This window comes from Homalodisca vitripennis, chromosome 5 (genome assembly GCF_021130785.1).
Source record: "Homalodisca vitripennis isolate AUS2020 chromosome 5, UT_GWSS_2.1, whole genome shotgun sequence".
In the NCBI taxonomy this organism is placed as follows: Eukaryota; Metazoa; Arthropoda; class Insecta; order Hemiptera; family Cicadellidae; genus Homalodisca; species Homalodisca vitripennis.
Genome location: NC_060211.1, coordinates 6,482,372 through 7,059,087, shown reverse-complemented (window position 1 = coordinate 7,059,087; position 576,716 = coordinate 6,482,372). Strand labels below are relative to the sequence as shown.

The 576,716-nt window shown below is 32.5% G+C and overlaps 2 protein-coding genes across 2 annotated transcripts in view; both read right to left on the bottom strand.

Annotated features, from left to right (window-relative positions):
- Window positions 1-188,414: 188,414 nt before the first annotated feature.
- LOC124361743 lies at window positions 188,415-565,977 on the bottom strand. Its single transcript, XM_046815700.1, has 6 exons — window positions 565,846-565,977; window positions 201,265-201,473; window positions 199,052-199,187; window positions 196,467-196,600; window positions 193,429-193,630; window positions 188,415-189,829 (listed from the first exon to the last, which is right to left on the bottom strand). The coding sequence occupies exons 1-6, from the start codon at window positions 565,889-565,891 to the stop codon at window positions 189,738-189,740; spliced, it is 819 nt and encodes a 272-aa protein (XP_046671656.1). The 5' UTR covers window positions 565,892-565,977; the 3' UTR covers window positions 188,415-189,737.
- Window positions 565,978-574,115: 8,138 nt separating this feature from the next.
- LOC124363793 overlaps window positions 574,116-576,716 on the bottom strand; it is a 4,354-nt gene continuing 1,753 nt past the window's right edge. The window contains exons 2-3 of the mRNA XM_046819054.1: window positions 576,505-576,630; window positions 574,116-575,964 (exon numbers count right to left, since the gene is read on the bottom strand). Coding sequence (XP_046675010.1) covers window positions 574,125-575,964; window positions 576,505-576,623 — 1,959 coding nt within the window. The 5' untranslated portion in view covers window positions 576,624-576,630 and the 3' untranslated portion in view covers window positions 574,116-574,124. The remainder of the gene's footprint in view (window positions 575,965-576,504; window positions 576,631-576,716) is intronic.

Sequence of the window (576,716 nt, the reverse complement as noted above, 5' to 3'; positions counted from 1 at the left end):
AATAGTCCTAACCTCGCCAATTGAATATGTTTTACGTTGTATTCAATAAAGACATTTTTCATTTCATTTTCATTTTTTCATTTCATGACATTGACTTGCAATTCAATAATTATCTTAATTTATAATTTCAATATTGTATTAAAATTAGTACTTGTTTTAGAACCGAAAAACTCAATACAATCAGGAAGCCCGTGTGTTGCACTCTCTATTACGTACGATGAGTAAATAAAAATTTGTTTTACAAATCCGCTGCGTAAAAATATGGTCTCACTCTCTTATAGAAAGGAACTGCGGATTTATATTTCATGTTGAAATGCGCACTAAACGACGAAGTCTTGGTTGGTTTGGTTTTCTAATGTCAGAAATGGTGTGCAAATGGAGCCATTGTTGTAGCGGGAAGTATGCCAACAGCAGCCAAGTATGTCTTATAGACATGTCGGAGCCATGCCGTTTTTACGCGTAAAAGGATGTTTGAAAGATTTAACAATTTTTTCTTGCTATACGCTCGACAAAAAGTTAGGGGGCTTGGGTGCGTTATTGCATTAGTCCTCCTTCTTCTTTAAAGGAATCAAGAAGAAGTCTGATTAGAGTTTTAGTACTTAAATTTAATAAAGATCTAAGAGAATTTTACATATAGTTTGTATTTGTCCGTATAAACCACAAGATATATACATATTAATATAAAAATGGAGTTACTTTTAAAATATAGTTGTAATACGACCTACAAAGTAAATAATTAAAAAATGAACTTAAAACTAACGTTTAAGTACGTAACGTAATGTTATGAATAAAAATAGGGATTTCTTACACATCTACTATTTTTTAGTGATTAAATCAGATATAATTAGCAAAAGGCATAATAAAGATTCAGTAAAATTTTTTAATATTCCGGATTTAAGCGAGGTTTTTTTATCTTGAATATTGCCCAAAATATAATTAAAATACACATTTTGGAGAATTTGAAGAATTTAATTTGTTTGTAGGTAGTTATTTTGTACAGTATATCTCACGTGGTTTAGAATATATTTGGAATATATCTGTAGAGTTTTGGGATGAAAGTTATAAATAATATTTGAGGTCTTAGGCTTAAAAAGAAAATTTAGAACTTCTAGATAGTTTAACGAAACTACTGATTTCTTGTAATTTAATGTACATGTTATAAGGTTTCAATATACTGGCATATACAATATCGTTGCAGAGTTTCATTTGGCATTTGTTATTTCTAGCTTTAGGAAACAAAAGTAGCATAATTATTCAATATTTCCTAAGATCTGTGAATTGAAATAGCATTTTTAGTCCTGAGGCCACACTGAAATCACACAAACCAATGGTTAAAAATTATTATTTTATCTTCATTATTTTACGACACGTTTCAGTGACCACCGGAAGTGAACAGGAAGGCACAAATGCTTGCCATTCACAAATATATATCCAAAATAATACCAATCAATATTATTTTTATTCTAAACGATGGTGCATATGAAATCTACCATAGTGGTGACAGCGTCGGAAGGAATATTTTAAATGTATATCCTTGTAATCCTTAAATTATATCATCCTTTTTTAAAGCTTAGATCTAGGTTAGGTTTCAATAGATTACTTGAATAAAAGAATACCGTAGGTTATTTTAAAACCTTTTGTCACTAAGTTTGTTTTCATAGGAAGATATATGTATCATAAATTAATTTCTTAACTAAATATATGACATATGTATAGTTCCTTATTTGGGGCAATATACATTATCTTTGGATTTAAGGCTTTCTATAATATGCGACGCCTATTATACAGACTACAAATTAAAATTAGAAACAAATTAAATCTTAAAAGAAGTTGTGACAAAATCATTTTTGGACATGAATCACGTGCAAACAACGCAACACGAAATCATTGTAGATTAGTTGGGTTGGGGTTTAACCAACTGTTCGCACCCTCCTCAGTACTTCGATCTGCTGGTTAGATCAAGAATATTCAATACATGCCATTGCGTAGTATTGTTACGTAAGTCTCGCTGTATCATTTTAGACTGACATAGAGTATCAAATTCACAGACGCTGTACTGAACGGAAGGCTAAATGGAGCTAAACGAAACATTCATATTGAATTAACCCTTCCCACGATGCATGTGTTATATGGCTTTCTTTTATTAATCAGTAAAACTTATGTCAACTAGCATTCCTTTCATATTGCTTAAACTGAAATCTATGTAAAAGTGTTGTAATAGTAGATTAGCTTGTATGAAAACATAGTAGTGCGGAACAAATGGTTCAAAATAGCCAAGTGTAAGTCTTAGGCTCTCAAACTAAGATATCACGGGTTGTATATATTTCGTAGGAGTTGTATAAAATGTTTAAATATTCTAGGCTAGTTTTCTCATACTTTAAAAACTTATATTATGATAAACAAGAAATTTTATTAGTGTTTAAAAAATTCCAAAAGGAGATATAAATTGAAAAACCAGTATTCAATGAAAATGTTAGGCTAAGTGATAAAATTATGTTGGAACTGCTAAACATTAGAAATCGGAATGAAGAAATAGTAAGGTTCAAGGTGTAAAAAATATACAAACTGTACATTAAACTGATGAAGGAAATGCATATTTTCTGAACGTTGCAATAAAGTATCCTTTCAGAAAACGGTTTTAGTACAGCTTGTACTGCTCATTTTTTATACTTGACATGAATGAAAAAGTATATTTAAATTCAAGCAAAAGCACATTTTTTCATATCCTTAATATATCCCATTCTGAATATAACACATTATCTTTTGGTGCTATTTTTATCGTATTCACTATTAATATTATCACAGTCTTGTGAATTGAAAAATTTCTAATTGAATTATTTAAGTTGTTTCTTTATTTAGTGCTTTCCTATAGCTGATATTACAGTTTTCCATAACATTTTACATGTATATAGATAAGTTTTAGTGAGAAAACAAGATAACTATAGTGTTAGTTATAACGTTTATGACAATACAAGAGTTTGTTATAAAATGTAATAATGATCTATACATCGGGTAATATTTTTATCACAGCAGCAAACTCTATAAACAAACGTAAATTTTGCAGTTAATATGTGCAAAAGAGCATTACGTGCAAACACACAAAAAGTGCTGAAGTGCACAAACCTTTGTTTACCAGCACTAATCTGACACGAGCACAACTGTGTCTGACAAGTGCTGATTGTGTGCTCACTTAGATTCTTTTACTTCGGCCATTTTTTTCATGAAAATGGTCTCAAAAGTTTTATATAAGTTAATTTTTACGAAAAAGCTGCGTATTAAGTAATACAAGCATTTAATATATTAGTAATCTATTTATAACGGTTATTATAAAAAAGTATACAATCGGCTGAGCCAATAATATTTTACTTGTAAGTTAAAATAATCGATTCACTCCTCCAAGTCAACACAATCGTGGAGTTATTAGAATGACTGACAGTCCCAATACTATCTTTGGAAAATAGCAATCTTTTTTAAGTTTAAAATAATTTATTTAAATAAACTGTCATCATAAATAAAATATAGAATTTTCATTTTAAATTCATATATGACAAGTGAGGTAGGAACATATTAAAGAGAAGAATAACAGTTAAGGTGTTATAGATAGCATATTGCATGATTCTTATAGTGATATCAAATACCAAATAATGTGCTCCTTGAATTCGAGTATTACAATTTAAAAATGTATAAATGCTAAATATACCTGTAGATTTAACTAATTTTTTGTGCATAAGTTTTTAAGGAACAGCTGCTCAAATTACCAAACATCGTTCATAAATCTGTTTTTTAATGACGCGTCAGGGCTTTAATGTATGAATTTTAATCGTTGGAGAAAATGTTTTTTTCACATTTTATTCTATTTCTCTGAGTTACTGTATGTTTTGGAGCATATATAAATGAGCTTTCTTTATTGTACAGATTAAACAACAGATTTCTTCACGATTAATACTATAATAATAAATATATGCTATAAATACATAAATTGTAAAACATTCCATTAACATTCCTCAAACTTAAAATTATTATGGAGATCTTAACAGAACTGTTTTCGTTATTTTTTTATTTATTTAATAATTTTAAATATTATTATTTTTTTATTTAATAATCGTACATAACTAATTTACCTATATGTAAGTAAAAGCCATAGGAATAATCTAGATAATCGGCAGATAGCTGTGGAAATATTATGCGGTGAACAGAAACGTCAGAAATATCTTCCTCTGTGTATTTCTCTGGCGTATTATAAAACAGAGAAGCGCTCGGTGAAGTAACAAAGCGAACTCTGCACTTGTGAATGTGACACTTCGAATCCCAGTATTGTCCTCCTCCGGGTATATATCCTGTTTGATGTGCAGATTTATATCCTATAGGATCCGTTTGTGTGCGTGTGTGTGTGTGTGTGTGTGTGTTTTTTTTTTGTATGAATATATAAATTTCCAAATAAATGTCGAAAGTCTATTTCAAGTTAATTTTTAAAACTTATTCAACATAACAATAACATTCGTATCACAACTAAATTATATTTTAACACGTAAAGATACTAAAATAGCCAAATTATTTCATTTACTGTTCTTTACACACTGTTTTGGCAAAACGATTGAGAGTTATGTCTGTAAAGTTATAAATATTAGGAGAAAATTTAAAAATTTTCTATTAGACTTGTATATTTATGCACTGTTTAATTCATCCCAATTCTACATGTGGAATATTGTAATGAATAATTCATGGAAACATGAAAGCATTAAGAGAAAAAAAAAAACATAAGAAACTTAGTAAAAAAAATCAGTAAAATCTTTGTCCATATAACTTTGTATTCTATTAAATATCTACCAAAAATTAAAATTTATATAATGTATAATACAATTATTATTTATTAAACTCAATAAAGTTATAAATACCATGTATTCAGTTTTTATTGCCCTTCAATTTTTTACAGTAATAAAGTGCAATCGGGTTGACAACAGAAAATTTTATCAGGAATGGACAGCCAATAGAAAATCAAGAATCTCTTTACATAGCACTCCACCCAGATGTTTGCGGATATGACGAGTGTTGGACGCACGAGAGGCAGCGCAAAACCAGAGGACACCATAGCCATCGGAAGGTGTACAAGAGGAGATCATTGCTGTTTCATCTGTTATACCAACTGCCACTCATCAGGGAGGGAGCCCAAAGCCAGAGGACACCATAGCCATCGGAAGGTGTACAAGAGGAGATCATTGCTGTTTCATCTGTTATACCAACTGCCACTCATCAGGGAGGGAGCCCAAAGCCAGAGGACACCATAGCCATCGGAAGATGTACAAGAGGAGATCATTGCTGTTTCATCTGTTATACCAACTGCCACTCATCAGGGAGGGAGCCCAAAGCCAGAGGACACCATAGCCATCGGAAGGTGTACAAGAGGAGATCATTGCTGTTTCATCTGTTATACCAACTGCCACTCATCAGGGAGGGAGCGCAAAGCCAGAGGACACCATAGCCATCGGAAGGTGTACAAGAGGAGATCATTGCTGTTTCATCTGTTATACCAACTGCCACTCATCAGGGAGGGAGCCCAAAGCCAGAGGACACCATAGCCATCGGAAGATGTACAAGAGGAGATCATTGCTGTTTCATCTGTTATACCAACTGCCACTCATCAGGGAGGGAGCCCAAAGCCAGAGGACACCATAGCCATCGGAAGGTGTACAAGAGGAGATCATTGCTGTTTCATCTGTTATACGTACCAACTGCCGCTTATCACAGAGGACTATTCCATGTTTCTATTTCTCTCACGCACAACAATATAATTGTTCAATTAAGTGGGACAAACACGAAATGAACTCTTAGTAATAACTGGCATAGTACCGACCGCTCAAACCCATGTTGCAGCAGATTTACTTGATTACCATTATTAATTACTTTTTTAATGATTTATAAGAAAGTAGCTAAATTTTTACTAGAGCTGTCAAGCAAAAAAAAATTTCACTATAAATAAATTGAGATGTCTATATACATTTTATAAATTATTCATCTTTTACTTAATTATCTGCGTATAACAAATTTCCAGATATATACGGCAAATAAAATGGATTTTTGAATTTTATATGACGTTCATATAAGATTGGTAGTAAAAACTTAATCTGAATCATAACAAGATTATGATATCATAAACACGTTAATGAAATAATTTAAGTAGTTAATAAAATATTATTACAAGACCACACAATATGAATTGCATTAAGAAGGTAACTGTAACTTCATTAAATATTTTCACCGTAAATGTCACCGATTTCTGTTGTTGGAGAAAGGAACAAGTTCAAACACAAGCATTTACTGAGGGACTTTCATGGACACAAAAGTAGAGGCTGTCCGTGGCGCCAGCCAACATAAAGCCGAGTGTCTCAATAGTTTGTTTGTATAGACAAAAATAAGTTTTCTCCGATCTTATCAAGAATCCCTTTCTAAAGATCTAATAATGGATTACTCGGCCTGGTTACGCATCGCTCTGTATATTTATAATACATAAAACGTTAACCATTATTTACAGCTCTGGTCAAAGTTTCTTTCGCTTAGTGACTGTGCTAGTCACTATCATTTCCACTTACAAGTAATAATACAAAGTAAATACCTTCAAAAATTATGAAAGAAAATTAAGCGATATTGTTGGAAAATACTTGGCGGTACTGAGTTTGGATCAAATAGTTTACAATAGACTGAGCTGAATATTTGCTAACATAGGAAATATCGTGTTTATGATTTACGGCGGACACGGCCTCTGGTGTTTTAACCTCACAAATGGTGTGAGTAAATGGAGCCATTTGTCTGTGGGTCTGTGCCAAGTATCAGGCCTCGTAACTAAAACTGTCTTTTATATTCAATGTAACTAGATTATAATCATTTTCAAGAATAAATAAACAACAATTTTAAAAATTATTTCCTTACTAATACTCCATTCTATCACACGCTATAAGGTACCAAAATACCCTTCTTAAATCCTAGTGTTGTATGCAGCCTGTTAAACTGTTCGTCTTAGTCATAACTCTCAATCTCGTAATTAAAATGTTATTTAGCTTGTAAGGTTGGATTGTTTCGATTAAAGTTGTGAAATATTATAATGTATTATAAGCAAGGGCTCTTGTGAGAGGATTTAAATAATAGGTTCGATTAGCAATACAACGCCCTCAAATGAACTAACACATGTTTTATTTGTAATAGCATCTCATTATATTGATTAACATGCGTTTTTTAAACATTTTTACAGTTTTTTAACATATAATTTTAAATAACAATGGATATCATCAACCGAAAAATTGAACACAACATTTATACCAATTATGTTTAATATTATTCATTACAATTTATGTTGTGTTGCAATAAATATGTGTTCATGAACTAACGTGAGAAAACATTCTTTTAAATATCTAAACATTTACATACATTTACATGATTAGTACAAATGAGTGACTTTTCCAAATTGAGAACATTTAAATAAATTATATGGAATAAGAAAATATGAAATTCAATATTAAACTATTCATTTGATTTCTATACATTATAATCTTTTCTTTTCATTACTTTAGGTACAGGTACCTTGGAATTAAAAATGGAACGTATTAAAATGATTAATGAACCCTAATATATAATACTACGTTTATGATACAAGATTTTTTTAACTTACATTTTGTTTGCACTTGAAACTTATTACGCCCAAAAGATTTTTCCCCGCACACAAAGACAAGCACTGGCACTCCCGAACGTCGCTTTTCGAATCCAGTCCTCGACTTCTTGCCTCTCCCTCGTTTTTCCTGATTTTTTATATTGTTCTCCCGCCAGCTCATGACCACGCCTATGCCAAATCTCTCAATCATAATTGGTACCAATTTTTCATATCAGCATGGCTGTCCCTTATATCGTCGCATGATTTTTAGAAATAAGCATTTTCGCTGCTTAAAAAAGCATTTACTGTTTGTTCATCATCGGTGGCTGGGCGGATGTGCGTATCCACTTACATCCGGAGGATGTTTGTATCGAATTGTAATACAAGACTTCCTTTCCAGCAACTATCTGTACATTGATTCTATGAATTTTTTATACTAATATTTACGTATGTCTTACAAGCTCCAGTTCACCTTCCTTTCATAGCAGTGTCTGGTATCTGGCGCTGTCTCAAAATTAACTTCTGAAATCTGGAGTCATATTCGTCTGAAGAGATGCATGAAAGCCAGCGATGAAGAAGCTCAAAACGAAAATTTACGTTTCGACATCAGAGACTCCTATAAATAGGTGAAGTGACTGTCTCATCGGGTGCCCAATTGAGTGCAGTATAAGTCGGAGACAGCGTTACATAGCAGATGCTGCAATATAAGGAAGTACTAGAGCTGAACTTAACATTGTAATTGAATCAATCCCCCCTTCACAATTGGACCTTCTCAATCTCAAATCTCAATGTTTCTAAGTTTGAAGATAATTACAAAAGACACATATTTTTGTGAGTTACACAAAGTGATACCATTTATATGTAAGAAATTTAAGAAATTTCATGGTGATTATTTTATTGTTTGGTGAGACTATTGGTATGATATGTAGAGTCATGAAAACACGGTTAACTCGTGTTATTTGAAATAGTTTACTCAGTAAAGTTTGTTAATATAACCACCCGCTAAAACTTACGATACATGTTAGTCAGATATGCTGTACATTTGTTTTGAAGCGTTCCTCTCAGGTTGTAAATAGTCTTTATCAATAACAGCATTTATTTACATTTAAAGGTTACTTTTTCAGTCTACACCTAACTGCACTTATTTATTCATCACAACTCTATAAGACAGCCTGACGTAGTTGTACATAATTCACCTAGTAAAGCCGTGAGCAATTTTAAAAAGGGACAGATACAGTAATTTATGACAAAAACAGTACTAAAATGGAGGTGAATAATAGCATTGAATACCTACTGTACAATTTGTATTTTGTACAAAGCTTATTGGATTCATATTTATCGCTCAAGGCAAATTTGTATGTACGATATACATACATACATACATATATATATATATATATATATATATATATATATATATATATATATATATATACATTAAATTGTATAAATGGCAATTGCCTTATTTAATTTCAATAAACATAATCGCAAAATATATACATATATATATATATATATATATATATAAATCATATATATATATATATATATATATATATATATATGTGTGTATGTATAATAACAAATTCGTGTAAGTTATTAGAAATCACCACATTTGTTCGGTAAAAACAAAAACAATCCACATGCTCAGTAACTGTGGCAGCTGCTAAATTGTGACAAATTCAATTATATACGAGCAATCAATATATGAATACAGTTAAAAATATACGAAAAATGCGTAACATTGAATGAAATAAAGAAATCCGTTTGTGAAACTTTACGTATCAAACGATCACAGCTATATTCAACTGATATTTCAACAGTTCAGCTCATTGAAATAAATAAAATTTAAATTAACTATATATGTTATAATTTGTTTTTAAATCATATATAATATTGTAATTCGGTATTAATTGTTTCACAAAATCTGTTTTATTATGAATAATCTGTGTTTCGAGTGTACATTATACGTTCAAAATTATTATTCAACACGAAATAAATCATAAATAATGAGAATAAAGGCAGTAGATTTAAACTTCAATTTCAACACTAAAAACGCTTTGAGTATTTCCATAAACTCAAAGCCAGAAACAAAATTAACCCTGGTAATAATATATTATGAGAGGATTTAAATACAAGGAATTATGTGAGTTTATACATCAGAAAATACTAAAGTCTAAGGAACCACGTGGATTTAATATTCAATAAATTAAAATACTAAAATCTACTATATGAACTTAATATTCAATAAATGATCTTATATTAGTTTCTCCCTAGATAATCGAAGAGGATATTTATCAAAGTAGAAATTATTTTTAGTCGGTGATAAAAAAAACTGTTAAAAGTTGATAAAATCTTAAGAATTTTACTTTTTGGTAACTTTACTTATTTCAAATTATTTGAAAAAAGTCGTTAATGCTTCGTAAAGGAGAATATAGACTTCTTATTTTATCAGACAAAGTTAGGGTTAAAAAGCTTATAAAAAGAGTATTGATTAATAAATCTGTATGACAAGGTAAAATTAAAGTACAAGAACGTACTACCTAAAAGTTACTCGGAAGAAAATGGCTCAGCTGTCTATAAGGGTGCGTTTGTTTCAGTACAATTTACAACGAAAAATTGCATTTTTATCATTTATTATATGTAAGTAAAGTATTTGACGGCTACACCGGCCATCATAGGCGGTTACACGCGGTTGTGTGTTCAACTGTTAACATCATGGTTTATGGATGCTAACTGCATAAGTAATGTAGCATCAAACATCGATACTGGACATCTGTCCTGCTGTCACTCAGCTTCGTGAATTAATAAAGAGTTCAATGGTGCGAGCAACAGTTCTTTGTCAACAGTAAGTTGTAAAAATTTAATTGATTACAACATAAAATGTACATCTATAAATTACGACAAATACAATGGTTAAATAACGTGTTATACATTTTTCGGCTCAAAATACATTACTGACTGACTAACTACTAGACATAGCTTATAATCAATCGAATATAGCATAAGACCATCAATAAATATTTTACAGAATTTTGTTTGTCACAAATATTGTTTATTATTAATTCTTGAAATTAAATTCAGAAAATAAGAAATTTTCTATAAAATATAAATCATATATGTACTAAACGTATAGGCGAAACCATACAGAAAAATTTTAAAGAGCTATTGTGATTTATTCCTTCTATATTCTGCTCTAAAGAATTGCTAAGTACAAAATACTGTTTGCCCATTAACGCGTATCTTTATCTTCCCAATTATTTTACATTTATTATAACGATTTACAAGTATTTATTTATTTTCACTAAAGTTATTCCCAAACTACTGAATTTAAATTATCTTATTTTGATTTATGTTAATTTAAAATATAAAATTTTTGTAAATAATGATATTTTCTTACTCTACTTATCCAAATACTATGAACGGTACTCTGCTTTGGAGCGATCGTGACCTGTTATGAGCCGTGTAGTCTCGTAAGCACATATTGGCTCAACCAGATTAGACATTTTATAACATATTTTACTATTAATGCTTCAATAAAAAGTAAAAATAAATTTAACTCGTTACAAATTATTAGGATATTTTCCAAAAAAGAAATTCAAATTATTTTAGAACCACGCATTAAAATGTTTACTTTTTGTCGGTTGTGTATTTACGTGTTTTATGTAGTCACACTCACAACTTAACTATTAATAGTATATATTATTGTCTTCTACCCTATTTTTAATTTCTATAAGAATTATTGTCCAACCAATCATTTTTACTTACACAATATTGAAAATTCGTTTAAAATATAAATATAGTTTTACAGTAACATATTTAAATTAATTTTCTTTTAAATTTAGCAACTAAAATCCAGTACAAGGTGAGAGGAACGCTGTAATTCTATAAATGCTTATTTAATTTTAATAAAATATAAGAAATCTTTGATAAATAACTTTTTAAATTATTACTATAAAAAAGTAAGATAATTAACGAATAAATCATAGGAAAAATAGAAGAACACAAATTTATTTAAACAACTAAAACAAAATCACGGACTCAGTTAAATTCAAACTGTAAGTTTAAATTAGTTGCAGTAGACAATCACAGTTCATTACTTGACAGTTTAATCAAATTAACAATTTCCCCGCACACGATACAATCAATGCCTTCGTGAGAACAGCTGTGACGGTCTGGCCCTACTTTATTAATACTATTTACCTCATGTAAATACAATAGTTGGCTATAAATTAATCACAATGAAATAATCAACAAGGCCAATAATATGCACTAGTCTCAGTGGTATTAACTAATTAGGTCTACATGCAGTCCCTCAGGTCGTCTGGGCGGCTCTCCCTTGATAACACTGCATACATTTATCTGTACATTAGCTTGCAATAGTCTTAACGGTGTTAACTAATTAGGTCTACACGGAGTCCCTCAGGTCGTCTGGGCGGCTCTCCCTTGATAACACTGCATACATTTATCTGTACATTAGCTTGCAATAGTCTTAACGGTGTTAACTAATTAGGTCTACATGGAGTCCCTCATGTCGTCTGGGCGGCTCTCCCTTGATAACACTGCATACATTAATCTGTACATTAGCTTGCAATAGTCTGAACGATTTTAACTAATTAGGTCTACACGGAGTCCCTCCTGTCGTCTGGGCGGCTCCCCCTTGATAACACTGCATACATTTATCTGTACATTAGCTTGCAATAGACAAAGACCACACTTTGCATATATATATATATATAGTGTGTGTGTGTGTGTGTGTGTGTGTGTGTGTGTGTGTGTGTACTTATATGCTTTTCTTATTAAACAATTATCATCGGAAACTAAAGATATATTTTCAAAACCACCTACGGTAATTTTTAAAAAGTCAAAATTTATAAAATTTGTTTGCTAAAACCATTCTTAAAAACTAAAATTGGGGAAAGCATTTTATTGTTTTAAACTCTGTCAAAAACCACGTTGTGGTAACTATTTAATTCAATATATCATTGTAAGCCAATACATGAAACGATCAAATTTGATGCTATGTTTTGTTAAATAGTAAAATAACCTCTTCTCTCTCTACTCACAGAATTATTAACTTAGCTTCCTCCTTTAATATTGTAAAGCATTTTATGAATCATATACTTTCGTATATGATTATATTTTAAAACTTATTCCGTTGTACTTTAATAGTTATATATGTTATGGGTTGTACAGGAAATTACAAACAATATGTAAAAGCCTCTTAGATCTTTTTTAAATGTAAATACTAAAACTCCAATCACATTTCAATACAGCATCGTCTTGAATTTTTTTAAGAATATAGAGTAATATTACAATACTATACCTCAAACCCCATAATTATTTTTAAGCGGTATAGTAGGAAGAAACTGTTAATTCATTTAAACATTCATACGAGATGAAAAAGTATCGACTAATAATATATTTTTGTAATTTGTATATTTAAATTTCTTTAAAATATACTTAACCATGAGATCAGACCTATTGAACTCAAAGAGTATTTGTCATCAGGTCGGCTTCAAAGGGGTTTTGTGGCGATTGAGGTCGAGTTTGTTGGTCAACGTCTCTTTGGTTTTGCGTCTAACAAAAGACAATGGAATAAAACTTTGAACACATTAGTTTGTTAAGAGTATTTTATTGCTTTAAGTCATTCATGTTTAAAATATGTTATGTTAATATTATATTATTCGTAAATAACTAATATTTATGAGAACTTTATATTATACCCATGGTTTGTATATATATACAATTTAAAATGAAGAACATAATTAGCAGACATCCATCTAATTAGTTGTTTATCTAGCTTAACTTTATCCTCTATGCATCTCTATATGTTATAATAAATTTCCCTACCTTTTGGAACTTAACTACCTTGAACATTTCCGAAAATACATTATCTACAATCTTTGGAGAGACCATTGTTTGATTGTTGCAGTTCGTTCCTTATATTACTGTATATCTCTAATAGACAGTCATCCAAATACAAGTATCTAGTATCAATATCCAAATAGTCAAATGGACTATGTTTTAACTAGATTTACAAATTATAAACATGTTTTCTGAGAACTTCTGGGCCTAGAATATATTGGAACGTTCAATTGTAAATAAGATATAAAAACTATTATAGAATTATTATTTAAAATTATTTTATAGAAAATAAACAGTTATATATTGTTTGGCTTATTTAGAACTCAACGAATTATATAAATAATGTAGATGTTACATGCTATATTATTATTGTTTGTGATTCTATGTTTATTGAGATGTCGGTCGTTCAAATATTGCAATGTAAATAATTATATTTTAAATCTTAGGAATAATACAATACGGAAAGTTGTTTTAGAATTTCTAGATAATTTAAATAAATATTTTATAATATACTGTTACGTCTTCTAATGGTTCATTACCCTGGCAAAAGTGCGGAAGTTTATATGTTCATGTTATTATTAGTCAAAAATAATAATAGTACTGTGGCCGTTACCTACTTTATAGAGCAAAGTCCTGTCGTGCTTTAAAGCGGAAGCTACTAGTTTAAATTGTTTAAACTGAATGTATTTTACATTTCAAACATATAACTTAGTTACTAAAAATCTCATAGAGAAAAGAAACAAGTTTCAGGTTTAGAGATTAGAGGAAACTCCAGGCTGCGAGACAAGAACACTCAACTTTACTCGATTTTATCCGGCGCAGTTGTTTAGCTTTAATAATAACTGATATCGATAATTTGTGGCATACTTTATAAATTTAAGTTTTATTTTTTTAATATTTGTTACTACTGTTCAGTTACAAAACATAAATAATAAACAAATGAGACTTTCATAATATAATGTTTTATTACGGGTAATTTATTATTGTTTAGTAGTATTTCCTATGTATTGGTTGTGACCTTTCAAGTTTTAGAAAAAAATAATACATTATGCTTTAACTTTTAGGTAGTATAATGCAAAATGGAAAACGAATTATAATTCTTAGCCAAATTAAAATATACTCTTTTCTTATAATTGTCTGAATATATTGTTAGGTATATACAATAGCATTATATAACTTTATATTTGTGTTATTATATACCATTTGTTACAAAAAATATAGCATGATTACCGATCATATCCTCAGAATTGTCAATTGAAATAATAGTTCCATTGCTGGGGCCTTTTATAATAATTTATTATACATTCTGTAATAGTATATCACAATGTAAGTTATTAAAATGTTATAATTCACGTATTTAAACCCTCAAAGTTTCAAATATGATGGATTAAAATGAATTTTATCTAGACTACTAATAGCAATCATAAACATGGTAAATTCAGAAGTTGTAACATGAACCTAATTTGACATGAATAACGTAAAAACACTAAAACAACTCAGAGCTCATGCTCATGCCGAGAGTAGATTTACGTTCTTGCCACCGACTGGCTTGGTTAGTTGTTTTAACACCACTAACCAAGTGGTTTAAAGAGTCACCTAAAAAAAATTGAAAACATTGATTCTATGTTTTTTTTATTCCTTTTAAATTGTATCCCGGAAACTCCTTTTTAAATTTATATATCGTTTATGTTCCTACGTTTTCTGAAAGTTTGAAATATAAATTGATATGCTAGACTAGTTATAAAGTTTGTGTTTTTGCTCATCTTTATACTGTTAGTAAATTCTGTATGTATTAGATTTATGTATTAAATATTTATATATTGCTAAAATAAAAACTGTTTTTCAGGTAGACTGAAAATTTTAAACAAAAACTGCTGCTACTAAGAGATTCAAGTAAAGTTTGTGAAAAACATAGATTAGCAAATTCGGCAATACATCATGTTCAAGAATGTTATAATACAGCCATATTGAGAAACTTATCTTCTGCCAAAGATATGCAAGCTGCAGTATGGGTACATATCGTGATTTCATGTATCGCCATTGAATGAGAGATCCCTGGTATGAGTATCACAAACCAGAAAAATTATTTCCACTTTTTCAAACACGCTATTTTTTAAAAACATTTTTAATAAACTAAATAATTACCTTAAATTATATTTTTCATTCATATTATAGTTAAAGAGTAGATAAAACAAAATACTACTCTGATATATTTAATACTTCTATGAATATGTTCATAAGATAACATGTGTGAGACAAGACAACAGTGACCTTCTAACCGATGACTGCCCCCTTTATTCAGGCGTGCTAGTGCGTTCATGGATACTGAGATAATGGCTGGTATCAGGTAGTATTGTAAGGCAAGTACTCTAATTTTTCGCTCATATTCTCTTCGAACGGACATACACTCCAGTTTCCAGGAGTCAAGCCTGTGAAGTGTCAGATTTGAGACGCCTACAATAAGCGGTCATTAAGGTAAAATGGAACTAAGCTCAATATTCACATTAAATTAAATCTTCCAAAATATAAGCGCTGCATACGGATTTTTTTATTACTTAGCAACACTTAAATCAATAGATATTTCTTTCCCCATGTTTAAACTAAATTTTATGTCAATATTTGGCAATGGTAAATATACAAACATATTAGTTTTCTCAACATGTGTGTCCAGATACCCATGATCATAGTCATAATTCCTTTATTTTTACATGAGTACAGGACGGATTGGGGTCACATTGACCTTTATTACATACTCAACAAAATAAAAAAAAAACAATAAATAACTCAGATAAAAACACTTATCAACTTAAATTTGATTATAATATGTTTAAATTATTAAAAAAATAAAATTAAGGCTTATATTGCACTGCATAGTGACATATATTACATTAAGAAGAAAATATATTTCCAACCCCATTCACTCAGTCATTCATTCCGCCCGCGTACACGCATGTCCACGCTGTCGGTTTCGGCAGCCGGGGTCTTCCCACCTACAAGAAGGGGGTTTTAAAAGCTGAATTGAGCCGTGCCCGGCTTTCCAGTTCTTTAATGTTATCTGGAAGGGAATCACAAGTTATGCATATGGTACCAATGAAGGATGTTTTAAATATTGATGTTCTATAACATAGAAGATCCAGTGTGAGTATTTCTTGCGCTCCATCGTTAAAAATAAATTTTAAATAGTTGTCAAAATATAGTGGAAACCCACTTTTAATAATTTTAATATAATAATAATTTTAATAATAAATGAAGATTAATATATATATATATATATATATATATATATATATATATATATATATACATATATCAATAAACACAGTATGTTTAAGGATCAGTTGTATTAACCAGAAAAAATTATTTATAGTGTTAGGAATAACCTATACAACTATTAAAGTCTGTAATATACAGTTTATTAATGACGTAACTTACGAGCAAAAGTTCAAATCATAAGACTAAACTGTAGCTATTTGATTTATTAATAAAATTTATATGTTTTAGTTTATATGGATTATGAGAAAGGAGAAGAACGTGCAAATACACAAAAGTGCTGAGGTGCACAAACAAAGCTTTGTTTACCAGCACTAATCTGACACTACTGCATGTGACAAGCCCTGATTTTGTGCTCACTTAGATTCTTTTACTTCTTTCACTTTTAATTTCTTTTCTCGTGAAATTTAAATTGCCGCAACACAAGAGTAAGTTCGTGTTCCCGAAAAAGTAATTTAAAATGAGATGATCACTTAACATTTAAGTAGTACGTTTACTACAATTATTAATTTAATGAACTTTAGTATCGGCTGGGCAACCAATATCGCTCAAAGGCACATATTTTCGAATCCAAAAACTGGTGTAAGCTAATCTGTACTGCTGACTCAGTCTCTTAGGCAAAGACATTGTGTTCATATCTGTTTAAAATTATCATTTTACTTCTTCAAGGAAACCCCGTCGTGGAGTTCTTAGGATAACTAACAGTGTACCTAATATCTTTGGAAAATATAGCTATATTTTGTTAAAGTTTGGATTAATTTACTTTTAACGAAATTTCGCCGCTGTAGAAACTAAATAAAATAGTAAATTATTATTTAGCATTGGCGTGTTCCTTCAGTGTATCTGCATGTGTATATTTAACCTAATATTTGTATAAATTTAATATATTTAACCATATATTGCGATACATAAGTTTATTAGCAACTGCAATTCACCTTTTCGTACGTTTACCTATGTTTTTTTATCGAACTAGCAAGGTTTTAATTTAAATACTATAATAGTTGGAAGTAAAACATTTAACATTTTATTCTATTTAATTGAATCTCTGTATGAATATGAAGTTTTAAACCGCTATTAATGGGCCTTTTTAGTATACAAATGAAGAAACACATTTTGTGTGTTTCACTTGTTACGACAGGAACCATCAAATGGTATATAATAAGACTGTAAGTAGTTTTAAAGATTGGTTATCAGTCTCTATTGAAGTGTTATAAAAATAATCGGATACTGCCATACATACAAGTCATATATGACATGTACATTTTAAATATATTTTTGAAATTGCCAAATGTATAATAAAACATTTAAAACCATAAGAATATACCTATAAATTGAATTAATATATTATTATAATCCATGGATATGTTGCTGATACGAGTCAAAGCAATAGTATTGTACAACGACAAGGCACAGAACTAACAGTGCTTACAACGACAAGGCACAGAACTAACAGTGCTTACAACGACAAGGCACAGAACTAACAGTGTTTACAACGACAAGGCACAGAACTAACAGTGTTTACAACGACAAGGCACAGAACTAACAGTGTTTACAACGACAAGGCACAGAACTAACAGTGTTTACAACGACAAGGCACAGAACTAACAGTGTTTACAACGACAAGGCACAGAACTAACAGTGTTTACAACGACAAGGCACAGAAACTAACAGTGTTTACAACGACAAGGCACAGAACTAACAGTGTTTACAACGACAAGGCACAGAACTAACAGTGTTTACAACGACAAGGCACAGAACTAACAGTGTTTACAACGACAAGGCACAGAACTAACAGTGTTTACAACGACAAGGCACAGAACTAACAGTGTTTACAACGACAAGGCACAGAACTAACAGTGCTTACAACGACAAGGCACAGAACTAACAGTGCTTACAACGACAAGGCACAGAACTAACAGTGCTTACAACGACAAGGCACAGAACTAACAGTGTTTACAACGACAAGGCACAGAACTAACAGTGCTTACAACGACAAGGCACAGAACTAACAGTGCTTACAACGACAAGGCACAGAACTAACAGTGTTTACAACGACAAGGCACAGAACTAACAGTGCTTACAACGACAAGGCACAGAACTAACAGTGCTTACAACGACAAGACACAGAACTAACAGTGTTTACAACGATGTACGTGTATTCAGTTGTATATTGTATGTATAAATCAATATATATATATATATATATATTGATTTATTTAAAACTTTGAATAGTCCTAATTAATTTCTACATCCATTTTACATTTGGGTTATCTATGAATAAGGGTTTTGGACAAAAATACGTTTTAATAAAAGCACATTTATACATGTATACAAACTGTATATAAAAAGCAATAATTATAATTATTGTTGTTAAAATGTTTTTACAAAATCAGAAAAATTATACCCTACATAGAAATATGCGATGAAAGTTCTGATTCACCCTGTGTTTTTTCATTCGCCAATCGTAGTTAATTAAATTAATCATTTGTAAGTTAAACCTTGTGAATTATCCTTGTTTCTGTCAGGCAGCCATGGATGTATTATGCGGGGAATTAACAAAGAAATATCTTCCTTTGTTATTATGAAACAGAGAAGCGCTCGGTGAAGTAACAAAGCGAACTCTGCACTTGTGAATGTGACACTTCGAATCCCAGTATTGTCCTCCTCCGGGTATATATCCTGTTTTATGTGCAGCTTTATATCTCGTGGGATTTTCTTTAGTGTGGATTACAATGTAAATATATAAGTTTCTTTGTTATTGTGAAACAGAGAAGCGCTCGGTGAAGTAACAAAGCGAACTCTGCACTTGTGAATGTGACACTTCGAATCCCAGTATTGTCCTCCTCCGGGTATATATCCTGTTTTATGTGCAGCTTTATATCTCGTGGGATTTTCTTTAGTGTGGATTACAATGTAAATATATAAGTTTCTTTGTTATTGTGAAACAGAGAAGCGCTCGGTGAAGTAACAAAGCGAACTCTGCACTTGTGAATGTGACACTTCGAATCCCAGTATTGTCCTCCTCCGGGTATATATCCTGTTTTATGTGCAGCTTTATATCTCGTGGGATTTTCTTTAGTGTGGATTACAATGTAAATATATAAGTTTCTTTGTTATTGTGAAACAGAGAAGCGCTCGGTGAAGTAACAAAGCGAACTCTGCACTTGTGAATGTGACACTTCGAATCCCAGTATTGTCCTCCTCCGGGTATATATCCTGTTTTATGTGCAGCTTTATATCCCGTGGGATTTTCTTTAGTGTGGATTGCATTTTAAATATAAAAGTTTCTCAATAAAATTTGAAAATGCATTCTAAGTTAATCAAAAAATATAAATATCATAATCCTAATATCATTAGTTACTTCTATAATTAATATAATAGAATCATATTATGTCTGACTTGTGTGAGTTATTGTTTGCAATGAAGCTTGATTGAATCCATTTTAGTGCTGCTTAACTAATCGGAATTATACATGTAGATATGTTACAGGAAAAAAAATTCTTCACCTGTGAGTATTATACTTTGAATGGTAGCGTTGTCTTTTCTTGTGTTTAGCTATATATGTGATAGGATTTATTTTATTAGTTCCCACTGTAAACATACATAGTCATCAGTGAGGTCCGGAAGTTACTGCTAAAGCTAGTTAAAAAGCGGTATATTTTTTATAATAGTAAAGTTTTAAAATAAAGTCCATTCCTCACTGACATGTAAATAGACAAAGCGGTGTACTTAGGTTAACTAAAGGGTATCCCTGCGCCGAAAGCAAGAGTTCCCATATTATCGAGTTCCACATGATAATGAGGAATAGGAATGAGGACCGTAAGGAATAATATATTCCATATAATGAGGGATAATGTATACAACTTGCCTTGAAAGCACTACCGGATTACATGGAACAGGGCGTAATAGATGTTCAGTTGATATGAGTTACACACACTAGAATTAGTTAATAGACAACTAAATCTCAATCTCAAATCTCACCATCTGAAACTTCACTGTAGATCAGTTCATACTTTTCCTACACATCAAACGTCTTATTTCAGAGATTACCAAAATTAAAGTAAGAAAATTAATTTGCGTGAGACGACTTCTTTGTCTGGAAACAGACAACTCACAGTAGACTAAAGCTTACTGTACTTAGCTCTCCATCCAGGTGGTGTTTGTAGGCAGTGTGGGACACACGAGAGGCGGCGTATGTACAGAGGACACCCGTAGCCACTGGGAGACAACTCACAGTAGACTAAAGCTTACTGTACTTAGCTCTCCATCCAAGTGAGTTTGTAGACAGTGTGGGACACACGAGAGGCGGCGTATGTACAGAGGACACCCGTAGCCACTGGGAGACAACTCACAGTAGACTAAAGCTTACTGTACTTAGCTCTCCATCCAAGTGAGTTTGTAGGCAGTGTGGGACACACGAGAGGCGGCGTATGTACAGAGGACACCCGTAGCCACTGGGAGACAACTCACAGTAGACTAAAGCTTACTGTACTTAGCTCTCCATCCAAGTGAGTTTGTAGGCAGTGTGGGACACACGATAGGCGGCGTATGTACAGAGAACACCCGTAGCCACCGGGAGACGAAGAACAGGAGATCCTTATTGTTTCATGCGTTATAAAACAACTGCCGCTCATCAGAAAAGACTATTCCATATTAACGCATTAGAATGTAATTGTTTAATTAAGTCGGATAAACAAGAAAAAACACTGGCATTTGAAAGCAAATTTACCGAATTACTTAAACAATTTAAAAATCTAACGAATATTTTTTATCGAAGAAAGTTCTTAGAGCCGTAAAACTGTATATTACACAGTATATTTAAAATTTTATAAGAAACTTAACTTTATTTTTATTAAAACTGGCATGCAAAGAAATGTATTGCAATAGATTGAGATATCTACATACATACATACTCAGTTATGTACTAAGGATAAATATTTTAAATAGTTTTACTTAAGTTTGAAACAGTCTAAATTTACACATTGAAATGATTACAGGCTTTCGGGTATTTGCCATCGTTATGATTACAAAAGCTATAACACGATGGCAAATGTCCGAAATCCTGTTATTATGTTAAACCATCCATCGTCAATAACAAACTTTAAACAAAGAATTCACATTTATCCAGAATCAACATTAAAAAAAAAAAAAAATAAATAAAACCTAGAACCTTTAGTAATACCAGGCATGTGACATCCGCTCTAACATACGTTGACTACTTGAAGTAAATTTACTGTATCACTAATAATGATGTATATATAAAAATTTAAACAGTATTTCAGAAATCGTAAATGTATTTTAAGCGGAACTAACTACATATTTAAAAAATTAGAATTTTATATAGCGGAATGTTCTAAGATTTGTAAAAATGCGTAATATGCATTATTTATAAAAACTATTAAGTGTTATTTTTGTTAGTGCTGTCATTGGTTTATAAGTTACATGCTATGCGATATCTATCACAAAATTATCTGCTAAAAAAAATTAATTAAAGCAGGTTTACTTTTATAAACATACACACCACTCAACTCTTTTCACTACATTGGTTGCGGCAAAAACATGAAATATCATACGAATATTTCTTAATCTCAAATTTCATTCCTAATTAAATACATAACTGTTAAGCTATATAAAAAGAAACTTATGGTTCCCGAACCTACATTTATACTTTTACATTCCGTTGACAATACATTTAAAAGTATATAAAACATTTATATAGTTTAAGTATCTAAATTTTGTAGAACTTTTCCATAGGATTGTTATATAATACTTATAAACTTGAATCGAATGATAACAGATAAAAAAAATTATAATTCTGTTAAAAATAATTACAGTAGTTAACAATTAGTATTACAAGTGGACACAATGTAACAATTGAACCAAGAAGGTAACTTTAACTTCATCAAAATGTTCGAAACTTTACTAAATGCCCTTTGTTGTTGTAGAAAGCGAAAGAGTTCCAACACAAGTATTTACTGAGGGACTTTCACGGACACAATAGGCGAAGCGCATCCTCTCCGTGGCGCCAGCCAACATAAACCCGAGTGTCTCAATAGTTTGTTTGTATAGAGAAAAATAAGTTATTTTGACTGATCTTATCTAGATTCTCTTTCAAAAGACCTCATAATGGATGTTTCGGTCAGGAAAAGTTTCATTCTGTATAGTTTTGATATATTATAAAGAAACCATTGTTTGTGCAGCTTTGGAGAAGTTTGTGTCATTGATGAAATTTGTTTATGGTTAATATTATTTATCTCTTGTACGTGTTATTGCTGTATTAATGATCTACAACTTTGTTGTCTTGTTTAAGTGGAGGTTTTGGTTGTTTTGTAAGATGCAATCTGTTTATATTATCATCATTTATACACTTTTGTAAATGTTGAATTGCTACTTTATGTAGAAAAATTCATATGTTAACATCAACGATGCATGAGTATCCATTGATAAGTATAAAAGTATGTTTACATACTACTTCATTACTCTATAGTACGTCATATACGACAACACAATACAAGTCATAGTTATAAATGCAATCAAATAATTTAATATGCATATTTTTTAGAATAAAAATAATAAGGAGAATAACTTTAAATTGTTCCTTACCACAATTGTACCTTGCTTATGTAATTTTATTATTTTACACGAACACGCTATTTGCTAATATACTATATTTGCTATATGGGTACCTTACATACAAAATTACATCTACACATATGTCAACACTGGCAACCTCTAGTAATGTACTAGTTGTTACCCGGGTCTTCGCACGCTAATGTCAAACTTGAAATCCTCAGAGTACTTAGTATAAGTACTTATGACGTAATATGATGGATCCCTATGACACTTATCAAAGTAGGTATACATCATAGATAGTTCTTGTGGTCTAGAGGGTCGGATTTATGAAACGATCCTTTACCAGGTTTTGCGCTTGTATGCGTTTTTATTACTCGTATTAATTATAATTGATCAACTCGGTTTGCCTTGTTTCCCCTATCAAGAGAATACAAATATACCGGTATAGCAAACCTACTTTGATCAAAGATAGTTTTATTTCAGCTATTGTCACAGACTTTCGATCTAGGACATTTCATGTGCCATATTTGAAGTTTTCTTTTAGTTTCTACGAAAAGAATAAATAGATTCACACGTAGAACTAAGGATTTTACTTCAGTAAAAGAGGTCTACTTCTGGCTGTTTGGATTGACTTACGTTGTCACAGTTGAGTTTGTTATGAGTTTTCTTTGACACAAAAATACATATTTATGCCTTGAAAACCTACTTCGGTCAAAAATCGTCGATTCCGGGCTCAATATATTCCTGGTGCCTTAGTTGAGCTTAACTTTGACTGACGAGTCACCTAATACAATTATATTTCTATACTCCATACTCGTTTAAAATAATATTTATCACAACCTTGCTACAATATTCCAAAATATCCGATATTTCTTTTATCTTTGCTAAACAAATGAAAAAGTTTGTTTACTAATAACAAACGTGAATTTGATATAAATGGCGTGACAATTTTAATTATAATTGTAATAATTTTTCTATAAATTTAACTCAATATGTGCTCTGTTTAAATACCGCGGCAACTAAAGCATAAGTTGTTAATTTTTTGGTAAACAACTATTTCAGGCTGTTTTACCGATTTGTGGAGTGTAAAAGATTACTCTTATTTAGAGACTAAAAAAGTAAACTTAAATTTAAAACAAATAAATTTATTTATCATACTTGTGTATTCACCTTTAAAGCAAAATATGACCCATACAAATATTTCGTTAAGCCTAGTTGGAACTTTGCATTTTTTATAAAAAAACATCATAAAGTTATACAAAGTTCACTAGCCACAAACTTTTTGAATATTTTTTACAACTCCAACGGCACTTATCAGAACGAAATCTGTCAGTGCATAAGCGAGCACAACCACTTGAAAGATTCACTCGCACAAACCAGGAGCAACAAACAACTGATACCTCTCAACTTCGACGTTTGACGCGTAGGAGGATTTTAATTATCCTCGATATATAAAAGTCTAACTACATTCATTTATTCCTTACGCGGCGCTGTATTCAGAACCAAATATTATCGCATATCAGTATTTTTTAGAAATCGACCACAGCTAAATCGAGTAACATGGAAACTGTAACTGGTTTGTTATTTATAGTGTATAATGTTATGTTAATTTTTGCTAATGCTGTCTAAGATTTATAAACAAACTGTATATCCTGATACGTATGTTTTAAAAATATGATTACTATAAAGAAACATGTGAATATTGTCATGTAATAGTTTATCTAGTATTTTATTCAGAGGACTGAAGTATTTGATCTAAAATATTTACATCCAGCTAAACTCTTCATTTTAGGTAATGACAAACAAATCAAGTGACTTCCTCTACTTATTAGATTAACTAAATTAATTTATATTAAAAACAAATCAATTTTACAATCAGTATTGTCATGTAAACATATATGACACCATATTAGTAACTGACGTTCTAGTTAAAGACACACAGTCAGGCAGAGAGGCAGATAAGCAGAAAGTACAGTCAGTCAGAAAAGCAGACAACGCTCGCCTCGGTCTAGGGTCCAGACGTCCTATTGAGTGCTGGCCATAGTAGTTGGATGCCTATAGTGATAATGGATATTTATTTATAAAAGTTTAGCACCAAATATAAAATGAATTAATAGTAAGTGATGTAAATTATTGGTTTAACGGCAAATAGTAGCTAGCTACTCTTAAAAGCCGAAGCCATAACTATTTACATACAGCAATAAAGCACAGCTGGTTGTACAGGATAGTGTCACATTCTGGTAGTAGGGACAAATATCTAACTACTAGAGAAATGTGTACTACTATATGTCTCAATACCTGAGCCCGTTAGATCAATGGCAAAGAAACTGAACCCTTATATTAGTATAATATTGCATTTTTTTCATTGCTTAGCCTATATTTGTAGTAAAAAACGCTTTTTATTTTATAGTATATATTTTATATTCTGATTACAATTGTACATACATTGTTCAAATTTAAAAAAGTGGAGAAAAACAAATTCGGTAGGGAATTTTGTATCTTATTCCGTTCAAAATACACCTAATTATAAGTTATTTATAGTTATTCAGTAATCTATATACTATAACTTTAAACTCGATAATACTATAGTTAGTAATTTTATACTACACTTACACACGTAGGTACATTAAATTAAATTGTTTAATAGTATAATTAATAAATCGATAAATCATGTTCTACTCACAAAATTTTACAACTGTTGACATAGAACGGGTGTTCGCACCATGGAACTCCTTGTTAATTCACGATGCTATGTGACAGCCAGTATCGATGGTAGATGTTACATTACTCTTGCAGTTACTATCCATAAACCATGATGTTAATAGTTGAACATACAACCGCGTGTAACCACCCTTGATGGCCAGTCATGTGATGTAACCTCCAGCAGTGGTTTACTGGGACATTCATTTTCACTAACGCTTAATTGAAAAATTAATTTTTCTTATATAGTGTTAACTTTTAATCTTTCCTATCTTAAACAATAATTACTACAATTATACAAAAGAAAATATTTTAATGAATATTTTTTATACTGCCATTTAAAAAAATTGTAAAGAATTTAATGTTTGAATGTGTTCCAACAAGGTTTTTATTCCATCTTTGCTTATGCATTTCTACTTGGCCTTTAATTTTTCTTTACATATCACTTATTTGCTTGATGTTTATGTAATGCTTCACAGAGTGCAGTGCTCTTTGCACTACATTCCCAATGTTGTGAACCTTGACCTTGCAGGGTGATTCACTCCCTAAAAGGCGATATAGCATAATAGTAACTACTGCTTATTAAACATTGGTAAAATGTAGATTCGAGATAAGAAATATACTTTATAATCATTACAAAATTTACAGAAAACTATTTACTTACTCTTTGGCATTCTGGTGTCTATTAACTGATATAATTAATTAATTTAAAATATTGAAATTACTTCCATATTAACATTGCACTATATCGAAAGATATGGAGGTATACAAATTAAATTAAATTAAAAGAAATTTTATCAAATAGGTATATTGTTATGAGTGTTATCTATACTACAGTTTATACGTTTAAAAAATGTGCGATATTGGAATACTCATTGAATGTTGTTGGTTAAAATTCAACTAAATTACCCATTGTAAAATTTTAATTCTTTAGTTGTACTCGTATTTAGATTGTACTTTGGAATTGCTTTCTACCCAATGATTAATATCTGTGATACATTCTCTTTGAAAATAATTACGATGTGACATCTTGAAATATTAAGAGTTAAGTTAAAAATGTATTAAAATATCCCTTCCAAAGTGGTACCTAATTACTTTTATTCGTTTTGTAACAAACGATTTGTAGGTTTTCCATGACAGTGAATTGCAGTCAGTTAAAAATGTATTAAAATATCCCTTCCAAAGTGGTGATTACTTTTATTCGTTTTGTAACAAACGATTTGTAGGTTTTCCATGACAGTGAATTGCAGTCAGTGTGGTAATTACTTTTATTCGTTTTGTAACAAACGATTTGTAGGTTTTCCATGACAGTGAATTGCAGTCAGTTAAAAATGTATTAAAATATCCCTTCCAAAGTGGTAATTACTTTTATTCGTTTTGTAACAAACGATTTGTAGGTTTTCCATGACAGTGAATTGCAGTCAGTTAAAAATGTATTAAAATATCCCTTCCAAAGTGGTAATTACTTTTATTCGTTTTGTAACAAACGATTTGTAGGTTTTCCATGACAGTGAATTGCAGTCAGTTAAAAATGTATTAAAATATCCCTTCCAAAGTGGTAATTACTTTTATTCGTTTTGTAACAAACGATTTGTAGGTTTTCCATGACAGTGAATTGCAGTCAGTTAAAAATGTATTAAAATATCCCTTCCAAAGTGGTGATTACTTTTATTCGTTTTGTAACAAACGATTTGTAGGTTTTCCATGACAGTGAATTGCAGTCAGTTAAAAATGTATTAAAATATCCCTTCCAAAGTGGTAATTACTTTTATTCGTTGTGTAACAACCGATTTGTAGGTTTTCCATGACAGTGAATTGCAGTCAGTTAAAAATGTATTAAAATATCCCTTCCAAAGTGGTAATTACTTTTATTCGTTGTGTAACAACCGATTTGTAGGTTTTCCATGACAGTGAATTGCAGTCAGTTAAAAATGTATTAAAATATCCCTTCCAAAGTGGTAATTACTTTTATTCGTTGTGTGACAACCGATTTGTAGATTTTCCATGACAGTGAATTGCAGTCAGTTAAAAATGTCGAAGGAGTTGTTATAACGCATATTACATCCTAGAAGGTTTCTTCTAGTTGGTTTATATACATTCAAGTAGAACCTAAACTGGAACAAACAAATGGACGTCTAGGATCGGCACATCGCTAACTCAAAATGCCAAGATATTGGGGTGCAAGAGTAGAGCGGTAGGTAAAGGCTACTGCGGAAAATCACAGTTGGAATTTGTAGGGCCCCGTAAGTATTGGTGCTAGCGTTATAGTTGTAACTGTCCTGACTCTTACAGGGCTGGCTTTCCCTTCTTTAGGGGAGAGATTAATGCCCAAAACTCTTCCTCATGGATCTTGAATGGGTCCAGCTCCTATCCCCAAACTTTGGCTATGTAGAATATCCTGTTAGTATGGTAGCAGTGCAAATACCATTTTAGGACTATGTGCAAGTACTCAGGTTCTTGTCCTAAAAGAATAAAAAACTTCATTTTAAAGGTTTCATTTATATTTATCACTTATTACTTTTATGTTAAAATGTTTTATAAAATATATTTCATAATGCTTGAGATGTGATATAGGAATAATAATATTAATGAATATAAACCCTTTATATATTGCGTAGCTTTATGGTGCATAATTTTAATTTTGTATTATAATTTATTGCAATTATGATGTGTATATACCGTTTTATATGGGTAGCTGAAACAATTCTCCCATTAAAATCATTGAGAAAGAGATGTTTATTGGGTCAAATAGAGTGTGATAAATAATAATCTAATTACGATTGCAAAAGATAATATTTTCATGGTTTGTTAGTCCACTGGAAACGTTTGTTAAAACACTGAAATGCTATTTACATTCCCTAGACAAATATTCCTCTAAATTAATGCACTCGGATATTTTGTCTGCATGTAAACTAATAAAATAATCACTGGAGCGAGACTGTAGTCTATAGCTGCATTGTGGAACCTCCAATGTCTGATTGACTTAGCACCGACAAGTCTGTACGGCATACTTGGCTGCTGTTGGCATACTTCGCTGTGACGACAAATGGCTCCATTTGCACACCATTTCTGACATTAGACAAACCAAACCAACCAAGACTTCACCGCTTAGTGCGCATTTCAACATGAAATATTTCTCCGCAGTTCCTTCCCATTACTTTAACATAGGGTGGGACACTATGTCTCCGAATAATGCGATTATTTTAAAAAACCTTTCTTGCTTTTACTGACTTCAAACATTGTCATAGTAATAAGTAAGCCTGTAGGCACTGATTTAATTGCAATGGTAAAAGAGTAATTACATAAAATACTGCTGCATAATCTTCATTTAATTTTATCTCCTCTTGTTTTTAGGGTGTTTAAGAACTTTTAAGTTAATTTTATTTGCCACCATTTTTCTTTAAATGGAATTTTGAAATGGTTTCTGGTCACTTATTGTATCGGTTTAGTTCCTGTTTAAAACAGTATCGATACACAAAGCAAATTTTAAAATCTTGTGATGAAGGGGAAAGGGTGATAAGCTGATAAAAATATTTATGGATCTTATATAAATAAAATATGTACCATAACCTTTAGAATTTAAGTTGATATAAAATGTAGAAAACTCATAAACTTAGAAGCAATTAAACGAGGAACAATACTTTTAGTTAACTAGAAGTTCTATAGATCAAAATGAACAAATTACAATTTGAAACTGGGTACATCCATTTCCGTGTCTACCAACGAAATTATTGCGTCAAATTTGCGTGAAAATCAGCCAAGAGTTCAATTTGCTTACCCGCGTACGTTATTTTGTAACACTATTTGGATCAGAACTCAGCTTAATTTGTTTCTGTAGTCATGTAAAAGAATACAATAAAATGTGTTATGTATTTACAAGTAATTTTGTATTGTATTAAGTTTGTAACACATCATTCATTTTCATTTTTATCTGACTTACTTTATCTACCAAAAACTTTCTATTTATAGACACACTTTTCACTTTAGGAATTTAGGAAATACCAGGAATATATTTGCGTCAGTTTGTAATTGAGACTATAGCAGGGCTACACATTGGTTCGGTCCGGTGATCAAAGCTACAGCTGAGGAGTCATTACATTACAAGTCAGCCAGTTAACCAGCAAATTTGGAGTAGATCACTACATGAGCCTAATAATGTTCACAATCTACCTTACCTATATTAGCGTAAGTTTGTAATTGAGACTATACCAGGGCTACACATTGGTTCGGTCCGGTGATCAAAGCTACAGCTGATCAAAGCTACAGCTGAGGAGTCATTACATTACAAGTCAGCCAGTTAACCAGCAAATTTGGAGTAGATCACTACATGAGCCTAATAATGTTCACAATCTACCTTACCTATATTAGCGTAAGTTTGTAATTGAGACTATACCAGGGCTACACATTGGTTCGGTCCGGTGATCAAAGCTACAGCTGAGGAGTCATTACATTACAAGTCAGCCAGTTAACCAGCAAATTTGGAGTAGATCACTACATGAGCCTAATAATGTTCACAATCTACCTTACCTATATTAGCGTAAGTTTGTAATTGAGACTATACCAGGGCTACACATTGGTTCGGTCCGGTGATCAAAGCTACAGCTGAGGAGTCATTACATTACAAGTCAGCCAGTTAACCAGCAAATTTGGTGTAGATCACTACATGAGCCTAATAATTTTCACAATCATCCTTAGCTAGGTTAGCTAAGTTAGTTTTTTCAGCATAGAATTAAACTAAAGAAATACAAGTCTAAATTAGTTCTTCTTTATTTTTAGTTTGTTTAAATTATAAATATTTATATAGAAGATAAATATAACAAAATGATAGCTAACCTTTCCTAGCTTTCTGCAAGTACTTCAAAATTATATCTAGTACGTAGATCTGAGCTGAATGAGTTGAATATACAATGTGTTCAATGAAAAATCGTATATTTTTAAAAAATTATAGCAAGTGATTAATTATCTTTATATACTGTACGGTAACGCTGTTGTTAGCTTACTTTATAAATAGGATTTTGCTTACAGTTCCTGTTCGGTGTTGAGTAGCAATAAACACAACGTTTACATCGATTAACACTCGGTAAGCTTCTATGTGATCTTATTTTCGTAGGTTTTCTTTTTTTCTAAGTAAAATGGTAAACTTGTTTTTGAGGTAGTAAAATAGTTTAATATTAGCAAATGTATAGATGTTTTAAAACGATTGCGTGTAAATACTTCAAGAACTATTGTTTAAGGTGTTTTAATGTTTAGTTCAAAAGTACTGGTTAAAATGTTCAATAACTCAGCATGAACATTTTATAAAAGATGTACAGGGTGTATATTAAGTCCTGATACGTCTGAGAATATTCAACACGGATTTATGTATCGTTGCCAAACATTCAATATACGCATTTAAATATTTTTTGGACTTTTTGGATAAAAATATCTCCTCTCCTTTCAAAAAAGCTTGAAAGTTTCACATTGCAACGTCTATCTTGTGACATATCATTTCAAACGTAAATTTTAAAGAACCGCAATGACATGAACAAAACATCTCTACTAAGATCGTGGCAAAAGTTATGGGGAAAACACCTTACATCTAAGGGTGTATATTAAGTCATGGTACGCCTGGATATATTCAAAATGGATTTATGGAGATATCAATGCACAACCTTCATCAGACATTAAATTACTCTTTTGGATTATTTTGAGGGTAACAGAATTTCACCCTCACATATAGTTTTAAAGGTGTATTCAATGGAATTAAAATGTTATGAACAAAAAATCTCCACAACAATCCTAGCAAGAGTTATAGGCAAATAATCCGTTACATTGTAATGCCATCTAGAAAATAGACACCTTTTACCAAAACTATGCACATTAGATACTACGTAATGAAATAAGCTGAGCCCCTCAGTCTTAATAAAAGATATCAGACATGCAATGCGTTGATATGCGCAAGACATTAGAATTTTCCCAATTTATTATTTTTTGCTTTATTTACCTTAAATATTTGCAGCTCATGCCTATCAGAAAACAAAATGTTTGCTGCTTCTGGCTTTTGAAAGCGTACCTTTAAAGTGGTTGTGCTCGCTTATGCCTTAACAGATTCCGTTGAAACAAGTACTGTTGAAATTGTATTCAAATCTCCAAATAGTTGGCGTCTAGTACATTTATTATAACAATACTGGTTTTATTCAATTGACTTTAAAACTTTTTAACAAATGCCATTTTGTTAATATTAAAAGAAATAATACAATAATTTGTGTTTTCCTATTACCTATTCTTGAACCGATGTGTCAAATTAGATTTCTTTACCTTTACTAGTTATAGAGATAATAATTTGTTAGTAAAACATACTAAATGGTGGCTAGCGGTTAATCGAAGTGTAAATTGGAAAAAGGTATTCTTCATTTTTAGCTTAGAATCACACATACAATTTTAAAATGAGTAGACATCCGAACCTATTTGTTACACACTGTACATTTGTTAAGAACCCGCAGACTATATTTGGCTAATGGTGACTTGATTGTCTTTTTTCAATAATTTTTTTTATTTCAAAAAAAGAAGAATCTTTTAATGGTAAATAAGTAAACTACACTAACACTATGTATTACATTTTAACTATTTTGAAATTTATCCGTAATTGAACACGTTAGTTTTTTATTTTTATATATCACTCCGTCTAAAGAGGTAATCACATTTGTGTGAGCCTTTTCGTACCTTTTCTCAGTTGCTGTAGCGTGAGTAAATAGAGCTATTTGTCTACTCTCAATATTGCTAATGTTCAACTTTTATAAAGCAATATTTATAGCATCCATCTGAAATATTTGCACTATTTACCAGAGCAGTATCGTGAAAATAGCAACCACTTTAAAAAGACAAGCTCCCCCGTGTGTTTGGTAACAGGGGAAGTATCGTGTTTATGATTTACGGCGGACACGGCCTCTGGTGTGTTAACCTCACAAGTGGTGTGAGTAGATGGAGCCATTTGTCTGTGAGGTTGTGCCAAGCCTGAGTCCTTGCTACATTCTTTTATTTCTCACATACACTCTGATGGGAGGATCTATTAAGCACATTAGTTACAAAATATAAATTTAAATCACACAAATACATTTAACTGTGTATTAACAGCATTGTAGCTTTTTATTGGAAATACTAGGAATTATCTGTGTATTTACACTCAAAATTGTTCTATTAAATAACAAGTACTTTCTAGGTCAAGGACGCCATTTCAATGGCGTAATAAACACTCCTTAAAATAAGTAATCACTGGCATATATCCCAATGTCATCATCCATTTAAAAATAATTAGACTTTAAGTTTACCAACCGTGATGGCAAGACAAAAACTCAGGATAAACAATTGTGAAAATCATAAATAATGAGTACTCTTATATAACATTTTGGCTTAAGTTGTTATAGACTTCAACTCTTAGGGTGAATTTGGGCTGTGGAGTGTCATGTTTGGTGAAATTACTCAGAAATATTCGGTAAGTGCTACCATCAGGGGCAATTACAATAGGCTCATTTAATTTTTATTTAATTATTTTAACGGTTTTCCATTGCACATTCTACATAAAATATTTTGAAGAAAATTAACTTAATCTGGAACTGAAAAATTTCCAATCTTTAAAATAATAAATTTAATTCACCTGCAACAAAGTAATCCATAATAACCACAAGAGATCATAAAGTACGTATAGTAGCAGTGAAACAAGAAATGAAACTTAAAAATAAACATGTAGGGGTGGAGCCGTTATATTTAAGTAAAAACAACTTAATGGAAAAATTGGTTAAAATGATTTTAAGAAATTAATCACTGCATGGAAAACGTATTCTAAGAACAAACATTTACACAAACAGGTAGCAATAAATATAAATTGGTTAAAAGTTATAATAACCTTAACAAAAACAAAAGACAAATTCCAGTGTTAGATACGTATCTTACATTAGTAAAAGAGAAAACAATTTAGCAACTAAATAACGAGGGACATAGAGAAAAAAAGTTAAGGTTGGGTGGTGTCTGAGACACTCGCTGGTGTCGTTGAGGAAACGAGGAATACATCCGTGTTGACCATAAATAGTGGGATGGAATTGTTTAGTGAAGAGACTACACCCCTGGATCGAGTTTCTCTTGGCACTTTAAAGTCATCTCAGAAGTCAGTTAGGAATTTGCAAAGAAAATATTTTTCAAGAGTTAATAATAATAATAATCTTTATTGCGTCAACAATTATTAGATTGCATGCATGCGTCAAGTGCATTCATAATAATATACAATTACGTACATTGCAGTTATTGCTATTTAGTTGTATAATTTAATTGTATAATAGAACTGGGGGTTTAATTTTATTCTAGTTTTCAATAGTTTTCAATAATTTTCATCTCAGCAACTCAACATGAACTCTTCAACGGAATAAAATGCTTTTGACACCAGGAGGTGTTTTAATCGAGATTTTAATAGTTTAGAATCAATAAGATGTTTATTCCCTCAGGCAGCTTGTTTATCAGTTTCACACCAACTTGGGACGGCAAGTGTTCAAATGCACTCGTTCTATGTTTTACAATCCGAAAGTTGTCTCTGCCTCTTGTCTCGTATTGGTGGACGTCACTGCCTTGGACCAACTCGCTTTTGAGCTGACTGTATAGAACGACGTCGAGAATATAGAGACAGGGTAAAGTTAACAATCCATGCTCTCTGAAGGCATCTTTGCACGACTCTCTGAAATTCAATTTGTAAATAATTCTGATAGCTTTCTTTTGAGCTCTAAATACTCTTTTGAATTTGTATTTATAACAGCTGCCCCGCAGTCTCAAACCGTAAGACTTTGGAGAGCAACTAAGAAGCAACTTTGGAGCAGATGCTGTCAATGTGAAAGTCCCATGTCAGTTCTCGATCAAGGTATATTCCAAGGAATTTAACGGATTCGGCCTCTTCCAAGAGAACATCGTCCATCATTGCTGCGGGACGATACTACTGTTCTTGTCGATGCCGAAGGTAAAAGTTTATTTAGTTTGATTTTGAGCTGTTTGTTTTCAGATTGAGTCTTGAGAAATGTTCGATGCATGAATTTAAATCGATAAATGATTTCACTTCAAGATCAGTTTTATATTTCGATTTAATACAGAGAGTCGTGTCATCAGCATATTGAATCACCTTTCCATTCTGGATTGATGTATTCAACTTGTTTACATAAATAAGGAAGATAACTGGCCCTAATATTGATCCCTGAGGGACACCATAGGGCATCTTGACCCTATTAAGACCCTATTAGACAGCATTCACAATCCGTACGCATTATCTCCGCTGATGAACATTCTGAAGCCAAAAGAAGAGTTGAAGTTCATTACCTAGTACTTCATAGTAACGGAAGCCCATGCGAGTTCCGACTAGGGGTACCAACCCGAACTGAATTGTATCCGAAGATCAGTGTGTATCCTCAAGTAGGAGCACCAGGTAACAGTTGAGTGGTCCAGTAGTGGGCGTACAGGTGTCTTGTACAGTGTGATCAGAGTAGAATGTGAAGTAAAGTCTCGGGACGATTTGAAGATTGATCGAAGCTGTTGCTATGCTCTGTGGGAGACATTATGTATGTGCAGTAGGATTCCAAGATGACGACACCACAACACCAAAGTTTTTGACACTATCAACCCTGTCCACGTTGGAATCATATAGTATAAATTCGTGCGTGAATACCTTTGAACCCGTGAGAATGTGAGGACGGCACAGTTCCCGGTATTGAGTTCCAGGCAGTTTTCACCAATCCATAACTCGACGGCAGTGAGCGAATTTGCAGCTGTATACAGTCATCTTTAGTGGCGATCTTGAGGCCGTCAGCGAATAAGAAGAATTGAGCGGATATTGCTGTGACAACATCGTTGATAAAGAGCGCGGACAAGAACGGTGCTAGATGCCAGCCTTGCGGAACACCCGATAGAACAATAATAGGTTGTGATACTCTGTATACTGGCAGCTTAGCAAGCAACAAGGTACGTCATACCCGATCAAACGCCTTTCAGTAATGTAGGTATATGCAGGCAACTTGCATTCTAATTCTGAAAGCAGAAAGTATGTAGTCCGCCATAACAACTGGATTTGTCACTGTTTATTTTCCACTTACGGAGTCCACGTTGTATAAATGTAATAACATTTTCCAAAGCAAAAGTAAATTTGTCCAGAACAATTACCTCAAAGACTGGCCATTTTGGGTTATATAAAAATTGGCCTGTAGTTAGAAACATCACTCCGGTTCTAGTTAGGCTGGCAAGATAACAGCTTATATTGACTTTAATGTAAATATTAAAATGTAAGTTGCATTATTTTAAGTAATACATTTTGTTAATTATATATTAAATAAGGTCAAATTTCTTATGAATAATTTCTCACCTAACAAATACAGTACGTGTATATTTCAGTTATTATTATGAATTTGAGGAGAGTTTTATTTTCATTAAAAAAATATTATCTCCATGCTTTTACTATATTGAACAGAAAGTTCCTTGACACTAGTTAGTGCTAGTATTGATGTAAATATTTAAAAAATGTTTTGTTAAATTTTGTATTAATCAAAATACAATGTTTAATAATACAAAAGAGTATTCGAAATAGTATAACATATTTAAAAGCAGTGCATTTACTTATACAACTTATTATTAATGGATTTCACTTACACCGTGCAGATCCTAAGGTACTTCTATAAGTCAAAAAGTATTAACAACTTACTCTATTATGTTAACTATAGAAGTCACTCTAGTGAAAAGAAAACCTAAGATGGAAGCCTCTTAATCCACATTATAATGACAACGGATAGAAAAAAACAATTACAATTGGGATTTGGGGAAATGGGATGGAATACAGATACAACACACGTAAACAATAAATACAGAAACAAGAAAAAAGTTAGGTACACATCGGAAAAACTGTTTTACTACACTATTTTCAATGTATCAATATTATAAATTTTATTATAAACGTGTCAGGGTAATGAGGTTCTCACATCGTGCGTGTGACTTGCCTATATCAACTTTGTGATTCCTTAAATGGACGACATCGGAATAAAACAAATTTTAACGGTAAATACAACATTTGACACAGGGATTTATATCAATATAAGAAACAGTTTTTAATCATTTATATTACTCATTTTTTAATATTCCGAATGGGACGTTCAAATATAGATGTTGGTAACTATATAAACGTATTGGAAATGTAGGTCCAGAGTTACAAACCCACACACGAGGTCACTAGGGTGCAGGTATGTCTCCGGGGAAATCTGCTCATGTATTTGATTTCTTTATCTACGCAGTACGTTTGGCAGAGGAAATAATATACTAATGGCTTTTTATAACAAGCTATAAAACAGGTTTGTAGTAAATAATTAGATATATAATATGGATAAGTACAAATCATCAACGGACTTCCAGAGGTTGAGGAATTGATAGATGTGTCACTCTCGACCAACAGCACTTATGCCATTATAATATTATTTTTTACTTAAACCGTAATGGGTTCACTGTAAAACTGCATTTTCTTCGACGAAAAGACAATTCTCTATATATTTACCTTTACTAATAATACAATGTAACCGTATAAATTCGTACTTTTATTTCGGAGATTTATATATTTCTATACATAGTGACTAATAAAAAAACTATTTCATCGAAGACTATTTTTAACATGTTATAACATAAACGAACATAATTTTATAAATTAGTATGGATAACTTTAATCTGAAACTGTAAATTTTGTATATGTTTACAAACATTTTCAGTGGGTATGAGTAGAATTGATATTAGCCCTTCACGATCGGTATTTACGGTTAGTGATGTGCCACTACTGGACATCCATTAGGATGCTCCGATTTAAGTGAAACATCGGTTTTTGCTGTAATCAGTGTGGGTTCAACTGGAAGATTAGTCAGAAGTAAACCCTCCTTGGAGTCAAGAAACTGACATATTAAGAGGCGTAGACATATATGTATAATTATTTATAATATAAGTATTTAGAATAAATGTTGTGCGATAAAACCAATATCATATACAACTCTGATACATAAACGGTTTATTACTGCAATATAAAAACATATTTTACACTTATGGAATGATTTACTTAAAATTTTACCTTTGGAGTTTTTATGTCAGGCTGACAAGTTTTTAGTATAAGGTAATCGTTATAAATATTTATACATAAAAGATACTATGAAAGACATAATATATACGTTTACAAGTACTATTATCATCTGATTTTAATTTATTACATCTGCGTAATTTAATTTTATATGAATTAAGCATATTCAAGTCTCAGAATGGTGTTGATATGAGGTATATTACGTTTTAAAAATATTTATTGATTATTTAAGAATACAGATTATTAATGTAGATTTAATGATATAAAATTTCGATATAAATTTTTTTAATATACTTTTTTAATTTTTTTCTTATATGCTTTGTATAACAATTATAGTCTTTTCAGGATGATGGAACTTTGAAAATTATATATAAACAAGCCAGTCGTATAAAATACGTCATCTAGCATAAATTAAAAGGAACATTTTTAAATGCAACCCCAAATGGTAAACTTAATAATGTTTTTATTATTAGTTACTTTAATATTATGCCACGCTTCATATAGTTTAAAACCAATTTCATTAATCTAATTGTTTTAATATTTTTCATATTAAAATGTATCTTAATACTCAGTTTGTTTTGACATTTGCTTATTGAGAAACTTTATCGCTGCCATCTTCACCACGCATAACAACTGATGTACAAATGTTATTCAACGCTCAGAAAAAAGAATAAAGTGAAATGCATTATAATCGAACTTGATGATGCGTATATGGAGATGAAAGTTCATTCAAGTTTTTAATTATATTTATTATCTCTTGATTGATAATTATATAGTGCTGACAGACAAAAAATTTTTAATCCCCTTAAATGATAGTCTTGAATGACGCCAATACATTCACATAATTTCCTTGTCCCTACAGTTTGAAAACAACTTTGTTTTGTATGGTGAAATGCTTATCCAGAGGCCAAGACATACACATGTACGAGACACGAGGCAGAGATAACTACTGTTTACAGAGAGGGTTACATTGGCAAGAAATAAAAGAAGTGTGTTTACAAAATTGCATGTCTGCATGAAAATGATGTGGTTTGAATGTGTAAAAGTTAACAATATAATAAATTGACGTTTGCTATGCATCTGTAAAATATTTGTTCACAGTAAAAATGGTTTGATTTGAATAGGATATTTTACAGCAGAATCTCGTATGCAGTTTTGTATATTTCACGTTTAGACAATAAAATAATACATTTATTCCGTGAAATTTATTAAAAACGTATCTTATATCTTTACCGTGACTGATAAAAAACTAACTTTGCAAAGTAAATGTTTTACATTTTTTACATAAAAAGCCTAATAGGAAGTATTTTTACTGTGAAGAATTCAATTTATATTCATAATTATAGAAATTTTTGTAAAAGACCACATATACAAAAGTATATAAGGTACCAAAATATAAAAAACAATAAATATTGGTTATATTTTGGTATTTTAAAAATAAAAACCACATTTAGTTTTAGTTCTATAATTTGTCATCCATATTTTATTGTTGAAACAGGCTCCTAGTAATGGAGACACTACGCTTAACATTACATATCACGTGTAGTACTCCTAGGTTTATATGTAGGCTACTTGGATAATTAAAATGCAATCTAATCGGACTTTAGCGCAACATCATAGCCACAACCATTTATTTATTCCAACCACTAGTCTACATAGCAACTTAATTCGATTTTTCTAAATTTATAGCTCTACTATACCGTACCTGCATTGGAGGTGTGTCTAGAGGTTTATGTGTATCTGCTGTTGAACATAGATATTATCATCTTTATAGTATAGAGCTCGAACTTACATTTTCCAATTTCTTGGAATTGGGTAGAAACTAGCAAATAGTTTACTATTTTTTCCTGATTCACAATTATCCTATGTGTCTCTCAAATGCTCAAAACACAAAAAGCGGTAAGACTAATGAATAAATCAACAAGAGATTAACATTGATGTATTTTATGATGTACAAATGGTAGAAGTACGCCACACTCTCTAAAGGCTTTGCTGAGGTTGCATACAAAATCTTTAATTTATTGCTCATTTAATTCTCGTGTTGTATTCAAGCCATAAAAAAGGAGTTGACCTGAACATAGCGCATCATAGAAATCATTCTAGTGCAAAAAAGGTTCATGCAAAAATTTTACATATAAGATTTGGTTTTCGAAACTTATTAAAACATGATCATTAAATTGGGTTCCATGCCAGGTTAAAATAATAAACGTTAACATTCCAAGTCACTATTGGGTGATGTCATATATGTTGAGATAGTTAGATATAATTTGTTAATATGTCTAATGTTTAAATATTTTATATTTATATTGAATGTGTATTTATATTTCTGTAGAAATATATTTATTCAGATATTGCTTCGTTGTCATCATGGTTACCAATAAGACCAAAGTTAATTGATTTTATAACTCGCAGTCAAATCGTGTGGGGTGACAAGCTAAATCACTGAAAACAGTGTCCCTCATATAGAAATGGAGCTAAATGCACATTTTAAAGTTTATAGCTCGGTAAGTTTTGGAGAATTGCGACAGACATACAGACATACAAATAGGAAATATTTACAGCAACACGAGTGATAGTCTTCACTACAAGTTAATAAATAATTCATGAGTAAATACATTTAATAAGGTAAGAAAAATACAAAAACGTATAAATCAAAGTAATTTTCAAGCCAATATGAACGGTGTAGAAAAATCAGAAGAGTAAACAACAGGGCCGAGGTAGCACAAAGCTTTGTTTACCAGCACTAATCTGACCCAAGCACAACTGTATCTGACAAGCGCTGATTGTTTGCTCACTTGTTTTCTTTTAGTTTGGTCGATTTTTACTTTCTGATGGAACTCCGCTTACTTTGCAAACAACTACTGAGCACGTAGCTAAATTAATGCATGTTTGTCAGCAAAGTATTAGAGCTATGAATTGAACTGTTGCTGTTTGGTTTCTTGCCTACCTAAAGAGTCGTGCATATAGGTAATTGAATTTTGCGAATATCTTATCTACTGCAGATATTTTGGGCATTATTATTATAAGCTTTGTGTGTAATTAAACTTAATATGGTCTGTTGGTAGAAGTGGATACTCATAAAGTGCTCTTGCCACTTTCAGGGCAACATTAGGCCAAGTAATGAACAATAAGTAATAACTTAATTAACAAAATGTAAACATGACTATACTGCCATGATCAGTTTTTGAAGCGTGGAAACACAAAGTAAATGACGTTTAAGTTATTAAAGACCATATTAAATTGAAGATATATCTGAAATCCATACATATTGATCAATTAACATAATTATATAACCACGAAACATATTTAAAAAAAGATAACTGCAAGTTAAATGAGATAGAAATGTTTCTTATTCACCTCTTCTATGCTTTCATTAATAATGTATGGCTGGCTATTGCGGTATAGATGTGTTGCCAGTACAGATATAGATATTTACCATCCCCTATAGTGCACTAGGTCACTAGGGTAACAAATACCATCTGGGAAATCTGTACATGTATCTGATGTCATTTGTCATCTAGTGACATTTGACAAATGTAATGCAATATTAATAACTTTACAAAACATTGTTAGCATTATTTGCAATCAGTTTTAGTGGAGGTTTAAATGATGACACAGAGATTGGGTGGATTTAGAGTTGACTGCTTCTTTTCCTAATTATAAATGACTGCAACTAATTATTATACAGTTTTAATGGATTACTATATACATATTTTAATAAAATTCAGAAGCAGTGTTAATAGCGTGAGTTATCATAAAATAATAATACGTTATACATAACTTATATATGATATCTGGTATCACAGAATACCTAGAATATTAGACACTTTTAGAATGTTATCAACCTAAAGTGATTAGCTGTAATAAATGATAATAATACGTTATACATAACTAATATATGATATCTGGTATCACAGAATACCTACAATATTAGACACTTTTAGAATAATAAAGTGATTAGCTGTAATAAATGATAATAATACGTTTATACATAACTTATATATGATGGTATCACAGAATACCTAGAATATTAGACACTTTTAGAATGTTATCTACCTAAAGTGATTAGCTGTAATAAATGATAATAATACGTTATACATAACTTAAAATGATATCTGGTATCACAGAATACCTAGAATATTAGACACTTTTAGAATGTTATCTACCTAAAGTGATTAGCTGTAATAAATGATAATAATACGTTATACATAACTTATATATGATATCTGGTATCACAGAAATACCTAGAATATTAGACACTTTTAGAATGTTATCTACCTAAAAGTGATTAGCTGTAATAAATGATAATAATACGTTATACATAACTTATATATGATATCTGGTATCACAGAATACCCTAGAATATTAGACACTTTTAGAATGTTATCAACCTAAAGTGATTAGCTGTAATAAATGATAATAATACGTTATACATAACTTATATATGATATCAGGTATCACAGAATACCTAGAATATTAGACACTTTTAGAATGTTATCTACCTAAAGTGATTAGCTGTAATAAATGATAATAATACGTTATACATAACTTATATATGATATCTGGTATCACAGAATACCTAGAATATTAGACACTTTTAGAATGTTATCTACCTAAAGTGGATTAGCCTGTAATAAATGATAATAATACGTTATACATAACTTATATATGATATCTGGTATCACAGAATACCTAGAATATTAGACACTTTTAGAATGTTATCTACCTAAAGTGATTAGCTGTAATAAATGATAATAATACGTTTATACATAACTTATATATGGATATCTGGTATCACAGAATACCTAAGAATATTAGACACTTTTAGAATGTTATCTACCTAAAGTGATTAGCTGTAATAAATGATAATAATACGTTATACATAACTTATATATGATATCTGGTATCACAGAATACCTAGAATATTAGACACTTTTAGAATGTTATCTACCTAAAGTGATTAGCTGTAATAAATGATAATAATACGTTATACATAACTTATATATGATATCTGGTATCACAGAATACCTAGAATATTAGACACTTTTAGAATGTTATCTACCTAAAGTGATTAGCTGTAAATAAATGATAATAATACGTTATACATAACTTATATATGATATCTGGTATCACAGAATACCTAGAATATTAGACACTTTTAGAATGTTATCTACCTAAAGTGATTAGCTGTAATAAATGATAATATAATACGTTATACATAACTTATATATGATATCTGGTATCACAGAATACCTAGAATATTAGACACTTTTAGAATGTTATCTACCTAAAGTGATTAGCTGTAATAAATGATAATAATACGTTATACATAACTTATATATGATATCTGGTATCACAGAATACCTAGAATATTAGACACTTTTAGAATGTTATCAACCTAAAGTGATTAGCTGTAATAAATGATAATAATACGTTATACATAACTTATATATGAATATTCTGGTATCACAGAATACCTAGAATATTAGACACTTTTTTAGAATGTTATCTAACCTAAAGTGATTAGCTGTAATAAATGATAATAATACGTTATACATAACTTATATATGATATCTGGTATCACAGAATACCTAGAATATTAGACACTTTTAGAATGTTATCAACCTAAAGTGATTAGCTGTAATAAATGATAATAATAATACGTTATACAAACTTATATATGATATCTGGTATCACAGAATACCTAGAATATTAGACACTTTTAGAATGTTATCAACCTAAAGTGATTAGCTGTAATAAATGATAATAATACGTTATACATAACTTATATATGATATCTGGTATCACAGAATACCTAGAATATTAGACACTTTTAGAATGTTTATCTACCTAAAGTGATTAGCTGTAATAAATGATAATAATACGTTTATACATAACTTATATATGATATCTGGTATCACAGAATACCTAGAATATTAGACACTTTTAGAATGTTATCTACCTAAAAGTGATTAGCTGTAATAAATGATAATAATACGTTATACATAACTTATATATGATATCTGGTATCACAGAATACCTAGAATATTAGACACTTTTAGAATGTTATCTACCTAAAGTGATTAGCTGTAATAAATGATAATAATACGTTATACATAACTTATATATGATATCTGGTATCACAGAATACCTAGAATATTAGACACTTTTAGAATGTTATCTAACCTAAAGTGATTAGCTGTAATAAATGATAATAATACGTTATACATAACTTATATATGATATCTGGTATCACAGAAATACCTAGAATATTAGACACTTTTAGAATGTTATCTACCTAAAGTGATTAGCTGTAATAAATGATAATAATACGTTATACATAACTTATATATGATATCTGGTATCACAGAATAACCTAGAATATTAGACACTTTAGAATGTTATCACCTAAAGTGATTAGCTGTAATAAATGATAATAATACGTTATACATAACTTATATATGATATCTGGTATCACAGAATACCTAGAATATTAGACACTTTTAGAATGTTATCTACCTAAAGTGATTAGCTGTAATAAATGATAATAATACGTTTATACATAACTTATATATGATATCTGGTATCACAGAATACCTAGAATATTAGACACTTTTAGAATGTTATCTACCTAAAGTGATTAGCTGTAATAAATGATAATAATACGTTATACATAACTTATATATGATATCTGGTAATCACAGAATACCTAGAAATATTAGACACTTTTAGAATGTTATCTACCTAAAGTGATTAGCTGTAATAAATGATAATAATACGTTATACATAACTTATATATGATATCTGGTATCACAGAATACCTAGAATATTAGACACTTTTAGAATGTTATCTACCTAAAGTGATTAGCTGTAATAAATGATAATAATACGTTATACATAACTTATATATGATATCTGGTATCACAGAAATACCCTAGAATATTAGACACTTTTAGAATGTTATCTACCTAAAGTGATTAGCTGTAATAAATGATAATAATACGTTTATACATAACTTATATATGATATCTGGTATCACAGAATACCTAGAATATTAGACCACTTTTAGAATGTTATCAACCTAAAGTGATTAGCTGTAATAAATGATAATATTTTTATCACGTAAAATAAACAATTTCATTACCTTGGCATTTTTATTCACAAATATTAATGGCCACTATACAGAGATACATATAATTGATTGATAATGCATTTAAACGCATTAATGCTATTGGGTAATTCATTCAATCATTGAATATTTTTGGTTATTTGATAATTGGTTTTTTAAGTTCAATATGAATTTGCATGTATCCAAAGTGCACTATTTTCTAAAAGCGCGATTCTTAAATGTATTCTTGTGGCTGTTGCAATATTGATCATATTTCAACAGCCACTATTTTGTTAAGGCTTTCAATTTTTCGTTATCGAATTATTTAGTAAAATAAATACCGCTAAAATGATAATAATATTTACATAGGCTTGTAATTTAATGTTCCAAGAACCTCCCCACGGCCCATTCACGGAATATATGTGTGTATTAGGTATTGCATAACAAATTTCTTACGATAGCCGTATTATTTGTGGTAAGGATATAAGTGTTATCTGTAAGGGTTTTTAATATTAAGGGGTTTCCAAACATTTACCCACCCTTTATAGAAACACTGCCTGTAACAAACATGGTTGAATATCATATAGTAATCTGTGAATAGTCAATTAGAATACAGAAACATTTATTCTTACCAAAAGCTTTTGATATAACTGTATTTGGATTTGGTAATTTTATTCCATATAAATCATAATAATATTTATTTAATATCGTCTTAATTTACTATTATTTGCTATATTGCAATATTTATTCAGGAAATTACCTGCCTGTTTCCATATATTTTTATATATATATATATATATATATATATATATATATATATATATATATATATATATATATATATATATATATATCAATGGAAACAATAAATGCCATTTCGCAAACCTAAAGTCATTCTGAATTTTATTACATGCAACATACTACCGTAGCTCACAGTCTTCATCGAATACAATCCCTTAAGGGGAGGCACAAAATCTGGAATATATACGGAGTAGGCAAACTATTATTAGTTGAACAAGGAAACTAAGGAATGCAACGTGAGCGTCGATAAACGACAGTTGTGTGATGATTGAAGACTTGCTGTATCAGCCTGTACGCAATACATCAGTATTAAACTGATAAACACCAACATATTACCTCTCGTGATATTCTTGTATTCTCAATTCAATTTATATATCCTCAGAATCCCCTTGCTGGTTAAATTATCATTGTACTCTCTAAAGGTGTTTTTATTTTTGTAAAATTTCATAACTATTGATACATATATAACAAGTAATTAAGAAAAATATAAGAAATTATACAAAAGTATACACAATAAAACTGATCAAACAAAAATGTATATAAAAATGAGAGAGATTGAATGTTTGAGAAACGGTGAGTCAATGAACCGAGCAAGAAAGTCTGGTTTTTAATTGCGACTACTAATTTATGGAAAACTCTACGAAATCACAACAATAGCTCCTTAAAGCAGCGATTAAATGTGGAATATTATAATGATGAGATGTACCGGGGGCAGGTTCCCATGTTCTAAGTGTAGATATATGAATATGTGTGGATGAGCGTTTACAAAGCTTATCACTGTATATAAAACATTATCACCTATTATTCCTTCCGACTCTGTTAAAGTGATAACACAAATAAATAAAATTACGGATAGAGGAATTGTAAATTGTTTGAATCAGTATTTGCTTTTAGTTAATTGAATTTCCAGTTTGCGTTGTGTGCATTCTACGTAATTGGCAAATTATGAAAATAACTTGTCATGGCGTAAAGTCTGGATCAGAATCTTAATGTTCAAATAAATGTAATCGTTGTCTAGCCAAGAAATTAGTGTGGTATTTAGAAGTCTAGTTTTGTTACAAGTTAGTATATTTAGTTATAATCTTATGAAATGATGACGGATTTTATAGCAAAGAACAAAAGAAATGTACATGTTTTATAAAAAATTATCAAAATGAAACGAAAAGAATATGAATTAAAATTCTAATATGAGCAATTAATAGTAATAAGGTAAATAATTATACTACAAAAATGTTTGATATAAAACTCAAATGCATAATAAATTGTTTCACTGAACGGCCGATGATGTGTCGTCACTTTATAGAGCATTATTATATCTTTCATAACACATATTGTCGGTGGTGAGAGTATTTATTTAGCCCGAAGTGCTACTACAGGAACATCCATGTAACTGAATCAGATCCGTACAACTATTATTTTTCTTAATCTCTTAAGAATGGATTGGAGACTATCTACTGACCGAATTGGAAAAGAAACTAAAAAATAGACGAAATTTGGGTTCTGATAGACTGTAGCTTTTCACACGATAAACAATGCCTGAGCTCGAAGACCAAATTTGACACTATGAAACTTAAAAATCAGCATATGTGAGTCCTAAAAGTAAATGCTGTCGATATTTCAAGGCCAAATAGGAGTCAAGCAAACTATTAAGATCCGGCACAAGCAAAAAATTCTCCCAATCTTAATTCCACTGCTTAAGTACTTTAACAATTCAGGATTGCTATTATTATGGAATGTAAAATTTCAGGTTAACAGGATGGAGAAAATAATTATTCGTATCCAATATCCATGGGATTGATATAGGAGACTCCTACATAAGCGATAATCTTTAAACAACTTCATCTTGAGGAAGACATTTAAGTCGTCTTCAAGGAAAATATATTTGATTCCGACCTAAAAATATAGTTTATAAAACAGCAATAGAAATAACTCTAAATTTGAACACCTGAAATGAAAAAAGAAAAGTGAAAGTGAAGTGAAGTAATGAAAGTTGAGGAAACGTACGAGCCAATCTGAGAAATTAAAATCTTTATAAGTTATCTACGGAACGAGTACCACGTTTAGGACAAATCGACATCAACCTAATTATTTTTTTTAAATACCTGTAAAATGAAATTTTGAAATAAAAAGTAGTAACTGTAAGTATACCACAAGAAATCTGTACTCTTAATCAACCGAGAAATGTTTAATGCGAGGTTGAATAAAATATAAAACTAAAATCTTACGAATTTACACACAGTAGAAACGATAAGGATAAGGTGGTAAATATTTAATTTTGTGGCATTCATAGATTTTAATATTTTTACCAATTACTATTTCTTTTGTTATAATGGTTATATATATATTTTTGACAATCGAGGCATTAAAAGGAACTTTTTAAGCTCTCAGTAAAGGAGATAATAATTCATAATGCGGTTATTTATGAAATGACGTAATAAAAAACACTCATTTTCCTTTGCTGTAACCAGTGAACTTTCTCACGTAAATAAGCACACTGCAAAGAAGTGATATGGGTATCACAGTCATGGGTTGGAGCATGTTTCGATTCTAAGGAGGAGGTGGAAACTTTACAGACATTGGTTCTATCAGCTACTTGTTGTCTATTAAAAAAATAAATATATTTTTATATTTATGAGGAGAGTATTTTTAAGATGCAGATGTATCAAAAGTTGTATAAAAACACATGTTTTACTTATAAACACATTTAATTCACATATTAAATTAGTTTGTCAACTTATAAAGTAAGTGCTCTAAAAGCATTGAACATGTTAAGGTACGAAAAATTGTCTATATATTGTTTTGTTACCTGGTTTGATGAGAAAAGTTGGAATATGTACATGGCAAGGTAAATAGAATAAGTAGACAACGTCCCCAGTAGAATAAGTTTTAGACTATAGTAATTAAACATAAACTTAAAACACATCAACTTACGTTAAAACATATTAGTTGAGTCTAATTTATTTCTCTGCTTTATTCAGTCACGAAGATTGTACACACGTTTAAACATGAAGAAAATTAGGACACAAAGGCAAAAAATAATTAACGCTACGCGTTATACTATTTACGATTTAAAGTAATGGTATATAATCGCCAAAGATTAAACACAAGTGCAGAGATGAGCTCGCTTGGTCCTAACCAAACACTGCTGAGTCTTGGAACTCGTAATAAACCCTCTGGGCTGTCTCATAGAAACCTATTGCTGTCTTTATAGTTTATAACACAAGGGCGGAGATGAGCTCGCTTGGTCCTAACCAAATACTACTGAGTATTGGAACTCGTAATAAACCCTCTGGGCTGTCTCATAGAAACTTATTGCTGTCTTTAGAGTTTATAACACAAGGGCGGAGATGAGCTCGCTTGGTCCTAACCAAACACTGTTGAATCTTGGAACTCGTAATAAACCCTCTGGGCTGTCTCATAGAAACCTATTGCTGTCTTTATAGTTTATAACACAAGGGCGGAGATGAGCTCGCTTGGTCCTAACCAAACACTGTTGAATCTTGGAACTCGTAATAAACCCTTTGGGCTGTCTCATAGAAACCTATTGCTGTCTTTATAGTTTATAACACAAGTGCGGAGATGAGCTCGCTTGGTCCTAACCAAACACTACTGAGTATTGGAACTCGTAATAAACCCTCTGGGCTGTCTCATAGAAACCTATTGCTGTCTTTATAGTTTATAACACAAGGGCGGAGATGAGCTCGCTTGGTCCTAACCAAACACTACTGAGTATTGGAACTCGTAATAAACCCTCTGGGCTGTCTCATAGAAACCTATTGCTGTCTTTATAGTTTATAACACAAGGGCGGAGATGAGCTCGCTTGGTCCTAACCAAATACTACTGAGTATTGGAACTCGTAATAAACCCTCTGGGCTGTCTCATAGAAACTTATTGCTGTCTTTAGAGTTTATAACACAAGGGCGGAGATGAGCTCGCTTGGTCCTAACTAAATACTACTGAGTATTGGAACTCGTAATAAACCCTCTGGGCTGTCTCATAGAAACCTATTGCTGTCTTTATAGTTTATAACACAAGTGAGGAGATGAGCTCGCTTGGTCCTAACCAAACACTGCTGAGTCTTGGAACTCGTAATAAACCCTCTGGGCTGCCTCATAGAAACCTATTGCTGTCTTTATAGTTTATAACACAGGTGCGGAGATGAGCTCGCTTGGTCCTAACCAAATACTGCTGAGTCTAGGAACTCGTAATAAACCCTCTGGGCTGCCTCATAGAAACCTATTGCTGTCTTTATAGCTTATAACACAAGTGCGGAGATGAGCTCGCTTGGTCCTAACCAAATACTGCTGAGTCTTGGAACTCGTAATAAACCCTCTGGGCTGCCTCATAGAAACCTATTGCTGTCTTTATAGCTTATAACACAAGTGCGGAGATGAGCTCGCTTGGTTCTAACCAAATACTGCTGAGTCTAGGAACTCGTAATAAACCCTCTGGGCTGTCTCATAGAAACCTATTTCTGTCTTTATAGTTTATAACAACAGTTATGTATACAACCTTACGTTACCATACTTTGAAAAACTGTCAATTACGGAAAATATTCAAATGTACAATACAAGTAAAACTATAACCTGTAAGAAATGTTTTTATAAATGCTGACAATAAAACAAGAGTATATCCTTTTCTCAACGATTAAGACATGGTACACTTGTAAATAGAATAGTACAAACCCTAACGCTCCCTTGTGTACTATATGTATATATAATTTTTACTCTAAAAATGTTGCAAACATAGAGGTTTCACACCCAAGGTGTTCAATTTCATTACAGCTTAAATTGTTTAATCATTAATCTATATTTGCATTAATTATGCACTCTAAGAAAATAGTAAGATAAAATACCAGGCATAGTGTTGTGTAATTGGTTTAGCTGAGGTTCCATGGGAGGCCTAGAGATACTTTCATCCTCGAGATGTCCTCCGTGGAGATAGACAGACAAACAGACACTCAAGCAGATAATTTATTGTTGCATCATACGGTAGAGAAAATGAAATTATGATTCATTCACACTTTTGTTTATTAAGTTGGGTTTCATATCAGTGTTGATATAATATTTACACTTTACATTTTATTCAATACTAGCCACCAGGTCACCAAAAGAGCATGTAGATTAGGCTGGGGTATGTAATCTAGGTGTTTGCCTATATTCGAGATATATTGGAGACAGAAAGAATTATAATCATCATGGTAAAATCATCATAAGATACTTTTTTGTCAATTCACAGGTTTCTAGTTTTATACAAAACTCCCAAAATTTCAAATTCGCTTTCAAAAATTTTTAAATAAAACTTGTTAAACATACACATAAAAATTAAGAAAGAGCCGTATGTTTTATTCACGAGGTTAAACCAAACTCAACTATGACATTAAAACTATAATTTAAGATATGAATTATATTAAAATAAATTGACCTATTAGGTATAAAGACCTGTATATGTACATTAATCCGGAATTAAGCAGCCGGAAATAGACGATTTTGGCCGAAATATGCTTCTCAGCAATTTATAAGTATAGATCCGTATATTGTTCTTCAACAGAACGAGGAAAATAAACTATGTTACTGAGGGTGCTAAGCAAGAAGTAATTATCTAGATTTGTTTGTAACAAATTACTTATTTTATTTAATACCTTAAACCCAGAATAAGTAAAAAAGGTATTACCTCAACTAAGTAAACACTTATTGACGAAATTAGGTGTCCAAGACCTATGTATAAATTATTTAGCTATGGCGTTGGAAATATAATTAATTCGAAACAGAAATGCCCTTACGCTCAAACCGTGATACATCAACTAGTTGTTGCTCTTGTCTTGGACTCATATGAACGCTAAAATGAGTTGCACCTCACGTAAACCTTCTAACGATAAAACATTCCAAAGGTTCCTCCATATTTCATCATAAGAAAATTTACTAATTTTGCGAACGCACTGGAAACAACCAGTTATGATATAATATAAATGTGGGTTATTCAATTACTGTAAGATTATGATACGATTACAAATTAATACTACAATAATAAACTACTATGCAGTTTCTATTACGTAGTAAAGTGTTACAATATTACAGCATTAATCGTGCAATTATGTATATTGCTGTGAAAGAAAAGAAAAAAATATAGCAAGACCATATACTTGGCACAGACCCACTGACAAATGGCTCCATTTACTCACACCATTTGTGAGGTTAACACACCAGAGGCCGTGTCCGCCGTAAATCATAAACACGATACTTCCTATGTTAGCGAATACACGATACAGCACGTGTTCCTAAAGTGGCTGTTCTTATATCGATACTATTCTTTCAGACATAGCAGTAGTTTCTTTTTTTAAATTGACGCAATTTTTGGCACTTCAAAATTAACAAGTTTTTAAATGACGTAGATGTAATTTGTTTGGACATTATTGAACATTTTAAAATTCTTACCATGGCCTAGTTTACTTAGATAAGTTCACAAATATATCCGAATTTCGCGGTTAGAAATCATAAACAATTTGAGTATACGTAACACATTTTTTTGGAATGTAATGAATTCATTAAACGGGAATCTTTTTAAATACATATAAAAGTGGGATGGTAAGTGTAAATCGGTTATCAATTCACTTCAAAATAATGTGACCTCTGCCAAACCAGAGAAACACGTCACGTAACGTTATACAGTGAATTTATCTTACAAGTGTGCTCATCTTGGTAATTTTCAAATTGGAGTTCCTTGCTATTTTCCTTTACATTTTTATATTCAAACAGAGTAATTTACATTTCTAAAGATTACTTCATATCTCATCTGAAATATTCTATGAAAACAGGGAGAGCATTATTTACAGAATTCGATAGCCGTCCTCCTCAATGTATGCGTGTGGTGATTGTTGCATACAATCGTAGTTAATACACCTTACAGCACTATACAAATTTTATAATATAACTGAAACGATTTAATAAATTAAATATAGTTTCCAAACTCTTTAAACACTTGGGATATATGGGTTTATTCAATACTCATGGCTAAAATATTGCAATTCATAACCACTTAATTATTTTTCTTAAATACAATGTTTAACACACTAATACCGGCAGTATTAAAGTTTGTAATCAATTTGTATAAGTACTCGTACATTGCCAACAAACAAGAGTAATACTATGGTATTACTATAGTATTATGGTATTACTATAGTATTATGGTATTAATTTCTACACCCCAATATACAAAAAAACCACTATCCAACGAAACCCATGTCAGAAAATATCTGACGGATAATAAGAAGTCATACTTTAATTTAACTTCCTGATGTGAAAACCCACCTTTAAAATTTAGTAAAACGAAAGTATAAAATCTTTGTGATAATTTAATTTGGTTCTCATGCGTATAGATCAAACAATGAAAATAAATCTTTTACCTAATAATTATATTACAATTTCATTAATGCAGATTTTTTCATTTGAAAGCTCCGCTTTATTGATTACGTCAATGAAGCCGGATAAAAAAATAGTTCACTGATATTATTTTAATATCCAGGGCCAATATTCATTACCAACGAAACCAAGCGAAACGTCTATTGCTTGACACCAATACTTGGTCTGCCTATACAAAGAGTTGCTGATAGTTATTCCTAGTTATTTTTAACAGTAATCATGTTTTTAGTATAAAAAATGAGTAATCATGTTTTTAGTATAAAAAATGAGTAGTAAAACAATGCTCATATTAATAAGTTTAGGCATGAATTACTTTTGTCGGTTTATAAGAGTCTCAGTGGAGAGAATATAATGGAATGTATAATAGGAATATAAAAACTTAACCGAAAGCAGTGGTGTATGTTGATAATCCTCTAAAGAAAACAATGGAAAGATAGTGACTTTTTTGGATTTGTCTTACATTATAGCAAAGTATAGATATGAGAAATTAAGTTGTAAGTAATAACTATTACAGAGCTGGAAATAAAAAGATGTAATCAGGTATAAACAAATAATGGATATTAGGACACTTAACGGTCTAAAACTGATGTGACCTAGTAGTAACTCTTTGATTTAAAAATGGGAATATAGTCTGAAGTGTCTACGCACCCTCAAAAAGCACAAGCAGATACCAACACTCAAGTAAATGATTAGATCAATTCTAAACAATAAATACATGTTTGAAGACCTTGAGGAAGTAGTAATTATAAATCATCGACAGAACTTATTAAGAAAATATTTGATGTTTGTAAAATACATTTTACAACCCCATTCTTTAATATAAGGAATACTATGACTCACTAGTAAATCATTTTATTGTATAGATAAATAAGGCCAGCTCTCTTGTAAAGTAATGGGAAGGAACTGCGGAGATATATTTCATGTTAAAATGCGCACTAAACGGCGAAGTCTTGGTTGGTTTGGTTTGTCTAATGTCAGAAATGGTGTGCAAATGGAGCCATTTGTCGTCACAGGGAAGTATGCCAACAGCAGCCAAGTATGCCGTACAGACAGGCCGTAGATGTTCCATAAATCGTGGGCGTATTCCAGACTGCATCCGGGTTACACTGTTTACATGTTTTACATCTGTAAATTATAACTGGTACTAAGACGGCCCTAGCTTTTTAAACATCTAGCTTATTAAAGTTATTTTCAAAACATAATTTAAAAAAAACATTCTTTTAAAAATTATTTTAAATTGTTTTGTGGTTCGAAATCGCATAGGTAAATTTCAGAAATGAAGTCATATTCTTCCATCTAAAATTATTAACCTATTTTAAATACAGTATTTACTTTTTGGTTTTTAAAATAGACATTTAAGAGTACATCCGTTAGAATCTCATTATTAGGGAAAACGTTTTAATTTTTGGTACGACTGAGTTTACCTATGTGTTAACTAAAGATCTCAAACTCACATTTATGGCTATGGTTCTTTGAATATTCCTCAATCTCACTAACATGTAATATATTATAATAATGTGTATGATTACTACAACCATTTAGGATTTTATTATATATACTGGGTGTTTGTTCAATTAGTACTATTGGCATCCAGCGTTCCAACAAATAATTCATTACTGCTATTTAATACTACGCACATCACTAATATAAATATGTAATTACGTGACAATATTACATATAAAACTAATAAATCGAAGAGTGGATTGTGACAAAGCTTTGCTTAATCTGCCACGAGCATAAATACATACGGCAAGAGTGGATTGTGCGCTCACTTTTTTATTTTTATTTAGTAATGATATTATTGAGATAAAAAAAACTGTCACTAAAAAATTAATGGTAAAATATGACTTGAAACTCATTTCAACAGTTTATTATACTCGTAACATCGTTAGATTTTAGGATCTGAAATTTATTAAATGTTTCAGGTGAAAAATACTGAAGCATAATCTATGAAGCAAGATGCAAAATGTAAGCCAATAAATAAATAGGTATTAATAAATATTTAAAGTTCAGTACATAATTTACTGCCCAAAACGTAATAATACTTCGTACAATATTAGAAGAAGCGTGAAATTAAAACGTGTACACATCTATGTTCACCAATGATTAAATGATACGTATTCTGTAAATTACTAGTACCAAATCTATAAAAAGAAGTATAATATTGTGAAATATATTTTAAGATAATATAAAACTTAATGTATTCATATAAAAATAACAATTTTTTAAAAAATGTGAGAATACGTTATCTGAAGAGTATTATAATAAAATATTAAAAACGAAATTGTTTAGAAACTTCCTTATTATTTTGCAATGCGTACATATGTATTCAGATAAAATAAAAACACACGCCTACAATCTTTTCAAAATACAAAAGATGCTAACTAACAAGCCGTTAGCTTGCAAACTGCTCCTAAAGGTTCAATTTATTATTTAATGAAATGTTTTGATATATCTACAAAATTAATTTTAAATTGAAAACGTTTTTGAGGTCTTTATACAACAGCATACATTATCACATGATTTTAAAGCAAAGGGCTGTACAGCATTTTTATTTATAACACACATTTAAATTCTAAAACTGGTAAAACTTTTTCTAGAAACTGGTATAATCTTATCTCAATCTAGAAAAGCCAATAGTTGACGATTATTGGCTTTTGCTCATGTAGAGAATAAATAGCAGTCATTTGTCTATTGTTGTATATATTCAAATTTCTTAATAGAAAAATCATAATATATTTTTCAGAACATATTTGGAGAATCAAACGACTAAAATTATTATGAATTGTAGGTTTATGCAATACATTTGGGATTAGGTAATATTGAGGTTGATGTATATTGTTATATCAATTTATATACTTAATATTGAATGCCAATAAATTAAATTAGATCAATTACTTTATTTAAATTTATTATTATACCTGCAAAGAGAATGTATTGCCGTTCAGCTACTTACTATTCATTTACGTCATTCCATTGTTCAGTAGCAGAGTAATCTGAAAATTCTGTCACAAAATCCATAAAAGGTAGAAGTACCAGCACTATATTTATTTATCTTTAGGATGTGAAATAAGAAGAAAAATAATAATTTTTGAGGTTACTAATATGCAGCTAGCTCGTTTTAAGAATATTAAATGCTGTGGGCCGTGCAGAAAGACCAAACATTTTCTCTTTTACAACAGGAACCGTTCAATATTTGTGGAAGAACATTTTTAAGTTAACATCTCTTTTTATGTAATCCAAAAGTTTAATTGCTTGTATGATTAAAAAACTAAAGTTACTAACGTCTAGAATTTATAATTTTATTACCCAAAATTATGGGCTTCGTTTAGTATACTTAAAAAACTTTCATTATGAAAAGACATTTTTTTCAAAATATGCATTAAGTAACTTTATTTCTGTAAGATAAACCCCACGAACTATCTTGATGTTTGTTAGAAATCTGTATACATATTATGCGGTGAGTTAAAAATGTCAGTAATATCCTCCTCTGTGTATTTCTCTGGTGTATTATGGAACAGAGAAGCGCTCGGTGAAGTAACAAAGCGAACTCTGCACTTGTGAATGTGACACTTCGAATCCCAGTATTGTCCTCCTCCGGGTATATATCCTGTTTTATGTGCAGCTTTATATCTCGTGGGATTTTCTTTAGTGTTGATTACAATGTAAATATATAAGTTTCTTTGTTATTGTGAAACAGAGAAGCGCTCGGTGAAGTAACAAAGCGAACTCTGCACTTGTGAATGTGACACTTCGAATCCAGTATTGTCCTCCTCCGGGTATATATCCTGTTTTATGTGCAGCTTTATATCTCGTGGGATTTTCTTTAGTGTGGATTACAATGTAAATATATAAGTTTCTTTGTTATTGTGAAACAGAGAAGCGCTCGGTGAAGTAACAAAGCGAACTCTGCACTTGTGAATGTGACACTTCGAATCCCAGTATTGTCCTCCTCTCCGGGTATATATCCTGTTTTATGTGCAGCTTTATATCTCGTGGGATTTTCTTTAGTGTGGATTACAATGTAAATATATAAGTTTCTTTGTTATTGTGAAACAGAGAAGCGCTCGGTGAAGTAACAAAGCGAACTCTGCACTTGTGAATGTGACACTTCGAATCCCAGTATTGTCCTCCTCCGGGTATATATCCTGTTTTATGTGCAGCTTTATATCTCGTGGGATTTTCTTTAGTGTTGATTACAATGTAAATATATAAGTTTCTTTGTTATTATGAAACAGAGAAGCGCTCGGTGAAGTAACAAAGCGAACTCTGGACTTGTGAATGTGACACTTCGAATCCCAGTATTGTCCTCCTCCGGGTATATATCCTGTTTTATGTGCAGCTTTATATCTCGTGGGATTTTCTTTAGTGTGGATTACAATGTAAATATATAAGTTTCTTTGTTATTGTGAAATAGAGAAGCGCTCGGTGAAGTAACAAAGCGAACTCTGCACTTGTGAATGTGACACTTCGAATCCCAGTATTGTCCTCCTCCGGGTATATATCCTGTTTTATGTGCAGCTTTATATCTCGTGGGATTTTCTTTAGTGTGGATTACAAAGTAAATATATAAGTTTCTTTGTTATTGTGAAATAGAGAAGCGCTCGGTGAAGTAACAAAGCGAACTCTGCACTTGTGAATGTGACACTTCGAATCCCAGTATTGTCCTCCTCCGGGTATATATCCTGTTTTATGTGCAGCTTTATATCCCGTGGGATTTTCTTTATTGTGGATTACAATGTAAATATATAAGTTTCTTTGTTATTGTGAAATAGAGAAGCGCTCGGTGAAGTAACAAAGCGAACTCTGCACTTGTGAATGTGTCACTTCGAATCCCAGTATTGTCCTCCTCCGGGTATATATCCTGTTTTATGTGCAGCTTCATATCACGTGGGATTTTCTTTATTGTGGATTACAATGTAAATATATAAGTTTCTTTGTTAATGTGAAACAGAGAAGCGCTCGGTGAAGTAACAAAGCGAACTCTGCACTTGTGAATGTGACACTTCAAATCCCAGTATTGTCCTCCTCCGGGTATATATCCTGTTTTATGTGCAGCTTCATATCCCGTGGGATTTTCTTTATTGTGGATTACAATGTAAATATATAAGTTTCTTTGTTATTGTGAAACAGAGAAGCGCTCGGTGAAGTAACAAAGCGAACTCTGCACTTGTGAATGTTACACTTCGAATCCCAGTATTGTCCTCCTCCGGGTATATATCCTGTTTTATGTGCAGCTTTATATCTCGTGGGATTTTCTTTAGTGTGGATTACAATGTAAATATATAAGTTTCTTTGTTATTGTGAAATAGAGAAGCGCTCGGTGAAGTAACAAAGCGAACTCTGCACTTGTGAATGTGACACTTCGAATCCCAGTATTGTCCTCCTCCGGGTATATATCCTGTTTTATGTGCAGCTTTATATCTCGTGGGATTTTCTTTAGTGTGGATTACAATGTAAATATATAAGTTTCTTTGTTATTGTGAAATAGAGAAGCGCTCGGTGAAGTAACAAAGCGAACTCTGCACTTGTGAATGTGACACTTCGAATCCCAGTATTGTCCTCCTCCGGGTATATATCCTGTTTTATGTGCAGCTTTATATCTCGTGGGATTTTCTTTAGTGTGGATTACAATGTAAATATATAAGTTTCTTTGTTATTGTGAAATAGAGAAGCGCTCGGTGAAGTAACAAAGCGAACTCTGCACTTGTGAATGTGACACTTCGAATCCCAGTATTGTCCTCCTCCGGGTATATATCCTGTTTTATGTGCAGCTTTATATCTCGTGGGATTTTCTTTAGTGTGGATTACAATGTAAATATATAAGTTTCTTTGTTATTGTGAAATAGAGAAGCGCTCGGTGAAGTAACAAAGCGAACTCTGCACTTGTGAATGTGACACTTCGAATCCCAGTATTGTCCTCCTCCGGGTATATATCCTGTTTTATGTGCAGCTTTATATCCCGTGGATTTTTCTTTATTGTGGATTACAATGTAAATATATAAGTTTCTTTGTTATTGTGAAATAGAGAAGCGCTCGGTGAAGTAACAAAGCGAACTCTGCACTTGTGAATGTGACACTTCGAATCCCAGTATTGTCCTCCTCCGGGTATATATCCTGTTTTATGTGCAGCTTTATATCTCGTGGGATTTTCTTTAGTGTGGATTACAATGTAAATATATAAGTTTCTTTGTTATTGTGAAATAGAGAAGCGCTCGGTGAAGTAACAAAGCGAACTCTGCACTTGTGAATGTGACACTTCGAATCCCAGTATTGTCCTCCTCCGGGTATATATCCTGTTTTATGTGCAGCTTCATATCACGTGGGATTTTCTTTTTGTGGATTACAATGTAAATATATAAGTTTCTTTGTTATTGTGAAACAGAGAAGCGCTCGGTGAAGTAACAAAGCGAACTCTGCACTTGTGAATGTGACACTTCGAATCCCAGTATTGTCCTCCTCCGGGTATATATCCTGTTTTATGTGCAGCTTCATATCACGTGGGATTTTCTTTATTGTGGATTACAATGTAAATATATAAGTTTCTTTGTTATTGTGAAACAGAGAAGCGCTCGGTGAAGTAACAAAGCGAACTCTGCACTTGTGAATGTGACACTTCGAATCCCAGTATTGTCCTCCTCCGGGTATATATCCTGTTTTATGTGCAGCTTTATATCTCGTGGGATTTTCTTTAGTGTGGATTACAATGTAAATATATAAGTTTCTTTGTTATTGTGAAATAGAGAAGCGCTCGGTGAAGTAACAAAGCGAACTCTGCACTTGTGAATGTGACACTTCGAATCCCAGTATTGTCCTCCTCCGGGTATATATCCTGTTTTATGTGCAGCTTTATATCTCGTGGGATTTTCTTTAGTGTGGATTACAATGTAAATATATAAGTTTCTTTGTTATTGTGAAATAGAGAAGCGCTCGGTGAAGTAACAAAGCGAACTCTGCACTTGTGAATGTGACACTTCGAATCCCAGTATTGTCCTCCTCCGGGTATATATCCTGTTTTATGTGCAGCTTTATATCTCGTGGGATTTTCTTTAGTGTGGATTACAATGTAAATATATATAAGTTTCTTTGTTATTGTGAAATAGAGAAGCGCTCGGTGAAGTAACAAAGCGAACTCTGCACTTGTGAATGTGACACTTCGAATCCCAGTATTGTCCTCCTCCGGGTATATATCCTGTTTTATGTGCAGCTTTATATCCCGTGGGATTTTCTTTAGTGTGGATTACAATGTAAATATATAAGTTTCTTTGTTATTGTGAAATAGAGAAGCGCTCGGTGAAGTAACAAAGCGAACTCTGCACTTGTGAATGTGACACTTCGAATCCCAGTATTGTCCTCCTCCGGGTATATAGCCTGTTTTATGTGCAGCTTTATATCCCGTGGGATTTTCTTTATTGTGGATTACAATGTAAATATATAAGTTTCTTTGTTATTGTGAAATAGAGAAGCGCTCGGTGAAGTAACAAAGCGAACTCTGCACTTGTGAATGTGACACTTCGAATCCCAGTATTGTCCTCCTCCGGGTATATATCCTGTTTTATGTGCAGCTTCATATCCCGTGGGATTTTCTTTATTGTGGATTACAATGTAAATATATAAGTTTCTTTGTTATTGTGAAACAGAGAAGCGCTCGGTGAAGTAACAAAGCGAACTCTGCACTTGTGAATGTGACACTTCGAATCCCAGTATTGTCCTCCTCCGGGTATATATATCCTGTTTTATATTTAGCTTTATATCTCGTGGGAATTTCTTTAGTGTGGATTACAATGTAAATATATAAGTTTCTTTGTTATTGTGAAACAGAGAAGCGCTCGGTGAAGTAACAAAGCGAACTCTGCACTTGTGAATGTGACACTTCGAATCCCAGTATTGTCCTCCTCCGGGTATATATCCTGTTTTATGTGGTGCTTTATATCCCGTGGATTTTCCTTTAGTGCGGATTGCATTTTAAATATATTCATTTTTCAACAATTTATGATAGACTACGATTAATATAATCTTCAAGGAACATGTTTAAGTTATAATATTCTTAGGATTAAAAAAAGGAAAAAGTGCAAATATTTTATCACTTTTTAAGAAGTGTCCTTCCGGAGTATATCAAGAAATCTTTTTTCTTTTTCATTTCCACAAGGTAATGGCCCATTTGAGGCGTTTTTAAGTTTTTAATACGTTTTTAATATTACCAGAAAACCAAATGTAAATGGATTTACGAATAAAGCGAGTAAAATCAAAGTTGAAAGTTATATGAATTTGCATATACAATTATTTTCTACTCAACCCTATAAAATTGTAGACATGGTAATACTCAGTGTAAAATTTTATTACATCTGATTTTATTTTTATTTAACTTATCTATTACAGTATTTTTTTTTTACGAAACGAGCAAAAATATTAGTTTTTACCTATTTCCGCCTATATGAAATACTAAATGTCGTTAAAAGTTCTAATATGCGATTTGAAGACGATAATGCAGGTCTATACTACTTTGGAGACTGAATCAGCCACTACACATATATAATTGGTAACTATACGGTAGATTTCATATAATGAGTTTGGGTATTTAGGGCCGACCATTAAAGAAGTGAATGTGGTGTATCCGTATATTCATTCATCATGTGTATTATTCCGGTTCGTGTTTTAACAATGATTGCGATAAATCATGTATCCTATGTAAATCCCTGTTGGCAGTCAAAAGGCAAGAAAAGGATTTCTCATAAAAGCCCTCATTATGAATGTCTTTGTAAGGAATGCATCAACCTTAACTATCACTAACGAAACCTCACGGATTCATGTACGGGTTGAAGAACAAAATATGTTAGGATTACATTTATACGTGATGGATAATCGTAGTGTATCAAATTCTAACAAACGTTTTTAATGAGCCCGCCAGTGAAGATATAAAATTACAACAAATTCTAAGAGCTTTGGGAAGAATTTTCAAATTTAATTTAATACACTACATATATGTAATTTAAGCTATTTTGCAGTTAATGAAAGGTCTTAACGATTTAATAAATAGGAAATTTAAAATTAAACCAATTTCAAGACATTATATATTTAATTTCACACTTCTTATAATTAATTATAACCCTGCACTCAAATTCGACTTGTCAGTCATAGTTCCGTTACACAACAGTTATAGAATGTAAAGATAACTGTTGGACAAAATTAAAAGGCATTAAGTTATTAATTGAAGCGCGCTTTAATCTATCGATGTATTGGTGAATAGAAAGTATGGAATATTCTCAATGTAGATTACTGTTAGAACCAACTGTTAGAAGAAACACTTTCAGTTTATAGTTCAACTCATGTTCAAGATCACCCTGAAATATAGGCTTTCCTAATGCTCAGCCAAACCCTATGGAGAACATACCCCTTTACCAATCTCTATCTTGTCTATATACAAATAAACCAATACAACAAAGAATTAAATGGCCCAAAATTACATAGAGAAATTCATACCGACGGACCATTATATCATACAATTTCATAATGTAACGTATTAAATAACTGTAATAAGTGTTTTTAATAATTTAAATGTAATATATCATTACGTGAATTTTCGAAATTTACCACTGAATTCGAAATTTCACATGCAGAGCTTTGTGTAAGAACTTCGGTCAATTTCTAACAGGGATATTGGGTTTATACATAGAAATTATTGTAATAAACCTTATAAGTCCCCTAACAATCAACCAATATACAATTCTACACTACCATAGAACTTCACTTTTTTGCAGATATGTTTTACAAGTTTTAATGTAGTGTTGTGTGTACATTAGGAGATATATTTAATATATTTGAAGTTTATTAATAAACATTACATCTATATAGTAACAAATAAATAAAAGGTGGAAGAAATGAGATTAATATTTACAAAAATACGTGCTATACAGTTATTGTAGCTATGTAGGGTTGATCCAATGCGAATATTGAGCTCAGGCTTAGTTCACCTTTGTTTTAGCTCAGCTTCTGGAATCCGACGCTTTCACAGACATGACTCCTGGAATTTGGACTCATATTGTTTGCAGAAATCAAAAAATAAAGTCGCCAACGAAGAATGAACTCTCTATATCACCTAGATTATATGGCATTTTCTATTCTTTTGGTATGTATGATTTCGAAACGATGTATCTAGTCCGTTTCGTTTCCGACTTTATTCTACCTCCAAACGAACATTTCTCCAGTTTCCAGAGTGTCAACGACGAATGCCAGGCGCTGCGCTAAGAGGAAGGTGAACTGGTGAACTGCAGCTGAACAGAAAATGTTTTATTATACGTTTTATACGTTATTTTATTATTAAATATTTATCAAGTAAGTTTTTGTTAAGTATTACATTAAAAAAATTATTTAATAAAAATATATGTAATTATTAACGCATACATGAAAATATTAAACACTGAATCCTATCATCCAGTTTTGTGCAGATGTCACATCGTTGCTGCAAATCTTTCTTAGCAGAGAGCATGTATAACATTTTCCATTTTATGTGTATTTGATATCTGAGTAAAGTATTACGAATTGAGAATATTAAAAAATGTTTTTTTGTATAAATATATGTATATTTACATTATTAAATTATAAAAGAAACTATGTAAACAATATAGCCGTTTTAATTTAATTATCTAGACTATGTAGTACTAACTGAAATTTATAACACTAACGTTAGACTTACTTTCAAAATATTTCTAAGGCCTTGTAGAGCAATATTAAAAGACTAATTATAACCACTTACTATTATCAAAACCTATTGATCTTACCAGGAATTAATAAATCGGTTTTCAATATAGAGTTATGTGTGTTCGAATGTAGTTACAGAAAGTAAATATACATTATATACTCAAATACAATTATATTCTCAATGTCGTTATTATTAAGGCAATTGTGTTCTTTTACATAAAATCCATATGTTATTTGTTATTTCTTAACAATGTCGTACTGTTTAGCTACGAAATCTGCATTGAAGTATTTGAAATATTAATTTTACTTCATTTAATATAGTAACATATATTTTGGTCTATTAAGAAATTGTGCTTTAGTCATTCTAATTGCTTTGATATATTGTAGAAGAATAACAATATTTTCCGAAAACTGCAAGAAAATTAAATTAATTATTGTTCCCCTGTTGATTTAGTTACTTTATTTAGTTAGTCTATAAAAATGTCTATTTACACATGACATTAACTTACGTAAACTAAAATAATTTATAAGTATGGTTGTTTTCAGAGTAAGAAATTATAATTTAGTAAATTCACGTTTAAAAAGTCCATATAAAAATAATAAGTTAATACACCTTCTAAAAATGTCTTAGTGTTATTGAAAATGTAAAACCTGTAACATATTATTCACTTCAGTAAAAGTTCTGTCACAAAATTATTTTTCAAGAATATAGGATAAAGAATAATAATAATAAAGTAAAATAAAGAAATTACAAGATATCATAAATCAAGCTGAGTATGCATCTATATGACGAGAGGTAATATGTTGGTGTTTATCAGTTTAGTGCTGATGTATGTGTGCAGGTTGATACAGCAAGTCATCAATCATCACTCTCCTCTTGGTCGACACCGTTCAGTCTAAACCTCAACCACTAATGAGTCACATCATTTTGTATATCTGGATTTTTCCATCGCTGCGTTCTTTCAATAGAAACACAGAGAATTTGTCAAACTATAAATTATAAAAATGAAACATTATCCAATAATTTATACTATTGCAGGTACATTTAAATCAATAATTTCAGTTTTTATGATTTCGAAATAGATATCTACATATTGCATGTCAAACAATATAACACCTAAATATAGATTCATTTAAATAAACTAATCGGTTAAGCAATAAAAACATGAAAAAACAAAGTCGTGATAGATACATAATTAATATGAGTATTTAAATATTTATACACTTCAAAAATATTTGTTTTAATTAGGGATACACATTATTAATGTGTATTCCGATTGGGTAATGTGCAACAAAACTTATATATTCATAAATATGTTACTGAACTAGCGTATTTGTAAATTAAAAAAAGTTTTTATGAATAAACTGAATTTAACAATAATTTATATTGTCATAGACTCGTGTTTGTTTAATGTGTGTGTGTGTGTGTGTGTGTGTGTGTGTGTGTGTGTTTTATTTAAAAAAAAACTCTTTAGAACTTATCCTTTACAATTAATCTAAAAATACTCTCTGTATATGTGATACTCCAATATAAACTGATTAAAAATAAATCTATTATAATACCTGTTATATCAATAAGAATTTGGAAGGAATAGAGTGTATGTGTGAGACTATAAATTAAATAGAGAAATGTAAATATTAAGAAGTTTTGGTAGATAATATGTTAATTTGCAAGGACCACATTTATGAATTACGAATTAAAGTGTCACCTGGTTGGCCTGTTGGTCAATGTAAAGAATTTGCAACATAATAGACAGAAAATTAAAGATAACAATATAAATAAGGCATTGGTTGAGTCAGTTATTAGGTACGGTGTAAATGTCTGGGAAAAACTGATAAGACACATTTAAATCAAATAAAAAACGAACAAGATAAGTGTTTAAAGATTCTACTAAAAAAAAAAACGAGAATGTACAGTTGGCAGACCTAATAAAAGAAGCAAAAACACTCTCTCCAGTTGGTTTATATACATATAAACAATAATAACAAATGTACAAGGAAACGATCTTAGACGCAATATTTACAAAAAAGTAAACACAATAAGTAAGGAGACCTTTGAAGTGCCTAGATCGAATACATTTTATGGAGAGCGTTATCAAATTACTTCGTGCCGTACCTGTATGATAAGATTCCTAGATTTATTGATCATACCTGTATAAATCATTTACAATTTAAATCTAAAATATTTAGTATGCTAATGGACCAAGAAAGTGCTGAAAGCTAGACAAGTGTAATAAAAGAGAATAATGTAGCTAGAAACTCACCCCATACACTACAATACCGCTGACAATACTTTTCACTTTAACCCACGAAACACTGCACTTGAGAAACTCCCGCATAAACACTTTACTTACACAGAACTATACACTACGTACTACTGACATATTGGTGGACATGGACGATGAGCACGCGACGGCGACAGGACGGGAACTAATGTACGTATTATAACAATGCCTTTTGATACAACTGCTGATAAGAAGGGTTGACCTACTTTCACTAACAACCAATGCACAATCAAACAAATAATCAAGTAATAATTGCTGCAGGGGCAAAGTATTGGATCTGTTTGCAATAAATAGCGGATGACAATGATAACAGACCTGCCTAAATAAATTAAACATATTGTTATTACTAATGTTATAATTTACAGAAATTTTCGTATATTTGTACTCTATTTCCGTTAATATTTATTTAATTTATTTTAATTTTTCTGTTATGTTCTCACTTTTGTTGTTCTTGTTTAGTTTTTGTTATATTTACTGTTTTGCATAAAACAGTATTTGTTGTTAGTTATATTGTTGTTGATATGTCCGTCTTTTTTGGTTGCGGTAGTTATCTTTACTAGCCACTATTTTAATTTTTATTTTAAGCCCGTCCAGTTCCATATACTTTATATAGGGAAAATAAATAAAGTAATAAGGAAATAATGTTAATACATACAAACTTATTTGGATTGCATAAACTATTTACATTGTGTATTAGACTCTGCTGACTTGTCTTGACTTGACTTGACTCTGCTTGACTTGAGTACAACTTGTTGTACTCGTATAACTTAGTAGAACCAGTAATGTATAAATTATGTATAAATAAATAAATAAAAAATAACTAATATGTCTGTGTGTGTATAATTTTGAAATAGTTCTTTCCAGGTTAAAATTTAGTTTTATGCGTGGGGTGATGTACCGTTTGTAAATAGTAAATTAGACTGTAGATTATATCTTTTTACTTTACTGCAACTAACTTTGGAAAATAGGCTCTCATAGGCAATGTACAAATTGAGTGAATTGTTCTCGTTCGCACCCGCAGCTGTCCCCCGCCCCGTAATATAACCCCCGGTTGGGGTGAGCGTGCTGAGCGACTTACTTATCCGTAACACGAGTTGAAACTTGCTCGGCGATACTACGCTTCTAGTGCTAGTCTGACTTGAACGTACCGAGTTATAGGACATACGAGCGCTGCAACTGACCTGAGCGACTTACTTATCTGTAACACGAGTTGAAACTTGCTTGGCGATACTACGCTTCTAGTGCTAGTCTGACGAACGTACCGAGTCATAGGACATACGAGCGCTGAAACTGACCTGAGCGACTTACTTATCTGTAACACGAGTTGGAACTTGCTCGGCGATACTACGCTTCTAGTGCTAGTCTGACTTGAACGTACCGAGTGATGGACATGCGAGGGCTGCAACAGAGCTGAGCGACTTACTTATCTGTAACACGAGTTGGAACTTGCTCGGCGATACTACGCTTCTAAGGCCAGTCTGACGAACGTTCCGAGTGATAGGACATACAAGGGCTGCAACAGAGCTGAGCGACTTACTTATCTGTAACACGAGTTGGAACTTGCTCGGCGATACTACGCTTCTAAGGCTAGTCTGACTTGAACGTACCGAGTGATGGACATGCGAGGGCTGCAACAGAGCTGAGCGACTTACTTATCTGTAACACGAGTTGGAACTTGCTCGGCAATACTACGCTTCTAAGGCCAGTCTGACTTGAACGTACCGAGTGATGGACATGCGAGGGCTGCAACAGAGCTGAGCGACTTACTTATCTGTAACACGAGTTGGAACTTGCTCGGCGATACTACGCTTCTAGTGCTAGTCTGACTTGAACGTACCGAGTGATAGACATGCGAGGGCTGCAACAGAGCTGAGCGACTTACTTATCTGTAACACGAGTTGGAACTTGCTCGGCGATACTACGCTTCTAGTGCTAGTCTGACTTGAACGTACCGAGTTATAGGACATGCGAGGGCTGCAACTGACCTGAGCGACTTACTTATCTGTAACACGAGTTGAAACTTGCTCGGCGATACTACGCTTCTAGTGCTAGTCTGACTTGAACGTACCGAGTTATAGGACATACGAGCGCTGCAACTGACCTGAGCGACTTACTTATCTGTAACACGAGTTGAAACTTGCTCGGCGATACTACGCTTCTAGTGCTAGTCTGACTTGAACGTACCGAGTGATAGGACATACGAGCGCTGCAACTGACCTGAGCGACTTACTTATCTGTAACACGAGTTGAAACTTGCTCGGCGATACTACGCTTCTAGTGCTAGTCTGACTTGAACGTACCGAGTGATAGGACATACGAGCGCTGCAACTGACCTGAGCGACTTACTTATCTGTAACACGAGTTGAAACTTGCTCGGCGATACTACGCTTCTAGTGCTAGTCTGACTTGAACGTACCGAGTGATAGGACATACGAGCGCTGCAACTGACCTGAGCGACTTACTTATCTGTAACACGAGTTGAAACTTGCTCGGCGATACTACGCTTCTAGTGCCAGTCTGACTTGAACGTACCGAGTGATAGGACATACGAGCGCTGCAACTGAGCTGAGCGACTTACTTATCTGTAACACGAGTTGGAACTTGCTCGGCGATACTACGCTTCTAGTGCCAGTCTGACTTGAACGTACCGAGTGATAGGACATACGAGCGCTGCAACTGAGCTGAGCGACTTACTTATCTGTAACACGAGTTGGAACTTGCTCGGCGATACTACGCTTCTAAGGCCAGTCTGACTTGAACGTACCGAGTGATGGACATGCGAGGGCTGCAACAGAGCTGAGCGACTTACTTATCTGTAACACGAGTTGGAACTTGCTCGGCGATACTACGCTTCTAGAGCCAGTCTGACTTGAACGTACCGAGTGATGGACATGCGAGGGCTGCAACAGAGCTGAGCGACTTACTTATCTGTAACACGAGTTGGAACTTGCTCGGCGATACTACGCTTCTAGTGCCAGTCTGACTTGAACGTACCGAGTGATGGACATGCGAGGGCTGCAACAGAGCTGAGCGACTTACTTATCTGTAACACGAGTTGGAACTTGCTCGGCGATACTACGCTTCTAGTGCCAGTCTGACTTGAACGTACCGAGTGATGGACATGCGAGGGCTGCAACAGAGCTGAGCGACTTACTTATCTGTAACACGAGTTGGAACTTGCTCGGCGATACTACGCTTCTAGTGCCAGTCTGACTTGAACGTACCGAGTGATGGACATGCGAGGGCTGCAACAGAGCTGAGCGACTTACTTATCTGTAACACGAGTTGGAACTTGCTCGGCGATACTACGCTTCTAGTGCTAGTCTGACTTGAACGTACCGAGTGATGGACATGCGAGGGCTGCAACTGAGCTGAGGCGACCTTGACTGCGACTGGGTAGTACCGAGTAAGTGAACTACTGATTATCTTTGCTAATTTATATATTGATTCTCATCTCTTGACAGTTTTAGGTGAATTATTTGAAGTAAATTAGCTACACCAAAGTTATAGTTGTCACATTTTTTATCTGATATAAATCGCGTAAGATTGTCAAAGCTTTCTTTATTTTGTTATTTTTATCTATATATTCTCTCAAGGAACCTTTTCTATATATATATATACAGTTTATTGCCATTTATACAGTTTAATGTAAATAAAAGTCGTTTGACAGGTATTTGGTCTTCCTGTCATATGTTCGTTTGCTCATTTAAAAGCATATGTGACAGATACGGCCAAATACAAAATAATTGAATTGGAAAAAGTAAGCGCTCTGTGGTGTAATGGTAGCACATTCACCCGGCAAGTGAGAGATCCGGGTTCGACTCCCGGCGGAGCAAGTACTTTTTGCGATTCAATGTTTATTGAAATTAAATAAGACTATTGCCATTTATACACTTAATGTATATATACATATATATATACATATATATATATATATATATATATATATATATATATATAATATATATTTTACAATCGAGCTCGGAGTAAAATAAGAATTTGTTTATTTAAAAATCACGTCTAAGTGTTAACATTTTTAAATGTGCAATATTTGTTGACTATGTCACGTAAAATGTTTTTATACAATACGAACAAATGAATAATGTGTGCTAAGGAGAATTCATGTTGTATACAAACTGTCCAAATCTGTTAATAACTGATTTCATTTTATATTATGGACACATCTTAAAAAAACTTCTACTTATAGAAAGATTCATTATGAGGTCTTTTGAAAGGCTTCACAATACATTTGGGTAAATAGCGTATTTTTCTCTATCCAAATAAACTATTGACACACTCAGGTTTATGTTGGCTGGCGCCAGGGAGGGTGCGCGCCTTTGCCGTTTTGTGTCCGGGAAAGTCTTCAGTAAATACTTTGTTTGAAGTTTTTCCCCTTCTGAGACAGCACCCATAGAAATTAAGTTTTAATATTAATAAGCAAACAATAAAGAACCTTATTAGTGTACCGAATAATAATGGTTCACTATCGTTAGTATGTTTACTCTGTAATTATTATATGGTTATACTGACAACGCAAAATTTATTATAGTACACGTCAATATGGAAAGTTTGTATTATGATTTATTTTAACTTATTTTAAGTTGTACGGACTTTTAGCTTTTGTTTATAAATAACTTTGCAATACTAAATAATTTATAGGAGCTTATTATTTCAATAAACTATGGAATAATTACTAAGCCTAATCATAAACAACATTATTTTATAAGTGTTGTATTTGTGTATAATTAAAACTTTGAGTAAATTAAATACAAATACCATTATAGTTGCTGATGTCATTTGGATTACAATATAAAATGATCTTTAGTTAGCTAACAGTTTTAACATAAACATTTGACATAACCGATAACTAAACATTTTAAAAAATTCACGAATTTGAATTTTTTTGTTTGAATCTGAGTTTTAGTTGCGAAACAGAGATATTAAACATAAATTATCATTGAAAACCTTAAATTTCCTTTTAATTTTCAGAGGATTAATATAAATAATACAAAAGTGACATTTTGATTTCATCTGGACGATTGATTTTGCTTGTCTAAAAGAAGATGTGCACTTAGAACTTAATATATTCCTGTAAAATCATATTTAAGTCAGGGCTCTATAGTGTAGGGGTAGCAGTGGTGGTGGTGGTCTCTTCCACAGCAAGAGTAGGGTTCGAGGCCCGATGGAACAAGTACTTTTTGTGATTAAACTTAAATTTATTTATATATATATATATATATATATATATATATATATATATATATATATATATATATATATATTATCTGCTTAATTGTTTGCTACTCATCAAGACAGAGTTTTTTGACGGAAAATGGTTTTCTCATTTTTACATCTGTTGTACAAAGTTTAAAAACAATAAAATACGGATTGTTTTTATTAGTTAAACCAATGATTGAGTTTGCACCGACATACAAGCTAAATAACAGATCAAGAGTAAAAGGAGTAATATCATTAACATTACATTTTATATTAGTACCCAATACATGTAATGGTCTATAAACCAATGATTGAGTTGCACCGAACATACAAACTGAATACAGATCAAGAGTAAAAGAGTAATATCATTAACCATTACATTTTATATAGTACGCCATTACAAGTAATGGTCTATAAACCAATGATTGAGTTTGCACCGACATACAAGCTGAATAACAGATCAAGAGTAAAAGGAGTAATATTAAACATTACATTTTATATTAGTACCCATTACATGTAATGGTCTATAAACCAATGATTGAGTTTGCAACCGACATACAAGCTGAATAACATATCAAGAGTAAAAGGAGTAATATCATTAACATTACATTTTATATTAGTACCCATTACAAGTAATGGTCTATAAACCAATGATTGAGTTTGCACCGACATACAAGCTGAATAACAGATCAAGAGTAAAAGGAGTAATATTATTAACATTACATTTTATATTAGTACCCATTACAAGTAATGGTGTCTATAAACCAATGATTGAGTTTACACCGACATACAAGCTGAATAACAGATCAAGAGTAAAAGGAGTAATATCATTAACATTACATTTTATATTAGTACCCATTACATGTAATGGTCTATAAACCAATGATTGAGTTTACACCGACATACAAGCTGAATAACAGATCAAGAGTAAAAGGAGTAATATTATTAACATTACATTTTATATTAGTAACCCATTACAAGTAATGGTCTATAAAACCAATGATTGAGTTTACACCGACATACAAGCTGAATAACAGATCAAGAGTAAAAGGAGTAATATCATTAACATTACATTTTTATATTAGTACCCATTACATGTAATGGTCTATAAACCAATGATTGAGTTTGCACCGACATACAAACTGAATAACAGATCAAGAGTAAAAGGAGTAATATCATTAACATTACATTTTATATTAGTACCATTACAAGTAATGGTCTATAAACGATGATTGAGTTTACACCGACATACAAGCTGAATAACAGATCAAGAGTAAAAGGAGTAATATTATTAACATTACATTTTATATTAGTACCCATTACAAGTAATGGTCTATAAACCAATGATTGAGTTTACAACCGACATACAAGCTGAATAACAGATCAAGAGTAAAAGGAGTAATATCATTAACATTACATTTTATATTAGTACCCATTACATGTAATGGTCTATAAACCAATGATTGAGTTTGCACCGACATACAAACTGAATAACAGATCAAGAGTAAAAGGAGTAATATCATTAACATTACATTTTATATTAGTACCCATTACATGTTAATGGTCTATAAACCAATGATTGAGTTTGCACCGACATACAAGCTGAATAACAGATCAAGAGTAAAAGGAGTAATATTATTAACATTACATTTTATATTAGTACCCATTACAAGTAATGGTCTATAAAACCAATGATTGAGTTTTACACCGACATACAAGTCTGAATAACAGATCAAGAGTAAAAGGAGTAATATCATTTAACATTACATTTTATATTAGTACCCATTACATGTAATGGTCTATAAACCAATGATTGAGTTTGCACCGACATACAAACTGAATAACAGATCAAGAGTAAAAGGAGTAATATCATTAACATTACATTTTTATATTAGTACCCATTACATGTAATGGTCTATAAACCAATGATTGAGTTTGCACCGACATACAAGCTTAATAACAGATCAAGAGTAAAAGGAGTAATATCATTAACATTACATTTTATATTAGTACCCATTACATGTAATGGTCTATAAACCAATGATTGAGTTTGCACCGACCATACAAACTGAATAACAGATCAAGAGTAAAAGGAGTAATATCATTAACATTCATTACATTTTATATTAGTACCCATTACATGTAATGGTCTATAAACCAATGATTGAGTTTGCACCGACATACAAACTGAATAACAGATCAAGAGTAAAAGGAGTAATATCATTAAACATTACATTTTATATTAGTACCCATTACAAGTAATGGTCTATAAACGCCAAAGAATAAACACAAGAGCGGAGATGAGCTCCCTTGGTCCTAACCAAACACTGCTGTCTTGTAGCTCGTAATAAACCCTTAGAGGTGTCTGGGCGAACATTATTGCTCTTTGTATGGTTTATAATATATTATATCGGCGACTATATAACTTTACTGTAAAATATTTAAGTATTTTTGTTACTGCGTGTCAGGCTATTTTATTTCTCGTTCTTTTAGTAACTACATAAAAGATAATCTATACTATTATATACAAATATATTATTTTCTCTCTGTGTGTTTGTGTGTGTGTGTTATTGAATCACGCAAAAGCTGCAGGAATTACCGTACTGAAATATTAAATAGACATTATTAGGATCTCGAATTAACATGTATATTTAATTTTAGTCTTATTTCGTCAATTCCATCCAGACTACGCCCCACTGGTCTTAGAAGTTACGATATAACTCATCTTAGTCTGGAACTGGAATAAAAGTAAACTCAATATCAATTGCAAGGGCCTATTTAATATCATCAACAATTTTGAGTAAACATTTTTATGGCAGCACAACTATATGTTTTATTAATTTAACCACAACATTTCTTGAAATGTATAGTCTTAAAATCAGTGAGTAAGCTTGATAATAAAAAAACACTACTTATTTTAACTTTGTCAGCAATTATTGCTTAGCACAGAGTAACACAAAATCAAGATTAAATGATTAAAATTCCCAGTAGAAATATACTTTTTTCTGTAGATTTCGGGAAATATTATGTATATAGTCGTTATTGTAGTGCAGATATCAAAGACAAAAATTGTATGAAAATCTCTCTGTAAATTACAAACCCAGTGTAGTTATTGTTAAATGAAGTAGGCTGTACAAATCTTACTTATTAGTAGTTATTTTTATTCAATGTTTATTAAAAAAATTAAGCAAATTGGCTATTGCTATGCATACAAAATACTACAACCGGAGGAAGCTACATTGGGAAAAGTATACACTTTTCAAAGGTATTTTCTTGATCGTGACAGCAGAAACCTCAACTATGACGTCAAAAAAATTGTTTACTGAAACAGGAAGTGGTCATACACATGCAAACATTACAAAATTGCGTTCGAAGCCGTCGGTAACTGCTAGTTGTAAATATTTATAGAAACAAAACAGTGTGGTATCAACACCAATAGTTCACTCATTGTTACACTTGTGTCCTTTCATTCCCAAAGTTTAGTCAAACAAGATTTACTGCCCAAGTAATGGCCTCGACTGTGATCACATCGCTAAACTACGCGTGTCAAGAGGTTCACAGACAGTGTCTTGTTCGCTTAGTCGTGAAGTAACTTATAGCTCATGACACACACTGAGATAACGTACATGGGATTACGTCTACATTACAGTCACTAGCTAATCCTTCTTAATCGTTACATTTTATAGTAAGATATCTGCTCTAGGAAAATATACACAGCTACTTCCTTGATGCTTACGGGAGTCATGGCTTTATTCTTGGTCACCAATACAATCGATTATAGCCTTTTTTTCGTCTTGTGTACCGTATATGTGTAAGAATAATTTACTGAAAACTTCATGTCACTCGGTCAAGTGGACAGGTTTTCAGAACACAATTTGTAACAAATTAGTTTACGAAAATCGCCTCTGAAACGGAGTAGTCTATATCTGTTTTTTGCGCTTGATTATTGTGCTTGAAAGACATATAATTAGATCTTTCTGAGGTAAAATTGCACGAAAGGGCCTTATGTAATACAACAATCCTAATTAATTGGTTAATAACACAATTTGAACTATTTTATAAAAAACTTATTTGTATATTTTTAAACTTGTTATATGATGCTGAGGCCTTATCGTACTTTATTATTATTAAAACCCAACCTTTTACGCATCTGCAATATAATACATTCTCTTATAAACCGAACGCGAATAGTGAATACAAAATTAAACTAAACAACGCCCCATTACACCTAAATACATTTTTGAAAGTTGTTTGTGAGTTAGGAGGGAGATAAAATACCGAAGCGTACTCCATTTCAAATACAACATGCTGATCATGGCAGTGATGATAGAAGTTATTTGAGTTTCTTTATTGAATCATACTTTCCAAACGTTCACGGCAATTTACGAAAGCTCTCAGTGTAGGTAGCTCACCTGAGGTTGGACACCTATCACTCTGCATAAATATGTTTCAAGCTTAGATTTATTCATCAGTAGCATTCTATTTTAAATAATGATTCCAGGACATAGATCTAGTACAAAATGAATTTAAATCATACAATCCATTATATAGTAAAGTTAGCATTAATTAAATTTTACTAAGAAGCCCTCTCTAACACTTAATATGGATACCAACAACTTAAAGGTGACTTCCGAACCACCAGTATTTACCAGGTAGGCAGGCTGCTTGCAAGGACAGGGTCTCAGCGGTCATCCATTCAAGCAGCAGCCACGCTCGACGTTGCTTGAGTCCATTATAATCAAATTTTATTTCTTCCTAACAATAGTCTATGCCCCTAGTGTTTTCAACTCTTTTGTTAACGTGGGTTTATATTAAAATAAAAATAATATAATGTAAAATAATTCTCGACAGAGAATTAAATGTACTCTATGAAATTAGTTTTATTTTCAAAATATTTCAGTTTAATATTGGATTTAAATTTAATTAATTTTAAATTGTTATAAATTCAGAATACAGGTCTACTTATTTTAAGTAAGTTCTGTTTGATATACGCTTTTACCTTTACGCTGTAGTGTATATTTTCTATATGGATTATGAAGAGAGTTTTCTTTTGTAAACAGATTTAATAAACACTGCAGGATTAAGCTGACAACCCATCCATGATAATATAAACAGACCTTGGAGTGACTATAGTTCTAAACTAAATCCTCTCTATACTCTATTGTATATTAAAAAACCTATTCAATTATACCTTTAAGATTTTGTTATAAATAAAACTACAAATAAAGTTAAAAATAATTATAATATAATAAAAATATTTAAAACATTCAATACACAAGAGGAATACGTAATTATTAAAATCTTTCAGACAACAACACTGATTAAACGTGTTTTCTGTATACGACATTTCTTCACTTCCCTTTACAAAATAAAAGATAAACAAAGAATGTAGCAAGGGCTCAAACTTAGCACAGCCTCACGTACAAATGGCTCCATTTACTCACACCATTTGTGAGGTTAAAACACCAGAGGCCGTGACCCCCGTAAATCATAAACACGATACTTGCTCTGTTAGCAAATAGACAGCAGAGCTTGCCTTTCTAAAGTAAAATCTGTTACTTTTTCTTATTTATTGAAAAATAAAATGGTTAACTTGTAATTATTAATATTGTATTGTATCTGTATTGTTGAACCTTGAAAACTGCACAGTACATGGAAACTTTTGCATTCAAAATATTTATTTTTAGGTGGACTTCTATAATTTAATAAGCTAATTTAGTATGTTGTACACAAATATAAACAAATTACCTAGTGTATTCAAATGTATATCCTAATACACTCATGTTTGCATAATATTCTTGTTTGGTTAAGTTTACACACTTACCACAAAGAGTATCAAGTTATTCTATTAGGAATAAACAATTCAAATTAAAAAATATTTAATTAAAAAATTTAATTTTTTTATAATTCGAATCGTTCGTTGCCTAATAGAACAGCACAAAATTGTGTTAAAATGGCAATCGCCTAGTTTTTTTTTAAGAAAAGCTGAGTGAAAAAAGTTGTAACGAAGCAATTACTTATTTTTTTATTTAACCTTTCTTATTATTTACATACATGTAATTATAGATACATATGACTCTGCCCTTAATATATTCAAAACATATTTCTTTTGGAAAATTTAGAACTGTATAACTTATCTCGCAATTTAAGATATAACTATTAAATTTATTTAGAGTAAAAATTTCTACTACCATATTAATGAGTTATATAAATATTAGGTTTTCTATTAAAACATAACAAAACACGTATAAATTACATGTAATGATCTATTATGAAGTCAGTTTAAACTCTTTCTGATGATTAACATTATTCTTAAACATAATTTTACTATATACGAAAAACTATATACTTATTAGGGTCCATGTTGGCTTTCGCCAAGGATAGGAAGAACCTTGATTGTCCCGTACAAAAATGTCTTAGTAAATATTTATTTCACTTGTAAGTTTTCATCTGACGAAATAATGCCAGATATAGTTATATACAAATTAGACAAAGATTGTGATTTAATATTATCACAAAACATAACACATATTATATTATTAATAGTATACACCGTTAAAATATTAAAGAATTATAACATCAAACTTGAGAACTATTCATAAGGCACAGTGACGCAGTTGCTATAGTTGTACGATAAGCTGTACCCGATTTTGTACTAGAGATGGTAGTTTCAGATGGGACAAAGTTATAGACAAGTTTAAGCATGCACAAAGAAATTAATAAAAACTAAGCCTTTGTATTTGCAAACCTGTCACCCGAATATCTTTTGTGTCTTAAATGAAATATATCTTAAGAGGAGCATTTAGGATAACTACACACTATACCACCGTATAGTACTAAATAATACGTACTGTATAAACTGCTACTTATATAGTAATTTGGGTCTCATTATGTATAAATGGTATGTAGAAATCCCCCATTAAATGTTACGCATTCATATTAAAACTTAATAAACTGATATGTTTTCATGATTTTGAAAGCTGCTTCATGAATTGTACTTAAATATGGAAACACTTATTGCTTTATGTACATTAGTTAAGATATTTCTTTTATACAAGAAGTAAGTATTTTACAAGAAGAAACAGGTTGTAAGAAAAATATGTAATTCACTAAATAAACTAATAATTAAAATATTTGTGTCAATTGTCTAGAATAACCTCTGTTGAGAAACACGTAACAATAACCTGCTTTAGCTACTTCAAGCTAAGTTGACATTCTATTGGCAAACAAGTCGATAGACGCTAAACCAAGCCAAGAGGTTTCTGAGTGGCTATACATCTTACTGCTGTCTCAACTCCGCGACATTAATTTATCGGATCTGGCACAGAAAATTGGGTGTGTCAGGTTAGTTGACATTAAATAAAATAACAAAATTATTTATTACCTTGCTGTAACATACAAATTTACATTTTTAAAATCTGCTATACATTTGAAATACATTTGTAAACGAAGTTAAAACTCTAATTTGATTCGACATAGTAACTCATGTAATAAGTTAGTTTTCTTAGTTTTATTGGTTTTTAAAAAATAATATCTTTACGTTTTCGCAGGTTTTCCGATACTTCTTTCCACGTGTTTATTCAGCCCAGATAGAGATAACTTTTATGCATGTCCCTCTATGGGATTTGGTTGAGCGTTTGCAAAAATTATATCTCATTGTGTTAGGTCCTGAATTATTAGAACAATCAACTTGAAATTCTCAGTATTTTGTTTAACTATCACTAAGGTTGCTGTTGAAAATCCTTTTCTACTAGTCGGCCTCAATATCAACCAATATTTTTTGCTGTATACCTCAGGACCTGACATTTTGATTTTACTTGATTTCTTTCATAGAAAACTCATGTATGATAATATTCTATATTGGTACGTGGTATTAGTATTTGCTTAGAATCAGTAAAATTCTGGGAAAGATTTCATGTAGGCTGAAGATTTACTTTCCAAAAACTGCATTTCTACATACATAAGGATGTGTTCTGCAGCGGTGCATATCAATACGTGAGATTATTTGGTTCAGGCTTGTTGAAGTCTACAAATCTATGCTTCTTTTTTGGTGCTGCAAAATTCTCTATGGTCCATTAACCTTTAAAGGATTTTACTGAGAGTTTGTGAAAATTCCTACATTGGTCTCATGACTAAACATAATGGCAACGGGATAATCATAGGATAAATAAATGTTCAAACTAACTGAATTCAATCATGAGACATGTTATGATGCGCCGCAATAAAATATGTACCCTAATGAAATGAACTATGGACTTAACATTTTAACTGAATCTCATCAAAGCCCGTGACGTGACACTTTTGTTGCCTATTACTCCTTGTGACGTAAGACACCCTGCAAATGGGATAAGCATTTGAATTGGCATTAAATTGAAACAATGTTTGTATATCTATCAGTTATGTAATTTTGTACATCCTTTGATAAATTTGTAAAAAAATACAATATTTTAGATATATCTCTTTAGAATCAATCTATCTAGTAATAAAGTGATGATTAAAGTTAATAAACTTTTAATTCTTGTTTAGTTACAAGCAACGTAGCAAAATAAGTTACTTTAAGTTACTTTAGGAAGTTTTTATAAACTCTGTTAAATCAGTATAAATCTACTAGCCACTTTACGTATTTAATTTTTAAATGTTGATGATAATATATACCGTAAATACAGTTGACTAAAATGAAATTGAAATTTGTACTTGATTGGTAAACATGAAAACACAGCAAATATTATCAACATTGGTAAAGTAGCCAAACCTGTAATGCTTTAATGGGAGGCTTCGACATCTGAATCATTTATAATATGTTGTTACGAAATAGAACATATATATATATATATATATATATATATATATATATATATATATATTATATGTTGTTACTAATATATATTATAGTGTAATGCCTATTGACATACTTGAGCATCTTCTGATCCATAGTTTGAGAGTCATATTAAATTTAATCTTTTGAAGCAAATGTAAAATGGCGGAGTTTAAAATACACATTCAGTGTTATTTGGTGCTTAACAAGTTCCCTTACTTGTGTAAGTATTACGAGTTAAAAGTTGTGATACTACCGGTACCTAGGGAGTAACAGAATGAGTTAGTACTCTTTCCGGTTTCTTTGAGGTTACTATGATCTGTATAAATCATAACATTTATGAGAGATAATCATAACATAATTATCGCAAGAGTTTATATGCGATGAGTATTACTGCCGGGTTAATACACGCTGAGTTGAATTTTGTTGTTAATCCATATTGCTTATGGATGAGAAATGACAATATGGTCAGTAAATAGTGAGCAGTTATTGTCGTTGCGCTTGGAAACCAATCTTATATTTTAAATGTAAATGTATATTTTGATGCGTATACTGTTTAGTACTAATAATATTTATTTTATTTTTACACGTACAGAATTCAATGGACTCTTCTTAAATTTTACTTGGACATTCCTAGGGACCTGGTGTGATTATAGGTCTATTCTTAATTCGAAGATCCCTCCGTACTAAGTCCCACTAATATCTGTGTAAATATACATTTACAATGAAACATGGTTCACTGAGCACGTATACTACCACAACGTCGGATCACTTACGTCGACTTTCCCTTCTGTCCTTACAGACTATCTCATTTTAAAGTCAAGTTAATTAATACAATTTGTAAAGGCATTATAAGAATCACACTCACATTTATTTAAAATTTAAATTAATAATTATAAATTTATTTTGTAAGGAATGCTGAGTTTAGCTTCAGTTCAACTTCTATTATTGGAACGTATGGTGTCACATACTTAACTCCTGAAATCTGGAGTCATGTTAGTCTGAAGAGATCCAAAGAAAGCCGGCGACGAAGAAGCGCAAATTGAACATTTACTTCCTTGTCCGATTCTGTAACTCCCAAATGTATTTGTTTAAGTTCACAAATTATTTGTTAAGGTGTTGGTTAAGTTCACTGAGATCTACTACTACTACTGTAATGTCACTAGCTAAGCTGTGATGGAATGCAAGGGTATTAATAATATTTGTAAGGGCGCCACCCCATTTGTAGATATGTAGATGAATCTGCAGGACGACAATGGGGAATCAATCCTACGGCCCAGGTGGACAGTGACTCAACAATAAGGCAGATCAAGCCCAAGGAAAGTAAACTATTGACTATTCATGCTTATCCGACTATTAATAGATATAGACACACATACTTAATGACTGAAAGCCTAGTGATTGGTATTCAAATACATAATACCCACTGTGATACTGTTAACTGTAAGTAATGATCATGTGATACCAGAATTATGATAAGAGTAAGGACCTTCCTTGTCTGAACTTCCTTGTTATGTATATTTAAACCAATATGCATATTAACAATCCAATTGAAATTGGTATTATAATAAGCTAATTCAGTTTTACTGGTTCAGTGAAATTAATAAAAAAAAAGTTAAATCAGTAAATCAAACAATGTAATTAAGTGAAGGAAATTCTATTATATCGCAAAGTATACCAGCACCTTCAAAATAATGACTAATTCAAATAACCTATGTAAGGTTTTGTAGTTTGGTTTAGTTTAAGATTAAGGTTGTGACATATTTTGAGCAAGGGTTGCTGTGAGAGGATTTAAAATAGGTTAGATTGGCAGTACAAATACCCTCAAATGAACCAACACATTTATTTGTGACAACATTTCATTAAATTGATTGCGTCAATCGACATATTAAGCACAAACCTTAATACCTTAATACTTTGAAAACATGTTTGATATTAAATTATTCATTACAATTTATTTTAAATTTAATTCATTATAACATTTACTAGTAATTTTGTAGTTTTGCAATAATAATGAGTTCATGGACTAACATGAGAAACTTTCTTTAAAATAGCTAAACATTTACATAAATTTACATTTTCGAAATTGTGAATATTTAAATAGATATGGAATTGAAAATGATTAATGAACCCTAAAATATACTAAGTTCTTAAAATTACTTACATTTTATTTCACATCACACTTATTACGCCTAGAGATATTTTTCCGCACACGAACACCAACACTCCCGAACTTCACTTTTAGAATTCCCGGCCTCGACTTCCTCCTCTCCTCCTTCTTCTTCAGTTTTGATGTTCTTCTCCCGCCAGCTCATTGACCACGCCTCTGCCAAATCTCTCCATCATAATTGGTGAGTAACAATTTTTCATATCAGCATGGCTGTCCCTTACATTGTCGCACGGTTTTTACAAATAAGCATTTCCGCTGCTTAAGCAAGCATTTCCTGTTTGTTCACCATCGGCGTCTAGGCGGATGTGCGTATCCAGTTACATCCGGAGGATGTTTGTATCGAATTGTAATACAAGACTTCCTTTCCAGCAACTATCTGTACATTGATTCTATGAATTTTATATTACTAATAATTACATAAGTCTTACATTCCCCTGGCTTAATGACGATTCTACCTACGAATCGTACTTATTGTCTAATGTAGGTTATCCATTGGGTAGTCACGTTCATGTACTGTAGGCTTTAGGAATTTTATTTTGATGTTGTTAATGTGGATGAATTAGAGGTCTATAAAAAGAAGTAGTGTTATTATAGAAGTCCAGGCTAATAAAATGTACAAAATGAGTTCCATGTTGTTTACTATGTTTTTTTCGTCGTGCTTTAGCTGGAAGTGGTGTTGTCTTTGTAGATTGTGAACAAAGCAGGTGAATGCGCAGGTAGCTCGGAGAGTAGGTAGTGTTGTTGTGTTGAGAATGCTGTGTAGACATCTTCCTTGTTGTCTGCCAAGTCATGTATTTGGTGTTATGTCGCAATGTCACAACACCATTCGAAGAAATCTCCGACGAACGTGAGCGATCTTCTGTTTCTATCTGGTTGCTGTCTTTGGATGAATGGGAGGTGTTCTGCTACCATTTGTTGATGTATGAGGGTTTGTAATGTGGAAAGGTTGTTCTGTATCTTGAAATAGGTTTGGGAGTTGTTGAGGTTTTTAGGGCAGAAATTTAAAGAAGGTTCGTTTTTAGGTAAATTTTGCTGTGACTGATATAAGGTAGTGTCTGAGGCATTGGAGTAAAGTACGCTCCTGTGAAGATTTGTACTAGAGGCTTATTGGGTTCTTCTATGTTGTGGGTTGATGTGCTGGCAAAGGTGGTCAAAAGAGGCATGGCAAGTGCTGTCAGTAGTAGAAGGAAGTGCTGTGAAGACTTTATTTTTCTCGTGGGTGGTCGGGATCGGTTAGAGTGCTGTAGACTGGTGTCTTGTAGATTGGTGTCTTGTAGACTGGTGTCTCAGGTTGTAGTTGGCTTTTTGGTGTCGTAATTCTAAAACTAACTATCTACAGGTTACATATACATTTCAGGTTAATATTTTATAATTAATACACATTTATGTCTAAGGTTTTTATTTACAGAAATCTTTTAATGACCTCTCGATGGTGTGTCGTATTTCCCTAGCTCTATGTAATAATGTTTTTACTAAGCATCTTAATCTCTAGTGTTCTTAAATAAGGTTCTAAATTATGTTATTTTATCATATTACAAAACGATACTACGCACCTTTGTTTCTGAGGAATATGTAATATCCCTTCTTTGTGCTTATTGTCCATAGTCATTATTATGATCATAATATATGTTGCCTAATCAAGGCTGTATAGTTTGTTAATGAGCAATATTGCTGTGCTAATACGTACAATGTTAAATATATATTAGCCTACTTTCCTTCAATGTTAGATTAGCTATGTAATAATTAAACATGCTATATAAGTCATTTACATGTCATATATTGAAGTATTTGTTTATCCTAGGATTATATAATATAGAACATGTATGTCTCTTTCTTTAAGATGCATCTCAGGAAAATTGAGTCCTTGTAGGGTATATTATGTTAACACTGCTATCTACTAACTTAAATAAATATGATATATGTAGTACACTTTATCATATTTTATATTCTTTATTACTAGGCTATGTATACACGTATCCCTCAGGTAAGTATAATATGTACGTTGTGTCAAGTTAGAGTACGCTTTGTTACTGTAGTAAACGAGTACGTGGGAAACATTACTTGCATACTAAGCTGTCTGAACCACCAGGGCCCTTGGCGACCCAGACCGCCGGTACAAGGCAATGCCCCCTAGTCATAGTCACAACACAGTCGGTGTAGTATAGCGTGGGAAGTTAGTTGAGTTAGCAGAAAACTTATCTGCCTGGGAGACATACCAGAGTCACGGTCAAGTCTTACTAGCCAGTCTAAGTACGGTTACCGTGGGTTACAGGCTCTGCTCGTGTCGTGTCGTGTGTGCTGTGTTAGTGTCCTGTGTATTGGGATTATCTATATCAATATCTTTGGTACGTGTAACCTATCACTTAATCACTAAATTACAGTAAACCTCACATTAAAATACATAGTTAGGAGTTTTAATTTTTTTTAAACTTTTATGTCTTTATTCTCTATCGTTTTCCGACACAACATCGAGATTTTAATATACATTTTTATTTCTGTTAGACTTACTTCAGTGACTCTCAAGGTTATATAACGTTATAATGAATCATTCAAACCGTAATCAAGTTAACCGGTCTCTCAACTCCTGGAGTATAATATCTATTTTTTAAAGCGATTCTTGCGTGACTATGTAGTAGCTTTTTACCCTCATATATTATGAAATTATTGCGAATATACTTTTCACTCTCTTCAAATTTTACTGCAAGGCAGTGAGTGCATAGTGATGTTCATGAGAAATATTGTATATATTATTCTTGAATATTTTATTATTGCTCAAGTCCCTTCATATTTGTTTTATATTCTCTTATAGAATAATTTCATTCTAGCAACATGTATTGGTTGTTCTGTTAACCTTCCCCTGTGGTAAATTTCTACTGCATATGTCACTTCGTTAATTGTTTTTTGACAACGAAAGGACCTCTAAATGGTGTTTGAAATTTACTATATTTTTTTGTGTGGTCTTTCGGGAAATGGACCAAGACTTCATCGCCGGGGTTTAAATCCAAATGAGTTTTGTCACGGTCAAAGTATTTCTTTTGCGCTTCCTGGGCTTTTTTCATGATTTTCGGCATATCTTTGCGTATTTGCTCTAAAATTTCTATATTTTCCAACACCATTTTTTCGGGATTAACCTGTAAATATATACAATCAGACGGTAAGTTAGCTTCGTAACCAAACATGAGGTAGTGCGGTGTGTAGCCTGTTGAAATGTTTACAGACGTGTTGTAGGCAAATGTAACTATTTGTACATATTTTGACCAAGTTTGGGGTTTTTCCACAACGTAATGAGATATTGCCTTTATTAGCGTGTGGTTGTATTTTTCAACCGCACCTTGTACTTGTGACATATAAGCAGCGCCTGGCCTTTGTTCAATCCCGAGTGCATTTAGTAACTGTGAAATTACAGAGTTCATAAAGTGTGTTCCTCTGTCATGATTAATAATTCTAGGAAATCCAAATGTGCAGAATAGATTTAATAATTTTTGCGCTACTGTGTTCGCATCTGCATTTCTACAAGGGGTTGCAAATGCCATTATAGTGCAGGCATCGGTTGCAACTAGGATATATTTGTAACCATTACTTTGTGTAATATTACCTACAAAGTCTATTGTTATTCTGTCAAAGGGTTTTATGGAGGGTGCAATAGGTTGTAGTAGACCGTAATTTTTGCTCGTTTTTGGCCTACGTAGTTGACATTCTTCACAAGTTTTTGTATATTGGAGGATATCACGGTACATATTCGGCCAGTGATATCGTAATTTTATTTTTGAAGCTGTTTTGTAATGTGATAAGTGTCCACCCGTGTAGGGGTTGTCATGGAATATTTTTAATATTTCTTGTGTTTGTTTTTGGGGTATAGCCAATAAGTTTCTAGTTTCTCGTCCGTTGAAAGTTTTGAAATATAACAATCCATCTATTTCTTCGTATTGTCTTGAAGCCCGTCTGATTTTTTTATTTACCGCCTCAGGTGAGGTCATCGCAAGGCGTATTTGTTTCAAATAACTGTCTTGAGCTTGTAGTAGGGGTAGATTTGTCTGTATTAAAGTATTGACAGTTAAACACACGTCCGTAAATTCTTCATCCAAAGGTTGTTCTAAAGGATTTCTGCTTAAGGCGTCTGCTAACACGTTTGTAGCACCACGTTTATGTTTTACTACAATGTCGTAGTCTGTTAATGACAGTGCTAATCTGTTTAATCAAGTGGAAGTGTGCTTAAAATTTTTATAAAACTGTAATGCGGCACAGTCCGTATAAACTGTTGTTTGTCTACCAAGCGTGAATTCTCTGAAGTAGTTCACAGCATAGGTTAGCGCTAGCATTTCACGTTCAGCATTGCTTTAACGCATTTGGGTATTTGAATATTTTTTTGACATGTAATAAATTGGGTACATTCTATTATTTTCTTCATCTAACTGTACTAACGCTGCTCCGCATCCAATCAAACTGCTATCTACATAAATGTGTGCTTCCCTGTTGTCCTTCCAATGTGATAGTAATGGTGGGTTTGTCAAAATTTGTTTGATTTTTATAAAAGCCTGTTCACATAGATCCGTCCATTTAAATGCCATGTTTTTATTTGAATCTTTTATTATCTCAGTAAGGGGTTGTGTTATTTTGGCATAATTTTGGATGATCTGCGGAAGAATCCTGAGCATCCTAAAAATTGTCTCACTTGCCTTACACAAGTTGGTCTTTTAAATTCGGTGATAGCTTCTACTGACTGTTTTTGGGGTAAAATGCCTTCCCCTGATACCTCGTGTCCTAAAATGTTTACACTTTTGTAGAGAAATTTTCACTTTTTTGTATTTAGTTTCAAATTAGCTTTTTCTAGTTCTTCTAATATAGTTTCTAGATTATGTAAGTCATTTTCAAATGAGTCACCATAACAAATTAGGTCATCCACGTAACAGATGACTTTATTATAAAGGTGACGGTTTAATATCGCATTCAAAGCTTTACTAAATAATGTGGTTGAAGTTGAAAGTCCCATCGGCAGTTGGCAAAACTGTACAAGTCTATCGGGTGTTTTTATGGCTAGGATATGCCTATCTTCTTTCCTAACCTCCATGGAATAAAATGCATTTTTAAGGTCTAATTTTGTAAATGTGTGCGCTTTGTTCAAAGAGCTTAAAACCAGGTTTACTGAAGGAATGGGGTGGGCATCTGTTTTCCACTGTGCATTAACCTTTCTGAGATCAGCTACCATTCTGTCGCTTCCATCTTTATTTTTCACTAAAAATACTGGGCTTGCATATTCTGTGTAATCCTGACATTCCTCTAATATTTTTGCTTGTACTAAATCGTCCAATAATTTGTTTAATTTTTCCCTTTCTGTTTTACTCTGCCTATAAGGTGGTGAGTTTACAGGTTTCGTATTCGGTTTTAATTCAAGTTTAACAGGAGGTATGTTTGCAGGAGTTAAATCGATTACCTTTGTTGTAAATATGTGTCTGTATTTCTGTAAAACGTCAAGGACTTTTTTGTGTTCTTGGAGGGTTAAATGTGGTGAGATATCAAATACTATGCCGTCCTTATCTGTCAATATTGTTTTTCCTGTGTCACTTTAGTGGGATGGTGATCCAGGGTAGGCTGTGCTTCAAGAGTTGGGTAATGTATATGTCCTATCGTAGTATGTGCGGGTATCCTTTTTGGGAAATTTGATGCATTATAAATATTTACAATTGTACAGTATCTGTACCATCTTCCCCTTCTGAAAGATATGCATGACATTTCTTTTTTATTCTTAGATTCCTATCTGTTTCGATGGCTGTTCGAGACTCGATACCTTTTAAGGAGCTAATCCTAATATGCTGATGTGGTGCTATAATTATGTCTTGTGGGGCTGTTACATCTGTTATTTGCTGTACTTCTAACTCCTGTGTGTTTTTAAAATTCTTGATGTCTAACTGCCACTGTTCATTCATAGGTATTATATGTTCAATCTGATATTTGGTAATTTTTATTGTTTTATTTTTATAGTTTAACTCCACGCAGTTCTGAAATAGGAATATGTTTCCTACCAATATTGGGCTGTTTAGATCAGGTGTCACATAAAACGTGTCTTCAAGTATTACTTTGCCAATTTTTATGGCGATTTTTGTCTAACCCAAAACTGTTAATGGTATACCGTTAGCCGATATCAACGAGGGTATGTTGCTAGTATTTAATTTTGTTGCACAAACTAGGTCTGCTCTAATAATGTTTATGTTACATCCTGTATCTATAATGCAGGGTACTGGATGTCGAGGGTTTGTGGTCAAGGCTACGTCTATTGTTAGGACAGGTATCTTCTTCGTAGTTTTATTTTCGCAATTAAATATGAGTTCATAAATATCCTCTAATAATAATGTTTTATTTTTCCTCGGTCTGTGTATCCTGTCTTGCGTTATTTCTTGCAAGTTAGTACAATCTATCATATTCTGTTTCTTCTGTTGCTCTATGTGATTTAAAATCTGTATAGTGTCTATCTCAATGGTTTCTTCCAATCCAGTATGTGTGTTTACCTCCCCCATACTACAATCTGGGTCCTGTTTTACGTGCGCTACTACCTTTAATACGCTAGGTTTTATCTGTCCTGTGAAATTTTCTGAGACTGCAAGGTTTCTTGTAAAACTGGGTTTATTTATATTTGTTGTCCCCGAGGGGTTTGATTCACTTAGGGTTGGGGTTGGATTGAACGCAGATTGAAGTTTCATGGTGTGTATAGGCTTCTGCATAATAGGTTGTTCAATTTCTTGCATCTTCTTTGAGGGTGGGAATTCTTGATTATAATCTATGGCTTTAAATATCACTTCTGAACTGGTCTTTCCAGGGGTTGATAGTGGTAGTACTTTGGGGTTAGTTGGAGTAAATGTCATAGACTTTATACATTTGTAAGTTTGTCGATTCCTTTGGTTAAGATCTATGGTGTTATTTGTTTTCGCTTTTGATAAGGGGGAAGTTCGGTAAGGGTTAGTATGACCTCCCCCTATTTCCCGTTTTTTTGATGATTTTGTTTATAATAATTAGACTTGTAACATGATTCGATATTGTGGTTTGTTCGCTTGCAGTACCTGCAGAACAGCTCTTGTGTATTGTTGGTTTTAGGTGCCAAGCAGTTATTTTGGGTTTGAGAAGTTAATGAACGTTGCTTGAACCAGCATTGTTCAGTATTATGGTTGTCTTTACGGCAAATAGTGCAATACCTATTTTGTCTAGGAGGTTGTATTTGGGAATGGTTTTGTCTTCTCCTATCACTGAAAGTAACGTGTTTAATCATAGGTGGCCTTTGGGTTTGTTTGGGGTAGTTTGAGCTTTCCATATATCTATTCTGGTGAGGACAAGGTGTTCTATCATATCTTGGCTTATATTTTGAGTTTTCATACGGGGATGGAGACCTTTCGTACCTGTTGTTATGATTTGAAATTTGGTTTGTAGTTAGGGTAGCTACTAAATTGGTTAGGGTGTTAACTTCTGTTTGTAGTTTATGGATGATGTTTTGTTCATATAAGGGTGTACTATAGAGTCTGTTTGCTGCAACCCTATTGTACCTTTCTTTGTTTTTCATTTGTGTTAAAACTAGCTGTTCTGTAATTTTTAAATTATTCTCTAGATCACTTAAGGTGTCGTTTTTCAGGCCTATAACTCGTTCACAGATTTCTGGTTTTAGTCCCTGTATGATAAAATGTATAATTTGCTTGTCCTGTATTGTGGGGTCATATCTTCGGCATGTTGTTAATATATCTAAAAAATAGGTTAGTGTTGGCTCGTTCTCTCCCTGTATTTTGTGTTCTAAAATAATTTGTAGACTCTGAGTTTGTGCTAATGGAGTGAAAGCCTCTATGAAACTTTTAGCAAGTTGATCCCATTGTATGGCTACCCCTCGTTGTTTTTGCTTGTAGTATTTGAACCAAGTTAGTGCTGTGCCTGATAAATGCGCTGGGAATAAATTAACTTCAGTGTTGTCTGTCCATCTGTTTGAAGTTGCTGCCACTAGGAATTTGTCTAAAAAATCTTGTGGATTTTCGCTCTGGAGACCTGTGTAAGTCCCAGCAGATATTAACGGTATGTTTTCCCCCATGGTTACTGTGTTCGTTCTGTCAGGTAGTGCGAGTGGCTCGTAATGTTGTGCTAAGGTTGGGGGTGCTTGTGTCTTGATGTCCGCCTCAGGGTTATGTACTATGTCGCATAAATTTGTTCTCTGCACTAGAAAATCCTCGATTGTGGCTAGATCCTTATAGTTTTCCCTGTCCTCTTCACTTAGGTGAGTTTTTCGTGTAGTTAAATTATTAAATATGGTTTTAATATTAGGGTGACTTGCGCTTATACGTGTTAAGTTCTTAAGTGCCGCTAGGATAGGTCTGAGGTCTGCTACAGTGTCTGTGTCTCTAGATAGTATTCCATTTTCATTTAATATTTTTATTATGTCACTTTTGGAAGTCCTATATGTGTCTAATGGTATTAAATCTTCATGTAGTATGGTTTCCATTTAAGTATACATGTCCATTGACGTACCTCGTTAGTTTACTTGGCGTTACTCTAATTACGGGTTTGAAAATATTTTTGAGTTATTGGAAATTTAATTTGTCTTTTAGGTAAATGAGTGGTTTGTCACTGAAGTAGGCTATTTTAGTTAAATACTTTCTTATGAATATTATTTAGTTCTAATTTATACCTAGCCTATGAAACTATGTGCTTGCCCATGTGAGGAATTTGAATGCCAACCGAGTTTAGCGCCTTCACCATGTAAGGTTTTGTAGTTTGGTTTAGTTTAAGATTAAGGTTGTGACATATTTTGAGCAAGGGTTGCTGTGAGAGGATTTAAAATAGGTTAGATTGGCAGTACAAATACCCTCAAATGAACCAACACATTTATTTGTGACAACATTTCATTAAATTGATTGCGTCAATCGACATATTAAGCACAAACCTTAATATCTTAATACTTTGAAAACATGTTTGATATTAAATTATTCATTACAATTTATTTTAAATTTAATTCATTATAACATTTACTAGTAATTTTGTAGTGTTGCAATAATAATGAGTTCATGGACTAACATGAGAAACTTTCTTTAAAATAGCTAAACATTTACATAAATTTACATTTTCGAAATTGTGAACATTTAAATAGATATGGAATTGAAAATGATTAATGAACCCTAAAATATACTAAGTTCTTAAAATTACTTACATTTTATTTCACATCACACTTATTACGCCTAGAGATATTTTTCCGCACACGAACACCAACACTCCCGAACTTCACTTTTAGAATTCCCGGCCTCGACTTCCTCCTCTCCTCCTTCTTCTTCAGTTTTGATGTTCTTCTCCCGCCAGCTCATTGACCACGCCTCTGCCAAATCTCTCCATCATAATTGGTGAGTAACAATTTTTCATATCAGCATGGCTGTCCCTTACATTGTCGCACGGTTTTTACAAATAAGCATTTCCGCTGCTTAAGCAAGCATTTCCTGTTTGTTCACCATCGGCGTCTAGGCGGATGTGCGTATCCAGTTACATCCGGAGGATGTTTGTATCGAATTGTAATACAAGACTTCCTTTCCAGCAACTATCTGTACATTGATTCTATGAATTTTATATTACTAATAATTACATAAGTCTTACACCTATTATGCAATTGATTGATACCCAAAATATTTAAAAATTTGTCAATGTGATACCAATATTAGGCAATTACTATCGTAATACACAACTAGACTTTGCTAAGAAAATTGGCTTATGATTACACTACAAGAGAATGATAGATTAATCCTCAAATACACTAAAAGAATAATTGCAGGTGGCCACCATGCTGAAATATTAACATATTATATTTAAAAAATAACACACGACACATTGAAAATAAGGAATAACTTAAGTACTAATCGTTGGTAGCCTAAATGTATAGCAAAGCTCTTCAATAATACACGAGTCCAAATCCTTGGTATAATCATCCCAGATGTCCAATTGGATATCTCCTAATGGAAGCGCGGCGCGAATTGTCCGTAGGCATATGCCTACACGTTCCACGGGTGGTACACTAAAAGGTCTATGATTTTATTGGCTAGCCAACGTTTAAATACACGGTACAGCATTGTCCCAAACAAAATTATTTATAGAGTGTCAGACTTATCGGTCGAGGAATGCGTGGTTGATCCCGCAACAATGCAGTGGCAGTCCACGGTAGGGAGGCTCGTGGTAGCCCCGTGTCCGGTCAGGTGGCCGTGACAGGGCGCGGGGCGTCCAGGGGCGGTGCGCGTCCGTACAGGCTCTGACAGAGCGGCAGTGACGGTGACCGTTACAGGGCCGGTCGTAGCCGTAGCTAAAACCCTACAACATTCCTATCTTAATAGTATCGCATAGTTATGGGCTCAATATTAATATACACATATACATATTTACATGTGCATACATAATTACAGAAATAACTATTGTGTTAATAAAATTGTTTAATTTTTTTTCGCACGCACTCTTGTGGTGCATGGGGCCTGTAATCCGATTATATTTAATTTAATAAAGATGTTTTGACTTGTGACTTGACATACAATACATACAGTACTTATTCCTAACAAAATTTTTACTTATCGACATAAATTTATTTACCGCCATATAAATATTTACAAAATAACTACTGGCTGAGACAGTCTAGTTTCAACTATTTTGGACAAAAGACGTAAATATGAAGCCATTATACATTTTATGACATCAAATCTATTAAATGTTTTTATAGCTGTCACTTAGACGTTATACTGTGAACTTACAGAAACTTTAGTTTGGATTCAAATGAAATATTATAACTTTATTTTCCTGTAATTTAAAATGTAGCATACAGTATGCAGTTTAAGTAATATATAGGACCTTCACAAAATGTACACAACAATCTAACATGAGTATAGATGCAGTAAAGCATCGCTTCACCCCTTAGTAGAATTGGTTAATATTTAATCCAGACTAGACGACATATTAAATGATTTCCAGCACTTAATTAGAACACCATATTCAATCAGTTAAGTAAAAATTCAGACTACTATGCTTTCTGATCCATTAATTCATAAGAAAAATGCTTAGTACAATATCAGTAAGTCAACATATCAATTAATACGGGTAAAGGTGGCATCTAGAAATTAAATATTACAACTGTGATACTCTACAAAATATCTAAATATTTCTTGTTATGTAACTCTTCCTTAAATAAATCCACATTTAAACAGTTTACCAGAAGTTCAGTAAGCTATATGATATAATATTTCATAAAATACATGATACAACATGTATTTATGATTTTGTAGGCCTATTACTTGAATTTTGTTTCAAGTAACTCACTTTCAAATAATCCTTAATTTGACTTACGGTTAGCAGTAAAAGTTATGCATTAAAATAAACGTTAAACATTACTAGTCCTACAACAAAACGTAGCAAGCAAATATAAAATTTACAAACTTGAAGTTATCCACAGATAGCTAGTTACATTTTCCCTGTTTGGAACATAATACAAAATAAATAGTGACTGTACGTTTTAAAGATATAATTGTATATAATTTACCAACCAAAAACTACACAAATTATTTACATACCATTTATTATCTGCAACTTTTATTCCTCTGACTATTTTAATCTTGCATTTAATGTTTCTTAAATTTAAAATGACGGATAAATCAGAATATTGCTTTGACATAACAATAATTAGAATAGTATTAATGCCAGCATTAAAAATGACTGGTGTTCTAAAGGCCCAATGTATTAAATTTACTTAAGAATAGACTTTTGCAAATGGCCTATTAATGAATGTCGATGCACGAATAGTCAACCAATTTCAAATGTCATTAATTGTCAATAAGTTAATAGCACCATGCATTTTTACTGTACATAGTTACAAAATAATGATTTTAAATGAAAAATTCTGCCTTTCCTCTTAATAAAATCCACGGGAATTTTAGTTAGTCAGAGAAGAGGGTTCCTGACGAACTTTACATCAACGGAGTCTAACGCCAACAGCCTGTACAACAATGTCGTACATCCTGACTGTAACTCTCGTGCACAAACTAATGGGGTCCATAGTTCAATTGGGGGAAAGTACGGGTGGCAACGTTTGTTGCGGTTGGAATTTGATAGCTCCTTCAGTGGAAGATAGGCAAATGCAAGTCTTGAATGTCACGGAAATGCAGGGTTGTTGAAGGCGTCCCTCCAACATAGCTAAATTACGATCGGTTGATCAGACCGATGACCCAAATGTATTTTTCACGTAACTATGACGTTACAATTCAGACATTGAACTCTCTTAATTTCAATTTTTATTTCAAGTCTGGATTTGCTACTTCTTCAGGAATAATCAGTTAAAATACCACTTTGGATATTGGCGAAATTGTTTCTTTCAACCACCTATATGTTTTAAAACAAAGAACACAAATGTAAATGAACCATTTTAGATCTTAAATATTAAGTATCACTAATGGAATTAAATAATAAAATCCTATTTTATAAAAAGTATGTTAATTAAGAGAAAGTTCCATGTATTTACCGTAACTTAAACTACTAGCATTAAACTACTATTTAATTTGATGTATGTATTTATTTCATTATGTGTATTTATTGTTTTATTTTATACAAACTTTGATTATAGACTACAAGCATAATGGGTTTGTTATAGAATACTAACTTCGAGAGTCATTTAGGTTTCCAGCCAGGGTCTTAGCATTCTTAACATCATTTTATGGTACCTAGCTCACTACAATAACACGCATAACATTCTATCTACGTTATATTAATTTTTAGTATTAGCATCAACATTTCTTGATCATTGTAAATAAAAGTATTGAATAATAGTAAATATGCATAACACTTGCATGTTACCATTTCATTTACTACAGTTCCACTTTATATTATAAACTATATTCCGATTAAAATATAAATCAATATCAGATTTAAAATGTTATTATTTAACTTATAAAGTATAGATTGTATAAAGATATAATTACATAATATGTAAACTTTCAAGTACAGTGATGAACCTGTTTTTTGTTAATTATATAGTAATTTTATAATATTTGTTTACCTTAACCTTGAATGTACTAACATAGAGCAGCGAGAGATAATTATTTTGTCACATATACTAAATTTATGGGGTATAACAATATGTTGTATGATATAAATTGAAGAATATAGCAAGACCATATACTTGGCACAGACCCACAGACAAATGGCTCCATCTACTCACGCCATTTGTGAGGTTAACACACCAGAGGCCGTGTCCGCCGTAAATCATAAACACGATACTTCCCAGTTGGAGAATTTACAGTGGAGTTTGTCTCTCTCGATGAGCGCTTCCACTTCCGATAAAGACGCTGTAGTAAATTATTATTATTCTTAGTCTTACCACGGATCAACACGGGCACAGTTGTAGATTTAGTCCTATTCTAGAGATTCTCTTTCTTAAATATATTTATAGTTTCTTACCATGAGTTATTTTAATACTATTAAATAATTATATTACCTCCACGATTACGGGCACAGTTGTAGATTTTGTCCTATTCTAGAGATTCTCTTTCTTAAATATATTTATAGTTTCTTACCATGAGTTATTTTAATACTATTAAATAATTATATTACCTCCACGATTACGGGCACAGTTGTAGATTTTGTCCTATTCTAGAGATTCTCTTTCTTAAATATATTTATAGCTTCTTACCATGAGTTATTTTAATACTATTAAATAATTATATTACCTCCACGATTACGGGCACAGTTGTAGATTTTGTCCTATTCTAGAGATTCTCTTTCTTAAATATATTTATAGTTTCTTACCATGAGTTATTTTAATACTATTAAATAATTATATTACCTCCACGATTACGGGCACAGTTGTAGATTTTGTCCTATTCTAGAGATTCTCTTTCTTAAATATATTTATAGCTTCTTACCATGAGTTATTTTAATACTATTAAATAATTATATTACCTCCACGATTAAAAATCTGTGTAAAATATAGTTTGCATGATACATGAATTCATTTAGTCAGAATGCTGTATTCGAAATGTGTACAAAACTGATGTTATGTCCACTGTACAAAAAGCACTCATTTCCCTACAGGCAGTTAACAGGATCTTTTTGTAGTTTCCTGGAATCATTAGTCTGATAAACATAATTACAAGTTCTATACATTAAATAATATTGTTTTATTAGAATTAATAACTTTGCAAACTGTACACATTTCAATATTAAAATGTACTTAGCAATATATTGTATTAGATATTGTACCGTTACAGTAAATTATTACTTCTGAGTGCCATTGTAAATGTATGATATAACATTTTAACATACACTCATCAGCATATAATTTAATCCTTATTACAAACCGCTAAATACAAGTTTTAGTTAGCTCAAACCATATAACAGTTTTTATAATTAAATATAAAAATTATACTTGTATAATTAGGCGTAAGCGTGATATATTACCTACACTTCAAAGTATATGAGTTACTCAAACTATTACCACTTATGATTATATAAATATTTTAAAATTGTTTTCAAATGACCCATGATGTCTGGTGGATATATTTTTATAACACGAGTCTTAATAAATCAATAATATCTATACAAACACTAATATTTATGTTGGCTGGCGCCAGGGAAAGGTTGAATCTCGCCTTTTGTGTCCGTGAAAGCTTTGTCAAATACACTTCTTGGTCAAGTTGTTTAGACGGTTGAGCAACGCTAAGGTTGTCGTCAGCTTATAGAGGTATATTAGCTTATACAGGATGTTTTGTAAAAGTGTGCCAATAATATGGCATTTTGTTATACACATAAAAATTAGCAAAACATTTCATATGAAAGTATGTCCTAAAACCTTTAGTTTTCCGTCTATTTGTCTGTATGCGTTTTTTATTTGAAAAATAATATCTTTTGAACCAGTTGAGATAAAGTTATGAAACTTAGTTATGAAAATTATATTAAAATTTGGTAGACCTTTTTGAAATTAAAATAATACCAGAATCCTTTTACCCGAATCAAAGTGGCAGCACAAATAATACCTTTCAACTGGTACATGTTTGGTGCTCACGGCTTGGGCAAGCGTATCTTTAAAGTGACCGTGCTTGCTTATGCGTTATCTGATTTAGTTGGAAGAACTACCGTTGAAATCTCCATAAAAATTTCAAAATAGTGTATATTTTTTTTACAAAGGTATAACCTACTTAAGCAGCTGATGCCTTTCAAAATACAAATTGTGCAAACATACCTGTATAAAGCGATCGTGCTCGCTTATGCGTTGACGAGTATTTTTGAAAAAGGTACACTTCGACGTTTTAGTGTTTACAAAACGACTAAATACCAACTATTTAGTCGTTTTAGTATACTAAAACGACTAAATAGTTGGTATTCTATGATGTTTTTATAACTATACAGGTTTTGTTAGTTTCTGACTTATCAGTTTTCACACAGATTCAAAAGATAAAAAACGAATCAAATTTACATAACAAAACTTTAAGTTACGCTTTCTTACCGAGTCATCAACTTTAGTCTTTACACATCTTCCCCTTCTGAATGGATTAGAAAGTTGTTCACCTTATTTTTCAGGATGCTGTTTCTAGTTTTGTAGAGAAGAATTGTTTATTAAGCCTATGAGGGAGAAGAAACAGTCCAGGGTATTTTATACTCTAATGGACTGTTTTCACCCTGAAATAGTTCGTGTCTAACTGAATTAACAATATAGATGCATGTTGCCTTGAACCCTTAATTAAGAATACGTTCAAAACACCTACGTTTAAATCAACTACCTTGAATACATAATACAAAGTGTAGGCTAAAATCAAAACCATTGCAGGCACAGTATCACACTATAATAATCTGCCTCTTATGGCGACAAGATCAAGTGTAATGATGCAGTTTACTACAAGCGCAAATGTAATGTGTGTATTTGAAGCTTTCTGTAATGCAGGATAACTGAGTGCTCGACTATGAGGCACGTCCTAACGCTGACGTGGTGGACACACAGGTGGTGATTGGTGGGGTATTATTCTAAAGAAGGATGATTTATACGTACGTTGCCAAGTTTCTTCTGTTATTATTATTTATATTTTGTCTTATATATAGTCATTTTATGATTGTGCAATATTTAAATAATTTCATCAGCATTAAGGAGGTTTTGATAAAGATCAATAAAATTGCTTTAAGATATATTTTTCAGGTATTCCTGAATCTGAATGAATGATTTCTGAACACGACGTTGAAATTTCTGTTATACATATTATGTAGGTCCTATTAATTCATTGAATGCTTTCAGATAAACGTTTTAAGGTCTTTTGGTAATAGTGCTTGATTGTTCGTAAATCTAAATTTCTGTAATACGAGTATATAAATGTACCGATATATTCATATAAACTTATATAATCGTGTGTTAACTCCGGAACTAGATCCCATTGAATAAGATTAATTCTTGTTCCTATATTACATAACAGTTGTTGACTCACGTGTGTAGGTAAAAACTATTAAATAAATAGTTGAAAACTGAGTACAACATTACAAATAGCTATCAATCTTTTGATACCAGTAAATGGGGATTTGTAATTATAAATAAATCTATGAACGTTAATATATAAACTTGTATATATGCATCGTACCTGCTATAGTATATTCAAGCGAAGTTGACATTCTATTGGCAAACAAGTCGATAGAAGCCACACCAAACCAAGTGGTTCCTGAGTGGCTATACATCTTACAGCTGTCTCAACTCCGCGACATTAATCTGCAGGATCTGGCTGAGAAATCTGTGTTTATTTGAATATGTGGGCTTTAATAATTTTAATTGTTTCTTACTTGTATTCCATATTTTTATGTATTTATTTCAAATTAACAAAACGTTACTTCATCTACCTTAACTTACTATACTTCCGTTATTTAACGAAAACCTTAAAATATTTTTCAGTTTTGTAAAGACATTAAAATTATATATAGTGTCTTCATTATGAATTATTTTTTAACATATATTTATAACAAAAACAAAAGTGCACAATAATAGTAAAGTTTTCCTGTAATGCATTTTGCTGATTGGATTAATAGTAAAAATAGTGTAAAAGATTTCAAAAGATCATAGTTAAAAGACATTTATAGTAATAATTTCCTTATAAATGATTAAGCTACTATATTTTTCCTAAACGCATGAAATGATCTATTGTAAATAAATAATCTTTATTTTTAAATAATTTTCTTAATGATTATGTATATATAATACGCAATTTTTGTAAAAATTAAATATCTATACATTTACATCTGGAGGTAACTTAGAGTAAACGAAATTTAAAACTTCTTTATTGAAAAAACACACTTTTCGCAATGTGAGATATATGCATTTGACTGCATAAATTTATTAGTATTCTCGTAGATAAATATTCTGTCATTAGGCAATTTTGTAAATTATTTAGAGTGCACATTAGGACAACTAAACAAATAGCAAAAAGTGTTATTTATTTGGTAATAAAGCAACTATTGTGACTTTTATTTTCAAATATAAGCCTACAATACAAACTGCCTGACAATAAACGTCCCATATTCATGAGCTGCGAATAGTAATTACATGTACTATAAAAGGCTCCTGGAAGATCACATGCTATACCAACATAAAAACACAGAATTTGTAATAAGGAAATTGCAAGTTATTATTATTTAAGGACTGTAATGACTGGAAAGTTTTGAAGGTCTTACTAACAATATTAACAAAACATAAAAATTTGACTATCGTATTATTTTAAAACATTAATGGGATTTTAGATAGTTTAATTTTACAATAAATTTGCTCTGACAGAACATAACACAAATTGATTGCCAAGAATAACAACATATAACGTTATAACTGAAAAGGTTTCTGAATTTCAAACATCATTATTGCAGCCAAGTGAACGTACGCCACCTCTAACTGATTTAAAAGCTCCTATTAGACATTAACCTTTTAACTTGGAAATATTATTACATAGGCATTAAAATTCTGATTTGTGTGTTTGTAAATACAAAATTGATAACACAATCAATGAAATATCGTTCGATGTAGAATACTTTTGTTTAAATTCGATTTCTTGTTTTCTTTTTATGCAATATGCATAATATAGGGATTTAACTCCTATATAATATATGGATTTAGCTCCCTTAATATAAGGGAGCTAGATTTTATGCTTACAAAACTTGTGGGTTATAGTATAAATTTAAGAATATAAGTGAATGAAATTTTTAGTTTAGTATCAACGTTATAAAAAACCTAGTTATTTGGTGAATATAACTATAAAAGCATCGGATAACCTTATGTATGTGTATTCTTATACTTATACTCGTATTTAAGGGGAATCTTCCATGGTACTACTATTTCATTACAAGTTTTTAAATAGTGGGTAGTTATATTAAATAACATTTGTTTGTGGCTTTAAGTACCAAATAAAAAGAGAAATAAAGGTTATTTTAAAATATCATGTAATAACAAGGCTAATTTTAGCATTGTATTTGTATGAATATAAGTAAATCTACTAATGTATATTTCTTCCTGGTTTAAAAGATAACACAAACTCATCCCTATACTTTTCTTAACGTAAATGATTATTTTAAACTTGCACTTAAATATCAAATATATATTAAAAACTCTGATTTACAAAATTTTACAGATTGTGATGTTCATGTTCAATATTAGGGTCAGTTATTTAATGTCATAAAGAAACGTAAAACGGTGCTTGAACAAGTCTTCAAGTACACAGTGAGTATATTAGAGATAATATGTACTCCCCGCATGCAAGTGCAACTGAAATACATCTGATAACATTTATCTCACGAGACGTAGGATGTAAGTTTTAAAACGGCCCCGGTGGATATAAATTATGTACTTTGAAGTTGCTTCGTAATACCTTAATGTAAGTCCTGAGATTAAAACAAGGAGAAGGAGGCCCATTTTAAATGGAGAGTAATATTTTGCATTACACATTATAACAATAGAACACTGTATTTTAAAAACTATAAGCTATCATTTTGACCGCGTAAAGATAAAAAAGCATGCCCATAAAAAATTATAAATGGACATTATGTATTAGTAAACGCGGCAAAAATCGTTACGAATAAAGATACGTATTTTAGGATGTAAATGAAATACAGACAATGAACGTTCTCATGTAATTGATTACGCACGAATTTGTTTTACCAATTCAACACGAACAAATACATTGTAGCAATTGAAAGAACCTCACCCAATAAATACAAACACACTCAATGATATCTAGGTAAACATTAAAATCGCTTATATAAAAGTAAATTTAGGAACTCTACGGTGTTATAGATAAAAAAGTTTTTACCTGAGTGGTAATTTAAACTTACACGTTTACTCATATATATATATATATATATATACTGATAGCTTTTCGTCATACTATTGACCAAGCAATAATAAAGTTTTCTTCCAATCCTCAGCAAGTTAAAATATTTGTAAATATTGTTTTCAGATATGAGGATCTTATGGAATTTGTAATAATAAATACTCGATATTGTTAAGTTTACTTATTAGTAGAATTCTGACAAATAAAACTAAAAGATTTTAAAATTAGAATATGACTTGCAATGTTGCTACAAAAATATTGAATTTAAATTATAGCTGGGGAGTGGGAATAGTAGTTCCAACGTACTTCTGACTTTTTCCTCAGATAAGAACCACTTAATATAACTTAAAAATTAATAACTTTCACGCTGATGTCGACGTACAGTACACGCGCGGCGTCAGCATCTTGGCTCGACATTACAGCTGAATCAACAAAAATTAAGACTGAATCAAAGTATTTCCAATATGAAAATAATTTTAGCACCCAATAAATCGAAAAAAAATCACAACTGTATTTATTAGCCATTTATTGGAACAACTTATATTCACGACATAAGGACCACTTATATTTGTATTATTCTAGCAAATAAATCAGTATCATAAGCAATTTACTTTATTATTTACTACTTTACTTAATTTATATATATATATATATATATATATATATATATATATATATATATATATAATACACACACACACACACACACACACACACACACACACACACACACACACACACACACACACACACACACACACACACACATATATATATCTTTATATATATATTTTTTGTGTGCGTGTGTATGGGGCTGAACTCCTCTTAAACGGGTCGACCGATTTTAATGAAACTATTTGGGTGTCTTCAGGTGGATTCGAGAATGGTTTAGATTCAAAATTCGGTCCAATTTAAATTGTTTATATAATTAATTTTTTATTTATAAGTAAATTGTTGTTGATCTTGGAATATTTTACATTGGATCCGCCAGACAGCGCTACGAGACGTAATGCAAAGTGAACTGTTACTTAACAGCTGTTAACACTTTCAGCTTACGTGCAACAAATAGGCAGAAAAATTGGCTTACATTTAAATTGTAGAAAATATAAAGTGCTTGATCAGTAGTGTAATGCAGGTTGCAAAGATGAAGTTTCACCAATTGTTCTATGTAAACGTTATAATATTACAACACAGCCATAATGTGTTTCTATTTTAATTCCAGGTTTACCCGACAGTTTGTGCTGCTATCAAATTTTTGTGTTTTTTGTCATTGTGTAATTATTGTATTAGTGCTAATTGTAATAATACATTGATAGAGATTGGAGATGTTTGAAGTGCATAAAAATTATTGTTATTTATTGAAGTTATTGAACTCAATTTGCAAATTTATTGAAGTGAGTATATTGATCGCGTAACATCAAATAACCTAAGTAGAATACAAATAAAAAGGTTGTGTTTCTATGTGTAAATAACCATTGTTAACAGTTTAGATAATCAAGGTTTAATCTGATTGGATTTAAAATAATTGGTTGTAATTTATATGTTTGGGATTGATTATTTCTGTACTGTGACTGTAAACCTTATAAAATTAACTCAAATTAATACGAATATTTGAATTCTTGATGGAAACTTTAGGAAGACAATATTCATGTACGGAAGCCAATGTTGGTTGTGGGTGAAATGTATCCTGTTGTTATGGTTACGTTGTGGTATGCTTGCTCAACGAACCTTCTCATATTCTGTATCTCTCTCTCTCTCTCTCTCTCTCTCTCTCTCTCTATAGCTTATAGCTTAGCATCGCCAACTGTTTATAATAATAAATGGCATAGATACTCATATTCTGTATACATAAGCAAAAAGTCCGAGTGGTAGAATTTTAAGTTCGTAGAACATTACAGTACAACCCGAGGGAGATGTACTTAATCCTCTGAAGACTGCAATGCTTTATGTTTTGTCTGTAATGCTTAAGTTTGTAATTTGACCACTTATGGCACTTGTTAAGTGAAGAAAGACCAACAAATAAAATCAAAAGTTAAGAACAATTACCTATTACACGAGATAAAAGGTTGAAAAATATGACAAATCACCGATGTTGACCTTGCTTCTTGCCTCGCTTCATCCGAGGGGTGATTGCAGCTTGTTCCGAGCTTCCAGGGCTAAAGTGGGAAACACGTTCACTGAGAATATTCACTGGCATCGGAACAGGAACAAGTTTAGTGAGGGACCATCACTAGAACAAACGGGTAAACGACCGCGGCCGGACAAGGTTACCTCCGACGGGAACTATGACACACACACACACACACACACACACACGCGCACGCGCGCGCGCGCGCACACACACACACACATCAATCAATCAATCAATCAAATCAATCAAATCGTTTAATTGCAGTTGACAATATACATTGCATAGCAAACGTCAATTTTCATGTCTAAATTTTTTCCATTCATCCCACATCAAGGCCACATTTAAACTTACAACATTCAAACATTCACTCCCCATTCATTCCATGCCAATTACGCCCACTTTCGGCGCTGGAGTCAGTTTCCTCATCGCGTGGTCTCCCAGTTGAATGCCAGAAACTCATCAACACTGTAGAAAGCGTTTGACGCCAGGCAGAGTTTGATACGAGTTTTTAACACCTTGGGCGTTGAGGCATTTTTAATTTTGTTTGGCAATCTGTTTATAAAATGAACACCTGCCTGCGAAGGCAAATGTTCATAAACCACCGTTCTGTGCATTCCCGAACGGTAGTTATCTCTGCCTCTTGTCTCATATTCATGTATGTCTCGTCCTCTGGTTAAGGCACATTTAGACAAACAATATAAGGTTGTTTCTAAGATGTAGAGACATGGCAAAGTTAACAGTTGCAAATTTTTAAACGCTGTCCTGCACGACTCTCTGAAGTTTAAATTAGCGATAATGCGAATTGCTTTTTTTTGTAATTTGAAAACTCTCATAAAATGGTTGTTTGCACAGGCTCCCCACAAAACGATTCCATACGAAAGGTGGGGATAAATTAACCCGTAGTACGCCGTAATCAGTACCTGACTTGGGCAGTATTTTGCCAAAGATCTTAAGACATAAACTCCTGAGGATAATTTGGCACAAACACAATCAATGTGATTTTTCCATGTCAACCCTCGATCAAGGTGTATTCCAAGGAACTTTGAAGAATAGACTTCTTCCAATAATGTATCTGCAACCATAACAGCAGGACCTCTTTCAATATCTATAGAGCACATTGAAAAGTTTAGGAAATTTGATTTTGATGAGTTTATTTGAAGATTGAGGCTATTGAAATGTTGGACACAATTGTTAAGGTCAACAAAGGTCTGTATTTCTAAATTTTGTTTTGTACCTCCTCTAAAACAGAGAGTCGTGTCATCTGCGTACTGCACAAGCTTTCCATGCAGTAGTGATGATTCAATGTCATTAACATATATCAGGAAAAGAATTGGACTGAGTATTGATCCCTGGGGAACTCCATATCTCAGTGCAGTAGGTTTTGAAATTTGATTCGAAATTTGGACGACCTGTGTTCTATGGTTTAGGAATGAACTAATCCATAAAAGTGGCACGCCTCGAATGCCGTGGGATTCTAATTTGTCAAGCAGTGTTTTGTGGTCAACACAGTCAAATGCTTTTGAAAGGTCAATAAATACACTTAATGTGTGATTATGACCTTCAATTCCCTCTACAACCATATCGACAAGATTCACTATAGCGTCAATTGTCGACTTTCCCTTTCTGAAACCAAATTGGTCGTCTGAAAGTTGGTTGTGTTTGTTTAAAAAATTTAGCATTCTTGACAAAAAAAGTTTTTCGAATATTTTGCTCAATACAGGCAAAATAGAGACAGGCCGATAGTTATTTACTGAATTGGGGTTATCTTTCTTATGAATTGGATGCACTTTTGCCAATTTTAGGAGAGAGGGAAAGACTCCTGTTAGAAACGATAGATTAACTAATTTGGTCAGTGGCTTCACTATATGCTTTGAGCATTTTTTTATGAGCCACATTGACATAAAATTAATGTCATTAGACTTTTTGTTTGGAAGTTGTTGAATTATTTGATTAATCTCTTCCTCAAACACAGGAGCCAGCACCAATGAGGTTGCTGGGCTCTGTCTACGCCTGGGGTTTCCTTGTGGAAGTGATGAACGAGGATCTCGCCCACCAGCAACAGATGCAAAAAATCTATTAAACTCGCTAGCGACCTCTGAGGCATCACTCACAAGTCTATCCCCTATTTGGACTTTTATTTGATTATTTTCGCGACTTTTGTTGTTTATAATGTCCCAGACAGTTTTGGAAATATTTTTGGAAAAAAGAATTAATTTAGAAACATCATATGCTTTCGCAGCAATGATTACTTTCCTATAAGTTCTTTTGTAAACTCGAAAAAAGGCTTTAAATTGTTCGTTGGTCGTGGTTCTATTGATTTCTGAAAAAAACTTAAGTTTTTCCCTTGAAACAAGGATGCCTTTTGTAATCCAAGTATTTTGCGTCTTTTTTGTACCGATTTTAACTGTTTTAGTAGGACAACAGGTGTTGAAATGGAAATTTAAATATTCATTAAAAGTTTTAAACTGCTGTTCTACCGGTTGTATCGAATTTAGAAAATCCCATTTTTCTTTAGAAAGGGAGGCGTTGAGGAGAGCAATATTTCCAGGCCTTGTGTCTCTTATTGTTTTGGGAATTTTCGGTTCTTTTTTGAATAGTTTACCTCTGATAATAGCCTCTTGGCCATAGTGGTCAGAGATTGCTGTATTGACCACAGTCACTGCGACATCAGAGATATTAGTAATAATGTTGTCTATAGCCGATTGAGTATTAGTGGTTACTCTCGTTGGAGATTTCACCAACAGTTCAAGATCAAATGATCTTAGCAAATCGACTAAACGCTTGGTAGATGGGTGATTGTTGTTTAGTGCATCAACATTAAAATCACCCATCAGAATGTAATTTTTTTGTTTACCCAGGTCCGTAAGTAAAGCTTCTAAACTATAAAAGAAAACGTCTTCGTTTCCTCCAGGAGACCTGTATATGCCTACGACGACTAATTTTGATTTGTTTGTTTCAAGTTTGACCCCGACTGCTTCAAAATGTTTTTCAGACGTTTCTTTGATTGTAAAGTTTGTGAAGATACAATTTTGTTTTAAGAAAATAGCAACACCGCCTCCCTTAGAGACCTGTCTGCAGTATGAGTTTGCCAATTTATAATTTTGAATTTTGCACAGACCAATATTTTCACTGTTAAAACCGTTTTCGGTTACAACGAGAATATCTGTTTTCAGTTCTTCAGCCATAAGTTGAAGTTCTTCCAATTTGTTAGTTGCTAATTGGGCATTTTGATGAAGCAGTCGTAATGAATTATTATTGTGTATTTTTTGTTTACACCGATTTGAGTTGGCTAACTTAGCCCTTTGCCGAAAAGTGGGCTCCCTAAAAAAGTCGATTGCGAGTCAGTCTGTCGTATAGAAGGCGATATGTACTCGGAGGCCTCTGTGGCGCCAGCATGAACCCTGCCTCCGGGCGACATCGAAGCCGCCTGAGCTCCGCTGACTCCCCGTGGCACGGCCGCAGCAGATCCGGACTTATCGTCACTGTCCAGCACAGGGTATTTCCTCAGAGCTTCAGCGTATGAAATGTGCTGCAGTCTTCCGGAGTGTTGGTGCTGAGGGTTGACAGCAGCTGGCACCTGGCTAATGGTGGGAGAGGAGGAGACAGTTGGAATCGCCAGGCCCGGTGCACCGGCAGTCTTGAGAGGTCTCTCCGATGCGATCCTCACAATCATCCTAGCCAGCAGCCGCTTGCCCCTCATTGTGAGGTGTTGTCCGTGCCTAGTGAAGAACTTTCGGCCGATCCCCCCCAAGTTTAGCACTCTGGCATTATATCGGGCAGCCAGTTCCTCGATATAAGCATTGACGAGGACGGTCTCATCGTGGACAGGAAGGTCTGGGTGCAGATCATGACGTTGCGGCAGGGTGGCAATGACGAACTCGGCATCGGCTTGTCGGGCAGCAATAAATCCTTCTAGGTGGCGGTATATATTTCTCTGGGCACCGACTGCCAAATCATTTGTGCCGGCAATCAGTACCTCACATCGAGGTCCAGGTCCAGGTCCAGGGGATGACTGGTTCAGCTTGATTATGTCCAGCAGTCGGGCACCAGGCATGCACACGCCGCCAATCGAGGTCGCAGAGTCGGTCAACTCCCGCACAAGTCCCGTGATATGCCGGGTGTGACTGTCGCCATTAATAATTATTGTTTTACTGTTGGGAATGGATGTCTTAAAGGAATGTCTATTTTTGTTATTAATTTTATGCCTTCTTTCTGTAGTTATTATTGTAGGGACATTTGTTTCTATATATTTGTGGGCCGGTAGACTATTAATTTTGTTTGGTGATTGCAATGACGATTTGTTTTGAATATTTCCAGGATATGCCGGTTTCTTTGTTTTAACTTGTGACCACATCTGAGAACAACTAGATACCATGCACTCACAAGTTTGCAGTTGATTTTTTATGCACTGGTTTTCAGCTTCCAGTACTTCTATTGTGGTTTTAAATTCACTTAGAAGCTCAGTGCTGTCTGCACACCTGCACACCACAGAAGAAACAGGGTTTTGTGACAGGTCACACTGTGCACCGAAGTCTACAGCGGGAGATGCGGGCTCCAACGGTGGGTCGAGCGGGAGCTCGCACTGTATCCCGCAGTCCACTGTCGCGGAAGCGCGGACGATCTGGTTGACGCGAGGCGAGTTGTTCACCGTGAAGATCTCGTCGGTGAACTGGAGCAAACGAGTGTCAGATTCGATTGTGTGGTTCAACAATCCTTGATACTCGTTTTTGAGGCGCTCTATCTCTTTTCTAAGTATAAAGATCTCCTCTACCAGGTCGTCAGGTGAACCAGATGGGAGCCCCCCACTCGGTGTGACGGTCAGCACGGATACCTGGCCAGGGGTGGAATAGACAGGCCCTGTGCAAGGTGTACACGGTGTGTCGAGTGCAGGTGGAGTGTCAGGCACCGATGTTAAGGCGGATGCAGTCGATGAGCCAGATCTTGGAGTGTCGGGTCCTGGCGGCGCCGTCGACGGAGTGGTCGCTACAGCTCGAGTGTTGCGATGCGGTGATAAGAGATAACGCATCGTAACAGGGTGTACACCGCTATGTTTGCTATTACAAACCGTCACTCTTGTAATATTTTCATCGGTTTTAATTGATGCGCCACAACTTTTTCCAAGGCAGCGCCAAGATAACTCTCCACTTTTCAAAGTCCTATGCTGCCTGTATTTGACATTATTAAAAACTATACAGGGTTTACCAGTCTTTGTTTGTTCAATTTTAAACATCTTATTAGTAGATGTATAGAAATAAATATAATAAATAAAATAAAATTTTAACAAATACAATAACACGAAATAGAATATAGATATTAAATAACAAACTACAAAACACCGATAATGAATAAATATATTAATAATAAATATTAAAAGAATTTAAAAAGTTAAAAAGTTGCATTAAAATAATAATAATTTATTTTTAAAGTTTTCTCTGTTAAAACTCCAGCGTGGCAAAAAGATAACGCCTGAAGTGGGATTCGATCCGGGGTAAGTCAACTTGAAGGGCTGGCGCTTTACCGGTTCAGCTACAGTTGCTACTTGATATAAACGGCACACTAGTTGTCCATAAAGCGCGGCTCTCCGTAGTTACGTCAATAACCTGTTGTGTCTAGATGCAGGCATAACCTTGTTAGTTTGGTTATTACTAATTTATATTTTACTCACAAAGATATCGATCGTCCGAATTCAGTTTAAAAGCAAAATTAATAAACAAGGGTATCCTATAACTTAAAACTGGGAATTAAAAAGTTGAAACAGTGTAAAATAATTTAAACTACGGAGCGTCGTTGCTAGCTTGTTACACGTTAGGGCCAGGCCTACCCTCTCTCATAACAACGAGTACGAGAACGAGGGCAACAAAACACAAGACGGCACTACCTTGCCGAGACTTGCTATAGAGACAGACGCGGCGAGGTCAATCAATCAATCAATCATTTTTTTATTGCAATAGACATGTATAGCAAACGTCACTATAATAACTAAAATTTTGTCCACTCTCCCCACATCAAGATCACACTCATACATACAAATCCGCATTCACTCATCGCACTTCCATTCGCCAATTTCCCCACCTCCTCAATCAAAGTCAATCTCCCTGTTGGGTGGTCTCCCAGTTAAATGCCAAAAACTCGGCCACATTGTAGAATGCTTGTGACACTAAAAAGCTTTTCAACCGAGTTTTGACCGCCTGGGGCGATGGTGCATTTTTGATCCCATTGGGCAGCTTGCTGATGAAATGCACACCTGCTTGTGAGGGCAGGTGTTCATAAACCCCCGTTCTGTGTTGTCCAGTTCGGTCGGCTTCCCTGCCTCTGGTCTCATACGAATGAATGGCTCGGCCAGTTGTTAAGGCACACTTAGACATACAAAACAGTGTCGTTTCGCAAATGTAGAGACTAGGCAGAGTCAATAGCTGCAAATTTTTGAAGGTTTCTCGGCAGGACTTTCGAAAATTCAAATGAGCGATTATCCGAACCGCTTGTTTTTGCAGTTTGAACACTCTCATCAACTGGTTGTTTGCACTGGCACCCCACAATACTACTCCGTAGGTAAGGTGGGGGTATATCAAACAATAATATGCCGTCATCAAGACCTGAGTAGGGCAATATTTGGCTAAAGACCTCAAGACATAAATGCCTGAGGACAATTTTTTGCAAACATGGTCGATATGAAAATTCCATGTCAACCCCCGATCGAGGTGTATTCCAAGGAATTTGATACTGTAAACTTCTTCCAGAATGGAATCTGCCAACATGATGGCAGGGTCACACTCTGAGTCTACAGATCGAAGAGAAAAGTTCATGGCGTTGGATTTTTGTGTGTTTGTTATGAGATTGAGGCTGTTGAATTACTGAACACAGTTGTTAATATCAACAAAAGATCGTTCTTCCAACAAAGATTTTGTCTTTTCACTGAAACAGAGAGTCGTGTCATCAGCATACTGCACAATTTTTCCATGTAGTAGTGATGACCCAATGTCATTGACATAAATGAGAAACAAGATTGGGCTGAGGATTGATCCCTGAGGGACTCCATAGTTCAGCTGAATTGGTTGGGAGAGTTGGTCTGAAATTTGGACAACTTGAGTTTTGTTGCTCAGAAATGATCTGAGCCACAAGAGTGGCACGCCTCGGATGCCGTAGAATTCCAGTCTCTCGAGCAGCGTTTTGTGGTCAACACAGTCGAATGCCTTAGACAAGTCGAGGAACACACCTAGGGTGGACCTACGATTTTCAAATCCCTCTACAACCAAATAGACCAGACTTGCTACCGCGTCTACTGTCGATTTACCCTTTCTGAACCCGAATTGGTCTTCTGAAAGTAGGTTGTGCATATTCAAATACTGTAGCATTCTTGACAAAAAAATCTTTTCAAATATTTTGCTCATTACTGGCAAAATTGAGACAGGCCGGTAATTGTTTGTGGAACTGGGGTCGTCCTTCTTGAAAATTGGGTTTACTTTCGCGAGTTTAAGGAGTGAGGGAAAAACTCCTTGGTCAAAAGACAAGTTAATTAGAAGGGTTAATGGTCTCAAAATGTGCTTAGAGCATATTAAAGAGACGCATTGATATCAAATTGGAATCATTTGAACTTTTGGCTGGGAGCTGCTGAATAATTCGTTCGAGCTCTTCTTCAACGACAGGCGCTAAACCCATTGAGGATACAGGACTCTGCCTACGCGTAGGGTTCACTCGGGGCTGTAATGGTCTTGGATTCAGCTCACAAGCAACAGACGCGAAAAATCTGTTAAACTCATTTGCCACCTCCTTTGCATCATCCACAAGCTTATCCCCAATTTTAATTTTAATTTGTTTATGAGGGTTTTCTTTATTGTTAATGATGCCCCAAACAGTTATAGAAACATTTTTTGATGACGTAATGGATTTAGAGACATCATAGGTTTTCGCTGCAAGGATCACTTTCTTGTAGGTTTTCTTATATTTTTTGAAAAAACACTTAAATCCTTCGTTCGTTGAATTTTGATTGATTTCCTAAAAAAATCTAAGTTTTTCTCTTGAGACCAATATGCCTCTAGTGATCCATTTGGATTTTGTCCTTGTGGGACAAACTCTTAATGTTTTTGTAGGACAGCAAACATTCATATGGAAGAGAAGGACCTCGTTAAAATATTTAAACTGCTGTTCTACGGATTGCGTTGAATTTAGAAAATTCCACTTTTCTTTTGAGAGGGTTGCATTGAAAAGAACAATATTTTCAGGCCGTATGTCTCTTACTGTTTTGATAATTTTGGGCTCCCTTTCGAATCTCTTTCCACCAATTATAGCCTCTTGGCCGTAGTCGTCCGAGATTGCTGTGTTAACCACGGAAACTACGACGCTCGGAAGATTGGTGATGACGTTATCTATGGCTGTCTGTTGTTGCAGTTACTCTCGTTGGAGTCCTGATCAACAACTCTAAGCCGAAAGACCTCAACAAATTTTCAAATTTTTTTGTGGTTGGATGATTGTTGTCCATTGCGTTAATGTTGAAGTCGCCCACCAGGACGAATTCCTTGAGTTTGTGCGTCAGGTCTGTGAGCAGAGACTCTAATTTTGAAAAAAAGACTTCTTCGTTTCCACTGGGAGACCTGTATATTCCAATGATGAAAATATTTGAGTTATGTGATTGAATTTTGACACCGACTGCTTCGAAATCTCGGTCAACTGTTTCCTGAATTGAAAATGTGGAAAATGAAAAGTGGTTCTTCAGGAAAATAGCAGCGCCTCCTCCTTTGGAGTGGTGTCGACAGTAAACATTTGCCAATTTGTAATTTGGAATTTTGCAGATGTGGATGTTTTGTTTGTTAAAGCCGTTTTCGGATATAACCAAAACATCTGTTTTGTGGACTTCACACATCAATTGAATTTCATCAAGTTTGTTGGTTGCTGATTGGCAATTTTGGTGAAGCAATCGTATTTTTTGACCAACAGTCAGTTCACTCCGACTGCTGCAGGTGGGGCCCCTAAAAAACATGTACCATCAGGCGACGCCTCTCCGCCATTGTATCCGCCGACAGCCTCCGCGTAGGTGACACGCTGAAGCAGCCGCCCGTCCGTAGACTCCCTCCCGACAACCGCCGGTGCAGAGGCGCCGGCTGAAGACGTGGCCATCGCAGCAGAAGTCCCAGGAGAAGCCCTCCTTGGGTCACACGGCGGCAACCCCGGCGTCCCACGACGGCTAGGGTCCGGTGCCCCTCCGGTGTTCGACGGGGCAGTGGGCCGCGGGCAGTGAGGCCTCGAAGTCATGGAGGCCAGGTGCTCCGCCATGAGGCCTGCCAGCAGTCGCTTCCCACTCGCACGAAGATGTTGGCCGTGTGCGGTGAAGAACTGCCGACCGATGGGCTGATATCGACCATCTCCACTCCCTCCCTCCGGACACAGAGCTCGCTGATGTAGGCGTTGGCGAGTCTGATGTTCTTCTGTATGGGGCTGTCAGGGGGCAGGTCGTACCTTGGAAACAAGGGTGTAATTAGTACCTTGGACGTCATCCTACAGTTTTCAATAACTTCTTCAAGGTTGCCGAAGATTATATTCTGCCTCCCAGCCGCCACATCATTATTCCCGGAGACCAAGACGAAGCAGTTTCCCGGAGGAGGGGCGGGGTCTGGGGTGGTGTTGAGGAGGCCGGCGCCGGGCTTGCAGATGCCACTCACGTCCGTTTCACCGTCCACCATCGCCCTCATCATACCGGCAAGATGTCGGGCATGACTGTCGCCCACGATGGACACCGTCCTGAAGGGGAGTTTTTTTAATTTTTTCGCATCCATTTTCTATTTTAGTTTTATGTGTTTTAAGAAAATGGTTGTTTTTCTTCTTTTTGTTTGGCTTTTGCTTCTTTTTCTTTTTTGTCACTATCGTGAAGTCATCGGGTTTATCCTGAAGATGAGATAGTATTTCATCCTTGTTGTTGCTTAGTGGGATGGAAGTTGTATGTTGAGTACATGTACAATTGGTTTTCTCTATAAGCGATAATTTTTCTGTTTTTAATACTTTTATTTCCTCTTCCAGGGTCTTAATAGTTGTCAGCATATTTTGCACTTCTTCTTTGAAGATTGAGCACCTCTCACAAGGATGTTGGTAATTATCTGAGGTCTGACAATACTGGTCCCTAGATTGATGTGGTGAAAAGGGGACGTTTACCGCCGAACGCGCAACAAATACCTGATCCGTGAACTCGAGAAGCCTTTGATCCGATTCAATCGAATGGTCAAGGATGACCTTCATCTGTTGTTGGATGTCATGAATTTTTTGGTTGAGGGCTTGGTTATCTGCGAGGAGCTGCGACGGATCTGGAGCTGGTAGTGCAGGCGGGTCGGGTATTGAGTCGGTCGAAGGAACAGCAGTAGGTGTGGCAGGTGCGGATGGTGCGGAGCAGGCTGGCGCGGGTGCTGCAGGTGGCGTGCGAGGCGCGGGAGACGCGACAGCTCGCGGCAGCGGCGACAGGAGCGACCGCATAGTGACCGGGTGTTCGCCAGTGTGAGTCTGGTCACATCCGTTTTGATTGACGCACCACAGCTCCTTCCCAAACATCTCCAAGACGTCTCACCGCTTTTTAAAACTCTATGATGTCTATATTTTATGTCGTTAAAAATAATACAGGGTTTACCTGTCCTCTTTTTCTCAATTTAAAAAAATTTCTGTTTTTTTAAATAAATAATGGTAAAAAAATTAAATAACACGTAATAAAATCTTGACAATTGACAGTTACACAAACATTTTTAAAACAATTAAAACAATACACTGAGAAGATTAAAATAATTTAATTTCAACTAGTAGCAATTAACAAAAAGATAAATCAGGTATCGGGAATCGATCCACCGAACTCTGAGTTATCAGTCCACAACGCTATCAATTCAGCCACTGGGGTTGCTGATAAGAATGATGATGGTAAAGAATGATAGAGCGCGGCGCTCCGTAGTACGATAAAAACGTGATCGTATTGCTGTAGGCAGGTATAACCTTGTTAGTTTAAAGGTTAGGTTTATAGCCAGCAATTACTTACTTCCCTTTGATAATCAGCTATTGAGTCCAATTCGCAAATACACTGCCACTGATAAGTTCCTTTGCGTTTATTGAATTAAACCTGTCACTATCTGAGAAACCACCTAAAACTTAACTATACTACGGAGCGTTTCTACTAGCGTGTTTACAGTCTGAGTCTGTCCAATACGAGACTTTGGAATAACCGCTAGCAGACCATATCTCCTCCAACGATACACTAAACTCCACCTACAGAGTACGGGACAAGAAGTCATGGATGCCCATTACGGCACGGCACTATTCTTCCCAAGAGGTAACAAGGCACAAGATTTTGTGAGTGGCCGCGACCGGACCTTATCTTCAGAACTGCTCCTACGGGACAACTGACTGTTTGGACTTCTAGGTACTCTAAATAGGACGATAGGTTCACGGTCACTTTGGTAAGCTCATCAGTCGTCAAACGAAAGCCTGAATAATTTTAGGCGTGAACATTTATTTTGGGACAAGACTTATCCTAGCTGTAACTTTGAAAATTAATTAAACAAAATCAATGGTAAATACTAAAAAATTAATTATTGTAAAAAATGAATGTTATTACAATTTATAACAAAAATAAACACAAAACGCAGATATCGTAGAAAGACTTTTTCAACGCGAATTTTGAGTTAAGGCTTAATTCTGAAATAAGCCTGAACTCTGATGCTGTTGCACAATCTGGAATTGTTTTAATCTAACGATATTAAAAACACTCGGTGGCAAAGAAAGGAGAAGCTTAAAATGAATCCTTCGCATCATTTTGACAGCAAAGATACCCAGACGACAAAATTTTTGCAATCTATGATAAGAGGTATTCTCATTGTCTCATCAGGTGCACAATTGAGTGCACTACGATTTTAACTGACCCGATCCCAAAGCACGCTGAAGCAATCAAGTCTTCTACACATAACGCAGCGTAAACTCCTCTTACAGACAGATCGAATTTCAGCATTTGTTAAACAGCTCCATATTTCAGATACTGCACTTTAGAGGAAGGTGAACTGGATCTAAACTCAAAGAATTAAGTGTGCGATATTTTAAACTCGAAAACGCTGTAAACGTTTGAAAAGAAGTTATTGGCTAAGTGAAATTCCTAAAATTTTGCTTTTTCAATATTTAATTGTTAATCTTGTAGTTTTTATTGCATTTTTTATGCGATTGTGATTGGTGTAGATTATGCAATCTTTATTATTTTTAATTATATTCCACGCTTTTATAATGAACCTATTAATCTTCACAATATGAGTATTTCTATATATATATATATATCTCAACATTTTACAGTTTATATATAGTAGTTTTGGTTATGAATAGTGTAAGATTTTTTAAACTTCAAAACGCTGCAAACGTTTCAAGAGAAATATTATAAGTGAAATACCTCAATCTTTGCTGTTTTAATATTCACTTATTAAACTAGTAATGTTATTGAATTTTTTTGCGATTTTGATTGTAAAGATTAAGCAATTATTATTATTTAAAATGATATTTCTATGCTTTTATAATTAAACTATATTATATTCAACAATATACAGTTTATATAAATAAAGCCATGGATCAGTTTACATCTTATATCATAACTTTTTTGATGTGAGATAGCATCAACAGTTTAAAAAAGTAAAGTAAAATAAAATGATTTCTTGTTTTAACAGGCAAAGTTAGGGCTAAGGAGTCCTTTCAAACAATTAACCTGGAGACCAATCGTTTCACTTCCGAATCACCACCAATGGTTGGGTAGGCGGACTTGCAAGGACAGGATCTCGGCGGTCACCCATCCAAGCAGCAACCACGCTCTGCGTTACTTGAGTCGGTTATCTCGCAATACGTGACATGAGCAATGTATGATATAAAAAATATATTCAAAGAAATAGTTATTTATATATCGCATATTATGGCGCAAAAATCTTAAAACTAACCGACATCACGTAAAGCCGCTACTGCACCAGTATGTATTTATTTGAATGTAACAAATAGTGCCTAAAATGATACATTTAAAAGAAATATTAGGTGTTCATATTAAAACAAAAGAAATATCTCTAAAGTTTCATTTTTAATCTTGTTTTCAGTTTGAAAAATGGTTTTAGCTATCGATTGTCGTTAGTTATAACTTGAGTAACAAGACAAAGTTGAGCCCCATTTCAAATCCAAATCAACCAATGTAGTAGTGGGTTGCAGGTGTTGCGCTGGGTGACGGTTAGTTATAACATGAGTAACAAGAGATAAGTGAGCCAAGTATTATATCAAACCAAATCAGTGGCTGCAGGTGTTCCAGTAGCTACGATGACTTTATGGGATACCATCTCAAAGAACTCAATGCTGTTCTCTAACACTAATCCCGATTGCCCTTCGAATTATGAGTAACAATGTCCTTTTGCAGTAACTTTTAATTTGATCAAATTGACTAATGATGAGCTCATGTAACATAAATTGTTAAATATAGAATTAAATACAATACTTTATTGTGATTATTTATTCATAATAGGAAAGCCACCCTCTAAAACTTTGATGCAATGATCTATAACTTTGTACCACGTTATATGAAGTTGTAGAAACATGAGAGAGAGAGAGAGAGACAGAGGGGGGTAGTGGATGGGTGGAAAAGGAGGTGAGGAGGAGTTAAAATTTCATTCCATTACGTAAGATATATGTATAATTCTACACCACGTTCAATATTCTAACAAAAAGTTACTTCATGTTCTATCACGTGTTATCATCCGGCATACATGTAGGTAGCTCACTAATGAGCATTTTCCTGTCAGAGCGAACTGAAGCACGTCTCAAATCTACCACCAGACTAGAGACTTGTTCCCATATTTTGAATTATAAAAGTTATTTTCAGTTTTACATTTTTTTTTACTTTACTATTACAACTTACTACTTCTATGTTAAAGGATATTTATATTTTCGTAATACAGAAGTTTTTACAAGGATTTAATTTCGAAACATAATCTTATAGGTTGTATATTTTTATTTTCTAAGATTATTTGTCTGCTTGGATCGCCACTTCGTTCTAATATGGCGGCCTTTATGCTATGAATTCAAAATTCCTTTCATATAAACTTGGAGAAAAAAAACCAAAAGCTTTCTTAAACTCTTACAATATTTACTTAAAATTTTGCAATTCACATTTGTATGGTATCTAAAATTGCATTCGAGATATTTATAACATACCTGTAGAAATCACATGACAACGATCCTATCACAAAGAACTTAAAAACGCTTAAATAATTTCAAATATGGTACAAAATAACCGTTAAATATATTCACTAAGTCCGTTGACAAACCTGGTACTCTAATTCATTGTTAAATGAAGGTCCTTTGGATCTTAAGAAAATCGGATCTCTGTTATTTATGAACATATATTCAAAATTAAAAGTGTTCTGGAATTATTATAACGTGAAACTAAATTAATAATATTTCTGTTGTTACAAAATTTACTTACATATTTACACTGAGCCCGAATGGACATTTTATATATTTATTTGGGTGTTTGATACCACTAACGTTAGGTTATAAACACCATCTTGATGGCTTCCTGTTATCTACCGTCCTTTTGGTGAGAATCTTGTTTATAGAGGCTCGGTGTTATTTCAATGAGCAGGGAATACTTACAGCAACTTCAAAGGTACCTGGGGAAAGTCACCTTCTATACGAACACAGGGATATTGACACGAAGTCTAATGTGTGATCTTGTAACTAAAAATAAAACACCAGCATTGGAAAGAAAATACCTATGAGTAAAATCATGCTGAATACAAAAGAATCTATTATTTGCAATTTTAAAATGTTTGATTTAACTGTTCTAGATATATATTATATCGACAGAAATAACAATAGTATCATTATTTATTACCACTTTTAATTTAAACATTATACAATGTATCATAAATAAAAAGATTTCTGATAACCACACATCCTCAATGCAATCACCCAAATAGTTGTCATCTTTAACTAAATTATTGGGCCTCATTGGCATTATAAATTAAATATCATTTATCATCAAGAAAAATAAGTGAAAGTGTCATCTATTTTGTCCATAGGAAACAAATCTTAATACTGAATAGTATTTGAATATTAGTGGATATGAATGTTATAAGTTCTACGTACAATATGTTTGAAGAGTGTTTATCTCTATATAAGGCAAAGCCCTTACTCACTCAACGTCAACTTTCCGACAACTTACCGATATTGTAAGTAAAACGTTGCCACATTCATGATTTGTGGCTTTAATATAAAAATAAAGTATTTTCACAAAAAAATATAAATTATGATTGCTTTATGGCCGAAACACGCAAATAAGAAATTGTGTGTTGGTTTGCCGATGAACTTGCCCAAAATACAGAATTTTAAGGGTGAAAAGATCTATCCTTCTATAAGGTCAACCGCTCGAACAAAGATGATAAACACTTTTCTGCGGCATTCCTCAATATTATTATAGTATATCATGCGATTAGAAAATTTTAAGTAATAACTAAAATGGTCACCCAAAACAGGGAATGCGGTTATTTAGATTTTTGTAACAATAATAATGATACAATTGACTAAACATATTTAGTTGACATAGTCCTATTACTAGGTTAAAGTTTTGTAATTTATTTACATGTGCTTGAAGTCTTTCTTGCAGATGACTTGCATATTGAGTTTTTAAGCACAATGACAGATAGGGTTTAGGGGCTTTAAATTCCGTTATCACAAAAATATCCGCAATAGAAATGGACTTTCGTTAGAGCTACCATAAGGTATTGGTATTGAATTTGGAATTATATAATTTGGGTAATAGTGGAGAAAAGGATTGCTCTTCTTTTGAATATATTTTTTACACCGAGTAAAAAAACTTCCGCAAATTTAGTTTTCTTTGTTGGTTAGCTATTTTTTTTAAAAAAGGGCAGGAAATTTTCATATAAAACCTCCTGTATAGTTAATTACTATTACTATTATTATTGCATTTTATGATATTACTATACAGTTCAGAAATACGTTTAACTTTAAAAACCTAGGATTAAAAAGTAAATTTGTGTTCACCTGTATAATTTAAAATGATTTCAGAATTATTTTCTTAATAAACACAATAAAATAAACTAATATAATATTTTAACGCTGGAACTCGTATATTTCAATATCAAGAGTAAATATTTGAAGTTTCTTGTTTATTTACATAACAAAATAGGAACGTCCAACTAAGTAAACAGTACGCAAAAATGAGCATACATTCAGTATGTTTATTTTTTTAAATAACATTTAAATTCTACATATTAATATTTATATCTGCGAGTATTTTATGGGAATTTGTATTTCAGTAAAATTTTATTATTTATTACAGTACGCATTAAAATATTGTTTCCATATAATATATGACATTTTTATCAGTTATATATATAATATATATATATATATATATATATATATATATATATATATTGATTCCTTCAGTTATTAATTGATTCCTACCTACCTCGTAACATCATTATGAATTAATATGCAGGTGAAATTATAAAATATAAAAATACCATACAAAGAGTGACTTCATGTGTTATTATATTTAATCATCCGGGCTAGGAAGCTCACTAATGAGCCGTTCCCTGTCAGAACCCAGAACCAGCAGAACATGTGCAGAACGTGACATTCTCACTAAAGTCTACATTTCGTTTCACCGCAGCTTTTACATGTTGCTAGAACCTAAGTAAAACATGTTATACTTTATGTTTACACTTTGTGTTTAAGTAAAATGGTAACATAACTAAAGATTCTTTAATGTTTGAACTTAATATTAGCTAAATGAGTAAGACTGTTAAAAGTCTAGAACCTTGCCGGGTTGAATTGCGATAATAGAAACCTAATTGAAATATTAATACAGTATCTCGTACAAGGTAATATATTGTGTTTTATATGAAAATGTGTTTGGCAGTAACGATAAATTAAATAAAGGAAGGAATATTTTATAACAATAAATAAGTTTAACTTATCATTAATTTTAAATGAGATTTAAAGCCCTAAATATAATGTTTCGGTAAATCGTTAGTAATATGTAGCTTTCAATGCAGTCGTCCATGTTCTCCAATATTCTGCAACAAATAATTGCATCTGGTTTACACATTCAAGGCTCTCAAGACTATATCTTTATAGCTTTAGGTAGTCCTCAGAAATTCTTCTAACAGAAAAGGTAAATCGCTCACCTAATTACTTACTTACTTATCAATAATCTTTCAAATTCCTGCTATCCTATAAAGTTTCATTGGGCGCAGACATGCCTTATGGATGAAACAGAAAAAAGTATAGAGGTTTCTCGCAGATCAAATATCCATAGGGGTTGAAATGGGATTTAGACTCATAGATTAAATATGCTTTGTATCGGCTTCTCAGACTTATTTGTATTGTGTGTGTTATGTGTGTGTATATATATATACAGTATGGTAAAAAAGTCCCGGAACGGTTTCATATATTTTTTACCAATATAGCTAAAGTAATGAGACTTGGTATATCAATAATAGCCATAAATGTCTAACTTTTTTATCCCTTATGGGGGACGGCCCACGTGGAGTCAGGCAAAATTATTAAATAGCAGCATAGTTCGAGTCTTAATTAGTAGAACACATTGCCGCAAACCGGACCTCAAAAGGTTCACTCTAACTGAAATGGCGGCGTTTTAAAGTCGTCATTTATCTGTGATGCGATGACTTAGTTCTTCTGTGTTGGCAACATTCATTGCAACAATGGGATTTCCGGGATAGTGTATTGGTCTTGAAAACTCATTAGTGTTTACATCCTTTCTATTAAGTGAATGTTGTTTTTGACATTTCTGTTGAAAGTCCAACTGCAGGGTCATTAACTGTGTAACTTATCATTCTGAGGGTAGAATGCGTTTAGACAGGAAACTTAATTTTCCTCATGAGCTGTTACAAAGTCGATCTTAAGTTAAGATTTGTAAAGTGTAGATTGGGTTTTATTTAATTGTTAACAGTTACTAGTTGTGAATCTTGTGATAGGGATGTCTCACGACTGAGACTGAGAGAATAAACCTGCTTATGATGAGGGGGTATGGTGACCGTGTACGATCATATGACGAAGTTGTACATTTATTTAATGACACATTTCCGGACCGGCCACCAATATCAAAGTCTACCGTCTGTAGAACAGTCCAACGATTTCTAGATACCGGCAATGTTAAAGACCGTGCAAGAAGTGGTAGACCTTTATCTGCTACTGACGAAAATACATCCATAGAAGTATTACAAAGTTTCATCGAAGAGCCACACACATCAACAAGAACTGCAGCAACTAACCACGGAATAAGCCATGTTTCAGTGTTAAACGTTTTAAAACAAAACCACTATTATCCGTATAAGGTCAGATTGGTTCAGGAGCTTTCGGAAGACGATTTTGACTGAAGAGTGGAATTTTGTGAGACAATGATGAATAGATATATACAAGATCGAAATTTCTTAGCAAAAGTTGTATTTTCAGACGAAGCTACCTTTACACTTCATGGCGATGTAAGTAGGCATAACTGTCGTTATTGGAGCGACGAAAATCCTCACTGGATGAGGGAAAGCCATACCCAGAAACCTGAAAAAGTTAACGTGTGGGCTGGGATTGTTGGCAATCATATTGTTGGACCTTTCATAATCAATGGAAATTTGAATGGGGTGACATATGAATTGTTGTTGAGAGAAACCATTATACCGCCTTTACGTGCTGTGTTGGGTCGAAGTTATAATACAGTATGGTTTCAACAGGATGGTGCACCACCTCATTATGCTTTACAAGTACGAGCGCTGCTTGACAGAGAGTTTCGCAATCGTTGGATAGGACGTAGGGGAGCAATAGAGTGGCCACCTAGATCACCTGATCTAAATCCTCTTGATTTTTTTTTTGGGGTTATTTAAAACAAAGGGTTTTTTTAACTAAGCCTGCCAACACAGAAGAACTAATTCACCGCATAACAGAGGAAACTCATCAAATACCTCCTGAGATGATTCAAAAAGTTATGGAAGGCTTCTACCACAGATTGGGCTATTGCCAAGAGAAACTTGGACAACATTTTGAACACTTTCTATAACTGTAAATACTAAATTTTCAATTCTAATTATTAAATTAATGTTACCTTAATGTAAGAGAATGACTTATTTGAATAAATGACGAATAACTTTAAAACGCCGCCATTTAAGTTAGAATCAACCTTTTGAAGTCCGGTTTTGCGGCAATGTGTTCTACTAATTAAGACTCGAACTATGCTGCTATTTAAGAATTTTGTCTGACTCCTCGTGGGCCGTCCCCCATAAGGGATAAAAAAGTTTTAATACCTTAAAAAACTAGAAATTTATGGCTATTATTGATATACCAAGTCTCATTACTTTACCTATATTGGTAAAAAATATATTAAACCGTTCCATGACTTTTTTACCATACTGTATATATATATATATATATATATATATATATATATATATATATACGTATATATAGTGGCCAGTGAAACAATGTAATGGTCCTTGTCGCATCAGGAATAACTTTGACCTTGAAAAGATTAAGAGAGCGGGAAGCAGAAAATATATAATATCTGAATTTTGATAAATTACGCTTCTTTGGATGGCGTTAAGTAATTATTATATTCCAGAGGTTGCAAATTTGTTACAATAGTTAATTTCTATATAAAAAGCATCGTATTTGATGATACATTTCGTTTATAAAAGGGGTAAAACCGTTACTTAGCATAAAAATGTCACAAAATATGTTTGATGATCATCCAGGTTAACTTTATCTAAAATTACATTGTAATATACTTTAATTTGTTATGTCTTATTCCATAGTAGGCTTCTAATCTAAATTACGAGAGTTGAAATTAAATCACGTTAAAGAACACTCAAATATAAACATGTTTTATTAAATACGAAAATATAATATAATACACTTTGTAAGATATAATATTAAGTATATATGATTTAATTTACTCATTGTTATACGATACTTAAGTCTACTAGAATTTTAAATTAAGTTTTATTTCCTTAATCAGTTTTTTGGAGTTTTTGGGACGAAACATGTCAAGGTTAAGGATGACAATCAGTATCTTATAAGTTTACAAGTATAAAATTAAACCTTTTAAATTTAGATTTTCGATTTATCTGCTTTAAAATGCAGGTCTCCTGGCCATATTTTATAATATCATATTTATTTGAGGAACACAATATCTTCAATTCTGGTAGACAAGGTTTCGACGTTGGAAGAAACAAGAAAAAGAGGTTTGACAGCAACCAGTCAAAGGTCATTCGCTCTTAGATCTGCGAAAAATCAAACCCTAATAATGAAGTCCTCTTTATTACTCTTATTGTATAACTTTCTTCTCCGCACACGTCCTGGTATTGATTTCTTATTATTGAAGTTAAACTGTAAATTTACATTCGGGATATTTCTATTAGTTTTAACGGATAGTAATTATTTCTATATACTAGAAATAGAATTTTCTGTAAATATATAAGAACAGTTTTTATTTAATTAATCATAAAAAAAATTATTTTGATGACAATAAACCATAGTTTTTTGCATTAGCACTTATTAATCCACAAATATTGCATTTTTATCAATGTTTTATTTATTTTACAACAATACAACAAATAAAACACGTTATTACTTTTTAAATATTTGAAATGAATTTCGTTAATTACACTGATAAAAAACTGTCATTTTCTATTTTCAACAAAACATTTTGGTTTATTTGACATGTAGGTAATAACGTCGAAAGATTAAATTTCAAACTGTTTTATTTATTGGTTACCATTTATATAGCTACACTTGACGTTAACCAAGACTGCACGTTACTTCTCATTGAAAACCTTTGATGTGCTTTTTAGATGTCATATTAACTGTTATGGTCACTTGAATGTTATCAAAATCTTAATTTTATTCTGAATAATTTTATTGGAGTATGTGAGAAGTTCAGAAGCCAGATAGTTTTTATGAATACGAATAAAATACTTTCGTAATCTGTAATATTCCATGATATTTGATTGAATAACTTCAACTATTCTATGCTTATTGGTAAAATTCTTAATAATCTTAGTTAAAACACATAATACGATAGAATATGATGGAGGCCACGCTTTTAAACAGAAGTAGACATCTTTAATATGTCCTTATTTTACGTAGAAAATATTTCACTGGTCATTGTCGAGACGTTCAAATAGCTTCTTGGTCTTATTTATGTGTTAACGCTTGACAATTACTTCCGACCACTATAGTCTTTAAGTTTCATATATCCAGAATTTGAAAAGCAAATCCCCTAGTTCCTATAGGGGTTATTTTCAATTATATATATTTTATCATTATGGAAATGATTTTGTTTCTCTATTAGTGGCATAAGCTGGTCAAATATCAAATTATATATAATTATTAATGAATAAGTGAGTTAGTTGCTCAGGGCGGTTTTGCCCCGACAGTCAGCGGCACGTATGCGTTTTCAAAAAAACAGGTGTTTGGTTTTTATAAAATTAACAAAACCTGCTCAGTTAAATCTTTGTAACATTTACACTTTTGAAATAATATTTTATTGAGGGAGAAATTATGGCAAATATGAGCAATATTACGTGATAATTACATTTTAATTAAGGTTTAGAACAACCTTGGTCAAGAATATAAGTTATGATAGCAACTTGAAAATTCTGCATAGACGTTTTACCTATATTGTGCAAATATTTGGTTTTAGTTTTCGTTGTTATTAAAATAAAGTTATTTCAAATTATTGGCTTGTATGTTTAAATGCAGAAATAAACATGTTGAATTTTAATGTAACAGCCGTTATTTCTTTTTTACTCATTAGTCTATGGTTACTTTCTAACTCGTGTATCTACACTTTTCGATCAGAGTCATGCATGTGTTCATATCTATGCAATAAAAATGTTGATGTGTAATATCAAAATCGTTTATTTCACAATTACAGCTTTGCTTGACTTTGAATAGCAGGTACCAGTGGCTTTACTCGTAATTTTTTATTAAATAACAGTACGTCAGAGGTACGTGATTTTTAAATTATGGTTTCATAAACATTGCAGAAAATAAGTTATTATCATTGGAAGACATTCCAGACCCCTGATTAATATCCAACAGTTGAAAATAAATTAAAGAACAATTCATTTTAGATCTAATATCGGAGAGTGAGCAGTTTAATTAGTACCAATGAAATATACAAATCACTTTCAAGATTCCATAATATTGTAACGAGTACCCTCAACAATTTAAGTAACCATTCAAATATGTATTGGCAGAGTAGACGAATTCGAAGTGAGTAGTAGTAAAACAGATGAAAACATTTATGATGTGAATGGTAACTTTATCTCCAGTTTAAAAACCTCTTAGAGTAACAGGAGTGGCAGTGATAGTATGTGGAATGTGACGCTGTCACTGTTGTCATATTCGTCTGATGAGATCCAAGAAAAAAATCAGCGACGAAGAAACTCATATAGTTTCCTTATTAAACACACCAAGTCTCGAAAACACAGTGTACTTTAGATAAAGAATAATGTTTGAGTGAGTGAGGACCTTATTTTTTATAAATAGAGATAAGTTGCATTAACAGGCTATGCACAGGCAGCTGACTTATTCTCTTGACCCTGACCTTGTACTGGTGAGGTGACAATTATTAGTACTGTCAGTGATATTGTGACTTCAACAATCAACCTCTGCTAGTTCTGTGGATCAACCCAGAGATGTGTTAAAGGCCATGTAACGGTGAAAGTGATTTATTACGTTGTTTGTATTATTCTTCGGTTATTATTTACAGTTGTGAACCAACGAACAATAAAACCCGAGATGTATAACCCGAATCACGTTTATATTACATTAAATTCCTTAAAAATGGAGATTTGAAACAACGGATTGGAGACTATGCAAAGTATTTTTGGTTGTGCAGTTTTTATAAACTCACTGAGCCATTAAATTGTAAAATTGATGCAATTAAAATAAGAGCAACAAAGTATAATAATTAGTTATCAACAAATACTTGTTACAAACATTAGATCTATAATTACAAAGTACAATGTGATTATATAGATCATGGGATTGTGGTGTAGCAGATCGTTGTAATACAATTCATGTTGCCATTGGTGGGATGTCCCTGGAGATAACAATGTAGGTGTAATTAATTATATTCCTAGGTCATATACATTCCATTGGTTGACTAATCGGTTGTCAAATTCGTGAATCGTAGCACTTTAGACTTAAATTTAAAATAAGTATCAATAAGTTAAGCATGCAAACATATATTGTGCAATAAGTAATACAAAATATAAACGGTTCTTTTCTACATTTACTTTTATTTCCAGTAATTTAAAGGCAAATTTTTAACTTTGATATATTAGCCAAACAGTTAATATTAAATCAGAATAATAAAAATACAAGTAAACTGTAGCCCTTTGCACTGAATTCACGGTTAGCAAATGTTAATTTTTACTAAAACAGAGGTGTTATTACAATCCCTTATTAACCATTCAGGTGACATATAGTAACAACATGAACTTATAATAGTACTTTATGACTGGATGAGCGTTAGTAAACAAAATTATTGGCTGAAATGCTTTATTTTTTTGTATGTACCTATTTATGATTTTTTTCTTTCCACAGTAAAAAACAAAGCACAGCAAACTAAGTGCCTAATATTTACATGTAGCTATATTTTAATTCAGGCAAGACTAAAGTCGATGACGGTGTCACTCCATGGGGTTTGTCAGAGCATTAATAACAATTTTTCATTGATCCTATCGGTAGCCAAGATGACAACGATGAAATTTTATAAATTGTAAAGCAGACTAAGTACAACCATATGAGATTTTAACGTGTGAAACTTTAACACATGTAACCTTATTATCTTCAGTACATTCCAAATCATCTTTTTGTGAGCTGGTTTGCAAACCTATAATGTTATAAAACAGTTGAGAGTCCCAACTAAAGGGAAAACGTGATCCCTATCATGTAGGTGTTTAATTTACAAATAAGTAAAAAAACTATAATCTATTTTCATCCATACGATACTTAGCAAAGTTTATGATCTCGATATCTTCACAGCTTACATACAGACGGATGAATGAGTAATATTAATTTAATAATGTTAGTTTTAACAAAAATGAAGTCACTATAAACGTGATGAAAGAGCCGGAGGATTTCCCTTGGCGAAACATCAGATTTATTCTGTTTATAGAATTTAGCTACCAAAGAGATTTGATATGTTTACATAGCACGCTTTTTAACTATTTGCAATATACTATACGGTATGTTTTTTTTTTTTACTTTTTTTTCCTAAGTATTTTTTGAATGAAACTGGACTTTCCTGCACAATCCTTGCATCGTCAAAAATAAACTTGAAATATATCATTTTAATTGTATTTATGTTAAAAACATTTTATTCTTAAAAAAAGAACTGTGAAAATCACAAAAGTAATGATTTCCTGCAATTTCTTGCCGTTGTGATCTGTGCTTCTTTAAATATAATAACAACTGAACTGTAGATACACCCAAATCGCATAAAATGAACTAATGATCGATGCAAACTGTTAGCATTGTCACTCTCTGTGTGGACAGATACGTCACATTATTGGCTTCTAATCTGGTATAATCGTTAGGATATAAAAATAAGTGCATGCTATACATTTGGGATACGGTAGATGAATCAGTTTCCTATTGTATCAACTGTTTATACTGAGATTAAATAACAATATTATTGTCTCTATTATATGAGAGGAATCTGCTTGGCATAGGTCGGAATATGTTCCCGTTTCTGTTCACATTAACAATACTCTAAACCAATAACAAACGATGAAATGTAAAACTATGAACGATGGATCTGTGATTTCTACGCTTGCAATATAAAATCCTACAGGACATTTATTGCGTTTGCTATAGCGATACGGTTGTATTTGCTTTACGTTGAATTATTTGCATGCTGCAGATATCTCAAGGTATCATAATAGTACATTATTTGTCCACTCGAGAATCACAACTACAAAACACCAATAACTTATTTTATTGTTAACACCTTTGCTCTATTTCCCGTGCAGAGCTTTGTCAGACCAGATTTAGTGAAGAAGAAATTACCTTTGCTGTAATTCCATTTATAAACTTCCTGAGCCAGTACGGTCCTCAGTTAAGATCTATGTTCTTAGCCTCGTCTTATGGTAAAAGACTTACTGAGAAAAAATGTATATAATTATGACAATTTACATTGATTTATTTAATCATTATCAGCATGTCGTTACCATTGTAAGTGTTAAGAAATTTACATAAATCCAGTATATAAAACTTTCAAAAATCGTCCTAATAATTTTTACATTATGAATAAAATTTGGATTTTATTGTAAATAGATATTGAGTTTACAATTTTTATGAGTAAAGTTAAAAAATACACCGCTAGAAAGATATAATTACTTGATAAGTATATTTGAAGTAGAGCGGTGTACCTGTTTTTTTATCTCAGGTATACCGCCTTACATGAAAACACCTTAGCCTTCAAAGCACTGAATAGATATTACAGTACAACGGGACATGCTTATCCATTTGTAACTTATCAAAGGTTGTATGATATGATAGAAGGATGTAGCAAGACCATATACTTGCCACAGCCTTACAGACAAATGGCCCCATTTACTCACGCCATTTGTGGGATTAACACACCAGATGTCGTGTCCACCGTAAATCATAAACACGAAACATTATCCTTTTCCAGGATAATCCTTTTTGAGAAGTCACTGGTAACCATTACAAGAAATCTTTACGTTCTGTACCGTCATTCGTCATTAGATAAGACCAAGGCTGTACTAAGTAGTAAATAAGTAAGTCCTTCGATTGCTATAGAGGCGTAGTAGAACACACATTCACGTATGGCGGTTGTGCACATCAAATACTAAGATTCGTGACCAACAGTGGGAGATGTTACACACTCGTGACGTGATGTTACACCTCCTCTGTTGCACAAAGTATTGATCATGTGGTATTGAGTTATTTACGCAAATACTGCATGCATATGCAATATAATGTCTGCGACATTATCTGGTCAAATTGACGCACAAGGCACAGTAGTTGCGTAACACTGAAGAAGAACTTTGTAAAAAACAATTCTTCTGTAAAAAATTTGAAAACGTACATGTATTTAGGGCAAAAAGGAGAATTAGTTTTCTACTGTTGAGTAATTGTAATGGTACAAAAATTGTAGGAGAGTTTTTTTTTAAATGAAGGAAAATTTGTTTCGACTACTTAGGGGAGTTCGTAAAAGAGTTCTCTGATGTTATTATATGATAGCTTTCATGGATAAAAATGTATTTTATGTATCATGTATAAGCATGGTTTCTAGTATTGTGAGAAGTTTGCTCAATTACTTAAACCGTTAATCAGGAGGTGAGCATTAGTGTTTCACCTTTTACCTCCCTTCAATAAGTTTTAAATTTACGTTGACGTTAGTTTCAAAACCTCCCTTCTCACGTTTCCTGGTTTTGAATATCCATAATATATTTTAATAACAGAATCTAAAAAATAATACATAAATTTGATATTTCTACCCTTTACAAGATGCCAAATAGTCATATTCCTTTAATGAAATTAGAACCTTTATAAGAAGAGTTCCAACTTTGATAGGATTTTACATAACTTTTATTCTAGTTAGCTTAGCACATTATAAACTAGGGTAAATCTGGAGGAAAGTAAAGCTTCTAATACGCCGTTACACACAAAAGGAAACAGGCATTAGAAAATTGTAGAAACTGTTCTCCAAAACGTGACATTTAACGAATTGTACTCTTGAATATGTACATCTAAAATTGCATAATATATTTAGGTCGCCTCTGCCCCGAGTATTAAATGACTAAGATCTTAAATATATTAGTTAATTGTGGGTATTATTTTTTAAATTAAAAAAATAGTGATTAATATTAACGGGGGATCCAAATTAATTTTATTATTTTTCCTCAAAAGATATAAATTACTTATACAATATTTATATAGTTTAAAGTTTTACTTGCAGTGTGATTCTAAGGTAATCTTCCAAATGTGTTTGTAATTTGGTACATACTTAAATTTTACGAAGCATTCGAATTATTTATATAAATAATGTTTTAAGGGTTTCATTGTATCTTGATTTTATTTCTTATTTTAATATTAATTTTATTAAGTAACAGTAAAAGATCCAAAGCTTGTTTGTTGAACTTAATCTTTACGTCGGCATAATTAGTCGTAGATTATTACTGGAAAAACAAAACATCTTTTAGAGTCATGGCTTTTTTATTACAAAAAACTCCTCCCTGTTTAAAAGTTTGAAGACTAATTTAATATAGTATCCTTGAAAAATTTACTGTATTTTATTTAAAGATATCCCAATTTTTATATTTTCTTTAAGCACATGACATGAGAAATTAATAGTTATTTTAATTAAATACTTTTCTAGAATAGGCTCCCTAAATATGGAGCATGGCAAAATAAAAGAAAACAAAACGTCATAATGTTAAAATAAATTAATGTAAGACAAAATGTACACACAAATTTTAAAAAGTATGCAGGCACAACTAAATTAATATTTAGCATACATAACGTGCCAACCCATTTAATTTCTTCATGTTTGACTTTGAAGTAGTATGTTTACAATGGTTTAGTATTTGTCATATTCGACAAATTAAATAAAGAAATTATAAATTTTAAGTCAGTTTTGACCGTAAGTAATGTGTGTATTAACATTAGTACCGTTACTTTTAGCTTGATTAACAAGTTAGAGAGAGGTGAGCCATGAATTAAATCAGCAAAGTCAGTTGCGGGCTGCAGGTGTTCCGGTGCCTGCGGTGACAATGTGGGATACCCGCTCAGCGATCCTCATCCTGCTCTCTATCACTAATTCCGTTTTGTTCATCCAATTAAACTACATACATTTTTGTAATGACTAAGAATACAACAATTTCAAAAATATTTTATTAAAGTGGCATTAATTAGTAAATATAAAATTAACTACAGAGTATAAATAATACTCATTATATTTTAATAAAGTCCCTAACACACCTGATGGAGTCTTTACCATAAGAAGTGTTACTTATGTACGTTATTATATTGCATTTGTCAATTATTGAGTTAATAATATCTCGCACCCATTGGGGTATGGTAATTGGTATTAATAGAATGAGTTTAAGGATTGACAAAACATTAATTTTATTAGTTTATATTTATCGTATCTACGTGTTATATATTTTTTATCCATAGTCTTATTGTTCAAGTTTTTAATTTTTATTAAAACTTTTACTATTACAAGTTAAATATTTATGTTTTATGCTCAGATTGCACCAAGGCTTTGATGATAAAAGACAGAATTTCGCCACAAAATTTTAATAATGAACAAATCTTTTAATTCCAAACAGTACTTACAAGATTTATAACAGAAAACTATGAGAATGTGTATCTACGTAGAAATGTACTTACGAGTTGCTGTGAGAATAATACCAAATGCTTGGAAAGCATATGCTTTCTGTGTGAATGAGGAGTCGTAATTTGTCTAAAACATTGTTTTGTTTAATTATTACAAATATTTTAAATTGATTTAAAACAGTAGATGGTGGGAGGGAGATAGGGAGAAATAGAGAGAGTGAGAGGGGGGATAGAGTGAGAGAAAGAGGGAGAGAGAGGGGGAGGAAGAGAGTAAAACATTTTACTGTTTAACAATAATTACTGTCGTTGTTGCAAAAACATGCGTTACGCATACACAGGCAACACCGACCACAGATACAATTTCCTGTTACGACTAACTTTCCTGTCTATGCATTTAAGTTAGATGCTTGTTACAAATTGATTTTAGCAGTAGAAAGTTGTATTTAAAAAATATTATTAATAGTAAATAAATTTTCATCATTTTTATTATCACTGCACTGTCAACATTACATATTTGAGATTAAATTTAAGTATTACATGCTATAAATAATCCACGCAAACTAGCTTCAACATCGCAAACGTTTTATTAAATCACATGTGTTTCAACATCCGTAGTAAAAAGTATAATAAATAAAACTTATAATTCATTCACATTGAGCACCTTAGCTCACAAAACGAAAATTAAAAAAAAAAAACACAGAACAAGACTATTTACATACTCTAAGTCAAATGTAATTATTCTCATTTATTATGCAGTAGTATCTCGTATCTAGCAAAACATTATTCTTTAGTCTTTTTTTAATCAAAGCTACACTACTTTTGTACGTAATATTGTCGTCCAAGTTGTTTAATAATCTTAAGCTCCGTATAGGGTAAGATTATTATAAATTTATGTTCTGTGAATTGAGAATTGTAAAGTTATGTTACCAAATTAAAAATTTCTGTATTTAGGGGCGAAGTTAGGACTACAAAATCCTTTCTACGAACTAACCTGAAACATAGGTAAAAATGACAGACTTTCATTGAAACTAAATCTTTTAAAGTTATAAAAAGTTATGTATATTGAGCTATTATTATATTATATTAATAGAATATTATAAATGCCAATAATATGTAACCCTATGCAAAGATATACTCGTACATCGTTTATCTTTACATTTACTCTACAATCAGTTGCATTTTATATTTAAAGTTTCAATGTAGACAACATAACAATGTAATTAGGAAGGAAACTTTGAAGAAAAGCTTTTATGGATTTTATTGAATATTGCATACTATACAAATAGTATAAACTCTAATAAAAAGTCATTGTCATATAAATGTTGCTCGATTCTTTGAAATCGATTCGCTTTGATTCGTATCTTGACGTGGTGATATTAAACGTTTTGTGTCGAAAATTAGAAGAAGCTTTTGCTCTTTTTCAAATTGAACTAGTAGAAATTACAAAAACCTTACTAAATGGACACTATTTTTAGAAAATTTTCAATAATAGTAGTGAAATATTTTTGAAAGCTTGGTTTCTAAAGTTTGGTTACCTTTGAGGCCGAACTGGGGACCCGAAAAAATAAACAAATTTGAAATATTAATATAAAAAACATATACCCGCCTTTACAACAAGTTGTATTCTGTTTTCCTCATGTTGTTTATTCATGCTATTTCTTTTAAAGCTTACAAGAAAACAAATATTTAATCTACAAGCCTTTTAAGTTTAAATATTGGATATCAAGGCAAAATTTATTATAAATATCCTTATAGCTTTCATCACATTTTAGTTTTTTCATAGTGGAATACTCAGTAAAAATTTCATGTATTTACAAGTGTATAAAAAATAAATTAGGAGTCATATTAGAATAGACTTGAGTGACATAGATTTGTTTTGTTAAGAAAATGTCACGTACTTGTTTCTACAACATGTAATTACACATCAAACTAAGTAATCATATTATGTTTGTCGTGTAGTAAACAACGAGATGTGCCAGTTACAATAATAGACTTGAGTGACATAGATTTGTTTTGTTAAGAAAATGTCACGTACTTGTTTCTACAACATGTAATTACACATCAAACTAAGTAATCATATTATGTTTCTCGTGTAGTAAACAATGAGATGTGCCAGTTACAATAATAGACTTGAGTGACATAGATTTGTTTTGTTAAGAAAATGTCACGTACTTGTTTCTACAACAATATGTAATTACACATCAAACTAAGTAATCATATTATGTTTGTCGTGTAGTAAACAATGAGATGTGCCAGTTACAATAATAAACTTGAGTGACATAGATTTGTTTTGTTAAGAAAATGTCACGTACTTGTTTCTACAACATGTAATTACACATCAAACTAAGTAATCATATTATGTTTGTCGTGTAGTAAACAATGAGATGTGCCAGTTACAATAATAAACTTGAGTGGCATAGATTTGTTTTGTTAAGAAAATGTCACGTACTTGTTTCTACAACATGTAATTACACATCAAACTAAGTAATCATATTATGTTTGTCGTGTAGTAAACAATGAGATGTGCCAGTTACAATAATAAACTTGAGTGACATAGATTTGTTTTGTTAAGAAAATGTCACGTACTTGCTTCTACAACATGTAATTACACATCAAACTAAGTAATCATATTATGTTTGTCGTGTAGTAAACAATGAGATGTGCCAGTTACAATAATAGACTTGAGTGACATAGATTTGTTTTGTTAAGAAAATGTCACGTACTTGTTTCTACAACATGTAATTACACATCAAACTAAGTAATCATATTATGTTTGTCGTGTAGTAAACAATGAGATGTGCCAGTTACAATAATAGACTTGAGTGACATAGATTTGTTTTGTTAAGAAAATGTCACGTACTTGTTTCTACAACATGTAATTACACATCAAACTAAGTAATCATATTATGTTTGTCGTGTAGTAAACAATGAGATGTGCCAGTTACAATAATAGACTTGAGTGACATAGATTTGTTTTGTTAAGAAAATGTCACGTACTTGTTTCTACAACATGTAATTACACATCAAACTAAGTAATCATATTATGTTTGTCGTGTAGTAAACAATGAGATGTGCCAGTTACAATAATAGACTTGAGTGACATAGATTAGTTTTGTTAAGAAAATGTCACGTACTTGTTTCTACAACATGTAATTACACATCAAACTAAGTAATCATATTATGTTTGTCGTGTAGTAAACAACGAGATGTGCCAGTTACAATAATAGACTTGAGTGACATAGATTTGTTTTGTTAAGAAAATGTCACGTACTTGTTTCTACAACATGTAATTACACATCAAACTAAGTAATCATATTATGTTTGTCGTGTAGTAAACAATGAGATGTGCCAGTTACAATAATAGACTTGAGTGACATAGATTTGTTTTGTTAAGAAAATGTCACGTACTTGCTTCTACAACATGTAATTACACATCAAACTAAGTAATCATATTATGTTTGTCGTGTAGTAAACAATGAGATGTGCCAGTTACAATAATAGACTTGAGTGACATAGATTTGTTTTGTTAAGAAAATGTCACGTACTTGTTTCTACAACATGTAATTACACATCAAACTAAGTAATCATATTATGTTTGTCGTGTAGTAAACAATGAGATGTGCCAGTTACAATAATAGACTTGAGTGACATAGATTAGTTTTGTTAAGAAAATGTCACGTACTTGTTTCTACAACATGTAATTACACATCAAACTAAGTAATCATATTATGTTTGTTGTGTAGTAAACAATGAGATGTGCCAGTTACAATAATAGACTTGAGTGACATAGATTTGTTTTGTTAAGAAAATGTCACGTACTTGTTTCTACAACATGTAATTACACATCAAACTAAGTAATCATATTATGTTTGTCGTGTAGTAAACAATGAGATGTGCCAGTTACAATAATAGACTTGAGTGACATAGATTAGTTTTGTTAAGAAAATGTCACGTACTTGTTTCTACAACATGTAATTACACATCAAACTAAGTAATCATATTATGTTTGTCGTGTAGTAAACAACGAGATGTGCCAGTTACAATAATAGACTTGAGTGACATAGATTTGTTTTGTTAAGAAAATGTCACGTACTTGTTTCTACAACATGTAATTACACATCAAACTAAGTAATCATATTATGTTTGTCGTGTAGTAAACAACGAGATGTGCCAGTTACAATAATAGACTTCAGTGACATAGATTTGTTTTGTTAAGAAAATGTCACGTACTTGTTTCTACAACATGTAATTACACATCAAACTAAGTAATCATATTATGTTTGTCGTGTAGTAAACAACGAGATGTGCCAGTTACAATAATAGACTTCAGTGACATAGATTTGTTTTGTTAAGAAAATGTCACGTACTTGTTTCTACAACATGTAATTACACATCAAACTAAGTAATCATATTATGTTTGTCGTGTAGTAAACAACGAGATGTGCCAGTTACAATAATAGACTTGAGTGACATAGATTTGTTTTGTTAAGAAAATGTCACGTACTTGTTTCTACAACATGTAATTACACATCAAACTAAGTAATCATATTATGTTTGTCGTGTAGTAAACAATGAGATGTGCCAGTTACAATAATAGACTTGAGTGACATAGATTTGTTTTGTTAAGAAAATGTCACGTACTTGTTTCTACAACATGTAATTACACATCAAACTAAGTAATCATATTATGTTTGTCGTGTAGTAAACAATGAGATGTGCCAGTTACAATAATAGACTTGAGTGGCATAGATTTGTTTTGTTAAGAAAATGTCACGTACTTGTTTCTACAACATGTAATTACACATCAAACTAAGTAATTATATTATGTTTGTCGTGTAGTAAACAACGAGATGTGCCAGTTACAATAATAGACTTGAGTGACATAGATTAGTTTTGTTAAGAAAATGTCACGTACTTGTTTCTACAACATGTAATTACACATCAAACTAAGTAATCATATTATGTCTGTCGTGTAGTAAACAATGATATGTGCCAGTTACAATAATAGTTCATTCATTGTAATAACTGTTGACCTGCTTCTCTTCCTAAGTTTAGTTAAACAAGATCTACTACTAAAGTAATGACTGTGATCCTACTGCTGAACTACGTGAGTCAGTATGGTTAACAAGATCACAACAGCTTAATGCGAAACAGATTGCATTAAGATAACATGCATAGGAATAAATACACGGCCTAATATTTTACTTAATCTACCTGCACTAAAGCAGTATTAATTTTACCTTAATGTTGTAAGTGATGAAACATAAACTGTACGAACTTAGCATTAATAGGTACGATAACTTCTAATTTTCTTTTACAGCATCATCTAAAAAGACAAATGTAGAAGAATAGCGAAAGAGGTCGAAACTTGGCACAACCTCACGTACAAATGGCTCCATTTACTCACACCATTTGTGAGGTTAACACACCAGAGGCCGTGTCCGCCGTAAATCAAAAACACAACATTTCCTATGTTGGTGAATATTCAGGTTGTGTTTGTGAAGTGGTTGAACTGCATTGTATACTATGTGGTCAAACAAGGTAACCAAACCTGTGGCATCTGTATCCAGTACTATGGTTGCGGTTTTTCTCTTTCTATATCTTTAAATATTTAAAATGTCACTGTAAACTACGACACATGAATATTATTGAAGGAAATGTACTCTTTTATGTTTCGTGTGTATAAAAACTAGCAAGAACTAGCAAATTCTATCAGTTAAGGAACTGAACAAATTTTATGTCTTTTTGTCATTCTATCCGCCAGTCTCTCTGTTCGGTATCGAAATGGTTATCTGATCCATAGTTGTGAGATTTGCATGAAGTTTCATTCCTATATATTGAATGCCAAATTTAGTTTCTGTGCATCTTTCTCCATTAGCTATGCTGAGCCAAATTCGGGTATCCATACATTTTGATCCAAAACTGTTAGTTTGTTATTCTACTATTTGTTTTTTTTTTAACTTTCTAACCACATAATTTAAGTTTTTTCAAAGGCTAAACACATAATGTTACGTAGATATTGTAAATTTATATTTTACTTTTAATTGCTGTTTTGATGCTATGTGCTTCTATTTAAAACAATCGTAGATACATCCCTCTCTAATGAAATAGTGCACTTTTTTTAAAACGGTATGAATTATCGGCATTATCGATTTTGTGTGTGGAAAGACCAGGATCTGAGTGTCTATACTCGTGTTGGTAAAGAACAGTGTATACTAATTATTACAGATACAGTAGGGAAATCACCTTAAAACTGTACAAATGACTGAGATAGGATCAAAATATCACTGCCTCTTAAACATACAAAGAATGTGCGTTACGTGGACCCAAGGTTCATGATACGACTCCGATTCAGATTCAATAACAACACTCTAAAGGAATAGGCAATAACATTATTTACAGCAATGGTGGGGTCGGTGACTGCTACGAATGTAACACAACGCTGTACAAAATACACTACCTAAATGTACATTAAAAATGGTCCACACTCTCTGCAGATTGCATATTACCTTATTAGAGAATAGTTCTTCTTCTCTATAATTATGGCTGCAGTACATTCATTCAGTAAAATTTATTTCTGTATCTTAATATGTATTTCAAGTATTTTTAAACAAAAATAACACCCTGTTTATTATCAAGCTCAACATATAGCAATTAATACTGACACAATTATTTGAAACCGAAGTAAGTAGGTATAGTTTAAATATGTTTTTATTTGAATGTAAATAAATATTAATTTTTAATTGTATTATTCGTAAAAATATATATTAAACTGCTAGACAGATACTATTACTTGGTAAATTCAATGTTAACCAGAGCAGTAAACCTGTATTCTAATACATATTAAGGTTATCACGTAACCTTGAGAGTGCTAAATACTTAAGGCAGCATTTAGTGTCAGTCAGTTCGTTTATAACGTATCAAGCACTAATGTAGAATGAGAACATAAACGTATACCAAGACCATATACTTGGCAAAGACCCTAGACGAGTGGCTCCATATACTTACGTCAATTGTGGGGTTAACACATGAGAGGCTGTGTCTGCCTTAAACCATAAACACGATACTTATCCTGATAAGGAATATACTGTAGAACATGTCTTTAAAAGGAATGGTTCTGCTACTATTCCGCATATAGCAAATATATTCTATTATTATTTATACGTAACGGTAAGTTTTGCCGTAGCTCTACAGATACATAGCTGGACCTTGCAGGACATACTATAGAAACTATTAAGAGGTCCTTAGAATGGATTGGTTTGTTTAAGGCAATTGCATAACTATTCTCATTTTATGATTTAAAAACAAGTATACAACATTTGGTCAAATTTTTTAATCCTAGTTAATCACAATCGTGTACCAGAAATGTGCACAGCACAAATCACTTTATTATCCAGGACACAGTTAACAGGATTTTTGTTTCTTTAAGAAAAATAAAAAAATATATATTGTATAGTATAAGACTTATGATTAGTGTAAATCCATACTTTGAAGTAAAATCCAATCTTCAAAATAACTATCTCGTAATTAGTGTAAGTTCCGTACACATTATATGTTATACAAGCCAGTATGACTGTTCAAATATTCCACTATGCGATCTCTGAAAAGGTTATTTAATAACTCTATTATTAATTCATTTCTTTATCTACATAGTGGTTCTTTAAATACTAGTGTTTTTTGTTGGTTTTCACCAAAGAAACGATGAGATTGGCCTTTTGTGCCCGTGAAAGCTTTCGTAAATACTCTTCTGGGACAAACATCTTCGGCCGTTAAGCAACGCTAAGATTGTAGTCCACTTAGGAAAAAATATTTTATTTAATGGCATTATTAAGTAAAATACAATTATTGGATATAAATAAAGATTATATTTAAAAATAAATTATACTATTATGCAAAAGAATTAAAAATTGGTATTATGAAAACGTTAGTATTGTATTTTTTTCTCATATATTGTATTTACCAGCAAACTGAAAACCGTCCAAAGGTTGCGTCCTTAATCTGTAGGATCTGGTTAAAACATAATGTGTTCTTTATATATCCCTTTAAACTTAAAATATTTTTAGGATACCTGCCTACATTTAAATTAAAATCTGAACTTACATTTTTAATTTTATTACGAGGCAGTTTAAATCAATGAAAATTATTAGAAATTTAATTATAAAATACATTTATACGCACATTTTACAAACTTTATGATTACAAAATAAAAAAATGATAAATTTGAAAATTTATTCTGTTTGTAATAAAAGTTACTAAGTTTTTAGAGCACATGTTTTAATATTTTTTTCTCAGAAAAAACTGATAACTTTGTAATTTCTAAAACAGTGATATAATATGCCGTACAGTGTAAAAATGCTGGTGTATATTTAAGTACAGGGTTGGCATTTAGCAAATAAAATAAGGTGTTTCGTTATTTCCAACAAACTTCCACTCCATGTTAGACATCTGACTATGAATTAAAATTAATAATGCTTCTGCTTAAAAATATTCTTTCATAAATAAGATGGAAAAGAACGGCCTTTATCTTGCAAGCAATCAATCAGTTTTAAAAGGGTCCTGAAGGATTTATATTTATGTTTTATTTAAGATAATTTGAAGAATCCTTATGAAATGCCGAATAAAGTTTCGTACATGGAGAACCTTTTTAAAAGGATAAAACCTTTTGTCATATTAAAAAAAAAATAAAAAAATGAGTCTATACATTTTTTTATTCTTTTTTGAAATAAATGTTTACATCCCTGTAGCATAATAATAAAAGGAGATTGGTGTCAGTTTTTAATAAGACCCAGCGCAGTTCGAAGTTGCATAGGTTCATAAATGATAGAATTTATTCTTGTCTACGAAGGATATGAATAATATGAAAGTAATATTTGAAAAATTACGTTTATAGTAGCACATGAAAAATTTAATTACATTTTGAAACAAATAAATAGTTATAATTACCTGTTTCTATGCTATATATGATATCTAAGGATTGTATTTATTTGTGAATAACTTAAGCCAGAGAATTACTCTTTTTGTAATGTTTTTCTGAGATGGATGAATTTATTAATTATTGCTGTGATTGACCTGAAAGTAAACTCCTATAAAAAACTTTCAAATATGTCTTGATGGAAAAACTTAGGAAGACAATATTCATGTACGGAAGGCAATGTTGGTTGTGGGTGAAATGTATTCCGTTGCTATGGTTACGTTGTGGTATGCTTGCTCAGCGAACCTTCTCATATTCTGTATCTCTCTCTATATTGTTAATAAATTGATATTCAAGCAGCAAAAATATACTAATACTATAAGGGCCTATGTTATCATTGCTAACGGTATACAAAAATAGCTACCGTATCGTGAAGTGAAGTGTAAAAATCACTTTTCTCACTAGACATTTCCTAGGTATAACATTAACACGCCACCTCAGCACATTAGCCTAATTGTGAGATATTCTATAAGCATTAAAAATACGTTTAAACATTATCCGTTTTTTTTTTTTGGAAATGTTATTACAAAAACCTTTACAGTTTATTGTGCTTTAGAATACTTAGAGATCATGGAGATAACTATTGTAGGCGGAATGTACAATAATACATAAAACCTCATTCGTGTAGTTTCAGACTTCACTGTTTCATTTTTAATTAAATTTACAGTTTTTAGGAATTTGAACTATAAAATTTTAATAAATGCGGTAGTTTCATATTATCATTACTACTGTTAAAAATTGTAAGTACTTGCCACAATTAATCACTTATTCATCATCAAATGTAAGGGTGTCTATACACAACAAATCTTTCACGAGTTGTTCGCTTTGTAAAAACATAACCTAGTTTTTTCGAAATTAATAAAGGGTTTTATGTATATATTTCCGGGCTATATTTTATAGGAGTCGATATCAGAAGTCATAAAAACGTTTAGAAAAATCAAATTATGCAATGTATTACTCAGGTTGTATATTTTTACTCTATAAACTTAAAACAACCCAAATTTACATACACAGCCAATATTTCACCATTTACAAACGAAATAAAGATACATAGATTAATCATTATCAATCAAATGGTCAGCAGAAATTCGATTTTCTTATAATAGTTTTAAAATAGTTTTGTGGGTAATTGTCATGGCAACGAAAAATTATATTTATAAATATATTAAACTTAGGTTATATTAGGATTGATAGCGCTAATACTATGTTAATATATTGCTGTTTACTATGTCAGTAAATTACATCGTTTCTAGTAATAAAACTACAGTAAGTCAGTATATCTCTGTATGTAACTCTCGATGGATTAAATCATATCTAATATTAAAAAAAAATATTTATTTTTTGTAGCTTTGGATGTAATATACAGTTTTTAGTACTAAAACTACCTCAGTATTTCTTTGTTTGCACTCTAGGTGGATGGAATCATTTACAATGCTAAAATAACATAATATAATTTTGTAAGACTTATTTTGGCATGCGGTGACAGTGAGTATTAACAGTAGAATGGTTAGTTTTAGCTTCATTAACAAGAGAGAGGTGAGCTATGAATTAAATCAGCTAAGTTAGTTGTAGGCTGCAGATTTCCGGTGCCTGCGGTGACAGTGAGTATTAACAGTAGAATGGTTAGTTTTAGCTTCATTAACAAGAGAGACATGAGCTATGAATTGAATCAGCAAAGTTAGTTGCAGGCGCAGGTTTTCCGGTGCCTGTGGTGACAGTGAGTATTAACAATAGAATGGTTAGTTTTAGCTTTATTAACAAGAGAGAGGTGAGCCATGAATTAAATCAGCTAAGTCAGTTGCGGGCTGCAGGTGTTCCGGTGCCTGCGGTGACAGTGAGTATTAACAGTAGAATGGTTAGTTTTAGCTTCATTAACAAGAGAGAGGTGAGCCATGAATTAAATCAGCTAAGTCAGTTGCGGGCTGCAGGTGTTCCGGTGCCTGCGGTGACAGTGAGTATTAACAGTAGAATGGTTAGTTTTAGCTTCATTAACAAGAGAGAGGTGAGCCATGAATTAAATCAGCTAAGTCAGTTGCGGGCTGCAGGTGTTCCGGTGCCTGCGGTGACAGTGAGTATTAACAGTAGAATGGTTAGTTTTAGCTTCATTAACAAGAGAGAGGTGAGCCATGAATTAAATCAGCTAAGTCAGTTGCGGGCTGCAGGTGTTCCGGTGCCTGCGGTGACAGTGAGTATTAACAGTAGAATGGTTAGTTTTAGCTTTATTAACAAGAGAGAGGTGAGCCATGAATTAAATCAGCAAAGTCAGTTGCGGGCTGCAGGTGTTCCGGTGCCTGCGGTGACAATGTGGGATACCCGCTCAGCGATCCTCATCCTGTTCTCTATCACTAATCCTGTTTTGTTCATCCAATTAAGCTACATAATATTTTCCATTAATTTGTAAATCAAAGAATAATTGAAAATTGATATATACAAAGCAGATCAAATAATTATTATTGACCTAAAATACAGAGTAAAAGATTTATATATCATGCGATAACAATTCTATAAAGCACTAGTTAGAATAAAAAATATACCGAGCTATTATTTCCGTACTTAATTTTATCAAATTTGTAAAAAAATTTATTAAATATGAACTGTATGTCTTGTATTTAATTACTGTGATAATTGTGTACAACAATCAGCATATTCTTACTTTCTTTTGTAATATCTTCAGGAGTGATAACCATCGTATTGAAACAAATGTTGTGCATACATAAATTGTGTTACATACACGTATTAATTAAAAATTATTAACACTACTATACCGGTATATTATTAGCAATATAGTATTAGGAGCAACATTGACTACCCTACTTTAAACCTGTCCCCAAATTTAACTTCCAGCAAATTTTGTTATAATTAGCTATGAAGTTACGATTTCTTTTAAAAATCATTAAAACGTTTAAACTTTTGACGTGACAACGTCTTAAATTAGGTTGCGGCTCGGAGTCACTCATGAAAAAGTGTAACGCCCGGTAACGTTACGATGCCCGTCCAGTGGGTCCGCCGCACGGGATAAAGCAGATAACTGTGGGTCCGCCGCACGGGATAAAGCAGATAACTATGTTTATTCGTGAAAATGTGGAGTGCTTAGATTCGTCATTTACAACAACTACAACAATAAAGGTAAATAATTGTACACTGATATTTCATTATCGTAAACTATGATTGATTGATTAATTGTTAGATTGACACAAAAGTTGAGAAACTGAGTTTATAGGTTATGTCATACTATTGACAAATGTTGATAGTGTTAAGTAAATTATTAGTTTAAATCACTCTGCAATCAATCGTAGTTCAGTCGATTGAGAAGAAACAGCGCGTATTGCTAGTCAAACATTTAAAATAACAAATTATAACCTCTAACCTGTCATAACAGTGCGACCAAACAAACGAACTAAACCGACCAATCACCACGCGCGGAGTTAGAATTTAACTGTGTTTAGCAAGAATTTCAAATTCCAATTTTAGTAAATGTTTTATTCAACTTTACCATTTACAATAACAAATTTTAATTAATTTCAAATTATGTACAATGTTTTAGTAAACAAAATATATTTCTATAGTTAAAATTTGTGCAATTCTTATTTTCATTCAATTCCTTGTTCCTATTGTGCAACTTAATAATATTCATATCAATAAATATTCTACCGAGAAAAAGACGTTGTCACGTAAAATCTTCGCCCGTAAAACCGACTTTACAGGCAACCATTTTTTTTTTTTTTTTGAACAGATACTGTTTGATGTATAGTGCACTCTCACTCTTACTCTTTTGCGTAATAATTTGTCTGATTGCGTGTTTTTGTAAATTTTTTTAAACGTATTAATTAACCTTTAATCTAACTTTACTTAACTATTTCCTATAGCCAGGATATATAATAAAAATTATAGAGCAAATATTCATTTATATTAAAAATTACATCCTTCTAAAACTAAAAATACCTTAATTATACAAATGAATAAATAAAGAAACGTAATAAGAATAACTATATGAAGAAAAATTTTCAAAGAAACAAAATACACTAAATATTTAAATTATAAAATAATCTACATTCAAAATTACGTATTCAAAATCATTAGTTCGACATGTTTTGTAAATTATAAAAAGCTATTAAGAAATAATGTTCTAAAATAGAACACACTATAAATATCTCTTGATTAACATTTATTTTATAAACCCACTTACGTAACGAGCGTTTTTAGAATGCCAGAATTCAAAATAGTCTTATAGCTAAATCGCTGTTGAGAAAAAATAAAGAAGACTAATTATTTGACATAAAACCATATTTAACCGCTTTTTATAATTTTCTTCCCTCTATCCTAACTTTTATTTATTTATAATAGCTTTTACGAAATATTTTAATATTTAACCGGTTTATATATTTAAAAATTGATTTCCTATCAAAATTTATTGCCTAGCAATTTTAGAAAAACTTTAATGAATATATAGTAAAAGTTTAGTGACAATTTAATGCCTTTACAAGTATATAAATAATATATTAGGATCTAATAAGACAAATTTGAATTATCTAAATTTACCTGTTTTGAATCCGCATTGTCAGTTGAAAAACTACAACCATGCACCAAGTTTAATAACCTTTCTATGTTGGGTGCCTAGAAAAGCATGAGATGTACTAGTTACATTAATAGTTAATTCATTCTCAAACTGTTGACGTCTTCACCCTCCAAAGTTTAGTCAAACAAGATTTACTGCCTAAGTAATGGCCTCCTCTGTGATCCTATTGCCAAACTACGTGAGTCAAGATGGTTCACAGGATCACGTCTGCTCAGAGCAGAATCACAAAGAGAGCAGCATCATGGTAGCTGATTCACTAAGATAACATCCACAGGATTAAAACTTTACCAACCCTATCCTTAGTAGTTTTTTTAGTTCACATTAATATTTTTAGTAATAAAACATGAGTATAAAAATTCCCCTGACACAATTACTTCAACCTGCCAATTGCTTCACAGCATATCGTCAAACCAAACTGCTCATATCTATGCTACTTAAAATATAGCATTAATAAATATTATTGCCTTGAGTATAAGCAATATATTAAAACGTGTAGTAATCCCCTACAAATTAAATGGTTACTTAAGTTTATTATTGCACCAGCATACAAATATTTGTAGTTGTTTTTTGTATAACCAGTTGATACCTAATAATTGTTCAAAAACAATGTAAAATGAGAGCAGAAGAGGGACCTGGCACATTCCCATGGGCGAATAGCTGTATTTAGCCTGTTCATGCCATTTGTAAGGCATGAACACACCTGAGTGGGTTATGCCAGTTTATTTAATTTTAGTACTGTGTCTAATATGAGTCTAAAGCGGCATCTTTTTACACATAAATATACGATAATAACCTAATAAGTGTGGAATAATAAATACCTAGAATATCGTTGCTACTAGCCATTAAAAGTCAATATGAGTGATACATATACAGTATAACAAATCATTACTTTACTGAATATACCAAGCAAAAGAATTGCTGTATTTATTATTTCCCCATTGTTTATATAAAAATTACCACAAACCTTTAATAAAGTATTGGCCAAATAATTGAAACGTTTTAAATACTCCTGTATTTTATACAATAAAATCCATTTTTATTTACGTATTTACAAAAATATATTATATAATTTTATACCGCTTTAAATTAGAAACAATACATTTTATTCACAAAGGAACGATTCAAAATGTTTATTATGAATGCTATAATCTATGATGTACAATTCTATAATTTCCTAATTGTCTGATTTTTGAGGTGCCTGTTTCGAGAATTTCTCAATATCTTCATTGGAACTCCATCAGAAGAGAGTTGAGTGTTAACTGTGGAATCTTTTCCTTCTACTGGACCCCAGTAGTATTTAAGTACAAGTTTTTAAGGCTTTAAACATATAAATTGTAATTGAAAATCCCTATCCAGTATATGGCTATCTAAACTACTTTGTATAGTAAAATTAGTACCTAAGTACCTTGTCACAGCTCATACTTACAACAAGATAAATTAAGTTTATACATATTCTTGATTGCATGGCCTCCGAGGATGTGAATTCAATAATGTGATGTTTAATAAGCAAAAGCACAATTAAAATGTACAGTACGTATATAAAAAACACATACAATTGTTATACGAAATGTACGATTTAATTATCCTGGATGTGATAGTATATAATTCGTATTCAAACTTAAAACAATATAATGACTTACTACTACTTTAAATCTACTAAGAAATAATAAAAAAACTAATAATTTACATGATTTCTGATAATCCACATCTTAATTGCTACTGAACAAACATTTAACGCAATGTAAACAGTGTACCATTTATGTCCCTCAGGGGCGGTCTTACTTTCAAGGCCGTACGGGTAGTGGCGACCCCGAGGTACCCTAGCTAATGCTCCAGATCCCTTCTCTTCTTGTTCTGGAGGCCTATGGCTGGCACACTTCTCTATGTGTCAGCCTATCTCTCTTCTTCACTCTCTTCTATCTGAGGTAAAGTTCCTCAACTCTTCGATCTAGTTTCCCTTTCATTTCTCCCACTAGGGGCCAAGCCACGGTGGAACAGCGTAGGCCAGGGCTGAATGGCTGGTGGCAAACCAGTCTATACTATGCGGACTCTGGACACCGGCGACCCTCCAGTTTAAAAGCAGCTTACCCAGGCATGCGGGGCTCTGTCTGGGCGGACCTTTCATTCCCTAGCTTCTCGTGGGAACAACATGGAAAGAAGCAAAAACAAAAAACAAAACAAACCAACCCTTGAAACAGTTCCTGAAGCTGTTTCTAACCTACCTCTTCCTGCTGAGGTAGCTCCTGAAGCTACCTCGCACATACCACCACCTGGCAACACAACTCAAGAGGTTGTTATGCCAACATCCCTACCTTCTCCTCAACAAAGTGCCTTAGGAACACAGGAGGTTCCATTGCACACTGAAGCTCCCATACATGGCAAGGCTTTACCTGAGGAAGGCAGTACAAGCGCTGAGGAAGCAAAATCCCTTCAAGATATAGAAGATCAGCTCCTCAACAGCCCAAGCACTCCCATGTCTACAGGTACGCTGGATGATGCCACAGAGCAACTCGGCAACCTCAGAATGAAGAGGCCCAATCTCACCACTGCTCAAAGAAGAGAAGCACTAAAGGCTAAACTTCTTGAAAAGGGTGAAGCTTTTGACCCTTCCAAGTGGAGGAGGGGGAAAAAGAAGAAGAAAAAGAATCCAGAACGGCAGGAGGTCTCAACTCCGGGCCCAACTGCGGGTACCAAGGCGGGGGTGGGGTCGGCCAAACGCCCCAGAGGCACCTTGGTCACCCCGCCCTCCGCTGAGGGACCCGCAAAGAAGGCTAGGAGGGAAACCCAAAAGCCCGAAGCCCACGATCCCGAGGCCTCTGGTAGCACATCCAAGGCTACCTACAGAGAGGTCGCAGCGATTAAAATGGCCATAGCCCTCGAAGGCTACCCGGAAGCGAAGCTTAGTGCAGAGCAAGGAGAAGCCATCGAGGACGCAATTATGGAAGAAATCCAACCCCTGGAGGATGGTTCCGTTCCATCGTTTGCGGGCACCTACCTAGAGAAAGGTGTTTTAATTGCTTCCTGCATCAACGAGCACACCAAACGTTGGCTGGAAGAAGTTATCCAAAGAATAAAACCTCTGGGAGATGATATCTCTCTGAAAGTGGGTCTGCGTAAGGACATCTTGAGGTCCACTAGGGTGTTTTTCAGAGCTCACCCGAAGCTTCTGAAGAAGACACCTGAAAAGGTACTTGAGATGTTCAATAAGCAGAACCCCAACCTGAATGTAAACGAGTGGAAAATCCTTCCATCCAAGCCAGACCCGAAAGGTTACGGATTCGTCTGCTTCCTGGACGAGGTCTGCTACAAGGCTGTGAAGGCTTCCAACTGTAGAGCCAACTTAGGACTCTGGCAGGTCTCAATTGTCTCCTCGACAGTCAAGGACAATGCCACGAGTTCTACAAATCAACCTCCAGCACAGTAGGGCTGCCTCGGCAGCCTTCTGCCAGTTCTTCCTCCAGGAGGGATTTGATCTGGCACTGATTCAAGAACCATGGCTTCACCAAGGGAGAGTGGCGGGCCTAAATGAAACCAAAGGTAAGTTAATTTACTGTACCTCTCTAAGGAATGTCAGAACCTGCATCCTGTTGAGGAGAGGCTTGGATTTTCTAACCCTCAACGAATTCTGCTCCAGAGATCTCACTGTGAGCACACTGACCTGGAAGAATGGAGGTATAGTGCAGAGCACAATTGTAGGCTCCGTATACTTGCCATATGATGCCAGGGAACTCCCTCCATCAAGAGACCTAGAGCTCCTGGTGGAAGAAGCACAAGCCAGACGTCAACAACTTCTTCTAGGTTGTGACGCCAACGCCCATCACTCTGCTGGATGGGGCAGCACCAACACTAACCCTAGAGGTGAGGCACTTTTACAATTTCTTCTAAGTAGGGACCTATTTATATGTAATAAAGGTAACCGCCCTACGTTCGCAACACGAATTAGACAAGAAGTTATTGACATAACAATCTGCACACAAGGAATACTTGGAATGGTTGATAAGTGGCACGTAAGCGAAGAGGCCTCATTATCGGATCACAGGTATATCCTCTTTAACTTGCAAGATGAGGCTGCAGAGGTCCTCTATCGTAATCCCAGGAGGACTGACTGGTTGGGATATAAGTCTGACCTTCAGTCACAGTTGGGATCGGTAGGCGGAAGGGTGCGATGCTTCACAGACATAGATCAGATAGCTTCTGACCTGCAGAATGCTATAATCAATAGCTTCCATGACAATTGCCCATTGCGACGGGGGAAGAGTCGAACCAATAGTAAGTGGTGGACTGCAGACCTCGCTCGCAAAAGGGCTAATGTCAGGAAGCTGTACAATCAATGCAAAAGGAGCCGTATCTGGGAGTCCTATCACAGAGCTCTAACAGAATACAGCCTAGCAATCAAAAAAGCAAAACAAAGTTCCTGGAGGCAGTTTACACAGAAGGTAAATGAGTTAAGCGCGGCAGCTAGACTGCAACGCTTGCTAGCCTCAAGTCCAACCGGTCACTTGGGATCTTTAAGGTCCCAGGGAGGTCAACATACTTCCGGGTCTAGTGATAGCCTCAAACTTCTCCTTGAGACTCACTTCCCTGATTGTATCTTTGAGAATGACGACACTGGAACGTCTGGTAATCACGAGGCAGGCTCACGGCCAAGAGCTTGTCGTGGTAGCTGGGCCATTGCCAGAAGGATTGTCACTCTCTCTAAAGCCAAATGGGCAATTTCTAAATTTGCCCCTTTCAAATCTGCAGGAGGGGATGGAATCTTTCCGGCCCTGCTTCAACAAGGGCCGGAGAATCTCCTTACCCTTCTATGTGAACTATTCAGGGCGAGCCTAGCCTATGGGTACATACCACAAGTCTGGCGTCTCAACAGGGTGGTCTTCATCCCTAAAAAAGGGAGAGCGGACTACTCTGTCCCTAAATCTTTTCGTCCCATCAGTTTATCTTCGTTTCTACAGAAAACATTAGAAAGACTGGTGGAGAGGCACCTGAGAAAGGGAGTTCTCTCAGACACTCCCCTTCATCGCAACCAACATGCATACCAGCAAGGCAAATCCTGTGAATCAGCACTGCACCAATTAGTCAGTAGGATTGAGGATAGCCTGTCCGCCAAGGAATTGGCATTGTGCACCTTCATAGACATTGAAGGAGCTTTCGACAATGCCAAATTCACTGCAATGGTAAGTGGAGCACAGCGACGTGGCCTCGAGCCAGCTCTGTGCCGGTGGCTTAGGGCCATGCTGTGCTCCAGACGGATCAGGGCCGATCTCAATGAAGTATCGCTTGTGATCGCACCCACAAGGGGATGTCCTCAAGGAGGCATCCTGTCACCTCTACTGTGGAATCTAGTAGTAGATGGTCTACTTGAGGACCTTACTAACAACGGAATCTATGTCCAAGGATATGCAGACGACATAGTCCTTATGGTACAGGGAAAATACACAAATGTTGTTGTTGATATCATGAATACCAACCTTCAACATGTACACAACTGGTGTCAGGGAGAGGGACTGAAAGTAAATCCCTCTAAGACAGTAGTTGTACCATTCACTAGAAAAAAGAACCTAGAGTCTCTTTCTAGGCTGAAACTCGCATCCACTCAGCTGGAGTGGTCAAAGACAGTCAAATATTTAGGACTGACTCTAGACCATAAGCTTACGTGGAATGATCATCTTAATAATATCCTGCACAAAGCAAAGTGGGCGCTCATGACGTCCAGGAGACTTGCAGGAATCTCATGGGGCGTAAAACCCCATATAGCACTATGGCTTTACAAAGCAGTTGTAAGGCCTCAAATCACTTATGGTTCATTAGTCTGGTGGACAAAGGTGAATCAGGTAACTGCCAAAGCCAAGCTTGAAAGCTTACAAAGGCTTGGCACAATCTTTGTAACCGGAGCATTCAGGAGCAGTCCCTCAGCGACCCTCGAGGTGGCTTTAGGACTTCTACCTCTTGATGTTCATATAAAAGCTGAAGCGCGTAAGTCAGCTTATCGGCTGATGGTTGCTGGCTTGTGGAGGAATGGCGCGTCTAACGCGAGCCATGGCGCCATCACTGAAGCTGTAAACCCAAGCGCTATTCTCGAAATGGTCTCCGACACAATGAGAACGGAGTTCGTATTCAATAAGCCATTCTCTGTTGACATCTACTCCAGAGATGAGTGGAAATCGCAAGATAACATCCCAACAATAAGAAAGAGCTTTGTCTGGTACACGGATGGCTCGCTTATTAAGGGTAGAACTGGATATGGAGTGTTTAGTCAATCCCCTAGAACTGCCCTTAGCGGCAGTTTGGGTCGGAACTGCTCCATATTTCAAGCCGAAATCTATGGTATCCTAGCCTGTGCCAACCTAGGCCTCACCAGAAGGTACCAGGAAATGAACATCTGTATAATGTCAGACAGTCAGGCAGCTCTTAAAGCTCTTGACTCCAACAGCATTTCATCCAAGCTTGTGTGGGAGTGCTTTAACACTCTCTGCAAGCTTGGATCACGCAACTGTGTGCGTCTTGGTTGGGTACCGGGCCACACAGGCATAGGTGGCAACGAATGCGCCGACAGGCTTGCCAAAAGCGGAGCAAGCATGCCATACACCGGTCCAGAACCGAGTTGTGGTATAAGCAAGTCAGCCCCTTATCAAAGTATAAACAAATGGTCCAGGAAGACACACCGCTTGCGGTGGCAGAGTCACCAAGGACAAGCACTCGGCAAAAGACTGCTTGCCGATTCTAGCTCCGGATTCACCAGATGGCTGATGGGGCTGGGGAGGGATCGGGTTAAGCAAGTGATTGCCTTGATCACTGGACACGGCCACTTCAGGAAACACCTAAACACTCTAGGTTTACGAAATGAGGACTCGGAGTGTAGACTCTGCAATAAGTCTGAAGAGACTGCAAAACACATAATACTGGACTGTGAGAGACTGGGAGCAAGGAGAAGGGCTCTTTTCGGTGATAAACAACCAGGCGACGAACCAGATGCTAGTATCGGGGAAAAGCTTCTTAGCCTAATTAAGGGCACGAAGATAGGCTTACCCCTCTAACATCAAAGGGGCACACAATAAGCTCAGGTTGACGTGTGAGGATCTAGGAATCCACCCCAATATCCCTAAGGAAAAAAAAAAAAAAAAAAAAAAAAAACATTTAACAATTTCAACTGTATTATTGGGTCTTACCAATATTTCTTATTAAATGTAGTTCATTATATACAAAAATATTTTAAATTACTCTAAAGTAGTAAGTGTTTCCCTGAAATAATTAGAGTTACTCAATCAATATTACGGTACGTTGCAAAGAAATTCAAGTTGTCTCGTTACTAGGAGAGATGTTATATTCTCCAACTTCAGGGGTCCAAAACACATTCCTTAAACGTAAATCCAACCATTCTCAAATAGATTAGGAGATTTTAGTATCATTCAATAACCATCACCTCCAGGATGGTCGTCAGAATATCTCAGGGGCGTTTTTATATTTTTAACTCCATAGGGTGGTTAGGGGTGTTTTTCTAACTCGATAAAGACCAAGAAAAGTTAAAAATATGTAAATACTTACTACTAAAATTTGTGTTTACAGTGAATTTTTTATCTTTAACGATCTTCAGTTCCATTGGAATTTTTTGTATCTGTGTCAATTACGTAAAATATTCTTGACTCTCAATATAAATCGATTAGTCTAAGTAAATAGAGACCTTAGTATTTACTAATTTATATTAAATTGCATTCTTTTATTCCATTCCGTTACATTCTATTATTTAGCAAAAGTATAGTATTATTAGATTGCTCTGATTATTCACTGATTGCAGTACGTAACATTTAATATGCATATTATACCAAACAATAACTAAATACTGTACAACGAGTAACGTCATATATGACGACATTTAATTACAAGGGTTCACTAATGAACCGTTCCCTGTCAGAACCACCTGCTGATCGCGACATTTCCACTAATCCTTTGTTTAGTAATATTTCGATTGACCACAGATAATACATGACTATGAAATATCATAATGTGAAGTTAATGAAAGAGACATATTCTCATCTATGTTTCTATGTGAGGAAACTTCTATTTCCTATCGCTCTCACTCCGTATTAGAATGTTGCACGTACTCCCATCAGCGTCATCAATCACTCACACACGATACTACGTCATTATAATTTCACATTGTATTACAGTTGCTACTTAGAATTATCGCGGTGTTACCTGTAAGTCTAATTAGTAAACACAGAAACTATAGCCTATGTTTGCAATTGTGCTGCATGAAAATAAGTAAATCATGGTAAACGATTTATGCAATTAAAATTGTAAATTTAATAAAACAAGTAGTTATTGCACTATTCATTCTTATAACTTGGGTAAATGAGGAAGGCACGGTATTAATCCAAGAGACAGTATTGCTTAAATACGATAATAGACAAGATGCTTGAAAGATTAATGAGGAATTTCTCTTTCGAATGCATAATTTGTGTTAAATAAGTAGATTATCCAGAAATATGATAAGTTAAATAGGTATTTTATGAAATAAAATATTTTATTACAGCTTGTCGTTTTACTTTCACATTAATTCTTTAGATAATATTATGTAAACTTGAAGTTACTATTCATTTCCCGATTATGTCTTTTTCCCCAAGAACCTTCAAAAACGGATCCATCATCGGCTGCTAGTAAAAGGCAATCAAGGCTCTCAATGTCCTCATTTTATCACTTTAGGTAGCCCCCAGGAATAATTGACGTATAAAACATAAAAATTGTATGTGAATGTTCCTTTTTATGTACAACGTGGCTTCCTAAAATATACAATATAGTACTCTGTAATTGACTAAGTTTTAGAAAATCCCAACACTCGATTGATTGCACATTTAACTTCATATGTAATATGAGAAACACCAAATCCGATTATGCACATTACACTGGTTATTGGATAGCCATTATGGAAATGATACAATTATTATGCTATAAAAATGCAATAAATCGACTATAGTACTCTAATATGGAGGTTAAGTGGTAGAGAGGACTTTTAAGTCCTAACTTCGCCTCTGTAAATAAAGACATTTCATTTCATTTCATAGCATGATAACAGAAAATATTTGGTGGATTGATTGGTAGTACTTTAAGTATATGCTATTGGGTCCTTCAATAGCAGAACGCACGATATGTTGGAAAAATGGTGTGTCTGTACACGATATTCGGAGAGTAAATAATGATGTTTAACACAGATTTTAAATGATTTGAGGCATTTCGATTTCAAAAATGGCAAGAACTATTTTTGCTCTCTTAGGACAAGAAGCTTATACATTGCACTTATTCCTAGAAGAACCGTAGCGCTTCTTCCGAAGTTACAGGATATTCAGGATGGATAGGTGGGGGTAGGGGGCGCCTCCTATCGAGATCCATGAGGAAGAATTAGGGCACTAATCTCAAAGTCATGTACCCCGGAAGAAGGGGAGGCCAGCTCTGAATCAGCCTCTCCAGTCAAAGCAGGCAGGGGGTGACTCACCCTTGTCGAGGCTACCAATAACCTCTGTTACTTACAGAAGGTATAAACCAGCCAGATGTTAACCCCTCTGGGTGAGCAAGAACATTACATAGCATATAAATATGACATAAGATATTTAGTGACCATCCAGCTGACCTGTGTTCAATATACCTTAAAGTTTTTATAATTTACTAGTTGTTTCCCGCGGTTTTGCACACTTTTCGTAAGCTTTGCTCGTGTATTTGCACTTATGGTTCAAGTGAATTATATTTCCAACGACGACGATGTAGAGTTTGTATTGTTGCCACGATCAATAAAATCTGTCAAAAGTGTATGTTTATAGCCATTGTCTACGTACATGTACTATATTATAAAGTGGTCTAACACGCAAGCTTTAAGTTCAACCTGAAATGTATTTTGAAGACAAATATACATCAAAGCTTAGCGCTCTCAATCGTAATTGTGATTCAATGTTTATTGAAATAATTAAATAAGGCTATTGCTATTTCTACAAATTCAATTCATGTAAACAAAAGTCGTTTGACAGGTATTTGGTCTTCCGATCATATGTTAGTTTAGTTATTTAAACGCATATGTGACAGATACGGCCAAATACAATATAATTGAATCGTAAAAAGTAAGGGCTCTGTGGTGTAATGGTAGCACATTCACCCGGCAAGTGAGAAATCGTGGTTCGAGTCCCGGCGGAGCAAGTACTTTTTGTAATTCAATGTTTATTGAAAAAATTAAATAAAGCTATTGCCATTTCTAAAAATTTAATTCATATATATATATATAATAAATTCTAGATTGCCTACGTGTTATGTTTAATGAAATGAAATATTGTATTTTAAGTACCAAAAATCATAAAGAAATGAAATGAAATGAAATATGCCTTTATTCAAGAGGCGGAGTTAGGGCTATTTAGCCCTCTCTACCACTCAACCTCACATAATATACAGATATATATATATATATATATATATATATATATATATATATATATATATATACTTATTTACATTTAATGACCTTAAAACTAAAAAAGTGCAAAAAAGAAAACAATCGTGAAGATGATAGAGAACATGTCTAAATAAGTGTTTGGTTTTATAGATCTTATAACACACGTCCTTATGAAATACACATATTCAGTGTAAGTAAACAAACCGAACATTTATGCATAATAGTAAGCAAATAGGTTTTAACATAAATTCTGTACAATCTGTTGATTTATAATTACAATTGCAGGTTAGGATTATACAGATGACAGGATTGTGGCGTAGCAGATCAGTGTAATACAATTCATGTTGCCATTGGTGTGGAGTCCCAAGAGATAACAATGTAGATGTAATTAATTATATTGGTAGGTGATATGCATGCCACTGGTAACTAAACGGTTGGTAAATTTATAAATCGTGACCATCTGAATATAAATTGTACTTGAATACACTTTTAAACTTTTAACGATTCCAAAGGTTTTGAATAATTAAATGTTACAACAAAGATTGGTTTTTGTCTAGGAAGAAGTTTTTAATTCATAAAGAAGTGTAGTATTAAACTTTATGTCTTTAAGACCGTATGCTTTCGAACCAAATTTATCAAAATACACGTTAATTTTGCAGTAAATTCGAGATTAACAATAAGTTAATTCTGCCTACAAAAGAGGTACTGTTACAGGGATCTTATTAACCATTAAATTGGAATATAGTAATGAAACGCACGTAAAACAAGTTATAAAGGCTGCTGAGCGTTAGGAAAGCCTATCACTCAAGAGGCTGGAAAGTACTTATTCTTGTCTGTCTGTATGTTCATAAGTATCTCTGTCGGCATGAAATCATAAAAACTAGCTGTCCTGAATTTTTCAATAAGCTTTATTTCTATAAAGGCAATGTTGAGTTCAATGATAGTGCATGTTAGGTATTACTGTGTGCTTGTCTGTCTGTATGTTCATAAGTATCTCTGTCGGCATGAAATCATGAAAACTAGCTGTCCTGAATTTTTCAATAAGCTTTATTTCTATAAAGGCAATGGACAGTTCAATGATAGTGCATGTTAGGTATTACTGTGTGCTTGTCTGTCTGTATGTTCATAAGTATCTCTGTCGGCATGAAATCATGAAAACTAGCTGTCCTGAATTTTTCAATAAGCTTTATTTCTATAAAGGCAATGGACAGTTCAATGATAGTGCATGTTAGGTATTACTGTGTGCTTGTCTGTCTGTATGTTCATAAGTATCTCTGTCGGCATGAAATCATGAAAACTAGCTGTCCTGAATTTTTCAATAAGCTTTATTTCTATAAAGGCAATGGACAGTTCAATGATAGTGCATGTTACATGTTACTGTGTGCTTGTCTGTCTGTATGTTCATAAGTATCTCTGTCGGCATGAAATCATGAAAACTAGCTGTCCTGAATTTTTCAATAAGCTTTATTTCTATAAAGGCAATGGACAGTTCAATGATAGTGCATGTTAGGTATTACTGTGTGCTTGTCTGTCTCTTCGCAGGACATCTCGGCCATATAACAAGCTTCAGACTTTATATTTTGCGTGCACTCTTATCGAAGATCGTTGAGCCAATGTGTATGTAACTGCTGTCTTGTATCAACAAACTCATAGAGTAATCTTAGTAAAGAACATGAATACTGTATATAACCCACAATACAAAAAATATGAATAAAAATTTAATAAAAATGGATATAACACTTATATACCACAAGGAGAAACTAATAAAACTAATGTGATGTCAATCCTTAAATTAATTTTACTGATACCAATTGCTATACCTCAATGGGCGTATCATGTCTAATCGATACAATATTTGACTATTTATTAATATATAAAAGGAATAACTTTGAACATTACAATAATCTAGTGCAATTTAAAAAACAAGGATAAAATTTATTTATCGTCTTAAGCGTATTAACTTTGAACCTCGTGCCTTACAAAATTGTTTTTATTCGTACTTTTTTAAATAAATAGACCTTAGAAAGCTGCATTTAATAATAATGATAAACAAAGATCTTCTTGCGAAAAATGTTCGTCCTTTTTGAACAATATATTATAAGACTTGATAGTCTAATATGAAAAAAACCTTCTAGAAATATAAACCTTATTTTTTTCATTGAATAGATACTTAACCACGTTATCGATCTGGCAATTTTAACTTGCCTCGTTATAAAAATAGCCCCGGACGATAGTGTTTATTACCTACTTGAAAAAGTGAGGAACAGTATTTTAATAGCAACATTTTCGCAAAAATCACAAGTTACTCTAAACGTGGTCAAAGGCTCAAAGATTTCCCCTGTTGAAACATCAGATTTGATTTAGTTTATAGGATTTGGCCATCAAAGAGATTTCAAATGTTCTCATAATACGCTTTTGGCACTATTTCCGTTACACGTGATTCAATTGTTTACAAAACCAATATTTTTGTAAGTTGAAATATTTGTATCTAACTTTCCGTGACACGTGTACAATATTCACATGTTGACACGCGCACGCAGGGTCTCTTTTTTTATCTGGGACATTCCTCAAAATCAGAACCCTCCAATGCAATTTCCTTCTTAAATTCTATAATTACATTTTTAATGTCAGTTTCTCTTTTCCTAATTTAATTTCATCATAAAAAGAAAAAGTCATGGAAACCAAGAAACAACATACAAATGTAACATTATAAAACACACTATATCTTGATAGGGTTGGGAAACACAGCTTAAATACAATATTAAGTTTGTATGTTGACTCAAAATTCAAAGTCAACCGAATCCTTAACAGTAATGCGCAAGAGTGTTTGAGGGGAAATGTCCTAGAGACCCGCCAGTCAATGAGTATTCTCATATAATATAATACTAAGTTATCATCGATGAAACCACACCCTGATTGGCAAGCACTACTAAAATAAATCTAACTATACAAAGATTAAATTAAAATTATTATTCAATTGAATATCTCCGTTGAATAACCTTGGATGTGCCAAAATGTACGTTTTCCAGGCAATAATAAAAACTAAATTATTCATTATTTTTTCCGGGGAATTAAAAGTAAAAATTTCAACTGTTATTTGAAGCTGTAAGTACAATCTGTTATCGTGATTTTTATTTATCTTGACTACTCCATTTAAATAACCTTTAAAACACATTTTGTTTGTGTATAACATGTTTCGTACTACGGTTACATACAATGTTGTTCCCCGGGGCTTATATTAGGACACTAGATAACAAGTTAAATTATGATTGCATAGTTTTAATACTCATTTATTTGATCAACACAAGTAAAATAGTACAATAGTAAAATAATTACAATAGCAAAAAAATAAATAAATTTACTTACATTTTTATGTCCCTGTCGCTTGGTTCCAAAGTTACTCAAATCATCAATGTCACGTTGCGTGTTATAATCAGTTTAAATGTCTTTATAGAAGTTTTTAACTCTACATGAATGTATTGACTCGTGTAATATAGATCTTATTTCCTCACCGCCTTTATTTGAATGTAATCTTTGTATGGTTAGGAAATGCGGCGCCAAGTTATTACCACTCTTCTCGCGCGCTTTCTTGGCATTATTGTGAGTTTCCCATAGGTTCATCAAATGCTGCGTATTTTCCTGGGATATTCTGATGAAATTCATTGTACAAATGTCCTGGTAATTTACATTTATCTTTGTTGGGAGAATGTAGTAATATCATTGAAACATTTAGTTTGTGTTCACATTCGTACAATTATCTTTCAACTATCGCGAAGTCGTGATCACAAGCATAAAACTGTGGAATGTTTACTTACATATTTCTTGAATGGTTTTAAAACTGTTTCCATGAAATAATACTGTATAAGTGACGCCATTCTCCAAATATTAATTTGCCATATTCACTGGTTAGACCATAATATCAAGGTTCATGTCCCTCTTGGTATTAGATAGTTAATTTTTTAAATTTTTACACACATTACTTAAGGACATACAAGATGCCAATTCGACTGCACCTCGTTTCGCTGAATTCTCACTCGGTGATATCATCATAGACTTTTTTGTTCCATGATTTCTAATAGCAAGATTATAACCTAATATCTGGTATTGATATAAGACATGCAGTGACTCGGTGTATGGCAGAATAATACATGCTGTAAATTTATATGGCTTCATTGTTCTGCATAACATGTTACTTTTGATATCTATAGCTTTAATTTCTTCATTATTTTGTGTGTACAACATCCTTATGTACTAAATATGCACAAGTATCAGACCTTGGTACTCTAATTCTTAAATTAAAATCACCATTGTAGAGAGCCAGTAAATAAACAGAGTTAGGATATTCAGTAATAAATAGTTCGGTTTTTTGCACTCAGATCTGGATTCAAGTATTGCCTAAAACTATCATTTTTGACAACGATTTTATTACTGAGCGAACCATGATATGTAAGTTTTAATCAATTCTCTCATTTCATATTTAATGTTACGGCTTCTGTTATTATGTGTTTCATTTTGGTGTATCAGCTTTAGCTTCTCATCATGTTGAATGGTACGCAGACAAAGTTAAATCGCCATACTCGTCCCTAGGAGAAACATATTAAGTAGTAAGTTGTTAAAGAGAGGATGGGAATATTGGTGTACAAGAGCATGTGTGGTTGGCACTTCAAAATGGTTTAGAAGTTTTTAACAATAGGATTACTAGGAATTGAGTCAACACCTTTAAAAATAGTAATTACAATACAGTATATGTCGAATATATACAATAGAATGACAAAATTTTCACAAGCGATTGTAACATGCAATGATAAATATAAATCGTTTATAGTATACATAACATGCAAAGATAACCAAAATTACAAACAAACCTTCAAAAGAACCCAAGCTAATAATAATAAATTATGTGGAAATCCATGCTAAACATCAGGCCATGCAAATATTTACGACAATATTGGAATAGATATAATTATTGGCATTCATATAAAAAAGAAAAGATTAACAGGTTTTTAAAGAGTGATTAAAACAGCAACAATTAAAAACCATTAAATATCAGAACTCCCTCACCATAATCTACATTCCAAGTTGACAGAATCAACAAAAAAATAAAAAAAAGGAATTACAAAAATGCACAAGGAATAACAATTAAAATGTTCATGTGGCATACAGTTTTAACAATTCCATTTTAAAGGCAGGCAAACTCAGTCTAATAACAATTCCAAACCACGTGGCAGACTGTTCCCCAAACGGCGTAATCTTGGCAGTGTACTGTTGAAGGCGGACTGAGTCGAGTGATTCCATCGTAGGAAGATGAAGCTGCTGTCGGAGTTCCTCGATGGGCACTTCTCGATACGCATAGCCCAGACGCAATCCAACAAGACGCAAGAAACGAACTTGTAGACTTTCAATAAGGCTGATGAGTCCAGAGGTGTAAGGGGACCACACGGGAGAACAATTTCCAACAATGGCCGCATCAGGTGCACAAACAATGTCCTCAAAGCCCAAGGAGAAACCCCATCTCTAGAGACTTAAATTATGAAACTAAGAGTAGCATAAGCATTTTTGGTTATCTTTAAAACTTGACTTTCCATTTTCAAACTCGAGGAAAAAGTTACACCAAGGTCGGTGACGACCAGAGAGCGAGCCAGCAAGGTGCCATTCACAGAGTAAGCGAACAAAACAGGAGTGGAGATACGATGGAAAGACACCACAGTGCTTTTTGTGTCATTTAGGACCGTATCATTCCGGCAGCACCATTCCACAATAGCATTCAAGTCGCATTGAAGTGAGTGACAGTCCTGAAGCGACGTTATTTCTCTGTATATTTTAATGTAATCCACAAACATCAGAAGACATGACCCTTGAATCACTCAAACTAGATCGTTTATGTATACAGATAACAGAATGGGTCCCAAGAGGGAGCCCTGTGGAACCCCAGAAGAAGCAGCAAATTGAACTGACTCAGCTCCAGCAAATCTCACAGTCAAATATCGTCCCTGCAGGTAATCTTGAAACCAGGACAACAGTGAGCCGTTAATACCAAGTCCATACACCTTAGCAAGTAGATGTGTATGACACACACGGTCAAACGTCTTTGATAAGTCTAAGTATATGGAGTCCACTTGATGGTTGCGGGAGAAGGCGTTGACGATATTATCTTGACAAAGCACCAAGTTTGTTGAAGCAGAGCGTCCTCTTATAAAACCATGCTGGATGGGGACAATAAATTTCTTCAAACGTTTCAATACATTTGTAATATGATAAATAAGATAAATTCAATCTTGATGTCCCTATAATGTCCCTTATACCAGCAGGTAGTTTCAGTAGTTTGGTAACTTTTTTAAGATACTATGCAATACGATTAGTGTTTAAATATCAGTTTTAAGTACAAAATATTGGGTGTTGTAAATATTTAAATGTCAAAGTCTTAAAAGCCAACAAATTAAAATAATATATACCTGATAACTTACAGTGTTAGTCTACTGGCGTTTAAAAAATGATGGTCAGGCTTATCTCAGTTGGAGTCAGTTTGCCACGGATTGGCTTCCTTCTTGTCGAAACGTATGAGTTCCTTGCTAGCTCATGATTTTTTGGTTATTTTCTTTGTATTTTGGAACGTTAATTTTCTTTATATACCACTATTTATTCAACTAACATCACCAGGTGACAACCAAACATTTGATGCTATGTCAGGCGCATAAAACTTTGTTACCCATGGGTAAAATTATGTCAAGTAAGGCTCATGTTCAAGCAGACCTAAATAAAGTTGGATGTGACGTGTACCTTGCATATCATAGAGGGTACGACTTTTTAAATTTCAAGTCATTATACTTCCAAGATTTATTATAGACAGATAGACAAATAATTGAAATTTAATGAAAATTTAAAGACAACTTTCCTGAAAAAACTCACTATTTGTCACATTATCACGTTTGTTTATTACGTTAGTTTTAATAGGCTCTTTTAATAATAAAAGTTCCTGTGATTTAGGGAGAGTATTATATCGCAAGTGCCCTAATATTAAATATTTTACCAAAGTTTAACACCGAATTAATATTAGGATTTTGTTCCTTATAAAAAAATCCATGGATAATATAATAAATATAATATATAATAATATAATAAAAATACCAGACACAAAGTGTCTGATAAAAAAGAAGATTCATGCAAGACTTTAAGTCTTAATATCATATCATTTTCGGGATATTGTGCAGATAGAAAATCAGACCAAAAAATATGTCAGACATCCGCTCATAATGCACATAATGATGAACGGTTTTCCTCTGTTAACTATACTAATTCCTTTAATGAGCATAGATTTCGGGTTCATATGTGTAAAACAGCATTCTAGAAATATTATTGTAGTAAAGAGCTTTGAACCATAACAAATATAGTAGCAACGTTTTGGAGTAGACAACTACAACCATGAAAAGATTGTTCAAATACGAACGCATGTAAACTAATATTTGTGACTGTACAACCGTTTTAACTATTATCCTGTAGAGATTACATTACTCGTGAATGCAGTGTAACAGTGACATTTTTAGTATCCACTGGAATCAAGTTGATAAGCGGGCAGAACAGATATTGGTAGCAGTGAGACCGCCCGTTCAATGTTGGGAGTCACTACTGGTGATTTGTGCGCGAGAATGGAGCCGTTTGTTTCAATGACAATGGCGACGGTCGCTCGCCACAACCATCAGTCACCTGCAATAAATTGGTTAAACAGTCGTTTACTAAATATCCCACCTCATGCAGCTACGGTTTTGGCCGGCGACCATGTTATATGGGATAAAAATAGTGACTAATGAATACAATAAATTATTTAATTAATAAAACCTACGAGTGTGACTGTAGTTTTAGTTCTAGATACATTATTGTACTGTCAGTATCTATCTTTAATTATTTTCCAATATTTCATCCGATCGTTGATTCTCTAATACTATTATAATATTTAATGTATAAATTTTTTATTAAAAAAGGTAATTTAGAAAATAGCTATGTGAGGTTTTATATTAACACAGGTAAAAAAGAGGAAAAGAGTTTGAGGAAAACTCAACTCAAAAGATACTTTTCCGAACCGCACACCCGCAGTCATGTTTTCCGGGGTGTTCACAATACAGGATTTTACGTGGAAAACTAGTTAAATGTAGCCAACATAATGTAATGGTAATGCTTTGAATTGCAAAAATAGCACTGATTACGTAAATAGATAAAAGAACAATACATTCTTATTGCAACAGAGAATATACAGATTGCATGCGACATGTACAAGACATGTGACGGCGGCATCCAACAATCTGGAGTCACGGACCGCCGAGCAGGGTCACGCCCTGGGTTCGATCCGTCAAATCATGAACTGAGGGGCTACCAACTTCCTTCTGTTATTTTCCTAGTTTTAACTGCGATATTTATGATGCATTCTTATCTATATTTTGTTATAATTAACTATTATAAATAAAACTACTTAAAAACTGTAAAAATATTTTAATTACTTCCTAAATTCGGGTTTTCTGCTTACAGACACTATCACTGATATTTTTAATAACATTTTGCAAGAAGACATTTTAAACGTGTGTAAAACTAGTTAATTGAAGCAATTATCACTCCACAAAATAGTGATTATTAAACATAACATATTCTACATTAGTTGACGGTAGAATATTGAGAAACTCTTTATAAGTATTCACATTAAATATAAAGTTTTAATACAATAACAATAATTATTTAATACATTCACGCCTCCTATTTATTCTGGGACAGTACCGTTTGCAAGAGATTTGTCCAGTAACTTTCAAATGTTATTTCATTCTAAGAACATGATGCCTCGGATTGTAGTGAGCAGCAATCGACAATATCACAGTCGATCACCTACAACAATAAAACAATCAGCCACCTCCTTGCAATCTCGGAACAGGTCATAGCTGTTTATAAAATCAAGATACATTACAAAAATTCGACACATTTACAATTTGACTTATAAAGTAGGGTTTAATAGCAGAAGTTAAACATATGAATATAAACAGCAAAAGTCATTGAAAGATGATGATGCATTTTTAGGGTTACTTAGAATACATATCCTAGGATGGCAAATGTTAAAATATCAAATTTTGGCACTTTTTAAATTTTATTATTAGCTGTATCTGGTAGTTATTATTGTTACCAATAAGACCAATATAAATATGTTCAGCCATATCCCATTGTATGACCAACAGCATAATCAAAATCAGTGTTGCCTATATAAAAGTCAAGCTTAGTGCACTATCAAGACTGTAACTTTGTTTTCGAGATTTCACAGACAGAGTAATTATATATTTCTGGCACCTTGAGATATAGGCTTTAATAAGCCGTATCCACTCAGAATATATTATAAACGAAAGAATTCCTAGTTTCAACATGTTTAATGACAGTACAATAAACTAAATACAAAATTTCACATCTACCCTACATTAAATTATACAGATGAAACAGTACAGTAGTCAATAAAGTATTATCACAGAAATTGATAAATACTTGAGGGAGAATAGGTTGTGTATATATACCATTATAATTGTATTAAAATAGGATCCTTATTCCTACATACTGCAATAAATTGCAGTTTTTTGTTTAAACAATTGAATTAAATAATATACCGTTATATTTATTAACTATTTACTAATTTATTACATTTTCTTCCTGTTCTGAATTCAGTAGTAAATGTTTTAAATTAAATATATTGTATAATATTCTTATTCATAAATTCACTTCTTATCATTAGAATTCTTACTTTACTTACTAATCACTGTAATGTAGAAGAAATTACATTGACATTTTAAATGGTTATTAGAACAGATAATTAGCAACAATTCATAAATTGTAAATTTAGGACGCAACAAATGAAATATGCATTATTTAATTTTAATGTGCAAGTCAGTATCAGTTTTCAGAATTGATGTTTAATTTTTGAGAATTCCCAATAACTTTTGAGAATATTTGATTCATAAAGCATATTTTTACTTGTATGTTTAAATTATAGCTTAATAGGATGAAATGTTTATAAATACATATTAATTATGCCCTTTTCATGATACTGTAGTAGTTCTAGATAAATTTTTCATTGCAATCTTTTTCCTTAGTCTAAAATCGTAAAAATGAGATAGGGCAGGAAAAAATAAGAAAATTATAATGCCATTTCATTCATAATTATTGAAACACCATAGGACTTCTCTTAATGTGTCTTTATTGCTGTTATTGTAACTATAACTAGGTATTTGTTTGTTACGGATATAAATACACAGGATTAACTACATAAATGAATGGATGTATCTGTTTTATTTTATGTTTTAATTATGCAACTCATTTTTTAAATATATAGCCTTAGTTGCAAATTCACTTGATGTATACTAAAATACATAATCTAATAAATAGTTCTATTTTTTAAGAGAATTAAAGTTTTAATTTTGCCTTTGATAATTTGGAGCAGGTAACCTCACAGTACCTGGTAAGTTAAGATAATTTCTTATCCTGGCTATCCACAGAAATTGCAATATATTATGTTATATCCTGCTTGAAGTTATATTCACATAGCATACCAAAATCTCATCTACTTAATAATTGTACTAGATATTATAAACACAATACATTTAATATTCGTATTTATTGTAAATTTATTAGACGCTCAGATGTCATTTATTACGAAAAACAAATTGGCCAGATCCGAATAAGGTTTTGTGGGGCAGAACTCATAGTGCAAACAAACAACAGCGTTACAATTATTTACTTCCAGACAATGATAAATGGCCAGAGAAGAACAAACCGTGTGTTTGTAAAATGGTAGTTTAATCTGCAAATGGTGTGACTAAGTGGAGAAAAGGTCGGGTCTGTTTGGACATTTGCCAGAACCGACTCGGCGATTTGCGACACGCATAAGACAACAGCGAGCTTCTTTCGCCCGGAGCTAAATGTAATTGCTGTGTGTACTAAAGTTAACGTTGTATCATTTTCGTCATAAATTGTAAATTTACTTCGCGAATAACATATTTTGACTCGGATACTGTTTTACTATAATATTTATTATTTGAGTGGAAAACGAATTAATTTCTTCCTATACTGGCTAGAGAAAATTTTGCATTATACTAATGTAATATACAATTTCTTGCAAATATTTGAAATAATTTTCAATCTAATTACTAGAAGAAATATATAAACACTTACATTTTCCACTTTCATTACTAAGAAACATTTTATAATGGCACAATATATCGTATAATATCGTAGTGTTTTAATTAACTGTCTAAGTATAATGCGAATAATACCATGACATTAAATGTTAAAATACCATAAAAATATTACACTTTATCTTATTATTATAAAACATTAAGATAATTGATAAAATATTTTAATAACTTGGTGTGACAGAAAATAGTATTATCACATTTTGTCATAATAATTTATATAGGAAAAACTACCATTTTATTGGTAAAAATTTGAAGAATTAACAAGAACATAAAGGATATAAGATGGCATCAAGTTAATATCAAAGAGCAACCAGTTCTTAATCACCTCAAGGGTCTTAGACTCGTTGAGAGTTTTATTACTATGATATCCCCATTAAGGAGAAGGGGTTATTAATAAAATATTATTCAAATACTTTTGGAATTCGTAATAACATGCAGTAGTTAAATATTAAATACCATTCAATTTGTACATAAGAAAGATTATACTTAACTATTCTTAGCTAATAAGTGGTTTTAAAAGTTTAACTTAATGAAGGATTTCTTTATGTAAAGAATTTTCAAAGCTTTGATATTTTAAAGATATTGTTATGTATTAAATAAGTAAAAGGACACATTTTTTGTATACATTTCTAATCTGACTGCGGCAAAATGAATCTGATTGCAATGTTAAGTGCTGAGATTGGAGATTTTATCTCTGCTACAGCTTCATATGAACAGCTTGATGTTTGGAAAATACTGATGTAAGTCACTGTTATTGAAAATCTTTTTCTCCATCTCTCAGTAACAAATGATACCTCACTGCTCACAGTTATAACCCAAAGTCTTCTTATAAGACCGCAAACATTGACATTTCCAACAACTTTGAAGTAATTAACTGTCATTTTTGTCTCAGTCAATTTGTACATTCCAATCTATCCCACTACTTCGAATTATACAGTCCACATGAACCCCAAAAGTTATTATCCTAAACTAAACCATGAAAGATGAAATGATTGTACGAGATCAACTGAGTTTATCACCACACATTTATGGAGAAATACTAACCTAAATATTACCGTGTTCTCTCTACTGTTCTTTACTTAGAAAGCATGAAAAGCCATGAGAAACGGCGTGAAACATTTATTTTTCATTGTAATTTGTAAGTTAAGAACCGTTTTTCTATCCATAACACTTTAGGGATGGATGGGAAAATTCCAAGCCATCCATGGAACGAAGATATCCTAAAATTTGCATAGAGATTTGTACAATAAGCAAGGTTTTTTATACAACGTTATAAACTCGAGGTGGATATATTCTCGAACAGTATTATTTTTCAGAACAGTTTCAATTTTAAATTTAAATGAGCGTGGATAAAACTGTTAAATTTTTCCCTATCTGCAAGCTCAGCTGTATAATTTGAAATTTCTTATATAAATCCCTATTTTTGATATTGCTTTGATATACGTAAACTTTTAGCCACTAGTAGTGCTGAGAGTTTTAGAAACTAATTCTTCAAAAGTTATTAAGGGAACAGGGTTATCATTTGTTGACAAAAAGATTTGACCATGAGTAAAATATGTTTTATTGAAATGTTTGAAAAAAAAAAATTTGAAATACTTAATTCTATACAAACAAGTTCGGAAATTACAGTTAAAGTAACGATTTTGGATGACTTCATGATGACCTTAAGCAGCTTTTCAAAGTGACCTTCATCTCCATAAATACATGCTTGCGCCTTTCTGGGTAAGTCATTTACGGCTCATGATGACGTCTAATCTATGCTAAACAGGGTGTACCGTAACTCTCCGTACAAAGGTATATCACATTATTGCTCAGGTTAAGTCAAACACATCACACCATATGAACATTGTTCTCCGATAATTGGTTGGCCAAACTTCTGTTTGTAAGTTTAAACAAATAATAGCTTACGAATTACTACATTATATGAGCCAGTGAGAGGAAAAGTGGTACAAGTCACTTTTTTATAGTTTTGAGATTCTGAAGGGTTTACTAAAAGGAGTACTATAAATCTATTCATCATAATAGCTTTTTACTCTATGACAAAATTGGTTACTCATATCCTGATTTATCATTTCATATATCAAAATATGTACTTAATGAATGCAATCAATTAGTAACAATTTGCAGTTTTTTTCAAAATTGACTTGTACCACTTTTCCAAAACATATTTCGGGTAAATAATTGTTTGACAATGTAAGAAACTGAAAGAACTCATTTATTTTGCCATTAGTTAGCTACAAAAACATTGAACAATGATAAGTTAGCCTATCCTTTAGTCCTTTTCATCATCGGATTCTGATTCACTGCAACGATCGATGATGGGGGTGTCGTCAATTCCTTCAGGCTGATTTCCAACTGTCAGGTCTGTGTAGAAACTATGGTGGATGGGAGGAATGAAGGCTAGGAGATCCATCATGTCCTTCTTCTTCGCTGCTGTAACCGGACGAGGTGACGAGTACAGAGCTTCAGTTGTGATACTTGCGAGGGATACCATTCGCCTTCCTTTTTTTGCTGGGGTGATGTCAAGACAATCAAAGGGAATGTCATCATTCAGTGTCTCCTTGTAAAAGATCTTGAAGGGTTGGTCCCTAACATACCTCAACCATTGGATACTAAACCAAGATACTTTGTGTTTATCTACATTGGTTTTTCTTCTAGTAATTGATCTTTCGAGCGCCTGAGTGGAATTAAAGTCTTCTCGGTTCATGATTTTAACCACAAAGGGCTTCTTCTTCTTTGACTTTGTTATGGTATCGTACCAATCACGAGGAGAGTACATTGTTTTTCCTTTAGAATACTTTTCTATAATGCCAAAATCTGCGTCATTAGGCAGAAATGAGTGTCCGCTGACCATAAATTTATGATCTACTGTCTGAATTTTACAATTCTCTTGTTGAATAAACTGCATCATGGTGAGAGCAACCTTGATGTTGCGGTTTTGCCCGCCACAGCTATCGCTGAACATTATTACATGACTAACGTCATTGGAAACATTGTGACTTAAGTGCTCTGTAATACAAGAAGCAACCTCTTGAGATCCTCGGGAACCTTCAACTTCATTCCAAACATACATGAAAGCTGAACTATCTGCTAGCTGATGACAGCCCAGATTGTACACATACATGTTTCTTTTGTAGTATGCAATTGAACATGTCAAATTTGGAAAAGCTAACGCCTTCTGAAGATCAAACGTAAATGAATAAACGTTGGAATTGTTCTTGGATTCTTCTTTCGCTGCGTCTAGTTTCTCCCTTGCAAGGTCTGCTTTTCTCAAATGTATTTCCTTCATACGTTCAATATTTCTCTTTTCTTCTTCATCTTCAGCTATGGCTAGTTTCATTTTGAACGTGTCACATTTCACACACGTATCTTTGTGAGGCTGATGAAAGTGCAAATTGAATTCAAAATTGAACACTTTTCTGTACATTGACTCTGATAGAGGTTGTGTGTTCAAAGTATAGCAATGATTCTTGTACAGATTGTACATCTCTCTAATGTTAAGAGATTCTGGTAAATACTTGCGGTTCGGATTGTGACTTCTTGTATAATGTGATTCATACGAGGGAAATGAAGAAATATGATCTCTGAGTATTTTCAGTCTACCTTCATCGGTTTTGTTAACAGAAACCTGCTTCCCCGTTAAATCGCTACCCGGCTCTTTTCCATCTGTAACCTTTTTGAGGGCTCTAGAAGCTCTTCCGTTTGAGATTTGAAATGTACCTAAAAAATACTGCTTGCACACTTTAACGTTTTTGGTAGGTAATTGTAAGTGGTACCTTACTGTTCGATTTTTTATTCCTCTAGAGCCATCTCTTATTCGATGAGTAATCGGTGTTGACTGCTGGCAAAGTCCACAAATATAAGCATTTTGTGCTTGAAAACTGGCCATATCGTAAAACTTCTGGAATAAAATCTTCCTTTCTTCTTCGGCTACCAATTCATTGCATTTATTTCTGCAAGAAGGCTGACATGGTTCATTTACGAATATTTTTTGCGCCACCTTTTTGCCTTTTGCTGTGAAATACTCCTTCCCATAAGCACGTTTCATTTTCCGCTCTGTTTTTTGTTAATATTCCTTTTACGTTTTCTGGTTTTGGCATCAGCAACAACTGCGATATTGTGTTCTGTAACAAAACAAATTCTTTGTAGGCCAACAATAGTATTTCAACTAAAAGAAACAAAATATGTTAGTTTTCGAGCTATTATAGGTGGTTTGTCACGTACTTTATCTCATAGCTTTGGAATAGCTACACACTTTGGGATAACAGTTTTTCTAAAGATAATATTTTAAATAGGCTACTCAAATAACCAATACAATGTTTAAAATTTGTGAGGCCTTTCGCCAGGTAGGCTGACATCTACGGACAACTCAAAATGTAAAACATTGTATTGGCTATTTGAGTATTTTAAACCTTATCTTTTTATTATTACCAATACTACAGCACAATCTGCAATATAACAGTTTTTATGTTGATTAATGTATAAGAAGAGATAATAAAAAATAATTATGAAATATGCGCACCTGAATTTTCACTGACAGAAGAGATGTTCTGTGGTATTGCTGCGCCTGCGTTTTCATGATCTAAAAAAATAAACTCAAATTAGGATTTGGCAGTATAATTGGATGGTAATTATATCCTAATATTGTATGGCCTATAGGCATCTGCCCAAAATCATGGGCCTATCTCATATGCAGAGATAGGCATAGGCATGGCCTATCTCTGCTTGTGTAAACAACAGCCCACTAACTTAGTGATAGGCCCAAGCTAAGGTTAATTTTCTAACTTTGCTAGACAATTGGAATTCTCAATCCACTATAAATAATCTCTTTAAAGTACAATAATATTACAGGCCAAGTAATATTCAAAATACAATAAGTAGGCCTATTGCCTATTGAGGTTATAAAAAGTGAGGTTAGAGATAGATTAGAAAGCATAGTTACCTGTACTTTCAGCATCAGATGGAATGTATTCTGATCCTGAATCCAATAGAATTGAAGGAGTTGAATCTTCAGATTCACTTTCCATACTGGTTTCGTTAAATAAACTATTTGAGCAAAAATTCAAAACTATCACTGTGTTAAGTCTGCAGAGGAAGCAAAAGCACATAACAAGACACACCACATGGAAAAGTGAAGTAAGTCAAGCACCTTCATGGAAAAGTGGTATAAGTCAGACTTGTACCACTTTTGCTTTCAGTATTTCACCTATTCCGTTGGCCAATGATTATTCACTGCCATCTAAATCAGAAAAAAAACAGGATTTGACTTGGATCACTTTTGCATGTGATAGAATGACTTACAAACAATATGTTACACAAATAATCTCAAATTAAAAAAAAATTGACTTAGACCACTTTTCCTCTCACCGGCTCATATCTTAATACATTTTGGTTCTAATTTTATATTAAGGTCATTAACTAAAATATTATGACAATGTATTTAATAATTAACTAAGTGGCAGCCATTGAAACTTTTTAACTTGAAATGTCATAAAAAACAGCCATCTTAGTAAATAATCTCAAAGCTAACATTTTATATTGAATTTTTTCACTAATATAAGGACACCAAAATTATTTCGTTCCAATAATAAATGACTGATTTAGAGCAGATGCACAGTGGGAAACACAGCCATCATTGAGGATTGCAGAGTCGAATATGTTATATGTGAAATATTTTACAAATGATTTTATTTTAAATTATTTTGTTTAAGGATTTATTTCTTTACAAAAACTAAAACAAAAATCAGCATCATATACAGGGAAAACCCGATTTTTGCTGTTCCCAACAATTAAATCATTGTGGTCTCAACCTTGGGGTAGGACTTTTCTTGTTGTTTACTTTTCGTAACATATAATAATTAACCTAGTTAAAAGTCACTTTTTGCTTCTTTCCTTGAACATTCGTAAATAAAAGAAGTATTTTTAAATAAAACAGTTTGTTATTTCTGATTAATAAGTTTGGTTACTTATATAACTTATTAGGAAGACGATCATTATTGTAAATCATTATTTTTAATTATATTACTATTTTTTAAATGTATTAAAATAAAATAAAAATTCCGTAGTTACAGGTCTTAATGTACTTTATTGCTTTGGATGAAAGAAGCTGGATCTGAGCAAAATAGGTACAACGTATTTTAGAGCTTATGTCTATTAAATATTTTTATTTTTATATTTTCTGAGAAATTCAACAGATGAAGGCTTTTTTTGGACAGTAAGTGCGTTATTTATAATTCAATTTAATTAATGTTGTAACTATAAGATATTTTATTCAAGATATTAAAAATTATTTGGTATTAGTAGAGGTATTTACTAATACATGCAAAGAGGAATAAATTTATTGGCCATAACTTTAAAAGCTTGAAAGATTATATACTTTTAATAATAACTGATATTGATACTTTAAACATTAGTTAACAATTTCGTAGTATTTAATTTCTTAGTTTTTAAGATATAATTTTTGCGAAATACATAGACACACAGACAGATGGCAATCTTAACACTGAAGAACCATGTTTATGTAGCAATTTTTTATGGTCTTCACCTGAACAATAACGTGATATAGATTTTTCTAGGGACTTCAGAACTTAAAAAAAATTTAAACTTGTTACAAAAATTTGGTCTCATACATTTCTTAGGTAGTTTAAAATTTATATTGTGTTATGTTACTGGGTGTATGGTTGGACGATTTTAGAACTTACGTGTGATTTAAGCCACTCCGACAACCTGCACCGAACCTAAGGATAGTTTTGTTTCTTATGAAACACCGTTCAAACATAAAAACAGTATTTAAAAGAATTTAAAATGTTAGTTTTTGTTTATATTTGTATTTATAACCTGTGATTTACAACTAGAGGTCACCTGGGGTTTCACACACTAATACGTAGTCTTTTCTCGTGTATGAACACTTATAGTGTGAGTTAATTGTATTCCGTCCCCCATTTTAAATTTACATTGTTATTGCAATCAAGAAAATATGTCAGCCGTGTATATTTAATATAATTATCTCTGGTTTGCCACAGTTTTTCTCCCCAGATCAAGAAAATATTTGTACGCATACACAGGTCTGATAAGGGCTACTTTTGTGATAAGACAAGTTGGATGGGTTTTGCAACAGATTTAAATTTATAGTAAAAGTAGATAGTAGCCTTGAATTTGAAGCCTGCATTACAGTACTGATCGAGCACTGCATACTTATTAATGTTAAAATGTACCGTTAAAAGTATTATTATTACAACTAATAATTTTCTTATCTGGATAGTATTTACTCCGTGCTCAATAGCGGTTTAAGGACAGTTTGAAGAAGAAGTGTTGCTAATATAAAGCTTACTCTATGCTTTTAAGACTGTCACTATAAAAAAATAATAGTGATAAAATTAATTAATCATATAGAAGTGCTGTAATATAACACTGTTAACTCAGAAAAGTTTATAATATTGTAAACTGGCACTTTCAGTTAGTAAAATTTGCTTGCCGTAATGCAACATTAGTAACCACTAGGTTTCGAAACTTATAGACCAGTGGGGCGTAGCCCGGAGGGATGTTTGAAATAGAAATAGGCGTATATGTCCCAAAGAATGTCCAAATAGAATATTAGTACAATCGGATTTTACTGCGAGAATTAATAATTTTTCCATTGAATAGAAAAGTACGCAATAAAAAATCTCGAACGGTATCTGTTTAGTGAAAATATAATAAATTTATTTTATAAAATTGGAATAATATGTCTATTTACTGATTTGTTATTAATATTGCCGAAAGCTGTTCAATTGAAATAAAAAGTTATCGGAAAAGAGTTTTAATATTCCTCGTATCCATTACATTTAATCTGTATTATTGCCACGTGTCTAACGTGTTTATTTGTGGAGGTACAAACAATTATATAAAATCAGAATATTTTAATTCCTAGATAATTTCTTGTTTTTATTTTAAAAACGTGACCCAGTGGGGTTTCTCCTGCACTTACTTTATTAATCTATGCTATGTATTATTACATCAGTTCAATTTACTCATCAGACAGTACACTGGAATATGTTACTGACAATAGCCCTTGTACTAGTAAACAGAAATCACAAATGTGGTGTAATACCCTGTAAATGTTGTCCGAACATCACCATATTGTAAGAATGGTTGTAGTCCACGTTTTATATTTTGTCTAGCAGTTTCCTGCGTCTATGCATGACAAAAAATAAGTTATTCCGGTCATTATAATCTATTTCATGTGTAAGTTTATTCCGGTGGCGACGTAGCACTTGCGTTTGAGAACCGATGGTCTGAAAAGTCTATTTCAATAACTAACCAATTTACTTCCGGCCATTCTAATGTACTTTTGGTCTAAAGTTGGTAAATTTCAAACTATATTTTTTTAAAGTTTTATGAACAAAGAGTAGAAAAAAATAAAAGGACTTTGACAAAACACAAAATCTGCTAACGAGTTGTACCGTTAGTTAGGTCCACTTTATATAATACAACATTTCACAACCTAGTTAGCCAGTACAACTTAATATTATTTTTATCCACTGTTCCGGAACTAAATTATCGACGGACTAACTACCTAATTGGAACGCGTATGAACATTTTATTGTAACCCTTCGTAGCAGCCCAACTACGTGACCGATTTCACCTCGCGCGCTATGTCCGTAAGTAAAATTTATATTTTCGTATTATTAAATTAGCCCTTTGATGCCAAACATATAAAAATTAATGTAACGTAAAGTAAAGTTGTAAATATTAAAGTAAATTACCCTTGAAGATCTTTTATTTGCTTGATTGAAATGGATACAAGTTGTGGCGTCGTCCTTCTGACGAGCACGTTGTCGTGATAAGTTTTTTGTCTCATTAAATGGCTAATACCGTCGCGAATTTGTTTTACGCGAGCTCACGTATTATTTGAGTAGATGGCTACTACTTTCATAACTTCTACTCCTCTTCTACTAATTACCGACTAGAAATAACCCTTCTTAGACTACAGCTTCAATGTCTCGTGCCAAGACGCCGACGCCCGGGTTGTGAGTCTACATATTGCGAATGGAAGTAAAATCTTAAAGTTTTATAAAGTAAAATATCGTAGGCATAATTCCATAGAACGTTGGATATTTTAGGCCCACCTATCAGATATACATTTTTAGTTCTTGTACTCTAATTGGCAGCAACTTGGCAAGGCATACATTTAATTTACCAAGTAAAAGTGGTGCTTGTAAGTTTCATTAATTAAATTGAACTTATAAATAAACTTTGCAATTCGAGTATTTATTACTACGACCTCAGAAGTCACCACCCCCATGTGTTATCGTCATTCGGTACACATATTGATTGCGCAACTCTGCTATTGATGTGCCTACTCTGCCATCAACTGGGTGAAACTGAGTGAAATTGCCACAATGCCTGCCATTAAAATAGAGTATTTGTCTAATTCGGTACGGAGTAACCAGACCTCTCTCTCTTTTTCTCTTTAATTGTTTACCGATTTGCACAAACATTGTGTTGTGATTTTATCAACACACGTGTTTTATAAAAGTCCATTAGTCTCATAAATTTATCATTTATTTATTACAGTTAAATTCGTATTTAAAGATTATAAATAATATTATTAATAGTCGATTTAATGTGCTATATAAAACACTATTGAACAAATACTATTTTGTGTTTGTAAAAAAACTATATATTTTAAAATTAAAAACGATGTTTTTTGTGGTAATGAAAAACATGCTTTGAATCTAATCACGTATGGTATCATACAGCTAATACAAAGAAATCGCTTAAAGTCTAAAACAGAGATGTAAGGCCCCAGGAGGGTTGACTTCTGGCTGGTTTATACCTTACACTTGAACCCACAGAGGGTACAGCAAAAACCGATGTGTCATTTAAATCCGGACAACCTTATGGATGTACAGGAGCGGCATCACTAACCGCAAATGTCGATATTCTGGCGTGCAAGGGTAATTATTATGTGTGTACATGGTTTAATATATTTTTACTCCTCTTTCCTTATGGATTGCATTTTATTACATTGGATTTTGTAATTGAGTATAATTTAAATTATTATTAGATTATTTTACCAAAAACAACACACTTAATGTTTATTATATTGAAAATGCACATTGGTAAACATTACAATAATACTACGTCTAAAGAACTAATAACAATCCATATAGTGCGGTTGATGAAGAACTTTTGATTATTTATTCTGTTTTTAGAATCCAATACACCAAAACTGTGTAATTATTGCTATATTATTGTAAAATCGTTAAAAATAAAAAGAAAAAAACACAGTAAGACATTGGTCAAAACTAAATAGAGTTTATTACAAATCTGCTAGAAATCTATAACTTGAAGCAAAAAATCTGTATTCCTATTGTTTATTTTAAAAAACGCAAGTAGTATAAACTGCAGTTAAAATATCAAATAGTTATTTTTTTTGTTGCTATAAGCCTAAGGTCATGCACCCAATCAAGATTGTTTCCGTCCTAACTTCTCCCTACCCTACACAGTTTTAATAGTATACAAGGAGGAGTGTTCTATTCTTGACCTACGGAAACTTTACTGAAATATGTAGAATCCTGATCCTTTTTACATCACATACGATGATATGGCATTTAGTTATGTAATACTTGCACTTCTCTTCTTTAATATACAGTTAAAATCTTTAATAAAAAATCGGGGATTACCATAGCTTTGATTTGTTTAAAAATGCTGAGTAAATTACAATAATATATACAATATTTTTACTATAATAATACAAGTATAGCATAGGTAAGGTGTTATTTTTACTGAAATTAAACTAAAACGTTTACAAACATTTATAAATTATGGTTTGTTTTTATTTAAATAATATTTATATCGTTTAGGTTATATATTTGAATATGATCCTGGGCATGGCTGATAAGGGATTTGGACGTAGAAGTAAATAGGAAATCGCCAATCTTACGTAATGATAAAAGCATTTCAGTTACAATTTCAGACTCAAACACTTATTTCGAAGAAAAATTGAAGCTCTATTGATGGAAACTATCCTTTAACGTTTATTTCAGCACAATATTTAAAGGTAACCTAACCGAATATGCAACATATGTGTACCCGTTTAGTTATGCATCAAATGCAACTGAATATTCTATATTAAAAAAACTATTTTAAAACCTATTAACAGGTTTTCGATTTTTATAAGGCTGAAATTCCATGACCCAGCTCACCAATAGGAAGCCAGACCTCGTCATTCTCACGGCTATAAATCGATGCGAGTTGTGGAGTGCGGGCACAATGGCTCACTTTCAAAGGGTGATAAATTGACCACCTTGTCGCCACTCTCAATACAGAGGGAAATCACCTTTCCGGAGCAAATTATATAAGTTACGATCTGATTTGCTACTGTATCAAGCAACATAACTATACCTAATAATAGGACGTACATATAATAATGATATATGTTTCCTTATACTTACTCAATTTTTTTATTCATTTTGTTCTATGGAATGGATCCATTAAACCCCTTGAATATCAGGAATATTGTGGAATAAACAATACCGAAAGTAAGCTCTTTATGTAACTTTGCAGATATATAAATTTAAAACTTTATTGTTTCTTCGGTATTTGTCATTAAACGCGGTATCGCTTTTCTATCTTTACGATGTACGGATGTAAACGATGGTTTCACTATTTATCTCACTGACATTCACAATGTCTAGTGAGGATTTCTGTAAGCATTCGAGATCATCTCCAGTATAATCGCAGTACAAGTGGTTTATGCATGATTTTGTTCAACTCGAAATCCCAATAGCGGTTGTATAAAGCTACTGTTGAACTGGTTGATTTCACAATTCTTTGTACAATTCTGTAATAAAAAAAACTTTGACGTGATAACGCCTTATTGGATATTGCCGGAACACATGTATAAAACACGCGAGAATGTAAAACTTATGTCGTGATAAGATAAGAACAGTGCAGCACGCTAGGCAATCCATGATACACACTGTGAAACTATTTATAGGCGATTCCATGCAACAAAATTACTCAACTAACATCGGTATAAATTAATTTGTCATAAAAATCATATTGTCTTTTAAGATTTTCTGTTTTTATAAAATAGACAGCTGTACAGTTAGCTATAACTTGTTTATCTGATATATTTACTGGTTGGTTAACATATGTACTTTATGCGACAACGCGTTATGCGTCTAATAAATTAATTTGTAATTTAGATATAAAATATACAACCATTTACTTCCCTCCCATAAGGCAAATACTATACTGTTCTTGTTTCTTTCAAATAATTTTGCGTTGACACAGGAAATATCTATAATAATTTATAGGCTTTCTTTGGTGTATACATATATATTTTTCTGTACAATTCTTCTATGCAGTGATATGACTGGCACTTCGCTAATCTCTCTGTACCCTCAGATGTATGCTTGGAGTTTGGCAAATGCATTATTAAATATTGTAGTAAATAAATTTACACTCAAGATTTTTGTAAGCTTAAGCATAAGCCTATGGTTTTTTGCTTTGAAGAAGATTAAATATACTATTTTTATAAAGGATATGAGAGTTTTTATATTTTGAAGCTTCAAGCGTTTAATAACTTAGCTTTGGAAAAATTATTAAGTTTACAGTACACTTTCTCTGTAACTACGCAATTTCTGCAGGACTCACACGGCATATTCAACTTAAACTTGAAACCTAATTTTTGCGGTTGTTTATTATTTGATAAATATTGTGCACGATTGATTTAGCACAAGTTTGACAACCATATTTAATTAAAAGGCAATTTCCGAATTTTTGTGATGTTAGGTAATGGAATTTTCCTGTCTCTTGAAGCGTTTGGCTTCTGGTACATAGTCTTTCTAAGATTTTATCTCCGTTCAAATTCTAGATTGTAGGTCCGGGAACATTGTGTTCGTGATTTCAGAATCTGTAAATTTATTTGTTGGAATTTTGTCTGTCCAATTTGGGTTTTTGTCCCCTCTCTCAGCTGTATATACAATGTGGATATACAATGACAGTGTTTTCTTGATGGGTTGAATAGTATGGTTTTGAAAATAAACTGAATGTTAAATGGAGGAGCCGACAGATAAGCTTTGCTCAGTATGCCCTACAGTATCGCATATGATATCAGGGAATAATGTAAGGGTAGGGAAATGGGGCAAGGTGAGTCAGGTATCGAGGATAAGCAGGATAGATTGTGGAGCAGGAAAGGAAGAGTCAAGGAGATTATGAAGTTCAGTAGGAGAGATGCAGAAGTCCTGAAAAGCGGTGGTAGGAATATTGCACTTAGCCGGGTGTGCGGATGAGATAGGATATCGCTCAGGGTCACTTAATTGCATTACTCGAATGAATTTGTTATTGCAATAAAATTTCACCATCATCATCATCATCGATATAACATTGAAACGGGGTTTTCCATCATAGTGATAAGCTCACAGCTATTATTAATTTGTAAAAAACAACGTTATTCTGAAGTATGTATGGGTTTGATCGTGCACGAGAAAAATAAGGTTTGAAATAAAAATGTTTCCATCGCTTGGAATTTCAAGATTATGTAACAAAAATTTTCCTTTTCATGAAATAATGTATTTTTTAATATTGGAATGCCGATATACAAATTATAAGTTTTTATAATCTATAAAATATATTTTTATAATCTATACAATTCGCGTTTTTGGTCAAAACCCATAGGAATCATACATTACTCCTGTTCACACTGCAAACAGCCATGTAAAAATCAACCAACGTCAATGCATACCGGTACACAAAAATTAGCAGATAATGCAGAGTAAGGCATAATTTAAAACTTTTAATGATGTCCTATCCCACGGACGGCAGCAAGATTGTACGCGCTCCAGCGTGACTACGCTGTCCCTGCAACTTCAATCGCGATTACAAAATGAAATTATTATAAACAAATATTATAGCAGAGGAATGATTTCATGAAATTTTCAAGTTATCATTTTTTCAAGCTGTGTCAAGATTATTCGTATTTAAAATATTGTATTAAAACTGACACTACATAAAAAAATTTACTCTATAAGAGACTTTCCATAACTAAACATCAAAAGGCTCAGCTCAAATGTTTAGCTCTTAACATTAACATCACTATTACGAAAAAAATGAAATTAAATATAAGGGGTAAAATAGTGCGACATTAAGTTTCATCTCATCATATTTATCAATAGAATATTTAGAGAGATAACGCAAATATATCGATTGTCATCCACTTCAGTTTTGATTGAAATTGAAAATTCAGAGCATAAACTGGGTTAGAATTATTTATCTTTAATAGTATTTGTTTTAACTTCATACACTAAAAGCAAAAGTCAGTTACAAAAATAATGTTAAACCAGCGTCAACTAACAATATAAATGCAACTTAAGTATATTTAGTACCATTATCTAGTTATCTGACGATGATATAACTATATATGTACCTGACGGTCGGTTTTAAGTCTATAAGGCTAGAAAATACTATATGAGAAAAATTATTTCATATACTTAAACTTACCAAAACTTAAACTCCCTTTTTCAAGAATATCAGGTTGTGTATATATATATATATATATATATATATATATATATATACAGTATAAACTGGATCTAGACTATTGTCAGTTCCAGCTAAATTTAACATTCACATTTAATAACCGTTTCCACCATAGTTACGTTAAATGTAGAAGACTCGGTTGCTGCAGCGTGCTTTGTGATCGTGTCAGTTAACTTCGTAGTGCACTCAATTGTGAACCTGATGAGGCAATGAGGATGCCACTTCGCCTATATTGCATTACATTCTGTAGCCTAGTAGTTTCTGATGTCGAAACGATTCAGAGTTCGTTTTGGTCTCCTTCTTTCTTTGTCACCGACAGTTTTTTTATCCCTTTAGACTAAAATGATCTCAGATAACAGGAGTCAAGTCGGCGTCAACACAAGATTTCAGATGCTGCACGTAAAATGATAGTGAACTCAACATTAACTTTATTTACTTGTAGTGAACAACTTTAATACCTGAAATTTTTCATTTTTACATAACTGCATAATTTATTTAATGTCAATAATGTACAGTTACACTGTTAACTGTCATTATTATTTTACATGAATAAAAAATACGCAGTTTAAGATTAATATTTTCTTAGTAACAACTATAATAATATGATAAATTTACCACATCAATTTCGTTTAACTGAAAGTAAAGTAAATTTACACCTGTATATATCATGCACCTGGAACAAGTAACCTGCTTCTTGAACAGTTTTTTGTTAAACTCTTCTTTCTAAAGAAATAGTAGGTTTGAGATGGACAAAATTTTGTAAAACCGAAATATCGTATTTAATCCAGTGTGTTTATGGAGCGTGGCTCGGGGAGTTGATTTCTAGAGGACGGCTAGTACCACAAGAACTGCCGTTTAGATAAAATTGCTTATGGCCGCTCCGTACTGTACAGTGAACGTGGAACTGACTATAGTGGAGCACATTACATTAGCTTATGAGCCAAATTCGTGCATGTGATATGTAGTTTTTTTGATTACCCAATGTTTTGTTTATTATGTTTTTAATCATAGTACTATATATTTTATCTCAGTACTATACAGGGTGTCAATTAAGTCTGGAACCTCTTTTTTAATTTTTAAACCACAATTTAAAAAAAAATACCAAAGTTCACACGTGCTTACTGGTGATAGTAACGCACATATCTGCCCAATTAACGACCAGATAATCCCTTTGGGGGACGGTCTACAAGGAGTCGGACAAAATTCTTAAATAGCAGCATAGGTCAAGATAATTCCTGAGATAAAATGAGGTAGTCACGAGGAATATCTTGAGCTTCTTGGACTATGAGATTTCTTAGGTGCGCCAAATCTCGAGGCTTAGTACGATAAACTTTATCTTTGAGGTTTCCCCAAAGAAAAAAAATCCAGCGGAGATAAATCAGGGGAACGAGCAGGCCACTCTACTGCACCACGTCTTCCAATCCATCTGTGAAGGAATATTGTATCCAAGTATTCTCTAACAAGGAGAGCAAAGTGTGGTGGCGCGCCATCTTGTTGGAAATAAATTCTTTGAAATTGTCGACCAAGAGCAGTTTGTAGTGCAGGAATTATCTCATTTTGGAGCATTGCTAGATATGGGTCACCATTTAAATTACCATTGATAAATAATGGGCCCATAATTTGATTTCCTATAATACCTGCCCAAACGTTAAGTTTCTGTGGATGCTGTGTATGACTCAATCTGCCACTTTCACATTCTAACAGAAGTTGTGTTATTGGTAATAATTATTGATTCCTGGCTTCGATTGCTACATTGTCAGATGATGCGAGGGGAACATTTTTAACACTTACTTTGATCACAGGTACTTAAAAATTGGTGTTTACTTGTAATACTTAATAATTTACATTGTTCAATTGTTTTAAAATTCAAATAGCTATAACTACTGAATGAATCCACCTTTTGAAGTCCGGTTTGCGGCATTGTACTCTGCTAAGTACGACCTTCAATTTGATACCAAATTTGACATATGCTGCTGTTTAAGAATTTTGTCCGATTCCTTGTGGACCGTCCCCCAAAGGGATTATCCGGTCGGTAATTGGGCAGATGTGTGCGTTACTATTACCAGTAAGCACGTGTGAACTTTGGTATTTCTTTCTATTATGGTTCAAAAATTAAAAAAAAGGTTCCAGACTTAATTGACACCCTGTATAGGCAGACGTCAATTAATTGGTTCTATATCTGTGGTAAAGTAAAGATATATTTTACAAGACAATTTCAATGTATAAACTATGGGGTGTGGGAAAGCTTCATGTATATATTGAGAATTATTGATTTAAGTAACATGTAAACTTATCTATGGATGTGAAATTTTTTTTAAAACTTCAATAGAAAAAAATATAAATTATCAAAACGGAGTAACATATACGTAGAGATTTTTTAAAGCTTAAATTATGGAATTAAATAACGTTTTTTTTTTCAATTATATAGTCAATTGGTATACAGGGGTTAAAGATAATTGTATACATTAGTTTACACTGGTCCTGTAATCCGTTTAAGTGCAAGAACATATTGTAGGCATGAGTTACCAGTGGTATACTAATCCAAAACATAGTGTAGGACAAAATACTCAGGAGTTGTGAAAATGAAATCTTATCAGCTAGACAAAACACACACACACACAAATATATATTTATTTATCTACAATTCAGAACTTTTAACTGAACAAAGGATAATCTTTAATCTAGATCTTCCATTCCTCTTTTGGCATTGTAACCAGATAGGTGGTTTATATAAATTGCTCACTAATAAAAACTGTAAATACGATGGATACATGGTGTTGTAAAAAGACAATGACAACTCTTTGTAACAATGCTATCCTTTCTACTAATAGAATTTACACGTATATTTTTTAATTGGATCTTAGTTTGTTAATAATAAGGATCACAAAAATAAATCATTATGAATATTAGAGTAACCTAACTAGTAATTATTATTGTATAAAAATTCGGGAAAAAGATTCTTCTAATCTGGTTAGTATATTAACTAATGTTAATTGAGCTATAACACAATTATAAGGTTTTCACCACAGCGCGACAACAGTTTTAGTTATTTGATCCATGATTTGTTTATTATATTTAAGTACTGCCATAATATAATCATGAATAATATAATTGTACTAGTTGCGAGTTATGTTAAAAGAGCTTTTTTTATGTATTGTTACTTTAAACGTCCAAGTGTTTAAATTTATTGTAGGCAATTCTGTCTCCTGGCATAGGAATACACTTCCGAGACTATAATCACTTACGTAAAAACTAGTAATTGTTATTAACTGATTTAAACCTAAAATTTAATTATTAATAATTAGAATGATCACAACATTAACCATCTAAAGACAACCTGTTACTTTGATTTATCTGTAAATACGGCGTTTTAGCAAAACACAATTTGGTTAAAGCTATTAGGTAAAATGAGAGCTTAAAAATAGTATCTTGGAATTTTATATGAATGTGAATGCCCAAGAGTATTCAAGTTCTAATATTTTCATGCTTCAATATTCATAAAAGAACCTGTGGATTTAAGTTTCATATAAGTAACAATAAAGTTTTGGTGAACGCTTTGTTAAATGTTTTTTATGTGATCTTTTAAATACGAGATATAACATTTTAGAAATATATATTCGACAAGGTAAAGATTTTTACCCTTCTTTGAAGTCAAAAATAGTAAACTGTTTGTCAGAAAAATAGCCAAGAGTAAAGCGGGAGGCGCCGCCAGTCTGGCTGTGCTTCCGGAGGAGCTCGCCCCAGCTCGTAAACTATCTTTCTGCGTCCACCTAATCTATACTCCGTGTACGGCTGTCTACGTTTGTTTGTTGTAACTGTTTGCTGAGGAATTCGTCCAAAAGCGTATTTTGCCAGATATTTATTTATTTTCATCATGTAATAATTTTATGAACTCAGTTAAATTTATTGTGGAACTCACTTGGAATGATTATACTTTTGTAGGAATTGTATCGGCAGATCTTAGTGTATTTATAAATTTTACTGTACGAAGCAACATAAAATGAATTATTACAGCATTCTTATGCCACAATTATTGGAATGTTTCATAAAAATATTAATAATACTACAATATACCACCTGTCTATGTATTGTGCATAATTAGGCTACATTAAAAGATGTAAAGCTGCCCACATTGCCTTTCAATTTTTCAACTCATAAACTTACCTAAAATATTATCCCTAAAAATTATGATTCTGTCTATTTTTCTTGAAGTTTCTTAGTAGAAGGTGTACCCGCAGATTTATGTGCAACTTATTAACCCTCAATTATAATTTATTATTTCCTTATAAGTCTTAGACAAATGAAATTTCATCGTTGTTGTCAACGATATTCAAAAATGTTCTATTACTTCTATTGCTGAAAGAGAGACTTTGTAGATTCCGGTATTTTCTTGACATTATGCAGACGAATTGTACTGTTTTTTGTAACTGCTAAAAAACTAACCGCTTAACGAATAAGCAACAAGACTTTCACCTATATCACACAGTATAAGTTAGCCATTTGTGTTTGTAGCCATTAGTCGAATGGTAAGTTACTCTTTATGTCTAAAGTGGGTTCAAAATAAGCGTTGCAATACGCCTTCAGAACAGCTAAGGGCCTTCACCATTGGCACATGGCGCATTGTAGCGGGTACTTCTGTTATCGGGAGATAACCTAATCAAGCACCGTTTAGCGTGGCTGCTGCTTGTAGGAGTGAACGCTGAGCGATTCCGTCCATGCAAGAAGTTTGCCTTACCCGGCCATTATTGATGTTTCGGAAGTCACCTTTAAGCCGTTGGTCCTTATGGTAAGTGCAAGGGAGGGCTACTTAGCGTTAATTTCGATGTTACTTTACACTACTTACACACAGATGGACAGTATACATTTCATAAGTTGTGGCTTTTAATATTTTGTAAATTATTATAATTTTGTAAATAAATGCATAGTATAGTTCAAAATAAATATTATGTGAGAAAAGGGCCTTCATATTTGTGATGCTTCCATTGAAAGTATCGTTAATCATCGAACAAAAAGTTAGAATTATTGCAGTTCTAATACGGGCCACGGACACACTGACTACCTTGTCACCCAGTGTTTAAGCGGACATGGAAGCTTCATCAGCTACGTACACAAGATAGGCAAAAGCCAGACTGCAGACTGCTGGTACTGTCATGAGGCTGATGACACAGCGGAACATACATTCTTTGTGTGCAGATAGTGACAGGCAGAGAAAAGAAATGGAGTGCAGCAGCTCACTGTGGACAACATTGTGGGAAGATGTTGAAAGTGAAGGGGCATGGGAGGACGTAGCTCGAATGATGAAGAAAATCATGACATGTAAAGCCAGAGACGATCCATGGGAATAAACCGATTTAAAAATTAAGCAGTTAATTAACTGAAAGCTAAAAGACCCTGCAAGAGTTGAAGAAATGCCGAGTGGTGGTCCCGACTCTTGCAGGATGAAGTTTATAGGGCGCGAGGCTTTAGTGGGTGAACCTCACGTATCTAGGGGAACCGTCAAAGATAGACAGTGCCCTCTAGGTATCTGGTAGAGATTTCCCCTCCCATTGAAGCAAAGAAAAAAAGTTCTAATACATCCTAAGCAATAGTTCTAATACATCATAAACGATGGATACGGCTAGTCTCAAGATAGTATGCTTCACAACAGGCCAAATTTAATTATCTTGTGCTTAGGTATCGCTGATTTTTTGAGAGGATCACGTGAGAACTAGGATGCAACTACGAATAATCCAAGGTGTTTGTTACAGCGTCACTCCGTCATAATACGGTATTCTGGTGGTTATTGGCAATTGTAGATATTAAAGCCGTGTTCACGAAAATGAAACTCTGGAAAAATCTATGTTAGAACATCCACCATTTGTATAAAAAGATGAATAATTTGTTCCAGTTTTAGATTGAAGCTATGTAATTGTATTAAATATTTAAATTATAAATTATCTGCGCATTGGCTCTTTATAATTTGCTATCTATACATTCAGTTTTTAATGCCTCTTCAATATTCTCTGAATTTCATCCTTGGGTTTTATCTCTTTACGTACTTTCAAAATTTACAAATTTCCATAAACCAAAACCATATTGGCCATAGTTTACATTGTCAGGTACAAAAATGACAGAACAAATTTTCCATTACTGCGTACAATCGTTAAAAATGTATGGTGAACGAAAATCACAGGATAAATAAAACTCACTTGTTATTGAGAAACATTTTACGTACAATTTTCAATAATAACATTAAAATTAAACATTAACCTATCATAAACATGTGATTATAATATATTTACGTCTTTATGTAACTAATTATACTTTATTACAAAACTGTATCAATATGCATTAAAACTATGCAATAAAGAGTTAAATGTTTTGTTTGTACACCACTTTGCCATACGTTGAAGTCGTTCTTGAGTACCACAGTTTTGCAGCTGTAACGTAACGGTAAACTTTATCAATGTTTGTAACGTTTAGCTGTTTATGTCTAGATCTACTCACAAGCGCAGGGTACAAGGATCACCCAGTCTATGATCGTTCTAACTAAGCCAGCTGCTTTTCTATTTTACAAAATAACTAGTGACAGGAACTCAAAGTTCCATTGTTGAGGTTATGTGATTTATATTGGTAAACTACGAGAAAAAAAACAGGATTGTAATATAGATTGCAGTCAATACAAAAATAACAAAACGCTACTGAATTATCATAACGAATTACATTTTTCACAACATTACCCTGTTTTACAGTTCATTATTTATTCTTACATCTTGTTATTATTACTCGTTTAATGACAGTAAAAAGCAAACGTGAAAAATATACGTGTAAAACTAATTACAAACTTGAACAAAACCAGTTTGTAGTAACGTACCAAATACAACAGAATATATATTTGGTTTTGAGCACCTTAATACTTAACGTAACAATAAATACCACACTCTGCATATTTACAAAACGTCTGTCCTCTTAGTTTATCACACCGCCAGGTTATCGGTCTGTAACGAAAACGTCAATAATGTATCACTTAACACTATACACACATCATTCAAAAATATCTCTAACACAGTAATCTATGACAAACACCATAGAACGTCTGTAAAGGCAACTACGCACCACGTGATTGTAGCGTAGGTTACGCCTCAGTACAACTCAGAGAGCTGTAAGGTAGAATGAATCGGTAACTTGTAAGATGTCTTGTATGTGGCAGTATTTGGAAATTATGTGTACCAAGTAAACTAGTATACCATTTGTATTTGGTACTTATATATAAATAAGTAACAACACAATTATATAATATATATTCAGGGTAACATTAACAATTACAACCAAATAAGAATAAAATAAGATTAACAAAACAATGCCATAAGATGAAATATTTTACTTGATAGATTAAATTAATTAGAAAAAGTGTATTAAAAAAACGTTCTAACAAATAACAAAATTTTCCAAACTGCATGTGTTTTGCTTATCGACGGTCAGTGCTGCCGCGAAGTACCAGGGCGGTGTCTCTAAGCTGTCAATAGGCTGAGGTACTATCTTCCACTGTACAAAGCAATCAGGAGCAACACTAGGTGCACCGTAGCTGTAGCTGTAGACGTGTGTGAGGCCACGTTAGGAGATGTCACTAAAACATCAAAACATTAGGTAGATAGATTGTAAAGACAGCTTTACTACCCAACCGTTGTAAAAATCGATGTTTCTATCTCCTGTATTAGATAATGATCTAGAAAGAGCAGTAAACTATTTGAAAAATGGAACTACACCGGGTCTTCATGGAGTAAATTCGACAGTGATTAAGATTCATGTTAAGGAAATTAAGAATGTACTCCTGTAAATTATAAATCTAAGCTTTGAGACAGGGGTTTTTCCTAAAAGGCTTAAAAACGCTATGGTAATTCCGATTTTTAAGAAGGGTTCAAGGGATGCTTGCAATAATTACAGACCAATATCTTTACTATCTTCCTTTGCTAAAAATGTTGAAAGGATTATGAAACAGAAATTAGTTGATTTTTTGGAAAAAAATAACATATTTAGTCAGAACCAATTTGGGTTTAGAAGTTGTATAAATACAGAAGCGGCACTAATAGAATTTATGGACAGGTTATCTAAAGGTGTAAACGATGGGAGAAAAGTTAGTGGCCTATTCTTAGACATAACAAAAGCTTTCGACACTGTGAATCATAGAGTTTTGCTAGAAAAGTTACATAATTGTGGGGTTAGTGGATTAGTAAACAACTGGTTTAGAAGTTATTTACAGAGGAGGATGCAATGTGTTAAAGTTAACGGAGTAGTAAGTGGAATGGGGGAAATCAAACACGGTGTGCCGCAGGGGTCGGTTTTAGGGGCTACGTTATTTTTAATATACATTAATGACTTGTGCAATGGTAAATTAAATGCTAGTATCACTTCTTTCGCTGATGATACTGCTTTGTCTTATTCCGAAGAGTCTTGGAACGAAGTAGCTATTAAGATGAACAGGGATTTGCTTTTGATTCAATGGTGGTTTTGTAAAAACAATATGGCATTGAGCCCTGAAAAACTCAATTTATCAATTTCTCTATTAAAAAGAATAATAAACAGGAAAATAAAATTGTTTTCAAATGCATTACTTTTATAATGAGTGGTGGTTTTTGCAACGATGGTTGCTGTGAACTAAAAGAAGCACGGAGCGTGAAATATTTAGGAATTATATTAGATGAAAAGTTAAATTGGAAAGATCACATAACACACCTCAAACAAAAAATAAATAATACAACAAGACTCTTCTATTATATTCGAAGTATGTGTAGTGATAGTTTATTAAGAACATTATATCTTTCATTAGTTCAGAGTAGGTTAGAATACGGAATAGTGTGTTGGGGAGGCACATACGTCTCAAACTTAAAACCTATAATTACAGCACAGAAAACGTTTATGAGAATAATAACTAAAAGTAATCGATTTGAACATTCTTTCCCAATTTTTTGTTCCTAAAAGTTCTTCCTTTAAGATATATTTATGTATAAAAGGTACTCAAAATTTTTTCTTAAGAAGTAGAAACTGTAGGGAAAATTATGAGTATATTAACAGACTGCGTAGTAATAAAAATGTGTTCGTACCGAAGCCAACAAACACGTATTTTACAAAATCATTTAATTTTTTAGCACCTAAATTATTTAACAAATTGCCAAACAACATAAAAAATTTAAGTAATATAAATGTTTTTCTTAAAAAAATAAGACTATGGTTGTTTACATTTAAGAATATTGAAGATTTATTGTTTTATATTTGTAATTAGTTGTTTTAGTTTGCCCTCCTACTTTACTCCACTGTACTTTGCTTTACTTACTGCATATTGCCGTGTATTATAATTATTATAGTTATGATAAGTATTATAGTTATTAAATAATAAATTCTCTCAATAAGTATTTAAGTTGTTTTGTCTAATGATTTTTTAAGTGTTCGTATTATAAATTGTAGTAGTTTGGAAGAGTAGTATTTATTGTATATTTGATTGTGTATTATAGATATAAGTATAATTACTTTATTTTTGTTGATATAATTTAGTTGCCATATGAACGGTGATATTTAGGATTGCAGTAAAGCCTCCAATCTTCTAAGCCTTGGAGGATTAAATATTTCTCACGATATACTTCTGTATGTATGTAAGGTGTTGTTTGAGAAATAAATTGCTTTCTTTCTTTCTTTCATTGATATCAATGTACACTGCAGTAACTATTCACTCTCAATAGCCTGGGGTACTATGTTCCACTGTACAAAGCAATCAGGAGCAACACCAGGTGCACCGTAACTGTATATAAACCTACATCGTACTTATTAAAATATATAACAATAATCAGTTTCTTAGTAGACTGCTATTTCTAAATTTGTATAACTTGAGACAATTTTCTATAGTGTATCTTTTATACAATATTTTGTTTCTATGGTTTACTTCTATAGTTATATACTCGTATTTTTATTTTTATTTATATTTTCGATTGGTAAAGACGATTTTCCAATCTTATAGTAAATTCAATGACATTAGAGAAGATAATAATTAACCTCATATTGCGTTGAGTTACTGAGAAAACATATTAATGTATACTTTTATTAAACTCTTTCTTCTGAACTGTTCTCCTGAAGATAATGCATTTTCCTCCAGATTTTCATATGTAGTTAACAACACATGACTAAACCGCGAGAGTTCCACAACCTAAATACTATTCACCCAAGCATAACCTGACAGTTTATAAGTGCAGACATACGTAATTGTAGTGCTGGAATTTAATTGTTGAATGAGGTTTTTGAGCACTTCATTCTCAGTTGTAAATAATTTGTAATATAGGACCCCGTTTCGGAGAAGAATTTCGAGCACTTCTTAAATATAAGATTTCTATAAGTATTAAAATGTTTGTATTTCTTTATTTTACCAAGTTTAAATACATTAAAAGTAACTATTTACTGATAGGTTACAATACATTGCTTACAAGATGACATGAAGGACCATTAGTTGAAAAAAGTACTAAATAAGGAGCGTAACTGCCTTTAAAGCAAAGAAGCGTTTAAAGACTTTATTAATATTTTCAATTCTTGGCCATTTAAATTGAATTCATAAACAAAACAATAGATATTTATTAATAAAAGTAAAAAAGTACCTTTGCGTAAGAATTTCCACAAGAATAATTAGGGAATTAAACTTTTGAATATTTATACTCTCAAGTAAAAGCAATTTTCAGTGCTAAATCTTAAACAGTTCTAAAAAATACAATTCTTGTAAGTGACACCTTCTAGTCTGTGTACAGAATTTCAACAGTTGAAGAAGTTATGTACAAAATGTCAAAGGTATGTTGGTAATAAATTTGAAGAATGTTAGATTAAAATCTGGTCTACATATTTAAGTACTTAAATAAGTAATTGTAAATGTGGATTAAAACTGTATTGTCCATCCATTATTTTAAATTTTCCCTCTGAATTATTCATTAGGATTCAACCAATACGTCTTTATGATATAATAGTTCTAACATTACGGTGTACATTGTCCCTAAACATCATAAATCTATCGATATATAACCTCAAATGTGAATACTATACTTCGAGTTACTTAGATAAATATAATAATGAAACAATGTATGTTATATATTGAGACTGATAACAGCGACTCCTTATAACTACGGTGTTATATCGGTATACCATACATAACATATGACTGGTCAATGACGAGTCCACAACCACTCCAAAGTTTACCTCTCTCCGGGATGGGTTCCCGGGGTGAGACGCCAAGATGGATCTCGGTGGACTCACGGTAGAGAGTGGCGACGATGGCCGTACACTTGAGAATCAGCTGGCCATTGTTGAAGTGAGAAGGTAGCAACTGAACTGTCAAAGTCAGAGAACTGGACTGCAACAGGTCTGGTCCTGGAATCTTCTGGGTCTCAGGCCTACCAACCTACACCGATCCATTACAAAATTTATGTTTCCCAACTCAATTAAACACATCAGTTGTATGGATATTACAAATATTATAAGGGGATAATCAAAATGCCATACACATCTGGAATATTTCTCTAGGAATTATTTTGCAACCTGGTAAATGTTTAATTATAAGGCTCTTATACTATAGTATGTACATATTGATCTCTCCTGTGAATGAAGATGAGGTAGAGGTGGTCCGCGTGGTACTGGGACTCAAACGAAAACAATCATGTGACGTTAATGGCATGCACTCGCGAATTTGAAAACTTGTTGTTCGCAAAAGAGAATCGTCCTTCCCGCTTGAAAATACTACACGTCACGTTCTCTTTAACAAAAGACGATCCTTGCCCCAAAAGAAACTATTGTTCCATTTCAATCCTTCTAGTCATGAAAAAAAACCTTCTGAAAAAATTTGTCTGTCGGGATTAAAAGTAGTTCCTAAATATTTTGAAATCAATTGTTCTGAAGTACTTTGTTTCATAAAAATAAATCTACAACTGATGTGGTCCAATATCGTATCGATACAGTTGTCGATGTCATTGAAAGAAGAGACCATACGCTAAGTATCTTGAATTATAACATTTGAATATGTACATTACATCATGAAACATTGCTATACCTGTTAACGACATGTAGTGTTCTAGGTCTGCTGCATGAATGGCTAGCTTCTTACCTTAGGAATTGAAGGCAGTGTATGCATATTGAAAATGATCTGTCAGGGAAGGTTCAAATTACCTACGGTGTCCCAAGGGATCTATACTTGGATTGTTCCTATTCCTTGCGTTCGTCAACAAATGTAATTCATCGATCAGGACGGGAAAAGGGTTTAATAGGCTGAAAATAATCTGGATTAAAACCATAACAAAACACAAGTTATGAAACAATCAATTTCTAACACTGAACTCATGTATTTAGCATTTTAAGGGTTAAACATTATGGCTGAAAGTTCCAAATCGTATGCAAGGCAGAAACGTTCACTGATGTGGGTCTAGAGATAGGGACAAACTTCCGCTTATATCACAGAGCCGAAAAATTTTAATTTTTGGAGTTAGAGGTTGGTATCAAGCCTGATCAATACACTCTCTGAATAAATAAAACAATTCAATGACCGCAAATAATTAAAAGTTCGTCTAAGACACCTCTTTGTATCGAGGGTGTACTAATCTGTTGCCGATATTTTAATGAGCTACTGCAATAAAATTCCTAACTAAAATGATCCTCTAGTTCTGATGTAAAGTGTATTGAAAACGGCTGAGACGAGTGAATGGCCGATGAGTGAATAACAGAAGTTGAGTGAGTGAATGGCAGTTCTTTTATTATAGATTTATTGTGATGCCTTTTATTACAAAACTGGCCTTTTTATGCAATTGTATTTCCACCATAAATATAATATAATAATACTGACTTTCTCCTGTTGTAATTTTCAAACCCAAATATTAGCGGAAAGAAAAGATATAGGCGAAGGATGGAAGAAACTAAATGTAAGTTATATAATATAAATTGGCAAAACTGTATAAAGGCTAAGACAAAATGTTGAAATTACTATTTGTTTCTTAATATGTTATTAAGGAGGCATAAAATTAAATTTATATAAAACGAGAATTTACGTGTTAGTTTTATTAATGATTGATTGCAATTAATCTAAAATCTATGAAAGTTTTAAAGGTAACGCCTTTCGTAGCGTACATTTATTGATTAAAAACTGTACGAGGCGTATTTGGCTTTAGATTCAAAACCGATACCATTATTTTCACAGTGCCGGAATAATTTTTGCGATGAGTTAATAAAACTTATGTTTTTGTTAAAACTGAATCTACTTAAAGCTGTAGAATTTACTGTTATATGCAGAAAGTCAATATGAAATTAGATCCATGCTTTTGAAACCTAAATTCGATTTTATGAAACTGTTGAATTGGACTGAATATAAAGTTGAAATTAACATTACGGTACCTTAAGAATGTTAAAAAATTAAAAATATCATAGACAAAATTTGACATTACCATGTTGTACAAAGCATAACAGCCGTTTTGCATAGATTATGGAACAATAAAATAGTTTGTGGTCTTATAAAAAATAAAATACACGAATGAAGACTTAATGTTAATTGTGTGCTTATTTGTTTGTGTACTAAAATGTGACAAAATATCATAATTAATTGAAAACACAATTATTTTTATTTCGTTTCTTATGCAGTATTTTATAAATGATAGGTCATGACTAAATATAAGGTTACACATAAAACTATTAACAAAACATAGCAAAGGTAGTTCATTATATCTGTATAAAAATTACTTGGTAAGGTTATTTGGCTATCGCTGTAAAACACATTCAGTGCCAACGTATCAAGCTGTTTGATACTATCCAGATGTTCCTCACAATTTAAACAGTGTAAGTAGCATTATTTAGCTATAGGATACTACAAATCGTTTGTGTATCTTTATATTGTTACACCATTCTAAATGCTTATTTCACTGTGCATTTTAAGAAAGAAATTAATAAATTTATGTAGGTACAATTTCAAAAACACATATATGTTAAGGTTGAAAGGTAAAGTTTAGTACGTATATATTACACTTTTTTGTGGTGTTTAGTCATCACAGTGGTGTTATTCTGAGACAGATTATAATTAAATTCAGTTTAATTCAAGACTAGATTCTCTGAAAAAAATGCCTTTCAGAAACACAGAATACAGTAATTTCTTATCAGTATTGCTTCTCCCAGTGGAATGTTTCTTACAGGTATACGCTCTTCTAAGGAAAGTAATTTCAGCAAAGTCAAATAGAGGAGTCAAATGAAGAATGAGAATTTACCGGCTGGTTGTTGAGGAGAAAGCTGAGAAAAGCAGGAGGTTTTGAGGGCGGTGAGGTACAGTTGGCGTTGAGGACGTCTCCAGGCTCGTACCTTTCCTTCTCTGTGTGGATCTCAGGTCCGCTATCTGGTAAATCTGAAAAGACGACAGAGGATGAAGAGCATATTAACCGAGTTCCACATCATTCTCTTGGAATAAGCTTACTTCTTAGAGTCTTTAGGTGAGAACAAGGATGCCTCTAAATTATATTACGTGCATGTTGTAAAAGCTAATGAGGTTTGAAGAATTTTATAATAATCTAGTAATATTTATAGCTCCCTTTAAAACGAATTTTATAATGTAATAAAGAGTTAAATCGTATGTTTGTACATTTACACATCATCTGAATCAATATCATTATTTATTTAAATTTAATAAAATTGTTATGTACCTACAGACATGTTAGGAAAATAATTAAAAGAGGCTTTAAATTAACTTTTATTTAATTCTACACAATTATAATGTTGCAAATATAAATGAAAAATACATTTATCGTAAATATAAATTCTGGTATTTAATACTGACCGCTCAGGTTTATTGACAAGGAGGTCAATTAAGTGTAACAGACTACCCTCCTGGGTTAGTATTAGAGTGAATCTGAAAAAAAGTTTTCTTGACATGTGAATTTATTGAAGTTCAGAAGTCAAACATCAATGTTCCTGTAGAGAAAACTGTGTGCTTGAAGATGACACGGTTTGAATCGTGGTTTTCGATTCAAAGTCATTTCATTAACATGGATTATGTTTTCTATTAGATTGCGGGTCGAGATTATGTTTATGTAAAAATAGTATATTTGTAACCTAAATAGGCATTGCTATAGGAAGGAAAAATCGAGAAATTAACGCTCATGTAATCGTAAATAACCATAAAACTCATAAAACCTTAGCGTAGTGTATCATATTTACTATAAGACTTCCAAATAATATTGAAATCGGCCAATTCGCTGATTCACACACATTATGTTGAACATTCTACACTAACTTACAATGTAAACTAAGTCATTTAAATCGTAAATGTTTAAACTAGTCATTGATGCTATCGTAAGGTTACGATGAATTATTTGTAAAAGAGATCCATAGTAATTTGTGTTTAATAAATACTAGGATTTAATTAAATAATTTTGTAGAATACAAATGGTGTGTGAACTCAAAACTTTACCACAAAAATTAATAATTTAAATAGTTTTAGGCCAGTAGAATTGTTTGGTTACTGGGACATGGGTCATATTATAGCACCTATTTCATCGCTAACTTAAAACAAAACCTAAACTTATAACCGAACTAAAGAAAACAGTATGATAAATAGCAGTTATTATTACTTTTTGTAAAACCCATTAACATAACCCATAAACACTTATTAAGTGTTTGGTTTAGAAAACTTTCTCACTATGGTTCTTCCATACAAACTATATACTTTGTAAAAGCTGGTTGTTAAAATAGGTATATAACTTTATAAGCAAAGCCTTAGCTTGTTAGAATACGGAAATATTAGTTATTGGTCATTATGAATTAGATTATTAGCGGTTGCAAAAGGAAGTATCTATGTTTGATATTACTATTTGGTATACTCTTTATCCTTACCGTCATGGAGACAAAACAAGATGCCGGTCCATTAGTTTCTATTTTATACATTTAGTGTAATTAGTTTAATACTTTGATACGATATTACTAATATATAAGGGGCCGTAATACTAGCGGCATGTAATATCGTGCTACAGGAATTCCAGTACAAATTCTGGCGTCAGAGAAGAGCAGTATTGAACGGAAGGGCAAGCTCCTTGTCCCTACACCTGATTACAATTGTCTTTTTATTTGTATGTTTTTAATGGTATGTGAAGTCAATGTAAATTGCCTTTAAAGAGATCGATTCTAACGCATTAAGCTAATTTGTATAATTGTCTCTATGATTCGGGGGGCTGAATTAATTTAATATGTTTGTATCTATGGCTGTCTATCTGTAAGTGTGTCTGCACAGTAGTTTTAATATGAATTGACCTATTGACTTAAATTGTTGCATAAAGTAAAATTTTTATCCGGAAATAGAGGATTAGATGGTGGTATATGTCGCTCTATAGGATTAATCTGAGCTTTAGCGAACACTTGCACGTTCGTCTTATTGGTTAACATGATTGCAACGAATAAATCACATAGAATATCAATTTATAAGCAAACCTATAACAATTATATGAAATTTTGAGATGTGACATATATAATAACACTTATTGTTATAATCGGAACATTGGTTTATTGGTGAACAATGTCACTCCATACGTTTTTCCTAAGTGTTAGCCAACATATTTGTATCGTCCTTTTGGGCAACCATATAGGAACCCAATTGCAGAATAAATAACTTTGTAAACAAACTGAGTACATTCTTACCACATTTTAGCATGAAGCATAGCCTAATGAAATGAGATATACACTCATAACAACTCAGCAAATCTTGTTTCATGAGGCATGGTCTGACTATCTCCTAGCTTGTCTCCAAAATAATTGAACTGAACATTGAAAGTAAATGGAGATTATTGTATGCTACGCATGGACGTACCCACGACCATGAGATGCCTGGAGACGATGGCGGTGGAGAAGGAGGGAGAGTCCGCGCTCACTTCACAACTGATGTTGCCACTCAGCTTGAACTGTACATTCTGCAGCATCACTTGGGTCGCGTTTGACATTGACAGCTGGAACAATAGGGTTACGTCAGAAAACATATCCATTTATTATATCAAACATCGGTTATACTACGTTACTGTAATGATTTGCATAGCATGATTATTTTACTAGATATTGTTATACTGCTTGGTAATTATAAATCCATAAGGAAATTAATGAGCTCAACAAAAACTTGAACAAATTCAGCTACCACATACTGGTAGCTGGTACAAAGCTATCCAAAAATTTAAATTTGTTACGAAGTTATAAATTGAGTTCTCATTTGATTTTGTGTTTCAAATTGCCATATTTTAAAAGCTCAAAGCAGAGAACTATCCTAAAATGCAATTTATACCATTCTTGTGCGATACTTTGTTGTGATAAAATAGTGATAATCAAGTAGTTCGAATATTTACATATATGTTTGCGTTAAAAGGGAAATTTAATAAAAAATATGTACTTGCGTAAGCCTATTGGATGAAGAATAGAGTTCAGAGCGAAATTTACAAAAATTCTACTGACCTCGTTCTGAGTTATGGAGTTTATAGCATGAGAATATCCAACATAGAAATAACCTTTGTAACCCGTCTAGCACGTTCAATACGCTTTGGTAGGCTAGCATATTGTATGGATTTTACATATTTTCTACTGACCCTGTCCATGTACATTCTTGACATTCTTTGAGTAAATGATAAGTTTAGTGGGGCTCTTTAATGATAATAAAATATCTACAATTTGTAATTATAGTTGGGAGAAAACATCTATCTCCACTTACTGGGAAGATCACAATCTCCAACGGTTCGTTTGAATGAACTGAGAAAGAAAAGAATATTGAACCTCGGGAAATTGGGTACTTGCCATTTTTAGAGCACCAGATCTAAAAGCTTCAGTCCTCCAAGAAAGTGAATTAAAACTATATTTTCCAAAACATAAACTGGTTATTTTGTATTCATAGCATGTATAAGTAACAAATACAAGTGATTTTGTACTTTGCGTATATTGGCATTTTGTTTGAAACTGTAACACATTGTTGATTGTTGCAGTTTACTTAGCTAATGCTCATCAGTGATGTTGACAAGGACATGCCTGCTGCAATGGGACACTAATACATGTACCACTTTTACGACATTCTTTTTTCACATGTAAACTAAAATGGCTGTCACGGGAAGGACATTTTTGGTTGTTTAAAATGTTATGATAATAGCATTGAAAATTGTGATAGTTATTTTGGTTTCAGGATCGTCTATTTTTAACAAATAACATGTTGCTGTGTTGTATCATAGCTAACATTAACAAAAAATGTTAATGCATATTAATTAGTCTTAAAATTAATTAGTGTGTCTCAGTAAGTTATAAATTCATAAAGAATGAACAGCCTTTCTTACTTTTGTATTTGAAACTGCATTGCACATCTAAATAGATATAATAGATATTTATTTTAATTTATATTCCTAACATGGAAAATTAATCTAACAACACACAAGCAAACAACAAAGCAGACACTTAGTAAAATAAAATATAAACTAAACATTTTTATGGGTTAGTCTATATTTATAACAAAAAACAGTACAATAATAAAATTTGTTTTAATTATTTTAAATTATTATAAAAATTACTGCATATACATTATTTTCAATCAATCTTTACAGATCACCAACCAGAGATACTTTAGTCCCCACTTTCAATACATGTTTAATTTGGAAGACTTATATTGACAGATATACATTTCTATGCAGGAAGAAATATTTAATACTTAGTCATGTGTTTTAAATTGCATACTTTACTTACGATATAAAATGGTTCTCATTAGACATAATATTCATACTAAACCAAAACTACTGAAGTCACTAGTAACAAGCTTGGTATATAAATAGTTAGTAAACTTATGTAATTAATACGTCTGCTCTTTTTCCGATTGTAAATCCATATATTTTTAATAATAAGTTTTTAGAATAAAATTTTAGCTTTATTAGACAATTTATTATATTATTGGACCGAAACAAAATTAATACCAAAAGTATCTCCCTCACAATAAACCATAAATATAAAAATCCTTTTAGTGAAAGCAGATATAATTTTTGTTAATTAGAAATGAATGATACTTACATCGACATGAATACCGTCAAACGGAAATATCTTGTTAGGCGGAGTATCGGTGGGAGAGTACCGGTAGAACTCGTGGTTACCTCGGTACCACTTGACAGAGTACAGGGGAGCCTCCTCCAGGTCGTACAGGCACAGTAGGGCCGCATGTTGTCCCTTCTGCACGGCAGGTGGCATCACCAGTAGACTTACGTTTCTCAGGCACCGGGCCACTGCAACAGTAGGAGAACAATTTAGCTTCTCTAGACCAATCTGACTGCAAGACAAATTGGATTGACGAATCTTTGTGCAACTAGCAAAAACCAGAAAAATATATGTTCTTTGGAAAACGTTAATTTGCCAATATTTCTCCAGTCCTATCTAATTAGTAGAGTCTAATACGTTCAAAAAGAACATTATGAAAAGTCATAAGATTCTAAATTTTCAGCTGAAAAATACTGAAGTACTTCAGAACGATGTGCTAAAACCTTTGTTGGTTCTTCTGTACATAAATGAAATTCCAAATTATCTAGTTGATAATCAGATTCTCTACAGTACCTCCCTTTGCTATGGACATATGTCTAATGTTTAATTAGGTTAACCAATATACTGTCTGTCAGATAGGTTCCCTATTTTATAAATATATCGAGAACGTAGATGAATGCCTAGATTAGAGAACTTAAAATAAATCTTCACTATTTTATCTCGACAACGATTGGATTGATCTTAAACTTAACTTCTTGAAGTGTATATTGCCTTCAATGTGAAACGCGTGTCTTTAAAAAATATGTGAGTGTATGTGCATATATAAAAATAAAAAGTGCTTAATGGAACTTTGTTCATAAGTAAGTACCATGTATAAATTTAAATTATTGGTTGACACATAAATGCGTAATTTATAGTATATAGGCATAAAACGTAAAACCGGTGTGATACTAAGATAGTAAATTTCATTGCAATATTTGTAATATATCATCTTAGCAGTAAAAACGTGACTAATAAAGAGTAGAAATGTAGTATTAATTAGAGCAAAATTATGGCTTGATTACGAATCAAATTAATCATTAGCAGTTCATTCGTTAATTTAGTGTAATCAACGAGTAAACTCTCTTCTTGCAGCTTCTCGAGTTTTTGTAGCTATGGGTCGAAAGAAGGTTAACAATAGAGGCAATAAAGAGGTCAAACTGGTCAAGACGCTTCCTTGTGATGGGCATCAATCGAGTGACCACGGAGGTGGCACCCCATGCATTTTACATCATAGGCGGCAGGGCGTCCTTGCCACTTCCTCATATCGCAGGTTCCGTGCCTTCACACTGTTCATGGCTTTGCACTTAGCATCCTTATATGTACTTTTAGTATTACTAAGTTCCGTTATACGATTTCTTATAAGACACTCACTATAATATATTTAAAAAGAAATATCCTGATTTAAATAACCGACCGATTTATAAACGACAAAAAAACATAAAATATAGAGACATAAAATCTTGTGCATAGGTTTCAATTTTGGCCTAGATTATACAAAAAAAGCGTTTTCTCTCTGACCTTGTCGCTCCGCCCCACAGGCCTTTAAATGTTCGAACATTCCTAAAGAAAAGCATTGCAGTGAACACATGCTATTAATTAAAAGTACCTATTAACATACAATGAGATGTTCTACGAAAACGGTATAATGTGACAACACAAATACATGTTGAAATTATTTAACTAACATTTTAAAACTATTTACGTTTATAGTCTTTACATGATGAGTCACCTTAAAAATAGTAACCAGCAAATAGCAATAATCTCAATATCATGTGTAATAAATGTAGATAACTAAGCATATCCAAGGTTATACGGTTACTAATTTTGTAAGGTTGTAAATTTTACTAAAAATATACCCTTACCTGTATATTTTAGCAAATTTTTGCTATACATCTTAATCAGTACCGTACTGCAGATATCAAAGGAAGAGTTACTACGTAATTTTTCCTACGGATTTAAATATTTTTAAACAATCCGCTTTAGTCATTTTATGATCGAATTAGGCCTCTCAGATCTACGTATGTATTTACTTTGCTCATTATAGCATCAACGCAAAGTCAAGAATGGGAGCGGAAATAAATAAAACCTAAAGTTATAAATCCCGGAAGTAGATACTTTTTGACAGATGTATGCTTTTCAAATCTACGTATTTATATATTTTCTTGATCGGGCTAAAAAAGCAAACTCAGACGTCGGAAATGTACATTATTCCCACTATAAGTGCTAATAAACACTGAAAGTCTAAAGTAATAGGAATTCACTCTTTCGATTCACATCTAACGCTCTTAATCATAATCAATGGAATAATATTTTCTTTTAAATATGCCTAATTTTGTTTTAAATGGATATATAGCTTTATAACTTACTACGTCGTAATCGTCTTTGGCTTTAAGAATCATCAACACTGGCCTAAAAGAGTTCATTTGTAACTTACATTGTCGGAGCAATCAAATATAATGAAATATTTCAGATTTAATATTTATATGTCAAAACTTTTTCGGTCTCCGACTTGTGGCCATAAAATTTAATGAAATCATACATAATGATCAGGAATTGGGAAGATCTTTCAGTAATTAACACTTATCCCAGGAGAGTTGAGTGTCCAGTAGAAAATAATATGCACACGGTGTCCAAGGAATCACGTTTGAAGCACCCGTAACTGTTAGTCGTGTTATACATGTAGCATGTTGGATGCATGGATGTGTGACCTTGTGTTGCGAAATAATATGCACATGGTGTCCAAGGAATCACGTTTGAAGCACCCGTAACTGTTAGTCGTGTTATACATGTAGCATGTTGGATGCATGGATGTGTGACCTTGTGTTGCGAAATAATATGCACATGGTGTCCAAGGAATCACGTTTGAAGCACCCGTAACTGTTAGTCGTGTTATAAATGTAGCATGTTGGATGCATGGATGTGTGACCTTGTGTTGCGAAATAATATGCACATGGTGTCCAAGGAATCACGTTTGAAGCACCCGTAACTGTTAGTCGTGTTATACATGTAGCATGTTGGATGCATGGATGTGTGACCTTGTGTTGCGAAATAATATGCACATGGTGTCCAAGGAATAACGTTTGAAGCACCCGTAACTGTTAGTCGTGTTATAAATGTAGCATGTTGGATGCATGGATGTGTGACCTTGTGTTGCGAAATAATATGCACATGGTGTCCAAGGAATCACGTTTGAAGCACCCGTAACTGTTAGTCGTGTTATACATGTAGCATGTTGGATGCATGGATGTGTGACCTTGTGTTGCGAAATAATATGCACATGGTGTCCAAGGAATAACGTTTGAAGCACCCGTAACTGTTAGTCGTGTTATAAATGTAGCATGTTGGATGCATGGATGTGTGACCTTGTGTTGCGAAATAATATGCACATGGTGTCCAAGGAATCACGTTTGAAGCACCCGTAACTGTTAGTCGTGTTATACATGTAGCATGTTGGATGCATGGATGTGTGACCTTGTGTTGCGAAATAATATGCACATGGTGTCCAAGGAATCACGTTTGAAGCACCCGTAACTGTTAGTCGTGTTATACATGTAGCATGTTGGATGCATGGATGTGTGACCTTGTGTTGCGAAATAATATGCACATGGTGTCCAAGGAATCACGTTTGAAGCACCCGTAACTGTTAGTCGTGTTATACATGTAGCATGTTGGATGCATGGATGTGTGACCTTGTGTTGCGAAATAATATGCACATGGTGTCCAAGGAATCACGTTTGAAGCACCCGTAACTGTTAGTCGTGTTATACATGTAGCATGTTGGATGCATGGATGTGTGACCTTGTGTTGCGAAATAATATGCACATAGTGTCCAAGGAATCACGTTTGAAGCACCCGTAACTGTTAGTCGTGTTATAAATGTAGCATGTTGTATGCATGGATGTGTGACCTTGTGTTGCGAAATATCTGCGGAACAAATAAGTAGAAATTCTGTATAAATCTAAAGTTACAACTGTAATACCATTAACGTTTTAAAATTTCAAGACTCTATTTAACTGGAATATGAATGCACAGTAGAGTGTTACATTTATGTTTTTTAAAGATTTTTTAAGACTTAAATTTCTTTTTTTATACCCAATAATTCCATAGTTATTGTTGTGTAAAGAGAATACAGTGATTAAAAACTTTTTTAAAGTGAAGTGATTAAGGATGTGCTCGTTTTATATAAATACTAGATTGTTTATAAAATAAAACACCTTTATTTAAAAAGCTCTTGTAATACAAGTTGGTTTACTACTCAGTCAATAACAATAAAATCATTTTTAGGCTAGTTAACTTATAATATTTGTGTAAGGATCTATTTAATAAATCAAATAAGCCTGTAATATTCATAAAGCTAATAATTAGACGCTATTAGACACTTTCTATTCTATTTTTGGCTGAGTAAAATATATTTAAAAGAACTTTAACTTTAAAAGAACGAATTATACTATCTCCTTCTTTACAATCAGAGGTAAAGCTTATATGCATTAAATGCGGACTATTTGTGTATACCTACAGTAGTTCTTTGGATTTGTATGCCATAATCGCTTCCGTATTTGTAAAACATTTCAAGAACATTCCAACGAAGAATATTTCTTACTCCTCGAGTTTTCAATGCCTTAAGACATTTCAATGGGTTTCAATAAACGCTAACGTTAAGCAGGCGGAAATGCAAATATAATATATGAATTGAACTCAAGCTGAAAAGAGAGTGGATTTTCAGCAAACAAAATGGAAGCTCTAGCAGTCCGATCTGCCAAACCCCTCTCCTTATTCAGATGCGTTTCTTAACGGCAAATTGAACAGGCTCTACAAGCGTACTGGAGCGGGTCGGCTATCAGAGTAATCATTCTACACAATTTGTCCGATACGGCTCACATGCGATTCGTTTACAATGATTGACGTCATTTCAAGTGATTATGTCGACAAACCGTTCTTATTTCTGAAGTAACCCAATCTCAATATTCTTAACTATGACTATGCCTTTAGTACGAAGTACATGTAAATATTAATATTATAATACAGTTATATCACTTAATACTTATTATCTAAGATATTTTTACCAATCGACGTGTACAACCATATATCTAACCAAAGAAGCAAAATGTCTTTATATCGATGCTCGTAATATTATTACCTGAATCGCTCACAACAGACTGTGTTGAGTTTTCCTTGAACAATAAAATACGCGTCACACTATAGTCACGTTAACATTGGGTTAGGGCTTGAAAAGTTAAGTAAATGAGACCTTTGAACATGATCGTTTTCTGGAATGTAGTTTAATATAACAAAAATAAAAGTATTATTGTGGTGATTTTAAAAGTATTTCACTATTTAAACAGATTTATGCTTGTTATTACTTCTTGAAATGGACTTACACGAGTAAAATTCTATTAATTCTTATATATCGATCTAGTACATTTAGACAATAGACTTGCCATTTTGTGCATGTACAAGAATTGATTAAGTAAATGAAAATATTGTGACAATGTCTCTATTTGGTACCGTATTTCAAGCGTCATTGAAAAGAAGCAATGTAGAAAAAACAAAAGTATAAATATTCCATAGCCATGGATCATATTCAAAAGCAGATTAAGTGCTTTGAACCAAAATTAAAGAAACGAAGATTTGTCTAAATAATGAAAACACAATAACAAGCATAGATGAAAACTAGATAGACATTTTTGGAATTAAACTGTGAATATGAAAATGTCAGTATTACTAACTTTGAAAAACACGAAGAAAGCTAAGCGGTAATTTATCTATACAGCATGTCAACCAATTACACTCATAGCTGCACATAGTGAACTCCTTCTGCTAACACCTGCTTAAATGTTATATAAATTAAACCTTACAATTGCAATAGTTTTCGTGTAGTCGAGGTTATAAGGACTACTTTCGAAGATCTGTCTGAACTAGATTTGCTCCAAAAACAACCGCATAAGAAAATCTAAAATGCTAGTAAATATTGTAATGATTTCTGAGTAAGATAATAAAAAAATGACAAGATTATTGGAACTAGGAGCTAAAGATAAATTTTTAACATTAAATTGTGAAAAATAGGCGTTCTATAAAGGATTATTATTGTGAACGAGCGCTTTCTGCATTGATATAGTCCAAAGGACAATAATGATCGTCGGTCGGTGACTACTGTCCTGGATGCTTATCAATCTTCCTGTTTACGTTTTATTAATCATACATTTAAAGATTGCCATTTAACTTTCTGGCGGAGTTCGAAAGTTTTCATATTCATCATTAGATGGTGTCATCCCAAGAACTGTTCAATTTCTTTGAAAAAATTATATAAGTTTTATATATTTTTTTCTTATATTACCCATCTCTTAATGATTTATATATATCAAAATCATTTAGAGATAGATAATATAATCCAATTTACGCCCACCGTCAAACTGCCTTTCGGTATTAAAAAGAGCTTAATTCCACAGATGAATTCTCCACAATGTTCATTTGTGTGGCACGTGCTCTTGGAAATTGTAAATATTATCGAATTGTTATAGCCTATCTGTAATAATATCTACTAATATGTCATAAAATTATTAACTAGTCAGTCACTTTTGATAATTTTAGTTTGCAATTTTCTTACTAGATTAGGATGACATTAATAGATTAGATATCTTACTGTTCTATCACTACCAAATAGACTTAGACAGAAGATTACGAAACAAACTCTGTAAATGAATATATATATATATATATATATATATATATATATATATATATATATATATATATATATATATATATATAGTGTTTTATTCAATAATTCGTAATTTCTTTTATTAATGCCTTTAATTAATGTTTCCGCATTTAGAAAGTATTTATGGCATTATAATTTTGTTTTATATTAGTTACACTAGAATAAAGATAAATACCAAAGATTATCCCTTTTTCTATTTTATTCGTTTCCTTTCCAGTGATATGTGGAAAAATTAAAACGCTCGAGCTTGAATGCGCAGAATCTAAAACCTCTAAGACAACAACAAAATGCAAATTGTTGTCAGATGTTGAAACATAATAAATCTACTGTAGACACGTTTAATCTTTTCTCACACGCTCTCTATTCAAGTAATTATCCATTAAGTTTTATTCAATTATTGATATGAACAATAGTAAAATAACGTGCCAAAACAATTTCATTTGAAATTACAATAGTTTCAAGTGAATTATTAGATCCGATCATGTTTACATTTAATTACATTATGGTTCGATCGTAAGTATAAAAATTTGATCAATTCCTTTGAACAGTAAAGGAAACCCATAAAGTTCTTTAACGGAGTTGAGAATAATTTATGGTAAGGCAAAACTGTAATTTATATTCGGAACGAGATTGGATGTCGCTCTAGTTCCTCCGCTAGTTGTTACCATAAGAAAGCCAGCTGTATTGGAAAGTCGGAGTTGAGGCGCTATGCAATCATTCCACTCAATTGTGTTTTCCCAGCTGTATCCCCGCCATCGAACCTCTTTCGCACAACACATTACAATACACATATTTCATCGCTTTCCAGTTTTAATGCATTTGTTGCTTCCCCCAATAATGCTCCGTTCAACTTTCGAAGGGTCCTTTTGTGGTAACTTTTCAGAGGATCTTTGACAAAGTAAATATATAATATCATATATATGACGTATTTTGGGTTGTTTTCTATTGAAAGTGCTAATTAATGAAACTCAACGTTGAGAATCATGTTGTAAATATAATCGCACCTGACCAAACTGGTAAGTGGATCAATTAAGCGAGTTTCCGATATAGTCAGATAAAGGCTAAAGAGGAAATTTTCCTTTCCTGATGAAAGTTTCCTTTTTTGATGCTACTATAATCATTATTTAGATCCCCATCAGGTAATTATAATTACGTAAGAAGTTTAGAACAATATGACTCTAGAAAAACTCTCCTAATGAGTGTCCCTTTCTATTTCGACGAGAACTATGAGTTGACAACAAATTGTTTTTATTTGGAATGATTTCCTTGCTATAGCACAAAAAACTAGATTGTGGGCCTGAACAATGCAAATCGGCTCTAGGACTGAAACTTCGAGGGTGCCTTGTTATTAAAAGTGACCTTAACCCTTGTAGGCGATTGTAACGCCCCTTTCGTTGCTCTCTGTCATACTCATTTTAACTACACAATTAATGCTTCTCATATTTAAGCTTGCATATTGAAATAATATTTTCATGTTTTGTTATTTCATAAATATAGTAACAGTTATACAAGGCGCCAAACTACCAATTTCCACTGTTTCTTTATAACAATAAAGTTAGTAAATAAATTAGGGCCACCAATATTTTAATATACTGTGCATTTATTTGAAGAGAAATTTTTCTAAAGAAAAACGTTCAAATCATGCTACGATTGATACATTTTAAACTATTTATTGACTTTGACGCCGGTTATAAACAACGAAGTATTCTATACAGCCTGTTGTGATTATTAAGCTTAAAACAAAAATTCAACTATTACATTGATTAGGAATGAAACATTGATCTACTTCAATCACTTTACTATCAATATTTCACGAGGATTTGATTAATATGTACTTTAAAATATAATATAAACATTACTGAAAGTAGATAAAAATAACTATTGTCTATTAATATAAAAAGAAAAATTACAAGTGAAAATTTAAAATATGTACTACAATATTTGTAATTGTAAGCTAATCTATGTTTTATATAATAAACATTTCAATCATCCCTAGTAGCAATGTTTGGTATTTCACAACTTCAGCACTTTAGGTTGCAGAGTTCAGAATTTCTTGCCACAGCATGTGACTAGGTATATTAGTAAAACAATACGTATATTCATCAATTAGGTACGACATTATTGCCTAAAACAAGGTTACATCTTATTAGATGAGCATAAATTATCCATTAAAGGTTAACTATTTATCGTGTTATAAATAAACCCCATTTAAGCAATCACAGCTAAACTCTGTCTTAAGCACGAATCACTGAACGTTGTCTAAAAAGGCAAGAGAAATAGCTTAAAGTAACAGAGTAGAAAGAAGACATACATACATACATTGATACATTAAAACTCAATAATAAGAGGATTCTACAAAACACCGGGTATTTACTACAGGTTTCCTCCTGCTACAATAATACAATAATGGGCACATATTAATTGAAATAGGATTGAGTTTATTACGGGGTTGCATTTTTTAAAGAGGTTTGTTATGTTACGCTGTACAAGTACATTGGCTAGGCCAGGTGGTCAGTAAAGTTGTGAATAGGATACGTTTTTACACTACTTAACGAGTTACGTCTATAAGTGTAACGCAATGAGGTGCAGACCCAGGCGGTGATAACGAGTGTTACGTAATAAGGAACACGTGATACTAGAATATTGAGGTAGCCATGGAGGGTGAATTTCCAGGTGATTACTTGATGAAAGTCATGTTTATAAATTATAAACACTGATCAGGAAAATATTTTGACAAGACCGATAATTACAGATAAATGAGGTTAAAGGAATGTTTACCAAAGCCTATTACTATTTTTTTAAATTTAATATTACTTCTCCGTTACATAAAGGTTTTTCTAATGTTTTCGGCAGTTAATATGCTTAATAATAATTACAGTGAATTAACTATATTTTAGCAGAATATCTGATTTCGGGAGACAATTACATTTTACTTGAATTAGAGAAGCGGTTTATTATTTACATGATTAGAACCCGGATATATTTAAGATTATCAAAAACGCTTTTGTGTTATAATTCTCAAAATATTAAAAGTCTAGCTGTCGTAGATGTTATTATTCCAATATGTAATTACATTCAACAAAGTATATTACCTGAACATTTCCAAAATATGCTTATTTTACCTTATAACAAAATGTATATTATTTCTTTGTCAAAACACAACTAAAAATTGTAAAATTTAATCGCTTACCTGATTTTGCAATGGTTTTGCGTTACAAGGAACAGTTTTATTAGGTTAAGTAATAATAATTTATTTGTTAAAACTTCAAAAGTATTGTCTTAAAATAACTTATTAATTAGTAAAAACACTTTGTGAGTGACATCTAAAAACGTTTTGGGGAGTTCCTGTTGAAAACTAAAAACACGCAATCTACGAGTATCTTTGATGGAGGGTGCAGCGGGATTGTAAACAGAGGGCAGAGAGAGAGAGAGACGGTGGGCCAGGTGGACCCAGCCGCTTCCCTCTGTTTGTAAGTATAAATAACAACCAGTGTTTATACAATAGCAGACTCCAGTCCTCTCCTGGCTGGACTCAAACCAGAATAAATACTACTCGAGTGTTGCATAACGATTCTGCTATCATTGGGTCCCCCAAAGTGTTTCATTGAAAGCTAAAAGGTCAATGCTAAACAGATTGCATTGGGGTTTCTTAAATTTGGTTACTACATACTGCAGTACGTTTGAGAGTGTCTAAAAATAACTACTTTGCATACATTTATAGGTATCTTAAGAGGATGGTTTTTTAATTTTTCAATATTTAACCAAAAACTTGTATACATTAGAAAAGAGCAAAAAATAAATTTAAAAGCTATCAATGAAAACCAAATCAATTAAAATCTCAAACTCTATTTTGAGAACTGCATAGATACATGTTGATAAACTTTGAGTAAGAAAATGATCGTTACAAGGTTTTGTTAAAATCATTAGGATCAACAAATATTAAATTAGCTACTAAATATTGAATGCTAAATTCGTACCACACAAACGCATGATTACTGTCAGTAAAGTTAGGGCTGGTTCATGCTCGTTTTGCCTAATACATTTTCACCTAACCTCCATTATGTGACACTATTGTACAATATTCAACGAAAGTTCCTCAAAGTAAAGTTATCATGTTTTAAACTAGATCTTTGTTTACAATATTTATTTGAAACGCAGAACTCAAATTACTCGATGAAAACATTTTAAACAAAAAACCCCACTCCTCAATTTGACGACTTCTTGACACAGGTTTAGTGAGTAAATTTACTGAAGGAGAAAACCACACTATTCGGAGTTGATGTAGACATTGTGTTGATGTGGAGCCATTTCAACCCGAGCGGACATAACAGGAACAAATAGGATGTGAAATAGAGAGATGAAGTGAGGGAGGGGGCGCCACGCTCGATTGCGCCCGCCGTCTACCCTCTGTGCCCTCGATTTGTCTCATTTAACCGCGCATATACTGTTCATTTCCGGCACAGCCGCGCCTCCGCCGCGCCACAGCTGACTACATACATCATCAGGTGATTGACGCTACGTCACTAGTGAACCTCGGCTACTGAGCAGTCACGGCTATTAGTCCGCCTTTTAATAGTCTAGTTAGGTTCGGTAACAAAATTTAGCGGCTGCCCTCAATCACAGGGTAGTCCACCCCTCACAACGTAGTATATCAGTTTTATAAAATTAGAATGTGAAACGTAACATTCAGTGGCACTGTAATAAACCGGTTATCTAAATACAATGAAAGGTTGCTCACTATCTCAGACTGTAGATATCAATATAATAAATGTATGAAAGTTATGGCACACTGTGCCACAGACCTTTACATGGCATTGAGATTTGAAAGGAGTAAATTACTTGTGTTAGTTACCACAGCACGAGTTGATATATTTTCGCAAATAATATCTCAAATTGGTTGATTTAGGCTCATCAATAGAAATTATCCATATGAAGACTGGTATATGAATCTTCGAAGTTCAAATTTGGACATGGGACTTTGTAATAGCACTTAAACTGAGAATTTAAAATAAGGAGGAAGGATCCCAGTTTATTACACTCAAAAATCTCTACTAAGTGAATACATCTTCAAATTGTTTCTACAATTTAATTATAAAGAGTATGTCTGGTTTGAAATCTTCATTTCAATATATAAACTTACATTATGTAAAACAAATTTACAGTGGTTTTTATGTAATGCTTCATAAATTAGACGTACAATCTTCTTTCAGCCTATATTCAAGGGTATATTTTATTACAGTAGCAAGTGAAAAAATAGAATTTATTGATGATGAGATGCTTATAAATCTTATCATTAGGAATAATTAATATTTTTTTATATCACTAAAGTACATTATAATCAATAACAAATACATATTGTTTAAACATCTACTTGCTATATTTAGCAACATCCTTACAAAATCAGCACGATTGGAATAACAGTAAGTTCTTATTACTGGTAAGTTCATGTATTAGGCAACGTAGATTTAACGTAGCTATACTCTTTAATGTATCAGCGTTCAGCAGTAATGTCAGCTCGATAAATCATTTAATATCACAGCTGTCTAAACTGCACCAATAAATACACAGGGAAGTTTGCATTATTGGATTTCTTTTTTTATTCACTTTAAAATGAGGGGTCACATGATAGAGGTTTGTATTCGAAAATTTTTAGTTGCCCCCCTTTACCCAAGTTGGGGAAAAATTTTCAACAACTTGAAAAATTTAAAAAAATATGTTATAATAGGTAGGGTCAAGGTTTCACATAGATATCTTGAGCCGTTTAAATTATATCCAGGTGTGCCAGGACATAAAACTCACTCTGTATAATGACAATAACATTGCAATGGAGCACGCGCAGAACTGTGAATCTGCAAATATATTATATATACAAACAGATACTGATGTGTTCAGTATCAGAGATACAGTTTATGACTTATGTATCATTACAGTGAACTCTCCCACCTGTTTCTGATGACGAAATAAATTTCCAGTCTGCATTAAACCTCGATAAATTGTCAAACAAATTGACCTAAAGAGTAAAGATTTGGGGCAGTACTATATTTGTCCTGGTTATCTCTACATAAATGAAGAAATTTGTACACATCGGTTCTTTGTGAGTCACAATTTCTCTGCCAAATGTGACAATGATATGATCGAAATGGTAATGGGATATCCCAAAATTTCATTAATAACTATTACGACTGTTCTTATGGGTAGCAATGTTAACGGTGAGACAGTGTATCAACCGATTAAATAATAAAAAGAGAACTCTGTGCGTGCAAACTAATCATATGGAATTTGATAGACATGTATGGACGCATATGTTGAAGTTGTTTTATTGGTTTGACGTAAACTTAAACACTAGTTTCACCTGCAATTTCATCTTCAAACCAAGGTAAGATTAAAAGTAACTGTGATAGTTTTACTGGAATTATCGATTAAAAATGGGAACACACGAGCATTGATCTCATATTGGTTGTTCGAAATTTATATTAAACCGCTTTCTTCTCAATCCGTTAAGTACCATACAGGTAGGTATAAAACGTGTAAGCTAATATAGTGAGACCCTAGTGTCTAGAAATATGAAATTCGAACACAGTTCTTTTATATGCCATTTACTTCATCATATAATACAGACCGAATAAACTTATTTTTGTTTACTTAGGAAATTACTTTAAAAAACTGATGCGTTTTGGCACATAAATACCAATAGAGTATTGTAATGAATTTAGTTTTTTTTCTTAAGTTACGTGGTTTTAGAGACGCAAGCTAAATTGGATTGTGTTTACTTGTGTACAGTAGATGTATAAAGTGATATTACATTAAGTTTGATTTTTTTAAATCAGGTCAGTGCCTATAAAAAGTTTTTAATGGCTGAGCCTTAGCTATGTAGTCGTGGGACTGGAAAATTTTAATTGTACTCGTATATATGGAAAACATTGCTTTAATATGGTATTAACATATTCAAATAATAAAGTATTCTATACTCATTTTAATATGCCTAGAATAGTATCTTTAAGCCAATGGGAATGCCTTTTAGCCATCTGAGAACCGACAGATGTTTGTTACGAGATTATGTATTTTATCATTCACGTGGTTTTACAGATGCAAGCTAGATTTGACAGTGTTTCCTTGTGTACAGAAGATCTACAAAGAAATATAACAATACATTTGTTGTTTTTAAAATAAAGGGTTGCGCCTTTAAGAAGAAGTATTTATTGACTGAGCTTTAGAGAACCCTATCTCTCGTGGGACTGGAAAGATTTAATTTTCGTCTGCCCGTATATCCATACGATATCCCGAAGACGAACATACTCATAGACTGTAAATCGTGCGTGAAACTTTATTTATTGATGTGGACCACTGAAATTGATATAGGTGTATGTCACTCCATGAAATTTGGCTGAGCGTTAACGAATATTTTTCAATGGTTTTAATATTTTTTATGAAAATAGCACAATAATTTAATATGTAAACAAATTCAATATACACACAAGAGATACAAGCAATGTGACTTAATATCTCAACACACCAAACATTTTATAGTGACTTGATGAATATAAATTAATTATCGAAACACTGATATTAATTTATGAAAGAAAAATGAATGGTCGCGAGGCAACATCTTTGGAGAAAGAATTCCTATGTAAATTTTTTACTTTTCCATTAAACTTCATTTATATAAGAATGAGCTCTACGATGCGTCATTTTTGTGTATAATTCTTTTCTTATGATTGACTGTCCATCTATCTGGCTGCAACGACATCTAGAGAATGAAATGAGCTATAGATTAGGAATTTTGCATGCAATATCAGTGAAAAACGTTAAAACTTCCAAAACGAACCACGTGGTATGGTTTAATTCAACCTAATATATATTTAAAATTAGCCACTACAAAGTTGAATTGGCTGTAGAAATACACAAGACAAATATAGTAGTGCCCCAAATTTTTACTCTTTAGGCCAATTTGTTTGAAAATTTATCGAGGTTAAATGCTGACAGGAAATTGAATTCGTCATCAGAAACTGGTGGGAGAGTTTGAACGCTCAACCTCTCCAGCCAGTTATAAGAAATCTTTCCCAATAATTCAGGAAAAAATCACATATCTGTTTTTTTCGCGGTCGTTTTTACCTATATCCTCGAAAAATTCAGTATGAGTGAACCTATGTTGTTAGAATAGGTGTTAATTCCCACCTTTTCTACTTCTCTGTGATAATTTAAAATTGTAAAACATCTGTCACCTGGAAATCCTGTATGCTCAGGACGAGAATCCTTCCACGATGACGAAGTTTGGCGTTCCTACAGAAGTAAGAAATTGAACTGAAAATCTATAATGTTATGAATTCTATTCTAAAGTTAATTCAAACACATATTGTTTTCAAACCATTAAAATTGTGTTTTTATTGTTTAATGTCTCTGTTAACTATTACTACTTTAATTTCGAGAGTTATTTTCAAAAGAGCAAGTGAAATAAATATTACTCCAAGTGTTTTATAGTACTTAAAACGTAATGCTGATCGTTCTCAGTTGGTACGTTCTATTCCCTGAGAAATATTCAAGTGTAACGTGTCAGGCTCTTTGTGAATACACAAAACAAAATATTTGCAGTTGACACCATTGTGTCGCAGATGTGAGAGCTGTATGACATCAGTGACAGCAAAAACAGAACACAGCACAGGACCTGTTTTGCAATTCCATGTTGTTAAATAATTAGCTGATAAACGTGTCATAAAAATGTATTTTTGGCGACTTAATACGTTTTAATATAATATAACAATTAAATTTAAATATTAAAGCAGTGTTATTGTAACGGTTATAACAATAATCTAGGTTTTCTTTTTTTTTTTTTAAAGCGTATACAAAAGATGTATTTGAGTATTATAAACGTTGTATCCTTGTATAAGTTATCACGGAATAAGCGTTAGAAAGGTATATAGCTCGATGGGCTGGAAAATTTAATTTCTGTTTTTCTGACAGTACGGTTTCTCAAAAACTAACTGATCTTGAAACTGAAAATTGTGCATAAAGCTACATTTATATATGAGGAATGTTGAGCTCAATGAGGGTGCCTGTCACTCTAGGATTTTTCTGAGCGTTAACAAATATTTATAAATTAGTTTTAACTGTAATCATAATAGAATAAACAAAATATCAGAATAGGTAAATTTCTTTACGAATTCACTCAGTGCACTCATAAGAGATTTTAACGTATGGCATACTGACATATGTAGCCTAACTATCTCAAAACATACATCTTTTGGTAGTGACTTGGAGTGTATGATCTAAATACTCACATTATAAAAAGTTTAAGGAAAAAAGCTGCATTTATAATAAGTCAATACACAAAGAGAAACATTTCACCCATAGACGTGTTGTTTTATACTTCAATTCTACAGATAAAAAAATTAGTATTATGAAGAGTGCATGTCCAACCAAGAGATACAAGATACAAACATTTTGAAGTAAAATAGTGTGATAAATTGCTTCACAATGTCAAAGTCAAAATTTAACAATTAGCCCCGTTATAAAAATCCACTCATCATCCATATTTGAAACTGAAAATACATTATATATATATATATATATATATATATATATATATATATATATATATAATTTGCCAACCTGTAAGAACCTTTCTGTCTCTTTATTTGATGAGCGTTATTTAACATTGCTACATCGGACATGTACCTGACACGTGTTGTGGAATACTCTTATCTTGTCGTTATAAATCTTGTAAAATTATTTCCTTTAAAAAGCCATACTGGAAAAACATATAAAAAAATTAGCAGTTATCGGTGTAAGGAGCAAAATTTTGTTTCATAAGTTACTGAGTTATTTCAAAAGAAACACTTTAGTGTGTTGCATATTTGTTTATTCTGTTCCTTGTAATGAACTTAACTGAAGTTCTATTTAGTTACCTACAAATGCGAGTATAAATTTTTATGTAATATAGATTCCAATAAGAGGGAAACAGCTAAATACATGTGCTTGCTTTACAGCATAGTATAAATGAAATTTATTGCAGACTTTTATACCTTGCCATAAAATGTTCCGTCTTTATTGAGCAGAAGTCTTAGATAAACCACGTAGGTTCTTATCATAGGGTACACTTCTGGAGGGTAATAATGTGTGTGTTATGGGCATTAAAACCTGCAAGCTGTGAAGTACTAGCTGGGGTTCACTCTAACTTGCTAAAGTAAATGGTTCAATATTTACTTTCTATTTAATTGTGTTATTAGAAGTAATATATAATCTAATGCTGTAATTTGGAAGTATAATATAAAAATTTAATATGTTAGTTAACGTTAATGAAAAAAATAAAGATTTCTTTGTTTACTAAATCCGGCTACGTAAATAATTTAGCTAAATTGAAGGTGAAATATTGTGAAATGAAGAAAGTAAAGTATATCTAACATAGTTCTGTAACTATATATTTAGCAATAGGAGTAATATATGACCATTATATTTAATATTTTCACATCTCAAACCAATTTAGTATAATTAAAAACTTTTCAAAAAATAAGTATAATAATGATAATGATTAATGAATATTTATTTACTTCCTTATACATAGGTACAAAGAACACAACATATATGCAAAAACAGGAAATGATCTCCACATGGACGTAGCCTGTGTGTGGAGATCGAGACGCGATCAGCAGCATGAATATATACTCGTCAACACAATAAGTTCTGTGAAATCTTCGTATGGAAAAATAACGTAATGACAAAATAAAATGCAACATGTGTATACTCGTAATATAAGAAAAAATAAATACATCATAGCTACAACAAAGCAATTGAAAATAAGATGACAACCAGATAACAATAGCAGAAATGATAATGTGATTACGGATGATATTAAATAATAACAACAATATAAACTGAATTTATCCAAAAGAAAAAACAACTCCCCTTATATTTTCCGCCCCCTTCCTTTACCCTCATTTACCACCATAAAAAGACCACTCTCTCAACACACAATCCTACAACGCTACCACATCATGACGCCTACCCACTGAAATGCTAGTGTGCCTTAAAAGAAGTTAAATATTCTAACTCACCCTTATCTATGTTTAGTAGCCATATGGTTAATTTATTTTTATAAATTTCGGATTTGTAAAGAATTGGTAGCTTAAGGCAATATGGTTATTAAGGAAAAATTATATTTGAAATGTAATTTGTGACATACAGTAGATAGACTTCTTTAATTTTGAGGCAATAATCCCAGAGAGCACTGCCAATCTGGTCGTCTATATTTTGCTGAATTTATCTCCTTCTGTCTCTTTTATGTGCTGTCTTTTATGTACGTTTTATATATATATAATATATATATATATATATATATATATAATTTTGAGGCAATAATCCCAGAGAGCACTGCCAATCTGGTCGTCTATATTTTGCTGAATTTATCTCCTTTTGTCTCTTTTATGTGCTGTCTTTTATGTACGTTTTATATATATATATATATATATATATATATATATATATATATATATATATATATATATGAATACTCAACCTTCTGAATAACTCATCATGAGATCTCAAAAGCAACAGAACGAATTTGCACGATATGTTTACACTAATCAGTCTTACTTCGTAGATGCTCGCTTATAAAATAGTGCAGCCTAAACCCGTAGCAGCCGTGATACTTTTGATTAAAGTTTGGGTTAATCATGTGGAGTGTTAACAAAACTTTCTAAATCCCATTCCTTTCGAAAGTATATTATATCAAAATTGTTATTCACATAAAATCTTCGAAACTGATTAAATTTCCAGCAGGTTGAAGCACCTCCACACCATGGCCAACATGACGCGATTATTAAAAGAACATGTTTCCAAATCGTTGGATAGGCAGAAGAGGAAGGATCGTGTGGCCACCAAGATCGCTAGATCTATCTCCACTTGACTACTTTGTTCGGGTTACATTAAAAACGTCTATAAAACGAAACTCCAGTGCATTAATAACCTTCGGGACAGAATAGTAGCGGAATTTGAAACATCCCAGTTGAATCCATCCAGCGTGCCGTTTAAAGTTTCTACAATATGATGGGACATTATCAAACTGCCCTGGGACAGCAGTTTGAACATCTGATATAAAAAAACAGGTAAGTAAGATTTAGCAGTTTTATTGCGTAACTTAATTTTAATTACTAATGTTACTTTAACCCCCAAAGAGTCATCTGAGTTTTATTTTTCTATCTTTTTCCATTGAAGGTTAATCAGGATCCATCCATGATTTTAACTTAATTAATATTTAATTGAACTGACATTTTGTACTTGGTTGAAATATAAAGCTCTAGTTTCTACAATTCTTCTTTTTACATCATGACCTTTTTAAATGAGTGGTAACCTAATGGGTCCTTACATTTTTAAAATTTTTAGCCCCCCCACCCCAAAATCGTATTTGGGAGGATGGACCAAGTTTTAACAGTGACTGCAAAGTTCATTTCTGTTCCCTAAAACGTGTCCCGAGTTCCATCCCTCCTTCTGTATCCACAAAAATCCAAACAGAGTGTATCTATGCTTTTAACTGTCACTGTATATAAAAAAAAACAAAAAAGTACAAACTGGCCGTTAAATGTTTAACTAAGCTACTTGAGAACTTCTGTAGTGCAATATTCCTTTATCCCGTCAATACTGTCAATACTGTGAAACCACTGATTGTTTGAAACCACGTTAAAACCTTGTTCTCTTACTTGGCAACCCGATATTGATTACTTAGAGTTAATAGTAACACGGATAACAATAAATCTACTCTTTTAGATAATTTTAGTCTATAAAGAATATAAAATTACTTTAAAAATCTACTAAACACCGTTTAAAGCAAATGTAAATTACGTATTAACGGTTACTTTCACACTATGGCAGCATTATTGATTATTAGTTTAAGTATATTAAATTATAATTTTTTATTACGGATATTATTTATTGTATTCCAATTGTATGAGTAGTTAATGTATATTTTGCCCCCGGGTTAATTCTTTTCTTTTATATAAAATAATAAAAACTAAAATGTTATTTTTTAACTATAAGATTAGGTAATTTGTCTTTAAAATAGAAAGAAACAAAATATAAACCTAAGTTTCTAGGACTCTATATTCTGTAAACCAAAAAATAACTTTACGCTGAAAAAAATATATACTCGAGAGTCCAGACTGATTAGAGCAATTACTAACTCTGTCACTGCAGAGAACAAATTGTACGTTGAAAAACAATCATATACTTAGAAGTCGAGACTGATTAGAGCAATTACTAACTCTATCACTGCAGAGAACAAATTGTACGTTGAAAACAATCATATACTTAGAAGTCGAGACTGATTAGAGCAATTACTAACTCTATCACTGCAGAGAACAAATTGTACGTTGAAAACAATCATCTCTTACTTAGAGAGTCCAGGGTGATTAGAGCAATTACTAACTCTATCACTGCAGAGAACAAATTGTACGTTGAAAACAATCATACACTTAGAAGTCGAGACTGATTAGAGCAATTACTAACTCTATCACTGCAGAAAACAAATTGTACGTTGTCAATCATCTCTTACTTGAGAGTCCAGGGTGATTAGATAAAGACTGATTAGAGCAATTACTAACTCTGTCACTGCAGAGAACAAATTGTACGTTAAAAACAATCATATACTTAGAAGTCGAGACTGATTAGAGCAATTACTAACTCTATCACTGCAGAGAACCAAATTTTACGTTGAAAACAATCATATACTTAGAGTCGAGACTGATTAGAGCAATTACTAACTCTATCACTGCAGAGAACCAAATTGTACGTTGAAAACAATCATATACTTAGAAGTCGAGACCGATTAGAGCAATTACTAACTCTATCACTGCAGAGAACCAATTGTACGTTGAAAACAATCATATACTTAGAGGTCGAGACTGATTAGAGCAATTACTAACTCTATCACTGCAGAGAACCAATTGTACGTTGAAAAACAATCATATACTTAGAAGTCGAGACCGATTAGAGCAATTACTAACTCTATCACAGCAGAGAACAAATTGTACGTTGAAAACAATCATATACTTAGAAGTCGAGACTGATTAGAGCAATTACTAACTCTTATCACTGCAGAGAACAAATTGTACTTTGTCAATCATCTCTTACTTGAGAGTCCAGGGTGATTAGATAAAGTACTAACGATGTCACTGCAGAAAACAAATTGTACGTTGTCAATCATCTCGTACTTGAGAGTCCAGGGTGATTAGATAAAGTACTAACGATGTCACTGCAGAGAACAAATGTACGTAGTCAATCATCTCGTACATCCAGTGATCAGTACTATTTCACTACTCTTACGTTGTCAATCATGACCAGGGTGATTAGATCAAGTACTAACGAGAGTGATTAATCAAAGAGTCCACGAGTACTAACGATGTCACTGCAAAAAAAATGTACAGTCAATCATCTCGTACTTGAGAGTCCAGGGTGATAAGGTCGAGTACTAACGATGTCACGTTGTACAATCATATACTTAGAAAGACAATCATATGATAGATCAGATTAGAGCAATTACTAACTCTGTCACTGCAGAGAACAAATTGTACTTTGTCAATCATCTCGTACTTGAGAGTCCAGGGTGATTAAGGTCGAGTACTAACTCTGTCACTGCAGAGAACAAATTGTACGTAGTCAATCATCTCGTACTTGAGAGTCCAGGGTGATTAAGTACTAACGATGTCACTGCAGTACAAATTGTACGTTAAATTATCATATACTTAGAATTCGCGAGTGATTAGAGCAATTACTAACTCTGATTTCACTGCAGAGAAAAAAAATTGTACGTTGTCAATCAATTCATACTTAGAGAGACCAGGGTGATTAGATAAAGTACTAACGATGTCACTGCAGAGAACAAATTGTACTTTGTCAATCATCTCGTACTTGAGAGTCCAGAGTGATTAGATAAAGTACTAACGATGTCACTGCAGAAAACAAATTGTACCTTGTCAATCATCTCTTACTTGAGAGTCCAGTGTGATTAGATAAAGTACTAACGATGTCACTGCAGAAAACAAATTGTACGTTGTCAATCATCTCGTACTTGAGAGTCCAGGGTGATTAGATAAAGTACTAACGATGTCACTGCAGAAAACAAATTGTACGTTGTCAATCATCTCGTACTTGAGAGTCCAGACTGATTAGATCAAGTAATAAAGATGTCACTACACACAATAAGTGCACTTAACGACACATCTTTATCCAATAGACGATACAATACATCGTAAAATTATCGACAAGTTTTTCCACATGTTCCCTATTAGCCAGGCAAGTAAAAGAAATTAAATACAGAATCAGTATCAACTTAAAACACGTAGTATATTTCTTTTACTGTCACTATTCTACAATTTGATTATCAAAACCTAACACCAAGTGGGACTGTCTAGATAATTGTCACAGTTTACGCAAAACTCTGGTGTAGCTGTAAAAACACACTTTCACTTAATAGATTTTAATCGAAGAAACGAAGTTTTGTGAAATTTGTTGTGAAAATGCAAAATATTAACAGAAAATTCAGTGTAATTAAGAAGCTAGATCATTATAGGTCTTAAATGTATGTGCCCACCGTCCTGTATATATACACTTATGAAAAAGCATACTTTTATATATATATATATATATATATATATATATATATATATATATATATATATATATACACATTCTACGTCATGACTAAAACAAAAAAAACCAAAGAAACAACAATGTAAATCAACAACTGGTGTGCACATCCGTCCATAAAACTAATTACAATTGTGTGCTAAATAGTACTATAAATCAATTAAACAAAGATTAATTTGAATGAAGATTTAATTTCCAAGTTTAAAATGAATCAGGTCCAACAATTTGCAACATTGGCGGCGAGTGTGTTAACAATGTCACAATTACCGGCCGTGACGTAGCGCCGATGATAAATCAGATGTCGAGGATTGATTTACACCCGGACAATCGGGTAGCGGACCCGGCCAAGCGACACAAATGTAACTGCTGTTTCTCGTAGCTTTATAAATTATCATTAGTAAACGTATTTCTGTTTGTCGCCATGTAAACTGAAAACATTTATCGTTGACGTATTTTTAAAAATTGATCTCATAATATAATGCATATAAAATACGTTTAACCTTATAAATATTAGGTTACACGTTTTTAACCGTGTTGCTAATACAAATACTGATAGGATAGACTTTTCCTACTCTATTGCCATCACACTAACGTGAATGAAATAAGTGGTGAATAAGGCAGAAAAATTTTACTAAGGTCTAGGTACATTTATTCCTTAGTTATTTCAATTTTCTAATAATATATGTACAAGATATGAAGTTTAATTGCCCTTAGTAAAAAATTTTTTTACTAAAGATACTAGCTGTTCATACGCATTAAATTATATAGATGTGCGAGAGCTTTCTAAGTCAAAATAATATGTTAGTAAATCATTAAACTAATAGCAAGAATTGTAATTAATGTATTCGTAGTACCAAAATAGATATGGTCAAATTAGGTTGACGTATAACTAATCCTTTTGCTTTTAAATTTTAAGTTTTCCTGTATTGCAATTTGAGAAAATTCAACATAGCATGTATATGTACTTTGGCAGTTTTGCGGCTTACAAAGAAATTATAATGTACAACTCTGAATCGTCTACACTAAAAAATGACTCTTACAAGACAACTTTGTATAGAATCTTTTCTGGTTTTGACAATCACTATTAGACTAGATAGGTCACGGGTTAACCGGATTACTCCTTAAAGAAGCATGAGCCTGAACAGATAAAATATCTGTGAAGATGTAAAGTAATTTAACCCTGTCAAAATCCTGCTAGATACCACTGACATCGCTAAATTTAAACTTTATAAATCTCTTAATTTCTCCGGTGTTGGTGATACAAGGTTGTCACCTATGACCATTTTCTTCAAATTCCGAAATAGATATAAGAGATATAAGTACTGAGATATAAAATGTAATTACAATATGAAATTACAAATTATGTAGTAGTACAAGTTTTTTCGTAATATCTTATTTGAAAATATGCATTCTAGCAGGTATCGTTTCAGGCATATTTGATATATGAAAAACCATACAAATAATATGACACGCTAGTAAGAAAATTGTTCTAAGAGAATATTGTGTATTCCAAGTAATATTTCAACTATTTCAATGTAACGGAGGCTATTTAAATATTTGATTTAGCTTGTTCCTGTGGATATTATGAAAATATCTACCCTTATTTGTATTTTATTGCGAGTGGAAGATGTGCCAGTAATGTGGAAGTGTGTATTTAGCATTCCTTCACAAGGAAATATTTGATACACATTTAATAGTAATATAACTGACATAATCTACATAATAAAATGCTTTCTCTTCTGTTATTTTTTTAAGATGTGGTAGCATATATTACATCATATTCATTAAAGAAAAATAGAAATAAGAGTTACGCTGTGTTAATATATTGTTTCAAAAAATCAGAGCTTACTATCTTAAAATGTGAAACCATTTGAATACATAACTATTTCTAAAAAAAACCAATGTTTTACAATAATGTAAAAACATTATTTAGTTCCAAATAATCAAAATTCTAGAACATTTAGTGTTGGAAAGTTTAATTATTAAGTACCCTAAACATTTTACAAATTATATAAAAATAATACTCAGTAAAGGATGATGGTAATAGTTAGATTCAACAAATAAATGCTTTTTGTATACAAGCTAACACATTTACAGTCACCTTTAAAACTTACGATAATATTAAAACGTATAAGAAAAACATTACCATTAATAACCAGATAATTTTATACAGTTCAATGTACTTTATTCATAATTTTAAATGCATATTGGAAGCCTATATAGAAAGACGGCTAATGATTTTGTATATTCTTCCAGTGTGCAGCAAGACAAGTGTTAATGTATATCTTTTCTCCATAATGGACAACAGCTGAGATAAAGAAATATAGCTTTTCCAAATTTCTAAATCCGCTATCTTAATTTTTTTTAAATTGAACGATTGTTTTGTAATGCTTGTAATTTTCATAAAATCATTGTATAACGTGTATGAATGTTGAGCAGAACTGTTTATAAAATGATACACAGCTGCCAATGGTTATTATGAAATGAAATGAAATAATAATTTATTTACTTAATTTATATATAAGATACGAAGATTTAAAATAAATATATGAAACAGCTCTAAGTAAAATATAAAATGAGCAGAATTAAAACGCACATGTGTCTTAGATTTCTAGTGCACTTATGCAGACCACATAGTTTATTGACCATCTTTATCAGCTGGCACAAAAAGGATAATTTATTTTAACAGCAGAAAAGGTGGAAAAGCAGTGGTTGGACTCACCGACAGAATACAAAAAAAACCTTATCGAGTTTGAAAAATACAGTGTCTGAAAAATGCAGGATTATAAACGAAGTAAAAACCCCTTCATCTCACTGAAAAGAGGATAATTTATGATAGTGAAATAAAAGCAGTCGTAATAATATTATTTTGTAATGTTATAAATGAATGATCAAAATGTTTTGTGAATGCTCGTCGCCAGCCATTATTTACGACGTAGGAACAAAATTGTATTGCTCTTTACTTTATTTTTGCGCCAAAATTATTTTATTTATAATGCAGAAGATTATGGTGTATCTCACTACGAAATGAAATAATATTTCGTTTTTACTTATGTTACACGCTTTAAATAACGATTGCACATTCCCTTTTGCCCCATTTTAACTATCCAACAGATGTTACATGGGATTGTATCAGAAATACTGTGCATATCGCCGAGGTCAATAATACTTATACAAGGTCAAGCACACGCTATGCATTCCATGCACTAAAATACTATTGTAGAACTTGTGGAAGAGCGAGTGGTTTGAACAGTTTCAGAGAATTTAGTATGGATTTTATATTGTATTAGGCCAGCTCCATAACAAGAGCAAAAACACAGCTGGGTGGAGGTTATTAGATACGCAACTCTGAGCTCTGGCGTCGGAACTTGATATTAAATTTACATATGAAGTAACCAAAGAGTAAAGTCAATACACATATTTTGCTATATATATTCGTGGTTTTATTTAAATATAAATAAACGTAATATCAACATTTACACATCCGAAGGTTTTTTTATATTCATAGTTCCTTAGTTACATTGGTGAAACTTGCATACAAACTGTATTTCATGACAGTTTGAGATGATTAGTTACCTCAGTATATTCTTAGTAAGGTAGTCTGCTGCTAATTAGTTCTTGAGTAAAGATGCGCCACGGGAATAGTAAACACGCTGTACGTACCACAAGCATTGCTAGACTCGCATCCTTAAACTGTGGTGCCAGTACGGTATCGACTCTTTAGTCACTGTTCTTCATAAAACTTATGCTTATCGATATAATTGAATCGATTTATTGTTTTTGGCTAATTGGATTTTCGCTAACAAATTTCATAACGGTAGAGTTTTAAATATATATATTTACTGTTTTCCCAAATTGTCTAATATATCGATATCGAAACATTTCAAAATATTGTTCTTACTGTATGATTTTTTTCTGACTTATTTCACATTTAAGGATGCTATATTGAAAACAATGTTAGTAAAAATTACCATTATTGATAATTTGTTACCAAAATTATGAGTATTTTTACATGTATATGGTTATAAAACTAACTTTACTTGAAATATTACCGAAAGTAGAGACCAATATAACAATATAAGTTATCTATATAATCAAGTAATCTAGTCACGACCGGTAATTTTGACAATGTTAACACACTCGCCTCTAATTTTGCAGATTTTCCGGCCTAATTACGTTAAAAATACTAAATTACTACATTCTGCTCGATATCACTCTTGTATCATCGTTTTACTTCTATAAAGTTTAAGTTTCTGTTTACAATTAAATCACAAAGTTTCAAGTAAAAATCAATTAGTTGAACAAATTTTCTTTGTAATTAATTTCTTTTTTAATATAATACCAAACGGGTTTTGGTTTTTTTTTTCTGAATTTGATCTGAAAACCGCTAAGTTTTACCTTTTAGAATTAAAGTTAGTCAGTAAAACTTTAAGCTAAAATACGCAGTAGATATGATACTATTGGTTGTTTTAGATATTTACTTGATTTACTCACGTTTTTATATTTGAGAAACTAATATATTACTAATAATAATACTTATGTTGTCTAACCAGTATTTTACTATTGAAATATCTGTCTTATTCTTAAGAAATATATTTTACATAATACAACATGAAGTAGGAAAATCCACTGTGAATATAAATTCAGGTACTTGACGAAATATGTCAAAGGCAGCTATACAAGAATATGTTAACTAGTTTATTTTACCTAATCGTTGGTGAAAACACGTATAAACTGTTCTACTAATATAATTATAAAACTCTGTATATTGTATCAAATATTTGATATTATTAAATATAATTTATTCATGTCATGTGGTAACAAGTCCTAACGTTTTAAATATTATACATAAATTATATTTTGTTTTTTAACTTTAAAAAATACTTTTACTTTGTTGTTAGTATATCTGACTCAAAAGAAGCCTTGAATATAAAACATTCATTACCTCCTTTAATTAAAATGATTTTTAAAAATTCAAAAGGTCAGCATTAATGGTACGTTACAGTATAGAATATGTAGGTTTTTAACACTTTTTTCACCCTTACTCATTATTCATTTTAAATGCCTTTTTCGATGTTTCATCTCGTGTTGTAAAATCAGATCATGATTAAATATAAACACTGGGGGGGATTGAATAAAACGTGTACTGTATATTAGATTCGTGGCGTAAGAATGAATCAACAGTTTTTGCATGGTACTAAGTTAAACAGAAACGCTTTGGGAGACTAATTAATTGTTAATTATCATAGAATTAGTCAAAGTTTGAGACCAGCCATGTTTGAGCTGAGCTTAACAAAAGAGCGTTTCTAAGGTTACTTGATCTCAACTTCGATAAACAGTTTAACTGCGAAGAGTCAGTTAATGTAGCTCATTAGACTGGTTTATACTTACTTTTATAAGCAATGTATTTCATGTTTGTGTCAGACGTTATATTGATACCATTTACACCATTTATTCTACAATTATACAGCAATAGTTATATTTCTCAAATTACTAACGTAACAACATAGCTGTGTTACATATTTAACAAAGTAAATAGTAGATTTTTTCATTAAGAAAACACATAAGTTATGATATATATAAGTATATTTATTGACAATACCTGCAATATATGTTAAATATACAGCATTGCAAGTTGTATTGAGAGTAAAATTCTAACTCTAAATTATTTTATTAACTTAAGACAAGAAGCTGACAGACTACCCATTGCTCTTAGTCCTAAAAGGAACTTTGCGCTTTTTTGGGACTTACAGGATATTTAGGATGGCTAAAGATGGGGGATCCCATGACGAGAGTCAGCGGATACTACATCTCAGTTGTGTCACCGAAGAAGAGGGAAGGCCTCTCTATTTTCGCCTCTCCCGTGAAAGCGGACAGGGGACAGGGAGCAGAGGGCTAGCAACATCCTGTGAGACTTACGGAGCTCCAACAGTTATTCTCAGTAGTAGGCTAGACCCTAGGGGTTCGCCCTGGTACCCTAATATCTCGGTATTTGCGGTTAGTAATTTGCCGCTCCTGGGCATCCATGGGTTCACAAGATATATGTTTGACACGTGTGGTATAAATGTAACGAATGTAGATTCAACTGGAAAGTGTAAAAAATCCAGAAGTGACGCTTTCTGATGGGGATCTAAATTACTGAATTCAATTGATTTTACTCAATTAAAGAAAATGTACTTTTTAATTCTCATTTTAATTTGTGTATTATTATAATATTGGGAAGTCACGAGGTATGAAACTATCCCCTTAAACCAAAGCGCCTAATTGTGTGATGAAATTAAACCTTTTAAGTAATAACTGTAAATTGAAATTATATATATGATATACGTATGATGTTTTCTGAAGAAAAACTTGTCATTGTTTATAAACTGTTGAAAAAGATATAAATTTAATAGATATGTGACAAATATTTTTATATGTATATTTAAAACTTGAATCTTTAAACACAATTGGTTGGCTCGCAATGATGAAAAAGCTTGGGAGTTACTACATTTCTGTACTTTTAAGATCCATGGTCTTTTCGGTGCAAGTTTTATGATTTTTAACATTTTTAACTTGCCAAATAGGTTTCATGTCAAAACCTGAGTTCTACGGCCCAGATGGGTCTTTATCATAGACCACTATCACATTGAACGGAAATAGCTAAACATTTATTTCATAAAAATTGTAGACATAACGGAGTATTTGCTGAAACATAAACTGATCAGCTAAGTTTTACGAAATAGGCCGAAACATTTGTTTATATTTAAATATTAGAGCATATTATTCGGATATCAAAGAGAAAGTTACTATCTTATATTTTTTCCACACTGCGCTCGTATGGAATTTAAACTATTAATTGCTTTGAGAGTACTTTTTTAACTTTTTTATATTACTTACAAAAAGAAAGATGTGAATTTTTACCATAAGTTACTGAAACTTTTGACAATTTGGCATGGCATATTTTCTGTGGTTTAAGAAAAACAAGATGAATAAACATCAACATGTATCTTTGAGCCACTCGTTTTGGTCTACAATAAAAAAAGATATATGGGTTGAAAAAACTTATTATAAAATATATTTTCAAATTTTGCTTGAACTTAAAAAAACTTTTCACCCTTCTCAAGGACCAAGAAAAAGAAATCTACTGTAACACCAACTAATATCTTAGACTAGAAGGAATTTGACCCCTCGAAACCGAAGTTCGTGTCGAAGGCCTTAATATGTATATACTCTGTTTATAAAGGGGTCCCGAACTTCTTTGGTTGATATAATTCGTAATTTCAAACGAGAAAATTCATATGAATATAGGTTTTCATGTCAAGTAACAAAATAATCAGTATAGTTAAAAAATATTTACAAAATAAAAATCTTGATATCCATTTGAGTGGCATCAGCTATGGTAATAAGCTGACATGTTTGCTGCTCCTGGCTTGTGCAAGCGTATATTTTAATTGGTCGCGTTCGCTTATTAGTTGACAGATTTCGTATATAAAAATTGCAAAATAGTTAGTATCATGTAAAGTTTTTATAACGTATGTAAACATTCGTTGTAGGATTTCGATGAAAAAGTACTGATTGAATTGTTTTAAAGATTGGTATGTGGTAAATATTTTATAACTGTATTTCAAAAGGCGCAATGCTTTTAATATTATAAAAGTCACTTAATTATTTTAAATTTTTCATCTTATTTGTCATAATATATGTGCAAGGTTTGGCACCTGTTGCTTTCCTAGGACTATAGTCTCTCTGTACAATTTGTTTTATAAAATCTATACAATGGTAGCTAGTGGCTAAACGATTTCACCATGTTTTGTTTGCAACATGAGTAATACCAGCTACAGAAGTTTGTGACACCTTTTTCTGAACACCCTGTATACTTCTGACTGAGGCAACAAGATATGTCTAAACTGTAGTGTCGGAATATATTTCATTCGAACTATAAGTGGTCCTCCACACTCAAACCCTGATATAAGTCAGACACAATTTTATTTAACCTTCGCTACTCTTAACCATGAGCACTCAAAATAATGACCCTGAAGTATATGCTTACTTACCTTTACGTCCTTTTAATATAAAGGCTGCTGACTTTGGTCTATATCACATGCTGTTAGAAAAAAGTAATGTATCAAATTAAAAAAATGTACTTATTTTGTTTGTGAGAATCCAACATTTATTTAAAAACGTAAATTATTTTGACACTAAAAGCTAGTCAACAAGAAAATGAGTGATTATGACTTATGTCTTTTTATAGTGTTTTCACATAATTAGATTATCTGTTCTTGTCACCCCTGTTTCCAGCACAAAGCATTACCGACAAAATTAAGGTAAAACTGGTCAGGGGGCAATGTGGTGTTAACTTCCACTATTGGACAGTAAACATGTCGCCGAGGGACTTTTCTAACCTGGCTGGACACAGTTAATAAACAATGCGCGACAATACTATCCATTTGCCACCATTTATTCATTGGTTTATTCTTGCTACACAGTAATGTATTTTATACTGTGGTGTATGTGGAACATTATACCTACACAAAGTGTACTATAGGAAAATCGGAGTGTGGAGTTGTTTTAGGTTAACGTAACAATTAGTGTATGCTAATTTTGAAACATCAATATATAGTGCAGCATATGACCTACAAGAAATATAACGCATTATATTATAGGTGCTGATAGTCAATTTGAATGTTATATGCGTACGATCTGTTTTAAGGGCAGCCAATGTCAAAGAAGTGGTATTTTTTCCGTTTTTTGTGGTTATAATTGAAAGTAAACTCAAAAATATCCCGTTTCCAATGGTGCATAACATAGTACTAATGACAGTATTCATATTCTCTATCAAATACGCTTTATAAACGTTTAAACTCATGTTTTACAATGTTCGCATCGCAATATTTCTGGTGATGAGGACTCTCATGCATATGGCGCTGTTTGTAAAGCTAAATCATATGGGGTGGAGGTGCACATTTATAAATTACCATGTATTGGCCATATGCAGAAACTCATGGCCACAAGTTTGCACAAACAGAGTTAATACAAAGTTTAAGGTAATAATAACAAACTGTGTACTGTTGTGCTTGCCAGCATAATAATTAAGTGTAGTAATATTGTATCATGAGTAGTTATTAGATCGTATGACTCATATTTTTTAAACGTTTTTTGAAAACAGAATGCACAGTAGTCTATTGATTTCTATAGATTTCAAACCAAAATAGTTTGTGTGCACATACATTTTTCATTGGATTTCGACTACTGGATTCCAATTTTTTTTTCATAAATCCATAACTCTAAATTACTTTGGATATATTGCTATTGAATATACAGTTCAAGCCACTTGTAGCTCGTTTTAGTGTTAGTAAACATTGCATATTCAATATTATTTATCTTTTCAAACTGCAAAATACCAGTCAGAAAATAATTTTTAATCATCTGAATAAAAGATTTTGCTAAATATTTATGTGGCTTCTTATAAATTAGTTATAAATAAGATTTTATAAAAAGAATAATACTATATTGGCCAAGCTATTTAAAAATTCTTTATAGAAAACCATTTTGTGAAATACTAATATTTTAGCAGAATATTTTAATTTGTTGAGATGATGACAGGATTTTGGACATTTTCCATCGTTTTTTGTTACACACTACGCCGATCGCCGATTGGAAGTTTCCTCTATATCATGCTCCAAATATCACGCTTTCTGTCCATGCTTAACCTTAACCATGAGGTTTTCTGTCACGTGAATTTAATCCACGAAACATTCGTGCTATATATTTGCAGCATGTAACACTGGGAAATGTGTAAGGTCCTATCTTCTTTTTAAATAGAGTTTTGTTAATAACAAACTATTGAAATAAAAAAAATACTTAGCCTTTAAAGAAAGTTGTGTGGCACGTGATGTTTAACTCGAATAGTTAAATATTTCCAATTATTAACGTTTGTCCAAAATCTTTCACACAACACCAGGTTATTTGTTATGAGGTAAAATTTAACTAGAAACAAAATATAATACTATTTAATTAGAATAACTTTACCTTTCACCTGTCATAGCATAGTTTCTTAATTGAAGGATAGATTCCTGTGATGTCTTAAAATATATTAAAAGGCTGGAAATTGTCAAACAAAAACAATATTTTACCACACCATGACAAATTTAGTGTAGCTGGTTTAAAAAATACTGAGCCTTTAAAGAAAGTTGTGTGGCACGTGATGTTTAACTCGAATAGTTAAATATTTCCAATTATTAAAGTTTGTCCAAAATCTTTCACACAACACAAGGTTATTTGTTATGAGGTAAAATTTGACTAGAAACAAAATATAATACTATTTAATTAGAATAACTTTACCTTTTACCTTTTAGCATAGTTTCTTAATTGAAGGATAGATTCCTGTGATGTCTTAAAATATATTAAAAGGCTGGAAATTGTCAAACAAAAACAATATTTTACCACACCATGACAAATTTAGTGTAGCTGGTTCATCTTCACCTGCACTAAGGTCGCAAGCAAAATTACAAACCCTAGTACATTTCATTGTATAGATTTTCTGGGTACAGATAGACCGGTTTAAATTTACGCACAAAAGAAATCTTTCATCCTCATGACAAATAATAGAGAAAATGTCTTAGTCTGCTGAGCCACAGGTAATAAGCCCAGTCATCTGATTTTTCATAGTACGACATGTACAAACATAGAACTCATTCTGGTCTTTGTAGAAATTCAAAGAGGATAGATCGAATATTTCTCGAGATAACTTGTGACATGATACATTCACATTTTGTCCATTTAGTTTTATAGCAGTGTTCAAATAAAAGCAAAGTACTACAACGTAAGAGAGCGCTGAAGTGAAATACTGTCACCGACTCTCAACATTGACTCCAGCCTTTTATGTTTCCTTTTTGCTCTGTGAATAAAAATGTCATTGATAAAATCTCATACTGTTGTACACAGTTTGCTTTCAAACACATTTATTCAGCTATTTTTCCATTAACAACATCGTTATCCTTAAAGGCAAGGTAAAAATATTTACTAGCGCTCAGGAAAATCCCATAAAGTGATACCCAAAAACCATCGAGAACAGTGTACCTCATATATAAATACGGCTTTTTACAGAGTTGCAAGTCTATAGGACAGAAATTAAAAATGTCCACTCCCACGAGTGACAGGCTTCTATATAGCTCAGCCAATTATCGTTCACTGCGAAAATAAATAGTTGAAATGGTGATAAAGCGAGATAACGTAACCAGTAAGTGTAATGCAGTGTTTCACATGCTCACAGGTTGTCACAAGTAACAGAGAGTAGACGACACGATGACGCGACATGACACTTCCTGTGTTGTTTCTAGTTCAACAGACTCATGTACTTGTTATAACTTTGACTTGAGAACTCGTAATCCTACCACTTTATCTAGGTTCGTCGTTTTATAGTTTGTTTTATTAACTTCAAGAGTGTATTATTTTAGCTGCGAAAATTGTACCGAATAACTGTTTATATTTTCATTGGACATTGTATTGTGACTAATGAATTAAATCCTTATATAATCATGTGTTATATTTACTTTTTTTAATACATTAAGTTCTTATCTACAGTACAGTATCATATTTCATATTTAAAATTGTTTCGATTTGTAAATTGCATACGTGTATGGTTCTTATTTTATTCATTATACGCGAGAATGTATTGAATAGGTTATAATACTTACATCTATTGTCAAAATTTATTTTCATAATAACAAGAGAAAACCGAGATATTTTTTAAGCAATATATTTCAATAAACTGTATTCCAAAATATATTTGGATAAAATACGAAATTTTGTATTTTCATAAATTTATAATTTAGAATAGAATACAATGCTTACATATGCCAAAACCAAATGGGGCCAGCACTAGCCGTATGCGGCTGTGTATCACATTATGCAGGGTCGGGTTGCGGTAGAGTGGCGGGGTTAACCGAAGGTGGCTGAATCTACTTCAAAACGTGCCTCTTCTCGGTTGGGACGCTCTTAAATTATTTATGATTTTACCCTTCCTCGCTTAAACAAGTAAAATCTCGCCCTAAGGTCTCTGTAATTACAAATTCTTTTGAAATGGATTGAAATTATTGATTTAAATTGTACTAACAATGTCAAGCACCAATTGTAAATGGAGTAGACACTTTTCAGTTTAATGTAAAATGTAAAGAATATACCTTTGACTTAAAAGGCATTAAACGTAAGTTTCATGATGAACAATAATGTAGAAAACTTTTGTTTGAATACTGGTATTGGTACATGTTGCTGAAATGGAAGCTTGCTTAATCGTTTGTTAAATCCGATCTATAAGAATTGATCGTTTAAAACTTCATTGTAAAAACTTCATTGTAAAACTTCATTGTGGTCTACTCTGTAGAGTAGACCACAACTTATTTTCTTACAACATAACACAATACAGTCACTGAGATTCACTTTCAGACGGTATAACATAATATTAAGGCATTAAAAGTTAAATAAAATAAACAATAAGCTCACCTGGCTGGCTACAATTAACTAAAACAACAAATTTAGTCATTATATCCTGAGTACACAAAATTATCTTGTAAAACAGATAATTATTCGGTTCTACAGAAAAGACGAATGAGGACTCTTTTATAACACTTTTAAATTAGTTTAACACATATGACACATAAACAGTCGCTTACGTGAATACACAATTAAGAATCATAGCCAATGGTGTAATTTAGCGGGTACAACGGTTATCGCAAGATAACCGGATCAAGCAACGTCGAGCGTGGCTGTTGCATGGATGTGTGACCGCTGAGCGATTCTGTCCTTGCAAGCAGCCCGTCTGCCCGGCCATTGGTGGTGGTTCGTAAGTCACCTTTAAACCGTTGGTCCCAGGGCTCCTTAGTCCTAACTTCGCCTGTTGAAATAAGACAACTATACTTTACAATTATACTGGTATACGTTAAAGTTATATAAAATTATACCAGAATTTTGGACATTTGAAATTACGTTTGAAATTCGAACAGTACTGTGTACACTTGAAAAGTAAATCAATCTTATCACGTAATTGTTACAACATAATTCTTAAAAAATAAAACAATCTTACTAATGTATTACTAATTCTATTTTTTAGATTTTTCACGTATTTCTTCACGTTTCGAGCAAAATGTACGACTATTGCTCAAATAGTCGAGAATTGTTTATATTATTTTTTGGTCAAACTTCTTTACCAAGACTAAAATTTTGAAAATTTTTGTTGAGTACTTAAAATAATATTTTTTTGAATGAACCACCACCTGTTACTTTTTCGTTTTGTTTTTCTGCTTATTTCGTAGTTTTTCTCTCGAAACCAGAATACCTTTGGTGACTCAAGTTTCTTTGCCTTCTTTGGAAAAGTGTTGAGATGGAAATGAAAACATTCATTGACAATTTTAAACTGCTGCTCTACGGGATGTGAACATTTTAGAAAATTCCATTTTCCTTTAGAGAGGGAAGCGTTGTGGAGAGTAATATTTTCTGGCCTTGTGTCTCTTATTGTTGTGGTACTTTTTGGCTCTCTCGCGATTTGATTTCCACTAATGAGAGCCTCTTTGCCGTAGTGGTCCAAGTTGATATGTTGAAAGTAAATCACGAGTGAATAAATCATAAATATAAGCAAGAATGCATAGCTATAACCTTTCAGACCATGATAAAAATATTTTTTTGTCTACTCTTTCTCAGTTTTTAACGAAACAGTATTTTACTATAAATTATTGCTATATGTAGTAGTAAGCAAAATTATAATTAGTTTTTACTCATTAAAATGTATTGATATAGCTTGTATTTATTACTAAATTGAATATCGTATTTCCCTTTGATTGATACTTCTAAAAACCATAATTTTTTATAGTTCATACAGTGTTATTAAATCGTGTTTATTTTCTTTTCCTTCTTAGAGGTGGTACAATCCAGATACAAATTACCACTATACTTCTTTAACAAATGTTTTTGACAATATACTGTAACTATAAGTAGTCTATGTGTCACCTCGTTAAGCCTTTACACGGGTATTGCGGAGAATTTAACAATCAAAGTTTATGTTATCCATCTAAAAGTGTACAGTGGTTCTTAAAACTCTTAATACATGTGTATAATGTTAAATATATAAGTATAACTTATGCGGATCTATGTGTCAACTCGTTAAGCCTTTACACGGGTATTGCGGAGAATTTAACAATCAAAGTTTATGTTATCCATCTAAAAGTGTACAGTGGTTCTTAAAACTCTTAATAAATGTGTATAGTGTTAAGTATATAAGTATAACTTATGCGGATCTATGTGTCAACTTGTTAAGCCTTTACACGGGTATTGCGGAGAATTTAACAATCAAAGTTTATGTTATCCATCTAAAAGTGTACAGTGGTTCTTAAAACTCTTAATAAATGTGTATAATGTTAAGTATATAAGTATAACTTATGCGGATCTATGTGTCAACTTGTTAAGCCTTCACACGTGTATTATGGGGAATGCCACAATCAAAGTTAATGTCATCCATCAACAAGTATACAGTGGTTATTAAAACTCATAATAATGCGTAGAATTTTAACTATATAATTAATAGTCAGACATAAGATTTTTGCTATTTACTGTTCCCGGCTGCATGTTATAAAAACTAAACTGGTTGTTGTAGCAACAGAACGTCGTTTTGCCCTGTACGCTGATGCGTTTAATTTCTTTTTTCCTGTAGGATTGATGACACTGCACCCCTGCCATGTTCGCGCAAGCTCTCCATCGTGGAATTACGAGTTTTATGCATGAAGTGACAAAAAGGTGGTTTTAGTTTGGATTTAAACTTTCTTATTGACGTTGTTTTTTTTAGTTTAGGAATTTGCTGCCTGTTTTCTTATAAAAATATATATGTGAAAAAACCTTAGCAATTAAATTTTACTATTTATTTCTTGCATTAATTTCAGAAACCCTAAATACAATTTAAATGAATTTTATACTGAGGTTGTGTACATTGATACCCAGCCCTCCAAGGGTTTAAATAATCAAGTATGAAAGAGTGTGTCACACCTTTCAAAAGATAATTATATTATGCAGTTGCAATTCCGGTTTTAAGTTTCACAAAAGTTTAATTTTATATCACAAACATATTTTATAGGAAGTTCTTGTCAAAAGATCATGTTAATTTAACATTTTATCATCAAAACATAATATTTGTAGATTAAAACTTTATAGCTGATTATTGAATTGTTCTTCATTTGTTGTTCCTCTGATTTCACGTGCCTGTTCTAATTCTAATATTGTAATAAGATCGGAATGAAGATAAGTTCTATGGTATATTTAGTATTGGAATTATAAAGAGCTATTTTGTATGTTTTTGGAAGATTTTATTTATTAGATGCTACATTACATTACTCTTAAATGTAATTTATTAATTTTATCGTTTGTAAATTTTACCTTCCATAAAAAACAAGATGAGCTCCTTAATCTATAGTTATTGGCTCTATTATAAGGTAGTACGTGGTTTATCTTAGACTTCAGCTCAATAAAAACAGAACATTTTATGACCAGTTATAAAATTCTTCAATAAATTGGATCTATTCTGCGCAGTAAAACAAGCACATATGTTTTGCTGCTGCGCTCTTATTGGAACTCTTGTCAGGTAAGAAATACTGCAATTAACACTGTTCTAGTGTATTGAAATCAATCTTAAACTGTTCAAATGCAATAACATGTATAGAGAGTATTAGTAAAAAAGGAAATTAATTCAAAAAAAAATAATAACCGAATTACGTTTAGTATGTACCGATGTTTAAAGCTCAGTGCAATTCAAAAATATATTTAAGAAACTATTGCAACACTGTTTACAGGACGAACTATGAGTAGGTCTGAGCAACTATACTTAAGTACATAAGGATAACATAAAGTATATATAATAGTTATGAATGCTGTAGTAAACATTAGGAATGTTTACTTTAAATTTATATTTCTCATTTTATCCACTATAATTTTTAGATTAGCAACGAAAGAGTTTTGATTTGCATGCGTCATTTCTGAACATATTTTCAGGTTCCCTTTTAAACCTTATTCTATCACTCCTCACAAGCCACTGGATTATGTGGGGACCATATGAAAGAGACTAAAGAGGGGATTCGATATAGAAACAAGTCTAAGATACTGATAAAAGTATTACGGTTGTAGACAGGATTTGCTTCTGATTTATCTGTAACTAAGATCAAAGTTCGACATCCTTTACTGTGTGGATCTACTCTCATACACGACAACCGAAAGGTATTTCATTAAGACCTTAAATACTATGCAAAATAATGATACAAAATATTTAACTGTCATCATTGCATATTTAAAAATATTTCAATAGTTATAAAACAATACAAACGTACTAGGCAACATAGTTAAATATGAAACTAACACAAATATACTATACATTACGTGTAAACATATACTACAAATTCTATTGGAAAGGTATAATACATCTGCGTGTAATTTTAGCAATCAGTCAAGCACTACGTGTTGTGTAGGGCTGTTTCATTTGCTGTGCAAATTTAATAACCTAATAAGTGGGAAATTGAATAGAAGTTGATTAGTGGCAAATTGATTGCTATCATTAGGCTGTGAATGGATGAACAGTATTATTGGCGGAAACTGCCTCAACACCACATTTAAGCTGTTTCATTAAACCATTATTTCACAATTACTACAAGACAGTTAATTGTTGTATTAGTACGAGGAAGGAATACGCTAAACCACGTGTCGTGAAACAGCCTTCAGTCAGGTAACGTGCAAAGCTTTAAGGGTATAATTACCTTCATTACTATACCACATGTTAAAATTTAATACAATTGTATAAATTTAATAACTCTGTGATTTTATCGTTGCTATCGCCGTCACATATCTTATAATGTAAACGTTTTCACTAACGCCAAACTAAATCATGTAGAGTGACATGCACCATTTTAGAACTCTAAGTTACTACGGATACAGCAAACTTTGTCGTACAAACAGGTCGGCATGCTCTGTACGTCTATATTGCTAATACAAATTATTGGTTTAGCAAATGAACGCTGCATCAGGATGCATTCTAAGTAGTGTGAGGCACCATTTGTTTCACATGGATTTTGGAAATAGCAGATGTAATTTATATGGAACAAACAAAGGGCACTCTAAACTATTATGCAAATATTCTTGGATATCACTTGAAATAACCGTACATTTATACTTCCTTACCTAAGTCCTACGTAAGACTGGAACTATCATAACAAGTGCACTACAATATCTGACACAGTATGTTATAGTTATGCCATGGTTGTAATTATCTCTCCACATATCGTTGTCATAAACGGGTAGAAATAAACAGATGGCCTGAAATGACATTGTTCCAGTTTCTCGCTTGAAAGGGTACGCTGCCAGTTGGCCAATGACTTTTAATTTTTTGTTTTCAATTTCAAAATATTGCAAGATTCTTTAATACTGTCTAACTTTATTAATGGTATTCAATAAATGGAATATGAGTTATAATATAATTAATATTACAATTATAACTGACATTTTAATTGAGCATTACAATCTTAGGAATCGTTTGAGCTTGTCTCAGAAGTTATCTTACTACCCTTATTCATCTGAACCAATCAGGCCCAGTGGCATAATATTCAACGTACTTTGTAGTTGCCTTTTACGGATCAGAATGCGTACTTGTTGATAGTGAACACATTTTTGTGAACAGTTTGAATTTGTACGTAGGATGTTGCCTATATGAATTCATCGATTAGTTTCACATTTAAATCAGAGGCTTGTCATAGCCTAACCAAACAGTCTTTATAAAATACCCAATCTGTCTTCTTATTAAAATCCTAAGAATGCAGCATTTCTTTAATTAGTTCTTTTTAATACCGCCTACATCTTTTGTTAAATTTGCCACTATGGTATTTTAAAATTGAATGCTTATTCAATTTATATGTAAAGTAGTATATTTTGTGTGATTTGCTCACTGAAATAATGAAGTTATTGTTGGCAACGTAATGTCCATGTAATCAAAACAGATGCCAAAACGAAAGTTTAATTTATGGGAAATAGTTTATTACAAATTTTAATTACATTCAATGACTCCTGACGTAATAAATATGTAAGCTGATGAAAGTAATGTTTCCACTGGTTATGAAATACACTTTTACAGAAAACTGAAAGACTTCATACAGATTATCAAATAAATGTAAGCCACGCTCTTCTATGAATGGATCCTCTGCTCGACTTATTATATAAACGCATTATACTACTAGAAAACAAAAATTATACTATTAGGTTGTTGCACCAAGTAGTTATTATATTTTAAAAATACTGTACAATATTGGGAAAATATGCATATGTTAAAGTATGTCGCATAAAAATGTTTTGTCTTTATATTAATAAAAAAGGGGATATATTATAAGAAAATAGTTTAATTGCTGTGCTGACGAAGTTTCCGCCAGATATAGTGTTCATCAATTGAAACATTGTCGATTGAAGTTTATTCGCCACTAATGATCTATTATTCAATTGGTGATAATTAATGTGTTATGAATTTTGCAGACCAAATGAATCCACTAATCACCATATAGATTCTGATTCATATTTCAATTGTCATATATTAATAGTCTAAGTTATGAATATAATTGTTTGAAAACTTATAATATGACTTTTCTTTATTATGTCATCACATTCTTAATACAATTTGCATAACCAGTAACCATGTAGAAATAACCTAACTAAAAATAGGTATTCTTGAAAATGTTATTATTCAACTATTTAGTTACCAGTTAAGATTTAATTTTTGAAACGTTAGAATAGTCTTTTAAATTATTTCTACTTATTTTAAAAACCTGAAGTAAAACTAGGCTTTTTATCGTCTTTTACAAACAATGGACGTTAAAACGTCTGTCTAGTCGTAACTTGCACTGCTTCATATTAATGGTTTGTTTTATCTGAGTTCTTCTTTATTACTCGTGTTATTAGTCTGTTAGTATTCAGTTGCCCTTTCATAATACGAGTATAAGCACTAGAGGTATTGTTATACTACATGTATAAGGCACTGTTTAATGACTGTATTAAGCACTAGATGTATTGTTATTCTACATGCATAAGGTACTGTTAATGACTGTATTAAGCACTTGATGTATTGTTATTCTACATGCATAAGGCACTGTTAATGGCTGTATTAAGCTCTAGATATATTGTTATTCTACATGCATAAGGTACTGTTAATGACTGTATTAAGCACTAGATGTATTGTTATTCTACATGATAAGGTACTGTTAATGACTGTATTAAGCACTAAAGGTATTGATATTCCACATGCATAAGGTACTGTTAATGACTGTATTAAGCACTAGATGTATTGTTATTCTACATGCATAAAGTACTGTTAATGGACTGTATTAAGCACTAGATGTATTGATATTCCATATGCATAAGGTACTGTTAATGACTGTATTAAGCACTAGATGTATTGTTATTCTACATGTATAAGGTACTGTTAATGACTGTATTAAGCACTATATGTATTGATATTCCACATGCATAAGGTACTGTTAATGACTGTATTAAACACTAGATGTATTGTTATTCCACATGCATAAGGTACTGTTAATGACTGTATTAAGCACTAGATGTATTGTTATTCTACATGTATAAGGTACTGTTAATGACTGTATTAAGCACTAGATGTATTGTTATTCTACATGCATAAGGCACTGTTAATGACTGTATTACGCACTATATATATTGTTATTCTACATGCATAAGGCACTGTTAATGACTGTATTAAGCACTAGATGTATTGTTATTTCACATGCATAAGGTACTGTCAATGACTGTATTAAGCACTATATGTATTGATATTCCACATGCATAAGGTACTGTTAATGACTGTTTTAAGCACTAGATGTATTGTTATTCTACATGTATAAGGTACTGTTAATGACTGTATTAAGCACTAGATGTATTGATATTCCAAATGCATAAGGTACTGTAATGACTGTATTAAGCACTAGATGTATTGATATTCCAAATGCATAAGGTACTGTAATTACTGTATTAAGCACTAGATGTATTGATATTCTACATGCATAAGGTACTGTTAATGACTGTATAGCTAATTTAGCCTGTTTAAAGGTCATTCTGTTGCACGTATCATCTGTAATTAAGAACAAGTGAATATATAGACTAAGGCACAATATAATTAAATACTATATCATACATTGCAGACCTGTTTGCACTGATAAAAAAAACTACGCCCTTTCACTAAAAAAATTGTTTCATAGTTTTTGATATTCGTAGAAGGCTTGTTTATAGGTCTGTATATTATTGTTTTTCTGATATACAAAATGTATATTGGTTACGTAAATAAGGCATATATTAAGTCATCGATGTCTACACGATTAGTTACCTTTGAACATAAAAATACTTATCTTATCATACTTTATCTTAAAAATGTGGTTGTTTCACATTTTTTAAAGCTTACCATCTTCACTGCAATACTAGCCAAGTACTGGCGTTGGGAACTCGGGAATATTTCGTAACGGTCTACCTCAGTCGGTTTATTAATGTCAAACAAACAAAATGTAAGGAGTATTTTTGAAACAGGTGTTCCAATGGGTAGACAAGTTTTAATTTAATTTTCATTATTTTAAAGTATAGAATAATTTTAACTTACCGCAGAATTTTATATCTTACGTAACATTTTAAGCGTAAAACTAAATCACGTAATTACTTAGCATTCCTGGAATGTAATAGTGTGTATTGTGGGCAGCTTTAATATACTAGTAGTATCCCGTCAATATACCAGAAACATATTTTAAAATAAGTTGAAATTTAGTGGTTTACAAATGAAAATTGTATAAATGGAGCATAAATGGAGTAAATTTAACACTATTACCGTGGTACATCCATATTGATAGACACAGATATAATTTTTTACCTTCCTTTATAAGTTTATAATTAATAAGTTAAAGATGTATAATATTCCTTTATAAAGCTAAAATATGTATTTCTATTAATATGAACAAAATTTAGTCAGAATAATTATTGATCGTATAGATTTCTATTCATGAAATTTAAAAATGCAATGTAGTGTACGAGAGACAACGGAAATAAATGTGAAATTGAGTGTAAGTTAATAATGGGGTAGCTGATGGATGTGAAAGGAGCTATTATTGACAGCTTCTCTCTGTATGGAACACACAGAATACAACATGTAACAATTACACCGGGACGTAATCGAGATCTGTCGGTTGTTTGGAAAGTTCATAAAAGTATTACGCTTTTATAACGCATATTAATATTATAAAGCGTGTGACAATCCATACACTTTATATTGTACGATGTCATTAACCGGCTTTTACTTTTGAAAAACGTTATTATCACAGTGTTTCAAAGAAATAAAACTACTTTATAATGATGGTATTAATATCAACGTTAGTCTTCTGGTCATGTCCATTCTGTATTGGCCGAGCTTTATTGAAGCCTATAATTGAGAGGTTAGTCTAATGTAATGTTATTCTGTCTATCCACACGATATCTAGAGAACTAACTGGCCTGTGGACTTTAAATTTTACAGGAAGTTGGAATTCTATATAAGAAAGATCTACATTGATTGTAACGAATGTGATTTTATGTGATTTGGTTTAATGTTAACGAGCAAAATTTTTCGTCGTTAAGGATAGTTATTTTGGTTAATGATTATGGTAACGAAACATTCTAAATGAATGGGAATTATAAACAAACCGACTTTATCCATACGATATTTGAACATTTTATATAATACTCTTGTCACTGCTAGTAATTGTGACGTTGTTAACACACTCGCCGCCAATGTAGCAGATTGTCCGGGTGTAAATCAATGATTCACGATTGATTTATTATCAGCGCTACGTCACTGCTAGAAATTGTGACTCTTGTTAACACACTCGCCGCCAATGTAGCAGACTGTCCAGGTGTAAATCTATAATTCACGATTGATTTGTCATCAGCGCTACGTTTCTGATAGTAATTGTGACATTGCCAACACACTCGCCGCCAATGTTGTAAATTGTCCGGGTGTAAATCTATAATTCACGATTGATTTGTCATCAGCGCTACGTTACTGATAGTAATTGTGACATTGCCAACACACTCGCCGCCAATGTTGTAGATTGTCCGGGTGTAAATCTATAATTCACGATTGATTTGTCATCAGCGCTACGTTATTGATAGTAATTGTGACATTGCCAACACACTCGCCGCCAATGTTGTAGATTGTCCGGGTGTAAATCTATAATTCACGATTGATTTGTCATCAGCGCTACGTTTACTGATAGTAATTGTGACATTGCCAACACACTCGCCGCCAATGTTGTAGATTGTCCGGGTGTAAATCTATAATTCACGATTGATTTGTCATCAGCGCTACGTTATTGATAGTAATTGTGACATTGCCAACACACTCGCCGCCAATGTTGTAGATTGTCCGGGTGTAAATCTATAATTCACGATTGATTTATCTATTTATATTCGCTGCCAATGTTCCAAATTTTCCCTGGTGTAAATCAATAATTCACGATTGAGGACTGCTGTATCGTCGGCGGTACATTACGGCCGATAATTATGACATTGTTAACATATTCGCCGTCAATGCTGCAGATTGTATAGTCTGATTCAATTTTAAACTTTCAAATTAAGTTGCAATAATTGTTAAGCTGTGTTTAATTAGAGTATAGCACTATTTATCGCGCATTTAAAATTAGTTTTATTGACAATTTGCAGTTTGCTGATTCATTGTTGTTGATTTATTATAGTTAAGCAGCTTATACACTCTTTTCAGAAGACTAAATGGTTGTCACATTCTTGAATATACCAAGTTTTCAGTATATAAAAATTATATACCTACAACCATCTAACTCTTTTGACATAATAATTGTACTGTTTTTTTAAATGTCCTGCATTGTCACATTAATAAATCACATGTATAGAGTACAATTCTCTATCGTAAAACTATTACATTTATAATCATCGATGGTGACAGTGTCAAAGAAACTGTTTACGATAATCGGTTCAATTATTTAGTTTTATTATTAAAAGTACCTAAAATAAATGTTAAAGGAAACTATTAGTTATCGACATCTTTTTATTTTAAAGTAACAATACAAATTTTATTTTAATGTAGTTTTCCACTCCTCACCTAAATGTTATAATCAATATTTCACACGACAAATATTATTTAATGTGATAGAAGATATTTTGTTTAATCACGTTAATATAAACTGTACGTGACTTATGAAGGAGTTATTCTCGAAGAGATTAGTGAATAATTGAACTAAGGGTTCTAGATATTAACATGGTTCTAAAACACCAGTGGCCTCATTGTATTTACAAAGGGATAAAGTTAACTCTGAACTCTGAGTTCGCTGTGGCTTGAATTATACTTCTATTCATACTTAGCATAAGAGGATTCTCCATTAATGAGTACTTGGTTTGAACATCAGACCAACCTAAGGACATCGAACTTATAATCATTCCTGTAATGTTGTGCAGTGTTGAGACCCAAGTAGCTTTATGATGTCTCAATGGTACGATGTATAACTTTACTATAACTATATCTAAATTAACGGCAAAACTTTATAAAATTCGTTACGATTGCTATATTCTGTATTTGGTTTCATTCATAAAGAGATAAGCTGTCAACAATAGGTTCAATCAGATACATATGTTAACCGTTTAATAGGTTAAATACAGGCCATATTTCTTGCATTTCATTCTAGTTTATGCTGCAGTATTTTATGTACAGTTATGTTTTTAATCCAAACAATATTTTCAATGTTATTAATTATTTGGCTGAGCGTTAGTTAAGCCTGCCACTCGAGGGACTGAAAAAAGGTAATTTCTGTCTGTCTGTATGTCCACAAAATATCTCGAGAAAAACAAATCAATAGACTTGAAAATTGCATGAGTCTTAAATTTGAATGGTCAGTATCATGTTTGATGATAGTGCATGTCACTACTTGGGATTCACAGGAGCTTTTACTTTGGTTTTATGGATGACTATAATGGCTAAGAGGATGTGGCAGAAAAATTAGATTTATACAATAACTCCGTACAATTACATGGCATTATAACAAGTAACATAGTAAAATCAACTTGAAATCTTTCCAGCAAACTCAGTAAAGCCTGCTGACACGCGAAGAGTAATTATATCTTAATTATTCTTCGTACTAAGGTAAATTTATCAACCAAAATTACACAAGAATATTTTTAATTATTATTTACTCATTTTATTGACAGTTTTATGTTTATAATATATTATATATATATATATATATATATATATATATATATATATATATATATTGTGACCAAATCCTAAATAACCTAATCTTTCGGAATAATTATTGTGATAACTTTTAAAATACTCTAAATTAATTTGGATTTGGCCAGTAATAAATAAAATAGTAAATAAGAACCAATCTACTCTCCTAATGAGTACGGTTACAGAGTAATGTTATTAAATAATTATGGAGTTGTTTTTTTATGAATTCATTTTTTTTTTTTTAAAACAAACCCATTATGTTTGAACTTAACAAAAACTATTTAAAGAAACAAAATTTTGTTTCCAAAGGGACTCAATTGCTTTATAATTTTGTTTATAAATAACATATTCTATTTTCGTATTCCTCGATAAATAAAATCTTTAAATTAAGTATTTTCTTTTATTTATTAAAAATTAAAGATTGAAAACATATCTGAAAAACCCCGTACTTTACGAAACTTGAACAGAAAATGAAAACAGTAATAGTACTTCACAGCTTGCGTGTTTTACTGTCTATAACTGTATTACTCTCCCCAGGGAGTGTATTAGAATATGATAAGAAACCTACGTGGATTATCTAAGACTTCTGCTCAATAAACACATTTTATGGCAAGGTATAAAATGTCTGCAAATACATTTCATTTTTACTTTGCTGTTTAAAACAAGTACATGCATTTATTGGGTGGTCTCTCATTCGAAAAACTACATTTCGCACAAACTACATTTAGTTTGCTAGTTCTTAAGGAGCTTGCAAAATAACACCAAAGATTAAGATTGTGTAGAACAAAATATATTTTTTGGCGTAATTTAAATTATGAAAAATTTTTTACAATTTAATTTTTTTTAAGTTTCAAAAATATAGTACCTAATTTATTGACTGAATGACCTGATTGTTTTGGCGTTTGTAGGCATCGTAAATTTTTCTCTCAATAACCTTCGAACAGAAAACGCTTTAATTACTCGGCCAGCTCGTGTTACTTGTATGAGCCACTATTATGTTAAACTTCCTAACACGTTACCAGAAATTAAACCTGTTGTAATTAAAATTTCCAATCACTTTACGGCCCATTTAGAGTAATAAAATGGAGCCTGTGACGGCTTGCATGTTAAGAAGGATACATTTCTAACGGGGGGGTTTAATTGGAATGACAAGGTTTGTTCAGGAATTGTTAAAAAGAGGAAAATATTTTTAAACGTTTCGATATTATTAGATTTAGCCAACAGAAATGTCAGCTTTTGCAATATTATTTCATGCATTAAGGAAACCTGAACTATTCAAGTCCACAAGAAAACATTTATTATAAGGTAATTTTTGGTCATCCCACCTGAGGAATGGGTGGATTCCTACCACGCTATCAATTATATGTTTTTCTGCAAACAGTCTTTTCTCTTATGAGCAAAATACTTGAGACCCTACCAGGTAAAAAAGCAAAGATCAGCCCCTGAATGGGGACAGAATTCCTGCGCGGAAAGTGAAGGATAACGTTTTAAAGTGTTGTTTACCCTCCCTTTATTCTTTCATTGTTAGTTTGAGTTTGAGAACCGGCAATATTCTCTGAAGCTCGTAAGATTTCCTAATTAATTCCCGTTCTTGTTAAGAAAGTTAAAAACTTGAAAAATGGCTACAGTTATTACCTATTTTACTGTTAAATAATACTTCAAAAGAGTTTTTAGAAAAATTGTTTTAAATTCCACTTGACTAAATTATTTCAAAAAACTAATTTTACTATCCAATTACCGCAATGGTGGTTTGAGAGAGAACAAAAATACTTCAGAAACCACTAGTTAACATAACTCAGTATATTTGAGATTAATTTATAAAAACATAAAAATTGTATTACATATGTTATAGAATTCGAAATGGAATTCGACTCCGTTCGTTCATCGTTAAAAGTGTTCTATTAAGTTACAGTTTAATATGTTACACGAGATTAGTTTATAAGACTGGCTTTCTCTTCAAAGAGGAGTTATTCATCTAACTAACACCGAATTTAGGTTCATTTAAAGCCGTACCTTTGACCCATTCGGTTTATGGTCTGTATAACCAAACTTTCAAAAATTAGTGATAATATATCTATATATTTAAGTTTGCTGAATAACACAGCTTATTGATTAAAAATCTACTCAACATGGGTCGATGTTCATCTGATGGGCGTCCTGATATCTGATGAAATTACAAACTTAGTTTGATCATCACCCCGAACATTTATTATTGGGAAACTAAAGTAATTGTTCTATATGTTTATCAGAAAATCTAATGGAGGTCCAGGCCTACAACGCTGCGGTTGCAATATTTTGCTGTACCAGCGGTAAATGCTCTGTGAATGCTACTCTGTTGAGCGTGTGGATGCATTACAAGCACTTGAGAATTATCTTCGATAAAACATTTTGTCGGGTTCAACGTGTCCAAAACATTAAGCAATGTCTTAAAAATCTTAGTTGCGTCACCTCTCAGGTAGGGCATGATATTTTTGTGAAGAATTACAGTGAGGTGCACTATGCTTACATTTGTTATCTCAGTAGGATGGTGATAGCCAATACTGTCGTTTCCATGCGCGTCAGTAGTGGGCGAGTGCCTAATCAGCGTGGGCCTGAGCTGCAGAGGTTTGGATAAACCCAACTTACGCGGAACACACCGTCCACTACTCAATATCAGTTAACAAAAGCTATCCCACATAATAAAATTCTACTACTGTAGTGTTTCATATGTTTTAAATATTCTTATAGATTAACGAAATTATTTTTCATCCTTTATTAGGTTCGGGTTATAGTTTACTACGATTTTTATAATGGGAAGAGATTTCATAGTTAATATTGTATCATCTCGAAAAATTCATGTTATGGAGGAACTGTCCCTAACCCCAGATGTTCCGTTTTGGGGGAAATTTTCATAGCTATTTTTGTAATTTTTGGGGGGAAATAAAATGCATTCGTTTTTTTTTCTCAATAAATTAGTTTTCAATTCAATTTAATTGATTGTTTATATAACAAAAAAAATTTAAAGATTAACTAAACATTATATAGATAGTTTTAATAATAACTGTATCGTAAATATATTATTCGACTTTTTAATTGAGGCCTTTTATACTTTATCTTTTGTCAATGATATGTATCGTTAATATGTTAACTAAACCCCCAATATTACCTGGATGCAGGGGGTGGTATTTTCTATAATTGCTATAATTTTCAGTTGTATAATTTGATTAATAAACTTCATTTTTTAAGTATCTAGGGGTCACACAGGGACACGATTAAGAAAAATGTTAATATAAAAAAAGAATTACAAAAAAAAGCTTACAATTATAATACAAATAATTACAATTATATACATAATATAGAATATAAATAACCATTTAAATAAAATTATATCAGGAGCTAAATGGTAGAGTTGCGATTTAATTCCCTTTTCAAAACTCATTTACGCACTAATAGATACAAATATGAATAATTAATAGTTATTTATAAAAATTACAATCGAAAGGTGTTGTGTTGATTTGGCTGAACATTGTTCCTGATGGAAAATTTGTCTACACGAGATATTCAAATATTGTATTAGCATGTTCTCACTTGATTATTACATTGTTTTATTAATAGTACGATATAGACGTTAAATGTAAAATACTTAAAATATCGAATTTACATATGTATTTATTTAAATTTTTCTATACAATGGTTACTATATGAGGACAGTCGATCAGATTATTCTTGCACAGGAGATGGGATTTTATGAATCCTTTAAAATTTCACAGGTTTTGTAACAGGTAATCCAAGTATCTTCATTTAATTTTATAATGTATAATACTTTCATATTCTAAATTCTTTTCTGTGACAAACAAAATGATCAAACTACTTGGACGTTATATCTAGAAAACTAATCAAATTTATACATTCATAAGTAAAGGAGTTGATAATCATAGGTATTGTAAAAAAGATTTTTGGTTGGTTACAACAGTCTCTTATTAAAACTTTTGAGTCTGATGAAGGTAAAAGTTTCACAAGAATATGCAAAACTTGTATTAATGAAAAATTTCTGGTGTCGTTGAAAATAATCATTAAAGTAAAAGATAAGGATAATGCTTTATGTTGTAGAAAATGGCTGATAGCCACAGCTAATACACAGCATATGGACTATGATGTCACTGTGGCTGAACAGCTTGAGATGTTTAGGGACAGTATGATTGTGTTGGTCATTTAAATAACACCGAGAAATATAATTGCAGTCAAAATTAAATAAGAAGTGGTGTTATAATAAATGCCATTAGTAAAGTGAGCCAATATGAAATAATCTTGAAATATTTAAATTTAGAAAAATCAACAATTCTATTCAAAAATAATAGTACCGCTATTGCCCTAGTGGTAGCTTAACCTTGTACACAAAGAGGACTGGAAAAGATTTCATTTCTGATTTATTTTTTTGTCTGCTTATGGCGTCCATGTGACGACATATGCGAAGCTACATACATTATAACGGTAGCTGTTTTATACGGATTATGCCAAAGTTTCCCGCTGGGTAGGTGGAATCTGTTCTAATATTTATTATCTGACGTTAGAATGTATTTCAATTTATGAGCCTTAATATTTCTCTGATAAATGCATTGTGATCATGGTTCATTTCGTCCACATTATATATGCTATTTTTGACTACAGTATTGAAAATACGTTTGAAAAATTTTACGCAAAAGGAAAACAAAAAAACAAATATTTCCATCATCTACTAACACTAGTAGATATAATACAAATACAAATAATTTTAAACTTCTTTGATGAAGCAAGCAAGGTATATATTTTGCTTTTATTCAATTCATTATATGATGTTTATAGATTTTTCACTTAATTTTATGTAAAATGTTCAACTTTATAATGTTTCATGTGGTATACCCACTATTTGTTCTCGTAGTTCAATTATGTTAAAAAATAAACAAATATTTGAAAAATCCATCAAGTTTCCAAACTACACTAAATGCTACATAGAGAGATAATTGTCTTCCATTTTTTTATCAGCATCTCCTTATTTTGTTATTAATTATCTACATTATTGGGACACCATTCTAAAGGTTTCAGTGATTGAAACCAACTTATTCAAGTTTAATAAGAGTAGTTCTTACGAGGCAATGGTTCCAATGCGAAGAAAGGCAGCAAACATATGTGCTTGTTTTACAGCGCTCTGTATAGATCCAATTTATTGGAGAACTTTTATAAACTTGGTCATAAAATGTTCTACTTTTATTTGAGCTGAAGTCTAAGATAAACCACGTAGTACCTTATAATAGAGCTAATAACTAGAGAGTATGGAGCATATCTTGTGTGTTAAGGACGGTAAATTTTACAAACAGTAAACTAAAATCTATTCAATAAATTAAAATTTACTCTATAAAACTCTTTGAAAAAACATAAAATAGTAGTCGTTCCTCAAAGCTTTGCTGTCCCAATTAGGTGGTTTTGCACACATGTGGATAATTCTATTTTGAGTGTGAATAATATTTTCCGTTTGTACATCTTGAGTTTCCCTGCGAGCACAGAATATTATTTACATTCCACGAGTTGAGAAGCCTGCCTCGATCAAAATTAAATTAAGATGAGTTTTTGTTAGCAGCCTTTATATCTCTAGTAAAAAAAGTTAGATAGCACCGAGAATACATGCTCAAATTTACAGGCTCTAAGTTTTAAAATAAAAGTAAAACGATTTAGTTAAACTTTAAAAGTTTTAGGTGATTTCGTTTATATATTAGAAATATAAAGTACAACAATCGGACATAGAATGTTCAAGGAATATTTAATACAGGGTAAAAAATACATACCACTTAATTACTACAATTACCACCGCATATGAAAAACAAATTTTTCATTTTATTGATTTGGTCACACTTTGTTAATTACACTATAATCTGTAGGCTAGTCGACAGTCTAGAAAAAGACTTTTAATTAAACTCTGGTAGCTCAGAAATAACAAATAGTAGTTTAGAGAACCTGGAAGAAAAAAAACGGTGATGTTTTGATTCTGTCTTGAGGAATAATTAATGTGATACTTTTAATATACTCTCTAAATTAATTTGGATTTGGCAGTAATAAATAAAAATAGTCATAAGACCATCCTATCCCTAATGAGTACGGTTACAGAGTAATGTTATTAATAATTATGAGTTGTTTTTTTATGAATTCAACAAACCATTATGTTTGAACTTAACAAAACTATTTAAGAAACAAAATTTTGTTTCCAAAGGGACTCAATTGCTTTATAATTTTCGTATAAATAACCTATTCTATTTTCGTATTCCTCGATAAAATAAAATCTTTAATTAAGTATTTCTTTTATTTATTAAAAATAAAGATTGAAAAAATATCTGAAAACCGTACTTTAGAAACTTGAACAGAAAATGAACAGTAATAGTACTTCACAGCTTGCGTGTTTTACTGTCTATAACTGTATTACTCTCCAGGAGTGTAGACTATGATAAGAACCTACGTGGATTATCTAAGACTTCTGCTCAATAAACACATTTTATGGCAAGGTATAAAAGTCTGCAAATACATTTCATTTATACTTTGCTGTAAAACAAGTACATGCATTTATTGGGTGGTCTCTCATTCGAAAACTACATTCGCACTACTTACATTTAGTTTGCTAGTTCTTAAGGAGCTTGCAAAATAACACAAAGATTAAGATTGTGTAGAACAAAATATATGCGTAATTTAAATTATGAAAAATTTTTTACAATTTAATTTTTTTTAAGTTTCAAAATAAGTACCTAATTTATTGACTGAATGACCTGATTGTTTAGGCGTTTGTGGCATCGTAAATTTTCTCTCAATAACCTTCGAACAGAAACGCTTTAATTACTCGGCCAGCTAGTGTTACTTGTATGAGCCACTATTATGTTAAACTTCCTAACACGTTACCAGAAATTAAACCTGTTGTAATTAAAATTTCCAATCACTTTACGGCCCATTTAGAGTAATAAAATGGAGCCTGAGCGGCTTGCAAGTTAAGAAGGATACATTTCTAACGGGGTTTAATTGGAATGACAAGGTTTGTTCAGGAATTGTAAAAAGAGGAAAATATTTTTAACGTTTCGATATTATTAGATTTAGCCAACAGAAATGTCAGCTTTTGCAATATTATTCATGCATTAAGGAAACTGAACTATTCAAGTCCAAGAAAACATTTATTATAAGGTAATTTTTGGTCACCCACCTGAGGAATGGGTGGATTCCTACCACGCTATCAATTATATGTTTTTCTGCAAACAGTCTTTTCTCTTATGAGCAAAATACTTGAGACCCTACCAGGTAAAACAAGCAAAGATCAGCCCCTGACTGGGACAGAATTCCTGCGCGGAAAGTGAAGGATAACGTTTAAAGTGTTGTTTACCCTATTCTTTCATTGTTAGTTTGAGTTTGAGAACCGGAATATTCTCTGAAGCTCGTAAGATTTCCTAATTAATTCCCGTCTTGTTAAGAAAGTTAAAACTTGAAAAATGCTACAGTTATTACCTATTTTACTGTTAAATAATACTTCAAAAGTTTTAGAAAAATGTTTTAAATTCCACTTGACTAATTATTTCAAAAAACTAATTTTACTATCCAATACGCAATGCTGGTTTAGAGAGAACAAAATACTTCAGAAGCACTAGTTAACATAACTCAGTATATTGAGATTAATTTATAAAACATAAAAATTGTATTACATATGTTATAGAATTCGAAATGGAATTCGACTCCGTTCATCGTTAAAAGTGTTCTATTAAGTTACAGTTAATATGTACACGAGATAGTTTATAAGACTGGCTTTCTCTTCAAAGAGGAGTTATCATCTAACTAACACCGAATTTAGGTTCATTTAAAGCCGTACCTTTGCACCCATTCGGTTTATGGTCTGTATAACCAAACTTTCAAATATTAGTGATAAAATCTATATATTTAAGTTTGCTGATAACACAGCTATGATTAAAACTACCTCAACATGGGTCGATGTTCACTGATGGGCGTCTGAAGATCTGATGAAATTACAAACTTAGTTTGATCATCACCCCGAACATTTATTATTGGGAAACTAAGTATTGTTCTATGTTTATCAGAATCTAATGAGGTCCAGGCCCTACAACGCTGCGGTTGCAATATTTTGCTGACCAGCGGTAAATGCTCTGTGAATGCTACTCTGTTGAGCGTGTGGAGCATTACAAGCACTTGAGAATTATCTTCGATAAAACATTTGTCGGGTTCAACGTGTCCAAAACATTAAGCAATGTCTTAAAATCTTAGTTGCGTCACCTCTCAGGCAGGCATGATACTTTTTGTGAAGAATTACAGTGAGGTGCACTATGCTTACATTTATATCTCAGTAGGATGGAGATAGCCAATACTGTCGTGTCCATGCGCGTAGTGGGCGAGTGGCTCCTCGGCGTGGGCCCTGAGCTGCAGAGGTTTGGATAAACCCAACTTACGCGGAACACACCGTCCACTACTCAATATCGGTTAACAAAGCAATCCCACATAATACAATTCTACTACTGTGTGTTTCATATGTTTTAAATATTCTTATAGATTAACGAAATTATTTTCATCACGTTATTAGGTTCTGATTATAGTTTACTACGATTGTTATAATGGAAGAGGTTTCATAGTTAATATTTATAATCTCGAACAATTCATGTTATGGAGGAACTGTCCCCAACCCCAGATGTTCCGTGTGGGGGAAATATTCTATAGCTATTTTTGTAATTTTTGAAAGCATGTTTTTTTTTTCAATAAATTAGTTTTCAATTCAATTGAATTGATTGTTTATATAACAAAAATTAAAGATTAACTAACATTATATAGATAGTTTAATAATAACTGTATCGTAAATATTATTCGACTTTTTAATTGAGGCTTTTTATAGCTATCTTTTGTCAATGATATGTATTGTTAATATGTTAACTTACCCCAATTACTGGAAGCAGGGGGTGGTATATTCTATAATTGCTATAATTTTCAGTTGTATAATTTGATGAATAAACTTCATTTTTACATATAGGGTCACACAGACACGATAAGAATAATGTTAATATAAAAAAAATTACAAAAAAGCTTACAATTATAATACAACAATTATATACATAATATAGAATATAAATAACCATTTAAATATATTATATCAGGAGCTAAATGGTGAGTTGCGATTTAATTCCCTTTTCAAAACTCATTACGCACTAATAGATACAAATTGAATAATTAATAGTTATTTACAAATAAACTACAATCGAAAGGTGTTGATTGCTGAACATTGTTCCTGATGGAAAATTTGTCTACACGAGAATTCAAATATTGTATTAGCATGTTCTCACTTGATTATTACATTGTTTTATTAATAGTACGATATAGAAGTTAAATGGAAAATACATAAAATATCGAATTTACCTCAGATTATTATTTTATTATTTATTTAAATTCTTCTATACAATGTAACTATATGATAAGTCGATCAGATTATTCTTGCACAGGAGATGGGATTTTATGAATCCTTTAAAATTTCACAGGTGTAACAGGTAATCAAGTATCTTCATTTAAATTTTATAATGTATAATACTTTCAATTCTAAATTCTTTTCTGTGCACAGACAAAATGATCAAACTACTTGGACGTTATATCAAGAAAACTAATCAAATTTATACATTCATAAGTAAAGAGATGATAATCATTAGGTATTGTAAAAAGTTTGTTTGGTTTGGTTACGACAAGTCTCTTATTAAAATTTTGAGCTGATGAAGGTAAAATTTCTCACAAAATATTAAAACTGTATCAATGAAAACTTCTGGTGTGTTAAAAATATCATTAGTAAAGACAAGGTAATGCTTTATGGCGTAGTACATACATGGCTGAAGCCACGCTAATACACAGCATATGGACTATGATGTCACTGTGACTGAACAGCTTGGATGTTTAGGACAGTATGATTGTGTTGATCATTTAAAAACACCGAGAAATATAATTGCAGTCAACATTAAATAAGAAGTGGTGTTATAATAACTAATGCCATTAGTAAAGTGAGCCAATATGAAATAATCTTGAAATATTTAAATTTAAACATTCAACAATTCTATCCAAAAATAATAGTACCACTATTGGCCTAGTGGTAGCTTAACCTTTTACTCAAAGGACTGGAAAGATTTCATTTCTGATTATCTTTTTGTCTGCTTATGCGTCCATGTGACAGACATATGCGAAGCTATAATAACATAAGTTATAACGGTAGCGGTTTTATACGGATTATGCCAAAGTTTCCCGGTGGTTAGGTGGATCTGTCCTAATATTTATTATCCTACTTAGAATGTATTTCAATTTACGAGCCTCAATATTTCTCTGATAAATGCATTGTGATCATGGTTTATTTCGTCCACATTATATATGCTATTTTTGACTAAAGTATTGGTCAAAATACTTTTGAAAAATTTTACGCAAGTAAACAAAAACAAATATTTACATCATCTAATAACACTAGTAGATATAAATACAAATACAAATAAAAATTTTAAACTTCTTTGATGAAGCAAGCAAGGTATATATTTTGCTTTTATTTAATTCATTATATGATGTTTATAGTTTTTTCTCTTAATTTTATGTAAATGTTCAACTTTATAATGTTTCATGTATACCCACTATTTGTCTCGTACAATATGTTGAAATTATTCCTTAAACAAATATTTGAAAAATCCATAGAGTTCCAAACTACACTAAATGCTACATAGAGATAATTGTCTTCCAGTTTTTATCAGCATCTCCTTATTTTTTAAGTGAATTATCCACATATTGACACATTCTAAAGGTTTCAGTTATTGCAATAAACTTATTGAAGTTTAATGAAAGTAGTCCTTGCGAGGCAATGGTTCCAAAGCGAAGAAGGCAGCAAAACATATGTGCTTGTTTTACAGCGCTGTATAGATCCAATTTATTGGAGACTTTTATAACTTGTCATAAAATGTTCTACTTTTATTGAGCTGAAGTCTAAGATAAACCACGTAGTACCTTATAATAGAGCTAATAACTAGAGAGTATAGAGCTCATCTTGTGTGTTAAGGACGGTAAATTTTACAAACAGTAAACTAAAATCTGTCAATAAATTAAATTTACTCTATAAACTCTTTGAAAACATAAACTAGTAGTGGTTCCTCGAAGCTTTGCCCCCAATTATTTGGTTTTGCACACATATGGATAATTCTCTTTTGAGTGAATAATATTTCCGTAGTACATCTTGAGTTTCCCTGAGCAAGAATATTATTTACATTCACGAGTTTGAGAAGCCTGCTTCTATCAAAATTAAATTAAGATGAGTTTTTTAGCAGCCTTTATATCTCTAGTAAAAGTTAGATAGCAACCGAATACATGCTCAAATTTACAGGCTCTAAGTTGTAAAATAAAATTAAAACGATTTAGTAACTTTAAAAAGTTATAGGTGATTTCGTTTATATATTAGAAATATAAAGTACACAATCGACATAGATTTTTCAAGGAATATTAATACAGTGTAATACATACCACTTAATACTACAATTACCACCGCATATGAAAACAAATTGTTATTTTATGATTTGGTCACACTTTGTTAATTACACTATAATCTGTAGGCTACGATAGTCTGAAAAAGACTTTTAATTAAACTCTGGTAGCTCAGAATTAACAAATAGTAATTTAGAGAACCTGGAGAAAAAAACGGTGATCGTTTTGATTCTGTCTTGAGGAATAATTAACACCATTATTGAATTCCTGATCCTTTCAATTTATCACGTCGTCCCTTTAGTAATTCGTTGTTTTTTTTAATTTCTGTTACTTATTCTATACGTTCTATTACCTATTTTTTCTATTATTATACGTTCTGTATTATTTTAATAAATTACATTAGTTTTATGGTTGGATAAAACTATTAATAAACTATAAAATATTAATTAATCAATAAGTGAGAAATCGAAATCGTTCATTGCCAATTCTGCACTAAACATATTTGGTTATTCACAGAAAAGAAAATTAGTTCCAATTATATAGTTATATACCATTAGAATAGTAGTTGAACACGTACGTTGTACATTAGATACATTCTCAACATTCTAATGATTAGATAAATTACATATATTTTTACATATATATATATATATATATATAATATATATATATATATATATATATATATATTTATCCCTGACTCCAATTTTACAATTTTCTCCCTAGTTTTATTGTTTGTAATACGTTAATTTACAGAGTAGAAGAGTATGAAATTTTATGTTTGTTTCCATACATAAGGTTTTGAACATTTGGCAGAGATTTTAGTTTGATGTTCTCTTGGCTCCTAAAGTTGTCTAGGAGTTAAGTATTGTTATCTACTTATAATCGAGTGTAATGAAAAACTGTGGTATAATAATAAAAATTCTGATGAGTCTGTTAAAACATATAGGTATTATCTATTAAATGTAAACCGAATGTAACAGAAAATATATATTCCACAAAATATATAAGTGCGATGTGTTTAGAAATCAGTATATAATATATTGAAGACATATGTAAAATTTGTATATAAGTAATTTAAAATTTTTTGAAAATCAATATATCATTTGTTAAATTAAAATCTCAAATATGTTTAAAATCATTATAAATATGTTGATAATAAATATAAAATATTTTACATTAAAATGGTAGACCTTTTTATAGTCAATCTGTTGAGATTTCCGTTGAATCTGCTTAAATCAATACAACATATATTGAAGATATTGCCAAAACTGTCAATAATCAGTATAAATTATTAAAAAAATGTTATCACGTCTCTTGGATATCAATGAAGAATAAAAAACTGAACTGATTATGTATGATAAAAATTAAGGTTTTATAATTGTAAATTAGAGAGGCAATAACATTACTTTTTAGACAATGGTGTCAGATCATTTGGGTACGTTTAGTAACGTATAGCCTGTTTAAATAATTTTAGCACTTTTTAAATTTCAAGCTTTGCCAGTCTTGTATCACTTTTATTAATAAAAAAGTAATAATTGAATACTGGTGAGGACTTTTCTAGAGCATACTTACATGTCATAATTCTATAAACCGGGTTTCTCATGTTTGTTATTTTCATCATTATTATATTCATTATTATACTTAGCTGAGATTTTAGATGTACGAAATATAAAATCTTTTTCCTTATCAGTAACTTGATATCTTTTAAGAATTATTAAAAGGTAATGAAAAAATACGTTAACAGTTGGTTATTTAAAAATAATTTGGTCAATATACTTAAGATTACTTACGGATAAGATTACAATGGATTAGACTGCATATGGATAAATTGAGGACTCTTGAACGCAAAGAAGTCACCTATGGACATCTTGCGTTGACTTCAGCCCTAATGTGCCACATTAAGTGTTTAACTGTGTATACCTCCTTCCTGTTTCTGTACCTATATTTTAATCCTGATGATATATATTATATAATATATGATATATATATATAGGCTAGTGCGGTGAAGAACTAGTTCCTGTATCAGCACAATCAATCATTTGAAACAAACAATTGGAATGCAATAGATAATCTGCCCTTTAACTTAATTTGTAGAAACAGTGTACAACACAAACGAAGAAAAAATATGTTCCAATAACTATAACTTTGACAGGCCTGTAATTTGGTATCCAAAGAATTACATAATTAGTTAGACATGTAACAAACATATTCACCGATGAAAACGTTGCAACGATTAAATCGTAAAAAATACAATTTAAAACCGGTACAGGACCAACTAAAGACGGGTTTATTAACAAAAAAATGTTTCTCCAAAACCAGTGACAGTCGAATAGCACTTAATAACTGATAGTAACAGTGAATGTTCATAGTAGAAAAATCAGTTAAATTAATTTGATTCGTTATTTCATTTTCAATTTAAAAAACGTAATCAGGCCGGACAATCTGCAACATTGCCGGCGAGTGTGTTAACAATGTCACAATTACCAGCCGTGACGTAGCGCCGATGATAAATCAGTCGTAAATTATTGATTTACACCCGGTTAAATATTCTAGCCGTTATAATTTTGGAACTGTGAGCTGCAAATATACATTATTATTATGATTATTTTGTAAATGTTCGGCCATACAAAATGAATACTGTAATAGCACACCTGTAACGTAATAAATATCGTAGTATTTACATTGGTTTTAAAATATGAGAAAGTAAATAAAACATTACTTTAATGAATCTCATCATCAATACATTCTAGTTTTTATCCACTGAAAGGTTAATACGAGATATCCTCGTACAAGATATCCAAGTTCAAATTCCAAAATATATTGTAGGTAATATCATCAGTTCAAATCCTAAATAAAGTGCATTTGTAGAACAATATAAAAGAACATGAATAGGATTTCAAGATAAAATATTTTATTCAATAAGCTGAGAACTCGTTTCATAATTTTGTTTCATTAAATAGATTTTTTCATAAAAATGAAACTAAATATCCCTTGCTTAAACGGAATTCGGTGTTGAGAACCTAAACGAGTTTTCCAAAATTCAACATTTTATCGCGCGGTAACAAACATGTTCCTTGAAAGACAACATAAGCGAAAGGAAAGAAACATTAAACTATACATACAATTTATGTAACAGCTTGGTATTCCTAATAATGTAATTCATCTTATTCGTCTCAAAGTATCCAGAGAGAGGAAACGGTGCCACTGTCTGGGTATGGAGGCAGAAGCAGCATTATACTATTGATATCCTTAAACCATTTTTTATACATCTCAGTTTTGTATCAAAGTAAACCTATTCTCTTCGGAACAGTTTCAAAAGCTAAATTCCTGAGTGCCTGTTGAAAACAGTATTCAAAGTTCATCGAACAATTGTTAACACAATTAAATTCTAAATATATTTTTGCCAAGTTATATATCCGAATTAAGTTTCGTCACCAGATATTAAACCCGAACTAATATTTATAGAATTTAATTGGGATATCAATGTTTCCTCTCGGTGTGGACCAGGAAACTTAGACACTAATCGTGATACAGACCACATATGTCTAAAAACGAAGATTTTAAAGAAATGTATCTATATATGTTTTTACATAGATTTAAATATCCAGACTTATATCCTGATAGAACAGACAAATCTTTAAATAAATAATGATGTGTTATTATTTTTCATCAAGTTTCTGTGGATTTAAAAAAAGTAGCAGTTAAGTTGCCTCAAATATTTATGAATAAACAGTTTGATTTTCTATATTTTCTCCTCACTACGTACGTAATTAGAGGAGAAACAAAATCACTTTATTAAATATTAACATTTCACGAGTATTTTTAAAGAGAGTAAAAAAGTTATGTGGATCTATCTCAATCAACAACAAAGCTACGAGTGTTACGGTCACTTTAAAACCTGATATACCTTTATAAACTTTACAAATACCGCTATGTTTTCTGAAAATTGTTAATTGGATAAATAACTACCACATCTTCCTAATTGGAAAACTAAACAACAATTCATGCAGTGTTTGTGATACCAAAAGTGAATAATGAAAAAGAAACACCATATCTTTGACCGCTCTAAATCATCCTTGAAGAAAAAAAGAAAAACTTTGTCAGCCCTCTAAGTTATAAGCTGCAATTATGCTCAAACGAACTGCAAGGTTAGGAATGCACGATGGTAGTTCTATGATGATATAACATATGTTTTTCTAAATATAAGAGGGGTTTCATGATAAAATTGAAATCTACTGATATCTTACTCAAAAATCTTGCCGTGTTATACCTAAAATTTATGTCCATTGAGTAGGGTAAATCTATTGAGTTATATTTTTAAAGCATTGCTTAAATTATACAAATGTGTACACTCTTTTTACGCTGTCATACTTTTTACAGTAAAAGTAATCAAAATATTGTGTACGTTGTGAGACAATTAGGCTATATATGTCATAAGTTATAATTATTGCTAATTGATATATGCAGATTTTTGACAATTTTATTTATTCTCCCATTTTATTGTTGCCATCCTGGTACCCATAACAATAATGAACAGATATTCGCTAACGCTCTGCCAAATCCAATGGAGTGAAAGTCACCATCACTGAAAACAATGTTGAATATTTGGTAATGTAACTTGCAAGATACAAGCCTATGGGCCAGTTCGTTTTCGAAATATTGTGCGGGCACATTGCAAACATAAAGACATAAAGAGAGAGAAAAAAGCAGTTATCAAGCCACACAAATAATATGTTAAGCTATTGCTCAGCCAATTAAAAAATACAAAGTGTTATTGGCAATAATTGAAACGGAAATAATTATAAAAATAAAGAGAGGTTATATACCTGATATACATGATAACAGCACTATCATAACAGTAACGAACTCAGACCATTGTTATAATTAACAAAACTAGTGTACTGCCAATCCACAACACTTTTACAGCACAAAAACTATACTGCCAATGTGACTAAAAGGTTAGTTTGCAGATGACAGATGTGAAGTGTACCTTTACAGCTGTGTACCGTCCAATCCACAGTACTTATACATCACACTAACTATAATTTCACAGTGTCTAAAAGGTTAATTTGCAGATGACAGATGTGAAATGTCAGTTTTAGAGTTGAAGATGACAGATGTCGTGAAATGTCACTTTACAGCAGTATGTACCGTGCAATCCCACAGTACTTATACTGCAAAACTAATTAATTATATTGCCATTGATGAATAAAAGGTTAGTTTGCAGATGACAGATTGAAATGTCACTTTAGAGGATGAAAATGACAGGATGTGAAAATGTCACTTTAGCAGTAGTATACCGTGCACCCACAGTACTTATACAGCAAACTAACTATACTGCCACCGTGACTAAAAGGTTACTTTGCAGATGACAGATGTGAAATGTTACTTTAGAGTTGAAGATGGAGACAGATTGTGAAATGTCACTTTAGAGTTGAAGATGGACAGATGTGAAATGTCACTTTACAGCAGTATGATACCGTGCACCACAGTACTTATACAGCAAACTAAACTATACTGCCACTAGTAAACTAAAAGGTTAGTTTCCAGCATGACAGATGTGAAATGTCACTTTAGAAGTTGAAACATGACAGATGTGAAATGTCACTTTATATTAGGAATGTCAACTGACAATATGACAGAAGTGAAATGTCACTTTACGGAGCAGTTGAATGATACAGATGTGAAATGTCACTTATACAGGTGAAACTAACTATACTGTTGACTAAGATGACAGATGTGAAAATGTCACTTTACAGCAGTATGTATCGTGCACCACAGTACTTATAACAGCAAACTAACTATACTGCCATCTGTGACTTAAAAGGTTAATCTTTGCAGACGACAGATGTGAAAAATGTCACTTTAACAGAGTATGTAGTTTGCAAAGCCCAGTAACTTATGCAAAACTAACTATACTGTCACTTGTGTCTAGGTTATAAGGTTCTGGCAGTAGACGACAGATGTGAAATGTCACTTTAGAGATGAAAAGGTCAGCAGTATGTTTCACCGCTTTACAGCAGTACCACAGTAATTATTACCTTAGCAAAATACTAACTATACTGCCACTGTGACTAAAATGTTAATCTGCAGTTGACAGATGTGAAATGTCACTTTAACAGCAGTATGTACCGATGTCAATTCCAAATGACTTACAGTTAGCATGACTAACTAATGTCACCTGTGTCTAAAATGTTAATCTGCAGATTACAGATGTGAAATGTCACTTTACAGCAGTATGTACCGTGCAATTACACAGTACTTATTACAGCAAACTAACTATACTGCCACTTGTGACTAAAAGGTGTTAATCTGCAGATGACAGATGTGAAATGTCACTTTACAGCAGTATGTAACGTGCAATCCACAGTACTTAAGATAGCCAACTATACTATAACTGTCTCTGTGTCTAAATATGTTAAATCTGCAGACGACAGATGTGAAATGTCACTTTACAGCAGTATGTACCGTGCAATCCCACAGTACTTAAATACAGCAAATTATCTATATACTGTCACTGTGTCTAAAAGGTTAATCTGCAGACGACAGATGTGAAATGTCACTTTACAGCAGTATGTACCGTTGCAATTCACTAGTACTCATACATAGCAAACTAAACTATACTGTCACTGTGTCTACTAAAATGTTTGAAATCTGCAGGGTGACGACAGATGTGAAATGTCACTTTACAGCAGTATGTACCGTGCAATCCACCGCATTTATACAGAAAACTACCTGTTTTGCCTCTGTGTCCAAATACTTAGTTTGCAGATGACAGATGTGAAATGTCACTTTACAGCAGTAGCCTATGTACCGTGCAATCCACCGCATTTATACAGAAAACTACCTGTTTTGCCTCTGTGTCCAAATACACACAATAGTTTTGCTGATGACAGATGTGAAATGTCACTTTACAGCAGTATGTACCGTGCAATCCACCGCATTTATACAGAAAACTACCTGTTTTGCCTCTGTGTCCAAATACTTAGTTTGCAGATGACAGATGTGAAATGTCACTTTACAGCAGTATGTACCGTGCAATCCACCGCATTTATACAGAAAACTACCTGTTTTGCCTCTGTGTCCAAATACTTAGTTTGCTGATGACAGATGTGAAATGTCACTTTACAGCAGTATGTACCGTGCAATCCACCGCATTTATACAGAAAACTACCTGTTTTGCCTCTGTGTCCAAATACTTAGTTTGCTGATAACAGATGTGAAATGTCACTTTACAGCAGTATGTACCGTGCAATCCACCGCATTTATACAGAAAACTACCTGTTTTGCCTCTGTGTCCAAATACTTAGTTTGCTGATGACAGATGTGAAATGTCACTTTACAGCAGTATGTACCGTGCAATCCACCGCATTTATACAGAAAACTACCTGTTTTGCCTCTGTGTCCAAATACTTAGTTTGCTGATAACAGATGTGAAATGTCACTTTACAGCAGTATGTACCGTGCAATCCACCGCATTTATACAGAAAACTACCTGTTTTGCCTCTGTGTCCAAATACTTAGTTTGCTGATAACAGATGTGAAATGTCACTTTACAGCAAGTATGTTAACCGTGCAATCCACAGTACTTACATTGCAAACTAACTATACTGTCACTGTGTCCTAAAATGTTAATTCTGCATACGACAGATGAAAAGGTCACTTTAACAGCAGTATGTACCGTGCCAAATCCACAGTACTTATACAGCACACCTGAATTATACTGCAATTGTGACTAAAAATTTTAATTCTGCAGACGAACAGATGTGATATGTCACTTTACAGCAGTATGTACCAGTGCAATCCACAGTTACTTAAATAGTCCAACTTACTATCCTGTCACTGGTGTCTAATATGTTAATTCTGCAACGACAGAAGTGAAATATCAGCTTAACAGCAGGATGTGCCCGTGCAATCCACAGTCTACTTATACATAGCAAACTATAAATATACTGTCACTGTGTCTAAAACGTTTAATCTGCAGACGAACAGATGTGAAATGTCACTTTACAGCAGTATGTACCGTCGCAATCCAGCCGCATTTATACAGAAAACTAACCTGTTTTGCCTCTTGTGTCTAAAATACTTAGTTTTTGCAGATAACAGATGTGAAAATGTCATTTTAAACAGCAGTATGTACCGTAGCAATCCACCGCATTTATACAGAAAACTACCTGTTTTGCTCTCTGGTTTGGGGTCCAAATACTTAGTTTTGCAGACGACAATGAGTGAAGAAATGTCCATTTTTTTTTTTCTTTAACAGCAGTATGTACCGTGCAATCCCATCCGCATTTATACAGAAAACTACCTGTTTTGCCCTCTGTGTCCAAATACTTAGTTTGCTGATAACAGATGTTTGAAATTGTCACTTTTACAGCAAGTATGTACCGTGCAATCCACCGCATTTTATACAGAAAAACTACCTGTTTTGCCCTCGGTGTGTCTAAATACCTTAGTTTGCATATAACAGATGTGAAATGTCATTTTACTGCAGTATGTACCTCGTGCAATCCAACCGCATTTATACAGAAAACTACCTGTTTTGCCTCTGTGTCCAATTAACTTAGTTTGCATACGACAGATGAGAAATGTCACTTTACCAGCAGTATGTACCGTGCAATCCGACAGTACTTACATAGCACACTAACTATCCTGGTCACTTGTGTCTAAAAGTTTTAATCCTGGCAGACGACAGATTTGATAAATGTCACTTTACAGCAGTATGTACCGTGCAATCCACAGTACTTACATTGCAAACTAACCTATACTGTCCACTGTGTCGAAAGATGTTAATTCTGCAGCCGACAAGAATGAGAAAATGGTCACTTTACAGTCATATATGTACCGTTGCAATCCACAGTACTTACATTGCAAACTAACTATGACTGTTCACTTGAGTCTAAAATGTTAATCTGCCAGACGACCAGAATGATAGAAATTGGGTCACTTTAGCAGCAGTTATGATACCGGTGCAAATCCACAGTACTTATAACATCAAACTAATTATACTGGCAATTGTGACTAAAAATTTTAATCTGCAGACGACAGATGTGATATGGTCACATGTACAGCAGTAAGTACCTTGCAATCCACAGTACCCTAAAATAGCCAACTTACTAATCACTGTCACTGTGTCCTAATATTTTAATCTGCAGACGACAGATGTGAAATATCACTTTACAGCAGTAGTGGTGCCGTGCAATCCACAGTAGCTTTTTTAAAAAAACCCCAAAAAATAGCAAACCTTAAATATACAGTCACTGTGTCTAAAACGTTAATTCTGCAGACGACAGATGTGAAATGTCACTTTACAGCCATATGTACCGTGCAATCCCATCAGTACTTACATAGCAAACTTAATATACTGTCACTGTGTCTAAGAGAGATTAATCTTGCAGACGACAGATGTGAAAATGTCACTTTAACAAGCAGTATGTACCCGTGCAATCCACAGTACTTACATAGCAAACTAACCCTAACTACGAGTCACTGGTGTCTTAAAATTTTAATCGCAGACTACAGATGAGAAATGTTCTCTTTACAGGCAGTATGTACCGTGGCAATCCACATTACTTATACAGCTAAACTAACTATACTGCAAATAGTGACTCAATAATTTTTAATCTGCAGACGACAGATATGGTTGATATGTCCACTTTACAGCAGTAAGTACCGTGCAATCCTCAAGTACTTTAAATAGCCAACTTACTATCCTGTATCACGGTGTCTAATAATGTTTAATCTGCAAGACGACAGATGTGAAAATTGTCAACTTTTTAACAGCAGTATGTGCCGTGCAATCCAGAGTACTTACATAGCAAACTAAATATACTGTCACTGAGTACTAAAAAGTGTTAATCTTGCAGACGACAAGAAGTGAAATGTCACTTTTACAGCAGTAAAATGTTGTACCCGTGCAAGTCCACAGTACTTTACATAGCAAACTAACTATCCATGTCACTGTGTCTAAAATGTTAATCTGCAGACGACAGATGTGAAATGTCACTTTTTACAGCAGTATGTCCGTGCCAATCCACAGTTCTTACATAGCAAACTAAAATATACTGTCACTTCGTGTCTAAAAGTTTAATCTGAATCTGCAACGACCACAGATGTGAAATGGCACTTTACCAGCAGTATGTACCGTGCATCCTCAGTACTTACATTGCAAAACTTAATATAGCTCGTCCACTGTGTCTAAAAGATTAATCTGCAGGACGACAGATTGTGAAATGACACTTTACAGCAGTATTTATCCCCCCGAACCGTGCAATCCAACAGTACTTAACATAGCAAACTAAATAATACTGTCACGTTTCTAAAATAGTAATCTGCAGACACATATTGGGAAATGTCACTTTTACCAGCAGTATGAACCGATGCAATCCACCGCATTTTATACAGAAAACTACCTGTTTCGCCTCTGTGTATCCAAATACTTAGTTTTGGCAGACGACAGGATGTGAAATGTCAACTTTAACAGCAGTATTACCATGCAATCCACCGCATTTATACATGAGAAATCTACCTGTTTTTGCCTCTGTGTCCAAATACTTAGTTTGCAGATAACAGATGTTGAAATGTCATTTTAAACAGCAGTCATGTACCGTGCAATCCACCCCGCATTTATACAGAAAACTACCCTGTATTTGCCTCAGTGGTCCCAAATTACTTAGTTTGCTGATAACAGAATGTGAAAATGTCAACTTTTACAGCAGTATGTACCGTGCAATCCACCGCATTTATGACGAGAAAACTAACCCTTTTTGGCCGTCTGTGTCTAAATAAACTTAGTTTTGCAGATAACAGATGTGAAATTGTCAATTTATAGCAGTACGTACCGTGCAATCCAACCGCATTTATACATAAAACTACCTGTTTTTGCCTCTGTGTCCAAATGCTTAGTTTGCAGACAACAGATGAGAAATGTCCACTTTAACAGCAGTATCGTATCCCGTGCAATCCACCGCATTTATACAGAAAACTAACCTGTTTTTGCCTTTCTGTGTCCAAAGACTTAGTTTGCTTGATAACAGATGTGAAATTTGTCCCTTTAACAGCATGTATGTTACCATGCAATCCACCACCTCATTTTATACACGAAAACTACCTGTTTTGCCCTCTGTGTGCCAAATTTAACTTAGTTTGCAGAAGAGCCCCACAGATGTGAAATGTCATTTTACAGCAGTATGTACCGTGCAATCCACCGCATTTAATACAGTAAAACTACCTGATTTTGCCTCTGTGTCCAAATCCTAGTTTTGCTGATAAAAGATGTTGAAAATGTCACTTTACAGCAAATGTACCGTGCAATCCACCGCAATTATTACAGAAAACTAACCTTTTTTTGCCTCTGATCTAAATACCTTTAGTTTGCAGACGACAGATGTGAAATTTTCACTTTTACACAGTGTGTACCGATGCAATCCAACCGCATTTATAACAGAAAACCTACCTGTTTTGCCTCTGTGTCCAAATAACTTATTTTGCGTGACCGACAGATGTGAAATGGTCACTTCACAGCAGTATGTACCTTGCAATCCACCGCATTTATACAGAAAACCTACCTGTTTTTGCCTCTTGGTCAAAATACTTAGTTTTGCAGATAACAGATGTGAAATGATCATTTTTACAGCAGTATGTACCGTGCAATCCACCGCGCAAATTTATACAGAAAACTACCTGATTTTGCCTCTGTGTCCAAATACCTTAGTTTGCAGACGACAGATGAGAAAATGTCACTTTAGCAGCAGTCGTTACCGTGCAATCCACCCCTCAAAAAACTCCCCTGCATTTATACAGAAAAACCTACCTGTTTTGCCTCTGTGTCCAAATACTTAGTTTTGCAGATAACAGATGTGAAATGGGGTTCCCCCCCCAATTTTTTTTTTACAGCAGTTATGTACCGTGCCAATCTCCACCGCATTTATACAGAAAAGCAACCTGTTTTGCCTCTGTGTTTAAATACTTAAGTTTGCAGAACGACAGATGAAGAAAAATGTCACTTATACAGCAGTCTGTACCGTGCAATCCACAGTACTTATACAGCAAACTAAACTATAACTGCCACTGTAACTAAAAGTTAGTATTCCCAGATGACAGTTGTGAAATGTTCACCTTTAATTAAGTTGAACATGACAGATGTGAAAATGTCACCTTTTAGAGTTTTGCAGATGACAGGATGTGAAAATGTCACTTACTTAGAGTTTGAAGATGACAGATGTGAAATGTCACTTTACAGCAGTATGTATCGTGGACAAACCACATACTTAAACAGCAAACTAACTATACGGCCCTCTGTGACTAAAAGGTTAGTTTTTGGCAGATGACAGATGTGTAAATGTCACTTTACAAGCTTTGTACCGTGCAACCACAGTAACTTATACAGCAAACTTAACTAATACTGCCATTGTGACTAAAATGTTAATCTCAGACGACAGATTGTGAAATGATCTTTATACAAGCAGTATGTACCGTGCAATCCACAGTACTTAACATAGCAAACTAACTAATCATTGTCAAACTAGTGTCTAAAATGTTAATACTGCAGACGACAGATTGTGAAATGTCACTCTTAGACAGCAGTATGTACCGTGCAATCCACAGTACTTACATACAAACCTAATCTATAACTGTCACTGTGTCTAAAAATGATAATCTGCAGACGACAGATGTGTAAATGTCACGTTTAAACTAGCAGTTAGTGAACCGTGCAATCCACAGTACTATACATATCACACCTAACAATCCTGTCACTGTGTCTAAAAATGTTAATCTGCAGACAGACAGTTGTGAAATGTCAACTTTACAGCAGTATGTACCCAGTGCAAATCAACAGTACTTACATTGCATAACTAAACTATACTGTCACTGTTCCTAAAAATGTTAATCCTTGCCAGACGACAGATGAGAAATGTCACTTTACAGCAGTATGTACCGTGCAATCCCACAGTACTTATACAGCAAACTAATTATACTGCAATGTTGTGACAAAAATTTTTAATCTGCCAGACGACGGATGTGATATGTCACTTTACAGCAGTATGTAACCAGTGCAATCCACTGTAACTTAAATAGCCAACTTACTATCCTGTCACTGTGTCTAATAATGGTTAATCAGCAGACGACAGATGTGAAATATCACATTTACAGCAGTATGGTGCCGTGCATCCACAGTACTTACATAGCAAAACCTAAATATACTGTACACTATGTCCTAAAAGGCTTAATCTGCAGACCGACGGATGTGAAATGTACACTTAACAGCAGTATGTAGCCGGTGCAATTCCACAGTACTTACATAGCAAACTTAAATATACTGTCACTCTGTTCTTAAAAGATTAATCCTGCAGACGACCAGATAGTGAAATGTCACTTTAACATCAGTATGTACCGTGCAATCCCAATAGGACTTACATAGCAAAACTAAAATATAACTGTCACTGATCTAAAAATGTTTTAAATCTGCAGACGACAGATGTGAAATGTTCACTTTACAGCAGTATGTACCGTGCAATCCACCGCATTTTATACAGAAAAACTACCTGTTTTTGCCTCTTTGACGCAAATACTTAGTTTTGTCAGACGACAAGATGTGAAATGTCACTTTACAGCAAGTGTGTACCGTGCAAATCCACCGCATTTATACAGAAAACTAACCTGTTTTGCCTCTGTGTCCAAATAACTTATTTTCGCTGACGACAGATGTGACATGTCCACTTTACAGCAGTAGTGTACCGTGCAAATCCACCGCATTTATAACAGAAAACAACCTGTTTTGCCTCTGTGCTCCCAAATACTTTAGTTGTGCAGATAACAGATATGTGAAAATGTCATTTTAACAGCAGTATGTACCGTAGCCAATCCACCGCATTTATAGCAGAAAACTAAACCTGTTTTGCCTCTGTGTCCAAATACATAGTTTTGCAGACGACGAAGATGAGAAATGTCACTTTACAGGCAGTATGTAGCCGTGCCAATCCACCGCATTTATACACAGAAAACTACTACCTGTTTTTGCCTCTAGTGTCCAACTACCTTAGTTTGCAGATAACAGATGTGAAATGTCACTTTTACAGCAGTATGTGACCGTGCAATCCACCCGCATTTATACAGAAAACTACCTGTTTTTGCCTCTGTGTCCAAATACTTAGTTTTGCAGACGACACAGATGAGAAATGTTCACTTTACAGCATATGTACCAGTTGCAATCTACTCGCATTTATAACAGATAACTAACCTGTTTTGTGCCTCTCGTGTACCAAATTACATAGTTTTGCTGATAAACAGATGTGAAATGTCACTATACCAGCAGTATGTAACCGTGCAATACCCACCGCATTTAAACAGAAAACTACCTGTTTTTGCCTCTGTGTCCCAAATACATATGTTTGCAGACTTACAGATAGAATGTCACTTTAACAGGCAGTATGTACCGTGCAATCGTAACCCGCATTTATACAGAAAACTACCTGTTTTGCCTTCTGTGTCCCAAAATTACTTATATTTGCTGACGACAGATGTGAAATGTCACTTTACAGCAGTATGTAACCGTGGCAATCCACCGCCATTTATACAAGAAAACTAACCTGTTTTTTGGCCTCTTGTGTCCTAAATACTTAGATTGCAGATAAAACATATGGTGAAATGTCATTTTAACAGCAGTATGTACCGTGCAATTCCACCGCATTTATACAGAAAACTTAACTTTTTTGCCTCTGTTTCCCAAATACTTATAGTATAGCAGACGACAGATGAGAAATGTCCACTTTACAGCAGTATGTACACCAGTGCAATCCACCGCCATTTATACAGAAAACTACCTGTTTTTTTTTTTTTTATTTTTTTTTTTTTTTATTTTTTTATATGGTGGTTGTTGTGTCTTTTGCCTCTGGTGTCCAAATACTTAAGTTTGCTGATAACAGAAGTGAAATTGTCCACTTTACAGCAGTATGTACCGTGCAAACCAACCGCATTTATACAGAAAACTAAAAAACCTTGTTTTGCCTCTGTGTCCAAATACTCTTAGTTTGCAGACGACGAGATGAGAAATGTACACTTTACAGCAGTATTTACCGAGCAAATCCACACGTACTTTACATAGCACACTAACTAACCTGTCACTGTGTCTAAAAATGTTAAACTGCAGAACGACAGATGTTGAAATGTCCACTTTATACAGCAGTAATGTACCAGGCAATCCAACTAGTTACATACAATTGCAAACTAACTTATACTGTCACTGTGTCCTAAAATGTTCATATCTGCAGACACAGATGAAAATGTCACTTTACAGCTGTATGTATGCGAGCAATCCACAGTACTTATACAGCAAAACTAATTAATACTCGCAGATTGGTGACTAAAATTTTAATTCTGCAAGACGAACAGAGTGTGATATGTCACATTTAACAGCAGTATGTACCGTGCAATCCACCAGTACTTTAAATAGCCAACTTACTATCCCTGTCACTGTTTCTAATATTTTAATCGTGCAGACCGACAGAAGTAGAAATATCACTTTACAAGCAGTATGTTGCCGTGCCAATCCACCAGTACTATCATAGCAAACCTAAATATACGTGGTCACTGTGTCTAAAACGTTTAATCTGCAGACGCACAGAATGTGAAATGTCACTTTACAGCAGTAGTGTACCGGCAATCCACCGCATTTATACAGAAAACTACCTGTTTTTGGCCTCTGTGTCTAAATACTTTAGTTTTGCGAGATAACAGATGTGAAATGTCCATTTTAACAGCAGTATGATACCGCGTGCAATCCACCGCATTTATACAGAAAACTACCTGTTTGTTGCCCTCTGGTGTCCAAATACTTAATTTGCAGACGACAATTGAGAAATGTTTCACTTTACAGCAGTAGGTACCGTGCAATCCACCGCAATTTATACAGAAACTACCTGTTTTTTGCCTCTTGTGTCCCAAATACATTAGTTTTTGCCCTGGAAAATAACAGATGTGACAATGTCTCCACTTTACGGCAGCTAAGTACCGTGCAATCCACTACGCATTTTATACAGAAACACTACCTGTTTATGGCCTCTGTGTCTTAAATACTTAGTTTTGCAATAAAACAGGATTTGTAAATGTCAATTTTACAGCAGTAATGTACCGTGCAATCCCACCGACATTTATACAGAAAAACTAACCTGTTTTGCCTCTGTGTCCAAATACTTAATTTTGCAGACGACAGATGAGAAATGTCACTTTAACAGCAGTATGTAACCGTTGCAATCCACATAATTACATAGCACAACTAACTATTCCTGTCACTGGTGTCTAAAATGTTAATCTGCAGACGACAGATGTGAAATGTCACTTTACAGCAGTATGTACCCCGTGCAATCCACAGTACTTACAATGCAAACTAACTATACTGTCACTTGTTGTCTAAAATGTTAATCTGCAGACGAACAGATTGAGATATGTCACTTTACAGCAGTATGTACCGTGCAATCCACAGTACTTACAATTGCAAAAACTAAGCTATACTGTCACTGTGTCTAAAATGTTAATCTGCAGACGACAAGATGAGAAATGTCACATTTACAGCAGTAATGTACCGTGCAATCTCAACAGTACATATAGCAGCAAACCTAATTAACTGCAAGTTTGTGACTAAAATTTTAATCTGCAGACGACAGAATGTGATATGTCACTTTACAGCAGTAAAGTACCTGGTGCAATCCACAGACATAAATAGCCAATCCTTACTATCTACCTGTCACTGTGTCCTAATCATGTTTAATCTGCAGACGACAGATTGTGAAAATATCACATTTAAACAGCAGTATGTGCCGTGGCAAATCCACAGTACTTACATAGCAAACTAAATATACTGTCACTGTGTCTAAAACGTTAATACTGGCAGTACTGACAGAATGTGAAATGTCACTTTAACAGCAGTAATGTACACGTGCAATACACAGTACGTTTACATAGCAAACTTAATATACTGTCACTCGTGTCCCTAAAAGATTAATCTGGCAACGAACAGATGTGAAATTCACATACAGCAGTATGTACCGTGCACATTCCACAGTTACTATACATAGCAAACTAACTATACTGTCACTGTGTCTAAAATGTTAATCTGCCAGACTACAGATGAAAATGTCACTTTACAGAAAAAAAACAGTAATGTACCCGTGCAATCCACAGTACATATACAGTAACAAACTAACTATACTGCAATGTGACTAAAATTTTTAAATCTGCAGACGACAGATGTGATATGTCACTTTACAGCAGAGTATGTACCGTGCAATCCACAGTAACTTAAAATAGCCAACCTTACTATCCTCCAGTCCACTGTGTCCTAATATGTTAATCCTGCCAGACGACAGATGTGAAAATGTCACTTTACAGCAGTAATGTGCCGTGCAATCCACAGTACTTACAGTAGCAAAACTAAATAAACTGTCTCACTGTTTCTAAAAGGTTTAATCTGCAAGACGACAGATGTAAATGTCGCTTTTAAACAGCATGTATGTACCCGTGCAATCCACAGTACTTTACATAGCTAAACTAAACTATACATGTCGAACTGTGTCTAAAATGTTAATCTGCAAGACGACCAGATGTGGAAATGTCACTTTACAGCAGTATGTGCCGTGCAGACTCCACAGTAACTTACAATAGCAAACTAAAGTACTGTCACTGTGTCTAAAAGGTTAATCTGGCAGCGACAGATGTGAAATGTCAAACTTTAATAACCAGCAGTATGTACCGTGCAATCCCAACAGTACTTACAAAAGCAAACTTAATAATATCTGAGTCACTGATGGTCTAAAAGCATTAATCTGCAACGACAGATAGGTGGAAATGTCACCTTTACAAGCAGTATGTACCGTGCAATCCCACAGTAATTACTTAGCAAACTACTAAATATACTGTCCACTGTGTCCTAAAAGATTAATCCTGCAGACCGAACATTAGGTGAAAATGTTCACTTTACAGCAGTATGTTAACCGTGCAATCCATCCGCATTTTATACAGAAAACTACCTGTTTATCGTTTTCGCCTCTGTGTTCCACAATACTGTATTTTGCAGACGACAGATGTGAAATGTCATCTTACAGCAGTATGTACCATTGCAATCCACCGCAATTTATACAGAAAACTACCTGTTTTTGCGCTCTGTGTCCCAAATACTTTGAGTTTGCAGATTAACAGGATGATGAAATGTCATTTTATCAGCAGTATGTTACCGTGCAATCCACCGCATTTATACAGAAAACTAACTGTTTTTGCCCTCTGTGGTCCAAATACTTAGTTTTGCTGTTAACAGATGTGAAATGTCCACTTTACAGCAGTATGTAACTCGTGCAATTCCACCGCAATTTATACAGAAAACTACCTGCTTTTGCCTCTGTGTCTAAATACTTAGTTTGCAGATAGACAGATGTGAAAATTGTCGGCATTTTATAGCATACGGTAACCTGTGCAATCCACCGCATTTATACAGAAAACTACCTGTTTTGACCTCTGTGTCCCAAATACTTAGTTTGCAGACATAACAGATGAGAAATGTCACTTTAACAGCAGTATGTACCCCGGTGCAATCCACCGCATTTATACAGAAAACTACCTGTTTTGCCTCTGTGTCCAAATACTTAGTTTGCTGATGACAGATGTGAAATGTCACTTTACAGCAGTATGTACCGTGCAATCCACCGCATTTATACAGAAAACTACCTGTTTTGCCTCTGTGTCCAAATACTTAGTTTGCTGATGACAGATGTGAAATGTCACTTTACAGCAGTATGTACCGTGCAATCCACCGCATTTATACAGAAAACTACCTGTTTTGCCTCTGTGTCCAAATACTTAGTTTGCTGATAAAAGATGTGAAATGTCACTTTACAGCAGTATGTACCGTGCAATCCACCGCATTTATACAGAAAACTACCTTTTTTGCCTCTGTGTCTAAATACTTAGTTTGCAGACGACAGATGTGAAATTTCACTTTACAGCAGTGTGTACCGTGCAATCCACCGCATTTATACAGAAAACTACCTGTTTTGCCTCTGTGTCCAAATACTTATTTTGCTGACGACAGATGTGAAATGTCACTTCACAGCAGTATGTACCGTGCAATCCACCGCATTTATACAGAAAACTACCTGTTTTGCCTCTGTGTCAAAATACTTAGTTTGCAGATAACAGATGTGAAATGTCATTTTACAGCAGTATGTACCGTGCAATCCACCGCATTTATACAGAAAACTACCTGTTTTGCCTCTGTGTCCAAAATACTTAGTTTGCAGACGACAGATGAGAAATGTCACTTTACAGCAGTATGTACCGTGCAATCCACCGCATTTATACAGAAAACTACCTGTTTTGCCTCTGTGTCCAAATACTTAGTTTGCAGATAACAGATGTGAAATGTCATTTTACAGCAGTATGTACCGTGCAATCCACCGCATTTATACAGAAAACTACCTGTTTTGCCTCTGTGTTTTAAATACTTAGTTTGCAGACGACAGATGAGAAATGTCACTTTACAGCAGTATGTACCGTGCAATCCACAGTACTTATACAGCAAACTAACTATACTGCCACTGTAACTAAAAGGTTAGTTTCCTGATGACAGATGTGAAATGTCACTTTAAAGTTGAACTGACAGATGTGAAATGTCACTTTAGAGTTGCAGATGACAGATGTGAAATGTCACTTTAGAGTTGAAGATGACAGATGTGAAATGTCACTTTACAGCAGTATGTATCGTGCAACCACAGTACTTAAACAGCAAAACTAACTATACTGCCTCTGTGACTAAAAGGTTAGTTTGCAGATGACAGATGTGAAATGTCACTTTACAGCTGTGTACCGTGCAACCACAGTACTTATACAGCAAACTAACTATACTGCCATTGTGACTAAAAATGTTAATCTGCAGACGACAGATGTGAAATGTCACTTTACAGCAGTATGTACCCGTGCAATCCACAGTACTTACATAGCAAACTAACTATCATGTCACTGTGTCTAAAATGTTAATCTGCAGACGACAGATGTGAAATGTCACTTTACAGCAGTATGTACCGTGCAATCCCACCAGTACTTACATAGCAAACTAACTATACTGTCACTGTGTCTAAAATGTTAATCTGCAGACGACAGATGTGAAAATGTCACTTTACAACAGTTTGTACCGTGCAATCCACAGTACTTACATAGCACACTAACTATCCTGTCACTGTGTCTAAAAATGTTAATCTGCAGACGACAGATGTGAAATGTCACTTTACAGCAGTATGTACCGTGCAATCTACAGTACTTACATTGCAAAACTAACTATACTGTCACTGTGTCTAAAATGTTAATCTGCAGACGACAGATGAGAAATGTCACTTTACAGCAGTATGTACCGTGCAATCCACAGTACTTATACAGCAAACTAATTATACTGCAATTGTGACTAAAATTTTAATCTGCAGACGACGGATGTGATATGTCACTTTACAGCAGTATGTAACCGTGCAATCCACAGTACTTAAATAGCCAACTTACTATCCTGTCACTGTGTCAAATATGTTAATCTGCAGACGACAGATGTGAAATATCACTTTACAGCAGTATGTGCCGTGCAATCCACAGTACTTACATAGCAAACTAAATATACTGTCACTATGTGTCTAAAAGGTTAATCTGCAGACGACAGATGTGAAATGTCACTTTACAGCAGTATGTACCGTGCAATCCACAGTACTTACATAGCAAACTTAATATACTGTCACTCTGTCTAAAAGATTAATCTGCAGACGACAGATGTGAAATGTCACTTTACAGCAGTATGTACCGTGCAATCCATAGGACTTACATAGCAAAACTAAATATACTGTCACTGTGTCTAAAAGTTTTAATCTGCAGACGACAGATGTGAAATGTCCACTTTACAGCAGTATGTACCGTGCAATCCACCGCATTTATACAGAAAACTACCTGTTTTGCCTCTGTGTCCAAATACTTAGTTTTGCAGACGACAGATGTGAAATGTCACTTTACAGCAGTATGTACCGTGCAATCCACCGCATTTATACAGAAAACTACCTGTTTTGCCTCTGTGTCCAAATACTTATTTTGCTGACGACAGATGTGAAATGTCACTTTACAGCAGTATGTACCGTGCAATCCACCGCATTTATACAGAAAACTACCTGTTTTGCCTCTGTGTCCAAATACTTAGTTTGCTGATAACAGATGTGAAATGTCACTTTACAGCAGTATGTACCGTGCAATCCACCGCATTTATACAGAAAACTACCTGTTTTGCCTCTGTGTCCAAAATACTTAGTTTGCTGATGACAGATGTGAAATGTCACTTTACAGCAGTATGTACCGTGCAATCCACCGCATTTATACAGAAAACTACCTGTTTTGCCTCTGTGTCCAAATACACACAATAGTTTGCTGATAACAGATGTGAAATGTCACTTTACAGCAGTATGTACCGTGCAATCCACCGCATTTATACAGAAAACTACCTGTTTTGCCTCTGTGTCCAAATACACACAATAGTTTGCTGATGACAGATGTGAAATGTCACTTTACAGCAGTATGTACCGTGCAATCTACCGCATTTATACAGAAAACTACCTGTTTTGCCTCTGTGTCCAAATATAGTTTTGCTGATGACAGATGTGAAATGTCACTTTACAGCAGTATGTACCGTGCAATCCACCGCATTTATACAGAAAACTACCTGTTTTGCCTCTGTGTCCAAATACTTAGTTTGCTGATGACAGATGTGAAATATTGTATGACAGCATTATGTGAGCATGGTTTCACAACTTACAGTGGGAAATTGAAATATTATGTCAAGGATTTAATGTTTGAATGAATTAGAATACTGTTTAATACCAATGCCTTAGATCGGTGTAATATAGTGCAGTGTAATTTATTTATAGATTATATTTAGAAAATAATGTATATATATATATATATATATATATATATATATATATATACATTATTTTCTAAATATATATATATATATATGTACAGGGTGTAACTGAATAACACCGACAAACTTCAGGAGGTTGTTCTTGAGGTCAAAACGAACCAAAAAGTTCCTATAGTGCGAATATAAAAGTTTTCGGATTTTTTCGGACTGATGGTGAAAACTTTCAGTCCACGTAGCTCCTGAACCATTAGAGATATAGAAAAACTTTCAGAAGCCAAAATGTCTTATTTTGTAGAGTAGAATCTAAAAAAAACATAAAATACAGGGTGTTCCATAAAAGATTTTAAAGTTGGGCGCCATATTGGAAAAAATTATGAAAACTTCCAGTCCGCGTAGTTCCTGAACCATTAGAGATATGGAAAAACTCTCAAGTACAAAAAGGTTTTATTTTTTAGATTAAAATCTAAAAACAACATAAAATTACAGGGTGTTCCATTAAAGATTTTAAAGTTGGCCACCATATTGGAAAATGGCGGCCATCTTCAAAAAATTTGAAAGTGTATTCCTGAGGAAAACTTAAAATTGAGCAAGTTCCAAATTTAAAGTGTGGTGCTAAGTCATGTAATTAAAAAGTTAGCTATTGGATCACTTTAAAAAACTCACCCTGTATATATCTATATATATATATATATATATATATATATATATATATATATATATATATATATATATGCTTAAATGTACAATTCTATTCCCTATTATGAAATGTGATTTGATCCTAATAATCGGATATACCTACTTAATAATTACTCTAAAAACTCCCCAAATAAGAAAGATCGTGTTGATTTATTGTAGTGTAGGTAGTCAGTCGTAACATAATGTATGTTGTAACGGTTAGTATCGTCAATATATCTGTATAGTAATGCAAAGTGTTACTGTGCTAGTGTAAGCAGGTCATGTAACTAGGCTACATTATGGTTTAATTTTGTCTAGCCTAAATCAATCTGTTTTAATTGGTGTTGTTTTAACTCCTTAATATGATATTAGGGAAATATAGAAACTATTAATTTTCTCCTATCATGTTTATATCTTCACTGCAGTAAAAAAGTTATACTTATACATAAAAAGTAATAAAACATATAATTTTCCTTTTGTCAATATATATTTTCATTATAATGATCGTGCACAGTACCGCTCTCCTTCCAAAAGGTAGCAATAGTTTTAGAGACTAATTTAGATTGTTTATACCAATGCAATTTAACTAATATGTTCCTTTTGAAGCATATAAAACATTGTTCAATGATAGTTATTATAACAAATATAACTAGTCCTTACAATACTAAAAATATGGAGAAATACTCGTTTTTTGCAACAGCTGGGTCTTAACTTATTCTAAGATAACAGTTATTATCATTCACTGTAGGCGAGGCTAAACTATACATGATATGTCTACCCACCTTGTCTGTTTTATTGTGCCTCTCTCCCTCAAAGTTGAATTGGCATTTTTCAATTTTTAATTTCTTAATGGATAAAATGGATTTTAAAATATTACTTGTAAAAATTAATTGTAAACGGCTTGGGTGAGCCGTTTACAATTAATTTATAATGTTTATAATGTTATATTGAAACATTATAAGAAATTAAATCTTTTAACGATACCTGTTTTACATGATGAAAATATATATTTTTTGAATACATTTTTGTTTTTGAGGTGGAAGATGACGTTTAAATATTATTAGATTTAATTTCAAAAGAGACAGAGCAAGATATGAAACAAACTTCTTGACACTATATTCAACATACTCAATATTCTTATTTTTATTATAACGAATATAAAACTGTAGGTTATTTATTTCCATGCTGCCTAGTTATATTATACGATTTTTTGAGCAAAAAAAGAAAGCATGTTTACTGTAACTATTAAAAGAAGATTGCAATTTTAAATAGTATTTTTTACAATACGTGTTTGGGCTAAGAAAGTGGAAATAATAGAGAATTCTTGCCCTTAGAATTCAGTTTCCCACGAAGTGTGATATGTTGTTAAAAATAAACGGGTACCGTGAACTGATGTTGATTCATTTAGTGAGTGGTGCGGGTGATTCTACCTATAATAATCTCTTGCATTGTTAGCAATGCTAAAGTTAATAACTAAGTTCTCCCAATTTAGGGTTATATTTTTGGACATTGCTTACAAATGGAAACTTTCTGTTTTAGCCATCATGCTACTCGTATTTCATCCATGATAATCTGCATGGTATGTATGGCATGTATATCTTGTATTGTCTTAATTTAAAACCTGACAGAAATGAAGAATCGATTTTCCTAAAACACTCAACTTAATGGTTTTGTGACTAAAAAGGCTTAAAGCGCCAAATTCGTATATATTAACCTAAATAATGAAGCTTCCATTGCACCTATATCAATTTCTGTTTGTTTCTGTAAACAATTAGTATTCAAACAAATTAAAATTTGGTAAATTATTGTTCTTATTCTATCTTACTGAAAGGATCCTTGAATTTAACTGTTTTACAAAAAATAATTTTTAATTAAATTAAACGAAAATTTGAAATAATAATTTAAATAAAAAGTAACAATCTACAATTACATTTATAATTAGGGCTTAACATCATTTATACGAGTTAAATCAAGAATTTGAATGCTTTTGATGTAGCAAATGTGTAATTACAGAGACCTTAGGGCGAGATTTTACTCGTTTAAGCGAGGAAGGGTAAAATCATAAATAATTTAAGAGCGTCCCAACCGAGAAGAGGCACGTTTTGAAGTAGATTCAGCCACCTTCGGTTAACCCCGCCACTCCACCGCAACCCGACCCTGCATAATGTGATACACAGCCGCATACGGCTAGTGCTGGCCCCATTTGGTTTTGGAATCTGAACACTCAATATTCCACTTCGATTTTCAGAAAATAATATTCCTCTTACGATACACTTAGCAATACAGAAATTTACTCAAATATAAATTTTCTAGGTCAAATCCAAATCGTTGTAATGTTTATTTATTTGTATCGAAACATATTGCGTAATAAAAATGTAGTTTCCATAACCTACTCAATGAAATTTCGCGTAACACGAATAAAATAAACGCATGTACGAATTTGTCAATAAGTGTCCCGTAAAGGTTTATATGCATGTGGCATGACTGCATATGCTAAATAATAATTTACATACCATAAATGTGTAGCACAAAAGTAGTTCAGTTGATCATTTATTTATTTAATTCACTAATTAAAAGTTATACCAAATGAAAATATATGTACTATTCAGATACAATCTCCCCACCCTTTATGATATACTTTGGAAATATACAAAACGTACTTTAAAACGACGATCCAATATAAAGTGGTAAGATTACGAGTTCTTCCGTCAAATGTATATCAAGCAGAAGAATCTGTTGAACTAGAAGGAATACAGGAAGTGTCATGTCGCGTCATCGTGTCGTCTACTCTCTGTTTACACTCCAGGGAACTTGTGAGCATAAACAACTGCTTTATTAGTATTATCACTGAGGTGTTTGTTATATCGTCTTATCACCATTTACGAACGGTTCACTGTTTGAATTATTTATTAGTATTCTGAACAATATATATATATAAGTTGTACACTACAGCTATATATCCTTTAATTTAAAAAAATTTACTTAAAAGAGGAAGCGACACATATTCATGATTTAAAAAGTAATATTATTCAGTTTAGTGTCACTTTAATTAATCAATACATTTCTGAGATTTGCAAGATTTTGGAAATCACCAGAAAATTGGAAAGTATATCCAATATACTTAGGTCCATGCAATAAAATTTTTTTAAATGTCAGTTATTTTTTTAACGGGAAGGATTTAATGGAATAATAGGCTTTCCTATATTTGCCTTTAGTATATGTTAGAAAAATAGAACAATGCATTTGTGGATTATTATGTATCCAGTCTTCTAATGGCACAAACCCTCAAGACTAAGGTGAAAGGCACAAAAAACATAAAATTTGTGTAATATTAATCACATGTCTTAAGAATGTAGAGGTAAATTTTAATCGTAAGAACGTAGTATTACATTTTTGTATCTTAAATGGATGGAAAATATCCGAAATCCTGTCATCTATTTAATTTCATTAGGTAATAATATTGTACTAATACTATCGGATTTCTCAGTTAAGATTTCTTGTACATAAATGTTACATGTATTGTCCAATGGAGTATTCCTTTTTATATAATAAGTTATTTATAACTACTTATGAATATCCACATGGGTGTTTAGCAAATTTATTGATAAAAATTATGAAATATTATTTATTAACTAGTTATTACTAGTTTTAAAACGATAAATAATATTGCATATTCATTAAATTAAGAATAAAATGACATTTTTTGCCTAAACTAAGAGAATTAGCTTTAAGTATATTTTTAATAGAAGTATGAATTCAGGTAATTTAGAGTTATGGATTACAGATAAAACTGCTTTCTGGGAGCCGAGTGCCAATTTGACTTATACATTGACACAAACAAGTTTTACTCTAAAACTATAGAGAAATGTTACCTACGAAATAAATATCTCGGTACAATTGGGAGGCTATGACATGAGTATAAAAAATAAACTAATGATTGTTATTTACTTGATTCACTTAAAATAAGCAAATAAACTCAAAAATAAATGTTAAACAAGCGTTAGCTCACCCTAAAAGTGGTGAAAAAGCATTTGTATCTAGTTGTTTGAGGATTATATAAACAAACATATGAAGATGAAAAGGTTATAATCTGAGAAATAATATAGTTTCATATTTTTTACTGATTTGATACTCCCCCATTTCGACTTCCATCAAAGTTAACGAGGATGACGATCGATTTATATCTGAAGAAACCTCCCATTATTGACTTCAGAAAAGCTGGAGTCACATTCAACGAAAATTTTCATTTCATGTCACATAATTTTAAAATCAGAGCAATACGAGAATTATAAAATAAATTTCATTATCTAGTACAGGATAAAATGTAGCAAAATAATAAAATGAATAAAAAAATCTTTTTAGCAAAAAATAAAAATATATTTGTTTTAAATTTTTTATTTAATGTTTTCACTTATTAATTGCTATGAAAATTTACCAAAACTTTGTATGAACTACCTAAAAGTACCGTAAAAATTAGTGGCTTCTAGTATTTACAGTTATTGAGACATTTGACAACAATTGTTAATCTACACTGCGGGCAGCACCAATTGATGGATTTTCTGAGTCTTCTTCTTTTTCATACATGCTTTCCAGCTTTTCCTTATAGAAAGTTCTTTAATTTATAATTATTTTCTATTTCCATAGCTGTTTTTTTGTCTTTCCAAAATGCGCGCACAGCTCAATCCTTTCATGGCTTGAAACATGAGGCGTCCTATATTTAAACATAAATGTTCTAAAACTTTATATTAATTTTAGTACACTTTATCAAAAGTTAACAGCATCGCATATTTCAAACTGAGAAGTTGGTAAGATATCAAGAGATCTCTTTGAGACTCGAGACCAAATAAGATTATTTTGGCTCTCGTTAGGGTTCTGTGAACCTTTTTCTTAAATAATTACTTAGAATTCCAGCACAAGCAAGAATTCTGGGAATTGGTTTTATATTCATCATGACCTATAAAGTTGGAAGGATAATTTTTTATATCATATAGTTTATTTATTTTTATGCCTCTATTTTACGTGCATCACGTCGATTCAACATCTTCAGGGCAAAACAAGTGGACCAAATTGCTTTTTTATGTCATAAAAGCCGTCAGTATTCTTTTGAATAGCCAAACCGTTCAATGTTTGAAGGTTTTGTAAAGCAGGGTTTGTAAATCAGATTAGTTGTTTTCCATCACCTACGTTTTTCCTTTTGATTTTTCTTTGAGTTTTTTCGCAATCGTGTGCCCACTGCCCATGTCTTGCTGCACATGACAAATGAATACACTCTCATTTAGCAATGTACACCTCATCCCATATTACTTTGCTTCAAAAACAGCCCCGTATGCAAATAACCCAAGTATTTTAATACAACAAATTTTAAGACATGAGTTGAAACGTTTAGAAAATATGCATTATAGAGAATATGTTTAGTTGTCTTAGTACTATTTTATGGATCATTTTAAAGAGGACCTTTTATAGAATAATTTCAGTTATAACCACTTAAAACTTAAACCATTACAATTTCTTCGACTTTGGCTGCCCTTTAAAAACGAGACGATACTCTTATTCAGTGCAAACTGGATCTCAGCCGAAGAAAACAGTATAATAAAACCCACAAATTATTATGTTAGCTAAAACAACATTCCACACTCTGATTTCTTCAATATTACACTTCGGGTAGGAATAGTCTTACACATACATTTTATTATAAAAAAGAATATTTTTTAACGGAAAGAACCAATTAATATATGGTAGCTAATATATAGTATTGTTGCACATTCTTTATTAACTGTGCCCAGCCAGATTTGAAAAGTCCCTCAGTGACAGTTTACCCTCCAATAGTGGAAGATAACACTACTAACTTGTCCTTCATTTTGACAATTATGCTTAATGCTGGAAACAGGCATGATAAGGACAGATAACCACATTATGTAGGATAAATTATGTATAAACAAACTGTTGGAACAATGATTATAATATTTTCAAACTATAATCATTAGTTCTTTCTTAATCCCTTTCTTATACTTTTTTATATAAAAAAATTGCATAAAATAATTTATTTATGTTCAAATGTAGGAAGTTTCAAAGAACTAAAATTTTTTATTGTACATAGAAATATTCTAATAAATAAATGTAATTAAAATAAAAAGATTTATCTATTTTAACAATGGTTACAGTTATGTAAAATGTAATTCAATAGCCCTTTACCTAAATACACTATTAATGTGGTATGATAGGACTCTATATAATTTTGGAAAAGTAAATAATCATATACCAGGTACACACCAACTCAGTATTTCTGGTAAACAGGATCAGAATGCAAGTGACATTGCTTCCGGCACATATCAGGGTTTTGCACGTATCAGCATTTCTGGCTGGAACGAAATATATCTCCGAAGTTACAGTTGTGTTATATTCAGGTACAAATATACATATTTAGATCTTGGTATCTTCAGCTGTAAACCATCTACTACCATCTGTCTATAAGAAGATGGTTTACGTAATACTAGTGGCTGTAACCCGTAAGCTCAAAATATGACTTGACCTCGGTCCTAGAGGGGCATTTATGTCCACTGTGAACTGGATTTCTGGGCTGTTGCTAGAACACCTCAGCAGAATTTCACACGAATGGGTGTATCCAGTGCCTCTGGGGTAAAAACTGGTTTTAGTTACTCTATCCCAGATAAGCTGGGTAAGGGATCCTTTGGCCAAAGTCTAAATAAGAAGTTGGCTCACTGTGGCCTTTATCTTACGTTACAGCTCAAGGGGCTGGTCACCTCTGTGTATCTTATGTCTCTGGAGGTATGGCTATACAACTGATCTTCCGGTATCCTATCCCAGATCAGCTGGGTAGTAGATCCTATGGTCACGGTCTACATAGGAAGGTGGCTCACTGTGGCCTGTATCTAACGTTACAGCTCAAGGGGCTGGTCACCTCTGTGTATCTTGTACCTCTGGAGGTATGGCTATACAACTGATCTTCCGGTATCCTATCCCAGATCAGCTGGGTAGCAGATCCTATGGTCACGGTCTACATAGGAAGGTGGCTCACTGTGGCCTGTATCTAACGTTACAGCTCAAGGGGCTGGTCACCTCTGTGTATCTTATGTCTCTGGAGGTATGGCTATACAACTGATCTTCCGGTATCCTATCCCAGATCAGCTGGGTAGTAGATCCTATGGTCACGGTCTACATAGGAAGGTGGCTCACTGTGGCCTGTATCTTACGTTACAGCTCAAGGGGCTGGTCACCTCTGTGTATCTTGTACCTCTGGAGGTATGGCTATACAACTGATCTTCCGGTATCCTATCCCAGATCAGCTGGGTAGTAGATCCTATGGTCACGGTCTACATAGGAAGGTGGCTCACTGTGGCCTGTATCTAACGTTACAGCTCAAGGGGCTGGTCACCTCTGTGTATCTTGTACCTCTGGAGGTATGGCTATACAACTGATCTTCCGGTATCCTATCCCAGATCAGCTGGGTAGCAGATCCTATGGTCACGGTCTACATAGGAAGGTGGCTCACTGTGGCCTGTATCTAACGTTACAGCTCAAGGGGCTGGTCACCTCTGTGTATCTTGTACCTCTGGAGGTATGGCTATACAACTGATCTTCCGGTATCCTATCCCAGATCAGCTGGGTAGCAGATCCTATGGTCACGGTCTACATAGGAAGGTGGCTCACTGTGGCATGTATCTAACGTTACAGCTCAAGGGGCTGGTCACCTCTGTGTATCTTGTACCTCTGGAGGTATGGCTATACAACTGATCTTCCGGTATCCTATCCCAGATCAGCTGGGTAGCAGATCCTATGGTCACGGTCTACATAGGAAGGTGGCTCACTGTGGCCTGTATCTAACGTTACAGCTCAAGGGGCTGGTCACCTCTGTGTATCTTGTACCTCTGGAGGTATGGCTATACAACTGATCTTCCGGTATCCTATCCCAGATCAGCTGGGTAGTAGATCCTATGGTCACGGTCTACATAGGAAGGTGGCTCACTGTGGCCTGTATCTAACGTTACAGCTCAAGGGGCTGGTCACCTCTGTGTATCTTGTACCTCTGGAGGTATGGCTATACAACTGATCTTCCGGTATCCTATCCCAGATCAGCTGGGTAGCAGATCCTATGGTCACGGTCTACATAGGAAGGTACTTGGCCTGTATTATACGCTACAGCTCAAGGGGCTGGTCACCTGTTTAATAAATTGGTTGAGAGATATGGCAATGGTATATATTTTGAACGAAAGCCTACATTTAAGATGAAATGTTTAACATTTATCATGGAAAATGTATAAAGTTCGTGTCAGGAGTAAGTCTGGAATTTGACCTGTTTTCTGCCTTGGTTGTTCATATATTTATTATTTATTTAATATTTATTATTTATTTATAAAATTATATGTACTGTTATTGTTGTATGTTAGTTTATTGTTGTTATTTGTTGATTTTTTTCTATGTTTATACATTGTTAATTGCTTATATTAATTATCTTTTGTTATTTATATACATATGTGTGTATGTAGGTGTGAAGCCTATATGTATGTAGATTTACATGCATATATGCAAATATTGTTATTGAAGGATATAAGTATGTATTCATGCATTTTAGTTGTTAGCAGTAGCAAATTGGAGAACATGGTGGACTCAATCAATTAATTTGTGTCATAATAAATTTACTATATTAAAATTTTAACATTTATATTTAAACATATTTATATACTTGAAGAATGCATTTGTCTCAAATATCTATTTTTAGTGCTTAATCGGAATAATGGTAAATAACTTGTGCATGGAGAAGATCTTAAATAACTATTAAAAGTAAAGGAATGACTGTCAAAATAAGCAATGTACTTTAGTAATCCAACTTTACTTCCCGCACGTGCCATTATAGAGGCATTGTGAATATCCGGTTAAAAATGCATGTAATGATAGATATATAAACTACATGTACTGTTAATGTTTTGCATGTTTTCAACTTTTGTAATTCTCTGAATAAAGATCTTTTGAACTTGAACCTCTGTGTATCTTGTACCTGTGGAGGTATGGCTATACAAATCTTCCGGTATCCAATCCCAGAGTCGCTACGGTTTAGGCATCTAATCCGGAGGTTAGGAGGAAGGATTATTTGGCTTCCGTAATCTGTACGTATGGGTGCAGAATACGTGACAAAATATGCCGATGACCTGCAGTACTGTGGGGAGGGGGACACGGGTAAGAATCAAAGGAAGCCTACTACTCAAATAGGAGCGTGGCGCTGCATCGCAGTCTTAAAAAAAGGGAAATTTAGCTGCGACGAACCTATGTTTCCAGCATGAAAGATGAAACTGACAGTTTGCTCGAGGAACTGACTAAAGAGACCTTGGCCTTATTAAAGTGAGGGGAGGAGGCGGGATCTCACGGGGAATCCTCAATAATCCTTGTGCAAGAAAAAGTGTCATATTAGATATTACCTTCTTTTATAGATGGAAAAAACGTATATGGTCACACATACGACTGAGAAGCTTGTGTAGGTCATAAATGGTCTCCTATCTATATAAGGGGGAAATCTCAAATAACGATAAGTAACATTCCAAAATATTCGTTTGAAATAAATATATATTTAGTGATATGGATCTTGATTTTTCTCAAAAGGCATTTTCAAAATTGCGTTGAGGTATAATAGTGTTTATTCCTCCGGCTTTCCTTAAACCACCGAAAATATGCCATACCACATTCAGGCCAACCAGATTCGAGTACCTTATGGGGGAAAAACCACATCTCTGTTCCTTTGGATTATCCATTAGTGTCTAAAATTATTTGAAATGCAATAAATATTTTAAATTTTACACGAGCACCATTTTTAAATTTAATTATTAAACTAATATTGCATATTTTGAATGAAATTTATTTTTAGTTATTAAACCTGCTGTAATAGTGGTCTATGATATACAGTCACAGGGTTGTCTAATTTAAGGACCATCCGTATAAAGTATTTTTATAACCTACTGAAAAAAGGGTATCTTGTTTTTTAGAGCTACATTTTCTTGCCAATACGACTTGGAGTAGTCAATATTTAACGCTTACTGTGGATATTTTCAGTAATTACACTCGTATAATTATTATATTTTTGTATACATAACGAAAAACATCTAATAGATATAGGCTAGCTATGTCGTTGTAATAGTAATTAAATGGATATAAATATTGTTTTAGTCCTCGGGTATGTGGTGTCAGTGGTATGAATATAACATCTCACATAGATATGAAATACTTTGCTTATAAAATTAAAGTATTAACCCCGTCTAAACAGCTAGATTAACGCAAACAAGATTATGATAACGAAGGACAAGCAGTACTGATTCTTCGCAGTTAAACTGTTTATCGAAGTTGAGATCAAGTAACCTTAGAAACGCTCTTTTGTTAAGCTCAGCTCAAACATGGCTGGTCTCAAACTTTACTAATTCTATGATAATTAACACTTAATTAGTTTCCCAAAGCGTTTCTGTTTAACTTAGTTCCATGCAGAAACGGTTTATTCATACTTAATCCCCTAATCTTATATTTAATGTAAGTTTAATTCAATAACTAAAATTTTTTTATTTTATTATGATCTGATTCCTACATATACAATATGAAAAAAGTTTAAATTAATGAGTAAAGGTTTAAAAGTAGAAGATAAATATATGAAACATACGTCATACCAAAATAATTAATATACAATAACGTACCAAAAATGCTGACGTTCATTAACCTAGGTAATGAATGTTTAATATTTGAAGAAAGTTAAAAATTTTGTAATTTATAAAAGAGCAATACATTATCACTGATGAACAGTATGTTGAATGGTAAGACGTAAATAAGCTTATTACTACCTATTATTAAGTAATATATAATATACTACTATTATTTTATGAATTGTTATAAATTCTTGAGCAGAAAATATTTATGTAGGGTTTAAAATAAGATGAAATAAAATAAAACTGTTAAAATTTTCTTGTATTGCACACATTTATTTGATATTGGTTTCATAAATTTCTTGTAGTTACACCGCCAGTAGGTTTTATAACTCTTAACTTGTAAACTATAACATTTTTCTTAACGATTATAGAATTTTTCAATAATAATGTATTGATTAGGTATCGCTACTTTAATAGTAATAAAACATTACTAGATTAGATATACCTAGAATATAATATACTTTTTGGCCGAATAATTAATTTTCTCAAAAAGAAGAACGTGTATAAATTCTACACATGTCCATGACAAATCAATGACCTACCTTTTTAGTTCTCGTAACTTTAAATTAATTTTATCGCGTAATGTAATTCATCCTGAAAATAAATAGTACATTTTGCAATCAGCAAAAAAGTATATTTAAAGATATACATTGTAAAGAACAATTATATTATATTATATTACATATAAACTGTTAAGCTGTCGTTACTCCTATAGTTAAAAGAAACGTCAAGTTTATGGGAATAAGCGACGTTTAAAGTACGAAACCAGCAGAATCGAGGAATTTATTATTTTAAACATTATCAGACCGGACAATCTGAAACATTGGCGGCGAGTGTGTTAACAATGTCACAATTACCGGCTGTGACGTAGCGCTATTGATAAATCAGATGTTGATGATTGATTTACACCTGGACAATCTGCAACATTGGCGGCGGGTGTGTTAAAATTGTCACAATTACCGGCTGTACCGTACCGCTATTTATAAATCAGATGTTGATGATTGATTTACACCTGGACAATCTGCAACATTGGCGGCGGGTGTGTAAACAATGTTACAATAACCGGCTGTGACGTAGCGCTGTTGATAAATCAGATGTTGAGAATTTATATACACCCAGACAATTTGCAAAATTGGCGGCGGGTGTGTTAACAATGTCACAATTACCGGCCGTGATGTAGGGCCGTTGATAAATCAGATGTTGAGAATTTATATACACCTAGACAATTTCTAACATTGGCGGTGGGTGTGTTAACAATATCACAATTACCGGCCGTGATGTAGGGCCGTTGATAAATCAGATGTTGAGAATTTATATACACCCAGACAATTTGCAAAATTGGCGGTGGGTGTCTTAACAATGTCACAATTACCGGCCGTGATGTAGGGCCATTGATAAATCAGATGTTGAGAATTTATATACACCTACACAATTTGTAACATTGGCGGTGGGTGTGTTAACAATGTCACAATTACCGGCCGTGATTTAGGGCCGTTGATAAATCAGATGTTGAGAATTTATATACACCCAGACAATTGGCAAAATTGGCGGTGGGTGTCTTAACAATGTCACAATTACCGGCCGTGATGTAGGGCCGTTGATAAATCAGATGTTGAGAATTTATATACACCCAGAAAATTTTCAAAATTGGCGGCGGGTGTGTTAACAATGTCACAATTACCGGCTGTGATGTAGGGCCGTTAATAAATCAGATGTTGAGAATTTATATACACCCAGACAATTTGCAAAATTGGCGGCGGGTGTGTGTTAACAATGTCACAATTACCGGCCGTGATGTAGGGCCGTTGATAAATCAGATGTCGAGGATTGATTTACACCCGGACAATCGGTTAGCAGGCTTTGCCGTACCACGTTGTTTTATGTATACTCTATAGATATCACAAAAACATTGTTCAGTTAGAATTTGTGCTTGGTTTCCTTTAAGTTTAATAAAACACAGTTATAAGTTTACATCAAAAAGCACTGTGAATTTATTATATCTACTCTTATAACAAATTTTATTTGAAATTTGGTTGATCGAATGAAGTATTTATTGGCTCATTAAGGAAATGATTTGTATTCCATGTTATGATTTACATATTTGTGCCTTATAACTCATAATGAAGGAAAATACAAATTTAGGGAATGGTAATTTTAAGCAATATTTATAATTTAATGTATTTTACATTATAATTTATGTAGATAACATAAACGTTAAAAGAGTAGGATCTTAGGAAAGTGAGAAGGATGATGCTAATATACTACTCAGTTCATTGTAAAGAGATTATAATAAAATTGTTTAAAGATAAACGGTAGTCTCTGGCTAATATAATCAAGAATTCTATGCAATGGATATACTATATAGATTTAATTTAATCAATATTTCTTATAGCCGTATGTCTGATAAACAATTTATCTTTGTTTGCATCGTGAGTGTGGTTACATATTGCAAGAAATTTAAAAACGATGGACATAATTTCCTTAAAGTTTGATACAATAATAAATAAAGTAAAATTAATTTAAAAAAGAATTTTAATAACATTTGCATACCTAAACTTTATTTATTAAATGACTAATCGTGATTAAAGCTAATTATCACCTAAGAGTTACACTTAATTTCTATCTCTCTGTCTATTTATGTCTATCTCTATGACATCTCTAAAATGAACTGACGTATTGTACCTATAATGTTGCATGAATCTTCATTTTCTGTATTTCTGTATGGGAAACTCTGAGTTCGATCGATTATGGTGCATGTCGCACCAAGGGATTTCGCTGAGAGTTACCGGATATGCTTATAATGGCCTTATGGCTATATTTTGGAAACAATTGGTTATAAAACTAAATAAATTTTTTGTTAAACTGAGTATAATCATAAGAGATTTACTAGTATCCTGTCTACTCGGACACAAACAATAGAGTTTAAATTAAACATTAAAAGTTGCTAACGTAACTTTATTTCAGAGGGGTCTTGCATAGTAGTAGCTCCTAATTTAACCGGAACACTTATTAATTAAAGACTCATTAGAAACTTAATTCATGTACAGAAACTTTTAAATATCTTATATCATATAAGTCTTGAAAGTTTTCAAGAGCAGATTAAATTTTTACATAGAGAAGAATCAGTTATATGATCGTCTACGTTCAGCCGTGTAATTTGAACCATGACTGGTACAATTTCTGTGTGTGTGTATTCTAGTAGAATATTTTTTCTACCATACCGATGTAAAATTCAGTTTTTTTTATAATAGTCTATCTGTCTTTTGGCCGCAGGACATCCCATCAATGAAAAAATCTATATTACTTAAGTTTTGCATGCAACTTCAACGAAGCCTACTGCCTGTACGTGTACGTGATCCCTTGTATAGCGTACTCCTACTTTGTTTATTATTGGCTGAGTAAATTATTTTATGGTTTTATACTAAATATCTGTTTTTAAATATAACTGATTTTTGTGTGATATGCTGTTGTTATCTGAATCAATTTACAGGTAATTTGTGTTTGAAACTTAAGCAAAATTTAGGTGCTGCTGCTCATTTTACTATGGGAGTCAATCATCATATTTATTATCAACTTCTAAATTATATTTCCGAGAATTTCTGTAACGTTAAAATATATTTGTAATCTAAGCTAACTATATGCATTCTCATTTAAGACAAGGGGTTTACTCTTAAAAATTAAATCACAATTAATTATGCTCTTCGATACACCAATTCATAATCGTCCGTTAAGGTAAAGCAGAGATACAGTTATCTCGGGATGTCTTTGTTATGATTAAACCTCTCAGCACGTCAGATGTGATATTCAATATCAGGTGACAGCGACAGAGACAAGAGCGAGAGAGTCGTGTATCTAATATAATCTTCACCCAGCTGTGCTTTCCTCTTGGAATACGGAGCAACATGTGTTTAAATATACATATAATACAAGCTGAAAGGCTAAGAAGCGTAGGAGCTGTTACCGGTTCTATGAACCGTTAAGGTGGCTAATTATAACTATTAATATATTACATACTTTAATTTTCGTATTTATCGATAAATTTTGCATAATATTAAATAGCCGTACGGCGAGTAAAACAGTATCAAACGTATAAAACGTTATATCCATCGCCTGTTTGAACTGGTAAAACGATAGAGACTTGGAACATACAAAGGACTTTAACCGTTGTTCGGAAAGAAATTTTACGAACCATCAGTTTTTATTCTGATAGATTACCTTGAATGTATATTTTCCTGTTTTATTTAACTTCAAAACAGCTTTATGAGGTGTGTTTGACCTTGATGAGTGCAATAGATTTGTATATGAAGAAGAGAACAGACGTATTTTTAGAAATGTGATTAATTTTGTTTATACATTCTTAATACTAATTTTTTTAATTCGTATTACTCTAACTGTTTCATACTATTGTTTTATCACCACAAACAAAATAAATAATAACATTAATTTAAATTATTTTTAATATGTTTTTAAGGAGAAAACAGTAGTTGTGAGGTATTTTTTAAGTGGAATGAAATATTTATTTTTTCATATGATTTATACAATATCTTTGTTATTTTTATTGATACTAGTTAGGAAGTATATTAACGAAACAACGGTAAATTTTATTTTATTTTCTTAACTAGAGACTATTAAGATTAATTTGGTTAGATATAAAGGTAAAGAATTTGATATTCAAAGGTTTCCTTCTGAATATAAATCGTTATTGTTTGGTGTTCAATGTGGTACTTAAACTTCTACGAAGATACCTGAGCAATATGTATGTTTTAAATCATGATTTTGTTTAAATATACAAGACAGTTAAAATTTAAAGGTTAAATGGTACTCGAAATATAATCTGTAACATTTATAGTAACATGGTTGAACATTATGTGTAATTAATATTGAATATAATGCAACGGTCCAAAATACCAATCTAGAACTTTATATGGTTCGTAAAAACTCAGGTATGTCACTCTCGCATCGGTACGTCAGCACACTCACGTGATGATGTTTTCATACTTTTAAATTTTACCACGTATGTGAAAAAAGGTATTAAATATTTTTAAGTACATCAGTTCCTAAGGCTGATACTGAAATACCAGGTAGTACTATAAGGATGTTGTTGTACATTCGAAAATAAAACTAATGGTAATAAAAATAATCATAATAATGGATAATCTGCCCGGATCCATCCTAGAGTTTTAAAATAATTACATCAGTGCATTCAGGTTTTTATATTAATAACTAAAAAGGTCCTGTGGCTTATCAAACTTTTTGTAAGTAGTAATAACTTAATAATAATAAGTTAATGTGTTTAGTGTACTGGTACTACACAGATGGGTAGGTACGCCATACCACGTGTAAAAAAACAGGTTTCAGTGAGATTGCAAAATTTGAAGTCCGTAGCCCATTTCATTCTTGAGGTGACACACAGACACACGAAAAGTCAGTCTTTACACTGTAACATGACAATAGTACCTGTGGACACACTTGCTTAAACAGAACCGGAATTTGTTATAATTATATTTATTTATTATGAAATATGAACATTTACCGTCACCTGAGAGAGGATGAGAAGAGGAAGAAGGAGGATACAGGGTTCATTCACCTTTATAGCTGACTTAAGACCTTTCTCTCTGATTGCTTCCTGAATTATCTTGGAAGAGCAACCCCAAATATTATAAGTAACACTGTTTTAGGCCAAGCACATGAGTGAAACTAACACTTTAAGAGAATATTTTATTCAGTATATAATTTAGTATACTCTGATTTATTAGTTCCTCTTAAAAATAAAATTATTTTAAGGGCTCAATAAAAATATATATATATTTGGCGATTAACGTTATAAAGCTGTGAGCATAGGTAACATGATATACATAGAAACAGTTACGGAAAAGATATTAATGATTAGTTTATTTGTGGTTCGATCATATTTCACAGCGTGACAAAAATGTAATTCTTTGATGCCGTCAAGGCTTGTACGTTTGTGAATACATTTTCATCGCTAGAGTTACTCGGGGCAGCACATGAATGATTTAATATTTCCTTTCACTCTAATAACTTTCAATGAATGTATAATGTATTGTAACTATAGCATTCGTACTGCACATATTTTTTTCAATCATTATAGATTGTAAGACAACAATAAATTCGTCTTACTCATATATTGAAATAGTTGTCCTGATGATAGAAGCAAGCTAATGACAAAAAAAAAACTTATTTCTTGTAGTAAATGGGGTAGTTTTATTCTAAATAATTCAAGAGTGTGACCAAATATATTTTATAAAATGACTTTTAATGTACTTCTTTATACAAGTACAGAAAAAATTAGATTCCCTGTAATATATTTTTTGCAAAAATAGAAAACCTTAAATTTTTAGAGTTCATTATAAACTTTTAATAATTGTTGAAATAAAGACATGATTGCTGTTTTGTCCAACCCATAAATATATTCAAGGGACCAAACTGTGTATCAGTAAAATGTCTAGAGTCAATCCCCCACTTTACATTAATGCCGGAGGGTAGTTTTTGTTAGTTTAGTAGGTTTTTAAAAATCACAGTTTTGATATAAAATTTTCTACAGATGGTTCACTAACATTGACTATTTATTTATCTGACAAATAATTTTAAATAGAGCTTTGTATTCTATACATCACCATTCTATCATACGCCCTGTGTGGTCTTGTGACATGTAACACGCAACAAACGGCGAATGGCGGAGTTTAAACTTTAATGTCATTAGATTTATGCATGCTTTGTTTTACAAGCACAGCAAAAGCCTAAATTTTATACATGAGTTTAAATTAGCGAAAATTTCTTACATTATATTCATATACTATAGTATAAAATATAAATAAATGAACTGAATATGTAGCCATACACTGTATACATTTCTGGGACATTAGTGTTACAAATTAAAATTTTTTTTTAGAATTTAATTTTTAAATTGCTCACTGGAAAATTTCGATATTTTAAATTTAATTTATGAATCTGGGAACATTTACACATTTGGACCGTTGCAACCAGTTTAGGGTGTCTTTTTTAGATTTTATATTTTTTTTAATGTACCTATTTCCTAAGAAATACTAGATATTTAAGAACTTTAGGTAGATAAAATATTACATATTGCATAATGTAATGTAATTGCAAGAGTACAAAATAGGCTATAATACAAATATATATTGAGGAATCCAATACTTATTCATTAAATTTGTATGTTTTTGAAGTTCACAATCAGACCACACTCCTAGCTTCAGTGTAATCCTGACTTGAAGCGGAAAGGTAAAGGATACTTGAATGTTTGTTTGTGTTTACTGGACACGGTTAACTCGGCTCTCCCACCACTTAACAATTTCATTAGTGAAGTGTCTGGCCGGCCATAGATCAGACTGACAAATGACGGGATGTGCAGTACACGGTGCGGCCGCCCGCCCGCCACGGCTCTCTACATCGCATCGCCCTCAACCTCGCATTTCTTCTCCAATGTCCATAAAGATTAAAACTGAGTATAAAAAATAGCTAACCAACTTGATAATATTTATACTTTAATTGTTACACTGAGTTTTATGTATATATATTTTGCGTCGTTAGTCATTTTTGTATATACGTGTAATTTTATACATGTGTGTATGTGTGTGCGTGCGTGTATGTTTTTGTAAGTGCTAAAAGATATAAAATTACGAGTAAATGGTTTAACAATGCTTTAGATATTAACATTTAACAACGCAATTCCACTACTTTTTGTTAAACTTACTGGGTAGGAGTTTCGAGTAGGAGTTTACTTACGTATTGAGTAATTGGCTTAGCTAAGACATTTGATAGACATACGAACTTGTTCCATTTGTTTAATCGATATTTTATGTGCAGAAATGACGTTTATTACACGAATATAGCTAAATTCGTTCTCAAAGTAAACCTCCGAGTAATGATGGTTTGTTACCACGGAGCCAAACCCATTGGTGAATATTAACCATCATCGTCTTAGATTTTGTCTGAGCAAACGTTAAGGTTCATACCAATTTCAAGCCTATAGTCTTTTTTAATTTCGATACCCTTTCACCAAGCCGACAGATAGACATACAGACAAAGAAAATAGATGTTGAAAGTCTTCTTATTTATACAATTTTATAATGCTGACACAAAAGTTGAAAAATAAAGCACGAAGCAATAGCTACTACATAATGATAAAATACAAACTGTCGAAAATGTTAGAGTTTAGTAGCAATGTAGAGCCAGACCGAATGGCGCGTAACAATCATTGCTAAAGTGTGATTTAGGAACATCTCATGGAGGGAAATGCACCATGATCGTAGTCGAACTTGCTTATGTAAATGGTAATATTTGTAGGAAAGTTTCCTTTAAGTTTTAATTCCGTATCCTCAATTGTTCTTGAGAAGTGGTAACAGGCTAACATACAGATACAATTTACAGTCAGGCGAATGGTAGGTGTGAGATCTTACAGATGTAAAACTGTACTTATTGTCTATATGCGCTCATATTGATCTAAAATCATCATTTATGGCTTAAATTTAATTGCTGTTATATTTAAAAATTTGATCGTTGAATAAAATTACGTCATAGCTACTCTTGTAGTAACTACAGACACAATATTTACAGCGCCTTACCAAAGATTCAAATAATTCAATATTACTATTTTTAATAATAAGAAGTAATTTTAAGAAATTTTACTTCAATAACGATTCAATATTGAGTTTAATGCACGAGAGAAATTATTGCTCATATACGATATATACGGTAGTCCAAAATATAAGGTATGACTTATGGACACAAACGCACTATGATTTAAACTTAAAACTATGCAATAAATGGAAGGTTAAGGATATCCGCCTAAATATTATGAATATATTCCGGCAACCATAACGAGAATTTAGACGGTTTTGGTACTATGCTACTGTTCCGTTATACTGTTCATTAGAAACGCAGTGGATTGAAAGAGCTAATTTCACAATAAGCTTAAAATACGCCTTTTATGCTTGGTAGGAGAATTTTATGTTAGCTAATCAACCGGCAATATTCCTGACACAAAGATCATTTACGACTCTGCATCAAAGTAGCACTGTTTAGTCTTGAAACTTTACGTGTTTGAGGTAGCATAGTGTTCCAGTTCCTCTGAGAGCCTTTTTTACTCCTCATATACCTAGATTTCTATCTTAGAAAATTTATCTCAGCTATGGTATTTACAAAATATAATACTTTAAGATTACTTTAAAAATATTCATTCAAGTCATACGGAGAAAAATACTTAGAACGAAGATACGTCGACATCAAAATTTTGCTGTAATTTATGAATCCAGAACTATGTCGCTTATAAACTATTAGATGCTATTTTTCATCTACCCATATGTAGATTTCTATAATGTGTTTCTCTTAACCTGCAATCTGAAAGTTCTAGTGTCATACTCTTTAAACCTATGTCTGGTATTGGTCTTTGAGATAAGGGGGCAATGCTAACTTCAAAACTCTAGAATTCAATTGAACTGTTGAAAATATTTAAAAACATGTTTTTGATATAATAAATTATAAACAATTCTTCCTGGTGAAACACAAAATCCCTTTTCGTGCATAAATCCTTATACATTGGTCATAAAAAGTGAAATATTATGTTATAACATATATCACTTAAGGAATTCCCTCAGCCAAAAAGCATTTTGAAACTTATATTCCTCAATTATACTGTTCGGAAATTTATGATTGTTTATTATTTGTTATTTCTAACTGGATACATTTATAGCTATATAATAAAAATGTCCTTTGTCCATTAATTAGTTACAAAGTTCAATAAATAACATCCATTTATTTTCATTTTAAGGCTCATGTTTTTTGCTCACTCTTTTATTTATTTATTACAATCCAACGGCAAAGCCATTTGAAAATACAATATAGATGAGTTATACAAACAAAAACAAAAATATTGAAAATGAGAATACGAGCACAAGCCAATATCAAGTAATAACAATGATTAAGTAATAACCAGCAACTACAAATAGCCAAAGGAAATAAAGCAGACCACGGGAAAAGTAAACTACCAGTAAATAATAAATACGTCCACCATATAAGGATGCAATAAATAACAAAGATTTTTTAGCAGTTGCATTATGCTATAAAATAACAATATTCAGTGACGGTAACAATATTATTAATTAACAATATACAGTATAACAGTATTAATAAAGCATTAATGTAGGAAAATAAAGCAATAATGCTAGTGCGCGAGTGCCTGTTTGCTTGTACGTGTATTATAGTATGCTAGGAAAGATGAGAGATATCAGTATTTCCTGCAAGGTGTGGCTCAGGTCGCCATAAAGACAACTCCACTCCACACAATGCTACAGCTGTCGTGGAAGAAATCCATCCTACCAGCGACAAGGATGCCGAGACGAGGGATTCTTGCCATATGGCGGTGGAAGTCATAGACGGTGGTCCTATATGGACGTTCAAACGACTCCAGAAAACGTGTATCGGAGGGACCCTGAGGTTAACTACAGATATGAGTTCAGGGCAATGAAAGTGACCGTTTATTATCTTGAAAAGTAGTACTATTGCCGCCACGTCACGCCTACAGCGTACAGGAAGGAGCTTCAGCCCGAAAGCACCATCATCAGTGGGGACCTCGAAGAACCGGAAATCCATCCTCAAACCGACCCGCCTCAGGAACCATCACTGAACAGTTTCAAGCATGGTGATGTTCCTTGTGATGTTTGGAGACCAGATATGGGAGGCATACTCTAAGCCTTGTCGCATCAGCGAAAAGAACAGGTAACGCGGCATCGTGGGATTGATTCCGCTAGTGGCCCAAAATCCAGTTGGCCCTGCTGGTGATAACAAAGATGCAGGCTGTTGTTGAAGACCACTCTCTATGTCCTGGACATAAGTACCTCTCGGCACAATATCCGACCCTAGATTGTACTAAAACATCAAGGAAGTGCGAGGATGACGACAGTGACCGACCCCTTTCTTAAGTTAAAATAGATGCTATTAATGGCGCACCAGGACGCAACGTTGCCAAGGCTTGTCTGTACATTAGCAGCATCCTCGTAGGAAGGCGCCTGCATCAGCAACTTGAAATGGTTCGCAAACATCAGTGAGACCACCTTCACCACGTCTGGCAGGTAGTTGATGAAAACATTGCAGAGTTGTGGACCAAGGTAGGAAACCTGAGAAACTCCCGAGGATTGAAAGCAAATATTTGCATAGTAGAGCTAGTCTTAATAGGCAGCTTACTGTATGTTAAATAATCTTTAAACTTCCAAGAAGGGGACTCATGATACCATAAGACTTCAATGTTTGAATCAGGATGTTATGCTGGACACTATCGAATGACTGCAAAATCGATGAACATTGTGTTGAGCTGCCACCCCTACTAAACAGGAAAAGAGTTCATTCATAAAGAAATAGAAGGTTCGTACACGTAAACTTGTTATTGACAAAACCATGCAGATTGACATTGATAAACTGCTAAATAAGGGTTGCATTCTGTCCAAAACTATAAACACGTTTCCAAGTGTGGGACGGTAGTTTTTATGTCATAGAGCAATAAGCTTAAAGCACATGCACAATGTGCCGTTCTAAAAGACGTCGGGGAATATATCAGAGGTTGACCTAGAAGTCTTCATTCAATTATTGATTATCAGCCTAATATTCTAAAATTACTTTTCACTCAAGACTGCTGAGTCTATTCTAATATCGATTCATTTTTCAATATTTCGAATGGTACAGAGTTCATAAAAATTATTTGTGGAGTTTAGTCTTTTAAGAAATAAATCATTTAGTACTAACTCAGGATTTATTTCCGTTCAAAAAATCTTACTTTAATAATGTAAATGATAATTTAACAACATAATGTAGTAATAAATATTAAAATAGAATATAAATTTAAATTATATTACAACTATATTCTCATAAATAAGAGAATACTTATAAATATTCAACCTGTATTAAAGAACTTAGCTTGTTATACCATTCACATTAATACTGATATAAACGCTTCTGTAACATTTCTAATATTTTATAAAGTTATTGGATAGAGAAACAGAAACTCGGATACCTGCCGATATCGGATTACACTTGACTAGAATTTACGAGCAGTCAAAGCTCATAAAGGGAACGACTGTTCCCAGTCCAAACAGAGGAAGACATCCGCACCTGCAATATACGGCTCTTGTCATAACATGCGCTATGCAAATACACTGAGCTTCTTCTGCCCGGGCACAAGATTTTCATGCTATTTCAAGCGAATAAAATATATACAAGTTCTGACTTATAAGTTTTCTATTTGCACAAATATTGGACATTGAATTATGTTTGTTTCCATTATCCAGTTGGACTCATTTATACGACATATTATTTTACTTTTAAAATGGTTAACGTAACTAAATCTACCATATTAACATAACTACTGTGAAAGGAAAGATATTCCAAAATACACATGCAAATTTCTTCTTTCATGAATGAGATTATTGAAAACGACTTTGTAGCTATAAAAAAGACAATTGCATTATATGTTTGCAACAACGTAATTGAGTGGAATAATCTTGTGATAAATATTTATAGTATATTATATTTTAGATAATGTGCAATTGCTACAGTAACATCGTCGCAAAAAATTCATTCATTATTACCTTTCTATATGTATGTCAATGGTCACATATACCTGAGTGGTCAGGAGGCACGAGATAGAAATAATATAATTAAATATACTGATAAAATTAAAACTTAGTTTTTGAGGTTTAATTATCCACCCTATTAGTTAGGAGACAAGGTCTACTCTTAAAAAACGAAGATAGTTGTATATTTTTATAAATAACGATTTTCATACCGAATAAAAATTTGGTAGGATTATGCCATTCTACGTCTCGTAAAATAGGCTTTATTATGGTTGTATGGACGCTAAATTTCAAATTTATATCTTATTTAATTACGTTAACGTATTTCTATGTTATATTCAATATATACTAAAGTACTGAGCTTCTGTGTAAATTTATTATTTATTAAAAAATTTATTTACCATTCTGGTGAACTATAAGACAAAATATAAACATATGTTCTAACGTTTTACCAGATCCCACGGAGTGTGATGAACCCTGAAAGAAACTCGTTTGCTAGTATCGAAATGAAGCTTGGAGCAAATTTCAAGTCTATTATGTGTTTTCCTTATCGAGTTACCTATGCAGACATTTTTTTCAGCCTCTTGCGTATTAGCTTTGCTAAAACTCGGCCAAAAATAGTGAGAGATAGTATTATTAGCTATTCTGGAATTTTTCAATACATTAAATCACTATTGTTTGTGTGAATGGCTTTATTATATTGTCTACCTTTGAGTATTTAAATAAAGTGGCCGATCGAAGGCATAATTTATCTTTAAATACTACGTGATACTACCTAATAAACGAAGTCTTTACTCTTATAAATGTGGGGAAGCCTTATTTTGCTGATGTCGATTGTTTAATTATCATTATTTATTTGTTGGAAACGTAGTATTTTAATAATTCCCATCACGGAATTTAATCACCTATATCGACTGGTAAAGCTCTAAATCAGTATATAAAAAAAGTAATGAATCACTCCTGTAAAAAGAGCAAAAATAATTAGTTCCAGTAAACTAAAGTCACTCTAAGGCAAGTATAGTGTTTACTATTTTACTAGTAATCCCACTTCGCTTAAAAAGTAGAGAAATTTTTTAAATCCATCCACTTTTTGTATCGTATATACTGACTTTTTTCTTAACGCAATAATAACTGATTATAAATAAAACAAAATAATATAAACTTAATATCTAACACGTATCCAATTAGATTGCATAATCAAAAGCATAATAATAAAGATAATTGCGCTCGCGTAAAAGATATTTTTGTTTCATAATTTACGTAGTATGAAAATGTATTGCCTACCACGTTTTAATAAATAAGCTGTCATTATTATCAATAAATTAAAAATTTTAACCTCAAATTAAATGCAATTCTATATGATCTATTTACCACACACCTGTTTAAAACTTCCTACATATATTTTTATGTATATTTTGATGTAAAGGAGAATTTAAATTAAAACCGCTGATGACCGAAATAACACCAGACAAACAGCTCTATTTGAATAAAACAATGTGAGCTAACACATACATTTGTACAGCACATAATTATACACTATAGCGCCACTGTGTTTGAATGACTAGCCTGCAGATGACATATACGAGACGTCATGTGGCAGTAACACTGACAGACGCGCATTCACACACTGCCTGGGGAAATGGATGGTAAAATGAAGAAAGAATTTACTAACAATGCCTTGTTTTTTGATAGAATACTCTCTTCACATGCTGGAACTTAAAAACCATACACATTTTTGTATATTATTCAAAGTTTAATAATATATTTTATTGTTTTATATACTGATTATGAATTGATAGTTAATAATTGGCTTGTAATTTTTAGACTAACGATTATAAACTGAAAAATACAAAGAGAAAAATAATAAAGTGTAATATAAATAATATAATTAGCAAAAGCAACATACCTATTTACATATATATAAACAGTAAAAAAAATTTGGCAACAATTATAAACTATTGATATAGATGAAAATGATGCGTCATAATGGTGTGAAATGTTATTGAATACCTCATGCTCACACAACATCTATCTAAGACTAAATAATTAAAATATTCAATGTTCTATTTTACAAGTAATTACTAGTATAAAATCACAACATTGTCATTTAACCACTACAGAAGGGTCCGTTGTTCCCCAAACATTTCTAACACACAGTTACAGTACACGACATGTCAATGCAAGCCTGCGTTGTAGCGCGGTGTTGCCAACTTTAACGAAAAATAACTGGTGGTTCTAGATATTCGATGGAATTCAACAACCGAGATATCGTACCCGAACATTCTTACTTCCCATTTATATTCCCACTAAGCATCATCCAAGTACTTTACTTCAAGATTTAAATTAACAAGTGTCTAACCTATTACACAGCACGTGAGAAAAATAATAACATACAATCAATATAAACAAGACGTCGTCGTGTCGACCCATACTCAGCTGATATGACAATGTGGCGACACCGCATGATGAGGGGAGAGTGAGCTGTTGTAACTGCCTATACTGCCAGGCTTGCAATACGTCTCGTACTAATAGTACTGGTCCTTCCATTACTATTATGTTCATTACTTTTGAAGAAGATAATGTGTGCTTCATATAACTGAGAAGATAAATAATTATTAACTGTGCATCTGATGAGAAAATGAGAATACCTCCTGAATTACATTACATTTATTCTATAGTCTAGGAGCCTGAGATGATAAGCATTCAGAGTTCGTTTTATGTTTCTACGACTCCAAATTTATTTAATGTTTTCAAATTGACGTGGAGCCCATATTCCATGAGTCAAGTCTGATACAGCGTAAGATCTCAGACTACGTAGAAGTTAAACTGGTCCTGATCTGATCATCCTAAATTAACCGTTCCTATTACAATTATATACTTTATACTAAAAATAATTGAAATGGTAAAAATGGGGTAATTTCCTAGTTTGTTTTTGAAATATTAAAATGTGTATGATAAAAGAGCTGAACACACGTTTAGGCTTGTTCAGTTTGACTAAAAATATATTAGTAAAGTAAAGTTTTATATATATATATATATATATATATATATATATATATATATATATATTAAAGTCATATCTTAGACTAACCTTCCCATGAATAAAGTATTTGTATTCGTGTTTTACACCATACAGCTTTATTGGACAGACAGTGAGGTGAAGAGGAAAAAATCGGCGACATCCAGATATCAGATTATACGACTAGACTTTACGAGCAGCCAAAGCTCATAAAGGGTTCATCTGCTCTTAATCCAAACAGAGGAAGACGTCCTCACCTGCAATATACGGCTCTTGTCGTAACACGCACTATGCAAGTATACCGAGCCGCTACCCGAGTACGAAGCAATTGATAGTAAAGTCATTTTTATGTAATGCTTATTAAAAACATTACTGACCTTAAATATTTCTTCTAATTATTTTTATTTACAGCTAATACCCATTTAAATTCTTCCATATATAAATAGTGGGGTTTTTATGTATAAAGTTTGAAATTACCGTACAGTAAAACTATTACGACAGTCTACATAACATATTAAAGTTTCTTTTTATACTGCATTTTAACCCATAATTTGTTTTAAATGTTCTCAAATTAGTTGTGGTAATCGTCACATAAGTATTATTTATTAACCATGTTGTTGGGGTTATTAAACGATGTCCAGCTGTTTTCTCGGCTGTTTCAACGCAAAATAAAATTCCTAGCACTGTGATAATTTATCAAGGCTTGATAATAGCCGTTCCACAGTGGGTTGTGGTCCATTTAGGTTAGAAAAAAGTAGTCGGTATCCTCAAACAGTTTTTATTATTATTCGTACCTTAAGCCCAGTTTCATTAATTTTCTACTTATATAGGCTACATCTATCCTAGAATTGTCTATTATTTAGATGTTTTGTATGATTCAATGTAAAAGTAATTTATTAAATATTAATAATAGGGTACTTAATTGTACTTTGCGTAAAAGTCTGCACGTAACTTAGTTGATAGTTTATACCAAAGAATATATTATATGTACACAGCCGTACAGTAACACACAGCGTGGCTAATGCATATTATTTGTACACAATATATACGTACTACACTGCCTCTGTAACTGATTGGCTCTACCGCAGATGACAGTTATCAGAAGTATCGTGTCTAAAATATACCGATCCGCCATTCACATAGCGCCCAGGGAAGACATTTAAATGTATAGCAGTTGTATATAATAACTCAAATTATGCAGTAATTTTTTACATCACTTTATGGAAAGCACCAAAGTGACTGTGCAAGAACACTTTATTTTAAGCAACGGCAGGTTTATTCATTTACTGTCTCACATCACTAAAGATTTTCTTATTCAGTTCTATGGACAAACTTAATGGCAATGTGGTATTTTATACGCCACATTATTTAGTCTAATTTTTTAAGCTAAGAAATTGTTTTGAACATTTGAAGAAAACATTTTTAAGTGACGTTTTAACTTTATTGTCTTATACAAGTATTTGGGGTGTCTAGGAGGAATATTGTAATTGTGACTCCAATAGCACAACTTTGTATCCATCTCTGTGGCAAGCACAATGTTCTGAATATCTGTCATATTTGTTAATAAAGTATTAAGATAGTACTACGTAGCTAATATAGTAATACAGTAATATTGGTACGCTTCTCTATACTTATTTTTAAGAATCAAGAGTTTTATTTATAATTTTTGCAAAAGTTCAAATCAATAATATATTTTTCCAAAAAATATCTGAATCTGTAGGCGTAGAAAATGTATAGCCTAAATTCCTATTAGCCAACATATTAATAAAAATTACAGGTTTTTCTTAATATGTTAAGATATAGGACCAAGTAAAACGTTATGTGGTACATCTATACTACTATATAAAAACGTCATGGTGTCTGCGTGAGATCATATGTTTCTTTGTTTTTTATGAAATAAAAAAAAACTAGCTTATTACACTGAATTGTTAAATACATTTTTTTAGGGTTCCTGGTTAACGTATACTCCTATTCCTTTCTTAATCCCTCAGGGCTACGCCCTAGTGATATTTGAGAATGCCTTACAAATTCATTTCTAAATATATTTATGTACTTCGTTTGTCAGCAGATATTAAATGTGTTTTTTAATTATCTATCAAAGTCAAAAATGATAATATAATAGTTTATACACATATAAAAAAGTAATAGTACATGTTTCTTGTTATTTATCTGTAAAATTCAGTTACATTTACAAATATCATGTTACATCAGAAGCTTTTCCATGACTGGGTTTGCTGTTATTTGAGTTTAATAAACCACAGTAAAATGTAATAATTTATTACATCATAGGTGTTTTAACTAAAAAGGTAAAGGATTCGACTTTAGTCTACTTTGGATTTAGGAGATTCCCACAACAGCCTACAATATATCCATTAAATCTTCAAAATCGTTTAAACATGCAATAAATGACTATTAAGTATTAAATAAATATTCAAGAAATTTCAGAGGTACTTATACAACACAGTTTCACTCAACGGCTTCAGAGTCTAATCTCTAAAACTTCAATGTAAGTTCGATCTTGGAATAGGAATAACTTTCAGTGACTATTAAAATTATCAAAATATTTTTTGGTATGCCCGTTAAACAGAATATACTCATTGTGTTACTGGTTTTAAAACAAAATTGGTGCGAAACTCTCTTAAAATGTGTGTGTGTATATATATATATATATCGAGAAAAATTAATAAGAAATATTTTTTTATCTGCAAATACATTATCCTAACATATACATTTTGCTCTGAACGATAATGATGTTATCTTACAAATATTTTATTGAAACCATCAAATTATTTACTCAATATATAAAGAATTTTTCACTCTCTGAGCTGAATTTAAGAAAAGATAATATAAGGTTTGAGTATTTTAATATAGTATATATATATATGTGATAATAATAAATAAGTTTAAATTAATATTATATTGTAAAAATCCCAAGAATTCTATGTACCCAATCAATGCAGGAATAACTCCATAAATAACTTAAGAACCTTCCAAACGAACGGAGGTAGGTATTGAAGTAGATTTCGCTACCTTAAGGTTAATCTGGGCCACTTAACCACAACTTGGTCCTACATATTTAATATATGGAAGCACACACAGTTTACGTCTCTCATTACTATCGATTTGGGTTGTCTTTGAAAATGTGTCCATACAAGTATTTACAGTCTGTTTATTTTCGTATGTAACTCAACAGTGGTTTTTTAGCAAATTAGTAAACCACGCAAGAGTACTGATAACATTTATTTGGAACGTGTATTAAAATCATAAGCCTTATGCAAAGTTACAGTTTTAATGGTTTCTTATAGCTATTGGACGGTATACAATAAATGTCTTCTACTTAGAATCTCTTGCAACTAATTTCAAACACAAAAATACAAAATAAAAAGTCATTAATATCCTGTGACAAATATACAGGGTGAGACAATGACATATGTGTTACGTAATGAAAGTTATTGTTTATCTGTCATCATAGTAAATCCCAAGCACCTTAATAAATGTATAAATTAATTTTTAAATGCTGAAAAATTCCACATTTTTGTAGTGGTGTAGTTTGTCTTGCTGAATCTTAAATTTTAATTATAGGTGCATTACATTTAATTTTAACAAACAATCCTCTTGCCATTTGCCGTGTTTATTGGGATTTATTTTACTAAAACGAAACAGCCTGAAGATTAATTGAACCCAAGATTCCAAATCAAATCGATCTCAATAACTACTGGGTAGAGTGAACGTATCATTGACTAATCCAGTAACTGCAGACTTTAGCAGTAAGACTCAGTACAAAACACAGCACAAACAAAGCGCTAAAGTCTTATACATATAAAGTGTAATAATAATAAATCTGTAATACATTTGGAAATTGATATGTAAGCCCTCTTTCAGCCTTCCAAAAGATGTCCTAATACCTGAGAAGAGATGGATACGAGTGAATATAAAAATGTTTTCTAGGGTTTTGAATCAGCGAGACAGTTTAATTAAACTAAACACCCCCGGAGAACCCCATATTGTACTGATGTAACGGTGGAAAATGTATATTATATATACTTACAAAAGACAATATTCAAAACATACTGTAACCTTATTCTATTGTCTAGGGGTAACAGCATTAAGTTTATTTACTTAGACTAGATGGTTTTTGGGACAAAAGGCCGACGAAGATAAAGACAAATTACGTTTCCAAGACGCAAAGAGTCGTGCTAAAAGATGACGTGACATTTCGCAAATAAATAAATCCCATTTTTCTTTCATTCCTTTGCCACGAGAAGTTTTGCAATGCCTGGTCAGCCAGCCAGTACTTTTCTCACAAGGGTGTATATTATGTCTGGAAACACCCAAATGTCAATCGTGATGAGATTGGGCATTTACGTTTTGGAACAATGTTTTGTATGTCACACCAACGGGGGATATATATCGTGAATATTCTTAATGGAAGCCTATATAATTTTTTAAAGGTAATAGCTTACTGAATTTAAAGCACAAACCGCATCTCAAGGGAATTACTATCAGAAAATAGAGATAGAGAAAATTTTATGATGTTCAACAATGCATTTCTATGCCACAAAATGTGTTACACTAATTTTTTAGCATTTTTTAAATGTTCAATTAAATTCATTTATTTTAAGCTGGTTTTATTAGTCACAAATTTGCAGTTTTTATTACAGTACTAATTATGGAAATACTTATGTTATTGATTTCTGTATTACAGATGCTGTTAGAAAAGTCTTACAACAAACGTTTTAATGCATTTGGTTTCAAAGCAATTGTTCGAACTGTGTTCCTTCTACGGTTTGACAATGAGCCAATCTTGTGTAAAATGATTAACAGGTATAGCTTAAAAATTTCTTCAGAATTATCAAAGCAATCTCCTCTATAATCCTGTTTCTTAGGTCTTCAATTATGAGGCTTTCTTCTATAAAATTGGATTTTATGTCCCTATAGGAAATAATCGATTGTGACAAATCCGGAGATCTTGGAGGCCATTCGATTTCTCCTCTTCGGCCAATCCATTTATGAGGGAAACCTTAAAATCAAATACTCTCTTACCTGTGTCTCCACATAATGGGGTGCACCATCCTGTGAAACCATACATTATCAAGTATCCTCCTGATGCAATTTGTTAGCTGGGATTATTTCATTTGGAGCATATTGTAGTAAAAGTTCGGCATTTTAAATTTCCATTGATGAAAAAGGGTCCAACAATTTTGTTACCCTAAAATTCCACACCATACGTTCAGTTTTTGTGTGGTTGCTGTAAATGGGACTCAGTAATCCAATGTGGGTTTTCACTAGCCCAGTAACGGCAATTGTGCCTGTTAACATTGCCATTTAGGAAAAAAGTTGCCTCATCAGAAAATAGTATGTTGGTCAGAAAAATCTCTATTGTCATCACATTTTGCGCATCACAAGTTCACAAAACTCAACTCTTCTGTCGTAATCATCCTCACTTAACTGTTGGACTAAATGGACTTTAAATGGTTTGTATTTATTAATTGTCAAAATCTTACTCACAGACATAGGGTGCATATCATGTTGCTGTGCAGCTTTTCTGAGCGATGTATGTGGGTCTTCAATAAATGTTTGCAAAACATCTAGTTACATGTTCTTCATCTGTTGCAGATTGTATCCTACCCGACTTTGGCCGATTACGTACACTCCCTGTCATTTTCAAAACGCTCAATAGTTTTTGATATTGTTGAAACACTTATGGGATTCCTTTCTGGGAAAGTGTCATTAAACAAATTACAAACTTCCCGATAAGATCTTTGACGATCGCCATATCCTCGCATCATCAACAGAGTAATTCGTTCTCTTTCACAGACAATTCCATTAAAATGCCAAATAAAAACTGAACTACTGTAAATTAGATAACTTGTTTGACAGCAATGCTTCAGAGACACTGATTAACTCGACAGGAATGATATGACCTTTGTCCATTTGTAATTCCCAAGCTTAGACCTGTCTAGTGAAAGCTCCATGCTCAACAAACTGAAACCTGTAGACCAGATGATTAATAACACAATAATGTTTCTCATAGGCTAGTGACCTTTTTGTCTCTTTAAACCTTCCTGCTGACTGGAAAACACCAAGTACAGATTCATAAGTAATCAGAGAAAGTGACTCATAAGTTTTAATTCATTGTAATAAAAACTGGTAAATTTGTACTAATGAAACCAGCTTAAAAATAAATTGTTTATTTTTATTTTAATTGAAAATTTAAAAAAATGCTAAAAAATTAGTGTAAACACATTTTGTGGCAAGAACCATGTTAAAATTACATTGTTGAACATCAGTAAATTTTCAATACTAAAAATGCTCTATTTTCTGATAGAATAATTCCTTTGAGATGCGGTTTGTGGCATTCAATTCAGTAAGCTATTACCTTTAAAATTATGTATCACAAGGTATAGGCTTCCATTAAGAATATTCACGATACCCTCGGCAGGACGTCCCCCGTTGGTGTGACATAACAAAACATTGTTCCAAAAAGTAGATGCCCAATCTCTATCACGATTGTAAGAGGTTTCAAATTTATATTTAAATTATTAAAGGATATATTTGGGTGTTTATCAGACATAATATACACCCTGTATTTATTGCAGTGCCTAAAAGTTACAAGTTATTTTTACAATTTATATGCAGCTTAACTAAAACCAAACACACTATTAGAGTTTAATTTTACTTCATCAAAGTGAGATAGATCAGTCTTTTTTATTTATTTTCAACTGAACGAATGGAAAAGTTACTTAGGCCTATATAAAAAAGTATTATTAGAAATCACGCACTTTTCATCGTAACAATAAACTCCTTTCCCGCTCTATAACGTAACTTCAAGAACGTCACATCTATTTAAACGTTAGTTAAACTCAAATCTCTGCATTTAATTTATTCTGACGGCCTTTCCCTATTAATCATCAAAGCCGAAAATTAGTATTTGAACATGAATTGATTTAGTAAAAAATATATTCTGGGTTAAGACTGTTGTCGATATATCTGAATTACTGGCCAATATACCAGCAAATGATTGCTTGTCATCTGATCGTAAAATAAACCCGTAGTAGCTCTCTAAATACTAGACAAACAAATTGAGAAAACACATAATATGAAAATTACTTTTTATAAACAATGAATTTACCATTTTTAGTTTGTTATACACAATGTTCATCCTTTAGGTCGGAATTACAGTTATAAAGGTTTGGCAAATTTAAAAAGTTAAGAATATTATGTAGTTTATATAACGGATATCATTCCACAGTTCTCAATCCTTTATTGAACTAAAAGGGATACACAAAACGTCGTTTCTCGTCTGCTCTCTATTTACACTCGAGAGAACTTATGACTCGGGTATCTGTGATATAAACTGAATAAAGAGTGAATATTGCTTTTGGAGGCAACTCTATATCTGTTCTCATACCAAATTAGAATGTATCGGTTTTAGTGTAATATTACACCCTTATATTCAATGTCACATCTTAGGATTAATGATTAAATGAAGTAATTGTTATCGAAGTCTCTTTATCAGAGTGGAGAGGTTAAAGAATTAGTTATATACCGCATTACTTAAAAAACATTAGAGGTTCATATATTATATTATGTCATAACCAATATTATAAAACAACACGGATTAAATTAAAATGTAGTCTTATAATGTGCCATATTATAATATATTATTAATTATATTAATTTAAAAAACTTATTATTTTAATGTTATTATAGCTCTTACAAATAAAAATAAGAACTAAGTAATCGTATATTTAATGCTTTGTTTTATTAAAGTAATTTTTAAAGAATAAATTTTATTTAAATTGCTTGAACTAAATAATAAGTTCTGTTCCATGTAATTTAGGAATAGTAAAAAAAAATACGTGTAAATATCACAGACAATTATACGATTGTAAGATCTTCTCCACCAATTAAAAATTGTAATTTTTCTGGTCTATTTTGCTAATAATATAATTTTAATAAATTATGTTATTTAGACGTGTAAAATCCGTAAAATGTAACTTTGAGACCTAGTTGAAGTCAAATGTATGACATTATAACTGCCGGTTATGTTATCAAACGGAGGAAAATAAACGTGACTGCTCGCGCTAAACTGTGTATGGTACTTTGAGATTAAGCGTCGTCACAAACGTACTTTTGTTCAGTGTCCGGCCTCAAACTTTACCACTCGTCAGATGATTAACATGTAATTAACTGCCTTGAGCGTTCAATGCAAACTTTGGTACACAGCGCACTTTGTCGATTCGAAAATACACTCTAAACTGGACTCTCGCTTCGCTTTAGTGTATTCAAAGTATGGTGTGGCCAGGAAATATATTTAATGGTAAAAAATATAAAATATAAATATTTTATACTACGTGTCACTTAGAAGGGTTCGCCGAGAAAGTTTGCAATATTTATTTTATTACAGATAATTTAATTAGGATGTCCTTTGAACAGATAGACAGGCTGAAAACATCTCCCACGCAAACATTTCAGTGTACGATTAGATTATTTGATTAGATTCCGGATATAATTCGGAATTAATTCGAAATATAACTCTTTACTAATTAAAAAGTGTTTACCATTTTCACCACATCTACCAATATATTTGTGTCATAATTTGTCTCTAATGCTCGTGTATACGGTCTAAATATTCCTATAACATAAATAAAAACTAATTGTTACACATTAGATTTTTTTCTCAACACATAAGTGAAGTCATATTTCGTAAATAAATTTCAACTTCTAAATATTGAATTCACAAAATATAAAACAAATAATTTGGTTAATTATACACACTATTTACATTATAACAGAACAAAGACTGTCAATAAAATGCCATGAACACTGTGGCTATTATTCGCGTACAAAGGTAAGCGGTTTTTTTTTATATAGTAGAATATAAGAACAGCTTTTTAGACTTTGAAAATTACGAAACCGTTTATAGCAAAGCAACGTATCCTTATTTATATGATGTTGGCGTAGGTACAAGTTATATAAATAAATTGAAGATAGAAAGATTGTATCATATTGCATCACTAATGCAAATGTACTTCATTGAATCTTACAAACAGGCAATTAACAATATGCATTATTCCAAATTAAACATATAACATATATACGAAACAGTTATAATGATAGGGCGAGAGTTATTACTGGTGTGCGGCGCCACTAGACAGACAGGCCCAAACGACCGTAACGAGGTCGCGGCGCAGCGCGGCGGTTTGCCTCAAAGCCAACCATAATGTCACTGTATGAGTAATTTCATCTGATGATCACATGATGTGACGGACATCTGCGGATGTACTGCTGTAATACTGTCATATAACCACATTGGTCTGACCACGATGCAAGGATTTTAAATAATGATTAGTATTCTGTCACGCAGCATTTCAATCATACTTCTGTGATTATTTAATAAACATATTTATAATTTGGATTATACGAGGACTTATTGACTCATGATGCAATGGAAGGAGTTATTTATTTTCTGAACCTCAAGCCAGGAACTTATAAAATAATAGTGATTTTTGCCCCTATGCCTATACAGTAAAATATCATCTTTTTAATAAAAAATATCTAAATACAACGAACGAATGAGGGTTTATTTTTATTGGTGCGGAGTTTCGTTCATTAAGGAGGATTTTGTTTATCAAAGCTGAACATAAATTAGGGGTTGCAGGTAACATTCATGATAAAGCTGCGTCTCCATAAACATTCAAGCAGCTCTTAACCCCGAGGCTCTGAATGGGAGTCTCTTAACAACACGGTTTGTGTACTTAGTAACTTGATATGAATATGGCCACTAGTTGTGTTTATTCTTTTAATGCAAATTATTAGATACTCATATTTTATGACGTTAAAAATGTGAAATTCAATAATGATTTCTATACTTAAATTTAATATTGCTAATTACAACTTTTTCATCTTTGTATGAGATTTATGAGAGTAGTACTTCCTTATAACAAATACGTCAAATGGAAAATATTTATTAAGGATCAATAATATTTAGCCAAGCAATAATTAGGTTATTTTAACCTGATTAAATTTATAATATTCAAATAGCAAAGTAGATTAAAATGGTAATCAGTTATACAAAAATATTGAAGGGATTACTTACTAATCTAAAAAATAACATAATGAAACATATTATTATAAAATGTCATACGATATTTCTACTTTCTTACAATGTATTTATAGTGTCATTATTAGTAGCAGTCATTGCTACCTCTAATACTAATATATTAAATATTACAGTTAATTTTGTATAAAGCCATTTTTACCCTAAAATTAACACAGCTTATGTAAAAGTTATATCTTAATATGATACTGCATATCATTTTAATGTTTTTATAAAATACTTAAATTTCTATCCTTAACCTTTTTTTATTATTTATATATTTGCGTACTTGTATTATTAATACATTTATACAGAAGTTCCTAAAATCACAGCAATTACGTTTAGTACTCTGATAACGATATATTAAGGTAGCAAATAAATAACACGGGTATTCAAAGTATAATTGGAAGGTGCTAAAATCTTGGATTATATGATAGGTGTAATTAGTACAGGTAACTAATATGTCGAACACAGGACAAGGCCGCTAATCTGTAATAAGGCCGCGGCGTGACGCAGTGGTTCACGTCAAAGCCCGCCATAATGTCGCGTCTGTGCGAGTAATTTAATATGATTGAAATATGCTGAGACCGCTTTAATGCTCGTGTAACAATACCTTATTGTGTAATAACTAACATAAAAGAATATATTGTATTAAATGAGATGGAAAAATTGGAGTATTACCACATTTAGTTACTTTGTTGTCATATTTAATTTTAAAATTGTCATATTATTTACAGACTTTACAAATTAATTACTCATTGTTCTTACAGAAACAATGTTCAGATTACCAAAGATCTTCAGACGTATCAAAGTTCCCCAAGGACTCTAATGTAAGGATAATACCGTGTCACGCGGTTGCACGTAGCAAAATTGCATTGTCCTTGGTTGTTTAGTATGGCTCGCAGCCTAATGCCAATAGGCTATATAATAATAACAAACGTACTGATTAACTTTCAGAAGTTAAATGGGCTGAGCGTTACCAATAATTGTTATATCGGGTTTATTTTTAATCATGATGGCAATAAGCAAATCGCAAAATAAATACATTTGAAGACACCTACGTGTAATCGCAAAATATTTTTACACTTGACATAACAGCACAAGGAGCCAAAATAAACTAAATATAGACAACATGAACTCTTAAAATTTACAATTTGGCCTGTACTCGAAGCCTAGTGCGCACCACACATACACGAATAGATTGTTTATTGTAACGTTAAAAATCAAAATATTTATTCTTCATTTAAGTAGGCTACTATTTTAGAAATGTGTAATTACATAAGTATTATATGTATGAATAAAAAAGAAGAGAGTGATACATTTAGAACCCAAATAACCTATAAACACTCGATATTCGGAGATCTGAGGTGGTAGGTGAGTCACGTGAGACGTAAACCCCTGGTGTCACGTGGTACATGACACAAACCACACTACATTATACATATCTACTTGTTTGAGTTTTACAAGCCTATTTAAATTTGGTGATTATAGCTCATAAACTTACAGTTATATTAATATTGTATTGTACCAATATGACTAATGTTTATAAATAATTTTGCTTCATTGGTAGTAGCAGGCCAACGTAATTGATTATATGACTATTATAAATTTATAAATTGTTGAAAAAGAGGTATATTTAATTCAAGAGTTCTCTTTCCAAAATGTACTCAGCCTTACTAAGTAACTTATATATGCTCAATTTCCCCACGATATTTGACTTATTTGTAGGCAAATGTTTCATTTCTTATCTTGTACGTAAAGTTTCGTAAATTTTGGTTTACAAAACAAATTTACACAAAAAACCGGAAATTTTTATCTTACTACATTCAACTTTAGCCTTTTTTAAGTGGCAACTTTTGGTATTCAAATAAAATACATGAAATGCCGTATTAAGACGTTATATCATAAATGTTATACATAAACATTTTCTTAAAACAATACTACGTTTTATAGTAGAACTTTATATAATACGAATATACCGTATTATTGAATAACTTTAACATCAAATTAAATGTTGGTTAATCACATTATTTTTATCTCCCAATTAGACCACACCCATGTAGCTTCAATGTAATCCTGACTTGAAGCGGAAAGGTAAAGGATACTTGAATGTTTGTTTGTGTTTACTGGACACGGTTAACTCGGCTCTCCCACCACTTAACAATTTCATTAGTGAAGTGTCTGGCCGGCCATAGATCAGACTGACAAATGACGGGATGTGCAGTACACGGTGCGGCCGCCCGCCCGCCACGGCTCTCTACATCGCATCGTCCTCAACCTCGCTCTCATATATATTTATATTCTAATTGTTACACTGGTTTTTGTGGTAAATTGTATATCATTTAATGGTATACATTTAATATAATGGTTTATATTATTATAATGCAATCGCACTTCATGTAATTTAAACTAGGTAGGAGTGTGTATAAGATAGGTATGGAGTAACTGGCTTTTCTAATACAAGAGATTTACTCACAAACGTACTCTATAATCCAACACGATTTTTATGTAGAAATAACTTTTCCAGTACGTAGCAGTAGTAGCCTAATTGGTTCTTACAATATCCCCACGAATTATAGTTTTTGTTACTGCTGAGCCAACCCTTCAATGAACAATTACCACAATTAACTAAGGATTGCCTAAACTTGCAGGTTCATGAAAAATTTAAATGTTATTCTTAAAATATTTATTTTTGAAAATCCTTAGAACAGCTAACAGGCATACAGCTAGGCGATATACAATGCAAGTCTTCTAAAGTATACACTTTTATAATGCTTAGCCAAAATTTAATACAATAGAAAACAGAACATGAGTCACAACACACTGATACAATACAAAATTTGCTAGATTGAGTGTTTTCACAATGTTGTCAACAGAAGCATATGTGGAGTGTGTGGATTCGCCAGACCAAATGATGTACAAAAAACTTTGCTAAGGTAATATTTAGGAAAATGTCGTGGAATAACATCTAAAATTGTCGTTTTCTATCTTGCATGTGTAAATATGACTGTATCTTAGTTTTTTATAGACATACACTGGGGAATTTCGTTTTTGTATAACGTAGCGATCGAGTTCATCTGAGAGCTTTTAGACTCCTTATATACGCAGTTTTCGACCTTCCAAGATTTTCACTAGGTATGGGCTTTAAAAATGGTAATACTTCATGATTAAATATATTTATTCAGCTCTAATGAAGATAGGCACTTACATGGATTTGTCAACACGTATGCTTTGCTGAAATTATAGAAGTCAGAAATGTTTCATATAATACATATAATATGCTATTTTCCATCTAACCTTATGTAGGTTTCTAAAATCTTATAATTCGATTTAATCAGAGATTCTTAAGCTTTTAGCGATACGGTCTACAAAACTACGCGTGATATTTTTCTTCGAGGCATATTACAATTGAGATTAAGGGCTTCGTAAAACTTTTAAATTTCGGGAATTGATAAGAAACGTTTAGAATTAAAAGAATCCCCAAATATGTTACTAGTACTTTCTAAGGAAGTTCTATATTCCTTTCCCTCTCATTTATTTACTTATTTGTTAGTTGATCAACTAGAATATTATGTTAATATATATATATATATATATATATATATATATATATATATATATATATATCAATCACTTAAGGGCTATCCTCAGTTCAGCCTCCTTTTGGAATTAATATTCCTCAATTATATAATTCAAAATTATAATTTTTTATTATTTTAAATATCTAATCGGTTACATTTATAGTTATTTAATTTACAGGTTCTGCGTCCTTTAAAAGTTAATAAAAGCATCCTTTTATTCTTTACCTTAAACTCTTACCTTACCTTTAACTCATTGAATTGTGTTATCAGTCAGAGATTAACTACTACTTTCCACATAAGCCATGAAATTCAAAACTTTTCGGTTAATCCTCATCGAGATTCATTAGTTATCCGTAAGTAATGCATAAAAATGCTATTTGAATTTTCGTGTTTTACGGAACAAATAATTTTGTGTAAATTAGATATTATAATTTTCCCACAATATTATTCTCACATAATTTGAAATAATAACTAAGAAAGGAAATATATTTATTTTTGAATCATCAACTGTGAAGCTATAAATAATTGTAATATTTAGTAGCCTTTAGTAAGTAATTAGTGTAATTAGTTGTACAATTTATAACAATTGACGAGTCTTCGCCAAAGCATTGTGCTTGTAAGGCGTCTGTGACAATTAGTAAATAATTAAATAATTATATATTAGGAAATGTAATGCAAATTGAACAATGTTATAATTATATTCTAATGAATATATACATGTGAATATTAGAACTCCACTGTAGTGCTTGTTATACCAGTATACCAGTAATTAATAAAGAAATAAATGCTCCTTTGATATTTCTAATATTTTATAAAGTTATTGGATACATAGAGAAACAGAAACTCGGATACCTGCCGATATCGGATTACACTTGACTAGAATTTACGAGCAGTCAAAGCTCATAAAGGGAACGACTGTTCCCAGTCCAAACAGAGGAAGACATCCGCACCTGCAATATACGGCTCTTGTCATAACATGCGCTATGCAAATACACTGAGCTTCTCCTGCCCGGGCACAAGATTTTCATGCTATTTCAAGCGAATAAAATATATACAAGTTCAAACTTATAAATTTTCTATATCCGCAAATATTGCATATTGGAATTTGATATATCGATCTAATAGGACTGCATATATTATATATAATGCGATATTATCATTATAATGTACACATATTTCTTTTTATGAATTAATTACATTTTTAAATATTACAAAATCTAGTATTCTACTATGCTGGTTATAAAAGAATGCTCATAACATTACACGTCATAGTAACGCTTTATTTTACAAAAATTAAGGTATGAAAACCACTTTCCATGTCTGTAAAATGTATTTATAATATATTTTCGAAACAATGTTATTGAGTAGAATAATCGTATGATATATATTCTTGATCTATAATATTTTACATAATATGGAAACCTTATAGCTCGGAAAATCCATTGATAATTACCTCTTTATACATGTGTCAATGGTCACATTTACATGAATGGCCAGGCGGCACGAGATAGATAAAGTGTGGCACGATGGAACTAAAAATGCGTATGAAAATACATAATATATTAAGAATTGGTAATCTATTGTATTATTTGTAGCGAAAGTCAGTAAAGCAATCTTGAATATACAAATATAATTGAATACATAAGGAGATTAACGAACAATAATATACGTTGTCTATATAAAAACTAGGTCTATATACTAACCCAAACCGCGTGTCGAATAATAGGTTCCGTTAAGGTTAGATACACAGTTTCATGTCTATATTTAATTTCCTAAATTTACTTGAATATCTATGAAATATTTAGAATAAAGGAATGTACTCAGTAGCACGCACCGTGATCAAATTTACGGTACCTTGTATAAAAATGAAGATTCAAACAAAATGTCTAATGTTTAGTTATATTTTTCTCAATGTATCGAGCTGAAAGACTAAGAAAATGTTTCAGCTCTTCGCGTAATACCATACGAAAATTCAACCTAATTTGTGAGAAAATGGCATTATTTGCAATCCAGGTTTTTTTTATTAAAGTTAGTCATTATTTCCGTCTATGAAAACCGAACCAAACTACCTACAAGAATGAGTTATAAATGTTATTCACTGTACGATACTATGTGTTTTGGTATGATTATAAAGCGAAGGCGTATAAATGTACGAAAGCCATACTTTTGTGATGTAATCACTTTTATTATCTAATTTGGAGAAAGCGATGTTCACAAATGTAGCTTCATTAGTCTCTCGAGTAGTTCTGGCGCAAATTTAATGCAGAGTAGACGTCTACCAATACATGTAGTGAATGTATTAACAAGTACAAGTGTAGCTTCATTAGTCTCTCGAGTAGTTCTGGCCGCAAATTTAATGCAGAGTAGACGTCTACCAATACATGTAGTGAATGTATTAACAAGTACAAGTGTAGCTTCATTAGTCTCTCGAGTAGTTCTGGCGCAAATGTAATGCAGAGTAGACGTCTACCAATACATGTAGTGAATGTATTAACAAGTACAAGTGTAGCTTCATTAGTCTCTCGAGTAGTTCTGGCCGCAAATGTAATGCAGAGTAGACGTCTACCAATACATGTAGTGAATGTATTAACAAGTACAAATGTAGCTTCATTAGTCTCTCGAGTAGTTCTGGCCGCAAATGTAATGCAGAGTAGACGTCTACCAATACATGTAGTGAATGTATTAACAAGTACAAGTGTAGCTTCATTAGTCTCTCGAGTAGTTCTGGCCGCAAATGTAATGCAGAGTAGACGTCTACCAATACATGTAGTGAATGTATTAACAAGTACAAGTGTAGCTTCATTAGTCTCTCGAGTAGTTCTGGCCGCAAATGTAATGCAGAGTAGACGTCTACCAATACATGTAGTGAATGTATTAACAAGTACAAGTGTAGCTTCATTAGTCTCTCGAGTAGTTCTGGCCGCAAATGTAATGCAGAGTAGACGTCTACCAATACATGTAGTGAATGTATTAACAAGTACAAGTGTAGCTTCATTAGTCTCTCGAGTAGTTCTGGCCGCAAATGTAATGCAGAGTAGACGTCTACCAATACATGTAGTGAATGTATTAACAAGTACAAGTGTAGCTTCATTAGTCTCTCGAGTAGTTCTGGCCGCAAATGTAATGCAGAGTAGACGTCTACCAATACATGTAGTGAATGTATTAACAAGTACAAGTGTAGCTTCATTAGTCTCTCGAGTAGTTCTGGCGCAAATTTAATGCAGAGTAGACGTCTACCAATACATGTAGTGAATGTATTAACAAGTACAAAAGCATAATCTATGTAAATATGCACTATTTCAGTCGCCAAATACATTTAAGTGCTATAATTATAACGGTATAGAATTACTAAAATTAATATAAACAGAATTATCCAATTAATGTAATGAAAGTAACTAAAACCCTTTAAAGGGTTTTAGTTACTTTCATTACATTAATATACATAGATAACCCTATAAGTGGAGTTAATAACATAATAATTATCCAAATATAATGGTAGCTATAGCTTAAAATGTATATAATTACTTGTACATTTATCTGATTGCCAAGAAAATAAATGCAAACTGACAATTCAATCAGACTCGTTTTACATGTCTTTATTCCGCAGTCATTTCCATAATTTTTATCCTAAAATATTATATTTTTTATATTTTTAAATCCGTCTATGAGGTAAATATATAAAAAACCTTTTTTTTACTAATTGTAAACGTATTGTTTTAGTTAAATTAAAGACCACAAGGCAAGTGTTCTGTTTACTAGTTCGCTAGTAGCCCCCTACTTCCATACACACAAATATAACAATTATTAAAACCTTTTAATAATAATATAATTACATATTTATTTGTTATAAAATAATAAATACAGGTTAATGCCTTAATAAAATATTAATTACAGGCTGTTAATACCAAATAAAATAATAATGATATAATTAAATTAATATAAAACAAGTATCTTTTCGGATTCCTTATCCAAATGATAATAATGAAAATAATTTTACTAGTATTAAAGTTTTTTTTAATGAATTTGTATAAAATCTATTATGTCCACCACATTAAAGAAAAGAAGCTGCACATACATTGTTTTATCAATCGATATAATTAGATCTCGGCCAAAAGTTTTAAATGTTACTTTAGATTACAATTTGTTTAGTACATAATAGTTTCTTATTTAAAAACTTAAGAAATAAACAATAAATTATTTGTTCAAACTGTAAATTAGGGGAAACATTAAAGCTAATGAAAACCAACATAAATATCATACAAACGGCTGTATTTGAATAAAACAATGTGCGCTAACACATACATTTGTACAGCACATAATTATACACTATAGCGCCACTGTGTTTGAATGACTAGCCTGCAGATGACATATACGAGACGTCATGTGGCAGTAACACTGACAGACGCGCATTCACACACAGCCTGGGGAAATGGATGGTAAAATGAAGAAAGAATTTGCTAACAATGCCTCGTTTGTTGATAGAATATGTCTTGACACATGGTGGGGACTGAGAATAAAATTACACAAATTCTTGTTTATTGATTAATTTTTTATGATATGCTTTATTTTCCATACGTTAATTGGAAATCGATAGTCCATAATGAGCTTATATTTAAAAAATGTATCGTTTCTAGACAGCATAATGTGAAAAGAAATATTCAAGTAAGTAAACGAGTTTTTAAAAAACAAATTACTTTCAAAAATAATAAAATAGTTTATGACGACTCTTGCCAGGAAATGTAAATGTAGAGACACGCTGTTATTTGAATCGTAAGCGTGCTATCATATAGGTTACGGAAAGGTCAGGTAACATTACAATCTGAAATTATTTATTGAACATTTTAACACTGAGTCTTACGTAATGTCCATACAAGTAATTGCGATTTTTAATATAGAAACCCTACTTTTTTTGTAACAAAAACGAATTCTTATTGCTAGCACGTATGTATATTACTATTACAGTTTTTACTATTCAGAAGTGCAATATGCACATTATATAATTTATGAAATTGTTATCAACTGTACACCTGAAGAGACAATGAGAATGCCCCTACATCTAGATTGCATAATATTTTTTTGTCTCGGTGTCTGATGATGAAATTATACAAGGAGTTCGTTTTAAGATTGTTAGTTACCCAGTTTCTTATGTTTTCAGATGGACTCAACTTAAAAATCCTATTTAATCAACCATTCCCACCATACCTGTTATCTGTAGAAGAAGTTCATTGTTTTGTTGTTAAAGTACTGAAAAACTGTCGCCTTAAACCTACACACACACACACAAACACACACACACACGCGCGCGCGCGCACACGCACACACACGCGCGCGCACGCACGCGGGCGCGCCACACACACAAATATATATATATATTTAATATATAATATATAATATATAATTATATATATATATATATATATATATATATATATATATTTTAATCAATATAGACGTCCTATTATACAAAATGTAAATGTTTAAAGTGTATCCATCCCGTAGTTTTGTTTTAGAAATGTAAAAATGTGCATGATAAAATATCAGAACAAGAAAAGAGCTTTTAGGCACAAACAGTTTTACTTAACAATATTTTTGAACTAAAATATTATATTGGTCATATGTATGAGTTATATTATAGATATAAAATAACTTATATAAACGAATAAATTATATTTCAACGTGTTATTTGAAACACCTTTAAGTACTTGACTGTAGAGAGACGTGAAGAGGAAAATATTCAGAGACGTAACGATATCGGATTACACGACTAGAGTTTACGAGCAGTCAGAGACGTAACGATATCGGATTACACGACTAGAGTTTACGAGCAGTCAGAGACGTAACGATATCGGATTACACGACTAGAGTTTACGAGCAGTCAGAGACGTAACGATATCGGATTACACGACTAGAGTTTACGAGCAGTCAGAGACGTAACGATATCGGATTACACGACTAGAGTTTACGAGCAGTCAGAGACGTAACGATATCGGATTACACGACTAGAGTTTACGAGCAGTCAGAGACGTAACGATATCGGATTACACGACTAGAGTTTACGAGCAGTCAGAGACGTAACGATATCGGATTACACGACTAGAGTTTACGAGCAGTCAGAGACGTAACGATATCGGATTACACGACTAGAGTTTACGAGCAGTCAGAGACGTAACGATATCGGATTACACGACTAGAGTTTACGAGCAGTCAGAGACGTAACGATATCGGATTACACGACTAGAGTTTACGAGCAGTCAGAGACGTAACGATATCGGATTACACGACTAGAGTTTACGAGCAGTCAGAGACGTAACGATATCGGATTACACGACTAGAGTTTACGAGCAGTCAGAGACGTAACGATATCGGATTACACGACTAGAGTTTACGAGCAGTCAGAGACGTAACGATATCGGATTACACGACTAGAGTTTACGAGCAGTCAGAGACGTAACGATATCGGATTACACGACTAGAGTTTACGAGCAGTCAGAGACGTAACGATATCGGATTACACGACTAGAGTTTTACGAGCAGTCAGAGACGTAACGATATCGGATTACACGACTAGAGTTTACGAGCAGTCAGAGACGTAACGTCGGATTACGACTAGAGTTTACGAGTCAGAGACGTAACGAGGAGTTTACGATCAGAGACGTAACGATATCGGATTACACGACTAGAGTTTACGAGCAGTCAGAGACGTAACGATATCGGATTACACGACTAGAGTTTACGAGCAGTCAGAGACGTAACGATATCGGATTACACGACTAGAGTTTACGAGCAGTCAGAGACGTAACGATATCGAATTACACGACTAGAGTTTACGAGCAGTCAGAGACGTAACGATATCGGATTACACGACTAGAGTTTACGAGCAGTCAGAGACGTAACGATATCGGATTACACGACTAGAGTTTACGAGCAGTCAGAGACGTAACGATATCGGATTACACGACTAGAGTTTACGAGCAGTCAGAGACGTAACGATATCGGATTACACGACTAGAGTTTACGAGCAGTCAGAGACGTAACGATATCGAATTACACGACTAGAGTTTACGAGCAGTCAGAGACGTAACGATATCGAATTACACGACTAGAGTTTACGAGCAGTCAGAGACGTAACGATATCGGATTACACGACTAGAGTTTACGAGCAGTCAGAGACGTAACGATATCGGATTACACGACTAGAGTTTACGAGCAGTCAGAGACGTAACGATATCGGATTACACGACTAGAGTTTACGAGCAGTCAGAGACGTAACGATATCGGATTACACGACTAGAGTTTACGAGCAGTCAGAGACGTAACGATATCGGATTACACGACTAGAGTTTACGAGCAGTCAGAGACGTAACGATATCGAATTACACGACTAGAGTTTACGAGCAGTCAGAGACGTAACGATATCGAATTACACGACTAGAGTTTACGAGCAGTCAGAGACGTAACGATATCGAATTACACGACTAGAGTTTACGAGCAGTCAGAGACGTAACGATATCGGATTACACGACTAGAGTTTACGAGCAGTCAAAGCTCATAAAGGGTTCGTCTGCTCTTAATCCAAACACAGGAAGACATCCGCACCTGCAATATACGGCTCTTGTCGTAACATGCGCTATGCAAGTATACCGAGCCTCTACGAGAATACGACTTCTTCTAAATCATAAATTTCAAATAATTCATATGTTTAGGAATCACACGATTAACTATTACTTGTGATAAATAATTCTTTTAAAGTAAATAACTCAAAGGCATTATAAAGGTGGTGTGGGGCAGTAAAGTAAATTGGCGTAATACGATGATAAAGAATTTTACATTCATTTGGCTTTTCTTCAAAATTGTATTTATTTATAACGTATATTTACATACATTTTTGTATAAATAGCAGACCTTGTCATATATTAAGGGTAACGTTATTGCTAAAAAATCATTATTTATGTTAAAATATTATAATATTTTAATTTTTTTAATGTATTATGAAAAGAACGGGATCTTTCCAGATATTTTCCATCGTTATGAATGGTAATACAATATAGTAAGTAATACATACAATAGAATACAATGAAAAAGGTAACAAGATTTGTATTCAGTGATTGTATTGTAACACTGACCGATGGAAAGTGTCCGGCAAAATCCTGTTTCCTTTACTATCCTTCCATCGTACAAAGCAAACCTGAACAATTATTTGTAACTTTAATAAGGCATTTCAATTGTTACGTTCGCATTCTTTATTAAAAATCCAAAAATGGACTTTACATATGATATATTCATCGAGCAATAACATTTATGCCTGCCAAGACAACTATTCAAGAACGAACAGATTATGTGTTTCCTCTTAAATATGTAGGATTGCTACAAAACGCACTGAATAACTTATTTGCATAGCTAGCTCTGAAGGATTTGGAGTTTTATCAGTGTTCATTTATTAAGATCTAAGAAAAGCCATTAGAGTGGCGTTTCTGGCCCTTTTCAAGTAACAAAAACTTAATGAATGCATTAACCTAAATCTATCATTAATACTTTATACCTAGTCTCAAGCATTTTCTTTTCATTTAAGCTACATCTATCCCCACATTAGCCAATTATCTAGATTTCATTGAATCAATGTTACTGTAATTTATTAAATGTTAATAATGGGTACTTAACTGTACTTTGTATAAAACTGTGTACATAGTTGATACTATACACCAAAGAATATATTTTATGTACACAGCCCTACAGTAACTCACTGTGTGTCTAATGCTTATTATTTATTTGCAGCTCATGTACACTGCACTGCCTCTGTAACTGAAAGGCTTTACTGCCTACTGAGACAGATATCAGAAGTCTCGCGTCTAAAACATTGCGAGCCGTTCATTTATATAGTTACCAGGAGGGAACGTTTATTTAAATAACTATTCAAAATACTATACTACAGAAATATTGTTTTATTAAATTAAAATTGCAAACATTTTGTTTCCATCTCTATAACAATTGTAATGTTCCCTGTTTCTGTGATCTTTGGTAAAAAGTATACATCTAATGCTATATAGTTATAGAGTAATTGAGCTAATAAGCTAATACTCTATAGCTTGTTCCGTGACTTTCTCATTAGTGTTAAGAACATATTAGTTTTATTTTTGTATTGAATACCACGAAATATTGGAGAGAGATACAACAAATTTTAAGCTTAGTTTTCCATCTTTTAAATTAAGTCTAATGTACAGATTAAAATACCTTCAGTAGCTACTACTCATGGCAGGATTATTTGCAATGCCGTTTAAAAAGAATATGCTCGTGGTGTTCCTGTTTTTGAAAATGAAAATACGTGTGAAGCTGCAAGTAATTCTTCTTAGGTTGGTGTATAAACTTCTGGAAAATTACAAAAAGCAATAGATTTACTCTGCAAATAAATTAAAATTTTGGCATAAAATATTCCATTGAAGCCATGTAAAAACATATATTCCATCGATAAAGGTGAATAGTACACCGTATGAGCTTTATTACAAAAAAGATAATATTGGTAAAGGTGGTATAAGTTTATATAATAAAAATTAATATTAACTTACTTTAAACTAATGTACAACAAACATGTAAATATTTTTAAACAAAGTCTGAGGCTTCTATAAGTACAGTCAAAGTAGGAGTTAACTCATAAATAACTGAACAAGCTTTCAGACGAGTGGAGCCACGTATTGAAGTAGATTCCGCAACCTTCGGTTAATCTGGGCCACTTTACCGCAAGTTGGTCTTGCATAATTGAATACATAGAAGCACACACAGTTTATGTCGCTCATTACTATCGATTTGGATTGTCTGTGAAAATGTTCATGCAAGTGTTACAGCAAGTTTATTTTCGTATGTAACACACCACTGGTTTGTGTCATGTTTAACAAGCATGGCAAGCATGGCGAACCACGCAACTGTTCAGATAAAACTTATTTCAAAATTAAATAACTGCTATCATTTTTGTGTAGAAGAAATGTATTGAAATCATGAACTTAATGTAAGGTTTCAGTTTTAAGGGTTTCTTATAAATCTTGGAGGGTCTAAAATAACTGTCTACTACGTAGAATCATCTGCAAAGAATTTCAAATATAAAAAAAGATAAAGTAAAGAAAAAAATGTATGTACTGTGACAAATATAGAGTGAACCAATGACACATGTTTAACGTCATGCAGGTTATTGTTTCTCTATAACGCTAGTATACCAAAGACACCTCACGAAAATCATGTGTTAATAATAATAAGCTCTAAAATGGCAGAGTTTGTGTGGTGGGATGTGTTATTTGAAATGTTCTTTAAATCAAACATTGGTGTATGATAGTAGATATTAACGGTATCCAGATTATGTTTTTCGTTTATGGGGTTTATTTTATTAGATCTTAAAGAATGTGAAAATCGCTTGAACTTGATTCCAAGAGACCAATCATACTAATCCTTTGGAAAAAGTGTTTGAAAAGCCTTAATTGAATAAAAAACACCTTCATAAAATGCTCTGAGATTAAATCATATCACTTAGTTCCTAAGTACTAGCTGGTCTCTCTCATTACGAATACTTGTATTATAGGCCACACTAATTCTGTTTCAAACTTACACGAAATTGGAAACCACTTTAAACAGAAATGAAGACTTATGAAAGTTGCAGTGCCGGAAAAACATCAAACAAGGGTCGACTAACGTCAAATAGGGAACGCCTAGTTTACATTCCTAGTTATAACAATGACAATGCCATTAAAGAATAATTATAGATTTTGGCAGTAACACTTAGTCCAAAACCAAGTAAAAAAATCCTTTAAAATTCCTAAGATTCGATTCTAATCTTAATTCTGTAATAAATCTATAAAGTGAAACAAAGACAATTACCTACACATTCTAATAAATATTCATTATACAACTATGACGTAAATTGAAAACTCATATAAACTGATATATTTAGGAAATTCCTATGTGGGTATTTTCTGTTTTTATTGTGTATGAATTGGTAATATAAGGTAAACAAATTGAGTAAATAACTAATTATTTACAGTTCTCCTTCATAAACCCAGAATCCACCATTTTCAGTTTGGTACACACAATTTTCATTATTTACGTCTGGAATTATTGGTATAAAGGATTGACAAATTTTAAAAGGTACGAAACTCATGTAGTTTATATAACAGACATAATTCTACATTTCTCAATCCTTTATTGAACTAAAAGGGATACAGAAAGCGTCGTTCCTTGTCGTCTGCTCTCTATTTACACTCGAGAGAACTTATGACTCGGGTATCTGTGATATAAACGGAATAAAGAGTGAATATTGCTTTTGGAGGCAACTCTATATCTGTTCTCATATGAAATGAGATTGTATCGGTTTTAATCTAATATCACAACCGGATATTCAATGTCAAATATTAGTATTAACCACTGAGTAATGTAATTCTTATTAAAGTCAGATTATCAAAGGTAAGAGATTAAAGAGTACACAGTATCAAGCAAGTTTGATATATACTGCATCGCTTATAATTTTTTTTATAAAACTATATTATTTCGACTTCAAAATGCAGCTACGTATATTATATAAATTATTAACTGATATTGTTCAAAATACGTATTCAATAAAAATTCACTCTTATAATGGGAAATATTTACATTTTTACAAACTGCTCCGTAAATTAATGCTAATACTTTTATATTTTAATACTCTTGTAGCTAAGAAATATAGAAATGTTAATTAAGTTAATGTCATAGAAAATAATTCGTTAACATGTACTTTTTTGAGGAATAAATAATTACAGAAATCTCTTGACTAAAATTTATAATAACTTCTGTTCGCTGCAATTTTGAATTAACAGTTATAGTTTCCTAGTTAATTATAAGTAATAAATTAATACTTTTTACAATGAAAAATGCACAAAAATACTTAGAGTTATAAAAGATATATGTAATTATCATACACAGTTGTTCGTTTTTATATTCGTCTCCACCTCATTACAAATATAAGTTTATTAACTTCAACTGTTTAGGTGAGTTAAATTCCAGAAATGTACCTTCTAAGCCCAGTTGAAGCGAAATGTATGACATTATAACAAGTTATGTTATGAAACAGAGGAAAACAACCGTGCGCTAAACTGTGTATGATACTTTGCGATTAAACGTCGTCACAAACGCACTTTTGTACAGTGGCCGGCCTCAAACTTTACTACTCGTCAGATGATTAACAATTAATTAACTGCCTTGAGCGTTTCAGTACACTGCGCACTTTGTCGATTCGACAGTAAACTCTAAACTGGCAACGCGCTTTGCCTTAGTGCGTTCAAAGCCTGGTGTGGTCAGGAAATATATTTCATAGTAAACTCAGTTTTCATCAATTGCTTTTGATTAAATACAACGTAGAAATATATTAAACACTACGAGGCGCGTAACAGGACTGAGCAAGCCGAAAACATGAAGTCTATTACAGATAATTTAATTTATAAGTTATCCTTCAAACAGTTTGGCAGAAAAACATCTTCCGGCAGACATTAAAGTCTGAGTGCGGTCAGACTACAGAGTTATAGGCTTTAATGATGGTTTACAGTGTATCTACCGTAGGATATGCAACATTATAAAGTTAATTCTGGCCTATGTATGAATTATGTTTTTAGTGACGGATTTTGGTGAATTTGGTGTCTGTCACTTAAACATTTCTTGATATATCTTTCCACACGACTCTTTCACAATTTCGTTAATGAAATTGGGTTTTGAAGCAGTGACTAAATGAGAACAGTTTCCACTGTACATTTCCTTTCTACTAACTAATTCAACAAAAGAACATTTGGTATATTTTGGGATTGTTATAATACATGTCCGGTGATAAATTATTGTCATAGACTTGTATTCAGATGCAAGATTGTATGTATTAATTTCATTTAGTAACCTTATAACACTTTTATTTTTATAAAAAAAATAAAATTCGTTGGTTTAATTATACATACTACATACAGTAAAACAGTACAGTACAGTGTCTTTCATTAAAACATCTTAAACACTGTGGCCATTATTTCACTACTGAGAATTTAGTTTTGCAGTAAAATGTAAGAACAGCTTTAGATCCTTTCTAATTCTGCAGTTGTTTCTAGCAAAGCAACCTATCTTTATTTACATGATGTTGACGTGCGCATACCTTCAAATTAGCAAATGGAAGGTATAAAGTGTATCATACTTCAATAAACAACTATTACATACATACCACATGGAATCTTACTAAAACCTAATCTTCAATATGTATTATTCTAACCTGAACACATTTCATTATATGAAACAATTAAAATGATTATTGCGAGAGTTATTACTGGTGTGCGGCGCCAGGAGACAGACAGGCCCAAACGACCGTAACGAGGTCGCGGCGCAGCGCGGCGGTTTGCCTCAAAGCCAACCATAATGTCACTGTATGAGTAATTTCATCTGATGATCACATGATATGCCGGACATCTGCGGATGTACTGCTGTAATACTGTCATATAACCACATTGATCTGACCACGATGCATGGATTGGAAATAATGATTTAGTGTGATTAGTATTTTGTCACAGAGCATTACAATCATACTTCTGTTTAATAAAGATTATTTTTGTTTGTATTGTACTTCTTATACTTAGACGTACTTTATGTACATCGAGGACACTGAATTGTCTCATGAAAAAAATGACAGAAATTTATTTTTAATTGTACTTTGAGACAGAAATAGATAAAAATTTGTGTGGTATACTAAGATATATTATTTTCAATTAAAACATATCAAAATACACAGAACGAATTGGGGTTTACTTTTTTAGTGGTGCGGAAGAGTAAAGCTTGTAACTGCGTAATATGTGACGGCGTAGTAATCCTTTCCAGCTGACTTATCCGTGACTTGCTGTCGTGTATTTGTCTCTTCGCAAATAGATAAATGTATTTTACTTATTATCTTATAAAATTGTTTAGTAACATGCCATTATTCTTAAAAACTACTTTACAGCCACCAAAATGTAAGTACTATATTTTTGTTACTTTTTATTCTTGTTTCTAGTTATTTTTTTGCCTTTTTACGTAAATAATACTTGATGAAAGGTACACTCACACACATAAAGGTCAAATTTCAAAATTATGTACTGTAGGAAAGTGACACAAAGACTCGAGTAAGAATATAAAGCTAGTTAAGTGGCTATTAAAGTTCTCTTATCATTACTTTATGGTTTGTGAGATAAAATTAGTTTCTATCAACAATTGTCAGAATTTTCAAGCCAACCATGACGATTACTAGTTATGTTAAATCTGTACTATTAATTGCTACTTAGTTTGGCATTTTTCGGGGTAAATACAATCTCCACTGAGCAAAGGGCATGTGATATGAGATTACACACCTACAGCACCTGCTTCTTAGTGTAAATAAAATAAATATTTCTTATAATACATTAACACATGTAATGAGAATATAGTGTAAACATAGACTACGTAAACCTGCAAAAAAGTACTGTTAGTATATTGACACTATCTTTAAATTATGCGGACATTATTTTCAATAGATCTACTCCATCTGTTTCATTGAATCGAGCTATATAAACAATAGTAAGTCATAAAAGATACTCAATACTGTTTTGTTGTTTGATTTAAAAAAATAAATTTAGATTATAGTTTGTATCGAATTGTATAAAATAAATTTATCAATAGAGTCAACTATATGAATCTAAGTAACGATAACTAAATGTTGAGGTCTGGGCTATTAGCGGGATGCTATTAATTAAGAGCAGTATTTTTATAAAGCTTAACATAAGTCAGGGGTTGCAGGTAACATTCACGATAATGCTGCGTCTTCATAAACATTTCAAGCTGCACTCAACCTCGAGGCTCTAAATGTGAGTCTCTTAACAAAACGGTTTGTGTACTTAGTAACTTGATATAAATCTGAGCTCTAGTGCATGTTTCTTTTCGTAATATTAGATAGATGCCCACATTTCATAGCGTAATAAAATGGTAAAAGGCAACAACAACCATTAGACTTGAAATTATTTGAAACAATGACACTATATATATATATATATATATATATATATATATATATATATATATATATATAATTTTGTATTCATACAGAAATAATATTAGGTTTACTGTTTAAAATAATTTTGTGTGCTAAGCAATTACATAGGCCGAGTTTACATGTTTTATTGTATAGTATTATTTGAGTAGTAAAGTTTTGTTTACAAAATGTATCTGATTAAAATAATAATAAAAAGGCGGAATAATATATGGCCCAGGGAAGGAAACAAACTTCTTAAAACAAATATAAAAAACTCATTCAAAATTTGTATTACTTTGTCACGTTATAAAATTTTATATTGATTAAATACTTTACTTACACATTGATTATACCGATTTTTTCTCTTTCATCCATAGTTACCTAATCCCATAATGTATAGAATCTTAGAGGTTTATGCGCCCCTTAATTTGGACTACTTTACTCTCCTTTACTTAAACATGTTCTAGTACGTATTTTATTGTAACTGTTATTGTATTTCATAATATACTTACTTTTATATTCTTGACATTATTTTTTAACTCTTACATGACGTGTGATGTGGGGTACCTACCTTATTATAAATCATAATAGGCTAAACATACTGTTTAACAATAACTAAAAATTAATGTAAAATATTTTGTTGTGCAATAATTAATTAATGTTAATGCGGTTGTACAGAAATTCCACAATTCAGTACTATCTTTAACTACCAATCAATTAAATCTGGTAAATTCCGATATATTGAGGTATAATATAATTAAACCAGTTACTAAAAGTACAATTGAGTAAAAAAAAAACTCATGGATTATAAGATAGCTGTATTTATTACAGGTAACTAATGTGTGGAGCACAGAACAAGGCCAATGTAATAAGGCCGCGGCGTGACGCAGTGGTTCACGTCAAAGCCCGCCATAATGTCGCGTCTGTACGAGTAATTTAATATGATTGAAATATAATGAGACCGCGTTAATGCTCGTGTACCAATACCTCGGACTAATACACTGATTTGAGCCGGAACGTTCCCTCCAAGTATAATTTGTTCAATAGTTGAAACGTACTGTAATCAGATTTACAACAGGTGCATTTAATGTGCCTATATTGTGTTACAGCAACATACACGAACACATTGTTGTAAAGCAGAGGCGATGTACACTAGAAGTAGGAATATTGACTCATTTACTCGTATTTTGTGTACAGATTCTGCAGATCTCGTAGTACTCATCCTTGACTAAACTTCAATAACATTACGCAAAACTGATCGTAGGTGTCTTCTAAGTTCACCAAGGACTTTAATCCTAAGTACTTTTTCGTGTACTTAAAATTGAGTTGTACTTCGCAGTATACAATAACACGCAACCTAATGTGAGTAGGCTTTAATAAGACTAACCACAGACCACAGTATGAACTAACATTCACAAGTAAATAGTATTTTTTTACATTCGCTATTGTTAAGTGCATGATGTATTTGTTTTGGTTGAGTTTTACCAGACATTTTAAAATTAGTTCTATGGGTCGCTATAATGGCAACGAGAAAATCGCAAAAGAAACAAATGTTTAGACTGTGTACAAACTTATATTTTTACACGTGCCGTAACGACGCAGGTAGCCTAATAAAATAAGCAAAAGACTAATTTTGGATGTGACCTGAGATAAGTCTGTATATATTTAAATCTGAAAACATGTATTCCCATATTTAAATTTATTCAAAATTGAAGGACTATTTCAGAAATCTGTGATGAAACAAGTATTAAACATGTAAACAAAGAAAGGTATACGTATAGTGAATGATACATTTATGACCGAAATAACCTATAAAAGCTTGATATTCGGATATCTGAGGTGGTAGGTGAGTCACGTGACACGTAAACCCCTGGTGTCACGTGGTACATGACACAAACCGCTCTACATCATACAGATCTACTTGTTTTGAATTGTACATCCTATTTAAATTTGGTAATTATAGCTCATAGTCTCACAGTTGCAGGAATATTATATTGTACTAACATTTACCCACAGTTAACCTCTTAAATATTTTAATACTTATTATCCTATTACCGATGAAGACAAATAAAAAAACATGAAAATCATACGAATCGATCTAACCGTAATAAGGCCAATCTGTTGAATGATTTTTATCTTTTTATATATTATCTAATGATTTTGTAATTACAAAACAACATGAATAATTATCCTATTTGAACATGGTAATTTTTTAAATTTCATAATTCTAGGTAACTTATATTACTTCAATTTCCATGCGATATTTGATACATTTTAGACACATCTTGCGTTAATTGTCATGTTACTTCGTACAAACGTCATTGTGGTTTACAACCCCAATTGACACAAAAAAGCGAAGCAATTTACATTAATGCAAGCTCAGAAATGCTTTGTAGAAAATTACAACAAGTAATTTCAGGATAGTTTTACTAAATTAAGTTAAATACTTTTCATTCATTTAACTTTGAAGTTCTTACTAAAGATCCCAGCCAATTTAAACTTTTAAATATTGGTCCGTAGCTCTGTAATGAACTTACTCGTATTAACTTTATTTAAATTAGGCATATTTATGTTATCAATTTCATGTCTATAAAGTACTCTGTGTTTCACTTAAAAAATATTAATACAGTTTTAACGAAAGACAGAAATTTGTAAGTATTATACTCCCTAGCTGTTATTACTTACTATGCTCAATCAAAAAGAACGTGTCACATCGTTTTACCTGAAACAAAACATAGGATATAAGATTAATTACAAAATGTCTTTATTACAGGAAAATTTATAACTTTAAAGTCCTCTCTACCACTCAACCCCATTCAAAATTTAACTAACATATTTACATTTATAACGAAATATAAATCCATTTATTAAAAGTTATAATAATGTAAAATTTAAAATGAAATGAACCTTAGCATTGAATTATAAACATCTGTAATATGTATTCATATTTACACTACTATTACTAGAAACACACGCACTCATTCAACTTGCATTCCAATGCCCAAAGTGCCACACACCAAAGCCGCAAATAGGTGCACTCCCTCAGGACCCCAAGCACCATGGACCTGTCCTCGACACGGAAGCGAGTGCGCTTAGCGACGGTTCTGATATATATCTATACAGATAAAGCATTCCAAAATCGACAGGCAAACACAGTAAACGACTTACTAAAAGTAGTAGTTCGGTGGATTAGAATAAATAATAATAACTTCTTGTACAAGGAGAGATTCTTCTTGTACTCTCGCCTTGTTCTTCCTTGTACTTCGTCCATTTATTTCATACATAAATTGAAAATTGATTGACGAATAAATGGGGCAATTTGTATTTAAAAGAGTGTACAAAAGAGTGAGGCTCAAGGAAGTCTGAGCAGGTTGTTTGGTAACTATTTTTTTAAAGGAGCGTGTCAAGAAGACTGGTCGTTAATCACTAAAATTCTTACATATTAAAATCCACATTATCAGTTGATGCGATCTCATGCATAAAGTTAGAGAAGCATCGATAAGCAGGGAACAAAAATTATATTTTTAGTTTTTATAAAACATAAAATTTTGTTTGGTATTGGGAGTTCTAAGGAATAAAAACAAAGTCTTGATTGGAAATATCAGATATTGAAGTTGCCCACGATGCGCAACCAAGGTTTCAACACAGACAGCAATGATATTAAGCCAGGTATCGGCAGTCTCAGTTTGGTGAGTTGATTGCACAGGAAGCATAATCAGGTAACATGAGTAAAACATATTTATTAAAAATTTTGGTCATAAATTACTGGTCCAAGTAAATTAGTATCTAAACTTACCATTACAATACCATATGACTGTTTTTGTTGTGAGCCAAAAAACTAGATCATGTTCGAACTCAGTCATGAACACACACTGACCCTGATCCTGTCCCAGATGAGGAGCTCATAACAAACAGCAGTTAAAACGTGTCTTTCATTAACACAGACTTCTAGATACATGTATTCTGTACTCCCAGTTCTGAATGTATCGGATGATGAGAGAACTGAGACAATTTATTTTACTGTAAACTTGTATAGAATATTATTAATCAGTATTATTATATAAAGATTTTATGAAGTACGTGATTGAAAAAACATATTTACTCAATTTTATTCATTAGAAAGTACCATTTATTAGCAAAATAAAAATAATAAATAATACCATGTAACAATAATAAATTCGTATATAAAAATATAATAATGCACTGTTTAGCAGTTCTTTAAGTAATATTATGAAAGTTACTGCGTAATAACAAAGAATAGTACATTTTATAAAATCTAAACAGAAGTTAGGGGTTGCAGGTAACATTCACGATAATGCTGCGTCTTCATAAACATTTCAAGCTGCACTCAACCTCCAGGCACTGAATGGGAGTCTCTTAACAAAACGGTTTGTGTACTTAGTAACTTGATATAAATCTGGGCTCTAGTGCTTGTTTCTTCTGGTAGCACGCGCTAGCAGTTAGCTACTCGTGTATGTTATGTGCTTCTAACACAGTAAATTGTGATGTTTTAAAATTGTTATTGCCAAAACATGTAGTTTTAATCAATCGTACGCGCAGTATAATGTGTACCCTACTGTTTTTAGAAAGTTGCCTTTTGGAAGAGTGCAAAGAATCAGTATATTCCCGAATAAAAATTATCACTGATTATTTGATGTAGTGAATTATTTTTACATAATACAGGTTGTTACCTAAAAGTGTTTGCAACTTCTATCAAACATAAAACCGTCTAAACTATTTTGAACACACTCCTATGCTAAGGTGTAGGAAGTAGCAACATCCTGTTAAAGATCTACATTTGACTGTAATTCCTACAGATAGGTCAAAGCCTAATCCTGTAACATATAAATGTAAATGTTACGATTGATTTTGTTTTATTTAAATAAACAAGGGCCAATTACTCTATTGTGTAATATTTGACACCAAAAATGCCATTTTTCATCACATCTGGAGTACTTATCGTACAGTGAATGTTTCTTAAATCCTTACGAAATAACATTTTTCTTGTTTAAACTACCTCATAAATAATTGAAAATTCTAAAAATTTACCGAATCTATGAAGATTGAGTTTTTAAATACAAATAATTTTTTTAAGAATTTTAGTAAATAACATACACCAGATTTTTACACCTTCAATAATACATCATCCTTGTCCCTTATTGAATATGAATATTACTGTAAGCTAAATAAGGAAAAATTTTGTAATGGAAGAGCCTTTAAAATGACATATATCAAAAGTAAAAATAACGAATAACACGAAAATAACACGTTCTAGTTTCGTTTATTGGGGATTTCAGGAGTTACGGTGTCCACGTGACACCTGTCGGAGTAAATCCCAGGTGTCCGTCACAAGGCGATAACACAAACCTGCCCTGAAATAAACAGATCAGCTCGTTTGATTTGGGCATCCCTTTACACTTTGCTGACTATTGTCATACATTTCAAAATTTATCTGCGATTAAATATTATGTTCAAATGCCAACAGATTTTACACATATACGATATTCTGTTCATAAACCTGACATAGATTTCGTTTGTTATGTAAAATGTCCAGACGATCAAGTGGCTCTCCAGTTGAGGTTTCAGCTATTGTTCCTATTTAATTATGACAATTAACATGAGCATTTAGGATTGGAAAATCTATATTATAATTGACGTACGTAATTAATAGTAAGGATGGGAACAGTTATAACAGACAACCAAATAATGCTTTAATAACAGTGCTTATAAAAATTTCAAATAAATATGTCCGTTCATTCTTGATATATAGTATAAAGAAACATAAAGTTGGACGATAATTTTTAAAAGTATAACTAAGAAAGTTTTTCCATCTAGTACAGTCATGAGTGTCCTTACACTTAGTCAGTAAGCAAGTTTAGAACATTGTAGACCTCATTCTTTGTTACCAAGAGTTTCTCTATGAATTTTCCTCTGATTGAAGTACATGAAATATTCCAAGAAAAAATTTAGCAAGAGAGGCCATGATTTTTGGCCTATGTATGTTAGGCCTAATTGGCAGCATATTCTGTTGGTTGGAGGATCAATGCACACATAGCTGGGTGAATACAAAAAACTTATTTTAATTTTACAAATTCAATAAGAAAGAATATTTCAAGTCATACTCATTTACTATTAAGGCAGAAGCTCATATTTGAAATACAATATGTATAAAATTTTCATTAATGGCCCTAGGCTCCCTAATAGTCAATAATGAAACTTTTTTCTTTAATTGAGGTAAGTTTTAATTGAAAATATATACATAACAATAACATCTAATATAATCTAATGAGCAACCGAATATAATACAGTTAGTTTTTACAACTGTCACAAGGTAATTTTTGTATATTTCAGTATTACACTTAATAATCTCTAAACCAGATAACACGATAAATATTTTCTTTTACACTATAATTTATGACTCATAATACGAATGAAAATTGATATCCTTACGTATTGGGAAATACATAATAAATTTAAATAACTACATTTCTTTCCGTTTGCATTGAAAAATATCTTTTACCTTCCATCCTGTTTATCTATGTAAGGAGATATTGAAAGTGTACATGATATCATAAAATTGAATGTTAAATATTTCACGTCATAATATGGATTTGTAATAATCAGAATATAAACATTGCGTGAGATAAATAAATAAATAATATTTATTTTTTGGTATATTTATATACTCGTATTTAATTCATGCTATCGATATCGTATTTGAAACAACATTATAACTTTAAACTCGTGAATTTGTAAATAATTATTGTATTTAGTTGGTTATTGTAATTAAATATATTGTAATTTATAATGACATTATGAAAGTAGTATGTATATACATGAAATGAAATGAAAGAAAGTTTATTTCCTTTATAATTACAATACTATTACAATTAGTATTAATATATAAATTGATAATTAATATATGTACAATAAATAACTAAACACAACACATAACACATATAACACACACACACACACACACACACACACACACACACACACACACACACACACACACACACACACACACACAAAACACACAACCATACACACATAATTAACACATATAATTATCTACCGTTTAAAAACCAATTTATATACGTGCGTGCGTATGTATTCTTTAGATGGTAAGACTACCACTGATGTAATCGGAGTCCTTTGTTAAGTTAAGCCCAATTACCCCTAGCTCAAACTTTGCTCCTTCTCAGTCGATTAACATTTAATTAGCTCCCAAAGTGTTTTAACTTAACCTCGCCGTTAGCACCCACCTGTGTGTTTAATACTTATGTGTGTTTAAGTCATTAGCCACAGATACTTTTTACAAAAATCAGCATGTTTCAAGAACAAATAGTCAATTTAAAATACGGGAATAGGTTTTTAAAATATTTACATGTTTTAAACAAACAGGCGAATAGACCTTAGTGCTTATTACTAAGAACTTAAGGATAAAAAGAGTACTGAATATCAAGTTTAAAATATTCCGCTAAATTAAACTTCTTGTAAATTTATTTTTCAAGTAAATATTGATTTAGTATATAATAGAGTGTTTCCACTATTGGAACTAATGATGTGACAAGAATACGTAATTTGATTATAAATTTAAACTAACAAGTGTAGTTTCATTAATTAAATATATCCCCCATTTTTGTAAGCATATTAAAATACAGTTGCTTACTATTGAGCTTAGGCTTCAAATGTACTACATAGGAATTTCACATATTTTGACTATTGTTAATTCACTTACCAAGTAAATTGCTTGATAATAATCTGGCCTAATCTGTTCCGGAAGTGTTAGATAGCGTCCTTAGCGTAGAGTTAGATAGAGCTAAGCAAAAAAAAAAATTATTTGATAGAGTTTTACATTCAGTATGAAGGAGGTTTACCAACCACTTCCGTTATTGGAAATAAAACCTTTGAAACTATTTATCACACAAAGAGTGGCTGTATATAAAACCATCTAAAAACACAAATTTTCCAATTATAATATCCTTGATAATTTTAAAAATTTAAATAATTGTATTGAATTTCCCGTTAAGAATGAAAAAGTATAAAAGTTATTTTATATAATTACTATAAATAACGCGAGGGCGTGTATTTGGTTCTATCTAACCCTGTATTTTCACATGGGTTAAAATAATATCTGTGAGTATTTACTTACTATATTAATTCTAATTCTTCACTGACCTCCATAGATATATTCTGAGCCATATTCACTTCTAACTGCATTTCTATCACGTATAGATCACAATCGTACTGAAATGGTTTACATTTAGCCTAACTCATAAAACGTAATAATTAAATGGATTTATTTCGATGTTTACAAAAAGTTTTGTAGTTTGTATTAAATGTTTGGAAATTAACGGAGTTTGAAATATTAGAGCAATATTTTATATTTAAGAACTTTTTGCCTTAATGCTGAAGAAATTAAACAAAATGTTATGATTTATTATCTACTTGTACTATAAGATAAAAAAATTATACAATAATTATACTTTACAAGGTTACAAATACACGTAAAACCTAACGGCTTTTGGTATATTATTAATTTATCTGAATTAAATAAAAATTATAAAAACCTAAATTTGAATGTATTATGGAGTGTAAAATTTATAACAGCCCACTTACAACCTACACAGAATGTTTTGAATACTATTGAAACACAAGTAAAAGACTATATACAGACGTGTGTTTTTGGGCCATAAATATGAACCTGAACTCCCAATTTGTAAAGATTCTAACTTATCTAAATTTAACCAATTTCTAATTGTATCGTAATTTCTAATTGTAAAGACTTATTTTATATCCTTACTAAGTTGAATATATAAAAACCTGTACACTAACAAAATGTTTAAAGCAATATATTTACTCCTTAACAGTTTAAAATTTTTCTGAACAGTAGCCTTCAAACACATCCATTTAAATTGATTTCTCGTAACTTACATTCGCATGGGAGCAGTAAGTCTGATTATTTGTACGTAGTCAAAGTTTCAAAATGTTTTAATTTTAGCTCAAAAATATCATTTCGGTTTATGGCACATGTATTGTTCTATGGTACATAAATAGAAAATTGTTACCTTGGTCACCATCTTATTTAAGGTGGTAGCGATAGGTACCAGATCTAACATTTCGGTTTTCTGGTCGACACCGTGTAATAACATCACTTATGCATATACGTTGTTAAAATTTTGGAGAGGCATCATTAGTGTATTACATATGTTTAAAAAATTAGTAAGTAATTAATAATAATAAATAGTAAATAGTTAAAGGAGTTGTAAATGTATATCAGTGTACTCTGAACGACCTTACATTGGGAGTGTGTTAAAGCTATTGGATAAAACATCAATTGAGCATAGAAAAACTTCAGATTTAAAATGTTTTATTTGAAATGTATTTTGAACCAATAAAAAAAGAGAATTTTAACTTATTACATCACTATTATGCGTGGCTCTAATTGTATTAAGTTGATCTCCTTGTTTAGCATCAACATGTAAGTGCTCACCCGGGATTTATACTATAAGAGTTTTGCCTCGTTACACTAAAAGCTGCAGGATTACAAATGCTGTATTAAGCGACTTAAATTGTAAACAAAAAATATAATTATTTGTTTATATAGTTTATGAATAGAAACATTTACTGACATATAGGACTCATGATAGTTTCTAGAAATGCATTATTTTAACTGTTCTGAGTAACCCAAATGCTTCATTCCGAATTTTATATTCAAATCACAACAATCGTTCGATATTAAATTCCAATAATATAGCAGTTTAATGATTAATCTCTTCGACAGCTCCAACTATGTATCAATAAGGTGTCAATCATATTTTAACATCCTCACTAAATATCATGTAACATTGTTTAATGTTACACTCATATTTATAATATATTTAACGATTGGGTACAGTCTATAGAGGCAATACAGCCAACACGGTATTTGAGATGAAAAATACTAATATCATATACCATTATGAAATCTGTAAAAAAATATTTTTAAAACCTTTTGGAAGCTGGGTATGTTACTGGTTATTATTATCGATGAGTAATTCCTTAAATATAATATCCAAATTATAAAAACCGTTTCAAAAGATAATTTCGCCTTCGATTTCTTAATATATGATAACATTTGATTAACGCATTTCACACAAAACGTGCGAAACATTTTGAGGCAGTAATTTGATGTGGTCGGACTTAACATCACACAATCCGAGTTATAAACATAGCTGTAGTGCAAAATAATTTTACTTAAATTACGGTAATTTAATAAAAGTTTTTAATTTTAAAAGATGTCCTGATTAGATATAATGGAATATTCTACAGTACATACCGCATTTAATATTTAATATATAGATATGCGAATAAAATAGGATGATAGAAGTATAGACCTCTCTTAAGGTACATTGACAAATAAAGAAATTATGTGATTGACTGTAGCGCACTATTAGTAGGTTCCATGATAAACTAACGTGTACATGTGAATCCGTAAGGTACATAATGACGTCTGCCTAAGATTAATGACATAACTTATATTTAGAAACTTCCCATGACTAATATAGATTATGGACAAAAAATGTTATCCTTATAATGTTTGGAAGTTTTAGGTTTGAATTTTCGAATAGAATTATTACACCTTAACATTTATAATAAATTTAGAACTGTGATTGAACCGTTCGGAAGTTAAATTTACTGAAAATAAGTACGTCAGATAGTGTATCTTTTCAGATTATTTATATATCCTGCGGAAAGACAGAGAGGCAATCATATACAAAAGTGTACATCCCGGAGAAAGAAAAAAGAAATCACGCACATAGAATAGCTACCACGAAACGTACAATATTATATTTTGGTGACAAGTTGTACTGATGAGAAAACCTAGTGAACAAATATGTGAATCTTGAACCATATCATGTAGAAAATATCTCAAGAAAGCATTTATCTGAAGACTACATTGAAACGCTATTTCTACATAGGCAAGAATAAGTTCTATGTTAGTGCATAGCAAACTATGGAATTATATTGAGCGTCATTCTAGCTTATTATTCAGTTGGCTGACACAGTTTCTGTCTTGTCTCCAGATGTAAATGTTTCTATTCTTTTTGACTGACTGTCCGCAGAACTTTTCGGAATGAAATGAACGATATATTTGAAATTTGGAATGTAACCTCAGAGAAGCCTGTTTCACGACAAGAGGTGTTGCGTCCACGTTCCATGTATTTCCTCACCGCATTGCATGATAAAGTTTGAACCACAAACTATAAACTTTAACTTTAACTTCTCTTCGTCTCGTAAACCACGTACCGTGGGACGTGTCCATTACTCTTTACATTTCCTCAGTATATTCTATCAAGGAAGAGGACTGCTATATACCAGAACGTATTTTTATACATAGGTATATCCCGATAAGTATACGAAAAGGAAAAAAACATTTCTGTAAGAAATAAATATAAATGTCTCACGACTAAACTGATTGGGATATTGGATCAGAAGTGATCATAGAACGTAGCATCTCATCGTTACGTTGTTACATCAATTTACCTTGAAAGAAACACTTAGTTGCAGTCTTTTGTTTGTAGCACTTAGTAGGAAGCAAATCTATATTTAGAGGGTATATTGTCCAAAATGTATAACTATGTTTAAAATACCACTTGTTATAATTCGATCCTGCAAACATTATATATGGCGTAGAAGACCAATATTACCGCAATCTCCTAATTTTAGTTTACTGTCAGTAATTGAGAATCAATAATTGTGTAAAACTTTCCAATTTAATAAACAAGCCAACTCTTAAACAAGTTTTCACGTAATTTCTAAGTCGAGTTCGTCTACCATTGTAAGTTTTGGTATTAAAATTCGCATAATTTTACAATAGGAAAATATTTGAAATTAAACCCTTACTTTGTGTTACAAATATTTCAGCGTATTGTACGATTTATTCACACACACACACACACACACACGCACACACACACACACGCGCGCACGCGCACACACACACGCGCGCACACACACACGCACGCGCACACACACACACACACACACACGAACGCACGCACGCACGCACACACACACACAATTATTAGTCTAGTCACTAGGTAAATCACTCATGGGGCTATCAAATCTCATTTCTACATAGACTTTTATTAGTCTAGTCACTATCTACCACTCATTGGGCAATAAAATCTCATGTACGAAAGTAACCTAGATGTCATGTATGAATCCAAAATTTTAGCTTATTTTCTTCTTTGACAATTGCTATAACATGTACATGTTCTAAAGCAATAAAATTATTATTATTATTATTATTATTATTATTTCTACGTACACTCTTATTCGTCTAGTCACTGTCTATTACCCTATGTGATTTATGTGAGCAATAGCAAAGATATAAAACATTCTCCTTTTAGTACGCATGATACCGAGGTAATAGCAGAATAAATTCACTTGCAAAGAAACTGTGTATTATTATATGGATTGTTTGTACAATTTATATCTATAAGTAAAATATGACATAATTTGATTTCAAGCGATGCCTGTGATATAGCACCCTCCATAGATCACTGAATTTTGTTATTTTTTTAACACTGCTGAGACAAAAAATCGAATATGTCACGGAGTAAGTTATTTTGAAATAAATTATCTTTGAAAACTGCATAATTTGCATGAAACTTCGTTTCCAAGTATACAAGGAGTACTGTGGTGATGAAATTCCATCCATGAATTTGGCTGAGCGTCGGTAAAAACTAATTAGGCTGACAAAATTTCTCTTTTGCCTGCCAAGGTGGCGTAACAATTTAGTTTTTGTATGATTGCCTGTATGTACGCAGGAAATCTCGGGAATTAAATGAATAATAGTATGAAAATTTTCTCAAATAATTATATAAGTCCATTCTATAATTATTGTCCGAATGTTAGCAAAGCCTATAGCTAGAGGGCTTGCAAAATCTAGTCTGACTTTTTGCATATCTATCTGTATGTCTGTCTTTACACATGGTACGTTGAAATCTAAAAATACTATATACTTGGAACTTTGCCTGAAGCTTCATATATATACAGGTAATACTGACTGCCATGACGGTGCATATCCAAACACAGAATTTGGCTGAGTGACATTTAAGCCTATCAATAAGTAGTCAGACACAAATTCTATTTTATCTACCTAGGTGATGTAAATATTCTGGACGAGTGTCTATCTGTATGCTAGTTCGCAAGACATTTCGAGAACGGAATGGCCTAAATATTGTAAATACTGCAGGAAACCACCGCAAAGCCTGATACGCAACATTTGGTGTATCGTACTTATACCCTGTTAACTATAGGTATAAAACTAGATAATCAAGGTTATGCAAATTATGTATAACAACTGTCTACTATTTAACAATTTATTATTTGATTTTATCCAAATCAGTGAAGTAACAAAACAAAGCATTAATACTTTAAAATATTTACCAATTCTAAAGTTCAAAGACTGGAATTGAATGGAAAACGCACACATGTTTATTTTAAGTATGCAAATAGATACTGTATTTAAAAAATTCTAATTAAAAGGCAATTTTAGTTTTATAGCCGGCGTTATTCAACATTTTGAACAAATTAATAAATCACGATACACTGAGAACATTTTCTTCAATATTAGAAGTGTGTAACTTGCTTGAAACTTATTAAAAGGGAGAACTTTAGCTTATTAATCCTGTCTTCATAAATTGACTAAGTTGTTTAATCATGAAAGCCGTTGATGTATATGATGTATATGATATCTCTTCAAATTTCCTTTGTGAAATGCGACAAATTATTTTATCGCCCTAATAAAATAATCATTTCGTCTGATTATACTTACTAGTTAAACATGACATGTCAAACTCATTTTCGTACGGCGTATTTCAAAAAAATAATTGTGATTGAATTGTAAATTAAAGTATTAATTAATATTTATATAGTTTAAAAAGTTTCTGAGTATAAATTAAGCATTATGATAATAAATTATAGTTTCATAGTATTAAAACGTCAGACCTTTTTCTAATTTCATAGCTACTACATTTATTGAATGTATCAATGTAAATAAAATAAAATAAATTAAAATGCATAGTTTTTTTAACATATTAGTGAATTTAGAGTCTTATACTCTCTTATTTATACTCTACTTAGGGTTTAAATTATGTAGGTATTTATTTAATTTGTTGTATTCAGAAAATTGAAGAATGGTTCCAGCCCCCAGATAATTTACCTGAAGTAAGGAATAGAACCTTAAGGTGTGACAGGGAATGTGATTCGACAAGAGGGAAAAGCGGTAAAGAAAATGTAGAAAGTATATTAAACAAGAAGGACAACCTGTGTAAGAAATTATTGAAGAACGAAATAGAGAGTGACATAGGAAAACCGGAAGAGATGGAGGCGGCATGAAATTAAATCATTAAGTATTTGTCTATTGTCACTGAATAACAGGTAAAATAATTATTTATGAAATAAAATTTACTTTATTTATTTGTCCAGTGAAATACTATAAACTAAGCATCTAATGCTATGAAGTATTCCGTTCACAGACGTTTATAATTCATCAATCGTGAACACCCAAGATCTGTTCGGATAGGTTGCATTTCAAAAGTGTTTTAAGTTTTACCTAAAATTTTTAAAATCATAGAAAGTACTGATACATACCGTGTAGTTTAAAAAAACTTATGTCATTTCATGACCAACTTAAAACAGTAAAACTAAATTACAAACGCCACATATTTTCTAGAAAATCTGTGTAGCACATTCCATCTGCGTGCTATAAAATATTTGTACTGTATATATAGTTCTTTAAGATATAGTAAATGTTAAAATCTGAAAGACTAAATATTAATTTATGTAGTGGCATATAGACGTTCATGATACCTAAATTTTGTTCACTAAGAAACTGTTTTCATCGCAATCTTCACTTTTCTGATTAACTCCCATGATATTAAATTCTCCAGGTTAAGGTAGCTTCAAAAACTGTTTGTTATTTAAGACTGTCTGGCACTGAATCTTAGGTATTTAGGTCACACCCAATCACCTTCTATAGTATAAAAATAAAATAGATTGTTAATCCGTTCAAAATAATTATTACAGTTCACTTTCATCCACAATTTTAAAACAACATAAACCACGTATCGTGGCTCGATTATCTTCTTCAGTCATCTAAACTCTAAACTATAATTTTAAGCAAACACAAGTTAATAAATGGCGGTAAAGTCACCAACTTAAAACGATCCTTTTAAATTATATGTGATTTGTAACAATTAAAAAAAAATATTTTAAAAGTAGGTAAATACATAACACTTTTAACACGTCTTCAACGCACCAATGAGATAGTCTTTATAATTAATTCGTAAAATGGAAAAGGATTTTCAATAATTTCTCCGTTTGATTTTCAAAGTATATAAATTAAGAAAAGCTACTAATTTTATAAAATTAAAATCAAGGCAATAAACCAAGATGTTTTTAGTTTGAGGTCGGAAATATATCGTGCTTACCTTACTTGCTGACATGGTTTGGTTTCTCAGAACTGTTTTAGTGAAAGAACATTTTTTCCGAAACAAATACTAGTTAATTGTTACTGCATATTACTTTTGATTTAAAAAATACTTTCTATGTCATATTGCATTCAATTGTATTCTGAAATATCTTAATTGTTTAACTGTTATACGAAACAAGTACAATATTTGTAATTTAATATAATAAACACTACATAGACTCTAATATTGATCAACTTGAAAACAGAAATATGACACAACAATAATAAAATAATTTTATAATTCACGTATTGAACTAAATTAAGGTGGAAGATGAAGGTTTGAAGATCATTAAATGTTATTTATTAAATGAAAGAAAACAATATCTGCAAATAAAGCTATGCGAAATATTAAAGTACTTTTGGGTGAAAACTACTAATGCTTATTTATGGAAAAATGAAAGATCTCGTAAAGGTAATATAGTAATAGTTCTAATAAACATATTTATTAATACTTAAACAATAAAATAAAACTAATTTAACTTATTCTATCTGTTAAGTACCTTTGTAACACCCCATGAATTATAACATTACAAATAAAAAACTAAAATGTTGTAAATTATTCGATGCTTGATGAGAATAGCGTCTTACAAATACAGCTGCAGAACGTATGCGTAATTCAATAAAACAAGGGCAACATTGCATATGTATGTATGGATGTCTCCACAGCATTAGAAATATAAACCAAAACTCCCAACTTGTATTTGTGAAGTTCCTACAAAGTTTTACAAGTCCCGAACTAAGCGCTAGTGGTTGTGCCCACTTCAGTTACGGTTAATATAACTTTTGTATTACTTTCCAGCTCACCGCCTAAAGTTTACATCATATTGTTACCGAGTTTTATGGCCTTATTTTACTTCACAACGAATTTCACTTATTAAAAATTTAACTATCATCCACTCATTTTGGGTTCTGTGGAACCCTTAAGTACTCGAGTACTTTAAAAACATTTAATTAAATTAATTAAACATGGGTACTAAAAAGTATGGTATTTTTTGATACTGCAAAATGTTAAGATATTTTTTAGAGAACAACTGATAATTTTCCGATAGTAAAAATATTTAAAAACAAAAAATCTAAAAAATATAAATAGAATTGCCGTAACGTTAATGGACAGTAACGACACAGTACAATTTATTTACAAATTACGGAAAATTAAAACAGACTTTAAATATTTAAAGCCCGATGTCTCTAATTCATGTAGCTAACAGAAATACCACTCATCGCATTACTTTTATGCTCGTTTCTAATTGCATTAAGTCGGTTCCTTGTTTGACATCAAGTTGTAAGTGCTCTCCCGAGGATATTACAATAAGAGATTTGCCTCGTTACACTAAAAGCTGCAAGATTCAAAACGCTCTTACTTAGTTTAGTTTTACTGTAATTGTAAATTCCATTTTGAATTCTTCATTTCCATACATCACGGCAATTACCAAGTAATTGAGTCGTTTAAAATCAAAAGAAGATACATCACAGTTTTGCTAATCTTGAGATAACAGTTAATTGTAAAAGTTCTTGATGTCCTTTTCTTAAATGCGAATAAAATAAAATAAAGAAGACACATAATCCAGTGTATAAATACGGAAAACAGGCTTGAAATACGAGTACAATAATGTTTATGGAACTAGAAGAGTTTTATTTAGAGTTCCAATACATGTCTATGATGCTTATGCTATTGCTAGTTTTACCTGTGTGGATTGTGTCTTATTGTTAAATTCTATACGTCTGTATTTATTCAAAATATAATAGAGAGTCATATTAATGAGACTCACTTTTGGCTTTAGTATGAAACGCTAAAGGAATTATGATAAGTTTACAAGATCTGAAAGGAAAAACCTGAGATAAATATTCAAATTATGAAATCCAAGCTTTTGATGTACGAGTGATTTAAACTAATGTAATATTATGAATATAATGTTTGCTCTTTATTGTTTTGCGTTATCTGTTTCATTCAATTAGATAACCTAGTGAAGTGTTTAATCTACTGCTTCGTCAAAACATCCACTTTCAGATTTGTCGCTCATTGCATCGTAACATTAGAGTTTAGGATTCGGTTCTGAAATTTACTTGGTCGCGCACGAAGCTGAAACCCCGAAATATTGTGGCTAGCAAACTATTATTTCATTACCTCCAAAGATATGTTAAAGTACTGCTGGCAAAATTAAACTCAGTTGATATGGTATGAAAAAGTATCATCAAGTTCAATAGTGAGTAGGTATTGTTAACTATCCGTTTTTTAAAGTTATGAGTTTAATAGGTTTACAAAACCCTGAAGGTGTCATATTTGGATTACAAATAACGCAAACCTAAAAATTTATCAGCTGGATACGAGCTTTTAGTAAATACTAATACAGTATGTTTGAAGTATACCTTTAGCCTGGGAGGTTGAAGTATAGATAATAGACCTTAGTACATACGAGTATAACACGTTCACTGCCTCTTTACACAGTTACAGTCGCTTATACAACACGTAACTGTCTAACTAGGGTGAAGTATAGATATAGACCTTAGTACATACGAGTATAACACGTTCACTGCCTCTTTACACAGTTACAGTCGCTTATACAACACGTAACTGTCTAACTAGGGTGAAGTATAGATATAGACCTTAGTACATACGAGTATAACACGTTCACTGCCTCTTTACACAGTTACAGTCGCTTATACAACACGTAACTGTCTAACTAGGGTGAAGTATAGATATAGACCTTAGTACATACGAGTATAACACGTTCACTGCCTCTTTACACAGTTACAGTCGCTTATACAACACGTAACTGTCTAACTAGGGTGAAGTATAGATATAGACCTTAGTACATACGAGTATAACACGTTCACTGCCTCTTTACACAGTTACAGTCGCTTATACAACACGTAACTGTCTAACTAGGGTGAAGTATAGATATAGACCTTAGTACATACGAGTATAACACGTTCACTGCCTCTTTACACAGTTACAGTCGCTTATACAACACGTAACTGTCTAACTAGGGTGAAGTATAGATATAGACCTTAGTACATACGAGTATAACACGTTCACTGCCTCTTTACACAGTTACAGTCGCTTATACAACACGTAACTGTCTAACTAGGGTGAAGTATAGATATAGACCTTAGTACATACGAGTATAACACGTTCACTGCCTCTTTACACAGTTACAGTCGCTTATACAACACGTAACTGTCTAACTAGGGTGAAGTATAGATATAGACCTTAGTACATACGAGTATAACACGTTCACTGCCTCTTTACACAGTTACAGTCGCTTATACAACACGTAACTGTCTAACTAGGGTGAAGTATAGATATAGACCTTAGTACATACGAGTATAACACGTTCACTGCCTCTTTACACAGTTACAGTCGCTTATACAACACGTAACTGTCTAACTAGGGTGAAGTATAGATATAGACCTTAGTACATACGAGTATAACACGTTCACTGCCTCTTTACACAGTTACAGTCGCTTATACAACACGTAACTGTCTAACTAGGGTGAAGTATAGATATAGACCTTAGTACATACGAGTATAACACGTTCACTGCCTCTTTACACAGTTACAGTCGCTTATACAACACGTAACTGTCTAACTAGGGTGAAGTATAGATATAGACCTTAGTACATACGAGTATAACACGTTCACTGCCTCTTTACACAGTTACAGTCGCTTATACAACACGTAACTGTCTAACTAGGGTGAAGTATAGATATAGACCTTAGTACATACGAGTATAACACGTTCACTGCCTCTTTACACAGTTACAGTCGCTTATACAACACGTAACTGTCTAACTAGGGTGAAGTATAGATATAGACCTTAGTACATACGAGTATAACACGTTCACTGCCTCTTTACACAGTTACAGTCGCTTATACAACACGTAACTGTCTAACTAGGGTGAAGTATAGATATAGACCTTAGTACATACGAGTATAACACGTTCACTGCCTCTTTACACAGTTACAGTCGCTTATACAACACGTAACTGTCTAACTAGGGTGAAGTATAGATATAGACCTTAGTACATACGAGTATAACACGTTCACTGCCTCTTTACACAGTTACAGTCGCTTATACAACACGTAACTGTCTAACTAGGGTGAAGTATAGATATAGACCTTAGTACATACGAGTATAACACGTTCACTGCCTCTTTACACAGTTACAGTCGCTTATACAACACGTAACTGTCTAACTAGGGTGAAGTATAGATAATAGACCTTAGTACATACGAGTATAACACGTTCACTGCCTCTTTACACAGTTACAGTCGCTTATACAACACGTAACTGTCTAACTAGGGTGAAGTATAGATATAGACCTTAGTACATACGAGTATAACACGTTCACTGCCTCTTTACACAGTTACAGTCGCTTATACAACACGTAACTGTCTAACTAGGGTGAAGTATAGATATAGACCTTAGTACATACGAGTATAACACGTTCACTGCCTCTTTACACAGTTACAGTCGCTTATACAACACGTAACTGTCTAACTAGGGTGAAGTATAGATATAGACCTTAGTACATACGAGTATAACACGTTCACTGCCTCTTTACACAGTTACAGTCGCTTATACAACACGTAACTGTCTAACTAGGGTGAAGTATAGATATAGACCTTAGTACATACGAGTATAACACGTTCACTGCCTCTTTACACAGTTACAGTCGCTTATACAACACGTAACTGTCTAACTAGGGTGAAGTATAGATATAGACCTTAGTACATACGAGTATAACACGTTCACTGCCTCTTTACACAGTTACAGTCGCTTATACAACACGTAACTGTCTAACTAGGGTGAAGTATAGATATAGACCTTAGTACATACGAGTATAACACGTTCACTGCCTCTTTACACAGTTACAGTCGCTTATACAACACGTAACTGTCTAACTAGGGTGAAGTATAGATATAGACCTTAGTACATACGAGTATAACACGTTCACTGCCTCTTTACACAGTTACAGTCGCTTATACAACACGTAACTGTCTAACTAGGGTGAAGTATAGATAATAGACCTTAGTACATACGAGTATAACACGTTCACTGCCTCTTTACACAGTTACAGTCGCTTATACAACACGTAACTGTCTAACTAGGGTGAAGTATAGATAATAGACCTTAGTACATACGAGTATAACACGTTCACTGCCTCTTTACACAGTTACAGTCGCTTATACAACACGTAACTGTCTAACTAGGGTGAAGTATAGATATAGACCTTAGTACATACGAGTATAACACGTTCACTGCCTCTTTACACAGTTACAGTCGCTTATACAACACGTAACTGTCTAACTAGGGTGAAGTATAGATATAGACCTTAGTACATACGAGTATAACACGTTCACTGCCTCTTTACACAGTTACAGTCGCTTATACAACACGTAACTGTCTAACTAGGGTGAAGTATAGATATAGACCTTAGTACATACGAGTATAACACGTTCACTGCCTCTTTACACAGTTACAGTCGCTTATACAACACGTAACTGTCTAACTAGGGTGAAGTATAGATAATAGACCTTAGTACATACGAGTATAACACGTTCACTGCCTCTTTACACAGTTACAGTCGCTTATACAACACGTAACTGTCTAACTAGGGTGAAGTATAGATATAGACCTTAGTACATACGAGTATAACACGTTCACTGCCTCTTTACACAGTTACAGTCGCTTATACAACACGTAACTGTCTAACTAGGGTGAAGTATAGATATAGACCTTAGTACATACGAGTATAACACGTTCACTGCCTCTTTACACAGTTACAGTCGCTTATACAACACGTAACTGTCTAACTAGGGTGAAGTATAGATATAGACCTTAGTACATACGAGTATAACACGTTCACTGCCTCTTTACACAGTTACAGTCGCTTATACAACACGTAACTGTCTAACTAGGGTGAAGTATAGATATAGACCTTAGTACATACGAGTATAACACGTTCACTGCCTCTTTACACAGTAGTTACAGTCGCTTATACAACACGTAACTGTCTAACTAGGGTGAAGTATAGATATAGACCTTAGTACATACGAGTATAACACGTTCACTGCCTCTTTACACAGTTACAGTCGCTTATACAACACGTAACTGTCTAACTAGGGTGAAGTATAGATATAGACCTTAGTACATACGAGTATAACACGTTCACTGCCTCTTTACACAGTTACAGTCGCTTATACAACACGTAACTGTCTAACTAGGGTGAAGTATAGATATAGACCTTAGTACATACGAGTATAACACGTTCACTGCCTCTTTACACAGTTACAGTCGCTTATACAACACGTAACTGTCTAACTAGGGTGAAGTATAGATAATAGACCTTAGTACATACGAGTATAACACGTTCACTGCCTCTTTACACAGTTACAGTCGCTTATACAACACGTAACTGTCTAACTAGGGTGAAGTATAGATATAGACCTTAGTACATACGAGTATAACACGTTCACTGCCTCTTTACACAGTTACAGTCGCTTATACAACACGTAACTGTCTAACTAGGGTGAAGTATAGATATAGACCTTAGTACATACGAGTATAACACGTTCACTGCCTCTTTACACAGTTACAGTCGCTTATACAACACGTAACTGTCTAACTAGGGTGAAGTATAGATATAGACCTTAGTACATACGAGTATAACACGTTCACTGCCTCTTTACACAGTTACAGTCGCTTATACAACACGTAACTGTCTAACTAGGGTGAAGTATAGATATAGACCTTAGTACATACGAGTATAACACGTTCACTGCCTCTTTACACAGTTACAGTCGCTTATACAACACGTAACTGTCTAACTAGAAATTAGAGCCTGCCCAAAAAAACTGGTATAAGTATGTTTAGGATCTGAAACATTGTAAGAATTAGTTTAAATCTTTGATACTTTCAGTATGCCCCACTAGTCTGTAAAATTGAATTACGATATAAAAATATCATCAATTGAAATACCCTGATAAATGTAAACAATTAATTAGTATATTTCAAAAGTATTTTGTGATAGCACGACAATAATTTTCATCTATTTAACCACCTATTTTTTGTTTTCCAATTGTAGTATTGAAATCTTAGTAACATTTTAGCTTACAGTAACTTTTCTTATTTCAACCTTTTTGGAACTGCTTTTGAGCACACAGTAATAACATATTCAGGAAAAAAGTAAAAGTTTTTAGTAAAAATATACTTAGCACATTTTTGTTATGTCTGGTCTGTACTTTAATGCAGATATCAAAGATGAAGTTAATATGCAACTTTTAGTATGAATTAAAATAATGTAATAAGATCAGTCTTAATTGTCTTTTAACAGAGAAAGGCTTCTCAGACCTGTGTATGTAGGGCTATACATATTTTCTTGAAAGGGGAATCAAGACAAAATAAACTATGATACAAAAAATGGAGCAAACTATGACCGGGGTATTATACAATTTCCATAAATATAATTGTTTTACATACTTTATTGATCATGGCAGTACGTCAAACTCAATACTAGTATCAGAAATATAACTCACTCGAGTTACAAAAGCTCAAATTCGTGTAAAGCCTATGAAGTTGCGTGTTAAGCCGAGGGTAACTGCTAGTACAAAATATTATGTGCTTCGCGAACTATGGAATCTCTTATGCAAACAATGATAGAACAATTTAGAAATATATTCTCCTCTACAACGTCCATTTAATTCTATGGAATACATAATGTCCAATCACTGCGACTTTAGCAATGACAATCGCATTTTCTTTTAATGCTAAAATAAAGCACGGATATCTTATTTTCCTTCCAAGAAATACTGTTTTATTCTGGCAGGAAACAAAAACATAAATAATGTTACGGTGAGAGAGAAACAACGATTCCTTGCGACAAAACTGATTGGGAAATTGCCTCAGAAATGATCAAAGACCAACGTTGTTACGCAATGACATCCGTTTCTTCAGAAGATATACTTTATAACTTTGTCAAAACTGTTATGATGACATTTATTAGGAGTGTAAATATTATATGAAGAATGAAATAGTACAGCAGTTTAAAATTAATTATGCCGATCATTACTATAGTTATGCAGACGGCAAAATTAATAAATATATCACGTAAAGGAAAGCCATCAACCACTATATGAAGTCTAATATGTTATTAGAAAATCAAGGTGAATAGTACACTTTTTAATTCAGTTTTGAATACACTACTTTTACTCTTAGTACTATATACTATCCTAATAAAATTTAAAGTGGATATAAGGAACTCTTATTTCCTCTAATTCTCTTCTTAGTTCGTTGACCTGAGCATATCGGGTACCCGAAGTTATCTGCTTATTAGCCCAGTTTACGGATGTACCTGCGATGAGATATAAGAGTTTTCCCCGAATGCTGACATCGAATTCATCACCTGCTGGTGATGTTCTACACAGGGTTCTTATCCTAACCTCAACACTCTTACATTCCTAAAAAATGTGTTTTGCATTTACCGCCGGCTGTTTACGCCGGGGATCTAGATTTCCTGATTTTACTATGTCCAGTAATAAGAGAATTACCTGTGTCAAAAAAACCTCTGATGAGTGTCAAGTTAAACGATTGCCTTGAGCCACTGTGCTACGGATGGCAATGCTACTATTTGCATGTAATAGCACTATCAAATTTCTTAACTTGTTATGGATATTGGATTGTAAAAAGAACAATCATTATTTAAATTTTATAGTATTGTTCATTCAAACCAGGGTAATGACTCTCATATACTAATATCCCATTGATTGAAGATGCTGCTATAACATTTAATAATAGTTTCAAAGGGATATCCCTTCCGTATTGGAAGACATTAAAGCCAGTATTATATTTAATAGTATCATCCAATTCTCTGTGGTCTGAGCTTTAGCGAAGCCTATCGCTCGTGGGGCTTGAAAAATTTAATTTATGTTTGTCTGGATGTTTGTTTGTCAGGCTGTTTGTCTGTCTGTTTGTTTGTCTATCTGTTTGTTTGCCTGTCTAACTGCCTGCACGATTTCTCAAAAATCCACTGACCCATATATATATATATATATATATATATATATATAATATATATATATGATTTTGCATGAAGCTTACGTTCTGTATGAGAATCACTGGGTTCGATTATGGTGTGTGTACGCTCAATGGGATTTGGCCTGAGCGTTAGTGAAGAATTTTACATTGGTGTTATGAGTAATCATGATTTCAACAAGAAAATCTCAGAACCAATAAATTTTTAAGAACATTCAATACACCCATTCGATCTACAAACATGAAATATATTAAGACATGATGCCCAAATACCTTAGCACATACAATATCACTTTACAGTAACTTAGTCTATAGTTGTTAATAATTTAAACACTGATATAAAGATTAAATGTAATGAAAGACATATGTATCGTATAGTAACATGTGTCATGAGATATTTTTAATTTACCCTAAACATTTTGCTTGAAACTTCCACTCTTATAAATAATAATATGATAATAATGATTGGAAATAGAATATATCACAGTATGTTTTACTTGTATTAATATAGACCCCAATATTTGAGCTGGCATTACATTAATGAAGGTTACTTACATTTGCATTTCAGATACCTTTCTTAAAAATATAGATCTTAGGCCATAGAAAACTAAAGTTCACTAACCATACTTTATTGATTTCGCATAATATTTTTCTAATTCATGAACCGAATGAATAAAATTCAAAAGATAGCTCTCACGATGGACTATACGTGAAGATTCAGTGCAGTTGTCTTGATTTACTTTCAAACAATGTTTATTAACTGTCCCATCACTGTTAAACTCACAATTTTGTTGCGTAAAAATGTCTAAATAGTTTTCTGCGACATCAGAAACTCAAAATATTCCACTAAACACAGAAAGATTCAGGTTATACCCATTTACCACTTGAACAGATTTTTTAAATCCAATGCCTTCCATTGGCTAAACACTTGTAAAATGTTCTATAATTCATAGGAAGAGGTAATTGAAGACAATTTTATGGTATTTATAAATTTGGTATCCCTAATTTGACGATGAAAGCTTACAGGCTGATAAAATTAAAAATAATATATGCTAAAACGAAATGAAATGCAACGATTTACTATGTTTGCTTGATATTAATGTACACGAGTAGTATGATATTGCAAAAACTGTTTGACCATGATACAAATTATTAAGACCAATGACGATGAAACTTATTTTTTCGTAATCAATAAGTACTATTTTAGTGTAAGTGAAAGTCAAAATGTGTGTCCAGTAACAAATTAACATTATATAAGTAAGCAAAATCAATATATTTGAGATGTGTAAGCTTACAAAATATTTTTTTTGCAATACTTAAACACAAATGTTTGTATTTACTTACAAAGTGATGGTGAAGGTATCGTGTATCGTGTATCGTGTATCAACAAAAACAGGTGACACGACGGCGCCGCGATTGGTACGAACATTATGAGACCATCAATCAAAACTTTCACAAGAAGGTGAACAGTGAACCTATCATGAAGAGCCATTAGCCGACAACGTTTCCACGGTAGGTTGGTGCGAGCATCTTAACACAATATATCTGGTGTTTTTGTACAGGTAATTACAGTTTATATAAGAAGAAATTTGTAAGTTCCGTTGGGAAAGTTTTCATCATATATCACGGATCTTCTAGTTGAAAAAAATTTCGTAGTAAACTCGCAGTTTTTAAAATAACCTTCTGAATACTCTAAATAATTTTTTTAAATAAATAAGCAAATATTAGCATTTTTCAATTTAACAATATAATAAGAGTACTATCTTTGATTTTGTCAGTTAAACAGATTATTAATTAATTTATACTGAAATGATGTGATAGGATCCATGGAATTATCTCAGCTAGTTTGAGGTTCGACGCCTAAGGCTACGCCACGTAATCTTCAAACTTACCATAAAGTTTGACTTCTGCACATGCAACACTAAGTTTGTCGATGATTGTGTGTGTTATTTTATATAATTTGTTTGAGCGCTATCGAAGTTTATTTAATCATTCTTACTGGTAACGATGATTTGACCGCAAGATATGAAATTTTTTTGGAAGCTTCTGTTCTATACAAGCAAAACCCCCTATATAAACAAAACCGAGTCAGATTATTTTGCATAAAGTGACTTGGCTGAGCATTAGTGAAAACTTGTATATTGGTCTTATGATGACAATAAAAACTCACGGACTGAAATAATACGTCAACAGATTGAGTACAATCCTGTGGTGTATTTACTTGTCACATAGCATAGTTACACTTGTAGCTTAATGAAAATTATCTACAGAAGTTAAGTATGTAACCTTAGCAAAGCGCGGTACACCGTACGTGTGGCCTATCTTATCTTGTTAAATAGAGTGTACCGTTATTTAGTTGTACTTTATATAATACATACTTTCCAAACCCTGTTATTCGTTACTAATTAATATAAGTTACATTCGATGTTCTTGGAACTAAATTCTTGGCGAATTTATAACCTAATTGGCACACGTATTATAGTCTCCTCTCGAGAACTTTGTAGCTGACCATCTTGAAACAACTCACGTGACATTTCTGTAGGTGAAATGTATGTTTTCGTATTACAAATAAGCTCTTTCATGCGAGACATCTAATTTGGAATGTAGGCCTACTATAGAGTAAAGTTGTAAATAGTAAAGTTGATGTTTTATTTGTCGGATTAATATTGATAATAGTGTGGAGATGTCCTTCTGACGAGACCACGTTGTCATGAATCGTTGTCTCGATAAATGACTAATACCGTCGTGATTTTGTTTTAGGTGAGTTTAACATCGAGTGCTTCCAGAATTCATGTTTTGGACTTCTAATCAACTAATCTACATTTTTTCAAACTACAGCAGCAATTTAGAGCACAATGACACCCGAGCTTGTGAGTTTAAAACTTTAACATTGACGTCATGTTGATTATTATTAAATTCGTTTGCAAAATTCCCAGAGAACATTAGAACCAATAGGCCCACCCTTATGACATCATTTAGTTCATTATCACTCCATTTGGCAGAAACGTGGCATTACATTATTTAATTTTTAACACCTAGAAGTGGTGCTTTTACGTTTATTTGCCACAATAAAACATATAATTCAACCTGCAAATCGAGTATTTATTACTCGGTAAAAGGGTATATGTATAGTACGATAAATCTTATGAAAATATTCATGAGCCCAATATAAGGTATACCTGTATACTAATCAAACTATTAAAAAATGTTTAGTGACAGAACAATTTAATAGAAAGATGACGAATGCAAGGAAAGATCCCCTAAGGATGTTCTCTACTGAATATTATATAACAGTCAGATCTGTGTCAACAGTTGAATGTAAACATATTTAATATTTAAATGTTCATTCTTTTCTGAGAGATAAGCTTACATATTTTAATATTTCGTGGAGCACAAGTGTCTCCTTTTAAACGTGTTGCTGTAAGGGCACTAAAGATATATTTTGTTACTATTAAAATGAGTATTATGTGTTTTATTAAAAATTAGTACATATACTATACGGCGGAAATAGTGAAATTTAGTTTAAAAACAATAAACACAATAAGTTATCAGTCTCTTTTGCATCAGTCGGCAACCCCTTACTAATATTTTGACACATAAAATTAAAAGTTTTGCCGACTGAGCCAGATGTTTGAAGACCTGTGGGAGTAACACTATTTTATGGTTAAAATTATAAAAACACTCTCATTAAAATAGTTTGTATGTTTAAATACAAGCAAACATACACAAAGAATTAGGTTTGAATTCTTCGTATAATTTAAAATATATGTAAAAATTGTGGGATGTGTGAGTGGATTGAGACGAGATTTTGTTAATAGAAATATATAATGTATACAGTTTAAGTGGGGTTTCAAAGTATACAGTTAAATCAGTTTGGATATAGCTAGACCCTTATAGTGAGACGAAACAAGTCTACGCCTCACAAGTCTATGTGCAAACGCCGCAATATAGTGAGTGGGTAAGGCAGTTATCGCGAGACAACCGGATCAAGCAACATCGAGCGTGGCTGCTTGCTTTTATGGGTGATCGCTGAGCGATCCTGTCCTTACAAGCAGCCCACCCATTGGGCACTGGTGAGGTTCTAAGGTATTTAAGAAGTTGGTCATCAGGTTAAGTATTAGCCCACATTTCGCCTCGTTAAATAAAATATTCTTTACTTTAATTTCTTATAATTTTGTGTTTTTCAAATGTCTAAGCAAACCAGTAGTACAACAATGTGTGGTCCGTGGCTCTGAATGAGGGCTTTATTTGATATATTTAAATTCCTTTTAAGGGTTGTTTCGTATACAATATTTTTCAGTAATGTTTTTAAACTCTTAAATCTTAGATTTTTGAAAAATTCCGATTATTTTTGGGATATTATTGAAGATGATTATACGTTGATAGGTTACACGTAAATGTACCAAGTTGAGATGGGTTGAGAGGTTATGCATTTTCTCTTTAGTTTGGTGACTCACCCCTCAAAGGCCGTATGAAAATGCTATCCTGCTACAATCCAACTAATACAACTAATTAAATTTTGGACCATGACCTTGTTTAGCCACGTATGGTATGTTTCAGCGATGTAGATCCATCCAATGTCCCAAAATATTAGATAAAGTTGTTCAATGACGATCAAATACTATAAAAATATTCATTTACACATTGTTTAATATTGTAGGCTAAGCGTTAGTGAATCTTATGACTCGATGGGCTGCAAACGTTTCATTTATAAATGTTTGTCTCTCTATATGTCTGTCCGTACAATATCTAGAAACCGAAGTGACATGTCATTTTGTAAGATGCTTTATTTGCACACAAGCAATACTGAGATATCGAGCAAATATTGTGGAACGTGTCACTTGATAGGATTCCACTGAACATTTAATACTGTTTTATATTAGTCTTATGGGTAACATTGATTGCAACGACATAATAGAACAATAAATAAATTTCCAAATAATATGAGTAAAATAACATGGCACTTAGATTGACACTTGTAGCCAAAAAATAATACAGTGAAAAGTTAATGTTATTGATCAGTGACCAAATAAAATTTAAACGCACCCTTGTGTTGTAATACACTACCTAACTTACCATAATGTTAATGTTAAACTGTTACTATGTAACCTAACTTTTGAACAAAAGTTTTATTTATCATGTGTCAGAATAACTCAGAAAACTGTCATTTGTAGATTTTCAATTTTGTATTAAAAGATGTGTATAAGAAGAAAAATTATAAGTCCTATGAATTTCAATAATGCAAAACATTTTATTGAAATTCATAAAAAAGTATAGTGTTAACTCAATTACAAAGGGTTAAGCTATTAAAATATCTTTAATATGTTTTTTTTAAATATATTTAATAATAAATATTTTTGCTGTTTACATATAAAACTTGGCCATGTAATTATGTATCTTCATTACTAATGTATCGAAGGTTGAACTTACCAGTTCAGAAACTATATAAATAATTGTACATGAACCCATAAATTTATTGAAAATCAAATTAACGTATGAGCAACATTATTAAAGATTTACATTGTATTTTTTGGATGAACATAGTGTTTAAAAGTAGTTGGATGCACTAAATCTTGTAAGTTTGGTGTTGAAATGTTTTGTCAGCTAGTTTGTCTCAAGTAAGTTAATTAGTGAAGCATGTTCCACTCAGCTCCTTTCTGTTGAATATTAGAGCGGTGAAACTCGGTCTCAACTTAGTAAGCATGGAAACTTGTGGGTAAAACTCCTACTTTTCATTAAGTAGTTAGTTAAGTAGTAACTAGATATCATTAGACGGATATAGAGTGAGTCATTTACTAATGAGCAATCTAAATAATGCCAACCAGTTATTTGGTTACATATTTAAAAAAATACAGAATATCAAGTACATATTCATTTCTTACCAAGTTACTATCAAAACAGGCAAATAAAAAGATTCATACTCTGACCTTTGTACTGGTTCATCGATTTTGGAAATAAAACAACCCATGTATGTAATAATTTACATACTCGGAATATAGATTATCATGGTTGTTTCCCTAAAACTTGTGGTCACAAATTTCTATTGGTTAAATTACCAATAAAAATGTGTTATTATTTGAAAAGTAAAGCTATAAACAATAATAAATATGTTGCCTCTTCAAATTGTACAAAAAAATATTTACATTATTAAACCTTGTTATGAAATGAAACATTTTGGTTTACAGAAAAACGATACATATATATTTATAGGTTATAAGGATAAATAAAAATATGGACATGTACTTGACATACATTGGATCTGTTGAGTCAACACGGAGGAAAAATATAACTCAAAGTGTAACGAAATCACAATACTTTGCTTCATTGTCATGTTTCTAGATATCCACTTCTAGGTTAAAAGTTATTAGTTAAAGAAAGAAGGATTTTACTTTAATTCTGGATGCAAATGCTATTTCCAATTGCATATTAAACATCTATTACCTGGTTTGTAATGGTTTTTACCAAAAGAAAATATATACCATTGACCATGCTAAGGTTTTTGTACAATATATTTGTAATGTTTTATAATATCAGATATCTAGGATTTCTGTATCTAATCGTTATATGGATTAAAAAGTAAAAATGTATTCTAAATATTTATTATTAGGGTATTATTTTGTAATTGTTGTATTATGTTTTTTACTTTACCATACATGTTTTTCACAAGCGATACAAATTCCCTTTATTATAAAGAATTTTTTATAAATATCTCACAAAAAATATAAATCTCTTATTCGTTGGTGTTCTTAGAGCATCAGAGATTGCTCAGATTGCTCTCATGTTTCTGTCCATCATACGTCTGCAACTCAAGTCCATCCTAGTCTTTAAATCAGTTCAAATAACCAGTCCATAAAAATTAATTTACACTGCTTAACATGTTTTCATCTATTATAATAAAAAGATTTATTAAATTATCTATTGGTGAAACCGGAGGATTAGCTCGATGGGAAGAAATAGAGTGCATATTCTAATTAGTTTAACTTTATCGAAGCATATATCACTCACGAGGCTGGAAAAATGTAATTTCTGTCTTCTTCTGTATATGTATGCTACTCCACTGGATATCTCGAGAAATACTAAGTTCGATGATAGTGCATGTCACTATATTGTATTTGGCTGAGCGTTAGAGAATATTTAAATTTAACTTCTGGTTAAATATAATGACAAAGTGAAAATATTAAATTAAATAAATTAGTAAAAATCTCAATACATCCGTATGGGATTCAATCACGTGCCATGTTAACGCAAGCAGACTAACAATACCAATACATAAATAGTTTTGACTTGTATTTTGACTTGGTGAATATATTATTTCTCTTGTTATAAACACTGGTATGAAACTCGATTTAATGAAAAAAAATGAATCCGTCGTTTGCTATGATATGTGGAAAAATATTTCATACGTATACGAAATCTTTTAATTTATACACGGAACTATTTCCTACAAGTGTGAGTTATATTGATGCGTTATTCTTTTATCAACTTCTATTCTTATCACTTTTGTATGCATATCGATCCGCAGCACATCTCGATCATAATATAAGCTTTAGATGCGAGGTTCTGCATGCAGCCTTAGCGATTCCTGTTTTGACATGTTAGGACATGACTTGCATCTTATTGCATAGAGGAGCAAATACATGTTAAAAAAGCATCAAATTCCAAAGCAACGCGAGCTCTGTACAAAAATTACAATTTAACTTGAGTGAAGTACAAACCTTCAAGTTACCTGTACCGTTATCGTTATGTAAACTTCAATAGAAGGGTATTTTTCAGTTCTTTGGATAACATCGGTTACATCATACATCAACGCTGAGGTAATAAATAATATTATGGAATATCAACTTCAATAGTTTTAAGAAGGAATTAATATTTTGACAGTGTCTTAAGTTGAGAAAATACTACATAGAAGGCTATTTCTGGTAATATAATACAAGAATGTGTATTATACATGAACGGTTCGAACGAACTTGACACGTTTAGGCTATATGTTGGAATCGTTAAGCAAACTTTGATATATTGTAAATGTAATAGAAACAATACTGAAAGAGCCTTGGTATGAACATTCTTTATGAAAGATAGCTTAATACGTAATTGGTCTGCATTTGTAACAGCGATATTATTTTGACACTAACAATGTGGCATTAATCTGTCTTTGGATAAATCACCTTGTTATGCATCTAAGTAATAAGGATTTTAACCTCAAAAGTTCACTTTATCAATATATCGTGAACCATAATATGAAAAAAATTATTGTTAACCTCGACACGGTGCGTTTCAGACAGAGCCTCTCAATACCGTTTTGCTTGCTAAGTAAATTTCCGGTAAGGAATAAAAGCCAGAACCATCATTATTAAAATCACATACGTATTCAATTTGCAATAAAAATGGCAGATATATGCCGTAGCTATGAATATCATTAGCTATATTTATTTATTAATAACAACACGTTATCTGTTAAATATTATTATCACTCAATTATTGTTACTATATATTTATGGCTTTGAAAAATATAATTGTTATGGTTATGCTAATAAATACTTTAAAACGTGATTTTAAAATATAAGTTTATTTATAGTCATGAAAAGGTGTACTAAAACTTTCTTATTACAAAGGGTGATGCTTCCAGCGAAACAAAGAGAAACTTTTCTTATAGCAAAGGATGTATGCTTCTGGCGATATATAAAACTGAAGGGTATACGGTAATAAGCCTTACACTAAAAAACCATAAGAGATAAAAAGATACTACTAAAAGGAAAAAAAATATAATAACTATGTATCATTGAAGATCCAGTCTCGTGGAAAATTGGCTCTATTATGGACAAATTTAATTTTCCTCTTTGCGTTGTTTACAGTTAACAACGACACAGTGTTGCTGGCAACCTCCGTTTGCATATTTATATAAAACTTTTACAACTATTTATAATTTTAATGCAATGTATTTTTAATTCATAACGAAGATTTATTCAATATATTCAAGTGCCTTAGTGAGGTATGACTGAACTTTAAAACTCTTGTGAAAAAGGTTTTTTCTAATTATACCGTCGATTTTATTATTATTACGCAAGTACTATATTATGTAATCGGAATATTGTTCTCATCCTATATATTTTTATGTATTATATTTAATTAAAATGTTTGCATTTTTACATCGATATTATTAATAGTTAGGTAATTGGAAAGCGAGCTATTTGATTACATTTTGAGAAATATATCAAAAAATTTACAAAATCTTGGTCTTATACAGTTTTTATATTGACATCATATGACATCATATCTTACATAGTAATGCTGCTTAACTGTTTTAGCTCATCACCAATAAAATGTAACTATACATCTAACACTTTAAAATATTTAAGAACTTAAGAACCAGTTGGTCTAGCATCATTGAAGTCAATCACTCGAAGGACTTTTCAATTTTTCTGTTAGTCTGGCTATCTTTATATCTGTCTCCCTTTACGTTTTTTACTAATCACAACCTTTACATAATTCAACAGCGAGCTCGATGAGAGTGTATGTCAAACTGAGCAGTAACTAACTGTTTTGTGCTGTGAGTATCCACAATGGCAGCGTTAAATTAGCAGAATTAATAAATTTATAAACAAATTAATTACGATCATATTCCATTTTAATATGGTACATAGTAACGCATCCGCAAGGTATCTTTGGAATGATTTCTCCAAAATATTCTAAATATTTCGGAGCGTTATTGAAAGAAAGTTTTTTCCTTCTAGCCCTTCATTTCTATCCCTTAAACACTTATTTTAGATGAAATTTGACCTTCCTGCAATTAATAAAGGGTCTTGGATGAATCGTATCGAAGTTCATTGGTTAAAAAGTTACTTGATTACTTGATTTAAGACTGGTTGTGGTTCATTAGCGTAAACCCCCTCTAAGCGAATTGGCTAACAATGAACTGAACAATCAAGTAACAAGTTGAACTTGTGTAAGATCCCCCAGCTAATGAACCTATTCATTCACTCGGGATAAAGCTCGCCACAGGAATCCTGACCGGAATTGATTATATATTATAAAATTGGTAAAGGTTATTATATATTTATATAAGACGTTTTTGGAAAAATATATTATTTCACGTTCGACGTAAAGATCGTTTTCGAAAGTAATATGATACCATCGTTAAGCAAAACCAAGCATGTTCACAAAGCAAATCAGGAAAGTAATAAACATTAAAGCATAGATTTTACTCCAATGAACATTAATTAACTCTTTGGACATCTGTTAGAGATGTAATCATCTACCCAAGAGAGTTTTTTATAGCTATGGGTCAGAAACTCTTAGTTCACCATCTGCCTGTACGCATTTCTTTCTTAGGTTTTTTTTACACCAGAACCATTTACACCAGGATATAAACATAATTTTAACACACTAATTTCTTAATTACTTAATTCTTGCATTTACTTTAATTAAAATTAATAATAAATGTTATTTCACGTTTAAAAATGGCGGACGAATGCCAATTTTAAAGCTTAATAACGTAAAAACTAATAAGATAAAAGCAATTTTTAAGATTATTTACCACTACCATTTTCATGGCCTATTTAATGTTTTAGTTATCAACATATATATAGTTTAACAGAAACTTTTTTAATTTTGTATTTACCATAAACTTTCTTGTTTTCATGATATTATTTTTCAATTTCTTTCAGTACGGTTCAACCTGATGTTAAAATGGATTTAACCTGCAATACTGAAGTAGTGTCACACACGAACGGTTCTCATTCGAAGTAAACTAGTCTCTTTGATCAATTCGTCTCCTTAACCCAAAATATTGCGGTTAGAGATTGTAGCACGGCTAATCATATATTGGTTAGTCAGATGTATGTCCATTACCAACTATTGGTTCTACGGCAGGTGTACATAGAGGTTAAATGGTTAACCCTCCTAGATTGATTCTTTCATTATGAATAGAGTATTTTTGCATTAAATATTATAGCATTACTTGTAACTCTATTAAGGATATTTATTTTGCTGACTGCACAAAGCTTCAAATAAAATTCATTGCTTTTGTTTATATACAATATTTCAAATCTATTACTAATTTTACTAAGCTACATTTGTTACTTTGTAATATGTTAAAATATCGTATCACTGTACTCTATTTATTTATTCCGCCATTTTCTCAGTGACGTCATGGTTATCTAAATATTGCTAATGATCAGCCAAATCTTATGTGTTCATGCAACATTGTTGAACTCTATATTGCTTACATATAAATATGCAAATTTTCTTAGTCTATAGACCAGTTCGCACTCGAGATATCTTGCGGACGGACAGAAATTAAATTTGACTTTACTCTCGAGTTATATCCTTCGAAAAAGTTCAGCCAAGAAGACGTTCTCAGTTAACTACAGGTTGCTATAGATTGCTTACTGTGTTAAAAATTATATAAATGGATATAAAGAACCTTAATACCTTTTCCCAGTAAACTCTTGTATGATACATTCGTACACTCTGTGTTCCTACCATATTGGCTACAGTTTCTCACTCATATTCTCATTATTCGTTTTTAATTAAGATAATATGGACAGTTTAAAAATTCCTTGCCTCTGCGATTGATTGGCTTCATATCACATTGGTAATGATGTAATACAGTTGTTTACTGTGACTTTCTATCGTAATCGGAGTAGCCCTCTAACTCTTATGTCATTATATAACGTCAATTAAATTTATTTTTTGCACAAAACTATCTTTACACGTAAAAATTGTACTTTAAAAATATTAGATATAAATGTGTCAAATTTACAAAAATAGTTTGTAAGATTACAAGTCAGCATAACCGTGTACGACGGATGTAGTCGTATATCACAGCGAAGGTTGTGTATGCGGTAGTGGGACCGAGCACACATGGTGGGAGGCGATATTGCAGTTTCGCGTGTGCCTTGATGAAACGTCAGGTAGCAACAAATCGAGTTCCTTACTCACAGTATAACTTGTTATTGGACATCTCATATGTTAAATAAAACTGTTAATACACGGTGGCAGGAGTCGTAACTAAATAAATACTCAATGTATTAAGTTAAATAAATATTTAAATATGAAGATAAATTTAGACAACCTCTAAGAAGTATTTAATGGAAGGTATTAAAAAGTACATTTCCAACCGCTTATCTTGCTTGAGCAGAAGAGCTACTAAACTACGGCAGCGTCTGAATATTCTGCATTTCGCTATGAGCAGGAACGAGTCTACCCAAGTCATTATCCAAGTGTCATGTTTGGCAAAGTTAAACTTTATAGCGTCGCTTTGATCATGCTTTGATTTGGCGATGCTTTGCTGGGAATTTGCTTACGGCCTTTCCTGTATTAACTGAAATGACAGTGGAGTAGCAATCACTGTGCTTGATAATTATTTCTTTTAAATTAACATTTTCAGTTACTACGGATAGCCTTTACAGAGATTTTCATCTGAATGGAACTATTTTAGGAAATACTTGTTATTGAGATATGCATTAAAAAACAATATTTTAAAACATTCAAATGTTGCTTTAGCAAGTTAGAAACTAACGTAGGCCACTTGATTATTATTAACTACCAATGTGGAAACAGAAAGATTGAAAACACATTCATATTCGTTTACCTGCCCCTTCTATCCCCCAAACAAGAATATAGGTAACAAAGGAGGTATCATCTGATCTCTGACTTTGCTGGTGATGAGTATCATAGTGATGTGTCTTCGGTATAGTCTTCAATTATAGTAACTTATATATCATGTGACAGTGACATAATCCATTACTTTTACACAAAAAATATATTAGGAATATAGAATCCAGTTGTCGTCTGAAATGTATCAATATCGTTCTTTTTGTTCATTCGTGAATTTGGATTTGGAATGGAATTTATTTAGAGTTTATGGTTCATGGTGGATTTTATTCATATGTTATGATTAAAATGTTTTTGCTTTGATAAACAACAACTCATTTCTTCAATCCATATTATAGTACCATTTGTGTAGTGGAATATTAGAGATGCAGAAGCTAATTAAGTATCAATTTATCTTTAATCTCGACTACGTGTGTGTTTGGTAATGCAATATTCCGGACTGTTGGTACCAAGGTTCTTCCAAAATTGTTTTTATCACAATTTCCAATATTCTATAGCTTGATAACGTTTTCTAACAGCCAGCCTAAACATGCCACGTATATTCTCATCATCGATATGTAATATTCTATTACCACATTTACTATATAACATTTATAAGCATAACATATCGTCAAAATATAAATTACATTTCAAATGTGTTTTATTGATGCACAAACTGATTGTAATTCAATAATACTATTTTATTGAATCATCATACTAGCTACTGGCAAATTATCTCACTTTCTATGCTTATTAATATATATATATATATATATATATATATATATATATATATATTAAGCTAAAACACGCATACACACAAACACACTTTTATTTATATTTTGGATGGTTGATTTAATGCGTGCAAAGAGAAAAAGTTAAAGCCTTTAACCTCCTTTCATGCCCTTCTATTGTGTCAACTACAAGAGCTAACGCGGCTGGCTAGCACTTCCTTCATTTAAGGGAATGACTTTATTTATTTCATAAAAAAATATTCATAAAAACGTTTTGGTTTAAGGACTATTATAAATTTAAGAAATCTACTTTGAATATAACTGAGAACTCGTATTAAAACTCGGGCTCGGATTCCCCAAAACTGCACATTATTAATTTCACAGGTTTTGTCTTATTATCTCTACTGTGTATTTCTCAACCAAATGTTCACTTAACATCCATCTTATATTTCAGAAATGTCATGTCGTTTTAACGTAAACTCTATGTGAGCTGGGATTTTCCAAATCCATTTTCTTAACTCTTCCTCAGATTTGTCACCCTACAGTTACTACCATATAAATTTAATACTCTTATGTAAATAATATACTGTAATTCCTTCTTCATAAAACTCTTAATTCAGAATCTTCTTTTTCTTTGTTAATTCTTTATTATTGATTATTTATTTACATTATACTCGTATTTCCACTAACTATTTTAAATACTGCATACATTGTCAATAACAGTAGACTACGTAGTGTGAGTTTCTGCAGACTTCTCTCCTTTCCTTTCGTAACGTCCATGCCGCCAGACTCGATTGTACAATATTCAGATCTCTAAGGACAATAGCACGACACGTTCCGTTTATCTCCGAAAAGGCCTCAGTCGACTGGACACACCGAACTACGAACGCGTTACAACAAAGACCTTTATTGTGCGCATTTGGGATTTGCGTCCCTTCGAATCCCGAGTTAAACAATTAGAGACTCCCTACAGTATTGATTTATAACGGGGGTCCTAATCAGTACTATCAGTTTTAGATGTAATGGTTTTGTCTACTCGGTTAATAGTTAAATACTTGGTATTGTGTTTTTAACGATTATAACATAAAATATAATTTATTTTATTTTTTTTATAAATTAAAAGCAAACATAAATTTATTTTATCTATATAATTATAAATCTGCGCAGATGTCTTGGAATACGAAAAGTGCTATAGAAAATTATACCCCTAATCTATAAGTAAGGTAAAATATTGAAACAACTGATAAGTGCAAATTAACTTTAATTATATATACTACATAATTCTTAACTATTCTGATTGCGTGTGTTTACTTGTTGATGTTTTACTGCCATTTTAGAACAAATAAGGAAAATAAACATTATGTTTTCAAACGTTTATTTTTAAATAATATATATATATATATATATATATATATATATATATATATATATATATATATTTGTAAAAGTTTCTCCAAAAAATGTTTTACCTAATAAAACTGTCACAAAAAATCGTAATAAAAATAAACTCTATTTTATTCCCACAATCTCTAAGAAATTTATTTGTTTATATTACAGATAAAATATTATTAAATTAGCAATAATTACACTGAAACTTTTATATGCTAAAGGTATTGATGGATTTCCTCGCCAAATAAACTGTACTAATATACACTCATAAAGCACGATGAATTATAAAGAAGAACAATTTGCATTTAAATTTAGTTGTTTTATAAATATGGTAAACGCACACGTAAATACAGAATTGTTTATTCATGAGCTGGGGCCTTTGTTAACACTGTTGCAACAAAGCTTGCATGGTGGCGCTTTCAGTGTGTGTAAATAATTACCTAAACAAACATCTGTGTCGACAAAATAGATGTTCTGGGTTTGGCAACACTACTGTCCTAGAGATATGGCTGCAACGTCACAAATGCTTTGCATTGGTTAACTAATTGTATAGGAACAATACTTTCAACTTTATTTTGTTGACAGAAAATAGATGTGTAGATAATGTAAATTTAATTTTGGTCAATAAGTATGATTGAGTACACGAAATCTATTAAGATCAATTTTAGAGTACATATTCAGGGTTAGAAATATATTATAAGTATATTTGTTCATTTTTTAAATATTATATTTATTTTTAGGCTCTCCCATTAGGCCCGTTCAATACTGGCTCAAAGACTCAATAAGACGATATAATTTTTTATTTGGGTTTATTTTTCTAATTTTATATTCGTAACCTTTACAATGGCTTCGCTGAATAGTTAATTTCAATTAATTACTTATAAATTTCAATGATGAAATTCAGGTATACAAAAGATTGTAAAAATTATTTTTAAGAGGTTGTCTGAGTAAGTGATATTTTAAAAAAGGTATGTTATAATGTAAAACCGTTTATTTTTATTTCTTTCTTTTATTTATTTTGTTTCATTCATAATTATTATAAAATTCATAACCTTCGTTTTACTTAATAACTAAATACAGGTAAAAATTTACCTTCTCGAACCTTGTGGGATATAGTTGCCCCTTCTACTATCAATGTTATGAATGACTAAGAAAAACTCCTAATTTTAATCATATAAACTTTCATTAAACTTTAAAATTATAAAAAAAGTCAGTGTTAGTGTTGTAAAACTCATGCGTTAATATAAATTTCCATTTGAGAAGGCTGTAAATCGTGTTTCCTATTCATATAATCAATGCATGGTAAGAAATATTTTGGGCCAATCAATTAATTTAAAACCTAAATAAAAGTTGTAGAGCAAGCACAGCCTATAACATTTGAGTTTGTAAACAATGCGTTCAAGCCCATGTGGCTGAAGTACTAGTTACATTACATTACTAATTATGTTTATGAACGTAAATACTTATGACTTAAATAAATTAAAGAAATTGTAAGGATAAAACTACTGGGTTTTCTTCAATTTATATTTTATACATAGTAATATTTTACAAAATAATTTTGAGAATTATTTCTAAAATGTTTTTATTTCTTTCAGGAAAATATATTCGCTTATACGTTATTAAATTTTAATGCAAAATACATATAATTTAATTTACAGTTCCATATTATTGGCGGTAAGTTCTCAGTAAAAACAGTAAACTTTGCGAGAAAACCCGATTGCCATAATGGTTGGCGGTAAAGGAACAGGTTAGACAAGTGGATTGTTTTGACCTCAATACGGAACGTGAGTGGAAAACCTAAGTCTCCTTCAACTCAAACACTTTTGACTTCTAGAACAACGTGAAAAAATTCAATTTCCAACATTCTTTATATGCGTGGAAAAATCAGATATTCATTTAATGAGAACTGAATTAATTGTTGGTGTACATCTACGTAGAATAATAATGACTACCAAAAAAACTATTTTTAAACTGCTACCAGCACCTAAACGAAATTTTAAATGGCTAGGCAAAATTTTTCTTTTCTCTGATATGTCTTGACTCGATACATTTAGTTTTTCTCTGTTAGTCTGCTTGCATTTTTAACGTAGAACGATATAACTTAAATATGATTGAAGTTATAGTTTTAAAATACTGAGGGAATTGGATTGACAGTCTGTGTAGAAGTGTAATATGTTGAATAATATAGATTTTTCATCAGAGAATTTTACAAAACGTCTTTCGAAGACAGCTATTGGAATCTGGATATTTATTGTCTGCCAATTCATTAACACCGAATAATTTTAGCAGTGACTATTCCTTGTCCTTGTTGCTTTGTATTCCTTACAGATAAGTATTTGTTATTGTGTATTATTTACCAGTGTATTTTTGTATACCCATTTTACATATTAAGCCTCCGTGCAACTCATATAGAAACAATATAAGTTATAATAGATTTATTCTTATACACTACATATTCAGTAAAATCCAATTAAAAGAGTTCCTTAAAAAAAATGTTTCTAGTAATCTTGAAATAATAAAATTTAAGATATTTAAAACCCGTACTTTTTATGTTTCTTATTATATAGTTCAAAAAAATATTGAAATTAAAACTTAACTGGTGAAATTAAACTGTAAATTCCATTCTAATAGAGCTTGAAGCTTTGATTCCTTTTCAAAACAAAATACATGTTATAAAATCGAGTAGAATTTATGTTTCACATTATATTCCGGAAAGCTGTTCCAGTTGCACAGTCCGACAAACCTTGAGAATGTACATGCTTGTTAACTTATAAGTTAAAGAAAAAGCGTTTCTAAGCTGTAAGGTACAATTTCACTCTTATAAGATAACAATTGGTGTATAAAAATTTTTTTATTAAATTTTAATTGAAATAATATTAATGTCCATATTCCAGATTTATAATAACTGCCTGTACTGTGTCATTTAAAATATTTCATTTATATTTTCATAGTAAAGATTTGGTTATAAAATTCACGTTTGTTATATTACATGTAACACGTTTAATTTACAAATAAAACTTTAATAATAGAAGTAGAGGATATCAATGTTGTTTTATTAAATTTATTGCAGAAATATGATGGCGCCCTTTGGGATGAAATGATTTTCTCGGAATCAAAGCACACAAATAAAATAACTTTACTTAAAAAATGCTTATTAACTTTGAACGAACACGTTAACAATATTATTGTTTTGAAATAATATTTTTTCATATTTTAAGCGGATATTGAAATTATGTGTATGTGTATTACTACGGAATAATACAGGTTATTAAAATTTATCATACGTTTTTTATGTCTTAATAACAATTTTAGTACCAGTCATTTAACGGGATATAACTAATTAAGTGGTTTAAGATATTAGTTTAAAAAGTATCAACAAAATAATAGGAACTATTAATGTGCACTCGATGAATTTATTGAATTATTTGTTTAAGTGAATGTGAATAAATAAGAAAAGAAATGTAGAAAATGATTTCATTGTTTATACGTAATAATTCTTGACTCCACAACAGATTTGAAAATTCTACGGGCAAAAATGTTCAGCGTAAACGTGAAATGAAAACGCTTAAAAGGAAAGCTTGATATCATGAATAATGTAAGGAAACTGGAAACGTTTTCCATTCTAGGCTGTTTATACATTGAAATGATTGTTCATTTCTGCCAGTCAATTTCTTTTGTAACGGTGGTAAATGTACTCGTAAAATATATATAAGAAGAGCAAAATAATCATACATTATGATCTCCTTTCGTTTTGCTTTTAACACACGGCAATTTAAATTTTAAAAGATATTATATTCATAATTGGAGTACGTCTTTTTATGAAAAATATTTAAAATAATTTCCAAATCTATGAAACACATATTTTGGCTACATAGACTATTCCATATATACGGTGTTTCGCAAAGCACTCTCGATTGATAGGTATTGGGGATAAAGTTTTAATTTATTAGGGTATAAAAGCTCCTATTTATGAATTAGAGTGATTGGTATGAAATGTTTACATGATTAAACACGTTTTCCCTGATTTCCTATGTATCTTTGGATTTATAGAAAAGAAAATAACAGCTTACTGAATATAAAGCTATATTCATCTAAGAATGAAAAATACAAAACTGAATAAAACATGTTTTGTAATTTTTTGCATTTAAAGTTTCAAAACCTTAAGTTTATATAAAACCCCGTTCTGAGTATATTCGCTCTAAAATGCAAATAATGTACATAGTAGCATATATTATTAGTTAATTGCAACTAAAACATCCTATACGATAATTTACGCACGCACGCTTGTTAACAAACTAATATACTAATTTTGCCTCGGAATTGTGCAATATATTGTAGATCACGCTAAAGTATTTTTTTTTTATTTCTTTAGTATTTTATTCCAGGTATAAGTCTGCGATAATGCATTATGGAGACAAAAACACGTATATCCCATTAACAAGGACTGCTTCGGTCTCAAATGTATTTTATAACTATTACTAACCGAATGGGTTACAACCCCGTGTGATCCACAGTTTATAGATACGTTATAGTTATACTTATAGTTTCTCTAATTGGTCTATAAAGTTTGTGTTATTAAATCGTGGGAGATACTGAACGCAATGCGGAAAGTCGTATAGACATTGCGGCAAAGCCACGGGTGTGTGTTAGTTTATTTTATGTGTTAGTCAATCACATTAGAGACAATTGTAAATGTTTATGTTGTGGTTATGGCAGTTTCTTAGTTTTAACTGTATAGCCAAGAAAATTATTGAATCCAAATAGCTCTATCACAATTTTTATTATATTCAAGATAAAAGTGTGACTGCTTGATTATGAATGAAAGTAAAAGGCTGAGATTTAATTTTTTACGTATTTTATGCTTGAAATATATAAGTGTTCATTATAGTTGAATATTTATCATCTATTTAAGTAAGGTAAGAAAATGTAGGAAGAGACAATTAATCAAGATAGCCAATAATTATTACAGCTAAGATCTGATTCTTTAGTAAAGTTCTGATGTATATATATATATATATATATATATATATATATATATATATGTGTGTGTGTGTGTATACATAAGAAAATAAAAAAGTAGATAAGACAATCATTAAAGAATACATACATGTATGCTTGCATGCATGGTGTCATAAACGAGGCTAACACGATTTTAATAGTAAAAAAATCCAATAGTATAACTTTTAAACGGTGAAATTGTCCTCAACGTCTTCAAATTAAATTTTTACATTGCGAGGATTCCTGTATAATAACTTCTCTGTGTCGAAAATCCAATCCATATTCTACTTTCTCTGCTTATATCGAAAAAATTTTTGCACTTATATAATTTTTATTGTTCATTGAACGCATTTTAATGCTACATCCATTAACCTACTTATTCTTTATATTCACTTTCTATGATCTATAATGTATAATCTTCCAATAAAGAAAGGAATCCAACGTGTTTACGTAGATCCTATAACAAAATCCATACATTTTTTGCATTTAATTAACTTTAAACCACGAAGCCTCTGACAGGTCCATTAAAGTGCGGAGTTCAACAGATACGTCGAGTAAAATTGAAAAAAATACAAAATTTCAAAATGCAATATTCTGACATTACTTGGCTAGAAAAATTACTCTGGTTTTAGACAGTGAAGTAACATAATATAGATACATCATTAATATGATGATGCACTCTGGAATTTGGTTCCATAAAGTTAACAATTTTTAAATTATATTTTCATTGAATTATAATTTGGCCTTGGTCTAAGAGTCAACTTCATATTTATAAAGCAATAAGAAGTATAGACTAAACAATGATATAATTTTAAATATTTCACTCCTTTTTCCTTAAAACTTTTATGCCAATCTGCCCCTATAATTTTTGTGAGAGAAAAAGAGTTGAATGGCTTTCTAAAAATTTATTACTACGAACTAAACTCTACGGTAAAACATGAGAAATTATAAGTTTCTGTATATTTTAAATCCTAAGGAATACACGTTTTTTCAAATGTACTTTCTTAGAGGCAGCTAAGAATTAAACTTATGTAAATAAAAAAAGGTTTAATTGTTACAATTTGCCTTAAAACCAATATAAAATATGATTTGCATGATTATGGAAATTATTAATTTTAGTTGTACGAATAAACATTATATTTATTATCCGAGTAGTTTATATATATATTGCCCCGGATAGTCACTCTCTATAGATCGATACATATAAATTTCGGTGTTGATAAGGAGGGAATAGAGGTTTAGTTTATTACCAAACTAAATATCAGTAAGTTAATTAATTCCTTAGGTAATACATACAGACATCCACATTCACCATGAACTGTTGGGAGGGATTGCAATAAGCGCTCAGCTGACTTAACTTTGTTAAAGGAAATTTAGTAAGTGTATAAATACGAATTAAGGGCACTAAACTAGATTATGTAGGTAATAATTGTATTTTTACATTTCTTGCGAATTTTCTGTATACCACTGACACAAAGAGTGGTCACTTGGGCCTGTAAAAATATGTAAGCAAGTGAAATTATTATTATTTATGAGCAAACATTTTTAAATTTCAAATTCAACCAAAGGCATTCCCTCTGTTTAAGGTAATTATCGCAAACTCTTAAACAATTATATTAATAGAGTTTACTGTGCAAAACATCAAACTGAATATTACAAAAGATCTGAGATATGTTCCTAATTTAAAGACTCTTCTCAAATTTAATTTAAATTCAATAAAATATTTTTACTTAATATGCGAGCAAATGCGTTAATAGGATCATTATAACTACGGTTCACGTCATCGATTTTCCGGACGTCCCTTTTTTCTATTAGTATTTCAAATAAGCATATCACAATAGAAAAGGCATGAAAATTAAAAAAATTACTGAATGTTAATCTAAAATGTTCATAGCACATGTTAATAACTTGATGAAAAAATTGCATATGATAAACCTTACAATATAACCTATTTACAAGTTAGCATATTATATGAGTTTATTCTTGCCAACACGGTTACCCAAAAAACCAAAGTAAAATATTCGCTAATGCTTTGACAAAACCCGAGGAGTGTAATGCAACACCTTCGAAATCAGTGTTGCATTTATGGAAGAGGAATTTTATAGAGTAATGACGTAGTAGCTGTCTTGTACTAAATGCAATCCGTAGATAAACTCATTTATCATATATTGTGCGTACGTAAATACATAATTATAATTTTTTATCAGTAACTAGTGGAAAGTTAGAACTCAGATAATAAATAACAGATATTAGAATTGTTCTAATAGTATCAATAAGAAATGTGATAGTAAATTATGTAAATCAGATATTACTGTAGATTTATTTTTATCTTCTTTCGACTTATATTTCTCGTTAGAATAAGAGTGTATGTGTATTTTATTATTCGATAGGTTCAGGTTATTCGAGTAGACCCATAACACAGGTTGTTGCAAAACCATACCGACTACAAATTCCAGCTAAATACGAAATCAAGGTATCAGTCCGAATGAAAGCAAACATTTTCCAACACTTTATAAAAAAATAAATAAAAGAATTTTTGTAACTAGGTTTTATAATTGATAATAATTATTGATTTAGTAAATAAAACAGTACTTGTAGTTACCGGCATTCGTCCTTCCTCATGTTGCAGGATATTTTATACTTTAGTTTATATACACTTTATTTCTTCAAGAAAATGTTTTGGTTTAAAAGTGAACCGGGTTGGTCTAATAAAAGATTTTAAAAGTAAGTCTTTCGTGATTAAGTTACTAAAATTGTAACAAACCCTAAGTCTTAAATTTCAATTTTATTACATTTATGCGTATGCATTCACTGAAATTCAAGTGGTTTATGATATCTGTAAATCTGCTTCCTTAGGATATATTTAGCATTTCTACCTAGAAACCCAGAAAAACCCTTTTATCTCGTATATAATTCCTTGTATATAATATTAAAATAAATAATTATATCGTGTCCACAATTTTTATATCAATTTTTGAAATACATACATATATATATATATATATGTATATATATATATATATATATATATATATATGTTGTCAATATATATATATATGTATAAAGTTTATTTGAAATAATAATATAATAAAATATTAAAATTTAAAAACTATGTTAACACCGGCAATCCACTGTGGTGTAACATATATTATTTAAGAACTCACTTTAACCTATACAATTACTGCCGTAGTGAAACTGCGTTGTAAGAGTCCTGCTGTGAAGGCGGATAAGCAGCGAAGGGTAAACTATAGCTTGTCACCTTTTAGTTCCGCCTCATAAACATCACACTCACGTCGACGCGCCAGTTACCACAATCCGATCCCTTACGTACTTTTTCTCCATAGATACAGATTGAGATGTATTAGGATTGTGGTTATTTCTTAGAAGTATTAACAAGCCAAATTGATAATTTTCAATATAAGTTGTAAACGATTTAATTAGCTCGCCTTCAAAACAAGATACATAATTATAAAGCGGCCGCTTACGTACTTTTTCCCAAAGATAGAAAATTAGATTTAAATAAAACACACTTATTTTTCAGTATAAACAGGACAAGTGTATAATTTATTTAAAAATTCCAAATACTTATGTATATTTGGAAATGTGTCACCACCCCATATCTCTAAATGCAATTACTGAGATCTTGTCTTCAACTTTTCAATTCGTATGCTTACTTATTACTTACCCTTTTATTTATGAGTTAGTTAAAAGCTACGTTATGTTTTGGTAATATGAATGTCGGTAAATTAGAAGTCATGGTTAAAACTTTCAAGGGTATTTATATAGCGAGAGCAAAACTTTTATAAAACATATATATTTGGTTATATGTATGGAATGTATTGTTTCTCTTTTAAATGCATTAATTTATGATAATTATGTTGACACATTACTTACTAATTAACGTGAAGTAATTAACGGTCTATCTAATCCAGAAGAAGGGGAACGTAAAAAGACTAGTGATGTTGTAGACAGTAAAGCTTAACGCCCAACTCACGTACTACATTAGGGCAAGAACAATCCACTTGTCTAACCTGTCCCTTGGACGTCAACCATCCATTTGATCCTGTGTCCATTATAGATAACCGCAGATATCAACACCGGGCATTCGGTATTATTAGGCATAGTTTACGGGAGTGTGTTTCTGAGAATTCCTGAGAGCTGTAGTGAAGCTGTATTGAGGTTTGCCCCACAAGTCCTACTGTCATGCTTCAAACACGCTTAAAGCTCCTATTGTGCATTGCAGAATTACAGGCCTTGTCTAATTATTTGAAACATGTGATAAAAATTCAAATAAACATCTTCTTAGACTTTTTATCATTTACTTTTTGAACATCCAAATCAATTAATTTAGAACATTAATTTTCTGTATAAATAATGAAAATGTTAGTAGTTATTAACTAAACCTGCTAGATTGATTTAACTACTCAATCAAGTAATTCTAATTAATGAATGTAATAAAGTTTTAAACAATATTAATCATAAAACCAATAGTAAATGTAACAAATCCAAGTGGTAATAAAATATTGCGCTTAACACTTGTAATAAAGATATTGCCACAGGTAGCATTTGTGCAATTTACCACATTTAGATATCCATTATTCAGCCCGGACTTTAAACGTAGATTGTGGATATTTATTGCCTTAATTAATGCCGAACACGTGATCTGGCAACCTTCCCGCTGTTCTCTCCCTTCTGCAAATTAGAGAAGTTCAATGTTGTTTCAGATATTTGAACTCGTAAAATTTACCTCTAAATCCTCAAAATTTAATTATCAGTAGATTAAAGTATTAGTAGATTAAAACCATTCATTATTCCGCATAAAATCGTAATTGAATAAATTATAAACACCTATATGAATAAAATTGTTATTCACAAATACAATCTTTCTAATATTTGTTGACTATATATGTTTTCCAGATATATGCCACGTCAAAACTTTGCATTTAAAAAAGAAATACTTATAGGTCTACTAGGTCCCAACGTGTATCTTAATAAATAACTAGTTTACTTTATGTAATGTCTGTGATTTATTTTTTGAGAGTTCAAAAACACAAAATTGATATAAGATTAAATTTAATGGATTAAAAAGTCATATCCGTTTCATTACAAACGCTTAAATAAACGTTATTTACTCAACGAATCGTGTTCGAATTGCGATAGTTTTTAACCGTCTGACCGAATATTGCTTTACTTTAGGTAGAAAGCTATACCATGATATTTATTTTATAGCTTTAGGCTCTAAACAGCTTAACAGTGAAATTTTATAATCATGATCTGTATAAGACTCAAAATATAGTTTTCTTAATGACTTAATTAATAACAACAGGGTAAATGTGTGTATAATAAATATATATCAAACACTGTTGAATGTAGAGGTATATGATTTAAAAAAACAATCTTTCCTATATATATATATATATACTATTTTATAAACCTCTCCCTCTCTCCCTTGCTCTCTCCTCCCTCTCTCTCCCTCCCTCTCTCTCCCCCCTCTATCTCTATCTCTCTCTCTCTCTATCTCTCTCTCTCTCTCTCTCTTTGTATCACACAAGTTAAACTACTGTACTTATTGTACTGCTGGTCTCTAAAGTTGCTAAATCTTTATTTCATAAGCCTGTTAAATGTCATCAAATGTTCTATGTTAACACATGAACACAGAGTAAGAAAATAACTAGGTGATAAAGTAACCTGCTTCTTTATGATACCAACAGAGCCAACCCAACTAATAAATACCATATTTATATAGCGTGTTTACTCAGTTAACAGACTTTGCTGGGGTTGCTTGCAATATATCAAATCTATTAGTCATTTTATTCATTGATATGTTCAGTGTAAAGACATACAGTGATTAATACTGGAAAGACACATTTTTACATTCCCCGACAGACAAAAGAGAAATTGTGTCAGCCCCTGATTGATAGGCTTCAATAATGCTTAATAAAAATTAATAATTAAACATGAAAATCGTTGAAATCATTCTTGTCTCTTGAGAAATAATAATAATAATAAATTAATGTTTTATTGTGTTTCATAGCAGCGTAGAAATAATAATATTTTTGCGAGCTATGGAGGCTACGCAAGCGAAAGAGTGCGCTACAATAAAATCCTGTTTCTAATTTATAACCCTGACTTCCTACCGTATTAGTTTTCATGTAACTATATAAATAAAAATGTCAAATGTTTATATGTTTATTCCACCTTATATGATTACACTTAGTTTTTTTAAGAAATTTATTGAGTCTGCTATTTTCTTTACGAACGTCAACATAGGAACCCACAGGAACGATGTAACACTATTTGCTACCACTCAGCGAGATTCCATGCAAGGACATGCATCATCATTGACTCAATGTTTCTCATGTAAAAATGAAGCTACTTGGAAACTTTTAAGGCTATAGCTCACATCATTTTCGAGACAGACAGATAGATAATCAGAAAGAAATAAAAATTTTCCAGTTCTACTAGTGATAAGTAAGCTAGCGCAAAACCAACTAGAGTTTTTTTTTGCCCGTCCGTCTATCCAATGTCATATAAATAGGATAGGCCATAAGTTTAAGATTTTCCTTTTTTTTCTCAATTAAAACCACAATTTAGATAAATAAAATGTTTAGATACTATTGATTCTCGAGTCTGGCAGACAGTCGACTAGAATTCCATGGAAAATATGAGGTGCTTAACGTTGAATGCAACGTACTTTAATTTTTACAAAACTATAAAACGGCAGTTTTAAGTTTGATCTACTCAAGAGAATAATTATTTAATGGTTCTTATAATATATACAATATACGGTATTTTTACCCGTATGTTCCTTTAAAACATAATAAAATGTTTGTAGGATAACATTCCTTCTCAGGATCCAAATATTTTTAAACATCCGTCGATATTACATTACATTATATTTCTGTATTTGGCCATATGTGGAGTCTGAGCACGTAGCACCGCACTGTAGGCCCGAGGCTGCCATTTAGACGATCTGGCGAGGTATCCGCCTCCGCCTCCACTGTTTGTGTAGATACCTCTGCGTCTGCAGCACAGCTCCACATGTTTGTGTTACACGTAAGTGAATCAATTACATGTCTTTTGTGTAGCAACATTAGGGCTCATAGCGTATAAAGCGGTAAACAAACATGTTGTTTACTTTCTTTCATCGTGTTTCAATTATTTCATTTTATAGAGCAATTAATTTTTATATAGTGTTCAGCGATTGCTATATTTCTAATATATTTTCAATATAAATTGGTTGTTACTCAAACTTGTTTTGTTATTGGAAATTATACACAAGAGTAAATCCACATAATGTGACAAGGAAAATTATTAATGTGAGTAAAAACAAATATAGTTCCTAGTGTGACTCATGTTTTGGCTTATATTACAATGAAAATGTAGTGTTACGGTTCGGTATGGTATGTTTGGTAAAAAACCTAAACCCTAGATATAGCCATCAATTATTTCTTTGCTAATAGACCTTTTTATACTGATTTGCTTGTTGTTTTTATTACAAAAACAAATTTATTTTATACGGGGGTTTTCAGCATTAACCGTAACATGTTAAGTGGATGTGCTATATTACAGTATCATTGTAACACATGCAACACATTACAACAACTAGTTTTCCTAACAGCTATTTTTCGTGAATATCCAACTTTTGAGTTCCTTAGTTCATGCAAAAACAATCAATTTATAAATAAAGATAGTCAATAACCCTTAGATATATCTGAAAATCAAAAATCAAAAATATTTTAAGAAAATACGAAATAAATTTGGTTTATCGTGTAACAATTTTATATTATATTATATATGTTTAGTATTGTCCTACAGTTTGAATAAAAAATTTTAATTACAACTAAAATCAAAAAAAATATAATAAGTCCATTATTTGTAGAGAAAATAATATTATACTATATTTATGTAAAAATAGTAACTAATCTGTAGCTTTATAACCAAGGAATTATAGATAGGATGAGAGCTTTTTTCTAGTTTTCCAAGAACATGATTGTTTCCCTCTTTCTATCGATGTTGAAATTTAGACAAAGTCTTTTTTACAGTGATGTAATGTATACATATATGTGTGTGTGTGTGTGTGTGTGTGTGTGTGTGTGTGTTATGAATTTGCACACCATGGAATATTATTATGTCGTTTCTTATTCTTCAAATCTGTAACAATTATTTCACCAAAATAATTAAATGAAAACAAATAAATAATTAAATTAAGTTTCCACAAAAATAAATAGCAACTTACTGAGGAACTAAGAAATTTCAATAGACAGTACAGAAACATACACGAGAAGAGTGTCGTGACGTTGAGGATTTCATCACGTTAAAAGTATTTTTTTCGCACAAAACATATTTTTCCAAACAGGGCAACCAAGACACTCTTGCCTCTTCAGTGATTTAGCATTTGATATCATTAAAAGAAAATTCCATCAATGACGATAGTTGAAAGTTTGCTTTTGTTTAGAGATCAATCTAAACATGTTGGTCCGTACAATCCAGAAGTAAACATTGATGTGTTATTGTAATGTTATAATTTAGCAGCATCACTTTTTTATTTACAATCACTTTTATTCATAACACAAACCAATAGTATCATATAAATAATAAATGTGTTGGAATTAATTGTTAAAATTTTAGTTTAACATGTAATAACACCAAACACGGCATTCGAATATATTCTAGTCAATAGCCATTATGAAAGTTAAATACAGAAACTTGTTTTTGAAATCATTATTTTAAGTTTTTCCCAACATAGCGGTTTTATAAAGAAAGCTGATATTTTTTGACAACCATACATGTGTAAGAAATGAAATATTCATTTGCGTTACATCAATAACTGATGAAAGATGAGTTATTATACAATAGAATTCAAATTGTATGTTAATTGTCCTTGTTATAACTACTCATATGATGAATTTAATTAATCATAATTTAATGTAAATTGTTTTATTGAAACCGCTAGATTAGGTCACCGATTATGGCATACCATTTCAATGTTAATTACTTAAACTATTTTCTAATATAACCTATCGAATAGGGTCCGAAATAAAATTTTTTTTAAATATATTTAAGTTACATTGAGAGTGCGATTTTGCATTTTGAATTAAAGTGAAGACTAGTTTCTTAGCACAAAAAAAACTTTTTGGGATTAAAAACGTAACGGGATCCTAAATATGAACACAGTTAGCCAAATAAGTATACTGAATCCCTGGACCTCTTCAGATAAACTGAGAACAATTTACTTCTAAATTAGTATTTTGAGTGATCCTTTTTTTAATCGAACAATGTGTGATATTTGGAATGTATTATAACCTAATGTGTGTTTTCCACATTAAGAGTTAATCACCCTGTAAACTGAGCAATGTAAAGCTAGTGTATAGAGCCCTGTTAAACCTTCATATCATTGTTTGACATAAATGCATACAACATATTTTTATCTCTAAGATTATTTGTAAACGTACAGAATAAATCCATTTTACTGTTCCTCTAAATGTATAAGATATTTTTGGCTCAATCAATATAAAAGTAAATATATAATTCCAAGTTATTAGTATACAAAGAGGGTGACTGAAGCAAACGGTCTCGTATCGGATATTAATTACCTCCCTGAATATCTAAAACCCAGGCGGCGCCGGAGCCAACTTGAATAGTAACGTTCACTTAACGAAACGCTAAACTGTCATCTGTTGAGTTTTTATTTTATTATTCAATTACTATAGATATTCCCTAACTGTTTCTAATAATGATTAATTATGAACTCAAGTGTAAGAACTGCTTAGGCACATGTGTAATGTGATTATTTTTAAACGGTTTTACTGTAACAACTTGGTTTGAAATGTTTCATTTGGGAAAGACTATATTCCAGAAATTTTCAAATATTTAGCTCATAGATAACTAGTTTCTGTGATTGGTTAATCTCTGGTGCTTGTTATGATGAGAATGTCAATAATAACCTTCAAATGGTTTGGTATTAAACGTAATCTTTTTAAGTTGAAAAATTTACCATATGTTGTTTATTGAAGTAAATGTATATTTGAGCATATTTTAAGAAATTAATAATGTAAATCTAAATTATTATTTAGGTAAGTAAGTATATAAAAGTACTATAACTAAATATAGTGTACTTGGTTAACAATAGTTTAAAAAATCCTTAAATTTTAAATAATAAACGTATGACTAAACTAATAGTATTAAATATCAGTTTTTCTATAATTTTATAGCATGCACATATTTTCTAAGTTGGTGGAGTATTTTGAAAAGGGATTTCATGGGTAGGATCAATTCCAGATATTTGGACTTACTTTTTCGAATGATCTAATAATTTAGAAACCTAATTTGAAATTGCGAAAATAACAACTTAACCCAAATAATTTCCTCGCGTGTTCAAGTCATACATTTTTTGATAAATAGATAATTTTAGACATAAGACATTATTTTAGGCATTTTATAAATTATTTTAGACCTACATTTTCAGATAAATCAATGTCCAAAATTTACATTATCCATGTGAAAATACAATTCTCAAGTTTTTAACACTAGCTTGAAGAACAGACTATAACAAACTTATTGTAGTGCAGTTATGCAGGACTCGTACTGGTGTTAATTAAGGACACACTTATTTGTCCAGAAGTGTTCACCTCATGCTAGCTTATACCTTGCCGTTTAACCAATCCTATGGATATCCAGGAGCGGCACAACAATAACTGCAAATGTTAGCAGTAGATCGATAGGTCAAATCCTCTGAAGAGGATGACTGTTGGGGTTAGTGGTTCTCCCAAAGTGTCAAGGCAGTTACTATCCTAGACATAAGGTGTGCAATCCCTCCTATTTTTGACGAGAGGCTGGGACAGAGATGGCCTCCCCTTCTTTTACGGAGACATGACCGAGATTAATGCCCAAAATACTTCCTCATAGATCTCGACGGGAAGCGGTTCCTATCCCCAATCTTACTCAACAATACTGGAATATGCTATGTTAATCCAGATGCAAGGCAAAGATCCTATAAAACTAAAAGCATTTTCCTAGCTTCTTGTCCTAAGAGAGCAAAAAACAAAAAAAAATAAAAACACAAGAACGCCCATACACATATTTTTAGCCCCATTCGCGATAGCTCTATTCTATAATCATACATAATAAATCTCAGGAATAAAATCAAATGTTCTCATCAAGATACTTTTAATAACACTAATTATGCTGTGTTGTAATTCTTACGCAGTGTTACAATTGTTACATGTGCGGTCTACCACCACAGTCTACTAGCGGCTAGTAAAATTAAACCACTAGTATGTACTGGCGTGCTAGTGACTTGATATGTTTAATTTTTCCCGCCGCAAGAAGGGAAGAGGTCGCGTGACTCACTAGTCCTATTGCAGGAACCGACCGCTCGCGCTCCTTTAAGCCGCAGTCACACTAGGCTGTTAGCAGCCGCCAGCCGCTGGTAAATATCGCCATCAGCTAGTACAGTTGCTGTTGATGTCTTGATAACATTGTTTGTACTGTGTGTGCTTGCATCATGTCACCTGTTTCATCTCACTCAACATGGCCAAATCTGTTTTTAGTGCTCGGTCTTAAAGTCTTGGCAATGACTCATTATGAGTCTTTGGCATTTCTGTAAATGTAGTCTGCAGAGGAAACGTCGCACAGGCAAGGATAACTTTTGAATAAATCTAGAATGTGTTTGCCCGACCACTTGTTAGTGGCAACCATATTCACTTTTATTCACAAAAACGAGTAGAAAATACAGTATACAAAATTAAACACTGCATAAAACAAACTAGGCACACCTTAATTCACCATCCGCTTTTGAGCTGCTACGGGTTCACATTGGCGGGCAGGTGCCAGTGAGATCACATGACTGCCAGCGGGCGGAGGGAGGGCAGCGCTAAAAGTTAAACGTGTTCAACTTCTGATTGTAGCTCCCCTGGCATTCACCATCCGCTGGTTCTGGATCGGACTAAATAAGGGGTTTATTGGCAATATTACCAGCAGCTAGTTTGAAGAGTGCTAAACAACCTAGTGTGACCGCGGCTTTACAGCTATGTCAGCAGGTAACATAGCTGCTACTAAAACAGTCAAATTCGTATTGTACTGGAAGTTTGTTATTGGTAGGTACTGAAGAGATTTGTACAAATTCGATTATCAATATACGAATCAAAAAGAAAAGCTTCCCAGATTGAGGAAGACACATGACGAACAGATAAGCTTGGTGCTTCAGCAAAGCTGATAACAGAATTTTCAATTTAAGACATTCCTACACCGCTTATTTATTTTGAGAACACCAACTTTTCGGTTCAGCTTGGCGCTAGATTTCAAATTTACTCAATTACATGAGAACAAGTTAAGAGTATAATACTAATTACAAATTTAAAATGACAATTCGTATTGAAATTTCCAAATGATTTTACAAATTCCAGTCTTTTAAATACCTGTTTAACGTTTTTAAATATTTATTGAGGCTTCTTCGAACCTCCAATAAAGTAATTACGGGCAAAATTATTTAGGCAATATATTTATGAACAGTAGTAAGTGATATATAAACTGTTTAATGATAGGTTTGATAGTAACGTCGAACGTATATTAATGCTGCTGAGCCGAGATGAAAGTATTCCATACACGCCACACTGGGGAGCTGTAGGTGTTATAAATGACTGTGGGCTTGAGTGATGACTACGCTACGGAGCGTGGTACAAACACACATACACTACACCCACTCATGTCCAATATACATCCTAACATACAACACATTTGTGCGGCGCGGCGGGAAATACTACCAACGAGTTACAGAAATACTTCCGTTAGTAATTTCGTTGTATTTTACGTACTTGTATTTAACATTACAGATCAACCCCTAACTAGACAATAGATTTCGTATTTATTAAAAACACTAAAAAATAAATGTATTTATAATGTTATAAGTGGAATCTGTAATAGTAAACGATTAATTACGTAAAAGCCTCAACTTTTTATTGCAGATTAATCAATACTTCCCAGTCGCTTTTATGTGCTGAACTCAATATCTACAGAGAAAAGAAAAAATAGTACTACTTCAACATAGATAGGTCAAACATGTTTATCTTACGACGGATAGTAATAATTTCATTCTCAATTAAAATATTATCACCTTAACTAATTTTGGCAATTTCAAAATTTTATTTGCAGTAACTGCTATTTATTAATTTATAGAATATTTTTTTCAAAAACGTTTAACCGTATTGTTATAATTAATAAATAATTGTTATAAATAACACATTAAAAATTGCCTTTTTCTGAAATAAACCAAAAATTTGATCGTTATTTGCAGATTTAAAGCGACCAGTGTAACAAATACCGTCAAGTTTTCCGGTTTAAATCACTTAAAAACATGTTCTCGTATATAACTAGAGGTTTTAGACAGAAACTTAACTATTTTCACCATGTTTCAGATTGAAAGCAGATGGCCTTTTGCGAAGTGTATACGATATCCCAAGATTAGCTAAGATATTATTAGCTAATTATTAGTAAATCCTATCACTCAAGGTAATAGAAACATTATATTTGTTATTTTCTATCTATATGCCTCTTCGCACTCTTGCGAAGCGAACAGACATTCAAACTTGACATTTGTTATGCTTCTTTATTTTTATAAAAGGAACATGCAATTCTAAAGTGGTGAATTCCGTGTAGTTTTATGAAGCATTATTTGGTATTTATGCATTGGTCATATGTATTTTGCCTTATGCATTATGGCAAAGAGGAAATCACAAAATAAAACATTTTTTCGATACAGTTCATTCATATGTCCCTTATTAACTTTTATTTTTGTTAATATCTGGGTAAGATTAGGTCCTTTGATACTGCATTGGATAAGTTTATTTTATTTAAACGCGCTTTAGGTCTATAATGGTACATGTCCCTCCATGGGATTGGGCTGAGCATTAGCAAAGCGTATATCTCGTAGAGATATCTCGAATTAATTCTTTCTTTTAAGGAGACAGTGGACATCCATACGGCGAATATTCTTTGTTACATCGTGCTGAGATTTTTGTAATCTCCAAGGTGTATATTGTAATAAAGACACGTACGCTCTTCAGGGCCTAACTTTAAATCTACGATTCTGCCTATGAAATTAACTCTTTGAGGTTTGTAAAGCTTTGAACTAATTCTGCCATAGACATCAGGGCACGAATTCCACTTTCCGTATCTCTTGAGTACGGACAAAGCTTGAGGCAAACTGTTTGTGTGATAATTAATTGCGTACATAGCAAAACCGATGAATATACAATATAAGTAGCTAACATATGGTACAAGCAGAAGTCACAGTTTGATGCAATACATTAGTCAGCTTACCATTTAGTGACCATAAAATATTTAACGTTTAATGAATTAAATGGTACAATCAACGACCCTAGTTCATTTCTTGACTATAACAAAATTCTGCTGTTATAAACAAAATTACTTGTTTAATCAAAAAACACCTGAATCAGCAAGTAATATATCTTATATACTTTTAATACGTTATTTATCCGCCCATTGAGACAATTGCGTAATTGTTGTAAAGTATTTCCCATAACTCATTATAATTGTTACAAGCATGATTATTTATAATTGATCGATTGAAGTTTCCAACTAATATACGACTTTTTTAAGACTGACAAATATTTTATTTATGAACAAAAAATCGATTACTTTAAAACCTTTATTTGCACAGGTTATTTACTTAGAAATAAAAAATTTTTTTTAAATAAATTATTTTTATAAATGAAATTTACCTCAAGCAAGTTTTTTTTAACTTAAAAAAGAGGTTTCTTTAACAGCTGATGTAAAATATTTTGACAATCAGTATCCCATAACCCCTGGAGAGTGTATTATTATAATTATTAGTTGCCATAGCAAAGTTTTATGTTCCAACGTGATAAAATCCTTTATATTTAAGTTGTATATTCTACTATCGTTATAAACAGTTTTTCACTTACGAACAATAAAGTGCTGTAAACAAAGCTTTTTCACTTCTAACCAGACAAAATCAGCTCTTAATACAATTAACTGTGCTGTGTAATTAATATTCACCCCTCTCCCACCCACCAATAGCCCCTTGGGTGCGGGGAGGTTTTGTTAAACCTCTTACTGAATTGTCTAAATACATCAAAGCCTTTTGTTTAATAAATATAGCTGTGAACACATTTTTTCACAATCCGGAGAAATCGTCCTTTTGAATGAGGTGTCCCAAATCATTTATCGTATACAGGCAGATGTAACAAAAGATGCCTATAATAACCTGTAAACATTTTACTTCTTTTCCAGATGTGATGTTAAGTATATCAGATTCAGTGAAATCAGAGATTCGCTTTCCTTATATATGATTGTATAATCGCTTCAACTTGGTATAAAATATATAGATAAATATAGGTAAATAAAAATCTGTATTGATCGTGTTTGTAACCTTGGTTTCATATCCGCACGCTAGCGTACAAGATAGTAGTACACCACACCATGTGTTGCACAATATCCGCACGCTAGCATACAAGATAGTAGTACACCACACCATGTGTTAAACAATATCCGCACGCTAGCATACAAGATAGTAGTACACCACACCATGTGTTGCACAATATCCGCACGCTAGCGTACAAGATAGTAGTACACCACACCATGTGTTGCACAATATCCGCACGCTAGCATACAAGATAGTAGTACACCACACCATGTGTTGCACAATATCCGCACGCTAGCATACAAGATAGTAGTACACCACACCATGTGTTGCACAATATCCGCACGCTAGCATACAAGATAGTAGTACACCACACCATGTGTTGCACAATATCCGCACGCTAGCGTACAAGATAGTAGTACACCACACCATGTGTTGCACAATAGGCTAAACTCAGAGTACATGAACAATTTTAAGGCATATTTCAATTAATTCTTATAGTGAAGCTTTACATGTTATTACGTTATATGATTATATTAAGTATGCCTACAAATTTATTTATTCAACGATTTTTTCGTCGCTATCTTGTTTACTGCTTTAAAATAGGGCGTTAAGGCTCAGCCAATTCCCATAAGTGACACTAATTATCAAAAAACCTCGTAGATGTTTGAGGTAAAATTCAAATATATAGGCAAGTTTCTTATCGATAAATTTAAGGACAGATATACAGACAGAAATGGAGTTTGCTAGCACTCGAAGGATAGGTTTCGCTAACCCTCAGTCAATAATCACTTCAGTGTCATTTACTTGCTCAGATTGGGTATTCTGTGTATGCTAACATGTCTGGTGTATAGGTCAGTAACACATCACGTAATTGAATGCAGTACCGGTTATGTGACTTGTTGTTTGTACTCTTTACTTTTGTGCAGTGACAACACCAGGGTTCATTTTAACCTGTCTGGACTTAAGAATATATACCATTTATTATATTTTTATTTTTTTCCTAAGGAAGAGGGTAGATTTAAACCTAGAAACATAATGTTTTAACATTTTTAACACATAAGAATGGCAAGTGTCTGAAATCCTAATACGCTTTAAAACTCTCCATCGTCAATTAACGTATTTTACACGAAGAATCTAGATCAAATTCCACTAACCATGCATGTTTATTGAGTTCTGCTTACTATTGAGCCGGGTCAAATTCTCGTTCCCCCTTTCGGTTTTCCCGACTCTTTTTTTGTTATAGTGTTTTATTTTGTTGTTGGTGTTTGCTCTCGTTGACTCTTCGAGGCTTTGGTGTCGTCTGCGACTGGATCGAGAGAGTAGCGACTTTCACTTCTGTTTCAGACCGTTACTAGTGAAGTTTATTTTGTTTTTAACCCTTTTATTTAGTTTTGGGTTTTGTTTTGGGTTTTGTTCTGCCCCAAATGTCTGGCTAAACACGGCTGTGTCAACTGACGAGTTAGTAACTGTTCTCTATTTATATTTTACTTATATTTGTTCGTTTAGCAGGTTAACCTCAATAAGCGTGTGGTTCTGAATTTAAGTTATAGGTTCTGGGGATTCTAGTTTTGTATTTATTAGTTATGTGTTATTTAGTAACTTGTCTCCTTTTCTCCCAGCCTTAGGAGGCCGCTAAATTGTTTTTTTTTTTTTACTCACCCTTGAAACTGGCAACTTTAACTTTTCCCATTGTTTTTTGTTTCTTAGGCTAACTGTTATTTGGGGGAATTTAATTTGGATTTATGTTTTCCGGATTTAACTTTTATTCTGTCAACTCTAGGCAAACTGTTTTCACCCTGTTTCTAAGGTTTAAGTTTTTAGCCTAGATAGGCCTAGAGTTTAATATAAGCCTAGATCAAAGGGTTTCTTAGGCTATATTTTGTTTCCCTAAATTTTCAGGGGGAATTTACCTTATTATAGCTGCTGGGAGCTTTTACCCCTGCTTTTCAGAAAGTTTCAGCTAATTCGGTTCAGGAATTAACTCTACATAGTGTATTTTATAAGTTTTTCCATAATTTTAGTTTCCTTGGTAGTTGTCTTGTATTATGGTTATTATTTTTTTTTATGTACCACCAAATGTTTATATTAAGCTCTCTCTGCTTGACCCAGATGTCCCTGCTACTTTTACTAAAGGTTCCAACTCCTTTTGTGCTTGCTTTTACTTACTGTTAGTCTTTAAAGTTGAAATTCTGACATTATCTAAATTTTTTTTGTACTTGGTTATATGAGTTTCTTTTGTTTTTTTAAACCAAAGGTTTTCTAGACTTACCTTTTGTTTTGTACTGTACTATTACTTATATCACGAGCAGTTAATTATAACTTTAACATGTAATTTTCCTGTATATTTATTGATTATAATAGTTTTACCTTCTAAATTTTTTTTTACTATTTTCTTTTTTTTCACTCTTAATTCTTAACTTTTATTCTTTTTGAATTGTTTTCATGTACCCAGGGCTTCTGAAACTTGTTTATACACTTTTACTTTGTTGAAATGTTTACCTAGCAAGACAGGCTATAGAAGCACTCTGTGCTTGCAGGGTTTCACGAGCTCCAGCTCCAATGTCCGCCTCTCCCATGATTCTTGGGCCGGGTCCTTACACCGGTGCCATGGCGGGCTACTAAGGTTTTCCTACCTGAGGACATTATTTCTCTGTGATACCCTGCTGTGATATTGTCCTCAGTGTGCCTGTTATTTAAGTATTGTTATCCAGTTTGTTATCTAGTTTTAAGTAGTTAAGTTTAGGTTAATTCTATCCTTTCAGGAACCCGCCCTGTGCCACAGGACTCCGGGTGATTTTTGGCTTTTCATGTTTGAAATTTGGCGCTCCTAAATTCTATCTAACTTAAATTTATAAAGATTTTTTAATTTTTATCCATAAGTCTCGGTTGACCACTTATAGTTTTTGTTCTCCAGGTGCACCTGAGTAGGCAACCTTTCTGGTAGTTTTGTCTGCGTTTGTCCCCTTGGTTTTTTTTTCTTCTCAAATATATATATATATATATATATATTTTCACTATGGCTGGCCATCCACGTTCTTTCTTGCCTTTCCTTGCTCTCTCTCGTCCGTGAGTCGGGCCCCGCTCCGCTCCAATGGGAGCACGTTCTTTGTTAAGCTAGCTTGGTACGGCGGCGAGCGGAAGCGGGGTGTGGCTCACTATTAAAGGCAGTTTCATTCCCAATATGATAGTTTTACTAGGTATTCTAGTGTTTTACCCTATCTAATCAGTCTAAACCTTAAACATCTTCTTATTAAACATACATAAAACCACCCATTCAACCTACCAGCCGGTCTGAGAAATTTAATCAATAACTAATAATGAATTATAAGCTTTAACAATTGAAAACTGAATCAGTTTATTAATAATTATGATAATATACAAGATTTAAAACACAAAAATATTAAAGATTTTTTTTGGTTTTATTATTTTTTTACTTTCACATAGGTATTTTGTTACTTTTTAGCGAACCTCTCACAAAGTATAACTGACAACTTGTCTGGTCTACTTCTATCAAAACAGAAAAAACTTGTAGTATGAAGAATCAGGACAGGAAATTGTAAGTAAGGAATAACCACGAGAGCAAATTGTGCAAGTAGTAATAATAAATAGAAAATCAAATTGTGCAAGTAGTAATAATAAATAGAACATCAAATTTTGCAAGTAGGAATAACCAGGAAAGCAAATCTGTGCAAATAGGAATAACCGGGAGAGCAAATCTGTGCAAGTAGGAATAACCAGGAAAGCAAATCTGTGCAAGTAGGAATAACCAGGAAAGCAAATCTGTGCAAGTAGGAATAACCAGGAAAGCAAATCTGTGCAAGTAGGAATAACCAGGAAAGCAAATCTGTGCAAGTAGGAATAACGAGGAGAGCAAATCTGTGCAAGTAGGAATAACCAGGAAAGCAAATCTGTGCAAGTAGGAATAACCAGATCAGCAAATCTCGCAAGTAGGAAAACTCTAATAATCCTACCCTTTACCAAGAGACATTTTGTATTTTACAATGGCTGCACTGATCACAGTATTTATTGGTATAAAGACATCTTTTCGTCCTTACAAAAGTCTCGATCGGTGAGACCCTTGCTGTAGCTATTTCATTTTTTAGATTTATAGTATTAATATTTTATACACTTAAATTTACTAATATTAGGAATCCTTAAGAATATCCCAACAGAGCGTTTTTAGGAACACTCTTCTTGAAGCCACAAAATTTGAGGCTTTATTGATCATTATTATATTGCGTGGGTTTAAAATCTACCAATATAATCTTATATTGAAAATATGTTTAACATTTTTGTATATTAAAAACAATTATGCAAAACTAATTAGCAAATAAATACTTCAACATTATAAAATCCTACTGGGTCATACCGTGAAAGTAATTCAAAGTAATCAAAATATTTTAAAATATTCCACATCATCAAATAAGACTATCAACATTAAAATATCCTATTACAACACCATACTAACTATTATAATTTCACAGCACAAGTTGCAACCATTATTTTAACCTAAATTTACATAATATAAAGAATTAATAAAAAAACGTTACTGGAATTTTGTTGGGATTAAATAAAACGCAGTTAAAGAACTCCGCTCTGACATGCAAGGGAGTGTTTAGTTTTCAGCATGGACGACTCAATAATGATATAAGAGCTTTACGTGACTACTTATATTCAATATTCCCACCATTACAGCGCTAGGGAAAGCGTAGTCCCCAGGGCAGCTATATTTATACATCACACTCATCGCATTGTAATTCAGACTCTTGTTTTTCGTGTATTATTTTAAAGTGATATTATTTACTTTATCTTTTACATACATCGCTATATACAGTGTTTTATAGTTAAAACGGATTGCATTTCACATGTCATGTTATTTTTAATCTACGCTCCTAAAATTAACATACTGTGATCAACAATTTCGATTACGGTCTGTAAATTTAAAGAATACAAATACAGGAAAACGTTGTATTTGTTTTAAAAATTTATTCTGGACTGTGTAAATATATTTTACATGGTTAGATAAAGACAGCAGCCGCGATGAAAGAATGTATAACTGAATCAAACATTATGCAATATAAAACGTGGCAAGAATATATTATCTGAGATAGCCCCAACTTTAACAACAAAGAAAGTTATGATAAATATGTTTCAAGATATTGTTAAAACTGAAAGTTATCGTTTCCATATATTTTGTTACCGGACATTCCAATATTTGATGACATATTATTTTTCAGTTTAATTTTCTCTTTATTTCACTACAATAACAGTAAAATTGAAAGCAGTCACTTAAAATAGAGCAGAATAATATTATTCCTTATAAAAGACAACTTTTAGGATCTACGAGCTAATTCTGCTCAAATTTTTATTTATATTTATACTTAGATATTATGTAAAAGCTGATACCTAATGAAGGGATACTTGTTAGAAGGGAATGTATTAAAATTAGAGTGTTTGAAATACGATATCACATACAAACCTTCTCATTAAAATAGTCTCATTCAAAAATACAATCGAAGATATTATTATGGTTGTAGAATATAATAAAATTTCTTAAGCTGATATGTTAAAATAAGTATTCCTGATTAATTTGCAGATTAAAAAAAATATAAATATAGTTTTTTAATAAAATTCTTCCATGAAGTTTAATGATAAATTAAAGTGCCAAATAAAGAATATATTTATATCAACGGCATAGCATTTTAGAAATAATGACTAGCTGTTATAGAATTAAATTTGGTGTATATTATTGCTCAATATATTTACTGCAGTTAACCCTCAATGGTACACACAGTTTTCATCCTGGTTTATGTAGCGGGAAAGAATAAATCATTAATTAGGAAATATATATTCTGTCAGTTAAAATATCACCTCATTGTTTGTTGTGATTTTTTTATCAGAAGAGGAAGATTATTTAAAATCACGAGGTCATCCGCGAGTTGATTTAGTTACTATTGTAGAGATTGGACTAGAATTTAAAATATTTGCAGTTTATTTGATTTTTTCTAGCCATGAAACAGTTTTACTCAGTCTTTATAGGGTGTTTCTATTATAATACTAAAAGTTAGACAAGAAGTACCTACGTTAAATCACCCTGCTTATTTAAAAAAAAAATGTTTAAAATATTTCAAATATAATATTGGAACTTATAAGAAATAACACATGATAAGTCCATAGGTTATATTAAAGTCCAAATTTATATAGCAATAGGTAATAAATTTGGATTATATCAATTAAAATCACGATACGTACATTAGTTTTTTTATTTTGTTATTACTAAATACACTATTAAAAAATAACAAGAACCTGACACTTGTTTTATATATTAAACAACTATAGTGACATACATAACTTAGTAACTGCTTTATCAAGTTTAAACATTTTTACTGGCTGAGCGTTAGTGAAAGTTATCATTGCTTGATGGGAAACTTTAATATTTTTGTTTGCCTCTCCCCACGATATCTCGAATCTTCAGTTTTGTACTAGCAAAGTTGGATTCGATGACGGTCAAGGGGTTGGCTGAGCGTTAGTGAAAGTTATCATTGCTTGATGGGAAACCTTAATATTTTTGTTTGCCTCTCCCCACGATATCTCGAATCTTCAGTTTTGTACTAGCAAAGTTGGATTCGATGACGGTCAAGGGGTTGGCTGAGCGTTAGTGAAAGTTATCATTGCTTGATGGGAAACTTTAATATTTTTGTTTGCCTCTCCCCACGATATCTCGAATCTTCAGTTTTGTACTAGCAAAGTTGGATTCGATGACGGTCAAGGGGTTGGCTGAGCGTTAGTGAAAGTTATCATTGCTTGATGGGAAACCTTTAATATTTTTGTTTGCCTCTCCCCACGATATCTCGAATCTTCAGTTTTGTACTAGCAAAGTTGGATTCGATGACGGTCAAGGGGTTGGCTGAGCGTTAGTGAAAGTTATCATTGCTTGATGGGAAACTTTAATATTTTTGTTTGCCTCTCCCCACGATATCTCGAATCTTCAGTTTTGTACTAGCAAAGTTGGATTCGATGACGGTCAAGGGGTTGGCTGAGCGTTAGTGAAAGTTATCATTGCTTGATGGGAAACTTTAATATTTTTGTTTGCCTCTCCCCACGATATCTCGAATCTTCAGTTTTGTACTAGCAAAGTTGGATTCGATGACGGTCAAGGGGTTGCTGAGTGTTAGCAATCATCTTTCGGCAACGAGACAGTCGTGGAGAAATCCTATTTGTAAACAGAGTACAACGACGCTTTATTATGTACCATGGTAACATATGTAGCTTAATAAAATGAGCTATAGGCTTAAAATGTTGCATGATATTAAACGAAGCCTTTAACGCGAGTCTTGGTATACCGCACTCTTACAGTTTTTCGTAGAACAAAATAAATAATACTCTCGTTTTAGTATAAATAATGGACATAATGTATTTTATAGGAATACTAATATAATGGATATACTTGTAGTTTGGTATGCTCGTTATTACACCTTGGAATTATTATTAAAACAGAGGTAAACATCGACGGTATTGCAGGTAAACATTTAAATTAGAGGGCAGAGAAGTGATGATAAATAAAAATAGAAGAGAGTAGGGGTGCTCGACAGGTATTAGAGAGGAGGGAGGACAGCATTCCAACACGTCTGTGGATCTAAGCCCACCTCTTCCTCCAGATTTGAATAAACAGCCGTGTTTTGAATTTCAATATTCTACATTTTCAACATTGTGCAATGTTGTGCATTTGAAAAACCGTTTATATAATGGTAAGGTCTTATGTGAAATATAAATAACTAGATGGTTCATTGCTTCAATATATTCATGTCTTAGTTCAATTTCTTCTTCTTTTGGACAAAATCCTTAATATTAATAATACGTAGGGACGCGTCTATTTAACATTATATAATTTACTCCTTAGTAAGCTTCGTTGAGTGGAAAGAATTCCAAAGCTATGTGCTAAATCTCTCACCCGAGAAGTCCCAGCCAAACAATAGACAATGGTTAGCGTTATTGGCAACCATAAGTAACGGTCATTAAAATATTAGTCCACTCGCGGAACAGATGAATATTTCACAGTAGCACCAACCGTCGTAAAATGAATAATATACAATAAATAACCTGGTAAACCTGTACACAAAATTCCTCTCCTATTAATACAGTGGCTTTTGAGATTCCAATTGCGATTAAGAAATTCAATATGGCGTAGCAATAAAGCTATAAAAGGCCTAGTAAGCTATAAAGGGCCTAGTAACCTTATTGTTCTAAAACATTTTTGCTAATATTGTCCAAAATTATTGAATATTTCTTAATATTATATGGATCAAAACTTTATATTTTTATTAAATTGTGAATTTTGAGTAGATTCTATTAATTTAACGACAATAACGCATTATGTGAAATATTTACAAAATTTAACTATATTTAGTTCTGTACGGTCTCTTTAAAGGCCGTTTTAAAACATTTATCGTTACTCTTACGTTGTTATATAATAGTTAACATACATTTGGAGAAATAATTTTTTTAAAAAGACCTTTCAGTGACTGTTTTGAAGAAATTTAAGAACAATAATATTACTGAGTTTGGTAGGAATAAATTAATATCATCCCAAATAAATTCCTAAAAATCTTAATGTTTGTAAGAAAATATCTTGTACAATAATATGTATAATAAAGAGTATTTACTGTCATACGTAAAAATTAGATTTTTTTAACAAAAAAAAAATACATATTACCCATTGCGTCTAATTTTTCTAGTTTATATTATAATGTCAGTATTAGTGGAAAAGAAGATATAATACTGAGAAAATAAATTTTTAAATCAATGGTCATAATAAAGATATTGAAATATCTTTATAAAAATCTTCTATACGAACATACGTGAGTATCCACGTTCAGGAAATATTAAATTATAAGAATAAACTAAGATAAACATCCGCTTTATTTGCAGTATTGTATAGAATAATACTGAATATCGCTCCGGGCTAAGCCCCACTGGTCTTTAAAGTAACGAAACTCCCATGTTAGTCTATAAAGTTGTGAAATATGACAAATGCAATTAACTGCTTTATGTAACCATTGCATATTATTTTGTTTATATATCTATTTGTTTGCATTTATAGAGAGTAAATTTCCCATGGTGAACATTTACACCGTTTTATATTTGAGCGTATTGTTGAGTACTCAATCTGTCGTATAACATGTCCTAATACAAGTCAGAATTTGACTCCGAAGACTCCCTTTGAAGCAGTTGGCAAGATGCTAGATGAGAGTTCGCTGGACGGTGCTCTTAGTCTACTGTAATGAACCAATTCCTCTAAATGTAAATGTTTTAAATGCTCTAAGCGTTTAAAAATACTATTATTTGTATAACGAAAGAAACGCATAGTTTCATTTTAATGTAGTTATTGAAATATTAGATATAAAAAGAGTATTAAATATAAAAAGCACTTTAACTAAACGTTAAAGACATATAAAACCCAACCTGATTCTCTTTTGACAGAAACAGGTTTCTCTGATAAATATTCTTAATTGGTATAGAGGCAAAACCAGCTGTGAAGCAAAAATGTTAATATAGTAAATTACAATGGACACAATTATATACTTTAAACTAATTTATTAATCGTTGGGATAAGGCAAACTCAACATTGGCAAAACTTTAAAAATTGCGTGCGAAGCCGCGGGTAACTCCTAGTTATAAATAAAGGAAATAAACATATTTGTATAATAATAGTAGTTAGAATCTGCAAAAAACATGTCATGATATTCATGAAACTATGAAATTTGATTCAGAAGACTGCAAATGAAAACACATATGTTTATACACCTTAGTATTTTTAGAATTATTATTTATTACATTCTCATAATGTATCGATACATTTTAGTTGTAACCGCAAAGATGTTTTCTGCGTCAATTAATACGTATTTAAAATTTCAAACGTTTATCTTTTATTTGTTTGCTTTCGAGCGGACAACAGAAAAAATCATATACACTTAAATTACACACTTATACAGGCCTATTTATATACCAGATATTTCACTGCACATTCCTTTACTGTTCAACATATATTATTTTGTATTTATTCGAATCGTTTAACAAATATTTTTAAATATTCTTACTTGAAGGAAGTAATAGTTTAATGACTTAAGAAGCACTTCATAGTAATGAAATGAATTCCGGATTAGTATAAAACGGAAATTTTACGTTGAATAAATCTTAAGTGGGGAGAAAATCTACCCTTAGATTGATAACTAGAGTTAAACGCCAGGAACCTGGAGTCAGCAACGGATCCGGGACGTCTTATTGAGATTACCTTCAGGCTCTAGTACGAGATTGGAATAAATAACCTCATTTCAGTCACTACAGATTGCTCCCCAGCTCAGCCTGCGATTTGGTGATTACACAAACATTTTGTAGGCTCAATGGAATACGAAATATACCAAACATATTGGTGTAAAGATTACTTTTAACTTACATTCTATATTTCTTAGTGATAAAGTTTTGACGATGTCAATTTTAGTGGACAGTTACCAAAGCTCAACCTGCATTTTGGTGATTACACAAACATTTTGTAAGCTCAAGGAATACGGAATATACCAAAAATATTGGTATACAGATTAGTTCTATCTATACATTGCATATTTTTTAGTGATAAAGAAGTGACTATGTCAGTTTTAGTGGACAGTTACCAAGGCTCAACCTGCGTTTTGGTGATTACACAAACATTTTGTAAGCTCAATTTAATACAAAGTATATAAAAAATATAGGTATACAGGTTAGTTTTAACTGTACATTCCATATTTTGTAGTGATAAAGAAGTGACTATGTCCGTTTTAGTGGTCAGTTACCACAGCTCAGCCTGCGATTTGGTGATTACAAAAACATTTTGTAGGCTCAATTTAATACAAAGTATATAAAAAAATATATGTATACAGGTTAGTTTTAACTGTACATTCCATATTTTGTAGTGATAAAGTAGTGTCGATGTCAGTTTTATTGGACAGTTACCATATTATTTTGAAATATTATTTCGTAAATTTAGAGAAGTTTTTAAAGCGTTAGATAAATAAAATTTTGTTTCCATCACACTTCATACAAGATAGATTATTAAGCCTCCATATGTTTCAAGTCATGCTCAGTTCCATGTGATACTATGTTGATATGTTTTAAATGTCATATGTATGTACTCAGCTTGTCAGCAAATCTATTAATTCTTCTTTTTTCTCGTTACTATAGTGGTTACACACTAGACGTTCAACCAAACACCATGTCTGGATATGCAACAGCATAGACCTCACTATAATCTATGTAGTAATAAACCTTGTTGTGTATGTCCATTCAGTAAGTAAATTCTACAGATGAAATCCGTCTTATGATACCACATAAGTAATTTAATTTTTCCTTTAATTTGTGTTCCACAACAGTGTTTAGATAGTCAAAGTCTATCCACCAAGTGAGAAAAAGATAATACTGTATATGTATCATACTTTTATTTCACATTTTATATTTGCTAAGGCTCAGCCAAATCCTAACATAGAATTCGATGTTGCTTATATAGAAATGAAGCAAAGAAAGACAGAGAGAAAATAAAAAATAAAAAGTCCAGCCTCTCAATTCATAACCATCGCTAACACTCAAGCATTCATGTTACATATACATAACATGAAAACGTGTTAACTAAGGATTAATGTATTGATTAAATTATTTTCAAAACGAGCTTTACGTTATTTTTAGGCAATTGCATTTAAACGAACCCCCAATTTTATTACATGTACTAAACAGTTCATCACGTAACGTAATGATACAGGAGCTGCCAGGTAGGTAGAACGTGTGTACAGTATACTACAATGAAGGACGATGTGGCACGACGGGTGGGAGTGAAAGATGTGCCTTGTCCGTGTAAGCTAACCCCCAGGTTTACGATATGTACTAAACAGTTCATCCCATAACGTGCTGATACAGGGGCTGCCAGGTAGGTAGAACGTGTGTACAGTATACTACAATGAAGGACGATGTGGCACGACGGGTGGGAGTGAAAGACGTGCCTTGTCCGTGTAAGCTAACCCCCGGTTTACAGTATCTATTAAACAGTTCATCACGTAACGTGCTGATACAGGAGCTGCCAGGTAGGTAGAACGTGTGTACAGTATACTACAATGAAGGACGATGTGGCACGACGGCTGGGAGTGAAAGACGTGCCTTGTCCGTGTAAGCTAACCCCCAGGATTACGTTATGTACTAAACAGTTCGTCACGTAACGTGCTGATACAGGAGCTGCCAGGTAGGTAGAACGTGTGTACAGTATACTACAATGAAGGACGATGTGGCACGACGGATGGGAGTGAAAGATGTGCCTTGTCCGTGTAAGCTAACCCCCAGGTTGACGATATGTACTAAACAGTTCATCACGTAACGTGCTGATACAGGAGCTGCCAGGTAGGTAGAACGTGTGTACAGTATACTACAATGAAGGACGATGTGGCACGACGGATGGGAGTGAAAGATGTGCCTTGTCCGTGTAAGCTAACCCCCAGGTTTACGATATGTACTAAACAGTTCATCCCATAACGTGCTGATACAGGGGCTGCCAGGTAGGTAGAATGTGTGTACAGTATACTACAATGAAGGACGATGTGGCACGACGGATGGGAGTGAAAGATGTGCCTTGTCCGTGTAAGCTAACCCCCAGGTTTACGATATGTACTAAACAGTTCATCCCATAACGTGCTGATACAGGGGCTGCCAGGTAGGTAGAATGTGTGTACAGTATACTACAATGAAGGACGATGTGGCACGACGGATGGGAGTGAAAGATGTGCCTTGTCCGTGTAAGCTAACCCCCAGGTTTACAGTATCTATTAAACAGTTCATCACGTAACGTGCTGATACAGGAGCTGCCAGGTAGGTAGACAGTATGTACATTATACTACAATGAAGGACGATGTGGCACGACGGATGGGAGTGAAAGATGTGCCTTGTCCGTGTAAGCTAACCCCCAGGTTTACAGTATCTATTAAACAGTTCATCACGTAACGTGCTGATACAGGAGCTGCCAGGTAGGTAGACAGTATGTACATTATACTACAATGAAGGACGATGTGGCACGACGGATGGGAGTGAAAGATGTGCCTTGTCCGTGTAAGTTAACCCCCAGGTTTACAGTATCTATTAAACAGTTCATCACGTAACGTGCTGATACAGGAGCTGCCAGGTAGGTAGACAGTATGTACATTATACTACAATGAAGGACGATGTGGCACGACGGATGGGAGTGAAAGATGTGCCTTGTCCGTGTAAGCTAACGCCCAGGTTTACAGTATCTATTAAACAGTTCATCACGTAACGTGCTGATACAGGAGCTGCCAGGTAGGTAGACAGTATGTACAGTATACAACAATGAAGGACGATGGGCACGACGGATGGGAGTGAAAGATGTGCCTTGTCCGTGTAAGCTAACCCCCAGGTTTACGATATGTACTAAACAGTTCGTCACGTCACGTGTTGATACAGGAGCTGCCAGGTAGGTAGAACGTGTGTACAGTATACTACAATGAAGGACGATGTGGCACGACGGATGGGAGTGAAAGATGTGCCTTGTCCGTGTAAGCTAACCCCCATGTTTACGATATGTACTAAACAGTTCGTCACGTAACATGCTGATACAGGAGCTGCCAGGTAGGTAGAACGTGTGTACAGTATACTACAATGAAGGATGATGTGGCACGCCGGCGGGGAGTGAAAGATGTGCCTTATCCGTGTAAGCTAACCCCCAGGTTTACGATATGTACTAAACAGTTCGTCACGTCACGTGCTGATACAGGAGCTGCCAGGTAGGTAGAACGTGTGTACAGTATACTACAATGAAGGATGATGTGGCACGCCGGCGGGGAGTGAAAGATGTGCCTTATCCGTGTAAGCTAACCCCCAGGTTTACGATATGTACTAAACAGTTCATCACGTCACGTGCTGATACAGGAGCTGCCAGGTAGGTAGAACGTGTACAGTATACTACAATGAAGGACGATGTGGCATGACGGGTGGGAGTGAAAGATGTGCCTTGTCCGTGTAAGCTAACCCCCAGGTTTACGATATGTACTAAACAGTTCATCCCATAACGTGCTGATACAGGAGCTGTCAGGTAGGTAGAACGTGTGTACAGTATACTACAATGAAGGACGATGTGGCACGACGGGTGGGAGTGAAAGACGTGCCTTGTCCGTGTAAGCTAACGACGGGACGGCAAGCCTTGGTACTGTGTCACCCTTCCGTTTACACTTCATAAACATTTCACCACCCTCTGCACAATCTGTTCCACCCTTCCTTTCCTGACTCCGTTTATTTAGCCAATTTACCACCACTTTCAGGATGGCTTGTCTTGTTTCCTCTTCACGAAATACTGACGATTCCTTAAAAATCGTCTAGTGCTAGTTACCCGGAGTTAGTTATGTAAGTATTTTATGTCAATCGCACACCTATAGTTATATATAATACATATGTATTGTTAAAGGTTATTATATATTGCCTTAGCGTATATATTTTGTCTGGCTGTCACCCGCATGATATCACGAAAAAAAACTAACTTGAATGTTTGCCTGTTGCTGAATTTCTACACACTGAGTTTGACGATGCTGTATGTTACTAGATTGTGCCGGTCGTTAACGATCACCTTTAAATTGGTAACCATGATTTCAACGAGAAAATAAGTAGAAACAAATTATAAATAAACTTAGTTCAATCATGATATATTTTTTAATGCTGTATTAAAAACATGTAGCCTATCCATCCCAGCATATACAGTATCAGAGTTTTGTCACTTAGTGAGTAGCCTTTTATTATTTAAGCACTGCTGTGAAACACAAATTAATATACAAAATTGTGAATTTATCATGTGGCAAAATAACGTAAGAAAGATTGCATCTGTAGATTTTTCATATTGAATGAAGATACAACAAGTTAAATCCAAGACGTATTACTACCTAGGTTAAAATTAGTTCTATGCTGGTGAATATCCAAACATGACGTTTGGTTGAACGTCTTCGATCGACGCCGATCGATTATTAGCCTAACATTTATCTCTTGTTTTTCGGGCAGAGGTAAAAATTTCTTTTTGTATATTTGACTGTTCTTTATCTGTCAGAAGGACATCTCTAAAGTTAAACTAGGTATAGACTTGACATTGTGCGTGGAAACCCAGCAAAGTCTGTTACGTACAAGTGGTACGTATATTATATATATATATATATATATATATATATATATATATATATATATATATATATATTATATATATATATATATATATTATATTATATTTTACAACATAAATTCAGTTGCTATGTTTAGGCAGGTAATCTGAGACACAACCCTAAACACGCATGTGAATAACTGAACACACATGTGAATAACTGAACACACATGTGAATAACTGAACACACATGTGAATACCTGAACACACATGTGAATAACTGAACACACATGTGAATAACTGAACACACATGTGAATACCTGAACACACATGTGAATAACTGAACACACATGTGAATAACTGAACACGCATGTGAATAACTGAACACACATGTGAATACCTGAACACACATGTGAATAACTGAACACACATGTGAATAACTGAACACACATGTGAATAACTGAACACACATGTGAATAACTGAACACACATGTGAATAACTGAACACACATGTGAATAACTGAACACACATGTGAATACCTGAACACACATGTGAATAACTGAACACACATGTGAATAACTGAACACACATGTGAATAACTGAACACACATGTGAATAACTGAACACACATGTGAATACCTGAACACACATGTGAATAACTGAACACACATGTGTTCATTCTACTGAGACATATATTTTGAGAGTAATCCGTATTGCATGCATTTTTATAATAGGTCATAATGGTGTAAGATATTAACTATTTTCTTTAATTGGATACGTTTCGACATGTTTATATTTCTTTATTTATTTAAATGAATTAGTTAGAGTTATTAAAAATAATAATACATGGCTGTTTTTATATAATAAGTAATCCAATGCATAATTTCAAATTCTGTATATACAAAAAATGTAATGTTAGACAAATGTTCCAGCGGAAACGGATAAATAGAACACGTAGTAGTTCCATGAAGCTAATTAAACAATAAATTAATTGTCAAAAAAAGATTATTAATTTTAAAATAGTTTATCTATAGCATGATTCTACTATCCCTATTTCAAGCCCCCTTTATTCACTATTTATTATTTAACAAAATAAATTAATTAATGTTTCAAACCAGATATGAAATTGATAAAACGTGACAATGCTTATTTCAATAAGCATGATACAGTACTTATACAGATTACAATATCAAGAGTATGTTTAAAAGAGTTTAGATGACAAAAATTTCTTGAAAACAGTTTTTAAACAATGTACAACAAGGTACGCAACTCTTTAAATTGCATAGTGAGTTTGCGTAATGATCACACAAATTTTACAATTATTTGTACTAAGAAAAAAGATTTTCACGTGTAAATTTTATAGTTAGTACTGCTTATATAAAAATACAAAACAATAAAACAGAAGATTTCCAATTAAAAATGTTATTACAAAGCGGTAGTGCTTTAATGACCAGGCCAGCACGGATTAGTTTAAAGGAGATGAAACAACCTTTTATAAATCTGAGCACCGACTACTGCCGTGATCCTAGTGAACTTGGTGAGTTACCAAATTCAAGAATTATAACAATGAAATACTAACATAAACCAAAGACTACCAATGCAACCAACGTAACCAGAAATGAATGAACAATAAATTATGAAACTATATTTCATTCCTTCACGATGACGCCTGAAGTCAATGTACGTCTATAAATTGCTAATAGTGTCTAGAAAACTTTCTCAGTAATTTAATACCAAAGAAAATTCTTACAGTACACGCATGGAAAGAGTCGACCTATAAATAAGTTTGATTGACCGTCACATATAACATAATCTCTTAAGTAACTAAGGTAAGAATTAGCAAGCCAAAGGATTATCCTTCAATTAATGGAATGTCTCCAATCTCGTATGGGTATTATTTGATTATGACCATAATTCTATAGTAAAACCATTCTGCTATAAACTCAAAGTATACTCATCTTACTCTTACTCAGTACGGAACATATGTGAAAAAACTAAAAGTAACTACATTTACTAACTAATTATTATTATACTACAGCCAATTACTGAATTTAAAACAGTGTCAGTGTTACTTAGCATTGTAGTTACTATAATGTAAGAAATATTGGTAATTGTCAGGTTGATTTTATACTGTCTCAATAATTACAAGCTGTAAGTAAATGAATAATAATACCAACGAGACGTACTAACTTGTATTGATAAAAATCTCAATGGTTCAATTTGAAGATGCAAGATTTATATACGTTGAAGTAGGTCACTTCAGTAGCCCTAACTTTACAAAACAGTTTTCTAATTTCTGCGGGAACTTAAAGTGGGTGGTACTAATACCGCCCAAAAGTCCAAAAGTATATATGTCAATGTCTCGCGATCTGCAGTAAATTTACCTTATTCATAGTTGAATTACGAAATAATGATAACCCAAAAATCATCTGGAAATCAAATTCTGACATTGGACCCTAATTAATAAGTCTAAACACTAATTAATGTTGAATCCTACGAAATTTCTTGAACTAAATTTATTTAAAATTGAGAAAATTTGTATAAATATTTTGTATACATTAAAATTCAGCAACGTTCCTTTCTTGTTAGCTGATGTTGTATATGAAACACACGGTTAAAGCAAAACAGATGAAAGTGTTCTAATTTTATATACATAGACTTCTGATAATCTGTGCATGTACTTCGTTAATAAGTATATTTCTAACATATTTTATGTTACAAAAACATTCAATATTTATAAATTTATGTCCATACCCTTAATTATTTACGAAAAAAACTATCGCACACCAAGTTATAAACACCATTATATTTTTCAAATAACTAAATCTACTATAAATACAATAACTTACATCAAGTTTACAGTTCAAATTGCAGAATTCATTGATAATACATACCTGAAAAAAACGAAATCACAATATTACAATAGGGGAAATTCAAAGGACACATTCTATAACAGAAGGAATCATTAATGTTATTTATTAAAATAGAAATAAAATTCTTAAAAAGTTATACTATAACTAAGCCAATTGAGGTCTATTATTACATAGATTAGAGCTGGTTAGACCTGGCTAATTTCAAATTATATTTCTTCTTAATATTAAAGTGTTCTGTTTCATGAGATATCAGATATCTTTATGAGAGCTATTTATTTAAAACTTTTAAAATAAGGAACATTTTATGTTTTGATTCCCCGAAACCAGATGATCCGATAAACTGGTTTAAAATAATGGGTTAAATTATAGAGGGAAACGAAATAATAGTTAGCATCAGTAATCATAGTCTTATTTTATGATAAGCTAATTATTTTTAATGCACAGGAAACAGGAATTGTCAGTTTATACAAGTGCGGGTGTTATTGGTTGAATTAAAAATTTTCGAAAGTATCTGTTATTTAATACGATGCACAAAACAAAGCATGTTGTCATGCATGTTAAATTACCATTTTAATTTTATAACATTTAGTTACATCCATTAATTGATCTCATTTAATTAATCAATGAAAAATTATTGCCGATGACTTTTAATTCATGTTATTGGATGTGTATTATTTGAAAATAATTTAATCTCACTAACGATTTACTAATGTTTAATATTTATTTCTTCATCAATGAATGCATTAGTAGTTTACATTTTTACTGAGAAAATCGATAAAACACTTTTAGCGTAACGATCATATTACAATTTGGATTACGAAATAATACAGCGACGTTTTAAAAGAGTTCATCAGCGTGCAAAGTGATAAGGCAACATTTTCATCGCCGCAAATTGAATTCACCCCCACGGGACAGCCATTATCCACTGCTTATAAATTGCTCGGGGATTAACTGTGTGCCAGGTACGTTGATGAAATGGGCGGTTACATTTTTACATAAAATATATGATCTCAAATTCTGATGTACATTTACACAATTAATAATACCTAAAAGCTATTTTCATTTCAAATTTTAATATATTAAAAAAAAACATGAAATTAAAAAATAAGGTTGTATTTTAAACCCACTTATTTTACCGTGCAGTTTACAATGAACTAGAGTTACCGAACAGATGGTTACGAGAGAAAAGATTTAGTAATATTTGTAGTTTATGTTTTACTAGAACATCATAATGTTAGGATAAGCATGCCATATAATGAGAAACGAAACCTATTACCAAACATTTCAAACTAAATGGATTCAGGTAACCTAAATGTGCAATAGTAATTTCCAAGTAGTTTAAACAATATTTATAGATTCAAAAATATTCGTAATATTGCAATGTCAGCAGTGACATTTGTAAGTTAAATGGAAGTATTTTGTTTCATATTATAAATAGTTAGCTAAGCATAGTCGAATAATAGATTTTTAAAACTTCCGTTATATATAAAACAATATATGCCTGACAGATACGAGGTCAATCGGTTATTATGAACTTTTATGCACCGAACAGGTTACAAAATTTAAGGTCAGGTCATTCATTTTAATTAATTAAAGCTACAGTTGCCAATAGGTTAGCAATACGGAAACCCAAATATATCCATCAAATAACTGTGCCAAAACACCCGTGTCAAGACAAAAACGTAATGTAATGAATAAATTAGGTAATTAAAGGTCACACCAACACATGTATAATTAAGGTATGGAATTTAAAAAATTAATTGAATTACTTGTGCCTAATGATGTTCCACTTTAGCCAGATATTTCTTTTAGGCTTCACTGGAGCCAAATATAGCTTTTAGGCTTAAAAGTATATGTAAACAGGCTCTTTTGAACGAATAAGATTTATATAGTTGCCTATACTGTGCAAATTAACAACCTAAGAGATATAACAAACTGTATAACTTAGCATAATACCTTATGGCATCAAAATACTATCACGGTCTCTGTAAACTGTTGTGATTTGTATTCCGTCATATTACAAAAATTGAAATGATTTCAGCAATAGTAAACGTCATCGTGGTAAACCTCATCAAACCGTGTTATGTTTTCCAACGCTTGCTATTCTTGCAGCGGCAATAGAAATATGTGTGCAGCTTTACATCAAGCGTTCTCTGCATTCTATTACTATCGTACAGGATACTTATACTGCTTTATCACACTCAGTATAACAAGTGTTGGTGTTATCATGTAGCTAGATATGTTATGGTTAGGCCTACATATAATCAAATGTGATATCATGTTTTAACTTAAAATTCACAACGTAATAAGCAAGTACATAATATTATTATTATAAATAATAATACTATGCATGATAAGTGCACTCTAAAAAGCTTACGAATAATGCAGTATCAACGAATTTCATGTTGCACCTATGCTATAGAATCGGGCCATCTATAGTTTTTGCAAAAATTGGTTTTTACAGCTCCACCTTCACCAAGAACTAAAGAGGAAGCTGACTACTCTCGAAAATCTTCGACTTGCTTCGTTTTCAAACCGCTTAGTGTGCCAATTATTAATACAAAAACAAAACAATGCGTACTGGTGTTCTGTAGCAAATCGAACTGTCTACTATTATTGGGAGAGGGGGTTGGGGATTACATAGGATATTGTCAAAATTGGTTTATTAGATAAACGTCTGCACAGTATTCACTAGAAGATTGAATATTTAATATGTATTTTGTGTCTTCACAAAATAGTTTCAACCATATCCTCTCCCTCCACAACGCAAGCACCCATAAACAAGGATAACATACCATAAATATATAAGTTCTTGTTTGTACAGAAGGAATACTGACTGGGCTGAGAGCAGGCGAGTAGGAGCGGCATTAGAGAGAGGAAGTCATTAGGTGACGGTCTGCGAGACTGTGAGGCCAGGCCGGCCAGTCGACCACCCGCCCCATTACAAAGCCAAATCATGCGGCGCGGTCGATGTCGCCCGACCTCGTACAACTTTGACAAGCGGCAATACCAGCACCCCTCTCCCCCCCTCCACCGTGACCAGCCAACAGTCAACCCGTTCATTTGAATAACCAGACGCCAACAGGGACTTTAGCTGTATTAAAATTCTTATATACTTCAATATTCGTAACACGTTTATCTTGAGGAAAGTATTTCATATAACTTCAAATTAGCACGATACCAGAAGTTAAATCGTACCTTTAGAATAGATTATCATAAATTTCTATAACGTTAAATGTAATAATTAATGTTAGCTGCAGGGTTAGTATCTCACTTATAAAAAGATTTCCAGAAACAATTGTTTCATATGGCTATGAAAAAACACTATTAGCAGCATGTAGAATGTGTTATTGCATTTGTCGGCTTTTTCCTTATTAAGAGGTTAATGCACAAATTTATAAATGACAGATATAAAATGATTTATTATGTACTTGATATAATAAATTTGGATTTTATTTAAATAAATAATACGACCTGTAACAAAAGTTATGAGTGCAATAGCTATTTACCCTCTTTAAGTATAGCGATACTGATAATTACTTATCAAAGTAAAATTTTTGTCTCACTGGGGTAATGCAAATTACCCTCCACTAAAATTTAATCAAAATATGTTTTCCACGAGAAAAACATATAATTGAGATTAATTAATGAGATTAACCAAGAACGATGTTGTATTACGCTTTAAAACGAGTTAAAATATATGAGACACACATTTAAACAATGTAGGGTAAATTGAACTTTGTTTAATGCAAAAGTTTTTATCTTACATACCTACTAGTAATTAAAAATATATTATATTTGACTACTACCAATCATTATTTATGATGTGATCAAATTTAAAATAACTAAAATGCACAAGAAAAAACACTCATATAACACAACAACAACATACATTAATACACAATGTATGTTTTTTTTGTTAATACATTGTTGTATTATACACAATGCTCGTTAAATATATCAACAAATTTAGAGCATTTATAAAGTTATTCTTAAATAATATTTAAGTATATATTATATACATATTGATTAGTTAAATTACATAACTACACCGCATTTTTAATAATATTGGGCAAATTTGATGCACGAACATTACGGAACGCACGTGTTATGTTATCTTAAATACTTTCTAGACATTGAATGGATATCCGCGAAATTATTGCTGTTATCAGTATAATGAGAATGCCCCTCGTGTCTACCGCCAGATTGGTCTTTAGCGCCAGTAACATTCAGTAAGACACGCGCGATGTAGCTCTAGTAGGTTGTACATAAATCAAGTTTTGAAAATTCCCAAAACAAATAGAAGACAGATATAAACAACTCAATTTTATCAAAAGCGCTTTTTCAATAACTATAAATATATGTAGGATGGATACTCTACTCATTTTTAGAACCTTGTATTACAAACACAGACCAGTTGGAGGATTTACCACAAGTCACCCTCTCAGCAGTGTGGTGGCGGAGTGGTGTAACGTAAACATCTCACTCTCCCCATCAAACAATCCCTTCTACCCTTTGTTTATTTCGAACCGTTTTTGCTCACATTGAACCCGAATAAAAATAATATACATTTCGCTTGACATGAATGGGTACAAATGTTCTGGTAGCTTCTCTCACCTTATATTATGAAATTATCAAGAATGTTCCAGTCTCTTTTGGTAACATCACCTACTTTAAATTATTGTTGTAATGAAGCACAAAGGGTTTTAGTAAAGGAGCCGTTAACCAACATTCAAATTAAATGTCTTGGTGTAGATGTAGCAACAAACTAAACAAACTAGTTCCAAACTACTCTATATAAAATGGGCACCTATTTTTTCAGAAAGGAATATTTAGTTCAACTTGTACTGTTGTTGTATGCTGTCCACGTAGAGATCACTAAGGTTCAAAAATAATAATTTATACATGATGTTTAAAATTTGTATTATTCGTGATAAGGTTACTGTTAAAAAAAGATTAATCTCAAAAAGTTGTTTATAGGGGCATGAAAAATATGTTTAACAACGTTTAAAGTTTGAATGTAGTCATGGAATCTGGAGTCATGTTTGCCTGAAGAGATCCAAAAAAAGTCGGTGACAAAGAAGATCAAAAAGAAACTTCGACATCAGAGACATGTATAAATAGTTACAGTAGCAGTCTCATTGCTTCATAAGGTGCACTACAATGTTTCTGACACGATCTGTAAGCTCGGTGGAGCAAACGTGTTTTTATATATAACTACTCGTAAGTCTCAGACACCGTCAGATACCAGACGCTGCGATAAATGGATGGTGAACTGGAGCCAAATTCAACATTCAAATTGAATAAACCATTACTACCAATGCAACGTTTAAGTGTTGAGAGCCGTTTTAAAAGTATTAATGAAATAAAGAGAGCTGTAAAATTACATGCATTCAACTTGACACGTCCCATAAGTCAGAATGAAGATAGCATTTTAATTCAGTTTCTGGAGATCTTTTAATCAGGATGTAACCAGATAAATCATATAGTTAACATGTTTTAATAAATTAGTGTAAACTCAAAATTCAATCAAAGGTTTTGAGCAATGTTACTTAGGATATTTTAAAATCTTTATCAATATAAAAGAAACAGTAAAGAGGTGGATTTTTAACAGCAGGTGCATGAAATTGTACAGCAGCGTATTCAATAAGACAAAACGTTGTATTTATACTATAATATTGATTATTTGGATCACTTAAAAGTTATTTCCTCATATACAGGCAGATACGAATTTTCATAGATATCAGCTAAATTATTCCGTTTATGATCATGGTATGATCAGTATGATGGCTTGAACCCTGAATTAAAATATTCTAACAATTAAAATTATCAATAGGTCTAAATTTCATGAACTATAGTTTAGTTTTGAGTTATTAGTAAATTATTCTGCTTATTTAAATTATATGTACTAGAATATTCTCAAATGTACGTCGTTTTGGAAGATTAAAACATATTTTTAATCATTTCTACCAGAAATATATCGGTAACGAACTCGAATTTTGTATACAAAAATAACTTAAATTAGTGCTAAGGGGATCCTGATAAATTAGAGTTACCATTATTTTTAAATTTCTAATAAAAAAAAATTGTATTTAACAAGGTTATTTTATTTTAATGGAAAATACATTTTTCATACTTTCACATTTAATTTATTTAAAAAGCGCTTTTTAAATAAATTAAATGTGGAAGTATGAAAAATGTCCTTTCCATTAAAACCTACTCACTTCCAACAAGAATACAATGCAGAAAAGGTTTAGATGTAACAAGAAGCATAGCACAGTATGAGTACAATATTTCCTTTTCAGAAAGACTTAAAACTAATTTTATCTTTTGTAAAAGTGAACAATATTACATTCCTAGTCAATAAAATCCATAAAGTAAATATTTATCGAAATACATAAAAAACGTTGCTAGTCTTTTTCATGTATAAATAAATGGCGAAATGTGGTTACTGTGGTGTTACCGTATCATATCCCTTTTATTCAGTAACCAACGGAAACTGGCGTTGTGAAACATGCATGAAAGAACAGAGGTGTCCGTAATGGATAGCGTTACACTGCATTAGTTGACACAGCATGCCAGAGTGGAACATGATGCTTTGTTACTTGCTATTAGTGGTTATTAAGCAAAGTTAATGCAGCATGAATTTTAATTTATTTACAATACATGTCTAAGATAAAATAAAATAAATGAATACATAGCTTTTTAAGTATTGTGAATATACAAATTCATAAATTTGCCACAACGAAATTTATTTATACAACAATGCATTTTATCATTTACGAAATGGTTTTTTGCAAAAAGTTTGCAAACATAATAGTTTTAAACACAATAATAAAATAAAATAAATCTGAACTACTCATATAAGGAAGGAATACGCCACACTACGTGTTGCGCAAGAGTCTTAGCTCAGGTAGTATGCATATTTCATAACTCTATTTCATTAATAGTTAAATTTTTTACTTAAAAAATTGTACACGTCAAAATGTTGTATGATTGTACTCATTGTGTTTATACATGTAAATGTATTTATTCTTCTATTATCTCGTTTCCACCATGGTTACACATAAGACAAATGTAAAATTCGAAGCTTCATAAAACATTTCAAGTCTGTCAGTTTGTTTTGTTTTCGAGATATTGTGCGGTCAGACAAGCAATTAGGCAAATTAACAAAAATGAAATTTTTCCAGCCATAGTGATAGCTTTCACTAATGCTTCACCAATAAGCATCCTTTCTACACATCATTGCATCACCCATCACGCTTACATAAATTCATAGATTAAAACACTAAAGAAATCCCGGGAATAAACGAGGACAGCAAGCGGGTTGCCCGTGCCATACACAACCTTTCAGGGATATAACACTGTCGCAAAGAATAAAGATAGTAGTATGTAATTAACTTCCTTTGAAAATTTCGCTGGAAGTTGCCATCAGCACAGAAATAATATGTTCTCAAATATACCTACTTTTTTATAAATCATAATAGGGTTATATTATGTTACAACATAAATTTTGTAAATAAGTAACTACAGACTTCAACTGAATTCCCTCCTATTTGGTCTAAAATAAATCAATTAATTAATGCAAGACACATTTTTTTACTGATCCATACACTTAATTTATGTATTTTATACACATGTACACCGTTTAAAATATAAAAACAAGCGATAACTTTCCTAGTGTTGTTGGAGTTTTGTAAGCACATTTATTTTAATCAATTTTCAAATTACTTTAAAAAATTGTCTGCTCCACTTTCACCTCAAATTAGGAGAGAACACGTCAAATATGCAATTGTATTGCCATTATTGATGGAGACAGAGAGACAAGCAAGGGCAGATTTACAACCGCAGCAGTTGAGATTAACCGTTTGTCATAGAGAACAATTATGTGGTACAGTGGCATGCAACTGCTCAATATCTCAACAATGAAGAGTGCTACTCTCATTTCTTCCACAATTCATGAACATTCCATGTTGTTATTCCAAGAGCAGTGTTGTCATTGTGGCTTTCATGTGTAATTTACAATAAGGTAATATTGTAGATACATACAAAATTATTAATTTTTTAGTATGGTATTTTTTCAGAACTTTTTAATTGGTTAAGTTATTAGATTTCTCCAAAGATTCGATATAAAATTTAAAATATATAATCTAAAATAGTTTTATACAACTTTAAACCTATTTTATTAATTAATTCTGATGATAACAAAAAGTTACTAGATCCATAAAAACAGTTTAATTGTTATTTTTAGCCAAATGGAATAAATTTAAAAAGTTTGAATGTTGTAGTTTTGTATCTTATACAGTGATAATTTTTTAAGAGTTATATTTCTTTTATTACATAATATAGAAAAAACTGAGAAATATTTGAAGTTTCAAGGTTATTTACAACAAAGCATATATGTATTTTAAAGGCAATATAACAATTTATTTGTTCTTATTTATCACTCCTACCTAACAATAACTTTACCAATTGCGTACTAAACTATCCATCCTCTTTCTTAACTTGATACATACAACCCATCCTACCGAAGGAAAATATACTGGTCTTGAGAAAAATTAACAATAATTTTTCCAAGCTAACTAATGAAATGTTAAATAAGCTGCAACCTAGGTTTATTGTAACCTAGTGTGTAATTATGTTTCAGGTTAGTTATGTAGCTGAAGAAGAGATGAGATTGCAGATCTAGAAACGTAGTGTTTACTAATTTTTTGTTTCACTGAACGATGGAAAATGTGCGGAAATATCCTGTTTCCTTTACAATCCTTCCATCGTCAAAAATAAACTTCAAACAAAGAATAAATGAGAAATTATAATGTGACAGGATAAATTGGAAAGATGACTTTAAATTTTGTATTTCTACATATACAATAATGAGTTAATTAATGACATTTCAAACTATGGAATTTGGCTGGGCATCACTCAGTAATTCGACATGATTCCTGTCTGAGAGTTTTTAAACTTTCTTCCTGTCAGACGTTTGCATGACTGTCAGCAGGACACTTCGAAAATTATTTAAGGTAGCCTATAAAATTGAAATCATTCTTGCATGCGAACTCAGCAAAACGTGATGTGGCAATAGAGCGTTAGTTTAGTACTAACGTTTGGCACCTTTGTTGTTGTGGTAGGCGTTCAATTTGTGAAAATATGAGTTTTTTTCATTGAGTTTCAAGATTAGAAATTGCTTGTTTATATCTTTATATTAGTCAAGATAGGGCTGAATAATGAAAGTAACAAATCCTCATGTCATTTACAAAGACATTTACAAATATATTTATAATAGGATTTTTATAACCAAATTTTCCACTCTTTCTTAGGGTCACGAGTATACGATTTCTTGATATGAGCAATTTCGTTAAAGTTTTTAAATCAAGTTTGTATTAAAAAATTATATCGTATAGGAAACGACGAATTTTCGAATATTATTCCCTATTACTTTTTACATTCTGGTTTGAGTATGGTGAATTGGAATAATAAATGTAAACTCAATTGTCCCAAATAATATCGATAATCATCAAGTATATATGGAGCCCAAAGTAGCATGCAGTGCTGATGGCATCAAATTTAACACTTGTACTTCCAGCTTCCAGGCTCCCTTTTCTCTAGATATATTCCTATCGTATCAGACCGGAATTGGTCTTTACAGTTTGTGAGTTATTGTAGATTGTAGTTACAGAATGGTAGATTGTCGCTCTTGCCATATTATTACAGCATTAAAATAAATACCAATAATTAAATAAATTAAATCTTTACCAACGATGTTATTGACATTTGTTTATTTGAATATAAAACAAAACTAATCTTAAAATAGGGATTATTCGTCCATATACAAATATTTTATTTAAACTTTAATACATATTAGGAACGTAAAGCGATCGCTTTAGCTATCCTGCGTAGCAATATACTTGAATAAATAAACTTATATATTGACGCATTTCCGTAACGTATATCTTATGCAAACATATGCGTTGTTGTTTTGTGTAGTTCCTCTAGGGTTATCCTTTGAGAATATGCAGATTGCCAAAAAACGGAATTTCTGTTGTTTAAAAACTACGTGAAATTTGGTGGGAGACTTCCAGTCGCTATTTGTTTACAAAGTATTTATCGGTTTTCACGTTCACAAATAGCAGAACCTTCGATAACATTTCCAATAACCACAAAACAAGAAATAAAAGGTGCCTTGTACGAAATACAACAATAATCTCCTTAAAACAGATGTTTAGATAAATTAGACATTTTTAGATTTGTCCTGAAATCTGTCGCGTTCTTCCTGTTCACGCCAAACTATTCAAAAATCTAAGATTAAAATTATAGATTTCATTAGAATTGAAAAGCATTTTTACGATTGGTTTTAGTTATTATTTGCTTTACGTTATTGTGTAATCTTTACTGTAAATCTTGATTTGACTTTTTTCTACATTACATTGTTGTCTGTCAAGAATAAAGATTGATTGATTGAGATCCGAACCGACGATGAATGGTAGTTATTAGCTACGTAGATGATCTGACAAGTTAGTTTAGTCTTTGACTTATCACTGTTAATAAAACAAAGTGTACTGTAGTATAAGTCCTGTCTATAACAAGCATAAATATGTGGTTTAAAAACGCATAAAAAATCATTTCCACCTTTTGCTAAAGCATTTTTCGTAGGATCCATAAAACTTGAAAGTTTGTTTCATTGAAAGTTTTTTATTGAATGGTAGTTGAAGTAAGAGTATTAAGTAATTTAAAAACGTGTAATAATATCATTATTATAATCAAACAATACCAATTATAAAACGTAATATTTGTTTAAACTTAATTAAATATAAATTAAAGAAGCTATCTACATGTCTATCTATATATAAAAGCCTACTTCTAGAATATTTAACATTAAAAACTGTATTCAAACTCAATAAAGAGTAAATAAATACGAACGCTCAAGAAAGAGGACGATTTGCGTACTCAAGCAAAAATATGAGTAGAAAGGACAGTTCCGAGTAAAACTTACTGATGTGGAAAATTCAAAAGAAAAGCGCAAGGGACGACTTTGGACGGGGGGGGGAGGAAATGATTAGGTTCGACATGCCTGCTCCTCTGCTTTTTCTTTTCCAAGTTCACCAGCAAATCAAGGCGACGTGAAATGGCACTTCGTTTTGAAATGAAGCTCTGGCCAATTTATTATAACGGTTTCCTTTTTAGAGTTGATTGTTGTTTTCTCATTCACGTTACTATACTTTAAAGTCTGAATTTTAAATTTGAACATTTTATTAAGTTATTTTAAGTTCTGTTTATATTTTAAATGGTTGCAATTATATATATATATATATATATATATATATATATATATATATATATAAATCGAAAAACAATACTGAGAACAACGTTGTTGATAACAAGACTAACTATGATCATAAGGCAATATTGTAATTTACTACACATAATTAACTCTATTCTTAATAATAATTTTAATGTAAACAGTAGAGTATATTTTGAACTCAAATAAATACTTCCTACCATATCCATTCTACTAGTATATAATGAAAACGGAAATTTATTTCTACAATCTGAAATATTATGCTCAGTGGTGATATACCAGAATGTTTTTGCCCTGCAATAGTGACCTCAGATTTTCTTAGGAATTGGCAAAAGATAATACAAAATAATATCTCTTATAAAGCCTTTGTTCTGTATGTATTTGAATTAACCTAGTGTACATATTATTATTGCAAAATAAATGATTATTGAAAATAATATTATTGATAGAACAAGGGAAAATGTAAACCACAAAATGAGTGAACTAAATCCGGGAAATACAAGGTTACAAGGGTAACACAGAAATCTCTGAGGTACTCCAGAGAATTGACTTAAAGGGAAAGAAATGTTATTATGATTTCCCCTATGGTACACCAGAGAAGATACTCGTAACAAAAGAGGAAACATAAATCCAGATCAAGGGTAACTTTAATCTTTAACGTAAGGCCTGGCCTAATCTGCTGAGTACGATATTCAGTTTTGAGGCATGCTTGTAAACCCTCGTACAGGACTAAAGCTTCTTTGACCTGAAATATACCTGCGGTGGTATCGTTAATAACATTACCTTCTCCTTTAGTCCCATAGGAAATTCAGATTTAATATGAGCCGTAGACGAAATGACTTGATATTGTTAAATAACATATTTAATTTAAGTGTTACACTTTAAGCTTCTTTTACTGTTACAATATTTTAGTGCATCATGTTGTTATTACTAACTAAATCATTAATCATTATGAACGAAAACAATATTAATAGCATTAACAGACCTGCATGATACATTATGTAGTACTTTAAACCTAGAGGTATTAAGAGTGCAAAAATATGTAATTAAAATTATGAAATATTTAAATAGACTTATATTTACACAATGGATTATACAATAGGTAAAACGCAGCAGAATCAAGAATTAAGCAATATAATATACAAAGAAAATCACTGCATGCATCACCTACTTAATATATGTAGTCGGCAAAGTAAATACATAGTTGTGGTTCAAAAACTCCTCCTTCTAACTTGAATTACATTTGAATTTTCTCATGCACACGAAGCTTTCTGATCTAGTCAGTGCTAAAATGAGTAGCACGAAGGTCCAGTATCACAGAAAGAGTAACATCGTTCCATTCTTAGTGTGTAGGTACGATGTAGAATGTAAATCACGATATATGTCCACAACAAAACTGTCTTTTTCATAATTATCAACATATTTTATGGGGAAAATGTTTTTATATACTATGTTACGTAGATGTTTCAGAAATACTCAGATTGCTACCTTTCTTATACTAGCAGTTTTTACCAGTTATTGTCTTCGACATTTAGATTTGTTAATTATTCGGTAAACATAAATGGTAACATACCTACATAACCTGACCTTAGAAAAACAAGTGCTGACTCTTTATTCTTCAGTAATGTCAAAATAAGTATTTACATATATTAATATTGACAGTATTTAGAAAGTTCTTATTTGTACAGTTTTGAACCCTATACATTATAAACAGCATATTACTGCTGTTTCCATTAAAACCAGTGATGTTTACACAGGACGTGTTTATAAGAATGAGAGGCCTATATGTGTGATCAAAATACTCTATTGTCATTATAACTATTACATTTTTATTGTAAATATAAACCATATATAAAATAAATCATTATTATTTAAAATAGCAAATACATTAGGATCCATTAGGTTAACTCTATTTCGTGAGGAGAGACTGATTAAAATGAACTTTTCCAATCTTTCGAGTAAAGGGCGTCGCTAACACTTAACAAACATTATTTTAGGAAACATAATGGGCACTCATTAAAGCCTGTTTTCTTTGTCTACCCGAATTAGTCCTTTTGGTAACGCTCAGCGATTGGTGTATAAGGATAACATAAACATCCCTCCTTGGCGAGTTTGAGGCTGAGTATAAATATTTCATAAGAGAATCCAGTACAGTTCCAGAAGCAGGGCCGGCCAGTCTGTCACGCTTATCCTTACACTGTAAACATGGCACCCTCCCCACGGCCTGCCCTGCCCTATGTTTATTTCAAACCACTTTGTCTACAGCGCTCAGATTCTTTACAGTGTTTACTCTGGACGGGACGCCTTTCAACAGATACTTCCCATATTTCGTTCGGGAATTGCCCACCATTTCGTAACCGATTTATTGCAAAATTGAAGAAAAATTGCTGTAAATTCACCATTTTTGTAATATAACGTTTAGTTTGATTAATAATACAAACTTTCTCTTGCATCACTTAAACAGTTGTCGAATAATGGATAAACAAACAATAAATGATTATGTTTTTACGTTAATTTAAAGCATTCGATTTCAACGAAAAGAAGGTTAACCAATGTTCAACGGTGCTAGATTTTAAAGATCTAATCCACATAAGTTACATTTTTACTTTATTTTATCTACGTTCATTTCCGTATTCCATATGATTAGAAATTTTGAGGTTCAAATAAAACCAAAGTTTAAAAAACTCAGAGTTTTTCAGTAAGGACCCAATGTTTTTTTTTTTTTTTTTTTTTTTTTTTTTTTTGAGTAATCTATATCTAAATTACAGGGGACCAGTTATGAAATGTACAATTTGGACCCCTAATAAAATAATTAAATTATTAGAAATAAAACTATCCTTTTAATATGACATGATGTCTTTTAAGTTAAATGTTTAAATGGATAAGATGTTACAAACAATACACATTTTGTCTCCTGCCTTAGATCAAGTCGGTATCGCAAAAGTAATACAAAGGTTTTATGCAATTTCAAGTTTGTCTTATACAATGTAGGACTACGCCACAGCACACGTAACATAACAGGATGAAGAAGATTGAAATTGTATTCAAGTTCATATCTTATTTCATTATCATACTAACCGATAATCATACAGAGAAGGAAGTTTTACATATACGCCAAACAAAATGGAATTAGTAGTACATTAATGAATAATAGAATCCAATTATGCCAATCCAAATTTCATCGTTGGACATTCTTATCTTTGTAGAAATAAAGGTTCATTTAAAGAATTCAACATAGAAACATAAAATATTTCTCGTGATATATTGTCATATTATAGATTCTCATTTTCGATCATTAAATTGGTTTTCCTTTTTTAATAAGAAAATGTGTTGGTGCATTAGGCTACTAGCAAATGCATATGCCACGTAATGTATCAAATCGCTGCATTTCGTTTGTTTCCGAAACTTTACTGTAACTTTATAGTTTCCATTACAGTTACCAGCACCGATGTAAAAACATTCGCTACTACTCAGCAACAATTCCATATAGTGAGTTTTACTGTAACCACATTGAGTGTTTTCATTTTAGAAACACAGGTTTTTGCAACACTTAAAGACCATTTCGTTTCTGAATGATATAGCGCTGATAGAGACTGTTATATAGACAAAAATATAATTGAAATTAATTCAGCCCCTCGAGTGTTATACTTCAGTAACGCTCAGAAAATCATAAAATGTTAATTATTTTACTAGGTTTATTAGCTGCGAAATTTTTTATACGCCTTCTTTTTGACAAACACATCAAAATTGTCCGTACAACTTACAAATATTATCGTAACTAGGATATGAGCAGAGTCTTATAACGTTATGTATAAGGAATATTTCAGCTTTGTTAGAATGCCGCCATATTCGTATGCGGTAGTATGAATGAGCAAGTGTCAGAAGTAGCGCATGTGGATGTAACTCACACCTTTCCGGTCATCAACGCCAATCATACTGATTTACGGTTGTTCCGTCGTCTATTGCAGAGAGGCTGAACATATAAACTCGGTCTGTGCACGTTGTTGGGTGGTGCGGTGAGGGGTTGGGGGGTTACTGCAAGCCGACGATACGGGATCTGCATGACGGATTGGTGCTGTGCAGTTAATGGATATTGTTACGCTTCATTGCACAGTTGGCCAATCTATCATTTCGCGATAGTGCTCACGTTTTGGTTCAAATAAAAGTCGACTTTTGGGTACAGCAGAGAATGGCATACGTTGAAACTTTGTTGCCACTGTCTCTTTGGTTGATTTATTATTAGTCAATATTATTAAAACGTTGACCCAGGATATTATTCAAATATAACAAATAAAGATAATCTTAATGCTCTTATTTATTATAATTTTAATTAATGCCTGGGGAATAAAATCCATGGTCCTTAACCTTAATATTGTATAATTGGTGTAACTACTTGGTAATGTACTGTACCTATACGTTAAAGACAGTCATATTGTAGATCTATACTTTATTTTTTGTAAACTGTAGTTTTATTATCTAATAAGCGCACTGAATCTTATCATAATAGGTTTACAGTTCTGAACTGTATCAATCTCTTTATTGGAAATATAATATAATCTAGGTGTTACCCGCAACATCGCACATGGTTTTAACATCAGAGTCCGTAGCCTATTTTGTCAACACTTATAGTGTAATATGGTGGTCCCTTATGTTCTTTTAAACGAGATTAGGATACGAACAGGCTCATGTTATTTCAATGTTCATGGTTAGACGATCAGATGTTGCGGAACTAACTGTCACATGAAGTTTAGCGTGTACAAGAGGATTTCTGGTTCAAGTTAATTATATTTCAGATGCCACCACTGAGTATGCCTCGTTGCCCCCATGAATAAACTATATAAATGGCTCTAAAGAAGTACTTTGGTGAAAAAGCCGCTCAATTCAAGCTGCTGTGATCTACTTCAGGTCTTACTATGCATTTCCAACGCCTTAGTTTGGCTCGTTGTCGGAACGAAGAAAATACATTTACCACTTTAGTACAGAGAAGTTATACTTCGATCATAAATGTTACTTTCAGATATTTAAATTCACTTCTACTATAATTTTATTAACAGTGCAACAGTTGCGGTTGCCTTATTTACTAAACCAATACAATTTTACATAAGTACATACGCGCGCGCATGTGTGTGCAGGTCTAAGAAACCACTTCTGTCAATAAGTGTTGAATTTGGGTATAAGATATTTGCGGTACCATAGATTTTGGTAGTGAAAATCTTCACAAATCTTAGGAACGAGCCCAAGAGGTCAGTGCCAGTTAAACTTTGGTTGTGAAACATAAATAGTATAATTAAAATATTGGTAAAATTAATAAAACATAGTCATGCTGCCGTAGTACAAATGTTATACCGAACAGTTGATTACATTTTACAGGCTCTTTCAATCATATTACACAAATTTAGAGACCAAGATATAATTTTTATATTCTTTTTTAGAGACCGGTAGGGCGTATAGTCCAGTGGGATTAACGAAGTAAGAATAAGCCTATATTCATCTCAGGGACCCTAAGAATCACTATGTAAACTTTCAGTACAATAGGTATAATATTTCATACTTGAAAGCAAAACAAACAAACAAACAAAGGTACTTTGACATTTTTATATTATTAGGATACATTGCAACAACTAACACCTGTTTCAATGTTATTGTGATTAATTGAAGCAACATTGCAATCAAATAAACAATTTACACACATTTTGAAATAAAAAAATATACTCGTACAACATTATTTTAGTCTGAAATATATTATATAAGCCATATATCCGTTTAAACGGTATTGTACTGAATCACAGCATACACAAAAAAATGGAAACGTTAAATTGTTGATGTCACATAAATAAAAACTGCAGAAATAATAATCACTGTTTTGGGTTTTTATGTGTTAGATATACATTTGAGGTAATTGAAAAAGAAGTGTTTCATTAGCAAACAGTAGCTTACTGTTTATTATACCGCATGAGGGAGAAAAGTGAGGGGACAAACCCCAGAGGTGGTTGCATTTGCAAAATTAAACAAGTCCCGTCGTGTATCATTGAAGTGGAGTACTTCAACAAGTATTAGCAACATCACTGGGGCTCTCAGTTTGTATTTAAGGAGTTTAATGTAGAATATTTTGTTCAGTACATAATATGATTATAGGAATATAGTCTTGGAATAATCAAAGATTGTTATATTAATTTGTAAATGAATACATAAATATTAGTTCTGCTACTCATAAAAATTTACAAAATATTATTTATTTTTAGTTTTGTACACAAATCATATTTATGAATAACTATTTTGTTCGTAATGTGCATTATTACAAATCAGACTATTAACCGTATAATAAAATATGATAAATATTTGAAGACTCTTGGAGCAATTGGAAAAACTTATCAATATTAATAAATGTAAATTATTTTTCGTGCGAGGCCTTTCAAAACCGAAGGTTTCCTCATCAGTCGACTTATTTTTTTGGGAGTCCCGGCGGAGCAAGTACTTTATATATATATATATTGATTCTGTGTATGTTATTAAAGTGTACTTGAATTACAACGAAATATTGTATAGTAGACAATTTTAGTTTTCTTTTGAAACTACTCTAAGAGGTTATACATAGGAAATATGCATCGAAATAAAATTTTTGTTTCACTTTAACGTATACGTTTCAAGTCCTTAAACTATAAAGTAAGAAATATATTTTTCTTTCTGAGAAACCAAATACAACTTTTTTAACTCAATAGGTTTTAGATTCTTCTCTCATACTTCTGAAACTAAAAAAAAATTCTTTGAGTTTAAACAATGATCTCATGGTTCTAAATCAAGATAAAGCCGGTTCTTAAATATTCAGGTCTACATAATCTATACAGTGCAGTGTCTTCATGAGCTTTCACATTCGATACAATATTAAACAGTTTTATAAGTAACTTTGTGCTACAAGAACACATGTTTGACGGATTTATTGAATACATTTTTCTGCAAGCTGACAGACTAACATTAAAGTTCATGTGGATGGATAATACACTTGAGGTGAGAGGAGCAGGAGAGAGCACCTTATCTGGACTTGATGTATGAGACCCGTGAAATTGCCTGTTTGTTATAGCCATTCCCTTATGCGCCGCGGGCCACAACTATGTGTTGTCTGGTGGTCATTACACATCTTCTGTTTGTTATAGCCATTCCTTTATGCACCGCGGGCCACAACTATGTGTTGTCTAGTGGTCATTACACATCTTCTGTTTGTTATAGCCATTCCTTTATGCACCGCGGGCCACAACTATGTGTTGTCTAGTGGTCATTACACATCTTCTGTTTGTTATAGCCATTCCCTTATGCACCGCGGGCCACAACTATGTGTTGTCTGGTGGTCATTACACATCTTCTGTTTGTTATAGCCATTCCTTTATGCACCGCGGGCCACAACTATGTGTTGTCTGGTGGTCATTACACATCTTCTGTTTGTTATAGCCATTCCTTTATGCACCGCGGGCCACAACTATGTGTTGTCTGGTGGTCATTACACATCGCCTGTTTGTTATAGCCATTCCTTTATGCGCCGCGGGCCACAACTATGTGTTGTCTGGTGGTCATTACACATCGCCTGTTTGTTATAGCCATTCCTTTATGCACCGCGGGCCACAACTATGTGTTGTCTAGTGGTCATTACACATCGCCTGTTTGTTATAGCCATTCCCTTATGCGCCGCGGGACACAACTATGTGTTGTCTGGTGGTCATTACACATCGCCTGTTTGTTATAGCCATTCCTTTATGCACCGCGGGCCACAACTATGTGTTGTCTGGTGGTCATTACACATCGCCTGTTTGTTATAGCCATTCCCTTATGCGCCGCGGGACACAACTATGTGTTGTCTGGTGGTCATTACACATCGCCTGTTTGTTATAGCCATTCCCTTATGCGCCGCGGGCCACAACTATGTGTTGTCTGGTGGTCATTACACATCGCCTGTTTGTTATAGCCATTCCCTTATGCACCGCGGGCCACAACTATGTGTTGTCTAGTGGTCATTACACATCGCCTGTTTGTTATAGCCATTCCCTTATGCGCCGCGGGCCACAACTATGTGTTGTCTGGTGGTCATTACACATCGCCTGTTTGTTATAGCCATTCCCTTATGCGCCGCGGGCCACAACTATGTGTTGTCTGGTGGTCATTACACATCTTCTGTTTGTTATAGCCATTCCCTTATGCACCGCGGGCCACAACTATGTGTTGTCTGGTGGTCATTACACATCGCCTGTTTGTTATAGCCATTCCCTTATGCGCCGCGGGACACAACTATGTGTTGTCTGGTGGTCATTACACATCGCCTGTTTGTTATAGCCATTCCCTTATGCGCCGCGGGCCACAACTATGTGTTGTATGGTGGTCATTACACATCGCCTGTTTGTTATAGCCATTCCCTTATGCGCCGCGGGACACAACTATGTGTTGTCTGGTGGTCATTACACATCGCCTGTTTGTTATAGCCATTCCCTTATGCGCCGCGGGACACAACTATGTGTTGTCTGGTGGTCATTACACATCGCCTGTTTGTTATAGCCATTCCCTTATGCGCCGCGGGACACAACTATGTGTTGTCTGGTGGTCATTACACATCGCCTGTTTGTTATAGCCATTCCCTTATGCGCCGCGGGACACAACTATGTGTTGTCTGGTGGTCATTACACATCGCCTGTTTGTTATAGCCATTCCCTTATGCGCCGCGGGACACAACTATGTGTTGTCTGGTGGTCATTACACATCGCCTGTTTGTTATAGCCATTCCCTTATGCGCCGCGGGCCACAACTATGTGTTGTCTGGTGGTCATTACTCATCGCCTGTTTGTTATAGCCATTCCCTTATGCGCCGCGGGACACAACTATGTGTTGTCTGGTGGTCATTACACATCGCCTGTTTGTTATAGCCATTCCCTTATGCGCCGCGGGACACAACTATGTGTTGTCTGGTGGTCATTACACATCGCCTGTTTGTTATAGCCATTCCCTTATGCGCCGCGGGACACAACTATGTGTTGTCTGGTGGTCATTACACATCGCCTGTTTGTTATAGCCATTCCCTTATGCGCCGCGGGACACAACTATGTGTTGTCTGGTGGTCATTACACATCGCCTGTTTGTTATAGCCATTCCCTTATGCGCCGCGGGCCACAACTATGTGTTGTCTGGTGGTCATTACATATCGCCTGTTTGTGGCACTTTAAACTTTCTAGTACTCGGTCAGTGTTTATTGGTGCATGATATATATATATATATATGATGTGATATGATATATATATATATATATATATATATATATATATGATGTGATATGAGATATATATATATATATATATATATAATATATATATATATATATATATATATATATATATATATATATATATATATATATACATATAAAATAAACACTGACCGAGTACTAGAAAGTTTAAAGTGCCACAAATTATATATATGTATATAATATATGTGTGTGTGTGTGTGTGTGTGTATTGTACTAGTTGTTATTATTATAGACAGTTTTAATTTTTAATTTTGGTATTTTACTTTACATGATGTGCATATTACATTACACTTTAATTTGATACAGTACTTGACCTACTGTCAACCTTAAGGTTTCCTCCTGAATCCTTGCGGCCCATTCCCCTGACACGACAAAAAATGGTAGTTACTTAAAAAGGTAGATGTATAGGTTCAGTAATGATGTACCAAGTTTTGTTTCCTTACCAGGAATCGTTCAGGAATCATCAATCCCGTGCGGGACTTTTTTACGCCCTGTATATATAGAGCAAAGGATAATGTATTGTTTTTATACGATCGAAAAGTGTGCTATTATCTTACTATGACGAATCTTGGCAAGGAAGCAGTATTTACACTTGCCTTGGAAAACTGTAAATGTCTTTGTTTGTTTTATATTTTAAACCACTTACGGTTTGGCCAATTAATAATATGTTGGTATTTTTTAGAGTTTCAAAATACGGCTGATCCTAGTTTGAGATGCTAATGACTTTGTTTTAAACTATTACAAGTGGTACACTATCAATGTGAAAACTTGAAAGGTTTTTAAACTTTTTTCATAACTACCTTTTTTTGTTCTATTGTATTTTGAAAGGTTATGAAAATGAGTTTTGTACAAGGGCTTGAAATTTAAACTTTGAACATGACTACTTCCACAGTTTAATAGTGCCTGTGTTGGTAATAATTAATTAATTACTAACACAGGCACTATTAATTTTATTACGCCAGTATTAATGTCCCAATTTACTCACGGTAGGCTGATACATTATTTCATGTTTGCATTTAAATTATAACCACATGTACATACAATATTGAATTTCGTTAAGCTATTCACGTTATGTACAACATTGTCTTTATAGGGTAAGCTTACAAAATATTCAAAAGTCTAAAATTGAAAAATAATTGTATCAATGTGCTATTTACTCATTGGCTTTCCTAATTAGCTGAGCGTTAGTGAAGCAGCTGAAAAAGAGTTTCTGTCGTTCCGTAGCAAATTTAAGGAGTGAACTGATATACAGACTTCCTTCGGCATGAAACTACTTAACCACTGCTACGTAAGCAAGATAGCAATGATTTTGGTGCAGGTTCTAGGGATTTGGCTGAGTGATAGAATAATTTTTTTATTGCGTTTTATATTTAACCATGATGGAAAAGAGAAAGTCACAGAATAAATAAATTTGTAACTAAACTAAGCCGTATAGTATGGTATTTTAACATGTTACATGTAGCTTAATAGAATGAGCTATAATTTAGTCTAGAAAGCCAGCACGCAACCTGCGCAAACCCTACGCGTTATGTGGTGTACTCCTATATACACTATGTTCTTGAACTTTCTTGAGAATGACAGTGACACAGGAATCTTAAATCATTTCTGGAGTACCTTTGAAAAAGTTACACGATTGAGAATAAGAATGAAAGTTTATTACAATACAATGCTTAATATATGAAAGACAATTATTGGGTAAAGTGGACAATCATTGACTTACAACAGTGTTCTGGTTCTTTGTTCGGTTTTAGCTTTTGCCAAAATTTTTTTATGATAGACTTGAGGAACCAGCAGTGTTTAAAAGACGCGTCTTCCTAGTTAGATATTTGGATTGCAACAGACAATACCAGCACTGTGAACTTACAGACGCACAGGTCTCCTTTATGATTGCACTCCATAAACACCTAACCATTCTCAGACAATCTGCTCTATACCTGTTTGTTTTACGCTTCTCTCGCTCTATTTACACACAGTCGGAGGGTCAAAGCAATTCAGATTTTATGTGAGCTGGTGAACACCTGGTGTTAAACAAGACAGCTCGTCCCGCTCCAACCTTTTCTCCGCTGTAAAAACATTCTGTCTACATAATCTGCTTTCTAGATACTTGCAATATTACGTGTAGCGAGTAACTGTTGTTCTTAGAATACATATAACTATTATAGTAGCGCGGAGTGGTAAATAATATTGTACTGTATGTGCTTGTGAGGTCGTATATTTGGTTAGGTGAAAATATTTACATTATTATTAAACATTTTAATATCCGAAAATGGTAGTCCCTGCAGAAGAGTCAAGCTAGTGCCTGTTCTGTTATAGGTTTTCAAATTTATAAGATTGAATTTTGTCTGGATTATTAATTAATTACTTTAACGTGTACCAAAGTATACGTCACTTACTTAGCCTTGCTAGCTTCCTTATAATTAATGAGTTATCTACTTGCGTTCAGGCATAATTTTATGTCTTATTCCTCACGTCATATGTACATATATTAATTAAATAAACACACATAATCTTCTGTGTGACTTTTTTTTAACAATACAATTCCCAGATGACTATTTAGTTACACATTACTAACAGAAAGTGTATTCTGATATTAATGTACACAAAACTCTTATCTTACATATACATGTAAAAGCTGAGCAATATAAAAATACTAAACTTACAAATGTTTAAAATAATCTTTTTACATTATTTTGCCAAATATCTTTTATTGGGCTATTCAAAGTTCAGCAATCCTATGAAAAACATGATAATATTTAGAAGTGAATAAATACCAGTAGCGTTCTAGAGGCAGGATTACAATTCTTATTACAAAACCAATCTCGTCCCTCATAACGATGCTTTTCAGTTACACACTAACTGCCTCTGGATGATTTTCTGACAACTATCTCATCATTTTATAGTCCGCCAAAGCTCTTTGCAATATTCTTTATTGCGAGACGTGGTACATAAAAATTAAATAGCTTGCCTAATTAGCAAATATTTAACTGATATCGTTCATAGATACTCAAAATGTGTTACAGTGAACTCATTATAACTCGTAACCGTGTACATAGATAGTTTTTTAGCATTTAAATTGTAATTATTGCAATATTGTTTCAGATTATCAAACTAATTGTTAAAAGGAGAGGCTATTTGATATTGCATGACATATTTAATTTAGGTTTATATCGATATTGTACCTTTTCCTAATGGTTAGATACGTGTCACAGTACAGCAGAACATAGCCCATGCAGCTGAACCCAACTTCTGGAATGTTCGTCTCGATATAAGAGATAAGTGGATATAATAATTACTAATCTCGTATCAGTCATACATAAGTATCATACATTGTTTGTATGGAAGTAATAATTTTGTTTGATACTGAAGTTATCAGTAGATGGTCAGTCTTGTAAGAGAACGTTTTGTTACCCACACGGCACCTAGCTAAACTTTGTTGAAAATCCTACGAATAAAACCACGCTCTTTATTTAGGAATACCAACAAGTCGCACATAAAAAATATCGCGGAATGTTCTTATTTTACACCATATATCACTAACTGACACCGGCCATAATTCAGAGCCTTTGTTTTTTTAGCAATAGGCCGTATCTAAAGTGTTATCTATAAGTTTAAATTGCACACGACTAATGTTACAAAGAGTACTTTTCTTGTATGTAAATATTATCTCTGAGTGTACCTTAATGTAAGACACACCAATCCTACATCATGGAGACTTTACAATGTTAATTCTTCGGTCTAAAAATAAATTTTTGATACAGTAAAGATTTATTAGTAAACATAAAACCAATAAAAATTCACGCAACTAGGTATAATAAAAATATAATTTGAATATATAAATATGATCGTATTTTATATTTTAAATATGTAAAAGATTAGGGGGTAAAAGATATGATGAGGTAAATCAATGAATATTGATTTATTCATATTTACCTGTAAAACCAAAGACAGCTCGCAGACTACGTGATTTGCATGTAATTAGTCGACAGGCAGTCGCTCGTCTTGACAGCCCTTCACCGTCCCTTTGACACGACACTTCTCCTGCCTTCTCTCCTCTCTCTCTCTCTCTCTCTCTCTCTCTCTCTCTCTCTCTCTCTCTCTCTCTCTCTCTCTCTCTCTCTCTCTCCCCTCCCTCCCTCCCTCTCGATGTATGCGAAAGATTTTGGAGAAAAAAGATAAATTTTATGTCAAAGGTCTCTTTATTCGCAATCCGGCAAAATTTTTAATAAACCTCTCAACTTTTATATACGTTAGAGACCACATGCAGAAACCTATACTTAAATATTTGAAACCTTCTTTTTCATACGCTCATTGAGATAATAAATTTATTTTAGAAATTTCATAGTAGGTTGCTCCTAAATAACCATGCATGGTAAGAATCCCCCAAACTTGAAACCTTAAATATATTTTATTTAACAGGGTATGGGTACGCTACACAATGTGCTGAGTAACAGGTTTGGTGCGGTTACATCCAAAATTTGCTCAATTCAGTAGGCTACTCATGTTTTACTATTTTTACATGCTAAATGTCACACTTATGTATTGTATGGTAATTTATTCTGAGCGATTATATTCCTGACATCATGGTTAACCGTAAAAACAATGTAAAAATGCTCACAACACCAACACTCAGCCATAGCCCATCGAGTGACATACACCGTAATCGAGCCCAATTTTGTTTACATAAAAGTGATTATATAATTTAATATATAAGTTCATGTATATAGGTAGTTAGTTCATGAAAGTTTCATAACTTTCGGTAAATAATGTATTAAAAAAGTAATACAGCATTGTTACATTTCCTTTACTCAAACCAAGTTAAAATTCACAGTATAGTGGTAAAAATGTTTAAACACAAGTAATATGTGAACCAGTCCACAGAAAGCTTTAGACAATTTACCCGGACTGAAGAAATAATGTTTAATTTAATAGTAAAGTCCCCTTGTTAGTAATGCGATACGCCTCCGAAAACGTGTTAAAGTGGCATCGCTCACGCGGCCCATCCTCGGAAGATAAGTGACGCTATTATCCCGTCTAAATTGAATTTTTCCCCCGAAAAACCCATTACCCATTGCTATTATGTATCCAATATAATCCCGCTTAAAAAAGTAACAGTATTGATTAGTTCTTGGGCGGATTATGAAGTTTCATTAGTAAAAATATCTGTAAGACTTTAATAAAATGAATAACAACGGTTGTGAGAAACATGTTGCAACAATTTGCAAATAAGGTATAATGGCTTAACGAGTTTTCTAATATAGAAATGTTGTAATAAACACACGGACTGAAATTAAAATGAAAGCAAAATTCGATACATTTATTGCTACATAATTTATTGACTATTTCCATAAATAGATTAAAACGTTTATACTTTATGCTATTTCACTATTGAGTATTCTTTGCAAGTCTGAATTAAACACCTGTTCATAAAAAACGCATTGTACACACTATACTCTTCTGTACTCGTAAATGTAGAAACATAAAACTTTGAACGGTGATATACGGAATAAAATTGATGTTTTTCATGCAATCAGTAGCTCTTCAACAAGTCAGAGAGATGGTAAGGAGTCGGTGGAAAACATGTAAATTTAAACATAGGTCAATATGCACCCATTTTAAATATGTCAATTATAAGAATATCATGTCCAAATTAGACCTCAAAAACCTAATCTTAAAAAAAATAGCAGCGCTCAAAAATCCAATACTGATCTTATGTTTAAATTCAAGAATAAGTTAATTTTATTGCAACCATATCAGATGAAGCTATAAAACCATAATCTCTGTACACAAACACCTATTTCAAGATATAATCAGAGGTTCTTCTATTCTTCCCTGGGAACGGTGTACGAGAAAAGAAGTAGAAATTTTTCTATGCAAGCACTTCAAAAGCTTTATCCGTAAAAATTGGTGGTGGTTCAAATATCTTATAACTAAACTAAAAATTCTGCAGAAAAGTTAGCAGAGTTTCTTTAATTTATTTAATTCAAAATATATAATATTTAGTGGTTGCCAAAAATAGCAACATAAAAATCACTTACCTACATTTTTATAGGAGGAGTTGAAACTGTTTCTCCTCCGATTCCTGGCAATACACCAGTCGATGATAAAAATCTGACAACGCGTTAATTATTACATCTACTGTAAATCACGCTGCTTTTTCTACAATATACAAGAAGTAAACACTAGTGGATAAATCCGAAAATCTGTCGGTCATTCTACTACGCCTTTTCTAACGATCCATGTATGTATATATATATATATATATATATATATATATATACATATATGCAAACACAAACACATTTCTATTATTTTGTATATTATGATGTTTAAATTAATGTTCACAAACAGAAAAAAAGCATGAAGACACTGAAAGGAAAGAGGTTTTAATATTAGTTTAAAATATACGAGTTATTTGTTTTTGTTATGGGATATAGATTAGAAATTTTAAATTATGGACGTTCAGTAGTAATTATATTCTTAGTAATATCACCATAAACTATGTGCTATAATACGCAGAGGTTGCCATTTAAATAAGATACATAACATATTTTTTTTTTTATTTTAGTCTTTCTGTTTAAATACGCATCATTACAAAACAAAACGATCTATGTACTAGGTTGGCAGAATTACTAATTGTTAATTAATAGTTTTTATTGTTGTGTTTTGAACTAATATATTGTTTGTAGGTCAATTCACACTTAAAAAACTTTAATATATGTTTTATATAAAATAGCATATATATCTAGATACATTGCGATAAAAATCCACCTAATCGCATTAATTGCTAATGAACACCGGAATAAAAACACTTGTAATAAAACTTTTAATCTGTTACAAACGTTAAATACTTCGGTTTAGAAATGCCGGTACAATTGTTTGACCGTGTCAGGCACTTCAATGAAAGCAGAGCAATATAAGCTACATGTAATAACGTTTTACAGCTGTCAGAGGTAGAGTGTAGAATAAAAGTCAGTGATTTACATGTAATTATTCGCTGTCAGACGCCACAGTCAGAAATGCCAGTCCTCGCTGACACAAGCCTTCTTTGACAGTGACACGACCTCCAGGCAGCTTGTTGCGAGTCTGTGGTTATTAGTGTACATTTAAACAGTCATAAATTTAATTCCTCACTAACCTAAACTTTTTTGACATTTACACATTCTACAGACAGCTTTTTGTGTAACTGTCGTTATTAGTGTGCATTTAAACAGTAAAAAATACCAAATCGATTTGTTATACCTTTTATAACCATAACTATGAAACATTTTCGAAATCCTGTTATCCTGTCAAACTGTAGTGGTTGATATACACTTGATATTACACTGTTGATATTAGACACTTGTAAATGCCGGTCTATGCTGAAAAAAGCCTTCTTGCCACTGAGACGACCTCCAGGCTACTTGTTGTTAATCCGTAATTGTTGGTGTGCAATTAGAAACTTGTAAATGCCAGTCCTTGCTGGCTAAAGCCTTCTTGCCACTGAGACGACCTCCAGGCTACTTGTTGTTAATCCGTAATTGTTGGTGTGCAATTAGAAACTTGTAAATGCCAGTCCTTGCTGGCTAAAGCCTTCTTGCCACTGAGACGACCTCCAGGCTACTTGCTGCTAATCTGAAGTTGTTGGTGTGCAATTAGAAAATTGTAAATGCCAGTCCTTGCTGGCTAAAGCCTTCTTGGTCTCTGAGACGACCTCCAGGCTACTTGTTGTTAATCCGTAATTGTTGGTGTGTAATTAGAAATTTTTAAATGCCAGTCCTTGCTTGCTAAAGCCTTCTTGCCACTGAGATGACCTCCAGGCTACTTGATGCTAATCTGAAGTTGTTGGTGTGCAATTAGAAAATTGTAAATGCCAGTCCTTGCTGGCTAAAGCCTTCTTGTCTCTGAGACGACCTCCAGGCTACTTGTTGTTAATCCGTAATTGTTGGTGTGTAATTAGAAAATTGTAAATGCCAGTCCTTGCTGGCTAAAGCCTTCTTGTCACTGTGACGACCTCTAGGCAGCAGTTTGAATGTGGCATTTAAGGTTTTCATGAACTCAATGTTACTATTGGTATTGAAGTGATTTGTTGAACGATTATATAAAAACAGCTTATTTTATTAATTGTTTAAGATAAGAATAAGATCTTTGAATAATTGTATGAGTTATTGGTGTTTAGCCAGTGTTATACGAGGCTACGAAAAAGACACTCGTATTTAGATATTCCCTGTTGAGTGTGATGTGTAATTTAATATTCTTTGTTCTGTGCAATGAACTGGCTTATGTTCATACTCACCAGTATGAACCCCATACTGTTGTTATACCACTCGAACATTACGTAAGTTCCTGACGTACTACATTTTAGGCTGGCTAAGCTTAGTTTTTCGTGTGGAAAGTTCGTTGTTACTTGTTTTAAATTTTAATCTACCTGAATAATGGTTTTGCAAGTGAAATAGACAGGGTCTGCCTTCACTCTTAGTTGTTTGAGGTAAAATTAATTTTTAAATATAAGCAAATTTATAGCGTATCTCTGGGAGACCATGCAATCAGACCTAGCTGAGAATGATTTGCAGGGAAAGTTGCATAATAAGTTTCGAAATGTACTGTTTCAATTGATAAAGGCTCACTCACAGTTATAACTTCAGAAGATATTATACGAAGGTATTATCTATGGAGTTATTTTCACACACACAAAAATTCCACAGCCAATAACTACTTCAAAATGTAGAATATTTAACATTAAATATGACTAGGGATAATTTAGGGGACGGAGAAATAATAGTATATATATATATATATATATATATATAAATAAATTCAACTGTGCATATTTTTGGTAGTTACGCAGAGTAAATTATTATTGAAAAATCAAAACAAAAAACGCGTCTTCAAATGAGGATAATGAAAACTAACATAGAGCGATCAGTGTCGTCGGTACATCCTGTCTGCGGCTCACCGCGCTTTTCCAGCATCCGCTCCCGTTGAACAATCCATAAATTGTGCTTGGGTCGTCGGAACTGTGCGGTTTCATTGATTTAACAATCGGATAATTCAACCTTATAATTAATAAATAATTAATACTATTTGGTAAATACATTATCACACAATATGATTCAACTATTTTTCCTAAATCACCGAAAATGGAATTATGTAATAAATACTTCGCAACTTTTAAAACTGTAAATTATATTTACGAAGTTCATGTTTAAGAATAAGCTTTAGAATTTGTTCATCAAAATGTACTACACGTGTGATACTAAAGAATGTACTCAGCCTTCAAACGAATATGATGCGATGTCGTGTGGCTGATAATTCCATCTTAAATACCCAAGAGGATCGGCCTTGGCAAGCCGATTTATTTATTTATTCAGAGAGTTACTATAAGGTTTCCTAAACAACTTTTGTATACAATCCTGCACTAAAGGTCAGAGGCCGAATCATTACTATCATCCATCCATCTTAAACCTGTACATTCTAAGTATATAAATTACAGTACAAATCCATGTAATACACAAAGGTCCAAATCACACCTCATCAGGCTTAGAGAAGTTTTAGAGAAAGGACTTTAAAAAATCTCGTGATAAATTCTAATAACGTGTAAGATAAGGGTTTCACTCTTCTAATGAAATTTTGTTAGCTCTTATAGTTAGAACTATTATTGAGAATAACCTTCCATGATAATTTGCTTATCGATGAAGCGTCTTAATTTGATAGTTGACCCTCAATAAGATTAAATCGCTATAAACTTTATTAATCATCTACATTGCCTCTATTACGGTGCTCACGTATTACATGTTTCCCGATCCTTTGGGAAGGATTTAAAGCTTCCATCACAAAACTATAGTTTTTAATTCATGCGGAATGCCAGAGTTTCGAATATATTAGTGAAATTTAAAAACTATATGACGGTGTCCTCTGATTGAACTTTTTCTTTTCTAAATATACCTTTTTGAAAGGGATTTTATCATTTATTATGTATAAGCCGTTAATGTGGCAAATACAGGATAAATATCCAAGGTAATAATGAAGGGTGGTAAGCTACAAGCCACCAGGAACGACACATGTCAGCTCGTCAATCACCGGGGATCAGGGAGAGCTCCGGAATCGCAAATAGAATCCATCACTAAGGGAGCCCATTATGGAACATTTGAAAGCATTCACCACGTGGCAGAAAAGAAACGACACCATGAATACACTGTGCTGCACTGACATACCCTTGATCTGCTGCAGTCGTTAGTTATTTGTCGCAATTCGTATTATCGAGTAATATATTCCTTGAATCCTTTACTCTATTAAAATAGCAAACCTTAGCAATGGCCACATATAAAGTATGCACAAGTTTTCAGGTAGCACCGACCTGAAAAACACTCATAGCAAAATAAATAATAATATAAACGAGTTTAAATGCTCATAAGTAGTAACTGATATTAAAGTAGTTAGTAAATTACAGAATAGTTATAGAATAAGCAACGCGTGTAGTAATCAGATGTTTTAAAATAAAAAAAAAAAAACTACTCATAAGACTTTTGCAATCCATAGAGAGGATCCCTGGGTTCTTCAGGCAGTATCTGTAAAAAAGCAAAACTAGACTGCAAGATTCTTGGATTGATTCCTAATCCACATATGTAACAGTTTTATTGGGACGGGTATCTCTATACTTACATTGTTAAATGTGTTCACTTTATGTACCAGTTTCTCAGTAAAAATAAATGATAAAGACTTACTCTTTGTTTTATTTTGAAGATAGTAGTATTCTGATCAAATTAAGTAGAAAATTTGTTATATTTAATTATTGTTTTTAATTATTTATAATTTTTGGTAAAAATGATTCAAATATTACTTTTTTTTAATTTTAAATGGTCAAAAAACCACTATTTAAATAAATTTTGAAAAAATGTCAACTTAAAATTTTCAAAACACTAATAGGATCAAAAAAAACCAAATATTATATTGATATCTCCTATGGTTCTCGAGAAAAAGTTACATGAGTAGTAAAAACACGTTTTTTCAGGAATCGCAATTTAAAAATGTAATAATATGGAAAGCAGCAGTTTCATTTCCTTAGTACATTCCTGCACAATAAGCCGGTTGATCTGGGTCTCCCTGTTCTTCATACTCATCCTCCAACTTCATTTTGGCCAACTGCAGACACTTTTTTTGGATTTCTTCCATCGCATTTTCAGCTTCCGCAATTAGTTTTTCATCAAAATCTTTCATGACTTTTTACAGTTACTTCCAGGCTTTATTCCCAATCTTTCTAATAGTCTACATCTTATTGTGTTCCTATAGTTATAAGTAGCTATTCCCTCATACACACCCAGTTCAAGGGTAGATCTCATCACAAAGTTGGATTTCGGTAATCCTGTCCAGACTACACTGTTCAGGCTCTCGCAAGGATTTTGGGTGCCACCATGGAGACACTTTTTCAACAATTCGGGATTCGAGAGGTCTCTGAATATTGGTTTTATTTGATCCATAACAACTGTGGGGAAGTGTGTGTGATCATCATGGTTGTACTGTTCATTGCTATCTTTAGCCTTATTGAATTTACACTGACTATCGGGACCGTTGGGACATAGCTCGTGCATTGGCGTTTCATGCGCTTCTGAACGTGACCAACGCACTCTAGCTTTTCTATTTCAAAATCAGGGCCATGAGGTTTGGCTGCTATGACTGTTGGGTAGGAGAAACTTTCTCCATCACCAAGAAAGTTTTTATATCTAATACCATGAGTTGTTACGGATGTTTGAAACTTATCAAAAATACCCTGAATTTCCATCCCGCCACTTTTTCCTGAGTAATTGGCTTCACAAGTACTCTCATTCTCATTTTTCAGCCTATTTTTGCATCTTTAAAATTTTGAGAATATCCTGACATCCATTGTTTACCTCTATAACTGTGACATAACCGTTCAGACTTGTGTGGCCCCGTCTCTGCCACGATCCATCAAAAATCGCTGTCAAGTCTGTTTCATTGTCATTCTCTTCTACACATTGTATAACAGCAAGTTTCTAAGCAAACCTCTTTTGCAGCAGAGCTCAGCAAGTTAGAGTAATACTTGAAAGCCGGAGGTCCAGGCATATTCATTATTGCACAAATATTGTTTGCGGCAGACTGCCCCTTCCTGATACAGTGGAATGCGTAAGATAAACGCACATTCAGTTCTGATTTCTTACCAGTACTGGTACCTATTTTCTTACTGTTACTTCCAATGACAGAAAAATCCCATCCATTACATACAATGTTTATATCAACACTGAGGCCTAGTCTCCTACCACTACTAACAGGCAGCCTACTTTAACATTTGGCACAAACAGCTATTTGTGTGAGCAAAGAATCAAAATCTTGTAAATTAATAAGGTATGTTACACCAGTTTTTTAATCTTCAAAGTCTTATATTCAGACAAGTACCTACTCACCTTCATTTTAGAGGAACTTCCCTTATTGTGTTCATTAGCAAAAGTTCTTGAACTAACACTAGTATTTTCATCAGACCTAGGCTTACTTTCAATACCTAAATCTTATTTTTTAACACTACAAAACACTGCTTTACGTTTTTTGAAAGCTTTGATTGATCTAGGCATATTTAGAAAGTAATTATCAGCAACAATTACTAATAAAACACAGTAACAAAAACACTCAGAATCTTCACTATACAGAATCAAAATCAATAACATAACCAAGCAACCAGAAAGTAGAAATAATTAAGAAACCATCTGCTGTTTCTGTTGTACTATTTTACAGTAGTACCAAAAGCTTAGAAAAAAATTAAAAGCTTATCTCAAAATAAAGCACTATAAAAAGTAAAATGTTGGAAATGAATTGTCAGACCTTGCTTAGCGTAGCTGAGAAGCTCATGAAAATGCTTATGCATGTTATTACTAAAGTGTCAATAACTTTTTATAATATTGCTCAGAAAATCATAATTTTTAGACATAAATAAACAGGAAAATAAACACAATTTAAATACTCTAAAAACAAGAATAGAAAATTTTCACCCTTAGGGTCATCCCAGTCCCCTTAAGAAGTTATAAAATAATTTAGATTTTTGAAAATGTGTACTTTTGTACCGGAGAAAACATATTGTTAATTATATGAACGATTCCATTGAATAACTTGAGTGCATTGCCTTTTGTTACACTCAATATCTTTCTTGATAAGTTCTTTTGGTTCCACAGGACGTTTGTTTATCTTTTGATTTTAACGCTATGTCTCAACAAACTTTCCAAGCGTTGTACATTTGTGAGAATCAAGAACGGTATTGCTTTCAGGGTGTTTTTTATTATCGCAGTCATTTATAAACATCAATATTAATTTTTCATTGTAATGCCAAATTACAAACTGACAATTTGTATATCTACCAATAAAAAATTAAAGTCTCTTAAAATTTTAAACTACTACTGATTATTTTATGAGTATGGTATTCGGGGACAGCTGATGTAAGAGTGGTCTAAGGTGTCAGACTTCTGAGCGAGGTTGGATATAGAAAATATTATTCATTTGGCCATAGCATGTATTGTTTATAAAGTCGACCGGGTACGATATCAAGACTCTTTGTTTTATAACATTATCGCCCTGAACAGAGGCCCATAGGGACGGGCAGAATAAGCTTAAAAAGGGATCGGCCTGTACTTTAATGATATGCTTGTGTATTATAGTGACATCATATTAACAAATATGACTTTTAAAAGAATATAATACACCAGTGAGTGAATATTGATAGTGTAAAATGTAAATTTTGGCTTCGTAAGATTCCATGTAAATCGTTAGTCTCCGAAAATATGTTATAGATATATTGTACGGTAAATATATTATTTAGATTAGACCGTGTTTAATAAATTGTGTTACACAATGAAGCATATTCTCCAGCCTACGAATGAATCAATAATGAGTTATAACGTACTGAAACAGCGATTATATTATATACATATTATACAATAAAAGAATGATGAAAAATAAAGTTACATAACAGTGTCAGCTTAATAATTTTCATATCATCTATTAGTGAAGAGTCCAAACTCCTTTTCAAAATTTCTATTGTCTCATGTATGAGAATTATCAGAATTGTTTAAATCTGTTCACGGTTTTAAAAGCAAGAGATGTTTGACGCTACAATACATTATAGCCATAGGTCACCACTCCCCATTCCCCATTACAAACCAATCTCGCGCTTGATAACGTTGCTAGATTACAACGAAACTGTTCCTGCCTAGATTAGCCCACAGCACAACTACTTTTGTAAACAAGTCTTCTCTTGACGGTTTTGTTTTTATGTATCTCATACGTATTAGTGTTTTTAACTTAGGCGTACATGAAGGACCTTTAGAGTTGTACATAATTTGGGAATTTCGTGGAACAGTAAACGTACACAATAGACTGTTATTGTTTGGCTATATATCCTATTATAAAGCACAGCTCAATAACTTTACTAAGTTATCACGAAAGTTTTAACCTCGTCCATAGCAATGACACCACTTGGCGCTGTTATGTTGGATTCCATGAATACTTGTATTTCAATTTTTTTCTGTTCATTCAATTACTAAAATCCATTACATAACTGAACAATGTTTCATTTGCAGACTATTTTATAGGTTAGAAAATATTTCTACGCTCCATTAGTTTTAGAAGTATGCTTTGTTAGTTTGCTTCACCCCAACACTTTTGAATGTTATTTTTATGAGTGCTCATAAATCAAAATAATGGTTAATCAAAATAATGACACTGTATACATTAATCATGCTAGACATTTGAAATAACAACTTTTGTACGTTTACTTTTTGAATGTGCCCATTTGTTTGTATTGAGGCTTAAGAGAGGTGAGAAAATTCTATTCCAGGTATCAATGTTATTGAGTGTTTACATAACCAAAGTTAACTGACTTTATTAAATTTGAATTAATTTCTATGTTCGTTATTAATTAACGTTCAGTTTTATATAATTATCAGGTGATTTTGGATTAAAAGGACTTTTGTGTTATGTACTGTATACATTATTTAAATATATAACTCTTAAAAGAATTAAAATTGTTTAATACATAATATTTAATCAAACCCAAAAAACCTTACTTTAGAATTTCAATTTGTGAATAGCAACACATTTTTGTGACACATAAATACAAATACATAGACATGAAACAGAAAGATGGAAATATACGACATATGTTCATTATTAATTGATATGCAGTACACAATAATGGGGAGGTTTTAAACAGTAAATTTTGCCAGCATAGTAGATAATAAACACTCGTTGGATTGAACCTGCAATCAATAGAGTGTACAGGTATTTCCTTTTCAATAGGCCACTTTACTCAGGTGATCGCTTTTCTTTCTTTCAGAAACCAAAGGCAGCCCCCAGAGCCCTTGATTTGCACGTAATTAGTCGTCGCTCCTCTATGACAGCTCTTCACTGTCTCTTTAACGCGACTCATCTCGTTTTCTGTGAATAGACATTCGAAAGGGATGTGCCTAGTCATTTTTATTACTAAAACAAGTCTTTGACAAAGATATTGCAGCTCATATAAAATGATCTTAAAGAGGGATTAAACGATATTATATTTACAGATACATTCAAGTCATCAGAACTGGAATGGTTTTAGTGTTTAGGTTTATCACTTTTTCTTTTAAACAATTGATGATTATGAAATAAACCACATATTACTATACTAAATATGATTTTTTATAATTATATGTAACATTTTAATGACTTTTCAATGAAGTACAAAATATTTATATAATTCTCTGTTTTTAAAATTACGATCTGACTGAAATTAATGTTTACAGATAGGTTATAACTGAACAACGATTGGAATTTGTTTGATATGCTTACCTGGGATTTTTATCAGAGTAGAGGTGCGATTATGTAAGCAATGAAGTAGAAGATATGCTGTTATTAGGTATAAAATAGTACAGTAATATAAATAAATTTATGTTTCGTATTATATAATAAATTGCCGTTTTTGACTATATTTGTTTCATGATTAGTGCAATGTAACTATTTCAACTCCATAATGTATGGTGAAATCATAAAATGACGTTGTAGATATTTAAAGGTTTCCCCATTTATTGCATATTCTAAGGGTTACAATCACAATAAATAGAGCATATCTAATAATATTTTCAGTATATCACAAATATTTATTTTAATATTGTGTGGAATTGTAAGGACATAGGTACTACACATAAATAAGAAAATCTGAAATAAATACCCTCTCAAGTAAGAAAATTTACGCTTACGTACTATAAAGAACATAATTTTTAAGTGAATAATTTACGAGTTAATAGTTTCGACCATAAAAGAACGCACGGAAAATAAATCTAGAATTTGCGTACTTTTCTTTGGAACTATAGTTTAATGGGTTTATTGTTATTTGTTTTCACGTTCTTTAACAATTATGGAAATGTTTACTGACATGTAATAAGGAACTTTAAACCTGTTACATTTAATTTGATTACATTAGTCACCGTTACTAAATGTTATAAATGTGCTAGAATTCAGATGTATTTAAATAATCTTGAAATGATGGAAACAGAGAGTAATAAGATAAATCTGATAGCTTTAACCTATATTTCATGCAAAGAAAGGTGAGGCTGATACCCGGCGGCAAGACGCAAGCCTTCAGATACATAAATCAGGAAGAGATAAGGAGCTGTTTTCTCAGTTTGCCAACTTGAATAATGTATTTTCATTTTCATTTCATCACTAAGCTATTTAAATCAGCAAGTGCACTATGTGGAATCAAACGATAATATTATTTTAAATTTACAATTTCCATTAACGGTTCCTTAACCATATTTGAACTACATTTATTTTCTTGTGGAAACTACAAATAAATAGTACGATCTGTAGAAAGAGAATATTCAGTTTTATTACCACTTACTACATATAAACATAGTATAAGTACCTGAATGTATAATATAATAAACGCTGATAGATTTAATTGTATTATGCATCGTGGCGTAATAAGCTTAGTGGATCTCATTATGGGTGTAATTAAATTTACCTGGATTATTTAATCAATTTGTGGTTCCTCTATTCTCAATTACAGGATTTTAGTTCATAACATTAACTTATATAAGCTTCAAACCGAGGATACCAATTATTTTCTGTATATTGCTATATATTCATTCTGTACTTGCAGTTACCAGTGGTTTCACACACAATTCCGTAGGCTTTGTCTTTGTATGGGCACTTCTGCTACGTGTGAATTTTATTTCCGATGCCTGTTTTAAGTGTCCGATAGGGAATGCTATATTTTGAACAATTTATATTTATGGACATTGTAATTTACTCCGGTCTTATTATTGTTTTGGGCCATATACACAGGTGTGAGAAGCCCACTTCTGTTAACATGGGTTTTACTACAGTCTTTAGTAAAAGACTAGTAAAATTTTAAAGTTAGATGGCAAACTTTTTCAATGATGTCTGCATTACAGTATTTACCAAAGCGCTGCATACAGTGTATTTGCTTCAACTTACAGTTAAAATTATATTTTTAATGAAATTTATATTTTTATATCTGGATAATTATTACTCTGTGTTTAACAGCAGTGGCAACACAGGTAGTAATAAGAAGTGTTGTTACTATTAAGCTTATTGTACATGCTTTCACAATATAAATATAAATATATTTTAAATAGTGCTGTAGTAACACATTTTTACACAAAACAATTCAGTATGGTTTAAGGCTCTTTCAATAAATACGAGAAAAGTTTGTTAATCGTAATGCAAATTTAGAGATAAGTGGAGCATAGCTGTGAGGATTTTTTAAACAGAAATAACCTATTTGTAATAAGTAAAGGTTTTTCTAATCTTTTAGTTTTAGTTTGTTAAAATTAAAACCAGTCGTTAGGCACGTACTAGCACGATAAAACATATCAGCTAACGAAGCAAAAATTTAAAATTTTGTTGAGGGTTTTGACTTTTAATTTATTGAATTCTTCGGTCATCCAGTCAAAACATACATGCAGGCGTTTTATATATATATATATATATATATATATATATATATATATATATATATATATAAAACAGAGATATGTACAATTTTAAAACTAACCCATGGAGGTATTGTGTTTCTTAAAGAGGGAAAAGTTACCTAAAACAGTGTTTTTATTAAATTTTTACGTGAGAATGTATGTAATATACTTATAATAATATAATTTATTCTTAAAATTAGCAACAATGAACCTAGCAAATCGATTGGTATATTTTTTTAATTTTAAAATTACAAACTTATGAATTTTAAGTTTCAAAACTTTTGCAAACATCTAAAAGGAGCTCCTGAGCTTTTTCATAGAAATAACTTTTTTTATAAAAACACTAGCAGTTACGTACTACTTAACACGAAATTGCACCTGCATCAGCACTTCTGTTTTGAGTGTCATATTTTCGACGCTAATTTTGATTTTGCCTTCTTGCCACGATTAAGAAAATATGATAAAAAAGCGTATATTTGTAGCCATGTTTATTTTCTTCGGCCGTAGTATTTTTATTTCATAATTTATTTTGCCTTTTTACTGATCAAGAAGATAAACGAGTATATATACACCCATACATCTGAAAAGCCTACTTTTGTAAAACTACACAACTAAGATAGGTTTCATAACAGTCTATAATGTATAGAAAATATTGAACTACTTTATCTTTTATCTCTGCATTGCTATCAGTTTGCCTGCCCTTTTGTACGCAATTTAGTATGAGTGGTATATGTATGACCAATGAGGATTCTAGTGAATTATATTTCCGACGCAATTGTACAGTTTGCCTTGTCATGATCAAGAAAATATGTGGAACTCGTATATTTATGGCCATTTTAATTTATTTCGTTCCTAGTTTTTTTGTTCAATAGTTGATTTTACCTTGTTTCCTGAAGAAAATATATATATTTCATATCAGAGAAGCCTCCTTTGACAAACTAAGATAGGTTTTATAACAGTCCTTACAGTTATAGGGCAAGTTCGATAGTAACTTATCTTTTACATCTATTAATTCATATTTGATAAATAGTTACAGTTAAAAGTGCATTAATTACAATACTATTTACGTGTTTGTTTCTTTATAAACTGAACAATATTTTAGAACATTTAGAATTCCATTAAGTACATTAGCCCGAAAGCACAGCCCAGCGAACTTCCATTTAGCATAGTTTTTGCCTACTGGGAGTCCTCGGAGAAAAATTCTGACTATCGTATGTTTTAGGTAATTTTATAAGGCACATAAGTAATTACCTTAACGGTTAAATTCTAATTAAGGCGTAAAAACTAATGTTACTCCTTAGAGAATGTTACATACTATCAATGTTACATTAAATCAACTAAAAATTTGGTTGTGTTCTCACACAAAATGTTTACGCGGAACAGTTGATTATATTTGACCAGCTCTTTTAATTAATGTTCACAAATTTAGAGACCAAGATGCGATTTTTCACTACTTAAAAGCCGGTGGGATTTTCGAAATAAGAATATACCTTTAATCATACCAGGGACGGTATGAATGTCCATGCCAAATTGCAGTATGATCGGTTTAATAGTTTACGCAAGGAAGTAAAACAAAGAAACAAAGGTACTGCTATATTTATAATATTATAGGATAATTGTACACGGAAAAGAAGCTTCACCTCACAAAAACATACAATAGGAATTTAAAAAAACTGAGTGTATACTGTTCAAACAGTAAGTTACGTCAGAGAAAGTCTAAAGTCGACAGTTTCTATATAATCAGTTGGTGTCCGTTGGAGTTGTGACGGACAGAAATGTCGTTGTTCCAGGACAAGCTCTCTTTGACACAGACAGTGAAGGGCTCCAGGCGGCACTTGCCTGCCAACGACAGAGAGACGAAGCGACGATTAAAGGGAGTTAAATGATCATTCAAAAATGGAACATACAACTTTTTACTCCGTTTAAGTTACGTTTTCACTTATTTTATATTAACGAACTGCTATAATATTGTATTATTCAATACTATCAGGAAAGCCGTTTGCGTAAATAAATTGTTGAACCTTATGTATTATTACACTTAATTACATACACTTAATCCATGCAGTATCTAACAAAATTACGTAAAAATTAGGTGCGGTGCTTCTATCCAGCTTTGTAATTATTCATAGTCCATACTGCTGACAGGTGTTATTTTATTGTATTAGCTTATGCGTGGATATGCATTTTCTGGAATAGTCATTGTGTAGTGTCCTGCACCAAGTACAGATCATTATGTCAAAATGTAATTTGTTAATGCCAATATTACAATTTAACGCTAAATAAATAAACTATAAACTGCTGTTTAATAAACTATAGTAACTAATAGTATATTAGTAATCTTAAAATAAACAAAATGTAATTTTATTTAGTTACATAATTTATAGAACAATTCGAGTAAAAAGTAAACACCAGTAAATAAATGTAACAAATAATAATCACATAATAATAATAATTTTAGTATAAATGTATATTTTATACGAGTTTTTTCTTCAAAATAAAATATGTTTTATATCAGGAAATTCCAAAAGTGAATATAGCTACATATACTGTAATAAAAGTAATACGTAATAAAAATATCATTTTGTGGAAATAAATGGTTTAAAAGTCTGTTCAACTTTAATGAAATATAAATGTTAGACTTTAAACTTTATTTATAGATTTATTACAGAATGAAATCAAATTTTTATTGGGTCATTTATTACTTATAAAGGTAGCTTCTTTTTTACCGTAAAATGTTTCACAAGTTAACTGCCTCAAGTCTGTTACTTTTTCATTATTCCAAAATATTTTCATTTGGAAAATGCCAAATGTCTTTGCATGTCTATGGTTTTTTTTTTTCAAAAATATTTATGTATCAGGATTCTTATCATACATAAAAAAGCTTACAATGGAAAGTGTCTGTGCACATTTAAACACATGCTGTACTGACTAGGGCAACTCAGATTCTATTTGCAGGATAAAGCACTTCCTGCCAGCCAAATGACGTCACGCCTGTTGGGAATTTGCGATTCCCTATCGCGATGTTTAGTGATAATAATGTCGAATGTCTGAAATGATTAAACTTTCTCCCCTAAGTTCAATGAAATATTAGTATAATGTTTTTTTGTGATTCAATGTTTATTGAAATTATATACATATATGTTTTGTGTGTGTGCGTGCGTGCGTGTGTTTGTGTGTGTGTGCGTGCGCGCGCCCCTGAGTGTGTGTGTGTGTGTGTGTATGTGTGTGTGTATGCGCTACAATATTTCAAACATCCAATGAAATTTATAAGGATTATTTTACTTCTTTTGACACAAGACGGTTAGAACCTAAATCGTCCCCATTTTTAATGGTCTTACATCGTAATTTATGTTGGATAAAATGCTTTCTTTTTGAGGATGTGTTACTAAAATAAAAGGCTTTACGATGTTGGTTAAAGTTCAAATGCCATTATTCTAAATGAGGAAATTACAGTACTTGGTAAAACAGACTTGACTTGAGACTCTCAATTGCAGGACAAATTAGATCTGGTCCGTGGGTGGGTTGGTAAAGGTAAGTTTAACCGCAGGTTCTCAACTGGCAGCTGACTGGATGGTAAACCACCTTCCTCACTTCTCAAACTTCGGTCGATACCTTAAGTAGATTCTACTTAAAACAGCACCAATTCAGAGTTTCCGATTATTCAATTCAGTTTACAGACGTTGGAATATTACTCTTTTTAAAATACTTGTATTCGATTTAAATTTTACACTTATCTTTTATGAAATTTGATACAGCTACATAGCAAATGTAACGCAATTTCATATGTTAAATGCATTAATGGCACTTGGTTATTGATATTATCTGTTTCTTAGAACCAAGTCGAGCAAGGCTTGAGATATCAGGTCATTGAAAAACATTATTGCTGTGTCATTGTACAGGTACGGTACCCATGTTATAGTACTAATTAGGTTATTGATATTATCTGTTTCTTAGAACCATGTCGAGCAAGGCTTGAGATATCAGGTCATTGAGAAACATTATTGCTGTGTCATTGTACAGGTACGGTACCCATGTTATAGTACTAATTAGGTTATTGATATTATCTGTTTCTTAGAACCATGTCGAGCAAGGCTTGAGATATCAGGTCATTGAGAAACATTATTGCTGTGTCATTGTACAGGTACGGTACCCATGTTACAGTACTAATTAGGTTATTGATATTATCTGTTTCTTAGAACCATGTCGAGCAAGGCTTGAGATATCAGGTCATTGAGAAACATTATTGCTGTGTCATTGTACAGGTACGGTACCCATGTTACAGTACTAATTAGGTTATTGATATTATCTGTTTCTTAGAACCATGTCGAGCAAGGCTTGAGATATCAGGTCATTGAGAAACATTATTGCTGTGTCATTGTACAGGTACGGTACCCATGTTACAGTACTAATTAGGTTATTGATATTATCTGTTTCTTAGAACCATGTCGAGCAAGGCTTGAGATATCAGGTCATTGAGAAACATTATTGCTGTGTCATTGTACAGGTACGGTACCCATGTTACAGTACTAATTAGGTTATTGATATTATCTGTTTCTTAGAACCATGTCGAGCAAGGCTTGAGATATCAGGTCATTGAGAAACATTATTGCTGTGTCATTGTACAGGTACGGTACCCATGTTACAGTACTAATTAGGTTATTGATATTATCTGTTTCTTAGAACCATGTCGAGCAAGGCTTGAGATATCAGGTCATTGAGAAACATTATTGCTGTGTCATTGTACAGGTACGGTACCCATGTTACAGTACTAATTAGGTTATTGATATTATCTGTTTCTTAGAACCATGTCGAGCAAGGCTTGAGATATCAGGTCATTGAGAAACATTATTGCTGTGTCATTGTACAGGTACGGTACCCATGTTATAGTACTAATTCTATAAAACGCTTAGAATTTTTCTGGATGCACTAATTTGAATACAAATTTCCCAAAATATTTAGTCGTTAAGAATATTTTAAGAAACATGGAAAATACATAAGAATATATCTCTTATATATTAATTCAAACAAACTCTCCAATAACATAAAGTTTTTTTATTTTTGTGAGGCCTTTCGTACTCAATGAGTACATCTTCGGACTCACACAACTGAATGAAAGTAACAATAACAATAGTAACAACAATTTTGTACTAAATAAAAACATATGTCATTAAAAATACAAAGAGGTAATATTCTATGACAGCACAGTATGTTATATGTATATATAAAAATAAAGTTTATATTTAGTTAAATCAAATAAAGTAACGGTGAATTTTGAAAAGGTCCAGGTTCGTTGTTTACCAGATTATTTTGGTTCTGTTTTATAAAAATGGTTTCATATGCATCAAGGAATTTTTTATTTTGTACTTCTTTTAATAATTTTGCATTTGAAAAAGATTGTCCAGTTTGAAGTGAATGTTTTGCCATGGCTGATCTTTCTTCCTGTTGGTATTTTAAACATGCCCTATGTTCCTTAGCTCTCTGTTTTAACTTTCTTTTTGTTTGGCCAATGTATTTTAAATCGCAATTTTCACAATTAATTTGATAAATTCCAGATTTTTCTTCTTCATTAATTTTATTCTTGGGATTTCCTAATATATTCTTTAATTTAATTTTGGAATTTGTAGATACATTAATATTGGCATGTTTCTTAAAACTTTTAGTAATATCTGTAGATAGATTGTTGTAGGAAACAGATATCCATTTTTCAGGTATATCTCTTGTATTTAAATATACTTCTGCAGATGCAACGGTAGCCTATCTAGATGATGACATCCCATGAAACACGCAGACCGCCGTGCCGCTTAGATTACAAACACACTGCAAAACATTACAACATTCTTACATTGAAACAAAAGTATAGATCGATACCGAATCAGAGAGCTTCTTCGTGTAGTTTAAATTTGAACGTATTATTAACCATACAAATCGTGACACAGCAGAGAGTGGTTGGTGACTTATCATGTCTTATTGTGTTTTTCTGATTACATTAATGTCGGTGTACGTTTGCTATCGGAAGGGTTAAAGTAGAGTGGGATTTGAATTCAATTTATCATTCATTAATACATATTACGTTTCATAGTTGCATTTAGGGGGTCGGTCTTTCCTTACTAAATATACTTTAGTGCGGACAAAGTACTTTTTGTGATTCAATCTTGATTAAAATTAAATATATGGGCAATAACTTTTTATAGCACAGATGTGTTAATGACTACCTTATTTAGGATGACCGCGTTTTCAAATGCTAGGGGTACAGTTATCTTAGGTCACAGAGAAGTGAGTATTGAATATTTTTGCTGTAATCTATTTTAATTTCGGGATAGGCCACTTTCTCTTCTATATGTGATAGGAGGGTAAAATTGTCTGACATGATTGAACTTTTGGCCTCTCCTTTTTGTATTTTGCGAGGAATGTGAATTTATATTTGAATTAACTTTAAAATGTTGTCTTGCTTCGTGATTATTTGTTTTTTCTTCTACTAATAAGCATTATGTTTGTATTTATAAGGGTTCAGATATTCTAAAGTTTCTATTTTAAATCCTTATGTTAAGAGAATTGAGAGAATTAGTGAAGACTGGTAGGCCCTAAACGTTTTCTAGTGCGTGGATTTCTAAAATGGATTTATACACTCTTTGGGCTTTTGAATGCTTCTTTGTTCCCTTGTATCCTTGGGCTATTTCCCCTTATTTTTACGAGATTGAATTTTATTCTAGATATTGAATTTAGTTTTGTGTACTGCAATAGTGATTTTGTGTGTTCAAGTAGCTAATTTTTATAATTATATTGGTTTTGTTAGTAATAAATTTTTATGTCTTGGAAGTTAAAAAGTTTTGTTGTTTATTTTGCCTGATTTCCATAGCAAAATGACTAAATGTTGCCCATACATGTTTACTTTCGTTTACAGTAGTTTTGATCGGGTTGTTTGGTTGTTTTCAATTCATCGTTTATTTTTTGTTCTATTTTTTCAATGGTTGCTTATTTGCTATTACATAATTATTAACCTAGCCATTGAACTTAATTATTTATCGTTCTCTGTCAATTTCTTCTGTAAGGGTTAGATGTATAATTCTGTATATGAAAGAACTATGATCTGCTATTTTATATTGAGGAACGTAGAATGAATTTTATGAAAACATTCTGCTTTTTTCTATGGTTATCCAAGTATTCTGTTTGTAATATTTTTGGAATGTATCACATATTAGCCATATTTAAAGGAAAAATACTTTAAGGTGTTATAGGTATCGCCTTCCACTGAGAACTTCTATAAATTTTGTTTTAATGATGAAAGTAAGTCTCTTAAAGAGTGTAACCCCCCTCCCACTGACCAATACAGAGTCTAAGGTAATCAAGATTGTCTTGCCTCAATATAGCCTTAAGGTATTTGAATATATATACAGACTTTTTTCACACCACAAATTTAATTACTTCGTTCATAGTCTGTTTTCTAATACATTGTACACAGCATATTTTGAGGTTAAATTGGTGGTATTATATGTTGTTATATGATTATATTTTATAACTGTAAATACTTTATGATTTTTATTTTACGTGTGGTTTAAATCTTTCTTCTTGCACTTTTGTTAAGATTCCCCATTGTTATGTTTTTAGTTACAGCCCATTTTATTCAATAGTTTTAGGTTTAAATAGTAGGTATAATAGCCTGCGTATTAATAAATTCCATTTTTAATGAGATATATTTTTAATCTGGTGAGGATAGTTTACCTGGTGGCGGTGAGTATTCTATACATGAATAATACTTTTATTTAGAATTTACCGTTATGTCCATGGAATTATTGTTTATAGTTTAACTCCTAGTCCACTTCGCGAGTTAATTTCTGTTTGTGAGGTGTATTGTTGAGGTAGTATGTCCGAGGAATGTACTGTAATTCATACAGAATTACCACTACAGATTCGCTATATCAAAAGACACTCATAGAATGTGCGATTTAATAATACTAAATACTTTAGAATCATCGTATAAGTTTCTGGATATGTGAATTTTTCCCATAGTTATATTATATTTTCTTCATGAAATTTTAATATGTTTAAAAATTTTAATAAGTGATCAAAGCTCCACATATGAATACGTTCTTTATGTAGCTTAAGTAACCGCTTAGTGTTGGTTCCTAGTCTTCTGGAAGTTAAAACACATTTTAATACAAAAAATAGCCTAATTCAATAAATTAATATTTAAATGGGATAATAATTATTAAAGTAATTTATAAACGTTTTTATAGTGGAAGAAGCTTTTAATAATATTTTAGTTGCACAGTTCAGTAATATCATAATGACATTAACTGGTCAAATATACTATACAATAAACTGTAAGCTTAACATGACAGAGAGCTTAAAGGAAAGTTTCTGACCACAAAGTGTAGTTTTACAAAGCAAACATTCACCATAAGACGCATCGATCCCCTTATCGTAAACTATGCAAACCGGATCAAGTAGTTGGCCAAAGTTGAACGCCGGTGGCTTACCAAGTTGCGCCAGCGACAGACGAGATAACCGGCAACGTATGACTACAGTTTAGCTGGATTTATACTGCGTGCCGTCAAGTTCTTTAACAAAATAATCGCTTTACTATTAGTTTGTAAGGGACGAATTCTTATATATTACATGGACTATTTATTATACATATTGTGAGGGATTTATATGTACTTTATAAATAAAAGGAGAAAATTGGTATTTTCTAATCGTAGTTTTTATGGAATATCTAAGAAAATGCCTTATTCTAAACTTTAGTATTCCTACCGAAATAGTATGTGATGATGTTGTTTCATAACTAACACATTATCACGCATTTTATTTGAAATTTCGGTAATTTGTTATGTCAGCTCAAGAGGCTTCACTTCTGGTTGTTAAATACCTTCAAATTGAACCTGCTCTGAGTACCAATGTGTCACTAAAATCTGGACAACATTATGAATATCCAGGAGCGGCAGATCACTAACCGCAAATGTCGAAATATTGGGGTGCAACGGTAGATCGATAGGTCTAGTCTACTGCAGGAGATGTCTGTCAGAGTTGGGGGGGGGGGCTCCCTGAATGTTAAGGATTTTAAGGGCTGTTGCGAAACATGGTACAGAACCGGCTCATGCCAAAAGGGGGACTCTATCCCTAAACTTACCCCTCCAGAATACCTTTTTACTCCGGAAGAAGTGCAAAGTTTATTTAAGAACTAATTGCAATTTCTCAGTTTCATGACCTAGGGGATAAACATTAAGGTATGTCATACATTTCCGCAAATGAAAGGATTTGTATCTTATCAAACACTTGATGTTAACAACTAATTAAAAGTATTATCGTATATTTCAGATTAAATTCTAGTTTCAATAAAAGACAAGGGCAAGCCCTGTTGAAATTCGAATATTTTACATTTTGATGACTCACGTTAAAACCATAAAAGTTGGTTATAACCTCATTCTGAAATTTAATCTCCAAATCGATTAAATTAGTATTTGTGATATGTTTCACCTTTATTCATGTTGTTCCTTATGTGATCTCTACCTATATGTTGCTGTTTTCTAAAGACGTTAGTCTGAAGCGATTGAAACATTGTATTAAGTGTAATAATTTTTGGACATTTATTGATGCAACCTTCTCCCATATTCGTTCTGAGAATTGATGTTGCGGTCTGAGAAATCTACTACTGGCAATTTTGCTAAAACCGTTTCAAATGTAGTTAAAATAAAGGTTTCCTTGGAGTTACCGGTTGATGGCCAAAAGCGGATACGTCTGTATTGTGTAATATTTGGATATGTAAATTAATCCATAGAAAATCATCAGCTCACACGCATTTTGGAGAAATATCGTCATCTAGATAATAGATGTCTATCTTGAATACCACGTGATTCTTCTTTTAATGGGACTTATGACATAAAATTAAGGATTTGCACCAATTCCATTCACTTTCATTAGACTTATTAGGAAAGATGTTAAGAGTTGCAGATTACGTCAAGTATGAAACTAGTCAGGGAACACCAGTGATAATATACGTCCAGTGGAAAGTTGTATTTCACTTTAAAAGTAAAATACTTTTTGCCGTGAGTTATTTAACAAGGTGAGTTACGTAGGACGTCCTAAGTGTATTATTGACTTACTATAACAAGAAAAATTACAGCTGTAACAATGAAGCAACATGCAATCCACCTGCCCTGTCATATACAGGGAATCTATTTAAAACAATGATCTCTGGTTTTATATATAGAGTTTACAAAAACTGTAGGTCCGGTTTTGAAACACGCAATTTTTCATTTTAAATCAAGTATAAACATCAGGAAAAAGAATCAGCTTGGAAAAATGTATTGAAAATGTAATTTAAAACCGGTTCAAAATTTTGCACCAAACATACAAATACTGGAGTTTACAAGGTATGAAATATTTACTAAACAATTAGTTATGAAATCATAAAATATTTTATGTTCAATGAATTTAGTTTGCAGTAAATTTATACATTCCAGGATGTGCAATGAGGCTGTAATTTTATTTTAAATAAAGAAAAGAGCAATTAAATTATAGTGTCTCAAAATATTTCAATGAAATAAATTCTATAGCCTTCGTCAAGCAATATGTGCAATAATTTGAAAACAATAATTATTTTGAAGTAATGATTAATTATAAGTAATTCAGCTATCGTAAATAACAGCTTGAATTTAAACAGGAACAATAATTCATACCCGAAATAAACAAGTTTACCAAATGTATCAAAAAGCCGGAGAAAAGCTGAAACTTCATTTTATCTCAGGAAAGCCTAATTTAACAAAACACGGCTCTTTTTATCCGTTTCATCTTGACAACTTAGATCTGGTTTGTTTGAAAGAAAGTTAGAACAAAACTTCTGAGCGAAGCTCTCTTCGTTTTTATCATTCTTTCACGAACAATGCATTCCATAATATGTTCTGTTTATAATTATAAAAAGCAGTTATATAGGCAAACGTGTTGACAGCAAACATTCTGCTAACTAAATTATATGCAAAATATATAAAAAGAAGCATCAGTAGTTTAAAATAAAAGAAACAATATGAATAGGAAAAAATCAACCTACTATCATTGTACATATCTATTATTTTATACAATGTTATGAATCCGCTTTAAGTGGGAACATAGTGTTTTTATGGAGAAAAATTAACTATTGGTATATATTATTCATTGATTTATTGAGAGTATATTGGTGCAAGTGTTTTTTAATAAAATAATTCATAACTAACTCTTTTCAAAATAATCATCAGGATTAAGAAATATTGATTCAGTTTTGTTTGCTCTAAGTTTATTGTGACAGATTAAACAACAGAGATCCCATTCAATGGATATTATTTCATTAGTAAAGTAAAGCAGTGAGTTTGAGATTTGCTCTGGTTCACTTAAGATAATGGATTGTCGGCTACCCTCTACAACTGCGTGGGAGTATATCAGAACATCCAGTTATAATCTATGACATCACCATACGCGCAGTATCAGTCCTTTCTACTTACGATACGTGTATGTTATACTGGGGTGGAGGTGCATCCTCGGGAGTTTTATCAAAACTATTGGAAAAATATTATGAAAACATAAAAAATCCATTAAGCTGTACGTTATATTTAATTAACTATAATGAAGTGTTGGTAGAAAGCTGGTTTTGCAGTATAAGTGCTATTTAGATGCTTTGGGGTTAGGTCAGGCACATCTAAACTTGAAATATAAGATATAAAATATTAATAGTAGTTTTATAATTCTACAAAAATATATTTTTTATATTTATAAATATATAACTTAGGCCTTATGGTATTTATAAAAGTCTCAATGCTTTAATGTTAAGTTGTATGATTATATACATTATCAAATTATAAAATTATATAAACAGACTTGTATACATCACTGAATATCATATAATTTATGTTTTATGGATATTTTTCCATTTTAAAAATTAAAGTAAATTTCTATTTTTACAAGAATTAAAATTATTGAAACATTATACCAATATACAACAGATGAAAACAGAGTTATGAAATAAACTAAATGCTCTAAAAAGAAATGTTTTCAGGTTAAATAAAAACAAAACGCAGTTATTTTCGTGGTTTTGCTGTGTCCATTATTAGGGAGGAAACAATGTATCAACAAGAGCTTGGTAAAAATAGCAGCTCTTTCCTGTTGCTGTATCATTTAAAACAAATATAGCCTCATTTTCCTTGCACAAAGAAAATTATTACTTCTTTTATTCAGTTTTAATTCAAAAGTGTTTAAGATACGTATCCAAACGCAAATTATCTAAAAGGATTTAAAATTTAAAAAATGTCTGATTACTATATAATGTTCCTTATCGATGGCAAAACATGTTATTTTTATACTAATAATAACCTGAGGCTTTGCACACGGTTCTATTTTGAATAACAGGTATTTCCTAGTCAATACTGTTCATAATATAAAAATAAACCCTCCTGAAAATAATTAATGTTCACTGGTATATATTCCAAGTTTCATATGAATTCCATAAATATGGACTTAAATTTTTTTAAATTAGACCATAAGAAGTTTGTTACGGACGATTAGATAACAATTTTTGGAACCCTGTATTTGGAGAATTTAAATCTATCAATAATGGATACCAATTTATCTACACTCCATAACATTTGAATAAATAGTTACAGCAATCTTAGTAATACTTGAACTATGTTAGTCAAGAGTGGAAAACAACTGAATATGAAGCAACCTAGTGACAACATATGTGATATAATAGCATAGACTCCAATAATAGTTCTAAATTGTAAGTAGACATGTCAACAAATCAACATGTCTATATCAACATAGCATAACATGTCATTATAACAATATGTTGATTTATATTGTTATAAAGTTTTGTTAAGTAATTTAAATGTGAAATATCAAATGGGGCTCTTACTTCAGATTTAGCAAGTGAAGAATAATTTCGGCTTCGATTCAATTACAGTTCACAAGCCATAGTAAGGTTTGTTTTACATTTGCACAATAATTACATTCTTGGTAATGAAAATGAATGTAAATATTTTTTTAAGATTATTTTACGTTTACAACCTTAATTATTGTGCTATTTTATGTTGCCATTGTGGTCACCTTTACGACTAATGTAAAAATATTCGGTAATGCTCAGCCAAATCCCACGGAGTGACATGCACCATCATCGAACTCAGTGTCGCTCATATACATATATGAAGCTTCATGTAAGAAAAAGAGTTGGTAGATGATTTAAGTTTTGAGAAATCGCGCAGATAGATATACACAAATGCAATTTTCAGCCCCTCGATTGATAGGCTGCGATAAAGCTCAGCCACCTTACCCAAGTAAAAATGTAATAATATCTAAATCATTTTAGGCATCCTGTTTACTTCCTGATTGGTGGACGTTCTCGAAAGGTGAAAGTCAAGAGGTGGAAAATATTCAACTTCTAACTGTCTGTGTGACCTGCAAGAACTCGCAGATTAATTAGCGAGAGCAGCACGGGACTATAATATATCCACTCAACTGTATGTATAAGATGCAAAGGTCAGCTACTCTACGACGAGTCCCGAGATAGTCCAATCACAACAATCGGTTCGCTAAAAGTAAGGATGGCTGATCTTGTTGAAAGCTTTCGCGTATTCACAATAAAAAAAGTTTCCGTTCAGAGGTAGAAAGAAAGAATACGAGTCTACAGCGATGGAATGTCGGTTGAATCCGTGATGATCCTGCATGAAGATGCGGTTGAAAGCTGGAGGAAGAAAGTCCAGTACAACTCCCTGGAAGAACTAGACTGAGACGAGATGTTCGTTACACACCTTAGTTTTAGGAACAAGAACCACATATCCGGCTTAAAGTCGTCATGAAATTCTAAATGTAAGGGATACATTGAAGACATACGGGTAAAAGAAGAAACTATTTTTCATGTGATGTGAGGAACTTTTTCGCAATAATCCAAACCACGCCGTTAGGTTATTTAGTTTTGTATACTTTATGTTTAAGTTATATTAAATTTATAAATAACGAAATGTTTTAGTAGGGTGACGAAATAAGCAATTCAATAAGATGACGTATATACTTTTTCATTAATTCTAATAATAGCTCGCACATATGCTGTCCTGACACTAAGTCATATGAATGTATAGATAATCTCATATGTATACTCTCCCGTAGGAGTTTCTTATAATCGAGCCGGGTGTGTGTGTTCACCCTTAAGCTTAACAGCAAAAATTCTCAGCATAAACAATTTCAAGAATTTTGGGAAAAATAAACTGTAAGTCTGCTGGGTTAAAGTCAGAGAAATTTAATTTTACATTAATTTACAAACTCACTGGAAAATGACTTATCTATATATATAAAAATGAATGTTTGTATGTTTGTCCTTTATGGAATCGTGAACTATTGGACCGATCATGATGAAAATTTGTACGTATATGTATTTTTCCACGGAGAAGGTTTATAAGCTATGCCCATCCCTTTCCCGATTCAGGATTCCGCCCCACTGGTTACAGAAATACCCATAAGAAATGCATTGCAGCAAACATATGTTAACGTCTTTTCAAATTTTTAATCAGCTGTTCTTTGTAAACATATATTACACTTATAGTTTTAAAGCATAGAGTAAGCTTAAGAGAAACGACAAATTTTGTTTAAACTGTTTTTGCAATCACTGTTAAACATAGACTTTACTATCCAGATAATACAATTCAAATTTGACGTAAAAATTCACCTTTAACTGCAATATTTATTTAATATAAACCATGCTCATGCTTGATCAGAAGAGTAATGCAGATATCATAATTACTATCTTACGTTGGCTACAAATATAAAGAATGTTATAAAATCAACCTTAGTTGTTTTTTTTTGACAGAAGTATGGTTCTCAAAACTCCGTGTGTACATATTCTCTCGATCGAGACAACAAAGCAAGCTCAATCGTGGCATCGGAGATATAACTAATTTAATCTAAAATTTATTATAGTAAAAAAAAAAATTTACTAAGTAATATAAGGACTTCGGTTCTTAAGATTTGCGTGCGAAGCCGTGGGTAACAGCTAGATAGAGGCAGGAATATGGTACATACCTTCATAATACGCCCAAGAGGCTCACGATGGAACGACTATCAATTATCTCAGCAATGTTTAGAATGTGATAGAAAAAGAATAAGTGAATATAGTGTACTGTTTTCAACGGGAAATTGCGTGCGAAGCCGCGGGCAACTTTTGCAAAAAATTATTGAAATGCGCAGCAAAGCGCGCCGGGCCCGCTAGTCCATTATATTATTGCTTAATCCAGGAATAACCAATAAACACTAACAGAACAGCTTTGCCTTAGTGAAATTAATAAAAAACCAACAATAAGATTCTCGTTCATAATAAAATATGATTTTAAGAGATAAGCAAGTTCGATCGTTGTGTATTGATATGAGAAATTATAGGAAGGCATTTCAATTTTAAACAAAGAGAGTCTTAAGGACATTCAAGCCGAGATATTTGAAATCCCGGTAAATAAATGAGTTCACTCGCAGCACTTTGTTTTGAAGCTCCGCTAATTTATCGCTCAGTTCCCAAATCAGTAATTCAATCACTCTTAGAGCCAGAGAGGAATCACAAACGGATATATTAAAGCAGTTGATCATTAGGAGGACGCAATAACACTGTAAGTAATAACAAATATTTTTTTGGGACTTAAATTTAAAATTCAAATAAGAGGCTTAAGCGGTAAACTAAGTAACAACATAGAGATTGACATTGGCCGAGAGGTCTTAGACCTCGATTTTTTGGAACAGAGTTACGTATAGTTCAGGTAAATCCTATCAGGGACGGTAACACTTATTTTTTGTACCATCGACCTTGTACTGTATCTCTTGTACTGTATCGAGTCTTTCACTTTTGTTTAACAAGGTATTTGTACAGATCACTGGCCCATGAGGACGGGCAGAATGATGTTTGAAAGGGGATCGGACCTTGCTTAAAAAAAGGTACGTTCTCCAAAAACAAAACCTTTTGGTTCTCGATGTAGGTATCACTAAATATGTATCGATATATTTATATTTATCGCTAAAGGGGATATATGTATTATTTTTATCTCTTTTGAATATATATGCGTATAATATGCTATGTGGATAAGTCTCTGTAAATGTGGTTTCTTTGTAATTACTTCTTCAAGTAGAAAAAACGGATGTTTTATAATGTGAGTTAAAGCTACTATGTGCCGTAACACTTTATCCCCTTCAAAGCAGAATGAACCAATGCATAGAATAGCACTTTTCTGCAAGTAATAATGTAACCTGATGGAGACGTTGCGGAGTTTGCTCGAGTCGTTTATACGGCCGGCCGTCTCCCGTTGAGATCCAGCGGAAAACCGCTGAGCGATTGTGATGAATCGAATTAATTGCGGCTTCAGATAAACAGCTTGAGAATTAAAATTGCAATCAACCAAGACGGATAAGCTTCAGGCTGGAAATTTTTATGTATGTACCTGCTGTACATACATAAATTAATGATTTTGTATTTTACAATCAATGACGCCTCCAAACAAGGTGCAGCCGTTCAATGTCATGCCAAAGGTCAAAGGTCATTTCCAAGTAAATATTCTACAAGAACATTTTCATGAATATTTTTAGATGTTACATTCCGATGTTAGCTCCAAATACAGTGATTAACTCTACAATAAATTGGATCTATATACAATATAAATAAATAAATAAACCTTTTATTACATGTGTACTTTTCAAACATGTTTTATCCCTGAGTAATTCTGTTAATTTGGAATGATAGTCATCATCTTGGAAATGTTTATATATATATATATATATATATATATATATATATATATATATACAGGGTGTATATTAAGTCTGGAAACACCCAAATATATCCTTTAATAATTTAAATATAAATTTGAAACCTCTTACAATCGTGATAGAGATTGGGCATCTACTTTTTGGAACAATGTTTTGTTATGTCACACCAACGGGGGACGTCCTGCCGAGGGTATCGTGAATATTCTTAATGGAAGCCTATACCTTGTGATACATCATTTTAAAGGTAATAGCTTACTGAATTGAATGCCACAAACCGCATCTCAAAGGAATTATTCTATCAGACAATAGAGCATTTTTAGTATTGAAAATTTACTGATGTTCAACAATGTAATTTTAACATGGTTCTTGCCACAAAATGTGTTACACTAATTTTTTTAGCATTTTTTTAAATGTTCAATTAAATAAAACAAAAATTTCATTTTAAAGCTGTATTTCTATTAGCACAAATTTGCCAGTTTTTATTACAGTACAATTATGGAAATACTTATGTTATTGATTTCTTATTACAAATAAAAAATAAATGTATGCTGTTAGAAAAGTCTTACAAACAAACGTTTTTTACCTGCATTTGGTGTCAAAGCAATTGTTCGAACTGTGTTCCTTCTACGGTTTTGACAATGAGCCAATCTTGTGTAAAATGATTCGACAGAGTTGCCTAACATTTCTTTCAGTTTATCAAAGCAATCTCCTCTATAATCCTGTTTCTTAGGTCTTCCAAATTATGAGGCTTTTCTTCTATAAACATTGGATTTTAAATGACCCCATAGGAAATAAATCGATTTGGTGACAAATCCGGAGATCTTGGAGGCCATTCGATTTCTCCTCTTCGGCCAATCCATTTATGAGGAAACCTTAAATCCAAATACTCTCTTACCTGTCTCCCATAATGGGGTGGAGCACCATCCTGCTGAAACCATACATTATCAAAGTATTCTCCTGATGCAATTTGAATAGCTGGGATTATTTCATTTTGGAGCATATTGTAGTAAAGTTCGGCATTTAAATTTGCATTGATGAAAAAGGGTCCAACAATTTTGTTACCTAAAATTCCACACCATACGTTCAGTTTTTTGTGGTTGCTGTGAATGGGACTCAGTAATCCAATGTGGGTTTTCACTAGCCCAGTAACGGCAATTGTGCCTGTTAACATTGCCATTTAGGAAAAAAGTTGCCTCATCAGAAAATAGTATGTTGGTCAGAAAAATCTCTATTGTCATCACATTTGCGCATCACAAGTTCACAAAACTCAACTCTTCTGTCGTAATCATCCTCACTTAAACTGTTGGACCTAAATGAACTTTAAATGGTTTGTATTTTATTAATTTTCAAAATCTTACTCACAGACATAGGGTGCATATCATGTTGCTGTGCAGCTATTCTGAGCGATGTATGTGGGTCTTCAATAAATGTTTGCAAAACATCTAGTGCATGTTCTTCATCTGTTGCAGATTGGTATCCTACCCGACTTTGGCCGATTACGTACACTCCCTGTCATTTCAAAACGCTCAATAGTTTTTTTGATATTGTTGAAACACTTATGGGATTCCTTTCTGGAAAGTGTCATTAAACAAATTACAAACTTCCCGATAAGATCTTTGACGATCGCCATATCCTCGCATCATCAACAGAGTAATTCGTTCTCTTTCAGACAATTCCATTAAAATGCCAAATAAAAACTGAACTACTGTAATTAGATAACTTGTTGACAGCAATGCTTCAGAGACACTGATTAACTCGACAGGAATGATATGACCTTTGTCCATTTGTAATTCCCAAGCTTAGACCTGTCTAGTGAAAGCTCCATGCTCAACAAACTGAAACCTGTAGACCAGATGATTAATAACACAATAATGTTTTCTCATAGGCTAGTGACCTTTGTCTCTTTAAACCTTCCTGCTGACTGGAAAACACCAAGTACAGATTCATAAGTAATCAGAGAAAGTGACTCATAAGTTTTTATTCATTGTAATAAAAACTGGTAAATTTGTACTAATGAAACCAGCTTAAAAAATAAATTGTTTATTTTATTTTAATTGAGCATTTAAAAAATGCTAAAAAATTAGTGTAACACATTTTGTGGCAAGCAAGAACCATGTTTAAAATTACATTGTTGAACATCAGTAAATTTTCAATACTAAAAAATGCTCTATTTTCTGATAGAATAATTCCTTTGAGATGCGGTTTGTGGCATTCATTCAGTAAGCTATTACCTTTAAAATTATGTATCACAAGGTATAGGCTTCCATTAAGAATATTCACGATACCCTCGGCAGGACGTCCCCCGTTGGTGTGAGATAACAAAACATTGATCCAAAAAGTAGATGCCCAATCTCTATCACGATTGTAAGAGGTTTCAAATTTATATTTAAATATATTAAAGGATATATTTGGGTGTTTCCAGACATAATATACACCCTGTATATATAATATGAAATCATTAACCTTCCTAAATCTCAACATTTTATGCAAAGGCGTGGTGTCAAAATATTTGGGTGGTCGGTTGATTCTAGGTGTTGTTTTATAATAAGTGGTAGTTCAGCTGTAGTATATAGTATTGGAATGACAGTGATCATGGATATATCTTATATTTTATTTTCGAAGACGTGAATAACATTTCTAACCTTTGATGGTTTGAAGCTAAAGAAGCTTACTATGAGTGTTATTTAAGATGGGAATAGTAGAATCGAATGATTTTTGCTACTTAGTCTGCGACACTAGTGTATAGTGAATACGCACTTTATTATCATACGGGATGAATATGCCAAGTGATCGTTGCTTGCTACAAGTTACATACATTAATGTATTTAACTATGTTGCCTCTGTATAAACGAGGCTTCATGCAACATTTTGTGTCTGTGAGCTAGTCTGTTTTCAAGATATCTTGTAGACAGGCTGACATTTAAATAGACAGAATTCAAATTTTTACAGCCACTTGAGTGAATGGATCCGCTGACGCTCAGATAATTAAGCACGCAAAGTTAAAAATCATAAACTCTAAAACAATTCTGAAAAATCGTAAATTTTAAAACATATATATTGTATGAACATTTTATAAATGTGTATATTAGTTTCGTATTTACTCTAACAGAGGTACATTTACAAATAAGTGGTTCAAAACTAACTAAAGTTGTAAACATTTTTTTTAATTATAATCTCAATCATTATCTCTAAATGCAGAGAGAAAAAATATTTAAATTAGCTGTATTTGAGCGAAACGTTATTGGAAAATAGATTTCTGTATTTATTTTACGTGAGATTAAAAAGCCAGCAGTGTTGCTGGCGTTATTTGTTTAACATTTCATGTTTAATATACTGCATGCATCTAGAATTAGTGCAGACGATTCTATATTACTCTTAGTTAATGCTATAATAGTAATAAATATTCATATGTTATACTAAATATTATAAATTGAATATTATTTTGTAAATTGAATTGAAATTTTTTACACGTAGATTACGAGCACGTTGAATAAAGATGTATTTCACAATTTGATATACATAGATCACTCTGAATTTAACATGTGCGGTATTATTTGTCATTATTAACTGACTAAACTACTTTTATATTTTAAAAATCACGGGGATGAACTCAGTTCATTGCTGCAGTACTTTTTGATTATTTATAGTGTTGTATGTAAAATATTAGCTTTTAAAATAATAACAGTTCTGTAAATCTATGGCGTTTCACCATAAGACATTCTTTTGCATTACCCTTTATGTACCGTATTAAAACCCTATAATATAATGGTATCGTATTAGGAAATATCGGTGGATGAAAAATGTTTATGTACTTGTTCCTTTAGTTTAGAGGATTAAAACTGTACAGATTGTGAGAAATAGATGTGTGATTTAAGTCTAAATATTTAACAAAATGTTTATGTACTTGTTCCTTTAGTTTAAAGGATTAAAACTGTACTCGTTGTGAGTATGAGATGTGTGATTTAAGTCTAAATATTTAACAAAATGTTTATGTACTTGTTCCTTTAGTTGAAAGGATTAAAACTGTACTCCTTGTGAGTAATACATGTGTGATTTAAGTCTAAATATTTAACAAAATGTTTATGTACTTGTTCCTTTAGTTTAAAGGATTAAAACTGTACTCGTTGTGAGTAATAGATGTGTGATTTAAGTCTAAATATTTAACAAAATGTTTATGTACTTGTTCCTTTAGTTTAAAGGATTAAAACTGTACTGCTTGTGAGTAATAGATGTGTGATTTAAGTCTAAATATTTAACAAAATGTTTATGTACTTGTTCCTTTAGTTTAAAGGATTAAAACTGTACTGCTTGTGAGTAATAGATGTGTGATTTAAGTCTAAATATTTAAAAAAATGTTTATGTACTTGTTCCTTTAGTTTAAAGGATTAAAACTGTACTGGTTGTGAGTAATAGATGTGTGATTTAAGTCTAAATATTTAACAACATGTTTATGTAATGTTCCTTTAGTTTAAAGGATTAAGACTGTACTGCTTGTGAGTAATAGATGTGTGACTTAAGTATTAATATTTAACAAAATGTTTGTATATAAGGAAATTAGAATACCTTTGCCGATTTTATGTATCAGGTAGTTTCAATGTATTTTTAGTCAGTCAGCAGTTGTATCAACTTATAAAATATAATAATAAAATGATTAATAAATGTAATAATAAATATTTTCTCTGCTCACCTGGTTTTTCATCTCGTATACAATTTCATGTTTCCTGTTGACTAAGGAAGCAGTGTGAATCTGTGGCGATCATTACGATATCACGACTTTTAACCATTTTATTGGATGAGAATAACCCAGTTTTATCACTCGAGAGGCAGAAATATTTTTATGTCTTTCTATCTGTCTATCCAATCGATATCAGAAGAACAAACTAACTTTGGATGAAGCTTTTTTTCTATAAAGACAACAATGAGTTATAATATGGTACCTTGTAGTCTATGAAGTTTGCTGGACGCTATGAGCATGTTTAAATTGGTCTCATGTTTAACCAAGATAGCTACGAGAAAGTCTAATGAATGACTACAAACTGAGTACAGTCATATGACATTTTAACATCCTGTTATTGACATGAAATTTTGCTAGCAAACTCAGATAAGCCGGGCGTATTCCTACTGTGTTTTTTAACAAACCCTACATTCTTCCTTGTACTCACAATCATAATAATAATCATAGTATTGGTTTACACCGGAATAACAATTCAGTGTTACGTAGTAGGATTGGTCACTTTACATTGTTTAATACATACCTCTTATCAGTAAGTAATCTATGAAGTCTTTGTATACAAAGCTGATTGAAGCACAATTTTAAAAGAAACAAAATCCATATTTAATGTCAAGGAGATTATATAAAGCTAATAAGAAATAAAAGCTTTCTTAATGTTTCGTTTATCAACGTCTATTTTTCTTAGCTCCAAGAACTACTTCACATTTATTTAAGTAGTAACGCTTTGAAAACTAATCCAACCGTTTTATTTTTTAATTATCTCTGTTGTCGGTCTTGACAGTTCATATTATAAATTAATGTATAGATATACGATTTCTAATACCTAAGTTACTTTGATCTTAAATAAATGTTTTTAGAAATAGTGTTGAAAAACTTATTTAAATTTCAAGTAATTACATTTTTTATTTTTACATAGCTATAACAGTAAATATAAAAGTTATAAATAGTTTCAATTGTCTTTCAGTGAATTTTAATTGATCAAAATAAAAGGAATAGCAAAACATTTTTTATAATTGAACCAGAGTATGAATTTTTTAGAAATGTATGGTTTACAGAATACAATAGAAAAACCTATTAGTATCCAGGTGTAATAAATAAAGAGCGGAATTTTGCAATGTAATGCTTTAAATGTAATTAATGTAAAAAATAAACCAAATGTTAATAAACCTACGATTTTTATACTTCTTTTATTCTTTGTTGAGTTCTTTTAAATGCAATTCTGATTTCCGAAGTATATAAGAGTAACGCAAATGGTATAAGTTGTTATGACCCGTTTTGTTCAGCGAAAACAATATTGCTAGAGCTTGTTATGATCTGCAAAACTCGTGATCCAGTTTCCTAATACCAAGTTAATCCCCGGGGTACTAAACGCTCGTACACGGAGCCAGAACATCAGCTCGGGCCGCCCGTAGCAGAGTTACAAACGTTGCCACTTGAGGTGGAAACTTCTGTCCCATGTGGACTTTATTCGGACTGCTGTACTTAGATTTCAACTACTCTCGCCAAACTTATATTTTATGGAATAACTTTGGTTATTTATAACTTTTATTACATGAAACTAGTTAGTCAGCATGTTCAGACGTGGAAGACAAATAGAGTTATGCGATCGAATTATATTAATTAATTAAACTAAAAATTTCGTTTTCATAATAATAAGAGTTATGATAATTTTCAAGGAGATAGCTCGAAATATAAAAAACTAAATTTAGCACTAATGTTATATAAATTAATTACGCAAATATGACCCAGTCTACAGAGGAAATAACCACACTATAAAATAATAATGGTTGAAATATCTGGAAGTAAATGATAAAATAGTTTGATGTAAAGAATAAAAATTCTAATTTCAGGAAAAGTTAATTAATGTTATCTTATTGTTGGCACAAAAATAACATCCAATGATAATGAAGAAGAGAGGGTAAAAGTTTACCATCTAATATTATTAAAAAGAATTATTTGGCGTCTCATGTGCCGAATGAATGTAATTTTATGCGTTCATGACAATACCTCGTGGCTTTTAGGGTGTTTTGTGGCGTAACTGGTGCTGATTCGACAGATGAAACGCTATCTTATGTGTGAAAAATTCAAAACTATTAACAAATTGTGCCATTAGATTTGAGCAACGGTCTCTACGGAAATCTACTTTTGAGTGTAAGATTATTTTCATTGCCGTAGTTGAGTTAACCTTGTTTTCCAATGAGCAAAAAAAAAAAAAAAAAAACAAATATATGCGTAGGAAAGAAATGCCTATTGTGTTATAGGTGGATATCCTACCTACAATAAAGAAAGAATCCTTTTTTAGTTCATACTAACTTCTAAAATGATCTTTTATAAGGTTTTGTCTAGTGAAGTATTGCTGATTCTTTTTAACATGGATCATTTAGGCATGTTAGAGTTCATTTCACTGTGTTTCCTTAACTACTGTTTCCAAAATGCCATATCTAAATTGCAAGTTGGAAAACCCAATACTTAGTTCAAACAACCTCAAGTTTGTTCATATTATATGTTTAAATAATATTTGAAATGCGTTAGTTGTTTTAAATTCGTCACTGTTGCAATATGCAGTAAATATATTAAATTTGTATATTTTGCTATCTGCATTGTATTGCTGATCAGGCACTGTACAATTGATACATTATTATATTTATATGCATACAAATGTTTCAGCAAATTTCGGCTTACTTTAGGGAATGTGTCAACAACTACGTTCGGTGTTGATTAAATCTGTATTATAAAATGTATCACCATTAATTTACAACTATCCTTTGACGCGCATAGGAAGTCACTGTAAACTAATTACATTGCAGTGTTCGTTAATGAAAACAGATATTCGTAATTTAACGTAAATAATTTACGGTGTGTTGGATACACAAAGACTAATTTTTGTTACAAATGTGCAATAATATAACTTAACCGGTAAACCAGAGCAAACTCTTATTCGCTAGTTATTGCGATGTAACCGTCCCGTTAATTGCTATGTCCTTAACGAAAATCTTAGAGCGTTATCCCGAATTCTATTAATTTTACGGATTATTGATCAAATGATTGTTATTAGTTTATTTAAATCACTTGGATTAGATGGGGTAATTCAAAAAGGTTTAATTGGTTGGGGTTATAAGTGATTCCAACCGTTTAAATATCTTGTTTTGTTGGACCTGGTAGTAAGTATCTAACAGAACCACCAGCGTCATCGGAAATCAGTACCGAACGGCAGTTCTGGGAAGTTATCGCTGGGAATTCTATGCATATCCTTATCATCTTTATTTTTTTTACATTACCAGATTTTATCTGCAACAAAATTGTATTTTGAAAATGGTTTCTGCTTCGGACCCGCAGACTTGTCCAGAATCACTAAATGTAGTTTAGAGAAAACGTGCATCCTTACACCATCCATACTTTGAGCTACAGCTTACCACAAAATCATGCTGTCCGGTATATACATCATATAGTTTAAATATAAGGATCAAATCTATTAATTTATATGTTTTAGAAACAAAATGTATTAGCCTATGTTACATGATCTGTATTTGTATTCAAACCAGACTTGGTACTGAACAAAAAATTTTTGTTAAAATAGATTATAAGTTATATGAATATTGTATAAATTGAGTATTACCTGTATTAGATTATGTCAATCTGTTTTGGAATTACATAAAAAAATAAATAACAAATAAATAGCTTTAAATCGTTAATATCTATGTTTATGCAAGTAATTATATCTCGGTTATTGTATAACGTTAACAAAACAATATTTTAGAAGGATATTAAATTTCGAATTACTGCCTGTAACAATCGTATACGGTGCCCCTTAAGGTTGTTAGCTAGTCACCGCGCTGTTATATTTGGTGAGGAATAGCTTATGCGGAGTATTGGTCATAATAGGCCAAAATTACACAGAAAGGATTTTAATGCTCAGGTTATTTACAACAACGACTACTCTTAAACGTTTTGTACCACTACATGGGTTTCAATGTAGTAGCAATATAGAGTTTTAAATATCTACCTGTGTGATAACTTTGCATTCATTCATGAAAAGAATTACAAATGTTATATGTATATTATTTAAATAGAACCTTTTATGTTTTTCTATAATATACTCCAAAGCACAGAAAAATTATACTATGGGCAGGTCAAAAATAATTTCTATTTTTCCGTCGTTATCCGTAGTGTCCGCACAGTTTATCACAAAAAATTTCCTAACGACGCAAATATTGTGCATGTCACTTTTCTAGAAAGGTAGCGTCATAATGATGACGATAAATATCACTCCATTGGATTTGGTTAGGCTAAGCATAATTTTGACAATGCTTAAATCCAAATGGATTAAACCAAATAACATTTTTAAATGAAACATAGTAACAGATACAGCCTAATCAAATGAGCTATAAACGTTCTCTCGGAAACTCAGCAAAGTCTTTTAAACGATATGTGGAGTGACTTCCATCTTGTTTATAGTATGCTAAACAGAATGTAATCAATTTTTAATACATTTAGAAATAGTATAGCCTATTGTTTAATATTGACTTAAAATAGATTCATAAATATAATAATTTTTCGTAACTTAAAAAGTTAATCACGATGTTTGCCGCCAGTAATATAAAAATCGTATTTACTTTACCAACCCCACAGGTGACAAGCGCCAGCATACTTCCACAGAGCACGACCCTCTCGTTTATATTAAGTTATTCACTTCAACGCACCGGCTGTCAAGGAAAAGCTCCGAGATTTCTCGTATTTTAGGCTCAAGTTAAGAATTTATAAAGAATATTTCCTCCTGTATTAGATATAATAACACACATCAAGACGTATTCCGCTACTAATGTAGAGGATCGTATTTAATTTACCAACCCTACAGGTGACAGGTGCCAGCATACCCCCACAGAGCACGACCCTCTCGTTTATATTAAGTTATTCACTTCAACGCACCGGCTGTCAAGGAAAAGTTCCGAGATTTCTCGTACTTTAGGCTCAAGTTAAGAATTTACAAAGAATATTTCCTCCTGTATTAGATATAATAACACACATCATGACGTATTCCGCTACTAATGTAGAGGATCGTATTTAATTTACCAACCCTACAGGTGACAAGCGCCAGCATACTTCCACAGAGCACGACCCTCTCGTTTATATTAAGTTATTCACTTCAACGCACCGGCTGTCAAGGAAAAGTTCCGAGATTTCTCGTACTTTAGGCTCAAGTTAAGAATTTACAAAGAATATTTCCTCCTGTATTAGATATAATAACACACATCATGACGTATTCCGCTACTAATGTAAAGATCGTATATACTTTACCAACCCCACAGGTGACAAGCGCCAGCATACTTCCACAGAGCACGACCCTCTCGTTTATATTAAGTTATTCACTTCAACGCACCGGCTGTCAAGGAAAAGCTCCGAGATTTCTCGTATTTTAGGCTCAAGTTAAGAATTTACAAAGAATATTTCCTCCTGTATCAGACGTAATAACATACATCATGACGTATTCCGCTACTAATGTAAAGATCGTATTTACTTTACCAACCCCACAGGTGACAAGCGCCAGCATACTCCCACAGAGCACGACCCTCTCGTTTATATTAAGTTATTCACTTCAACGCACCGGCTGTCAAGGAAAAGCTCCGAGATTTCTCGTATTTTAGGCTCAAGTTAAGAATTTACAAAGAATATTTCCTCCTGTATCAGACGTAATAACATACATCATGACGTATTCCGCTACTAATGTAAAGATCGTATTTACTTTACCAACCCCACAGGTGACAGGCGCCAGCATACTCCCACAGAGCACGACCCTCTCGTTTATAACTTTAAATATCTGTAATTCGTTATTTAGTCTAGTTGTAAGGACTTTTCCGTATTATAGAAGATTATTTATTAATTTATTACACTCAATTTATCACATGCGTAGTTATAACTTCTGGCGAAAAATGCTCTTATATCATTATTAAAATAAAGTAATCCCTAACCGAATATTTGGAAAGATATTTTGCTAAATGAACCCCTATTCCCGTTTTTGATCATTAAATTCTGGATTTGGTTACATTTCAGATTTGTTGAAATGATAAAACCTTTACACAGTAACGTGATAAAACAACATCCCCTCTTCAGCCAAAAATGTGCAATGTTTGGCATACAGAGAGTCGGCTGCGTAATTTCTGCAGAAGTCCACTTTTACAAAATGATTATCTCTGATTTCAAGGAGGCTATAACTGCGTTTTTCTTTTCATATTTGTTAAACATAAAAACAGAGAAACAGCTATGTGCACGTACCATCGCCATATTTTTGTATTTACATTATTCTTTTATTGAGTTTAATAAATATCTTTGTTGTTATAACTTTCTGAAAAATAGGATGTAAATAGAAGTAGTAACATTGTGTACTTGGGGGGTTTTCTCTGAGTCTCTCTCTGAGTTTAAAATCGTACAATTTTAACGTTCTCAAAAGAACAAATTGAGATACAAACAAATAATATAAATTATGTTTGGTTACTGCGGGAGTATTCCTATTACAAGCAATAAAGTTTTGAGCAACGACAGTCCCGGAAAGTCATAAGTCACGACAAAAGGTGATCTGAAGAAAACCGATAAGTTGGAGAACTCTAAGTCAACCTGTGTCCACGAGCTAACTTTACTTTTAACAACTTACCTTCTTTACTTTACTTTTGCGCCTTGATGCAATACACGTAAATCAATGAAGTCTTTAAAAAAGTACACCACTACTAAACTAGTTTCTATCAACTTGTGGCCAATGCGATCAGGTATAACATAGTTGAAACTTAATAAATAAAACTCTGTAAACACGGACTGGTTCTTTGTTTGAAGTCTATTTTTGACGATGGAAGGATTATGAAGGAAATAGGATTTTCCGGACATTTGCCATCGGTCAGTGAAACAAAAAATCAAACAAGAAAAAATATGACTGGTTATCATAGATATGCATTTTGTCTCCTGTTTTAATGTATCCGTTCATTACATTATTATTTAACGAATTAATCACACAATAAGCTTATTATATTTTATGTATGCAGGAATCTTTTCAGGTGAAATGCTGTTGTTGCGGAGTTGTAGAGTTGCTTGTATTCAAATTAACACGTTTGGTGTACAAGAATCCAATACACCATGAGGCACATATAAGCTTCGTTAAACAACATTTTAAATGTGTGGTTTACATCATTCTCGAAATATCCTGCGGTCAGACAGATACAAGTTCATACAGTCAAATTTGTCGAAGAATACTGAGCATTGAAGCCAAATCATGGACAGTCAAATTCCGTAGTCGGAAATGCAAGAAAACTTATTCTCGTTTACGTATAAATGAAATTCCATGAAAAATGTAAATCCTAGGGACTAAATCTTTGAAAAGCTACTTTAATATTTGTTAAATTTGCATTTTTGTTTATTAGTTTTCAAAGAAGTTTTCAAATAATAAAAGTTGTGGTAAGCTAAAGAAGGTATTACTACACAAAAGGGCGCTGTGTAATTTTTTAGCAATACCATTTAACGTTGACGTTCTCCTTATTTATTTTGCTATTATCATATAAATACATACTTCACATACTATATTTTTATATTATTATACTTAGTTTCTTTTAAAGATTATCTATTCTGGTATTTTCTTGTTGTCATCATGGTTAGAAATTTACTTTGAAGCGAAATTTCTATAGTTCACTTTGTTTTCTTGATATCAAGTGGACAGACAGGCAGACAAACAGAATTAAAATATTTCCCAGCCCTTCGAGTGATACTCTTCGCTAAAACTCAGACAATAATATAATGAAAGATATGGACTGGGTAGAGTTACTTACAGGTAGACAATATCATTTATTTAGTACTACTATAATGAAAGTAACTTCTAAGAAGTATCTCAACAAAATTCTCTTTATGAAACTGTAACTGTGCAAGAGATTAGTGGATATGAATAGGGATTACTTTAGAAATTGGTTACGGAGTTCCCATTCCCATCCAAGATTTAGTTCTTAAGAAGTACTGAAAACCTTTATTAATAACGTAACTCATAAGCTGATGATAATAAATAATTAAATTATATGTCACGAGTATTTTACCAATAATAATGGTATCTAGGTAATAAGGTAACTTAATCTTATTTCGATATATTGCTAATTATTTTTTTGTTATGAAAGATTTCTTTTGAAATATAATGAATTGAACATAATGTAAGGAGGTTTTGCACGAATAGTAATGAGTATATCTCCTATCAAGGACCTTTTATTGAAACATTATTTTATTAAACAACAAATATCAACGCTGCATGTTTGTAGTTGTTATTTTAAAGCTCGAATAAAACCGAGTGTTTGTAAAAACAGAACTAATTCAGGGTAATGGTTTACACGCTTAAATAAACCGTAAATATTCTGGGAAATTTGTTAGAAGTTTTTTAATGTCATATTTTTGTATTACACATGAAACGGCGAATACTCGTGTTATCAGTTTGACTCATACTGGTGTTCTTTTAATATTTCTTTAGTTTTATGTTTCTATCACTACAAAACGTATTTGGTTTCCTGATGTATTTTATTATATAACTTAAGAATCTATCACTTTGGTTTAGGATATGTTAGTTAGAATTAGCATCCTAAAATTTATAAATATAAGACTGTTTAAGTGACGAATAAGATTAAATCCTTGATTTTGTTGTTACTAGCCTATATAATGTTTCTTTCAATGTAACTTAAATGTTCTTTAGATTTATAATATAGTGTGTGATTACTTAGACTACGTCAAATATCACGTATGAGCCCAGATAGTGAAATGAGATATCAATACTCCGAATGAGTATAATACCTACGACTGTGACCATATACTCACTGGCTACACTGCACTGTTTATTCATAGTGTTTGAAGAGATTTAATAATGATAACAATACTGAAAATAGCTTACTATTGAGCCCTATTTGTTAGTATGATAAACCAGTTTAGTATTAAAAGTTATTAGTAAGTAAATCCCGAAACAAAACCCATATCTATAGATTGCTTTAGGAATAAAAATAGCATGTAATGAAAATAAATAAAAAAATCAATAGGTAAGAATCTATCTAAATCAAATTTTAAACACAGCCAACAAAATACTTGTAACAATGCAATCTTTTTCATTAACATTTTAACGTTGAAATTGACGTATACAAAATATCAGGGACAGAATACCATTGAGAGGAAGAAGATTTTGAATTCCGTAGTTCTCCATCTTGGAACTTCTCTGAGTCGGGATGGTCCTACAACAAATCAATTATATATTTTTTAACCAGACGTTTGTTATGACAGGCTATGAACCAACCTAAACTGGTAGTATGCTACCATGGTGTTATATGTACTGATAAACTAATTTATTTTTGAAACTGTAATTTTTATACTAATCGGACGAGACTTAGAGAAGCTTGCCACTGTAGGGCTAGAAAAAAAATAATTTTCCATTCAGAATTTATCTATATCTGTCTGTCCATGCTGCTGTATGTCCGCACAATGTCTCGAAAACAAACGAACCTCTCGAGTTATAGTGTACGGAGTTTAATTACTACGCATTTTACTCCATCTAATTTGATCAAGCTTTCGACAATTGAAAAATATCAGAATAAATAAACACATTTTTTAAACAAAACACACTTACGAATATTTTTTAAAGAGATTTTAACTTGTGACAAATTAACACATGCAGCCTCACTATGCCAACAGTTCCAGTTTATGGTGATTTAGTGTCTAAAATATAATTATTTAAACACAAATACATCGTTGTTTAATTAACATAAATCTAAATGTATCATGAGGAAAGATATCTAGAAAACAGTTCGTAGACGAGAATTACTTTTATAATGATCAATTTCCAACTGTTTATTTTGTTTGAGCGTTTTTGAAGCTTAACCTCGGTTGCATTAAACCTTAGCGAAGCATGTCACGCAGGACGTCGTGTGCCGTACTCTATCTTGTAAATTATATGGGGTTACTGAAGTAATTATATCATTTAAAAAAATAAAAACAATATACCAACACGTAGCTTCAAGCCAAAAATGAGTCCCAGGACTGTGAAATGGTAGAAAGAATACCTTAAATCATTTATGGATACTGAAACTCAAAATTATCCCACACGCATTGCCCTGTCTCGCTACTAGTTCCCTTTTGCGCATGCGCACGGCTTAGAAATCCACAGTTTCTTGACTTCTTTATAATCAGACGTCCACATACTTGGGTAAACTTGTCAGGTGAGCAACGGCCCTGAGGGATTGCAGTATTTTACTACCGCCACACATAAACGACCGCCGTAATATTTTCTACACTCTATTCCTCATTCACTGTGCGTTAAGGAGCTTCCATTGGCTATATTAAGCAAACGTTAGTTTGAAAGATACCATCCATCCTAAAAACATATACAGTTTTTAAGTAAAACCTGCGTGACATTTTTCAACGCGGTTTACTTTACAATTTTATAAGAAAGGTTAGTTTTACTACCTTTTACCTTTGACAGAAGCATAACAAATCAAAAATAGAACTAAAAATTCTATTACTACAATAATTTGTAAAACTTAACTTACCTTCACCTGTCATAAGGATACTTGACACTACACGCTTGACACTAAACGTGATGTTTCTGGTGTAGGTTTAGCGTCTTTCTACCATTACAGCTGTACTTTAATGTTGATGTAAAAGAAAATTCCAACATCTGCCTCATGTAAGTTTAATTTGGTGCTATGGTATGCATACAGTACTGTTTACTATTGAATACGTAACAATAATTTTATTACATGTTATAGACCTAATCAAGTGCATATTTTTATGCTTGAAGACATGATTTTTTTACGTAAAAACTGCTCAAAAAGCAAAGATTCGACTGACAGACAAATAAAAGTAAAACACGAGTATTAGTTGACAAGATGTAACGGATAACAGATGTTGAACCAGCAGGAAGTTCCGGCGCCAGTCTGACTTTGCCACTTTCGTAAAGTCAACTTTCTTTATTACTAGTGTATTTCTTCTAGGAACGACATCTAAAGCCGTAATTGTAAAAATATTATTGGGTTTGGTTTATTGGTATAAATGTAAATGGGTTACTAGAAAAATATTCGGCAAGGATTTGTAAAAACACAAAATTATAAGTAATATATATTTGTTCGAACAAGCACAAAACTTGTGAATAGTAGCACAGTCATTATATTTAGTTCAAGAATAATTTTAATTAATTATTAAACATTGAGAGTATTCGGATTCAATAAAATTAAAGCCAGATACCTAGGTAAAATGTACATTTACTGATTTTAAAATTGAACATTCCTTCTTCACTTATACTAAATTTTACCTTTTGGTCCGAAATTTCTTGTTCTTGTCCCGCATCTCGAGATTGGATTGACGTATAGCGAATAGATCGTGTACGACAGTCAACTATTGAATTGAAAGACAAAGCTAAAATATTTAATTTTCAGTCAACTCCTTACACCGATCCATTGAACATTCTAACGACCAAATGTATGCTTTTCAAACATATATAACTATGTATTTCATTGACTGTGAAAACAAGAGAAATTTAACTATGGAACTTAATGTAGTTCATTAGTATAATTAGAGCCTGTTTTGCGGAACAATATCTTTACAGTCCGAATGATATTTATTGTTCTTTTATAAAATTTAATACTTATATAGCAATGGTTAATCCTATCCAATTAAAATAAGTGGCTTCTAAACTGTGTCCCTTGAAAATGCTATCAGTATAATTAGTGTACTAGCCCATGTTAGTCCAGAATAGGATACAGAATTTATAAAATAAGAACGATATCAAAGTATTTTTTTCACGCAAGGCATGTAAGATACCTGAAAAACTAAAATAGTTTTAACCATACAAGATAAAATCTGCAAACCTTGCACAGTGTTATAAGGATATATTTTAAGTTTTTATGCAATAACCATCACATTCCTATATTTTGGAGACGGCACGAAGGATTGTCATAGAAATTTTAAGTGTAAGCTTAGGTCAAATAGCGTATCATTCTAAAGCTGATAAAAATAGAGGATTTAAAATAGATCAATATTGAAAATTTTAACGACCGCAATTTATATATGGCAAACTTTTTAGCAATCGCAAACGAAGATATAAAGTTAAAATGGTTTAAGAGTGAAGAAGAAAAGCGAACTTATATTTCGTTCATTAATACTCATTCGTTAAACACTCAAGCAATACTGAGAAATGAATGACACCAGCTTGAAATAAAAAAATTAGTTTTATACAAAGGGAAAACCTAAAAGTTGTATAAACCAAAGTTTAAAATGTCCTTTTTAGTTATTAAAAACAACATTTACGTGTATATAAACATTTACACCCTACATAGAAAAAAATATTTAGGATACACGGATATATACTCGTAACTCTTTTTATGTTGCAGAGTAAATAAGTATTATTAGAAAGACTACATTTATATAATAATTGCGGTATAAAAGGCATTATTTAAGTATGTAATTGAATTTTAGTAATATTTATTTGCCTTATTCCAGTTATTATTAATTTAATTAAGAAAGTGTTTTGGTTTCACCACATCAACTAGATGTAGATTCCGATTTTATTGCAGTGACATATGAAGATTATGTAGAATTCTTTCAAAGTCGGAGCTCGTATTTTAAAATTAGTACTAAGTTACTTCAGAGCAGGTATATGATCTTTAGTGGGTACGTGGAATTAGTTGACCCTTAAACTGCAGTCTGTCCAACCAAACTTTATTGTTCATACTATTACCCTACTTATTGAATCTTATAACAACTTCTTAGACGAGCAGCAAAAACCAATATGACAGTGCATTAGGCTACGGCTGTGACGCATGATGGATTGGTTGTGGCAGCAATAATTCATTTGTATACATTCGAATGGAGGAACTTGTTTTATGTCCTTGTCTATTCAAAGATAATGTTGTACAGCATGGCTCGTTCAACTTCACTCACCATTTACAATGATTTATGGTTCTGGAAATCTGCTTTGCTTTCCTATATAAGTTTGAAATATGTCAGGAACTTTTATAAGCCAACAAACTGCAAGCTTAATATTTTTACTGGTCTTAAGTTCTACTTAATATTTATAAAAACTATAAAACAATGTTAGTTTAGTGTTTAGTAGTTGTGTGTATCTTTACAAATATATACGTACTAGTCTACTTTATTGCACTCAAGATTTAATTTTAAACCAAACAACTCTAGCATTTTCTCGTGAAGAAAGATTTGCCACCCTAATGAGACATGTTTCGCTTACATGTAAATGCTTCTATATTGATCATCCAATCAGCAATGTAACAGGAAACCTACATGCAACCGCTACCCCACGGTTTGAAAATAAAGAAAAATTGCAGTTCCACAGTTGGCTGGGAATGTAATAGTAGAGCTCTACTTGATTAAGTCTGGAACAATGAATCTCAGACCGCTCGACACACAACACTCCTTCAACCAGTTGATTAGTTTTGTACAACTTGGCAAAAAATAGTTTGCTTTAGTTTTACCTACACAGTACAAGTTCAATTTGGGACAAAATTCATAGCTGAGAAACGTTTAAAGTCAAATATATTCACGATGTCTTCGCAATCAAGGGATTGTATTTCAGAATTACAACAATGTTTGTATTAGTAAATATTTCAATTCTTTGTCTATTACAGAACAGGCTGAAAACTACTTACAGAATACTAGTCACAAGGTTAAGTAGACAGTTTGGCACAAAGAGCACAATTTGGTACATTGACTGCCACCCAATCATTACTTAAATACACTTAAATTTACATGTTTACAGACGCCACAAATTTTATATACTCATCACACGGATAACAAGAATGTGTGTCTTCCCAGAATTAGAAAACATCTTGCATCTTGATTTCCTTACTGGAAAACAGACGGAGAGCTCTTCGTCATTTGTAACCATCTGATATTCCTAGATAACAGGGTCATCTGCCCTCATATAAAAAAACCTGTCACTGATGACATCGACTGAATGGTTTAGAAACCTATGACAATGGTATTTATGAATTTGTCATTGCTAAATTGCGCAGTGAATTGCACCAACAGTGTACGATATTCCTGTATTGATTTCAACTGTGTCCCCCTGATCTTACACCCTCTTAGGTTACCAAGTTTTACTTAAGTTTTTTTTAAAGAACCTTTACGCTGCTTCCGGAGTGACATGATATTCAGGATGGGTAAGGTTAGGGAGTAGGGGCCGCCTCCTATCGAGATCCATGAGGAAGAATTAGGGCACTACATCTCAAAGTCATGTCCCCCTGGAAGAAGGGGAGGCTAGCTCTGAACCAGCCTCTCCAGTCAAAATAGGCAGGGGGTGGCATACCCTTGGTGAGGTTAGCAAGAACCTCTGAGGTTAGGGAACAAACCCCGCCAACTCCAACAGTCATCTCCCACAGTAGACTAGACCTATCGAATTGGCCATGAACCCCAGAATCTCGACACATGCGTTTAGTGATGTGCCGCTCCTGGACATCCATAAGGTTGCCCAGATTGAAGTGACACATCGGTTTTTGCTGTGCTCAGTGGTGGGTTCAACTGGAAGGTATAAATCCAGCCAGAAGTGATCCCTGCTGGGTATTTACTTAAGTTTTGTACTATAACTATTTTTCTGATATTCAACTTTTGGATACCTAATTTTAGATAAATCTCTACATGCGTTCTAGAATATAGTTGCTCAGAAATTTAAAATTTCAAAAATTACGACAACTTGATAACTGTGCACTTATTCGTTGCTTAAAAACTCAACATCTAGTGGTTTTATTTACGGTCACCATCCTCATCTAAATGTTATTTCCTGGAAAATTTAGTCTCTAAAAGCCCGTACCGTACAACAGGGGCGCATAGGATTCAAAAATAATTCAACAGGGACCATTGCGGTTAGCCATAACGATATAAAGTGATTTTACGAAAATTAAGAATTATTTTATATAGGTAAATTGATTTTCATTTTCTATTTGACAAAATAATAACAAGACATCGTCTTTGATATTAATTAAAGTAGTAGAATATTATAAGAATGGTTTCATACAACCCAATTTATGCAAGTTAAATTAATCATCAAAAGTAAGACAATGGCGGGATACAATAGATAAAGGGTGATTTCTGTCCCAGAATATTGCCGTCAAAAATAAAATTAGAGTTTTTAGTTCCAAGTAATAAAAATTCTTTTACCAACGCTTGAATTTTGTTAAACTTGAGCCTTTACCTTTATGTATGGTAAAATAGTGGTATGTGTTGTATGGAACATAAGCAATAATATTACATATTACAAACATTTATTAACACTATTTGAATAAACAATTTGAATTGTATTTATGTTGGAAAAGAAAGTTTGTAAATTAAAATTTGTGATCGTTTAAATGAAATAATATATAATAATTAAATAAAATGATATTTGTTAAGACATCTATCATAGCGTTGTTGGTTTTATTTAAACTTATGTTATAACCACCATATTCTTTAATAGTTTACTTAATATTTTATATTTTTCAGTTAATAACTGTGGTAAAGATTTATTTTAATCATTTCTGTGATTATTACAGAAACGAGAATACATACAGTAAATAAAGGTTTATATTGAACCAGATACATTATTTGGTTCAAAATAACAAACCTAAGTCATTTTTAATTTAAGAGATTCATTTTAAACAATGGGGATGCCGGTGGATTGTTTTACCTTCAAACAAAGGAATTTAATCCTTCCTTTTGAAAGTGTGTATTTATTATCTTTAGTCAATAATGATCGTTTCATTGTTTAATTAACGATTTAAAATGTGTTTCTCAGATATCTTATGTTCTTTAATAATATATATTATGATTATATTGCATTATGAGCTAAAGTTATTTTGTTTCAAACTCATAAATGTATGCCCATAGTATATAAATTTTATATATGCATTGTTGTTATGAAATACAATAGTTCTAGGACTAGAGATTTTTATATTTTATTCATGTGGTCCAAAGTGAATAAAAAATATATTATCATTGGCATACGGATAAATGAAATATCTAAACTCTATCCAATCTACACAAGTTTTCTTCAAAGATGAAATACAACTTTCATTAAGTTATTTGTAGCATGGAACCTGCGTTTAGACCATCGAACTGAAGCTTTAAACAATACACAACAAGATGTTAGTTTAATATATATTTTACATCCCAAACACTTTGTAGGATGACGAATTTTTAAACGGTAACTCCATTACATATTTAAATATTTTTATAGTTTAAAATCAATCATATAGCTAATAATTCTGTGATGTTAATGTATAGTCAAATAAGTACAATATGACGTTTTCTTAAAACATTGAACACCTTTCAAACCTTGATCGTGACTGTAACAGTTAAATAACGAACGTCTTCAACAATTCGCTCAAGATGTTAGGAACGCATTTCTCTTCATAGCTCGCAGGTATTTCCCATGTGATGTGGGTTCGTAACAAAGAACCAGTCAAAGAGATATCAATTCTGAATGATTGATGTACGTTAGGTGAAAGAAAACGTTAGGGGCTGGATAAAGCCGCCTTATCTGGCACTGTCAACCGACTTAGGCCGGTTTTGATAGCTGTTACGTTCATTTTCCTGCACCTTCCAAACTCTCCTTTTGTGATTCTTCTTCTCTTTCATGTTTCTGTCAGAAATATTTACATCAATATTAAATTATCATTTTGATTTACTGTTAAATCTCTTATTGCCAACATTTTTGCCATTATATAGGTTATAAAGTGCCACAAAATAAATGTGAGAAAAATCTAAACTTATAATTTTTGTAAGGTAGGTCGTATAATCAGCTACATCATCTCAATCCTAAGAATATTATAAATGAGAAAATGCTTTTGTTTGTTTGTTTTGCTTTCACGTGTAAACTATTCAACCGATTGAACTGAAATTTTACATGAATAGTGTTACGGCCCCTAGTAAGAATATAGATCAGTGTCGTTGCTTTCCAATATAGAAAATATATATGAACAATTTGTTGTGCTTAGGTTAAACGGGTTCTTGAGTCAAATGTCACATTATTATTGAGAATGAGGCAACTGAATTTCTTTTAAAGTACTTCAATAAATATGTAAATGAACATATCGCCCTATTCTTATTTCTAAAATCCCACTGGCCAAACCCCACTGGTCTATAAAACAGTAAACATCCCACCTTGGGTTCTAAAGTAGTGTAATATGAAAGAGCCCGTTAAATGTAGTCATTCTATGTAGACACTGTATCACAACAGCACGACCATATGTTTAATTATATTTCAACACCATTTTCAATTTGTTAACATTCATACAATGAAAGCACAACAAAAGTATGAACACTCCTTACGTCACAATCGTGGCAACAAGGCAAACCAATTTATTTTTATGGATATTAATGAATGAACTAAATTGTGAATGTGTACATTTCAGGTATTACATTTTGTTTCCTGACATTGTGGGATGGCATATTTACAGTAGTTGAAGAAACAAAAATCGGAGGAACTGGGCATTAGCATGATTCAACAAACCATTCGCTCTGTTATTACAGTTTGAGGAAAAAGCAAGCGCAGTGAGTCTGTGAATATAGCAAGTGGAATCACAAAGCAGTAAACGAAAGACAATATGCAATTCTTATGACAAAATTGAGGAGGGGCAAAACATCCATTTCTAACTAGTCAGCTGTACACTGCTCATGTGTATAAATTGTACCGTAGTCGTAATTATTTATGCTGAATCGCGGTAGGAAGTAGGCTCTTTGTTAACTAGACGCGGTGCGTGGACATTGTTTGTTGGTTCGAGACCGGTCAATCAGCTGATCGTGTTATCTACGGTGATACGTTCCGAACCTGTTGGGTGGAGAGAGGGAGCGCAGTCTTGGAGTTTCCACGAGAAGGTGCACACGTCCTGTTGAGAAGCGGCAGCTCTTCCTCTAACCCTATAGTTTGGGATTTAGAGTAATTCTTTTATCGCGTGTAAATTTAATTCAAGTATTTAATTTTTCTTCATTGCGTATTAAATCCCTATCAGCAAAGTAGTAAGTCCCATACCAGCGTTTAGTTAAAATCTTATATTTTTATACTGTTGTAATTAAAATTTCTAAAGTTTCCCATCTTACAGAGTCTGAGAATTAATTCAATTTTTTGAAGTATTGTGAATTAAATTTTGGTCGTAAAGTTAGTATCAAGTTGTGTGTTATATTGATTTTTTGAATATTTTGAGAAGAGAACTTTTTATTTTATTTTGTTAATTTAAACCATTTTTGGAGAAGTATACATTTTTAGTTTCATTTCAATTTTAATTCTTTTTGATCAGACTCTTAATTAGATTTGTTCGATTGTGTGAAGTTTTAATGAAAATCGAATCTAAAGTTTGCAAACTTTGTCAAATTTTGAGTGAACTTTAATCTCGGAATAAATCAAGTATTTCCGAAAAGTTGTTTTGATTTACGAAGTATTAGCTCCATATGAATTTAATATATGTACTATAATAACGGTACAAAATACTGATATAATTACTAGTCTTGATCAAGGAAATAGTGTAATATAGCAACCAAGATGTTTCATCTTTACAAATAAATGAAAACTGTCATAATGTAAGTGTTATTGGTGTTAATGTTAGTTTTTCAATTTTAAATAACAATACCAATATTTATTCCATTTAAAAAACTGTAATGTTTAGATCTAACCTCGTTACAAAATTACGTGTGAGTCTATATACGAGTATATCTGCATTTCTTGTGCCAAAATAGCAAACTCCAATTTTGTGTTTGCGAATATAAAATATAAATCATAAGTTCAAAACCTGAAATAAGAATTACTCACAACTTTGCTTCACAACTTCGGGCCCTCTTAATCAGAGACAGTGAAACAATGGTACTTGATGCATGATATATGACCAATTCCAGTTTTAAATTATCATAGAACATATCGTATTTTGCTATTCTCTAAGAAAAGATGAACTTCGAGTTTGGGGTTCCTCTAAATTGGAAATAAATAAAGTTCCACTGAAATCGTGGGAGCTTTCTAACGAAATACACGGAATTTTGCATAGAAGTTGCGGGCGAAGCCACTGGTAATGCTGGTATAACTATATTTTATAGAATATTTAAGAAATGACCAAATATTATTTTCATTAAATATTCACATAATACCTTTTTTCTTATGTATCTTCATTAACGTTAATTTATTCGGATCTTACCTGAGACGATAAACTTAAATCTTCATTCAATTGATACACAAAGTATTAAACTATCTGTAATCATACAAAAGATTGATGGTTTAAGTATAAAACTTTAGATTCCGGTGGAATAGGTGGTAAAAATTCAAAAGCAATATCACTTTTGAGAAAGGGTGTAGTAGCTCTAGTCTTAGTAATTTAACTTTAATTAGCAAATAACAGGAAAGGATGACATTTCCTTATTAATGTCCTAACACTAATTAATTTTTCGAATACATTGGGTTCCGGAATTACAGTGGAGTATATAACATAAATAATACCCATAGACATCATATGTGCAATAAATAAATAAAAAATAGATATATTTGTATGTATATATATATATATATATATAATTTTAATAAACATTGAATCGCAAAAAGTACTTGCTCCGCCGGGAGTCGAACCCGGATCTCTCACTTGCCGGGTGAATGTGCTACCATTACACCACAGAGCGCTTACTTTTTCCGATTCAATTTTATATATATATATATATATATATATATATATATATATATATATATATATATATATATCAAAAAGCGTTCGGCATAAAACTCGGGAGGTCCGTGTACTAAACTTGGCCGAATAATTTGGTAATTTTCAAAACAAGTTTAAAAAATGGAATGATTTGTTCTGAAAAATTTAGGGTGTGTTACCAAGGATTTAAAAATATTATCGTCAACTTCAACTTAGAACAATGCAAATTGGATGGCAAAATTTAGGGTAAGCCGTTTATTCCTTTTATAGTCAATATCACGTTTTTTATCACTTATAAATGTGTTACAATGATAAACATTTTGGACGATAAAATCCTAAGTATATAATCTAATATCTTATACACACTTAGTGTTTTTGTAATATAAAAAATAATAGACTATAAAACTTTAAACTATTTTTATTTCTTTGTTGTATGTGTTTTCCTTAATAAAAATTAAAAGTGTAGCTAATAAATTACGATAAGACCATAAACAATAAACCGATGTAACAGAGAATCGAATTATCCGACAGAACAGGAAAACCGAACTAATAAGTACAAGGACGTAAAGACATGGACGGTCTATCTTTCCTACTTTTAAACTTAACATCATCAGGTTTTCCTTAAATAACAAATGATCCACTATTCCATGTGCGAAATCTCTACGGCTTTTCTATCAAATATTATTATCACAGATGCATGGGAATAAGAGCATTTTGCAACTTTTGAGGAAATTTGTTCTTTCAAATACTTTTAGATCATCAGTAAACAAATGATGTAGTATAGATGTAGTAGCGCTTTCGTCCTTAATAAGGATAGTTCAATGGAATTGGGTTTAATGAAGTCCTTGCGAAATACCCAATAAGTCAGGAATAAAACGTGACAAAATAACATGAAACCGAATATTTAATGTGCGGCCAAGTTAAATGGCTCTCGATTTAAGTAAGATCTACCTTACGTGATCGTTAAAAAAAAACTTTCAATCGACAAACAGAACACAAGCCTTTTAATTTCATCAGTTTTTTAAAGTATTATCAACTTTTAAACTAGTAAGTTGGTAATATTATAAAATATACTTACGTTGATAAGGCCCATTCTATCAAGGTTTCTTTTGCTTACCTGAAATAAAACATTAGGTTAAATGAACTGTTTTAGTTTTTTTTATGTAAGGTTATACAACATTCTTAAACATTATTAGTATACTAAATTGGTTATGACTATCATGTCATTAACGGCTTTAATTGTGGGCTGTAAATAATCTGTCACTGTTTCTTATTTAAATTTAAATTTCAGAGTTTAATTGTTATGGTAATAAATGATAACGAGTAGGATCTTAAATTTTTTATGTCAGTGTCTAATGTAACGTATGTATTCAGACATTATCATCACTCTTCTATGTCTTTACATAATATTCTATTATTATTTATAATTATTTTCTGATTAAGTTATTATATGTGTAATGTAACTAAATAAATGAAAGATAGTTATAACATCATATCTACTATCATTACATAGAGTATTAATCTTATATACCATGACTATGAATAATCCTAATACCTGTATAATTTTAGTACCATAGTTTGTGATTTGTATCTACTTCACTGATAAATATTGATATGCTGATAAAACCCAAATCTTCCACTCCCCTACTTTGCTTAATAAAGCGTACAAATTGATCACCTGTAAAAATTGGGCATATGTCATTGAAAATGAGAATAACAGCTAACCTATAAGGCACATTTACCTTGTGTGTAGTAAATGCACGAATAAAGCGTGCTTCTCCAAAACGTTGAGCACTGATTCAGCGGACCCTTTCCTGGCCCGATGTAAAATTTACGACATTCAATAAATTGGTTTAAATCACGTTCCGTAATTATAAAAATAATTCTATCGTATCTCACAAAATCCGGATTGTATTAAGCAGCGCCAGAGCCTTTCTTTATACTCCAGAGCATTGAAATATCTCGAGAAAGCTGTCTTAAGAAGTTATTGAAATGATATCGACAGGTTACCCGGCGTATTTCATAATTCGTCATCGCATCCGAGTTTATTAGATTGAGAATAAAGCAAGAGAAAAACGTAGGGTTAAAGGGAAAAGTTTATATCTCTAGCCCTTTTGTCGTAATTCATTAAAGTTCTCGTCTTTCGTAGCCTCTCCTTGTATAACTTCTCGCCCTAGCCGTTGTTCAAAGTCATCGAATTTCCAAGTAAGCTTACTTTGTCCTTTTCAAAGAGATCACTTAATCAACATTGAATTTCTGAGCAACAGATTAGTATTCTTTTAATTTTTATTTATTACGAATAGTAACGATAATTTAACTAATTTAATTTGTTTTGAAATGTAAATAAGAAAATTATGAATTTAAATTATTCAATGATTTTTAAATACATTATAAATAATTATCTCCATATAATATTCTGTTATTTTTAAGGCATAAATCAACTATCTCACAATTTTGATTTAGTTATTTACTATTAAGAGCGTATATTCTAATAACAGTAAAAATACTAGGTTTACATTAAATTATCTTTAACGCTCTTTTTTGTAACCACTTCAGCCGTATTAGGTTACGATAATTTTATTAATCTTAAACAAGATAAATAATTAAACAGCATACAAATTTATCATGTGTCTTAGTGGAAAGCAAAAGTGTTTTTGGGAAAAAAACCAATACTCTTAATAATAACCAATCTTAAGTATATTTTGGTGAATTTACAAAAGATCAATATATTAGTAAATCCATGAAATACGAAATTTTATTTCAAATTTGTATGATTAATGTTCCTGGATATACTCTTGGAATCAATAAAATCAATGGAATCTAGTATTAAAACATCTGGAACATCATCCACATGTTTTCTATGTTTTCTACACATTGATTTCTACGGTTTTCAGTGTTCACAGGCTGTAGTTTGTTATTTTTAGACCTAGGTGTACGAAAATATTATGCCTCAGAATGAACTTGATTATTCGTCACTCAATGCGCATCTATGTGTCTTCAGTATCTGTATATTTCAGGTCAAAGGGACCAATGACTTATTAATGCCTTTATAAGCATCGGATATATAACCAGCTAGCCATTAAACACTCAATGGGAGGGTTTTTTTCCAAAATTATTTTCTTCACAATAATCCTTCTATACTCATAGGACTCTCAGACCAAGGCTGTCAGCCATCGATCTGTAGAAGGCATCCATCTGACTACTCGATATTAATAACTGGGCTTAACTACTCGTATTTATTTAGAATCTGCATTAGTTTAAGGAGAAGTCGAAAATGATATTATTAAATTTAGTTTACTAAAATAAATATATTTTATATATCTCTAATAAGAGATCAACCAATATTGAAACAAATCCAGTAATTATGTAATGGCCACTATCATAAATTATGTATTTCATATCACCAACTTTAAGCTCATAAATCCACGTTGTATTTAAAAAACGGAAACTTTCTAATACATAGTTTAATCCAAAATCTAATGATCCCAGAAAAGAGAGCCTATCAAAGTATTTATCTAATAAATGTGAATAAATAAAATGATCATATGGATTACAGAGGATCCATATTGCTTGTACTGATGATGGCTGAAAATATATATACGGGCTGGACGGAAACCTGAGAACTTAATCCATATCTAGAAATAACTTAATGGAATACAAGGCAATAACAAAAATTATGGATGTAATATACAGAGATATTTAAAGTGAAAAACAAGTATCAAAGTGTATAGCTAAAACAGAAACAGGCATACCTAGTGATTTATTAGTATAGCCTACGGAACTTGGTGCCAAAGAAACCAGAGACAAGAAAATTCAGAATATGAAAAGTCCGAGGAGGTTTGAAATTATATAAGGTAAACGTTAGTTGTAATGATCTAATGGCTATACGGGTTTTCAGGATAAAGAAAATGTGTAGCCTAGACTTAGAGAGAAATTGGAATTTGTGTAAAATTCAGGTCATGAATTAATCTACTTCCGAAAACTTACCAAATATTTAGTTTTTTTTACAAATGATGCAGAATCAATAGATGGCAAATTAAATGTTAAATGGAGATAAATTATCTTAAGTTTATCTTCTTTTGTTTTCAAATAAAACACATAATATTAAAATGATAACTTTTTTTTACTTTTCTCACAGTGCTCTATATTTAGGATTATATTATTATGACACTATAAATATTTATTTTTTGCACACTTAAATATCGGATTCAAAGCACGAAATGAAAACATCAGTAAATAACTGTTATACCTGTCTCTACTTGTTTATGTTCAGTATAAGAATGTGAGTCTCAGCCGTGATTAGTAGCGACGCTCCTGATGTTAACTACAGTATTTGGAGTCATTCCAAGACCCTTTACTTGCTAAACACGGAGCAATTAAAGCTTAGCAGACTTCTTGCTCGCAGGAAGAGATAAAGACTCTCTCTCGAGAGAAAAATCCATTTGAGATAAAGACCATCCACCTCAACAAGCACTTATATTCCTTGTAAACCCTTGTTTTTTTATACACAACTTTATTGTTATTTGTGTTATAAATAACTCAAAATTATTTATGTTATACTAATTTCAATAAATTAATTATGCATTTGCAGTGTTCAGAAACGTTTAAATGCATAATTGCATAATCAAACATAGGCACACTTCATTAAAAAAATATGTTTCTATTTTGTACGACGTAATAGTTTTTGTGTACTCTTTTTTAAAGTGGTACCATTTAAAACATATGCTTTGTTTTTAAGTGATCTGAATTTGCAGTCTTATCTAATTCAGACAGCGCTGAAAGTTTCTAAGAGCTTAGAAGTTTTAAGTAGGATTTTCGTTGTAATGAACAACAGGCCTTCGGAACTTTCGAAAAACAAATACTCTTAGGTGTAAATTTTAATCAAACTAATAAAGTACTGGACTTTACTTTCTCTTATCTCCTAAGTTTTATAATCAAGGACGATAAGTTTCTTAACACCTTTAAAGTCTTTAAGAGTTTCTTAAGTGAAACAGTAAACGGAAGACTCATCCATACTTAAATCTTTAGATCTTTACTGGATTTCTTATTGAATTTTTAATGAAATACCACGTTTAGACTATTGAAAGCAAAAAGTTAAATACCCATTTGCATTTTTTGGAACGTATATTTTTAAATTTAAGAACGACTTTGGACATAATGACTTCCAAACAGGTAGAGTAAGTAATCGTTATCTTTCAACTTGGACGATGTAGTAAAATCTTCCCCAAGCATAATTGACAAATTTTTATATTATTACTTTTACACTACATTTAACGTCTAACCATCATGATTGTTATTTTGTTTGTTATTTAACTGTACGGTATGAAACACCAGCAGTGTAAAGATTTATTTACGACACTTACAATAATTTCACCGAAACATATGTCTTATTGCATTAGGCTTGAACATTTGTAGACTCTACTAAGAGAGCCCAATACGGTCTGTTTTACGTATTTAATTTATAATATTAGCTAATTTGTAATATTCTATAAATTAAATATTCACTTCACCACTTGTCGGACCCACATGTTGCATTAGATTCAAAAGGCTTCAATTAGCAACAGATTAATATTATTTAAAGTTTTATTTATTACGAATAGTAACGATAGTTTAACTAATTTTATTTGTTTTAAAATGCAAATTATAAAATTATTAATTTACATTATCCCCTAATTATTAAATATATTAAAAATATTTATCTCCATATAACTTTCTGTTATTTTTAAGGTATAAATCAACTATCTCTTAATTTTTATTTAATTATTTACTGTTAAGAGCTTATACTTCTAATATCACTTAAAATACTACATTTACCTTACATTATCTTTAACAAACTTATTTTAACCACCTCAGTTATTTTAAATTAATTTAATATCAGTGATCGTAGGTAAAATAAGTAACTAAACAACATATAAATTTTAAATGTGTAATTAGACAGGACCATGGATGAGACCATGTTGGCTAAATTGTACACTGTTAAGAATTTTTGTATAATAGTTGCGTTACGTTATTTATGTTTTAAAATTTTTAATGTCAAAGTTCAATTTATGTATGAGCTTTCTTAAGTTATAAGCTTTGTTTACAATTAGCTAATATTAAATAAAACCAGTTCTTTGAAAACTATAGCGATTAATTATTTGTTATGACAGCTATCAATATCCACTATAGATAGGCTAAGCACTATTTAGAATGTTTTTATTTTATACCACTTTTATCAAAGCATCTTTAAAGGTATGGACAACAAAAATTTTTATTGTTAGGAAGAAACCTGGAAAGGTTTCTCAAATTAATATGACATTAAAATAATTCATGACAGATTATCTGAAAGTCTATCAAGTAACCAAATCTGATTCGAGTGGTTATCGAAGGTATTCAATATAATATAGAGAGGAAAATATGTTTGATTTCTTTCTTTAATAAATAGATGTACTGGCAACAGTTCAAGATTGTTGCTTGGTTCGACGCTCACAACTTTGTAGACACAAGGTCAAACTAACTAGGAGGCGTTGCGCCACCAACTGATCGACCAATCTGCAAGATAAACTTTAGCTATAATTGCAGTATGTTAAGGACATTTACCTTATAAGAGTTAGTTTTAAAACCTATTTGAACTTAATGGCGTTTGAAATATTTTAGAAAAAAATATTATTTACATTTGCCTTTACATGTGTTACCAAGTAGCATATTTTGAAGAAACTGTATAACTTCCTTCATTATCCACATGTGCTATGTTTAAAAATGCTTGTTTTAAATGTTTTTTCTCTTAAACACTAAATATAAAAAAAAAATTGTTAGAAAATTTTCCAATGTATACAAAGTTATGGGCTAGAAAAGTTCAGGTAACAAAGAGGCCAAAAGCAAAGAAACGAGTATCAAAGAGTAGAAGTTAAGCCCTTGACTTGAGAGGAAATTGAGTTACTTGATGTCTGAAACACTTGACAGGTTAACTTTTAGATTCTTTAATATCATAAGTTGGTTTAAGTCATAACGCACTAAATCACTTTCTTACTTCACACCCATATATTTGCATGAAATTAAAACATGTTATTGAGAGGATAAAAAACTATTTTCAGTTAAAGATTTATTACTACGAACCTTCTTTCTTATTATCAATTATCATGTTATATTATAAAGTAATACCCTTGTAAGGTTTTGAACAGTTACATTAACGTAGCGATCGATGTGCTTGTGTTTGTTGCTTGGTGCAGCCGGATCTGATACTACCATATTTTAATGTGCGATATATGAGTTTCCATGCCATGTGCATTAAATTATAATTACCGGTACGTTACAACTTTTACCCAAATTATTGAAAACATTTCTACTTTTCTTTTTTTGAAAGCACTGATAACTTTATTAAAATATGTATAATTGTAGGATTCATCCGTTAAAGTTTATTTTCGTTTCTTTAACTGTCTAAGCTTCATATTCGCTTAAATATGAATATCTAGAAGATTTTTTAATAGCGCAGGCTCCTTTTTTTCAAAAAGGTATTTTTATTATAATATCTAATACAAATTAATAAATTACACAGTACAACTCGTGTATGATACTGAAGTATTGAAAGTTAAGTTGTAAACTCGCAGGTTATAAATAATTTTTATAAAAAAATGCTATATTTACACACACACACATATATATATATATATATATATATATATATATATATATATATCAGTGTGAAATTAAAGTACATTGGAAGTATATCTTTAGTCAGATCCACGTATTGTAAAAACTTTAGATTTTTTCGGAAAGATATCGGAAAGATAGCAAATATTGTCATAGATGATTCTCAAGGTTTATGGTATCGCATATGATTGACCCAAAGAAAATAAATGTATTTCTTCTTCTACGAAATAAATAAAAGACTATTTCATCTAGAAGAAATCCTCCCGGAGCGGGAACAGAACTTTCATATGTTGCCGAAACAAGAGAATATCGGGCGCCGATCCAACTTTTCCGATTATTTCCAACTTACTGTATAAGTTCCTAGTCTGGTTGTTCTTTCTGTTGGTGTTCCCAGCATTTCTTAGAGTTCCTTGCTTCACGATTTCAGCACGTTTGATATAATTGTGTTAAAAACGGCGCACAGATGGGCCTATGCCATGACAAAACTAATGTACAACCAGTTTACATTTGACTTCTTAATATTGACTAATGACTTCTTATTATTGAAAGTGCATTTTAAACGAAGAAATATTTTGCTATTTATGAATTATTGTTATTAATCTTGTATAAGGCAAATAAATACTCTTCCATTATTTTCTTTTAGTCTAATATTTAAAAGAAGCCCCAAATAGTTACCTCCTCTATAGCGGTGATATATCAAATCTTTAAAGCAAATTGATTTTTTCATAGAGAATAATTGAGCTTGTTGCTCAGGACAAGGATTAGAGTTCATGATCTATCCCAGAGACCAGTACCAGTGCCATTACCAGTGTCAGTACCAGTGCCAGTACCAGTATCAGTGCCAGTATAAGTGTCAGTACCAGTGCCAGTACCAGTGCCATTACCAGTGTCAGTACCAGTGCCAGTACCAGTATCAGTGCCAGTATCAGTGTCAGTACCAGTGCCAGTACCAGTATCAGTGCCAGTATCAGTGTCAGTACCAGTGCCAGTACCAGTGCCATTACCAGTGTCAGTACCAGTGCCAGTACCAGTATCAGTGCCAGTATCAGTGTCAGTACCAGTGCCAGTACCAGTATCAGTGCCAGTATCAGTGTCAGTACCAGTGCCAGTACCAGTGCCATTACCAGTGTCAGTACCAGTGCCAGTACCAGTATAAGTGCCAGTATCAGTGTCAGTACCAGTGCCAGTACCAGTGCCATTACCAGTGTCAGTACCAGTGCCAGTACCAGTATCAGTGCCAGTATCAGTGTCAGTACCAGTGCCAGTACCAGTGCCATTACCAGTGTCAGTACCAGTGCCAGTACCAGTATCAGTGCCAGTATCAGTGTCAGTACCAGTGCCAGTACCAGTGCCATTACCAGTGTCAGTACCAGTGCCAGTACCAGTACCAGTGCCAGTATCAGTGTCAGTACCAGTGCCAGTACCAGTGCCATTACCAGTGTCAGTACCAGTGCCAGTACCAGTGTCAGTACCAGTGCCAGTACCAGTGCCATTACCAGTGCCAGTACCAGTGCCAGTACCAGTGCCATTACCAGTGCCAGTACCAGTATCAGTGCCAGTATCAGTGTCAGTACCAGTGCCAGTACCAGTGCCAGTACCAGTGCCATTACCAGTGCCAGTACCAGTATCAGTGCCAGTATCAGTGTCAGTACCAGTGCCAGTACCAGTGCCATTACCAGTGTCCATACCAGTGCCAGTACCAGTATCAGTGCCAGTATCAGCCAGTACCAGTATCAGTACCAGTGCCAGTATCAGTGTCAGTACCAGTGCCAGTACCAGTGCCATTACCAGTGCCAGTACCAGTGCCAGTACCAGTGCCATTACCAGTGCCAGTAACAGTATCAGTGCCAGTATCAGTGTCAGTACCAGTGCCAGTACCAATGTCATTACCAGTGCCAGTACCAGTGCCAGTACCAGTGCCATTACCAGTGCCAGTACCAGTATCAGTGCCAGTATCAGTGTCAGTACCAGTGCCAGTACCAGTGCCAGTACCAGTGCCAGTACCAGTGCCAGTACCAGTGCCATTACCAGTGCCAGTACTAGTGCCATTACCAGTACCAGTGCCAGTATCAGTGTCAGTACCAGTGCCAGTACCAGTGCCATTACCAGTGCCAGTACCAGTGCCATTACCAGTGCCAGTACTAGTGCCATTACCAGTGCCAGTACCAGTATCAGTGCCAGCACAAGTGTTTACTTTTATATGTATGTACGGTAATTGTTGATAAAAGAAAGAGATTTAAGTTTGATATATTACCTCCCCTTTCGTTATAAGAAATTCTTCTGATGTTAGACCAAATGAATGTTAATATTAAAGTCAAACTTTTTTTGATTGCAGTGGTTTTATGAGTAACAACTTTCGGAATGAGTAAATAGCTGAAATAATACGTTTTTGAACTAATTTAATAAAATAAGAAACCATTTTTAATATATTACAGATAAATTATTTTTACTATTTAAAATGTTTAGTATATCTCTCGTTACAATCTGCCAGGTCATTCAAAAATATGTTGTATATTTAAAACAAAAAAGAACTTAATCCCTTCTCTTACAAATGTACAGATAACATAAAAGTAGATTATACTTCACTTTAAACATACCGCGTGTAGTCAAAGTGCATATAATTGAGAACAAACCAAGGAAACCATATTGTGATAGCGATCAATAGTTTAAAAGTTCAAACATACTGTAATTTGTTTAAAATAAATGAAAAATATTGAACAGGATTCATGTAGTAATTTCTTTCTGTGGCTATCACAAATGATCAGAAATATTTTTGTAAATAGTTTAACTAGCCTTCTAAAAATAATTGCACTTTCGAATGATTTTCTATTTGTATTCGTGGATATAATAAATCTGACTAGGATATAATTATGCTAAGTGGGAAAACGTAAGAGGGTTTGTGGTAAATTTATAGCGGATAAAATAGATCACGAAATAATGAAGAGAATAATGTCCTCTTTATAGCCTAGTTAGAATATACTCATACAATAGACTAAATTTGTGATATTAGTATTGTGCAGGTACAATACTATATGTACAATACGTAAAGGTATACACTTAATAAGGGGTAGCTTTAAATTTAAAAAAATATAGTTCATTTTTCGAAATATCCAGCTTTAATTCCTCTATACATAGTGCTGAAATGATCTGATTTCTGGTATTAAATTTAAGGGATATCAAACTTCCCCCAAAAAATTGTTTACTATTTAATCCGTCTGTTGATATAATAGCTTTTACGTATTATCTTGCAAGTTAAAATGAAAAACATAATAATTATGTAACATGCCCTTAGATTGTTAGGATTTATATTAAATAATATTTAATCGAATTGGAACACGTTAATACAGTCCACGATCACAAAAAATTAAATTAAGTTTTAGTTTTTTCATGCTAAAATAGCCCAAAACTTAATTATGCTGAAAATATGGCAAGACCTAAGGCTCTCTATATTGTAAGCAGAGTTTACTATCATAATCCGTAATTGTAGAAGCAATGTAAAATCTTTTGGAAATCAATAAACAATCTTTTGAGATGTTGTCTTTAAACCACATATTTTGAATCGATGTTAAATCATTTGGATATCGCTATAAAATCTATTAAAAGTAAATTTAAAATATATTCAGGTTCAATTAATTTTTTTTTAAACAACAAAAGGTTTAATACATATACGAGTACATGTCAAATTTCTTAAGATTCGAGTTCAGTATGTTTAAATTGTTATCAAATTCTTCACCGATAAGAAATTGTTTTCCAAATGTTAAACTGATAAAATGTTTTGTTACATTCTGTGTTGATAATAAAGTTTTATGCTGTAGAACTCTTTACTAGCAACAATTTTGTCGATTTCTATGCTATTCAAAATCGTTGCCAAATTATTTACTAATGAAAGTTGGTTGTGAAATACTTTCCTCATATAAGTTAACGTTTGAGTTCAAGAGATTATGAAGTGGCATAACGGTTATAAACAACAACCCGTTATTAAAGACTTTCTATTCTCTTTATCTTAAAATATGAGAACACAGATAAGATTCATTATAAATGAATTTATTATAGAGTAATCTGTTATTACTTAAGTCTAAATAAACAATTTATTAATAAACTGTTAGTTCATTTTATTCTATATTAAAATTTAAAATTATAATATAAGTTTATTAATATATATATTAGTTTATTAATGGTGTTTTAATTTGCATTTTAATTACCAACATTTATTTTTATTACATTATTGAAAACTTTTCATTATCATATACCAATTTTGCTTAATGTTAATTTTTTATTTCAAACGAAGTATCGAAATTGATTTTTTATTAAACTTTACTAATCAGGGATTTTGAAAGGAATGGAATAATGTCTCTTGAGTTTTTAATAAATTTTATAGGATTCTTTCCTTTCCCATCGTAAAAGTAGTGTCTCTTTCATTTTATAACCATTTTTAGCCCTTAACTTGCTAATGAAAACTATTAAAATTCTGTATTAGAAACTTTTTTTAATAGTAATGAGATATGTTCAACATATTTTTATAAGTTTAAAATGTATGTAACCAGTTACGTATCTGCCTACAAATGACAATATATGTAAGTAAGGCTTCATTCTGTTACACTAAGAATAATAGGCAGAATAAAAGCAAATAAAAGAAAGATAAATTTAAATTGAAGTAGAGCCACTAAAAAACATAAAAGAAAAAATAAATATAACTGATACGCAATAAAGTTTCACCCCAACCATACAGGCAAGAAGCGGCCAAGGGAAACTTGCATTTAACAGTGAGAAAGATTGAAGAGCAAAGTAAAGAAACGTTGTATGTCGTGGAAGTGAGCGACGCCGCTACGTCACCCTGCTTTCTTTGTTAGTTGTCAACAGTTTCCCAGTGAAACTTGGATATTGGAAGTTCTTTTTCAATAAAACTTGTTCCAATAAAACAACAAACTTGCCCTTATACGCTTACACAGTAAAACAAGAAGAAGAAGGCTTAGTAATCTCGAGGCTAAACTTGCATTGAGTTCAATATTTGATATGCGTCACATATATCACTTTTATTTACTAAGCTAACATTTACATACGTATGCATTTTTATCTTATCCCTACATAATAACTGTAATACATTAAAAAAACACTCTATACACTGTTCTAAATTATGTTTGAGCTATTTTTTGTATTTATATTCCGCTGAACGTTAAGATACCTTTTAAAACTAATTCAATTGTTTTAATGAAAGATAAAAATTTTGGCCAAAAAAATTTGTAAGGATGATAGGAATTTATGAAATACCTAAAAATGAAAATGAAATACCTACCTAATAAACAGTAAGTTAAAGATGAATGTATCTACAGTATTACGTAATAGAGAACAATTGTGGCATTACCATATTATTTTACCTCCATATCAATGTCGTTAGAACATACGCAATAAACGTACACCAACGAATGGTAATGCAGCTAATTCGTTACAAAAGTTGTCAAAAATTAAAGATTTAAATATTTTAGAATAAGGGCTGTAATGCATGTTAGTTTATAATCTATTAAAATGACTCTATAAACTCTAAAATAAGCGGTTGCTTTAAAAACAAGTATGTAATGACTTTATTCCTCTCCAAATTATACAATTTTTGAATTTCATTTAAAATTTTCGTTTCAGTTCAATTTAAATTACACTTAATTCGTCGTATCTAAATTTAATGTCACAGATTTCTATAGTAAATTTTCTGCAATACTCCTAATAGTATTATAATAAACTTAAGAGGTCCTTCAAACTTGTCTGTCACATCTTTACCTGACTTGTTTCATACTTTTTATGATAAAGAAACATAGCAAATAAGAAACTTCAGGTAATTGGACGTTTATCGTACAGTGAAATATTTTTATATAATTTTCAACCTTGACATGGAACGTATGCATATATCTAAATGTTTTTACACATAAACAGAAAACTCTGACTTAATAGTGGAATATTGGATATTAGAACGTTATTACTATTTATACTATTATTATTTTCACAGCATTGATGTTTAATATCATTACTGGATAATTGCAAATAATTTACAGTTGTATAATAAGAAGTGAAATAGCTGAGCGAAGAATAATCAGTGAAATGATCACTTTAGGTGAACTCTATTTTATATGTATTGGGGCGATGATTTATATTCATATGGTGTCTTAGAATGGTGCGCGGAGCAATCAAACAATTACCGACTAAAGACGGCAGCAGCTACTGGCACCTACTGACCAAGGCCAATTTCATGTAGTAACAACTAATAGTAAACAACCACAACAGGAATATCGGTATAGTGGTGAAATATAAGAGAATCATGCAGAGGACTGGATTTTACATCATTGAGGAAATAGACATAATTAGTTGAGAGTTAGAAGGCTGCCACTCGAAGGGATAGAGAATGTCACTTCTGTTTGAATGTCTGTCACCAGAATATCTTGATTACGAACAAATCTGTAAACTTGACATTTAGCATGAAAATTTATTTACGTATAAGCAACATCGAGTTCAATGATGGTGAATGCCTCTCCAAGTGATTTAGCTAAGTTTATATAGCCATTGGCATAATGGCTAATTATGATGACAAAGAGCAAATCACAGAATGAATAGATTTGTAATACAAGCAGAATACAATGTATCCCATTTGAACCTGTGACATAGTCATACTTGTAGATATTAAATTTTACAAACCAAATATAGACTTTACAAAACTGTATAATTATATTTACGTTGTACTTGGTTGCGATAAGTTTTTAATATTTATGAAAGATATTTCTTAAACGCAATTATTTGTGTTTTTTTTTTTTATTAAAAGGAGATTATTCTATATTTGGTGTTATTATTAACCTAGGAGAATGTTCAATTTTATAAAATTTTTCATTTTCATTTTTATTATCCTATTCTGTATGAAGTAACGTTCTAAGCAAGAAGATAGTTTATGTATATGGTTACTATTTTGTTATAAAATAAGATATTTTTGGTCATTATTATTACAGTTTAAAACTGTAAATGAACTACCAATATTATATTTGAAATCATAACATTGTTGTGTTTCTTAAAAATACTAAATGCATTGATTATTAGTTTTAATTATCCATGTGACTCATTGGGGGAATTTGAAAAATAATATAGTCACAATTGAACTGAAAGATTTCTTTTATCTGTTGGAATGTAGTAAAAAATCAAAAACAATTTTTAATTCACTATAATTATGAACAAAATTGGTTGAAATTTCTTCAATAATGTATAAAGATAGTAAAATCAAATTCAATTACGTCATCAATAAAAGGTTTGTGGACCACAATAATAAGTTTCCCGTTAGTCGTATTATGTTTTATTATGTTAAATGCTTTATAAATTTTAAATTAAATGCAATTGTGTGACCCTCATTGTTTAAATTGTATATTTGTGTGTATATCTGATCTTGTGGTCTGTATTAGATAATGTACTTGCAAGTATTTAAGCTTAACATGCAAACTGTATAAATAAGTAGAGGATATAGAATCATAAAATGTATTATTGATAAACCTAAATGCATTTTAAATAGGTGTCGTGATTAAATTTCACATGTGTGATATAAATTTAGCTTTAATCTTACACATAACTTTTTCTACGTTTGCGTATGAAAATTTCAACATACTAAGCGTGGACTTTTCACTTAAGCCTTGAGAATGGAGGTCAATGGGCGCTCAACAATAGCCGAGACAGCGCGCATATAAATTACAATATTCTATGTCAAACCCCTCTTTAAATGGCGTGGGGATATCCAGCCGCAATATTTTGGCCAAAATAGGTAGTTATGTATTACCAAGTAGCTAAGGACTTTAAAACAGGCTCGGAGAATAGTGGCTTAATTTTGAAAGAGAATAGAATTAACTGAATTCATTAACCTTGAAAACAATCCGGAATATTTTTGTAACTTCTTTCTTAATCTAATACAGCTCAAAGTAAAGACAAAATGTAAAAATGATTTAATAGTAGAATTTTAGTGACACCTACTTCTGTAGCTGGAAAATGTTCATTTATGTCAGTCTTTTCACTGGATATCTCAAAAAAATAATTGACCGATAGTTTACATGTAGCATGAAATTTCATATATATGACGAAAACTGAGCTCGATGATGGTCGATGTCTTTCTATGGGGTTTGCCTTAAGGTTACCGTTTATTTTTACATTGGTCTTGTAGGCTATCATGACGGGAAAAAGAAAATAGCAAAATAAATAAATTAGCAAACAAAATGTGTACAATTATAGGGCATTTTAACAAACAAATTGTACTGGAATCAATGTCAAAAGTCATAAAAATATTTGGGCCAGCGCACTCTTATGGTTTAATATGCTCCCGAACTCATCGAAACTTTTATTTAAACATTACTATAAAACTAACTTAATAAACAAAAATTTAAATATCATGTAGCCAGATATCTCGATAAAAAGTCTGTCGGTACATTTTGAATGTTACGTGAAAACTTTTTAGATAGCCAAAATAAAATGTATGATAATACACGTCCAACCATCGCCATTAATCACTTAGAACTCAAAGATAACTTCCCTTTTATCTGCTGGAGGATATAAATTTTTACTTTCTATATGATGTATGTATGTATGTCTGTCCATAGGACAACTAGACAATGTAATGCACTATATAGTTTTTAAAGTTTTCATGCAACCTTAGCGAAGCCTGTTCACGACAAGTGGTGTGACGTACGCCTACCTCGTTATATAATTAATCGAATTAAAGCACATTGCGGGTTTGTGAGGGGGAGGTATACATATGGAGATTTCTCGATAAGAGGCAGTTCCTACCTGTAACCTTAGCGAAGCCTGTTCACAACAAGTGGTGTGACGTACGCCTACCTCGTTATATAATCGAATTAAAGCACATTGCGGGTTTGTGAGGGGGAGGTATACATATGGAGATTTCTCGATAAGAGGCAGTTCCTACCTGTAACCTTAGCGAAGCCTGTTCACGACACGTGGTGTGACGTACGCCTACCTCGTTATATAATCGAATTAAAGCACATTGCGGGTTTGTGAGGGGGAGGTATACATATGGAGATTTCTCGATAAGAGGCAGTTCCTACCTGTAACCTTAGCGAAGCCTGTTCACAACACGTGGTGTGACGTACGCCTACCTCGTTATATAATCGAATTAAAGCACATTGCGGGTTTGTGAGGGGGAGGTATACATATGGAGATTTCTCGATAAGAGGCAGTTCCTACCTGTAACCTTAGCGAAGCCTGTTCACATCACGTGGTGTGACGTACGCCTACCTCGTTATATAATCGAATTAAAGCACATTGCGGGTTTGTGAGGGGGAGGTATACATATGGAGATTTCTCGATAAGAGGCAGTTCCTACCTGTAACCTTAGCGAAGCCTGTTCACATCACGTGGTGTGACGTACGCCTACCTCGTTATATAATCGAATTAAAGCACATTGCGGGTTTGTGAGGGGGAGGTATACATATGGAGATTTCTCGATAAGAGGCAGTTCCTACCTGTAACCTTAGCGAAGCCTGTTCACATCACGTGGTGTGACGTACGCCTACCTCGTTATATAATCGAATTAAAGCACATTGCGGGTTTGTGAGGGGGAGGTATACATATGGAGATTTCTCGATAAGAGGCAGTTCCTACCTGTAACCTTAGCGAAGCTTGTTCACAACACGTGGTGTGACGTACGCCTACCTCGTTATATAATCGAATTAAAGCACATTGCGGGTTTGTGAGGGGGAGGTATACATATGGAGATTTCTCGATAAGAGGCAGTTCCTAACTGTAACCTTAGCGAAGCCTGTTCACATCACGTGGTGTGACGTACGCCTACCTCGTTATATAATCGAATTAAAGCACATTGCAGGTTTGTGAGGGGGAGGTATACATATGGAGATTTCTCGATAAGAGGCAGTTCCTACCTGTAACCTTAGCGAAGCCTGTTCACATCACGTGGTGTGACGTACGCCTACCTCGTTATATAATCGAATTAAAAGCACATTGCGGGTTTGTGAGGGGGAGGTATACATATGGAGATTTCTCGATAAGAGGCGTTCCTACCTGTAACCTTAGCGAAGCCTGTTCACAACACGTGGTGTGACGTACGCCTACCTCGTTATATAATCGAATTAAAGCACATTGCGGGTTTGTGAGGCGGAGGTATACATATGGAGATTTCTCGATAAGAGGCAGTTCCTACTTGTAACCTTAGCGAAGCCTGTTCACAACACGTGGTGTGACGTACGCCTACCTCGTTATATAATCGAATTAAAGCACATTGCGGGTTTGTGAGGCGGAGGTATACATATGGAGATTTCTCGATAAGAGGCAGTTCCTACCTGTAACCTTAGCGAAGCCTGTTCACAACACGTGGTGTGACGTACGCCTACCTCGTTATATAATAGAATTAAAGCACATTGCGGGTTTGTGAAGCGGAGGTATACATATGGAGATTTCTCGATAAGAGGCGGTTCCTACCTGTAACCTTAGCGAAGCCTGTTCACATCACGTGGTGTGACGTACGCCTACCTCGTTATATAATCGAATTAAAGCACATTGCGGGTTTGTGAGGGGGAAGGTATACATATGGAGATTTCTCGATAAGAGGCAGTTCCTACCTGTAACCTTAGCGAAGCCTGTTCACATCACGTGGTGTGACGTACGCCTACCTCGTTATATAATCGAATTAAAGCACATTGCGGGTTTGTGAGGGGGAGGTATACATATGGAGATTTCTCGATAAGAGGCAGTTCCTACCTGTAACCTTAGCGAAGCCTGTTCACAACACGTGGTGTGACGTACGCCTACCTCGTTATATAATCGAATTAAAGCACATTGCGGGTTTGTGAGGGAGAGGTATACATATGGAGATTTCTCGATAAGAGGCAGTTCCTACCTGTAACCTTAGCGAAGCCTGTTCACATCACGTGGTGTGACGTACGCCTACCTCGTTATATAATCGAATTAAAGCACATTGCGGGTTTGTGAGGGGGAGGTATACATATGGAGATTTCTCGATAAGAGGCAGTTCCTACCTGTAACCTTAGCGAAGCCTGTTCACATCACGTGGTGTGACGTACGCCTACCTCGTTATATAATCGAATTAAAGCACATTGCGGGTTTGTGAGGGGGAGGTATACATATGGAGATTTCTCGATAAGAGGCAGTTCCTACCTGTAACCTTAGCGAAGCCTGTTCACAACACGTGGTGTGACGTACGCCTACCTCGTTATATAATCGAATTAAAGCACATTGCGGGTTTGTGAGGGGGAGGTATACATATGGAGATTTCTCGATAAGAGGCAGTTCCTACCTGTAACCTTAGCGAAGCCTGTTCACAACACGTGGTGTGACGTACGCCTACCTCGTTATATAATCGAATTAAAGCACATTGCGGGTTTGTGAGGGGGAGGTATACATATGGAGATTTCTCGATAAGAGGCAGTTCCTACCTGTAACCTTAGCGAAGCCTGTTCACAACACGTGGTGTGACGTACGCCTACCTCGTTATATAATCGAATTAAAGCACATTGCGGGTTTGTGAGGGGGAGGTATACATATGGAGATTTCTCGATAAGAGGCAGTTCCTACCTGTAACCTTAGCGAAGCCTGTTCACAACACGTGGTGTGACGTACGCCTACCTCGTTATATAATCGAATTAAAGCACATTGCGGGTTTGTGAGGGGGAGGTATACATATGGAGATTTCTCGATAAGAGGCAGTTCCTACCTGTAACCTTAGCGAAGCCTGTTCACAACACGTGGTGTGACGTACGCCTACCTCGTTATATAATCGAATTAAAGCACATTGCGGGTTTGTGAGGGGGAGGTATACATATGGAGATTTCTCGATAAGAGGCAGTTCCTACCTGTAACCTTAGCGAAGCCTGTTCACGACACGTGGTGTGACGTACGCCTACCTCGTTATATAATCGAATTAAAGCACATTGCGGGTTTGTGAGGGGGAGGTATACATATGGAGATTTCTCGATAAGAGGCAGTTCCTACCTGTAACCTTAGCGAAGCCTGTTCACAACACGTGGTGTGACGTACGCCTACCTCGTTATATAATCGAATTAAAGCACATTGCGGGTTTGTGAGGGGGAGGTATACATATGGAGATTTCTCGATAAGAGGCAGTTCCTACCTGTAACCTTAGCGAAGCCTGTTCACAACACGTGGTGTGACGTACGCCTACCTCGTTATATAATCGAATTAAAGCACATTGCGGGTTTGTGAGGGGGAGGTATACATATGGAGATTTCTCGATAAGAGGCAGTTCCTACCTGTAACCTTAGCGAAGCCTGTTCACGACACGTGGTGTGACGTACGCCTACCTCGTTATATAATCGAATTAAAGCACATTGCGGGTTTGTGAGGGGGAGGTATACATATGGAGATTTCTCGATAAGAGGCAGTTCCTACCTGTAACCTTAGCGAAGCCTGTTCACAACACGTGGTGTGACGTACGCCTACCTCGTTATATAATCGAATTAAAGCACATTGCGGGTTTGTGAGGGGGAGGTATACATATGGAGATTTCTCAATAAGAGGCAGTTCCTACCTGTAACCTTAGCGAAGCCTGTTCACGACACGTGGTGTGACGTACGCCTACCTCGTTATATAATCGAATTAAAGCACATTGCGGGTTTGTGAGGGGGAGGTATACATATGGAGATTTCTCGATAAGAGGCAGTTCCTACCTGTAACCTTAGCGAAGCCTGTTCACGACACGTGGTGTGACGTACGCCTACCTCGTTATATAATCGAATTAAAGCACATTGCGGGTTTGTGAGGGGGAGGTATACATATGGAGATTTCTCGATAAGAGGCAGTTCCTACCTGTAACCTTAGCGAGTTATCGAACATCTTATTACTCAAGAGGCGAGCACAAAATTACTTTTTAGACATACTACGTACAATAATGTGTTTCCTTATATTATTGTTGAAATCTTAGATTAGGAATGGCAGAGCATAAACTAATATCTAAGTCAAACAATAGGAATAGGATTGCATGCATATTGAGCACGTCATTGTCCTCGCTATTTGTTGAAGATAGAACACATATAAATCAACTCCTATTTCAATATACACAAGATATTACCTACAAAACTTCGAGAAAAGATGTATAATAGATCAAAGACAGTGAACGTTCGCCAGCTGGTGACATGAGAAGTAACGGACTGTACTCGGGGGAGCGGGACTCTTTTCAGCTGACGTGAGGAATGTAGCAAAGTTAGGCAATTAACAACTTTACACTGCACTTTTTCCGCTTCCTTTGTTACTTTATCTTTTAAGTTCGTCTCTCTCCCTTGGTTGAATGGTAACCAATCATTATGATTTATTTCTCTTTTGTAATTTTATGTAGATATTTACTTTTTACAGTAGCAGTATTACATTATTATATGTAGGTACAAAATTAACGATGAAAGCCTTTTATAAACATCTTAAAGAAAAACACATTATTTCAGCGGCACCATTTTGTTTGGGAGAAAATATTTCTGTCTGGATGTAAAGAAAACAGAGCAAAGTTGTCAGTGACGAACGATATAAAAACTGTTATTTGCTCAAATAAAACAGGCGACCGTCTCACTTGTTCCCTCTTCTTTACATCTGATTTGGAATTGACTCCATAATTTTGTCCGTTATATTAGTTTTATTTCCTTCGAGTCATTTTACGTGCTGAAATAATGTTTCTTACCAAACATTTTTATTCGTTTTTCATATATTTTCCACTCAGTGTTTAAGTTTTTTTACATGACAAATAACACTTAGTACGCATAATTTGATATTAATTTATCGTTTGTTTTTATACATAATTATCACAATTCCACAACTTAATAGCATACTAAATGATATATTTATAGTTAAAAGATAATTAGATAAAACAAAATACCAAATGAATGGTTTTGGAAATGTTTTGGCAACCTTTAATTTCCTTTTTTAAGCACCTTCATTTCAGTAGCGTCGGTATCATGTTGTTTTTATAGCAAACCTTCCTTTGCGTAAATTTGTAAGGAAGTATTAAATATCTATAATAAATTGAAACCTGGTACTATTTCGCTGGATTTAGAAGTTTTTATTTATTCTGTAATGTATTTTATGTGTAATGTATTACACTTTAGACTGTTTTACCAACTGCTTACATATTAAAATGGTATTTTTAGATTCTTTCTTTATTCTATACACATGTTACTCTGATACGTCAAAAACAAAAGACATGGTGCTAGTTACGTTTAAATTTTAAATTGTGCAATCACCACTAAATAGCAATGAGTTTTTAAGATAATACATTTTTAGCCTTATGAAATTATAGGCAATCATTTGGTGTTTAAATAATAGTTATATCTTGTGCCGCAGAGATGGTTTATCATGTTTTAATAACTAAAGTTTCGCTTTAAAGATAGTTTTATTTCATTCAACTCCCTTATTCTAGACATTACTACTGTTCTGACAATGGATACCTATATCAATGAAATGTCTTTATGGATTGCAATATAAACTTAATTTTGCACTTATGTAATACACAAATACCCTCAACAACCGGACTGTTATTGGCTTAGCGTTAGTAAAGCGTATAACTCGCTGGGCTGCGCATTTGTTTGTCTTTTCCCATATTATCATGAATGTATGAAGCTTAATTTCTAACAAGCAAAATCGAGTTTGATAATAGTGTAGGTCACCCGATAGGATTTGGTTGGAAAATGTGGTTCTGGGTAACTATTATGGCAACGACAAAACTGCAGAATAAACAAATTAGTGAGCTAACTGGTACAAACGGAAGTGTACTGCAAATGTGGTACACATGATGAGCATGCATCAGCCTATGGACATGCTGCCAATTTGATATCAATATAAGTCTTTTGCCTGGTTAACCGTATGTTGACCCTGGGAGAGCAACAGTATCTGGCGGATGGTCCGATCCTCGGGAGAGATGCCGCTCTTCATGACACAAGACTGAACAACCCGCTTTATTTTCCTAAAGTGAAGCGGGAAACATGTACAACAATTTTTGAAATTTTGCACCGAAATTGTATAATGAACTCTCCTGTAATTCTAAAGTGCTTAAAGATACCACGATTAAACCTGGAGTCAAAGAAAATGTATCCAGTACCTGATAAAAGCTTTTGTGTTCAGACATTAAAGTTTTTGTAAGAATTTTGTTTTTAATTTTAAAATTGAGATTGAAATTTTGATTATTACTTTAGTTATAATTAGTAATACTTTAGGTTCATTATGAAAGCTGTTCTGCAAAACGTATGTATCTGAAAAAGTTTTTATAGTAAAAAAAACACATTTTTATTTATTATTTAAGGATGGGTTCGTATTTCTACAAACTCGCCGTGTTTTCCAAGTAATAAAACTATCGTTAATAGTTTATATGTGTTTTTAGAAAAGTGTAGCACTATTTTGCTGTATTTACCGCATATATTCGCACATATACTTAGTTTTTTATACGTTCGATTGTAACATAGAGATATAAGTTAAAGGTAAAAAGGAAATAGTAACAAAGGTTAAAATGGCACGCCTGTTTGGCTGCTATCAACTTCTGTCGCACTTTGGCTTTATTGCTGTCCTGGAGCAGCAGCATTTACGCCCCAGCATTACCTTGCGACACTTGGACAGACACAAACTGCTCCGCCTTTCCAACAGTTTGTGCTTTTCGCAATCGTATCCGTCCTGTTTTCTCGCTCATTTAAAAGGCACCGGGTGCTTATCGTTGTCTCTCTTTAGCTTAGTTTTAGTTCAACAGTTTTACACAAAAAATATTTTAGAAATGGATTTCATACTTGTATACACGTTTGGGTGTTGTCGTTGACTGCGCGGCTAAAGCGTCTGATTTTTTAGATGATGCTGTCAACTGTAGTTGTTAATTTTTTTAAAGGATAGGCAGGTCCCCTTTGAATACCTATTCTACCCGGCCTCGGTTTATTAAAGAAAACATTTCGAGAGAAGGATACATATGTTGTTTTTAAACTAATGATACTGTTAACTGTATTCTAAATTACGTATATAGCAAATATGTTGTTTTCAACGTAATAGTGCATAAAAAAATAATATCACCAGAAAATAAAAGAATTCAAACATAAATTCACCAAAATACAGACCGACATAGACGAGAATTTCCATAGCGTAATAATACCTGAAACTGATATCTAGCTTTTACTTTTAAACATTGTTTACCAATATGTACGTTTAGCATTTTCATGGCGTTTATTAGTCCTTAAGCTGTCTATTAAATGTACGTATTGCAAATTCCTGACAGAATATCAAGTAATCTAGCAACACCTACTGCAACTAAACTCTAAAATATTATAATTGTAATAAAACAATTAATTTACATTTTATTTCATACTCTCTATTATTTTCTACACTCGTAAACCGTTATGCTTCAAATAAAAGAACACAGCGTATCGTATTTTGTAACGTATATTGAAAACTAAAAATTAATATCAAAGATCTCACAAGATTATTTGAAAGCGCGATAAATATTTACCTGTTAATTGTATTGTAAAAGCAATTACATTTTTTTTATACTACGCTATTTTAAATTAAACATTAACTATTTAACTAGGCAGATTAGCGATTTTAATTCCAATCATTTTTCTAAATACATTATAAAATATTATAAAATAATATTTTGCATGTTTTCTGGATCGTTTTTGCCTTAAGTCAATTTGCTACGGTGGCATTAGTTTCTTTAGAGGAATTGTTATAACAAATAAGGTAACCACAAAAATATTAATGTAATATCAGTTATGTATTTCTCATTACTTTCATCCCAGCTTCCATCTCACATATGAGGTCAGTACTTGAATCAATGACTGATTTAGTGGTGGATTTAATTAATGAAATTGGAATTAATAATACATTGTAATTCCTTGGTATACCAAACAACATATTGCGCAATAAAGCACTGAGATAAAACGAAGCAGTTTGTGTAACACTGCGAGAGATGTAACTAACGAAAGGCAAGATCTGCCCGACCACAGAATGCTCCGCGGTTTTTGGTTTGTGGGCTTTGACAACTAGTTATCTTGAGATCTACCCCTACTCCAGAGTACTTTCCCTCCAGAGTTGGCCAACGTGGACTTTAAGTAGTCTAAACCTTGTAAATGTTACTCACACAAGTGTGTTCAAGTATTATTCTACGGATTTTAATAAACAATACTGGTTAACAGATTATTGTTTGTTTGAATTTTGTTTTGTTTTAAAGATGGAAGGGTTGTAAATAAAACATGATTTTCCTGGCATTTTCTACCCTTTAGTAATAAACGAAATCAGTAGAAATACTTTTCGATATCTTCAATCTGTCCTCTTCCTTAGGTGAATAGTCAACCTATTACATAACTACAATCTAGGTTAAAATAAACCAATTAGAACAGAGCATTGTGATACGCATAAGTCAGTTATCACAACCATAATGTGTAACTTCCACTATCTCTAAAACATGCACTTAATAAAATCAAAACAAAGCACTAATTTAAAAAAACTAACTTTTACACAGTTACAGAATAATGCTCACAATATTTCTGCACTCGCCGACCAACCACCTAGGACCAAGGGCCAATAGTAATTGGCAATTGACAAGGTAGAAATAAGGTGGAAAGCAAAAAAGGAGTGAACAGGAGAAGGCCTTTTTAATTACAGTTCCTTTCTTAATGAACTTCCTGAATTTTTACTATTGGCCTATGGTTATAATAATAAACAGAAATTCGTCTATTACTTTTGTGGATTTCTTGTTGCCACAATTGCTACCCATAATTCAATCTATTTATGTAATACTCATATTCAAAGTTGGTAATCGCAGCTTACCTACCAATAACCATCCGGTCACCAATTCCGAACTTGATACGAACAGTCCTTGTCAGATTGAAGACTCTCATACGCTCGGCACTCGTTCCAACAACATTGATTCACCAATCGACTTTCGACTGCTACTAATCTCGTCTTGTATGAGGCATTTATATTATTTAACTGCGTATGGAACAATCTGCAAGTATATGCTATTTACGTGGACTGCAGCAAGGCCTTCAATAAAGAATGCTACTCTCTTCTAGTGTCAACACTTAAGACCTATGGAACTATGAACCTCTTTTATGTTGGCTCCATAGTGAATTAACACTATAGATTAAATAAGTAGAAATACTTTTCGATATCTTCAATCTGTCCTCTTCCTTAGGTGAATAGTCCTTTAATGAACTTTAATGAAGGTCCTTTAATGACCATTTATATAGGTAGGTGGACTCAAAAATTATATTACAAGTATTATCTTATTATTAATATTTACAACCACTCGTATAAATGGAAGTATATTGTATTCGGTACTCAATCGTGCATTATCGGGCGCTTTTTATTACAAGAACAGTTTTTTTTGTATTTTTTACGTGGCAAATCCGCGGTGTGGCAGTAGTCGATCGCCTACAGATTTGTCACTGCAGATTACAAGTAGGCAATACGCAATGAGTAGAGCAGTCGCATAAACATGGCCGCCTCTATTCATTCCCCCGCCAAATGTGAATTGAGAACTTTTATTCATTTCCTGCAAGCAGAAGGGGATTCTGCAGCAGAAATCCATTTTCTCCGATTGTGCCATGTTTGCGGAGAAAACATTATTAGTGATGTTGTACGTGAATTGTATAGAAAGCCAAAGATGTTGACATATAAACACAAAACTTTTAAATTGGCTTCGGCTTTTAGTTTTTTTAATCGGCCCTTGAATTTTACATTCGGCCATCATTAATACTTTGACGAGTTCAGGCACATTACACAATTACAAATGATTAGGCAGATGATAATTAATATCTTAAGATTCCGAATAAAAATGGCTTTTTATAATATCCTTAAAAATAAAAGTGGATTTTTAGTTGTTTACGGATTATTGACACTACCCTTTCATTACAAAAAATATTATAAAAAATGTATATTTAATAACAACGTATAAATATAAATTTACTTCACCTACAATAAAACAGGATTACAGTATATTTTTATAACAATACAAACAGTAGAACTATATAACGGTCAAATTAATTAAATTATTTACTTAATTTAGTAAAGTTAAATAGGTTTTCCTCATTCGTAAAAACGTTTTCATACCATTAAGAAAGTGTAATGCATATTAGAGCTCCCTCAAGTGACTCAATGCCTTTATTAAATCAAATTTATGAAGTGTCTGCCTTATGCGCTTGGGTCTATTTACTTCCTTCATTAAATCAGAGTGAGTCCTGTCTCATTTCTGAGACCCTTTTTCACCAGAATGAGGATTCGTCTTTTAGATCAAGGCAGAATTTTCCTTTCAAAATAGAGAGTGTAGAAACTAAATTAATCTCGTTATTCCTATTATGTAAACCAAGTCACCTCCTTATAATAAAATTCTTCATTGAAACAGGACAATCTGTATAAATATATTACGTAATCTTACAATATAAAATTTAACTTTGTATTTCATGTTAAATTTCCAGATACTAGATAGACGTAAGTTACCATTCTCTTAATATGGAAGAAACTAGCTTCCAAACTATGTTCTCCTTACAAATTATATTGCATTTAATCCATTTATTATTTAGACTATACCGATGTAAATGCAGTTTATAATTCGATTGCAACTGACATAATTCAGCATAACTGGTTATAAGTGTTTAGTTAAAATAAACTCTAGTTTCCTGTAGCAATTAAGTACGGCCTTTATTTAAGTTATTTTTAATGCACTATAATTTCCATTTTGCTAAAGTTTCTCAAAAGTGTATAGGAAAATCTAAAAATCTATTTTTACACACGGCTATATTCACACATTATACATTCAATTAAATATAATAAATGGAATTATTTTCAATTGAACAAAGAACCGAAGGTTTTACTCACTTTTATTAAGTTCCTTGACGTTTTAATATTTTGTATACATTGTCATTCCGTAAAAAGTTCAAAGTTTTAATTTTGTATCTACTAACTTTATTTTGTTTTTGGTTCCTTGAGTGACTTTAAAAGTACTATAAATATTTTTATATACTAAAAAGGAAAATTATTCTACGTTTGTCACATAATAAGTATTCAGTGAGTTGTTAGTAAACAAAGATTAAAATTAAATGCCGGACTTCTAATGCCTTTGATTGCTTTATGAAAAAGTACAATGTCCTGAAAAATTTCATAGTTGTAACATTTTCTCAGTCAGGAAAAGAAGTTGAGTTAACTCCTGATCAAAAGGACCTTAGCTTCATTAGTGACAGTATAATCAGGATGGGTAAGGTTAGGGATAAAGTTCACCTCCAGCCTGTATCTCATGGAAAAGGATAATGGGTAATATGTCAGTTACGCCACAAGAAGGGGAGGCCAGATCTGATACAGGGTGTTCCAGTCAAAGTGGACAGAGCAGACCGAGGAAGTTGCCCAGATCTACGTTTGCTGGACCCAGTATAATTTCTACTCGCAACTATATACCAGTCTGAAGTAAATAATCCTGTATTTACTTTGTTTTAATAGTTACACAGAGTATATACACAAATCATTTTGTATATATTATTATGATATTTACGGAGTGTGCAAGTAAGTAATTTAAGTATTCACACCAGTTATCGCAGATCGCTGTATAGTTCAGTTATATTCAGTCAATGTACGTCCACTTATTAAGATAAGTGAAGTGGGGTGGATTTATATTGTGGCTGGGTAAACGCCAACCAATCAGCAATCCAAATAACTTATAAATAAATATAATATAATTATAAATATGTTATTTATATTATATTAAGTAGTTACTTGATAAATGAAATGGAACAATTTTGACTGGGGTTGATCGAAAATTAGCCAGAAACCTCACTCCATTAAGTGTGCCGGAATTTGCAATTGCCTAACGTAAATAAATGTACGCAAAAATTAGTGTTTATTTTTTCACAAACGGCGCCAATCTAGACTTTAGCATCTCACTCATCTTGCGATTTGAATATTAATCAAGATACAGTTCACCGTCTGGTGCAGTCACATACACATCCCTGTACTTATTCCAATAGTCCACCCCTCTATTGTGATGCGTTCTTTTTGAGACTGTGTATCCCTTGTTTAAAAGTGAAGCTCAAATTTAACTTAAAATTAGTGTACGATTATGCTACTAGATGGACAAAGAAGCTTGGGAGCAGGTGGATTTAAATCAAAGGTCGACTTCTTTATGATTATGATTCTTAATTTCTTAAATTCATTCTTTTCAGGAACATGCAGTTTTAATATAACATGAATAATCGTCTCTATTTTAACAACCTCACTTCTTATTCAAAACGTAGGAGCTTTTTTATAGAAACAACCTGCATTATGTGACGTATTAGAGTTTAAAACCAACGTACTAGCCGTCGCTATCAACTCCTGCATGAATATAATATCCAGCAGAAACAGCCGGTGCAAATACATAACACTTACCTTTTTAATACGTTTCATTTTGTGCGGTATTGTTCAGCTGTGCTAGTTAAGCAGTTTCAAACATGGATATAATACAAAGATACATTTATTACTGTTGGTGACGGTCGTAACAGTACTTAATCAAAGATGATAAGAGAATCCGGCGTATGTATTTTAATAAAGGATAAATGTTATTAATGCAATAATTACTTTAATTTAATAAAGTAATCATGTAAAAATGGTATAAAATATTAGAGCTACACCATCTACATCAGAAATAAAGGTTGCTGACGGTCAAACGACAGGTAAAGAGTTCTTTTTATGATAACAAAACCATCTTACAGAATGGCTGGCTGGTGGTGATATTTTACGTCCTGTTAAGGTACTTCTGAACTATATTTCTTATCTACTAAACCTTTACTTTCATGTGTATAGGTTTTAGTAGTGATCACGTCTGTTTTATCATTTCCACCATTAGATTTGTTTTCGTCTCACAATTCTATTTTTTTATGAAGAAGGTTTTTGTATTCTTACTCTTACTTTACTACATACATGAATGTCTGCCAAACAGGTGAATATAAGTCACGCTTAACTTAAAATCTACTCGTAAAGTAGGTAATAAGTAATAAAATACGACGGTTATAATGAATTGCTCTGCATTTGTCCGGTTGATAAATTAACTTTGAACTTTAATTAAAATCTGTCATCACAAAGATGAAAAGCTTCAATCTAATGACCAAATTCTAACTTCTATAATGCATTGTTTTCACGTTGAAACAAACTCACATGATGACCGTCTTTGATCACGGTGTAGCTGAGCAAAGGACACATTCAAAGGGAGTTTGAAAACAGTGAATTAGGTCACATCAAGTTTCCACATGTGCTGGTAAAGCAGTTCACATTTGATTCCACTTTCGGCTTTCTCTCTTTTATAATTGGTACTCTACAACAGGTAAAACGAGACCGAATCTGATATTTAGTAATAAATACTCCATTCCCAATTAAATAGTATTTGACTCATATAATGTACTCACAAACATTTCAGAGGTAATATATAACCTACATTAGAAGGTACTTTACAGGACTTAACAGACATATTAGTTAAATTTTTTTATTTGATTATTAACTGTACGGAAAGTAATAATAAAGATGTCAAAGTTGCCATTGTTGCAATACAGCCTGGCAACTATTTACAAATAATAAATGCAAATTTATATATCCAGATTTACGATATACACAAGTATTTTTTTCTATTTACAATTCATAGATTGTAAATCTTTTTATTATTTACTGGCTCCAAATTTTCTCTTCCTTGATGGGCGCCTTATACTTCTTGTTAATACGATGTCAACGGAAGTTTAAAATCTAATAAGTCGATAAGAGTAAAACCGAAGGTATTAACTGGTAACGCTTAGTTTTACTTTACCTGAGCGTTAACGAAGCATATCACACGGAAGGAAGTGAGCTGGAAAAATGTCCCCTTTGCCTTTTCTCATGATTCCTTCGAAACGTATTAATAATAGACTTGAAATTTTCCATGAAACTTAATTTCTATGTGATACGTATACGTTTAACGATGGAGTAAGTTCCAATATGGGGTAAGGCTAATCTGGGGTTTGTCTAGATGTAAAAATGCCTTATATGTCTGTTATTTTATGTTGGCTGAAAAGACGTCGAGGGATAATTTCAGGTATATCTATTATTTTAGCTGCTATATCCTATACATAATTTATATAAATTATCAATTTACATAATAAAATAATTTGTATATTTGTTTGACAATTTGCCAATATATATATATATATATATATATATATATATATATATATATATATATATATATATATACCCCATATCTTCTTTACCGAGAACAGATATAATGTTATTTGTATATTTATAATAAGAAATACATCGAAACATTGATTTCCTATTCCATTGTTGTTAATGTACCATCCAAATTCGACTCTCATCCAAATTCTGCTCTGCGGTATGGTTTTTTGGTGCTCGGTTGAACATTATATTTTCTAATTGTATAATCAACCATCAAACATTAAAGTAATTTAACGTTGACCGCTTGTGAGGTCAGAACTTTGTAGGCCTAAAGCACAGATAGAAAGAAAAATAGTATAATAATATTGTTTAAGCGTGTGTAAAATATAATATATCTTTTTAATTTATTAACATATTGGCAATGAATCATTAAAGATATAAAAACTGGTTTTTAAGGAAATAAATTCTGACAAAATATGACTACATATATAACACGGGGCTTCAAAATATTAAAAATATAGAAATAGTAAGTTTCCTTAAGCCACAAAAATATCCTTGCTTGATGTTATACATGGAAAACAAATTGTGACAAAAGGCTTATACAAAAACTGAAAGTTCCAAAGAACGTAATTTCACGGCATAATAAATCAACCAGGACGAAGTGGGGCGCTCCCGACGGATATTGGAGCTGGATTTTCTATTCAGCAAAATATTTCCTTATTTCAGTTTTAACTTTAACCTAACCGCCTTTATGCTGCTTATATTTTTTGGGTTAGGAATTCTAACGTCCATATTTTTCAAGACATTTATTTATTGGAAGAATAATAAAACTGTGTATAAACAATATAATTATAAAACAATAGGGGATATATTCATATACATGTTTCGGACAGCTTTGAAATCTGTTATAGGCCTATTTGCTATCATGGTTACCATAAGACCATTGTAAAATAAAAGCCAAGTCCAATTGAAGAACATCAACGATCAAAATCATAACTTATGTTAAGTTCCATTAATACCGTAAAATCACTATTTTTATCTAATACAAATTTTTTCACATAATATCCTTCGTTAGCATATAAAGTTTAATGTGTTTTCAAACACAGAAATACTTTTAAATATTTGATTGTTAATTAGTGCTCAGTGACGCAAAAAATTATGAGATGCATTTAGAACCTTGTTTGCCACAAACCATTCCAGTAATAAGTATTAAGTTAATTCAGGGACAAACTATGTTGTGATGCGTGCAGTTACCGTAACTCGTGCAGTATCAGCGATGGTCAATGTTCAATGTTTTATTGCATAAAAACAATACAAATTGCATCGCAATAATCATAAAATTTAAAATCTAAAACTTTGCATTCATCACTACAGTGGCTCTCATTCAGACTTACAGTTTTTTATTCACCCAAATTCTCATTCATTACATAGTTTTCCCACTATAATCACATAGCTAGCCAATTAGGTGGTCCCCCAATCGTTGGCCATAAACTCGTCTGTACTATTTTATAGCTTTAGAGATCAGCGCGGTTTTCAGACGAGTTTTAAATGCCTTAGACATTGTGGCATTTTTGTTCGAATTTGGTAATTTGTTGAACGAGGACATTAGTTGAGAGCAAGTCAAGGCCGGACTCAGGATGGAAGGTTCCCGCTAACGATGCTGCCCTTTGTGCAAACTATCAGTTGCCGTAACTCGAGCAGTATCAACGAGGACATTAGTTGAGAGCACGTCTAAGCCGGACTCAGGATGGAAGGTTCCCGCTAACGATGCTGCTCTTTGTGCAGACTATCAGTTGCCATAACTCGTGCGGTATCAACGAAGACATTAGTTGAGAGCACGTCAAGGCCGGACTCAGGATGAAAGGTTCCCGCTAATGATGCTGCCCTTTGTGCAAATTATCAGTTGCCGTAACTCGAGCAGTATCAACGAGGTCATTAGTTGAAAGCACGCCTAGTCCGGACTAAGAATGGAAGGTACCCGCTAACGATGTTGCTCTTTGTGCAGAATATCGGTTGCCGTAACTCGTGCGGTATCAGCGAAGACATTAGTTGAGAGCACGTCTAAGCGGGACTCAGGATGGAAGGTTCCCGCTAACGATGCTGCTCTTTGTGCAGACTATCAGTTTGCCGTAACTCGTGCGATATCAGCGAAGACATTAGTTGAGAGCACGTCTAAGCCGGACTCAGGATGGAAGGTTCCCGCTAACGATGCTGCTCTTTGTGCAGACTATCAGTTGCCGTAACTCGTGCAGTAACAGCGAGGACATTAGTTGAGAGCACGTCTAAGCCGGACTCAGGATGGAAGGTTCCCGCTAACGATGCTGCTCTTTGTGCAGACTATCAGTTGCCGTAGCTCGTGCAGTAACAGCGAGGACATTAGTTGAGAGCACGTCTAAGCCGGACTCAGGATGGAAGGTTCCCGCTAACGATGCTGCTCTTTGTGCAGACTATCAGTTGCCGTAACTCGTGCAGTAACAGCGAGGACATTAGTTGAGAGCACGTCTAAGCCGGACTCAGGATGGAAGGTTCCCGCTAACGATGCTGCTCTTTGTGCAGACTATCAGTTGCCGTAACTCGTGCAGTAACAGCGAGGACATTAGTTGAGAGCACGTCTAAGCCGGACTCAGGATGGAAGGTTCCCGCTAACGATGCTGCTCTTTGTGCAGACTATCAGTTGCCGTAACTCGTGCAGTAACAGCGAGGACATTAGTTGAGAGCACGTCTAAGCCGGACTCAGGATGGAAGGTTCCCGCTAACGATGCTGCTCTTTGTGCAGACTATCAGTTGCCGTAACTCGTGCGGTATCAGCGAAGACATTAGTTGAGAGCACGTCTAAGCCGGACTCAGGATGGAAGGTTCCCGCTAACGATGCTGCTCTTTGTGCAGACTATCAGTTGCCGTAACTCGTGCAGTAACAGCGAGGACATTAGTTGAGAGCACGTCTAAGCCGGACTCAGGATGGAAGGTTCCCGCTAACGATGCTGCTCTTTGTGCAGACTATCAGTTGCCGTAACTCGTGCAGTAACAGCGAGGACATTAGTTGAGAGCACGTCTAAGCCGGACTCAGGATGGAAGGTTCCCGCTAACGATGCTGCTCTTTGTGCAGACTATCAGTTGCCGTAACTCGTGCAGTAACAGCGAGGACATTAGTTGAGAGCACGTCTAAGCCGGACTCAGGATGGAAGGTTCCCGCTAACGATGCTGCTCTTTGTGCAGACTATCAGTTGCCGTAACTCGTGCGGTAACAGCGAGGACATTAGTTGAGAGCACGTCTAAGCCGGACTCAGGATGGAAGGTTCCCGCTAACGATGCTGCTCTTTGTGCAGACTATCAGTTGCCGTAACTCGTGCAGTAACAGCGAGGACATTAGTTGAGAGCACGTCCCTAGCCACTCAGGATGGAAGGTTCCCGCTAACGATGCTGCTCTTTGTGCAGACTATCAGTTGCCGTAACTCGTGCAGTAACAGCGAGGACATTAGTTGAGAGCACGTCTAAGCCGGACTCAGGATGGAAGGTTCCCGCTAACGATGCTGCTCTTTGTGCAGACTATCAGTTGCCGTAACTCGTGCAGTAACAGCGAGGACATTAGTTGAGAGCACGTCTAAGCCGGACTCAGGATGGAAGGTTCCCGCTAACGATGCTGCTCTTTGTGCAGACTATCAGTTGCCGTAACTCGTGCAGTAACAGCGAGGACATTAGTTGAGAGCACGTCTAAGCCGGACTCAGGATGGAAGGTTCCCGCTAACGATGCTGCTCTTTGTGCAGACTATCAGTTGCCGTAACTCGTGCAGTAACAGCGAGGACATTAGTTGAGAGCACGTCTAAGCCGGACTCAGGATGGAAGGTTCCCGCTAACGATGCTGCTCTTTGTGCAGACTATCAGTTGCCGTAACTCGTGCAGTAACAGCGAGGACATTAGTTGAGAGCACGTCTAAGCCGGACTCAGGATGGAAGGTTCCCGCTAACGATGCTGCTCTTTGTGCAGACTATCAGTTGCCGTAACTCGTGCAGTAACAGCGAGGACATTAGTTGAGAGCACGTCTAAGCCGGACTCAGGATGGAAGGTTCCCGCTAACGATGCTGCTCTTTGTGCAGACTATCAGTTGCCGTAACTCGTGCAGTAACAGCGAGGACATTAGTTGAGAGCACGTCTAAGCCGGACTCAGGATGGAAGGTTCCCGCTAACGATGCTGCTCTTTGTGCAGACTATCAGTTGCCGTAACTCGTGCAGTAACAGCGAGGACATTAGTTGAGAGCACGTCTAAGCCGGACTCAGGATGGAAGGTTCCCGCTAACGATGCTGCTCTTTGTGCAGACTATCAGTTGCCGTAACTCGTGCAGTAACAGCGAGGACATTAGTTGAGAGCACGTCTAAGCCGGACTCAGGATGGAAGGTTCCCGCTAACGATGCTGCTCTTTGTGCAGACTATCAGTTGCCGTAACTCGTGCAGTAACAGCGAGGACATTAGTTGAGAGCACGTCTAAGCCGGACTCAGGATGGAAGGTTCCCGCTAACGATGCTGCTCTTTGTGCAGACTATCAGTTGCCGTAACTCGTGCAGTAACAGCGAGGACATTAGTTGAGAGCACGTCTAAGCCGGACTCAGGATGGAAGGTTCCCGCTAACGATGCTGCTCTTTGTGCAGACTATCAGTTGCCGTAACTCGTGCAGTAACAGCGAGGACATTAGTTGAGAGCACGTCTAAGCCGGACTCAGGATGGAAGGTTCCCGCTAACGATGCTGCTCTTTGTGCAGACTATCAGTTGCCGTAACTCGTGCAGTAACAGCGAGGACATTAGTTGAGAGCACGTCTAAGCCGGACTCAGGATGGAAGGTTCCCGCTAACGATGCTGCTCTTTGTGCAGACTATCAGTTGCCGTAACTCGTGCGGTATCAGCGAGGACATTAGTTGAGAGCACGTCTAAGCCGGACTCAGGATGGAAGGTTCCCGCTAACGATGCTGCTCTTTGTGCAGACTATCAGTTGCCGTAACTCGTGCAGTAACAGCGAGGACATTAGTTGAGAGCACGTCTAAGCCGGACTCAGGATGGAAGGTTCCCGCTAACGATGCTGCTCTTTGTGCAGACTATCAGTTGCCGTAACTCGTGCAGTAACAGCGAGGACATTAGTTGAGAGCACGTCTAAGCCGGACTCAGGATGGAAGGTTCCCGCTAACGATGCTGCTCTTTGTGCAGACTATCAGTTGCCGTAACTCGTGCGGTATCAGCGAGGACATTAGTTGAGAGCACGTCTAAGCCGGACTCAGGATGGAAGGTTCCCGCTAACGATGCTGCTCTTTGTGCAGACTATCAGTTGCCGTAACTCGTGCAGTAACAGCGAGGACATTAGTTGAGAGCACGTCTAAGCCGGACTCAGGATGGAAGGTTCCCGCTAACGATGCTGCTCTTTGTGCAGACTATCAGTTGCCGTAACTCGTGCGGTAACAGCGAGGACATTAGTTGAGAGCACGTCTAAGCCGGACTCAGGATGGAAGGTTCCCGCTAACGATGCTGCTCTTTGTGCAGACTATCAGTTGCCGGCTTTTTGCTGGAAAATTACTTCTCAGAAGCTACCTCAACTTCTTAAAGAAACCTCTTTGCCTTGAACTACAACCTTGTTAAACTCTAACTTCTCAAGTAACTTAACCTTAGTACCTTCATAACCGTTAAGTTATTAATTAAGAGTACACTAATAACATGATTTTACAAAATACCAATTTACCTCTCTAAAACAGTTTTTACCGAACGTTAAATGAGTAGCAAATCTTTTATATCATGTTTATATAACTTTAACAGTAATATTTACGATGAAATGTTAATCATTTATCTAACTGATTAACACGACAATATATTTAAAAATTACATTATTTTTCTCGTCGTCTAGTAAACTTTATTTCTTCATTATTCTTAAATTATTATACTTAAATTTATCAATATGTGGTATTCAATTAAATTAGGTCAAAATCCAGGTATGATATTTATTGTTCTGTAATTCATTCCAACACTTGCCTAAGTTATTACCTTAATGTTTTCAATGTATACGCTGGTTTGCCCATTGGACATTTTAAATATTTTATTAGATTGTATAATTGGTGTTACAGAAAATAAATGAATATTTCTATTATTATTTAGTGCCTAACTTATTCTCTTCCCTACCTCAGACATACTTGAAAAAGTTCTATTACTTACCATATAACTATCGCAAGATAAACAGACTTGTTTGGTTTAAAAAGGCAAGAAACTAAGAATCATTTCCATTAGCCATTCGACCCTTACGTTTGTATCAGGAGTGACATTAAGGATATTAAGTATAGGTGAGGTTGAGAACAGTGGCCGACTCGTGTGAAGTCCCATGAAGAGGGACAATGAGCATTATATCTAGGTCATGTCACCTTGAAGAATGGAAAATCATGTCTTATACAGCCTTTCCAGTTTCCAGCACTTTCTCATGCTAGCAATACTCTATAACACTAAGAGAGCTCCACTGACTTCAACAGCCATTCTCCTCGGTAGACTAGACCTGTTGATCTACCTTTCCATCCCTTGATATCAACATTTGCGGTTAGTGATGTGCTAGTCCTGGATTTCTGTAGTTGCTCACATGAAGGTGACACATTGGTTTTTGTGTGTACCCACTGTCTTTTCAACGGGAAGGAATAAATCACCCAGACGTGAACCTTTATTCTGGGGATAAGTAGAGTTCCTCACACATACAATTTCTAATACGGAATTGGATCAGCTAAGAAGGCAAATGTTTTGTACTGATATCTAATAATTGTAACGTCTATCCATATTTGAACAGCTCGGTTTACCGTTTGAGATCAATTTTGCGGCATTATAATCTAATAATAAATACTTTAATTTTATGTGTATACCAACCTATGCATATATTTAAAACTTTCTTCCCTCCCCTTGTGGGTCGTACCCGTGCGAAAGTAGCGGGACACTGGATAAGTGTGAATTAGATTTTTATGTCGAGTAAGTCTGTCCCATGTTTTGTAATTAAATTTCCTCTATATTAAATTTTAAATTTCAAAATATTTAACCGCCCCGGGACTTTTTAGACACATTTTATATATAATTATAGGTAAATATTAAGCTCAGCGACTACCGCTCCAATCGTCGTAATTTTTTGCATACTAACGCAGGTTAACGTAATTTCACCGAAAACAATAGTCCCGATTATCGCTAACGTATAAAAACCAGTTTTTCGGCAGTAAAATGTTGGCAATACAAAACACATAAATAACGAGATTTTCGACTATCAAACTAAAAACAATGGCCGACCATGGTCGTTTTGATGAGTTGACAGTAGTCACGTGACAAACAGGAAAGTTTCCGATTGGCCGGGCGGGTCACGTGACCTATAGGACGGCTTCGATTGACCACCAGACGTAAACAAACAAACCCACATGGACAAGGAATAATTAGTGAAGTTATTGACATGGCGTGCGATGGTTCTTGTCACACGCTAAAAAGACCCTAGCTTGCGTATTCAAAACTCAGATCACGCGATGCTTGCCCGCTGCGCAGCGCTTTGCGCTGCTTGCTCTTTTAGAAAAAAAATTAACTCGAGCTTGCAAAGTCCAAGCCCAGATCACGCCATGACTGCTTACACACACAAAACTCAGACAGAACTAACGTAGGTTTCATTACAAGCAAAAGGTAACCGGCGCGTGTTTATCACTGATAAGATAAGACGAGTTTATACTAGAAGTAGTAGTACCTGGACTAGTGCCCTACGAACTAATAAGACCAAAAAAACGAATAAATGCAATGTCAGTCAGGTTTTTTTTAATTTTATTTTTTCCGTCATTTTTTTTTGGGGGGGGGGAGTAAACGGTTACGGCGATAATCGGGATTATTTTTTTCGGTGAAATTACGTTAACCTGTGTTAGTATGCAAAAAATCACGGTGATTGGAGCGGTAGTCGCTGAGCTTAAGATTTACCTAATTATATTCTAACCTAAACTAGATGTGATATAAAATCTATTTCTACCGGCTTTTACAGTTATAGTTACCTAAATAATTACCAATCTTCAATATTTAAAGGGTCGTGTAGTGGTTAAGACTTAGGTAAAGCCCATAACACCACCAAGTCGACGAATCGTTATCGACCCCTAAAGCTATCCTTCCTATTATCCTTCATATACTGCAAGGTCTAAAAAACGAACATGATATTAATTTACAATTATGGTGCATTTTTATGCATATTTTTAGAGATATAACAGCCTTATTTCTCATTAAATGTAATGACATGCTACAAAAGTCAACTCAGTGTTGTCTGCTATCCAACATTTATTAATAACATTAAAATATACTGTTAATAAAATGCATCATAAATGGTAAATTAATGTCATGTTTATTTTTACAAAAGTTTTAACTTACCGTAAATGTAACAATATTGTTTAATTTGCTTATTTCATACATCAAACCACTAAGAAGTTTTAGTAATAAAGACTGCAGTAGCAATTCCAAAAAAGAAAAACCTTCTCCTCAAGTAGCCCTTATATCCAAAGTGGCGGTGCAAAAGTAACAACTGGTTCCGAAAATTCATGTTAAAGTAACGGAACGAATCTTTAAATCTGACACATTTGCCTAATGTTGGGAATTAGGGAAGTTGGATTTTGCATTTCAGTATTTGTACAACTATTACTTAAACTTGAATTACATTGGTATTTATTTACATAAAAACTAGCTGTTGCCCACGGCTTCGCACGCAAATCTTAAGAACCCAAGTCCTTATATTACTTAGTAAAAGCAATTATGCGCGATTAGCAATTGGCTGCGTGTAACAGCTACTTCGTCAATAAATTCGTAGTATTTTATAACGAAAACTCTTGATTTTCAATAAAATACCAATTACAACCAAATACCCAGATACCCACGGCTTCGCACACGATTTCCTACAGAAAAATTGGGACATAGGAGGCATATTTATTTTGGACGATGTTATTACCCTTCTGAGATAAATGATAGTCACTGAAAGATACTCCAAGCTCATGATCTATTTAATATTTAAATGTTAAAACAGTCTCAATATGCACATGTGAAATAACTGGAATTTTTCTCCAATATTCTATGATTTTTGTATACAATTGAACTATATTAGACCATCGTGGACAGGAGTAAAAAAGTTGGAATTCATTAGCGCACATACAATGTAATAAATGATGGCGCTCAATGTGATTTTGAAACGAAAATAGGCATATTTTAGGGACATATTATTACAGTCTAATGATTATGAGCTTCAGATGTTAAGCGAAATTGCGTATGGTTTTTATTTTAGGCTTTGCGAGTGTATCACTTCTGGATCAAATTAGTTATATCTCCGATGCCATGATTGAGCTTGCTTTGTTGTTTCGATCGAGAGAATATGTACACACGGAGTTTCGAGAACCATACTTCTGTAAAAAAAAAAAAAACAACTAATGTTGGTTTTATAACATTCTTTATATTTGTAGCCAACGTAAGATAGTAATTTTGATATCTGCATTGCTCTTCTGATCAAGCATGAGCATGGTTTATATTAGATAAATATTGCAGTTAAAGGTGAATTTTTACGTCAAATTTGAATAATTGTATTATCTGGATAGTAAAGTCTATGTTTAACAGTGATTGCAGAAACAGTTGAAACAAAATTTGCTGTTTCTCTTAAGCTTACTCTATGCTTTCAAAGTATAAGTGTAAAGAAATTATAATTAAATTATAAAAACATATATTTCTTTTGTCGCATTATATATGTTTACAAAGAACAGCTGATTAAATTTGAACAGGCTCTTTCACTTAATAACATATGTTTGCTGCAATGCATTTCTTACGGGTATTTCCGTAACTTTTAGAGACTAGTAAGGCGGAATCCTGAATCGGGAACGGGATAAAAAGTATCCTATGTCCTTCCCCCAGTCCTTAGCTACCTCCCTACCAATTTTCAGCCAAATCGGTTCAGCCGTTCTTGAGTTATAAACAGTGTAACTAACACGACTTTCTTTTATATATATAGATTCATACATGTGTTGAAATTATTATAGTTCTTGCATAAAAAGGGAAACATATAAGGGGGATTTATTCTTCATGTGTTATGTAAAACATTATGTCATTTATAATATTTTGTTTCCATATTATTTTATGATATTTCAATTCAAAGATTTATAACTGTTTGAATTGTTTGACTGTTGTTTATATTCATAATTTGTTCCTAAAGTTTGGATTTTTTGAGATTTATAGTCATTATAAGTCTAAATTTATGACTTTTTAACCTCTAAAAGAGGTGAAACTTATCATTTGAAGTTAACAGCAGAGGAGCGGACGAAAAATAAAACTCTATAGTAAGTGTGCTATCGTATGATTACATATTATTAAACATGTTTATAACGACATAACCTATTGCCAGTTTAAATAATAAAACAATCTATAAAGAAAAAATAAAATATCTACAGTGAATTCTTAAATTGCTCTTATGTATAACCATGTTTCATGGAAAATTATTTCCTGTTCATTACGCAGTCGCTAAATTAAATTGAAATAAAACGAACAAGGCAGAAACTTTTTCTTTCAAAGTTGGAAACCTCGAATGTTCTTTCAAAACAAACCGCAAATAACTTGCGAATTCTGTTTGAGATTCTCAAGTAGAAGAAGTGCCAAGTTGACGGTGATGAGAACTTCATTCTCCGAGTTTTGGACTTTAGTCTCACCTAAGTGAAAAAAATTTAAATTTTCTTATCTGCAGGCTTTGAAACCCGACCTATGAACTGGCTCATACATTTGATTTACTAAATTACATCAGTAAATTATTTTAGAAATGTAATCATGCACACGGCGTCAATCAATTCTACCTGCAGAATTACATTCGTAAGAGATGAATATTTAGGGTTAGCCTGTATAAATTTAAGGCTAATTAATGTTAAAATCTTCGTCACATCCGCATGGTTATAAATAAGGATTTTAACGATAATAAACTTTGTCTGCATATTAAATATTGTCAAGAGATTAAGTTTATAGGTTATAATTGATAATTATGGTACATTGAACACGTTTTCTAAATCAACAAAAATATATGTATGTTTCTGTTTAATATGACAATTTGAAAAATTTCTGATTGGTCAGAAATATATTAATCAATAAAATTACAGTTGAAGGCTAAACCACTAGGTTGAAAATCCTGTAATGAGACGATGCCATAATAAAGTGTAGCTAAAGCACGGAATCTCATTTTTGTACGTTAGAGTGGTAGATTATTAAGAAACGTATGCAACAAACCATTGAACAGCAAAATGTATTTATTCACTGGCCAATTTATAACATATATTAGTTTTGGGTTTAATTACAATTACCAGTGATATTTATAATTATTGCAGAATTTTCAACCTAGAAGTTTAGCCTGAGATCTGTAATTTTATTGATAAAATATAGCTGACCAATCATAAGTTTTCAAAATTGACAACGTATTAAACAAAACACATGTGTTTTGATTGATGTATACATCATGTTGAATTTAACATTATTATAAAGTAATGCCTAAATGCCTATGAAACAAATAGTCGTATTTATAATCTAAAAATTTTGTTACAAATTTACTTAATGCTAAATAAGTTTGTGATATGCGTATTCATTATGAGAAATTATTAAATAATTCAATTCTGTTTATTCAAATGAGGCCAAAAATCTTGATAAGAAAAAATGATTTTTATGAATTACTAAAAAGGAAAGAATCAAATACCTTATTGTTTAATAGTTATAGAACTAGCGATAGGTGAACATTATCATGGCCAACACAGTAAAGTTGTTGCAAACGTTTCGTTCATTATGTTACTAGGTCCCAATACTATTGGGAATCGTCTACAACATCTGAATACTGAAACTTGGCTAAAACCAAATACAGAACTTTACATTGCGTATTTTAATGGTAATTATTGTAATAACTATATTTTGTCAACAGTATCTAGTATTATCGTTAGTATATGTATATATTATTAGCTGAGCATTTATCAAAGTCTTCACCGCAAGCTTATGATGACAAAATCCTATCTATGCCTGCCTTTACTCATGACAACCATCAACGTTGATCAAGAGGGTCAAAGTTTGAAAACTCGAACTTATACTAAGTTTGCATCAGTATTAAAAATGGGAAAAAATAATCGAATTATTGAAAACTCTATTTCGACCTGTTGTGGTTTTGAAACTTTGGAAGAAACTCCACCTTCAAGTAACTTTGAATCTGTATTGAAAATGCACAAAATAATCTACTGGGATCATATATTTCTGCCTGTGATTACAAAATAACAAGTTTATAGTGTTGAAACTTCGCAAGGAACTCTACCTTCCCGTAAGTTTGCATCTGTATTAAAAATGCATACAATAATCCACCGGACTCTTTATTTATGCCTGTAAAAAGTGACTCTGGTTACATTGATATTACGGATAATCATGTTGGAAACTATAAAAAACATAATATATAACTAATTAGCTTAATATAAAGGAAACTTTATTAATAGAATTTTAATAATTTTTATTTTAATGATTTATTTTTAAGTGTACAACATTTTGATTATCGTACAACTCAATCTTCGTTTAAGAATAAATTAGAAGAAATTAAATTTATAAATCACGAGTTCCTTTGTTATTTAAAATCCTTCAGTAACTTACTGACACAAGGCATGCCAGTGCCCGTTCGTCATATACTGAGAGATATTGCCTACTGTATGGTTGTTTTAAATAACTGTGATAAAACAACACGTAGTATGAACGTAATTTTATATTTTGAGCAGTTTAACACAAAATTTAACGTATTTGTTATATGTTACTCGATGGTATGAAGCCACTAGTAAAATAAAAGTTAAATATAATCTGAAAACACAATGGATGATAAGGAAAATATCCAGAAAAATAACATTAGTTCTTATTACAATATAAAGTTCCAAAATACAGAGTAATCTGTGATTTTGTAAATAGTTATGACACCATGAATATTGGTAAATATAAATGTTTATATTATTTATTATATTGTCTAGTTAAGCGCACATGGGCACATAAAAGAAAAAAAAGAAAATAGTGTTTAGAATGGAAAGAATGGTTGCGTGTAATCATGTGACGTGACACCTTGCAAGTTTGATGGATGTTTCTGTCTGTGGAAGTAGTATCCCAGGGGAACAATCACCCCCTAATGGTTCTTTGCAATATTAACACACAAGTCGAGACGGATGTTCTCCTCCCATTGTGTAATATGGTATGGCATTTAAATAGGAATACTAATTTCGATATTTGTAGACTTCATATCAGACGTAATTAATTCAAAAGTGAAATGAGTATTGGCGGTAAAACAGAAGATAAAACTGACAAAAAATACAATTGAGAACATTCTTAAACTTTTTCAGTCAAGTTTATCAACTGAAATAACAGTTTCATATATTTACAGATAGCTAACGTTATTTTTAAAAGTGGAAATGACTAGACATCATATTTATTTTTAGAGAATTTCCGTTTATAAATCACAGAGAGAGAGAGAGGGCAGACCGTCGTTGTAAATAATTATATACTAAATAAATAGTGTTAAATTAAGAGCGGAGTTTTCTTGAGGAAAGGAATTAGTAGCCTCCTCATTAATTATTTTGGAGTGAATAAAACTGAAGTATTAAAATTACGACAGATTTTAAACACCAGGTAATACATATTTTGATAATTATTTCTTTTAATATAATAAAGGTAGCATCAGATCTGCAGAATATTTTTCTATCGCTCTTACTGAAAGGGAAATAAGAGACAAAAACTGTTGGTTTTATGTATATTAAGGTACTGCAACAGATTAAGATCGATTCTTGGTATTCGGACAATGCGATCAGCAAATCGACGTTATATGAGTCATCGATGTTGTAAAAAGGTTGAATAATGTCCTATTTTTAAATTAAAACATGTTTTATGTTTTTTCCCTCATTTAAGTTTTTATGCACTTAGAAACATAAATCGTCATAGTATATACTATATATGTCATTTTTGTAGCTTATGCAGTTAAATTTCATGAAATACAGCTAACCTTCGATAGTCTGACCTCTCGGTACTCCGATATCTCTCCGTTCCTGTGACCTAACTATTATTTAATATTTGTCATTTTCATTTGAGCCGGCTTAGGTGCATTCATTATTACGAGACTATCTTGGTCTGTAATGAAATATAGATATTCCCCTTTTACAGTATGTGATACCCAATATCTTTTGAAATTTAAATGAAAGTATACAATGTTGTGTAATAATACACCTAGGTTTAAATACATTATTTAAAGAAATGACATTTAATTTATGTTAATATTGTATTAGATGAGATACAAATTTACATGATTTGAACGGCCTCTCTCTTTAGTAAAACTTGAGACTAGCAAGTAAACTTGTTTGTGAATCAAATCGAACTTCAAGAGGTCGTGAGATCTAGAAAATTAATGGCTTGCCTATTAGTTTTGTGCATAACGTGCACAAATTGAGAATTCTTATAGTTTCGGCTTTTTCATAGTACAATTTTTTTAGGTGGTAGGTAAAAATTTTGCGATATATGTAACTAGGTTACATTACAATAAAATGTTAACGTATGGTTCTATTTTATAACTTCAAACTTAAGAATTTTTGAAATGTATTGATACAGCTCAATCTGAAATAAATTATTACAAATTACTAACTGCACTGATTAACTGGAAGTAATTTATTCATTTAATGAGCTAGACTCAAATAAGAGGTAAGATATAATATTTTCATTAGTAAAATTAAATAATAAATGTTTCCGGCTTAAGCAGTTTAACTGCAGGTTATCCTGATGCTCCGATAGTGATAAAACACAGATCTAATGAAGACGCATAGTAAATGTTTTATAAGAACTAGCTGCGCGGGCGGTGGGGGGGGGGGGGAGCGGTGAGAGGTGTTGGAAGGTGTTGGAAGCGCCGCCTTGACACCGGATGTGAGCGGAAAGTTGATCACGCTCCGCTGAGCTGAATGAGAAAACATCTGAGAAATGTTGGGTCCCGAGAGGAAACTAAGATCTCAGTTTACTCGGCTGAACACTTTGTGGCGCTTCTTGAGACAATGATTTAATGGCAACTGAGTCTTCTCAGTCAGCTGATCACCCTCCACTGGACAAACCACTAATCATTATAAACAATTCGTTCGTCAACACTTGAACTGTCAACTACAATGTTCCACCTCTTTATAAATTACTACAGTTGCAAGGATTTTGGAAGCTAATTATGGCCAACGGGTGATTTATAGGAATAATATCAACCAAACATTTACTGCGCTTGACAAAAGCATCATTGTAACAATAAACATTTAAAAACTACTAAACAAAATAGTCCCCTACCTGCAACAGATGTTACACAAACTACAACAAGAGATTAAGCAGCAAACATAAACAATTTTTGCAGAAATATTTTAGGATATTGTGTCAGTGAAGGTATTCTTAAATTATATTTTTCATGGTATGTAATTTTGTTTTGCATAATTATTTAAATGTATTGCACCTAAATAGAATGTTATATAAATTACTAATAAAAAAGATATGTTCATGTTATTTGATTGACGTGGAGGTCCATTTTAAGCAAAATTTGTTTTCAATGTAATGGGTTACAATTTATTTAGCCATTATATAAAACCAGGCTTTAGGCTCTCTGCTGCAAACCACATTCATATTTTCCTAGTGGCTGGTCCATGTTAAAAGTATTTTATTCTTATATAAGTGAAATTTAAGAAACTCAGAGGAGAAGTTAGTGAAGAGAACCATAAGCGTTCTAATATTCTAAGACAACAAATTACAAGTCAATACTCCAAGTCTAATGTACACACTTTGTTTATAGAAACTTGTGTTAACGTTTTTCTCAAATATACACAAAATTTTACAGAAATAGTTTATATACACTATCTATATAAACTAATAAATGTGCCAGATTCAGTGGAATGACATTTGTGAAGAATATTAATGTTTATAAGTAAAAGATTAACAATTTAGTCCTACTTGGATTAATATAATGCAAAAAGTATTGCATTTCAAATTACTAAAAGTTTGGTAATATTGACAGTAATCTTATGGACAGCAAGATATTTTCGCAAATAAAATATACACTCAAACTCTCACATTTATAAACTAATGTACATAGGGAAATTATATTGGGATTATCAATAATTTTGTGTGAGGTATAGATGGGATGTATACATTGCATAACGTAATTTAATTCTTCTCAAGTTATATCCTAAAATAAGTGGAAAAGATTGGCAATGATTTAGCAGTGATTTTCGTATTACTTTGAGATAAAACTAGAGATTTTGCATTTATGCTGTAGTTTTATGCTGCCGAGTCCTAGAATACAATAATAAGATTATGTCTCAAAACGATAATAAAAATATACAGACGTTAGTTTCCAATATGCTCTTTGACCAGGAAAAGACTAATTCAAAAATTTGTAAAATTCAATATAGACGTAGTAAATTGAATTCAAGCTTTTAGGAATTCAGATTTATTTCACCCTATCCTTTAATATCCCTCAAAGTCTGAAATCCATGTATTGGTATTTGTTTCATAAAATGACAGCTAGGAACCATTCTTATAAACTAAAGTACTCATACATAATTGATAGCTAACTGCTTTTATTCCAAACAGAAGGCTGATTGAATATATGTGTTTGGTAGGAATGTTACTGATTTTGCTGTGGCGTATGATAGAGTTGAGAGCCATCAGTTTTAAGTACAAGTAATTTTATTTGGTTTAAATGATTTTATAATTATTACTACATTTACTTTTAAATGTTCACTCATCTTTGGTTCCTAAGCTTGTATCTCTCTATTTCAGAGTAGATGAAGTATAATCTCATAATCTTTTAACAATTACAATATGTTATTGTAAAATTAAGTATTTCAGATGTAGAGTCTGCTGCAGTGGATGCCATCTGGATTTTAAACTCGTGAGGACAGTGTTAAACTTAAAACGTGTTTACGAATTTATGTTAAGTCAAAAGATTATGGTATATGTGTTATTGAAAAATATAATAAAAACAAATCCAATCACTGTTAAATTTTCTATAATTCTTAGGTTATTTAAAAACGCCTCAAACATATGTTTTTTTAATCGTTTAAAAACTCACAAAGTATACTATTGACAAGAAATACTAAGCACATACATATTCGTCAGACCTTCGTAGTTTAACATTGTTTTTTTTATTAAATCTTGAGGTCATTACATCCATTGATGCTATTTTAAATTACTTTTATATCTTTAAAACATAATTTTTAGAATAAACGTAACACAGAACTGCAAAACACCTTTACAAATAGAATGGCTTCCATTTATTTTGTCACCTTAATTTTAAACCCTACTAAAGGAGCTTATTATGGCGCTAACTAACTAAATCACCGTTTATTAACAAAATTATACCTCGTTAAAATTTCAAATAGAGAGACGTTGTTTTGGATGAAGTGAACGTGTCTTTCTAAACAGATTAGGGCTTCGATCCTTGCATTATTCATGTTTCATAAACGCTTCAGACGTTAATGAGATCTCTGGAGATCGCTTCAGTAAATTCAGTTACATGATCTGAAGCCTTTGTGCGAACAGGGTTGATCACGGTTTGACGTTGACAAAAGACTCAATTAATATTGTACCTAAGTTCTGAAATTAATTTATGACTTTTGTACAGAAATGTTAGTTGTACTTTGACGAATATCATCGGGTAATTGAGTACGTGCCCTTCAGATATGAAGCCTCTATGGGTGGGTCCTTTCACTTTATGTTTAGTTAAACAAATTTGAAATCTTTTATATAAATTCATGTAAAGATTCTTTTTCTTTTCTCTTAAAAATGCGTGCTTCTTAGTAATTTTGTATGCAAGTTTGTGTTAGAATATGTTCTCATGAACTAGGACTGCCAAAAACATTGTGATATTTAAGAGAAAAAATGGTTAAAAACTATACGTGCTCTATAAAATAGGTAATAATGGATGAACCGATTACATTACAGTAACTTTAAGTTTAATTTGGAGCATATTAACACGTGTAGCATAACATATTGAATATAACCTGTAGTTAACTTGGTGAGTGGAAGTTTATTATGTAAGCATTGCTATAAAACGCAACTTGATAAACAAATATGATAACTTGTTATTTAGCAACATATTTTGAAAAATTTTAGTATCTTTTGAGTTTTTATACTGAAATAAACTTAATTTCTAAACATATAATAATGGGTTCTATGATGATCGTGAATGTCTAATCGTGGAATCGAGTTGAAGTTCATTAAAAAGAGATAGTTAAAACTTCTTTTCTGAATATTTGTTTGTTTCACTCTCTGTTCAAAAAATTTATATAATATAAAACGAGGTATAGATTTTACATTTTTTACATTGTCTCAATTTATCCAGTAACATACGTAATTTTCATAACATAACTCATTTAATAATGATTGAAGATGTCGTCATGGATGGTACGGATTCAATATCGTCCAAAGACATTCGTATATTTATTTATAATACCTCATTAATAACTGCTTTTGGTTAATTTATAATAAATATTACAAAGAGGACAAAATCACAAGAAACGTTATTTCTTTCTAACACATGAATTATTCCAATTAATATACTCGTATATTTAATACAGGGGAAAATATTTTTCATAATCACCTAACCAGGATCTAAAATAAAAAAAATCTCGGAGCGTTTGCCTGACAGCCACAGTTGAAGTGAATAACTTAATATAAACGAGAGGGTCGTGCTCTGTGGGAGTATGCTGGCGCTTGTCACCTGTGGGGTTGGTAAAGTAAATACGATCTCTACATTAGTAGCGGAATACGTCATGATGTATGTTATTACGTCTGATACAGGAGGAAATATTCTTTGTAAATTCTTAACTTGAGCCTAAAATACGAGAAATTTCGGAGCTTTTCCTTGACAGCCGGTGCGTTGAAGTGAATAACTTAATATAAACGAGAGGTCGTGCTCTGTGGGAGTAAGCTGGCGCATGTGACCTGTGGAGTTGGTAAAGTAAATACGATCTCTACATTAGTAGCGGAATACGTCATGCTGTATGTTATTACGTCTGATACAGGAGGAAATATTATTTGTAAATTCTTAACATGATCCTAAAATACAAGAAATCTCGGTGCGTTTGCCTGACAGCCGGTGCGTTGAAGTGAATAACTTAATATAAACGAGAGGGTCGTGCTCTGTGGGAGTATGCTTGGCGCTTGTCACCTGTGGGGTTGGTAAAGTAAATACGATCTCTACATTAGTAGCGGAATACGACATGATGTATGTTATTACGTCTGATACAGGAGGAAATATTCTTTGTAAATTCTTAACATGATCCTAAAATACAAGAAATCTCGGTGCGTTTGCCTGACAGCCAGTGCGTTGAAGTGAAAAACTTAATATAAACGAGAGGGTCGTGCTCTGTGGGAGTATGCTTGCGCTTGTCACCTGTGGGGTTGGTAAAGTAAATACGATCTCTACATTAGTAGCGGAATACGTCATGATGTATGTTATTACGTCTGATACAGGAGGAAATATTCTTTGTAAATTCTTAACATGATCCTAAAATACAAGAAATCTCGGTGCGTTTGCCTGACAGCCAGTGCGTTGAAGTGAATAACTTAATATAAATGAGAGGGACGTGCTCTGTGGGAGTATGCTGGCGCTTGTCACCTGTGGGGTTGGTAAAGTAAATACGATCTCTACATTAGTAGCGGAATACGTCATGATGTATGTTATTACGTCTGATACAGGAGGAAATATTCTTTGTAAATTCTTAACTTGAGCCTAAAATACGAGAAATTTCGGAGCTTTTCCTTGACAGCCGGTGCGTTGAAGTGAAAAACTTAATATAAACGAGAGGGTCGTGCTCTGTGGGAGTATGCTTGCGCTTGTCACCTGTGGGGTTGGTAAAGTAAATACGATCTCTACATTAGTAGCGGAATACGTCATGATGTATGTTATTACGTCTGATACAGGAGGAAATATTCTTTGTAAATTCTTAACATGATCCTAAAATACAAGAAATCTCGGTGCGTTTGCCTGACAGCCGGTGCGTTGAAGTGAATAACTTAATATAAATGAGAGGGTCGTGCTCTGTGGGAGTATGCTGGCGCTTGTCACCTGTGGGGTTGGTAAAGTAAATACGATCTCTACATTAGTAGCGGAATACGTCATGCTGTATGTTATTACGTCTGATACAGGAGGAAATATTCTTTGTAAATTCTTAACTTGAGCCTAAAATACGAGAAATTTCGGAGCTTTTCCTTGACAGCCGGTGCGTTGAAGTGAATAACTTAATATAAACGAGAGGGTCGTGCTCTGTGGGAGTATGCTGGTGCTTGTCACCTGTGGGGTTGGTAAAGTAAAAACGATCTCTACATTAGTAGCGGAATACGTCATGATGTATGTTATTACGTCTGATACAGGAGGAAATATTCTTTGTAAATTCTTAACATAATCCTAAAATATAAGAAATCTCGGTTCTTTTGCCTGACAGCCGGTGCGTTGAAGTGAATAACTTAATATAAACGAGAGGTCGTGCTCTGTGGGAGTAAGCTGGCGCATGTGACCTGTGGGGTTGGTAAAGTAAATACGATCTTTCATTTTAGGGGTGGGAAACTTAATACTGTATTTTCCAAGCAAGCAATCTAATTTGCTGTATTTTAGCGTGCTATCTTTTTGAACCTTATATCGATTTGTGGTAGTAAAAGAAGTGAAATTTACTTAATATATGTTTATTAAATTACAAAAAATACCACCCTAACGTCGTGTAACAGATTTCGCATAAGCTGCATATAAAATGTCAAGTCTGTCAGTCATTTCTTTAGGCTAGTTTCTAGATAACGTGTAATATTTTATTATTTTATAGTAATGTTTTTTACAACATTTTAAATTCTGAGATTTTTCTCGCCTTATTATGGTTGCTAATAAAGCTAAATTTTAAATGTTTGCTAATGTTTATATAAATCCCTTGGAGAGACTTGTACCTTCATACACAATGATATAGGGTATATAGAAATGTAGATTTGTGAAATATATGTAGCGTAATGATTTATTGTGTCCTGGGATAGACATATAGGCATAAAAAAATTAGTGAAAGGCTTCACTTACGCTCACCTAGTATAACATGATCTATATTGTATTTATACATGTCCTATTGTACCAGAGTGACCTTGTAAACGTTTATAGTTCATTTAAATGTTAATATTCTGTAGTAGGAGAATATAGTAATTACATAATACTATAAATATTACAAGATATCAAGTGCAATATTGTCTTTATATAATCAAAATATATTATTGATGTGAAAACCGCGAGACTGACTGTAATAATTTTGTTATCAATGACATACACATACACAGACTCGACTCTTTTAATTTTTTATATATACAATGTATATATATATATATATATATATATATATATATATATATATATATCTAAAACAATATAAAAAGAGATTTTATAAAGTAAAAATTAAGTTTGAAACTTGGCTTCATCCAATAATAAATTCAGTAATAAAATGATAATTGTCAGATTACAAATATCCATAACCTAGGAATGCATTAAGGAAATATGAATATATTAACAAAGTACTAAATAATTTATAAATTACTACTTCATCAAATGGTATACTCCTCTGCGGATGCATAACCCACAATAACAATTTTGAATTGTGTTATAATTTAGACATAATTGTTTTTCGTGCCACATTGACCGATCATTACGAATGTTCCCGCGATTAAAATTTAGTAAAATCACATCTCTATTAATTACAATATAGTTGGGCCATTTTGTTTCAGCAGTCTAGGAAGTTTGAATCACGAACAGATGAGTTGCTAACGCTTACGTCGACTTTACAACCACATTATTCTCACTGTTTCGATTATGAAAATTATTAGGGAAAGCATTAAGAGGGGCCCCTATCATTATCAACGTAACTGGTTGGACAGATCTAGTCTACTGCGGATGATGGTTGTTGGAGTGAGGGAACTCCGTAGTGACAAAGGTTGATGATAGTTTAGACATGAGGAAGTGATGTCTCCTGCCCGCTTACTCAAGAGATTGTTTTTCCTTCTTCAGAGGTTACATTACTGAGTTATATCTCGCTAACACTCCTGCTCGTGAGATCTCGACTGGAGGTGGTCTCTAACCTCAACCTGTTATATATAACCGTCCTCAATACACGTTCATTCGGAAAGCTAGCACAAAGTTCTATATGACTATTTGCTATGAGAAGTTTAAAAGCGTACTATCATAAGTAAAAAGAGGACCATGGATAGAATCCCATCTCAGTATTCAGGATTTAGTACCTTCAGAAGCAGAAGTTTTACTAAATGATTTGGAGGGCTAAAAGGTCATAAAACTTTTACAGATTCACTAAGTATTGACACTGTGTCATATGCACTTGTATGTTGGCTCACGATGACCATAACGGAATCTCAGCTGCCTTTTTATTTTAAATACAGGTTTTAATAGGAATATATAATTATAGAATAATAAATAAATGAATAAATGGTTTTATTCCTTCCAAAAACAAAAAAGTTAATGTGAAAAAATGAACATCTTGGAATTAAATGGCTACTTTTATAAGTATTGTGGCCAGTATAAACATAGCAAAATAAAATACACTGTTTGTGTCAGAGTCCAGTTTCTTAACATGCTTCAACAGCCGAGTCGCTCTCTATGGCATCTGTGTCTTAACACTAGCATTCGGCTTATCAATACACTTCTATACCTTACTCACGAGACAACAACTAGCTTGAAATATATTACAAAAAATATTGTGTAATAAGTAAAAATCAAAACCCAGCAAATATACAGTACACTGATTGAAAATTGTTAATTAACTGTAAATATGACGTAATTGTATTATGTAGTGGATATTGTGAGCAATAATTTCTGAACTCTTTCCAATCATCCTGTATTCACTGTATCCAATCCGAAAGCTTGCCATCCCACGATATATTACCAGATGTTTCATTGTAGTTAGAGTAAAATATGTATTGGTAAACTGATTTTGAACTTATTTTCTATACTTATCTGAGTTGAGTTTGAGTTTTTTAGATGCTACCTATTTTATACTTATAGGCATGTTAAATATTTTTTTAAAGCTTAACTCATATGTGTCTATAGTAACATTATTAGGGAATAAGACGACCCTGGGAGCTAGGCGGTGACCTCTAATGTTTAGGTTTTTTTGGGTTAATTTTTTTCATTTAGGACTTAGAGTAAATACTTAAATCCTGTAAATAGTTTAAGTAGCAGTTGTATAAAGCTCTAGAAATAATAAAATATTAAAAAAGCCAAACTTTATATTTTATAAAACGGATATTTATTATATATATTATTTAATTAAATATCCTCAAACTATTTTTTCAGTAATTGCCAGTTTTTGATCTTATTTAAAACAGTCCGAAGCTTTTTCCTATTGTATAAAAGTCTCGTTCCTCTGAACAGCCTCAATTGAAGAACAAGCAATAACATCCAGAGGGCGTGAGTATGCATATTTTGTATTATTATTGTTGTTAAGAACAAACACAATTTACCCAAATTAGAGGGTATTATCCCTTGCGTGTAAAAATGTCGTCCGCTTTTATTTCTGCCACATTTAACAATACGATGGAGTAAATGTTTATGGCATAATAAACACAGTTTCTCTGGAAACGGCGACAGATAACAAGCTGGAACAGTTACGAGGTGATAAACCACACCTCCGTAAATACTGGATAAGAGTGTTAAAGGCCACCTCTAAGATTCATCACTTGGGAATCTGACTTCGTTATAAATACAAAATGCATGTAATGAAATGCTGTATTTTCGCCGATATCAGTTTATAGTTAAAAATTTGTCTTCTTTCAATCCAAAAAATTGCAAAACACTCACTATTCGTGTGCATTTATTTCGTGTGCTTGAAATAAATGCATACAACTCCAGAATATTTAATATATTTATTTGTTTCTATTTAACTAGAACTTTATATTTCTGATAAAAGCTTCTGATTAGTTTACTTTCAATTATGCCCTTAAAACGTCATCGCAGTGTTTGTAGTAACGAATGATATATTATGAATATTACGAATATTTAAAGATAACTCTAATCCGTATTCGTGTTATTTTGACTAATTTCTACGTTATTTTCAATAAAAATTACAAATACGACTTTAGATTGTAAAATATTGATACTCCATGGTTAATTACCCTTGCCTGTAAATATAAATTGACATGGAAATACTGTCTTATTAATAAGTTACACTGAAGATTTAATAGTCAAAACGTCTGTTATGAGGACAACTGAAAAATGTCGTTTGTCTTGCTCTCTTTCCACAGAGCCTCTCTTAAACAAACCGACTTACAGAATTTAATTTTCCATAAATTTTTAACTAAATAATGGTAAAATCGAGTTCAGTGAAAGTGTATGTCACTTTATTGGATTCAACTGAGTTTTAGCAGATTTAACTAAAATTTGTGAATAGAATAAAACCTAGACCAATTTAAAGTGTGACATAATAACGAATGTATCCATGATCTCACATGAATAGTTCCATTTATAAAGTACAAATTTAACATTAATATTATTTCTGGTCACAAAAGTGAGTTCTATGATGGTGCAAGTCAATTCTTTTATTTGGCTAATCGTCATTGAAACCTATCACTCTGTTGGCTGGCACAAAACAATTTTCTGTGTAATTTTTTGGTATTCTGTCTGTTTGCAGGTCATCTCAGAGCAAGTTTTTAAACAAACAGAAGAGTACATCCCATCTCTATGTGAGTGATCTATAAATCCATACTGTTTTTACTTCATTGTAATGATTGTGTATAGAAAGTAAGAAATACACTGCTCATTGTAATGCAGCTGGTATACTATTACTCGATACTTATATAAACATTTAATGATGTTGATGAACAAACGTTTATTTGATCGTATAGAAAGTAAGAAATACACTGCTCATTGTAATGCAGCTGGTATACTATTACTCGATACTTATATAAACATTTAATGATGTTGATGAAGAAACGTTTATTTGATCGTATAGAAAGTAAGAAATACACTGCTCATTGTAATGCAGCTGGTATACTATTACTCGATATTTATATAAACATTTAATGATGTTGATGAACAAACGTTTATTTGATCGTATAGAAAGTAAGAAATACACTGCTCATTGTAATGCAGCTGGTATACTATTACTTGATACTTATATAAACATTTAATGATGTTGATGAAGAAACGTTTATTTGATCGTATAGAAAGTAAGAAATACACTGCTCATTGTAATGCAGCTGGTATACTATTACTCGATACTTATATAAACATTTAATAATGTTGATGAAGAAACGTTTATTTGATCGCAAACAATGACATAATTATTAGGAGAGTAACAAAGTTAGAGTTTTACGTGTCGTTGATTGATACAAATGTCTCAGTGGGCATAACCGGAACACAACGATGGGCCTGCGTTAAACATTTCAAAAGATTCTTTCGTTTCTCTACGGCAAAAAATAAATTCTTATTATTATTGACGCTATGATTCGTTATCATCACCAATTTCCCCGAACGAGAAAATCAAGTGATCACACCTCTGTATACTAAGTAAAAAATTATTAAGATTGATTTGAATATTTAAAAACAAATGTAACTTTTTAATGCAAATATTCATCTATCTTTACTCATGAATGTTGGCGTGATGGCTCCTAGATGGTTAGAAATAAATATAATTTATTGTTTAATAACAACATAAAGTATAAAAGGGATGCAGAATTTACAACTGTCATATGTTACAAAAAAAGTCCATACGATTTTATTTTTATTACATAACACGATGAAAAAGTCCTCAAACTTTTTATTATTTCAGATCTTTAGTAAAACGCCTTTTGTAAATTCAAAATATGAATATTCAATAAAATATATGCTTATAGTTAATATACATTAATATAAATTAAAATATTGATATAGTGAATTTTTTTTAAATCTGTTTTGTTTAACATAAGATTATTTTCCATAAATTAAAATTATAATCAAAATTAAGACAAGTATGCTTATTAGAACTATCATTTATCATTCTAACTGTATAGACAATCCTCTTAATTTGTTTGTTCAAGACAACCTTTTTAGTTACATTTAAAGTTAAAGCTAAAACACACACTGAAATAATCATTCTTTATTCCATTCAGAGGGAGTGCGGCAAATCGCAGCTTACTTCCGGTAAAATAAACATCCGCTAATGTCTAGGTTTTGTTGTCGCACAGCTATCTCCGTGCGCAGTGCTCTACTTCTTATCTACAACCTCACTTTGTCCGGAAAATATATTTGTATCGCTTCAGATTTTTCTTCCCATGTTTTCAAACTGACCTGTATATTTAAATAAACATTTTATACAGCAGGTCTTCAAAGTTTGTCATTTATATAAACAATGGTATCGTTTATTCAGTAAACTATGTCATTAGCTGAACTATGATCTCATGCGATCCCCGTTAAATATTTCGGAGATAATATTAGATCTTTCATCTGGAAAGTCTATAAAATCCTCAACTTATATTATTCTGGTCATATTCAAATTAGTGTAAGGCAGCAATCACTAAGTTCTTAACTTATATAATTGTATTACGTTCTGAAAATAGTTTAACGTTTGTCATACACATGCAGGTAAGTTAGATATTCTAACATATTCTAATATAAATTTGGATAGAATGAACTTTTATTTCACTCTAGTCAAACCAGGTAGGGGTGCGCCATAGCACGTGTCAGGATTTGCTGAGCTTGCATAATACCGTGAAAGTCTACAACTCATTCTTTCTAACAAAACGAAAAAAAGCAGAGACATATTTTTCAATTCCCTGGCAGGCATAACAGAAATGTTGATATCAATAATTACACTAAGCCACAAATTTGCGGGTGGTCATGCTCCTTTATAAAATTCACTCCTGTCTATGTAGTAATTAGTTTCAATCAAAATTTAGTGTATAGGAAAATCTTTTCTCAAAATATCTTATTACACGATGCATTCACATTTTTCTAATTGAGTTGGTTTTCATTGCAGTGCATAAAATTCACATGGCAAGCTACTAAATGGTGGGGTATTAAGCTGCTTGTGATAATATTTTGTATGTTTAATTTGTTTAAATTGTTCGCAATTTGTTTACAAATTTGTTTATTCTGTAATTTTAAGCTAGCTTGCCATCATCCATAAGATGAAAGTAAAATTATTAGTTGTTTTATTGATTATTAGTGTATTCGTTCAGTTTTTTTTATGTTAAGGGATTTTATTTTATATGCAAAATGTCAGCTAAATCGAGTCATAAAAGTTGTTCGGTTTAAGCACCTGTTTTTATTTCATCACTATATAGACAGAGAGAGAGAGAGAGAGAGTTTGAAAGCTAATAGTAGCAATCGGAAAACAGAAAAGTAGAACTGGGAGTAGAAAAGTATTATGAAGTGCTTTGATAACTAGTCAAGTATTTATTGTAACTTATCGCTATGTGCCAATTACACTTTAACGCAAGACCTTTATTCGTTGTATGGGGGATACACACGATTTCTTTTGCGCACCGTATCGTTTCAAACCAGCATAAAAGAATTCAGGTGGTAGTTCCTTAAAACACAAGAAATATTTACAAATCTTTTGTCTTTAAATTAGTTCAGGATGAGTTTCATACGGTTCTAGGAATTTACTTCGATCTTTTATGTTTTGAAACTGGAATGTAGCAAACTTTCCAAACGCCCATCATATAGAAAAATTAATAATTTACAGCAAACAGGCCAAATTAGCCATAAGACCAAACCAAGACATATATACAATCATAATCTTTATTAACTCTGGAAGTCATAGCTTTAGATTTTCTTGAGCGTAGCGACTGTCGCACCTTGAACCTTCTGATGCCGTTTTATAAAACAAAGACTGATTTTAATATCTTTCTGTGAACATATTTCCAAGATAAATAAATTTTATTGCATCATCCAATGCATCCAAATCACGTTTAATGAAAGTGAGATGGACCGACACATAATTCACTAACATATATAATACCGAAAACTGATTGGAAATTCTGTCACGTACCTTCACGTCGGAAACTAATGTTAAGCAGGAGCTATAAGATTTACACATCCTGTCAGCAGAACTGAAGGCCGAGTGGTCTACTGCGTCAGTGTTAGAGATCTGAGTTCGATATATATATATATAGTCTTTGATAGCAGCATGAGTTAGAAATAGCGCAGTTTGAAATCATGTCTTTGATAGCAGCATTATTATCAGTACCGATGACCTTGTACTGTATCGACTGTACCCCACATTGCGTTTAATAGCAGCCTTGCACAGTCCGGTGGCTTGGGAAGATGGGCAGAGTAAGTCTTAAAAAGGGATCGGTCTCCCCTTAAAAAATGTTACACTAATATGTATTGTTGAATCAGAAATTAAACTTTAATGCTGGCTTGAATTTAAGTTATTAAGTTTTATTCCAATGAAGATCAATAGACTTTCCCATCTTTAGTGGAAAACTTACTTATGGCAAATTTGAAGCAATAAGTACAAAACGAACTTCACTGAAAGAACGTATCTGTAAGTACCTCCGTGTACTTTTATTTTCAGACAAGATAACAAAACTGCATTACTTGATTAAACTAGCTGGTATATAACAATAAAGGCTTAGCTTGTAATAAGTTAATGTAGCCATATGGACACTGCGTGCTGGTAATTTAAATTTTGCACTGATCGACAAAAATATAAATTTTAAATAATAAATTACAGGCAAAAAACACTTAACATTATAAACAAGTATACTGCTGTCGGACTTCACATAGGGATAACGCAAAATGCACGATCGCCTCACATAGTTACAACAGACTTTAAGTAATGTGGTTAGAACATGTATGGATACTGGTCGTATATAATCCTAAATTGTAGCTCATATACCGTCCAATATTGAGAGGAGCCTAATAATTTACCTACAGCCTGAGGTGAAGTAAAGTGCATTAATTATCAAGCATGAACTGTGAAACACACAATTACTCTGAATGTAATATATCTCTGAGTATTGTATTTTGAGACTCCACGCTATTTTATTTTTGTTAGATAGTGATATGAAAACATTGATGCATTTTACATACCTAAGTTTAATTTAAATTTTTATATAGTAGCAAAGCGAAAGACTAGAAAATTGTAAATTTATCTATATCTTACAATACCAAGTAGGCGTGCTAAACAATGAGGGACTCGTTAGCCAAGTGCAATAAAATTAAATACGGTCTGTAACTACATAATAAAGTCTCACACATTCTATATATTTCTATTTTCAATCGGTTTTCATCTATATTTAACTTGGTATATAACTTGTAATAATGCAAAGTCGGTATATTTGTACACAGCTGTGTAAGGATCAACAAGATGAGAATACATTAAATGTATTGATTAGTAAACTTTTTGATTAAAAACCTTCTTCATCTAAAAAAGGTTTGTACAAACCCACTGGTTTATAGTTATAATCTTTGTTATAGTAACATATAAGTATGTATAACATATAAATAAACCTTTTTGGTTACTCCGAAGCAGAATAATAGAAACTCAATGTTTGAACGACGGAATAAAATTTATTAAAATGGTCCATCTACTTTATATCATTAGAGTGCTGCGTTACAGGCAGAATTTTTAATCACTAAAGGAAATGCAAACTAAAAATATTAGTTATATTTTTAATTTAATTATTTATAGTGTATCTTATTAAAAATTTAAGTAATAATAATCGTTGTTATAACAAAGAACATTTCAATGTATTAGTGATAGAAGAATATTTATTATTTAATCTTTGCTTTTCGTAAAACGCTTATTCAATTATGTGACGGAGGTAGGAGACGTTTATTGTAAGGGCATAATAATCCAGATGAAACATTTTTATCACACGGACACAACAATTATTTAAGTAACTCTACCTGTATTACTAATCTTGGTTTTAGCTCCAGTTCACCAGCTCCAGTCTTACGTGTAGCATTGCATTTTTTATTGAATCGGACCTTCCCACTACAACTACGTACTCAAATTATTGCTTAACTCCTTGGTATCCACTGTTTCTTAATATAAATGAAATTGAGGCATGATTTAATGAGATTTTCAGTCCCCTCTTGTATGATAAGGTAGAAGCGTCTACACCACGTGTTGTAACAGTTTTCACTGATATTGCGTAAAAATCTCAAATCTACAGCTCATTTCATTCTAGAAATCCATAGAAATCATTCTGTAGAATATAATTATCATGCAAAATGTAAAGTCTACTTATAAAACATTTCAGAACATATATTATGAAATGATACATTCACATTTTTATTCATTAAATTGGGTTACATTTAATTTTATCCACCAAGTCCCAATAATTTAATGTTGTTTCTTGTTGCCATTCAACATCAAAACACTCACTACTATACGTTTAAAATCAGTTGTTTTATTCAAAGTCTGGGCTACGAATAGAAGATGTTTCATTAAAAGTTTAACACAACACTCACACTCGTAATATTTATACACTTACACGTCAATGGCTAAAGTTTATAAAACAATACGATTAAACTACATGTCGTTTAACAGATTTGGATGTGGTTGCATGCGAAGTTTTAAATGTATATTTCAGTTCAATATATTATGTGTTACTAAGTCTGTTACAATTTAAAAGCTATACTATACTATTAGCTGTACTCAAATTATTTACAGATTTATTTATTCTGGATTTTTCTTGATCCAAAATGGTAGGACTAATTTATAAATGATTGAAACACTCAAAAAGATCTCATTGAATGTCATAAACTATTATCGAACTCGACGCTACCAATATATTCATGAAGTTTCATGCAAATTCTATGTTAGTTCTTTCTCCGGATATCGTACATATAGACAGAAACACAGAAATGATATTTTCAATCTCCTTTTGTGATAAGTTTCGCGGACACTCAGCCAATGACATATGTTTTACATTCTGAACTCACAGTTATATGAATACCACAAACATATGAATTTGTGTATATCATAGCGCCTATAATATACACAATTTATATAACAGCAAGTGTATCAGTATTCAATAAATATTTTATTACTTTTTTTACCTTAGTTTTTCGATAGTGCTATGTTACATTAAGACTTAAAAACAACAAGACAAGTGTATCTGCTGTGAGGCTATACATTGTCAGAAGAAAGAGAATATTTTATTATACGTCAGGCTTCAAACAGATTCCTGATTCCGGGATTTCTGTGAGGTGGACAGTCGACAGAAGAGGGGTTAATAATGCAGTCCGTCATTAGAAGGGATTGTTCCCACAGGGTAGACCATCTTCACAGTAAGACCCACATTAAACTTGCATGCGATGTTTCCGACCACTTTCACATATCCATGTTTTTAATCCTTATATTTGTCTTGTCTAGTTATATAATATCGAAACAAAGTACATAAAACATTTTTCAGGATTTAAGAAGATATAACACTATTTCACGTTTTAAACATGTTATCTTTCCTAACTTTTTACGCACGCATAATTTTAATAACATTCTTCAAACTATCAATTTTCAAATGCCGAGGTAGCTGCAGCATATCATGGATTATTCTAAAAACAGCTCATAAAGTCATATAGTGTAAGGACAGTTAGTAAAGTATTTTCTTCAGATGGTTAAAAATACAGTTTCTTTTTTAATTTTCGATGCTGGATTTGCATTAATAAATCGAACAAGACTTTTGCTGACAGGAAAATATGGTTTTTCTATAAAGAGCAATACTAATAATACAAAATTTATTGAATGTTCTATTTATAATCCTTACGTCAACCTAATTTCCAGGCAATTGAGTGTGATCAAAAATAAGGACCTGTGATGTCAATCAGAAGTTAAAGAGACGTACGTGTTAAGTTAAGTTGATCAAGAAGCTAAGTTGATCAGTGTAAGATATTTTTTTTTGTATTGTATATAGTTTGTATTCAACAGGAGATTTGATTTAGAAGATAACAGAGTTGATCAGAAAGTTAATAAATTTCACACACAAAATTTAATGTTCACAAAACTTTATAAGTTTTAGTCTTTTGTAAACATAAAAGGCACATTCTGTTTAATAATCGTGATCCCTGGACCCCACTTAACCACTTAAGCCCAGGATCTTTAATGCAAACAAAATGCTTATCCATTACTGAACTCTGTTATGCTTATAATTATTCCTCTCTAATATTTACTTATTCAAATATTACTTTTCGCAAAAAAAATATTTCTTACGAAATTTAAATTTACTTATATATGGAGTTTTTAATTTTTAATAGAAGGGTTTATTTTGTAAGTTATTTGACACCAATGCCTAGTTTTAATTTATTTTTAAATCTGACAATCATTTTTAAAATATACGATATACTTGGCAGATATTTATCTGGCAAGAACCGTGTTGCCTATCATCACAGCAATCGGGGTTTTGCAGATTCAGAATAATTAAAAAGTCGAGCTAAAGTCGACATTCTAATAAAGTGAGTCTGCCCTGGAATCAATCCGTTATTGCTATTACGAAGCCCCTACATACAAGTCAGGCATGCGAGCTATGCACGTTTATTTCGTACTCAAAGGACCAGGCTGAGTGGTCACAGGAAACAGAAGTCTTTGTTGAAAGAATTCCACAATGAGAATGAGAATGGTATTGCAACAAAGTTGTGTTTTTATTTGATACAGCTGTATTTATTTTTCCAAGAAGCTTTCTCCTTGAATGTTTCCCGTTGCGTCCAATAAAGGATTATCACTTGGATTTATATAAAAGCAAATCCTTGAAGAAAATCACTTTTGTAGCTTTGGCATAAAAATAAAAAAAAATTCTAATTAATATATTTTATCCTCAAAAACACTCAATTTTATATATAGTTAAGAATTCTGTAACGTCCTTTACACAAAATAATACTTCTTCAAAGTTCAATACTGCTATTATAGATTCAATAATGTTATAATATTATTTTTTATTTCAATAATAAGCTTTAAAACCTATCGAAGTTTTATAAATATTTCCATCGATAATAATGAGTACCGGGTAAGTAGCGCAATCAAATACAACCAGTATGTTTCTGTATCCTCAAATACAGAACAAAGTTAAATACTTCGTATTGTTAATAATACTGTAAATCAGATTAAATTTAACAGCACCAGGAAACAATGTCTATCTATCTATCTATGTACATACACGTATATACTCTATTAAATATATTAGCTATACCTTTGAATTCTGTAGCATAATCCAATGTTGCTTTAAACCGATAGTGTACATTAGTCCAATCACTGTATATGCTACTCGACTGAAGCTAGTAAACTAATTTGTTTTTACTCAGTTAATGATCTTGTAATCCAGAATCATTATAACAGCTGTTAATGTATCAACTATCAATTCTCATGATGTGGTCGCAAATCCATAAATGATATTGCAGTTTTGTTATTTATTAATAGTAATTTTTTAGGCAATTTAAAAACAAATTTTTTGTATTGCTACATGAAATTTACAGTGCTAAAGACAGGGGGACTACTACAGTTCCCCCTCTTTAAAACTCTCTCTGCTGAAATATTTAATGCCACATAAATGATTTTTACGGTAAACCACATTGATATCATATTATATTCAGCACTTATGTAGCAATTTTAATTTAAGAAAAGTAAGATGTATCCAAATATTAACTTGTAAGTTTATAATTTGAAAACTGATTGAATAAAATTATATCATTACTTCCCATATTTAGAATTTTAAAAGAGGCACTATAAATGTATTTTATTGTGACTGTACAGAATAAAATTTTGTTTTTATATTAATGAGGCAAGTAAAAATCATGTTCAGCTATAAATAATCCACTACATAACAAAAATATTAGGCTATCTACGAACCAATATTTATGAAATGTCTTTTACTGGAAGATGAAGTAATTCAAATCAGGTGTCAACTAATGACTTATTCTTAATAAAAACCCATAGCAGTTACCCGCGGCTTCCCATGCAATACCGTAGGCTTTGCTCGTGTACGAAATAAGTATCGTTCAAGTAAGTGATATTTTCCCAATCTGAAAATATTTAAAAAAGTGTATATTTACGGCCATTTGAATTTACTTTATTTTCAATATTATTTGTTCCATAGTTTTATATATATATATATATATATATATATATATATATATATATATATATACGCACACATGCAAGGTTTGAGCAGCATAGTTATGTCAAAATACAACTAAGATTGGTTTCATAGCATTCCTTCAATTTGTAGTTAGGTAGTAAATTTGTATTTTATATATATATATATATATATATATATATATATATATATATATATATATACATATATCTTACAGTACTGAACAAGCACTGCGTACTTAATATTTGCTTATATGTACAGGTAAAAATATTCACTTTATTTGAACTTTATAATTTCTTATCTGGGTATTTTCTTAGTCTGTTCTTAATATCAGTTGCAGAAAAGGTTGCAATAAGAGAGTTGTTATGAGGTTTTCTCCACAGTTTTATACTATAATTAAAACAAATTGAATATAGTGGTTATATTAAATAAATATTTGGTTACGCTGTCCTAAAACAATGTATACACAAAACAGTTTTGACAGGATTTTTAAATTAATATTCCAAAACTATAGATACAAATATGGGATATCTCGCTACTTTATAGACCAGTGGGTTGTAGCGCACTTCGGTTTTCGAGATGTGAATAGGCTGATGTTCTTACAAGGGACCATAAGAATTTCCTTGTATTACAATCGGTGTAATAGTTTCCGCGTGAAAGTAAATCAAAGAAAGGCACTTTCGCTTTTACAATATTACAAGGATATGGATATAACTTTGTAACCGTACATAATATGGTGATTGTGGAGGATCAGATACTAAAGTGTGTCCACTTGTAGTGTTCAAAGGGTTAATTTTGTTGTTACTTAAGGGTCTGAAACTAGACGATCTCGCTTAGAATATGTTTACCGTACTTTACTACAGTTGAAAAGATACATTCCGTAGTACCATGTATAAAGGGTCATAAAGCTACAGCAAGCAGTACTATAACCGTTGAAATACTGAAATTTGGTAACTGACAATAATGATGATACAGTGTGATATCGTTTTATTTTAAACAAGTCCTGGTAGTTAGGTAATGGTATTTATGACTTGTACAGAGGCTAGACTTTTAGTACATATTATGATTAAGCAGTTGTACGCTAAATGACGGAGAATCGAGTAAACCGAATGTTCCTATTATCGTAAACGTATCTTCCCCATCAATGTAATGAAATTAAATCGTATAACACGCTCTGTCAAAAGACCCAAAAAGTGATGATATTTTACCATTCAAAGTAAAAAACTTTCCTCATTTATTAGGTATCGCGATATAATGTCTTGATTGTATTGTTTGATTAAAACTTTTTAACTTTGTGATTTCCTCGTTCACATGGTTTTTTTAACGTTAAAAAGAATTGCGTTTCTACCTCTAACTTTGATTTTTTTATCCTCAAAGTTCTTACTTGAGGACTTTAATTTCTGTCAAGACTTATGGCACATAAGGTTAAACGGACAGACGACATGATTTCAAGAAGTCTCTGTTGGTCCCTAATAAATAATAACAATGTTATTACTATAGTCGATATTATCTTTTTTATTAAAAATTAAAAATCATTTATGTTGCAATTTCTTATGCTAAATTTTATTTTTATGTTTATTTGGACGTACAGAACAAAACCTTTAACTAATTTGATGTCACCTAATAATAAATATTGTAACTCTAGATTTTTACATATTTCACTCTTAATGTATTTTATTATTTATTGTAATAGAAATTTCACATAAAGCAAGATATTAGTTATCTAATATTAATACCAACATGACATATTTGCATATAACTGAACATCTAAAAAGGGAAAAAATCCTAGTTTTATATGAAATTAAATTAAAAATGCCTTTATCAAAGAGGCGGGCTTAGGCTATCAAGCCCTCTCTACCACACAACCTTATATTTTATACAGTAAGTTTAAAATACTTTGATAGGATTGCGGTAAATTATTAACTTATACTTAAAATAGATAATATTTTTTTTATTTCATACAATATTAAATTGTGCTACAATAACCATATACACAGAGTAACACAGAAAATATGAATATATAACAGTACTTGCATGATGGATCATAAACAGTTACATGTAGATGAGTATCAAGTTAAGTTTAAAATTGCATATTTTAATTTAGCTTATAACTCTTTTCAAATATGCTTTTTATTTAAATATTCAAGCAATGATCGTTTGGATGTAATTTTTATCTTGAAAACTATTGACAAATTTCCTATGAGAAATTAAAGCTGATGTCAGCCGGACATAGTTTGGTGGAGATCGATGGGAGGCTATGAAATGAGAATGTTTGTAAAATTATATTTTCTTAGCTCGAACCACTTAAAACCATCCGACTTTTAGATAAATATTAAACTATCACCAACTTTCAGTCTCTTATGTGACGAGTCCTGTGCCGAGGAGTGAAAATGTGATTGATATAACAAAATATAGTCTCTTACTTTTAAATCTTTCATACCGTTCAATAGAATGTCAAACGAAGCTTCCATGACAGATGATTGGTATTAAGTGTGCCAAGGTGTAAAAATGTGATATGTAAAGGTGTTTTTTTTATTTTTAACTCTTTCATACCCTTAAATTTCGATGTCAAACGAAGCTTCCATGACAGATGATTGGTATTAAGTGTGCCAAGGTGTAAAAATGTGATATAACAAAATATAGTCTCTTACTTTTAAATTTTTCATACCGTTCAATAGAATGTCAAACGAAGCTTCCATGACAGATGATTGGTATTAAGTGTGCCAAGGTGTAAAAATGTGATGTGTAAAGATGTTTTTTTTTTACTTTTTAACTCTTTTTATACCCTTGAATTTCGATGTCAACTAAATTAGAATGACAGACGATCGTTATTAAGTGTGCCAAGGTGTAAAAATGTGATATGTAAAGATGTTTTTTTTTATTTTTAACTCTTTTGATACCCTTAAATTTCGATGTCAACTAAATTAGAATGACAGACGACCGTTATTAAGCGCGCCAAGGTGTAAAAATGTGATATGTAAAGATGTTTTTTTTTATTTTTAACTCTTTTGACACCCTTAAATTTCGATGTCAACTAAATTAGAATGACAGACGATCGTTATTAAGCGCGCCAAGGTGTAAAAATGAGGTATGAAAAAATATTGTTTCTTCTTTTTAACTCTTTTGATATCCTCGGATTTCGATGTCAACAGAAATTAGCGTGACATACGATCGGCATTAATTGTGTAAAGATGTAAAAATGTGGTATAAATATGTTGTTTCTTATCTATTAACTCTTTTGATATCCTCGGATTTCGATGTCAACAGAAATTAGCGTGACATACGATCGGTATTAAGTGTTCCAAGGAGTAAAAACAGGATATAAAAAACATAGTATCTTATTATTAACTCTTTTTATATCCTCGGATTTCGATGTTAACAGAAGTTAGCGTGACAGGCGATCGGTATTAAGTTTTACAAGGAGTAAAAATTGGACATAAAAAACATAGTATCTTATTATTAACTCTTTTGATATCCTCGGATTTCGATGTCAACAGAAATTAGCGTGACATACGATCGGTAATAAGTGTTCCAAGGAGTAAAAACAGGATATAAAAAACATAGTATCTTATTATTAACTCTTTTGATATCCTCGGATTTCGATGTCAACAGAAGTTAGCGTGACAGGCGATCGGTATTAAGTTTTACAAGGAGTAAAAATTGGACATAAAAAACATAGTATCCTATTATTAACTCTTTTGATATCCTCGGATTTCGATGTCAACAGAAATTAGCGTGACATACGATCGGTATTAAGTGTTCCAAGGAGTAAAAACAGGATATAAAAAACATAGTATCTTATTATTAACTCTTTTGATATCCTCGGATTTCGATGTCAACAGAAGTTAGCGTGACAGGCGATCGGTATTAAGTTTTACAAGGAGTAAAAATTGGACATAAAAAACATAGTATCCTATTATTAACTCTTTTGATATCCTCGGATTTCGATGTCAACAGAAATTAGCGTGACATACGATCGGTATTAAGTGTTCCAAGGAGTAAAAACAGGATATAAAAAACATAGTATCTTATTATTAACTCTTTTGATATCCTCGGATTTCGATGTCAACAGAAATTAGCGTGACATACGATCGGTATTAAGTGTTCCAAGGAGTAAAAACAGGATATAAAAAACATAGTATCTTATTATTAACTCTTTTGATATCCTCGGATTTCGATGTCAACAGAAGTTAGCGTGACAGGCGATCGGTATTAAGTTTTACAAGGAGTAAAAATTGGACATAAAAAACATAGTACCCTATTATTAACTCTTTTGATATCCTCGGATTTCGATGTCAACAGAAATTAGCGTGACATACGATCGGTATTAAGTGTTCCAAGGAGTAAAAACAGGATATAAAAAACATAGTATCTTATTATTAACTCTTTTGATATCCTCGGATTTCGATGTCAACAGAAGTTAGCGTGACAGGCGATCGGTATTAAGTGTTCCAAGGAGTAAAAACAGGATATAAAAAACATAGTATCTTATTATTAACTCTTTTGATATCCTCGGATTTCGATGTCAACAGAAGTTAGCGTGACAGGCGATCGGTATTAAGTTTTACAAGGAGTAAAAACAGGATATAAAAAACATAGTATCTTATTATTAACTCTTTTGATATCCTCGGATTTCGATGTCAACAGAAGTTAGCGTGACATACGATCGGTATTAAGTTTTACAAGGAGTAAAAATTGGACATAAAAACATAGTATCTTATTATTAACTCTTTTGATATTCTCAGATTTCGATGCCAACCGAGTTTAGAATGACAGATGATCGGAATAAAGTGTGCCGAGGTGTAAAAATATGGCATAAAAAATATAGTTTCTTATTTTTAACTTTTTTATTTTCCGATTGATATGTGAAACAAACCTAGAATGGCTGACGATCGATTTCTTTTTTCGAAAAAAAAACTTGATACAAGTAAGACGTGTTATTTTGATTATACAGGGCAAATTATATTTCAGCTAAGTTACAGATGTTAAAATGTTACGTATGTTGCAATGGTTTTGTTTTAAAGTCAAATTATGGTACTCGTATTAAGACCGTTTTAATAAAAGCTAATATTTAAATTATTCCAATAATAATGATCATGGAATTATAGCTGTGTACTCTCCTAATGACACATACAAACATAATAATTTCACGGATATAAAATCACGCATTACCTTTTCTTTGACTATCTTAATTTATCATTTGCCTTATTATATGTAAATAGAGTACTGAAATTGCTAAACTATAAATATGCATGTTACAGTGATGAAGGCATGAAGGTTGAATAAGCTGAACTTTTTCAATGAAACATACAATTTTATTACTAGATTATTAGATTTATCGCGCGGTGAATTTGCCCTTTATATTGCTAAAGCTTTTCATTTGGTTCATTGGCAAAACAATTATGCATCTACTTAAATGCCACTATTCAAATGCAATTTATAAAGTGTAAGATTACATAATTTTAATACACATTTCATTCAAATAGTCTCCGAAAACCTAAGAGTGATATATATTTGTAGTATATATGTATAATTACAAAGCACACCAAATGCCATACCTAAGGGCTGTCAAACGTAATATATAGTCTAACGTAATTGGTGTCGCATGATATCCTTTTTAAAAATACTTAAAGGACGTAAATAACAAAATATTCTTTAAATATAAACTTTTAGGAGCTTTGCTCTTGTTAAAAAGCAGCTCTGGTACAAGTGAAGGTACTGTAATTTTCAATACGTTGGGCGTTGGGCTGAGATGTAAGATTTTGAGTACATCATCATTAGGTTTTATACTGTCTCTCACTATTGTTTTTGTTTTTCAACAATATTGTGATAACATAAAATTTTCTTGTAATTGAACAGATATCTGTAGTTTAAAGCTACCTTTTACAAAAGATGCAGGACACGATTATAGCTGTTTTATTTGTTTTGAATTGTGCTGATAATGTAGATAATTAAAATCGTCAAGTTTAAGAAATATGTTATAATGAGGGTATAGTATCTTACAATAGGCAATATATGTTTAAGTAAGACTTCAAAATTAATGGAAGCAAAATATTTGTTAACTTTTAAATATTTAGTGAGTTGTAAATGATATATTCCATTTTAACTGTAATAAATACAGAGAGAAAGAACAATGAGTTTGAGTAAAAGTGAAAGGTTTATTACTTTATTCTTAGAAATTTTAAAGCATATGGTATTAAATTTATTTAAGAAGCACCATCTAAGGGCAATAGACTTTTAATGTGACCAATAAGTGACGAATAAATCGTAAAATAAGTTTAAAAAAAATATCTAGATTCCTGTTTATAATTATTATATGAATATATTTTATTTAAAATTCTATCAACTATTCACTTTCTTAAAAAAGTATTGTCTTTATAAAAAAATAAATAATAGCTTGCACTGTCTTAAACAATATTTAATATGCGCGATATATTACTACGCTGTTAATACGTAAACTGTGTCAAATACCAAATGACACTCAAATTTTTTACTTCTACAATTATCAATTTTTTAGATTTGTACGAACTTGGTAATGAATTATTTAAAAAATGAATACAAAACCGCTACAAACCTCATATAATATTGGAAATCCTTGTACAGTTATACAGACCTTGCATCGAAGAAACGATGACCCAGCAGAAGAAGAAAGTCCTCATGATGAAGGATGTCAACACTGCTCACTGACACATTGACACTACATGACCCGTCGGGCGCGCGGTCACACGACTCCCAGCAGCCACTGCGGCAGACAGACTGACTGACGGCCCGTCGCCGCCCCCAGCACGCATGCGTCACCCCCGCCATCCCCCCACAACCCCCGCCATCCCCTCTCTATGTTAACACTCACACCTATGTGTCATTTACCGCGCACTTCACCGGACCACCGCCTTGAGGGCTGTCTCAGCCGAGCTTATTATTAGGCCACTTATACTTTACCGCGAATTTCCCCTCCACTTCCAAGGAACAGGCCTTTTCAACGGCCGATGTTTCTGGAATGAGATAATAGATAATGAGGACTCTCCACTGTCCTTCAGTCAACGGGTTTTAACTATGTCTTGTACTATAGGGTTTATTCCACATATGACCACATAATGCTTTTAATTCTAAATTGGTAAAAGTGAATCAGGCAAGGAAACAGGAAAGGAAACAGTTTTACCGTTCATAAAGACCACATGAATTATAGTTCAGCTGCCAACAGTTTAGCACTACCTATATGATACGTATAATCTGAAAAGTCCTTGGCTACAAGCCACTCATTTGCAGAGTACGGAGACCCCAAACTTAATGAGATGTTCAACATCGCTAAAAGGGTGAATGGAGCCATAAAATAAATATGCTTCATCATGAATTTTCCCGACTCATTTCTAAAACCTAGGCTGGCAGTAAGAGAAGCGATCTCTATTAACATGTATTTTCCTGAATAGGGACATAGGCCACGCTGTAGGAAACCTTCTACATGTTCCTCAACCTGCACCTGTTCATGGTTCGTTCTTAGCAAAAGTATTTGCTCCTGCTCGTTTGGTCTCCTTATCAAAATTTCACAATTATTGAGTAAAGAGGAGTGTTTCCTTTGATTACTTGGTACTAGACCGGAATTCAGATTCTACTATGCACCTTTTCAGTAGGAACTCCAACTTAAGAAGGTTCTTGAAGAAGGACGATCTATCCAAAATGCCCGTTTTCTGCACAGTCTAGTGAACTCCAAGCTTCATTGATTTGTACTGCAGAGCATATAAACTTCATTTTGCTCCAGGCACGTTATTCTGCTCGTTCTAAAGCCTCAGTTTCCACAATATACTTGTCCATCTCAACTTTACCGTCGTTCATCATGTTAGACGCACCACCCTCAATCCTGCAGTTAATTTGCTCATCAACCACTTTTGCCTGTTTCCTAAATTATTATGAATTAATTTTCAATTATAACAATTAAACTTTTTATTCGTAATAGTTGCATCTTTTATTAAAAGCAATATAATTATAGTTACCATTATATATCACCGTCTATCTCTCACTGGACTTTGTACTTATTAATTTCTTTTTGTTTGTTAAATGAGTTAATATGTACCATGTCCTGTAAAACCTGTATGTATTGGCTTTTTTGCTGAAATAAATGAAATGGAACTCTTAATTTTCAATCCAGGAATCTATTTGCTGCATGAGTGGGAGCTGTGTTCTCCAGGAAATTTGCATGTTCCTTTGTTGTACCAGTGTCTTACCGATAATTATTTCAGCATTATTCTAGGAAGGTGCCAGTTTCTGCCTATATTTATAGCCTACTTATAAATATGGCTATGTATATACCTGTTATAATACGCCATCAACATCTCCGATTTTAAATTATCAAATCTTATGAGAGAATGACTTTGCCTACTCCTGATCTTATGTAGTTTTAGAATTTTGACTGTTGGATTTTCAATTATGTAGGCATATAATTTAATTATTTATAAAGTTAATTATACACAAAACTCTAAAATATGAAATAAGCTACGTGAAAGTGTATCATAATTTTATAAGTTGTATGGTCTACAGTAGTTTAATCGTCCATTTGTGAAACGTCACCATGGTTCTGCAATTTACACGTCTTATTACGGTTAAATTCTACATGGTTGATTTTTCTTCTGTCTACATGATCTTTTCTTTCTGGTCAACCACTTGATCAATTCTTGCAACTTCTATGCTTACTCTGCTTTAGTGATACCATAAATATCATATGGAATGATGAAATATTTGAATATAGGTTATGAATATTTCATCAAATATTATTATATTATTTCAATATAACAGGTGGATTAATATTTTAATTTAGTAGCAATCATTACATACAGTACTGACAAAATATTTAAGAACTTAATTGTGTCTATGTTGTCAGTAACCATGCTTAGTGACTAACGAGTAAGTTGTTTAGTTTCTTCACGACATTACTAGCATAAAATTAGAATATTGTGATAATCGTTACTAATATAGAGAGCGATATTCAGCTCCAACACGTTAAAACTAAACAGAAAAGTAAATACTACCGAATATATTAATAAAACTTTGTGATTATCGATGGTTGTCGGAAGTCGCTCATGTAATGGGACCGATATTATATATAATGCGACTAAATAATAGTACAAGATACCGAGGCTTGAACTATGGATTTAATATATAAAGAGTTTGTTTACAATGATAAATATAATGGTGCTAGAAAATAAATAATTCAGTTTCAAGATATGGTAATGAAGAACACTCTCGTTCGGCGGATAAATCCAATAAGAATTTTTTATCGATGAAATTGTAGAATTCAGAGTCTGCAAAAGGTTGAACACAGCAGCAAAGTCCCCAGTAGCATCCATAGTTTTGGCCCAGTGACGTATATGAGGAGTGCGTGTATCGTGTTGTGCTGAACCTTAGCGCTAAGAACAACTAAGAATAACTAAAATAATCTGCTGATGCAATGGAGTTATGACATGTCTGCTTATAGCAATTCTGCAGACACTTGTCAGCACATCTTGTCTGATTAATAAATGTCTAGTTTGAGACAGCTTATAAAAAATAGCCAAAGTTGTTCAAATATTTGTAAGTGACCACTCACACATAACAAACCATTTCAGTCCGATTTCAAGCCATTTTGGAAAAGACTGCTACGAAAGACTCATAAGCTTTGTATAGATTTGTATCATATCCTGAAATGGGAACAGTGTGAGTTTGAGAAAAAAAAACATCTGAAAATAATGTATTGCACTCAGTTGTCGATGGATTGGAGAGGCATGTATATGTATTTTGAACTTTTTTACATGTCCAAAGTCTTTGACTATGTGCGCCAAAAGACATTGGAAATTGCAAGCCTTTTGCATTGAGTAGTATTAAGGAGCGAATACAGAGATTTCTTCTAATGATCATTAAAAATCTTAGCGATGTTTGATAGCAGATCTACTGTAACTACCAATTGTACCGTAGAAACCGAAACGGGCCTTTAATTTAGTATAATGTTATGGTTGCTATTCTAATATTATTTTTATAAAAAAATCTCTAACCAGACATCTTATCCTTGTGGGTTAGGGGCTGCAGTAAGAATGAAGCTAATATCAAACTTTTGACTATTTTTCTGAGATTTATATAATAATACACATAAGAAAGTACGAATTAGCTTATGAATATGTTATGTACAAATATGGTACAAACTCGTAGTATCTTTCGATTGACTTAAGTTGGGAAACAAGAGACCACTGTGAACCGTGTATAATTAAACGCACATGGGTATCCTCTGGTATAGATTTAGTTGTCTTTGAGACTGGGAGTCAATGTTAAGACACTGTGGTCCAGACTTGTCTACATTCTATAGCCAGCTACCCAAGGAAGAGATCTGGCTTTCTTCGCCAAACATTGATTTATTGGCTCTGGGTTTACTTTACTCTGGAACAAATTCACATTTGTAAAAAAAAATTAAGAAGCAAACTATACGACGCATAAGGTTTTTGAAATTGATAAAAAATGTTCAACATACATATTTTTTCATGCCAAAATTTGAGGACGATAATACAGATTGCTTCGTCCAAAATGTGTTATTATGAGTCTTCTTTTTTATTCTAAACTATTATTACAAAATTTTAAATTAGTTATGGATAACTGTTTTATTAAAATAAAGATTTTAATTATTTTGTACGATTTTTTAAATTCTAAATATTAGCTCTTAAAAATCCACGCTAGAGCTTGATAAAAATCTTATGCAATAAACAAGTGCGAGTTTTAAAAAAAGCAAACAATGTTATGAAAATCAGAGAGTTAAAATTAAAAAGATAACAGAATAGTAATCGAGACACGAATAATATACATATTTATATCATGGCATATTAAAATTGTATATTTAAATAGTCATGAAGATAATAATAATACATTGTTTATCTACGTTTAAAAAATTTGAATTTATAGCGTTAAAATATTATTATTTTAAACACTGGAAATTGGTCGTAACCAATTTATTGTCCGATTCAGTCTCATTGTATTCCGCTTCGCCTAAGGATTACTCCATGTCCGTGAAAGATCATTGTTTTTATGTACTCTATTTTACAATGACTCAGCCCCTCACTATAACTTGCGTGTCTCTTTATGCAAAACTATTTGTCAACCAATTGCCAATCAGTCAAGTTAAACTTGCAAAAATTCTTATTATAAGTTAATACAAGTACAACTTTTTAGATATTAAAGATGTGCTTATCATCAGTTAGAAAAATGTATTATATTATACTTTAATAAAATAGTGTTTCAAAATATTTATGGTATTATATTAACATTCCACTCAATAAAGAATTTATATATATCGTCTTATACGAGTATAATAAGACGTATGTATTTTTATATTTTGTGAAACAACTTCAATTGAAATCTATTTAACTTTGCATTGGGTTGCGATTTAAGAAATACAAGTGTTTTTAATATTATCAGTCGTTAATTTTCGATCTATATAATTGATTTATTTTCTAGCATTAAACTGTAACTATTGTTATAGTTGTGGAAATTGCAAAATGTGTCAGTCCTGTATAAATGCTGATAAAAAACGTAGAGCAGCACAAACGAAAGGACCGCCATATGGAGCGACCTAAACACCGGCGGGATGGCGTCTTGCCAGGGGGTAAAGCGCGCGGACTCCCGTTATGGCATCTTTACAATACGTAATGTGGGAATAAGTATGAAAGCAATGGCGCCACTCATGCCGGTATTCCCTTACAAATGTCTTACAATATGTCGACATACTATTACAACGGTGCTGGAAGGGAGTGTGCTCGTAAAATAATGTAAATATTGAATAGTAAAAGCGAAATTTATTGTAAAAATTTCGATATTTAAGTGTCATAGGTTTGCAGCTAAATCAACCCTCTTTCTCCAAACAGTTTTATTTGTTACAATATTTTGCCTGAAAGCTCAATGCATTTATTATACCGTCCGACTGCTGGTCTTACAAGATTAGACATCGAATTTTGTATGGCTTAATGAGTAGTAGTTGTGTAAAATTTACATATGTCAATTTATAAAACTCACCTGATAATTAAATTGTATTGTACTCTATAAACATCTCTATTACTATATCTACGCCTTTGGAGAGTTGGTCAATGCTCAATTTCTAAGTCTTGGATTACAAATCACAACGCATTAAAATATCTATCTCTACTAAACAAAATGTTTTATAGATTTTTCCATGTTTATACCTAACAATTGATTTAGAGCTACAAAGATGACCATAAGATACGAGTGTAACTGTTTTCTTAATATCGTCACATAAATAAGATAACGCCACGCGACATGTTGCGTTACAGGCTGCGCTAAAGTTTCATGGACAAATAATTTAAGATCGAACTCAATGTTCTCGAAATATCATGGGGAGAACCAAAAAGAAAATGTACTTTTTCTACATCCGTAATGAAAGTCTTCGCTGATGATGAACCAAAAACATAGTACTTAGTACACTTGTTTGGGCTTTCTTCCCAAAATAATATTTGATACATTCTGGTCGTTATGGTATATTATTGACAATAAGTGTAATACAGGTGAAGTTATATTTTAAGTCTTTATAAAAACATACTTTTGCTATTTAGCTACAGTGCCTAGTAGGAAGATGCAGGTCTGAAATAGATAAAGGGTAAAAATATCACATTTATTAATTATTAATTTTACAATAATAATAATACCGTAATTTAATCTACGTACATTCTGTTGAGAAACTAGTGAATGTGACGACTTAAAATGATACATTTAAAAATATTCAAAGCTGTTTTATATATCTAAAAAATTTGAGAACTACAGTGTATTCATAAAATATAAAATAGAGTGTGTGAAATATATAAAACCAATGCTAAACTCATAACAGGTCTGCTTCTTTCTTCATAGCTCAATCCCTTCCTTTCTCAGAATTATTTAAGCCTAAATATGGAACGTTCGGAGTAAGTGGTTTTCCAAAAGCAGTTAAAAGTTGTTGAAAACTGCTTAATGATGCAACTTGCCAACAATTATTAACTAAAAAGTAAAGTTTTAATTGCTTTAGCATGAACAAGTAACTACAAATAGAAAGATCTCGTGTCTGAACTTATTTTCATTATTATTAGACTTTGTTCAGAAACGTTTAGAATTCTTCTAACTATTATTAGAGAATTTAATTAAACTGGAAATGAAGTATATTTCTTATTTAATTAAATCTTAAATGCTTTTGATAGCAACAAGTCCCATTGTTTAAACATTTATTATGAACATAATTTAAAATAAAACTACGTTGAAGATAAAACTTTATGAATATTTTGCAAACTAATTTGTTACAAAAAGAAGCTCAAAAATATTTTCCAGATTAATAACAAATACAGTAAAGTTATTTTACTCCAATAAAAGCCTATTTTACTACCAACTAGCTTATGCACCACTCAGTAGACACACTATTAAAATAGTGGGCTAAATAAATTATAACTTTGTAATTTTCAACAAAATATAAAAACTTCTTGTAGGTACTGAACTAAGAATCAGAAATCAGGAAGACCCATAATATAGAAGTTATGGAGTTCCTAGAGGTGGAAACTTACTACAATTTTGAGCTCTCATACTCTGTAGCTCTCACAACTTCTGAAAGCTGTGTTGAAAGTCTGAAAGCTCGCAATCAGGTATCATTGGATATTCCATGTCATAAACTTCCCAGTACGCAAACGTGTAGTTTGTCTCACAGATAACTTTCCTGAAATTCATTTTTTGGATATTAAATACAACAGTTGTAAGTATACATGCTCTTGTAAAGCATACTTTAATAGAAAACTGGATAATAATATGGATTATAAAATATTTAGAAAACTTTTACAGTGAGTACATTAATGAACTTTTACTGCATAGAACGTCGGTTCGAGCTAACTTCATTTATTAAACGTGCACGATGTAAATGCTGAGATCCGTACTTTAGCGTAATAAAAGTACGTCGAGTAACATATATCTACTCCCTAGAGTTCAGTAGTATGGTTAAAATCAATTAACTAATATGCAGTCCATGTTCGTAGAGCATAGAATTTACTGAAAGAGCTTCGCCTCTTAGCTCAAAGACAGCTCATAAACTATTCTTGTTTACATTTAGCTCATAAAACGTTTATGCCAATTTGAAGTTCATGCAGCGGGAAGAGATTTAAATTGTATAAAATATGGTTTTGGTTCCTAGGTTTGAGCTTAAAGATGAACTTGATCCTTTTAGAATATGGAGGGCTAAAATTTTGGCGTTATCGTGATGATACATGTTTCGTTCTAGGACTTCGTGGCCACAACGAGGGTGACATGTTATGTCGTGTATTTGAAATAATTTTAAATATAGTTTTATCAAAGCTTGGATTTCTTAATGAGTTGGGTCTATCATCTCATCTTTTAAGGGAACAGAGGACGAGATCTTACGGGTTAGTTACGTGATCTCTACCGGGTATAATAAATTAACAATATAAAATTGCCAGAGATGCAGGGGCAGGATAGTAGATCGAGAGACTCTGTGGTCGCTTGCATTGAATTGAGGTTAATATCGGAGCGACAGTGCGGTAAATTATATTCCTTTCTTTCAGTATTTATACTATCTTATTTATATTGTAACTCACATAGTTTAAACATATGTTGATGTTAAGGTAAAAATACACGATATTTTGTAACACTAGGCCGTTCTGTTTTACGTGAACAGTGACATTAAACAATTTGATAAATGCAACTCATACTTTAGACACATGATAAAGAGAGAATATAATAGCTATAGAAACGTCCTGTTTAAATTTCTAACACACTAAAGTCAACCATCCAAGTACTGTTATATTTTAAAACTAAATTTTTGATTGTTATCGATAACAAATATTACTTTTTAATTTTTTGGTAAACTAATCATATTAAACAAATGAATGATAATTGTAACATTTATTTTCCAAAAACCTCTTTCATAATAACCCACCAAACCAAAATCGATACCAGAGATTGATATATCATTGTAATCCATTCTTCAATAGCGTGGGGCCTCTGAATAATGATCCGATTGATTAGCACGTTGGTTATGTCTTTCACGCAATTTAAAATTGACAAGAAAATTGTGTGCCAAATTTCCCCAGCTGTTATTTCTTCAACCTCCAATTCACTTTTATCATCATCTTCTATAAGAATTTCCTCTTCGTAAATAAATGTGAAGTTTTGGGATGATATTTCATCACCGTGGAGAAAAGTATTTTTTTCATTTCTGTCATTAAACTCAAGAAATTTAATCCATAATTTATCTTTTAAAAAGTTGAAAACTATTACTGCCTCTTTAACTTTTTCTAAACTTATTCCTGGTAAAGCAAGAGCACTTTCCATGCCTTTCTCCAGATTGTCCTCCACTGGTGAAAAAGAGGTTCTAGAATTGGATTTTGATAAATTAACAGATAGAGCTGCATTATCTGTGAATATTTCTTTAGGAATTGTAGGAGTACAATTAGAGTTATCAAAGGTGTTATGTTCATGTGCAGACATCATAGCTGTTGTCATAAGACACAACATAGTTTTAACACTTTGGGGAACACAGGTTGCGCTTGTTAATAGTTCATCATCAGGAGAGGTTCGAAGCTGTTTGATGAGCTGTTCCAAAACTTGCACGGCACTTTTTGTGCTGAAACTACAGGAAGTGTCGTGATTCTTCGAGCACCTTACATCGTGGTTCAGAACGTCTCCTGATACTTGGCGAATAGGATCTTCATCAGTAATCTGTGTACCTTTGGACTGATGTTTCTTCAAGGACAAGCTATTCAAGTTCTCAAGCCCTTTCATGATGTTAATGTTAGAGTCAGAGAGATGCCGTAGGCGTGAAGATCTATTGCTTTTTGACGTTTGGAAGCACTTGACTCGCTGACAGTCCCCTTCACTCAGCTGATCAAAGCTGTGAATGTATTGCAACTGTGAGTTATCTACTTCTAGAGTGCTCTCATCATTCTTTAGAAGGTTGTTCCAGTAGTTCGTGAGGGTTTTTACCATACTGGACTCATCTGTTGCAGATAAATCTTGGTTGCAGATAAGTGATTCCATTACACTCTTAGATTTCAATTTGGAATCCAATGAGCCATTTCGTTTATGACTATTGCTTTTAATTTTCTTTACTGGCTTTAAGACTTTTACGTTTTTCTGTTCTGATAATTTTTGTACATTACTATTTTCTAATTTTATAGTGTTAGTTTCCCTCTTTTTTAGAATGCTTTTGCTTCTTCTAAAGTTCTTTTTCACTGATGATTCTGCTACATCAGGAGGAACTGATGTTTTGGACTTCCTTCTAACAAACTCTGTTTGAGTTCCTTTTGGCGAAACTGGTTTTGTATTAGCAGGCAGAAAATTTTGACCGCCACTGACACTCGGTTGATTTTTATTTTTTGGTATTCTTCCTCGAGAATTTTTAGGGTTTTGTCCAACATTTTTCTCTCGATGTTTCACTGGAGCGTTTGAGTAACACTTTTGAGGATCTGCTTTCGGAATTTTATTTAATCTTGTATCTGCTACTAAATCTAGCTTTTGCCTTTCCGTAGACACAGTCCTTAGTAGGTTATAATTTCTATTGCAGCCAGAGTTAGCATGGTTTGGTTTCTCATTAGAAGGATGGAGACGAAGGTTGAGATATCTTTTGCTGTAGCTTTTGTTTTCTGTTGTTTGAGTGAATTTCATCGATTTTACGGAACTAGCAGGATCAAATGATTCTAACTCATCTACCAAATCCCATAGAGAATCGACAACAAGTCCAGACCTGTACACAAATTTTAGAATAAAGAATAAAATATATGTATAAGAACACTTGTGTATGAATATATATGAAAATATATGATCATTTCTAGATATTATTAATGTAAATATTTATATTAAATTATATAATTAATAAAACACGAAAAAGGTTCAATTTTACTATTCATGAACACGAAATAAAAACTGTTTAAAAGCGGGGAAAAAATTCAAGTTAATATTAGCTCTCTTTCTTATTTCACTCTTCTTTTATACAAAAAGAAACAAAATAAAACTTCAGCAAAAGTTTTACATAGATTAAAACAATATGTTTTTAAGTTTTATTGGATTATTAAATAATTGATTTATACCGGAAAATTTTTTATAACAAATAATAACTTAAACAAATAAAATGCTTACATAATTGTAGGTAATTACTACGGTATTTAGAACACACAACCATATCGTAAGGCCTAATTACTAAAAGCCGAATCAAAACCGTCGTGTTTGGTAAAATTATACATTGCTCAGATGCTATTACATTATATTTTATCTAGGTTGTTGTTACCTGGTGGAAGGGATGTTTTGTACGGTGTGAAACAATTTGCTGAGACTTCTTCTCACTTTATTTTCCTCTTCCGAAATTTCTAACCATTTTTTGTGCCTTGAATTACCATGTCTCCACATTTTTAATCTATAAAACAGCAAACATTGTTAAGTATTAAAGTAAAAAAATCATGTATTTAATAAAGAATTATTTCATATATTACTTGTGGAAAA

Bases quoted from the DNA above. Each gene is read 5' to 3' on its own strand.
- LOC124361743 (XM_046815700.1), bottom strand. From the start codon at position 565,891: ATGAGGACTTTCTTCTTCTGCTGGGTCATCGTTTCTTCGATGCAAG. The intron at 201,474-565,845 runs GTCTGTATAACT...CTACTGTTGCAG, and splicing joins CATCGTTTCTTCGATGCAAG to TGGCCCGGTGCCTGAGAAAC. The intron at 199,188-201,264 runs GTAAGTATCATT...CTATTGTTCCAG, and splicing joins TTGACGGTATTCATGTCGAT to CTGTCAATGTCAAACGCGAC.